The sequence below is a fragment of the Antechinus flavipes genome, chromosome 4, assembly GCF_016432865.1.
Source record: "Antechinus flavipes isolate AdamAnt ecotype Samford, QLD, Australia chromosome 4, AdamAnt_v2, whole genome shotgun sequence".
In the NCBI taxonomy this organism is placed as follows: Eukaryota; Metazoa; Chordata; class Mammalia; order Dasyuromorphia; family Dasyuridae; genus Antechinus; species Antechinus flavipes.
In genome coordinates, this window is record NC_067401.1 from 286311428 (window position 1) to 286764044 (window position 452617).

Here is a 452617-nt window from a genome sequence, read left to right on the forward strand (position 1 = left end):
CCTAGGAAAATCAGAAAGCTAGGGTCTTGCCATTAATTTGGACAAATTAATTAATGTCTCTGGACTTAAGTTCCCTTGCCTAAATGAAATCAAAGGAAATGATTTCTATAGTTCATTCCAATGATATGACTTTTAGAATTCTGCAAACAAATGACATTTCACAACTATAATTGTCTAACATTTTAGATGGTAAATTCATTTAGTAATTAATAATGTATTAATTCTAGGAGTCAGAGCCAAGATTGCAGGGTAAAAGCAGGGACTTACCTGAGTTTTCCCCCAAAACCCTCCAAATACCTTTAAATAAAGATTCTATACAACTTCTAAAGTTACAGGACTCACAAAAAGATGAAGTGAAACAACTTTCCAGCCCAAGGCAACTTGGAGGGCTGACAGGATAAGTCTATTACATTAGGGAGAGAGTAAAGCTCAGTCTAGTACAGACTGCCAGCCACAGTGCAGACCCAGGCCCAGAGAACCAGGCACACGCCTTGGGCCATGGTGGTGGTGAGTCCAGAGACAGCAAAGACAACTTAGAAGGTCGGCAGGTAAGACTGGACACATAGTCCAGGCCAACAGAGCCCTCCAACAAAATAGAAACAGGCCTTGGACACTGAATCATCAGCAGCAAAAGCTGCTTCCAGACCATGGCAAGGGGGTCCAAACAACTGATCAGAACAGAGGTCTCTTTGCTAGCACTGAAGCAGGACTCTGCTGCTTTTCCAGTACTCAGCATCAGATTGCAATTTTGGGTAGCAGTCCCAGGGCAAGAAGGAGCATTAGTACAACAGAGCTTGTGGTCACAATGGAGCCCCAGGGATCCCAAGAGTGCTTAAAAAGGGCACTTACACAGCTCTCCCTAAATCATATCACCTTGAAAAAACAGGTTCTTAGAAGTACTTCTGAAAATAGCTGCACAAAACTCTTGAAGCTTCACCCTAGAAGCAGAATCCTGTTTTAACAAAAAGTTAAAAGTCAAAGAATAGACTAGGAAAATAAGCAAAGAACATAAAAAATATTCTGACCATAAAAAGTTACTATGGTGACAAAGAAAATCAAAACACACACTCAGAAGAATATAATAAAGTCAAAGCTCCTACACTCAAATCCTCACACACACACACACACACACACCCAAAATATAGGAATAAGCCGTGGGAGAGCTCAAAAAGGATTTTGAAAATCAAATTAGAAAGATAGAAGAAAAATTGGGAAGAGAAATGAGAGTGATATAAGAAAATCATGAAAAACAAAATCAACAACTTGTTAAAGGAGACACACACAAAAATACTGAAGAAAATGATACCTTAAAAAAGAGCTTAGACAATATGGTAAAAGAGGTACAAAATGCCAATGAGGAGAAGAATACCTTAAAAAGCAGAATTAGCCAAAAGGATTGATAAACACAAAAACTCACTGAAGAGAAAAAATTCCTTATAAGGTAGAATTGGCTAAACGGAAAAGGACTCACAAATGCTCACTGAAGAAAAGAGTTCCTTAAAAATTAAGAATTGAGCAAATGGAAGCTAATGATTCTATGAGATCTCAAGAAACAATCAAACAAAACCAAAAAAATGGAAAAATAGAAGACAATGTGAAAAATCTCATTGGAAAAACAACTGATCTGGAAAATAGATCCCAGAGAGATTATTTTATTTTATTTGGAACCAAGTAATGTATTTTACTCTAAGAAGAATGGACTGCAATATATATTTGGAATCAAATAGGTTTCTATTCAATGATGAGACCTCACTCATTAGGACATATAGATCTGACTTGGCTATTATTATGGAGGGTATTTTCATCTCCCCGCAGTCATCCAGACTTCCAAAGTAGATGTTAATCAACTCTTTTTCTCTCACTTCCCATAGCCAATTATTTGCCATGTCCAGAGAGCTAATTTAAAAATTATTGGGCTTTCTGAAAGCCATGATCCAAAAAAGAGCCTACACATCATTTTTCAAGAAATTATCAAAGAAAATTGTCCTGAGATTCTAGAATCAGACGGTAAAATAGAAATGGAGAGAATCCACCATACCCTGAAGGAAACCCCAGTATGAACACTCCAAGGAATATTATAGTCAAATTCTGGAGCTCCCAGCTTAAGGAGAAAATATTGCTAGCAACCAGAATGAAACAATTTAAGTATGATGGAGCCATAGTCAGGATAATACAAGATTTAGCAGTTTCTACATTACAGAATCAGAGGGCTAGGAATATGTATTCTTTGGACCTAGGATTATAACCAAGGATTGCCTACCCAGGAAAACTGAATGTAATGCTTCAGGGGGGAAATGGAAATTTAATGAAATAGAGAACTTTCAAGTATTCCTGATGAAAAGACCAGGGCTGAATAAAAAACTTAACTTTCAAATATAAGACTCAAGAGAAGCATATACAGGAAACAGAAAAGGAAAATCATAAAGGACTTAATAAAATTAAACTGTTTACATTCTTACATGAGAAGGTAATACTAAAAGAACTTTCTCATTATTGAGCAATTAGAAAGAGTATATATATAGACAGAGGGCACAGGTATGATTTGAATATGAAGGGTTGATATCTACAAAAATAAAGTTAAAGAGTGAGAGAAGAATGTACTGGGAGAAAGAAAAAGGCAGAGGTAGAAGAGAGTATATTATATTATATAAAAGAAAAGGCTTTTACAATGTAGGGGAAGAGGGGGGATATAAGGAGCAGTGAGCGAATCTTATTCTCATCTCAGTTGGCTCAAAGAGGAAATAACATACACACACACTCAATTGGGCATAGAAATTTGTCTTACCTATGGGAAAATGGGAGAAGAAGGGTATAGTCAAAGGCAAAATGCTTTCTGAGGAAGGACAAGGCGAAAGGAGAGAGAATATAATAATGGAGTGGCAGGGGAAGGATAGTATGGAGGGAAATGCAATCAGCCATCATAATTGTGAAAAGAACTTTGAAGCAAGTCTCTCTGATAGAGGCTCATTTCTCAAATATATAAAGAACTGAGTCAAATTCATAAAAATAAGAGCCATTCCCTAACTGATAAATGATCAAAAAATAGGAACAGATTTCTAGTGAAGTAACCAAAGCTATTAATAACCATATTTTAAAAGCTCTAAATCACTATTGAGTGGAGAAATGCAAATTAAAATAAATTTTAGGTACGAATTCAAACCTATTAGATTGGTTAATAGGAAAGAAAAGGAAAATGACAAATAGTAGAGAGAACTGGGGGGGAAATGAGTTGTTAATGCATTGATTCAACCATTATGTAGAGCAATTTGGAACTAAACCCAAAGGGCTATAAAACCACGCATAATCTTTGACCTAGCAGTACCACTTCTAGATTTGTATTCCAAAAGACATAAAAAACAAAAAAGAAAAGGAACTCTTTATACAAAAATATTTATAGCAGCTCTTTTCTGGTGGCAAAGAATAGGAAATTGAGGGTATACCTATCAGTTGGGGAATAGCTGAATAAATTGTTCTTGTGTGATTGTAAGGGAGTACTATTTTGCTATAAAAATGATGAACAGAATGCTCTCAGAAAAATCTGGGAAGGCTTACATGAGCTGATGTAAAGTGAAATATACTAGGTACAAACAGCAAAATTTTAAGATGATGAACTATAAATGACAGTTATTCTTAGTAAGACAATGATCTAAGACAATTTTTTGGTTGGCTCCTTCTCTACTGGAGTTGCTATCCTGGATTATAAATCAAGGAATGGTCTAGAAAGGAGGACTAGAGAGAAAGAGGATCCCTAGACTCTCTCCACTTAGATTTGAGAAGAGATGGTAGTCAAGATGGTGGTGGTAGTTTGATTTACCTGACATATGCTACCTCCTGTCTCTAGTTCAGGGTTGTTGATGTTTGTTTCTTGATCCCTAACCAGGTTTGAGGGTCTTATTGCACCACACTGTCAATTTAATTTCAGATTTTCTTTTTTGTATGTTTCTCTACAAAATGAAGTAGCCTTTCCATCACTTGGATTGATTTTAGACTAAATCATGGCCCTAACATTTTGCAATTTTTATATTCAATGTTGTCATGGAAATCTTTGTCTTACTTTTGAATTTCAAGTAGCACTTAGTATAGGAACAAAAAAAAGCAAGTGCCAATTTTTCAAATTTGGCTACTGCTGATATTTATTCTCAGCAAACCCAGAGGAAAAGAACTAAAAGACCAGTTTAAATGACAGAGATTATTGATGAGGTACTTGATTCTTGTGATAATTTGTATGAGATAGCTTATAGTTTATGCTAAAGAATGGTGGAATAGTTAAGCTGTAGCTTTGTTGAATGTTGCAATAAAATGGGAATCCTAATAAGATGTCTTAGCCCACAAGAATCTTCTGGCAGAGATTTTTAAAGATGGAAATGTGACACACTAATGCAATAATGTATTCATCATAAGCATTAGATTTTGTGATGAGCAGGAAAAAGTAAGAAGAAGGTGAATCTTCTAAAAAGGAAAATATAATATTAAGACCAAAAAAAGGCCTAGGTTTGTCAGAGAGGGTAAAAATAAAATTCTAGATGAAAGATTCTCTCCCTCTCCCTCTCTCTCTCTTCCTCTCCCTGTCTGTCTTTCCTTCTCCTTCTCTTGCTCTCCCTCTCCCTCCCTTTCTCTTCCTCCCTCCCTCTCTCTCTCTTCTTCCCTTCCACTCCCTCTCTCCCTTCCTCCCTCCTTCCATTCTTCTTGTTCTTGTTCTTCTTGTTGTTCTTGTTCTCCTCCTCCTTCTCCTCTTCTTCCTCTCTCTCTCTCTCTCTCTCTCTGTCTGTCTCCTCATCTCCTTCTCTTTAACTATTAAGGTTAAATACATGATTGGTGGTAGGCCTGCTGAGGAGAATTCTGTTGTTGTTTTTGACATATATATTTGTTGAATGAATGAATAGTACTGAAGAAACATTTCTAAAAATGATGAGGAAAGGATGCAGAATTTCACACTTTTAGCACTTTTTTCTCACCTAACAGTCCATTTCTATCTTCTTAAATTCCTTTTAAAAATTATATTAACTAGCCTACCCATATTTTCCTAGTTGCTTAGATTTAACTTTATTTGTGTGAAAACTGTTTTATAGTTGAGTTCGTATAGTTCCTGGTTTTATTTTGGCAAATAGAATTCCCAAATATTTTATGTCACCTATAGTTATTTTAAATGGGATTTCTATTTGTATATCTTGCTGCTGGACTTTGTTGATAACATATAGAAATGCCAGTGATTTATATGGACTTATTTTGCATCCTGCAACTTTGCTAAAGTTGTCTAAATCCTTCTTGTACAAGAAATCTCAGTATAAATGATATCCAGTCATCTTGGGTATTGTCTTCATTTATTATTTGAGAGCTCACTTTCAATACTATTCTGTCTCAACTTTGGTTTCTGAATCTGATTTGTGTAGAAAATATTTCCATGTCAGAGAGTGACTCCTAATTAATCCAGATAAAACTGAGAACAATTCTTTGTAACACTATTTCTGTGCCCATGTTATGCTAATGCCATCTTTACTCCATTCCCTTTTAAGGAATGACCTTGAACCCTTACTTAAGGCTGAATTAATAGACTAATAACATACTAAGTCAAAAACTTCATGGACTGCCAAATTTCCCTGAGTTTCATTCCCTAAAAGTTTTTGAAGTACTTAACAGGTAAAGATATTTTTAAAAAGTTATTAGATCTAAAGAAAGGCTCTAAAATACTAAAATATTTATATCAGTACTTAAAAAAACTCAGTTTTATTAAAATCATTTAAACCTTTTAGATCTTCAATGTAGCAACACTTTTTATAACTGTTCATCTTTTACAGAGAACAGGTAGATGGTGCAGAAGAGAGTGCCAGACCAGGAGTCAAAAAGATTCATCTACCTGATTTCAAAACTGGCCTAAGACACTTACTAGCTGTGTGACCTTGGGCAAATCTCTTAAATATGATTGCTTCAGTTTCCTCATTTATAAGATTGGCTGGAGTAGGAAATAGCAAACCACTCTAGTATCTCTGCCAAGAAAATCTCAAATGGAATCATGAAGAGTCAGATATGACTAAAAATAACAAAACACACACATACATACCCACACACACACAAAGGAATCCTTCCCTAACCACTGCCTTCTCTCAGTTAATTATTCTCTATTTATCTTGTATATAGCTCAATTTGTAGGCATGTTATATTAGTTTGCATGTTGTTTCCTCCAGTAGAGTATAAGCACCTTGAAAGCAAGGACTGCCTTTTGCTTCTTTATGTATTCCAAGCTGCTTAGTACAGTGCCTGGCATATAGGTGTTTTAAAAATTGCTAATTGGTTGATTGAGTAAAGAACCAAAAACAAAGTAGATAGGTGACCATGGAATGAAGAAAGGCTAAACAAATTGTGATACATAAATATCACTTTACTTCACTGTAAGAAATGATAAGCATGGTAAATATAAAGAAGCAAAAGAAGACTTAAATGAACTAATACAATGTGAAACAGAGTTAGGAAAACAATATACATAATGACTACACCAATACAAAGGGGAATAACTTTCATCAATCAATCAAAAATGAATGTTACTGAATTATAATTATTATTTTTACTGAGGCAATTGCCTAGGGTCCCACAGCTAGGATGTGTTAAGTGACTGAGGCCAGATTTGAACTCAGGTCCTCCTGACTTCAGGACTGGTACTCTATCTACTGTACTATCTACCTGCCCCAAATGTTGCTGAATTATAAAGAATAAATGTGGCTTCTTCCTTTGAGAGGCAGAAGTTTCATAGGTATGGAAGATTATACAATAGTGTCAAATCTTTTCAGTGTCTTTACCCTTTATTTAAAAAAAGAAATAAGGGAATGAATAATGGGAAGAATTCAGAGGGCTAATCTAGGGTATGTGAAAATAAAAATCTATTTTGAAAAGTGATTGGGTCAAAACTGACATGTTATAAACACATTTTGCTGGAACATTTCCAAATTAATATATTTTATTTTGTTCAATAGATCCTTCCACACTGAATTAATATTGAAAACATGGCACTATTATAATGGCAATTCACCAAGTATTCACGAAGAACAGTGTGTAATTCTGATGCAGGAATTAAGAGCCCTTTAATTGGGGCTTTTTAAGATTTCCTTTTTGGAGCCCCCACAACCTACATCTTTAAGTTGTCTTGATAAAATTTTCTCCTTCAGTAATTATAAAAGGAAAGGGTGTGTTTTTCAGTGACAATACATTTCAGTAACTAGGGTATGTTTATGTAGAGTTCATACAGTTCTTTTCTTCAGGTGTTCTTAATTATCCTGAATCATGAACACTGAATAAATGGCCATCCCTATGAGCAAAACATTTATCAAGCATTTAAGGAGTGCCCAGAATGCTATGGGTGCTATGGAGCATTCAAGAAAAGTTATCCTTTCTCAACAGCATACAATCTCATAGGGAATACAAGATAATACATATATGTGTATGACATAGAAGTAATACAAACTTTGTCTCTCGTTTTGCACTTTGCACTGTCTCCCATGCTTTGAATGCTTTCCCTCTACATAGACCTGTCTGAAAATTCTTGGTTTTCTTCAAGATTTATCTCAGGCCTCTCCTCCTTAAAGCCTTTCCAGCTTCTCATTCTCACCTCCCATCCCTCACATCCCACCCGCCTTTCCAAAGTGCCTTCTCTGGCAAGACTTTTTTTGTATCTGTTTTGTATGTGTTTTGTCTAAACCTGCACAGAGAGCCTTTAAATAGACTAGTACTTATGTTCTGAGAAAAGTTTAGTATTGTTAAATATATGTAAAGCAGTTGGGGTTTGGTAGAACTGAAATGTGTTTGCATATCCTTAAGGGAGGAAAACCCCCTTCCAGGAATTAATTTTAGATATGTGAACTAAAAAAATAATAAGTAATGATATTGCCTTTTTAAGATTGGCAGAAACAAGCATTATCCTGAGTTTATGAATAATAGGGTTCCTGCAGTACAAACTGAGACCTGGAAAAAAAATCTTAATTTTAAAAGGCATCCAATGCATCCTGAACCATCACCTGGACTTTTGTCTTGTTACTGGACTCTGATAACAGAAGGAGAGATTGACATTTTGCACAGCTCTATCTCACTTAAATACAATTCATGGTGCAAATCAAGAACATTATCCTCATGAGGAACAAAGGATTAATTACAATAGCAGGATACAGAGGGACTATGTCTTCTAAATTAAACAACTTGAAGGACTTGAATGAAATAAAAAGGAGAAAGATATTGTGATTATAATATGGAGAGGTCTGTGTTTGTGAAAAAGACTGGGGACTAGGTTTGAGAGAAATTGAGGAAAAACTGAAAGAAAACAAGCTTGAGGTTCAGAACCTACTTCTAGCTGGTGTGGGAAATCAGCAGAAGAAAAGGCAGAAGTAGAGCAAGTCCTTAAATTGAGTAAAGAGGAAAGAAACTGTGAAAGTGAGTTTGAGGGGATTTGGGCTTGAAAAGTTGGTTAGAGATTGAATTTGAAAGAAAAGAAATTTGGGAGAATTTGAGAAAGATCATAAAAAGAATGATTTAAACTTAAAGAAGGGGCTTAAGAAGCAAGAAAAATAAAAAATAGAGAAGAAAAAAAAAAGATTTGAGGAGTAAGGACCTAAAGGAGAAAGTACTTGGCAAAACAAGATAAATAAGAAAAGGCAAGGAAAACAAACTTTTGAAACAAACAAAAGGCTAGTAAGAGAAAGGATCAGCCATAGGGTATAGTCCCTAAAGTCAAAGGAAGGAAAGGAAATTAAATTGTAGTTGTGAAGGTGTTAAAAAAAAAAGTGATGAAATTACAAAGGTCTTAAAGGGATATCTAAGAAGTGAGGTATAAACAGCCACAAGAATTTAATACGAGCACACACACACACACACACACACACACACACACACACACACACAAAATTGAGAATTTAAATCAATAATGGTGATTGGTGGCTCCCTTTTCAGGAGTACCAAGACAACTATCAGTCATAATCTGTTGTCTTCTAAGAGAATATATCTAAAATGAAAAGAAGAAACTCCAAAACTTGTCTAAATGGAGTACTCACTTCTGGTTATTCACATGAGTCCATAAAATTCTCTCAGAAAGATCGTACTAACTACTGTAAAATACCACAAAATCTTATTATAAAGATCATTGGAACATAGATTAAATTTTGTTCATCAGTATGTTTTGAAAGCAAAAGTTAGTGCAAGATGAGGAACACATTTTTGCTATAGACAATATAGATATTTGTTTTGCTTAACTATGCATATTTGCTACCAGGGTTTTATTCATTTTTGTTTTCAATATGGGGGTGGGCCAGAGGAGGTAAGGATAGTTGATAGGGCTGCCAAAAGAAAAGAGAGCCACTGATGCATTTTTTTAAAAATACACAAGCATGATAATTGTAGAAATATGTATAGAAGAATTGCACATGTTTAACATATATTGGATTACTTGCTATCTAGTCGAGGGGATGAGGAGAAGGTGGGAGGGAAATTGGAACACATGCTCTTGCAAGAGTCAATGGTCGAAAAACTATCCAGGCATATATTTTGACAATAAAAAACTTTAATAAAATTTAAAAATGCACAGAAGACAATAGAAGAAAGGCGGGGAAAAATCTAGACACATAGGACAAATTCGAAACTTATATGTTGAGTTCATTATATGCTTAAAAGAAAAAATAAACTACATATTATAGGGATTCACATGTTTCTGATCTAGTTTATACATTAAAATGTTCACTTTATTTGGATTTTGTTCAATTCAGAATTTTTTTTTAATCTAAAAAGAAATCAAAAGACGAAGAGGAAAAAAAATTGAGAAGTACCAGAGAATGAGATATGAATTTCTGGGTCATGGTTCAAAGTACAGGAATGACATACTTTTCTGGTCATTAACAAATCCTGGTGAGATAGTATTTGCCTGGTCTAATCATAATGGCTTTAAAGTAAAAAGGATAGGGAAAAGAGAGGGAACCTTTTTAATTTTCAAAAGCTGTGCATGGATAATTTTTCAACATTAACCCTTACAAAACCTTTTGCTCCAATTTTCCTCTCTTCTCCTACCCTCTGCCCTAGATGACAAGTAATACAATATATGTTAAACGGAGTAAAAATCACATGATCTTTAAAAGTCAATTTTCTGAGTTCAGCAGATAACTAGAAGAGCTTTTGAAAGGATGAATAGAAAACACATGGAGTTCAAGAATGGGAGAAGAAACTCAGGTAGATACAGGCAACAGGGGCAGGATTCTTGAGAGAATGAAGCTACTCTAGTCATTTGGGTACTCCTTTAATCCCTCCCTGAACTCTAGATCTAAAAATGGTAGTCCTCTATCTTCATTCTTCCCTTGAGCCTGGGAACTTCATGGGAGTCTGGAACCTTTTCCTTTAGGTATAAGGAAAATCTGTTTACCTTCTTTTAAAAAAAAAGTTTACTTTGTCTTTGTAAACAATGTTAACCAACAACAATTTGCTAGGCAAATATAACTATTAGAAATACTTTTTAGGTGAAGGCAACCCAGAGCAGAAAGCTCTCCAGAGCAGAGATAAGACATAGAATTTAACAATAAACTAAGAAGAGATTTACCACAAGTTTTATCTCTACCTGGGGGGTTGGAGTTAACAAAAAGACAATTACAGATTCTTTGATAGTGCTTCTTAGAGGGAATTAGAACTGGAAAATTAATTGAGAAAGAAGTTAATGCTAGTGCAAGGGGCAATTAGGAGTGGTTGACCAACCTCTATTGTTATACCATGCCCTTAACCTTGCTGCCCAAAAAAGGAGCCAGTAGTAAAATTTTTGTTCTCAAGTGTCTATATTTATTGTTTAGTCATTTTTCAATTGTGTCCAACTCTCCTATCTCCTTTGGGGTTTTCTTGGCAAAGATACTAGAGTGGTTTGATATTTCCTTATCCAGCTCATTTTACAGATGAGGAAACAGGTAAACATGGCCAAGTATCTTGCCCATGGTCACTCAGGCAGTATCCGAGGATGGATTTGAACTTTGAAAATGAGTCTTTCTGATTCCAGATCTGGTGTTCTATTCACTGCTCTAGCTGTCTACATGACTACTTATGTCTCTTCTAATTAAATTTCTGTGATTCTTTGAATCTAAGGATGTTTCCTAACTCCTAGTCTAAAGCTTTAATTCTCCGAAATATATTTCAAACTAAAAATATAGTTCAGAAAATCTGATCTTGGTTTTTACTCATACTTTTGCTTTCAAAAAACAAGTCACACTCTAAGATAGGCTATGGCTTCACAGCCTGGGGTGCTGTTAAGTAGGTCAAATCGACTAGTATTTATAAGAATTATTGTATACTGTGGTCAGAGCTATAACTATACTGAGGACATATAGGGCATTGTCCCATTCGGGGCTGTAAAGTTACCTCTTAGTCAACTGTCAGGTAACAAACACTTATTGAGGGGCTACTGTGTGCCAGCCACTGTGCTAAAGTGCAGAGGATACAAAGGCCAAGTATATATATAATGTCACCTCTCAAGGAATTCAAATAACTGTACAAATTATATATATATGATAATTTGGAAGTAAGAATCAGAGGGAAGGCACTAACATTAAGGGGAATATGATACCATATATAATCAATACTACCCTGACAGTTATAACCAGAAGCATGATGACATTTTGGAAAGCACAGAAGCAAGCATTTTAACTTCATCAACTTTTTCCTTCCTTTGTAACTGATCCATATTGCTCCTGTCAGATTTGCTCTTCCCACCCATCATTCTGGCCATGCCAAATTGAGCACCAGGTGTTTTGGTAAATAGGGGCTAAAGCCTACTGATTAAGCTGACATCATAGAATTTGTACCACTTATGATAAGTAGGGATTCTAGCTCTTAAGTTCCAAAGAAGAAATTAGAGAGTATTATCATAAGTTTATTATATAGCTTAGTTCTTTATCAAGGATAGAAATTTTGGGCTCCCCTCTTTCTTCCTTGTTTTTGTTAATTGAAAATTAAATACATCCTTCTTCTCTAACTTAATTATGTCCCTCACTCCTTTTTCTCACTTCAATGTAGGAGCTTCAAGAAAGATATCTGGTAAGAAATATGCCTCTCATCTTCATATTTTTTAACTTATTATTGTCTTTTGCATTTCCCCTAAGCAGACCCTATCCATGTGATTTATTTCCTTTTATTTTTATTTTTTATTGTTTATATTTACTTTTAGAAGCTTAATAGTTAGTCTTAAAAAAGTGAGCATCATCTCCTGCAAGATTATGGGTTTAACTGGAGTTGTAGTGTTCACAAATATATTATTTTAAAGACGTTAGAAGGTTTTGCTCTCTCTCTACTATCTTATTGAATTTGTTTCTTCCTGAATCACAGAAGTCCTTTGCAAGACAAAAGTCAGAAAGAATAGAAATGGCCTGAAATTCAATGGATAACCTTAGCATTTTCAGTGCCTGACTAAGCTCTAAGCACTCACAGCAGCTGCTTTAGCTGCCTTCATGGCCATTGGGGCAAATCCTTCTCATCTTACTGTTCCACCTAAGGAAGTCTTCACATGCTGAGATAGACATCCATCTAACTCACCTACGGGTGAGCGAATGATATTCTCAATTAGGTGGGGAGGAAATCCCTAATATTTCTATTTCCAAATTGATTTTTAGATTCTCTTAAATCTCTTTGTGTTGTTTAGAAGGATAATGTCCTTAGACTTTTGAATTTATTTCCCTTTGTTGATAGGAAATAAGATAGAACATCAGGGCAATCAGGAGAACAGATGGTTTGCAAAGAAACACACAATAAATCAAGGCATTTCATTTATGAAGTGTCTGGAAGTGCACAAGAATCAATAGAACAGGCCATTTTTGGTAGTAGGAAGCTGTGACCAATGACTTTGTCTTTGCATGTCATCAGCATTTCCTCTTTTTTACCTGACTGTATTTGCTTGAGATGAGGGAGACCTGGTTCCATGCTGGAGTGCAAAGGATCTGGGATTGAATCTCAGTACTGTCACTTAATTACTCTGTGCCTGAATTTTGTCATCTGTAAAATGGACAATTATGGAATCAGTGACCTCAGACCTTCTTGCTTGAAAATTGTAATCCTATGATTCTATATGTGTCTCAGTTGGGGAGGAAGGAGTAGAAAATTAGAAGGTCAGAGGTTTGGTAGGACTGTGAATGTAATCAGGAAGCTACTTGTTTGATTGAAGTTGAATATGAGACTGGAGAAAGATATAGAGTAAGACCCAGAGGATCCCAAGTTTCCCAAAGGGCATTCTACTGCAGAAGATGCTCTCCTCTTTTTGTGGAAACAGGATTCATAGGTGATACATTTGGGCAAGAGAGATTCATAGAGGTTAGGTTGGGCCTGAGGAATTTTAATAAAAAATTACTCTGGAAATTTTAATCAGTCTGGGATCTTCATGTGCATATTTCTAATTGCCATAATTTGAAACAGGGCTAAAGGCTGTATCTGTCATTTCATTTGTAGTAGAGAGGGTCATGTGTGGCTTGCAGGAGAGTAAGAATAGGTCTCTCTGGCATCACCTCCCCCTCCCGTTTTCTTTTTTTTAATTTCATTTTTATTTTTTTCACAATTGCATGTAAAAAATTAACATTCATTTTTAAAATTTTTGAGTTCCAAATTTTCCCTACTCATTTTAAAGAGAGGCTTTAATTCTCTCTCTCTTTTTAATTTTTTTATTAAAACTTTTTATTTAAAAAACATATGCATGGGTAATTTTTCAACATTGACCCTTGCAAAACCTTGTTTTCCAAATTTTCCCCTCCTTCCTTCCATCCCTCCCCTAGATGGCAGGTAGCCCAATACATGTTAAATATGTTAAAATATATGTTAAATCCAATATATATACATATATTTATACAGTTATCTTGCTGCACATGAAAAATTGGATCAAGAAAGAAAAAACTGAAAAAGAAAACAAAATCCAAGCAAACAACAACAGAAAGAGTAAAAATGCTATGGTTTGGTCCACACTCAGTTTCCAGTCTTTAATTCTTATCAGAAGGGAAACCAAAAGATTGAAGTCAGAAGCTGGTCCTTCTGCTCTTTTCAGAGAGAAGAGGTACCAGGTTAGCATTTTATCTCTCTGCTCCCTCAAATATTATTAGTCATGAGGAAGTAACTTTAACATTCAAGCTCAACTCCTGATCTCCATTTTTAAAAGAAAAAAGGAGACTCCCAAATTATTATAAACATACTAGTTCCACAATGAACATACACAAAACAAAAAAGCAAAGAAGCTCATTTTTCTAAGTTTATAGCAAAACTAAGATCAGGAAAAAATATATATGAGAATGTTATGGGCCAGAAACCGAACTAAGAACATTACAAGAATACATACCAGACTGAAGAAGTTCTTCCAATGGAAGTGAAGTAACGTTAGTTCAACCAAGAAAGAGAGTCCCAGGTTTCATCCAATGGAGAAAATTCATCTAAATCTCTAGTGTAACACAATAGAGATAAGAACATGATAGATATTGCCAGCTTTTTTCATGTTGGCTTCCTCCCAGAATCTTTCCCTTTAGCAATCTGAAGAAAGTATTGCCATCTTCTCTGTTGAAGCTGAAGTTATAAGAATATAAAGAGAGTGAACAAAGCAGATCTCTCTTTTCTCCTACTCTTACCAATTCTACCCTCAGATAAGGAACATTGATTTCCACCAATGAAGAAAGAGCCCCATAAAGATAGGGATTCCCAGGTGAGGGAAGTTCCTTTACCAAGGAAGATTAGCACCTTTTCTGTACCTTTTAGTCTTAGAGAGTTGACTAAAACATTCAGAAATTAAGTGATTTGCCCAACATTTCATAGCCACTATGTGTCAAGGTATTCCCAGTTTAAAACACAACTCTATCTACTATGCTATGATGCTCTCTTTAACTTGCTAAATTATTTCTGAGTTGTTTGTAAATTTTTTTCTGTGTAATTACATGCTAGAAAATGCATTCCTTTAAAAAATAATAATAGCTTTTTTATTTTTGAAAATACATGCAAAGACAGTTTGCAACATTCACTCTTGCAAAATCTTGTATTCCAAATTTTTCTCCTTCCTTCCCCTTTCCCCCCAGACAGCAAATAATCCAATATAAATCTAAACATATTTCCACATTTATCATATTGCATAAGAAAAATCAGATCAAAATGAGAAAAAATGAGAAAAAAAGCAAGCAAACAACAACAAAGAGGTGAAAATATTATGTTATGATCCACATTCAGTCCCCATAGTTCTCTCTCTGGATGCAAATGGCTCTCTCCATCACAAGTCTATTGGAATTGCTTTGAATCACCCCATTTTTTAAAAGAACCAAGTCCGTCATATTTGATCATCACATAATCTTGTTAGCATGTACAATGTTCTCTTGATTCTACTCACTTCACATAGAATGAGTTCATGTAAGTCTTTTCTGAAATCAGCCTGCTGATCATTTCCTATAGAACAATAATATTCTCTTCCATTCATATACCATAACTTATTCAGCCATCTTCAACTGATGGGCATCCACTCAGTTAGGAAATGCATTTTTGAAAGACAGGCAGCCTGGCACAATAAGTAGGAAAGTAGCTTCAGAGTCAAAAGAAGGTCTGGCTGTGGCTAGGTGATTCTGGGCAAAGCATTTGATTTTGCATTGCTCTGAGCTGTAAGTTAAAGAGAAGGTGCAAAATCACTTTTGGGGAAGGGTTGGAGAAGAGGGGGAAGGGAATACACTCATGGGGTTTAGAAGTGAAGCAAAAGGGAAGAAGGGAGTGGATGCCTGAATTCAAAATTCTACTAGAGTGGCTGAGCTAGGGAGGAGGGAGGCTACAAAAGGATTAGGTTTAGGAGAACTACAAAGAGCAGAATTATAAGAAATTCAAGAGTCAAGGAGGTAGGAAACCTGGTAATTATAATTAGATGAAAAAATCAGGGAAGCTTAGAAAGTTGTAAAAACAGAAAGGTCTGGGGTCGAGGACCAGATCCTCACTCAAGATCAGTAAAGGCAAATATCCTAAGCCAGTCTATAATTCTCTAATTGTGTTTTGAAGATGGAAATTCTTATATTCAACCAAATGTATCTCTGATTATAAGTAAAATACATCTTGTGGCCTTATCCATTTTCTGAATCTATTTTATCCTCATCCCACAAACACCTATGTGTTATTTAATAATTAAAAACTCACACATTCATAGTGCTTTAACATTTGCAAAGTGCTTTCTCTCCCAACAATTCTATTAAGTAAGGAGTATAATTCTAGGTAGTCCTTTAGAGAGAGGTCTGTGGGATATGGTAGAAGATGTTTTTGAGTTCCAGGCTGACAATGCCTGGAACTAATGGAATCTAATGTAATCATCCCTTTTTGTCACTGACTCCATAAGCATTAGATTTTAAAGGAAATTTCATTAAAATGAATGTGCTTTCTCATTTGCACATATTTTTTGAATTTATTTTTAGAGGGATGCCTTTGTAAAGCAGTTTTTGACAAAGAAGCCAACTATAGGCAGCCTCTTTCCAAGGCTTTCAATGGAAAACTTCATTTTGGGGCTAATTTTTCAAACAGGAAATGATAGGGCCCCTCCCCCCCTCCGTTTTCCCTTTTCCTCCATCACTTCACCCTGGGTCTTTGCAGGTAGCTAATAAACAGGTTTCACCTTTTCCTCTAGATGCTGAAAGACATCACAACAACAGCAGCCCCTTAACAACTTTCATCTTGTTACATGTTGAGATGATTCTCCAATAATGTCAAATTTACTTAATTAAAATCCTGGGAGGCTGTGATTCCAATGGGTTAATGAGCATGTTCATTTTCCTCTTTCTTCTTCTTGCCAGTCATTTTTCCTCATTGCCATTTTCTTTGCTAAAGATTTCCTATTGAAAATGAATCTATCTTAGCAAACTGTTTAACCCACAAGGCATTCATCAAAAAAAAAAAAAAAAGACAAAAATAATTAAAAGCTCTTGTTGAAGGAGCACAGTGGAGTTAAACTCAGTTTGATATTTATGCAACATTTCACTGCCCCAAGGATATAGCTGCGGTATCCTTAAAAATGAAAGAGAAAGGCTGCAGTTTCAACAGATTTACTATAAATCTTTTATATTTTTCTTTCGGTGTTCCTGGGTTCGGTTTTACAAGAGTCTTGGGAAGTGAAAAGGAAAGAACAAAGAATTTCTACTATCTTTTCAGTTGGTGCCAAAAACCTAGTAAGATTAGCATAAAATAATTCACTGCCTGGGCATGCAAATATTACCATACACATGACAGACCTTTTATGCCTCTATGTATTTCCCTCCCTTAGTGACAGAGGAGCCGTTGGACTCTAGCAACATCAGTCCTTGCATCCATTGGGTGAAAAGAACCAACTTCTTCCTTTTGGTAGGTAGAGGCCAGCTGATGCAACGGCCAATCAGGTGGTTTGTATCTAGGAGAAACATGGCATAGATAGCTATTTAAATCCAACCAGAATGATGTAAGCAAGGGTGGCTGCTGTAACCAAGCTTGAGGAAAAGGGGGGTGGGGACGAGTGGGACAGGGAAAGGTTAGTAATAAGGCAAACGGAAAGGAAAAATCTTGTCAGGCTGAATTATGTACAGTATGTTGGGCTGAATCCAAGAGGAGAAAAATCCAAGTGACCCACCATACCTGGAGTCTGATCTAAAACATTACAGTTTTAAGACTACCTCCTTCTGTCCAGAAGGGGGAAAGAAATCAAAGACTGAACAATGTTCTCAAGAAATGAAGTAATGTTTTGTTTTCTTTAACATAAAATTTCTTTAATAGGAGGGTCAGGTTCTTGTAATGCTAAATTAAATAGAAACCTGCTCTGCCTTTTTTCAAAGTTAGGATTTTAACTGAAAACTGGGCAGCCTCTCATATGTAATGATGTATTATAATGTTAATATATAGCATGTTAGTATATATTTGTAATGTAATAATTCTTATAATGTTAATGTGTTATATTGTATCTAGGATATACTGTAACATATTTAACATGTATGAGACAGCTGGTAAGCATCTAGGGGAGGGGGTGGAGGGAGAGAAGGGAAAAGTCAAACAGAAGTGAGTGCAAGGGATAATGTTGTAAAAAATCACCCAGGCATATGTTCTGTCAATAAAAAGTTATAATAATAAAAAATAATGTTAAGGTCTTATATTGTTAATATGTTATGTTAACATATATTTGCAATGTAATACTTATAACAATGTTAATATGTTATATTGTTAATATGTCATGTTAACATATTTGCAATATAATAATTATTATGTTAATGTGTTATATTGTTAATATGCTATGTTAACATATATTTGCAATGTAATAATTATTATATTGTTAATATGTGTTATATTAGCATGTATTTGCAATGTAATAATTATTATGATATTAATGTTATATTGTTAGTACATGTGATATTAGTATATATTTGCAATGTAATAACTATTATATCTCATTATTATCATAGTATTTTAAGGTATGCAAAGTACTTTACATATTATCAGTCAATTAAAAAATATTTATCAAGTATCAGCTATGTGCTAGGATTCTGAAATCACAAATTCAATAATAAAACAGTTCTCATTTGCAATGAGCTTACATTCCAAGGAGGGAGACAAGAAGTAATTATGAGCTATGGTTGTTCTGTTTTTTTCCATTCTTTACCATCTATTGGAATTTTCTTAGCCAAGATATTGGACTGGTTTACTATTTCCTTCTCCAGTTCATTCTTAGAGATGAAGAAACTGAGGTAAACAGGATTAAGTGATACATAGCTAATAAGTGTCTAAGGCCAGCTTTGAACTTAGGACTTCCTGCCTCCAGCCACCCGTTCTATTCACTGAGCCACTAGTTGTGCATAAGGACATTCAGGAAAAATACAAAGATAATAAATAAAAAAAGTTTAAATGAAAGATAGTTTGAATGGATGAGCATTGGCACTTGAGAGGCTTAGGAAAGATAATAGCAAATAGTACTTGGAAGTATATCTTTAAGGAAGAAATGGATTCTCCGAGGCATAAGTAAGGAGAGGGTATATTCTAGACATGGGGAATGATGATACAAGAAAAAGGAAATGTGATATGCATGAGGAATAGGGAGGTCATTTTGATTAGATGACCAAGTCCAGGAAAAAGAATAATTTACAGTGAGGCTGGGAATATAGGTTGCAGAAAGATTAAGAAGGGTTTTAATCCAAGAGTTTTCATTTGTTCTCTGAATTAATAGGAAACCATTGGAGTCTCATGATTAGGAGAATAACCTGGTCAGATTTATGCTTAACAAATATAATTTTGGCAATAATTTGGAGAATGAACTAAAGGGAGAAGAAACTTGAGGCAGGGGAAACCTATTAGGAATCCATTATAACAATCTAGACAAAAGTTCTATGCTGATCTGAGCTAAGGTGAGGCAAGAAAAATGGTTAGATGTGAGAAATATTGTAAGGTTGAAATAGTGGAAATGTAGGAGGTAAAAATGGCAAGATTTGGCATTTTATTGGATATGAAGGATAAAGAAGGATGAAAAGTTAAGAATAATGTGAAGATTACCAAACTGGAAGATTAGGAGAAGAGAGGTACCTTCAAGAGAAAGTTTGGAAGTGGGTGGTTTCTGGGAGAGAGATAATAAGTTCCATTCTGTACATATTGAGTCTGAGATCTCTCTAAGGACAGCCAATTTGACATGTCCAATAGACAACTGGTGATGAAGGTCTAATGCTCAGAGCAGAGATTGGTGCTGGATAAATAAAGAGAAAGAGAGAGACAGGGATAGAAATAGATCTCTCCATATAGATCTCTCTCTCTCTTTCCCTCTTTTTCTTTCTCGATTTCTTTCTGCATACATCTATAAATAGATGTATACAGACACATATATGTATACATGTATATATGTATATAAACATATATAGCTATATGCCAGATATACGTATTCATGCATATATATATCCAGCCCCAATATATATGTGGAACTATAGAATATAGGTCTATATGTATGGAAAGAGATCTATATAGAGAAATATGCTCTCTCTCTCTCTTTCTATCTATATGTGGGGCAGGTAGATGGCACAGAAAATAGAATGCAAGAGTCAGGAAAACTTAGTCTTCTCAAGTGCAAATCTGGCCTCAGACATTTACTGGTGTGTGATGATGGGCAAGTCACCACGTTTGTCTCAGTTTCCTTACTGAAAAACAAGCTGAAAAAAGGAAATGCCAAACCATTCCAGTATCTTTTCCAAGAAAACTCCAAATAGGGACACAAAGAGTCAGACATGATTGAAAAAACTGAACAACAAAAGTATCTATATCTATATCCAGCCCCAATCTCTGCTCTTAAAGATCAGATCTTCATCACCAATTGTCTATTAAATATATCAAACAGCTTGTCCCAGGGATAACTCAAACTTAACATGTATAAAGATCTACATAGATTGATTGATTGATCTAAAAGTCATTTACATAAAGACAATCATTAAATCTACTTAAAACAACCCGAGGAAGTACCATTGTTGTACTTATTTTTATAAGTGCTGAAGTTCAGTTTTGTGACTTACTAAAGACCACCTTCCCAAAGCCAAATTCATACCCAAGGGTTCCGGACTCCAATCAATCTATCCACTTTATCATTAGGAAAAAAGACTTGAATTTACCACTGGATCTACCTATTGCTTTAGAAATATCAGCTGAAGTGATTTAAGGCAATTCCAATAGACCTGGGATGGAAAAGGCCATCCATATCCAGAGAGAAAACTATGGAGACTGAATGTGGATCGAATCATAGTATTTTCACCTTTTTTGTTGTTTGCTTGTTTTTTTTTTTTCCTCATAATTTTCCCCTTTTGGTCTGATTTTTCTTGAGTAACATGACAAATATGGGAATATGTTTAAAAGGATTGCACATATTTAATCTATATCAGATTGCTTGCTATCTTGGGGAAGGACAGAGGGAGAAAAAATTGGAACACAAAGTTTTACAAAAATGAATGCTGAAAACTATCTTTATGTGTATTTGGAAAAATAAAGTGCTGTTGAAAAAGAGATCAGCTGAAATTTGCCAAAAGAAATAAAAACTTAGAATCACTTCTAAAGTAATAACACATTCTCAGAGTGAAAAAAGTGATTTTAAAGGCATACTCAGTAATAACATTATTACTAGCTTAAGTAGCTATTAATAGCCTAAAATTCATTAAAATTTTGGAAACATCCTGAATTACTAGAAGCAGGATGGTAAATAGCAGTCTGCAGTGACTTATAGGATCATAGATCTGAGAAGAAAGAGGCCTTAGAAGCTATCTAACTCAATTCTTTCATTTTATACTTGAGGAAGTGATCTGCTCAAGGTAATATAAGTGACCTAAGTAACTTAAATGGCTTAGTCTGGGATTCCAACTCAGGTCTTCTGACGTCAGATCAGTGATTATTCCCTTGTGACATATTAAATATTTCCCTACCACAGGGTTTACCTACCGTGACTTGAGAAGGAAAAGGCAAATCTTGGTGTGGCAGAAAGGCTTTTCTCTAACAACTGCTAAATTTCAGCATCTACACAAACTAGGCAAAGTCTGAAAACAGCACCTTTTGTGGATACTTCAATATTTTGAAACCTTTGTTGCTCAAATAAGATATCTGTAAAATGCTTAGCACTGGGCCTAAACACAGAAGGTGATTAATAAATTCTTACTCCTCCCTTTCTTCCCTTCCCTATTGTTATACATGCAACTTGGAGAACAAAATTTTCTGGAATTAAAAATGTGTATTTATCAAAAAGCAGTACTAGAATTTTGTATCTCCATCATGTTGTGCCATAGCCTTAGATTTACCTCTGATACAGAACTTGATGTAGGAGAATTGGAGGGAAGTCTGTCACTAAGTACCAGGAAGAAAATTACACTTCTGAAACCACTTTCCTATTTTAAAAAAAGTACATTAAATATCTCTTGCAGAGGGGCCCATGTTTCCCATTATACTTCAAAAATTTCTACTGAAGCCAACTGGAAAATTATTACCTTGAATGGACTGAAATTCAATTCAATTCAGTTCACTTTTATTAAGTACCTACTTTGTATCAGGGATTGTGCAAAGCTCTGACCAAAGGATCAGTTCTTAAGTTCTAGAATTTTCACCTTTTCATACTGGAACACACACACATACATGCAGAGATCCTCTTAATTTTGGATTTTAAAGAATACTTAATATTGAAGGTCAAGGATTTATGCATGTATGTGTGTGTATGTGTTTTAACCATTTTTTTTTTTTACCATTTAACCTCTTCTTATTTTTAGTTCATACGCACAGATGCTTAATAAAAATAAGATGATGGGAACAATGATGATTTTATAAGTGATACATAAAAGCTTGCTTCCAAATGTGCTTATTCTGAGGAGCCAGAATTTATCCACATACACACACAAATATAGACACAAACCCAGACAATTTCTTAATTTTTAATAATAATAACTGACATTTATAAAGCACAATAATATCTGCAAAAGGTTTTTATGAGGATTATTTCACTGACGCACAGAAAGTTTAAAAGACTAGCCTGTGGTCCCTTGAGTGATCTCAGAGAAGGTGAAATTTGGGAGCACTGAGGGGGGAAGACAGCTACATGATTAAAGTCACCCATCTTATGAAAGTGAACTGAGCCCAGTTGACAGATCACAGTTTAGGGCTGGAAAGAACTTTAGAGGTGACATAGTCCAGATACCTAATTTTATAGATGAGAAAACTGAGGCCCAGTGAAAGGTCACACAGCTAGTAAATCACAGAGATGGGATCTGAACCCGAGTCTTTTGACTCTGCTTCCAATGCCCTGAAATTCCTCTTCTAACTCCAAGCCAGACATGGTCTTTTTTTCTGTATATCACTTCATACCAGAATTGCAGCAAAGTAATCTAGAGTTGGTTGTACTACTTGGCCAAGTCATTAGCATTTCTGTTTCAATTTCAGGGATCCTCAAACTTTTAAAATAAGGGGCCAGTTCATTGTCCCTCAGACTATTGGAGGACCAGACTATAGTAAAAACAAAAACTTTGTTCTGTAGGCCTTTGAATAAAGAAACTTCATAGCCCTGGGTGAGGGGGATAAGCATCCTTAACTGCTGCATCTGGCCAGCCGGCCATAGTTTGAGGACTTCTGAACTAGAGAAAATAATTTGAGGACTGTGTGTCTCACAAGGGAAGCAATGAAGTTTGAATAAGATAATAAGAGTACACAAAGGACAAGACTTCATATCCAGTAAGTGCTTAATAAATGTTTGTCAACGAATTGTTTGATGTAAAGGCCTAGATTTATTAAAAATCTCAAGACTACAAAAAAGCAATTGCAAATTATCAGTAATCTGGAAGAACACATTTCTTGGTGTCTATCCAAGGAAGGATTTTCCTGACAATGCGGACTCATCAGTCATTTTGTAGATTAGGAATTCATTTTCTCTTGGCCTTTTTAAAAATTAGGTTAAACATTAAAAAGACCTTCTATGCGGATACAATGGAGCTTTTCAATAAAATTCTGAGAATATTTTATGTTCATGAAGTATGGATGGAAAGTCCTTCTCTAAGATAATTAGCAAGTGCTCCCGGCACTAACTGCATATTTCACACTTTAACCACTGGCATCAAGCTGACAGCTACGTTTTTAAAAAAGATGAGCCATCCTTTATTTATTTAGTGACTTTCATAAGGACAAGAGGAGAAAAAAAATCTCAATGATGAGATATTTTAAAAATAATCTTACCACCTCATTTGTTTTTCCTCTAACATTACCCTTTTAGGAGTAGGAAGGAAACCTGGTTTAATGTTCATTTGCCTTATGGTGGTGGTTATTTTAATGAGTTTATCACCCTAAGAAATTAATATGACATGAATCCTAAGGGGGTCACCAACTTTCAGTAAGATAAATGAGCTGATCTAAGTAGGCATGTGAAATACACTCAGGGAGGGCAAGCAGGAAAACTCAATTGTACCCCCAAAGTATGGTATATATCATCAATCATCTTCAAAGCAAATACTGAAACTGGATCAATTCAAACCAACCTCCATGGTGTCACACCCCTGGGCACAGCATTCAAAGATGGAATGTTCCATCATAGCAAATTATAATCCTCTCTGGAGATCAAGTGAAACCTGGGTCAACTAATACTATTATCTGGGTGGATGACTGGATTTTAAGGGCTGTGATCTTTCCCATTCATTGTCATTCTAGTTCAACCTTACTATACCTTAAAGATCTGTCATTAAAACATTATGGCCACTCTCCTCCACCAAACCTTAAACCTTCTATAACTTTAGTATGTGGTCTTTGAGAGTTGTGGCTAAAAAATGTCATCCTATGGCCAATAATGGTGAACCTCTCCAAATGTAGCTAAGCCAATCCTTAGAAATGTATTCATTCTTGAAGCATCTCTAGTTTGGTAGACCTACTAGAGCTTTTGATTCCCTAGTACAATATTTGAGAATTTAGAGCCTCCTTCATGTCAAAAGTAAGACACTGGTTTAGGGCTTCAGTGAAGGTGTTTTCTACTTATAAGAACTTACTAAATATCTATTGGTCAGTTTGGCCAGTGAATGGTCAATTTTTAGTCAATCACATAGCTATTTTCCCTTAGAAATAATTTGAGGACTCTGTGTCTCACAAGGGAAGCAATGAAGTTTGAATAAGATAATAAGACTACACAAACGGCAAGACTTCATATCCAGTAAGTGCTTAATAAATGTTTGTCAACGAATTGTTTGATGTAAAGGCTTAGATTTATTAAAAATCTCAAGACTACAAAAAAGTATATATACTTTTCCCTTAGAAATCTCATCCACTATCAGATTTTATCATGTCTCCCAAATGTATTTATTTGGAACTCACAAACCAATCAACAATTTTATTATTTGCCAAATTGGTGGGCTTCCTTCCCCCAGTCCTCCTCCTTTTTTTTCAGCTTAGAAGCAAGACATAGCCACTGGAGTTTGGCTGGTTGATTGATGTCTGTTCTTGAAGAAGATCAATCATTGACCTTTTCCAATTGTTAAACACACAACGACCCTCCCTCACTCTTGATCTTTTTGGAATGCTCTACTTAACAATCTCTAATCCTTTGGTTTCCATGACAGGATAATTGTCTACCAAAGTCCACTTAGTAAGAGTTCCCTAAAAAACAACAACAACAAAACTTTCTCCAAGTTTTAAGTGACTCAGGGGGCTAAAGCTCAAAGTCAAATCTTTCTGCACATTGGCTTAGTTTCCTAAGGAAGTGTGTGTGTGTGTGTGTGTGTGTGTGTGTGTGTGTGTGTGTGTGTGTATAAAGGCCCACCCACATAGAGTCATAGCCCTTCAGACTTGGCAGGTGTCCTAAGGCTCAGGGAGGAACTGTACCCCTATCCAGCTAACAAAACATCTTTCTTTATTGAGGTGAGGAGGGTGAAGTACTACAGAATCTTTGTTTAAAATTCTTTCCATGCAATTGCTAAGTAAACCTTCTTTTGTTAACTGCTAAATGAGCTATCAAAGTTTTTTTTCATCCCAGTACCAAACCTAAACTAACAGAGAGGATCAGTCTGAGTCAGGTCTGTCCTTTATAGCTCTTGGGACAGGGCTCTTCTCCTTTTTGTATATGTCTGACCTCTGCTTCACTGATTCATCTTATTCTCACCCCCACCCCAAGAGTGGGTATCTCCCAATCTGTATTTAGATCTTTTCCCTTCTCCTTATACACTTGTTCCTTAGCAATCACATCTATCATAGCTCCAATGGGATTTCTCCCAATGTAGTTATCCAAAAACTCATCAACCAATCAACACATTTATTATTTGCCAAATCAATTGGCTCTCCCCCTCCCCTGCCATTCTTCATCCTTTTTTTTTAGCTTACAGACAATAGGGAACCACAGGAATTTGGTAAATTGGTTGTTACCCTTTGTTCCTGAAGAGAACCAAAATGACATCACTATGCTGGAGTTAAGGTACAGTGTGTCTAAGCATGGTTGATCAGACTAATATGAGTTCAGATGCTTACAGGTTGGGTACAAATAATCCACACAAACATTTGGAGCAGCTTTATATCTTAATTTGTGTATCTCACAGTTCTTTTGAGTTATTGAAATTCTGCTTTGCTCAGAGTACACAGTTCCTTCTTTGATGCAGGCAAGCCATGCTGGGCAAAGTGTTGCCCAGAATATTTCTATGTTTCTACATAGAACTATGTAACTTCCCTGATCTGATATGTTTATAGCTAACTTCATCCAGTCTTTCTCCACAGCTTTTGTCCTTGATCTCTAAATTGTCTTTTAGACTAATCTAGATACCCAGGTAACAATCTCAGACTCAACATTTCCAAAATAATCCTAATTATTTTCCCTCAAAACGAACCTCTCTTCTTCCAAACTACACAATTTTTGTTGAGGGTACCATGATCTTTCCAGTCATCAACCTGGTATCATCATTGACTCCTCACTCTCATCTTACATATACTATATTGCCAAATCTTGATTTTATTTCCACAGCTTCTCTCCTAATCTCCTTCTTTACACTCATATAGTTGCCAACTTTAGTTACTTTTTAACCTGGATTATTGCAATGGCCTCCTAATTTTTCTCTCTAACTTGCTTTTCTGATCCATCTTCCACAAATCCGTCAGAGATTTTTCCAAAGATAATATCTCCTACTCAAACTATAGTGGCTCTTTATTACCTCTAAGATAAAGTATAAATTCCTTTATTTTAGCATTGGAAGTCTTTTGGAACCTGATCCCAATCTATCTTTTCTGTCTTATGACATATTGCTTCCCTTCCTATATTTTACAGCCTAAGCCAAAATGACCTTCTTATTATTCTCAGTACAGGCCATCTTCCATGTGCTTCTGCCCTAGGGGTACCTCATGCCTAGAATGTTCTCCTTTCTCACTTCTGCTTCTTGGAGTCTTTTTTATCTACCAAAACAGCCAAATACTACTTTCTCCAGATATCTTTCCTAATGTGACCTCTTGCTAGAACCTACAAGATCTTAAAAAAAATACTTTATATTTATTTTGAATATGTTTACATAGGTACATATTTTCCCCCTGCCTTTGGGAGCAGGGACTGTTTCATTTCTCTCTTTGTATTCCCACGACCTGGCACAGTTTCTGGCCCTGATAAGCATTAAATAAATATTTACTATTGTTATTAAGCACCTATTTTTTGCCCGGAAAAGCACTATGCTTTTCTCCAAGCTCTGGGGTCCACATTTACAATTGCCTGCTAGATATCTCCATTTGAATGTTTAATAAACACATCCAACTCCAAGATGGAATTTGTTACTTTGCTCAGTTCCCTCACTGAAAACCTACTATTCTTACCAACACCCCTCTATTTATTTCATGGTACCATCAATGTCCTCATCACTTAGTCTTAAAACTTCAAAATCTTTATCATTTCCTTCTTCCTCGGTGCTAAGACATGCCATATTCATTCAGTTATTAACTCTATTGATTTAGTTTCTTGTATCTATCACCTTTCTTTAATCATTCCATCACCCTCATTTATATCCTTATCACCTCTTGTAGACTAGCATAAGAAGTACTTACTTGGTTTCCCTGATTCCAGGCTTTTTTCTTGTGTAATCCATCATCATAAGCTGCCAAATGAATCTTTTTAATGAGAAAGATTGACTGGGGCATTGTCCTGACCAAAAACTTGGGGGTTTTTGATTGTCTCTAGGAAAAAATACAAATTCCTTGGCTTGGCAAGTTAGACCCACTTTAGATATTTGCTAGATGTTACAACCCTGGGAAATCACTTAACTTTTCTGACCTTCAATTTCTTTACATATAAAATGGGTACAAGAATAATACTTACCTCATAGTGTTGTTATAAAACTCAAATGAGAGAGTATACAAAAAAACATTTTGCAAGCATTAAAGAACTATGAAAAGTTAATTATATATTATGATTACATCCACCTTCCTAGGCAATTTTCATCTTAATCTCTTCATGGTAATCTATACTTAGCCAAATTGGACCAATTACTCCCCAGGCTTGACATTCCATCTCCTCCTTTGGTGCATTCACTCAAGGTTGGAATATATTGCCTCTAAACTTTTGCCTATTAGAATCTTTGTCTTTCTTCGAGGTTCAATTCAGGTATGGCATCTTCCAGCCATTCTTTCCTGAGCCCTCTAACTAGACTTTATGATTCTTCCTCTCCCTGTCCCTCTCTCTCCCTCTTCCCATTTCTCTCTTTTCCCTTTCTCCCTCTCCCCATTTTCTTCTGTCTCTGTCTCTCTCTCTCACTGTCTGTCTCTCTGTCTCTCTCCCTCCCTCCCTCCCAATTTCTTTTTATTAACTTATCCGAGTATGGTTTTCCTATCCCTTTTCCCCTCCAAATTTCTTTTTTTATTAACTTATCTGATTATGGTTTTCCTATCTTTTTACCCAGTCCCATCCTGGCTTAGGACCTCATAGAATTTAAGTTTCTTGAGGTCAATTCTCTGCCTCATTTTTGCTTTTATTTACATATGCCCCAATTACCCAGTGCCTTGTACCCAGGTGTTGAATAAATATTTGTTAAATTGCTGACCTGAATGTTCACACACTGCATTTCAGCCAATCTGGAGTATTAGCTGTTCCCTGATCTCATTCTACCTTCTCCCAACCATGTGCTTTTGTCCAGGATGTCTGGCACATGAGGCAAAGACTCTAGTCATCCTCACCTTTTAAAATTTTTCCCTTCAAGAGCAACTATGTGGTACAGTGAATAGATCACAGGTTGTAGAATGAGAAGGACCTGAATTCAAGGAGTCTCAGACAGTTATTAGCTGTGTGATTCTGGGCAAGTGATTTAACCCTGTTTTCTTACAAAATAAAATTCTTTAATGCTCATATCAGGTGCCACTTTTCTCATGATTCTAACTTCTCAGTCTAATTTTCTGTGGGAAAAATAGCATAAAATCAAGGATATAGGTTTTCAAAACTGTTATAATCCTTTCTACCAGGCATAGTGCCTGTTTCCTGAATTTGTTGTTACTAACCCTTATCAACAATAGAGGGTTAAATAAAAATCAAATGTAACCATAGAGTTAGCACTTTTATAGGACCATAGATTTAAAGCTAAAAAGGATTTGAGAGGACATTTAGTTGTTTTTTTTAACATCCTTTAAAAATTTTAGTAGCATTTTATTTTTCCAAATGCATATAGTTTTCAACATTCATTTTTGTAGGACTTTGTGTTCCAATTTTTTTTCTCTCTTCCTTACCTCCCATCTCTTTAAGATAGCAAGCAATTTAATATAGGTTATATATGTGCAATTCTTTTAAACATATGTTCATACTTGTCTTATGGTGCATCAAAAATCAGACCAAAAAGGAAAAATCATGAGAAAGAATACAAACAAACAAAAGAAATGAAAATACTACACTTCAATACATGTTCAACCTCCACCTCTCTCTCTCTCTCTCTCTCTCTCTCTCTCTCTCTCTCTCTCTCTCTCTCTCTCTCTCTCTCTCAATGTGGATGGAATTTTCCATCGTAAGGCTATTGCAATTGAGAAGAGTCAAGTCCATGACAGCTGATCATAATATAATTCTATTGTTACTGTATTCAGTGTTCTCTTGATTCTGCTCACTTCACTCAGCATCAGTTTATATAAGTCTTTACAGGTTTTCTGAAATTAGCCTGCTCATCATTTCTTTAGAACAATAATGTTCTGTCACATTCATATACTATAACTTATTCAGCCATTCCCCTACTGATTGATATCCATTCAATCTGCAGTTCCTTGCTACTACAAAAAGAGCTGCTACAAACATTTTTGCATATGCGGGTCCTTTTCTCTCTTTTATGATCTCTTTGGGATACAAGCCCAGTAGAGAAACTGTTGGATCAAAGAGTGTGCATAGTTTGATAGCTCTTTGTGCATAGTTCCAAATTGTTCTGCAGAATGATTGTATCATGGATTTCTTTGACAAAGAGACCTGAGTTTTAATTGATAAATGATGGACAGAAGCAGCTACACCCAAAGAAAGAACACTGGGAAATGAATGTGAACTATTTGCATTTTTGTTTTTCTTCCCAGGTTATTTTTACCTTCTGAACCCAATTCTCCCTGTGCAACAAGAGAACTGTTCGGTTCTGCAAACATATATTGTATCTAGGATATACTGCAACATATCTAACATATATAGGACTGCTTGCCATCTAGGGGAGGGGGTGGAGGAAGGGAGGGGAAAAATCGGAGCAGAAGCGAATGCAAGGGGTAATGTTGTAAAAAAAATTATCCTGGCATAGATTCTGTCAACATAAAGTTATTATTAAAAAAAAAAAGATAATATCTAACTTGAGAGGTTAAAAAAAGTCATAACAAACCTCCCCTCCCCTCCCCTTCTTTTCTTGTTTTGATGAGTATGCACTGGTTAAAAAATAATAAAATGTCATGGTACAGCAATACATGTGGCACTCTAAATGCTGCTGAACAGCAGTGAGAAGCAATGAGAGCTCTACATATGGTCTCAGTCACAACTATTCCAACTGCCATTGTAGCAAGAAAGCCTCCATAGACAATATGTAAATGAATTGAGTATGGCTTTGTTCCAATAAAACTTTATTTATGGACACTTTAAAAAAAAAAAAAAGAATGATTGTATCATTACACAACTCCACTAACAATGTAATAGTCTTCCAGTTTTCCCATATTCCCTCCAACATTTATTATTCTTTTCCTGTCTTCTTAGCCACTCTGAAAGGTATGAAGTGGTACCTCAGAGTTGTCTTAATTTATATTTCTCTGATCAATAGTGATTTAGAGAATTTTTTTTCATTTGACTAGAAATGGTTTTAATTTCTTCATCTGAAAATTGTCTGTTCATATCCTTTGACCATTTCTCAATTGGGGAATGACTTGCATTTTTATAAATTTGAGTCAGTTCTCTATATATTTGAGAAATGAGGTCTTTGTCAGAAACAAAGTGAACCCCCTCATTTTACAGAGGAAGAAATTAAGGCCCAGAGAATTTGCCAGTGACTATGTAGACTGTAAAAGGTAGAGCCATCATATGAATCCAGGACTCCTAACTCCAAATCTGAAGCTTATTACTTATTAGTAATAATAACTTCTTAAACTTTTTCCACTCATGACCCCTTTTCATCTAAGAATTTTTTACTTAATTCCAAGTATATAAAATGGAATCAAACATTTATTGACAATAAATCATAAAAGAAATTTATTTCAAAATAATTTTTGGTATACATATAATTTTACCATTGCTAAAAACAAAAGCAAATTTGCATACTCATATGATGGATGTACTTGTTTATATTTACATAAGGAATTAAATTTTGATGCAATAAATATATACATTTCATTGTTGTAAAATTTTTTGCATCCACCACATTCAGTTATGTGACCCCATATGGGGGTTCACAATCCATAGTTTAAGAAGCTTTACTATATACCACTCTGCCTCTGTCATTTTAACATGCTATTTATAACTGATACATGTACCTGTTAATTTAGCTAATACTGATAATACTGTGTATCAATGACACATTTTTTAAACCTGGAGAATTTTGCAAATTTTTAATATGCTTCCTGTTGTGAAGCTCCCTGCACATACATTAATTAATGTGAGTAAAGCAATAGTGTCATCATGTCCTGGTTAAAGATCTCGACCTAAACTGGAAGGCACTCTTTTCCCTGTTTGGACAGGTTTCTTTAAACCATGGATTTCTATGTCTCCAATTTGTTTTTGTGCTTTCAAGGCGAACTTATTTATTTTAAAATGTGTATTTATTTCTGGTAGTTAACCCCAAATCTAACGAAAATATGACCAAGCAGAGGGAAGTTTGGTGCTTGGCCTAAAATACAGCTAGATATGCCCACATTTAGATACTAAAGAAACATCCAGCTGGGAGGACTAAATTTAGCCCTAAGCCTCAAATAAGGCCAGCTCATACATGTCACAAACTTCTAATGCTGTCTTGACCCCCAAATCTGTAAGAAATAAAAAATATATATTATTTGTACATGGTGTTTACTTTTAAAAGCAATTCACTTGATCTGCTGTTATAAATAATAAGTGAAGAAAAAGTTTCATTTAGATGAGATCATGAGTCATATAAACAGAGGCTTAGGATCCCAAACTCTGGGGTTAATAGATGGGGTTCAGCTTTGAAGGCTGGCCCCTCAAAATCGTAATTATTTGGCTAGTTTTCCCTAAATCTGAGCTTTCTCTGGAAAATCTAAGAACATGCAAAATTACAGAAAACTCACAGAAAACCTATAAATTATTCTCCTCCCTCTCAAATGAGTTCTAGCTTCCCTTTAGGGTCCTATACAGTCCTTCTGAATCATAGTATCACCTTGTGGTTTGCACTCCTGTTGAAAGGGAAGTAAATTTGGATTTTCTAACAGCAATTGTCTTGCTATTCCAATAAATCCCACCTTGACCCCAGAGACCTAGAATGGCTTCTCTCTCTCTCTCTCTTTCTCTCTCTCTCTCTCTCTCTCTCTCTCTCTCTCTCTTTCTCCTTCTCTATCTTTATGTCTCTGTCTCTCCATCTCTCTGTCTCTTTTCTTCTTTATCTCTCTGTCTCTGTCTTTTTCTCCCAATGTCTGTCTCTGTTTATGTCTCTGTGTCTCTCAGTTTATATCTGTTTGTCTCTGTCTCTCTCTTTCTCTGTCTCTGTTTATGTCTCTGTCTATCTCTGTCTGTATCGCTCTGTTTATGTCTCTGTATATCTGTCTCTGTCTCTCTCTGTTTATGTCTCTGTATCTCTCTGTTTATGTCTGTCTCTCTGTATCTCTTTCTTTCTCTGTCTCTGTTTATGTCTCTGTGTCTGTCTGTGTGTCTGTCTTTCTGTCTCTCTGTCTCTCTCTCTCTCTCTCTCTCTCTCTCACACACACACACACACACACACACACCCCTCCCTCTCCCACCACTACTAACACCACCATTACACATAAGGAAAATAAATTTAGTATTGCTATCAGGGCCAAGCAATATACAGTGGTTAAAAAAAAGTCCACATTTTAGTGATTTTGGTTGAGGCACAACCATTTCATTTACTCCAACTGTAAATACTGGATCTTTATAAACTGGATTGTCTCCTTTAACTTAACTGTATGATGAGGAGGTAGGACTTAAAGACCTCTGACATCCTAATGGGTCTATGTTCCCATTAGACTTAATATAACCCATGTTGGTAATAAAAGGCAAGGTCTAAGTGTTTTATTTCCCAGGATTGTGTCAGTCCTCTGTTGCTCCTCCAGGTAAGGGTATCATCTAGTACATTATCTTCTTTTTCCTAAGAGATTACTTCCCCATAAAAATAAGAAAACGATGGAGAAAATGAATTAGAGGGTTATCAAGTATACATTTTAATTTTTTTTTGGAAAGATAGCTGTTAAATCTTTATCAGCATATCTCTGAACACAAATCAAATACATTTTGAGGTATAGAAGTGTTTAGTAAAGTTCTAGTGCCTTCAATCTATATTTATATCGTTTCTACATAGTCATTTGCATGTTGGCTCTTCCATTAGACTGTGAGAACCTTAGATCAGGGGCTGTGATTTGCCTTTCTTTGTATCCCTAATGTTTAAGAAGTGGCCTGGCACATAATAGGTCATTTAATCTCAGTCTCCCTCAGTTTCATCATGCATAAAAGGGCACATCCCAGGTTTTTTTGGTAAGGATCAAATGATATAATTATAAAGTGCTTAGCATAGTCCATAATACATAATAAGGACTATATAGATATTAGCTATAGTGATGATAATTATGAATAAAATGAATGTTTGTAAGATGCCTTGCAAATATTGAAGTACTACAAGTGGCACAGTGGATAGAATGCTTGTCCTGGAGTCAGGAAGATCTAAGTTGAAATCCAGGTTCAGATACTTATTAGCTGTGTAACCCTGGGCAAGTTATTTAACCCTGTTTGCCTCAGTTTCCTCATCTGTAAAATGAGGTGGATCAGAACTAGATAAGCTGCCAGACCCCTTCAGGCTCCAGTAAAAGCAGTTACCTTCCTTTGCAATCCCTTAGCTAGCATCCTCGTAGGCCTCAGGGCAACACCATTGTAGCACCATATAAACAGCCAAGATCTGCAGTCACAAAAAGCCTGAGATATTATTCCTTTCACATGGGGAGCAGAAATCAAATTTAAAAGACAGAAAGAGAGAGTGGAGAGAGAGAGAGAGATAGACAGATAGACACAGAGACATAGAAACAGAAACAGAGAGATAGAGACAGAGAGTGATGAATAAAAAACAAGAATCTTATCATAGAAAGTTATAGTGACAAAGAAGAAGACGCATATTCAAGAGAGGACAACAATTTCAAAACACCTATGAGAAAAACTGTAAAGCTAAACAGGAAATGACTTCATATCCAGAAGGAACTCATGGAAGAGCTCAAAATATATTAAAAATCATGTAAGGGAGGTAGAATAATAATTGGAAAAAGAAAAGAGAATGATACAAGAGAATTACGAAAAAAGTCAACATCTTGGAAAACTGCTTAAAAAATAGAATTGGCCAAATGGAAAAGGAGATACAGAAATCCACTGAAGAAAACAAGTCCTTAAAAAATACAATTGGCCAAATGGAAAAGAAATTAAAAAACTAATTGAGGAAAACACCTCCTCAAAAATTAGAATTGGGCAAGTAGAAGCTAATGATTCTATAGACATTAAGAATGAATCAAACAAATTCCAAAGAATGAAAATATGAAAGAAAATGTAAAATACTATATGGAAAAACAACTGACCTGAAAAAAAAGATCCAGGGAAGACAATGTCAGAATCAGTGGATTACCTGAAAGCCATAATCAAAAGGAAGATCTGGACAGCATCTTTCAAGAAATTGTCAAGGAAAATTGACCTGATATCCTGGAACCAAATTGCAAAATAAGCGCTGAAAGAATTTACCAATCACCTTAGGAAAGAGATACTGAAAACAAAGACTCCAAGGAACATTATAACCAAATTTCAGAACTATCAGATCAAAGAAAAAAAATACTACAGGTGGTCAGAAAGGAACAATGGAGTCACAATCAGGATTACATAGCACTTGGTAGCTGCAAAAATAAAGAATTAGAGGTCGTGATTTTTCAGAAGACAAAAGAGTTAGGATTGCAACCAAGAATCACCTTCCTGGTGAATTTAAACATAATATTTTAAGGGGAAAAATAGTCATTCAATGAAACAAAAGGAGAAGATTAGAGCTAAACCAAAAATTTGACCTCTAATATCAAGATCCAAAAGAAGCATAAACAAGTAAATAGAGAAAGCAAAACATAAGGGATTTCATAGAACTAATCACTTTATATCCTCATATGGGAAATATGATACTTGTAATTCTAAATAATTGGATCACTAATAATACAGCTAAAAGAAATATATATAGAAAAATGGTAGGGATATTAGGTAAATTAGAAGGAATTAACAAAAAATTAAGGAATGAGAAAGAGAGGTACACTGAATGAAGAAGGAAGTGTAGAAAAGTATAAATTATTTCACATGAAGAAATATGAAAGATCTATTACAGTGGAGGGGAAGATGGGAGATTGGTGATAAGCATCATTTGAACTTTATTCTCACAAGTATTGTCTCAAAGAGGGAATAATATATAGAATCAATAAATCTATCTTATCCAACAGGGAAATAGGAGGGGAAGAAAGTAAACAAATGGTGTGGGAAGTGGGAACTGATAGAAGGGAGGAAAGAAAAACACTGGTGAAGACAGGAAGTACAAAAGGAGAAAGAGGACAAAGAAGAAGAATAGGATGGAGGTCAATGTACAGCAGTAATCATAACTGTGAATATGAATGGGATGAACTCTCCCATAAAATTAAAGTGGATAGCAGAGTAGTTAAAAAACACAGAATTTTATAATATGTTGTTTACAAGAAACACATAGAGTAAAGGTCAGTGGCTGGAGCAGAATCTATTTCGATTCAGCTGAAATAAAAAAAGGCATGGGTAGCAATCCTTATCTTAGACAAAACAAAGGCAAAAATAGATCTAATCAAATAAGATAAGGAAGGAAATTATATCTTGCTAAAGCACCATAGACAATGAAGCAATATAAATACTAAATACATATGTGATACAGCATCCAAATTCTTTTATCCCCCTGAGGCAATTGGGGTTAAGTGATTTGCCCAGAGTCACATAGCTAGGAAACTGTTAAGTATCTGAGATCAGATTTGAACTCAGGTCCACTTGACAGTGCTCTGTCCACTGCACCACCTACTTGCCCCAGCATCCAAATTCTTAAAGGAGAATTTAAGTGAATTATAAAAAGAAATAGATGGAAAAACTATACTAGTGGAGAACCTCAGCTGTCCCCTTTGAGAACTCAATAAATCCAACTAAAAAATAAACAATAAAGAAATTACAGAGCTAAATAGAATATTAGAAAAGTTAGATATGATAGATATTTGGGAATGGAAACAGAAAGGAAAAATAGCTGCCTTTTCTCAGCAGCAAAGTATACCATCACCAAAAAAGACCATGTAATAAGGTCTCAACTCCCCCAAATCATATATAAAAAGACAGAAATACTAAATATATTATTTTAGGATCATAAGGCAATAAAAATTACATTCAACAATAGGCAATGGAAAGATCGTTTAAAAATTAATTGGAAACTAAATAATCTATTCCTAATGAATAAGTGGGTAAAAGAACATATCATGGAAACAATCAATAATATCATTAAAGAGAAAAACAACAATGAGACAACATGTCAAATCTATGGGATGTAGAGAAAGTGGTACTTGGGGGAAATTTTATCTTTCTATATTTTTGCATCAACAAAATGAAAAAGAACAGATCAGTGAATAAGATATGAAATTTAAAAAAATTTTTTAAAGAACAAATTAAAAATCCTCAACTGAACACCAAATTGGAAATCCTGAAAATCAAAGGTGAGATTAATGATATTAAAAGTTTTTTTTTGAAACTAATGTGTTAATAAATTAATCTAGGAGCCGGTTTTATGAAAGAAAAAAAAAGCCAAGACAGATAAGCCATTAGTTAATTTGATTTTTTAAAAAAGAAAACTAAATATCTGGGACCAAAAATGAAATGGTTAAGTCACCTCCAATGAAGAAGAAATTAAATTAATCACTAGAAATATTTTATCCAATTATATGCCAATAAATCTGACTTTGTGAATGAAATCAATGAATATTTGTGAAAATGTAAGTTATCTAGATAGAAATAGGAAATAGAAACCCTAAATAACCTCATTTTTGAAGAAAAAAATTGAAGAAATCATTAATAAAAGAGGGGTAAAAATTTCTAGGAAAAATTCCCAGGGCCAGATGGGTTCATGAGTGAATGCTACCAAACATTTAAGAATAATTAATTCCAATGCTATATAAACTATCTGGGGAAAATAAACAAAGAAGGACTCTTACCAAATTCGTTTTATGATATAATTATGATGCTGATACCTAAATCAGACAGAGCTAAAACAAGAAAGAAAATTATAGACCAATTTCCCTAATGAATATTGATGCAAAAAAAAATTCAACAAAATACTAGCAAAATGATTGTCGCAATATATCACAAAGATTATACCTCATAATTTATACCAGGTAGAATTTATACCAGGAATGTAGGGTTGGTTAAATATTAGGAAAACTATTAACATGATTGACCATATTAATAATAAACCAACAGAAATCCTATGATTATCTTGAAAGATGCTGAAAAAGCTTTTGACAAAATACATCATCCATTCTTATTAAAAATACTAGAAAGCATAGGAAAAAATGGAGTGTTCCTTAAAATGTAGACTGACCTAGAGAAGGAAATGGCAAATCACTTCGGTATTTTTGTCAATAAAACTCCAAATGGGGTCATGAGAAATCAGACATGACTGAAATGACACAATAACAACAACATTATTAATGCTCAGAAACAGATTAGAGCTGGTTAGTGTTCTTAGTCCAAAGCTTAGTAACTGTAATGATCAGGTTTCCCTAGGTGTCAAGAGCAACAGAACACTGGCTACATCTATCTTTGGTGCTACTTTCCTGTCAAGCTGTCCATCATGGCTACTGGTGAAACAAGACTGACAAACTCCAGAGAATGCCTTGCTATGTCACTGGAGTTAGAGATCGATTCTGGTGTGCCTCTGATCCTGTTTTTAAATTGGGAGTTCTTAATTTTCTTTGTGTTAAATAACCTTTGACAGTCTGGTAAAGTTTATGGAGCCCTTCTTGGAAAAAGGTTTTTAAATGTATTAAATAAAATACATAGGATTACAGGAAACCAATTATAATGAAATGAAAATGGATTTTTTTTTCCGTCCATGTTCAAAGCTTCTAAAATCTATTAGAACTCCTTGGAGATTCATGGACCTCAGTGAAAGAAATGATTATTAATAACTAATGATTTAGGGAGATTCAGAGTTTCCCTTTTCTTTTCTATTTTAAGATCTCAGCTTTTACCCCAGTTTTTGGGATAAGAACGCATTATTTGACAAAAATTGCTGGGAAAATTGGAAATTAGTATGGCAGAAACCAGGCATTGATCCACACTTAACACCATACATCAAAATAAGGTCAAAATGGGTTCATGATCTAGGCATAAAGAATGAGATTATAAATAAATTGGAGCATAGGATAGTTTACCTCTCAGACCTGTGGAAGAGGAAGGAATTTATGACCAAAAAAGAACTGGAGATCACTATTGACTACAAAATAGAAAATTTTGATTATATCAAATTGAAAAGTTTTTGTACAAACAAAACTAATGCAGACGAGATTGGAAGGGAAGCAATAAACTAGGAAAAGATTTTTATAGTCAAAGGTTCTGATAAAGGCCTCATTTCCAAAATATTTAGAGAATTAACTCTAATTTGTAAGAAATCAAGCCATTCTCAAATTGATAAATGGTCAAAGGATATGAACAGACAATTCTCAGACAAAGAAATTGAAACTATTTTTAGCCATATGAAAATATGCTCCAAATCATTATTAATCAGAGAAATGCAAATTAAGACAACTCTGGGATACCATTACACACCTGTCAGATTGGTTAGAATGACAAAGAAAGATAATGTGGAATGTTGGAGGGGATGTGGGAAAACAGGGACACTGATACATTGTTGGTGGAATTGTGAACACATCCAACCATTCTGGAGAGCAATTTGGAACTATGTTCAAAAAGTTATCAAACTGTGCATACCCTTTGATCCAGCAGTGTTTCTACTGGGCTTATACCCCAAAGAGATACTAAAGAAGGGAAAGGGACCTGTATGTGCCAAAATGTTTGTGGCAGCCCTGTTTGTAGTGGCTAGAAACTGGAAAATGAATGGATGCCCATCAATTGGAGAATGGTTGGGTAAATTGTGGTATATGAATGTTATGGAATATTTTTGTTCTGTAAGAAATGACCAGCAGGATGAATACAGAGAGGCTTGGAGAGACTTACATGAACTGATGCTAAATGAAATGAGCAGAACCAGGAGATCATTATATACCTCAACAACGATATTGTATGAGAATGTATTCTGATGGAACTGGATTTCTTTGACAAAGAGATCTAACGCAGTTTCAATTTATCAAGGATGGACAGAAGCAGCTACACCCAAAGAAAGAACCCTGGGAAATGAATGTAAGCTGCTTGCATTTTTGTTTTTCTTCCCAGGTTATTTATACCTTCCGAATCCAATTCTCCCTGTGCAACAAGAGAACTGTTCGGTTCTGCACACATATATTGTATCTAAGATATACTGTAACCTATTTAACATGTATAGAACCACCTGCCATCTGGGGGAGGGGTGGAGGGAGGGAGGAGGAAAATCGTAACAGAAGTTAGTGCAAGGGATAATGTTGTAAAAAATTACCCTGGCATGGGTTCTGTCAATAAAAAGTTATAAAAATTAAAAATAATAATAATAAAAAAGGGGGGGAAAGATCTCAGTTTTTAAAGGTCAAGTTAAACTTCTCTATCTGACCCAATTTTACAAGGAATATCTAGTCTCAGGTGAATTCCATTAATGCAAGCCTAGCTAGAAACAGATCCTCTTATCTAGATAGACCAGGCTGGGGGTGGGCTGAGGATAGAGATAGTTTTTCAGTCAAAGGATGACATGATGTCACTCCCTGCACCTTATTTTAAAATAGCCCACCTACTACTGTGTTAACCAATTGATTACCACTCATCTCCCATAAGAACATATAAGTACTGTTTGTCACCATGATGGTCTTGGTCTAAGAGAGATGCCAAATGACCATCTTTTTATTACTAACATGCTGGACTTACTAATAAAATGATCAAAATTACCCAAATTAAAATTACCAAATTACCCAGAAGCTTTGTCTCTTGAAACTTTTTAATTGCCATGCAAAATTAGTAAACCCTGCCTTAAGGATATCGACATTGTCTCAGCTCCTCTGCCTATGAAACTACTTATGCTCAAAACTGAAGTCTACCATATGTCTATGAGAGGCTGTATTGCCAGTTTGAGAAACTTTGCTAAAGGTATCTTTGATGTCACCTCTAAAACCTAGAGATGATTAATTTCTTATCTCTGGAAAGAGACTGTATTCATCACCTTCCTATTAGGAAATCATAACAATATTGTAAAGTCTCAAACTTGAGAGTCTGTCCAGAGAATCCAGGCAGTTGCTATGGTTTCCACATAAATGTTTTTGTATGAATAAGAATAAAATGAACTAACCTTGATTTAAAAAAAAATCTAAGGAATAACAGCAACTCTTAGTGAACTCATCAATAAATTGGACTTGCGCCTTTCTCTGTCATCATAAGGATAGCATAACCACATTTTCTCTGGGCATTAATTTAATCACTTCTCAGATGGATTGAAATATGGTCTAGATGAGAGATTGGATCATTTTAAGAAATGTCAAATACAGAATCCCCTCAGATTGAAGCTTTTTAAATATGACTTCATTGGAATTTAAAAACAAAACACTACTACTACCACCACCAGCTACAAAACAAAGTTATACAAAAGTGAATTCCTTTCTTTGCATCTGCCTGACAAGAATAATTTCATGGACTACTTCCATTTATTCTGGTTGGTTAGTTGTTGTTGTTTAGTTGGTCCAATCATGTCAATCTCTTCATGAAGCCATTTGAAGGGTTTTCTTGACAAAGATTTAGAGCTGGAAGAAATGTTAGGGAACTTTGGGTCCCAAATCCTCCTTTTTTTTCAGATGAGGAAATTAAGGTCCAAGTGATGAAGTTGTCTAAGATCACATAGCTAGTATGAATCTAAAGCAGGGACTGAAACCAAGTCTTTCGTACTGCAAGGCCAGTGCTCTATGAACTATCACACAGTCTCTATATTACTATTTTTGTTTGGTACAATGAACAATATTTTGGTTATTTTTCCTATGGTAATTTACATTCCTAAAACATACATAATAGTGCAGCTTTTCAGTCCCACCATTTTGTAGACTATTGCATGATATGAAAAGGGACAAGAGTGTGATGATAAATATTTAACAAACAGCTACCCCCCCATACACATAATTTTAAGTTTAAAATGAATTATTAATATTTTCCTCATCATTTTCTTAATACTAGACAATCAACAAAACAATAAGTCAAGCTGTGATTTGTAGTCTTTGTAAATTTCTAAGGTATAAATGCCATTGCTAGAAATTTAACTATCAGCTCTTAGAAGCAGTAGGAACTGGCTCCAGCACAACCCTAATAGGGGTTCCATAAAAAAATATCAATGCTAGTAATATTTCCTCTTGCAAATCATAGAAATAAAACTAAATATATATTATACATTGTATATATGTTATATATATACATTATAAACATATGTGTGTATATATACCTATATATATATATATATATATGTGTGTGTGTGTGTGTGTGTGTGTGTGGTGTGTGTGTGTGTGTGTGTGTGTGTGTATCTATAATGTACTTAGAAGACAAGTAGAATGGCATAGGAGATGGAGGGTGGACCTGGAATCTAATCCTGCCTGACATAGACTATCTATATGCCTCTGGCCAGACAACTTTGTAAAATTGTAGATTTACATCAGAGTTACTTTGAATGGGGGGCAACTAAGTGGTACAATGGATAGAGCCTCTAACCTGGAGCCAGGAAGATCTGAGTTCAACTCTGACCTCAGACACTGTCTGAGAAGTCCACTTCTCTGGAGAAGTCACTTAACTCTGTTTGTCTCAGTTTCTCCATCTGTGAAATGGCAAACCATGTCAGCATCTTTTTGAAGTAAACCCCAAGTATAGTCATGAGAAGTTGGCCATGACTAAAATAACTGAGCAAATATTTCTGTATATGTGTTCAGGGAGAAAATTTCTACACTAAAACTTTCTCACACTGATGAAATTGTAGATCTGGATCCTCTCCTCCCCACAAAGTGCTTATTATAAAATGGTATTAAAAAATATACACACAGATAAAATTGGATAAATTTCCTCTTTTCTCCTTTAAAATTTTTCCTCTTCAGCCCATGGTTTTCCCATAATTCCAGACTAGCATTTAAAGAGTTCCATTAATGCATTTCAAGCCCAGAATTATCCTAAGGGAAAATTTGTTTGAGAAATGCTGCTTTAGGAAACAAACAAAATTATAGTAAATTCTTTGTAGATATGAAGTGTAATATACAGTAGAAGAATGGAGCAAATGATTTAATTTAACTGTGAGGTCAGGAAAGAGAAGCTAGACACTACTGGGTTTTCCCCTGACCTTTAGGTAGTAGAGAACTTATGAAAGCAATTTAAAAGATATCCTTGAAAAGGAATAGTGTACAGTAAACAACAAATCAGGAGGGCTTGGTAAACAAAAATAAAAAAAGAAGCTTATTGTATAACAATAATACTAAAATGTCAATGCCATTCTTGGAGGTGTACATAGGCAATCACATGTCAAGAGAGGTTATTTTCCTTAGGCAAAGGAATCTGCTTTTCTGAGTGTGACATTTGTTTCTATTTATCTGCTATACAAAAGTTGTTTATGTGACATATAGAATGGGACAAGGTCATAAGACATCAGGAATAGCCATTTTCATTTTTAAGAGTAGTTTTAAGGGTATTTTAGGAATAGAATTAACTTTGGGATTAGCCTCATGACTATTTCAGTTCTGAAGGAAAAAAAAGTTTCATCCAAAAATGTTTTCTTTCTTCCAGTTGTAAATTAATTGAGTATTATGACTGATAATTTTTTTACTTTTCTTCGTTGGAGTTGGCTATCCAATTCTTCTAATATAATGGTGACATTATTTATTATAACACCTACCATGGAACCATTGAGCTGGATCCTAAGACGTTAAATAGTTCCAAACCCTGTTGCTAGGTCATCATCAAGGTTTGGTTCAACTAGGCAAGAGAATGAATTGTGAAATGTGGCCAGTTATCTCACATTTGTGCTCTTGATCAGAAAGGTAGGATAGCAAAATACAAAATGACTACACAATGAAAAGGGAAGGAAAAAAATCAAACTTGAATGCTGAGAAATAATAATAATCAATTAATTAGTCTACTCCCACTACTTGACAGAGATGACAGACTATAAAACACTGCATATGTTAACTTTTTAAAAATATATATTGATTAGATATATTGGGAAATATTGATGACATAGGAATAAAAAATACCAACAAAATTTATTTTTAAAAGTATAGTACTTAACACACATACATGCATCCATACAAAAGACCAGGACATGTGAGTGTGAATAATAAAGTAAAAAAATAATTCCACTATAGAAAAAACCAACTGAAAGGTCACTTACTACTTACAGATAATGGGTCAAAGGAGACATTTCCTTTTAAGAAGAGTATCATTAGACCACATCCAAATGATTCAAGAGACTTATTTATTGTTTAAACTTTTTTTTTCAAAAGACAGAAATTTCACGGCCTTTTCCAGTGTTTAATTATCTTTTAGGCAAAAAAAAAGTCTTTTTATGTAAAACTAAAGTGAGACTATTAAAATTTTAATTCATTTCTTCTAGTTCTGACTGGAGTTAGAAAAACTTGTTGGTGCCTCCTCCTATGATTTTTTTTTCTTAATAAAAATCAAGTATGAGAGAAGGGCAGCTAGGGGATGCAGATGACACAATGACAGACTTCAAGTCAGGAAGACTAATTTTCATGATTTCGAATCTGCCTCTGATACTGGCTATGTGACTCTAGGCATGTCATTTAATCCTGTTTGCCTCAGTTTCCTCATCTGTAAAATGAACCAGAAAAGGAAATAGCCAACTGTTTCAGTATCTTTGCCAAGAAAACTTCAAATGAGGTCCTGAAGAGTTGGATATGACTAAAATGACTCAATAATCACTGTTTTTTGAAGAATGATATTATGATTAAAGCACCTAAAGAATCAATCATTTATTTTGCTTTTATCAGAGAGGAAGCTCCAGGTGTCTGTATAGTTGAAATCTACCCATTACTACTACATCATGTTTTGTATAAATCTTCCATTTCTTAATATGCAAAATGAGACATAAGTTTTAAATATAGACAATGTAGATAATTTGTTTTGTCTGAGTTTGTATGATTGTTATAAGGGTTTTGTTTTTCTTCTCTTTCCCCCCCTTCTCCTTTCTCTAAAATAATGAAGGGGAAGGTGAAAGGAAGAGAAAATAAATGTTTCTAATGTGGAAAAAAGATTAGGTTTTTTTTTAAGTACATCATTTATTTCTTACACATTATTTATTTTCTCTTTCTGGTCCGGTTGTCTTCAGGATTGCTATCTCTATTGCTTATATTGACTCTCAACCAAGGCTTTGCATTTGTGTTTCCTTCCTGTGGTTTTTGTATCTCTGAACAAGTTTATCTTTGATATAAAATGTTACTCTATATCTGTAACTAATCTGTTTGAATAAAATATAATCTTCCTTGTTATTGAATTTTTTCAGTCTTATCTGACTCTTTTTTTATCTCATTTATGATTTTTTTGGAAAAGATACTGGAATGGTTGGCTGTTTTCTTTCCCTGCTTATTTTACAGAGGAGGAAACTGAAGCAAACAGCATCATATAGCTAGCAAACATCTGAGATCACATTTGAACTCAGATCCTCCTGATTCCAGGCTCAACACTCTATCCCCTGCAACATGTAGCAGTCTCATTCTCTTTCATGGCCATATTCCAATTATATCACTTTCCTTTTACTCTTGACTGTCCAAAATCACATGTAAGCAACAGAAATCTTGTTAACCAGTCTATCATATAGGAAACTTCATAGCACAAGGACTGAAATAATGCTTTGAGACAAATGGTGATGGAGGAATCTGTTGAGAGCCTGGTGTGGTGGGAAGATGAGAGAATTGTGTTCTGGATCTAGCACTGGCTACTATACGACCTTGATCAAAATCACTTAAGAATAAAATAATAACTCACATTTTTGCTGTGTTCACAACAACTCTTTGGGATGGGTAATATAAAATCTTATCCTCATTTTACAGATGAAAAAACTGTTCACAAAAGTTGTGATTTGCCCATCATGAATTGTTGCAACATATAATTCTGCCCTTGGAATCAGGAACACTCGAGTTCAAATCCTGATTCCCATATTTACTGGCTGTGTGATCCTGGGGGTAAGTCATCCCACCTCTCCCAACCTCAGTTTCCCCATGTGTAAAATAGGAACAATAGCATCTACTTCACCAGAGCTGTTGTGAGGGTTGTATGAGATAACACATGGAAAGTGTTTTTGCAAATCATTAAGTACTATAGAAAAAGTTAGCTGTAACTATTATTTACTTTCAATCCCATAGCTATAAAGTGTCAGAGACAGGGTCTTCCAAACCCATTTCAATGATCTTTTCATGATTCTGCACTGAATCACTGCCTTCTCATCTGAAAACTGGGGTTAACAACCCTTTTTACTATCTACCTCTCAGCAATGTTATAAAAATAAAAGGAAATAATGTAAGCAATTATGTGCTTAATAAAACTTAAAGTACTATATAAAATGTAAACTAATATTAAAAGTTTCTAATGATCATCCAGTACCCATTACCCAGGCTGTCTGAAGAATCCAAAGCAGCTGTCTCCTTCACCTTGCCTTTTGGAGTACTGTTAGTAACAATGACTCAAGTCAATTCAGTTCCACAAATATTTACGGCCTGCTTTGTGCAAAGCATTGCTATGTGCAAAACAAGACCATAAATATATCTGTAGGTTTCCTTGGATAAGGGCCCAGGCCTTGCTTTAGTCTGTTTCAGTTAGCTTCCAGATATATACAGCTCTTGGGTGACTCAGAGGAAAAGTCCAATACAATAAATGCATACACACAAATAATGATAATAATAATAATAATAAATTCCTTTTGACAACAGCAAATCCCACTGCATATTACCTAGTATTTTGAATTAGCAGGAGGTTAAAAATTGGGGTATGGGAAAGGAAATTGTAGAGAATCTATCTTTAAATACATTTCTGTTCATTTGTTAAGTGTAGTTTTCATGTATCGCCACATTTAATAATAGACTAGCAATAAATAATATGTGTATTCTTAGTACAGGGATCAACTATTAACTCTTTGCTTTCAAGGGGAGCCCTCTCAAAAGAGACTTGTGGAGGCAGTGCACCCCTTTAAGGATACCCATGTCCTAAATGGGATTTCCATTCTACTTCCTAACCCTCCCATTTACTTACATTTTAAATGTCTCTATCACTATTTATGAAATTCCACTAACACAGGATGGAACTTTTACTCCTTTCTCTAACCCTCCCCTTTATTTAAATTTTAAATGACCTTATTGCTATTTGTGGAATTTTACCAACATAAAATGGCTGCATAGAGTCCTGCTAAATTTTACATTAAAAAAAATTTATTTCACAAACGAATCCTAATATTTTCAAGGAGGGCAAATTATCTCCACTCTGCTATTATATTAGGATATAATTGCACGTTGAAAACATGAGAGTGTCTTACTTTCTTATCTTTTTAAATGAAAGAACAAAAAAAACCTTTCACCAATGCTCATCTCTCTTTCTTACCTTATCCTGGAAAGTCACAGGGTACCTATTATTATAGTTCAGGGAAACATTTGAAAATTATTGTTAAAAAAAAAAAAACAACAACCTTTCTCAAGCTCTTAAAAAGCAAATATCTGTAAAGCCATTACATTCCTCTAAAATATACAAAACCATTCAGCCATGAACACAAGCCTCAAGAACATTCGATTGCTTAATAAACATCTCTTTTGTTTAATTTAATCATCTTGTCTTGTTTCAGTTCCTTGGAATTAGAAATTTTTAAAACTCCTTTATCTGGGGGCAAGAGGTGGAAAAAAACAACATTCCATCTGCAAAGGACCTGAGTGAAAATTCACTGAGCAGTTCCTTGGAAAAAGAAAGGGAATGAAATGGATTTTCTCATGGTTTTAATTTGGATTGCCTTCAGATTTACAAATACAGCCCCTTCACCAGGGCTCTTTTTAGGATTGGTTGGTTACTAATGGTGGTTGTGAGCAAGCTTTCTCTTGGGGAAGGGTGTCTTTTGAAATGGAACAGATCCTCATTTGCCTGGAATAGTTTAAATGTGGCTCTTCAGAAAGCAAGACAGATGGAAAAACTTTTCAAATATTGGTGATCTAGAATCCTTCCATTTTGCTTCTGTCATATTCTGGTTTAATACTGGGGCAAGGTCTAGTCATAATAGTTCAGGCCTAAAAGGCAAATGTGTCCACTGCTATAAAGATATCTTATTCTATGGCATTTCTAGAAATGCCTTTTGGAAGTCAGGTTACATGGGGAAAGTTTTATTTAATTTTGGAAATAATAGTAATACTCACACTGCTAATGATGACCTATCAAAGTCCCTCTCAGTCCTGTGATTCTGCTATACTGTATATCAGTGTTCATTTTACTCCAGAAGAAATGAATGTGTTTTTAGAGGTTTCAATGAGCCATGGCAAAAATTCATCTGACTGGTTTCAAGGTCCTCCATAATTGGCAGTACAATTCAACCTATATGGTTCGCTAGATGGTGTGATGAATAGAGTATCAGGCTTGGAGTCAGGAAATCTTCTTAAGTTCAAATCTGCCCTCAGACACTGCTATGTGACCCTGGGCAAGTCAACTAGTTCTGTTTGCCTCAGTTTCCTCATCTGTAAAATAACCTGGAGAAGAAATTGGCAAACAACTTCAGTATCTTTGCCAAGAAAATCCCAAATGGGTTCACAAACAGTTGGACATGATTGAAATAATTCAACAAGTGTGCAAGGCAAAAAGTAACTCCTAATTAGATGTTAATGTATATCTGCTATATATCCTCTGGGAGGATAAGAATTTTTATTCCCAAGGGTCTTATTTTCCATTCTACACGTTGATTCCCTGCTTCCCAATACATCAAATTCCCTTTCTGTTTCCTTTCTCTATCCTCAGTAAATCCTTCTTATGCTTTAAGGTTAAGTTAGACTTCCTTTCATCCATGAAGGAGGTAGCCATTCAGTCAATCAAAAAACATTTATTAAAAGCCAGGCACTGTGGTAAGTGCTGGGAATGGATACAAAGAAATGCAAAAACATGGTCCTTGCCCTTAAGAATCTCATAGTCTAACAGGAAAGATTACATGCAAACAATTATGTATAACCTGTATGTATGTATACAGTAGCTGAAAGGCAATCTCAATACTATGTCTATACTACATTATATATAACACTACATATATCATGCTATATGGTTCACTATATACACTATATTATAGACTATATTTCTATGTAAATACTATATACAATATTATATATATATATAGAAAGTATATATATATTATATGGTGTATATATACTATACTATATAGCATATTTTATACAATAAGCACTAACAACTATACTATATACTACATACATTGCTATATATACTATACATACCATACTATATACTATACTACATTATATATAATGCTAAATATATACTGTATTACCAACTAAACTATAGTATTACATATAATGCTATATATACTATACTATACATACTATACTATATTATACATATGCTACACTATATATGCACTATACTATATCTTTACTATACATATATAATACTATACTATACTATATATACTATATGTAGTATATATATATGTGTGTGTATACAGAGTAGGTAGAAAGTTATCTCTTGATATGAAGAAAGGTGCTGGCAGGAACCTAGAAAGCTAGTACATGGAGATGAGGAGGAAGAATTATTCTTGGTAGGGAGATTAGACATTGAAAACTCATGGAGTCCTGAAATGGAGTATTGTTTAATGTTGGAATCTTTACAAACTGCTGACTTATTAAAGTTGATGTTTTGGGCCAGAACCTGAAACAAGGTACTAAGTAGAACTAATTGATACAATGTTTGTGTTCACACCTTTACTCATTGGAATTCATATGTTTGGGAGATTTCAGGGTTTAGTATGAGATATCTGAATTCACACCTCCCTTGAAGCTCTTAGGGCCAGAGAGCACTATGGGAGAAAGCCTATAATCCCTCTTTCTCTTGTATCCCACAATTCCTCTCTCTCATATATAAGAAACAGACAGAGGCTCTCGGAGAGAGATTCATTCCATTTTCCACTTGGCTGGCTGGTGGCAGAAGAGAGTTCAGCTGGGTTGGAGAGGAGCACGCTGGGCCAGACACAGAGCACTCTGGGAGAGCCAGAAGCCCTCTCTCGGAGGCAAGAGAGATCCATTACAACTTTTATCTTGGTGCTGGTTGGAGGCAGAGGCAAAAGCAAAGGACAAAGCTGCAAGAGCTGTTCGGAGACAAGATAGATTCACCTTGGTGCTGGCTCTGGAGGCTAAAGAAAGCAGAGGCAGAAGCAAAGGACAAAGCGGCAAGAGCTCTTAGAACCAAGGAGAGAGAGAGGTCTCTAAGCTAATCGGGTTATACTGGAGACAATAAAAGATCTGAACTTTTATCACCTGGCTGCAATTTGGGGTAATTATTGATCTGAACTGATACAAAGGCTGCCTCCAGAAAACCTCTCCTGAGAAACCTGCTTTCTCCCAGAGAGAACTATTATTTTATTTTTTTTTTAATTTTTTTTCTTTAAATAACTTTTTATTGATAGAACTCATGCCAGGGTAATTTTTTACAGCATTATTCCTTGCATTCATTTCTGTTCCGATTTTTCCCCTCCCTCCCTCCACCCCCTCCCCCAGATGGCAAGCAGTCCTTTACATGTTGAATAGGTTACAGTATATCCTAGATACAATATATGTGTGCAGAACCGAACAGTTCTCTTGTTGCACTGGGAGAATTGAATTCAGAAGGTATAAATAACCCGGGAAGAAAAACAAAAATGCAAGCAGTTTATATTCATTTCCCAGTGTTCTTTCTTTGGGTGTAGCTGCTTCTGTCCATCTTTGATCAATTAAAGCTCTCTTTATCGAAGAGATCCACTTCCATCAGAATACATCCTCAAACAGTATCGTTGTTGAGGTATATAATGATCTCCTGGTTCTGCTCATTTCACTTAGCATCAGTTCATGTAAGTCTCGCCAGTCCTCTCTGTATTCATCCTGCTGGTCATTCCTTACAGAACAATAATATTCCATAACATTCAAATACCACAATTTACCCAGCCATTCTCCAATTGATGGGCATCCATTCATAAACAGGGCTGCCACAAACATTTTGGCACATACAGGTCCCTTTCCCTTCTTTAGTATCTCTTTGGGATATAAGCCCAGTAGTAACACTGCTGGATCAAAGGGTATGCACAGTTCGAGAACTATTATTTTAAAGAAGAAAAAGAACACTACAATTAAAGGAAAAGAAAGGAGTAGAATAGAATAATGGAATATTGATTACTTCAGTCCACTTTCTCTGATGTCCTCCTCGGAACTATACTTATGTAGACTAATATACAGTTTTAGCACTATGTAGTTTTCTATTTCAAAATGTTATTTTTTATTTTCCTGATTATTTTGCAAGCTGTTCAAAATCAAAGACAAAAGTCCTCTAATATGTGCGATGACTTTCAAACTTATGGGGTGGCAGCCCTACCTACATATATATGTGTGTGTGTGTGTGTGTGTGTGTGTGTGTGTGTGTGTGTGTATAAATTTTTTTTTTTGGCTGAGGCAATTGGGGTTACACAGGGTCACACAGCTAGGAGGTGTGAAGTGTCTGAAGTCAGATTTGAACTCAGGTCCTCCTGATTTCAGGGCTGGTGCCCTAATATGTATATAAATTAACAAATTATATACATGTACCACCAAATATATTATATACATTATAAACAAACGTAAAAATAATGAGGTAAGGGTGAATTAAATAATATTTTTGTTTTATTTTATGGTACAAAAGCTTTTCTTTAATCAAAATATTATCAATAGTTATCTTTAATGAAAGCAATGTGATTGAGTAATTATAATTAAATAATTATAAATTATTTTTTAAAATTTATTTTGTTGTTTTATGATATGGTAAATTTGAAGGTCTAAATTATTTTACTACTCGATTCTAACTTGTCATAGCTGAAATGGGAAGAATTTACAGATAAAAATTTCCAGAACTTACAAAATACCATTTATCTTTTTTGTCTGAGGCAATTGGGAGTTAAGTGACTTGCCGAGGGTCCCAAAGGTAGGAAGTATTAAGTGTCTGAGACCAGATTTGAACTAGGGTCCTCCTGACTTTAGGGTTGGTGCTCTATCCACTGCACCACCTAGCTGCCCCAAAAATACCGTTTTTAAAGGTAATAGAGGTAGCTAGTAGTATATGAAACACCCTAGTTAAAATCTAATCTCAGAAACCAGTTGTGTGATCTTGGGACAAGTCACTTAGCTTCTTTTTCTTCAAATGTAAAATTGGGGTGATAATAATAGTACCTAATCTCCCAGGGTTGTTGTGAGGATCATCTGAGATAATATTTGTAAAATGCTTAACACAGTGCCTGGCACATAATAAACATTACATAAAGGTTTATTTCCTGATAGATTGGTAGATTCTCTAGTAAATTGATTGGTAGACAAAACTTTTATTATTATTATTATTTTAGTTCTGCATCTCATTACATTGAGAAGATTTCCTTCTTAACCTTGAAAAAATCATAACAAAAAAAATGCCTTTAATTTCTGGAATTGCTACATCCTCAAAGAAAGCTTTTCAGAATCTCTCAGTTATTAGTACTTTGGCTCTAATCTGCCCTTCTTCCCTCCTCTCCCTCTCCCCTGCAACTTCTCTTCCTTCCCTGTCCCCCTCCCCCAGAAGGTGCTGTTTAGCTTGGTTTAGCTACACAGGTGAAGAAGATCCAATACTTTAAAATGTGGAGATTTATTTCAGTTTTCCTTGAGTACACTTTCCTCTATCTAGTGGGTAGATATGACCTTCCCTTAGTCTATGCCCGTCCCTTCAAGAATCAAAAACTACCCTGAAACGCCTGAAGCTCCAAGCCACCTGAAATTGGCTTATGAATAATTCAATAACCTAGAGGTGAATGACCCTGAGTCATGTAGTTCATCTATTTCTGCTATTTAGGAGCTAATAAAAACTGTTAATAAAATGAAAACCATAAGATTCTTTCTCATTTGACTTATATCACCCTCTCTCTCCAGTCAAGGAGTAAGAGAAAGGGAAGGGAAAAAAATGCCTTTGCCTGCCATCACTGATGTTCAGACAAAGTTTGTCCTCTCTCTTTCTAGTCCTTCACGGGGCTCCTCCCTTGCAACCCTTCTGTTTCCATTTCTCTCCTTATGCAATGAATTACCAGGCATGAGTCACAAAAAAATGTGATCAATCATAGTTTTATATGAAACAAATGAGGAGTTAGAACTTAAGGAAACAGAAAGTGTCTTCCAGCTGCAGATATAAAAGGGTCAGGGGGAGGCAAGTTAAACCTAAAGGTCCTTTCAATGATCTAAAAGGAATGACAACCCGTGGATCCCATCCATTGCAGTCACCCCCCACAGGGTTATTTTTCTAACTAGCAACCAAGCCTGCAAATGCCCAGACTCCAGTCTCTGAGTTCACAGTATATTGCAAAATCCCTGCAGCGATTTTTCTCTCTATCTCTGTACCAACAACTCTGGTCTTTAAATTCAGTCTTCTACAAAACTCAACTGTCACTGAACTTCATGCTCAGCCTCCTCCTAGCCCAGTAGGAACAGATACAAACTCCTGCAAGAATCCCTTTCCAATGATAGGGAAAAAATAGCATTGTTGTCAGGAACTACAATTCCCTGAATTCCCAGAATTATGTTTCTCTGCCCATAAGGATAGTTTGAATAATGACTTCTATTTTTTATTTCATATTTACTTGTCTGTGTACATGTTATGGTGCCCTCCGAAAAAATATAAGCTTCCTGAGGGAAAGTATTATTTTGCTTCCGTCTTTGTAGCCACAGCACCTAGCATTTAGTCTTTAGGTCCTTAATTAAATACCTGTTGTCTTGAACACCCTCTTTTTCTATTAGGCACAGGCCTTACCTGTATTCCCATGTATTGGGAAAGAAATAACTGCAACCATTTGTAAGAAACAATTCTCTGAAGTATCACAATAAAGCCAAATAAACAAAAACAAACCTTAGACTGAACTCTGGTTTAAAATCTGTTTTCTCAGATTTTAAAATTTGCTTCCCATCAATGTTAATTACTATTCCACTACTATTCCCCACACTCTAAATACATCCTTTCAGCTCCCAATTGTAAAAATCTGATATATATCCTGAATGATGGCCATCTGTATATTTAATATTAGTAAAACTTAATTTATTTCTTATTTTTAAAGACTATATATGTATATATACATATATGCATATATATATACACACCCACACCCACACACATACACACATACACAAATTTTTTCTAACAGCCTACTTTGGAAACCACTACTCTAGGGACTCAATATTGGTACCAAATTTTAAAAGGGCAGCTAGGTGACACAATAGTTAAAGTCCCTGTCCTGGAGTCAAGAAGACTCTTCTTCCTGAGTTCAAATCTGCCCTCAGACACTTACTAGCTATGACCCTTGGCAAGTCACTTAGCTCTCTTTATTATCAGTCTCCTCATCTGTAAAATGATCTGGAGAAGGAAATGGCAAAACAATCTCAGCACCTCTGTCAAGAAAACCCCAAATAGGATTGGTCACAATGAGTCGGACATGATGAAATGACTGAACAACAAAAAAGAAATTTAACTGATAAAAATCAACTTTTATAACAAGGCCTAAGCCTAGAAACAACCTTAACTAACATATTTGATCCCTTTGCCAATAGGAGAGATCTGGTAAGGACTCCAGCAGTTTAAAATATAAACTCATTTGATGAACCTTACAATTAATCAATAAATCATTCAAGAAGTACTTTTTAAGCAGTTACTATATAAGAGATGGCCGCTAGCTGGTAGAATGGATAGAGAGCTGGGCTCAGAGATTCATCTTTCTGAGTTTAAATCTGGCCTCAGATATTTGCTAGCTGTGTGATCCTGGGCAATTCACTTAGCTCTGTTTGCCTCAGTTTCCTCCTCTGAAAATGATCTGGAGAAGGAAATGATAAACCACTTTGGGTATCTTTACCAAGAAAATCCCAAATGAAGTCTTGAAGAGTTGGACATGACTAAATAACAACAATGCTCCCAGCACTGTGCTAGATGCCAGGAAAACAAATATACAGATAAAATAATCTCTACTTGCAATAAGCTTATGGGGAGAGACAACAAATACATATACACATTCAAAGATATATCATATGAATGTTATATACATATATGTATTTACGCATACATATACACAAAATAGTTAAAATCAAGTCATTTGAGTGGGAGGACACTAGCAGTGGGGGTAGGGGATGACATGTAGATTAGGAGAGGTTTTTGGTAGAAGATAAGCTGAATTCCAGAGATCATAGAGAAGCAGTGGGTGAGGTTAGATTGAGACATGGGTGGGTTGAATTTAGGGAGATGATGATGAGAGAAATGAAGGAGAAGGCTGGAGACAGTTTTCTTTTAACTGACTAGGGATTAATTATGACTGGGATAGAGAGAGAAACAGGAAAAGCCCTAATAGTGGGTGGCATATGGACAGGGAAGTTCACAATCTCTGGGGAATTGAAGAGTGAGCTGTTCTGTAACCCTTATGGCTAGTGGAGGCAGACGAGACATTGGGGAGCAGTGGGCAGAGAGTGCTAGGCAGCAGTCAAATCTAGGTCAGAGTTTGGTTTCAACTCTGCTAGACACCTAGATATAGGTGTTCCTGGCCCCCTTGAGAAGAGTGGAGAGAATATAATTTTTTTTTTAAGCTTGGAAATTGGCCCAAATAAGCAATGTCATTACAAGGACATTTGAGAATGAAATTAGGAGGAAAACAGATGAAAAATGGGAAAAGGTTTATAAAGTTTTTTATAACACACTTTTTCTGCCATCAAGAACAGTGGAGCCGTACATTTCATCTCTAACAATAACATCCTACTGTGTTATATAAGGAAATAGAAATAGCACTAAAAAAAAAAAAGAAAGATGGGGAAAGCAGTTGGACCAGAGTAGATCTATGTTGCAGGTAGCACAACTTGAAGGCCCTGAGTTAGATTTTCAAAGTATATAAAAAAGAGAAAATACCAAAGGTTAAAGGGAGAGAGGAGAAAGGGAAAGGAACAAGTATTTATTAGGCTAAATATTTTCTCATTTTACATCAATCTGGGGAGGTATATATAATCATTATCCCCATTTTATAGTTGGAAAAACTGTTACTCAGATTAAATGATTTGCCCAGTGTCATATAGTATCTGAAGCTAAATTCGAAGTCGGGTCATCTGGATTCTAGACATAGCTCTTTATCCACTGTGCCACCTACCTGCCTCTTAAGACTTTAATATTGCCAAAAAAGAGGCAGAGAAAATATCAGTAATTACTAACCCATGAGCTTACTTTCAGATTTATACAAATTTTTTTTTTGCTTTTTTTTTTAACTAAAGTTTTTTATTTTTCAAAACATATGCTTGGATAATTCTTTGACATTAGCCCTTGCAAAACCTTGTGTTCCAATTTCCCCCCCTTTCCACCCTTCCCCTAGATGGCAAGGTCCACATATGTTAAATATGGCAGAAATATATGTTAAATCCAATATATAAATATATTTGTACAATTATCTTTATACAAAAATTTAATAAATATAATCTGAATTAATCTACATATATTGAGGTATCTCTGATGAAGGTGCAAGCTTTCACAAGTAATATTCCACAGTAAATTACATCTTTATGGCCACACAATACAGAAGCATAGTGAATATAAAATTCTACTATTTGAGAATCCAATATGTTTTTGAAGCCTCTCCTTCAACAAGGCATCTCTCTCAAATATTGGACTTGTGACACTACCCAGATTGTGTGATTGGTGAGATACGGGGGAAGAGGTCATTGTGGCTGAATTGAAAGGAAGGATGCAAAGCTTGAATGAGGAATTTTGAAAAAGAACTCTGAGATTAAGGAAGGATTAATGATGATTAAGTCAAACCAGCCTATTCATTCCCCTTATGCTGTTTGCCTATGGAAGGGACTCTATTATCTGGGACAATGCTACCTCCTTGTGGAGAAATCCAACAGCGTTTGTTCCATGAGTGAGGGGAAAAAAGGGATTGTTTAATACATAAGTCTGATTTCAAGTGAGGAAAACTCCTGAGGAGGAGCTAAACAGAGGTGAAACTGAGCATGGCGCCTGGAAAACAAAATTGCTTTTGGCAATTTTGGCAGCCTGCTTATTCATGGCAGCATCAGTAGTGTCTAAGACCCAGCAGGTGCCCTGGGGTTTGAGTTTTTCAGCAAAATAGGAGTGATTGAACTGTTCTAAGTGGAAATTCAGTTGATCAGCTCTTGACTAAAGAACTTGAGAAATGAATTTACTGGGTTTTGCCCTCTTTAATGCTCAGGGATTTGAAGTGGGCACTGAATGAGCATTGGAGAAGATGTCCTTACTGCATTATCGGATAATAGCATGGTATTTCTTCTTTTATCATTTGTCTAAATACTTTCTAAAATTGATGATCTTAGTTAAAAAAAAAAAAAGGCTTCAGGAGATAGAGTACAACAGTATGGAAGGGGAGGAGCTAGTAAATGAAGGGCTATTGTCTAGTGATTTGATTGGTAGAAAGACACATTCTAAATACAGATGTTAGAACTGCAGGTGCAGCCCATAAAGGAGATGGATCTAATGGGTGAATGACCCACTTGCTGTCTAGAAAGTAGGCCAAATTGTGTTGATACTCCCAATGTCCTCTGGGGTCAAGTAATCATTATACATGTGAAAGCCAGAATCACATACAATTCCTTGAAATGTATCAGTTAATCAGCAAGCATTTATTATGTGCCAGGCTCTATATAAGGTGCTGGTTGACAATAAGAACAAATTTACCCTGTGATCATTAATCTCAAGAGAGGATAAATGAGGGATGTAGGAAATTTGTGCAGAGACATTAAGCTGATTGTATTAATAAACCCTATAATTTTAGAGAACCTCCTAAATGGGATTCCTCATAACTCAAAAAAAAAAGTTTGGCCTACCTATATAGAAAAACCAAGTGCATGAAAAATGCCTATTCTTCAAATTATGATATACAATTGAATTGACAATACAGAGCTCACTCATCAGTGCCTATACCTTTGACAGACACTAAATATGGAAAATGAGCTAGAGCAAGAAATGGATAGAGGAAAGAAAGCACGTTTGGTTGCTGTAGGAAACTGACAATTTCTTTTAATTACCCCAAGTTTATTTTTGAAACAAAGGTCTATTTTTTTAAGTTCCAAAAATTTTGTAATGTTATATGGTTTTGAGTCACTGAGTTCCCAAAATAATGACTGAAGATCTCCCTCTCAAAAAATCCCAAACAAATAAACAATGGAACGATATATAGGAGTTATGAATAGCTTGCAATACATTACATTTAAGGAATTATGCAAAAGTAGTAAAAAAAGATATAATCAATTAAATGTATGAATGGAAAATACAAAAAGCCAATCATGTACCAAGAGTAGGAGATAGCCAATGAACAAATTGCTTTATTGGTACCCATGTTATATAGCAAAAGCACTTAAGGAAAGATTTCCACCTCTTTGGGTAGAATCTGAACAATGAACTTATGGGACAGCATGGATGACTGTTGCATAAAGTAAGCAGTCATGTATGAGTTGCTATATGCATTGTCTTATTCAATTCAAAAAGCATTAAGCATATACACTGTGTCACACACACAAGAGAGACAACAATAAGAACTGAATGTGGATCACAACACAGTATTTTGCCCTTTCTGTCATTTTCTTTTCTCATTTTTTTCCTTTTTGATCTGATTTTTCTTATGCAGCATGATAAATGTGGAAATATGTTTAGAAGAATTGTACATGTTTAACCTATATTGGATTACTTGTTTTTTAGGGGAGGGGAGAGGAGAGGAAGAAAAATCTGAAACACAAGGTTTTGCAAGGGTGAATGTTGAAAACTATCTTTGCATGTATTTTTAAAATAAAAAGCTATTGTTGTTATAAAATGTTTGTTGAACTAAATTAAATAAACGGAATCAAATAGTTTGACATTAAAACATTATTTCTTAATAGTAGCCTTACCATTCACAGAAGAAATCATAGACATGACTTTTTAATCCATGTGAGACACAAATCATAAAATCACAGTATGAATAGTAAAATTCTAGACATGTTTGATTAGAAAAAAAAATTTCAAAATATGTAAAAGCTAATGTAGCCTCCACATGATTTTTATACTGAACTCTTTGCGTTAAGAATTATAAATGGTCTCTGGACAGAATAAAGGTCATATGCTATAAATGTGATAAAAATGTACATATTATCAAGAACCTTTTAGATAAATATAGTGCCATATGTTTTTTCTGCAAGAGCTGGTTTGAGGCAGTTAATCCTTTTAGAGGGTTATTATATTAGATTGCCCTAGTTATGTCAAAGGATGAAGTTGGGGGCTTCTTCATTTGTACAAATATTGTTGAATATTTAATTTTACATTTTCAGTCTAGTGCATAATGAAAAATGACTGTCCACTGAACTTGAAGCAGTAAATATAAGCTATAGTTTTGGCAGCTGAAAAATCTGAAATAGATTAATGACAATGCTCTGTCTTAGGAACATCTCTTCTAGAAAATAAGACTGCAATTTTCTTCTCTTCTCTTACTTCTACTTTACTACTTTTACCCCAAAGTATGCAATTAGTTTTTAAAGGAAATTATTATTAGCTATTAAAATAAGTTATATATTTGGCAAATATGGACTACTTTGGAATGAAAGAATAGCATTTCTCAGAGAAAGCTGAGATGCTGGTAAATAAAGTGAATATTTAAAAAAGAAAAATGCTGAAAATTATTAAAATGTTAAGATTAATAAAATAAATTAAAAATATTAAAATAAAAAATAAGTATGGGACTAGGTGAGAGAAAGGCATGGATGAAGATAATTGGGTAGGAGAAAAAGTTGATGAGTGGGGAAGAAATCTATGGTCATTTATATTGAAATCACTCTTCAAACTCTGCTCTGTGGCATGGTACTCAGAAATTAGCAGGTATTACTCTAAGAAGTTTGTTTAGTCTTTCTTCCTCTACACAGCAATGTGAGCATTAATTTGACTGTAATTTTTTGTTTTTATGTCCATACTTCAAAGACAGGTGATTTTTACCAACATATTTCTTAGGTTGATATAGCTTGTTGGAGTATGTGGGGCATACCAGGATTAGCATCTCTATTGTAAGGGCTTATCAAACTTTTTTCAACTTGCCTACCTTTGGGATGCACATGTCATCCAACTCTCATCTATAGCTCTGAGAAGCTATAGTATCTGCAGTGGCCACATATCAGCAAAAGAGTTTTGGCAGATGGGTTAAACAAGGTATAGGATAACCAACAAGCCTCAAATCTGTCAGTGAGTTAGGGGTATGTCTTCCCCAAGCATGTGAAGATTCCCCTGGTGGAATGGGCACATGAGTACAATTTGTTCCAATGGCTATGAAGGTAGCTGAAGGAGGTTCTCTGGAATGCATAGAACTTGGTCAGATATCAGACACCAAGTTCATCCACTGCATCGCAGGCCATTACCAATCATTCTGACTTTCTTCTTGCCACTGGACTTTGATGACTTTGGAAAAGAGAGTGAGGCTGATAATTTTATGCAACTCTGTTTCACTTAAATCCAAGTCACTCTAAAGTTAAGATATCATCCCATGATGTCACTGGAACTTTTTGAAAATGAAAAATGAACAATAACAGGTTGTATTCCCTCTCTGTCTTATGAGATGATCTCTGAGAGTGGCTGGGACTAAAAAAATAATCAACTCAGTGATGAACAAGATAGCTCAAACTCAGCCAGATTTGATCCTTGGACAAGAGGCTTAAGGTTCATCAGTGAGACCATACTTGGATATCTCTCTAGGAGGATCAGCTAGACATTTAACTTAGATTAACACTGTCTGAAACAGAAGGAGGTATTACAGGAGATCTTCCATGGAAATCTGACTATATATCTAGTAACTTTTTGCCTTCTTAAAAAAAACTCACAACCTTTATTTTGTTAATAGTATTAACTGGTGATAACTAGGACTATTGTCTTATTTGCCTTAGTTTATTCCAGAAATAAAGGCAACCATATTATAGCACCTTATGGAGTGTCATAATGGTTCATAGCCCTTTAATTTCTTCAGAAATTAATATAAATCTGAGCTCAAGAGTAATTTTTCCTCTAAGCTTTAGCTCAGAAATTGCAAATTTTTTTACTTCAAAATAGATCTAACATGCAAAGTTAGAAAGCAAAGCAGATACAAGACTTTGAACTTACTTCTGTACTCACAAAGAAATACAAAACTTCTCAGTCCTTCCTAATTGAAGAAGAGGGCAAAGGAGCATCTTCAGTCTGAACAGCATTATATACTACTATACTTTGATGGATTCTCTCCATGCGGCACCAGTCCTATTTCTCCTGCTGTCCCTGATGTACCTAGCATTTCCAAATATCCAAAAGGGGATAGAGCTGAAGTTGCTGGCATGGCCTAGTTTTTTTTAAATAATAGCTTTTTATTTTCCAAAATACATGCAAAGATAGTTTTGAACATTCATCTCTGCAAAACCATGTGCAATTCTTCTAAATAATAAATAAAAATATGTCCACATTTATCATGTTGTACAAGAAAAATCAGATCAAAAGGGGAAAGATGAGAAAGAAAAGAAACAAGCAAACAAGCTAATTATTGAATATTAAATTTATGTGATATGAATTGTACAAACTGTAGTCTAGGGCTACAAGAAGCTGAGAGAATTGTTTGTGAGCTCCTAAAGTGCATTTTTTTCTATTCTTAATAAGCTTTGTGGTGATGGTGTTTTTAAATCTATCTACTCTTAGGTTCCTGCCTGCCTCCATACTAAGAGTGGCAGAAAGAACTTCAAACTTCAAACTTCAAAAGATTCTTAGGTCCTTTCCAAATATAATTCCCAAGTGAGGTAGTTGACAAACAAAAAACAAACAGAAAAAAATCAAAATTTTATCTAATGGCATCAACGACCTAGGGAATTATAGTATTGATGTTGTAAGTGAAGACAAATTTTGGTTAAAAAATCTTCAACCTAGCTCTCCTTGTCTTACCTATAACATGATATAAATGAACAACAACAAAAGATAAAAATATTATGTTGTGATCTACATTCCAGCTCCATAATCCTCTCTCTGGATGTAGATGGCTTTTTCCAAGAGAAGTCTATTGGAATTGGTATGGCCTAGCTTACACTAATGGTGACAAACACTTGTGGCTTTGGTGGCAGGGACAATTCAACTGAAACTGCTTTTTCAAAGTTACCAGTGATTTCTTAACTGTCAAATCTGATGGCTTTTCTTTTCAATCCTCATCCTTCTTTTAGCAGCTTTTAGAAGCTCTCTCTTCCTGAATATTTAATCTCTTATCTGTTGCTAAAAAGTGTAACATTTGAAAGGCTCAATGGATGAGGCTTTAAATCAGAGACTAATTTTGTTCTCTGAATTCTGTATGATATCTTCATGTGGCCTTTTCAGTTTGTGAACTGTGCTAAGGATTTAGAATAGTTCAACAGCCTAAGAAAAAGAATTTAAACAATTAAAGATTGTGGGGTTAGTGAACATTAAAGGGGGGGGGGAAGGAGAGTACTATTAAATATAATCCTATGCAACAGATAGCTATCACTCTGTTATTATTTCTTTAATCTTGAAGCAGGATTCAGGAGTCGTTTTTAGTCAAAACTGATTCTTTGTGATCCCACTTGGACTTTTCTTGGCAGACTGATATACTGGAGTGATTTGCCACTGCCTTCTCCAGCTTATTTTACAGATGACGAAACAGAGCAGGATGAAATTACTTTCCCAGAGTCACATAGCTAGTAACTATCTGACATTGGATTTGAAGTCAGGAAAATGAGTTTTCTGACTTCAGGTCAGGTACTCTATCCACACTGTGCCATCTGGCTGCCCTCAGAAGTTGGGTGAAGAAGAATAAAGGCTATGGCTCTCAAAACTACCATGGGCTGGAGTTCTATGGGAAACAACCTGTAACATTAACAGGTACTGCTTGGAGAATGGAAACTGGTGGGAGAAAGAGGATAGTCCCACTATGTGAGCAGGAAGGAAACATCTGAGGATGTAGAAATGGTGAATATTGGCTTCATGCTTGGACTAAAGCAGACTGTTTGAACTGTGGTACTCTGGCTAGGCTGTGCAAGATAGAATTTATAGAAACAGTTTTAACTCTACCCCATACTGGAGACAGAATTTCCTTATTGGCATTGCAAATTTATCCCTTGTTACAGGAAGTTGGCCTGAACTGTCTCTGTTTTAGAAATGAGTAAATTAGAATATTTTAATCTCTGCCTTAGTTTCTTCAACTGTAAAATGAGGATTATTATAGCACTTCTCTTTCAGGCTTGTGAGGATCAATATGATAGTATTGTAAAACACTTAGCACAAGCCTGGCACATAGTAAGAGCTATGTCAATGTTAGCAGTGACTACTATTATAATTAGCCTAAGAAAGAAAGTGTGGTATAGTGGATTGAGTAGGAGTCAGAGTCTTGCCTCTGATGCATGATGGTTGTATGACTTTAGGAAGATTACCTAACCTTCCAGGTCCCAGGTGATAAAGTTATCAATAGTGAAGTGATTATCAATCTGCTATAAAAAAGGAAGTTTCCTCACTGGGACTTTCCCATAAGGATGATCTTATGGACCTGGTTTTTTAAAAAAATGTTCAAAATGCTTAATTGGTTGCCTTGATCATTTGCTAGTGCGAGTGAATTAAATAAAATAACATAGCAGTTAGCTAAACTTAGAGGTTCCCAAAGTTAAAACCCAGAGATATTCCGAGTGGAACCAAGAACATTGACTGTGCAGTTGTCTAATAATGGAGAAGTGCCCAAAATTGAGTCTAGTCTGAACTTCTTCAGTTAATACAGTGGTTAGACATGCTTTAAAATTAGTATGCAAACATAATGTGAATTGATTATTTTGAAATGAATTTCTTACAGAGGATGATTAGGAGGATTAGATGCAAACTGGACTGCATATTAACAAAAGCCAAATGCCTCTTGAAGTATCTGAATTATTTTAAAACAATTCCAAGTTAGAATCACTATTTTTCCCCTCTGGAGTCAGATATCTGAAATTATTTTTTAAAAGATGGGGAAATATATGATATTCAGACATTCACCTTTACATCACTTTTTAAGAATACAGAAAACAGGGGCGCTAGATGCCATAGTAGTTAGAGCACCAGTTCTGAAGTCAGGAAGACCTGAGTTATCTGACTTCAGACACGGAACACCTGCTAGCTGTATGATTCTGGGAAAGTCACTTAACCCCAATTGCTTCAGGAAAAAATACATAAAACAAGGTAAGCTAATTATTGAATACTAAATTTATGTGATATGAATTGTACAAACTGTAGTCTAGGGCTACAAGAAGCTGAGAGAATTGTTTGTGAGCTCCTAGAATGCATTTTTTTTTCTGTTCTTAATAAGCTTTGTGGTGATGGTGTTTTTAAATCTATCTACTCTTAGGTTCTTGCCTGCCTCCATACTAAGAGTGGCAGAAAGAACTTCAAACTTCAAACTTCAAAAGACTCTTAGGTCCTTTCCAAATATAATTCCCAAGTGAGGTAGTTGACAAACAAAAAACAAACAAAAAAAAATCAAAATTTTATCTAATGGCAGCAGTGACCTAGGGAATTATAGTATTGATGTTGTAAGTCAAGACAAATTTTGGTTAAAAAATCTTCAACCTAGCTCTCCTTGTCTAACCTATAACATGATATAAACGATAACACAGAAATTCTGTGTCAGAAATGTTGCCACTAACAGAGCATAACAATAAAGACAATAGCATTCTATTTGTTTAGTCCTCCGGTAACCATGGAGGAAGAAGTACAGTAGGTCAGTATAATTCCCTTTTGCTGTTATGCCCTAACTGTGTTATGCCCTAACACTGTGCATCCCAGTGAAATAGATGGGGTAGTTTAATCGCTTCAAATGTTTTCTATCACTCCAACTTTTTCAAACTTTTCAACTGTTTAAACTTTCTTGGTATTTTCATTCAGAATGAATTGGCTAGATAATGTTTCCAGTCAGCATGTATTTCCCTAACAGGATCCCAGGAAACTGGGACTGATTTTTTTATACTCCTGGAATTTGAGAATATTTTCACTTTGGGGGGCTGATGGCAAAAGGATGTAATGATTTAAGCAGGGCTGCTTCCAACTACAGGCTTGACAGCATTTGATAATTAATTAGGATGTATGGTGAAGATTTTCCTAAATCAGTTAACTAATGTTTTGAGTATAGTTCATTTAACAATTTGTTATATGCTGTGTGCTCTCAGGAGTTTTTTTTTTTTTTTTTTAAAGTTTCTGTTCTTAAAGAGCTTACCATTTTAAGAAGGCAAGACATCTATATGAGTATGAAATAGACAACATTATCATTGCAAAAGGACTTTGTGTCCAGTCTGCTAAGTGGCAAAAACAGATGACTATATATACAGGTGTTTAATAAAGTATTTTATTATTGACAAAGTCTATTATTGACAAATCTTTGTCAATCATGGCATTAGGAAAATCTGTGACAGCCACTTGACAAAAAGATAAGTAAACACAGTCAATCAAATTAATTAAGGTAAAGCTGATATAATTTAAGGACTTCTGGGTTAAGTGAGGAGTTTAGAGCTCAATTTCCTAAAGGAAACAAACAGGATTACAAGGAAAGGCAGTTAATGATTTTGTCTACCAAACATTCTGCTTTCAGTCAACTGTTGCTGCAGCTTTAATTTAATGAGAGAATTGTTTGTGAGATCCTAAATGCATTTTTTTTCCTGTTCTTAATAAGCTTTGTGGTGATGGTGTTTTTAAGTCTATCTACCCTTAGGTCCTTGCCTGCCTCCATACTAAGAGTGGCAGAAAGAACTTCAAATGAATTATAAAAACTCTTAGGTCCTTTCCAAATATATCCAATCAATGGCATTTATCGTAAAATGGTAATACATACATCCCTGTACACATTAAAAGTATTACCATCAAAACATGATGAAGACAGAAAAATTTTCTAATAGAGTGCCCTAAATTCTTTTATTATGTAAGGAATGGGCTACAAATACAAGACTGATTCCTCAGCAACATCAGTGTAACTATTGTCACCAGAGATTTAAAGTTTTCAGAGACTTTACTTGGCAACACAGCTTTTGGAGAAGCTATTTTGAAAAAAGTCAAAAGCTTTGTTGAGTACCTGCCTTGTACAAAGTATTAAGCTAGATATAATGTAAGGATTTAAGATATTGCTGAAAAATGGCAAACTTAAAGAATGCTTTTTGAGGACACATGGTGTGCTTCTTTAGGATGCTAGTTTTTTCTTAGTATTCAAAAATTATTTGTTGCTGATGTTTTGATGTGGCAAGTCACTCAAATTCCCTTGGGTTCAATTGTGAGTTGGTATCTAAGGTTTTTTCCTAGTCTAGATAAAATGATCTGGGATTTCTTCCTGGGGGGAGGGGGAGGAGGGGTGCTCCCTCCATCAGTAGACACTTTAAAATTATCCCACCTTCTGTCTGTCTTTTCCATGTTTTCCCATAAATCTGCCAGAGGATCTATCAACTGTTCTAGTTCTGGAGAGAAGAGGCAACAATTTATCATTGGCTTATTAATAACTATGATCCCTACTCATATAGAGAACCCAAGTTACCAAAAGACTAGCTTAATGGGAACAATATTAACTTTATAATTTCTTTATCAGGAACATTTTGTATTTAAAAATCTTCAGCATTTATTTTGTCTATTTTAGTTTTTCTTTTGTTCTTTAAGTGAGCTATTAACATTAGCTAATTAATACCTGTTAATTACTAATGTATTGCTTTTTGATTTAGACATTAACTGAAATTATTGATCAATAAACACTTGGCTACTTAATGTCCTATTTCTCCAACTAGATAAATTTTTGGAGTGGTGACTTTATCTTTTATCCTCCCCCTCCCCAACCCAATGGTAGTGAGGTCTAACATTCAACCAAGTGGTGCTATTTACCATCTCAATTATGTTTAGCACTAAAAATGTGTCTAAATTGTCTAAGTATGATAAGAAATATTTTTTTCTTTAATCAGAAGAACATGACTGAGCTTTAACTGAGTTAGCGTTAACTTTTAACTGAGTTACTGAGATCTCTCACTCAGCACTCAATAAGTGATGATGATGAAGAAATTATAACGACAATAATATTCAATGAGGTTCAATTTAATACGCATTTATTAAATGCCTACTCAATGGCCAGGTACTTAGGGACATATCGACTGAGGGGGGAGAAGGTCCCTGCCCTCAAGGGGCTTACATTCTACTAAGTCAGTAGATAATACAAAATATATATCAACCAATACAAATTTCTCTTCCATTCCTTCCATTCCCTCCCATTCCTTCCCGTCCCTAAGGCTTTCATTGGTGTCGCGATAGAGATGACCAATGGGTCCATTCCCGCCTCCCGCCTCTCAGCTGCTCCCCGCCCGCTGAGCCCACGTATACGCATGCGTCAGGGCCGTCCGCGCATGCCCAGTTGTCTTACGGCGCTCTAAAGGTTTTCCCAACTCCGCTCTCTCCAAGCTTCCCCGGCCTGTCTGTACCCTGGCTTCAGCTGCTACCTTCGCTTCCGCTGCCGCTGCCTCCGAGAGGCTGGAAAAATGAGCTAAACCTCAATCGCGACGTTTCCAGAGCTGACTACAGGTGCTTTTGGTCAGACTAGAGACCCCTCCCTAATATCCCTTCCCTCAGCTCGGACCGTCGCCGCCGTGTACCGGGGGCCACGGGCTCCTGAGATGGGGAAGCTGGGCCTGGAGGGCGGGGCGGGCGGGGGGAGGGAAGCAGTTTGTGTACAGTTACCATGGAGACGGAGTGCCGGCTTGACTGCTGCTGCCTGCGGGAGGGCTGCTTGCTCTGTCTGGGAGCCCCTGAATCGCGGAGCGCGGGCCTGGGGAGCTCCTCTAGATTGTTGTTGTTGGAAAACTCTGAGCGACTTTAACAAGACCAGCCATTCTGGGGACAATCCCACGGGCTTCTTAATAGCATCACCTCCCTCTATGTGGAGTTTGTCTAGGGGTTAGTAGCACTGAGCGGGAGTCTCGGAGGGTCTTGCTGCCCTTCCTTCTCATTCTCCACTCCCATCCCCATCTTGGAGAATACTGAGAGCAAACAGCTGGGGAAACTGAGGCGGGAAGGACATGGGCCAGAAGTGGTGCATTGAGTCACCTCCAGGCTCAGGCAGAGGAGAAGGAGAAAAGTGTAGCAGAAACGGAAAGACTGTAACCAAGCTTTCCATCTAGATCATGTCTCCCATCCCCTTTTATAAGCATCTCTAGTAATAGACGAAGAACTCTCAGAATGTTAGCAAGTGGTACTGTAATTCATCAAGAGGTAATGTTACTATTACTACTCATACCTAATAATACACTTTTATGTGGCATTGTTAAGGTTTGCAAAGCACTTCATGTGTGCTATCTCATTCGTTTCTCATGTCAACATTTTGAGGATTGCTGTTCTTATTGTCACCATTTTAGAAATGGAGAAACCTTGAGGCTTAGGAAGTGTAATTGATTTGTGCAATTATTATACATCTCCCGTCTTTATTGATAGAATTTTGTTGTTGTTTTTGATCCAAATCTCCTATACAAGCTAGCTGGATAATTTGGGTGTTTTGTTTTGTTTTTGCTTTGCAAATCTTCCCTCCACCGTTCCTGTCTCATCTTATGGACCGCTTTTTTTTTTTTTGTTTTAAGCAGTAAGTCAGATCCATTTTCTAATTAATGGAGCATTAGGGTACTTGATCAGAATTTTTTTGCTGCATAAAAACACAAAAGCTAGAAACATGAAATACATACATTAAAACCATTCTGAACAAAATAGCAACATCTTCCCTGTCTTTTCTGTTTCCCTAAGGTGGTATTTTAAATATATATAATTTTTTAAAATAACTAGTGCTTTCTTACTTTGTGGATAATTAATTTGTACACCTTAGAAAAGGCATTTATTTTAAATGGAAATAAAGAATATGATACTTTGCTAGTCATTAAATTGAAAAGTAAAATAACTTCATTATCTATAAAAGAATTTAGTAGACTCAGGCCACTTGTGGAAATATTCAACTTTTTCTTTGTTGTTAAAAGCATGAAGTTATTATAGAACTGTATTAACAAGAGTGTTTTGCTTTGAATACCTTTGTGTAGAATTAGGAGAAACAATAAGATTATAAATTAACACTTTGAATTTCTTCCAAACGTCAATAGGGAATATTTTGCTGTTCTGACTAATGTTACTCAGCATGTAGCTTTTGCTGCATTTGACAGGAGAGTTTTTAAAAGGTTTAAAATTTTAGTCATTTTGTTATCTTATATGTTTGTTAGAACAAACATGTTATCATGTTTGTTATATATGTGCTTTTCAGGAAATATGCAAGACCTTAGAGAACAAATGGAATGGTTTTGTGTGTGTGTTGTTGTTGTTGATTTTTGTTAAGGCTGGAAAAAAAAAAAAGAATTAGCATACCTTGAACAAAAACAGTTCTACCATGTGCCTCAGTTTATATTCTAACTGCAGGGATACTCAAACTACGGCCTGTGGGCCAGATGCAGCAGCTGAGGACGTTTATCTCCCTTACCCAGGGCTATGAAGTTTCTTTATTTAAAGGCCCACAAAACAAAGTTTTTGTTTTTACTATAGTCTAGCCCTCCAACAGTCTGAGGGACAGTGAACTGGCCCCCTATTTAAAAAGTTTGAGGACTCCTGATATTTTTGTACTTTGAAGGTCACTCCCTTATTTTGTTTAAGTGTCACTAGTAATATACGAGTACCACTGGATCTGTATATAATCTGTGCCAGTTCTTATATTCTAAAACAGTTTTTACTGTACAGTGCCTGATTCATAGTAAGTACTTAATTAATGTTTATTGAATTGAATTTGAAGTTGCAAGATCCCAGTTCAAATCTTATCTCTGTTGCTTATTACTCATGTGATCTTTATCTATGAACCTTAGTTCCTTTATATGTAAAATGAAGATATCTCTGAAATGCCTTGTAGTTCTAAGTCTTTGAATCTATTGTCTCCTTAAAAATTATACTTCTTGAGGAGCTATATAATAGATCCTTCTGGCTGTGTGAGTACTGTTCAATAGTTGAAATTAGAGTGTATAGCTAGCTGTCTAATTGAGTTTCTCAGGAAAACTCTTCTTGGGCCTTGGGTATTCAACAGTTTTATCAGATTTGGGGGAAGAGTATGGCCTGCTTTTCAAGTTTATAAACGATATTTGGATGACAGATTTAGTACCTAGAAAGAACCAGACATGCTAGAACTGTGGGCTGAATTTCATACAGTGATATTTATTAGAGGTAAGTGGTTCAATTGGCAGAAAAGAGCTAACTTTGCTTACATAAGTTAGCTTCACAAATACAAGACATTCACAGATATAAGTGTTTACTGCTGTGAGGTGCTGGAGACTGAGACAGAAAGAAAACAATCCTTGTGTGTCCTGGAACAATCCCCCTTAAAGAATTCAAGAATCTCTAAAGCTGCTAATGTCTTCCCCTTAAATAAATAGACTTTATATCTTTTTTTCTTTTTTAGTATGAAACACATTGCTTAGAGAGTTAGCTTCACAGACAGGAAGACCTGATTTTAAGATCAACCTCTGACATGTATTACTGTCTATTTGACCCTGTCATTTGGATCTCCTAGTGCCTTAGATAATTCTCCCTCTCTCTTTAAAAAAAATTATTATTATTCATTTTTTAAAAATCTTGAGTTCCAAATTTCTTCCACTTGTCCCTCCCCCATTCATTGAGAAGGCAAGTGATGTGATATCAGTTATACATGTGAATAATGCAAAATATATTTCCATATTAACCATGTATCAAAAAGGAAAGCAACAAAAATAAAGTGAAAAAAATCATTATTACAATTCTGCACTTAAGAGTTCATCATTTCTCTCTCAGAAGGTGGATAGCATTTTTCATCATGAGTCTTTTAAAATTGGATCATTTCTTGATCAGAATTGCTAAGTTTTTCATAGATGATCATTGTTACAATACCAGTGTTACTGTGTACACTGTTCTGATTCTACTCACATCATTTTGTATCAGTTCATATAAAATTTTCCACGCTTTTTTCTGAAACCCTCAACATTTCTTTTGACATAGTAGATAACTCTCTTAAGACTCTTAAGTTCTGAAGAAGATGCTGACTTTCATTGATAGAAGTAGTTATACTTTTTGCATTTACTTAATGTACATGTTATCTCCCCTATAGAATTTAAGCTCTTTGAGGGCATGGACCATTTGCATTTTTATTTTTATAGTCCTATCACAAAGCACAATGTCAGGCACATAGGAGATGCTTAATGGATGTTAATTGAAAGAATATAGAAATAAATTTAAAATAAATTCAAGGTAATTTGGAAGGAGGTACTAGCAGCAGGTGGAGCAAATGGTTTATATGAAAGGTGATACTTAAGAGTTTAGTTTAAGGCCATGATTGAGATTTCATTTTTAAAGTATGTAACAAACTTACCTATGGCATCCTACCTATGTAATGCTAAAAATGTTAAAGTGTATTAAGTATCTGCATGGTCATGACTGGCTATGTTAAGCATTATTCTTTAGGAGTTCTTGCCAAAGAACTGTCTAATGAAAATGATACTAGATTAGAGCTGGAAGGATCATATAGACTGGTTAGGACAATCCCTTTATTTTATAGATGAATTATTAGTGATCTTCTAATGATATTCATAATTTCCTATTGAAATTTGACAACACATTTTCTGGAACAGACTTTTAGAACTAAATATGATTGACAGCAACTTCGTTTAAGTATATTATAGACAATTATGCATGTGAACTTTGCTCTAAAGTTTGTTGAAAAAATACTTATTTTGGGAAAAGCTTATAACCTTTATTTTTATAGTAATCATTATTCTTATAATTTGTAGTACAGGTGGGACATTGTCAGGTAATGGGATGGAAAGGAATTGTTAATTAAGAATCCTTTTCAGCATGGCCCAGATCACCTTGAAGGTTGGAAAAACAAAGGATTTACAGTATTTGAAAAACACTATTTATTAAAATAAAAGACAAATTTAAAATGATTAATTGATAAAAATGAAAAGGAGGGAAGAGAATGTATCTGAAAAATTACTTTCTAATGTAACTTATATTGTATTTTCTGCCTTTTTTTAAAAAAGACAATTTAATGTCATATCTTTATTTTCTATATTTAGTGGAAAATAGGATCATGGGGGAAAGTGGATAAAAGTCATTGACATATGGATTATCCATACATTTAGCTAGACATTTATATATTTCCATCCATATTATAAATTGTATTATTTAAATTCTAATATGTCTTATCTTATGGAAAGGGAACTAAGGGTTTCTGCTATGCTTATAATACAAATAGTGTTGGGATATGGGATAGTCTCTGTTCTTTTCTACTTTTGTAATAGTAACAGTTTAGTATATAGTATAGTTATGGGTTTGGTTTTTAAAAGTAATAAATATTCATTTGAAATGACATCTTCCTTGAAATATTTAATGTGATTTTAAATGTTCATTAACATTTAGCATTTGAAAGTATAATATAGCAAGAAATAATATAGATTATTTAAGCATTCACTAATTCTTTAATTTTATGTTACTAACAAATAATTGATATTTTGCTATCTGTATGCAGTGTATGGTGTGCTTCCCGAAGGATATTTGCCTGAAAAAAGAAAGATGCAGTCTGCACATGATAAAAAATTAGAAAAACTGGACCCATTTTATAGACGTTCATTGTCCAAGCAGAAGACCAGTGCAGAAATCATCAGTGAAGCACGAAATGCATTAAGGACAGTTAGAACTCAAAGACCATTTACACCACGTGAAGATCAAAGAAAACTTTTTGGACCTGCATCTTCAAGGACAGCAGATAATAGACCTCCTTCTTCTTTTAGGTACCTGATGTTTTTGTTTCTGTGTAGTTTTAAAAGTTCATGAAACCCAAGTGGCCTTTTTCTTATTCTTCTGGTTAGGGGTGAATATTTATGAATTGATTACAGGTGAATTCCTCACCATCTTCTTAGTAATCCTCTGTGTCTTATAACTGATAAAGTTTTAAGTTGGTTTAAAGTCTTATTTATAGAAAATGGCATAAAATAAAATTTTATACTATGGAATTAATTTCATTAATCAATGTGTGCTTTATCTCACCTGAAAATTATGAAAAGGAGTTCATTATTAAATATTTTTAATTGAACTTAATTTAATTTTCAAATTTCAATTTTTATGCTACTGATACTTCATTTTGTTAGTCAGTGCTTTTTATTTACCTTACCTGAAAATTGTGAAAAGGAGTTTATTGTTAAATGTTTTTAATTTTTTCCATTTTCAAATTATCCTTATCCTTAAAATTTTAAATCTTAAATACATATTTTATTATGTTTACAATGTTAAACTTTACTAGCTAAAAGTACAATGTATCCTAGAAATTAAATAATTAAATATGCAAAAAAACTAATGTGTTTTCATTGTTTCCTATACTAGCCTTCATGCTTCCAGCTTTGAATCATCTGATTCAAGACCAATTTCTGGTACACGTCTCAGTCCACTAGAGCTTGTGAGTATCATTAGTTAATAATGTTGCATAATAGCATTGAAATGAAATACTTACAATGAGCACTTCTCTGTATTTTAGGAGGACTGGTAAAAGGTAGGTATAATTATAATTTTATATCTACAAGTTACATTGCATTAAGTCCAGTAGTACTTTCAGGAGGTGACAACACAGTTAGTTCCATTATAATGTTTTTATAACATGATAGTAAAGAAAAGAACTTGGAAAAAAATGTTTTTCTATAATTATCTACACTGATCATAAAAATAATCTTTCAAGGAAGTTTAGAATTTTGAAAACATAAACTTATGAGAAAAGTAAGATGTTAAAAAATTAAATATGAGCAAATGGATAACAAATATAGGCAAGTTCATCATAATAAATCATGTAAGAGTTCCCTAACCTTGGAGTTCACATTGGCTTTGGCTAACTACACCATACGAGTCTTAGCTAAGGTGAACATAATGGATCTGATTTACCCTAGATTGATAGGCCAGGGGAGAATTGATGCTAGTAGTCAGTCAGTCATCAGTGTTTAAGCAACTACTAAGTGTCAGGGATGGACAAAGAATGGAAAAAAAACTGACTCTCAAGGACTTTACTTTTTGCTGAATGTCTAAGTGTGTGCAGCTGTACATGCAGCTCTGGGAGTCATTTGCATAGAGATAATAATTAAACCCCTGGGAACCAAAAAAGTCACCAAGTGTAAAGAAAGAAGAGAAGTGGCTTAGAACAGAACTTTGGGAAATGCTCAGAGGGATAGATAATGAACTAGCAAAGCAGACTAAGAAGATGTATTCTTAGGTAGGAAAAGGAGAAGAGAGCAATATTGTGAATATCCACAGAGGATATAATATTCTGGAGGAAGTGGTGGTGGTTAGCAGAGTTTTGACATACAGCAAAGAGGTCTAAGAGGATGAGTGCTAAGGAAAGAATATGATTTTGTCAATTAAAAGATCAATGGGAATAGAGAGGGAAGAGAGAAATATATCCACACACACCCACAAACACAAAGAAACAGAGAAAAAGACAGAGGGAGAGAAAGGAGAGAGTTTTTCAGATGTATCTGACTCTTCATGAATCTGGGATTTTCTCGGGAAAGATAATGGATTGGTTTGCTGTTTCCTTCTGCAGCTCATTTTACACATGAGGAAACTGAGTCAAAGAGGGTTAAATGACTTGTCCAGGGTCCTATAGCTAATAAGTATCTGAGGCTTGATTTGAACTCAGAAAGGGAAGTCTTCTTGATTTCCGACCTAGTACTCTATATACTTTTGTCATCTAGTTGTCACAGATGAAATAATTATAAATATTTTTGTACAGCTAAGTTCTTTTTCCTTTTAATAATGATTGCTGGACCCAAGGGTATAATGGATGTTTCCATTTTCATTGTTATTGCCATTTGGCATTTAAAAACTTATCACCCCCTATAATCCTACTGAAATATGATGAAATACCTGTTGCCCACAGCTCTATAAACCTTGTAATTTGACTACTTGTAGTTATATTTGTAAATTTGATTGGTGGAAGTTGGCACTATAAAGTTGTTTTAATTTGAGCTCTTCTAATTGTTAGAGAATTTGAACAACTTTTCAGGTAGCCCTTAACAATTTGCATTTTCTCCTTTGAAAAATGTGTGCCTATGTCCTTTGACTTTTTTTCCATTGGAGAACGAATATTATTCTTACAGATTTTATTGGTTCTGTGTAGACTAAATTGTCAATTTTTAAAATGTAAAACATTTCCATAAAAGTCATATTGTGAAAGAAAACATAAATCTCCCACTTAAAAGAAAAACAAAAATAAACAAAAAAACTCAAGAAAAACAAGGGGGGGGTGGGGAGAGACAGACAGACAGACAGAGAATCTGTATTCAGACACAGTTCCTTCTCTGGGTATAAAAAGGATTTTCATCATAAATCCTTCAGAGTACTCATGGATCATTGTACTGCTGAGAGTAGCAAAGTCATTTACACCTGATCATGCCAAAACTTTGCTATTATTTTGTATACAGTATATTTTATACTTTGCTTGAATTCACTGATGCTTTCCAAGTTTTTTTCTGAGAGCATCCTGCTCATCATTTCCCATAGAAGAATAATTGAATGTCAAATTTCTAACCAGATTTATTCACTAAAGAGAGTTGGAAAATCTATAGAAATCCAATGTTGAAATCAAGAAGACCTGAGTTTAAGTTTTGGCACATACTACTTAAAACTCTCAATGCTCTAGGCAGCTGTTTTAGGCCACCTCACCTGGCACTAGACCCCAAATACGGGGTGACAGATTTTTATACATTAAATGAAACAATTAACAAAATATAAACCAGGATACAAGATTGGGTAATCTGATTGATAATTGTAGGAAAGATTAGGGATATTCTCAATTGAGAGGAGGAGGAGGGAGTTTTCGGAATTGGGGGAATAGGAGGGGAAAGGCAAGAAGGTGAACAAGTAGACTTTCCCAAGGGTAAAATAAGGTGTCATTAAATTCTCACAATTAGTTAGTAGGAGGAATTTACAGGAAAATGAAACATAAGTCTCAGAATGCAATCAGTTTTACAAGATGGAGTCAGTTTGGATCACATAATTTTCTCAATCATGAATATAGTCTGCTCCCAGATACAAAAACTCTTTAAATAAAAAAACACTAGACTTCTCCTAGTATTGCCATATAGCCTTGAATCTTGAAACATGGCAATCTCAAAAGGAATCAGACTTGGGAGTAGACACAAAGAGCAGTGGAAACATGAGTGTAAATAAATTGCAGCAAGTTGCTAATGATGACCAGTATACAAAAAAAGGAGCATGAGTTGGATCATCTAGTGAAAAACCAGAAAAGAATGTGAGATAGGCATATGATGGAGGAAGGGATAATGAACAAGGAACCTAAGACTAATGGCTCTGGAGGATGCTTCCAGACCACTGATTGAATAGAATATTTATGGAAGATTCCTGAGAGGACACAGACAGAAATGACACAGTAAGAGAAATCTTAAATAGATTTTGATCTATACTTTTGAAAGGCATAATTATTGATTAGATCCCAGGTCCCTCAAAGGATAAATATTTAATAACGCTTATTGTACATATTTTTCATCTGTTCCTTTTTGATTATACAATGATTATACAAAAATATGTTTTGTTCAACAAAGGGGTACCACCCTGTGGGAAACTTAGGAGGTGAGAGTGCATTTCAGGCTTTGGGATGGGCAAAGATATTGGGAGATAGAGTGTTGTGTTTGACCAGTAGAGTCAATATTCTGTAAAGAATATGGAGTAGAATGTGGAAAGGTTAGAGAAGTAGGAAGGAACCAAATTAGGAACATCTTTAAATGTTAAACAGAAAGCTTTATATTTGATTCCAAAGATAATAGGCCACTAGAGTTTATTGAGGAAGGTGGAGGACGACTGGTCAGACCTACACTTTAGGTGGATTTTTTTTTTTGGTGGGGGGTGGGGGCAGCCAAGTAGAGTGGAGAGTTTTCAGGGCAGAAAAGCTTAAAGCCAGGAGAACAATTTGAAGGCTATTGGTGGTAGTCCAGGTAAGAGATGTGAGAACTTAAATTAGGATGGTGGCTCTGTGAGGGGAGAAGGAGAGATATTTTGAAGACAGATGTGACTAGCTTTGAGAAGTCTGGGTTCTTGGGAGGATGGTATTAATTGTAATGGTCAAATTCCTATAAAAGGCAGTAGTACATGGAGAATAACAGCAATATTTTTTAAAAGAAATTCATCCTCTTTCAAATATATGCTATACCTTCACTTTCTTCCTACCTACTTTTAAATCTGGCTTGTGACTCTATTTGATGGAAACTGTTTTTTCCAAGGTTACTAAGGCTCTTTTCCAATTACATATAGTTTTTAACATTTACTTTTATAAGATTTTGATTTCTATTTTTTCTCTCTCTCCTTCCCAAAATGGCAAGCAGTGTAATATACTTTATATATGTACAGTCATATTAAACATTACCACATTAGTCATGTGGTGATAGAAGAATCAGAACAAAAAAAAAAAAACACAAGAAAGAAAAAAACAACAGCAAAAAGTAAAAATGTTTCAATCTGCATTTAGACATGCATAGTTATTTATTTGGATGTGGATAGTATTCTTATCATGAGTCATCTGGAATTGTCTTAGATCAGTTGTATTGCTGAAAGAACAAAATTTGTCAGAGTTGATCATTGTACGCTATTGTTTCTGTGTGTAGTATTCTAGTTCTGCTCAGCATTAATTCATGAAAGTCTTTCCAGATTTTTTTGAAATCTTCCTGCTCATTTCTTATAGAAATAAAATATTACATTACATTCATATGCCACAATTTATTCAGCCATTCCCCAATTGATGGGTATTTCCTTTGATTTCCAGTTCTTTGCCAGCACAAAGAGAGCTGCTATAAACATTTTTGTACATATAGGTCCTTTTCCACTTTTTTATGATCTCTTTGGTATATAGATCTAGTAATGGTATTGATGATCCAAAGAGTATGCATAGTTTTATAGCTCTTTGGCATCGTTCCCAATTCTAAGGCTCTTTTAATTGCTGAATCTAGTATAGTTTTCTCAATTTTCTTCTTTTTCTACTTTTTGCTTTTGATATTAAGTATACCCCTCCCCTTGCCCATATCCAATTCCTAAGTATTCTCTCTTCCTGAAATTTCATGACATTGCATTTTCCTGGTTTTGTTTTTACCTGTCTGATTACTACTTCATGGTCTTCTTTAGTGGGTCATCATCCATGTCGCATCACAGTGTCCCTAGTGTACAGTCACTTAGCATATTTTGTTTTTAAAAATGTTTTTATTGATATTTTCTGTTTCTTATATCACCATAGCATTTCATATTTCCCTTCCTTTCCTCAGTCTCACCTAGCTATCTCATATGAAAAATAGTATTTTTTTAAGGAAAAAAAAGTGTCAGTATAACTGATTGATACGCAGAAAAATCCTGAAAACACATGCAATTTGTAAGATCTGTGTGTGGACTTCCCATCTCCACAAAGGGCTAGGTTGAGAGTGTCTTTTCATATCTCTTCATTTGAGTCTTGCTTGGTCTTTATAATTTTGGTATATTTACTTTTCATTTTTTGGTGTCATTTGGTGGCAAATATATGATTGCAAGAAGTTGAGAGAAATATGAGGGGAAGAGGAAGAGGTGAAATAAAAAGGGTAGTTTGTTCCAAACAAAATGAAGGGTCCAGAGGGCACAGTAGAAGGAAAAGGTAGACTTGGAATTAAAACCAAAAAAATATATATGACTGGAGTATATGGACATGAGAAAGTGGGGAGAAGTAGCCAGAGAAGTAATCTTTTTTCTAAGTAGCCATTGTGCTGAGCACTGTGCCAAGCACTAGGAATTTAAAAAAAAAGGAGGGTAAGAGTTCTGTTTTTGAGGTGTTCACAGTCTAATGACTATACAAACAAGTGATATACAGGATAAATGGGAAATAACAGAGGGAAGGCACTAGTATAGTATTAAGGGAAAACATAACTTCAGTTTTGGACATATTGAATTTTAAGATGTTGATAGGATATCCCGTTTTTGGAGATATCTGGTAGTTAGTTGTAGACGGAAAACTGGAGGTCAGAGACAAATTAATGTCTAAAGTAGATTTTAGAATCATATTTCTATGATATTTGCATAAATATGATATTTGCATCCCTGATGACATCTGTGGGTAAAATTCTGTAAGAGAAAGACAGAAGAAAGCCTGGAACTTTGGTAAGAGATAATGGTAGAAAGCATGGGTCTGAAATGTTGTGTAAGGTATAAAGTATGCCTTTCTTGGTGTTTCTAGTGTTTAGCACAATACTTGGCTTATAATAGGTGCTTAATAAATACTTATTGACTAATTGACTGATTTCTCAATCAAGGGATTAGGTAAGGGATTACAATCACTGCCCAGTCTTTAACCCTATTCCCTCACCACTGCTTTTTGATACCCATTAGTTTTTAACTCTGCTGCCTATAAATAGCCTTAGGTCTCTTTTGTTGGGGAAAATAAACCTTTCATTTGATCTTGTTTTCTATTAAAACTATTTTGCCTATATTTCAATCCATACACTAGAAAAGCCTAGAAATAATTTTTTTTTTTTACATTCGACTCTACTTCCTCACCATCCACTCACTTCCTAAAATTTGTTTTTTAAAGGTCTCCAGTGATCTCCATTTGCTAAATGTTTTTTTTTTCCCCCTCAGTTCTCAGCCTCCCTGACCTTTCTGTAGTTAACCACTCTTTTCTTCTTGTATACTTTCCCTCTTGCCTTTTCTTGATTTTCTTCTTACCAGTTTGCCTTCATCTTTTTCTTTACCTTTGTCAAATATTATTCATCATCTATCCCCTTAATGAAACAGTCCCCCAAAATTCTGTCCTGAGCAGTGTTTATTTTAGCCAGAGTAGTAACAGTACCAAAAGCAATAACAGCTAACATTTGTACAGCATGTCAAAATTTGCAAAATGTTTTATATATGCAATCTCATTTGATCTTCAACAACCCTGGGAGAGTAGATGTTAGAATCCTTACAAAGTATTAACTCATTAGAGTTGGTAGAAAGAATGCTTGAGTTTACATCTTTGAGAATTCACACATTGGCTCACATATTGGAGTTCACAAGTACAGGAGATACACACAAAACTTTGTAACTTTGTGAATTCACACCTCCCATAATCCCACTCTCGGAGGAGTCAACCTTTGAATTCACACCTCTAAAAGAGCATAAAAAGGAGCTAAATTAGTGAAGTTAGTCAGTTCGGAAGATTGCCAGTAGTCGGGAAAGCTAACCGGGCCCAAGGAAAGAGACAAGAGTTGGAAGGAGAAAATAAACGTTTGGATTTTATCAGCTGACTGTATTTGAGGTGATTATTACTCTGAACTGAAATTAAGACTGCCTCCAGAAAACTTCCCCAAGAAACCTGCTCCCAGAGAACCATCATATATTATACAAAAGAAGAGAACATCCCAAGTAGGGGGTATTATTATCCTTGAGCTTAAGATGAAAGCAGCTCAGTATGTCCAAAATAGAACTGATTGTTTTCTTCCCCTAACCCAACCTTCTTGAAAATGCCTGTGCATTTTTCTATTCTTTCAATCAGGTTTAATAACCTTAGAGTAATACTTAACTTTTTCCTTTCCCTGAATTTTCATTCATTTAGCTTCCTAGTCTTAATTATGCTATCTCTACATCATATATTCTCTTATCTCCAGCCATATAGGTCGGTTTTCATTCCTTCTTACATGGACTGTTGTAAAAGTAAAAGCCTTCTAATTTGTCTTTCCTAGCTAATTTGCTTCCTTTGATCTATCCATGCTTCATGTAACTGCTAAAGTGATCATTCTATGGCATAGGGTATGGTCATAACATTACTCTGCTAAAAAATTCTTAGTCCTCTTTTCCTCTTGCCTTGCATTCATTGTAGGATAAATTATACATTCTTTAGCTTGATGTTTAAAGCCACCTATAATAATAATATTAATAACAATTCTTAACCACATAATATCTTTTAAGTGCCAGTCACTTTGGGAAGTAAAAACACTTTACAAATTTTAGCTTATTTGATCCTCACAGAAGTCCTGGAAAATACGTGCTTTTATTATCTCCATTTTATAGTTGAGAAAACCGAGGCAGACTTGCCCAAAGTCATTCAGCTAGGAAGTGCTTGAGGCCAAATTTTAACCTTGGTCTTTATTAGACCACCTATCTGCTTCTATAATATAACATATGTGCTCCTAATGCAATTTACTTTTTCAGCTTTTTTTTACATTACTTCCTTTTCTGCTCTTAAAAAAAAAAAAAAGCCAAATTTGAAGACGTAGTCAAAAGTTCATCTTCTATTTCTATAGATTTTGTATGTAGAAGCTGGGCCCCCTGCCTGAAAAGTACTTTGTTTAGCTTTCTCCCTCTTTCCACCTTATGGGATTACCTTTTGTCTTTTGGTAAGATAAAAGCTTTCTGAGGAAAGGGATAGAAAAGAAGGCACTTAATAAATGCTTAAATTGAAACAAACTCCATCAGCTGTTTTATTTGCTTCTCTGAGGGTAACCTGTGAGTCATATTTTTTTTCTCCTTGTTTATTTTATTTTTTAAAAGCTTTTTTATTTTCAAAACATAGGCATAGTTTTCTTTCTTTCTTTCTTTTTTTTTTTTAATAACTTTTTACTTACAACATTATCCCTTGCACTCGCTTCTGTTCCGATTTTTCCCTTCCTTCATTCCACTCCCTCCCTTAGATGGCAGGCAGTCTCATACATGTTAAACATGGTATAGTATATGCTAGATGCAATATATGTGTGCAGAATCGTACATTCTCTTGTTGCACAAGAAGAATTGGATTCAGAAGGTAAAAATAACCCAGGAAGAAAAAAAATGCAAATAAGTTGCATTTATTCCCCAGTGTTCCTTCTCTTGGTGTAGCTGCTTCTGTCCATCATTGATCAATTGGAACTGAATAAGATCATCTCTTTGTCAAAGAAATCCACTTCTATCAGAATACATCTTCATACAGTATTGTTGTTGAAGTATATAATGATCTTCTGATTCTGTTCATTTTACTCAGCATCAGTTCATGTAAGTCTCTACAAGCCTTTCTGTATTCATCCTGGTGGTCATTTCTTACAGAATAGTAATATTCTTACAGAATAATAATATGAACCACATGGTTCATATACCATAGTTTACCCAACCATTTTCCCTGATGGGCATCCATTCAATTTCCAGTTTCTAGCTACAAACAGGGCTGCCACAAACATTCTTGCACAAACAGGTCCTTTTCCCTTCTTTAAAATCTCTTTGGGGTATAATCCCAGCAGTGCTGGATTAAAGGGAATGTACAGTTTGATAACTTTTTGGGCATAATTCCAGATTGCTCTCCAGAATGGTTGGATTTGTTCACAACTCCACCAACAATGCATCAGTGTCCCAGTTTTCCCACATCCCCTCCAACATTCCGCATTATCTTTCCCTGTCATTCTAGCCAATCTGACAGGTGTGTAGTGGTATCTCAGAGTTGTCTTAATTTGTATTTCTCTGATTAATAATGACTTGGAGCACCTTTTCATATGGCTAGAAATAGTTTCAATTTCATCATCTGAAAATTGTTCATATCCTTTGACCATTTATCAATTGGAGAATGGCTTGATTTCTTATAAATTAGAGTCAGTTCTCTATATATTTTGGAAATGAGGCCTTTATCAGAACCTTTGACTATAAAAATGTTTTCCCAGTTTATTGTTTCCCTTCTAATCTTGTCTGCTTGTTTGTACAAAGGCTTTTTAATTTGATGTAATAAAAATTTTCTATCTTGTTTCTATCTAGTTTTTCTTTGGTCACAAATTTCTTTTTCCTCCACAAGTCTGAGAGAGAAACTATCCTATGTTCCTCTAATTTATTTATAATCTCGTTCTTTATGCCTAAATCATGGACCTGTTTTGATCTTATCTTGGTGTACGGTGTTAAGTGTGAGTCCATGGATAGGCATGGTTTTCATCATTCATCCTTGCAAAACCTTGTTTTTTTTCTCCTTCCCTTCCCCCACCGCCTCCCCTAGAGGGCAAGTAATCCAGTATATGTTAAACATGAATGTGAATCATTTCTGTTTAGCTGTGTGTACTTTTTTAAGGTGTTCTCTCTTAACTTACAGTGAGAATAGAAAAATGGCTATGTTCTGGTTTCTTCAGTTGTATCAGCCAAGTTTTTTGTGTGTGATTTATTGTAACTGCCTTTGCTGTTAATTTATATCTAGAAGCACCACCAACAAAAAGTTACGTCTCTATGACGCTAGAATTATATTGTAGAGCTGTCACCTATAATCAAAAAAAAAAAATCCATATCATTGAACTTAACTTGAAATTAATGCACATATAATATATGATTTACTGTCCTCCTTAAGATAATAGGTCCTGGCTTCTGTTTCCTCTACCAGAGTATCTGAGTTTTATTTTGGTTTTAGGTTTTTTTTTTTTTTTTTTTTTAACATAAATGACCTCAGCCCTAACTTTACGTATTTTAGGTTGGCTCTCTAATAATAACCTAACATAACTAGGTGCCAGTTATGGTTGTGTTTTCCTAATTGAGCCACTAGAGAAACCAGATTGAGATTGAGGGAGAAAACTTCCTTCTCACAGTGCAAATACAAAGATTATCTACTAAGGGAGAAGTTGGTACTACTGATTAGAAGAATAATTACAGCTTGAACTGTGTATCTTAAATCTTTTGTTTTTACCCTTCTCTTCTTTAAAATTAAAAAAAAAATCCAGTTCAGATGGCTAAATTTTTTACAAAATTTTTTTCTTTAAAAAAGATAGTAATTGGGATAAAATGTAAGCTTTTTAGAGACAAGAGCTAAGATTAACAAAGAACTTTTATCTTAGTATCTTCATAGGGTCTAGTACACATGGAAGATAATTAATAAGTGCCTGCTGATTTATTAGTATATTCTCTTAAGCCATAATGCCTTGAAGAAAGATAATGATGCAGCAGGAAAAAAGGGCATATTATTAGTACAGTTTAAACTGGTAGTTCACTGAAGCTAATGCCAGTACCTAAGATGCTAGTGGGCTGCTGATAAGCTATTAATTTTCAGGTGAAAATATTGGAACATGGTAAATATTCTATAGTTAAATCATTTCATTTTTGATCTGTGGAATCTCCAACACATATTAGCTAATTTTTTTACAGGCATGTCACTTTACCTCTCTGTTCTCCCATCATATCATTAAGACTACAGGTAAAGAGATGCTGATCTACGTGGATGGAGAGAGTTTACAGACCTGGAATTCCTGATTTGGATGAAAGTATTAGCTCCTAAATTTATAGCTCCCAAATTACAGATAAATTGCTAAACCAACCCCAACAAAACAGTGCTTAACAAAATTCTTATATTTTAAGTGATTTACATTGTATAAATATGTTTAACTCTGACTGTGACAAAGGTTTTTTTTGGTGGTATTGAAAGTACCCAGGATTAATATCACCCTATTTCATCTTTCTTTTTCTTTTTAATCTTTATCTGCAACATCCTTCTATAATACTGAGTAATTTTAGCCAGTAGAATAATGTAGTTAATTTGATCTCCTTATGGAGATATGTTTAGATAACAGTTAGTTAACTTCAGTTAAAAGAATGTCTTGTTCTAAGTACTCTGCTCTTCAACATCAGTACATCTTTTGTACTTTTCCAAAGATTATAAAATACTTATTTTGTTCAATGAATTCTTGATAGTTTTTTAAAATTTAAAAAACATACCTCATGCTTTTTGATAGCATATTTAGACTTGCTAGAAAATAAATTCAGATTTTACACTTCTGGTCAATATATTTTCAATTTTATGTTTACAGTGCAACTTTTTTGGTTATTGTATAGTTTTCATAGAGAAATCTGGTAAGGACCTCATTGACTCTTTTTGATATGTGGTATCTTTTGACAATCAGAAGTTTTTTCCTTTGTAGTTGCAGGAAAATATAGTTTTGTCGAGATGACTTGAACTTTTAAGATTTTCGTTTTGGAAATTCTGTGGCTTCATTCTAATTTCCATGTTTTATTAGTTCTTGATAATTCCAGGTACTTCTTTGATCAGTTTGTCAAAATCTGGTAGTCAGAATGTTTGGGGTTTTGATGTTTTCTAAGTCTCCAATAATTATAAAGGTTTCATTTCTTTGACCTAGCCTAGAGGTCCATAATTTTCAGTATCTTTCTAATTATTTTTCTATCTTTTTGGGCGGCTTTTATTATATTGTCTGCCATTTGAATTTGCCTATTTTAGATCTAGTCTTTTATTCATTGTTATTTTGAGGCTATTATACTTCATGTTTTGGATACTTTTGTCATTTTAGATTCTGAGAATTCTTTAAAAACCTCATTCATTTTGCTTTAGTTCCTCTTTTAAATGTGGATATATATATATTATATATGTACATATATATATATACACATACATATATTATATGTTTGTGTGTGTGTATGTATATGTGTGTGTGTGTTTCTCCATCTCTCCCCCCACTCTAAGCCGGATTGAATTTCTTTTTTAATTCTGCTTATAATTTTCGTTCATTTGAATTCTTAAATTCTTCAACTGTTACTTACCTATTTGTGTCTCTCTTGTGATTTCTTACATTGTTTTAAGTATGCTTTTTTCCCTCATTATTTCCCTTTGCTTTTTCTTACTCTTTAATATATTTTTAAAAATTAGATCATTGATCACCTTTAGTTTTCTTGGTGTCTAAAGTGAGTTTTTATTTACTTGTGTAGATTTTGTAATTTTCTTTCTTTTTGATGTTTCTGTTGTTATTTTTGGAAGGAGAAATGGCCCCCATGCAATTATCAGGAGATACCTCATATGGTGATGAAACTTTCTGACTACTAGGTTTTGTGTAAAACTGGAAATATGAGGAGGTGGTGGACTGCTTAGCTAATAATTATGGTTAGGGACCAGAGAGTGGTTTGGTACATTTTCAGACTGGGCAGTGGAGAACTACTTGTAATCTGCCCCTTCCCTGAGCCATCTTTTAAGCCTTTACACATACTCTATTAACACTGCTGAGGATCCTTTTGTGGTCCCTTACCAACCCAAAATCTGAGATATGCTTAGGAGGTAGTTATACTTGTTCTCATTTTATAATGACAATAAATGATGTTTGTTGGTAATTTTTGTTTTAAGTTGGTGTTATTATGAAAATAGGATGGTTGTATCACTACTTTTGGACTACAAAAACCAACAAAAAGGGTATGACCGTTATATGAACAAATATATCTTATCTAGTATCTGTTTTTTTTTTTTTTAAACCAAATTCTGCTTTTACATTCTGTATTCACAGAATATAACCATCATAAACTCTGGGCACTTTTCAAGGTGAAATAATATTTAAAATATTAGATAGCAAGAGATTTGAGGATGAGCGCATCTGGGAAATGTTTTCTTCTTGTAATTAAAATACTGGCTCTCTGCTCTACTTTTTAGCCCACAGTTAAACTTTTTACATTTTTAATGTGAATTACTTTTATTTTAACATTGACATGAATAAATAACTCCATGGCAGTGCATTATTTACTGAGAGCACTACAGATGCATATGTTACTTGTGGAGAAATCATAATAATGAGAGAACAGAGAATGGCAGGATCTCAGAGGTTTTGTTTCAGAGAAAGTTCTTTGATTTCTGACCTCCATGAGGTTGTTTATATCTTATTAATTTAAAATGGTTTTTAAAAAATCCAAAAATTCATGAATGATTATTTTCCCTTTATAATAATAAATCATTTTGATTTTATTTTTCAAATTATTGTCAAATACACTAAATTAGAGAGTGGATTAGTATATACTGTAGTATACTGTATACTGTATATCACTTATTTATACTGTAGTCACTTATTTAAGACTTTTTAAGACTTGAATAATGCCCATTTGCTACTACCTAATGTTAAGATAAATGTATTTGATAGTATAATTTTAAAAATCTACTATAAAATGTTTCATCTTTTTTCAGGTTGTTCTATTAAAACGGTCTTTTAGTGTACTCTTGAAGAAAGTCTAGAAGGGAAGTCTGTCTTTCTAAAACTTGATTATATTGTTTGACATTATTAGTTAGGTTTTAGTAAAATGTTTAGTAAAATGCTCCTAGGAATGGAATGGAAAAATAGTGAGTACTATATGCTGAATGGTCTTACAAAGTCTGGGAACACAATAAAATCAATTCTAATCCTTGCTCTCAGGAAGCTCACATTCTAATTGAGGGAAAAGACAAATAAAGGGAGCCTCTCATATTCATGTTCAGTTCATGACAGATGGAAAGGACATGGACTGTTATTTTGATTTTTTTTTTTTTTTGTGTTCTCATTGTTTACTCTAGGGCTTTGCATGTAGCAGGTGTTTAATGTTTAGGGAGTGATAAAACACAAGGGAAATAAGCTTCTTAATTTAAACATTTAATGTGCTCTTTCTTTCTTTCTTTTTTGCTTTTAGTTCTAAAATAAAGCTAACTTCCATAAAAAATAATTCTGAATCTGTTACCCAAATTTGAAGAAAACTGTTTATAAAATCATTCTTGTTCTTCAAAAACAGAGGATTTTATATGACCATTATGATATCTTACATAGAACCTTTGTTCTAGAAAAACTCAAAATAAAAACATTATCCTACATATGAGGTAAATAAATGTGTTTTTCCCTTTATTACAAAATCCAAGATAGTTCCTAGTTCATAGTAGGCACTTCACAAATATTCATTGATTGATTACTAAACTATTAAATTAAAGTTGAAAGAGGATCAGTCATTTGCCAACAGTGCATTGGTAAGGATGGAATGAAGTTTCTACTCAACTTCTCACAGTTTTAATAATTTTCTAGCTAGAACATACTGTCCTCATATCCATACTTATTCAAAGTTATCTTCTTAGATCTTGACATTCAGAAGTGACTCAACTGCTCCCTTTTTGAAGGGTTTTTAACTTTCCTGGTCATAAAAGCATGAGGGTTTGGTGGAAAGAGCACTGATTTGAAGCCTGAGAGCATGGGTTGGAATTCTGAATCTGTCTGGTACCAGTGTGAAGTTGGGCAAGGCCTTTCATTTGTTTCCTTATCTCTAAAATGATGGAATCGGGCTAGGTGACCTCTTAAGGTTCTTCCCAGCTCTAAATCTGTGATCTTCTTAAGTTTATATGTAGTACAAGTCTTCATTTAATTTGTATATGTGTGTATATGGGTGTGTGTGTGCATTAAAGATATATTTTTGTGATTGTTATGAGTCAATGCATCTATAAAAAGTGAGGATAATCAGTGGTGATTTGTAGGAATTGAGTTTCCTTTTTTGTTAAATACTGGGTAAAAAAAAAAATCAAGAAAATTAAATAGCTCTTTGAATTGCAAGTTTACTATCTATCATTAGAATATTTTAAAACTCTTGTATTTGATGAAAACCATCCTACTAGGCACTAGGGATACCAAGATAAGAAAAAAAAAATTCCTCCCAAGAGGTGGAAGTAACAAACGAGTGCAGCCCAAGTATGGGAGAAGAGCCTTTTAAAATCATTGAAGTTGAAGTTGGAATGTCAATATAAAAACTGCAAGTTGACTGGAACAAAGATTTTATGAAAGGTACTAGTTCAAAATAAATTTTTAAAGGGAAGGCTAGAGTGATTGTGGAACTGGAATGTACTATATACACTATTTACATAGTACTTTAAAGTTTATAAAACGTCTTGCTTATGATAAGATGCTGAAGTAGATAGGGCAGGAACCCCAATTTACACATAAAAGAGAGGATCAGAGTAGGTAAAGGTTTTGCCAAAAATCACACAGCTTAAAAGTGGCATCTGATAATTCATTATTCTTAATTACCTATTGAAGCTATTTCTTTTCTTTAGGGTTTTTTATTTTTTTTTTAAGCCAGTTGCTTCAGGGTCTAAGTCATATTTTTCCCCCTGAGGCAAGTAGGGTAAAGTGACTTGCCCAGGGTCACACTGCTAGGAAGTGTTAAGTGTCTGAGATCAGATTTGAACTCAGATCCTCCTACGTCACATTTTTTTGTTAATTACCCCCCATTTTAAGGAGTTAAAATAATACTGATTAAAAAAAAAAACAGTTATACCACAAATATGTCTAAATAAGTCTTGTCCCCTTCAAAGTAGATATTTAGGATTGGAAGGGAGATGAGAGGAAGGTGATATACTTAATTCAATAATGCTTCTGTTTTTCAAAAATTTTTTAAATTCTTCTTTTGGAATTGTTTTTAAAGCCAACAGCACTTTTTTTTTCTTTTTAGCTCACATGTTTATTTTAATTTTTTTCCTCAATTACATTTTTTAACACTAATATTAAAAACATTTGAACTTCAAATTCTCTCTCATCCTCCCCTCTTCTTCCATGAGAAAGCAAGCAATTTAATATAGATTGTACATGACATCATATTTTTTAAAATGTCCTCAGTGGAGCAGAATTTTTGTCCTGTAAGAATGGTTTTGGGGTTTTTGTTTTTTTGGATTTTTTGGAAATGATCAGTTCAGAGGCAAGTTTGGTGAATAATGTGGGTGACCAAGATAAATGATGAAATTGGATTTTATAGTCAAAAAGAAGATATAGCTGAATTGAGACAAAGCCTCTTTTTTTTCTTATGTGAAGGCCATTCCAAAAGAAGAGACCAGAAACGTTTTAAGTAACAGCAGCACTGATTAGATTAAGTTTATCACTTTTAAAGGGCAAGCTTTGGATATGTAAGTTTTACTTGAATTATTTGAGGAAGGAAAGTGAAAACAAAGATAGTTTTAGTACTTTCTGTTCATTCATTTCTGATATTGTTCTTAGACTTCTATTTGTGAACTGTAGCTATAATAATTACTGAATTTAATATAGAAAAAATTCCTCTAAATACTTGCATTTTGTATTATGCACTAATACTGATTCAGGTAGTGGACTTGTGTAAAGCAAAAAGGGAATGAAAAAGACTAGGACTCAAGGGATCATCCTTAGTCGTCCTTGTGCTGCTGTGTCCTGGGTTATAGAATCCGGGTTAGGGCTGTATATATTACGGTTTTTATGGATACAGCAATATTTTTCTTTTTTCAAAGGGTTAACTTTTTTCACTGATTTCTCTTATTTATTTATTTATTTGGCAGTGTTATCTTTTCAAAACTTTCAAGCATAGAACTTCAGAGACCTAGAAAAATGCTTCATGAAGCATTTTGATAATATTGGAATGCTAGTTAATGGAATCACTTCTTCCAATCTAACAAATATTTATTAAGTACCCACTATGTATGTACAATGCACTTTGCTAAGTGTGAGGGATGCAAAAAAACAAGTGTAAAATCATATTTTGAACTTAAGGAGCTTATGGTCTCTTGGAGTTGGAAGGGAAATATAACATTTATATAGATAAATTAGCAAAAGATGGTTTGAAAAGGAAGGAGATGTTAATAACCAGGGAGATCAGGAAAGGCTTTTAAGAGGATATAGTACATGAATTAAGCCTAGAAGGAAAATAAGGATTTTCAGAGGCTGAGGTAGAATGGGGATCAATTCTTTATTAGTTCAGAAGGGCAATAATGAGCTTGTGAATTAGGAGGAAAATTGGTGAGTTGATATGAGATTTATTGTGGAGGCAGGAAAAAAACAAGACTTGACATTGAGTTGGTTGAATATTGAGGGTGAAGGAGTGTTGAAGATGACTGAATCTGAGAAATGGAAAAATGGTGGTATCCTCCACAAAAATATGTAAATTTGAGGAGAGAAAATATTGAATTCTTTCTTATATATGTTGAATTTGAGATGACAGTTGGGAGATATTCAACAGGTAGTTGTGCTGTGACTTGGGGGTTGGATATATAGATTTGAGAGTCATACATAGAGATAATAATTGAACTCATGGGACCTGATCATCAAGGGAAAGAGGGCCAAATCTTGGGGATCACTTGCTCTTGGGAGTTAAGATATAGAATCAGCAAAGGCAACTCAACAGGAACAGTTAAACAGGAACATCAGGACAGAGCAGTGTAATAAAATCCCATAGGAAAAAGATCCAGGTAGAAGGATATTTCTGGTCATTAGTGTTTAAAAAAAAAAAAAAAAAACTACTGAAAGATGAGGAAGGACAGATTGATTTGGCAATTGAATGATGTATAGTAGCTTTGATTATATTTCTATTAGTCTTTCTTTTAAGTTAAACCTGAGATACTGTTAGATAAATATGAAATGTATATTCTACAAATACCAGCAAAATATATAATTTAGTAATTCTCATTTGTGTTTTCAGACATAATATCATGTCTGTAATTGGTGTATTTGATATGTAAGTAAAGGTTGACAAAATAATTTATCAAAAAATAAAATATTTGATATGTTTTAAAAATGGCCTTGAGGGGAATAGAATTGGGGTTATATAAATCTAAAAAAATGAGCTTTTTATGCTTAAAGAAGAAGACTCTGTGTGCCTCTGGAGGTACATGGATGGCAACCATGTACTTTTAGAGGGTTTTTGACTACAGGATTGTGACTTGTGTTTTGGACAGAAAGACTTTAGTTAGTCTTTTTTTTTTTTTTTAATCTTTTAGAAACCTAAAGTTCTTGCATCCCTATCTAAAGAAGATGAAGCTTCTATTTCCTTTCCTAAACCTCCAGTGGACCCCGTGAAGATTAGAAGAGTAAGCAGTGCTCGTGCACGTTTATTCAAGGCATCCTCTCAGGGAAATCTCCTTCCAGACAAAATATTTCATCTTGATGAGTGTAAGAATATCTAAATGTTCCTAAAAACTTAAGGGTAGAAATATTTCTTAAAATGTACATGGAAACTATTTTTAAAAATAATAATTTTACTAGTACACATGAGAAAATCTCAGATTCTATTTATGTGATATGGAGTTGTTATTTTATTTATTTGTGTTTTGCACATGTGCAGCATAAGTTATTCATAATTCTTGTTTGAAAGCATATAGAATTATAGAAACTTAATAATCAGAAGAAATCTCAAAGGTCATCTAAAACAACCATCCTTTAAAATAGTAAAGCTTATCCAGAGTGCCTCTTTACAAGTAGTCCTTTAGGTGCCACATGAAGATCTCTACTGAAAGGCTACTTGGAAGCACATCAGAAGAAGTCTATTACATTTTTCCCTCTGTTGAGCTTTATTTTCACTGTTCTATAACTCATACATTATTTCTTCTTCTGCCTTCTGGAAAGGAAGTCTAAACCTTAAATCCTAAATTACATGAGTCCATACCCTTCATAAAATTTTTGAAGATAGCTCTCATGTGATTAAGTGTTCCCTTTTCAAATTTAAATATCCATGGTTATTTCAGCTCTCCTTGTATGACATTATTTCCCAATTCTAATATTTAGCCAAGGCATATATTCCAGCAGTAAATAACCCTTTATAAAATTTGGTACCTAGAATTCAGAATAATTCTCTAGATTAGGCTGACCAGTGCAGAGTAAAGTGGACTAGTCTCCTCCCTTGATCTGGATGTTATACTTTAAATAATACAAGACAAGGTTAGCATTAGTTTTTTTTTCCTGTGACATTTTGCTGATTCAAATTTAGGCACTGTGTCTTTTTGATACACATTATTTTCTAGCTAAATCTTCCCTCCATCCTTTACTGATACAGTTGATTTTTTGAACCAAGTATAGGACTTGACATTGATCACTATTAAATTTCATTTTTTTTCCAGAGTCAACTAAGTCTTTTAGTTTGTTGAGATCCTTTGGATTCAACTCTCCTTTATCATAGTAGCTTTCTTTCCTAGCTTTGTTTTGTCAACTCTGTCTCAGATTTGTGTCATTCAAATTTTTAATAAAAATCCATCTATGCCTTTATCAACAAAAAAGTTAAATAGACCATTGCCAAAGATAAAGAGTACTCTACCAGAGCCCTCTCTTAATCTGTTGAAATTGATCCATTTAATCAACAATTTCTTAGTCCATTCCCTTAATAAAGTTTGGAGAATTAAAAGTTTAGCTAGACATGAATTCAGATTCTTCCTATGATACTTTAGAACCACAGGCAAATTACTTGAATTCTGTGATACTCAGTTACCTTATATATCAAATGGAACTAATTACCCCAATCCTCTGCTATACACAAGGTTGTTGTAAGAGTCAAATCAGGTCATTCATTCAGTAGCACCTATTAAGCATCTACTGTGTACAAAACATTGTACTTTACACTAGGGGTATAGTATTCATACAGACAAATAAACACATAATTTGAGGAGGAAGATTTTTCTATAGGGGTTGGTCCCCCCAAAGGAAAAGGGGAATTACATTTTATGGATGAGGAATAGCCAAAGAAAAGGCACAAAGATAGGAAATGAGATGCTGGGTTCAGTAAACAGTAATTAGTTCAGTTTGGTTAGTAGGTAATGTGTGTGAAAGGGACTAAAGTGAAATAAGTTTATAAAAAGCATTTTGTAAATCTTAAATGTCAAACATTATCATTACTGTTTAGTCCTTGGTGACTTCATTTTACATGAAAGGTAGGAAAAGGTGAGAGAAACACATAGAAAAGTATGGTCCAGGAAAGAATGAGAGAGGCTAAAGATTTATAGATTTCACAGAAGTCTTCTGCCTCTGTACCATACATACTTTATTCAAGAAAATAATTGGTAGATTTGAAACATGGTTAATACCAAATAATTTCGTAAACAAGAAGACAGATTTTAACAAATAGCAAAAAACTTATGTTTGTGGGAGTAATCCCTAAGTCAGCTGTCTTTGTACGTTCATACCATCAATCTGTTAGTTAATATCAGAACTGATAAAAAAAACAAACCCAAGAATGAATAATAGTGAGAAAAAGATAAGACTCTCGAATTATTTACAAAATATATCAAAAATGGAAAATGAACTAGAGAAATAGCCAACTATATTTTTATCCAGCAATTTAATCAGTGTAAATTAGTTGCTACAATAAAAGAGCTCAGAGAACACCTTAGTCAGCAGGTACCTGCTTTTACTTTCCAAATGGAGAAAGATGGCTGCCAAAGGTAGCATCAGATTAGAATATAAACTCATATGTAAATTTTAAAATAAAAATTGATGCATGATTTAATAATGAGAGTAAGAAACAATGGAGGATAAAATTAATTTTAAGAAAGTTGGCAAAATATCCAAATAAGCAAAGTCATCCACAGAGTTCAAGGGCAAACATAGAAAGATTACAACCAGGAAAAAAATTTAAAAGATTTGTAAAAAATTAATGAACTGTTCTCTCCATCAAGGACAGTAGAACCTAAGAACACTTAAACCTTTGCATCACATTCCTGTGTGTGTATAGTACATAGAAATGACTGAAGAGAGATGTTATAAAAAGCTCTAAAATTGGATCAAGTGTATATGGAGGAAATCAGTGCTGGAGATAGCTGAATAATGAGGGGATTGAGTATTTGACACATAAGATAACCAAAGGAAGAGAAAATACCAAAAGTATGAAAAAAATCTTGGACCTACTTAATACTGCAAAAAAACAAATAGGAAGATATATGTTAATTGCTGACTTAATCTTTCCCAGCTCTATAAATCTTAATGAGAAACATCTCTATATCAATTGAGGGCCTCCTTGGTGAGGGTATTAGTAGGAAAGACTTTCATGAGTGATTTTCATCAGTGGCCTACAGTATCATAAGCATTTCATAATTAGCAGAAAGATGTAAAGACTATAAGAGTTCTCATTATACTTATTATTTGTTAATTATAATGGAATATTTGATTTGGTAAATCTCAACTTCACGATGTAGGCCATTATACAACAAGATGTCTCCCATTTTAATGTGAAAATCATTCAACATTTCTTATACTATATCACAACAGAAATAACCATATTTAATAATAAATATCAGAAAAGGCATAAAGCAGGAAGACATGCTTAACAAAAAACTTCACTTTGATGGAGGAGATCCAGCATGAATTCCTTATTTAAGAGGGATTCTCTGTGAATATAAGAGCTTCCTGCTTATACTGTTAGAAGATGATGTCATGTCATTACTTCACCGAGTTTCCTGTAAGAGATCTATAATTCCTTAAAGGATTAAGATTCCTTAAATCTATAATTTCCATAAATTTCATTTAAGGAAAGATCAAATGGATGAAGAATGCCAATTGCCCAACTTCGTTTTAAAAAATTTTTTCCCATTTTATTTATTATGAAATTAATTAATACTAAATAAGCATTTCTATATTAATGTGAAAGAGAAAAGGAGGCTTGTACAATAAAACTGCACATATCTATGATGCAGAACATGTTTTTCTTGTTTGTTTTAAGTGAATAAAAAAATCAACATGCAATGTTTAAAGTTGTCTTGCTTATTCCTTCTGTCCATTCCCATCTCTGAAATTGAAAAAAAAAAAAGAGGAAAAACCAGTTGAAACAAATTTACACTTTTAAGAAAATAGTTTCTCTTGTAAGTCATGTCCAAAAATGTATGGCTAATTTTGTCTCACTGTGGGTCTGTGTCAGCTTTCTTATTAAGAGATGAGTAGCTATCTTTGTCTTTAGTCTTTTGGAATTATATTTGATCATTGTATTGACCACAGTTCTTTTCTAAACTATTATTTTTAACACTTTTTTTCCTTTTTAAATTTTGATTTCCAAATTCTCTCTCACTCCTTATTTACTCAAAAGTTAGGCATTATGTTATCAATTATACATGTAAAATCATGCAAAACATGTTTCCATATTATCCATGTACATATATTTTTTAAAGCAAGAGAAATAAAATGAGAAAATTATACTTTAGCTTGTACTCATAGTTAATCATTTCTCTTTCTGGAGAAAGGACATTGAATTCTTTGGAATTGTCTTGAATTATGATATTGCTCAGAGTAGCCAAGTCTTTCAAAGTTGATCATCATTACAATATTGTTATTTTACCCAGTAATCTCCCATTTCTTCTCACTTCAGTTTGCATTATTTCATATAGATTTTGCCATGTTTTTCTGAAACTGCCTCATGTATAATTTCTTATAGCATAATAGTTCTCCATTTCAATCAAGTCACAACTTGTTCAGCCATTCTCCAGTTAATGGGCATTCCCTTAATTTCCAATTCTTTGCCACCACAATAAAAGCTGCTGTAAATATAGGTTCTTTTCCTTTTTTTAAATTCTCTGTAGTAGTATTTAGTTTTATTTAACTCAGTAGTGGTATTGCCAGATCAAAGGGCATTCAAAATTTTATAGCTCTTTGGACCTACTTCCAAATCATTTTTTAGATTGTTTGGAACAGTTCTTCACTACTATGTCAGCAATTCATTAGTGAGTGTACCTATTTTTTTCCTTATCCCCTATAGCATTTGTCATTTCTGATGGGTGTGAGGTAGTATCTCAAGAATTATTTTAATTTGCCTTTCTCTAATCTATAATGATTTAGAACATTTTTTTCCTATGACTATAAATAGCTTTGATTCTGAAAAACTACTTGTTTCTATCCTTTTTTTTTTTTAATCAATTAGGGAATGGTGCTTATCTTTATAAATTTGACTCAGTTCTATACTAAATATATATTTGAGGAATGAGACCTATATCAGAAACTTGCTGTAAAATTTTTTTATAATTTGAAATTTTAGCAAAATACAATTTCTCAATAATCCCTTTTAATTAAGTCTATTTTTACCTTTACTTTATCTGTTGCTACTCCTGCCTTTTTTACTTCAGTTGAAGTGTATTAGGTTCTGCTCCAGCTCTTTATTTTCGCTCTGTGTGTGTGTATCTTTTTGTTTCAAGGGTATCTCATATAAACACGCTATTATTGGATTCTGATATCTGCTTCCATTTTATGGATGAGTTCATACCATTTGCATTCAAAGTTATTATTACTGTGTATTTCTCTCCATTCTGTTTTCTTCTGTTTGTTTTCTCTTTTAATCTTGTCCCTTCTCAAAAGTGTTATTTTGCTTCTAACTATTGCCTTCCTTAATCTGCTCTCTCTTTATTATCCCCTATCCCTTTTTATTTTAATCCCCTTCCTTATATACTTTCCTATTAACATCTCTGTATATAACAGAGTGTGAGTATATAGTCCTCCCTCTTTGAACCAATTTCAGTGAGAGTGAGGGTCAAACATTGCCCCCCTTCCTATTTCCTCCTTCACTATAAAATCTCTTTCTTGCTTGCCCCTTTTGTATGAGAAAAATTTCTCCATTCTACCTTTCTCTCCTTCTCCTGTTCCATCCCTCTTTTTCACCCCTTCATTATTTTTTTTTTTTTGCAAATCATTTCCACATAATCGATTCACATCTATGCCTTTTCTTTATGTAAACTCCTTTTAATTGCCTTAATAATGATGAAGTTCTTGAACTTTATTTAGCTTCTGAATGTAAATAGTTTAACTTTGTTGAAGTTCTTATCTTGAAGTCTGTCCAAGTTCATGTCTGTTGCTTCCATAGATAGTAGTATCTGTTCATCTAGAAATTTTAGTTGCTTCTAGGGAAGTATGATCCTTGGAGAAGTATGGACACTGATGTCCTCATCTGTGCTGTGGTGTTTACCCGTGAAGAGTTGGCCTGATCCCCTGCTCTTTTCACCTTGGGTCTGTGACCAGGGACCCTGCTTCCTTGTGATCAACTGCCTAGTGCTCTTCTCGACCACAAAACTCTGACCTAGAAGTGCTTATGGATGATAAGGTTGCCTATCATTGTCAGCTCTACCCAGTGCCATCAAAGGGTCTTCTGTAATTTCTTTCTGATAAATGGTCTGACTCCTTTTCTGTCTCTGAGCTGAGAGCTCCTAAAGCTGCTGTGACCACCACATAAGTTTCCACTTTGTTGCAAACTTCTCTTACTGACTTCCTTAGTTTTTTATGTCTAACAAATGTCATCTTGACCTTTTGTTGCCTCTGCCATTCCAAAGTTTAATTTGAGGCATTTAAAATAAATTTAAATTTTAAAAACAATTTTAAAGTTGTTTGGAGGGAAATGTTGAAAAAATTTAGCGGGATTGCTTCTGATTTTGACCCAGTTGCCCAATTTTTTATACTTATTTGGATAGATAATTCATTGAGCTTGTCCATGAGCATGTATATATCAGAGTATAGAAGGATGAGTTTGGCCCAGAGTTGATCAAGAGGAGGAAAATTACCATGTTGTTTTGGGAAATAACAAGCTCTTTTACTCACCCCAAGCTTCCCATGAAAGCAAAGGCCCACTTTTTTAAAATCAACATTCTACTAGAGTCACTATATAGGGCCCTAAGATTTGGAATATAACTATTTTCAAAGAATTAAAAGTAAAAGTCACACAGAAAGCAATGAAGAGACACATGGAGGTGAGAGTAGGCTGTAACATAACAAATGAATACTTTTAGAAGAAGAATATAAGGTGTTACCAAGGAATTCTACGAGAGGAAGATATAATACACATTAAATCCTAAGAACTCTCATCATATGATAAGACAACCAGAGTGATCTACTGAGATCCTTATGATGTCAGGAAAAAGTCTTCCACCATGGATCCTTAATGATTTACTTTTTGGAAAACATGGACAAGAGTTGAACAAGATGGGCAGGTATAAATGGTTTGAATCTGCAGTATTGGAACATCTTCTAAGTGAAAGACATTGTGGATCCAAATGAATATTATCCAGTCTTCAGATCTTCATCTTTCCTAAGAGTATCATGAAAAACTTCATCGTATATTTTATTGAAATCTATGGCAATACCACTCTACATGTGTGTGTACAGTAACATGTACACATATGCATGCATGAGCATAAATGTATGTATAAATATAGTCATGTGTGTATATGGACAGATGTGTACATAGGCGTGTATATATATATATATATGTGTGATATTTTATTTTTCTTCATTGGAATAAATTATATCTTAACTAACAGAGATGGTAAGCCTCCCATTTTTCCTGAGCCAACTTTTCTTCTGGAGTGGGGGTTATTAACCATTTTTTTGTGTCATGGATTCCTTTGGCACTCTGTTACACCTAAGAATGCCTTCTCAGAATCATATTTAAAGGCATAAAGTAAATACATATATGATTACAAGGAAACCAACTATATTGACATACATTTATCAAAATATTTTAAAAAATAAATTCATTGTCCTTACATTACATTTAGTCCAAATTCTTTATTTATAGAAGAGGAAATGGGCCCAAAGAAGGGAAGGGAGTTACTCAAAATCACATAGGAAGTAAACATTTGGATTGGGATTTTAAAGATTTAGATTTCCTTGATTCCAAATTGAGGCCGCCTTGGGTATTATGCTTTTGCTGCTGTTATTTCCTTCTCCCTACTCAGTTCCATTACAAGCCTTGTAACTTTCTCTGAGTCTTTTAACATGACACTTTCTCCATCTTCCTTCTCCAAACTCTCTTTGACCCCTTGAAGTCCGAACTTTAGACTTGGACTTCAAACTTTCTTTGTCACCTGCCCCAAACTTTTAAGTAGACAGAACAAGGATATCTTAACTCTTTGTGTGTGTTATTGAACCCCTTTGGCATACTGGTGAAGCCTGAGGATTTCCAATCAGAATAGTGTTTTTAAATGTACAAAATAAAATATATAAGACTACAAAAAAAACCAATCACATTGAAATAAAGATTCAGTTTTTCTTCCTATCAAAATTTATGTAATTCTAAAATCCAATCATGGACTCAGTTAAAAATCCTTGTTCTAAAATATTAGGAGAAGGAATCTTACCTAATTTCTATATGACCTCTTTAAAAGTTTTCTGAAGACTAGGTTACCTAGAGACTGTGACCAGCATTCCCTTTCTTATATATTCTAAAATGTAAGATAACATATTCATTGCCTTTATCATCTATACTTCATCAATCAGATCTTAGTTATAGATTTGAATCCTGTCCAGAATAGCAACCCATTACCCTTCCCTCTTCTGAAGAATAAACTCATTTGCAAGGCAAGTTAGGAATGTTTAAACTATTCTATTTTTATCAGAGAGAGACCTCTAGAAGACATAAGCATTATTGCAGTTCCACATCACATATACTTTCCTTTTCCCATGATAGATTTTTTGTCTTCCAGATCTTCTTCCCTGGCAGTCTCCTGTAAATACCAACCAGTATATTCCCTGGTTCTCCTTAATTTGATCTTTTTTGAAATATGCTCTTCCACTAAAAGGACCATATGTGAAAAAAGTTGACTTATTAATGTAATTAGTGCTTGAAAAAAATATTAATTTAATTAAATATATTTGCAGATTAAATTTACACAGAAAACTACCAGAAATCTTCTGAATCTCCTCTATCCTCCCTGTATGTATCTTGGCAGTCTGTCATTATCTGCATGTTGCTTTTCTTTTAGAACACGAGTTTCTTGAGGGCAGGGACAATGCATTTGCCTCTGATTTTTTTTTTTTTAATGTCTTTGGTTTTGGTGTCCTCCCTCCTCCATTAACTTGTTGACCAATTGATTGTTATATGTGGATTAGGATATAAAAAAGGAGACAGAAGCCATGAGCCCTATTTTCTCTTTTGATATAGACTTCTTTTGTCATGACAGTTGATACTCTTAAGCCCTTGTTATTGGTAACAGCATTGCTCTTGATTTACTAGAGAGATAGAAGAGAATTACTCAGAAAGATTCAGCATCTTTATGTAAAAGAATTATAAGGAAACATTGATGTGGACAAACTTAGAGTAGAGAAATTATGGAGGAGATTTGCAGGCTTGTTTCTACTTTTAAGAATCTTTGAGGATAGAATGAGGAGTAACAAATAATTAAGTAGAGAGGGTAGCTTTTAATATGCAGAGAAAAGATGTAAATAAGAACAGGATATGTCAGAGGAAAAAAACAGATAAGAGGAAGAAATAAGAATGAAATGAGGGATAAAGAAAAAAATTATACAAACCTCATTTCTGTATAAAGGCCAGCCCATTTTAATGAATCACTGCTTTTGTGGAGTAATTATAAGAAAGATCACAATGGAGCAAACTGAGCATCTGCTTTTGCTTTGGGCTCTTTGGAGATGCCGGTTATTAGCATCAGAATGATATACTACAATTACTTAAAGAGACAGCTTTATTTGGCTGTTTTAACTGGACCAGTATTGAAATGTGAAGCACCAAGAAATAGGCACTGATTATAGTGAGAAATTTCTAGGTCTCACTAACAATTGCTTTGTCTATCTAAAATAGTGAATTTAATTAAACCCATGCCTAGAGATACTCATCTTTGAATAAGAGGTGATATATTTCTGTAGAAAAGGAATAGAATCAAGAAACCTGTCTTTGGTACTTAATATCACTGTGGCTTTGAGCAGGTTATTTTGACTTCTCTGGGTTTCTTTGTCTTTAAAATGAGAGGTCGGACTAGCTGACTTCAAAGGTCACTTCCAGCTTTGGAGCCTATAATTCTTTTACTCTAAGTATATGACCCAAGAATAGACTTGTAGTTGGAGCAAGTTGAAACCTTAGTTCCACTTATTATCCTTATTAGATATGTGATCACTTAAATTTTCCTTGCTTCAGTTTTTTCATTTGTAAAATGCATATAATGACTGCCCCATTTCTCTCACAATGTTATGGAAAAGACCTTTAACCCTTGCCTTGATGTCAGTTCTGGGATCAAGGAATGGTACAGTAGAATGGTCTTGGCGCCAGACTTTAATCATATCCCAACATTAGGGAGTCTGCTTCTTGAGAGTGGGAAAGTAAAGGAGCATCTCAAGGCCTTGAGAACAGTTCTGACGCATTTACACACATACACACTATCAGCTTCAGAAGGATTATTGTACAGAACCCATCATATGGGAGATATGGATCTGTTTCTTATTTCACCTTGTTCCCTTTTCTATAGTTGGAGGAAGTTACCATGGTTCCCAGTTAGCTCTATTATTGTCACCTCTGTTCCTACTGAGAGACAGAGACAGAGACAAAGACAGTGAAAAAAGAGGAGAGACAGAGACAGAGACAAAGAGAGAGAAGAGGAGAGACAGAGACAAAGATAGAAGGGGAGAGAGAGAGACAGAGACAGACACAGAAGGGAAGAGAGATAGAGAGAGAGACAGAAGAGGAGAGACAGAGACAAAGACAGAGAGAGAGAGAGAGAGACAGAGAGAAGAAAAGAGAGATAGAGACAGACAAAGAGAAGAGGAGAGACAGAGAAAAAGAGAGAGAGAGAGAGAGAGACAAAGAGAGAGGAGAGAAGAGAGATAGAGACAGACAAAGATAAGAGGAGAGACAGAGAGAGAAGGGGAGAGAGACAAAGAGAAGGGAAGAGAGAGATAGAGAGATAGACAAAGACAGATAAGGGGAGAGACAGAAATAGAGAAAGGGAGAGACAGAGAAGAGAAGAGACAGAGAAGAGGAGAGGCAGAAAAGGGGAGAGAGACAAAGACAGAGAATGAGAGATGAATGAGAGAGTGAGAAGATGAGAGAAAAGATAGAGAAGTACTTTTTGAATTATGAGGGCTTAATAAATGGGCCAGTGCAGCATTGTCAATAGAGCTAGGAGACCACTTTTGACCTGGACAACTGATTTGGTCTCTCTCTCTCTATGTCCTAGGGCCCCAAGACTTGAAGTTGCAGAGCCAGTGCCTATCTGAACGCTAGAAGCAGTTTCTTCATTGGGAGTTCCCAAAATCAGTGAAATCACAACTATTCCCTTATTGAACTATACATTAGGTATTATTAAATGGGCTCTAGGAACTAATGTAATCATGGTGGGTTTCTCTTTGTGCTGATGCCCTAGTGTACTTCTTTTAAAGCAGGGTTGACAGCTTCTGGCATTCTTCTAGGACTGGTGTGAAGAATACTTGGGTTTTTTATTATTTTTGACTCTTGAGATAGAATGCTGTGTAAAGTGCTTATCTCATGTACTCAGAAATACTCCAAATGATGGTTAGTACACTTTGTCCTAGTGTGACTGAAAAAGCTCGTGTGTTCCTAACAAGATTTTTTTTTTCCAGGAAGTAATTCATTCTCCAGTTAGTGACTCTGTTGGAAGGCCCTGTTGTTCTGGGCAGCTCTGGTCCTTTGTGTCCTATTTTGAGACACCACCATTGGCTGTACTCCAGGCTGGTCTTTTTGCTGTTATGATTTCATAGCTCTTGAGACACATGCCTTGAAATTGAGTGGAGGCGTGCCATCAGAATCCTCCTTTTATCCCCCCTTTGGCTTTGTAGGGGCCACCACCATCACTTTCTATATCCACAAGTGCTGGCTGACCATCATTGGAAGTCTTGACAATGACAGCTTCTGGGTGGAGTGTGCCAGCACTTAGTGAATAAATTATAGGATCTAAAAGAATTGTGATTTTGTGAGCATCCTCAAGAGATTTTGCTTGAGTTACAAGAGCACAGCAAGATCAAGAGCTCTTCTCTCTTCTCCTCTCCCCTCCCCTTTCCTCTTCTTTTCCTTTCTCTCCTTCTTTGTACTAGCTTTTCTTTTACTTGTCCCACTCTGTAGGCATGAGTGGAGGGGTTGGAGTGAGTGGGGGGAGTATGGCAGATTTGAACCTTTGGATTAGAAAAATAGGTTTTTAGACAACACTAATTAAAGTAAGGACAGCTGCTTAATGTCTTTGTTTTCAAATATTTTTGTTGGCTGATTGTTGGCTTTAAGTTGCCAAAAAGAAACACGCATAATAGATTGTTCCTAAACTGCTGTGCTCCTAATTATTATTTTCAAGTTTCACTAGGAACTTTAAAAAATTTAATCAGTAACATTGAGAGAAATTTGCAGACATAGTTGTTCAGGGACATAGCTATTACTATTCATTCTGAGGGATTCAGTCCATTGAGAATAAGATGGATACTGATAGACAGGTTTCTTCTCTTTGTAAGGAGTATAAAATGCAAAAAATGGGTTTATTAAACTCTCTTTTCCTTTGCTTCTTCCTGAGTTCTTCCTCAAAACCACTAAGTGTAATGTTACATCCAAATACAGTCTAGCTTAGGAGCTCTTTGGCTGTTCCAAGCATAATTTGCCTTTCAGTAAAATGGCTTAAAAACAACCTAATATGATGGAAGAGGTCCTGGCCTGAAAGCTAGGAAATTTGGGTTATAGTCATTGTCCTGGACTTGCTGGCAAAAAGGAGTTGAGACGGAGTCAGGAAGGGGAGGAGCTGGACAAACTTTTAAGTGTAATCTGCATTGTTAACATATTCTCTGTTGCTGTAAGTCTAGAAATCAGAACAGTAAGTCCAGCCCTGATATGTCGCTGATTGCCAGAGTATAAGTGTACACACTGAAAATTTAACACTCTGCTCACTGGAGCTGGCTCCAACATGCCTCAAGTTATAAGCTTGCTTCTTTCATTTACCTTGTGCAAATTACTTAAATTCCAAATTTCCTGATTTACAAAATGATGGACTAAATGAATTTAAATGAGATAAAGAAATTCCAGCCCTAGTATTTGGTGTTAATAAAATGGTTTTAGGTACAGTTCTATGTAAGGCGTTCATTTAAAAAAAATAAAAGGAAACTTGAGGCTTTCAGAAGAGAGAAGAGACAACTTGGTAGTAGCATAATGACTAAAATACTGGACCTGAAATCAGGAATACCTAATTTGAAATTCTGTCCTTATTACTTGCTGGCTTCATGATCTGGGGCAAATCATTTAATCTCTGTTGTAGTTTCCTTATTTGTAAAATGGGTTTTAAATATGGCCCCTATCAATCTCACAGAGTTTGTAATGGGCTGAGGCTTGAGTTGATGCACTGAAGTCCCAAGTACATGAGGCTAAATAGTAATTGGACCATACTCTATTAATATATAAGCTTGGAGAAAGAATGGCCTTTTTATAGCCAGGCTATGATGCAGACTTCCCAAAATCCAAACATGGGAAGACAGAGTCCCTCCTGGCAAGGGACTTCCAGAGAGACTCATAGATGCTTTCAGTGTGGAAAAGTAGGGCATCTGAAAGCTCAATATTGGTATAGAGATAGAATGGGAAAACAGGGTGGGAGAACAAGACCCAATACCCTATGTCCAAAATGCAACAGAGCTTCCATTGGGCCTCAGAATGTAGACAGATTCAGGGAAACGGGATGAGGGGCCCAGCCTCAGGCCCCAAGGCAAAAAACACTTGGGGCATGATGGCAGCCAATGGTACACCCAGAGAGTGCCTACAAGTTCAGTACCCAGACATGATCAATCAGCCAGAAAGCCATATGATGGGAGAAGGGGATTACACAGTCAACCAGCCAGGAAGCAACCTGATGGGAGAAAGGAATTACAATTGGGGAGAATAGAACTGTATGCAGCTGGGACAACTGAGATACCCCTTGGAGAGGTGAAATCTGTTCCTCTCCAGCCTATGGATCCCTTACCTCCAAGCACAGTAGGCTTGACCATTTCACCTCCTTTTTGGTGCTTTCACCTCCTTTCCTGAGAAGTCAGGGAAGGGGTGATCACCTCCCCTTGGAGGCTCTGACCTCCCTGAGGAGTCAGGGATGGCATGATCACCTGTGTTCTAAAACAAAAGAAAGCGGGAGATGTAATGGGCTGAGGTTTGAGTTGATGCATTGAGGTCCCAAGCACATGAGGCTAAATAGTAATTGGACCATACTTTATTAATATATAAAGCTTGGAGAAAGAATGGCCCCCGCCCACTCTTTGTGCAAGTCCTGATGTGTTGTATAGGAAATGACGATTTTGGTGGGTGGAGGCAGGGGAGTAGAAAAGGAAGGGGAAGGAGAGACTGCTTGCATTGCCATTGCACGGCTTTTCAGCTCAGATCCCCTCTGTTAGCTGGCTTCCTGTTGCAGCTGCCCATATTGCTATCGCAATCTTTCTTGCCCATATTGCTATTGCAATCCTTATTCACCTCTTCACTTCAATAAAGACTGAAGATTTTTCCCTTAACCTGAATTCCTGACTCCGGCTGATTTTAAATACACGGTCATTACAAGAGTTGTTGTCAAAATGAGATAATATAAAGTGTTTTATTAAATGGTTTAATGGAACATCATGTATTACTTTTTATAAAAGAAAATTTGATAATTTTAGCATTTGTCTTTGAGAAGTAAATACCTATTTTTTCCTTTATCACTTGTGAAATATGTTACCATAAGAGCAATTTGGAACTATGTTCAAAAAGTTATCAAGCTGTGCATACCCTTTGATCCAACAGTGTTTCTACTGGGCTTATACCCCAAAGAGATGCTAAAGAAGGGAAAGGGACCTGTATGTGCCAAAATGTTTGTGGCAGCCCTGTTTGTAGTGGCTAGAAGCTGGAAAATGAATGGATGCCCATCAATTGGAGAATGGTTGAGTAAATTGTGACATATGGACGTTATGGAATATTATTATTCTGTAAGGAATGACCAGCAGGATGAATACAGAAAGGACTGGCAAGACTTACATGAACTGATGCTGGGTGAAATGAGTAGGACCAGGAGATCATTATGTACCTCAACAACGATACTGTTTGAGGATGTATTCTGATGGAAGTGGATCTCTTCGATAAAGAGAGCTAATTCAATTTTAATAGATCAAAGATGGACAGAAGCAGCTACACCCAAAGAAAGAACACTGGGAAATGAATATAAACTGCTTGCATTTTTGTATTTCTTCCCGGGTTATTTATACCTTCTGAATCCAATTCTCCCTGTGCAACAAGAGAACTGTTCGGTTCTGCATACATATATTGTATCTAGGATATACTGTGACATATTTAACATGTATAAGACTGCTTGCCATCTGGGGGAGGGGATAGAGGGAGAGAGGAGAAAAATCAGAACAGAAGTGAGTGCAAGGGATAATGCTGTAAAAAATGACCCTGGCATGGGTTCTGTCAATAAAAAGTTAAAAAAAAAAATATGTTACCATAAACTGGTATATAGAGTCCACACACACTTGGACAGTTATTTCTGATGTTTGGTAATTAAAATATGGGGCAGTTAAGGGGCTCAGTGGATAGAGTGCTGGACCTAGAGTCAGGACCTTCATCAGTTCAAATCTGACCTCAGATATTTATTAGCAGTGTGATCCTAGATAAATCACTTAACCTTGTTTGCCTCAGTTTCCTAATCTGTAAAATGATTTGGAGAAGGAAATGGCAAACCATTCTAGAATCTTTGCCAGGAATACCCCAAATGGGGTCGTGAAGAGTCAGACACAATTGAACAACAATTAAAATACAATTTCCTATTTTCTTATGGATCTAAAAAAAAAGTTTTAAATTTTTCTAGCATTTGAATTTTTCTTATAATTTATCTTCTTTTTAAAGGGACTTGTCTATAATAGGTATTTAACAAATAAGAAAGGTTGTGAGGTTGAGTCCAGTCACTTACCTGCCTTCACATTAAGAGAAATAACTTAATTCCTCTGGGCTTCAGTTTCTTTAATTGTAAAATTAGGTCAGTGAATTGTTGTTATTTGTCCTTTGAGGAGGACCATGACATATGGTGAAAGTGAATTGGGGTTGGGGTTGTGCAAGGTCACAAGGCTCTAATCCTGTGCTTCCTTGTTTCATAGAGGAGGGAAATGATAATCTAGAACGATGCAGGATTGATTTAAGGTCTAGGTGGTGACAAATGGCAGGATCAGAATTCAAATCCAGTTCTGGTTCTCAATGCAATTGTTACACACTTAAAAGTCAGACTTCTTCTTCTTTGTTGATTTGAACTTCTTGTTAAATCTCCTTTATAAGTATTATGAGAAATATTTTCAGGATAAATACTTTAAAGTCCATTGTATTTTTCTTTAATCTCTTAAGGATGACTGATTTCAAGAAAATTTATTAGCAACTGTTAGTTGACATTTAAATGATTGTTATTTAGTGTCCCAGCTATGTCACAAAGTTGCAGTAGCTGACCTTTAGGGATGCTATAAACCGAAGAAAAAACAAGTAGCACATTTCTATGGGTAGAATGATGATATCATGCTTTAAAATAATAGTGAAGTTTTTCATACATATTTCAAGAGGTTTTTGACTTTACAATTCCAGACATCTCCTATGCAGCATAAGATTTTGGGCCTGTACAAATCTTAGATTAAAAAAAATTAGTTACTGGTTGATATGCTTGTATCACAAGGACATTTTAGTAAATTTATTAAATATATATATTGTTGTTGGTTATTTGCAGCAAAGAAGAGACTGAAATCTGAGGACATTATTATCACAGGAGATTCTTCAATTAAAATAAATGGAATTTGTCTGACAGAATTAAATTCCATTGGTCATTTTAACAGTCATAATCCTCAATTAACATATGATGGAGATCTAAATGTAAACAATGAACAGGCTATTTTGAAAGGGAAACTATCATTGACAGCAGCCCATCTCAGAAGTGGAAGGTTAGTATTATTTTTCTATTTGTAGTTCTTTAGCATTACCACTGTGCCTTTAACCATTGTCATCTTAAGTTTAATCATTCGTTCTGTATTAATTAGTTTTATTAGTTGATTGATTAGTCTCTGCATTTTTTTCTTCTTTTGCAAAGATAATTATTCATGAGAGAATGGAATTTTCTGCTTTGTGGGTAGTCTGTGGGTAGATGTGCTGGATTTACATGATTTCATATTTATTCCCAGGAAACCTATATTCACACACACCAAAATAATTCATTTAGAAATATCAGATGAAGTCCTTTATTTTAGTTATATTCTTGGCTACTTCTGGAATACTGATTTATTGTCTAGCTTGTGGTTTATCCAGGACTCCTGCCTGACTGCCTTTTATCTTCTTTTATCTCTTCTTTGGCCAATTCTCACTCTGTTGGCAATTCCACAAAAGATTGGGTAGGGACAGGGAAAAGAGGTTCCCACTTTAATTAATCAATTTCATTTTTGAATTGAAACTTCAAACTGGGATTTGGGGACTTCATGATAAAGCATCAAACTGCTCATTTTGGGTAAATGTCTTCCCACATGCCTAAGAAGAGTCTTTAAATAACAGAGTTAAAACAAAAGTAGTAGAGTTTCTTTCAGTATTGTAATTGGAAAAAAGTTATATTGTTGTCCCCAACTTTATAAGAAGTTAGATCTGCCTAGGAAATTTTAAATAGGAGTCATTCTGGTTTTTAGAATACTTTCAATTTCTAAAGAGCCATTTTGGCAACACTGGCTTACTTATGTTTCTTAAAATTGGAATTGCTGAGGGCATTTTAGTTTACAAAACTTTTTATGTTAAACCAAAAAGAACAAATCAGAGAATAGAAGAGCTTGTTCATGTTATATTATGAATGATATATATTATCACAAGATGTTAACATTATAATAATTCTTAGCTTTTCCTTTATTAGAATTTTTTTGTATGTTACATATTGATTAAGTTTGGAGTACACATTGGCAAATTTTACATTCAATAAAACTCTTTTTGCTTCATCAGTTTCAACCTCTAGGCCTAAAATTTATTCAGTATGATGGAAATGAAAATTGAACCTATTGGCAATTCTTAATTTTATAAAATTAGAAGTATATGAGAATATCTGATAAAAATTGATCTTAAATGAACAATTTCAAAAAACATTGTTTTATAATGCAATATTTCCAGATTTAAAAATAAAATCCTACCATCATTTAACATTTTAACCATTAAAACATTAGTGAGTAATAAAAAGCATTTCATTGGATTGTCCAGGCAAGTTACATATAAGGGAGGGAAGGAAAGTCTGAATTAGGAAGAGAGGAAGAAGGAAGGAGAAAATTTGTACAGATTTAGGTTAAACAGTAGTGGAGGTTTCTCACATAGTTAAAAAAAAAAAAAAAGCTATATTAAAAAATTCAATTTCAGAAAAAATACCAATAGCTACAATAAAATCTCTTTTATTTGAATTCCAGAAATTTAGTTATTTGATAACTTAGATATCATATTCCCTATGATTTTTTTAACCAAACATATTAATGGTGTAAATAGGATTTGATGTTTAACTTACTTTAAATATGGTATCATTTTCATATAAAAATAACATACTAATTTCAAAAAATCTTTATTCAATTAAGTCGGTCTGGAATTCATCTCTGTTCAGTAAACAATAAAGACTCAGTAAATGCTATGGAGCATGTTTGGCACTAGAGATAAAGACAAAAATGAAAATGGATCTTGTATTCGGGGACTTTACCTTCTGCTGGGCATTGTGCAATATGCACATATATAAGTAAATTTAAAATACATATAAAATTATTTGAAGTAATTCTGAGAGAGAGAGAGTGCTCACCTGAAAGGATTTTGTGTAGGAAGTGGCACCATATCTGTGTTTTGAAGTAATTTAGGAATTTTAAGAGCCAAAGGTAAAGAAAGAGGTAGTGCATTGCAAATATGGACCACCTATATACAGAGGCATAGAGGTTAGAGATACAGTGGTGTGAGAATTACTTGGGACAAAGAATAATTTTGATGTACTTTCATTCTGTGATCACATGGTCTTGAATATGTGCTTCTCTTGACATTAGGGAAATGCAAAACATCTGACCTTGATTAGATGAAATTAGATTAATCTGGTGTCTCTATCTGCAGGAGTCCTCAAACTTTTTAAATAGGGGGCCAGTTCACTGACCCTCAGACTGTTGGAGGGCTGGACTAGAGTAAAAACAAAAATTTTGTTTTGTGAGCCTTTAAATAAAGAAACTTCATAGCCCTGGATGAGGGGGATAAGCGTCCTCAGCTGCTGCATCTGGTCCGCAGGCCGTAGTTTGAGGACCCCTGAATCTTTAGTTAGTTCTGTGAACTAACTATAGTATTCTGTACTATACACATGTGTTTTGGATATTACTTCAAAGAAATATGTAAAAGTTGTATCTCCCAAAGAGAACCTTTTGGTGACTTCGAGATATTGCAGTGACTGCTAGTGTGGGATATATTATGTATTTTATTTGTATAAAAACTTTTTAATTTAATGCAATCAAAATTATCTGTTTTGCATTTCATAATGTTCTCTAGTTCTTCTTTGGCCATAAATTCCTTCCTTCTCCACAGATCTGAGAGGTAAACTATCCCTTGTTCTTCTAATTTGCTTATAGTTTCACTCTTTATGTATAAATCATAAACCTCTTCCAATCTTACCTTGGTATAGGGTGTTAGGTGTTGGTCAGTACCTAATTTCTGCCATACTAATTTTCAGTTTTCCCAGCAATATTTGTCACATAATGAGTTCTTATCCCAGAAATTGGAGTCTTTGGGTTTATCAATCACTAGATTACTGTAGTCACTATTTTGTCTTGTGAACTTAACCTATTCCCCTGATCCACTAATCTGTTTCTTAGCCACTACCAAATAGTTTTGATGACTGACACTATTTATAATATAGTTTTAAGTCTGGTACAAGTAGGCCGATAAATAGTTTTGATGACTGACACTATTTATAATATAGTTTTAAGTCTGGTACAAGTAGGCCGATAATCAAGTGTTTTAATGATCATTTAAGATCATAATGATATAGAATCAGTCACACTGAAGCTAAGAAAGTGCACCAAAAATAAAAAATGAGAACTGCCAGAGACCATTGTCAAAAATGCCTAAGCTTCAAGAAACAAGCAAAAAGTTTCAGTGGGACCTGATGTGGGGAGCTTGCTACTGATTCTTCTATGGCGAGATATATGCTTCTTAAAGTTGGAAAAACAGCAAGGAGACAAATAAAAGAGCTGCCAGCTATTGTTTGAAGAAAAAAAATGTCATTGGAAACACAACGTAAGTATTAGGATCCTGACAAATATAAAAAGATAAATTTTTATTGATGAAACTTTTTTCATTCAAGGCTATATCAAAACTATTGTCAGAAGATTAGATGAGTCTGAGAAAGATATGGCAGTTTTATCACACCATAAAATAACCATTTGAAAAAAAGTGTGGGATTTTTTTTTCGTTTCTCTTGAGCTTTAAAGTCTTGTCCACATTGAAGGAATAATGAATGCTAACAAATCTTTTGATATATTAAGAAAGCAGAATCATTTAAGGATCACAGAAATTTCCAAACAGAGATTGAATTCAACAAGATAACTTTGCATCACTTCAGATACCATGAAAAGTTAAGAAATTAAAGAGCTAGAGAGAAATGTGCTTTTCTGGCCTTTGAACTCACCTTATTTAAACTCCATTAAAATCCCATGGGTGATAATCGAGGCTAGATTCATCAAAAGAACACAAACCTAATTTGATAATTGATTTTGTGGTGAAAAATTGATATATGTCTTCTAAACTCAGTGCCAAATTAGATAAAATAAATGCAAGGAAAGGAGGACATTTTGCATGTTTAAAATTTTTTTTAAGATGTAAAAAGTTGTAAAGTTTATTGTATAATCAATAAATTTATTTACTTTGTCCCAAGGAATTCACACACCACTGAGTGTTGTGTGTGAGCAACAGCTGTAGCGGGTCAGTATAACTACATTAGAGACTATTTGAAAGGGAAATAATGAAATGATTTTAAAAAGACAGGTGCGATCTAGATTGTGGAGGGTTTTAAATGTGAAATTGAGGACTTTTGTATTTTACCATAGAGGCAATAGGGAGCCCCTGAAAATAACTTTGAGAATAGGAGTGACATAATCAGATCTCTGATTTAGGAATATCAATATTGCTGCTTCTTAGAGGACAGTTTGGAAAGAGGAGAGTTTGGAAGCAGAGGGAAAGAAATTAGATTATTGCAGTATTTTAGGTGAGTGGCAATTTAAGAGTCTGAAGCTATGAGAATGAGAGAAAAGCAAATAGAGAGATGTAGTGGAAATGGAATCAATGATCTTCTGCAACTGATAAGTTTCAAGTGGGACAGGAAGAGGGAAAAGGCAAAACTTGTAGAAACCCAGGTAATGAGAAAAAAAATTCCTTGACAAAAATAGGGAAATTGGAGGTGGGTGAAATTAAGGGGAAAATATGAGAAGTCACTGGACATGATAGAACTTCAAAGAACCCCTATTTGGTAGGGGTTATAGTAACTGATATTACTATATATACTTAAAAGCACTAAAACATTGTTGTTTTAAAATGGGCTCTGTTTTTTATGTTTATAAACTTTAATAGATGTTTTATAAATATGATAATCTTTAATATATGATATGCAATATACATAAATATATCCAAGTCTATATTTAAAAATATTGTAAATGTCCTCTTTAAATGTTCTTTAAAATGTAATGGTCCAACAGAGGTCCTGACTCTTTTAGGGAGGAGTTTCTGATATAAGCTTATTTAAGAAGAGTTAGTCTGTATCATTAGCAAATATTGGTAGCCAAATGGAATATTCTGTCTCTATATCAAGCAGATCTTTTCCTTGAGGAAAAGGTTAAAACGTTAAAAAAAAAAAAAAAGAGAGAGAGAGAGAGAGAGAGAGAGAAAATTTCTTTTAACTGTCATGTTATCCCCATGGATTGTCAGACCACGCCAGAAATTCCAGTCTTTCACCAAAATATAATTGAATTAAAACACAAGTCAGAAAATAAAGGACTATAAAAAATAAATAAACATAGGCTGCAGAAACATTGCTAGTTTACACTAACTATTTATATAGTTTGTTTACTTGTGTGTATGATAACATGGCATTTGCCCCAGAGCAAACGTAGTGATTGGCTGGAGGTAATCACTAATAAAGCTTATAGATAACCTTACTATATAGTTGCTAATAAAAAAACCCAAGTAATTATGGAAGGAGGGGAAAAATTAATTTGTCAACAATATGACTTGGATTTTGGTTTGGAAAATATGGTCATCATAACTATGTGAATATGAAGGTTGTTTTTTTTAATTAATGGATATTGTTGCTTAAATGTTTCCATAAAATATTCTACAAACATCTTTAAAGTACAAGGTGTTTTAGTATTGCTATTGCTATCTGTTTTGATAAATTCTATTTTTATATTTAAAAATAATTTTGGAGAAAATTGAACTGATATCTTCTTTCATATCTTCTCACCTATAGCCCAAGCCTGGCAGAATAAAGGTGCCATCTCTCTCCTGGTATTTGAATATTCTTATTGTTGACAGAATAATTTAAAAGAAGTAGCCTCCTGAATAGTTAGCTTATAAATTTAAATCTACAAAAATGACAATAATTCAAAATTTTCGTTAATTCATTCTGATCTTCCTTTATTTTAGTTTGAATTAATGAGTTTTGATCATGTATGGGAAAGTTGAAAGAAAAAGTAAAGAAGAAAATAGAAAATCTGAAAAACATAAAACATTAAGGGACACAAGCTTAGTCCATCTCTCTCATTTTACATTTGAAGAAACAGGCCTGAAGTGGCTACTCTAGAGATTATGCATTGGCAAAGTGACAAATAATAATTTGTCATATAATGCAGAAGAATTTTAAAGTGTGTTTGTGTGTATATGTACGTATATCTACTTTGAGATCTTGAATAATTCTAAGTTCTCTTCGGACTTCTTTATTATAAGTAAAGTTGAGGATATCATTTTTGTAGCTTATTTTTATTTTTGATGTTTGTGAAAAATGGACTATAACATTTTAACAAAGAGACATTCTTCTTAATGCTCAGGGGTACATAATAAGTTCTAGAATTTTGATGGAATTTACCAATCAAATTAATCTTGATAGTGTTGTCAAATTGTTTCATTTGTAATTAAAAAGAAAAAGATGCTTTAAAAAAAGGCATTCTTCTTTAAGAAAATATTTTGGATTGGTTAAATTTAAGTGAAGTAATTATAATTTGTATTTTGTAAATTAGTTCAAGCATTTGCTTTAAAAACAAGATGTTATGTTAAAGCTACAGATTGAATTTAGTTCTAATAAATGAAGTGTCTGTTTTCTGGACCATTAGAAAGTTTTGGCCAACATTTTCTACATTTTTTTTCCATCTAGTGCTAAATGATCCCTTTTATTCTCTTGACCCTTTCCTTATTTATATTATTTTATAATAGTGCTTCTGTTAACATAATAAAATCTTAGTGTTCCGACTAATTCAGAGGCTAGGAGGCAGTATAGAATTGTGGAAAGAATAGTGTATTTGGAATTTTGAGACTTCTTTTAGAATTCTTTAATACTTAATAGTCATGTGACTCACCATGGCCAAGTAATTTACTCACTGGATTGTTGTGAGGAAAGTGATCGACAAACATTAAAGTACTATATAAATCTTTTCACATGGTAGCAATGAATCATTTCATCCTTGTATTAAGAGATTTCTAATTTGTTTTCCAATACAATGTTTAAGACTTGCTTTGATGGTAACTTTCTAAGCTGGTATTAAGTACTTAAGAAAGTTGAAAAAAGAATTTTAGGGATTTGAGCACTTGTTACATATAGTCTTAAGACTATATATAACCACCAATGCAGTGTACTAATATAGTACATTACATTAGACCAACTAGTTTGGGTAAAATTGCTATGCCTCCCTAAGCATAAATTTCTTTCTAAGTTAATATCTTTGTATCTCTAATGTATGATTGAGGGCATTTTACTTAGAAAGAAATTCATGTTTGAGTTGTCATTTAACTAATTGGATTGATTTAAACCCAGAGAGAGAGAAAGAGAGAGAGAAAGAGAGAAAGAGGTCATTAGTATGGTTTATGAATCTATTCATATTCCTCTCTTATTCAGTGTCTTTATTAATGAGTTGATTAGAAGCCATGATTATCAGAATTTCAGAGGTTGAAACTGATAGGTCATGCAATTAAAATTATTCTCAATTAACTGAACCCTTCAGTGTATACCTACTATCCAATATTAGAGGACTGCTAAAGACCCTTCCAGCTCTAATAATAATTTGTAGCTTTAAATTTCTGCATATTGTTAAAGGGAAAATTATAACCAAGCTATTAAAGTATTAGAATTGGCTGCTTTGTGACATAAAGTGAGCTTTCTGTCACTGGGGACATTAAAGCAGATAATGGATGATTTTATGTCAGGGACTCCTTATTGGAGGACAGTTGACCTAGATGGTGACCAAAGTCTTTTGGGCTAAACTATTCTATGAGATGAATTTGAAAAGCACTAAGGAAGGTGTCATTTGTAGAGCTTTGCTTTTATTAAGTAGAAGGGAAAATGTTTTGGGCACTGTAGAGGAACATGCTATATTAAAGTCTTTTCTAAAGTATTAATGTCTATGATTCTTTTGTAAAATGGGGCAGAACAAATAATTTTGATCTAGAGATAATTAGGGAGACCTAATCTTCCAGTTCTGTGCACTCCAATATCCTATTCTTTTTTATCTAAACCTAATTATGATGGGTTCATAGGGGTTTCCTTTCCTCCTGTGTTTCAGGCCTTTCCCTCTTTTCCTGGTCTGCACAACATAAGAACCTTTTTTGTCTTTCAGTCCCTTCTAAGATAAGTCCTGTTTGTAATTTTGTTGAACTTTATTTTTCCAATTGGGCTGATTTCTTTCTGCCTTTTTCTGGAGTAGTGAATCCAAATTCTCATTGATCACACAACATCCTATTTCCTGGGATTTTTATTAGTATTTCTCCTAAGCCAATGGCTTTCTACTACCAGATTTGCATCTTAATTTGCATGTTCAAATAAAGAGATTTTTCTAGAACATTATAAAGCCAAAATATTTCTGGGGTTAGCTCAATCTTTTTGTGCTTTTCTAAAAAAGGCAAAATGAAATAGGAAATGATGGTATGTCTGTTTTTTATAAAAAGCCTGAGGGTTGGAGGGAAATCATTGCAGACAGAAATTGAGGAAGAGGCCTCTGATAGCCAGGGAACTATCTGGAGATGATCCAAAAACTAGAGCAATTCCTAATAACATAGGGGAAAGGGAATCGGTATTAAATGAATACTATGTACTATGCACTGTGTTAATAAGCATTTGATAATTATTTTCTTAGTTTGGTCCATACATCCTTAGGGGATAGGTACTATTATTAAATCCATTTTATAGTTGAGGAAATTGAGGCAAACAAGTTAAGTGACTTGTTCAAAGTCACACAAGCTAGTAAGCAGCTCTTTCTGACTTTAGACTCTACTAGCCACCGTACTATCTAATGGCCCAATAGTGTTAAGACTTGCGTCTGTTTTTATTAGCAGTAGGGATAGAGGATGCTGCAAGTGTGGGGGAAGGGATATATGTTTATGAGGATGTGTGTATATACACATATACATGTATACATATACATTTATGTTATATTTATACATATGAACAACATCACATATGTGGCTGGATTTAACTGGCAATATGGGAGGAAGTAACATGAATAAATGTATCTTATCCCATTTGGGATAATGACTTTCATGTCACAAATAAATTTTGTCACAAAAAACCCTTTTAAAGCAGTTCTCTTATTTTTGATTTTCTATATTTCATATCAGTAGCTGTGGAGTGTGTGAAAAACCTGAGTTCAAGTTGTTTCTCTGACCCATGCTGACTATGAAGTAACTCACTTCATCTTATAATGTTGTAATTAACTCTTTAGATACATGAATTGTAGAGGAGGTATCAACCTGCATCCATAGAAGCAGTAGCTAGATCCAGGAGTTCCTTAATCCATTGCAATCACACGGCTAGTTCTTATCCCAAGCCTACCTCATTGTTATGCAATTTTAATAATCAATAAATCTTAATTAAATACTTTGGGACAAGCATTATGGTTAGTGATGGAGAAATAAAGAAAGACAAAAATCAGTCCCTGCCTTTAAGGATGTAAGTTTTGGATACTAAAAAAGAAAACTTATTTCCTGTACTGGGCACTGGCTATTTCAGAATGTCTGTTTACAATGTCCCGCATATACAGTGAATAGTTACTATACATTAGGACTACTCTCAGAGCCCATAACCATTCTTCTTTTTTTTTTTAAATTTTATTTTATTTAATAATAACTTTATATTGACAGAATCCATGCCAGGGTAATTTTTTACATTATCCCTTGCACTCGCTTCTGTTTTGATTTTTCCCCTCCCTCCCTCCACCCCCTCCCTAGATGGCAAGCAGTCCTATATATGTTAGATATGTTGCAGTATATCCTAGATACAATATATGTGTGCAGAACCGAACAGTTCTCTTGTTGCACAGGGAGAATTGGATTCAGAAGGTAAAAATAACCCAGGAAGAAAATCAAAAATGCAAATAGTTCATATTCATTTCCCAGTGTTCTTTCTTTGCGTGTAGCTGCTTCTGTCCATCATTTATCCATTGAACCTCAGGTCTCTTTGTCAAAGAAATCCACTTCCATCAGAATACATTCTCATACAATATCGTTGTCGAAATGTATAATGATCTCCTGTCTTAAGGACTGAGGAACTTTTGAAACAGCAGGAGCATTCTAAATGCCCTCACAGGCTCAACCCCAGCTAATTTGTTTTTGATAAATATTATCTCCGTGGAAAAATGGGAAAGTTTGTTCTGAGTTCTAAACAATTGACTTGCAAGTGTACTTTTGGAATATAACAAGCCCATTCATAAGCTGATAATCCCCAGTATTTATATTTAGTCTGATAAATTTCTTTTGAGATAAATGTAAAAATGTGTTTTTTTTTTTTTAGAATATTAACTTCATTACTTTGGGATTTTTCTTATCAAAACAGAGGCACTGGGGTCCTGTGGAAAGAACATAGACTTGGGAGTCAGGAGATCTGACTTTGCTGGTATCCAGTTGTGTGATTTTGAACAAAACACTGAACCTCTGTGAACTTCATATTTCTAAAATGAGGAAAGTTGGACTAAATCAGTGCTCTTAAATTTTTCGATTTCAAGACATACTCACATAATTAAAAATTATTGAGGACCCCAAAGAAGTTTAATTTATGTGTGTTATATCAATATGTATCATATTAAAATTTTAAAATTTAAAATAATTATAAATAACATTTAAATTAGTTACATTTATTTTAAATTGTAAGTAAAATTCCAAACTCATTACGTTAATATATTTTTATGAAAGATATATTTTCCCCAAAATCCCCCCAAACTCCCCCCAAATAAAACAAACATATATATATAAATTTAGTGAGAGAAAGGAAGGGAGAGACAGAGACTGGGAAAAGTGAGGAGAGAATAGGAGGAGAGAAAGAAAATGAGAGAGAATATCTCTAATGTCTGGCTAGATCCATACAGCTGGATCCTCCTATCTGTTTTTGCATAATCTATTGTGATATGTTGTTTTGGTTGAAGTATATGAAGAAAATTTGGCCTTATACAATATGTAGTTGGAAAGAGAATAGTATGAAAATAATTTTGACCTTGAAGACCCTCTGAAAAGTTTCAGGGACCACCAGGGATCCATAGACTATAAGAACCACTGGATTAAAGATCACTAGGAAGTCTTAAAAAAAAAAAAAAAAAAAAAAAAAAAGACCCGTGCTTCTAAGTAAATTAGAATTCTTTCAGTGCCATAATAGTGACCTCTTGTGGGGAAGATTCTAATCTCTGAGATTTGCTAAATTTGGTTTTATATTTAGTAGCTTCCTATTACTGCCTATAGTTTTGACCTGTTGCTTTTCATGATTCAAAAAATGTAGTTTGAAATCAAATTTTTATTGTTATTAAGAACTATGTATATATCATACTTTACAAGTAACTTTTGTATTCTTTCTTCAGATGCTTCATAGCTACAGAGCATCTGCATTTTAAAGACAGACATTTATTTTGGTTTCTATCCCTGAGTCTTTTTTTTTTTTTTTTTTTTTGTATATGTGTGCCTCTTCTTCTTAGTGATCTGATGAAAAGACGTGCCAGGGCTTCATCGTGTCCGGTCAGTACTACCAAGAATTCATTGGAATTAAACAAAGGTAGGTAGCTTGTATCCCAGAAAATTTATCTTTGCTTTTTCACTTGTCATTCACTCAAATGCACCTCAATTGGAATCATCTAATTTTTCTTAAAATGAAAGAATGATGTTGAAAGAAATTCTTTAGGATTAAGCTCCCAGTTGTTTAATCTGTAACGTGATTATTTCAACAGTTCGTTTTACTGCTAAAACTCTGATGTATGTCTAAAATGAATAAAGATATCTTTTGATTTTTAGGATTAGTTTGCTGTTTGAAAACTCTGAGAAGTTGGCACACTATTGTCTCAGATCCAACATTGTTTACTATGCTTTCATTATTTATAAAACAATCTTCTCATTTTTCTTTTCCTGGATAGTTAATTCAATTTTCCCAAATTATAAGCTCTATTTTTTACTATTCTGCAGAAGTGATTTTTTTAAAATTTAAAATGTTAATTTACTTCAAACTTAAAAAATAGCAAAAGAAAAAACATTTCCATATGCACAGCAGAACATGAGAGTATTCAAAATATGAAACATTAAATTTCCTTTTGAAGAAAGCCTATGTAAAACATACTACACATTGTGTTCAGAGTTGTCCATCTTTTCTTTGCTACCTTGTAAGCTTTTCTTTTTTAGTTCTCTGCTGTGTATTTTTTATTTTATTTTCTTTTTCTGCTTTGCCCCCTCTACCTCCCCCAGAAAGGCTACAATTAAGAGTGGATATATTTAAATATATGTATATATCTCTATACATGCATATATCTGTGTATATAGATATATATCAATATATACACATAGACATCTCTAATCATAAACATCTATGTGATTTTTTTGAAAATAAAAATTGGGAAGAATTGAATTGTGTTGATTGTCATTAGCAACATAGATTAGAAATTATGTGAAAGGCCAACTACCCACAGTAATTAAAGGGCCTGCCAGCAGGATTATAGCTACTGGATATAATGTAACTGATAATATAAATCACAGGCTAGAAATATGTTAAAATAACATTAAATTAAGTGTTATCTTTAAATTTTTGGCAGGGGGAGAAGAGCTTCATTTTTATAATTGACAGGAATTTCACAAAACATCTAGGAATATGAGTTAGGGATGATACTGCTTTCGAAAGTTCCATTGTTGCTAAGGTTTATTTCATTTGCATGCTAAAAACATCAGCCAATAAGTGTAGTGTCAAGTTTTTGTGTCTAAAATGCAGAATTGTGGTTTAAAACTATAACCACTGAGACAGCAAAATCTTAAAAAAACATGCTGAACTTTTTGCTTGACTTCCCAGTTTCCTGTTGAATCATAATTGTTATATTTAGAGAACTCTATACTAAGATGAAAGTATTTTCTAAAGTACTAGATTCTTCCTCAAGACTAAAACAAAGATTTAATTTTTAGTGGGTTTTAAAAAACTCTAATGATTGTGTATTTCAGTCTTAAAATGACTATTCCACATTAAAGGTAATTGTATGAAACTGTTTTGAAGAGGGAAGGAATTTGCAGCACAGTAACGAGGCACAAATGGGATACAAAGTAGTCCTTGGGAGAAGAAATTAAGCATTTTACTAGAATACCCTGTGCATATTCAGGCCAAGAAGACAAATATTTCAGCAATATTTGGGAGAGTGCTCAATGAAAGATTTAATTTTAGTTCAATCAGAAACTGCTTTCTAATTTCTTCCCCACATACATGAAGTTATTAATATTTTTAGTACTTAAAGATACTACCCACAATGTAAGCCCTGAGAGGCTCTGGAGGAGGTAATTCATTTCACAGCATTTTGTGTTTGTTTAGTTTTCCTTTAAGAACAGTTCATTTATCCCAGTTTTACATGGCATTATGGAGTAGCAGCAGTTGGATAGTTTCATTTACATGGAAAGTGAAAAAATTAACTGACTTTTTTGATCTTAAAATCTGAGTACCTGACGAATTTAAGTATATTATCTCTTATATTTTGCTCCATTAAAATACTTTTCTGGCTTTTCATCTGTCTTGGTGTGTGTTGGCTTAAAGTTACTTTTTATATAGAAGAAATTTTGAAAATGTTGCCAAAGTGAACAGCCAAGTTTTTTTTGATAAATCTTGAATTTTTGGTTGCTCTTTGAATCCATTTAAAATCTATTTACCAAATTCATAAACTTTAAGATAAAGTGTATGTTGTGATATAGAAAACAAACAGCTTCTTAAGCATCTTAAAAAAAATAAGCTAATACCAATGTTAGGAAATTTCCTCCTGAAGGTGTTGTGTTTTATACTTAGCCTGTTTATGGGATGTAGTGTATGAACTCTTGCTGACCAGGAGATGGAAGGCACCTAAACTATTTTAAGTACTACTTTTTGGCAGCTCTGTTCCTATTTATTTCTTTTTTCTTTCTTTTTTTTTTTTTTACAAGTTTTTTTTTTTTTATTTACAAGCTTTTATTTACAAGTTATATGCATAGGTAATTTTGCAGCATTGACAATTGCCAAATCTTTTGTTCCAATTTTTCCCCTCCTATCTCTCACCCTCTCCCCAAGATGGCAGGTTGACCAATACATGCTAAATATAAATTATATTTATATAATATAATATAATATAAATTAAATTATATATTATGTAAATACAAATATAAATTAAATATAATATAAGTATACATGTCCAAACATTTTGCGGTACAAAAAGAATCGAACTTTGAAATAGTGTACAATTAGCCTGTGAAGGAAATCAAAAATGCAAGCGGACAAAAATAAAGGGATTGGGAATTTTATGTAGTGGTTCATAGTCATCTCCCAGAGTTCTTTCACTGCATGTAGCTGATTCAATTCATTACTGCTCTATTGGAACTGATTTGGTTCATCTCATTGTTGAAGATGGCCAGGTCCATCAGAATTGATCATTATATAATATTGTTGTTGAAGTATATAATGATCTCCTGGTTCTACTCATTTCATTCAGCATCAGTTCATGTAAGTCTCTCCAGGCCTTTCTGAAATCATCCTGCTGGTCATTTCTTTTTTTTTTTTTTTAATTTTTATTTAATGATTACTTTATATTGACAACATTATCCCTTGCACTCATTTCTTTTCCGATTTTTTCCCCCTCCCTCCCTCCACCCCCTCCCCAGATGGCAAGCAGTCCTTTATATGTTGGATATGTTGCAGTATATCCTAGATACAATATATGTTTGCAGAACCGAACAGTTCTCTTGTTGCATAGGGAGAATTGGATTCAGAAGGTATAAATAACCCGGGAAGAAAAACAAAAATGCAGATAGTTCACATTCGTTTCCCAGTGTTCTTTCTTTGGGTGTAGCTGCTTTTGTCTGTCATTTATCAATTGAAACTCAGTTAGGTCTCTTTGTCAAAGAAATCCCCTTCCATCAAAATATGTCCTCATACAATATCGTTGTCGAAGTGTATAATGATCTCCTGGTTCTGCTCATTTCACTTAGCATCAGTTCATGTTCTGTATTCATCCTGCTGGTCATTTCTTACAGAGCAATAATATTCCATTATATTCATATACCACAATTTATTCAGCTATTCTCCAATTGATGGGCATCCACTCAGTTTCCAGTTTCTGGCCACTACAAAGAGACCTGCCACAAACACTTGTGCACATGTAGGTCCCTTTCCCTTCTTTAAAATCTCTTTGGGATATAAGCCTAGTAGTAACACTGCTGGATCAAAGGGTATGCATAGTCTGATAACTTTTTGAGCATAGTTCCAAATTGCTCTCCAGAATGGTTAGATGTATTCACAATTCCACTAGCAATGTATTAGTGTCCCTGTTTTCCCACATCCCCTCCAACATTGCGCATTATCTTTCCCTGTTATTCTAGCCAATCTGACAGGTGCATAGTGGTATCTCAGAGTTGTCTTAATTGGCATTTCTCTGATTAATAATGACTTGGAGCATCTTTTCATATGTCTATAAATAGTTTCTATTTCTTCATCTGAGAATTATCTGTTCAAATCCTTTGACCATTTATCAATTGGAGAAGGGCTTGATTTCTTATAAATTAGAGTCAATTCTCTATATATTTTGGAAATGAGGCCTTTATCAGAACCTTTGACTACAAAAATGTTTTCTCATTTTATTGCTTCCCTTCCAATCTCATCTGCATTAGTTTTGTTTGTTCAAAAACTTTTCAATTTAATATAATCAAACTTTTTTATTTTGTGATCAATAATGATCTAGAGATCATTCTTTGGTCATAAATTCCTTCCTCTTCCACAGGTCTGAGAGATAAACTATCCTGTGTTCCTCTAATTTATTTATAATCTCATTCTTTATGCCTAGGTCACAAACCCATTTTGACCTTATCTTGGTGTATGGTGTGGGTCAATGCCCCATAGTTTCTGCCATACTAGTTTCCAATTTTCCCAGCAATTTTTGTCAAACAGTGAGTTCTTATCCCAAAAGCTGGGGCCTTTGGGTTTGTCAAACACTAGATTATTAAAGTTCTTAACTGTTTTGTCCTTTGAACCTAACCTATTCCACTGATCAACTAGTCTGTTTCTTAGCCAATATCAAATGGTTTTGGTAACTACTGCTTTATGATATAATTTTAGATCTGGTACAGCTAGGCCACCTAGAATTGATTTTTTTCATTAATTCCCTTGAAATTCTTTATCTTTTGTTTTTCCATATGAACTTTGTTGTTATTTTTTCTAGGTCATCAAAATAGTTTTTTGGGAATCTGATTGGTATAGCGCTAAATAAATAGATTAGTTTAGGTAGTATTGTCATCTTTATTATATTTGCTCACCCAATCCCAGAGCATTTAATATTTTTCCAGTTGGTTAGATCAGATTTAATTTGTGTGGAAAGTGTTTTGTAGTTTTGCTCATAGCAGATAGATTCCTAAATATTTTATACTATCAGTAGTTACTTGAAATGGAATTTCTCTTTGTAACTCTAACTCTGTTGGATTTTGTTAGTGATATATAAGAATGCTGATGACTTATATGGGTTTATTTTGTATCCTCCAACTTTGCTAAAAGGTGTGGATTATTTCTAATAGCTTTTTAATAGAATCTCTGGGGTTCTCTAAGTATATCATCATATCATCAGCAAAGAGTGATAATTTGGTTTCCTCATTACCTACTCTAATTCCTTTAATTTCTTTCTCAGTTCTTATTGCCAAAGCTAGCATTTCTAATATAATATTGAATAGTAACAGTGATGGTAGGCAACCTTGTTTCACTCCTGATCTTATTGGGAATGGTTGCAGTTTATCCCCATTACATATGATGCTTACTGATGGTTTTAAATAAATGCTACTGATTATTTTAAGGAAAAGTCCATTTATTCCTATACTCTCAAGTATTTTTTTTAATAGAAATGGATGTTGGATTTTATCAAATGCTTTTTCTGCATCTATTGAGATGATCATGTGGTTTTTGTTAATTTGGTTATTAATATGGCCAATTATACTGATAGTTTTCCTAATATTGAACCAGCCCTGCATTCCTGATATAAATCCTACTTGATCGTGGTGTATTATCCTGGGGATGATTTTCTGTAGTCTTTTTGCTAATATCTTATTTAAGATTTTAGTATCAATGTTCATTAGGGTGATTGGTCTATAATTTTCTTTCTCTGTTTTCAGCCTACCTGGTTTAGTTATCAGTACCATATCTGTGTTATAAAAGGAATTTGGTAGGACTCCTTCATCCCCTATTTTTTCAAATAGTTTATATAGCATTGGGGCTAATTGTTCTTTAAATGTTTGGTAGAATTCACATGTAAACCCATCAGGTCCTGGGGATTTTTTCTTAGGGAATTGGTTAATAGCTTGTTCTTTTTCTTTTTCTGAAATGGGACTATTTAAGCAATTTATTTCCTCCTCTGTTAATCTGGAAAATCTATATTTTTGGAGGTAGTCATCCATTTCACTTAGGTTATCAAATTTATTGGCATAAAGTTGGGCAAAGTAACTCCTTATTATTTCTCTAATTTCCTCTTCATTGGTGGAAAGTTCTCCCTTTTCTGTTCCTATTTATTTCTATTGATAAAATGCTCTGGAAAGCTCAGTGTTTAATAACTTTCCTTGCTATTGAGGTTTGAGAAAGTTTAAGTCTAGTGTCTATGATATGGAAAGAGAAGCTAGGATGGTGATCAGTAGATAGCAGTGGGATGAGAGGGAAACTTGTTGAGCTTTCTGGCTTCCTCTGAATAAAAAGATAGCAGTATGAATATGCTTTTTTATTTGAAGTGAATTTCTAAAACAGTAGGCTTATTTTCAAATGTAAATACAAAACTGTAATTCACCTGATTTTTCATAGATACCATTTTAAATCATTCATACTATAGTTCCATTATACCACCTTAACTGTCCATAGTAAAATATTAAATTAAAAAAAAAAAAGATAATGAACTCCAGAGTTAAGAATCTTTGTTAAAGAGAAAAGTGAAGCTTAGGACAGAACACCGAAGAACAACCACTTTTAGGAGATGTGATATGGATATTGAGCTAGAAAAGGAGAATTTAGAAGAAGAAGTAAAATAGGAGAAGTAGGAGAAAGGGATGATATAAAAATCTAAAGAGGCAAGAGTGTCCAGGAAGAGATGATAGGCATCTGTCAAATACTTCTTGAGAAAAGACTAGCAGATTTGACAATTAAGACATTAGTGATAATTTAAAATAATTTCATTTGGGTTAAAAAGTTGGAAGTCAGAATGCAAAGGGTCAAGGAGTGAGTCAGAGGAAAGGAAGTAGATATAAAATGTGTGGACAGTTTTTTTTTTTACAAGTTTGTCTGAAAAAGTCAGGGGCCATATAAGATGTTAAGTTTCTGGAGATGGTAAGATGGTAAGATGTAATCCTGACCCCCTCCTTTTGTTTCCAATTTACACTTAAGGATAGAGAAGACTTGTGCATCTTTGAAGGCAGAAGGGAAAGAGCCAATAGACAGTGAAAGATTGAATAGAGAATTGAGAAAGAAGTGGTGATTGAGAATGCAGAAAATGTAAGATGGTAGAAGTGGTCACCTTGGCAAGGAGAAGGGGCTGCCTCTTTGTTAGAGATAGGGAAAAAAGAAGAGAGTAGGAAATTATGTCAGCTATAATATGTAGGACAGTCACTGATCTGTATTGATAGAGGGAGTTTCCTGTCTGAAAATTCCCTATACAAATGAAATCACAAGTCCATCAGAAGCAAAAAACCCAGACTCCTGAATACTCACTATTCATTTTCATAATGTTTTGTACAGTATCACAGAATTGGAAAGGATTTATTTCCACCCATAACTAAACAGAAATTACTTCGGTAATGTATCAATATAGACAACTTGTAATTGACCAACCTATGCTCAAAGACCATAGGCAGTCCATACCACTGTTACTTATTTTTAAATTTTTCTTTTTATTATAAACTTGACAATCAATAACAAACACAAACAGTTCCATATGCAAACCCCCAAATAGAGAAAGAAGCTTGTGAATGAAACATAAATGAATATGGATATTTATTGAAACTGAATATTAATAACTTCAGAAACTAGGATATTGAATATCCTCTCCCCAACCATAGCCTTTCTGAATATTGCCAACAAAATCCAGCAGAAAAATATAGACAAGAAAATTCTAGTCAAAATTATTATGAAATATATTGATTGTCTGGGAATCCAGTTACCAGTACACATCCAGGAATTATATTAATATAACATATTCTTTTCAGGAATAGAAGACTTAAATAATTGAAAAGATTTTTAAAGTATATTTTAATACAATAGTACCAACATTGCCCTACAGATGACCTTTTTTGAACTTCACCCTGCTTTCCTGCTGTTAATATCCTTAGAATGTTTCATTGACATTCTTTTCTTTAAATTACTATCCTCTAACTTTTCTTCTTCCCAGAACACACACAAATTGCCTTCTTTTTTCTGCTATAAAATTTTCTCATAATAAATAAGTATAGTGAAACAAGAAAAATTCACACATTGTATCTGAAAAGGTTGATGTCATTCTGCATCTAAAATCTACCATTGCTCTGCCAGGAGGTGGGATGAATGCTCCATTTTCAATCTCTGGAATCATGACTAATTATCATATTGACTTCTTTAGTCTTTCAGAGTTATTTTTCTTTACAATATTGTAGCTGTTACATAAATTGTTCTCTTGGTTCCTCTCTGCATTCTGCATCAGTTCATGTAAACCTTTTATAGGTCTGGTTGCATCAGTCTCATTATTTCTTATGGTGCAAGAATATTCTATTAAAATCACATATCATAATTTGTTTATCCATTCCACAATTAATGGGCATCCATTTTATTTCTAGTTATATGATACCGTAAAAATGCTTCTAGAAATAGTTTTGTACTTGATCTCCTTCCCTTTAATTTCCTCAAGGTATATGTCTAGTAGTGATATCATGGCTCAGCAGGTATAACACAGTTTAGTGACTTTTGGTATAGGTTTATATTGCTTTTTGGAATAGTTAGACTGATTGACAGTTTTATTAACAGTGCATTAATGTGCCTTCTCTCCCAGAGTCCCATCAACAGTTTTCTTTTCCTTTTTTTTCTTTTTTTTCTTTTTTGGTCATCTGTATCAATCTGATCGTTGTCAAATGGAATTTGCATTTTAATTAACATTTCTCTTTATTTTCAGTTATTGGGACCATTTTTGTTTCATATCTGCTGATGGATTACCATCTGTTTCTATCCTTCAGCCATTTATCTTTCGGGAAGTGGCTTTTGTTCTTACACATTTGCATCCATTGACTGTATTATGGATATTTTCCTTATTCAGAGAAATTAATTTTAAAGATTTTTACCATTTCACTATTTCCCTTCAAATCTAGCTGCATTTATTGCAAAATTTTTGAATTTTTTTGTAATGCAAATATTCTATTTGTATTTTGTGATTATCTTTATCATCTATTTGGTTAAACACTCTTACTTTATCAAGTTTTGTGATAGGCTTCTATTAATCTTTCATAATGGGTTTATAATATGATCTGGATGTAGGTTATTTATTTTTGAATTCTTTATAGGTTGCTAGGTGGCATAGTGGCTAAAGCTCCTGGTCTGGAGTCAGAGAGACCTATTTGAATTCTCTTAGACACTTAGTGATCTGTAGTTCACTTAATCTCTATCTACCTAAGTTTCCTCACTTGTAAAATGGGCATAATAATAGAATATACCTGCCAAGGTTATTGTGAGGATTAAATGAAATAATAGTTGTAAAATGCTTTGCAAATCTATAAATGCTAGCTATTAATAATATTATTAATATGTAATTTATTTTGTTAGATACTGTTCTAAATCTAATTTTTCTGAGTACTTGACAATTTTCTGAGTTATTATAGAATCATTTCCCTTTCTTAAAGTACTTACTTTTTTAAGTTAAGTTCTTAGATTTATTGAACAATGTGCTACAATGTTTGATTGTTTTTGTGTTTTGTGTATTTATCTGATCAATTGATCAAGTTTCCTATTTCTTGTAGTCAGTACCAAATCATTTTGACTATTATAGATTCATAGATTAGTATGAAATCTAATAATCCTGACCCCCTCCTTTTGTTTCCAATTTAAATTTTTTTTCATTTCTCTTCCTTAGCCTTTTGTTCTGTCATATGTTTTTGTAATTTTGTCCAATTCTGTCAAGAAATCCTTGGTGGTAAGGGGCAATTAGGTGATGCAATGGATAGAGCACCAGCTCTGAAGTCAAGAGGAGCTGAGTTCAAATTTGACCTCAGACACTTAACATTTTCTAGCTGTGTGACCCTGGGCAAGTCACTTAGCCCCAATTGCCTCAGGAGGAAAAAAAAAGCAACTGGCAAAGAAATCCTAAATTATTCTTCTGTTATTTAATATTTTAATATAAATGGGTATTGTATTTTGTCAGAAGTTTTTTTATATCTGTTGGTATAATTGTGTGATTTTTTAAAAATTTGCTAATATAGCCTAAATAGAGAGAGAATATAGCAGGTACTCCTGCCGTCTCCTGGACAAGGTGTAAATTTGCTAGATATAATGTAACAAAACTTGTTATATTTTCTTTGTCTTATTAGCCTTAATGTTTACAGGGAGGCTGAGGGCCCTTTTTAGGGAAAATAAAGTGAGCCAAATTCTCTGTTCTCAAGAGAAATCCATATCCGAAGAGATGAACCAAAGATATCTGCAAAACTTTAACATTACAGGATAATAGATTTAAAGTTAGAAAGGACCTTTGATGTCCTTACTCTCTTTTGTGCTTTTTTCTTATCACTGAGGCCTTTGTTCTGGAAGTGATCAAATTTTATAGCATTCTTGGAAATCCAAGGATGACACAAGAGAAGTGGTAGAATTCACACATGACCTTCCTGGAACTTGGAATTGACCTTTAAAAAAAAAAGGACATGCTAGAGGGATGTTGATCCAGACAAAAGGAGATGGAGACCCCAAAATATCAATGAAGAATGGCCTTTTCAAAGGAAAGGCCTTGGGAGAAATTGTATAAGACAAGTAAGAGTGAACAATACAAAAATAGGCATAAAGAAAGGAAAAATACAGAGAAATAGAGGAAAAATTGGTTGTCTACTGTTCTAGAGAGACTATAGATCTATAACTTTATAAGAAACCTTACATACTCATCTCCAGTAACTCACATTACTTAGAGATATGCACCATATCTGCCATATATACATCTAGGAATATAGACTCTGAAAGAAAGGCAGAGTCTGGGTCAGAATTTAGAAGCCAGCAGGGGAAAGATTGCTCCACACCCTTCAAAAACATAACTAAGCTATTTTAATGTCTTGCTAGTGGGTCAAACAAAACTTGTTATATTTTCTTTGTCTTATTAGCCTTAATGTTTACAGGGAGGCTGAGGGCCCTTTTTAGGGAAAATAAAGTGAGCCAAATTCTCTGTTCTCAAGAGAAATCCATATCCGAAGAGATGAACCAAAGATATCTGCAAAACTTTAACATTACAGGATAATAGATTTAAAGTTAGAAAGGACTTTTGATTTCCTTACATTTAGCTCCCTTGTTTTTTAGTTGAGTAAATTGAGACCCAGAGGGATTGAGTAATTCAAATGTCTTTCTACCTCACTGTGTCAATTCTGCACCCAATACTCTGTTCAGATGTGCAGGAGATAGGGTGAATATAAAACTGCAAATATGTGCTGACTAGGGGACCACATATTGTGAGTCTATGGCATTGTGCCTTTATATTGTATGTATATTTGATAAGCTTAAGCAATGGAGAGAGTAAGGAGGACATGAATTCACATCCAGCCTCAGATGCTGACTAGCTATGTGTGATCATGGACAAGTCACTTAACCTGTTTGCCTCAGCTTCCTGAATTATAAAATGAGTATAATAATAATAATAATAACTTCCTCCCAGGATTATTATGGGGATCAAATGAGATGATATTTCTAAAGCACTTAGCACAGTGCCTGAAAGGCATAGCCAAAAAAAGAACCTGGATTAACATTTTTAAAAATCATAAGAGAAAAAAAGGTCTAGATCTCTTAGAACCAGGAGCAAAGTTTAAAAAAAAAAAAAGAAAGAAAGAAAGAAAGAAAAAATAAATAAAACCTCCAGGAATATTTTAGCAAAATCTTAGAGCTTCCAGGCCAAAATAAAAATGCAAATTACAAACATCCAAAGTGAAAAATTTGAGGACCAGAAAGCTACTGTCAAGATCACACATAATTTAGCAGTGACCATGCCAAAGGAACAGTGAGCTTGGAATACCATATTCCACAAAGCAAAAGGTATAGATTTACATTCAAGAAAAATTAACCTAGCAACAATAAGTATGATTCTAAAAGGGGAAGAATTGGGTCTTTAATGAGATAAAGGACATTTCCAAGTATTCTTGGAAATAACAAGTATTCTTGATAAAAAGCCTGGAGCTGAAGAGAGACTGAAATACTCTTGAAAGAGTCAAGAGTAAAAATAAACATAAGCAAGTAGTCATAAGGAACCAAACAAATTGAACTGTTTATATTCTAATATGAGATGATATGTCTATCCTCTTAAAATTTATCATCATCTAAGAGGAGGTTAGAATTAGGAGATTAGAATTCAAGAGAATATTGTACATAGCAACAAGATTATATGATGATCAACTGTGATGGGCTTGGCTCTTTTCAACAATGTGGTAATTCAAGGCAGTTCCAATAGACTTGTGATGAAAAAAGCCATCTATACATATAGAGAGAGGACTTTGGAGACTGAATGTGGATCACAACATAATATTTTCACCTCTTTTTATGTTGTTTGCTTGCTTGTTTTTTTCTTTCTCATTTTTTTCCCTTTTTGATCTGATATTTTTTGTGCAGCATGATAAATGTGGAAATCTGTTTAGAAGAATTGCACATGTTTAACTTGTATTGCTATTTAGGGGATGGGATGGAGGAAAAGAAGGGAGAAAATTTTGGAACACAAGATTTTGCAAGGGTGAATGTTGAAAACTATCTTTGTATGTATTTTGAAAATAAAAAGCTATTATCAAAATAAAAAAAAATATCATTAAAGATTATGGAGGGAATATAATTAGAGAGGCTTGGAATTGTTCTTTTATGTTTGATGATCTTAAAATAAGAATAAAAAATAAGGGAAAGCTAAGAAAATTATCTCATATAATTGTGGTAAACAAATAGAAGTCTCTACAAACAGAGAGGGAAGGAGTAAGGTCGGGAGACCTGGGGACACTAAACTCTCACTTTCAACTGAGCTGATCAGAAGAATACACACAATTGGTGAAAGAAAAGCATTTCACTCAGTTGGTAAACAGAAAAGAAAGAAAGAAGGAACAGGAAGCATAAAAGACAAAGTAGATTAAGAGAGAGATAAGTTCTAAGTGAAATAAACTCTTAAGGAATGTAGATTTCAAAGAGAAACATAAAGAAAAAGAAAGCAAGGATAATGCTCTAGATAATGTTGAAAAAAAGAGGGGCAGGAGACCAGAAGTAATTATTACACCAAATCTAGAACACTGGTGCTGAGCTCACTGATTGCTCTTATTATACTCTTCCTTATAAAAATGGAGATGGAAATATAGAATAAGAGAATTTAATGAAAGGAAATACACTATTGATAATCATAACTATGAATATGGATAGGATGGACTCACCCACAAAATGAAAGAGGATAGCAGAAGGGATTAGAAAGCAGAATCCAGAAGGAATTAGAAAGCAGAATCCAACAATATATTATTTACAAGAAATAAACTTCAAATGGAAATATGTACCTAGAGTTAAAATAAGGGGCTGAATTAGACTTTTATGCATAGCTGAAGTAAAAGAGGCAGAGATAGCAATCATCTCAGATAATGACAGCAAAAAAGAGATAAAAAGGGAAAAACTACTTTTGCTGAAAAATTCCATAAACAATGAATTAAAACTAAAACTAAACCTAATGGCACAGAATCTACATTAAAGGAAATTTTAAATGAATTACAGGGAGAAATAGTGGGGGGGGGGGGAGGGAGAGGGAGAGGGCTTAGTTTCCCCCTTCATATTTAGAAAAATTTAATCAAAAGATAAAAAAAGAAATGAAGGACACAAATAGTATTTTAGCAAAATTAGATATGCATCTGATGATTATTGAAGGAGAAAAGGAGTGTATATGTATATATACATATATCACACATATAGAGAGAGAAAGAGAGAAGAAAGGAATATATATATATATATGTATACACATACACACACACACACATATACACACACACACACACACACATATATTTAAGTGTACATAGAACCTTCAGAAAAATTGATCATGTATCAAGCCATAAATAGGCAGAAATAATAATAATCATAAAGGTAGAAAAGTAGAAATATTAAACACATTTTTATGAATTACAGTGCAATAAAAATTCAGTAAAGAACCATTGAAGAAATAATCAAAAATTAATTGGAAACTAAAGAATTTATTTCTAAAGAATTTGTGTGGGGCAGCTAGGTGGTGCAGTGGATAGAGCACCAGCCTAAAGTCAGGAGGACCTGAGTTCAAATCTGGCCTCAGTCACTTAACATGTCCTGGCTGTGTGATCCTGGGCAAGTCACTTAATCCCACTTGCCTCAGGAAAGAAAGAAAGAGGGGGGGTGCGGGAAGAGGGGTAGAGGGGAGAGAGAGGGGAAGAAAGGATAGGGGAGAGAGGAGAGTCAAAGTACAGGTTAGAAACAATAGATAATTTCATTTAAAGATAATGACAATGAGAGAAGTTGGAAACATTTTGGGGATGCAGCGAAAAGAAAATTTATATCTTAAAACATTTTCATCAATAAAAAGAGAAAGCAGATCAATAAATTGAGCATGCTACATTTAAAAATCTGGAAAGTGAACAAATTACATCATTAAACATCAAAAAACACATATTAAAGGAGAGATTAACAAAATTGAAAACAAAAATCCCATTGATTTAGTAAAACTAGCAGTGCTTTTTGAAAAGGAGGTGAGACTGAAATAGATAAATCATAACTAGATTTCAAGTATAAATCAAATTCCTATTAAATATAAAAAATGAAGAAAGTTGAATCCATAGCCAAGGAAGAAATAAAAGAAAGTCCAGTTATATTTCAATAATTTAAATGAAATGGCCAAGTATTACATATGTATAAAATGCCTAGAGTAATAGAACAGGAAATATATAATTATATCTTAGAAAAAAGAAATTGAATAAACTCTAAATGAATTTCCAGAGAGAAAAAAAAATCCAGGATCAGATGGATTTACAAGCAAATTCTACAAAATATTTAAAGCACAATTGATTCAAATTGTATATAAAACTGTTTGGAAAAAAAAAATAGAAGAGTAGGAGTCTTACCAAATATTTTCTTATATAAATCGATAATCTGGTTGAATTTATACCAAAAAAGCAAGGTTGAGTAATTATTTGAAAAAACTTCAAATATAGTAGATCAACAAAAATATGATTAAACTATAGAAATGAAATCATGTGAAATCTTTTGATAAAATACAATACCCATTCCTGTTTAAAAAGAAAAAACTCAGGAGAAAGCATAGGAAATAAATGGTTCTTTTAAAAATCTGTTAAGTATAATGAGCAGTAACCATCTAAAACCAAGGGCTGTTAAGTCTCACAGATTCAATATTGCCTATGTTTCTAAATAATATTTTGATCTCTTCATTTAAACATTAATCATCTTTTTTCTCCCTGGGGCAATTGGGGTTAAGTGACTTGCTCAGGATCACACAACCAGGAAGTGTTAAGTGTCTGAGGCCAAATTTGAAGTCGGGTCCTCCTAACTTCAGGGCTGGTTCTCTATCCACTGCACCAACTATCCCCTAAAACATTAATCATCTTATGTCACGATTCAATTGCTAACATTTTTTGTACTTTAGGAAATGTGTTTAAAGTAGACACCTTTGAAAAAGACCTGTATGTGCAAGAATGTTTGTGGCAGCTTTTTTTGTAGTGGCCAGAAACTGGAAACTGAGTAGATGCCCATCAGTTGGAGAATGGCTGAATAAATTGTGGTATATGAATGTTATGGAATATTATTGTTCTGTAAGAAATGACCAACAGGATGATTTCAGAGAGGCCTGGAGAGACTTACATGAACTGATGCTGAGTGAAATGAGCAGGAGATAATTATATACTTCAACAACAATATCATATGATGATCAGTTCTGATGGATGTGACTCTCTTCAATAATGAGATGATTCAAACAAGTTCCAATTGTTCAGTAATGAACTGAACCAGCTACACCCAGTGAAAGAACTCTGGGAGATGACTATGAACCACTACATAGAATTCCTAATCCCTCTATTTTTGTCCACCTGCATTTTTTTATTTCCTTCACAGGCTAATTGTACACTATTTCAAAGTCTGATTCTTTTTGTACAGCAAAATAACTGTTTGGACATATATACTTTACATTGTATTTAATTTATACTTTAACATATTTAACATGTATTGGTCAACCTGCCATCTGGGGGATGGGGTGGAGGGAAGGAGGGAGAAAATTGGAACAAAAGGTTTGGCAATTGTCAATGCTGTAAAGTTACCCATACATATAACTTGTAAATAAAAAGCTATAATAAAAAAAATAGACACTTTTGTTTTCTACCTTTTTTCTTAAGTTGAAATGTGTCTAATGTCTTTTCACTGTATTTAGAATTAAATCTTGGTTTCAAGAAGAACACATTTTTATTGTGTTCAGGAAGCATTCTTTTTTGAGCCTTGGTTTCCTAATTTTTTAATTGTCCTCTTTATTAAGAACTTGTTGAACATTAATAAAAATAAGCATTTATGTTAACAAAGAATAGAAAAGAGAATTGTATGTCATAACATGAATCTCTATTGTGTGTAGCTTGTGTTTTTTAAAGTAAATGTTAAATTTTATATAGTAATTCCAAAGTTTTCATCCTCTGAACTCTTCTGTGAATATTTTAAACATTCCATTGGCTTGCCAACTCCCCTTTTCCTTCCAACAATACTTTTTAAAAAGGCCCTTCTTTATAGCAAATAAATCTAGTCAAGCAATTCATCCAATTATTCATCATGTCTTGAAAGAGATGTCTAATTTTGTACCTCTAGTTTATCACCCTTTTGTCAAGAGGTAGGTCGGTGATTCATTTTTGGTCCTCTAGAGTAATGGTCCTTTCATTGATCAGAGTTCTTAAGTCTTTCAGATTTTTTTTTCCATTTTGATTTTGTAGTCATTGTATTATGTTGTTCTTCTGGTTTTATTCACTTCTCTCTCCAATTCAATTTGTCCCAGGTTTCTCTGAATCCATCTCTTTCATCATTTCTTATAGTGTAATAATATGCTATTCCATTCACCATTCCTCATCTTTGGTTTTTTTTAAAATAATGAATGGAAGTTGGATTTTATAAAGACATTTTCTGCATTTATTGCTATTACTACTCATGTTTTTTTTTTTTTAAAGTGAGTTCTTTTCTATTAGCCTTCTAACCATGAAGAATATGTGGAAGATGGGAAAAGGTAATTAGTTTTGTTTATTCAGTTTAGTTCTGACATAACGTACTTAATGATTATTAAGGCTGTAGTAGTTATAACTTATATCTAACAGTTTTTCCCCCTGAATTATTTTTTGATATTTCAGAGGTTCAGAGGAGCTTAGAAGAAATTGAGACAGAACCAGAAACAGAAGAGGAAGAAGCCTTTTGGAGTGCAAAGATCTTACCAGTCTTACATGACTTAGAGAAGGGTAGGAAACATTTAAATTTTTTGTTATATACTATATTTGTTAAAGGGATCTCAGAAAAGAAAATAGTTTATGCCCTCCCCATTGTCATTATATTTTTAATACATTATACCCATCAATCAATTCTTGTGCCTACGTTCAATACCTTATCATAGTATGGAAGTGACCCCTCATTCTCGGAAGTCTACAAAATGCAGATTCTCAAAGATTCAACCAAGCTGGAAGTATGGAATAATTGATAAACTTCATCTTTTTCCCTCTAAGAACCAGTTATGAGAGGCCTAATGTTAGATTAGTAAATTAAGTTCAGATTAATGGAATTTTCAGCCAGAGAGAAGCTATTGGGAGCCTTCTGCCATGTTATGGAGTGTTGAGGAAAATGTTAGTGCAAAGAAATTGCTTCCATGAGTAAAATATGTACTCATCAGAAACTTGATTGGACATGTACAAACACATATAGGGACTTACTTCATTTTAACTGACATCTTTGTTCCTGTAAATTGCATATAATTTAAATTCTTGGTAAATAAAAGCTTACTTTAATTATATAAAAGGGGCGTACCATTTAAAAGATTCCTGAAGTGAATCATTTTGTAAAAAGCAAATAACCCTATTCTATTCTGAATAATAATCCTTTAATTTGTTGGTTTTGTAAATTAAGAATTTCTTATTGTAAATTTTCATAGAGTTGGCTAGACTCTGATGCCTCACACTGCCATATTCTAAATCATAAAAGGGCATTTAGATGTATTTAGCTCTTTGCTCTCTGGATTTATTTTAATTTTTTAAAAAATCATGTCAGATAAATAAAGGATTTTAAATGATTTTTAAAACAAGCAAATACATGTTGAGTGGTTCTTTAACAGCTGCACATTTCAGGCTTTGTCATAGCTGAAGATGATTTGTTAAATGTGACTTTGCCTGAGTGTTACAAAGCTGTAGAATGAGCTATATAACTTATTTAAAAGTGACTATTGATTCCTCTCTTCAGGAGGAATCTACCTTGCTCTTCAGCGAGTGTCAGGTAATGAATTTTGTGGGAAGCTTGAGTATATATATAACTCATATAGAAAGGTTTTGTTTTTATTTTTAACCAGATTATTGTTCTTTATCAAATGCTTAACTAATCTCTTAGTAGATATTCATTTGAAAATAGTGTGGCCTTCAGTGAGAAGGGATAAGGATTTTTTTTTTTGCTTATATTAAAATGACACATTTGCTTGGAGTCATAATTCTCTAATATTTTTGTGATAGGTCTCCTTTTATTCAGTAAAAAAAAAGTTTTTGTGTTAAAAAAAGAGAAGCAAACAATTAAAATACTTATAGTTAAGGATTCTTATTCATTCTTACTTTTTAGACTACAGTGGTTTAGGTATTTCGAAGTAAGTAGCATGCAAATTATTCAAAGTATTATTTATGCCTGCACATATGTATATCTACATATATGTATGGTGCTGAGCTACCCTGATATGTGATAGATGATTATACTGAACAAGGAGAAATGATAAGAACCTGTGCCAGGCAGGATCAGTGACCCCCTTCTTCCTTTTCCTGTGGCAAGAAGTTCAGTATATCGAAAGCACATTTGTGTTGCTCTATTGACTGAAACAAGGATTCTTGGTACTTTGATGACAAAGAACAAGATATATTCTTTGGCCTGGACCTCCCTTCCATTCCTCATCCCCATGCCCTGAAGGAACATCATTTTGGGCTTTATATATTGTTTCTTGTTGAGTTAAAACATGCCTGTGTTAAAGAGATGGGTTTTTTTGTTTGTTTGTTTTTTAGCATCACTGACCCATTTGCCTTTTCTTTGAAATCCTCTTGAATCTGAGACAGAGAGGAATTAACAGTTCTTGGTCTCTACAGAGCATAATCCAAGAAGAGAAAAATTTAAAAATTTAACAAGAGAAATTGAGATTTTTACATAAGGAAAAACCTCCTGACAAGCAGGAGTTATTAAACATTAGAACAAGATGCCAATGAAGAATGTTGTATCTATAAACATAAATTCCTTGAGTGCCTACTACTTGGAGATGGGAAATGGGTTAGAAGATATCTTTAGATTCCTATTAGCTCTTGGATTTCATAATATATGAAGAGCAACTGAGTTGTGAGATGCATGCTTCCTGATAGTTAAGATTTGTTTTTTATTATGGTTTTAAAAATCAACTCTAAAGACATACTTTTTTCTTCTGGTGGGTAAAATAATGATTCTTTGAAGGCAGCAAACCAGAAAAGCAATGTATATTTAAAATAATCTGGGAAGACAACCCAAAGTAGACTTGAAATGAAGGGTTTCAGGAGAAATTGCCAATCACAGAAGAGTCAAATAACAAAAGCATTTCTCACAATAGAATTCATTTCTATTCTCTCTTTAAATTTAGTCTCAGCCATTTCCCACTAATTCTTTTATTTAAGTATATAACTGTTAGGCATTGAAGGTTACTTAGCTATTGAGGTTTAAATTTTTTTTTCTTAGATGTTATTGTTGAAATGAGCTAAAAATGGACTGAGTCATTTCCTTCTGCAGTTGCATGTTTCCTTTATGTGGGCTTTTAAAGGCACATATTTATTTTAGATTAGTTTGATACTTTTTAATTTCATGATGAGATCTATTAGTAATGTCATTTATTTACAATTGAAGATCTCATGCTTTGGATTCTTTTAGGTTATTACTCATTGGGTTCACTTTTATGTGCTTCATTTTCCTTTTAAAAAAATTTTAAATTAGCAGTCAAGATACCACTTATAAAAATTGCACTTCCTAAAGATTCTAATACTAAATTAAAAACTTTTCTTTGTTATCCTGTCAACTGAAATTTTTTTGATCCTCATTTATCCTATCTTACATCACATTGATGTGAGAATGCTTTGAGATTTGGTTCTGTTTAAACCCTGTTTCTCCCAGGTGGTAAGCATTTTTTTTCCCATGGTAGAATAAATATGGTATTCGAAAAAAATATGATTGTAGATTGCATTAAGTGATGCGTTGTCTAGATTTTGAAAACAGTTTAATTAAAGCTAACCAAAAGTAGGACAGCTTCTGGTAAAAAAAAGTAGAAAATTCTTTCTCTAGAGATAAGGAAAACTTCCAAAAAAGAGTAGATGACTATTTGATAATAAGTGAGTTCTAGAAGTTATTCTTGATCAGACATAGGGCAAAATGAGCTCTAAAATCTGTGAAAATTTTTGAAATTCTCAGGCTCATGCCACCAGTAAATTTGATAAATTATGTATCTTACACATTTATTTAAACCATTTGTAAAAAGATTGAATGACAGTAGGCCCAAGGGCAAATGTCCCTTCCCAAGAGACCTTTTAGATTAACATTAGTCCATTGTTGTTATGTCTGATAAGTCAGCTAACTTTTTGTTCACCTAATCATATTAACTACGCCCTCCTCAAGCTGGCATCTCTACTTCTTGTCCAAAAGGATGGCATAAGAGATTTTGTAAAATTCTTTGATGAAATCTAAATATTGATAGCTTTCTCTGATCTCTGCCAGTAGTATAGTATACCTGTCAAAAAAAGAAAAGGAGTCACCCTATCATTATCTCTTCTTGATGATGTTATATTGGATCTTAGTTATTCTCAAAGCATTCCTTTAAATATTACATTCTGGATTTTTTCTAGGAAAAGGAGATAGGTTCCTCTAGTAAGCATTATTGAATGTTTATTATGTAGGTACAAGGAATTGATGATTGAAATTTTATATGAGACCTCTAATCTCAGAAGCTTACTATCTAGTTGTAAAGATAGGACTGGGATAAATAATAATACAAAAGAATAAATAACAATATAAAATAACTCATGTTGTCCTAATTATGTAGATAATAAATACTATAAGAATTTAGTTAGGACAGATGTGGATTGTTGCATTGAAAAATAACCATTTTTGTAGCGACTTGGAAATGGGCAATAAGAAGAAAATACTGCTAGAGTAATGTTTGTAGGCTATTGGAGGTAAAGAAGACAATAATAATAATAATGACAATAATAAAAATATTTTCCATTTTTATGTTTCACTCTTAAGTTTTGGACAGATTTCAAATGAAATTTACCTTATTTCCTGATCAGTTAATATAATTAATTTGCAAACTTGGAGGGATAAATGAAAATTATTAAAAATATAAAATCCAAATAGTTGGAGGAGGTAGTAGGGAAAAGGCAAAACCTAAAATCTTATAGGCCTTATATGGGGGGGGGGGGGGAAGAAGAGTTCTTTATTGTATTGATAAACTGAAAAGATTGGTTTTTAATGGTAAATGATACTTTCTTCTCTTTATTCTCATAACAGAAGACAATATTGAAAATTTTTGTGCTGCCTGCACCCAGCTTCATCAAGCTTTAGAGGAAGGAAGCATGCTTGGAAAGAGATTTAAGAAAAGGAATATACTTCTGAAGACCTTATATAAACTAGTTGATGTTGGTTCAGACTTGCTCAGCCTAAAACTTGCAAAAATTATTCTAGCTGTAAGTTTTTCTTTCTTGTGAATTGGTGTGTTGCTTTAAAAAAAGAAGTTCATTTTCCTATATATTTACAAATGCCACAGTGTTAATTAGAAGTGAATTTGGATTTTGAAATAAATGGTTATAAGAGTGATTTCTACAGGTAAAGTGCAAATCTAAGGCAAAAGACATAAAAATTTTAAGACTGAAGACATGATTAAGTTTAATTACTTATTCTAGAACATTCTGATTAGTATTCTGTTCTTATAATATTCTGATCTCTAGTCTGTGTGCTTCAGTATCAGATAGTAAAACTCAGTAGAAAATATTTTGCCTTGTGATTTCACCAGTGATTTAAGATTTTCTAGTCTAGTAAGAAATAACAGTAACTTTATGATATGATTATAAAACAGTGACAGCAGACATGTATGTAAACTTGAAAATGTGAATTCCATTCTGGTTTTATGAGGTTTGTAGACAACTAGGATGATGTATAAGTAAAAGGAAAAGTCAGGCATCGGGATAGAAATCCTAGCTCAAGTAAAATGATGTAAATGACAGAAAGGAATATTATATTCTAAGCATAAACAATTTGATCAAAAGATGTCATAGTTGTTAGCTGACCCTTTAAAAAAATCATTAAAAGAAATGTAGAGAGTTGTATTCACCTATAAAGGTAAATAATTTTGTTGTTAGCCCTAAACATTTTAACATCTGAGTATATATAGAAAGTGATTTTTAGTATGATGATTAAAATGAATATCAACATATTCTATCCTTGTCATTTATAGTTGGAAGCTGTTGTTACTTTATGTTTCTTATTTAATTTTTGATGCTATGCTTAATATTCTAATTTAGAATGTATATTACATTTCACTTTGATGCAAAAGAGATATGCATCATGCAAAAAAGATGTTTGTTAACTTCATCACGTTCTTTATATTGATATTCTTGTTATGAATATAAGAATAGTTGAAAGGGCAGTTCTTAAAAGGTTAAAAAGGCATTTTTGAAAAAAACTATCTTTGAATGAAAGTTCTCATAAGGCAAGTAATCTGGGCTTAATTTTATAGGTAAATTTTAAAGGATTTAAAGTTTTAATTATCTGCTATTTAAAATATTCAACCTACTTTTGGTTATATGATGCCTGGAATCAGGAAGATTCAAATTCTTGAGTTCAAATCTGGTCTCCGACATTTACTAACAGTGTGATTCTGGCCAGCTCATTGAACTGCTCTATAGATGAGTTCCCTCATCTATCAAAATCAAGGAGTTGGACTTGAGGATCTCTAAGGAGCCTTAATAACTTGGTGTTGTGGCAGGTATATTACTGTAGGGCCTGAAGTCTGAGTTTGATCTAGCTTAGACACTAGCTTGTGTGATCCTGAAAACATGTTTCTTTCAGTATCCTCATCTCTAAAATGAGCTGGAGAAGGAAAATAGTAAATCACTCCAGGATTTTTGCCCATTAAAATCCCAAATGGGGTCATGAAGAATCAGATACAACTGAAAAACAACAGCAGACAAAATGATATTCTGTGAAATCAACATATTCAGGAATAGGAGTTCTTGGATAGGGTACCAGTCGTGAAGTGAGGAGGACTTGAGTTCAAATGTGACCTCAGACACTTAACACTTACTGGCTGTGTGACCCTGAGCAAATCACTTAACTCCAATTGCCTCAGCCAAAATAAAAAAAAGTATAAGAGTTGTTAACTTGAGGGCTTTGTGAACTTGATTTCTAAAAATATTTTTATAATTATATTTTGATATAATTGGTTTCCTTTTTAAACTTCCTTCTTATTTTATGCATTTAAAAATGTTATTCTAAGAACAAGGTTCATAGATTTCACCAACTGCTGAAGGTTCAAAAAAGCATCTTCCATGATATGCCTAAGTTGTAATATATATTCAGTCGAGTGTCCTATGGCTTTCACAGTGTTTGTCATTGAAAATTTTTTGCCACCCGGACCCAGCTAGAATCAAGCTTTAGAAAAATAAAGCACACTTGGAAAGAGAATTAAGAAAAGGAATGTACTTCTGAAGACCTTATATAAACTAGGTGATATTATACCATCAATTACTATAATTAATTAATTTATATCATCAATTAAGTCTGTATCAAATACACTACTTGCAATGAAGATTAGATTCCTGTTCCCTGAGATATTGAAAAATCTCGAACCATTAAATTACATTCTAAGAAAGCAAGATAACATATTTTTCAAATTATTTTCGAAAAGAGATTTTATGATCAATTATCATTCACAGTCAGAAAAAGTAAAGAATTAAAATGCACTATTCCTTGACACTTGAACTAACTCCAGTTTGTTTGTTTGTTTTTTTTGGGGGGGGATACAATTCAGTTATTTCTGTTACTTTTGTTAATGTGCAGAACTAAGAATTAATGTACAGAACTAGTTTGGTTTTTGACCAAATTTACAACCATCATTTTCTATTTTAACTAATTATTTAGGCCTCTGAAGAGACAAGGTGCCTTGCTTCTAGATGGGGGTTCTCCTTTCTAAATGAAAAGAAAAATTCTAGCACAAAGTCAAAAGGGCAACTGTGGTGTAGTAGATAGAGTGCTGGCTCTAGAGTCAGGAAGACTCAGCTACCTAAATTTAAATGCTGCCTCAGACACTGACTAGCTGTGTGACCCTGGGCAAGTCACTTAACCCTGTTTGCCTCAGTTTCCTCAGTTGTAAAATGAGCTGGAGAAGGAAATGGCAAACCATCTAGTATCTCTGCCAAGAAAAGCCCAAATAGAGCTTTTGAAGAGTCAGACACAAATGAAATGACTAAACAACAAAGCTCAATATAAATTAAGAATATGCCAAAAGAGCTAATTTAGACGGGGAGGAAGGGGAAGAGTGCTTGGTAATATTCCACCTTGATATGGAAACTACCTTCACTGACAGATTTGCAATTCTCCTATAACATATAATCTTTTTTTAAAGCTTTTTATTTTCAAAACATATGCATGGATAATTTTTCAACATTAATCTTTACAAAACCTTGTGTTTTAAATTTTTCTCTCCCTTCTCCCCACCCCCTCCCCTAGATGGCAAGTAACCCGATGTATGTTAAACATGTGTAACATATAATCTGAGAGAGTTATTGATGCCTTTGAGAGATTAAGTGATTTGCCTTTGGCCACACATCTAATGTATGTTGAAGCAGAACTTGAATCCAGGTGGTCTTGACTCCAAGGCCAGCCCTCTATATTATATTGCCTCTCTTAACAATCATTCTAACCTGTACTTAGGAAATTCCTCGTATGTGCCCGGGGCTAATTAATGGGTGACTAATGTCTTTGATGTGTTCTGTCTGCTCTGTACTAGCTAGACCATCCTCAGAGCAGTGTCCAGTTTTAGGTGCCCCATTTTAACATTGATGTTGACAAGCTGGATTCTCTCTTGGGGACAGGGCAGTGCAGGATCTGAAAGCCTTACCATCTAAAGACTGGTTTAAGGAATTGTGGAGACAATCTTGGGAGAAAGTTTGTAAAGATTCCAACAGTTCCATCTGCCATTTGGGGAATAAGATGGCCAAGAATCAACTTATCCTCTCAATTCATATAAAAATCCTTCCTCTCTCTCCTTTCTGCCCACCTTTCAACTCAAGGTTACCAGTTGCTTAGAGATTGGAAAACAATTTATAAGCAATAGGAAACTGGGCTAATTTTGGTAAAAGCCAGAACTAGTTTCTAGATTTCAAGATCAATTGAACATCATGGAGACTGATTCAAACATTAAGCACGTACTGTATGCAGAGCACTGAAGACTGTAATATCTTGAAATGTAACAAAATAAATGGCTTAGTGTGACACTAAATTGCAATAAGAATATGGGGAAATTGTTAACAGCTGAGTGAATCAAAGATTTCAAGTAAAAGATGGCAAACTTGAGATTTCAAGGAAAGTTAGAGATGATTAGAGGACAATGAGAATGTGCATATATAGAGAAGGGAGTGTTTGCAGAACAACAGTTAGTTGGGCTGGGATACAGAGCCTTGCAAGGTAGAATGATGGTAGATGGTAGACTTAGATGTAGGAAACTACTGAGGGTTTGGGAACAAAACAGCACGGCTTGATCCACAAGATTAGAGTGATGACAGAGTGGAGGAGAGGGAGAACCATTAAGATAGCTACAATACTGGGTGCCTGCCTTGAGACCGCTTTCACAGATGCTTCTTTGCCCCGCTGAGTCCAGGAGGGTCCAGGGTTCAGGTCCCTGTTCAGGCACCAAAATGTGGTGTTTTTCTTCTTTAAAATAATAATAGTTCTCTCTGGGAGCGAGCAGGTTTCTTGGGGAGGTTTTCTGGAGGCAGCCTTAGTTTCAGTTAAGAGTAAATAATCACCCAAAATGCAGCCAGCTGGTAAAAATGCAAACTTCAAAAATAGCCCGTTTAGTTTAGGCCTATCTCTCTGCTTGGTTCTGAGCACCCTCCAAATGTCTCCACATCCAAAGGTTTGTCCTTCAGCCTCCAGCCAGCCAAGTGGAAAATGGAATGGATCTCTCTTGCCTCAGAGAGAGGGCTTCTGACTCTCAATCTCCCAGAGTGCTCTGCGTCTGTCCCAGTGTGCTCCTGTCCAATCTAATTCAGCTGAACTCTCCTGACTGGGCCTCTGCTTTCTTCTTATATATGAGAGAGTGGGATTATGGATTTTCTCCCAGAGTGTTCTCTGACCCTAAGAGCTTCAAGGGAGATGTGAATTCACAAAATTACAAAGTTTACTTTGTGACTCTCCCATACTTGTGGACTTCAATGAGTACTTAAATACTTCTTGCTTATATGAGCTCTCTAAAGGTGTGAACACAAGCATTGTTTCTATTAGTTCTACTTAGTACCTTATTTCAGGTTCTGGCCCAAAACATCTCCTTGTAAGATTAGAGCAAAGATACTGAACCATGCTAAATTAGATAATTATTGTCTCTATCAACTCTAATGACTTAACAGTTTGTAAAGATTCCAACAGAAGACTTAAAAAGTGGAAGGTAGAGTGTTTGCAGGTCTATCACATGGAAGAAAACCAGAATTTTAGAGTTGGAAAGGTCAACAAAAGTCATCTATCTGTCCAACCCTTTTTTTTAACTCCCCTAACAAGTCATCTCATCAAGACCTCCAGTGGCAAGAAGGGGATTCTTTCCCTGTCATAGCAGCCCATTTCATTGTTAAATGATTGTGACTTATGAAGGAATTCTTCGTCCTACTGAATCAAAAGTAATCTCCTCCTACTTTCTACTAGGGAGGGCAAGCAGAAGGAATCTGATTCCTTTTATATATGAAAAGCTTCAATTATTTCATAACAGTGGTTATACATCCCCCTACAACCTATCTCTGGTTCCCCCCAACTATTGTTTGTGTGCCCCGGTTTTGACTTGCCCTCCCCATTCTAATCACCCCTTCCCTGGATGTGTTCAGCTTCTTAGTATTGTTCATAAAACATCACTCCCAGAACAGATTCATATTTTCATGTGTCGTTCCTCTAGGTGGAAGTTTCAGGGAAGTTGGATTTGGGCTTAGTACAAAGAACTTTTCAACCATTTGAATAATTTGAAAAAATGAAATTGGGTGTCTTATGATATTGTAGATCATGAGCTTAGTTGAAGTCTTCAGCCTAAAAAGGCCAAGGTCTTCCATTGCATTCAGAGCCATCTCCAGTCGTCCTGATCTATATCTGGCCCCTGATGGCTCTGGAGGCGCAAGTGAGGCAGGTGACCTCGCCCAGCCTTCCCTCCCTTAAATCCAATTCACTTGCATGTCCCAACATCCCCTCCCTGATGTCTTGGTCCTCTTCAAGAATGAAGGATAAGCAACAATGGGTTATAGATTTGGAAGTGGGTGAGAACTTAAGAGATCATTCAATTTGATCTCTTCATTTTGAAAACAGGCCTATTTAAGTGAATGACTTGTTACAGATAGTGCAAGGTTATCTGGATAGTATTGAGCTGGGATTCAAACCTGAAGTCATTTGAATCTGAAACTGTCATTATTTTTGCTGTACCATACAGGGAGAGCTCTCTTGCAAGAGCTTAGATGTTCACTTAGATAGATATAGTCACTTGTTCATTGGGGAGAGGGGATTTAGACTATCTGACATCCACAAAAATTTTCATATCTCTGTTTATCAAAATTGCTTCTTAGAATGTTGATGTGTGGTTGATTTTCAGAACTCTCAATTTCAACTTTAAAAATAACTTGCAGCACTATTTTTAATACTTATTTCTCTGTTGTTTTTCTTTAAAAGTATGACATGTTTTAATTTTCCACCAAAATAGATGTGTAAATTTTTTTTTCCTCTACAGCTTAAAGTAAGTGGAAAGAATCTTCTCAATGTCTGCAAACTCATATTTAAAATTAGCAGAAGTGAGAAGAATGATTCTCTCATCCAGAACGATAGTATTCTTGGTAAGTGTCATTAAGCATTACCATTTGTCATATACTTTTCTTAACTAAGTGTTGAATTTCTTTGGGGGGGAAAGGGGAAAAAGATATGATTAGTGGTTGCTAGAATCAGCAAATATATAATGCATACTATTTGCTTTTCTTCTATTTCTGAATTCCCCTCAGAGGGTTCTTATAGGGACTATTTGGGATCCTGGAAATGTATGCATTTATAAACATTTTTTTTAATTGGATGATAAGTTTACTTAAAGAGTAGTTTGCTTTTTAGGTCTTGAGGACTTGAACTTTAAATCTTTTTTATATTATACCAAAGATGATAGAAAAATTAATGGTAGTGTGAATAGGTTTAAAAAAAAGCAGTTTTGGAATCTTTTCGTTTCAGTATATTTTACTGTGGTTTTGGCAGACATGAAAAAAGCTGTGAAAAGATCATTATCTGGTTTAAAAAGCTCTTTGGAGCAATCAGAGAAAACAAAATTCTTGGGGTGATACCCCCCTCCCAAGTAATTGAATTGCAGCTTTTGTGGTTATTATATGAATTGGATTTAATGTAAATTATGTTGGAACTACAGAAGAAAATGGAAAATAATTTGAAGTTCCTTTTTTGAAAAGAAAAAGTATTTTTTTTCCTGTCAATGGACAAATAAAAATAAGAAATGTCCAACTTTTAATTAATTGAGAATGTGGGATAGAAATGTTAGAACAGTTAAAAGTGACTTTAAACAAAATATGAAATGAAAGAAGTTATTTTGTTGTGGACTTTCTTCCCAAAAAATCTATATTTCTATAGTTAAAGGAAAATGTAGACAGAGCTGGAAGGGACTTTAGTGAAAACCCAGTTCAATCCCCTAATTTTCTAGATTGAGGTTAAGTGATTTTTCCACATCCACAGAGGTAGGATGTCATAGAGCTGGGATTCAGATGCCTCTGTGTTCTTTGGCAGGAAAAACCTGCTTAATTTTGGAGAATATAGGACTGCCTCTATTTTGTCATGAAGAATTATTGGGAGGAATGAAGCTCTAACCCATTACAATATTGTTTTTTAAAAGTGTCTTTTCATTACTTTGTCCTTTGGTTAGACATAATTAACTATAACCATTACTTTGCCCTTCCCAGGTGATAAGCCACTCAGTTTACTTGACCAAGAATGACTAGCCGTTCTTTTCCCAGATGTCCTCTTGACCTCAACTCAGCTAAGGATTGATCTGCTTCCTTTGGCAGTGATTTTAGGAACTTGTGATTGGCATTTGGCATCCATGATCCTCATCTAAGTTACTCAGAGTGGCAAATCCCAGTTTTCCTCACTTCAGAAACATATATGAAGTCTTTTAAGTTGTCTAGAACAGGACTTCCTTGGGGAGAGGGAAGTAGAAGAGCATTTTGAGGCAACCAAAATTTAGAAAGAAGTGTTGCAGGCTCACAATTATAGTAAATGACCCTACCATATCTTTCTTACTATTTTCTGTCATGTTCCTGGCCTTTGCTGCCTTGAATTAGGAACAAAATTATACTTGCTTTAATCCATAGTTCAAGGAAATCCTCATCTATCTTGAAATCCTTTTGTCTCCTCAATCAACAAGCATTTATTAAGCACCCACTACTGACAGGTGCTGTTCTAGGTATTAGAGATTAAAACAAATAGAACAACAGCTGGAACTTTGGCTGTTGGAGAAGATAAAATGGCATAATATCCATTCAAAGGAAATATTTCAAAGCACATACAAAAGAAATGCAAGGTCACTTTGGTGGAAGTGTGATGATTCTTTCTTTAGATCCTGAGTCTCTGGTTGATATTACCGTGTTTCCCCGATAATAAGACACTGTCTTATTATTTTTTTGGACAGAAAACCACCAGAGGGCTTATTTTCAGGGGAGAGCTTATTTTAATGAACATTGACAGCAACGCTCCCTGAGTGCTCCTTCTATCCTCCATCATGCCCCCTGAGTTCTTCTTTTATCCTCCATCATGCCCCTTTTATCCTCCATCATGCCCCCTGAGTTCTTCTTTTATCTTCCATCATGCCCCCTGAGTTCTTTTATCCTCCATCATGCCCCTTTTATCCTCCATCATGCTCCCTTACTCCCCTCACATATTGGGTTTTTATGTTGTCCTGCCTCAGCTCTCCTCTCCAGCACTGCTCTCAATGGCGCCAGCAAGCAGATCACTGGGGAAGAACAGGATGACGCGCTCACTGCTGCAGCTCTGATTGGATGCAGCTCAGAGCGCGGCATGCGTTTCACTGTGGGGGGAGGGGGAAGGACGGTGCATACAGAGGGTACCGTAATGTAGCGTGTAGTGCAGGGGGTCACCTTCACTACAGTAGCAATCTCAATAGGGCTTATTTTCGGGGGAGAGCTTATTTTAGAGGAATCTTACACAGTAAGGGGAGAGCTTATTTTCGGGATAGGTCTTATTATCGGGGAAATACGGTATATTCGGTAGATTTAGGTTTCTAACAATGGCCTCCATTGGACTCATATCCAGTTGGCAATTAAGAGCAGTTAAAGATTGCCTTTTCATAGAATTAATATCTTCTTCATGTATATTTTGTACATATTAGAGCCCACCTTGTTGAGCAGTTCCCATTTGCCCATGAAAAATACGTATGGCCAAAGAGATTTTTGACCAAATACAAATAGGATTTGGTTTACCATTTATCAAATATTGCTACTAACTAATTCTTATTCATTCATATAAATGAATTCCCACATAAGTCCTGGTACCTAATTCTGGTACCAAATCCTGCTTCCATTTTTGTAGTTATTGGCCTGTTTGTCTTCTTGACTCTGATTTTGTACCTCAATGGATTTCTGCTCAGTAACAAAGAATATATATATATATATATATATATATATATATATATATATATATATATATATATATATATATATATATATATATATATATATATTTTTTTTTTTTGGTGAGGCAGTTGGGGTCATCTCCTCTTATCTGTACCCAGGATCACACAGCTAGTAAATGTTAAGTGTCTGAGGTCAGATTTGAACTCAGATCCTTCAGGGCCAGTGCTCTGTCCACTGCTGACATCTATTTAGCTACTATCCATCTAGCTGCCATAACTAATACATTTTTTTAAAAAAGGGATTGAAATATCATTCTCAAATTCCCTTTAATGCAGTTATTCTCTCTAATCCCAAACTTCTATAATTAAATGAGTTTTGGAAAAATCATTAAGAATGACATTTAATAATCCCATTTTTTAAATACATGATTTAGTGGGTTCAGCTTTTTTTCCTACATGTTACTAGCTTGAGTAATAGATTTAGTTGGGCAGGTAGAAATAGGTTTTTTTCTTTGTCCTGTTTCAATAAAACTGGCAAGAGCATTTGCCTGTGGACTCTGACTCATTACTAATAAGTTTATTCTTAGTATGCATATGTAAAAGTACACCTATGTACTTCAAAGTAGTTATATTTTTTTCAGAATTTGTAATATATTAAAATAAATTTGAATAGTACAAAATGAGTCCCATTTCTTCTAATTAGACCTTTTTTCTTCAGATTCATTGTTGGAGGTGCTGCGAGTGGAAGACCTTCAAACTAATAATGAGGCTTTTTTGTACTGCATGGGGGCTATTAAATTCATTTCTGGGAATCCAAGATTTCTTAATGAAATGATCAACAAAGGTGCTGTTGAAATATTGCTACATTTGATGAAGCAGATAAACGAGAACATGAGGATAACTGGGACATGTTTTTCCAATTCAGGACACTTGTTAGTCCAGGTAACTCTTTAACTTTTAAAACAAGAACAGCAAATATACATACACACACACACACACACACACACACACACACACACACATACATACACACACATACACACACATACATATACATTAAAATATATTATTAAAACATAATTTTTGTTAACTACTAATTTTAAAAATGTAACTTTTTTCAATTTTATAGTGGTCACTAGAGTACTCTGTCCAGTCCTAAAACAGGAACAATAAATATATATAGTTACTATATTAAAATATATCATTAAAACATAATATTTTTATTATTAATTTTTAATGTATCTTTTTATAACTTTATGGTCATTACTAGAATACTCTGTCCAATTCCAGGCTTCTTTTCTTTGTTCTAGAGAATATTTGTCTTAATTGTTAATAAATAATTATTTAGGTTAGGGGCTTTCATTGGGGTCATATTCCTCCTAGGCATCCTTGACATACATATTTATTCTTATAATACTATAAAAGCAAAAATCAATAAGGGGAGTTTTTTCTCTTCAGACTATGGCCATAGAACTATACCCTACCCCTATGTTTCCTTCCCCTTTCTTAGGCTTTTTCTTAATAGACCAAATCCTCATTTAATCATTCAGTGCACAGAATAATTTACTGCCATTTAGAGGAAACCTTGGAATATTATGAATTCTGTAACATTTATTAAGCCCCTATCACTGTGTGTCACTATATGTTTGGAAATGCAGAGGCAAAAATGAAAAATTCTCCTCCTTCAAGGAACTCACCTTTAATAAGACAAAACAGCATATACACAATAAATAAAAGTAATTTTGATGACATATGCATACACATATCATTGCTTGGATTGTTGAAATTCCCTGAATTTCAACTGAATTCAAATGTAATGCTATGTGATTATAATAAACATCTATGAGCCTGGAGAAGAGATGAGAAAATTTATCTCCCACCTTCTTTGCAGAGGTAGAGAACTGTGGTTGTTAATATTGCGTTTATTATCAGATTTTACTGAGTTTTTACTTTTGCTGAAGTGATATTTTTCTTATGTCTTAATTTTTGTTACTATGGGTGATTTTGGTAAGATTGTGCTAGTTAAAAATAAAATAGATCAATAGAAAAGACTAATAAGTAAAAGCAGTAAGTTAGCCCTGATAAAATTAATAACATAAATTATTGAGAAAATGGCTGCCAGGAAAATTAGAAAGCATTATGGCTAAATAAAATTTAGATCACCATCTTAAACTATACATGTGTATGTGTATATCATAATATGATCTGAAAATAAAAAGTTACATCATGAAAATTTTGAGGTAAGATCAAGTATACTTTTCCTAACAATGCTAGAATTCTTAACCAGTCACAGGATAGAAATCATAGACAACTTTGACAATGTAGAATTAGAAAGCTTTTTCATGATTAAAATCAATAAGGACAGAATTAAAAGAAAAATAATGAAGTGGAAAAATATTTGCATCAAGCATCATTAGCAAAAGTTGTTATCCAAAATATACAGCTAACTGCTGAAAACCTGTAACACTATGAACCATTCCCAAATGGTTAAAGAATATAAAAAGCTTTCAAAAAAGATAAGCAAACTATAAGTGGCTACATGAAAAATGCTCCAAATCACTTTTATGTCAGTGAAATATCAGAACAGTCCTAATGTTTTTACTTTATTGCATGTAAATTGTCAAAAGTGGAAAAAATCAATGATAGAGGAGCTGTAGAAAGGTAAGAACATTTGACCCAGCAACCCTACTACTGGCATATACCCTAAAATAGTCCAAAGCAGAAACTACCCTCTAATACCACAGTATTTATAGCAATCAATATTCTTTGTGATAGCAAAGAATTGGGAACAAAATGGTTGCCCATTTATTGGGAAATAGTTGAAAGAAAAAACCATGGTATGTGATTGTCTATAAGAAATTCTGAATATAAAGGAATGAAAGAAATATGAGAACATTTATATGAATTGATATATGTTGAAACAATCAGAATTGAGAGAATAGTGTACACAATGAAAAGAACCTCTTAAATGAAAAGACCAGAAAAAGGAAGTAAGAGTTGTGGGGGGGACTCCCAGAAAAGATATATTGTAACCATCCTTCTTGCTCATGGCAGAGAGAAAAGGGATAATATATGAATTGTCAGTCTCAGATTTTTTTTGCCTGATTTTTTTTCTTGATTGTTACAAAGGAATCATCATTTTTGAATGGGGCTGAGGGGAATTGACTGTGAGGCAATGAAAAAAGGCTTCAACAAAATGTGTGTGTGTGTGTGTGTGTGTGTGTGTGTGTGTGTGTGTTTAATAAAGTAAAATCTAGGCAGACTCTAGCTTCATGGTTTACCTGATTTACCAGTTTAGTAATCCTGTTGACAAAGGAAATATTAATCTAGCAAAACTGTTGTTGATGAAGATATACTGAATCTTGTAGATCACTGCTTCCTTCCTTCTGTTTGTTAATTAATCATTCTCTTAATGATACATTTTAGAATTTTGCCAGGAACCAAAGTTTATTCTGGCTTATAGTTTGGGGGCTGGGTGATTAAAATATGTGTGTGTGTGTGTATACACACACACACACACACACATATATATATATATATATATATATTAGTTGCTTTTCTCTGATCCTGAAATACCTTGTTCTGCATAATCCTTAAAAGACTATTGACAGTAGTTCAGGAGTCATATTAGCCAGTTTTTTAATCCACAATAGAATTTATATGGATCTGGTGGTGATTTGAACTTGTCTAGGGCAAATAGGAAAACATTTCATCCATTTCCAGCTGCAGTTCTCTCTTAAATCTCCTCTTTTCCCCCAGTATGACTAAAGTCCCATTTACTATTATTTTTTTAGGAGTCCCCTTTTTTTTTGTGCCAGCCCGATGTTATCTTGAACTAACTGGTTAGTGATTTTCCTATGTATCAACATCAGTCTCTTCACAATGCCTCCTTTTCCTTGCCACAGTTGTTTCTTGAAAGTTTCTTTTCTGGATTGCCTTCTTTAGAATTTTAGGCCATGGGGTTCTACCTGTCCTTTGGAATCTCTTCTCCATAAAACTAATATGTATGTTAGACTATATCTCACTTTCTTTTCCTCTTTATCACCAGTTCTGAGATAGAACAGTTATTTTTACCCCAGAAAGATCAGATATAGAAGTTCTCATTTCCCTTAGTACATACAGTGTTAGTTAGCTCTTCAGCTTTTGTCTTTGAGGATTTCATCTGATAGTTGGACAACTGAAAATCCTACCTTTTTCTGCGGGTAGCCAGGTGGTACAGAAATAGAATGCTGGACTTGAAGTCAGGACTTCCCGAGTTTGAATGTGACCTCAGACATTTACTAGTTATGTAACTCTGGGCAAGTCCCTTAACCCTGTTATCCTCAGTTTCCTCATCTGTAATGAGCTAGAGAAGGAAATGGCAAACTTCTCCAATATAGGAAAAGCAATGGTAATAGGGATATTCAGATGTTAATAGGAGGCAAAATCCGAGAAAGAAATCAATAATTAACAACCTTTCTAGACAGGTAGTCTTTCTAATAACTGATTCTGTTGATCTGTGCCAAATACATTGTACCATGATTCCATGAATTTTGCATCTTATTATACAATGCTTTTCTATCCTTTTTTTATCCTCCCTACTTGTATTGAATAAGATACAACTTCTTCAAGTTATATTCTAGCCATGGGTTCCATGCCACTGAGTTTTAGGAATAACTCTGAAGTCAAATTAGTATCTTCCCAATAGAGTATCTAGTTCTTGATTGTCATCCACATAGTGTGAATTTTCACATGACTCTCTGAGTCTATAATTGTTAATTATTGGCTTCCCTCTCGGATTTTGCCTTTTATTAACATCTGAATATCTCTATTACCATTGCTCTTCCTACATTGGAGCTACTTTATATAGCTAGCCTAATATAGGTGTATACACACGCACACAATTTTCTCTAACTCTCTTCCTTCTCTAGTTAATGCTTTTTGAATTACATATTCCACATATCAGTCTTTTTCCTCTGGAGTACTATAGTCCCAGCACTGAACTTAAGGAAAGGGACCTTTGGCCTGGACCTAGCTGACATTTCAGTTGTGCCCTACTGAAGCCATTTGCTTTTAAATTAAAATAGAGGACTAAAAATAAAAAGTTCTACTTTTTTGAAGATTTTGTTTTATTCACTTAGAGTAAAAGTGAGTTTAATTAATGTTGTTTTACTCCTTTAGAATCAGAGAGAGGAAGAAATAATAACTCTTTTTCAGCATCATTGGAAGTTTTGTTGACTAGTATGGTTGCTAAGTTTTAAAGGTTATATTCATTTAACAGTAAATATTTATGAATGCCATATTACATTGCATAAGGTATTATTTCAGTTTACATATTAAAATATAACATCTGAATGTCAGTTTGAAGAAGGGATCCCAAAACTCTGAAAATCCTTCAAGGAGAAAATCTCCTTCAACTCTGCCTCAGTGATGGACTCCACCCCAAGGACAAACAGTTTCATCTTTGTTATCTGGGTGGGGTTGGCTCAGTTCCGTACTCATTGAATTGAATTCAAATTTTAGCTCTGACTGAAACCCAGCGAGGAGCCAACCTGGGATTCCACCCACGGCCCCGTTAGCTAAATCTCTCATTATAAAAAGAGCCAAACTAAAATCCTCTCTTTGCAGAGGTTCCAAACATACCAGCTCTATGTTTGGCATACCAAGGGTCTCTGCCCACTGGAATACTGTTTCTAGTAACATATTCTCTTTACCTTCACCTATTTCCTTATCCAGACTTTAACCTTACTTCCAATCCCCATAATAAACCTCTTTTATCAATCTAGGTTTTCGGGTCTGTAAATTCCATTACAGAGAACTGCTTGTGCCACTAGAAGGGAGTTCCCCAGAACTCCTACCCTTGCACTGAATCCACAGGGATTGCAGGGGAGCTCCATTTGACCCCCTGAACCCTGAAGCTGCCACTAGACCTCATTTAACTCCCCGACCACCAGTAACCCAAATTTCATTTGAGGTCCCCAAATCTAAACCTCATCAAGTTAATGATTTAAAATTTATTAGATTTAAATATGAGAAACATTTCCATATTATATTATCTCTCTGTTTAGGCTTCTCCCATGTATATGTAAGTCATATATAATTGATAGAATAATAATTAAATTATAAGAAGATCATTTTGTACATATTTTTCAGAAATCTATCTCATTAGTTTCTAGTACATGTATAATGCAAAATGCTTTCTTTCTTCTCTGTTATGATCTTTCCAATAACCATGTGAGATTGGTCTTGATTACACTTGCATTTTGTTAATGCATTATTTTGGGGACCCTTTATGCCGTATTTTGTTGATTTAGTGTTGCAGATTATATTGCTATTCCATATGTCTACCACTCACTCTCAAGAATCATAGCTTAGGAAATCCCCGACAGAAATGTTTCATTGCAGAAAACATTGAAATAATGTTAAATGTAGGTCAAGATTAAAGATGATCTTCATGAAGTACATTTAATGGCATTCAAAGTAATAAGCCTTTTAGGATCAGAGATGACAAAGGATAGCAGATTTTAAGTTAAATAAAATTGAACTCATTAGGTACTTGGTGTAGACTTGTATTGCTCAGCTATAAAATGTTATGGTTTTTAATTTGCCTTTCCTATCAGTACTCTAAGAAGTTCATTAGGAAATCATAACAATAAGGGTTTTATATGTATGATTTTGTCATCTCTTTCTGTTTTGTCGGCCAGAATTGTGCTAATTATGTCAGACATTATGAAACTCCTTTGGGTTGCCACATAGGTCTTTGATTTGGCATATACGTGTTCTTATTTGGGAACTGAACCAAAATATGAGTATGTCTATATGATGATTTTGAATAGAAAGAGATGATTTTGCTGAAGTTGAAAAATAATGTGACTTTCATCTTTGTCTTTTGACACTACACTGTTTGTGATCTCTAGCAATTGTGTTAATATTTTCATATCATCCGCAGGAAGTAAAGCATTTTGCAGTTGTCAGTAAAGCACAGGGGAATATAGTTATGGATTTTTCAACTGATTGAGAAATAGAAATAGTGTTTTTAATATAGTGTGATTATTTGATGTTTCTGAAACTTCCATCTTCGTCATTATCATCATCATGTTGATGATTATAAAATTTTTTAATGATTACTTAATTTGGAGTTTGTTTTTAAATGCATTTGACTCTTTATTGTGAGATCACTTTTTTGCCTTGTCTTTTAGGAGAAATAAGGGACTATAATAGATTTTCAGACATTTGTGTTAATTTGATAGATAGTAACTAAGAGACAAATGAATTATGCTCCAAAAGTTCATCTGTAAATTTGTTGATTGAAACTGAGTGGTATTTTTTCATGGAAATAATGTTATATTAAAAGTAATAATTAAATTCTTAGACTAGTTCATAAAAACTCATTTAACCCCAGACATTGGAACTAGACAATACTGAGGAAAGCCATAGCCCTTTTATGCCATAAGCTTAGACCATTAAGCCCTAAATCCTTTTGAGGATCTTTGAGCCTAATGCTAAGAGAACTTGTTTCCCAGTAGTTCCTGTAATTGATAGGGATGGATGGGGAAATGGTGAATTCTGTGTCAACAACTCCAACAGAGTTGGACTCCCAGCTGCCAAATTCCCTTTGTTATCTGCTGCCAGCGTTCATCTCTCTGAAAGATTCATCCCCTGGCCATCTCTTTGACCTCTTTGGCCTGCTCCTTGCTGGGTTCAGTGTCTCCCAGAGAGCATGAACTGCTGTTTCAGGATGCCAAGGCCAGTAGGGAGGAGAGAGAAGTCCCTTTTTTCTCTTCTTCCTCCATTCTTCCTTTCCCCATTCTTTTCTTCCCCCTTTCTACTCCCCCTCCTTTTTTTTTTTTTTTTTTTTTTTTTTTTTACTTCTCTTCAACCCTTCCCTCTCTTCCCTTTTCTTCCATCTTACTGGCAAAGGCTCATGCCCATAACTGTCTCTCACCCCTATTATCTCCAAAGCTGGCAAGCTTGTTTTTAAAGCTCTTCCAGGTAAAATTGATCTTTGACCAATTCATGACAGTGACAAATTCCCCAAGATCACTATAACATTTCAGTTCTAAAAACTCTGGGCAAAAACCAACATTAAATGTTGTAGATCTTATGTTATAAAAAGACAAACTCCAGTGTTATATTTTCACAATTCACAAACTCTCTCAGAATATATTGTTTTGGGTTTTTTTTTTTCTTTCTTAGAGTCAAATAAATGGTGTAGTAAATAAAACACATGGACCTAGAGTCAGGAAAATTTTAGTCCAGAGGCTGACTCAAGACCAATTATTAGCTGTGTGACTCTGAGTGAGTCACTTTAAATCTGTTTGCCTCAGTTTCCTCAACTGTAAAGTGAGGATGTTAATGTTTTCAGAATTGTTGTAAGGATCAAGTGAAATCATATTTGTAAAGTGCTTAGCATAGTGCCTAGCACATAGTGGGCTCTGTATAAATGCTAAATATTATTATTATTATTATTACCTTTATGATTACTATCATTTTCTATCTTGTACAGTGCTTTGGCTTATAAGTTGAATCCATGGAATTATATTAGTAATTGGGAAGATGGCAAAAATATTATCAGATATTAACTTCATTTTATGATAGTGCTACAATTGCTTGGCAACAAAATAGCTTTTTTTCCTTTCTTTTTATCAATTTCATGGGCAGTCATAGAATATATATAATACATTTATGTGCTAACAGATCCCTTATTCAATGGAGATGTTATATTCAGGAAATAAATTTCTGGGACGGTCAAAATAAGCATATTTTTCTGCGTGTTTACAATTTGCTAATTTTTGTTTGTCAGCCACATCTGACTTTCTAGAGATTCTTCGCTCAATTTGACGTTTATTTCTTATGGTTCTTTTCTTACCCATATAATTGATCCTTGGGACAGCTAGATGGTGCAGTGGATAAAGCACCAGCCCTGGAGTCAGGAGGACCTCATTCACTTAACATTTCCTAAATGTGTGATCCTAGGCAAATCACTTAACTCCAATTGTCTTGTACCTCACCCTACCACCCCCAAAATTGATTCTTCTCAGACTCTTCTCTAGGATACTCATTCTTCTGTGCCTTTGTACCTCAGGGTTCAGTCTGGGGAGCTCTTTTCTTCTTTCTATAGGTTCTCTCATCAACTCCCCTAGGTTCAGGTATCACCTCTACACAGAAGATTCCTAAACCTCCATGTCTTACCCCGTCAGCTCTCTGCTGTGTCCCAGTGCTACATCTCTACATACCCTCTGGACATCTTGATCTGGAGGTCTCAGAAGCATCATGAGCTCAGAGTGTCCAAAATGGATCTCTCTCTTTCCATCAAGGTGCTAAAGTGTGCTTGAGGTCACTTAGACCAGACCCCTCAACTACTCAGATTCTTAACTCTTCACTCTTACCTCTGTTGGTGGCTTTGAAAATGCTTGTTCATTGGCTGATCAGTTAAGAGGCTTGTTGATCCCAGTTCTATAATTTCCTTCACATTCTTTTCTGTCTCTCTCTTTCTCCCTCCCTCCCTCCCTTGATCCTTCTCTCCTCTCCTCTCTTCTTTCCTTCCTTCTTTCCTTTTTTCTCCTTCCTCTTCCCCTTCTCTTTTCTTTCCTTCCTCCCTCCCTTGATCCTGCTCTCCCTTCCTTTTTTCTTCCTTCCTTCCTTCCTTCCTTCCTTCCTTCCTTCTTTTTTCCCTTCTCCTTTTCCCTTTCCCTCTTCCTTCTTCCCTTTCCCTCCCCCTTTCCCCTCTCCTGCATTTCAAACACAAGATGAATTCCAATGATCTAATAACTTGGATTACCAGCAGAAGCCAAAAAATATGATAATAGAGCAGTTCCCGTGTTTGAATCCAGTCTTTCTAAACCCCCAGCTTATAGATATATGTGCCTGGTAGTTAGGCTTTTCTCATATTATAAACAAAAACTCTCCGTGATTCCTTTTTTGGCTATCGGATAAAATGTAAATTCCTTTATCTGGCCTCTAAATTCCATGACTAGTCAGGCTCTAATCTGGCTTTCCACCCTCATTTTACCCAATTCCCCTTTGTGCCCCCTCTTTGCTTTAGTCAGTCTGGATGATTTCCTGGACTCATTCTGTTCCTCTACCTTCATGCATTTAGGCAGACTGTCTCTCCTGCCTGAAATGCACTTCTGTTACTCTTGAAATTCTTCTTTTCTTTCAAGGTTAATCTTAGAAAGTTAAAGCATTTCCCTTGTTCACATTTCACCGTACTTTGTTTCCTTTTATCCCTGTCATTCATACTCTGTCTTGTACCATATTTGCTCAGATAACTACCTTATTTTCTTATTTGATTGTAAGCTCATTAAAGGACTGTCATTTTTCAGTTTTTCTTTTTTTTTCTTTCTTTGACAGTGCCTTGAATATAGTAGATACTTAATAAATGTTTGATGAAATGTATTGAATTTACATCATGAGCCACTCAATGCATTTCCTACAAAATGAAACACTTAACTTGACTAATCTTTTATTTCCACCTATAAATATTAACATACAAGTTAGCACAAGTATCACAATAGTGCAGAACAAGTCAATTATGTTTGTCACCTAATGTTGCTATTACTAAACCACATTCGATTATACATTTCTCTCACTTATTATTTTCTCTTGGCAAAAGAAGTACATGGTCCTGTTGTTTTGAGTTCCTCCCACCCCCCTTTTCCTGCTATCTTTCTTGGAGCTCATAGAAAAAATCCTTATAATGAGACTCTATATCTGGATTTTCAGAATGACTTAGTGATCTTTCTCTAATCAAAGGTTCATCTTTTTTATATAACCCAGCCTCTGCCAGTCAAATATAGTTTCTTGCCAAAACCTTTCTAAAGTGGGGGGGAGCTTAAGAAAATGTTAAACTACAACCAAATGTTTATTAAACATAAAACAGTAGACTTTTCTTCACACTAAACAAGTTTTGATAGATGGAGGAAAGAAAAATGTTGAAGCCATTGACAAGAATGAAGTTTTACAATTCTTTATCAGTTTCATTAATGACAAGTTTTAATGCAGAGGATTTGAAAATTGCCTTAAAAGGAGTTAAGTGGGGGCCAGGATGATGGAGTTCAGGGATTTGATTAATTAGCACAGCAAATATTTATTAACTGTGTGCATCATTCAGAATGTTATTGTAGCTCCTGAAGGAGAGATATAAAGTATGTGAGACAGTGGTGACCACAAAAACAATCAGAGACTCACAGAGTAAGAAAAGTAAAAAGGGATTTATTATAATCTTGGGAGAAAGGGCAACTCTCGTCTGACAAGTTGTTTGTCAGTAAAGAAGTGCAAAGCACAAAACTGCAGAACACAAAACTGCAAAACACAAGATTATATAGAACAGAAGCACCTCCTCCCCCTTTGACCTTTTCTCCCATTGTCTGGGGGAATCTAGGCTTATACTCTTAAGTATGGAAATCTTTCCTAGAAACAAAAGAATAAATTGCCTTTAAAAGAAGTACTTAAATACTAATTAAGAGATGGTGGGAAACTGGGTGGGAATGATCATTCAAGATAATCTAACATCTATAGCTTTTTAGTTGTAGTTTAACTTGTTATTGCAGTCTCAAGTCATAATTCGGGTATAGGTGGAAGCCACATTCTTAGGAGAATGTCTTCTCTCAGTTTATCCCATACTAATGTACAGATAAGGCACCTCACTTCAATGGAGAATTTATTTTACTAGGGGGAATATGACACATACGTAATTGCATTCAACAAATTCCATTTACCAAATGTTTTAAGTTTCTATATGCAAGGAAGGCACTGTGGTAGGCTTAGAAAATACAAAGAAGAACAGCAGTCTCTTGCTCTGCAATGAAGGAGAAATTTTACAGTCAGATAAATTTTGAAGTAGAAGATGGTGAGCGTAAAAGGACTGATAAGAACAAAATCCATATCTTTGTCCATTACTTTGTCTAATATGGACAAAGTCCTTTAAGAAGATTTGCAGATAGACAGACGAATCTAATGTTGGGATCCTCTAGGGAGTTTTCAAGGAGAAGACTGCACATTATTTCCGTCCTAAAGTATAGCATTTTCACAGGTAGAAATATGGAAGGAATACCTTGCTGGCACTGGGGATATTGCACAGGCAGGAAAGCAAGAAAATACAGTAAGAAATTGGGGGATAATTAGCAATCTAGTTTGGCTAGATTATAAATGCAGAGAGGTAGGATGTTATAGTGGACAGAGAACTAGCTTTGAAGCTAGGAGGACATGGGTGCAGATGTGACTTCTGCTATGTCCTTGCTTGGTGATTTTGGACAATTACCTCTCGGTCACAACCTCTCGATGCTGTAGATGAGGGCTTTTTGCACTTTTCACCCAAGAATTTTAACATGACCTCAGACATATAAATATATAAAAATAAGCATAAAAACCAAATATTTACTGATAATCATAATTTCACAACTCCCACATTGAGTTATGAGACCCCATATGGGGTTATGAACTACAGTTTTAAAAGTTGGCTGCCCACGACTCTCTGAAACTAGAAGTTTACAAAGAAAGTACCAGCCGGGAGTGATAAGAGGGAATTCCCTCACGTAGGAATCCTCTATGCTAATGAAAAAAGTATTTCTGTCTCTCTAGAATACATGAATGATAGTTTGGTGGTTTGGTAGCATTGAAAGGATAGATGGAAATCAAATTATGGCGGGCCTTAACTGGCAAGTCTTAGTAAGGTGTTTGTATCTTTTAGTTTGAGAGAGCAAGAGCATAACTGTCCTTTAGTAAGGTTTAGCTTGATAATTATGTTAAGACTGAACTGGACAAGAGAGGTACTAGAAACATAAAGTTAGGAACCTATTAAAAATAGTCCAGACAAAGGAGTTAAAAAGGGTCTGAACTAGGAGTTGGAAGAAGACTGGTACAAGAGATGTTTTGGTCTTGGAATTGACAGGACTAATTATATATGGTGATAAAGAAGAAGGGAAAATTATGGGGTGGGGCAGAGAAGGAGGGAGGGAGGGAGAGAGAAAAAGAAAGAAAGAAAGGGAAGAAGAAAGAAAGAAAAGAGAAGGGCAAGAAAGAGGGGTCAAAGATGATTCTTAGTTTTTGAGCTTAGACTTACTACATAAAGTCATTTTGGGCAAATGACTTACTAGAAGAAAGGAAGGAAGGAGGGAAGGAAGGAAGGAAGGAAGGGGAAGGGCAAGAAAGAGGCATCAAAGATGATTCTTAGTTTTTGAACTTAGATTTACCATATGTTATTTTGGGCAAATGACTTACTACTCTGAGGACCCAATGTCCCTCATCTATAAAATGAGAAGATGGGACTAGATGGTCTTCTAAGATCCCTTCCAGCTCTAATTCTCTAATTCTCTAATCATATGGCTTAGAAGAATGACTGTTTTACTTTGATAGAAATAGGGAAGTTTGGGGGAAGTTACATATATTGGAAGAAAATGAGGAGTTCCATTTGGGATATGTTAAATTTGAGGCCCTTCCAGAACAGTGAGGAATTGTCTAGCAAATAGATGGGAAAATGATATAGGAGCTCAAGAGAGTGACTTTGGATTATGGGTTATATATGTATATATGTATGTATGTATATATCTGCACATATGCACAAAAACACACACACATAAATTTAGGTAAAATCTAGTTCTTGTCCCCATGAAACATATATTCTAGTTAGGGGATAGAATACCAACAAAGGCAATTACAAATACAGTATCATATAACAAATATATGAGACTCACAAAACAAACTCCTTTGTGACTTCTGAGGGGGATGGTTCTTAGCCATCAAAGAATTATGGAAGGGTTAATGAAAAAAGTATTTGAGTTTGATCCTAAAAGAGAAGAATTTAGTATACAGAAAAAAAGAAAACATTCTGGGCTTAGGGAACAGTGTAACAGAGGTAGAAGACACTGTGTATTTCAGTAAACAGTGAGTAAAGTTTAGTTTGGCTGAAGCAGAGAATATAAGGAGGAGAATAACATGAAATAAGGCTGGAAAGGCAGGTTAGTCCCAAATTGTGGATAAACTTTAGGGTCGGCAGAGGAAGTTGAATTTTATTTAGTGAGCAATAGAGAGGCCCTGAAAATTTTTGAGCAAGAAGCTAATTTGACCAGCTCTGTGCATAAGAAAAAAAAAATTTTTTTTCTGGCAATGATAGAACAGAATGGAAAAGGGGAAAAAAAAATGTTGAAGCACAAAAGTCTTTTAATTGCAATAACTTAGATGGTTAACAAGGACCTGTATTAGAAATGGTTTTGATTTCACATCTACTGGTCATCCTGCCATCTGGGGGAGAGGGTAGGGGGAAGGGGGAAAAATCAGAACAAGAGGTTTGGCCTCTTGGTCAATGCTGTAAAGTTAACCATACATATAACCTATAAATAAAAGGCTATTAAAAAAAAAAGAAATGGTTTTGAATATAGAAAAGATTAAATGAATTCAGGAGGTGTAAAGATAGGAGCCTATTAAGTACAGGAAAAGAACACTGTTGTTAAGAGAGCCTGCTTTCAAATCCCACTTTTGATGCTTATTATCTGTGTGAATTTGAGCAAGTTAACCTTTTTAGGATTTAGCCTGTGAGGTCCTATCCAGCTGTGGGATCTATGATCCTATATTTCTAATAATCATGATAGAGGGTGATAATTAAAATTTGGTAATTGATTGAATACAAAAAGTAAGATGGAAGGGAAAGTCAACAAGTGACTTGAATAGTAGTACACCAAAAAAACCAAAACAAAACAAAACAATAAAAAACAAAAAAAAGTCAGAAGGCTGAACAAGATTAGGCTTAGTTTGGGCCATAATTAATTCAAGGAACCTCATAGATAATTGGTACAGAAGGTCTGCAGTTGAAGAATACAACAGTTCAGGAATAGAAATATAGATTTAAGAGGACCCTTCACAAGGGTATTAGTTGAAGTTTTGAGAATGACTGAGATTGCCAAGGGAAAGAGAATAGAAAAAAAAGACAGTTAAAAGCAGATCTTTGAGGAACACTCACATGAGTCAGCAGAATCAGAAGATCATGAACAATTAGAAAGGTAGGAAAAGAGCCAGGAAAAATAAGGGGTCTCTGAAGCCAAAGTAGGAGAAAGTATAAAGCATTAAGGAGTGTTCTTCCATTTCAGAATTTGCAGAGAGGGCTACAAAAATGAGGACTGAAAAAAGACTCTTAGATTGATAATGAGAGCATCACTGATGAGAAAACAATTTCAATAGAATATTAAGAGGTTGGATGCTTATTTGAAAAGAGCTATGGAGAGAGGAGATAGTGAGAAAGCAATATGTCAGTGTTGGACATAGACATCTTTTTTCGGGTTTAGCAGTGAAATCGAGAAGACAAAGGGAATAATAACTAAATGTGCCAGAAAGTATTAAGGGAAGAGTTTTTTCCCTTTCTTTTAAAAATTAAGACTTCCGGTTAAGATGGCGGAGAGGAGGCTCACAGTTGCATAAGCTCCGCGCTTTCTCTCACTATCCACTTCATTACAAGCCTCTGAATCAATGCTTGACTGAAAAAAACCCACAAATAGTTACCAAGAGAAGCCATCCTTGAGATCGGCCAAGAAAGGTCTGTCTTTACTGGAGGGCTGGGGCGGTTTTAGATCGGGCGCAGGCTGAGGGCAGCGGCAGTGAGAGCACGGGAGCAGACTGGAGAGGGGGTGGGGAGTGATCGCAGCTGTCTCTGCGGGGAGAGCTTCGCTACAGGTTTGGAACCTGCAGCAAGTCAACAGCCCAGCAGAGAAGCTAAAAACACCGGGGCTGAAGAACACAACCGCAAACAGCTGGAGTCTCTCAGGACCTGGCCGCCCCCCCCTTCCCCCCCCTCAGTGACTCAGCACGCTTTGGGATCTCAGAGCGCAGGCGCAGCACAGTCCTGCTAGTGCCTCACTGCTGCCACCTGCAGTCTGTAGAGGAAGCTCGATAACACACCCAGCCCCCCCCCCAAAGAAAGACTCCAGTTTTTTCTGTTTTTCTTTGGTAGTTTGTCTCTGATTAATAGACAGAATGAGCAAGAAGCTGAAGAGGACTTTAACCCTAGACAGCTTCTACACAGATAGAGAGCAGACTCTAAATCCTGAGGAGACTAAAAACAGGCAGTCCCCAGGTGATTCCCCAAAGGAGGAGATCGTCTGTTCCTCAGCACAGATGAACCTCATAGAAGTGATTAAAAAGGCTCTCACAAGGGAGCTAGAAGAAAAATGGGGAAAGCAGAGTGAGGCTTGGCAAAAGGAGAAGGAAGCTTGGGAAAAGGAGAGGGAGGCTTGGCAAAAGAGCCTGGAGAAGTCAGTTAAAGAGAGAGTGGATAAAGAAGTAAAATCCTTGAAAAATAGGATTAGTGAACTGGAAAACAAAATTGGCGAAATGGAAAAAAATTCCACAGAACAAAAGAACTCAATTGGACAATTAGAGAAAGATTTTAAAAAAGTGAGTGAAGAGAATACTTCACTGAAAATCAGAATTGAACAAGTGGAATTGAATGACTCGAGGAGACAAGAAGAATCAGTCAAGCAAATCCAAAAAAATCAAACAATGGAGAAAAATGTGAAATACCTTCTGGGGAAGACAACAGACCTGGAAAACAGATCCAGGAGAGACAATCTGAGAATCATTGGACTCCCAGAAAAACATGATGAAAAAAAGAGCCTGGACACTGTCTTCCAGGAAATTATCAAAGAGAACTGCCCAGAAGTCATAGGAACAGAGGAAAAAATAAACATTGAAAGGATTCATCGATCACCCACTGAAAGGGATCCTAAAATCAAAACACCAAGGAATATAGTGGCCAAATGCCAGAACCCTCAGATGAAAGAAAAAATATTGCAAGCGGCTAGAAAAACCCAATTCAAGTATCAAGGAGCCACAATAAGGATCACCCAGGATCTGGCAGCATCCACATTAAAAGATCGAAGGGCCTGGAATATGATATTCCGAAAGGCTAAGGAACTTGGTATGCAACCAAAAATAACTTACCCAGCGAGAATGAGCATCTTTTTCCAGGGAAGAAGATGGACATTCAACGAAGTAAGCGAATTTCATCTATTTCTGATGAAAAAACCAGAACTTAACAAAAAGTTTGATCTACAAATATAGAACTCAAGAGAAATCTAAAAAGGTAAAGATTAATCTTGGGAACTATATTTTGACTATATAGATGCATAAAGAATACATGTATACCTTGTTCTAGAAATTGATGTGGAAAGGACATTGTACCAGAAAAAGGGTAAAGTGGGGGTAGTACATCTCATGAAGAGGCATAGGAAACCTATTATATCTGAGAGAAAGAATGGAGGGGGATGAATATAGTGGGTATCTTACTGCCTTCAGAATTGGCTTTAAGTGAAAAATCTTAAGACATATTCAATCTATGGTGAAACTTCTCCCATCTCATTGAAAAGTGAGAAGGGAAAAGTGGAAAGGGAAGGAATAAGCTAAGCGGAAGGGAATACGGGAACTGGGAGGGAAAGGGGTAAGATAGGGGGAGGAACTCTAAGGCGGGGGGAGGGACACTAAAAAGGGAGGGCTGTGAGAAGCAAGGGGTGCTCACAAGCTTAATACTTGGAAGGGGGGGAAAGGGGAAAGAAGGGAGGAAAGCATAAACCGGGGTTAACAAGATGGCAAGTAATACAGAATTGGTCATTCTAACCATAAATGTGAACGGGGTAAACTCCCCCATAAAGAGGAAGCGGTTAGCAGAATGGATTAAAAGCCAGAATCCTACAATATGTTGTTTACAGGAAACACACCTGAAGCGGGGAGATACATGCAGGTTAAAGGTAAAAGGTTGGAGCAAAATCTACTATGCTTCAGGTGAAGTCAAAAAAGCAGGGGTAGCCATCCTGATCTCAGATCAAGCTAAAGCAAAAATTGACCTAATTAAAAGAGATAAGGAAGGACACTATATCTTGCTAAAGGGTAGCATGGATAATGAAGCACTATCTATATTAAACATATATGCACCAAGTGGGTTAGCATCTAAATTCTTAAAAGAGAAACTAAGAGAGCTGCAAGAAGAAATAGACAGTAAAACTATAATAGTGGGAGATCTTAACCTTGCACTCTCAGAATTAGATAAATCAAACCAGAAAATAAATAAGAAAGAAGTCAAAGAGGTAAACAGAATACTAGAAAAGCTAGATATGATAGATCTCTGGAGAAAATGTAATGGAGACAGAAAGGAATACACTTTCTTTTCAGCAGTTCATGGAACCTATACAAAAATTGACCATATATTAGGACATAAAAACCTCAAACTCAAATGTAGTAAGGCAGAAATAGTAAATGCATCCTTTTCAGACCACGATGCAATGAAAATTACATTCAACAAAAAAGCAGGGGGAAGTAGACCAAAAAATAATTGGAAACTAAATAATCTCATACTAAAGAATGATTGGGTAAACAGCAAATCATAGACATAATTAATAACTTCACCCAAGAAAACGATAATAATGAGACATCATACCAAAATGTATGGGATGCAGCCAAAGCGGTAATAAGGGGAAATTTCATATCTCTAGAGGCCTATTTGTATAAAATAGAGAAAGAGAAGGTCAATGAATTGGGTTTGCAATTAAAAATGCTAGAAAAGGAACAAATTAAAAACCCCCAGTCAAACACTAAACTTGAAATTCTAAAAGTAAAAGGTGAGATCAATAAAATTGAAAGTAAAAAAACTATTGAATTGATTAATAAAACTAAGAGTTGGTTCTATGAAAAAACCAACAAAATAGACAAACCCTTAGTAAATCTGATTAAAAAAAGGAAAGAGGAAAATCAAATTGTTAGTCTTAAAAATGAAAAGGGAGAACTCACCACTAACGAAGAGGAAATTAGAGCAATAATTAGGAGTTACTTTGCCCAACTTTATGCCAATAAATTCGACAACTTAAATGAAATAGAAAAATACCTCCAAAAATACAGCTTGCCCAAACTAACAGAGGAAGAAGTAAATATCCTAAACAGTCCCATCTCAGAAAAAGAAATAGAACAAACTATCAATCAACTCCCTAAGAAAAAATCCCCAGGACCAGATGGATTTACATGTGAATTCTACCAAACATTTAAAGAACAATTAACTCCAATGTTATATAAACTATTTGAAAAAATAGGGATTGAAGGAGTCCTACCAAACTCCTTTTATGACACAGATATGGTACTGATACCTAAACCAGGTAGGCTGAAAACAGAGAAAGAAAATTATAGACCAATCTCCCTAATGAATATTGATGCTAAAATCTTAAATAAAATATTAGCAAAAAGATTACAGAAAATTGTCACCAGGATAATACACTATGACCAAGTAGGATTTATACCAGGAATGCAGGGCTGGTTCAATATTAGGAAAACTATTAGCATAATTGACTATATCAATAACCAAACAAACAAAAACCACATGATCATCTCAATAGATGCAGAAAAAGCATTTGATAAAATCCAACATCCATTCCTAATAAAAACACTTGAGAGCATAGGAATAAATGGACTTTTCCTTAAAATAGTCAGGAGCATATATTTAAAACCATCAGTAAGCATCATATGCAATGGGGAAAAACTGGAACCTTTCCCAGTAAGATCTGGAGTGAAGCAAGGTTGCCCACTATCACCATTATTATTTAATATCGTATTAGAAACACTAGCCTCGGCAATAAGAGTCGAGAAAGATATAAAAGGAATTAGAGTAGGCAATGAGGAAACCAAACTATCACTCTTTGCAGATGATATGATGGTATACCTAGAGAACCCCAGAGATTCTACCAAAAAGCTATTGGAAATAATTCATAATTTTAGCAAAGTAGCTGGCTACAAAATAAATCCCCATAAATCCTCAGCATTTTTATACATCACCAACAAAACCCAACAGCAAGAGATACAAAGAGAAATTCCATTCAGAATAACTGTTGATACCATAAAATATTTGGGAATCTATCTACCAAAGGAAAGTCAGGAATTATATGAGCAAAATTATAAAAAAGTCTCCACACAAATAAAGTCAGACTTAAATAATTGGAAAAATATTAAGTGCTCTTGGATCGGCCGAGCAAACATAATAAAGATGACAATACTCCCTAAACTAATCTATTTATTTAGTGCTATACCAATCAGACTTCCAAGAAAATATTTTATTGATCTAGAAAAAATAACAACAAAATTCATATGGAACAATAAAAAGTCGAGAATCTCAAGGGAACTAATGAAAAAAAAATCAAATGAAGGTGGCCTAGCTGTACCTGATCTAAAATTATATTATAAAGCAGCAGTCACCAAAACCATTTGGTATTGGCTAAGAAATAGATTAGTGGATCAGTGGAAAAGGCTAGGCTCACAAGACAGAATAGTCAATTATAGCAATCTAGTGTTTGACAAACCCAAAGCCCCTAACTTCTGGGAAAAGAATTCAATATTTGATAAAAACTGCTGGGATAATTGGAAATTAGTATGGCAGAAATTAGGCATGGACCCACACTTAACACCATATACCAAGATAAGATCAAAATGGGTCTATGACCTAGGCATAAAGAACGAGACTATAAATAAATTAGAGGAACATAGAATAGTTTATCTCTCAGACTTGTGGAGGAGAAAGAAATTTGTGACCAAAGATGAACTAGAGACCATTACTGATCACAGAATAGAAAATTTCGATTACATCAAATTAAAAAGCCTTTGTACAAATAAAACTAATGCAAACAAGATTAGAAGGGAAGCAACAAACTGGGAAAACATTTTCACAGTTAAAGGTTCTGATAAAGGCCTCATTTCCAAAATATATAGAGAACTGACTCAAATTTATAAGAAATCAAGCCATTCTCCAATTGATAAATGGTCAAAGGATATGAACAGACAATTTTCAGAGGATGAGATTGAAACTATTACCACTCATATGAAAGAGTGTTCCAAATCATTATTGATCAGAGAAATGCAAATTAAGACAACTCTGAGATACCACTACACACCTGTCAGATTGGCTAAGATGACAGGAAAAAATAATGATGAATGTTGGAGGGGATGCGGGAAAACTGGGACACTAATGCATTGTTGGTGGAGTTGTGAACGAATCCAACCATTCTGGAGAGCAATCTGGAATTATGCCCAAAAAATTATCAAAATGTGCATATCCTTTGATCCAGCAGTGTTTCTATTGGGCTTATATCCCAAAGAAATACTAAAGAAGGGAAAGGGACCTGTATGTGCCAAAATGTTTGTAGCAGCCCTGTTTGTAGTGGCTAGAAACTGGAAAATGAATGGATGCCCATCAATTGGAGAATGGCTGGGTAAATTGTGGTATATGAATGTTATGGAATATTATTGTTCTGTAAGAAATGACCAGCAGGATGAATACAGAGAGGCTTGGAGAGACCTTCATGAACTGATGCTAAGTGAAATGAGCAGAACCAGGAGATCATTATACACTTCGACAACGATATTGTATGAGGACATATTTTGATGGAAGTGGATTTCTTTGACAAAGAGACCTGAGTTTCAATTGATAAATGACGGACAAAAGCAGCTACACCCAAAGAAAGAACACTGGGAAACGAATGTGAACTATCTGCATTTTTGTTTTTCTTCCCGGATTATTTATACCTTCTGAATCCAATTCTCCCTACGCAACAAGAGAACTGTTCGGTTCTGCAAACATATATTGTATCTAGGATATACTGCAACATATCCAACATATAAAGGACTGCTTGCCATCTAGGGGAGGGGGTGGAGGGAGGGAGGGGAAAAAAATCGGAACAGAAATGAGTGTCAATATAATGTAATTATTAAATAAAAAAACTTAAAAAAAAAAAATGTTGACCTAAAAAAAAAAAAAAAAAAAAACAAAACAAAAAAAACAAAAAAAAAAAAAAAAAAAAAACAAAAAAAACAAAAAAAACAAAAAAAAAAAAAATAAAAAATAAAAATAAAAAATAAAAATAAAAATAAAAAAAAAAAAAATAAATAAAAAATAAAAATTAAGGAAACTCAGGCATAATTATAGGCAAAGGAAAGAGATTGATTGAAGATAGATGTGAGAGAACAGAATTACAGTGTGAGATAGTACCTAGAAAAGTCACTGGGGAATGGTTTTAAAGTTACAGAAGGCATTAATTAGTCAGGTGGATTAATTAGCCTTGTTGTTCAGTCATTTAATCATGTCATGATTCTGTCTGATGACATATGGGATTTTCTTGACAAAGATACTGGAGTGGTTTGCCATTTTTCTTCTCCAGTGGATTAAAGCAAACAGATCAAATGATTTATCCAGGCTAAAATAGCTAGTAAGTGTCTGAGGCTAGATTTGAACTCCAGTCCTCCTGACTCCAGCCTCAGCAGTCTATCCATTTTCCTTAATGAGATATTAAGATAAAAGAAAGAAAAAATATGTGATTAGAGCTGAGAAAATTTGAGGAATTAAAATGGTTAAGGGAACTCTGATTAGGTGGTCTTCATCACTGAATTAAGAGGCTGGGTTACCTTAAAGAAGGGGACAGGAAAATGGACATTAGGTTGGAGAAAAGAAGCAATTTGAAACAGGTACGGAATAAGGGCATCAGTAAGAATGAAGTGGGATTATTGAGCAACAATATGAACCCACCTGAGGTGTTGTAAAGTAATGATGTGATAAATTTAGCTTTTTTTCATGGTTTCATTTTGCCTTTGTGTTTGTTGTTGTTGTTGTTATTTTTAACAACATTCCACAGCCCTAGAGCACAAACTGAGAAATCAGATGCTGGGATTTACTTAGGGATTTGGATTTTCAGGTGAAAACTCAAGGAGTAAGGAATGGGAAACTTCTAAGTTTGGGTAAAAGGATTAATTTAGCTTTAATAAGGAGTAAAGATAGATAGTTCCCATGTGACCAGAAGGAAGAAAGTGAAAGTATGTCATGATCCTGAGAAATTATGAGAAATGAAAGAGAAATGGGAAGGAGTTCTGATTGGATAGCATCAGTCTCAATGAAGCAGGAGGCTGGATCATCTGTTCTAAGTGTAAGGTGAAGGGATTAATAACACATTTTAACATACACACAAAGTACATAAACAAGGTGATTTTGTTAACCACCTTGACAAAAATATATATATTTAAACATAACCCCAAAGGAGTATATTAAAGTTGGAGATTTGGAATAGATGTATTAAGATTAAACATTATAATAGTTAATATCGATTTTTTGATAGGAAGCCTAATGAAGCCAGAATAGAAGAGATAGGAAACCAGATTGAGAAAAAAAGGATGGTTTAAGTAATTGGAGGAGGTTTGTGTGGGTAGAAGAATGGTAGAGGTGGGGAGGATCTATGGGAGCTTGTGATCTAAGCAGAATATCCAAATCCTGGACTCTGGAGAAAGTACAATCTGAGTATGTAAAGCCTAATACCAAAGTGGTCTTACTGGTATGTAGCTAAAATTGGCTGCAACTAGGAGACAGAGTTGAGGGGAATTGAGAAGGAAGAGAGATCATCAGTGTGAATATAGAAGACTTGAGGATAATAGTAGGAAGGAAAGTTGGGTAAATGACCTTGCAGTTTGTAATAATAATTTATATAGCACTTTTATAGCATTATATATTATATACTGATATATATATGTATATATATATATACATATATAGCATATTTATATAGGGAAAAAGATGGGGTAGCCTATGGATTGATCTAAAAAGGGAAAGGTCATATTGGTAATTCTGCCTCATTATTTCTTAACCCCTGTGAGTCTAGAGAAGTGAGTGGTTATTCTGTAAGGGAGATTGAAAGGGATATGGTATCCTATGGGCAAAAGCAACTTTGTGTGAAAGTAACAAGATAGAAAAGGTAAGTTCAAGGATATAGAGGGATTTGTTGGCAAAGTGACAGTTCCAGAAGACATAGTATAGTACTCCAGAAGATATGTAAATTATGCTGGAGTGGGCCTGGGCTGGAGTAAAGCTGATAAGAATTTAAGTCAGTGTTAGAACTACCCGGTTAAATTTGGATTAAAAAAAAAAAATAACACAAATAACTGAGATATACAACCACCCTAAAATATATGTTAATGTGGAAAAAGTTGTACATAGTTGAAGTTTATAGTCATATATAATACTATATTTGTTTTTCATTGTATTGTTTCATTATTTGTGTTGGTTGATTTTTATTAAGCTCATATTTAAAAATAACTTAGAACTACTGATATATGCATTCCATGTTGGAGGCAGTATAATTTTGAGAGACCTAAAGGTTCAGTTCTCAATGTATTTGCAAGAGAGAAGGATACCAAAGACAAGGAGAACCCTCTCCCCAAATCTTATTGCCTAAAAAAGGTATTGTGGACATCCATGTTAGTACTGCAATGTTAAGGAATAGGGAACCACTGTGATAGAAAGTAGAATATGTATAAAGAATCTAGCAAAGTTAATTTGCACCAGAACTCATAATGAAATTTGAGATTTTTTTTTTTTTTGAGAATGTCTACATGTAGTCTTATTTCAGGTGAGATAAAAAAGTTAAATATTCTCTCCAGACAGAGTTCAGGTTTTAGTTTTTAGTGGGAGATTTGGATTTATATGGGTAGATGTGTTCTCTTGCAGCTCAGGAAGTACATGAGTCAGTACTAGTGCTGATATAAGCCAGTAGTACTTGCCTGCCTGTCCTGTATCTCATAGAAAGAGTACAAGTTAAATGAGGGTCAGATGATGCAAATTTTCCATTTTAGAAAAAGCGATAGCCTGGAATACATTGGATAACATGTTAGTCTTTGCTAAGAGGTGCTTTTTATTTTCCTGCCTGTGTAACAGTGTTCTAGTGTAGTGTTTTCTGAAAGCCAGCAACAGTGTTCTAGTGTAGTGTTTTCTGAAAGCCAGCCTAGTGTTACAAGAACTTAAAGCAAGCCAAATATGTTTGAAACTTATTTTTAAAAAACAAAGGAGTGAAAACCTATCAGAAAAATACATCTGATGTCTCTTTGTGTTATGTGATATGTCTTTTTGGTCTTTCTTTGTTATATAGCTGATATTGCTGTGCCCAAAGCCCATCATACTGCACGTTGAGATTATCAGATTAGAAACGTGTTAGTAGAGTTTGTGGTTTGCACTTCTGCATTCTAATGAATATGTGATCTCATTGATGTAGGGGTATACGCCAGTAATGCAGGTTGTAACCCATCTGTGCTTGTTTTTCTGGGTGCCTCTAATCTATGTAAACCTAACTTCTCTTTCTTGTGACGTTCTCTAAGTATCCACAGTACATGCTGATTGTCTATCTTTTGCTATGTCACTAGGCCATGTATTCCCCCCCCCCCATTGATACATATCTTTTATTATATCCTTTACATGGCTTCTATTTGCATAATTCCTCAATGGTAATGTGTCATAGCTTCCCAGAGCCACCATGTTCTTCTCTTCTGCCATTTTGGTGATCTTCAGTTTCAGTTTATAGAGGAACCTTTGTTTCAGGGAGATTTCATTCATTAAAAATATAGTGTATTATCCACAAAGCAGAGTTGCCTGATCTTTTTCTCCTACTCAACTCTAGCCCCAATTTAGGGTCCATTTGTAGGTTATCTTCAAGATGAATGTACTGATGGTTTGGTTGTATGGATTGTCCATCTACTTATATACTCTACACAATAGGCGTCTTTATCTTCCTGATTTTTCCTGTGTTTAAGTTACATGAAACTTTTGTTCATGATTATTTATTTCATTTAGAGGATTTACAGAGTTCTGGGCCAGTGTTATTTGTAAATAGGAATAACTGGGAGACCTCTTCTGTAGGGAATATTACTTCAATTTGTATGTGATCTCAGGCATCATCTATGACAGTGGCAGAGGCTTTTGTTGAGCCCATGATATTTCTATTTTATGCACTGATAACTACTTACTATTGATAACTAATAAAGTAAAATTATGTGTTTTTATCTATTATGAGAACTGTGTATAATTTTGATAAGTATGGGAGATATATTGTAGGAGAAGAGACTTTAAAGTGCCCTTTGGCTCTAACAAATCTAATCTCATGACTTTTTCATAGTTGGTAAATGATTAGTGTGGGGGAATCTTACATTCTCTATACCATTCAATCAGTTGTATAAATTTAAGGATGGAATATAGGCTTCCCAGATTATCAGAGGAGGAAGTAAATTGCTTAAATAGTCCCATTTCAGAAAAAGAAATAGACCAAGCTATTAATCAACTCCCTAAAAAAAAATCCCCGGGACCAGATGGATTTACATGTGAATTCTACCAAACATTCAAAGAACAATTAGCCCCAATGCTTTATAAACTGTTTGAAAAAATAGGGAATGAAGGAATCCTACCAAATTCCTTTTATGACACAGAAATGGTACTGATACCTAAACCAGGTAGGTTGAAAACAGAGAAAGAAAATTATAGACCAATCTCCCTAATGAATATTGATGCTAAAATCTTAAATAAGATATTAGCAAAAAGACTACAGAAAATCATCCCCAGGATAATATACCACGATCAAGTAGGATTTATACCAGGAATGCAGGGTTGGTTCAATATTAGGAAAACTATCAGTATAATTGGCCATATTAATAATCAAATTAACAAAAACCATATGATCATCTCAATAGATGCAGAAAAAGCATTTGATAAAATCCAACATCCATTCCTATTAAAAACTCTTGAGAGTATAGGAATAAATGGACTTTTCCTTAAAATAATCAGTAGCATCTATTTAAAACCAACAGTAAGCATCATATGTAACGGGGACAAACTACAACCATTCCCAATAAGATCAGGAGTGAAACAAGGTTGCCCACTATCACCGTTACTATTTAATATTGTATTAGAAATACTAGCTTTGGCAATAAGAGTTGAGAAAGAGATTAAAGGAATAAGAATAGGCAATGAGGAAAACAAATTATCATTCTTTGCTGATGATATGATGGTATACTTAGAGAACCCCAGAGACTCTACTAAAAAGTTATTAGAAACAATCTACACCTTCAGCAAAGTTGCAGGGTATAAAATTAACCCACATAAGTCATCAGCATTCTTATATATCACTAACAAAACCCAACAGTTAGAGTTACAAAGAGAAATTCCATTTAAAGTAACTATTGATTATATAAAATATTTAGGAATCTATCTGCCAAGGGAAAATCAGAAACTTTATGAGCAAAACTACAAAACACTTTCCACACAAATTAAGTCTGATCTAACCAACTGGAAAAATATTAAATGCTCTTGGATTGGGTGAGCAAATATAATAAAGATGACAATACTACCTAAATTAATCTATTTATTTAGCTCTATACCAATCAGACTCCCAAAAAACTACTTTGATGAACTAGAAAAAATAACAACAAAGTTCATATGGAAAAAAAAGGTCAAGAATTTCAAGGGAATTAATGAAAAAAAATCAAATGAAGGTGGTCTAGCTGTACCAGATCTAAAATTATATTATAAAGCAGCAGTTACTAAAACCATCTGGTATTGGCTAAGAAATAGACTAGTTGATCAATGGAATAGGTTAGGTTCAAAGGACAAAACAAAAATAACTTTAATAATATAGTGTTTGACAAACCCAAAGACCCCAGTTTCTGGGATAAGAATGCACTATTTGACAAAAATTGCTTGGAAAATTGGAAATCAGTATGGCAGAAACTAGGCATTGACCCACATTTAACACCATACACCAAGATAAGGTCAAAATGGGTTCATGACCTAGGCATAAAGAATGAGATTATAAATAAATTGGAAGAGCATAGGATAGTTTACCTCTCAGACTTGTGGAAGAGGGAGGAATTTATGACCAAAGAAGAACTAGAGATCGCTATTGACCACAACATAAAAAATTTTGATTATGTACAAACAAAACAAATGCAGATAAGATTAGAAGGGAAACAATAAACTGGGAAAACATTTTTACAATCAAAGGTTCTGATAAAGGCCTCATTTCCAAAATATATAGAGAATTGACTCTAATTTATAAGAAATCAAACCATTCTCCAATAGATAAATGGTCAAAGGATATGAACAGACAATTCTCAGATGAAGAAATTGAAACTATTTCTAGACATATGAAAATATGCTCCAAATCATTATTAATCAGAAAATGCAAATTAAGACAACTCTGAGATACCACTACACACCTGTCAGATTGGCTAGAGTGACAGGAAAAGATAATGTGGAATGTTGGAGGGGATGTGGGAAAACAGGGACACTGATACATTGTTGGTGGAATTGTGAACATATCCAGCCATTCTGGAGAGCAATATGGAACTATGCTCAAAAAGTTATCAAACTGTGCATACCCTTTGATCCAGCAGTGTTTCTACTGGGCTTATACCCCAAAGAGATACTAAAGAAGGGAAAGGGACCTGTATGTGCCAAAATGTTTGTGGCAGCTCTGTTTGTAGTGGCTAGAAGCTGGAAATGAAAGGATGTCCATCAATTGGAGAATGGTTGAGTAAATTGTGGTATATGAACGTTATGGAATATTATTGTTCTGTAAGGAATGACCACCAGGATGAATACAGAGAGGACTGGCAAGACTTACATGAACTGATGCTAAGTGAAATGAGCAGAACCAGGAGATCATTATATACCTCAACAATGATACTGTTTGAGGATGTATTCTGATGGAAGTGGATCTCTTCGATAAAGAAAGCTAATTCAGTTTCAATTGATCAAAGATGGACAGAAGCAGCTACACCCAAAGAAAGAACGATGGGACATGAATATAAACTGCTTGCATTTTTGTTTTTCTTCCCGGGCTATTTATACCTCCTAAATTCAATTCTCCCTGTGCAACAAGAAAACTGTTTGGTTCTGCACACATATAGTGTATCCAGGATATACTGTAACCTATTCAACATGTAAAGGATTGCTTGCCATCTGGGGGAGGGGATAGAGAGAGGGAGGGGGAAAATCGGAACAGAAGTGAATGCAAGGGATAATGTTGTAAAAAATTACCCTGGCATGAGTTCTATCAATAAAAAGTTATTTAAAAAATAAATAAATAAATTTAAGGATGGGTATATAAGTGTGATGCTATGGAATATTATTTATAAAAGCCTTCTTGTTCCCTTCCTTTGATAGAGATTATTCATATAAAGATTTTGCAAGAGTGAAAGAGTTGACATATAGGTCAGCAATTAATATTCATTGCCTTTTTTGTACAATAAGATTTGTTTTTATCCGTTTTCCTTTGATATCTTTTCTTCTTGCAGATAACTTGAGAATTGATGCCTTAGTGGTGTCAAAACTACATTGCCTCCAACATGACCTCCTCTGTGCATATTTTTTATCCTTTAATGTCATTTCTTCTTACTGATGTAGTATACATGACACTATGATTATAGACTCTGAAATGTAGTGACTACACTGTTTTTGAAGGGGGAAAAGTGTTTTGTATAAAATGTCTTTATAGATCCTTTCTGATTTTCATCCACTTTTTATCTTTATGATTTTTATTCTTTTGTTGAGTCACCCTTAACTCTTCATGATCCCATTTGGGGTTTTCTTGAAAAAAGATACTGGAGTGGTTGGCCATTCCATCTTCTCCGGCTCTTTTTACAGATGAGGAAACTGAGGCAAATAGGATTAAGTGACCTATCTAGGATCATACATCTAGTATGTGTCTGAGGTCAGATTTGAACTCAAGAAGATGTCTTTCTGACTCCAGGCTTAGCACTCTATCTACTGTGCCACCTCTTTTCATTCCCTCAGAGTCAGATCTCTTAGCTATCTTCTTATATGTTTTTCTTTCATTGTTTCTCTCTATTTTATGAGTGATACTACTTGTTTTCCATCATCTTATTTCAGGCTGTCATTGCCCTTGCATCAGTGATTTCTAGGTTACTTTAGTGTCCTCCTTATGGCAGCTAATTTACAATGGTTAAACTTCTTTTGGAAATAATTGAAATAAATGCCAATATATCCTAGCACCTCAAAGGACATTGTCAGAAGAATACAAGTTCTAAAAGTTTCTACCATGCCAAAAGGTCTTAGAATATACTTCTGGCAAAAAGACCAAAGATTCTCAAATTTTTTGCACTCAGGTTTCCTTTATACTATGGAAACTGAGTACCTCAGAAATCATTTTGTTTATATCTATAATATCTATCACTATTTACTATATCATAAATTATTAGAAATTCACCATTAGAAATTAAAGCAATACATTCACTTTAATTATTAACTTAATACTTGTTAATTCTTTTTTTTTTTTTTTTTTTGCTGAGGCAAACAAGGTTAAGTGACTTGCCCAGGGTCACACATCTAGGAAGTGTTAAGTGCCTGAGACCAGATTTGAACCCAGGTCCTCCTGACTTCAGAGCTGGTGCTCTATCCACTCCACCACCTAGCTGCCTCTTATTAATTCATTTTTACAAAGAACAAACCTATTGAATGTTAACATTACATGTTGTGTTTTTTTAAATAACTTTTCAGAAACAAAATTTTATGAAAAGAGTAGCATTGTCTTACATATTTTTGCAAATTGTTTTAATAGCTACTGTAATAGAAGACAGCTGGATGTTCATGTCTGTCTGCATTTGTTATGTTGCAATATGTTGTTTTGGTTGAAGTATATGAAGAAAATCTGGCCTCACACAGATATTTAGTTGGAAAAGGGAGAATTATTTCAATAGATAAATAAAATCTCAGTATTATTTTGAAAATAGTTTTGACCTCAAAGATCTCTAAACTGGCTTCTGTAACTTCCAGAAATCCATGGACCCCACTTAGGACCAGCCATCTAAGTATTGAGATATTTATTACTTGTAGGCTCATCATTAGAAAAAAAGTTTTTGGCCATGGTAGTCTTTCAAAGAAACAAACAAAAAGTAGAAAACAGCCCTTTGCCCTATGGGACCATTTTTCCATTTCTGTAATAGTGATGGCAGAAACTGAAGGAAAGGAAACAAAAGATGCAGGATTTTTTTTTAATAATAGCTTTTGATTTTCAAAATACATGCATAGATGGGGCAGCTAGTTGGTGTAGTGGATAGAACATCAGCTCTGAAGTCAGGAGAACCTGAGTTCAAATGTGGCCTCAGAAACTTAACACACTTCCTGGCTGTGACCAAGTCACTTAATCCCAATTGCCTCAGCCCCCCCCCCCCCAAAAAAAAAAGCATGCATAGATTGTTTTCAACATTCACCTTTGCAAAACCTTGTGTTCCAAATTTTTCTCCCTCCCTTCCCCTACCACATCCCCTAGATAGCAAGTTGTACAATATATGTAAACATGAGCAATTCTTTTCTATACATATCTCCATAATTATCATGCTGCACAAGAAAAATCAAGAAAAAAGGGGGAAAAAAAGACAAAGAAAACAAAAAGCAAGAAAACAACAACAAAAAAGGTGAAAAAATTATATCATTATGTAATGATCCACATTCAGTCCCCATAGTTCTCTCTTTGGATGCAGATGGTTCTCTCCATCACAAGTCTACTGGAATTGGCCTGAATTACCTCACTCTTGAAAAGAGCCATGTCCATCAGAACTGATCATTACATAATCTTGTTTTTGCTGTGTATAGTATTTTCTTGATTCTACTTATATCACTTAAGCGTCAGTTCATGTAAGTCTCTCCAGCCTCTCTGAAATCATCCTGCTGGTCATTTCTTATACATCACTAATATTCCTTAACATTCATATACCATAACTTATTCAACTATTCCTCAACTGAGAGGCATCCATTCAGTTTCCAATTCCTTGCCTCTACAAAAAGGGCTGCCACAAACATTTTTGCACAGATGGGTCCAAAGAATATTAACTTAATTCTTAGTACTCATGAGTGTGAGAGTCTTGCCAGATTATAAGTGGACTCCTGGACCTTGGCATTCTTGCTATAAATGAAATCAGAAAACAAAAGGCTTTTGTAGTAAATGAAAGGATGTCTCATAGCTACTTTTTGGAGAAGCAGATAAAAGAATTGGTATATCCAAAGTGTTTACTAATTTAGTCATCTTATATCGTAGTACATGTGATGTCTTTGCAAAAAGACCATCATAAAATATTTGTACCTTCTGCACCAATATCTATTTCAGATAGATAAGGAAATTTAATAAACAACTCAATAAGACTCTTTAAATTAATTAACATATTATTTGATTTGTGGTGACCAAAATGCAAAGATGAATTAGGGAAGGATGACAAAAAAAATTATTGAAAAATATGAACTTGGGAGTAAGACACATTAGTGTCAAAATCTTAGAGAAGACATAAAAGATCTCATGCCTATATACATTCTGAATACTATTTTGAAAAAAGAATCTGAAAATAATGGACATAGTAAACATTGAAATCATAACAAATGACTATTATGTTAGCAAAAATAACTCAGTGTTGATAGAAAGAATCATTAGAAAGCATAGTTTTTCTATATGGAGGAGGAAATGGAAGGATCACGAAAGGGAATCTCACAATTGAGGGAGTTTTATCAAATGGGAATTGCACATACGGATTTGCGATTGCTGGGGATACTAGTTGCAGGTGAAGGACTCTGCTACCCCAAATGAACTATTGCAATAAGTTATCATTGTGAAGTTAGAATCTTGCTCTTCCTCACTCATCTGCTTATGAAGCAATCTGTTTCTATTGAAACTCACAGTTGCCTGATGGGCTATTCTTGTGGCCTTGCTGGGACCTGGAGAATTTATCTGTTGTTCACTTCTTCCTCTCTGTGTTGGAAAAATAAAAACACCATTCCTTCTTCTATACCCACCTCTTATTCCCTCCCACCTCCAGTTGAAGGGGTAGATTTTTTTATCTTCCTTCCATCCTATTTATGTTGATCTGAAAAAAGATTCAATATTGTCCTATTATTCTCTCTTATAGCTGAAGGTAGTTTGAAAACCTGAGTCTTTTTATAAATTAGTTTCTTCCCATTATCTGTAAGCATTATTGGTCTATGATCAGAATATGTGAGGGGGGGTGGGGAGAAAGTATCCTGAAGTTCTAGTGTGGGAGATTAAAGATCCATTCTAGGGCTTATTGAGTTATGCTTTAGTGTTATGAATGATCCAGTAGCTTTCCCAAGCAAAACTGTAAAAGTAGAAGCTAGGGTTCCCTTAGATTTCCCTAAAAGAATGAGCTGATTGGAATCAAGAATCTCTAAGTGTGTAAGCACTGGTTCTAGAGACAAAATTCAGTCTTTTTGCCTTAAGGAAGCAAGGAACTAGGAGAAAAAGCTCCATTCAAATGCCAGCCCAGTAGGTATAGTCTATACAAATGTTGACGCCACTTCTTCTTGTTATGCAAAAAATGTGGAAAGCATAAATCCCTTGTGACACAAAGTATCAGTGTTATTCTTTTTTAAAAAATATTTATTTTTAATTATTGAACAAAACAAGCATTTTCATTAACATAATACAATACAGAACTATCATGTAACTTTTTTTTCTTCCATTTCCTATCACCCCAGAGATGACTACTCTTAGACACAAATAGGGGTGTGTGTGTGTGTGTGTGTGTGTGTGTGTGTATGTAAAATTATTCTATATATCTATCAGTTCTTTCTCTGGATGCAGATAGCATCTTTCCTCATATGTCCCTTGTAGTTAATTTGGTTATTTATAATAGACAAAACAACTTATTGGCTTAAAGTTATTATTATTTTTTTTTTTGCTATTACTGTATAGTATTTCTCTTGGTTTTACTTACTTAGTTTTCAATTATTTTGTGCAAATCTTTCCACATTTTTCTAAAACTATTGAGCTTATAATTTCTGATAGCAATATAATATCCAATCACAATCATATACCACAACTTGTTCAGCCATTCCCCAGTTGATGGCCATCCCTATAATTTCTATTTCTTTGCCTCCACAAAGAGAGCTGCTATAAACATTTTAGAACATATAGGTTCTTTTCCTTTTTCTCTAAACATCTTTGGAAATAGACTAAGTAGAGATATTTTTAGACCAAAAGTAGTTTAATAATCCTTTGGGCATCATTTCAGTTTGGTTTCTGAAAAGGATCATTTTACAATTCCACAAACAATAAATTAGTATCCCAGTTTTTCCACATTCTCTCCAACATTTATCACTTTCCCCTTCTTTCCTTTTAGTCAATCTGGTAGATGTAAAATGATATTTTAAGGTTGTTTTAATCTGCACTTTTCTAATCAGTAATGATTTAGAGCATTTTTATATGACTATAAATCATTTACATTTCTTTATTGTAAAACTGTCTATTCACATCCTTTGACCATTTATCAATTAGAGAATGACTTGTTTATATATTTGACAAAGTTCTAATGATTATTTTGAATTTCCTTTCATCTCATTTTTACTTACTATTTTCCTTCTCAGTCTCTGTTTTACTCTACCCCTGTTACCTTAGCTTTCCCCCTTACTATCTTATTCCATGTTTTACCCACTATTCTAAAATTCCCTCCCTTATCTTCTTTCCCCATCCTCCTAATTTTATTCTATCCAGCCTTTTAAAAGTCCCTCCTCCATCTTTCTCCCAATTTCTCTCTAGAAATTCAGAAGACTTCTAAACTTCTTTAGATATATACTTTGGTTCCTATTCAACCCAGAAGAAAGTTAAGTTCTAACCTTACTATCTGATATGGGAGTCATTTCTAAATCAGCTGTCCCTATAGGGTCAGACCACCTACTTGTTAGAACAGAGATCAAAAGTGATACAAAACTGAAATAAATAAAAATGAGAAAAATATGTGATAAACAATTTAATTCAACCTTGCCCACTTAAGCTGTTGTTATTGTAAAAATTGATTTATGGTTTACAAAATTATTTTTAGTCAAATTCTTTTTGTGAACAAATGCAGAAAGAAAATGGCCTTTTTGTATTTTCTCAAAGTTGGAAACATGAAATTTAAGCCTATTAATAACAGCATGGAATTTGGAGTCAAAAGACCAAGGTTCAAATCCTGGCTCTGCCACTTAATTTCTCTTTGACCTTGGTTACTTAACATTTCTAGGTTTGGATTTCCTCATCTCTAAAATAAAGAAATTCAATAAGATGATCCCTAAGGCCAGGAGCCTATTAGAGTTGGCTTTTGAGGGCCAGTTGTACAGTTTTCAGAGTCAGTATTTACTTTTTGGAATTCAGAAAATCCTATGTAAGCCAGGAGTTGATTTTTAATTTTGTTGAATGTGTAGACTTAAGTGATAGAGGAAACGACAGTGAAACAAATTAAACTTAAAAGTGTATGGATGGATGGGTTCTGTCAATAAAAAGTTATTATAAAATAAAAATTTTAATTTAAAAAAAAGTGTATATATGGTAGGCACATTTTTCTTTCTAAAGAGCTGGGTTGTTAAACGTTTCCCAGGACGCCATTGCCCATTGTCTTTTCCAGCTCTGCGTCTATGATGGTTTCTCTGATGATGAAGTTTGATTTAACAATAGTGTTTTTGTGAACCCAGAAGCTGATTTCGTACTTTATTAAGAGAATTAAACTGAGTCTCAAATATTAATTTCCCAAATCATTATTTTATTGCTGTTTTTATAAGTATATAAAAATGAGGCTTCTCAACTCTGAAATCATGTTGTTTGACAGATCCAGTTGAAGCTATTATGACTATTCATAAGATGAATGTGCTAAGCAATGATTTCTTTCACATAAAAATGTATCATATTTCTTTCATCTTTGAGATTTTCTTTTTTATGTTATGAATGCTTTAATTCATAACTTCATTTACTGTTCCTGATTCTCATATTTTCTATAATGATATGATCTAACATTGAAAACCTAATAATACCATATATTTTGTTATTTTATATTCTGCTTATTTGAAATAATCTTATTCATTTTTTTATTTGGAGAGAGATATATGGTATTTCAGGGCTAAATTTGACTTTCACAGAATTGTGAAATGCTTTATATAGTATTTACCTCCTTAAAAAAAAAATCTACAAATATTTTTTGTTTTTTTGTCATAGTTGACTGCCACCATCAGGAATTTGGTTGATTTACCATCAGCAAGGTGTAAGTTGTTGAGCAACAGTGCCCTTCCGGAGCTCTGTGGAGTGATGGAACAGTATGCCAATGATAAGGATGTCTGCACCAACGTTGCTAGAATATTAAGGTATGTAGCATTAAAGGAAAAAAATAATACACATAAATGTTAATCTTAGGATGTTGTATTACTTTAGATTTTTAAATGTCTAAAAAAGAATAATTTTTTGGTTATTTGTATGATACTGCCTTCCAATAATGCAGTGATTTCCTAACACTCCATATTTTTGGCAACCACACTACTACTAACTCGTATTCATTTTGCAGATGGTAGTTTGAGTTCATAAAATATTTTTTAGAGGATCTCAGCACATTCTATAAATATGTTAGAAGTTCCCCTCTCATGGACATCTAATTAATCCCATTTTACAGAAGACACACAGAATTACAGGAAGTTTAAATGACTTCTCCACAGTCAGGAACAGAGCCAGGCCTAAAGCATAAGCCTTTTGAACACTTACTTCTGTGTTTTTTCTCCTAGGCTTTATGCTGCTTCCCTCTGCACATTTCTGAATGTCACTGTGGTTTAAGAAATCCTATTATACATCTCACTGTATCTTACTGGATGTCATGAATATCTGCAAATGTGTGTTTGGAAATGAAGTCTTTGTAGACACATGATATTTGAAAAGCATACGTCAGTGTTAGCTTAGTTTTAATCCTCAGAAATCTCAGTGGGATTGGCTTGCATTTGTAATGCTCTCTTTTTTCTCTGTGTATATTCCTCATGTTATTTCAAGGAAACTCGCATTAAGTCAAAGACCAGGTTCCTGTAGACTAAGTACATTCTTTTACTGTGTGGATAATGACCAGGGTTGAGCATTTGTGGGAAATACAGGAGTCAAAAGTTTAAAACAAACAAACAAACAAAAAAAAAAGTCAAACTATGGGGGAAAGCACACAACAGAAGATAATATCAGTATTCGCTGGGTCTACTTCCTGAGAAATATTCTAAGGATAATGCCCCAAATCTCAAAGTCATTAAGAATACTTGAGAAAAAACAATATATTTATATGCCTTTTAAAGATTTATATGCCATTTTAAGACAAAATAAATAAGGAGATCTAAAGAAACATATGCAATAAAGGAAAATTAATGATTCCATTTGGCACATTCTTAAATCTAGTAACAACTGATAGAATTTTCACAATTCTGTATTAAATAATGTGAGAAATTATTATTTCTCTCTTGCATTTAATAACTAATTATTACATTAGGACCAAGGGTTTTCCCCCTTCTACTTCATCATATAGAAGAAATCAGTTGGCCTCTCTCTTAAAAATATGCCCAGGCCAAGATCTAATCAGACAGTAAAAGGAATTCTAAATTTGAGCAAATGAATAGATTCTTGTTCATTGTGTTTTCTCAGACAGGTCTGGCAAGTATTGATTTTCTACAGGTGATATGGAAATTGATAGAGTTCCCTAAATTTGGATGACCCAAGTCTTGTATCCCAAGACCCTCATTGTAAAGTTATCCATCTTCTCATTGTAATATTCATTTTTTCATTGATTATTGACCAGAGTTGATTTCCATCATGAGGAATACCTATTCTTCTAAGAGCATATAAACTGGGAACCCACTGCCATGAAGGTCTTGGTCTGAAAGAGATGGCCAAATGACCATTCTTTTATTAATAAACTTACTGGCTTTAGTAACAAAATGATTAAATTACCCAGAAATTATGTCTCTCAAATCTTTTTAAGCCTCACAATAGACTGAGGGCTTATGTTGTAACTATAAATAACACAGGATGCTTCCTGGTACGTTAAATTTGACCTCTTGTGCTGTGTAAGATATATAACAAATGCAAGAAATAATTTAAATGGTGTGACTGAGTCATAATTCATATCATGGTCTGTTTAATTTTTTTTCATCAGTGGCTCTAAGGTAGAACAAAGCTGTTGTCTTCCAAAACATATATTTTTAGTTGTGAGATACATTTCTAGCCCGTTATTTCTTTTAAATGCTCTAAATAAAGATCTATTAATCTAGCTATATCTTTTTTGAAATTGTAGATTTTAGCTTGTACAACTTCTTGGGGAACTAGGTCTGTGTCTATATCACATCATGATGGGAATTGTTTTGAGGTCATTTGTGAGGATTCATATTAGTACTGACTTTGTACTCTTAAATTATGGCAGGTTTAAAACTACTTTTTTAAACAATTACTATGGTGTTACTGAATTACTCACTTCATGGAATACCTGTACTTTTTAGTTATAGAGAATGTCTTGTCCTTTGGATAAATTCTTCAAGAATTTCAGTTTTCTGAACACATGTTCTTATGTTTTTAATTAATTAAAACATTGTGATTCTTTCATTTTTACATTTGTTTTTATCATATCTTAATACGTTTCTTTATGAGTCTGAACTCTATTATCTTTCTGCAAGAAAGATTATTTCAGACCATTTAAAGTTATTAAGTTCCATAACCTGGTATTGAATAATGCTGAATCCTTGAAACATTTCCTAGATTCATATTGTGTTTTTTTCAAAATCTTAGTGAATCTAAAATATGAAAGCTATCATTTTGCTCTTTTCCCCCAAAATGTTTAAAATCATGATTTCCATTCAATCACTTCTGTGACCATTGCTTTTATAAATTCGGTAATCCCAGAATGGAGATGTTAAGTGATATTAAAAATCATTCATTTAAAATGCTTTATGTTCAAACCACCATTGTGTACCTTTTTAGTCACTGAGAATGGTTTTCCAATCAGAAAATAAATTAGCCAATGGCTAATTACACAATGGAATAGGAACTCCAGAAGCTGCTGAATGAATGAGTGAAGGAATGACTGAATGTCTAAAACAGTGTGTTGATTATTTGTACATATGGAGGAGACTTAGTGGAGATAGCTTTCTAATAGGACATCCACAATGTTTTCTCAACCACACTCAAATATGAGTGTCCTTGAGGTTCTGGAAATCCAGTTCTTCAAAGAGATTAACAAAGCCTTGGAATGATCATTAGTTGCTATAGGAATTAGAATGCTGCTGTTACTGGTCTCAGGGTTAGCTACCTTGGATGAAGGCAAATTGTTATCCTAAAATAAACAGTTGTTTGTTTGTTTGTTTGTTTGTTTGTTTTTTGCAACTTACAATATGCTAGTTAATATCTGACTTCAGGAAAGGAAAGGAATTAAATATTTATGCTTCAAATAAGCATAAATTTTTATCTTAAATATTTGTGCTTCAAAGGTTTTTTGCTGTTGTTGTTGTTTTGTTTTGTTTTTTCTGCAGAACTGTAAGTTATATATTAGGCGTAAACAGAAACTACAGGATGAAGCACAACTAGGTGGTATAATGTATAGGGCACTGGTCCTTGAGTCAAGAGGACCTGAATTCAAATTCAGCTTCAGACACTTGATACTTACTAGCTGTCTGACTTTGGGAACGTCATTTAACCCTAATTGCCTGGGGTGGGGAGGGAGAAAAAAAGAAAGAAACTTCATGATGAGTATTTACAGACTACTAGTTCAAATTTATGTATCTTTAAGATTTGCACAGTACTTTCCTCAAAAACAACTATGTAAAATAGGATGTACTATCAATTGAAAAATAAATATTTATTAAGTTTCTACTATGTACCCTGGTACTGGGCTGAGTGCCAGGGACACAAAAAGAGGCAAAAGACAATCCCTGCCCTTAAGGAGTTTACAATCTAAGGGATACTTCCAAGAGATTAAATTGCTTAATTACCTATTGAAGCTTAGCTTCCAACTGCAGGAACTGGGACCCTAACCAAGATTTTCTGATTCCTAGAACATTACTTCTCTCTTCCTCACTTTCCCCCACTACTTTCCCCATTACATACAAGTGTTTATGTAGTGTGGAGGCTCTGGAGTTGTTTTGCCCAAGTTCTGTTCTGATTAGCAGCTTTTGGACTCCAGAGGGTGTCTACTCAATCTCCTCTCCAGGGCCTAAGGGTACCCCAAGGGACTTTGAGCTAGCTTTTCTAATGGTGTAGATTGGTGAGCCCCAACCAGTGTGCTTCTCCTCCTGATTATCTCTTAGAGAGCCAATCTTAATTAGCTTTTTGAAACAATTGGAATAGTGTAGAACTTCCCTCTACTATAAACAGAGGGTGCAATCTCTAATAAGTACACACAGAGTTCAGGAGAAAATAGGCTGAGGTTTATGGTATTTGTGACAATGGAGAATGGTAGTTCCTGGATGTCTTTTGGCAGGAAGCCCTTCATGGAGCGCACATGAAGTTTCTTTTAGATATGGCATCTCTTAGCTTTCTGTTAGGCTCCATATAATCTTGAAGCTCTCTTTTCTCAGTTTATCTGATCCTCAGTTAACAATGTATGCTGTCAGCTATGCTGAGGTTGCTAATAAGATGCCAATGGGAAATCCCAAATCCTTTGAAATCCTTCAGAGTTGTTGGGTTCCCCTTTCCCCCACCAGCCAAAGGTGGGGAAGAGGGAGCAGATACCAAGATTAAGGCTCCGGTGAAGTACAAATACTTGGTTCTTCTCTTCACTGCATCTGCCTTCCCCAGTGATTCCTTCTTTAGGGCTTGGCTAAAACATCTCTCTTCTCTCTGCTGTTGGGGACTTGAATTGACTTCTGGATTGGTTCGTGCTTTTATGTAAAACCTGCAGAGTACAATCAAATATTCTTAGCCAGTCTCAATATACTTCTTGTTCATTGTTAACTTTGGATTGGTTTAATAGAGGTCTCTAAGTCCTAGTTATACTTCACATTTATTCATTGACTCAGTGGAGGTGGTCTTGCTTGATAAAGGTGTGAGGGGCTAAATAGAGTGTGATTAATTGCCTTAATTTGCCCCCACCTTTATATTTGTTTTTATTAATAAGGACTTGGTGAAAGCAAGATAAGCCACAAATAAACAGAAGTTTGGATAGTCTACTTGTTCTTCCTTTGCTATTTGTAATTAGATTAGCAGGTGGGACTTACATTCATGTATGTTCAAGCTCACTATGAAAACGGATGATTTCCATTAAATTTCAAATCCTTTTTAGTATCTTTTATGCACCTAATGATTCCCAATCTGTTGATGATTAATTATCAAGATTGTTTTGAGTTATGTTGTAATGCAAATCAAGATAGCACTTTGTTTGCAAAGCACTTTCTTTTATAATAACCCTGTGAATCACCTTCTTTACAGATAATTAAATGTTATCTTAAAAAGATCAAGTGACTTTGTGATATTAACCCAGATTTTCTGCTTCTAAGACTAGTGCTTTCCCCATTATCTTATGTTGTTCCACACCTATGAAATCTCTTAAAAAGAATAAATTTACTGCTTTATGATGGAATCATTTTAATTTTATAAATTCCTCACTCTTCTCACTTAAATAGTAAGTTAATCACTTGGCTCCATTGATCTTTATTTAGGCACAAGACAGACATTAGGGTCTAGTACTTTTTGACTTCAAATCGCAGACTGGTAGAACAATAATTTGTTTGATCCCTCTTATATGCAAAGTTTAGTAGCTAGTTACTTGGGATACAAAATGATAAAAATAAATACTCTATAATTCAAAGGAGCTTCCATTCTGTCTGGGATCCAATTCTCAACCTGACATAAAATCTCTAATACTGATTTGTACCTTAAGGTGTCACAAATACTAATTGGCCCAGTGCAACACAGATGCATCAGATACATTATGGAGAAACGGCAGGAATATGAGGACACCTAGATAACTTTTCACTAAGAGATCTGGATTTTGAACTGATATCACAGATGTAGTGATACATCTATATGCTATATGAATACATATGGCTTTACATATTATATGAATCTGCCTTCTCTAACCCTAAAAAGGCTATAGTCACAAATAAACTTTTAGTAGTGCTTTGCAAACAGAAGGTGAAATCTATTATAATAAAACACAGTAGTGCCTTATTTGTCAAAAGGCTGAAAAATATTAACTCAATGTACAAGCACACCCCAACTTAGGGACACCTGACTTATAAAAGATGTTTATTTTCAAATTGTTACTTCAGTTCCCCACATTGTTTCTGCCACTGTCCCCCTTCTTCAAGGGGAAGCTGGAGCTGCTACTGCTTTAGGAACCCCAACTATTCAATCTAATTAGTCACAATATGTTCATACCAGGAAAAATGGAATTTTCTGTCATTAAAAATATATGAATTTATTTTAAAAATTAGAAAATATCACTTGTTGCACTCCACATGTTATGACTCATGTGGCTATCTGTCCTGCTGATTTTTAGGCCTTCTCTCCTCTGCAAGTGTCTTAAGTTTCCTCCAAAAGTCTTTGACCTTTGGGTTCGCTGCAAAGATATTATGGGTATACAAATTAGAAATAGGAAGGAAAAAACACTCTTAATTACTGTTTGATTGTGTAGTGTTTATGGGATAGAATATTTTATGAATCAAATCTCCTTTTCATTGACCAAAAAAAATCCAAATTAAAAAAAATTAGCCTTGAATCATTTTTTGACAGGAGGTATAAAGTTAGTATTTTCATAGTAGAATGAAGTAGAATTTAAAATATAGCAATTTGATCTTTTATAATTAACATTTTTACTTGACTGATGTTTCATAGTTGCCTTTTAGATAACAGTCTCCAAATATTTTCACATGGAATTAATGGGGTTTATGTTTTAAAATGTTACATAGAAGGCTTGGACTAGATGATCTTTTAACTCTAAAAATGAGTCTATTAGAATATTGATTTCAAGACAATTCCAATAGCCTTAGAATGGAAAATGCCATCTGCATTCAGAGAGAGAACTATGGCAACCAAATGTGGATTAAAGCATAGTATATTTTACCCTTTTTGTTTGTTTGTTTGCTTTTTCTTTCTCGTGTATTTTTTCCCTTTTGGTCTGATTTTTCTTGCACAACATTACAAATATGGAAATATGTTTAAAAGTATTGTATATCACAGCAATAACAATATTATATTATGATCAACTATGATGGACTTGACTCTTTTTAACAATGAGGTGTTTCAGGGTAATCCTAGTAGACTTGTGATGGAGAGAGGTAGCTACATCCAAAGAGAGAACTATGAAGACTGAATGTGGAGCACAATATAATAGTTTTACCTTTTATTGTTGTTGTTTTCTTGCTTGTTTTTTTTTTCTTTCTCATTTTTTCTCCTTTTGATCTGATTTTTCTTGTGCAGCATGATAAATGTAGAAAATATGTTTAGAAGAATTGCACTATTTTACCTATATTGGATTACTTGCTATCTAGGGGAAGGGAAGGAAGGGAGGGAGGAGAAAAATTTGAAACACAATGTATGCAAGGATAAATGTTGAAAACTATCTTTGCATGTATTTTGAAAAATAAAAAGCTATGATTATATTAAAAAAATTGTACATATATAATCTATATCAGATTGCTATTTTGGGGAGAGGAAAGGTAAGGGATAGAGGAAGAAAAAATTGAAACATAGAATCTTACAGAGATGAATGTTGAAAACTATTTTTGCATGTATTTAAAAAATAAAAGACTTGAGGAAAAAAATATTGGTTCCTCAATAGACAGAACACAAATTTGAGGTTTGTAGAAAAATAAAATTTTTTTTTTCCTTTTTCCCATTTGGTGTGTATGCAGCAAACTTTCTTCCTATCACGACTGCTGTGCAGCCTTGGCTGACTATTCCAGATGTTATACCTTATTTTTGAGCCTGATAAACCAATACGAGAAGAAGCAGGTTAGTTTGTATTTCTGATTTTTCTGTATTCCCCAATGTGTCTTTGTATTTGTATAAGTCTGCCCATGTGGAATGACCTACTTTTGTGAACATGCAAAAAAATATTAACTGGATAAAAGCAATATTAAGAAAATTTTTGATTCAGTGGAAGAGGATCAACCAAATAATAGACAAATAATGCAATTATTCTGGTAAGCTTCCCTTGAACTAAAATCTTATTTCTCAATAAGATAGCTAAGATTTTTCCTTACAAGTTGAAAGTTAACTATAGATTCATGATGATTCAAAAATGTGGGAATGTTTGTTTTTCTTTGTTTTTCTGGGGGCTTTTGTGTAGATATAACTAAACTCAATCCATATTTGCCATCAGATGAAAATGCAGAAATTACTTTTATCTTCCATAATAAAAGAAAAAGTATTAGTATTATCATGCACACTTATTTAGAAGTAAAACACTTATACTCTGAAAACATGAGTTTATGTTAAAATTCCACTTAATTCCTCTCCTCTCTCTCTCTCTCTTACACACACACACACACACACACACACACACACACACACACACGACAGTGAAATGAAAGTTTTTGTAAATATTCAAGAAGAGGAGTATACTGGTTGATAATTTGATCATATAGAGAAATATTATTTCTTTTACTGTACTTAAAAATGTACTTTATAAATATCCCCTTGAACTTTTGTTTCTGAGTTTATCAGTTTTCAAGTGCTTTTAAATCGTTGAACAGCCAGTCATTCTTTGATATTTATTATTGTTACATTAATTTATCATTATACTTGGGACACTTGAACTATTCACTGATTTTGATGTAAAGGCTGAAAATTTTTCATAGAGAAGATTGAGTGAATATGTTGATAAGCTTTCAGAATCTCCATGGTCCCTTGTTCATCCAAGGAACAATTTAAATACTTATGGCCTATTTTGTGGTGTATCTTACCAGTATGTGGAATGTCCTGATTAAAAGAAACTCTGGGAACACAAGACTAAATAATTCACTTCTCTTTTCTGATTTTTGAGGGAAAGAAGATTTTCATAAATTTTTTTTTGCTTGCTTTTTTGTGCTGTGGTATTTTGATTATGGGGATTATAGTAGAGATTTACTGTTGATTTACTATGATTTGCCCTAGGATTTATGAATATTTTAAAACAAAGCTTTCTTGTTTTGTGATTAGTTTTAAAACAAATTTATTTTTATCTTTGAGCCATAATTATAAAGAATATTGTAATTATGGATTTTTTGAAAAGCAAGATAAACTAACCAATTTCCAAACCTAATTCTGGTGGACTTTCAAATTAAACTGTTATTTCTAGATTTAATTCAAGGACTTTATAGGCCCTCTTATACTTGTAAATGGTGATAGGTATTTTAAATAAATAGAAAAAATATCTTATTAATTTATCAATGTGCAGCAAATGAAAATTCAAAAACTCTGAAGACATAGTTTTCAATTACATTTTCTTTTTCTTAACAAGCAAGTTATTCACTATTAAATCTAATGATTTACTTATAGTTAAGGATTACCCATTAGTCATACTTTTGTGTTGAAGAACAGATTAGAGACTTAGGTTTTCTGAGCTGTTGAAGAACTTTCTCCACTCCAGTTAGAGAGTTCTGTTAGGATCCTTCAGTGTTCTTTTTATAGAGCTAGGTGGCTCAATGGATAAAGAATTGGATCTGAAATCAGAAAGGATTAGATTCAAATCTTGCCTTAGTTAGCTTTTGACACTAGGCAAGTGACCTAACCTTTCTCTGCCTCAATTTCTTCATGTATTATTTAATGGAGATGATAACAGCAGCTTGTCTCTCAGGGTTATTTCTATTTCTAAGTCATCATTGCTAATTTTTTATAGACTAATTATATCTATAGTGCATCTTGCCATTGTCCTTTAAGTCTCCTATGATCTCCTCAGAGCCTGTGAGATTTCATGATTTTCTGTCATGTAACACCATTGAAAGTGTTTCTGATGAAAAGGTAGCCTTTTTTTTTTTAAAGGGAGAAAATTAGTTTTGCTGCATGCATATCATTAGCTAACCAATATACATTCATCTTGGTTTTTCTGGTATCGATTTCTAGGCTTGCCTCTTTTGAGTGGCTGTGATTCTCAATTAATGGACTCTGTTATCTTCTGGGGTTTGTGCAGACCTCATTTTTACAATCACACAATTGACTTGAAGATGTAGAGAACACAAGATCCCACAGTTGTTAATTGTTTGTTGACTATTAAGAAGCACTTAATTTAGTAGAACAGAATGCTCCCTTAAAAGCTTTCCTCCAAAAAGATGTATGACAGAATCATAAAAGATTTCTTGAAAAATATAATGATAGGGATAGCTTTGTTTGGTTATGTAAAACAGAGAGGTGACTAGTCCCATATGTATTTGCCCTAGGTATGCAAAATGTTTAGCACTGTATCCAAATAGAAGAGATAGTGTATAGATAATGAGGTTCTCCAATAAGTTCCATTTGTGGATGACATTGTGTTGATTATATTGCAGAACTTTATAGAGATACCACAAAAGAGTTTTACTGATTTATCCACACAGAAAAAAATGGAAGAATTATACTAGTGGTCGAGACTATTAATCAAGAAGCATTTATTAAGTATGGCTTCACTAAACACTGTAATAGGTTCTTGACATACAGGTACAAAAGTAAGACTGTTTGTATCACCAAAGAGCTTATTACATGTGTCTCATAGGACTGGCTGATTAGTACCTACATCTTGGACAGATAGTGCTGATGAACATTGAACTAGGTTCAGAGTTGAACAGAAGGAAAATAGACTGAATTGTCTTTGGGAAATTGTATTTTTTTTAATGTCCTCAAGGTTCTTCCTGAATTTTATATTAGTATTCTTCCTGAGATGATGTATGTGTGAATCAGGAAATCCAATCTCTAAAGACTCAAAGTTTAAGGTCGGTCACCCAATGGGCAATGGAGAGGCATGGGCCAGCATAGGTAGGCTTTAGCATATTATCAATGATAATTTGAGTTCAAAGGTGTCATTAGGGTTGTTATCCAGAAAAATTGTGATTGGGAGATGGGCTTTCTGAGAGTAGGAAACTGTCTAAATTTTGCTAACCATGATCTAGGCATTGTCAAGAGATTCAGAAAAGAATCTTTGACTTCCAGTATATCAGAACAAAAGATAGGTAAAAATTTACAGGTTCCAAAAGTGTGGATAGATTGCAGTTTGTGCATATGTCTAAGAGCTGTCTTCATGGATGAGATCATGGATCATTTAAAATACTGTGAGGTAGGAATAGCTTTTGTAAACATTTTTTTCTTTTAGACTTTCAGGCCACATTTGACATTTTTCTTAAAAGAAAATAAATCATTTCTCCTTTTCTCTGTGAAATCAAGCTAGCATTTAATAGTATGAAAAAAGTATATATTACTAACAAACATTCACCATATTTACTCTATTGTTTACTTCTTCAGGTTTACCTTCTCCACAGGTCTGAGGAGGAAATGCAAAATTTTTTTCTCTGTATAATTTTCTCTTTGATGGGTTGATTTTATCAGCAGTAGCAGGCAAATCAAAGACTTAAAGTGACCCCTCTGTGGGTTTTTTTTTTTTGAGACTACATTAATGTCACAAGCATCTGAAAATAACTTTCTCTTTTCTGCAGAAATGAAAAAAGTTTTTAAAAATCATAAAGCAGGATATAAATGTGTTAATACAGAGTAAACTGCTTTTTACTTGAGTTCTGAATCTTGAGTTCTTATTGCCCTTGGAAATAATCATTTCTTCTCCAGAAACTTATGTCAACAGAACTAAACTTTCCTGTACTGCCTCAAGATTAGTTATAGTTAGAATGTGTACTATTTTGTCTATTTCATTTTCAATTTTAAGAGATTTATTCTGATGATGCCCTTTTATTCGTGGAATTTTTAAATTGTTTACACACACACACACACACACACATATCTGAAGGAATACTTTAGGTTTCAAACATTTGTTTGTAAATCTTAGCTGTGCCTATCAATTTATATACCTCTTATTAAAAAGGTTTTTTTTTTTGGACATTTATAAGCTGTTTAGTTGCTTTCATTTTATTCTTTGAAAGAATAGAGTTAGCTGATTACTTTATGCAAGGTCATGTTTGGAACCCGCATTATTTGATTTGTTTTGATTGTGTTTTCCATTAGATAATATACTGCTTCATCATTGTTTTTCTATTTGGATAACATCTTGCTTCATAGTCTGATAGCATGGGAAATGTACATAGAAAATGAGAGAAAAAATTTGGGGCAAAATACTTCAGCAGCAAATGAACAAGCTCTTCTCTCACTTAACAAAACAAAATACTTCAGCATTTTCCATAAAATGGGAAGAATCATCTAAATAAATGTGGTAATCAAATCATATAAGACTCCTTGAAAGGTAGAACTATAAAGATAATTTTGTCTAGTGATCCTCTAATTATCAGTTTGAAACATAAAATAGAAAAATGTATGTTTCCCAGAAGCATTTGTTACCATCTTGATGGATATCCTGCTTAGAATTCAAATTAAAGAATGATTTCTGAAAGATGATGAGGTAACCTGTGATCCCAGAACTGAAGCTCTGAATTCACACAGCATGAATTTGATCTTGGAAACTTCTTGGTAACTAATAATGTTTAGTTCATATTTTCTCCCTCTGGCTCAGGCTGCATAACAATTGAATTCAGTTCTTTTCTAGCTCTTGTCTAGTTTGTATGTTTGGGCTAATCAATAAACATTTATTAAGTACTTACTATGTGCCAGGCACTGTTTTTGCAAAGAACACAGGACAAAAAACTACAGAAAGGACTTATATTTGATTTCATAGTCAAGAAAACGTTCATTGCTGATACCATTTTAGCTGCTCCAGACTTAATAGTGTCCTTGGAATAGAGGCTCCTTGATGTGGGAAAGGAATTTAGGGTTGGTAAGAAATGAAATAAATCAAAATTATGGTTATTAGATGATGCATTGTGTTCTTTATAGAGAAAATTGAGAAAGATCCCTTTTTTCCTCGTGATATTTCTGTTTTAAGTCTTTGACAAATTTCTTATCCCCTGCAAGTTCTTAAAATGAGATAGCCAAGATTAGTATGCGTCTGGTCTAGTTAACGTAGTTATAGCTCTTTAATTAAGGCCATATCTACTCCTAGCTGTTACAAAAGGGGATCATTGGGAAACTCTGAAAAATTCCCAACTTATTACTAACTTATGGTGTCAAATCCTTAATTTTAGCAACTTAGGGCAACTGAATTTAGGCAAATCTTCCTTACCTCATGGTATAGTAGGGAAAATAGACAGCACACCCCCACTGGACCTTTTTAAGACTTGGGAAGAGTCCTTTCCATTTACCTTTCCAACTGTCATTATTCTCTTGTCTTCCTTCCCCCCCTGCCAGAACTAATGCACAGTACCATGCAAACAAATCTAGAAACATCAAAGTGAGTTGGTTGCTGCCATCAGTGTGTCTTAATAGTAATAGCCCCATTATTATATACATATATAATAAATCTAAAATCACTATATTGATGTTCATATGTAATGGTTGGTAAGAACTTGAAAATTTATTCCTGAGTCTAAAAGAGCTCTTTGTAGAGCAAAGCTGTTCTCTCTAAAGTTATCAGTCATCTCTTGATTGCCAAATCCAAAGACTTCTTAATCAGTCTTCATTTTCCTTGACTTCTCTGCATTCTTTTTGGCTCTGTTAATCTCTTCTTGATACTGTCTTCTTTTTGTTTTAATAATAGCTTTTTATTTTAAAAATACATGCAAAGTTAGTTTTCAACATTCAGCTTTGCAAAACCTTGTTTTTCAAATTTTCCTCCCTTTCTTTCTCCCACCACCCTCCTCTAGACAGCAAGTAATCCGATATATGTTAAACATGTGCAATTCTTGTAAACATATTTCCACATTTATTATGCTGCACAAGAAAAATCAGATCAAAAAAGAAGAAATGAGAAAGAAAAAAAAGAAAAAACAAAAAAGTGAAAATCTTATGTTGTGATCCATAGTCAGTGTCTCTTTCTGGATGCAGATGGCTCTCTCCATTTCAAGTCTATTGCAATTGGCCTGAATCCTCTCATTGTGGAAAAGAGCCAAATCTTTCAGAGCTGTTAAGACTGTCTCCTATCTGGGTTTTCAGAATACTGTTGTCTCACAGATCTCTTCCTACATCTCTGACCAATCTTTTTCTCTTTGGCTGGATCCTCCTTCAGCTCATGCCCACTAACTATGAGTGACCCACAGGGCTCTGACCTGGACCTTCTCTTCTCTCTTGGTAAGTTTCCCTTTCATCAGCTCCCATGCATTTAACCACCACCTCTCTGCTAAAGACTTGTCAGATCAGCACACTCAGTCCTTTGCAGATGTCCAGTCTTACATCTACAGCTGTCTTTTGGACATCTTGAACTGAGTGTCCAGTAAGCATTTTAAACTCAGCGTGTCCAAAACTGAGATCGTTTTCCTTTCCCCAAATCTCCCCCTTTTCCAAACATCTCTCTCACTGATGTGAGTACTGCCATCCTTCTAGTCCCCCAGACTCAACAACCTGTCATCCTGGATTCCTCCCTATGTCTCAATCTCCTATATCCAATCTGTTTTGAGGCCTTTTTTTCAACTTTGCAAGATTTTTTAACTATATCTCCTTCCTTCTTCTGACACAGCCACCACCTTGGGTGCAGGACCTTAAACTCGCACCTGAAGTATTACAGTAGCCAACTTGGTTGGTAGGTCTGTGTGTCTTAAGTCTCTCCCCTCTTCCCTACTCTCCTCCATTCAGCTACCAAAGGGATTTTCCTAAAACTTGGGTCTGACATATCATCTAATAAATCTCTCAGTAAATCCTAGTGATTCCTTAACACTTCCAGGACCAAATACCAAGTCCTCTGTTTGGCATTCAAAAATTTTCATAACCTAATTCCCCTTGCCCATCTTTTGAGTCTTCTTAACATTTTACAACTCCCCAGATACCTTGGGTACAGGATCAGGGAGAGAAAGTGATTAACAATGCCAAAAGAATTCAGGGAGGTCAAGGAAAATGAAGACTGATAAGAGGTCTTTGGATTTGGCAATCAAGAGATGACTGGTAACTTTGGAGAGATTAGTTTTGCTCTTCCAAGAGTACTTAGACCCAGGGACACTGCCCTCACAACTATTCCATTACAAAGATACTTCATCTCTGCTCTGGTTGTTTTTACCAACTATCTCCCATTCCTGGAATGCTCTCCTTCCTGATTTCTGCCTCTGGGCTTCCTTTAAGTCTCATCTAAAATTCTACCTTCTACAAGAAAACTTTCCCAATCTCTCTTAAATTTAGTGCTTTCCCTCTATTAATTATGTCCTATTTATTCTGTATGTAGATAGTATATAATTATTATATCTATATGGACACATGGCCCATCTCTTAATTTTAGTGCTTTCCCTCTATTAAGTATTTCCTATTTATTCTGTATGTAGATAGTATATGGTTATATAAATATAAGTATTATAGTTATTTTCTTTTCTCCCTTATTATTTTGTGAGCTCTGTGATGGCAAGGACCATCTTTTGCCTTCCTAGTGTTCACACAGTACCTGGTACATAGTAAGCATTTAATAAGAGCCTATAATCTGGCTAGACTAGAAGTGATTTTTCTCTTGCCAGAATATTAGATTTTTCTGGGAAAATCTCAAGGGATTTTGCAAGTGATTAATCAAGTCAGCCACACAGGGTCAGTCTTTCTCTATCCTAGAGTGGCTGAAAACTCTTGACATATATGAACCAAATTATCGAGAATTTCCAGATGTTTGAGAAAAGACCTTCACATGTAATTTTGACAAACAAATCCTGCAGTCAGAGATCTCTGTGGTGCATACTGTTTCCCAAAAGGACTTATCCCTAATAACCAATCATGGACTTCCTTCCCAGGGGAAAATATAAAGGAATTATGTTAGACCATCACCAAATCCTTCTGCTAGAGTAGTATCATAGCAAGCCTTCCTATAGCTAGTATGAATTTGATAGCTGTTCCACACTTGATTGATGATACTCTGGAGACTGATTTAAAACAAAACAAAAACTATTTGACTTGAATCCAAGGTGATTTCCTGATCTGTACCTGTAGTACTAATAGTCTCAGGTCCTTTGGGTTAGAAATCTTCAGCTCTGGGTTTCCTATGTTTTGTGCAGCATGTTCAAGATGAATTAACTAGCCAAGCTCATGTGGTCCCCAATGTTCTTTTTTCTCTCTCTTTTAGAATGTTTTTATTAGTGAGATCACTATGAGAAAGGCTTCTTCACAGGTATAATTTGCTTTAGGAAAATCTAGTACATAAAAATGCAAACTTTTAGTTTTTGATCTGTGTTCTCATCAAAGGGGAGGGTATTCCTGCATTGATGAAGACAGTTACTGCTTTATACTTTCTCAGTCTGTGCAATTCTTATTCCCCCATAAAGCTCTCACAGAAGACCTTACCCCCAACATCCTGAAGGCCTTTGTTTAAGTTTTCTTTTTTACATCCTATAAGTATGAGGCCACTCAGACCTTCAACCTGTTATCATGTGCACTCACCACATGAAGAGTCCACTTCTTTTTGTCACTTACTGACCATTGTTAGAAATGTTCTGCAGCCTGCACACACCCAGCATGGGTCTCCCTACTGCCCTCTGGGTCACCTCTAACTTATTTCTCAGAGATTGGGTTGTTCCAAGTATGCACACACAACATTTTTGGAAGACTGTTTATGTTGAGAAGATAGGTCATTGCTTCAGGGAACAGCTTGAGATCATTAAAAGTGCTGCAGAGTTTCACAGATGTAATCCTGTCTCCTCTCTTCCTCCTGCTTAGTTCTGGGTCCAACACATGGTCCATCTACACTGCCTGTCCCAAACATAAGCACTCTCCTCTCTATACACTCTCTCACTTGGTGACTTCATCAGATCTCATGGCTTTAATTATCGCCTCTGTGCAATGAGTCCTAGATCTAGCCCTATTCTCTCTCTTGTTCCAGTCCTTTATCACTCACTCCTGTTGAGTTTTCAAATTAAAATTCAATATGTCTCAGAAAAAAACTACTTATTATCTCTCCTCCAACCAGCCCTCCCCCTTGAGCTTCCTTATTTATGCTAAGAGCTTCACCATTCTTTTAGTTACCCAGATAATCAACCACAATCATTTTTGACTCTAACCTCTCACTTGCCCCCCACATATCCAATCAGTTTAAGATTTCATTGTTTCTAACATGTCTCCATAACATCTCTAAAATACCTCCCCTTCTCTCTAGTCAAACAGCCACTATACTGCTTCAGCCCCTAACCACCTCTCACTAGGGCTGTTTAAATAATCCTTAATTTTTCTCTCTGTCTCAAGTCTCTCCAAATTCAATCCATCCTCTATCTAGGTACTTCTCATTGAAAAAGGACTTGTTGTAAGAATTAATCAAGTATTAAGTGCCTACTATATGTCAAGCCTTATGCTAGATCCTGGCAAGACAAATAATAAAGAATGAAACAATCCCTCCTCTTGAAATTCACTTTTTAATAAAGAGATAAGAATATATGTAAATGCATAGTTAAACTAAAATAAAGAGAATAAATAAATAGAATAAGAATAAAATAGAATAAACATATAGATAAAATAAGATAGTGTGGAAGTAAGGGCATTTAGCTATGTGAAAGAGCTTCACATAGAAAGTGGTGCTTGAGTTGCGTCTTGGAAGAAAAGAAAGATTTTAATAAGCAGAAATGAGGAGAGAGTGTAGTGACTCAGTACATAGCCAGTAGAGAAGTCTAGTGATGTGAAAATGGCATGCTATGTGTAAGGAAGAAACAAAGGGAAGGACAATTTGCTTAAATCACAAAATGTGAAGAGGAGGGTCATATGTATTGGACTGAAGAGATAGGTTGGGCCCAGGAGTAAAAAGGCTTTAAATAGCTGACCAGAGGAGTTTATATGTCATCCTTGAACCAACAGGAAGTATGCTATCACCTAAAGCTAGGAACATCCAGAGGGTCTCATCATTTGTAATGAATCTCTGTTTATATTCTTGGTAAACAGTCCCCTGTGACTATGGCAAGCACCTCTGGTGAACATATTATCTCCAATATATGCTTTTTTTGGTGTTAGTCTTAGTCATCAACATAGTTATCTCTGATACAATATATTTATGTATTAAGGAATTTTGCATAAACTTTAACATGGATGAAGAGGCTCCTTTTTGGAGGAGAGCCTTTAAATATTTGTTTTATTTCACTTGAATCAAATTTTTTTTGTGTGATTATTATCAAGTGCAGTTGAGATTCTGTTTTCTCTGTACATCTTAGTGAATTGTGTGATTATATGTGGTCAGCTATAGAGAAGCATTTTTTTGCTGATTTTCTCCTCATCTTTCCAGCAGTGATACTTATAACACACAAGGAGATCATTCTCATAAAGATTTTATAAAGATTTAGAAAGTAGGCATAGGCTTAGGGATCAGTGGTTTTAAAAAATATTCCCAAGGGCTACTTTTCTAAGTATTGCCTGAGTTTTTCATTCTTCTGATCTCATCATCTTCTTGAAATATCTTACACTCTAGCACTGATTTCCTTGCTATACCATTGATTTGGTCATGACCAAAGTTTGGTACTCTCCCAAACTGTGCCATTTTTACTTCTTTCTAGAATACTTAAGAAAGTGAGATTTTCAGGTCTGACTATGGCAGTAACAATGCTGTAGCTGAGAATAGATCAGTATAGAAGTGATGACAGATTAATTTATTTTTTGTTGTCCTGCCAGTTTCATCTGTGAATGCTCTCTGGGTGATGTGACTTATTTAGGTTTCATGCCTAAGCTTTTCAGATACTTGTTTGGGTTTTCATGCCTTTTAAAAAAAAGTAAATTGTTCTAAAAGGTGAAACGAACATTCATGATCTTATATCTTTCTCTACAATATTATTTTTAATAGTTGATATTCCAATCTTGCTCCCTAGGCTGCCCTCTGTCTCTACTAGGCAAGGAGATCCTTTGGCCTCTGATTCCTTATGGGTACTATTTTATATTAGTTAAGCTTTTGAAGGTTTTGATGGTAATTAAATGTAGTATCTCTCTTCTACTTACCAGTTTTAGGCTTCAATAGCTCTTCACTTCCTACAATATATGTTGGATCTTATGATTTAGTTATGTTTGCATTTTTTTTCTATTTATCACCATTGTTGTAATATAAGATATATCAGGAAATTAAATTTGTTGTTTCTTTTGGACATAGGAAACCAATTTCAACTCCTGTTTGTTTGTCCAAGAAGAATCTTTGGGCCATCCTTCCATTTAACTGCAATTTTCTTTTGATGAATAATTTCTTTTTATCACAAGAATATAATTGCTGATATGGTTCATTTCTTCTAATAATATAGCAATTCAGAGATCATTGATCTGGATAGCAGAGAACTGGAAGGAATAGGGTTGATGAAAATGGCAGGGAAGAAATGTTCTCCATGTAGGTATCTTGGGATAAAGGCCTGTTGAGTTGCCTTCCTTATAGTGCTCCTTTAGTTTCTTTTAAATTTAACCATACCTCTAAGTATATTTAAAGTGTGATTTGATTTACAAATAAAACAAAAAACCCAAGCAATTTTTCATATGTTTTCCTTCAGCAAAAAAATGATTTTTTGTCTCCCAGTCTCTCCTTTCCCTCTCTGGGTCCTCTCCAATATAATTATCACATTCTATCATCATTACTTTTTGTGTAAATGGTTTTGTCTATTTTCATTCCCTTCTATAGACCATATACTCCATAAGGCAATGGGGACTGGGCTTTTTTCCCTTTTAATATCGCCAGTCTTAACACAGAGCCTTGCATGTAGGTCCTTAACAAATTGGAATTGAATTAGATCTGTACAAGAAATGTAATGGACAAGCTTAGATGATGGGAATCCACCTTAGATCTTTCTCCAGTTCCTCAGAAAAGAGTTTCACATCAGCAAATGTGAGGCTTTTCTATGGTTAATTTCTCTTGCTTCACTTTGACCAAAATCCAGGGCACATCTAAGAACTGGAATCTATGAAAAATTGTTAGAAAAGACTAAGCTCATTATTGCATTCAGCTTCATTATAAGCAATTGTTTCAGAACTAAACTGTGGTATTTGGTCAAAGGTTTCATAATCAAGGAATTAAATGCAATGTGGTAGAAAAGATCCCATTAATTTACAAATATGAATGTATTGTTTGATTTTTATGATCTAAATATGCATTTGGTACAGACACAAATGTGCTGACAGACAGGCTTAATAACTGCTGAAATGAGCAGAATCAAAGCTGTTAATTTTTGACTCTTGGCAATTGGCTATGACATCAGCATTTCTGCACTTAGCATATCATATGTTGCACCTGTAAAGTTAGTTCATTTCTGGAATTATTTTCCTCATTTTGTGATTATTTACTGTAAAATGGATTTAAATAAAATGGGTCAAATGAATCTTTTTAAAACTTGTCATTTTTTTTAAAGGTCACTAGCTAAAATGTGAAGTTGCTTATTTCTACCTTATCTGATTTTCTGAAAGTATTTTATGCTCCCTAGATCATCTTCATGTTATGAGGTTTAAATGTGAAATCAGAAGATCTAGGCTTCCCTTCCAGTTCTGCCACTTTTTTTACCTTGGGCTAATCACTTCCACGTGCCTTAGTTTTCTAATCTGTAAAATGGGTATTTGGGAAATCTGTAAAATGCAGGTTTGAAGAGCACAGGCACAGAGAGGGATGAGATTATAGGGAGGAGGAATAGTTTTTTTTTTGTTTTTTTGAGGTGAATAATTTCTGTAATAGGTCTGAAAAACTGAGTGTTTTATTTTATTTGTAAATCAAATCATACTTTAGATGTATTTGGATGTCTGGCTCTTTTAGTACCGTAATGAAGGCAGATCCTCTGCAAGGGTTATGTAGTCAAGTAGACTGTATAAAGTTCTTTGTAAAGCAAAAAAAAAATCCTATATAAAGTCAGTTGTCCAAATCATTAATGTGCATTTTGTATGGTTTAACTCTTAGGAGGCTATAGTCTCTGGATTGCCTTTAGAGATTGGTTTTTCCCTTATAACCTTCACTACTTTGGCATTGAGCCTGGCATGTGTTAAGTGCTTAATAAATGCTGGTTTAGCTTGGCTTGCTTAGGCCGCATCTTAAATATTTGGTTCTCAGAGCCACATTTTAGGAAGGACACTGACCAGATGGCAAATGACCAGACCAGGGTTACGGCCATAGTAAGGGGTTTGAGATTATGGGTAAGGGAACTGACTGTATGTATTGGAGATATCGAGTCCAAAAAAGTAAGATTTGGAAGAGACATAAATATCTAAAGAGATGTCACAAAGATTAATTAGATTTGTTCTACTTGATCCCATATAGCCTAATTAGGAATCATTTTCTTTTGGAGAAAGAAGCTGGGGGTGAAAACTACAGAGAAATATATTTACACATAATATCAGGAGAAACTTTCTAACATATAAAGAGAGAAAATGGGCTGCTGCCCAGAGGTAGGTACCTCTTCACTGGATGTCTTAGACAGGGTAAAGGACCACTTGTTAGGGATGTTATAGAGGAGATTCATGTACAAATGTGATTTGTACTATGTTACTTCTCTAAAACCCTGGCAATCTGGAGATTCTGTTATTCTATCCTTAAATCCAGACTACTACTGGAGAATTCTTCCTGTTCTCCCTGCAGAGAATTAGAATATCATAAGATGTACTTTATTTTTGAGTCTTAATTAACAGCTCGGTATGACAGATGATAGTTTATTTAGCTTATTTTAAAATTCTATCTTTAGTTTTCATTAATTTGTTTTCATTTTAGAACTACTCAAACTGTGGGCCTGTGTTCTCATGCCCAGCTTTAAAGGTCTATTTAACTAATTATTGGTGGGACCCCTTTAAAAGATACTCTCTTTCTTCAGTTCTCTATGTACTTTGATTAATCTTGTAAAACCTAGATTAACTAGAATGTTCTGGTAAAGGGTTTATGGGTAAAAATGGCGATTATTTGAAAATGAATAGTGGGATATCTGAGGGACACATGAACTGAAAAGAACAGAAACTGCTTTTTACTCTTAACTAGTGGATCCTTCCTTAAAGACACTAGTTAATTAACAAGCATTTAATTAGTGCCTCCTATATGGTGTTTATTGGTACTAGGTTATCAGCAATAGAAAAACAAAAATAAAACAGCCCTCCACTCAAGGAGCTTACATTCTATTGGGTAGAAACAGTATACATATCTGTCTCTTTCTCTCACTTCCTCAATGTGTACATGCATGCAATAACATAGATAGAAGATTAATATAGATATATAAGTAGATAGAAGAAGTTAATTTTAGTGCAGTGAAAGGAGCAGCAGCAAGGTTAATAGTTTGTAGAACCATAAAACCTAACGTTGGTGAGGACTTTGATTTTCCTCCTTATACTCTTTAGATCTAATGAAAAGTATTTAGGAAGGTTTCTGTGTCCTTTCTTTAGAACTTTGGTAGCCCCATTTCTTTTTTTTTTTCTCCTTATTTTTGCCTAGCAGAAGAAATAATTTTTTCCCCTCTCAGGTTGGTAGGTGTTCCCATCTGGCTAAATTCTTTGCTTTCTCATTAAGATCCTTAGCTTGTTTCAATTTTACTCCTTTTTCAGAACATGCTGCAATTCTTGGCTCCTTCATCTCCTTCTCCGTCCTCCCATCTTCCAGCATTACTTCTGGCTTTTTGAAAGCAACCACTGATTTGACCTTGTAAAACTGACTCCCCTCTCCACTGCCATTATTTAGCCAAAAGGTGTGGCAGTGATGTTAAATACAAAAACATTGTTTACTCAAATCAGAAAGGACTTCAACTCATGATGTTTTTTTTTTGTATTTAACATCATTACTTATGCTCTGGCATTCTTTGGTGTCTAACTGATGTTTTTTGACTAGAATGTCTGTTACCCAAATCATAGGGATTCTGAATAGGAATCATAGAGCAGTAGACTGCCATGTCCCTCGTAATAGCAGAGTGATGGTGAATTGATGATTAGTCCCTGAGAAGGATGTGAAGTGGTGTGGGAGGAATACCTAAAAGTGACAGAAGGAGATGCACAGTCCCTAGTCTGGCCTGAAGGTTAAGGCAGGGGTCAGGAGAGTCCTGGGGGCCCCACTGGTGACAGAAGGATGAGGCATCCCCCATATTTCTTGTTGGCATAATTGAATAACTGTGTTCTTATTGACCATTATCCATAAAAGAAGATTAATTCGGCTATTTTATAAGGCTACACATTATTGTTTTCTATATTGGTTAAATTTTATGCCTCTGTTTATAGACATTGCTATAAGTGACACAGTGGATAGAATGCCAGGTCTGGAGTCAGGAAAACTTATCTCTCTATGTTCAAATCTGGCTTCAGACACTTCCTAGTTACATGACCCTGGGCAAGTCACTTAACTCTGTCTGCCTCAGTTTCCTCATCTATCAAATGAGCTGGAGAAGGAAATGGAAAACCATTTCACTGTTTTTGCCAAGAAAGCTCCAAATGGGATCACTGAGAGTTGACAGGACTGAAAAATAACTGAACAGCAACAGCTGACTGAGGACATTTGTAGTTTGGATATTTTTGTAGTTTGAGATCAGGTGACAAATGAGCAGGATAAGGAACTACAAATCAAGTTTTAATTCTCATTTCACAACTTCAGAATATAGAACACATTTCCTAAGTTTTTTGAGAAATTTAATTTTCTGATTAACTGGAGGGAAAAGGGGATGTCTGTCTTTTAAACACTGTAAATTATCATTTTAGTCCTTACCCTTGAAAAGTATTTTCAAACATATTCTACTTTTCTGCTCAGGACCAAACACAATCTACTTCCCTTGACTGTTTAGGCAGAAGGGATCATACCCTTCTCATAATTAATAATTACAATAATAATAACAACAACAACAATATCTTAATTTATATAATTCTATTAAAGTTACAAAATGTTTTCCTCATGAAAATCTGTAAGGTGCAGGAAGTATAGTTATAATTATACAATTTTAGAGACAGGGAACAGTTCTCAGAAATACTTTTCTTAGATCACACAGCCAATGAATATTTGAAACAGGATTTGAAGACAGATTTGTCCAGTAGCCTAGGATGTCTGAAATAGAAACATTTGTTATAAGGGCAGGTTTAGAGGGTCAGATAAGGAGTTCCATTTTGAACATGTAGAGTTTGAGAAGCTGAGAGGACAGCAATATGAAAGTGTCCAGCAGGCAGCCAGTGATATGAGCCTATAGTTCAAGTAAAACATTAGATTTAAATATTTAGATTTGAAAATTATTTGCAGAGAGATTATAATTAAATCCATGGGGATGGATGACATGGATGACATCACCATGCGAAAGAACCTAGCACAGAAAAGAAGGCCCAAGACAAAGCCTTGAACAAATACTTACATTTTGGAGGTGGGAGATAACTGATGATTTAGCAAAGGAGACAAAATGGATAAGTAGGAGGTGATATAAGCTTAGCCAAGAATGTAGGAGGAGAACCAAGAGAGAGGATCTGGGTTGGCCAACAATTTCAGTTGCTGAATATAGGTCAGAGGCTGAGAATTGAGAAGAGAACATTGGATTTAGCTATTAAGAAATATCCAGTAACCTGGAAGAAATAGGTTTCTGTAAAATGGTGGGGGTAAGAATTTGGATTATAAAAGGTTGATGAATGAATAGGTGATAAGAAAATTACCAAAGTATAATCTAGAAATTTTGTAGTGAAAGGGAGGAAGGATATAGGAGAATGAGTGAATTAGAGTTGTTTTAAGAAATCTGTATATATTTTTTCATAGAAGAACTTAATAGGTAGACAGCAAAATATATTGATTATATGTATGTGTATCTGTCTGAAAGACAGATAAAAGGACAGAATCAGAATGATTTATGAAATTCCCAGGAGAAGGAAATTTTGGGATTATGTGGAATCAAGGACATAAGGAGAGGCAAAAGCTATTAAAAGAGAAAGGCTTGTCTCTTGCTCAGTAAATGGAGAAAAGAATGAGAATAACAGAGTGGTAGGTGGTTGGTTATGTGATGAGTTACCATTCACAAATTCTTCAGAATGGATCTAGAAGAATGTACCAGAGTGCACATGGATGGCAAAATTTGGGGGAGTTGGGGGAGCATGAGCCCTTTAACCCAGATTGGTGTAGAGAGCCAACTAGGAGAGGCCTTTGGGCACTGTTGATGGGCCAGAAACACACAGTTCATGGAGCACAACAGTGCCTAGGGAAAGGCCAGAGGGAGTCCCAATCTGGAATACCCCCAGATCCGGACCAGAGCCCTTCTAAGGAAACATATTAACTGATAACTTTGTCTCCTATTACCCAGTTCTGGGGGGTGTTCCAGGACAGAGTGAGAAGTACAGGGAAGAGCTATTCCAAGATAGGGAAATCCTAGGTAGCATATTGAGAAAGAAGGACGTTCACAAGTAGCAGTCTGTGGCTCAGACCCCAGAATCAGAGTGAGTTATTACTGTGAGCATATAGGTCAGCCTGCAGAAGAATAAGTAAGGCAGAAATCTCAGAGCAAAAGGGATCTGTCAATTCTGCCACTATGAACCAACACCTCAAGATTCAAACAAAGAAGAAAAAGAACCCCACCATAACGAGCTATTGTGGAGCAAGAGGCTCAAGACACAGACATGAATGAAGAGTATGACTCCAAAATATATATAAGCAGGGGCAACTAGATGGTACAATGATTAAAGTACTGGCCCTAGAGTCAAGAGAACCTTAGTTCAGATTTGGTCTTAGACACTTACACTTACTAGCTGTATGACCCCTGGGCTAACTGTTACTTACTTAGCCCAATTGCCTTGCAAAAAAAGAAAAAAGAAAAAAAGAAAAAATATATCTATAAGCAGTGCCTTAGAGTACACAGATTGGACACAAACTCTGTTGGAGTTCCTGGAAGGGATGAAACAAAGAGTTAAAAAAAAAAAAAAGAGTTAAAAATGTTTTTGCAGATAGAATTAAACTACTTGAGGGGGAAAAATGTAAAAGAAATGAAAACTATGAAAAAAGAGAATTAAAAAGGGAATTAACAACTTGGAAAAAAGACACATAACACCTTATCCAAACAACAAACTCCCTGAAATTTAGAATGGACCAAATTAAAGCCAATGACTCCATGAAGCAGCAAGAAATTTTAAAGTCAAAGGCTGAAAAAAATAGAGAATATAAGGTATCTTGTAGCAAAAAGAACTGCCCTGGAAAATAGATCGAAGAGAAAAAAAATTTAAGAATTATTGATCATGATTTAAAAAGAGTCTATTGACACCCTGTTTTAAGCAAGAAAGGATAATCTGTGCATGGAGATTGGACATAAAAGCATTATGTGTGAGAAATATGAAGAAGGATAGTGTAAGTAAACCACAGAGGATAAGAAATAAGGTAAGTGCATAATAATGCTATAAATGTGGGCTTTAAATACAAAATAGAAGCATTTGTGTTTGATCTTAAAATAAGAAAGAATTCAAGTCCCGAAGAGCCACAGTCAGAATCACACATAATTTAGCAGCCACCACTTTATAGAAGCAAAGAGCTTAGAATATAATATTCTACAGCAAAGGATAAAGACTTATTGCCCGAATAACTTACCTAGCAAAACTGAGGATATTGCTACTAGGAGGAAATGGATTTTTAATGAAATAGAGGACTTCCAAGTAACCCTGTTAAAAAGGCAAGATTTGCAGAAAATTTTTCAAGTTCAAAGACAACAATGAAAAGAAATCTAAAAGGTAAATGTGAAGAAACAATGATAAAGGATTAAACAGATTAATTGCTTACATACAGATGGGAAGATATGAAGCATGTATCCTCATTCCTATTATCAGGAGGATTCCCAAAGGGAGTTCAATTAGACAAGTTTAAGGAGTGGTTCTATTAAGTCTTGATAATTTTAAGAAAAGAATGGAAATAGAGAGGGAAAGGAATATATTGGTGGGTGGGGTTGGGGAAAAGAAGGATAGGTTTTTCCCAAACCTTGAAATGAAAGTGGACAAGTAGACCTCTATCCAAATAAAGAGGAATGAGTAGAGGGGAGCAATTAATATTTAAACCTGACTTTAATCTGAACTGGTCAAAAGAAGGAAGAACACACACACACACACACACACACACACACACACACACACATACACAATCAGGTACAGAAATACATTTAACTCAACAGGAAAATAGGAGAATAGATGAAAAAGTTTTAGTATATAACTCTTGCAATGCTATTGTGGTAAACACATAAGCTAATTGTCAGTAGTGAAGATAAGGCTGGGTGAGTAGATTTGAGCATCATCGGCATAGAGATGATAATTGAGTCCGTGGAAACTTATGAGACTGTCACATAGAGAAAAGAGAAGAGAGTCCAAGACAGGGATCTGAAAGATACCCAAGGTTAGATCTGCCCCCATTTCCCCTAAAAAAAAGCATTTAAGTTAGCTGGGATTTCGTATAAACCTACTTTGTAGCAGGCTATATGCTAAGTGCTGGTCAGATACAAACAAGAACCAGCTCAGAGATGTGTCATGAAAATTCAGAGAAAAGAGAATATGATCTATAATGTCAAAGACTGGAGAGAGTTCAAGAAGGATGATGAGGATTGAGAAGAGGCCATTGAGAAATCACTGGTATCTTTGGAGAGAGCGATTTCAAATGAATGATTTGATCAGAAATCAGACTACAGAAAATTAAGAAGAGGGTAGGAAGAAGAGAAGTGGACACTCTGATTGAAGTGACCTTTCTCAAGGAGTTTAGCCATGAAACGGAGGAAGAAAATTGGAAAGACAGAGAGACGAATAGATCAAATGAGGGTTTTATTGAGGATGGGAGAGAGATGGGCATGTTTATAGGGAGCAGGGGAAAAGCTTGCAGACCAAGCAAGATTGAAGATAAGCTAGAGCAGGGGTCCTCAAACTTTTTAAATAGGGGGCCAGTTCACTGTCCCTCAGACTGTTGGAGAGCCGGACTATAGTAAAAACAAAAACTTTGTTTTGTGGGCCTTTAAATAAACTTCATAGCCCTGGGTGAGGGGAATAAACGTCCTCAGCTGCTGCATCTGGTCCGCGACCGTAGTTTGGGGACCCCCTGATAGAGTCTCTGAAGAAATCTAAAAGGTAAAAAGCAAAGCCGTTTTTTGAAGAAGAAAAAAATCAGTTATGGGGGGTTGACATTAGTGGCTTGAGAATAGAATTTGAAATGAGAATCTGACAGTTAACAAGTGAAGCAGAAGATTGCTGTACATTAGTGAGAGCCCAGTCAAAATTAAGTAACATAAGGGTGTAATAATAGCCCAGTTGGCCACAGTTTCATGACTTTTTCCATCAGGGCTGGCTCACTAGTTTGGCAGAAAAAGTGGAGAAGGTAGATTTTGGGAGTGATTCACTCTTGCAGATTGCTAGGTTTTGTTGACAGCCCCAAGACAGGAAGCAAAGAATAACAATGTATAGTTGGAACTGATTCATTTTAGAAACAATACTGTCAGAGGAGGAAAATAAGGTTGGGACAAAGGCAGCAGACTGAAAGAATAGGAAGAGATGGAGAGACTGATGGTCATGGTGAGCAGATTTAAGAGAAATGAGTTAAAAGAGAAATAGGAGGATAGGAGTTTGTGATCAGAGAATGGAATTTAAGAGCTCAAGTTATTGAGTTTCCAATGATGGGGTGAGTTCTAGGGTGTAACCCATTCCTTTGGAATGGAACAAAGGTCAGTAGAAATGTGGGTCATGACAATTAAAGTGACCCATAAACTGCGAGACTATTTCCGAGAGAATATCAGTGTAGATGTTGAAATCCCTCAGGTGGAGGATGTAAGTGAGAAAGGAAAGCAACAATTATTAGCCAGATGCTGAACTTGAGAAAGGAAGGGGAATGACCCAGAGGCTAGGAACAAGGGTCTGCAGGGATTATTTTAGGTGGGTAGGATGAAGCTAAAGGAAGAGTCCCTTATGTTGAATTGGAATAGTCACTCATAAACAGAATTTCCAGTTTCTACACTTTAGAAAGTATGTTTTGTTTCTGAATGTTTTTTCCCCCAGATCCATTAGCGCCTATATGTTGTTCATTCATTTCAATTTTGTCCAACTCTTCATGCCCATTTGGCATTTTCTTGGCAAAGATACTGAGGTGGTTTGCCATGTTCTTCCCCAGCTCATTTTACAGATGAAGAAATTGAGGGAAATCTAGACATTCTGGAAGGAATGTGCCTCCTGGGCAATCGCAGTGCCCCAGTGTGGATGTAGGCCTTCTTGACTATCAGCAAAAAGAATTGTTTTAGTTTCAAGCTCCAAGAGCCACACACCGTTTTGGGAGTAAAAAACACAATGATGAAAATTGTCAGCTTTCTCTTAAGAAGAGCCCTGGGTGTCATTCTGAATATCTTAGAGCTGGAAGGACTCTTAGAGATAATTTTGCCCAATCTCTCTCACTTTACATGTGAAGCTCAGTGGACTTTAAATTACATAGTCAAGGTCATACAATGAGTCATCAGTTGTTTTCTACCACTTCAATAATATTTTTTAAAGCCTGTTAGTGCCTGGTCATATTGAGTAACGTGTTTGCTCATTAACAACACAGCATATGCTTAACTAAAGAGAATATCTGATAGACTGTAACTGGAATACACAGTTGAGGTCAGACTTCTTAAAATATAAGTGTAACTGTTTGCTTAAACTCTGATTGGCTATGGCTGTTGCTAGGCTGATATTTTAACCCAAATTGCAAAGTCAATATAAACTGGTTAGACTAGACTGTCTGCTTTTTATCCCTCTCTCTCCTGGATTCATGAGCATTTTGTTGTTTCAATGTTCATTCTAGATTTAATTTAATTTTAAGATATTTGTGAAATTTGTGCAATGACTTTTGCAAGTAATTTTTTTTAATTTAAGGAAAAGTTATAGAATTTGTAGTCTAACTGAGGGATTGTTCTTCATAAAAGAAACAACTTTAATTGTTTTGGGTGTGGCATTGGTAGCATTGGTGAAAAAGTTATTCTTGCCTTTGTTAGGGTTCTTGCTTAGAGGAAGATAAAATCTGAATGGGATTTTGTAGAATTCTGTTGAATTCATTCATCCATTTAATAAACATTCAATAAGACATTGCAGTGTAAAAGGAAAAGATGGAAAGATTAGAGATTATTATCAAAGAAAGAAATTTAAGAATTCAGGATTAAGATTTTAGGGTGATAGGTCTGAGGTGGAGTTCTGAAGAAACATTAAGAGCTGGGGAATATTTAGGGGTTGTAACCTAATGAGTCCCTGTCCTCCAGGAAAATTACAATCTTTTATGAGAAATAAAAGATGTACATAAATGATTAATGCATATTCAAATGTGATAAATACTTAAATAACACAGTTCAGATGGGGAAGAGATGGCTTTCTCTGGGGCAATCAAAGAAAGTTTGTGGGATGTTGCTGGGGTAGAGAAAGATATGAGTAAAGGCCTAAAGGTGAGATGTCTGAGATATGCTCAGGAGGATGACACTGGATAACTGTGAAATAAGGTTTTAAAAAAATAGAATTTAATGAGATTGTGAGTCCCTTGAATGTGAAGCTGAAATCATCAAAGAACTATATTGCAAGCCTCTTGGATGGTAGTTAGGAATTGTTAATAAGTAGGCAGTTAGGAATTGGCAAACACATTTGATTAAGGGAGTGATGTGATCCCAGCATGGGAAAAGACAACATTGATGGCCTCTGAAGTTCCTTCCCTCTCTGAACCTATGAACCTCTAATTTTTTTGGAAAACAGAATTTTATAACATTAAAAATATATACTTTTTTAGAAAATAACATTTTAAAAATGTCTCTTACTATGCCCCAAGCAACTGTCTGTTACCTATCTGCAGTATGGCTTTGATCAGCACAGAGCTGTTTTTATCTGAAATTGGCCCTTGAACAGTTTGAGCTCCTAGTACACTTAAGCTTGTCTTTCCCTTTGTACTTTGTCTGGTGATCTGGGCCAGGCTTAGACACAAGAGGAAGCTGAAATCATCAAATAACTATAGCATCATAAAATGTCAGAGCTGTGGAGTTAATGTACTGTCCCTCCCTAGAGACCTTCTTGTTTATTTACTTTACCATTTGAAGGCCCTGAGTGTTTAAATGATGTGTTCAAAGTTCTTTTGTAGAAAAAGAAAAGAACTATGTAGGCTCCCCTCATTTCACCAACCATGGTATGAAATAGAATGAAATTACCTGAATTTTGATCTCATCAGCTCCATGATTTAATTGTCATCTTTATGCCCATGATTCTCAGATCTCCTGAGCCAGCCCTAACCTTTTTTATTGACCTTCAGTCTTGCATCTCTAACTGCCTGTTGAATATATTCAGCTGGATTTTCTTGTTGGCTGTCCAGCAGAGTCAGTAGTAATGCAAAAGAAATATAAAATGTGTAAATTTATGGCCATCTCCACTCCAAATGTTCAAATGGACTTTATGCCAACCTGTGGTAGAGCCTTCCAAACTTGTATTAGCCTGATCAGCCAGAGGTACATGCATTTGTTTTTTTTTTTTTTTTTGTATTTTGGGGTCATTTTGGGGCCTGTTCAATTACGAAGCACAACAACTAACCCAAACTTCTTAAATTCACCATGTCCAAAATTGAACTTCTCTTTCCCTCCCTTCTACACTCTCTGTTTCCTTGCTTGGCTACTCTCTTCCCAGTCATCCTCCAGATTTCAGAACCTATTGATCAAATGATCAGTTCTCAACTTCTCACTCTTCCCCCATCCTGACTCCCTATCCAATCTGTTGCCCAGGTCTGTAGTTTTATCTCCTTAACCTATCTCCTGGACGCGCCCCTCTCTGACACCGTCACCACCCTGGTCCAGGCCCTCTTCCCTTGGTGGCTGGAGATTGCAGAGCTGGTTCTGCCCCCCACAAGCAGACCTTCCCATTCCAGTTGCCCCTTCTTTGTCAGCATGGTCTTCCTGAATGTTTGCTGACCATGGCAGCCCTCTGCTCAGGAGTCTCCTGTCTCCTTAGCACCTCATCACTTGCTTGCCATCTTCCTACCCACATCCCCCGGTTTTCCCAGGTCTTTTTATTCCTTCTTTAACTCCTGTCTCAGGGGGCTCCAGTGGTGTGGCTTCCTGGGTCTTCTTCACCCAAGAGTCTCCACTGCCTGACTGGGGATTTTCACTGGCTGCCTCTCATGCTTGCATCTTCCCTGCCTTGCTTCAAGAGTATGACTTCTACAAGAAGTTTTCCTTCCCTCTGGTGATCATTTCCAGCTTGTCTAACACATAGCTTGTTTGTATGTGTTTGCAGGTTTTCTTCCCCATTAGTCTGTGAACTCCTGAGGGCATTTACCTTTCTGTCTATTTCTCAGGGCTTAGCACAATGCCCGGCACCTAGGTAGGTCCTTAATAAATGTTTATTAACAGTTGGGAAGGCTTTAGGACTTGCATGAAAATAAGAAAGTTGAGTATTTTGGTGATATGGTATCACAGGTAGGACCAATTTGGACATAAGAAAAAAGGTAGAATAAAGTGAAGCATCAAGGGGTAAGAACATAGAAAGAGGAAAAAAGAAAAAGAGTCTTTAGAATATAAATTGGACCTTTAGGGAAATGCAGTGATTCCTCTTGGGCAACCATTTTAGTCCTCTGGATATAGCAATTTACTAAATATTTTATTCTGTTTAAAATTGCAAGTATATTCTTTCCAGCTTAGCTTAATATGTTGAGAGGGAGAGGAAAAGTATTGGATTGCCTAAGTAATGCTGATTTTTGTCCACTGCTGTCAAACATGTTAAGATAATTAACATCTGAAATGTTAAATCATGTAGAAATGGCAGTTATTTAAATAAATTTTCTTTTCCCAGAGAAGGCACTGGAATCAAAATTCTTGTTTTCTAGAAATGGGTATACCGTATCTTATTCATAAAATGTTCATCATTTTGCTTTCCAGTACATTTGGATAGAGACTCCCTGTGGGAGAAGAGTAGATGGGAGTTTATTTAAAAATTTATTTCTCTCCCTTTACTGAGAGAACAACATATTGGTGTTTTAAGAGCATGTGCCTTGTAAACAGTCTGGACAATTTAGTATTAGTTTTATTTTTTAATTGACAGATTATCTAATGGTCCACATTTCATTCAGCTTGTGTTTGGGGTTACCTGAAAGAGAGTCCCAGTGAAGTGGAACCAAGTGTTGACCACATAGATCATTTGTATACCTAAGTTCTAAACTTAATATGGCCTAAAATAATTAATCAAATACATAAATAAATATATAGTGTGATAGATTAGTAAATAAATAGATGAATACCTAAGTGTTTATGTATACATAAGATTTCAAGTCACATTTCACAGAGCTGATTTTAACATTAGATCATATAAATATATATTTATAAATGTGTATATACATGTGTATGCATATAAATACACGCACATAATCCCATAGCATGAACTCTACTGACAAGAATCCATGTCACTAGTAACTTTTTAGAGGAAACCATGATAGTTTTGTGTTACCATTAATTAGCCTTATGCTTAATGGGGTCCCAGAGAATGATACATTAAAAATGCATGTCTTATGTGCATTTATATAAGTTGCTAACTTGTACATAGAAATATATATTGTACAATAAATGCACTTATGTGCCTGTATACACACATATTTACTGGCTTTTTGTTTATATCTCTAATTCGAAGATAAGTCTTTTCTGTGGAAGAACACAATCAGAAAGAGCTCTGGCTTGTTGATCTTTGGGACTTACATTTATCCTATATCTCTTTGTTAGATTTGGCCAGTGGGACACTAATGCATTGTTGATGAAGTTATGAACTGATCCAACCATTTTGGAGAACAATTTGGAATTATGCTTAAAAGGCTGTAAAACTGTATATTTGACCAAGTAGTTCTACTAGTAGGCCTATATCCCAAAGAGATCTTAAAGGAGGGAAAGGGACCTGTATGTGCAAAAATGTTTGTGGCAGGTCTCTTTGTAGTGGCCAGAAACTGGAAATTGAGTGGATGCCCATCAACTGGAGAATAGTTATGATATATGAATGTTATGGAATATTATTGTTCTGTAAGAAATGACCAGGGGGATGATTTCAGAGAGGCCTGAAGAGACTTGCATGAACTGATGCTGAGTGAAGTGAGTAGAACCAAGAGAGCATTATACACAGCAATAACAAGATTATGTGGTGATCAATTATGATGGACTTGGTCCTTTTCAACAATGGGGCAATTCAGGGCAATTCTAATAGACTTATGATGGAGAAAGCCATCTGCACCCAGAGAGAAATCTGTGAGGACTAAACTTGGACCAAAACATAATATTTTTGCCCTTGTTATTGTTGCTGTTTGCCTGTTTGTTTGTTTTTTCTTTCTCATTTTTTTCCCCTTTTGATCTGATTTTCTTGTGCAGCATGATAAATGTGGATATATGTATAGAAGAATTGCACATGTTTGTCATATAGGAAAGGGGGAAGGGAAGAAGAAAGAAAAATTTGGAACATAAAGTTTTGCAGGGGTGAATATTGAAAATTATCTTTTCATGTATTTTAAAAAATAAAAAGCTATTATTAAAAAAAAAAAAAAAGATTTGGCCAGTGGGTAGCCATTTAAATCTTATGATCAGAACATTCTTGATACAAAGGAAGGGAAACACATGTAGATGCCACCTGGTTGGAGGTGAGGCAGATTCAGCCATCATCTGCCTTACTGATAGCAAGCATAGTGTACTTGGAAAAAGGCTCTAGGGTGAGCTACACTGACTAAAATCCATGGTATTTTTGTACCACCATTGGTCTTAACATTTAGTGGAGTCCTAGGGTGGATTCTGGATTCACCAGCAACCTTTGTGAATTCCCCAGTGCTGCCATGATGGTGGGGACAATGAACAAGCATAGAGAATGTCCCTGGTGTTCCTAGAGTGGTACAGTCGGCTTCTCACAGAAGGACTTGAGCAAATGGATGTAGGGAATGTTAAAATTTGTCACTTAATAACTGTCAAATACATAAAGGTAATCTGGAGCAACATCTGAACTAGTTGTGAACTAGTTTGTGAGGTTGTAGATAACTTGGAATAGAGAAATAGTCATTTAGGTAATTTTAAATAATTTAAGTGAATTTAAGTGAACAGCTTATGTTAAATTTGTCTACTGTAGTTTCCTGTTTTCCCTCTCTTTAAAATAATGGGATCCTCCACCTCCTTAGAATCTTATCTCCCCTTCTTCTTCTGCCACTCTCATGGATCTGGTGTCTTCATACCCTTCCTTTAGTGGGCCCCATTAAAGCAACTCACTTGGATCAGCTCTACGCTAAGAGCTTCTTTCCACAATTCCAGTCCCATTTTGCCCAATCTATGACTGATTTTCTCTAGTTCAAGCCCTTTCATTTAGTTTTATAGTGAGTGATCATATATCATAAATTCAAATCCTTGTTAATATAGGCAAATGATCATATATTACTCATCCCTTCTAAATAGCACCCATGTTCTTCTTTTTCCCTGAGACAATAGGGGTTGTGACTTGCCCAGGGTCACACAGTCAGGAAGTGTTAAGTGTTTGAGGTCAAATTTGAACTCAGAAACTTCTGATTTCAAGGCTGCTGCTCTATCCACTGCACCACCTAACTGCCCCATCCATGTTCTTTTACATGGATAGGCCTTTAAGACTCAGTAATTTATGATTTTATGATCCTAAGTTCATGAAACTGGCCCACTCATTGAAAAAAAAAAATTCAGTTACCTTGGCAAGAAAATAAGAACTTTGTTTATTTAAATGACTTAACCACTCCACTTACATGTAGCCTGTCACTGTGGTCATATCCAGTATCTTTCTCTATTTAAAAGGCTTTATAAATGTACTTATTGATAATTTAAATGGTCTATGAATTTTTTTCACTTAGTAGCATTTTATTTTTTTCCAATTACTTGTAAAAATAATTTTCAACATTTACTTTTATAAAATTTTGAGTTCCAAATTTTTTTCTCTTTCCCTTTCTTCTCTCCATCCTTTTCCAAAACAAGCAATCTGATATAAGTTATATACATACAATTATTTTAATCATATTTTCATATTCAGTATATGCATTTTTATGAACACTAATCATATCAATTAACTTAATAGTGTGGGAAATGCCTCATTTCAGAAACATGAAGTTTCAAGAGAGGCATTAATTTTTTAAAAGGAATTGAGATATTAAAGAAATATATTAGAAATTAGTTTAGAAACTAAATATCAATTTACATGACTATAATAACTAAATCCTGATCATCAGGCTGTTTTCTGAGAGAAAGGAAATTGTTGGTAACTTTCCAGCTTGATTAATCTTTTTTAATAGCATCAGTCAGTTTTTTTTCCCCGCAATTTGTTAGATGCTTTTAATCTCATCTCTTAATTGATCCTCACTGATCCTTAAAATAATAAGAAATACTAAATCTTAAATCATTTTGAGAATATATATAGACATACCATAGGGTACTCCAAATAATCAATCATAGTTGGCTGGTAAATCTGAAACAGATTAAATATTAAGAAGAATCTAAATCTATTTGTTTTACATTGAGAAATCAAAGAAATACTATAATTTTCTCTTGATAAAATTTCCAAATTTCTTTCTACTTATATAATTAATGGTATATGTTTTTCTTGTAGGATTTAGTTGTTCGTATTGTTTTCATTCTTGGCAATCTAACTGCAAAAAATAATCAAGCCCGGGAACAGTTTGCTAAAGAGAAAGGTTGCATCAAAACCCTCTTATCACTATTCAATACTTACTATGAAATGGATTTGAATTCCATGAAAAGGATGGTTGAAGAAGAAGAAAAGAACAAGAAACACAAACAGCCTTCTGAGGTGGAAGATGTCCTTATAAAGGTGATCCGAGTGCTGGCCAATATATCCATTCACCCCACTATAGGGGCAGCATTGGCTGCGAACCAGCAAGTAGTGGCATTACTTGTCACCACACTAGGTAAGAGCCACCATTTCAGCCAGACTTTCTTTCTTCAATCTGTATTCAATCTTATATGTATTCAATCATTTGGGCATGTTGGAAAGTCTACAAGGTTAGAGCCTCTTCTGGCTCCAGCATGATTAGTATTCTACAGCATGGGTGTGGTGGATCTTAAATAGGATTATTGGTCCATTTTAATACAGCTTTATCTATGGGCTACAGTATTTTCAAATGACAACCCCAATTTTCTCAGTCTCCATGACAGAAAGTTTCTTACTGGGTACTCAGAGTTGTCTCATAAATACCATGATAGGAATCAAATGATCAGCCACTAGCCAAATCAAACAAAAAGTTTAAGAGTTCAGACTTGTTTTCTGAATTCCACAATGATGCATTCCTCATAGTTAAAGTTCATCAAACAAAAGTAATGTTCTTAAATATTCTATTTAATTTTAATTTACATTGCTCCACTTATATCAATAGCTGACATGTAGAACTTTGTTTTCAAAGTGCTTTTCACATGTACTATGTAAGTTACATATTAGATATAAGTAAAATATTCACATTTATCATTGTTTATCCTATTCTAATCATATGCCAGCAGGTATATGAGGAAAATGAAAACAAAGATAATACAAGTTTACATAGAGCTTTAAGATTTATAAAGGACTTTCCACTTAACAGTCCCAAGATATAAATATACTCGTTTTTCATGTGTAGAAATTCAAGCTTAGAAATGTTAAGGGACTTGCTCATGGCCATTCAACTGAGATATAAACACTTTGCTCTAGACTGTGCTTCCAATACTTCTTCAGTGTAAATCAACTTTCTTTGGTTAAAAAAAATAAACCCAAAATAGTTAATCTGGCTGTTGCTCTCAATCTCAGTAAAAGATTATGATTAAATAACTACAAGGAAACAAAGATGTGGTTTACAGATCATCTGTAAAGTTAGTTTGGTTTAATTTACTTTAGTTATTTCTTCCTCCCGTTAAGACCCACAATGATAACATCACAGATCTTAGAGTAGGAAAGCATTTCAGAAGTCACCTAGTCTGATCTAGCCTTTGGTTTTAAAAACATATATTTTTTTTAAGTAATAAAAATCTTGCTCTAACATTGAAAAATAAAGAAAAACAAAATGCTTGTCACAAATACTTGGTTAGGCAAAACAAATTTCTGCATTGGTCATATCCGATAAATACATCTATGTGTGTATATATATATATGTGTGTATGTGTGTGTGTGTGTGTATGTAGATATGTATGTGTATATTTGTCCACATATATGTATAAGTTCACACATGTTGTATTTATGTGTGTGTCTGTCTCGATCTGCACTGTAAATCCAATGACTCTTTCAGGAGCATGTTTCATCATGAATCCTCTGCAATTGAATTGTTCATTTTGTGGATCAGAGTTCTGAAATCTGTTAAAGTTGTTAATTATTACATTATTATCATTGTGATAATAACATTCTGGTTCTACTCACTTGACTCTGTATCAGTCTACTCAAGGTTTCTGAAACCATCCCCTTCATCCTTCCTTAAAATAATACACCATAATTTGTTCAGCCATTCCTTTGTGTATAAAATGGGGATATTCTTCCACCACCTCTAGGGTCATGGTGAAAATATGTTTTTGTGGACCTTAAAGTCCTATAGCAGTGGGGACTATTATTGAAGTGAAATGAAGTGAAATTTAGAAAGCTAGTAGAGGTCTGACATGCACATGGGTAAATGGAAAGGGAGTCTGTGGTCAGAAGAGGTTGAAGGAATAGTGGAAAGTGCACTTGCTGTGATGGCTGAGAACCATACTGCCTTTGACAGGGTGACCTTGGACAAATCTTAACATTCCCAAATCTCATTCTATTGTCTACAAAAATGATGCAGTTGGACTAGAATAACCTCTGAGGTACCTTCCTGTTCTGGATCGATGACCCTGTAATTGGTGGAACAAGGTTCTGGAGGAGGCAAGAGAAGATTGGGAAAACAGTTAGCCTGAGCTGTCACAGGCAGGTTTCCTCAGAGAAGAGGCAAGAAAGGGTCCATTGAGGGTAGGTTTTTTTTTTTTTTTTTTTTAAAGACAGAAAAGGGGGAAGTTGAGAGTTCTTAGTGGATTTCCTCTATCTCAGCAAGGGAGGAGAGGAGAAAGGAGTTCACCGTTTAAGAAGGGTGATTGTGGTGGGGTTGGAATAGCTTTTGTGGTGAATTTCATTTGAGTTGAACAGAAAATGAATATAATAAAAGCATTGCAGAGCTTCCCTTTAGAATTTGATTTCACAAACCAATTTGAGAGAGAGTACAAATTTGCATCAGAATAAGTGGTCTAATAAAAACTCTCCTTTTGTGTTCCTGTAGCTTAACACTGTGATCAAATTAAAGTTACATTTCTGCTGCTTCCTTCTGTTATGATCATTTCATTACTTTTAGCATTTCCAGTGAAGAAATGTATAAGTGAATGTATATAAGAAATTTAACTTATGCTATAAGGGGAAAACCAGTCTTCCATATTCTGGTAGTGAGTATACTGGAGGCCTCAAAGACTGGAGAGACCTCAGACACCAGGGATGTCAGGCAAAAAAGGTTAAGTGAAAGAACTCTGTGTTGGGGTAAGGACTGAGGTTCAGAGTCTGCACCTGCTGTTTACCTTCCACATGGTCTTTGACTTGCCCAAGACTTACTGGGACCCCAAATTCCTCATTGTAGAATGGCAGGGTATATACTGGATGGCTACTCTGAAGTACTTTCTAACTCCAGATCTAAGACTTATGATTATATAAATCTTTATCGGCCTCAATTCCTTTTGTTGTTGTTGGTTTTTTGTTTTGTTTTGCTTTCCTGAGGCAATTGGGGTTGCTACTTGCCCAGGGGTCACACAGTTAGGAAGTGGTAAGTGTCTGAGACCAGATCTGAACTCAGGGCTCCTGACTTCAGGGCCAGTACTCCTCACTGTGCCATGTAGCTGCCCCTTAACCTCAGTTCCTCATCTTTGAAATGGGGATCATCAAATCCTAGAGACATAAAATTTTGGAGCTGAAAAATAATGATACTGGTCCTATTTACCTCATTGGATTAGTGTTATGGATCCTGTGAGACAACCTCATGAAGCACTATGCAAATGTAAGAAATTATTATTATCTTTTTAGTTTTTTTAATTTTTTTTTCCTTTAGTACCAAAATGGCATCTTGACACAAAGTAGACAGTTTTTTTTTTTTTAAAAACCACATTTGTTGATTGATTCTAGCTTTAGAAAATGGATCCTAGGTAAAACTTGTTAAAGGGCAGATTATGATTGTTATTGAAATTATGATGTATTCTGTCCTCTGGGTGTGGCAAATGCTTTTGCCTGTCTTACTTCCATTATTATTTTTTTTCAGAATACAAATCTATTGATGAATGTGAGGAACTGGTAATTAATGCTACAGCAACAATCAACAATTTGTCTTTCTACCAAGTGAAGAATTCCATTATTCAGGACCGAAAGCTGCGCATCGCCGAATGTAAAGTTCTGGGTCACTTGGGGTTAATCAGAGCTTCTTTTAACATTTTGATTCCATTATTTATACACAAGCCATTAGTATTTTTTCCCATTAAAATGCAAAAAAAAAAAAGAGCCTAATTCATTCCCGAGGAAAACAAATAATTCACTTTGCCATAGTAATTCACTGTTTTATTATTATAAATTATTTGATACTTTATAGTTCCTTGTATTTAGTCTGATTATCAGTGTTGAAAGGCTACAGAAGTGAAACATTGCTTAACTACTTCTACTTTATTTCCTAAAAAAAAAAAAAAATCAAAATCAGTGCTCTTAAAGCTTCTAATGAGCAGCAACATGGATGGAATCCTGGAGGCTGTGCGAGTCTTTGGCAATCTTTCCCAATATGATGAGATTTGTGACTTCATTGTACAGAAAAATGGTGAGTCCGTGGCCCAGACTCCTTAGCAAACCCCTCTTGCCGATTTGCTTTGACTTTTGCATCAGTTGAGTAGTTTCTGGGCTAGACTTAGCACGGCATTGAGGTGCTCTATGGTGTGGGGTTTGCCACCAAATGATGGCAGGCACCAAAAGTTGGGGTTCAGTCATGTGAAAAACTCATAGTGGCCATTCTCTTTGGTAAAAGGTAAATTTATTTAGGAAAAGATGGGGAAGACAAAATGAAGAGATACAGGAATGGTAAATATAAAATAGAATGAAAGGAGCTTATGAAAGACAAGTTTCTCAGTGGAACTCACAGTTACCCAATAGGAAGGGAGCACTCCATGAGTTTGGGGCATGTCCTTAGCTGGCAGTTAAATCCTGAAAGGGACTGAGCACCCTAAAAGAGTTAGTTGTAAGGAAAAGTGGGGTTAAAAAGCACAGTGGAGTTAGGGGAGATATCACATGGTGTGGCGAAAGACACCACAAGGCAGAGTGCCCCAAAGGAAAGCAGCAGCCAAGCCATGGGCCATAAATTGTTTTATGGGGAAAATTTACTTGACATAACTTGGATTTCTGATTGGATTACCTTTAAAGGGTGGGACCCAAAAAACTAAACTGATCTCCATTATCCTAGTCTTCTTTTTGCTTGCATAAGGGATTGATTTTTATCAGTTCCTCTTGCTAACCATATCTAACATGGACGTCCTCATCACCACGATCCTGCTTTTGTTTTAAGCATGAGACTTAGTGGCTAGTTTCCTAGTAGTAAGGAAGGACTAGCTAGGTCTGACCACATCACTTTCTCTTTCTCTCCTCCCTCCCATCCCCCTAGCACAAATTCATTAAATACCAATGGATTTTCTCTGTCACCTTCAGGATCCATATAGCATCCTCTGTTTGGCACTCAAGGCTCTTTATAACCTAGCTTTCCACACCCTGAACCTTTCCAGTCTTCTTGTATACCATGCTCCCCTCCACCTTCTCTTTGAAGTACTTGGCAGGTCTCTGCTGCTCTGCAAATAGGACACTCCATCTCCCAGGCACTTTTCAATGGCTGATCCCATGCCTGGAATACTCTCCTTCATCATGGCTACCTTCCTTGTGGCTTCCCTCGTTTCCTTCAAGTCCCACCACCTACCAGGGACCTTTCCCAATTCCTATTTAATTGTAGTGTTTTCTTTCTGTTGAATATATCCAATTTATACTGTTTGTATGTTGTTTTTTCCATTAGATTAGGCCCTCCTTCAGAACAGGAGTTACCTTTTACCTTTCTTTTTTATCTCCAGCACATGGGACAAGTGCCTGGTGCATAGTAGGAACTTTATAAATGTTTAAGGACTGGCTGATTACCTGTCTCTGTATTTTGGCTGAGTCCAAGCCCCGTTCTAAGTGCATTCCTTTCACTAAGTTATCATGTTTCTTTCATCTCTAGAGCTGATTTTTCAGGGATTAGGTCAGAGCTTGGCACATTCTTGCTGAGACCATTACTGAAAATAGCTTGAAGTAGAGATACTCTTCTGACCCTTGGAAATCAAGCTGTGATCAGGGCAGAATTCTTAAGAGGTAAAGAATTACAGAAACATCAACTTTTTTTTAAAAAAAAATCTATTTTCCTTTCCTTCTGAATTAAGACACTTCTTCCTTCTTTTTTCCCTTAAGAGGGGTAGATAGATGAGGATCAAGTATACAGAAGGGCAGAGACAGTGGTGATGCTGCCAGAGCAGCAGTGGGAACACTGTCCCCTCCACTCCCTTTCTTGGCCCTAGACTGGGCATTTCAGGCCCAAAGATTTTTAATCCCCTTTCCTTTACGCTGTTACTCTTCAATGTGGAGTTTTAGCTCAGACCTGACATATCTTGGCCAGTGGGAGCACAGAGGATGCTCCAACTTGGGTGTCTTTATGTACAGTAATAATAATAGGGATGATAGGTCACATTACATATCATTTTGAAGTTTGCAGAAATAGTTTCCTCACAACAACCCTAAGATATATGAGGTTCCAGGACTCCTATGTAGGGTCATGTTGGTCAAAAGAGCTACAATACCCTGAAGAATGCAGCTTCTTTTTTCCAAAGGAAAAATAACTTTGAAAAACTTTAAAACTCTTTTAAATGCAATGATAAATTATGAATCCAAAGGGAAAAAAATGAAAGAGGTCATTCAGCAAGAGAAGTCATGAATTGAAAATGAAAGATTAAATACATAGTTTTGGATATGGTTTATATGGGAATTTGTTTTGCTGGACTATGAATATTATGAGTTTTCTCTTTATGTTCTATTATTGTTCAGTGAGAGAGAAGAAGTAGAAGGGAGAGATAATGCTTATAAATATATATAGATAAATAACTAAATAAAAATTACACAAAATAAAAAAATAATAAAAACAAACTTTTACAAGAAAATATATTGATATAAATTGAAAATATCAATTTGTGGCTAGACTAAATATATAATCAGATTTTATATGTATATCAGATTAATGTATTTATAATCAGATTAATATACCAAAATTTTCCTTTTGTATAGGTGAGACTTGAAACTAAGACCAAAGCCTTATGGACAATGAAAATCTTATCTAAAATATTCCCTTAATGAGTTAACACCCATTGCTCCCAGCATACCCTTCCTCTCCTAGTGATTCTAAACAAACCCCATTCCTCTTCTCCACCTCTTGATCCTGTATTCATTTTTCTCTTAAATCCACCTCCAAAGTCCCACTCCAGGCTACCCATCCCTTCCACTGTGTTGTCTGAACTGCATGTTCCATAAGGAAATAAAATTATTTTCATCTTAAATTGTTTCCTTTCTCATTCCGTCTATCTTCTGGCTCTCACTGAGACCTGCCTCTCCTAATGTTGCCTTTTCCCAGCCGTGACTGCATTTTCACTCTTCCCCCCTGATTTACTGGTGGAAGTGGAATAGTTGATAAATTTCTCATTTCCCATTTTTGTGCTAATCCTCTCCCCATTACTCAGGTACCTTTTCCTTTGAAGTTAACTGAATCCATGTCTTTTACCCAATCTAAATTCTAGTAGTTATTTTCTACCAAACTCCTAGGTGCTCCCCTTCTTTACTCAACCAATTAAGTGCCTGATTTATAGTCCTTTTCTTCTGCCCAACTGCTGCTTTCAAATTGGGGACCATCAAATTGGGGAGCATGCATGTTGATATTTCCTCAAATCTCCTGCCTTTACATACCTCAATTTATTCATTTCACAAGCCCTACCACTCTATCCCAACCTCAGCCACATACAAAGATGGTCAGATCCTTGATCTATTAATGAACTATGTTAATGAACTATGAAATTCCCTTCTCTGATTACAATCTAGTGTTATTCTAACTCTCCTTTTGCCTTCATTTCAAGCATTGTTATGCTTGTCTGCATTATAGTTTCTAGTACCTGGATTTCTCACTTTTGGATCACCAACCCATCATTCCTGTGTTGGCTGCTTTCCCCATCTTGACCCAGGGGTGAACCAGCTCAACTCTGCACTGTTCTCTTGCATCTTTTTTGACTCCTTATGTTACTGATCTTGCCCTACCAAGCCTCAGCCTTGGATCACTCCTAACATCTGCTGCCTTTGTTGAACAAAAGTAGAGGAAATCATGAAACTCTGTTGACTGGGACTGCTACAGATTTGTTACCTGACTTTAAGTAGGTTCTCACTATGGTGAAGCAGCCCTTTGATAGCTCCCTAATTCACTATCCCTCTCATCACAGTGGTTCTTTCAGACCTTTTCATTCCTTCACAAATCTGCTTTGGCTCCATCTTTTCCTTCCTCTCCTCCTCCCTTCTCAACTAAGGAATTTGCCTCAAAAATTAAGACCACTCCCTAAGAACTCCCTTTTCTACATTCTCCATCTTTCATAACTCACATGCTTTTGGCCACTTTTACCTCACGTGAAGATGTGGATCTTCTCTTTACCCAAGCTAACCTCTCTATCTTCATAAGTGATTCCATACCATCCAGTCCTCCCCAACAGGTTGCCCTCATATTCCCACTCTTCCGTTTATCTTTAGTCTCTCTTCTCATCTACTTGCTGCTTCTCCATTGCCCACAAATATGCCTATGTCTTTCCCAATCTCAAAAAACCCTCGTTGGATCCATCCATCCCTACTAAAAATTGTCCCATATGGGTCCTTTGTGGCTAATGTCTTTGAGAAGACCATATATCATAGGGGCTTTTCATTTTGTTGTCATTCCACTGAATTTTCTCTCTCCAAAGTTACTTATGGCACTTAACTGCTCAGGCCTTTTTTCAGTCCTACTCCTTCTTGACCTCTCCACTGCCTTTGTCTCTGTCCCTCCCCTTTTCTCCATGATTCTTTCTCTCTAGGCTCTTGTGGAACTGCTTTCTCTTACTTCTCCAGTCTGTCAGACCCCTTCCCATTCTTCTTTGCTGGATGTTCATCCAAGGCATGCCCACTTAACCATGGGCATCCCATAGGGCTTTGCCCCAAACTTTCTTCTCTTGTGTTTTCTTTCCTTGTGGGTAGGTCATAACCGCCCATGGATTTAATTATCCTCTCTACCAATTCTAACCTCTTTGTTGACCTCTTCTCTTGCATCTCAAATTCCCTTTTGGACATCTTGATGAACTTGATGACATACAGATATCTTAAACTCAGCATGCCCTAATCTGAATTCATTATCTAACCTTCCATATCCTCTCTTCTTCCTAACTTCCTTAGTATTGTGGAGAGTACCAGCGTCATCTCAGGTTCAAAACTAAAGTGGCATCCTCACTCTGGCAACCCCACCCCAGGCACCAATCTGTGGCCAAGGCCTTTTGATTTGCCTTCAGAATATCTCTCAAATTTGTCCCCTTCTCTTCTCTGACATAGCCACACTCTGGCACGGTTCCTCATACTTACACCCCTGCAGTCTCCACAGGGTAGGTCAATCTTTGATGAGTCTTTCCCAGTCTAGTCCATTCTCTAGTGTATTCAGTAATTTCCATTGATTCCTTTTTCCTTCCAGGATCCAAAATAAAATCTTGTTTTGGCATTCACATCTCTTTCCAGTCCCCTTCTAGTTCCTCACATGAGACACTTCCATTGTACAGACTCTAGGCTTTTTTGTTGGCAATGTGTCCCTGGGGCCTGCAGTTCTATCCCTCCTCGTCTCTGCCTCCTGGATCCTCTGACTTCCTTCAAATTCCAGCTAACATCCCACCCTCCACAGGAAGCCTTTCCTGATCTCCCTTAATTCCAGTACATTCCTTCTGTCGATTCTTTCCAGTTTATCCTGACTCTAGCTTGCTGTTAGCTTATTACGTCTCCCATCAGATTGGGAGCCCATTCCGAGAAGGCATATCTTTTACCTTTCTTTATATCTCTAGTACTTATATAGCTCTTGAAACAGATTAGATCCTTGATAAGTGTTTCTTGATTGACAGACAAATTGGGGCTCAGAGAAAATTTCACTTAACCACAGTTCACAACAGGTAATAAGAATTTGAGTTAGGATTCTGAGGCAGATTGGTTCTCAAGTTTAGTGCTTGTTCTACTAATCCCTACCATCTGTCCATCTCTTAAGTATACCTTTAGAAAACGAATATGTAAAATACTCCAGCTTCTTAAACTGGGATTCATGACTCCACATGGGGTCTCATAGCTAAATGTGAGAGTCACAAAATTATGATTTATTATCTGGAAATGTTTGATACTTATTTTTATATACCTTTATAACTGAGATCATGTAAAAATTTCTTGAGTATGAGGAAATCAGTAGCGAACAAAAGTTTAAGAGGCTTGTTTTATACTATAACATTATGGAAATTAGTCTTTGTTATTATTATTATTATTATTAATTACTTTTATTATTGCTTTTGGAAAAATGGCCTCAGTCAGTAAGCTTGGGTTCTGTGTTACACTGACTCTAAAAAAGGCATTTTTTTTCTCCTCCCCAATGTCCTTTTTGGAAAAATGAGACTGTATATCCTCTTGAGATTTTACTTATTATGTATTTCTTCTCTTTGTTCTACCATTTGTTTTTTCTGCTCAGTCTACAAATTCATGATTGCATTGCTGGATGCTAAGCACCAAGATGTTTGCTTTTCTGCCTGTGGAGTTCTCTTAAACCTCACTGTTGACAAAGACAAGCGTGTAATCCTAAAAGAAGGGGGCGGAATTAAAAAGTGAGTTAAAAGATGGTTCAAAACATCTTAGGAGCCAGTCTCTAGGGTCCAGAGGACTTTGCATTTAGGGAACAGTGGCAACTTCTGTCATTTCTAATTAAAAGAGGCTAATTCCAGATCAGGAGGCCACAATTTCTACATGAGAAAGAGCTGTTAATCATAATTTCTCTGTATCTCATGCCATGGTGCTAACAGGGAGAAAAAAGAGTGTATGTGAAGCAGTAAAGTAATGGTGTGACTCTGTGTGTGTGGATATGTGGATGTGTGTGTGTATGAGAGAGAGATAGACAGACAGAGAGACAGAAATGGAGAGATAGAGACACACACAGAGACAGAGACAGAGAGACAGTGTTGGTCTCAATTGCTGAGTATGTTGAGGGGAGCCCAAATGAAGATGAAAGAAAGTCAAGTTCAATGTCTACTGCCCAGTTGCCCAAGTCCTTTTGAGGAACCCTTTGAGGCAAGGAGTGAAGAAAGGGAAAATATCCATTAGTTTGGTATCAATCACTTGTACATAAAAGGGCCAAAAGAACTGTTGTTCCATTTATTCTTTCAAAAATCTCCAGAAGAATGGATTGCTCATAGACAAAGATTATAAGTGTTAAATTATCCAAAAGAACATCATAAAATATAACATAGTATTTTTATTTAAAATACAACCAAAAGATAGATATGACAATTTTTTTAAAAGTGCAGAATTTTTAAATGGTTCCTTGCCCTAATCACTGTATGCGGTTTAGCCCTCTCCCTTCCCCCACTCACTACCTTTATATCTCAAATTCCTGGAGAGATAAGTAAGATATGTGTGTCAGTTCTGATTTTTATTTTAATCTCTCCAGAACATATCATCATATGGCATATTGTTGTTGAATGGAACTAAATTGAATCCTATTTCTTTACCAAAACAGGTTAGTGGATTGTTTAAGAGATTTTGGCCCTACAGATTGGCAACTGGCCTGCTTGGTTTGTAAAACATTATGGAATTATAGTGAAAATGTTCCGAATCCTTCGTCATGTTTTGGAGATGAGGACACAAATGCTCTCTTAGTCTTATTGTCATCATTTTTAGGTAAGAAGAATCTTTAGGTAAAGATTTTACAGTGAATGAGCCAAAAATTCCTGTGTACCCATGCTGAATTCAAAATGATCATGTTGACACACTCTGGTATATGAAATGAGGTATAAAAGATGTGCACATGTATTTCTGTGAGAATGAAAAGATATTTGAAACATTAACATAAGTACTACCATGACATTGCATTTATATGGCACTGTATTGTTTTCAAAGTGGTTTCACATATATTATTTCATTTGACCTTCACAACTCTGAAATTTCTAGGACAGACAATTGTTATATCCATTTGACAGATGAGAAGATTCTTCTTGAGGTTAAATAATTTTTCTAAAGCCAAACAGTTAGTGGCAGAGTTAGGATTCAGCTCATATAATTCATATGATGTAATTTCTAGCCCAGTATCCCTTGTTTATACTTCTTTGTAGGTGTTCTTATAACACTTGTCTGAAGTAGGTAGCTAAAGATTGCAAACTAGTTTTGTAATAAATGCCATGGTGTTTTTCATCCAGTTATATGTTTATTTTTGCTCTAACTAGATCAGATTTGTATTCTTGTGTTAGAGAAAAGGATGAGTGATGGCACATTGTATAAGTTTTTAAAGGTTTCTACTTATATATATTTCTACCTTATTTTATATATATATGTATGTGTGTAATATATATACATATATATTTCTATCTTAAGTAATTTTTCCCTATATCTAAAATATAAAATGTGGTTTTGTATATTATCTGTCTGTGTTTGCATGTATCTATGGTTTGATTTTTTTTAATCTGGGTGTTTTATATTATTTGGAGTGGTATGTATATTAATGGAGAAATCATGTATATTAATATCATCCAATCAGAACTTTTGATAAAATAGATTGAAAACTGAAATTTAGATTTGGGAAATCACATTTGTTGGATTAGTATTAAACTTGCTATATTCAAATAATTTTGAAACTGTTGGAATTCTCAGAGGATTTCCCCAGCCTTTTCTTCCCCTACTCTTAGGACTTTACATCCCATCTGACCATTAACAAGGACATCAGGACCAATCTAGGATTTTTGCTATCTGCCTTTCCATCCACCTATCCCAAGCCCTTCTTGTTCTGAAAACAATAATTGAATGAATTCTATCACTGCTACTGGAAGTTTCTTTAACAATGTAACTGTACCATGGTTACTGTTCTTCTAAATATGTTTTCTCTCCCTATTAGAATGTTAGCTCTTTGAGGGCAGGAAGAGTCTTACGTTAGTATTTTTATCTCCAGTTTCTAGACACTTGTAGCCACTAAAATACTTCTAGCAGCATTTTAGTTACTTGTTTAGTAGACAAAAAATGCCACTCTATAAAATATTATGATGTCTGGACGACCCCTCTTTCTTTACCTTTTTTTTTTAATTTAAATAACTCACCTCCTTCAGGCATATGTTTTAACAGTAGAACCTTTGGTTCAAAAGGGATGGATATTAATAATTTCACATAATTTCAAATTGCCTTCCGGAATAGTTTTGTCTGCTCCTATATCCATCAAAAGTGAATTAGTATACCACTTTCCATAACCTTCCAATGCTGATAATTTCTACGTTGTTGGAGTTTTTTAAATTCTTTGCCACTTTGCTGGGTGTGAGGTGAAGCTTCAAGAATTGTTTTATCATTATTAGTTACTTTGAATGGTGTTTCATATATTGGCTAATAGTTTGAAATTTTTATTTTGAGAAATATTTTTAATTGCTTTTTAAAATTGCTTTGTCATCATTGTTTCTAGCTTCATTAATTTTCTTTGTACAAAAGTTTTTCAGTCTTATGAAATCAAAATTTTCTCTTATATTTTGGAAAACTGACTATCTTTTGTTTGGTTTTTACCTCCTAGGCTATAGATGTGAAAAGGTACCTGATTTGATTGTACTCTATTTTTTTAGTGGTATAATTTCTTTAATGTATTTGTATTTAATAATAGTTAATATTCAGATCAGTATTCCATTTTGAGTTTGTTGTAGCATATTGTATAAGATTATGGTCTATCCTTAATTTCTATTAGACTACTTTTCAATTTTCCCAGCAAGTCTTTCCAAATAGGAAAGAATCCCCAGATGATTTATGTTTGTGGTTTATTATTGTATACTGGATTATTGAATTCAATTATTTTTGATTCTTCCTTTCTAGTCTGTTCTATTGTTCTGTTTTGGTATTTTGAACTAGTATCAAAGTTTCTTATATTCATTCCTTGTTTTATTCAACAAATAAATAGGCCTGGCTTCAAAGAGCTTACATTCTACTGCAGTGAAAAACAATGACATGGATAAATAAATATGAAAAAAATACAAAGTAAAATAAAATGATATCAGTGTAGGAAAGAAGACCTCTTCACTAAACTGGATAGAGCAGCAGAGGCCTCCAGTAATGTGTGATACTTAAACTCAGCTTTTAAAGGACATAGGAATTCTTAAAAGTGGAAGTAGGGAATGAAGTCCAGCCATGGTGAACATGTACAAAGGAAGGAAGACCAAAGATGAGTTTGCAAAGCTGGTTTACCTGGAATATAGTTGTTGAAAAGGAGTAAAGTGTAAAACTCTTGGAAAAGTTGCCTAGAACCAGAGAGTAAATGACTTTAAATGCCCCACTGAGGAATTTGTATTTTATGAGTATAAGGCAGTGGAAGCCCCTGGAGTTTCTTGGGCAAGAATGGCACAGTCATACTTATGTTTTGGTGATATAAATTTGGCAGATTTTTGGATGTTGGATTGGAGAGGAGATGACAGGCTCCGAAAATATCTTAGCAAGTTAGAGCATTGGCCTGAATCTAAAAATATCAAATTCAATAGAGATAAATATAGTCTTACACTTGGATTCAGAAATCAACTTCATAAGGAAATGATAGATGCAGCCTAGTTAGACAAGTCTTGTTTGAAAAATATTGAGGATTTTAATGGACTGTGCTTTTAGTTTATGTGAATTATGTCAGCACCACCGGAAGAACAAAGCTTTCTAGAATTAAAAAGGCAGTAGTACCTCTGAACCTAGGCAGATCACAGCAGGAGGGGCACCCCAAGGAGGAAGGAAGTTGATGGGATCACGAGGAGTCCCCAGGATAGTGAGGGGACAAAGATGGCTCAGCATGTGGAAGGGAGCAGGGAGGGATGGCCTCATCAAGCCTTCTGAAGTGCTGTGGTGTGGGAGAGGAGCCAGTAGGTTCTGTCTTGTCCCAGAAGGGAGAAACCGAAGCACAAGGAGATGTTACAAGGAGGAAATTTGGTCAGTGAAACTTCATCCCACAGTGGGACAAGCTGCCTTGCATTTCCTCTCATTGGAGGGCTCAGGAGCACTTGTCAGGCTTGGTGCAGTGGGGGTTACTTTTATGGCCTGGACTGGATGGCTGAGAGAGGGGCTCTTTGTAACCCTAACTCTTGTGGCTTTTTGAGAATTGGAAGCAGGGAGCAATAACGAGGCTATTGCAGGAGTCCAGGGGGAAGGTGATGGATGAGGGTCATCCTAAGTTGAGGGCCATGTGAGTAGAGAGAAGAAGGTGCCAGAGACATGAAGGCAGAATTGGTAACATTTGGAAACTAATGAGATTCTATGGGACAATGGAGAGAGGAATTGAGGATGAGCCTAATTGTGTTCTTCGTAACTAGAAGAGTGATAGTAGCTGGGATGATGTTGGTTCACTTCAGCAACTTGTGATCCCATGGACCATAGCACACAGGCCCTTCTGTCCTGCACAAATTAGAAAGAAAACAGTTAATTGGGAGAAAATCATTGAATCAAATTACTCTGATAAAAGTCTCATTTCTAGATATATAAAGAATGGATTCAAATTTACAAGAACAAGGATAATTCCACAATTGAGAATTGGTCAAAGAATAAAAATAGATAATTTTCAAAGAAAGAATATTCCAAGCTATCAACAAACATATGAAAAATGTTTCAAATCACTAATAAAGAAATGCCAATTAAAATAATTTCGATATTCTACCTCATTGGAAAAGCTGAAAAAATAGAAAAATAACAAGGGCACATTCATTGTTTCTATGTCACTCTCTATCCATCTCATGCTCTTCCATCCCCTTTTCCTTCTGCCTTCAACTTTTTTCAGTGTCAGGATCTTTTTCAATGAGTCCTGTCTTTTCATTGTCTCACCAAAATATATAAGCTTCAGCTTTAGTATTTGACCTTCCAGTCTTTGACTGACATGGGCAAATTGGGAAGGTAAGTGGGTTGCTGGAGAGGGAAGTAATGATCCCCAGTTTGGGCATGTCGAATGCCATGTTTTCAGTCAGTTGTTATTGTTCAGTTGTTTTTCAGCCATATCCAATTGTACATGAGCCTTTCGGGGTTTTCTAGGAAAACCTGCGTTGTTTTTTTATTTTGTTTTCAAGTTCATTTTATAGATGAGAAAACTGAGGCAAACAGGATTAACAGCTCGTCCAGGATCGCACAGGTAGTAAATGTCTAAGGCCAGATCTGAACTCAGGGAGATGAATCTTTCTGACGTCAGGCTCACTATTCTATACTGTGCCACCTCGCTGCCCCTGTGATATGCTTATAGGAAATATTTAGTAAGGCGATATGAGCCTGAAGTTCAAGGGAGCGGCTAGAGAACTGGCAAAGTTAGCCTGAGAAAGAACACAGAGAGAAGAACATGGCTCAGGACAGAAGTCCAAGGAACACTCGTAGATAGGAGTTTGGCAGTGGGGAATGAGCCATCAAGGAAAAAATGAATTAAAAACAGACCGGCCAGTTAGGAGGTGAACAAAGATGAGCCACATCATACAAACATGTTCAGTGCTGCAGAATGGTCAAAGAGGAGGAGGACTGAGAAAAGACAACGAGCTGCCTTTAGCATTTTATGTGAGCATTGGGAACTTTGCAAAGAGAAACTTGTATAGAGATTGAAAGACCATGTTGAAAAGTACTGAGGAGAGACTAGGATAAAGAGAGGTTGTACAATGGAATATATTACTCAAGATACTGAAGCAAATGAATCTTGTAGTATATTATCTGATAAACCAAAAGATTGGGAAGCAATCTGGAAGAAATTAGGTATAAAGTGTCATCTCATACCATATACCAAGATGAGATCCACATGAATCATGGCTAAGAGAGAAAAAGTCACATCATAAACAAATTAAAAAATCAAGAATAAGAAAGTATAGATTAATTGATGAAGGAATGATTCGTAAGCAAGGAATTTAGAGAAAAATTTAGATAACTACAGAAGATAAAATAGACAGTTTTGATTACTTAAAATTTAAACTATTTTGCACAAAACCAGTGCCCCTAAAATTAGAAAGAAAACAGTTAATTGGGAGAAAATCATTGAATCAAGTTACACTGATAAAAGTCTCATTTCTAGATATATAAAGACTGGATTCAAATTTACAAGAACAAGGATAATTCCACAATTGAGAATTGGTCAAAGAATAAAAATAGATAATTTTCAAAGAAAGAATATTCCAAGCTATCAACAAACATATGAAAAATGTTTCCAATCACTAATGAAGAAATGCCAATTAAAATAATTTCGATATTCTACATCATTGGAAAAGCTGAAAAAATAGAAAAATAATAAGTGTCAAAGAAGTTTCCAGAAAACAAGCCCATTGAGGCATTCTTGATAAAGCTGTGAATTGGTCCAACCATTCAGGAAAACAGTTCGTCCCCAAATTGTTGTGCATACTTTTTAATTCAGAAATACTGTTACTATTAGGCCTGTTCCCCAAAAAAGATTGAAGAAAGAGAAAAAGATCCATAATCATGAAAATGTAACAGCTCTTTTTTTTTGTAGTGGCAAAGAATTGGAAATGAAGGAGGTGTCTATCAGTTGGGTAACGGCTGAACAAATGATGATACATGAGTATATTTTTGAACATGGCTCATGTGAAAATGTATTGGGCTTATCCATGCATATTTTGGGAGGAATTGTTTTTCCTTTTTTCTTTTCAGTTGGAGTGAAAGGTAGAAAGGCCAAAAAAGAGGGAGAATACTGATAGGATTTTCCCTCCCCTGCACTGCTTACAAGAAAACAAATAAATAAAAAATCAGACAAGAAAAAAAGCCAGAAAATTAGAAATCACAGATGAACAGGAGAGCTTTGAAATTATAAATTTATCATTTGGTTAAAAAGGAAAGCACTCTCCAAAATACAGATTTGCTATTTCACATCCAGCTTTCTCCTATATACATTGAGTGTTCATTCTATTTGATGTTTCAGTTCAAAATACAAAGACATTTTTTTTAAGCTTAAAAAAAATGAATGGGGTGTGAGAGGGTAGAGAAGTAAATATAGGAGATTTTTTCCAAGAAATTTGGCACTGAAAAGGAGCAATATATACAGATAGCATAAAGTGATAATTTTATTGAAAATGAAAGGATTTTAGGTATTTCTGTTGACAGCAGAAAAGGAGAAAGTGGAAACAGTAGTGATTGAAGAAAAAGGCTGCTAGCGAGAAGGGAAGGGGTAGGGAGATAAAAGGGCGCCAAGTAGAGTGATTGACCTTGACAAGGATAAGGGCTGGGGTTTTTTCCAAGAGATTAGAAAGCAGAGACACATTAATGATTTTGAGTTGTAGAATAGTGGTGAAAATGAAGAAATATGTAGGAAAGCTGGCAATTCTGTTTAATTTCACATTTTGTGTCCTGATTTCATCATAAAGGCTTGTAGGATAATCTGGCTTAGATGGCTTTCACATCAATCTCTTTACAGGCTCCTTTTTTCTTCAGGTAGTTTTCATCATTTTATGCGGTGATATTGCTTGTAACCTTTAATCCTCTTCCATGATGTTTTACATAATTTCTCTTCTAGTTTGGTGTGACTCTTCCTGCTTGACAAGGAGATTAGATATCTGTCTGTCTGCTTGTCTCACTTGCTGCAATGACTTTTAAATTGTTTCAGTTTCTTTATTGTAATTACTATTTTTGTACTGGCTAAATTTATCTTAGAAATATCTTAGAAGTCTAATTTACACTTTTCCATTTCCCAGTTGATCCCAGTTGATGTTCAAACATGTCAGGTTAGACCTTCTGTAGTTCCATTATTGTCTTCTGATCTTTAATCTTTCTTCAGATTTAGTATTTACTTTGCCTTTGAACTATAACTCGTTGAAGATCTGATTATAATTAAGAGAGCTGATTCTGAAGTGAATCTCTGCAGCCATTTTCAAAGTTTTTTTAATAAATCATATTATATTTTATATCATATAAAATATATGATTTTATAAATCATAAAGCCATAAATATTGACTTCATCTTTCAATAATATTTTTTAAAGAAAATCAGAGTAAATTATCTGGGGAGTCAGCAAACTTAATTCCTTTCACTGGAGAAAGAAATAGCAAGTCACACCTGCATCTTTGCAAAGAAAACCCCATGGACAATATGATCCTCAGGATCACAAAAAGGTGGATACAACTGAACAACTGTCACAACATCCACTGGCTGTCAGTGCTGTAAATAGTAATTATCTTAATAGTAGTCTGAGGCCAAGTGATGTTTCTTGTTGCCTTTGGATAAATGAAAAAAACAACTCTCCAAAGTCCTTAGGAATATTTGAAATAGTTTTGTCTTGTGAAATCTAAAGTAAATGACTCTTCAATCCAGGGTCAAGTATCCCCAAGTATTTACATCGGCAACAGATCCCTATCTGATTTCTCCTTACCCTCATTCCCCAAAGCAACCAACCCAACCTTTTCCTTCCTTTTTCTACTTCCACCCTCCTGAACTTCCAATCCTACAATAAGTAACCTGGAATTTAAAGATAGAGATAAGAACATGCATTACTAGCTTTCCAAATTAGAGTGTGAATGCATTTTCCCATAAAATGTTAACATTTTATGTTAACACATACAAGTTTCTACATTTGATTAGTTTTGTAGTACTAATTACTAGTATATTATTGTATTTGAAGTAAGGTAAATAAATTAAAATTAAATTAAATGAGCTGGACTTTTTAGGCTTTTAGACTTATTAGTCTAAATACCATGTAGTATTATTTCTATGAGAAAATGCATTCTGACTTTTAAACCCATTTATATATATACTTAAAAAGACAAATCATGAAAATTGGAGTTGTCTATGTTAAAAAAAAAAAGTGGTGTAGAAAGACAGAAGGCACTCATATGCTCAAGGAAAGAAAAGACAAAATTAATATATGTGACAATTAGACAACAGAACATTTAAGATCTTGAACCAGTAGTAGGAAATTGGTGCAATGGGAATTCAAAGGAGGAAGAAATTAGTATTGGCCAGAGATGGAATATCCCCAAGGAGAGGAAAGATTTAGATGAGCAAAAAGGAGGACAAATGGAATTATAAACTGTTCATTCAGACTGAATTCCTACTCATCCTGCTCTATTGTTGTTCAGTAGATTGTGTTAGATTCTTTGTAACCCTACTGTTCACGAGATGTCCTTGATGAATATTCTAGGGTTTTTTGTTGTGTTGTTTTTTGGGTTTGGGGTGGTTTTTTTTTTTTTTTTTTTTTTTTTTTGGTCTTTTCTAGCTCATTTTACAGATGAAGAAACTGAGACAAGCAGAGTTAATAGCTGTTAAGCGTCTGAGGCTGAATTTGAAGGCCAGAGCTCTATCCACCAAGTCACATAACCTACATTTAAAAAGTGTTGTTGTTATTGTTAATTAATTTAGGAATAAAATTTTTTAAAAGAATTTTTCTCAAGTTTTCAAAAATGGAAAGAGGCATTCTTAAATTAGGTGGAAATGCCAGTCTGGAAAGAGGCACAGAGAAGTGTTTCAGTTACCTTGTCTGAGTAATCACATTTATCTTTTCATTATTACTTGAATGTTTTACACTTTCAGCATTCCTCCATCCTGGACTAAGCCTGCAAAGAGACACACTGGCACTTTAGAAAGGATTATTTTTCTAGAGAATGTGTGGATTAGATTGGATCTCAATCCTACCCCAGAATTTCAGTTGGCATATAGTAGAAGCATTCTCTCTTTGGTGTGGAAGCCTTTTTGGGAACAACCCAGAAAAGGTTTGGTTTCAGAGAATTCAATCAAAATTGAGCAGTTTCATTTGAAGAATTCTCTGTCTTCGGTATTCTTGTTGAGGAAAGGTCAGAAAGCCCATGGGGGTATAGAAGGAATGCTGGGTTTGGGGCTCGGGAGAAACCTGTCTCTATTCACTGGTTGTACCTCCAGGTCACCTACCCCGAGATTCCTCGCTCATATGAGAAGATTGAGGTAATAATATGATATATAATACATAGTAGCCTAGGATACTAGGATAGCCATGATGATGATGATAGCATAATGATGCACATAGTGGTTGTGGAGTTGTTTTTCAGTTGTATCCTACACCTTGTTGACCCCGTTTGGGGTTTTCTTGGCAAAGATACCAAAGTAGTTTGCCCTTTCTTTCTCTAATAATGCTGGATGAGTTGTAAGGATCTAATGCCATCCCATATACAAAGTGCTTTATACATCTTAGTCTCTATAAATAACAACTCTTATTATGTGATTTAGTATGTAAATGTTAGGCATTGGTGCGCCCTAAGTCTTCTCTATACCTGGGGTTTTGGAGATGGCTATTGCACAAATAAAGGTCAAAAGCTGGTAAGAAAAAAGGGATCGTCAATTCTTCATTTTTAACTCCAAAAATGAAAAGCAGGACCATAGCAACATGTGACTGTTTTAGATTCCCAAAGCAAGTAATAATGCAACATGAACTCATGATGGCAGTTACTGTTTTTTTTCTTTTTGCAGATGAAGAACTAGCTTTGGATTATAGTTTTGACAGAGACTTAAGAGACTATCACAAACTTTATTGGGAAACAGAATTCAAACCTGTGGCACAACAACTTCTTAAACGTATTCAGAGCCATCACACCTTCCTTGAACCTCTACCTATTCCTTCTTTTTAATATGGTAAAAGTCTGGTAGGTGATTAACAATATAAAGATGAATTCAAGTCGGGTCTTTTCATAAAAAGTAATAAATTCAAACAATTTTTCATTCTTAATAAATATTGAACAATTCTTTGATCATAGGGTACTGATTTTTAGAAAATAGACTTAAATACAATGAACAATTTCTACTGTGATATATTATAAAAAATGAATGTAAACTGTCATAAACTTTGTTGATAAAATACTTTCATTATTTTTCTAATGAAATGATTCCCTCTTCTGTTATAAGATTCAATAGTTATAGTCTCTCAAAATTCCACAGCATACATTTTGGAATCTAAATTCATGGATTTTTTTGTTTGTTTGTCCATCCACTTTTTTTATTGGAATCTAAGTTCTTGACAATTTAATTTGTTCATTATTGAATGACATGTGCGTGGTAGTCAAAACCCTTTAAATCTAAATGTAGTACTAAGATGGCAATACATTTTAAAATGAACAAGTTAGTGAATTCACATTTGATCTGCTACGAATCCATGTTTTGAGAGTGATTTTGCAGGGAGTAGAAAAATGTAAGGGAGGGAAATCATGTTAGTGTTAAAACAAAGTCCATAATGAAAAGAAGCTTGGTTTTGCTACTTCCCTGTCCAAATCACTAAATACTCACAATGGGGCTGGGTGAACAAAGCCAACTATCTTTCCTTTTGGTCCTTATGTTTACTCACTGCTGCTTTATATGGAATAGGTTTGCTCTTCTGTTAAATGCTAAAAACAGAAGAGCTAAGACTAAGATTTTCCCTTTCTTTACAATGCTAGTCAAAAAAAGGTCCAAGAAAGAGGAAAAATCATTTAATCAAACTTTTTTGAAAATGAACTTTGATTCTAGCATATTCTTAGTTTTTCATCCACAGTTCTGTTAACAAATTACCAGAGCAGTGGTCTAGATAACAAACTCAGGTTTGCATGGGAATATCCTCTCCCAAACTAAACTGGAGCATGAGGCCTATTGGAAGGAATCACAGCTCCAAGTTTTCTCTAGAGAGAACACATGAGAGCTGGATCCCAGAGCCAGAATGGGCTTTTGTGGAGCATGGAGAGGGACTGTGAAGCGTTTTGGAGGCACACTGATCTTATGATGGAACTTAAATTGTTGGAAGCATATTTAGTCTGTGTGCCCATCCCAAGGAACTTGGGTGACATTGGAGATGTCATATTATTATCCTCTAGGTCAAGTTTCTACCTGAAGATTTTTTTAAATCATCTAATTTTCAAAAAGGGAGTGTATGTGTATGGAGGGGGAGGCTAGACTAGATTATTTTTAAGATCCCTGACATTCTATTCAGTGCAACAGGTATCAGGTTTTGAGCCTTACTGTACTCTAGTAGAATAATACAGCCAAAATTTTAGCAGCCACTTTGTCCCTTCTAAAACATTCCAAAGGCCAAATTTTCCTGAGAACGTCTCCTTTAACAAAGAACCATTAAAATAGTACACTATTTCCAGACATTTATTTTCCAAATTGCAAAGCTTTGATATTCTTATGTAATCATTATTTTACTGCTTAAGAATATCTTGCAGGTTCATAAATTTCAAGGGAAAAATGATGAAATGAGTGTTGGGCCAGGTTGGGGAAATTGGGGAAAAAATGAGTGTGAAGTCCACTTTTGCTCTCCCATTGACCTTTTTCCCCTGTGCTATGAATTGGCAAACTTTGATAAGAACTATGATAATGAAGGAAAACCTTTCTATTTAATAGCACTGAAAAGTGTCTAAACAATTGAAAGAATTAAATTCCTTTGGAATTTAAAAAATCGGCTCAGGTAAAGCAGGACTATCACTGACATGTACACTGAAAAGTTTAACTTTGTCACTCACCTGACTTTGGCCTTAGGACAACTGGAAAATTAAGTTTTTCTTATCTCTTTTCCTGAAAAACCTCAAAAATAATCTTTGTCTTGGAAGAAAAATCTTTTCTGTGTACAGAATATTCTCTAGGGTTGAAAGCTGTTTTCCCTTTCCCAGTTTTGTCTGCTCACTAGAAATCCCGTGTTTAATTTGGAGAAAACTATTGCTGTATAACAGGAAGCACCTGTGAAGTTTTTTTTTTTTTTTAATTTCATATTGCACACACTGTTCAGGTAATGAATACATATTTGAGATTAATGGTGATAAGAGAAATTCAGGTATTAAATCAATTTTTCAAATAAGTTGCTTAAAGCAAAGTAGACAAAAGTTTAGGTAGTTGACCTTCAATTATTCAGCCTTATGTTCTTTTATTGGGTAAGCTAAGGCTCCAAAATGTTCTGAATCTTCACTAGTAAATTTTTTTTTTGGGGGGGGGGTAAGGGACATGAAGGAGGGAATTTAAAAACTATGCTAGTTTGCCCACCTACAAATATTTTACTTGCAATTGTTAAGTAGTCAATTTAAGGAAGGTTAAATAGGCAGGATCTACTGAAAATGGGCTTATATTAGAAACAAAGGATCTTTCTGCCAGTAATGTAAAAGGATGATCTTTTACACTTAAATCTTAAAACCAGATTCTGATAATGTGCCTTTATTTTTTTTTAATATTTTGTGTCATCATTGTGTTTTCCTAATTTAAATTAGATACTTCTTTTGATATATCTTCGCTAGAGTGTAAGGGGGCATCCATTGAGGGCATGGGCATCTGCCCCAAACTATGCTGCACTCCTGTATGGGCACTGAATTTCAACTTTATTTTTGTTCCTAACAAAGTTTTATTTTTTGCTTTTAAAAATATATTGCAAGCAAAGGTTCATTTCCAACAATCTAAGAATAATTCCCAAAGAATTATTAAAGGTGCATACATTTCTGATTTCACTAGAATGGCTGCACTTTTTTTGTTCCAGGCCTGGTTTACTACAGTCTATCAGTCAGAGAAAAAATTCACCTGCACCTGTTTGTTTAGTGAAGGTGTGCATGGTGCCACTGAAACAGTGATCTTATTTACCATATTAATTTTGAAAGACTCAAACCAATGGTTTAAAGGAAATGAAATGTAAAAAAAGTCAGTGCCCATCACCTACCACACAATTCTCAAACTCCTTTGCTTGGCATTGAAGGTCCTCAATGTGGCCCCAGTTCCGATGGGCTTCAATTCTCAGTCCCTCCATTCCTTTTCATCCAATGCGTTCCTGCCCATTAGTCCCCCCATTCCCTTTAGATGTATAGGGCACTTTGTTTTGTTACTCAATGACACACTTTTGCGTAATATTATGTACAATGAGTTATGTGTTTGTGCCTTTTCCTGGTATTTATTAGACTGTAAGCTCTTAAGAGAGCAGGGGCTAATTTTGTATCTTTCCCCAGCAAAGTGCTTTGCACCCACTGGGCATTTAATGCATTTTTGTGGAATGAATGAATGAATGAATAAAAATGAGATGAGATAAAAATGGAGGAAAAATTATCCTTTATTTAAAAAGACCAATAATACTGACAGGCTTTAAAAGCAGTGCACGCTTTCATAATACAAAGTTCTTAATACATTTCCAAATCAGTTTTGCATTTCAAAGTTAGCAATTTTTTTGTAAATGAAATCTGTTTTACCATACTACAACATGTTTTACAGCTTTATCTATGTAGCTGCACCACTATCAAAATGGGGGCTATGGTTGTAGCAGCCCTAGAACTGCTCACAGTTGGGGTGCTAGAAACAAAACTTCAGAATGATGACTGCCCTCCAGTGTCAGAAACTGCCTCAGGAAACCTGTCACGCGGCTGGCAGCGCTGCTTGTAATAGTTTATGCACTTTTTATACACTTTCCTGGGAGACTGCACGGTGGTAAAGAACTAAGTCTTCTTAGGAAGGCCATCATAATAACTCAAATATAACTTGTCCTATATAGTATTTTCCAAAGCAAACTACAGTGAAGAAAATTAACTGTTGAACTTCCAAAATAAGTCATCTCTCAACAGAGATGGGAGGCTTGTCTAGGTTTTTAAATTTTAAATTCAAAATTAACATATATGCCAGTTTAGTTTTAAACCCACAAATTATGGAGGCTCAGATAGTAGCAGTGTTCACTGTATTTCTAATAGCTTAATTGGGGCATCCAGTCCAGTTCTTTATACCGGTAGGAAGAGCAGCACCAAAACCTTCTAAGATTCCTTAAGCATCACTAAGCTTTAGTCATTATCCAAGTCCCACTGTTGCACGCTCCGCTCTGGTTATCTTATCAGAAAAGCAATGGGATTGGAGAGTTACGGGCTTCTTACAACTGTCATAAAGCAGAAGCCTGGGAACAGCAGCCCTTCACAGCTCAGACCGTGGAGGAGGAGCCAGGCAATCCCTGCGGTGCCCACAGTGGTTTTCCCACAGTAAAAGAGCAGAAACTAAAGGAATCTGGCACAATGGAGGTGTGAATGCTGGGTCTACCATTGGTCCTGGGGCTCCAGTCCTCCCCCCCATAGACATCTGATCCTTCCATCAACTTTCTGAACCAAGGAAAGACATCAGGTCATATAGCGGGTAATGGCTCTCAGAGCATAAAGTAGTTCAGCTTGCATCCGAGCTTCTATAAGAAGCAAATTAACATGAACCTGAATGGGAGAGAGAGAAATGCCTCGTTAGCTAACGAGTATCTTGACTAGCTGGCTTCTTACTTGTTTCTTTGTGTTCAGAAGTGAATACAATCATGCTTAACTGAGTCCAAAATACTAAATGAATTATATCATTCTAGACAAGAACTCACTCAGAAAGGCTGTGATGAGTATTTTTTTAAAGCAGCTTCAATTTATGTTTAAATACTTTACTATTTAGAGATATAACAAACTTCTGAATGCAAGTACATGTTGCTTTGTCAAAATACCAGCATTCAATGAAACCAGTGTTCTGCAGTTTCCATTTCAAGAGCAGCAGGACTTCCCCACCCCCACCTCTTTTCCTGTTTACTTCCCCACAAGTAAAGGTTATTGTAAACTTACACTCATTCCTCTTGGCTCTAAGCTACTGAAATGTAAAATCACAATGGCACTCGCTCATCCCCCTCCTATCTCTAGTGCTGTGGTCACCTCTCCCCAACAGGTCACAACCCACCCAACCCCTGGCGCACCGTCCCTGAGGAACGCTTGCACTTGCACCCACGGCCTTTTCTTCTGGTTAGGTGGAAGGGTGATGAGTTCTAAGAGCCCCGAGATAAACTGCTAAGAAAAAATAATTTAGAATCTTTTATATTTTCTTCTGTTGACAGAGACACATACCTTCTCGGAGTGCTTGAATTGCCTCCAGAAGCTATCATACATTCTTTTTGTGGCTTTCTCAGGAGTACAGACAACAGTTTTGATATAAACTTTAAAACTACGATCCAAAAGCTGATTAATTTCCCCATAGTCATAGTCATCATATCTGTTTCAAATAGAAAAATAAAAAGGGTCAGAATGGTTTTCTTCATTGTACATTCAATTAATATTAAGTTTTCTATGTGCTTGGCACTGTGCTATAAAGTGCCTGTGTTTTCCCTTTAAAAAATTTATATCATGACTTTCTTTCCACAACATGGATTTTTATTTGTGAGTATCAAGAGAGAAAAAAAGTTTTGGAACACTGGACACATGGGCTTAAGACAGACTTGACAAGTTGAGGGGAATATTCTCTGAAAGATTCTATTACAGCTAGAAGATAGCACAGATACTGAGCCCCTGGGGCTAGAAAAGAAGGAGTAGCAGAAAGGAGAAATGTTACAAAAGTTAAAGGCACCAAAGAAAAACTTCACCTATTTGAAAATTTTGCCTGGGGTTGACCCTCTCAGAAGGCTCTTGTCCTGGTTCCTATCTTGCTCTGCTTGGAGTTCTGAGATTATGGACAAAGAAACCATTGTATGGCATATACTACAAAACTTTCCAGTTTTAAGAGGACCTGACAAGAGTTTGTTCTTGACTACACCACCGACAGATTATGCTTTGATGATGGGTTGAGATAGAAATTTGATAGAATGATGGCACACAGTTTAAAAGAAAAAAAACTTCTGATGGAGGACTTGATCTCAATATCCTTTTTTTAATATATGCTTTTATACATGCACCCATTGTATTGTTTTAACCTCATTCATTCTAAGACACAGATATGAATCTGTAATTTTTTTACTTCATTTATGAAGTACCATAGTTTACATATGAAATACATTAAGACACCAATGTGACTTCCAATAAACTTCAAGAGAAAATTTGACTTTTAAGAGGCGTGGTTAAGGTCAGTGACATTTAAGGATGTATAGAACCTTACACTTAAATATGGGCTAAAAACACAAGCTGTGAAAAGAGGTATTTGAGGCAACTTAGAGGGAAGGATAATATAAGTGATGACAAATTTCTTTTTAAAAATGAACATCTTAAGAGACTAACCTTATTCCAAACATACAGTGAATGTAGTTCCAGATTGCACGCCTAAGCATTGATGTATCTACATCTTTATGCATTGCCATTGTATTATATGTCAGATTGTAAGCAATGTGAAATTTTTCATCAATCAACTGTCCCACATCTGGATAAAGACGATTAACTAGAGAGTAACCATGGTCTTCCCAACAGTAGTCCTATTAAAGCAGAAAATATATCATGTATAATGTGAAAGAAGAAAATCTGGACATTATAAAGTCTACCATTCTCTTTTATGTTTATGTTATGAATTTAAATCAGAAATAGTATTGTTAACAAAATCATTAGTAGAATCCAGTTGTCTTTATGTAGCTGATTTTGAAATCCCCATCTTTAGTTCTCATCTCTCACTGGTGAGATGGTAATCCATTTCCAAATGACCAGTGGACCTCTGTCCCATTAGAATTCCATATTGTACCTCAGCCTCAAAACTAACATCTTACAGACCGAACTGATAATCATCATCATTGTTCCTAACTTCCTTTCAGAGCTCTGCTCTCCCAAGCCAGAAACCTTTTGAATCATCTCTCTCCTCCTGTCCTATGTTTGATTTATTGTCAAATTTTTTGCATGTCGTCTCTCTGATTCATTATTTTTACCTTTCTTCCCACCACCCAGATCTTGATTCTCATCACATCACACTGGAATTTCTCTTAAGCATCTACAAACTGGTGTTTCTGTACTTCATCTCCCTACTTCTTCCAATATACCTAGCACTGTGACGGCAGAATCACAGGCTGCCCAGGCCAGATAATCCATCTTCTATTCTTAATCTTCCTCCTCTTAATTAGACAGCTTTTCAGACAACACTCATGTTGTCATTCTCTGTGACCCATTTGGGGTTTTTCTTTCAGGGAGGCTGGAGGGTTTGCCCTTTCCTTCTCCAGTTCATTTGACAGATGAATGGAGGCAGACAAGATCCAGCGCCTTGCACGGGATCACCCAGATTAAAATTGAGCCTTTGTGACTCTGGGTGCAGTGCTCCACCTGCCGCCTCCCGGCTGCCCTTGCCAGGACCACTTGGGAGAACCTATGAGGACTTGGGAACCCACAATCACGTCTAAAGCAAAAGGAGGCTTCAGAAGTGGTTACATATATATGAGAACCCCACCCTCTCTTGCTCGCTGTCCCACCTAAAGTCCTCTGCCACCCAAAGTCCTGCTTAATGGAGCACTACTCTGCTTTCTCAGCCACTCAACAGGGACTTTTTACATCAGTTAAAATCTATTCTTCATGCAGTTCCATTTTTCTACCTAACCTCCTAAGCTCCAGAAAGTTAATTCTGCCAACTCCCTCCTATCCCCCCCCCCAATCTCCCTTATCTGGACTATTACAACAAAGCTCAGGGGGCTTGGTCACACACTAAAGCCTTTCATCACAAAAACGTCTGCTGACCTCCAACTTGTTGTGCACAAGTCCTCTGCCAGTCTCCAGTCTCCAGTCTCCATGCTCCCCACCCAAAAGGATGGGAAACTGTCTTTTATACTTGTTTTGTATCCGTGACTGAGCTAACCAAAAGGCTAGAGATGGTCAATGATCAATAAATGTGGCTGGCTGAGTAAAATGCCCCCATTTGAAATAAGGGGATAGGAAGAAGATCCATTTGAACTAATGAAATATTTGAAACAAAGAACAATTCATTTAAAACTCAATTGTAAACCACTGTTGAAAGACTTGACAAGTTTCAGTGATACTGTATCAATGACATGACAAATTTGTAAAGCATTCTTTGGTCCTCCCTTTCCAAATGTATTTGTTTTGGCCAAAGTGATTGATTGCTCCTTCCCCATCTCCCATCCCTGTGCTTTTTAGTTAAACTGTCTCATGTGTCTAGAATAATGCACAGAAATTCTTCCTCACCTGTGCCTCTTAGAATCCCTGTTTTTTCAATGCCACATTGAAGTACAACCTCTTATTTTTCTTTTCTAGTTATTAGTATTCTCTTCAAATTATCTTGCAAATAATGATTATAATATGTGTGCTATATAAATACATATATGTATGTATGTGCACATATATCCCATTTCACCCCCAATACTGATTTCATATATTATCTAGGTTGATCAGTCCATCAATATATGGGGGGGAGGGGAGAGAAGGGGGCACAAAATGGTATGTGTCTATCTGTCTGTCTGTCTTTTCCAGGAGAATACAAGATAATAAGCCTATAGGAATACTTTTTCTTTTTTTTCCTTATCCTATAAAAATGCCTGGCACAGAAGATACTTAACAATGTTTGCTGACCTGCTGCTATTCTTACCACTTATAAAAACAGAAGCCTAGGGGACCTGGTGGTCTAATTACAATGAAATCCAAATTTGCAGTAAATACTACAGTATACTATAGTCAATTCCTTGATATTAGCAAAGCTGTATTTTTATAAACATTATATCATTATTGTGACCTAAATGAAGAATAACTTTGCAAAGTCATTCAAAATAAAATCTATAAGGAGAGTCATATACCTTTCATTTGAATTTAGGCAATACTTCAATCTTAAAAGGTATTCAGGAACTGACATTTAAAATGTGCATTTTCTTTCTTGCAATAAATAATTCAGCACTACCTTCACTTTCCCCTTCCTTCTCTGATGTCTATGAAGTCTTGGAAAGGGTGAGTTTTCTCTCTCACTGATAGTGCTGCAAGAGATATATTCCTGACATTTTCATTGACTATTATGAAAATCTTTATAAAAGGCTCTAATGGGAAAATATAATCTAAGCTCCAAACAAAAGCTTTACAAACTTTTAGAATATTTATGAACTACAAGATTATTTTCCCTTTGCTAATTTTTAAGAGTTCTCAAAATAAGCTGCTATTTTAATCCTCTCAAACTTACAACAATAAGGCTTTTTAGATATATAGCATATGCAATACAAAATTCAATTTTACCTGAACTCGAAATGTTGGCACATGCATCCCATGTCTAGAGAAATCTTTATAGCCATAACTAGTGTCCTCAAAGTGTCGTGATACATCTCTTGTTGGTGCAACTTCTTCATCGTCTGCATTAATGAAAAATGCCATTACTGACTTTTTAAAAAGGGTCCTTGATAATTATATTTTATCTACATGATTTTACTTTTCTCTAAGTAATTCAAAATAAAATACTAATGTGGTAATCTGGAAAAGTAAGCTAGTTACTAGTAAACAGAAATGCACTGAAGGCAGCATTTCCAGATATTCTCATGCATTTAATTTTCTAATTCAAAAAAGATGAAGTTTTAGAAGTATGATTTCATACTTGAGTGCAAAGTTTAGAAACACTTGTGGCTAACACTTAAAGAAAAAATATAGATTAAATATCTTAACTGTGGTACCATGCAATAAGATGGAACTTAGTAATTACAAAGTTTGTGTAATTTGAAAATTAATATACAAGTGAAAATGTACCATGATAGTCATATAGTCAAAATAATCTAGTGATCCTAAGCACTACTTTGGAAGAATGGGTGACAGGGAAAAACACTGTACAAGTCACCATAACTACATACTGCTATACTGGCTTCAGTTTTTTTACAGGGAAAATCAGCATTAAAATTAGCATAAGATCTGATAAAATGACAATCAAAAGGGATTCCTGCCTGTTAACTCCCATAACTTTGACAGAAAACAAAACTACAGTATAATTTAAGAAAAAAGTCACTTAAAAAATCACTCTTGACTTTACTCAATTTTTAATTATTAAAACCTTTAAAGTGCTTTTTTGCTTTTCTATTATCAAAATATTCTTTAAAAATATTTTGTAAAACATTTTCCCCATATATCCTTATTTTATTCTAGCCAATTCAAACTATAAACTTAACAGCTTTGAAAAATTATTAAGATGAAATTTTAAAAATCTTTTTCATGGATTCACAATTCAGTTCATTTCAATAAATAATTATAAAGTCTCCAGGCACAGAAAGAAAAAAATTTAAACTGAAATTAAATTCTGTAAAATTATGACCTAGCTAGACTCCTAAAAGAAAAGATGAAAATGTATCTTTTTTTTTTTTTTTTTAGAAGGGGGGGCTGAGGTAGGGAGACTGGGTGGGGAATACCTGTTGTTAGGCTTGGTCAATTTTGCTAATTTCTTTTTTCCCCTCTTGTAATTCTTTGTTATAGGAAAGGGAGGAAGAGGGAGAACATGGAGAGGTGCAAAAGCAGATTATGTCAATAAAAAGGTTCTTGAGTTCACTACATTCTCTGGGCTGGGAAAGGGATAGGTGGCAGAACAGGAATATATGGAAATACAACAGAAACAGTCTACAAAATAACACAAGAATTTCCAGAGGGAGAGACACTAATTGGGGGAATAGGCAAGTCCTATGTGTGCAGGCCTGCTGAACTGAGCTTTGAAGGAATCCAGGGATTCTATGAGGTAAGGAGGGAGGGAGATGAATGTCAACTATAGTAGTAGCAATTATGGAGTATGTGAAAAAGAACTATGGCAGAAGGACCTTAATCATGTTATGAAGAACTTTTAATACCATGTGGAAGATTTTCTGTATTATCCTAAAGAAAATAGATAGATAGACATTCCATTTTCTGAGTAGAGGAGTAGCATGATGAGTAGATGTTGGGCTACCCAACAGAAAAAGCCAGAGCTGGGGGAACATAGAAAGTCTCACTTCTCCTTTTAGTTAAAGAGAGGGAGACAGAAATGGGCCCAAGGCATCTTGCTAGTTCCATCTCTTTTTCCACGGTTTTATCTGACTCAGTTCTCCACTTCTGTTTTGTTAAAGTCACACTACCATCTTGCTTCTATATAGTCCTTTACAAATTGCTCTCACAATGACCCACCACAACTCTAAATGACTCATGGTAAAGATGCTCTCCTCCTCTAGAAAGAGAACTGATAGACTGAAGACTACAGATTGAAGCAAATTTTCCCTTCCTTGTTTATCTTCTCCTCACCCACCCATATGGCTAATGTGGAAATGTTTTACCTTTGTATGTATAATGTTATATGTGTAATTCTTGAATTCTAAATGGGTGGGGGAGGGGAATGAAAGGAAGAGTATTTGGAACTGAAAATAAAAATTTTAAAATTCCATTTAAAAAAAGTGCTTTCATATTAAGGGATAAAAGAGGAATGGACTGGGAGAAAGGGAAAGGGAGAAAGAAATGAAATGGTACGAATTATCTGTTACAAAAAAAGAGACAAGAAAAGTAGAGGAAGAAGAGGGGGAATGAGTGAACCTTACTCTCAACAGAATTGGCTGAAAGAGGAAATACATAAAATACATATTCAATATGAGTATAGAAATCTATCTTGCCCTTCAGGATAATGGGCGGAATATAGGATAGGGAAAAGGTGTGGGGAGGATAATTTAAAAAAAGAGAGAGTAGATCAGAGGAGGGAATAGTCTGTACCAAAACACTTTTGAGGAGGGATAGGGTGAAGAAAGGAGAGAGAAAATAAATGGGGGAAATAGTTAGCAATAGTAATCGTACAAAAAATATCAAAACAAGTTTCTCTGATAAGGCCTGATTTCTCAAACATATAGAGGGTACTAAGTCATTTATAAAAAATAAGAACCATGCCTCAATTGATAAATGACCAAAAGATATGATCTGAGTTCAAAGAGCTATAAATTCATACATATCCTTTGACCTAAGACCACTACTACTAGGAATGAATACCATAAGAGATTGGGAGGAGGAAAAAAAAGGAAAATGAGCTATATGTACAAAAGTAATATTCAGAGCCAACTCTCTTCTCAGGGCAAAAATATTGGAAATTGATGGATCCCCATCAATTAGGGAATGGCTTGATAAATCGATATGTGTTTGTGAAAGGATATTATTTTCTATGGGAAATGATAAGCAGGATGCTCTCAGAAAAAAATAAACAAACCATAAATTCAAGCAAAATGAAATATACTGTGTACAAAGTAGTAGCAATAGGATAACCAACTGCAAATGATTTTGCTATTCTCAGTTGTTGTTCTCAGTAGTACAATCCACTACTCTGAAGTATGATGAAAATGATGATGAAATGACTATGATGAAAAAATCTATATCTAGAAAAGGAGCTGATTGTGTCTGAATCCAGACTGAAGCATTCGCTTTTTCTCTTTTTTTTCAAACTTAGTTTTTCTTGAGGGTTTTTATTTTTATTAAGGTGGGAGATCTGTTTTCTTTTCACAACCTGACTTTTGTGGAAATGTTTTAACATAACTTCACATGTGGTTTCTTAATTGTGGGTGAGGATAATAAGGGAAAGAATTCAGAACTCAAAACTCAAAAGATGTAAAAACAAAAATTTCTTTTTTCAAATAGTGTACTTTTTCTCCCCTGAGGCAATTGGGGTTTTAAGTAACTTGCCCAGGGTCACACAGCTAGCAAGTGTTAAGTGTTTAAGGTCAGATTTGAACTCAGGTCCTCCTGAATTCAGGACTGGTGCTCTACCCACTGCACCTCTTTTTGCAAATAAAAAGAAGAAGTTCTTTCATATTCAAAATGGAGGATAAAGCAACAAAAGAAAACGTTTTTAAAATGCTGAGGAAATCTGAAAATTTTTAATTATTTCATTTGGATTACAGGTATCTTCAGATATCTTTTTAAGACATCATATTAATACCACTCCACCCCCATAAATTCATCATTATAGCCAAAGTAATCCATTAGCCATTTTCCAAGCTCAGCATTGAAATTCTCACCTGTGTCTATATGTCTTTGCACAGACACTGCTGCACCTATAACTGGGTTTATGTACCCTCTTCCTTATTTTTGCCCATTGGAAACCTTTGGTTTTTTAGTCCATGCTACAAGAAACTTTACCTTAACTCCCTGTGTTTTTTCCCCAATCCCCCAATTATCTTGTTTATATTTTTGTATTCCTCCATTCCCCTTTACATAAGCTCCCTTTTTTTTTTTTTTGCGGGGGGGGGGGGGGGGGAGGGAGGAAGGAGGGGGAGGTTAATTCTAGTTCACAGTAGATGCTTTGCTTTAGTTGAATTATTGAATGTATTATAAACTATGTTAAAATTTATTTTCAAATATTACTTTTACTTGTAATGAGAATCTAAAACAGTTTCTCAACATTTGTCTAACTAGTTTCTAGCCTATTTCTCCAAATGAAACTTTTTAAAGGAAAGAAAATATTTTGACTATGTAAAAATTATATTTACCTGATGAAAAAACAAACATGCTCTCTCTTTTTTCAATCTCAAAACGTGAAGCCATCTCTTCTTGACTTGCTTCTTCTTCATCACGACATTCCTGTAACTGTTTCATCTTCTCCATGAGGGCTTCAACCTCACAAAAAGAATCAGTTATCTGAAAATAATACATAATTTGTGTTAAACATGCCATAGAAGTAGATATTATTCAGGAATTTAAAATTAAAATTGTAACTCTTGATGACCAACTTGTAAATGACTTTGATATTCTCAGCAGTACAACCATCCATGACTACTCTGAAGGACTTATGATGAACATCCTATCTATACACAGGAACTGATTGTGTCTGAATACAGACTGAAGCATTCTCTTTCTCTCTCTTTTTAAAGAATCGTGGAAGTGCTCCTAACCTTTATTTTTGCTTGCTGCGTATCCTTCTACCTCTGAGCATACTCCAAACTCCCAACGCATCCTAACCCAAAATCCCCTTACCTCCAAACCTTCCCCCATCAGATTCCTTCTACCTACTGATGGTATCAATTTCCAACTCTTGCAACTTAGGAGTTTTCTTTTCATTCTACCCTCTCTTTTGCCTTTCACTTACAAAAGCATGCCAAAGCCACTGTTTTCATTTCCACAATCTCTCATAATGGTCCTCTCCAGCTCCCCAAGAAAAGAGCCTTATTACCCCAGGTATAGACTATTATAATACTTTTTGTGTTACATGAAACATGTTGTTCAATGAAATTCTGTTGCCATGCAAAATTCTGTGCCTCAGAGTGTTGCCATTTTGTAGATGTGTTGTGGAAAGGCTGGTGTTTGCTTCCATTTTTCGTACTTTAGTCCTGCTAGTGGGACTAAGCAATGGCAGCCTGCCATGACTGCCATAGTCCTGAATCAATCCTGTCAACTCTACTGCAGGGGGTTAACGCATATGGTCTGGGCAAGCAGATCTGTGCCAAAAGAGCACCAGAGGAGGGATCTGACATTTACCAACTGCTTGGTCTCCAAGTTGCCAGCTCGGTGAGATAGTTGGAATTTCTATCTTATGAAAATAATGGCGTTAGAAATCTTAAAGTTAACTGTAAGTCAGTGTTAGATATGCCCGACTGATTGGGCTTCAGCAGCTTCTTAAGACTGAAAAGCGTCATTAGCAAGGATCAGCATATTATAGGATACCTATACTCTATGAAAGATGTTTTGTGGATCACACTTGAATGTAATCCTATTAGTGCCATAATGTTTATTATTTACAATAATAATATCATCAAGGAAGCCTACTCACTGATAAAGCTCAAACAACTATTATTGATCACATCACTATAACTGACATTTCTAGGGCAAAGGTATGGATTAACTTGATGGGTATGTAACATTGCTTAGTAATTAACATTGGCTCAGGGAAATAGACACTACTGTTTGCTGGGGTTAAGTAGTCCATGCTATCTTTAATGGCATTGTTAGTGGTAATACTGTACTTACAGTATAGTGTACTGAAATAAGTAATATTTTAAAAAATAAAACACTGGGCTTAGAGCCTGTTTCAGTTGTGCACTTATGCCCAATGGGCATATAGAACAATTTAATAATATTGTACTATTTTGGACCTTGATCCTATGCTCTCTTACAGTAATGACTGTAAGTTCTCATTTGCTCAAACAAAGACGCCAGCTGGAATAAAGAAACAAAATGTCAGTACAAAAACCCAATGGCATTATTTCTTGGTATTTTAGATGTATAGTAGTATTAGGAGAAAAGTCAATTTTCCTCATTTTTTTGTATTAATAACTGATTAATCTTAAGGAGTTATTTGGTATGAATCACTTTCCAGACTACTCGTCTAGTACACTGAAAACAACTTATCAAATGGTGGTCTGATACACATTCTAAGAACACCCAACTATCAACTATTATGCATACCAATGCTCATCATGCTTCCATTTTACACAAAGACAAGTGGAGGCTTAAGTAATTTTTTTTTAGTCATATAACATATATCACTGTCAAGTGACACAAAATAGAAACTTATTCTTAATTGTCTTGTTCATCGACATATACTCACCTGGTCTCCCTTTTAACCAGAACAAAGAAGCAAAATAGCTGGCTGGGAAAAGAACAAAGCTAATAGGCTCAATAAAAGCTAAACGACCTGAATCCCTATCCATGACTTTGGGTCTCATTAACAAAGTCTTGGAATAGTTACTCAGAGTTTTCTGATCTGTGAGAAGGCAAGCAATATTAACTTGTCCCTTGTTTTTGAAGAAAAATATATGCAATAATAACTCAGAAAAGTATATAAAAATTTAATTCTTCAGTGTGTAGCAATATTTGGGTGACTTTTTTTAAATGTAGAAAGTTCTATATATACAAAAATATTCATGGCAGCACTCTTCTCACAGCAAAAAAAAAAAAAAAAAATTGGAGATTGAGGGGATACCCATCAATTAAGGAATGGCTCAATAAACTATGATATGAAATCGCTTACATTGCTTTGCTATGATAACTTTACTTCTTCAGAGCCTTCAACCATTGATTTGGTATCTTTGTAACCTTATTTATAGAATTGTTGACATTTTAGGATGGAGTTATCAAAAGGCTTTAAAATGTCAAAACTAGTATGTCAAAACATGTCAGGTTTTCAAAAACATGAATCAGTTCAAATGCTTTATGTGATGATAGAAATGAAAATTCACATTAAAATTTAGCCATAATCTAAAAGTAATAACTTTTTAGAATATGATTATTTTAGTTTGATATTTAGATATATATTTTTAAAAATCACTTAAAAAAAATACAATACATATTTCAAGAGTTGAGATAGCTACTAAAACATAGCTAAAAACTCAAATGTTTTGAGTTCATATTATAATGGCAGCATTGCTGCCACTCAATCTTAAAGAGTTTGTATAATGATGATAGATGCCATTCAAAGGCCTTAAATTTTCTTATTTCTTATCCAGATGGCATGTTTTACTTAGTGTTCAATGACATTTAAGTCAGAAAAATGTAGTAAAATTACTATAAAGGTACATTCCTTTATATATCCATGAGCAAAACACTACACTTATTTCTAATATAGAACAATTTAATAATATTGTATTATTTTGGACCTTGATCCTACTTCTCAAAGTATAATTTTTTGTTATAATTCTGAGCATTTCTTAAGTCTGAAATGCCAAATCAAATTTCTAAGATAGTTTCCTATAACCAAAATAAAAATATAATGAACAAAAAGAACAAACTAAAGAAACAAACTGGCTAGTTTTTTTATTAAGACTCCATAACATATAACTGATACTTACTGAAACACTTCCTGCAGGGATAACATGCATCTCCTCCATGCTGTGATTGCCATTTGTAATATCACAGATGCAGTAGTTACTGACGGAAGGAGGTCGAAAGGTATGGCCACCATCACAATGAATTTCTGGACTGATTCCACAGCCAAATGTGAAAGAAGCAAGAGAATGATAGTGGGTGAGCAGAACAACTGCATGCACCAATTCAGCAAGGGACCAACTGTGTTCTTCAGCCTTCAAAAGTTGCTAAAGAATTAAAACAGAACAGGTTGTTACATTGATGAAAATAGCTCCCTGACAGCAACACCCAACACATCAAAAGCAGAGCCAGATACCACACAAAATGTAAAGTAGTTGTGGGATACACTAAAATTTTAGAACTTGCTGATAATTGTCTTTAGGAATATAATGTTGGGTAATTTAAAGACTGTTGCTAGATAATGGAAAAGTTTGCAAATTGGGCCACTGGCATGTCAAAAGATATTATAGGATCTGCAGTATTTCAGAATGCTGAATTATGAGTGGTTTGCCCGTATTACATATTCAAGATCTCTCAAAATGATTACAGGAAACTGCTGAAGGAGATGTGCCTATGTTGTATGGAACATGACAGTACATCATCAAATCAGTTATTTATTTTGAGCCATTTCCAAAACATTAATGGCACAAGCTTGGGCATGGAGATGTTTGTTTACATATGTATGTATGTACATACAGATATATTTCATTTATTCTCACATTCCTGTTTAGTTCAGTAACACTGCAAACTGATTTACAGAATAGATTCCAACCTTGTATTTTTTGGTGCTTTAGTTCTTTTAACTTCAAAGTCAGATATACATTAAAATGTTTGCAGGACAGGAAAAAAAATCACTAATCAACCACACAATGTAATCTGTACATTCTCAATCTGTAGAAAATATCACAATTCAGTTACTTTATGCATACTCATTAATAATTATAATATAAATATTATATTATAACTATAAACAAATAATATATATAATATAAATATAATATAATATAATAAAAAATATAAAATTTTAATAATTATAAATCAGAATAAGCATCTTATCTTAAAATTGAAATCATATATGCTCAATGACTTACCTCAATATGTTCTTTGGTAATAAGCCAAGGCCTATGGGCTAACACTTTGTTTAGCTCTCCCAAATTTTGTAATTTTTGAGGTGCATTCTCTAGACCATTGAGCCATTTGGGGTCTCCTCCAACATGAAGAAAATCATTTACGTGGAGGTTCACTAGGTAGGAGCACTGATGTCTTGCGGCAGCCTTAAGAAAAAGAAAAAAGGTCACTATTCTGAATTATCAGAAAAATGACTTACAAAAATGGACTCTCAAACTATATCCAAATAGCAAATGAGGTTACTCTTATAATTAATAATTCAAGAACTTTCTGTATAACTTATAATAACTGGTGGAAATAACTCATTTTATTAAAAAACAAACTCACATTCAATCTCTCTGAAACTCATTTTTTCCTTCTTAGAATCAAGAGATATTAAGCTAAAAATATTTATGGGATCACAAATGAACACATATACATAATACATAAATGAAAAGGATTAATGGTATTCCAAGTTACTTAAAAGTTGACACATATACAGAGCCCAAAGGTCTATTACGATGGCAATTTCACTATTACAAGAACTTCTGATGCCACAAAACAATTTTGAAATGTTAAGTAATAAGAAAGTCTGTTAGTACATTTTATTCTCTTAATTTTACAGAAAACATATTTTTCAGTGAGAGAAGCAATTACTTGTATACCATCATCACCTTCTGTTTAAAGTTATAAGAGATAAAAATATAGATATTATCCCCAATAAAAATCCAGTTAAAAATTCAAATACAAAACTTTTTTAAGGCATTCCCTTTAGAGAGATGGGATAAATTAATTTTCACTCAACCTTCACACACCATTATTCCAATGTAGTGTCGGTAATGAAGAGGGAGTGGCCCATCCATCTGTAGTAGATAGTGTTGGGTTTTTAAGAAACTTTCTAGATATTGTGGATGAAAAACCATCACTAAGGTAATGTTGTCTAAACGACCCAAAGCAGCAAAAGAATCAGCAAACAAAGTGTGCATCTGGGCATCTTCATTACCCACTTGAAGAATCTGCAGAAATGAGAAGGGGAAAAAATATCAGTTTTGCAAGTTGTTACTATACATTTTTAAAACTATACTTTTTGATCATAACTCCAACCAGTACAACACAAATTTAATTTATCTGTTGATATTAAAAGAAAAAAATGGTTTACAAATTTGGCAGCAATTTGCATCAGGAATTAAATTTAGGAAACATGTTGGGATATGAGACCTCACAAGATACATTCCTAAAGCTCTCATAAGGTAAGACTAATGGCTGTTAACAACTGGAAGGGACCTTAATGAATCTCTTCATTTTACAGATGAGAAAACTCAGGCCTAGAGAGGTTGTGACTTACTTCTATAGTCACAATCATTATGGGGCAGATTCCAGTCTCTTGGCTCCCAGGCCTGTTTTTTTCCCACTCTACCACTATACTCCTGATGGTAACTCACATTTGCAAAAGCACCTCCAATTCTGCAAATTATTTTATGAACATTATTTCATGTGAGACATGAAAATTAGTCTGGTGGGAAGTTGAACACAAGGAATCAACTGTGACTGTAACAGTCGGACAGTACAGCATCACCTCCCACATATCATAGAAGGTGGCAGATGATAGGTTGGAGGTAAGACACTGTCAAACAAGGAAAGGAAAGGGGGCTATCGGTGAAAAGTGATAGCAATGCAAAAAAAAATTTTTTTAGAGAAAATTAAGTACAGCTGCTTTTGAGTACTGATGATCCAGTACAGGGATAGCAGAGATTGACTGTACACCCACTACTGCTGAGTAACTGAAAGCATGGGAAAAGTTGGCCATTGTTTGAAATGAAGGGGTGGAGTATCATCACTGAAAAACAAGTCTTGGCTTTCTCTACTTAACTGTTAAAACGTGTCACAAAGTAAGATAAATCACAGCTTATAATTCTATAGATTTACTGCCAAACTATGATGATGAATTGTGGTGAGCTTTGCATAAAACATTTTGTTGACCAACATTTACTCCAATGCCCAAAAGTAGGTTCTGAAAACCTCTCCTTAAAACCATACAGTTCACTATGTACCTTTGCAAATAACATACCTCCTTCTCTGGGATGAATCTGCTTGGTCCGTGTCCTAGTGGTCGAGGAATTCTAATTCCAAGTTCCTAGAAAAGAAAATTACACCATCTCAAATCTTGAGCAGTAAACAACATGAACTGGAGCTCTGGAAATGGAAAAAACAGCTACCCAACCAGACAGAGACAGACTTGTTTGGGCAGTATGCTGGTATTCATGCCTAGATCCACACTCTTCCCTTTTCTGTTTGCATCTTAAAGCTAACCACAGATCACAGTGCCATTCTGACTAAAAACAAGAAAACCTGTTTTACTAAAACCATAGTTTTGCATAAGGTACTTGGCTGGCAGAAAGTCTAGAACAAAACGTTCAGCACACAGCAGTCAACCGTGTGGATCGTCAGTGATACAAAATAAGACCCATGTGTTTGCACATTCAAATCAACACATGAATCCTTAGACATCTTTTCTGAAAAAAAAAAAAATTGTACCCTTAAGATTTATTATAAACCAAAACGTTTTGAAGGAAATTATGACATGATCCCTGTAACAAAACTTTATAACTAAAGGAAATTCTAAGGGAAAAAAACCACAACTGATTATTGATCAAAAAAATAAAAAGCAATCGATGTTTTTTAGAGGATCCAAGAAAACAAATTTGGAGAAACTTTCACTTACAGAGTGTTTCAGTTTAGATTAATACTCTTTATTTTTTAGTGTATCATATGGTAATGCTTCCATTACATATCAATAGTTGAAAAATTAAAGGGCTTCCCTTTTAACACATATGATAAAGGTTCCATATAGCAGCCTACCCCCTAAGTGACTTAAGTTTTCTGAAGTTGAAAGAAGTCTCCTTTTCCATATAATGTGCTCTTAAGAGCTACCCCAATAATTGAATTTTTTTTGAGGTCTCTGCCAACCAACTCAGTCTCATATCTTTCAAGACAAAATAAAAAATTTTAGAGACTGCATGGTTAAACATTAACCCTTACTCACATAATTACATAAAATATAATCTCCACCCTCTCCCCTGTGCTTTCAAATGTTCTTTGTGATTCAAACCAGATGTTTTCCTTTTTAAAAAGAGAGAAAAACTTGGCTACAACCCAAAAACCTTGGTCTAAGTTAGTGAAAGCATCTTGCTCCTAAAGATTATTAAAATAGGGCACCCAGGAAAAACTTAAGGACCATCTTTTTTAGGGCAGGTCAATGTGTTCATACATTGAGTTCATATGTGCCAGATGAGTCTACAAAATAAATGAATACATAACTTCAAGTCTAAAGGAGTGAAGATTTGATTTCCCTACCAGGAATAACCTACAAAAACTACAATGTTCTGTCAACCTTGGTGGTAGATGCCCTAAATGTCATCTAGTGGTCAAACCTAGTCACAATTTCAAATCTCAATTTTTATCATTCCCCACAACAAACTGTCAGAAAAAAACACATTCCTTAAAACTCAAAACATCATTCGGACAAGAATGCAGTAACTTCCACAATGAAGCCCCTAAAATGCAAAATGAGGAATAGCAATACGCAGGCTGCACAGCAGTTTCAGCTCCACTTTTTCAATCAGCCTTTCCGGAAGTTCTGTATTTACAGGAAAGAAACATGTTCCACTGGGTCCAAGTGACTTATCCCTTAGTATCCATTTCAGTGACATTTAATTAGTGTTTAACGTACTTGGGTCTCAGTTTCTTTATTGGGATCTATAATGCTTTCTGGCCATCAAATTATCTTCTAATTGTTACATGTATGTGAACTTTTATCTCCTAAGATCTAGAACTTTTTTGAAGTCAGGGACTATGTGATTGATTTTTTTTCCCTCTTTCTTTACCCAGGTATGCTCCACTTCTTCCAACCCAAGATAGGGCTCGGAACTTAGTAAATGCTTGTTGGTAAAGGCTTCCCCCCTCCCCCCCACACACACAAACTGGTGGGTCCTTATTTTCCAGGGAAACTGCTATGTCTAAGAATAATTTCTTCTTCTGGTTCTCTGTTAAAAATCCAGTATATTAGTCTTGATGCAACAGACAGGATGCTGATCATGAAGTAAGAAAATGCTCTTTGTATTTCCCTTGGGTATATACTTATTCTCCCTACCAGTAAAGTGAAAGCATCAATCTAGATAATATATCTTCAGTCTTTCATCTATCTTGGTTCTTTCATTTAAACCTAGGCTATTTTTCAGGGTGGGCTTCTTTAAAGAGAATATTCCTTTCCTCTTTACTCTAATTTTTAAAATGTATATATTGTATATTCATAGACCAAAAGTTAACTTAAATAATGAACAAGGAATAATTCCCAATACTCCTCTCTTTGTTATCCCTTGGCCACTGTACCACTATTTCAAATTTGCTTATCTTCTCTCCTTGAGAAGTTAGAATTAATTCACCTTAATTGTTAAAGGAAGCATGTTAGAGATCATTCTTAGGAAGGCAAAATGAGAGGATGTCACAAAAATAATCAGAGTGTTGCCATTCCAAAAAGGCTGAGCATCAGTAATTTAACTTATTCCATGGATATCTCCAACAAGAATGCCAAGAGATTCTCAAGTCTTCTATTTTTATCCTTCTTGTCAAATGTTGGTAATTTACTGTTATCAAGACAATTAATTAGTTATCAAGCCACAGTCCTATTTTCTGAGGCTATTCCAACAACTCCCCCATCACCTGATTTCTATACAACAGATGAAATTTCACTATTTGGCATTCCTTTGAGTTAAATTCAGATATTTCCAGGAAGTGACCGAGTAGTGAAGTAATACTTTAATAATATTAAAAGTACATAAAATAATATTAAAAATACATTAATTCATTTGGCTCTTACAACCCTAGTGAGATAACTTCTACACTCATCTCCATTTTAAAGAGGAGGAAACCTAAGCATTCAAGCTCAGATGTTTCTGATCCCAGCTCCCTCATCTAAGTGTAAAGCATCACACTGTTCTCCCTAGAAAGCAATAGGACAATGCAAAGTTGGAGGAAAGAGAATCTGAGAAAAGCAAGGAAAAACAGGGACCAGTTAAGACCAGTTCCACTCCACAGTTCTCAGGGCAAGCCTTGGGCCCATTTCGGGCTTCCTGGTTTCACTTCTCTCTTCCAATATCAAACAAAATCAAGGTTAGCTTCCTACTAAACCTAAAGCATGTGTGATATTTGTTTAATAGTACAAAACCAAGAGGAAAAGGTAGGAAAGGGAAAAAAAAGGATTTTTTTTCCTCCATCATCTCAATAATCTGTCCTTTGCTGGAGCAATTGAAGTGTGACAAATATTTATCTAAAATCATACCTGTTAGGGCTTCTAAACCTAGAGCAAGCTACAAAACATGTCTTGTTGCATTCCTAAAAAGTACCACACATATTTGAAATAAGGGAGAAAAAGTGGATTTTTCTTTACTATTAACTAAAAAGAAATAGTTTCAGGTATCCTAAAAGTGACAATGTATTCTTGGTGAACTCTTAAGATGCAACCCAAACAAGGAACCCGATTTTAAAATAAATTGTTATTCCTCTAAGTAAAACTTATTCTGCCCCCAAAATACCAAGTTTTGCTTCCTTTTTTACTCTTCTTTGTAGACAGACTTGATTCAATTTGTGAGAAGAAAACCAAGCGATATCTACCATGTTATCCTGCCAACTTTAAAATTAACCTATCTCATTTAACATAATAAAATAAGCTGTCACCAAAGGAACCCTATTGATCAGGAAGATTAAAAAAATATACAATCAAATATTATTATAACTGAATTAGGTCCTTAAAAATGAACATCTCCCATAACTTAGAGAATATTAATAAAGATTTTTAAAGCCATGGTATGTCTATAGATATATCATGTACTCCCCATTTCCTGGATGCTGTGACTTTCCAACCCAGGAACTGAGTTTAAAGCCTTTTTTCAAACTCTTTCCAGCAAATCAGGCTATAATTCATTCTTTCTTTGTCAAATCTGTGTGTGTGTGTGTGTGTGTGTGTGTGTGTGTGTGTGTAAGCATTTATATTTTTATTTTTAAAAGTATAAATATAAAAGCACAAATTCTGTTATTAACATCAAATATGAACATTTCCATAAGCAATGAACATAAAAAGAACCATGTATGAAATCACAGATTTCTATTATGTAATCTTTTTTTTTTTTTTTTAAAGTAAATAATGAATCCAGGAACAGCTAGGTGGCACAGAGGATAGTGCTTGATCTGAAGTCAGGAAGTGCAAACCTGGCCTCAGATATTTTCTGTGTGACCCTAGGCAAGTCACTATCCTTATTTCCTTATCTGTAAAATGAGTTGGGGAAGACAATGGTAAGTAAACTGCTGCTTTATCTTTGCCTAGAAAATCCCCCAAAAGATCCTGAAGAGTCAGACATGAATGAAACAACTAAATAAATTCAACATGTCATTTTTAAATTGTTCCACATAAAATCAATTTTAAAGCTTGTAACAGAGAGAGACACATCTAGTACCTCCTCCTTCGAGTGTTGTGGAAGATAAACGAGAATTACAAATTTGAAGGAAGGGTATTTGGTGATAAAGACTTTTTACACATTGATAAAAATTTGTTACAGGTTTACAATTTATTGGGGGAAAACTGGCACACCTGTCCGGAATCCTTTTCTCACTACATTACTTTGCCTTAACACTAGCTAAATGGGAAGCAATGGTTGCACTTGTCCCACAGTAGACAAAACCATAGTATTTACTTGACCTTATTTTGACAGCAAAGAAAACTTGTATTTTGGGGATTGACAAAAACTCAAATAAGCTATGTAGTGTGAGATAAAATTATGCTGTTCAAAGCAATTACTCTAAGTTAAGGATTTTTACACTGAGACTTTGAAAATTTCACATGCAGCCCAAAGCATAATATAACTGGAGATAATTAAGCTATTTCTTACTTAGGTTGGCAGCACTCTAACAAGTTGGAGAAGCAGTAGTAGAGTTATAAGCTTTTGGAAATACTACATAGAGAGATAAGAGAAATGCAGCCCACACTCCTCACTATTGACAAAGACACCCTCCCCCCCCAATATGGATACCTAGAACTACAGAAAAATGTCACTTAGCCCACAACTTCATTATTAAGAATCCAGAGGAAAGAGACTATAGAAAACTGTCACTTAGCCCACAACATTACTAAGAGTCCAGAGGAAGGAGAAAGGAAAAGCTTTTTAACAACCATACTAGGTGTCACAAGATCCTAATTCTAATAACTTAGATTACTACCTAGCATTTCAAGCTTTGTAAAAGCACTTTCCCCACCACCTAAAGAGTTAATTTCTGATTATTATTACTCTCCCTTTTACAGCTGGGAAAATCAAAGCAAAGGGAAGGGAAGGTGCTGCTAGAGCCAGGCATATGAATAACAGCATCTGACAGGAAGTGAAAAGACAAAAAAATGGTAGAAAGGAGACACAATAACAACAATCAGTAAGTTAAGTCTAATACAATGAGTTCTGAGCACTACAATAATTTTTTTCTGAGTCATCAGATATTACTATCAATAATTTCTTTACAACAGTAATAGTAATTTGGAGTCATAAAAGGTTAATTTATGTTCATTATACAATTTAAGAAGGGAAAAAATATAGCTTTCCTTCAACCAGTTACAATATAGTAAGTACAGGCAACTAAGGATGAACCTTGACTATTCACTTACATTGAATACTTTCCTCCCTTTAACATCTGATAAAAGTGGTTTCCATAGGAATCGCTCAAACAATGTCATTAAAATCCTACCAATGTCTTGAAGTTGTGTGAAAGAAACCCTAGGTCTTAATAGCTCTGCCAGTAGAATACAAGCTGTGGCACCTGGTCCTACACTAAACCAAAAAAGTTTCCTGTGCAGGCTGGGTGCCAGACTGCAGGTTGGGAGGCTGAGGGCTTCATTCACAAAGATGTCCCATCACCAGAAAGAAGACTGGTTTTACAAATGAGAAATTATTTTGGCCACAAAAACTCATGAAGCCTGAACGCCAAGACACAGAAAAGGGTGAGCAGCCATGGAGAGACAAAGTGCAGGTGAAGTCTTGGATCTCTTAACTATCAAGCAAACAACTCTAATATGCATTATATGCCTAAAGGACAGGACTTTAAAAGAGCAATAGCTGATAATGGGATTGTAAATTTCACATCCTCACAGAGGGCAAGCCTGTATATAAAAAGAGGGAATTGGGAAGATCAATAGTTCTTTGGACACTGAATTGATAACCACAGGCTGTCATCTTGGAAAAAAACCTAGCCAAGTACAATATAACACTAAGATTATTTTCTGAATTACTTCATCAATTCTCCAAGGAACTATGCTTTCATCATTACGTATATTTTTTTACCCTATGCAGAGACTGCCCCTCCACAACATGGTAAGGGACCTAACTTTCAGAATCAAGAATGTAAATTCCTAATAAAGTATGACAAAAAAGTGAACAAAGTGCCCCAGCATATTATAAATCACTATGATTTCTCAAAAGTTGTTCTAATCAGATGGTTTTGGGTTTTGAGTTTATTAAAGGTTCATCTATGAAGTTGCATATTTTAAAATAAATGCCATGGGACACGATTAAGACCATTTACACCATGTCAGAAGTAGTTGAAACTTTTCTGGTTTTGTTTTTAAATCCAACAAACTTAACTATCTTGATTTTTTTTTTTTTTTTTAACCAATGACTTGACAAAATATTTTGGCCTCAATGGAGTCATAACAATTCATGTAGGCTCTTTACCAACAGTATTTGAAAAAAATTTTAAATATGATCAATAAATTAGAACTGATTTTAAAAACTTCTTCCATAATAAAATGAGTTAACATTTCCCTTAGAATTGATTCATTCACACTACCAATAAGTTATTTAGAAATACTGAAAACTACACTTAGTATTTTCTAATACTTAAATTCTCTTTTTAATAAGACGTCATCCAGGATAACTTCATTGATTTCATAACACTGTGTCACAGTTTAATGAAGAGAGTCTAGATAAGGGGCTCTGGAGATCTAGACTCTAAAACAGGCTCTGCCATGAACCAGCTTTGTGACTCTGTACAAGTCATTTCATCTTGATGCCTTCTACTTTTATGATCTTTTCTCCTTGTCAGTTCTCAATAACTAAGGAGGCAAGAAAAATTCGTGAATGGTAATCATTATGTGTGTCATTTTATAAACAAATATGTTGAAAGATGGCGTAAATGTTTGGCACATAAGATCTTAATAAATGCTCTACCAAAATCAATTCATATTACAAATATATTAAAGAAGCTTAAAATAATTTAATTTTTAATCCTTTCACAAATCGGGAAAATTCTATGTAAACCAAAGATCACTAACCCCTAATGTGTCAAAGGATCTGGGTTTGAATTCTGACACTGATAATAAATCATTTAATTTCTCCCCAATTCAGTTCCTTAGCTGTAAAATGAGGGGATTGCACTAGCTGACAACAGATAACTCTCTATAATTTTTAAAATACAAATCCAGGTTCTCATATCTTGGGCTCTGCAAACACCTGGAAAAGTTCCTGTTTTCTTAAAACACAATTCCATAAAGATGCTAATCAACTTAGGATTTAAAATTTTGTCTTTTTTGGTTTCTAGTTTACAAGGCCAATTTTTTTTCTCTGAGGTAATTGGGGTTAAGTGACTTGCCCAGGGTCACACAGTAATGCAAGTTAACACTGTTAAATGTCTGAGACCAAATTTGAACTCAGGTCCTCCTGAATTCAGGGCTGGTGCTCTATCCACTGTACCACCTAGCTGCCCCACAAGGCTAAATTAAAACAAAAAACCAAAAAAAATCTTTTAGTTAGGTGGATTATCCAGTATTCTGTACACAAACACTACTAAAACTAAAACCAAGGTCTAATTGGACACTAAGAGGGCTATTCAAATAATAATCTATTATAACACCCTTAATCAGAATTATAATATGAATGCAACATTTTTCCAATTGTTATTTCTGCTTTTTGGGAAAACTTTTAATACTTGAGCATCTGAAAAAATATTTTAAAACTGTTCTACTGTCCAACAAACGGCATGTTTTGTCATGTACCTATAAACATCTGAAAGTATTCAGTACTTTCCTATAATCTTCAAAGAAAACAAAATTCTGACACAATGGGTAGTACTCTTCATTTAAGCAAAAACATCAATGGATCCATATCTTACAGGTATTTTATCTTTAAATTATGTCCATTTATCTGACAAAGCTGCATAAAAAAGATTGAAACCGTTTTCTTAGATTAAGCAGGGCAAAAGCATTCTTAATTCAACTCAAATTCTGATTCAACTTAAACTGCAGTTTTCCCCAATTGATTCTCTCCTCTGTCTTCAAGTCAGTCAATGGAGATTTAGCTCATGCTATGTGGTTCCTTCCAAAAACACCCACCCCAGTTTCATATGTAACCACTTTAAGGACAAAACAATTTCTGAATTTACCGGCCTATTCTAAACACGATCTCAGGAACAGGAGAGAGTTCAGATAAACAGATAACCAAACTGATAGTGCATTATTCAAGCAAGTAATTCAAATGTATTCATTGGAAAAACCAACCACAAATATAAGGAAAAAGGCAGTGGAAGAGCAAGCACTACTTACAGGATAAGGCAAAATCCCCATAGAATATTTTAGAAAGATCAAGGGTTTTACGTCCCCTTGACTTGTGGGGGCTTGTTCGACAAGCCTCGATGGTTTGTGTACTGAAGGAGGCTTGCTTTGATTAACCACACTATAGCAACATTACTTTCCAGACTCGGTCATTGTAGCCAGAGGAGAACAAGAATACACGATCACACCTTGGACAAATGGCTCTTTACCTGGACCAGGGGGCCAGGTCCGAGAAGGAAGCCAGCTGTTCGGCTGGCCCAGAGCAGCGGCGCGGATAGGGCCGGGGCCGGGTGGCGCAAGGGCTCGCTGGTCAGCCAGCCCTTTCCTTCTCGGGCATTCGAAGAGCTCCAGCATAAAACGCGGTTAATGGGTTTTAACAGTCAAGAGTTGGAGGATCTGAAAAGACTCCCGGCAGAAAACTGGGCTCCGCACAAACAATCCCCTCTCGCGGAACCCCCTGCCCAGCCCGCCCGCCCAGGTACCTCTCTTGCTCCGCCGCCGCTGCCGCTGCACTGCTTGCAGCCCAGCAGCTCCGTGACCGCCAGAGTGGCCGTGTACGCCGCGTTCGCTGCCGTCGCCAGGCGCATATTTGCTCCTCTGCTACAGTTCGTGTAAAAGAGGCTCCCGCAAGCCCAACCTGCAATTGGCAGCAGCGGGGCGGACTGGCTGCGGGCAGCGCTGCTGCCACTCTGACTGCTCCAGCCACGGGATTCGCAGCGCCACAGAGCCCACGGACCTCTGGGCTGCGGCCGCCCGAGTCAGCGCAGAGGAATCACAAGCGTCAGGCGTGGGGGCGGGGCCTGCTATCCAGCGGCCGGGAACAAACAAGACGAGCAGCCCCCGCCTCTGTCTCCGGGCGCTGACAGCCCCATTCTCCAATGCAGGGGCGGCTGCTGGGGCGCCCCGCCCCCTCGTGCAAAGAAGGGCTGGCTGGTCGAGGAGTGTCTGACACCACCAGGGCAAAAACAACTCGGGAAGGAGGGGCGAGAAGCATCGAGGGGGAGCAAGCTCTGCAGTCCAGGGAACGTGGTCAGTCAAACTGAAGGTTAGAGTTCCAAGTGGTCCAGTGGGCAGCTCGAGCTACTGAATGAACTCAGCCCCAATTGCCTTCTCTTCATCCCAAACCAGGCTTGCATTTTTTCGTAGGGCAAAACCCAAAGCTTCTGTATACATCTAGTCTGACCCGCAAATGCCAAGGATGAGTCATTTTTCATTTCTTTTTGTAAACCAAAAATTCTCCTTCTTTGCCATTTCAGCAGGGTTGACCTGTGAACCAGTGAATGCAGGAAAAAGTGGGGTACAAGATGGCCTAAATTGCACTTGAAATTTATTTTTGGTAACCCATGAAATAACTATTACTATTGTCTCTCCTAAAGAGATGATGGGCATTTGAAGATACCCGAATTCTCTGGTCTTCCAAGTAGATAGAAAGTTTTTCGAATGATTGCTCTCTCAAGATCTCTGATTAATAAGAAAATACTTATATAATGAATTTAGGAAGAGACATAGAAACTTCACCTAAAGCAAGTCATTGAAATTGTTTAATTTCGAACCCAAATAAATATTTCGACTCCTTTCCTCAGCTATCTACTGCTGCAATGGAGTTGGAATAGCTGTAGATAGTTGTCAAAATTTTGTCAAGTTGAGAAAAATTTACAAGCATCAGGAATAAGACTTAGTTAAGTTCTGGCAGAATTATCACCGGTTTAGTCAGGGACTTTTTTTTGTTTGTTTAGTCTAAACAATTAAAAAAGCATCTACCAAGTTGGAGAGAACTACTTTAACAAAAATAAAAAAATAAGGAGATAAAAATTTTAGGTAGGTTTTTTGATAGTTGTTTCTGAAGCCACTGTTTTCAATACTTAGGTGGACAGGTAAAGTTTTACAATTTTGGAAAAGAAAAAACAGTTTCAAAGAGTAGCATAATGTAGCCCTGTATCAAAATGGTAGAACTCAAAATGTGAATATGTTTTAGGCCGAGTGAATGGCAGTTTTACTCTCACTCTGAGATAGGATAAGTAACTCTTAGGAATTTGTAAATAGTTTATGTCTTACAGGAATAAGTGAAAACAAGGTTATTTCTTTTTGTCAAAATGAAGGCATATATGAAGTAGCAAATTCAAATCCCTCCCCGATGTATTTCATTTTGTCCTTTTTCTCTAATACACACCTGTAAGGTTAAAAAAAGAAATTGCTTCTGTAAAATTCTGTTTCTTAGTGTGTTCATTTTCTACTATAGGTACTGAGAGAATACATAACAGACATTCAATAATTATTCACTGATTAAAGATAAAATGAGAGTATGGAGAGTATGTCAATAATAAGCTCTACTTTCAGTTATATATTTTAAGGAAATTTCAATTTATTATTTTGTTTTGAAGTTGACAATGAAACATCCATAAGCGAACATTTATAGGCTTATGGCAGAATTGGCAGAGTGGTGGGGAAAAGAAAACAGGGAAAAAAGACAGAAATTCTCTCCCATGAGCAATAAAAATAAAATTAAAAATTTTGGGAAGCAGAGCTAAGAATGTGGCTGCTCATGGAATCTAACATAAAAGATGCAGAATAAAACAACTGAATTGCTTATTACAAATTCTAATCTCTCTGATTAGGATGTTATAACATATCCATTAATTCACCTAATGCTAAGAATGTTAATTAGAGACAATGTAAGAAGGAGTCTCTTAGAAGTTATAGTGATGGGCTTTTATTATGTTTTATTTATCATATTATTTTAGGTGGTCTTAAGCAGCCAAAAGATTTATGCTGCAAATATTTTTCAAACTTATTTGGAGGGTTTTCTTAATTATATATCATGAATGGAAGGAACAGATTCTTATTTGTCAACTTCATTATCTCTAGTTACCTCTTTTCCATGTTGAAAACCCTATATATATATATATATATATATATATATATATATATATATATATATAAAAGATAAATGTATTCCATATTTTATCAGATATCAGATAAATATCAGAAATATCAGATAAAGAGCTTCCAGATTTTTCCCTTAAACTTGGTAATAAATAGACAATAATCCTTGGAGATAAAGAAGTGGAAACCTAATTTTGACCTATAATCATTATAACCTAGAGCTAGTTTTTTTTTTTTAAATGGGACCCCAGATTTAAGATGTAGTGGCAGAACCAATAACTCCCCTTGATGGAGACCCAGCTTCAAGACCTGCCTTTGGGCTCTATTGTGGTAGACAGTATCATCATCCTCACAGTCCCCCAAACTCCTAACCTAGTATCATCTACATCTTATCCACACTTGTCCAGCTTCCAGGGCAATCTGTTGCGCTGTGACATCACTTGAATATACCCCCTTCTCTTTTCTGTTTCTATGGCTGCCATATAGATCTAGGGCCTTGTCAACTAATGCCAGACAACTACAATAGCCTACTAGTTGAAATGCCTGCCACAAGACTCCCTATTCAAGCCCCTCCTCCATTCAGTTGCCAGAGTGATTTTCCTAAAAAACATGGGTCCAACCATGTCACCCTATATTCAATAAACTCTAATGGCTGCTTATTATCTCTTGGATCTAAACCAAACTCCATTGTTTCGTGTTTGAAGCTCTTCATAATCAAACTGCTCTCTCCCTTCCCCCATCTTTCCAGTTTTCTTGCATCTTGATTCTCTTTGATCCAGTGACACTGGCTCTTTAACAAAGATGACACCCCATCTCTGCTCCTGGCATTTTCTCTGGTTGTCTCTCATGGCTGGAACACTCTTCCCTCTTTGTTATGCTTGCTGGCTTCCTTTGAGTCCCAACCAAAATCCTACTTTCTATAGAGTCTTTCCAGAACCTTCCTGACTTCAGTGTCTTTCCTCTGTTAATTATCTCCTGTTTATCCTGTACATAACATTTGTACATATTCATTTGCTGGTAGGCTCCCTTATTAGATTTCAAGCTGCTGGAGGACAAAAGATTAACTTTTGCCTTCCTTTGTGAACCCAGTACTGAGCATAATACCTAGCACATAGCAGATATTTAATATAATAAGCTTAATATGGTGCTTGCAAGTCACTAAAGTCTCTGCGTCTGAGGCAATTTTCTATGAGTGGATAGTGTAGAGGGTGGATCCGCACTGGTGGAGGCAATTTTCTCTGGAGTAAGTTCCCTTTAACAATGAAAATTCACCAGTCTAGACATAGACAAAAATATAGTAATATACATGGAAGCATGTTTTCCAACTAATAAATAATAATTTCCTCAAAGCATCATCTTTGCCATGGGAGGTAATGTCAAAGTAGGTGAATAGCACTCAGAGTGCCAGGTACATCATGTGCTGTGAGGCAACTATGATAGTAGCTGTGAAGGCCTGGCAGAAACCCTAATATTCTGGTGAACTGAGCTCTGGTCATTTTCCTGATTGGTTAGTAACCTGGTCAGTGTCCTTCAACTGCTTCCAAGAGGCAAAGAAATAGATCAGGCATCACACGGTTGCATGTTCCTATTATCAGCCTGATACAGTACAGCAGATCAAGGGATCAAAAGAAGGCAAAATATACCAGAACAAATTAGAAATACCCATACCACTCCTGCTGGAAATGCTTTAGTACAGGAGATGCTAACTATTAAATTGGGAAACTATGAGTAGGTGTGAAATGAATTGAAGACATGAATACTTTCATTATGTGCCAGCACTAAATCATAATAAAACTGGAAACAGACCTAGCTATGACAGCCAAAGCTTTCAGATGGCTTTTTTTGTCAACAGCACTCCCAGAGTCATGTTATACAACACTGGTTTTCAATACAAATTCAGAGAAATCATGGAAAAATAACTTCATCCTCAAGCCTTGATTAGGATAGCCAAGATAAAAACTGGAATTAGGTAGTTACTAAGATCTGAAGAGGGAAAAACGGAAGAACCTAAACTCCTTCAAAATTTTTATCTAGTGTAAACTTCAGAAATTAATCCTACTAGGCAAAAACAGTACCAATATTTCATATGATTTTGAAAAGGAAATTGATCTATTAAACTAAAATTTTGTGAAAATATTTTTGTGGGCTTTTTTTGGAGGGGGAAAGTTAATGATACAAATTATATATAAAAGCAATTTTAAAAATTTTAAACAATTTAAATTAAAAAAAAAAAAACTTGAAATGACACTGTCCAACTAAGGCAACAAAAAAGAAAAAAGGAAAGACCAGAAAAAAATGTTCTAAAGCAAAAGTCAAAAGGTAATGCTTGGAGGCAAAGCAGCACACAAAAAAGTAAACAACTGAATATCAGTCAGAAAGATTACTAAAAGGGTTGAAAAACGAATCAGAGGCAAGATAGAATCCACAAAAGGAGGAGAATGTAAAGAATTTCTGGTTGTTTATGTCATCATAAGTCCAATATAACAAAAATACAAATTGGATCAGATAAGGAACATAAGCTTCTGTGCTCTAAATATAACGAACAACACTGTTTTGTCAAGAGAGTTGACAAAATTTTTCTGAAAAACAAGAAGGAGGCAGAGCAGAGTAAATTCATAATTCTCAGCTCAAAAGCTTCACAATATGTTCATGGATTACTAAGGAGACAATTATCACGTCAGCAATTTATAAGGGTAATCCCACCTTTATAGAAGAGATCATCTCTATTACTAAAAGATGATTCCTCCAGCTATAGGCCAATCATATGTATTTTACGCAAAGAATTTCAAAGTATGTGTGACCAAAAATATCTATATACACCAACAAGAAAACAAATATTTTGACTGAGAAACAAAAAGGATATGCCAAAAGGTCCCAGGAGTAAAGAGCAACTTATTATCAATTCGATAGTTATAGAACAAGTTTACCCAAAGCATCAAGACGGTTATTCTTCTTTTGTTGATTATTCCAAAGCCCTGACCCAACAATAGTGGCTTATTTACATCCTGCAAAATTTTAAGAATCAAGTACAGAGTGACCCAAAAGTGTCTGGGGACATTCTGTACAGTGAAAAAGCTGGAACATAGGAAATTCATACCAAAAAAACTGATCTTTGTATAAAACATACCAGGACTGTCTCAGGTTATTCAGAGATCCACGCAACTAGTTTTGGTAAATCATCTGTCTACATAAACATTTGAAAATGTATTACAAAACACATGGGCTCATGTAAGGTATTCTGAATGATTGAAGATTTATTGCAGCATTCATTTTTTCCCCCAGAGGACATATCATGATTTAAAACACTGAACTATAAAGACCAAAATTATTATTATCTAAATTTGGTTCACAGGATTACTAATACTAATAAACCTTTGTTCTGGACCACTGAGAGTTAAAGAGTGATTCTTTCCACTCCTGTCTCCTAGTTATTTGAGAGATATACGATGATGAAGTTACTCTTCATTCCAGGACAATGGTTTATAATACATTTTATTATATTATCTCACCGTATTCTTATACTGTCCATGATACCTACCCAGAGATCACAAATACCAACAAGATCATTAATAAGAAAAGGTTTTCAACCTTTTGAAAAGAAAAGGAAAAAGTTTCTATAGCTAATATCCAAAGTTTGAATAAATCGGAAACCATCCCTCTTCAATAATATGTATTCCAAGAAAAGCTGAAAATATTGCCCTTTTGCAACAGTGTATACCAAAGAACAAAAGAGTGAATAAAAATTTCATTGTAGATCAGAGCTGTTTCTTCATGTTTCACAAGAAAAAAAAAGCCCTTCATAAAAAACCTTGATATTTGTTTTCTCAAAATAGATAACAATAAAGATAATTTTTATTTTGTGCCTCACACTAAGCTGTAAATTGTTATTTTAAAATTTGTTGTGTTGGCAGCAAATAAACCAGAAATTAGAATATTGTTATTGCCTTAAGATTTCATAGTCCCCCCCCTTTTTGAAATCTCAGAAACAATAACTCTTTCTTGAAATTAAAATAATCATTTTGTATTAAATATGCAAAATGGGTTAAGATTATAAGAAAATGAATTCAAATGGAACTTACAATTGCTGATACAAGCACAGTACTTTCACATTAAAAATTAAACGACCTACCTCCCCCCCCATATTTTTATAACAATTTAAATATGTGCAAGCATGTAAAGTACAAAATTAAAATGTTCTGGTCTATAGCTTCCATTGCAACAATATATAATAGAAAACATCATCCAATACAATATCATGAACACACAAAAGTTCATGTGCTGTCACTGTTCCCTTCTTTAAATGGGAGAATTTCTAATTGCAAGTTCATTATAGCTACAGTCATTACATTAACAAATATGATATATTTTAGAAATAAATTTAAAGAATTAGCAGCCTACTTTTTCAATTAAGAATTTAGTTAAAGCACTCAGAATTTTTCAGCAGCCAAAGCAGGACAGATTAGAAATTCTAGGAAACAAATAAGACATCAAAAGCAATTAACTACTCAAAATATAAAGTATGCTATTAATATTAATTAATATTTTAAAAATTAATATTTTAGTAAAAGCAAAGTGTTTGTATAGTAGTACATGCATATGCTTTATTAAATGAATATTTTTTATTTTTATTCTTACTAATAGGTACGTATTGCCTTGATAGTTTTGAGAACACTGAGAATTTTAATGATTTTGAGAGCTATGAGAGTTTACGTGACTTATCCAAGGACATACAAGAAGCATATGTCAAACTACGCCAGCTACTCTAGGACAAGATGCCTCTCAACAGTTCCTTACAATGAGCTGAAATTTGTCTCCTTGAAGATTTAACGTCCTTCCTTAGAAGCGAAAAAGAGCAAAGCAGTATTTTTCCAAATCCAAATGTTTACTTCCAAATTTCAAATTCAGTAATTGTAGCAGAGGCTCAGCTGATAGAATGCTGGGCCTGGAGTCAAGGAGACCTGAGTTCAGATGTGGCCTCAAGATACTTATAATACTTAGCACAGTGCCTGACATATAATAGGTGCTTAATAAATGCTTGTTTTCTTTCTTCCATAGGATATATACATTATATAAAAAGGTAATATTTATTTGGTTATACAGATCATTTATAATTATTGTTTTATAGTGTATCTATCATTTTAAGTTAATAATTGTTTAATGTATATGGATGAGTAAGGTAAAACAAAGCCTAGGACCTCTGAAGACACCAGGCAAGTTGGCACAGACTCCCTTCTCCTTGCTTGAGTCAAAAGGCAGTATTGACCAAAAGAATACTGAATCGGTATATCAAACAATTTGCTATACTCCCTACTTTCAAGATACTTACATTCTAACTAAGGAAACGATATAGAAAGAGTATAAAGTTGGAGGGATAATAAGGGTACCAGGGACAATGGTACTACTGATTTGTTCATAATGTCACATACAACTTCTATAAAACCTGACATTCTTCAAGTAGACAACTTAAGCCAACTATATTTTGCTTAGCCTTAAATCTATTATCATATCTCCTATAAGGAACTAAATGAAATTTTAAGTTAAAAAAGTCAAACCAAAACATTTTGCTAATCCAAAGAAGTCCATGGACATCAGACTGTGTCCGCTCCATTGGGAGGAAAAAACATTAAATGGATCCTTCATCTGATGGAATATTTCACCAATGATATAAAAATGTCTTTGGAAGTTTAAAATTCTTAAGTTTTACAAATGAAATATAGAGACTTTGATATTTGTTCAATCATTTCAGTCATGTCTCACTCTCTTTATCCCCATTAGGTTTTCTTGGCAGAGATAGTGGATGGTTTGCCATTTCCTTCTCCTGCCATTTGACAGATGAGGAAACTGAGGCAGAGTAAAATGACTTGCCCAGGGTCACATAGCTAGAAAGTATCTGAGCCTGGATTTGAACTTGGGAATATAAATCTTCCTATTTCCAGGCCCAGCACTTTATCCACTATCACCTAGCTGCCCCCTTTTTGAAATTTGTCTATCACCTTAAAGCAATGGATGAATCAATCAATAAACAATTATTAAGCACCTAGAATTTGCAGGTACTGTGCTAAATGCTGGAGACCCAAAAAGAATTATAAAAGACAGACCCTATCCTCAAGAAGTTCACATGTTAATGGAGGAGGAAATAAGCTAACATATACAAACAAGCTATATATAATTAATCGGGTTTGGGAAAGGCTTCCTGTAGAAAACAGGATTTTTGACTGGGCTTTTCAAGGAAACCATGGAAATAAATAAGTGGAAATGAAAAGGGAGAACATTCTAGGTGGGGGGGAGGGAGAGACACAGACAAAATGCTGGGAGCCAAATGATGGAGTGATTTGTGGGGGCAACAGCAAGAAGGCCAATGTCATCAGACCAAAGAGTAGATGTCTGGGCATAAAGTGTAAGAAGATTGGAGACATGGGAGGAAGCTAGGTTATGAAGAGCTATGAATGCCAGACTGAGGATTTTGTATTTTATCCTGGAGTTTGGGGGGTAGAGAAGGAAGTATGAGACATGAGCATTTTATGCTCTGAGAAAACCACACTACAGTTATCTCTTCCACATAATGACATTCCCCTTGGAGGTTTGGATATAATGTAGGTTGGCGTAAGAAATTAAATGGGAATTTGGAGGTAGTTTTGCAGAACCTGCAGATGACAGACAAAGACCAGCAGACATCGAAAAAGTTTAGAAACTCAGAAATGTATAAAATATATGTATAGTGGTATATAACATTAACCCAAATTTTACAATAAGATACTGTAAACCCTGCTTAAAAAGAAAAGGAAAAAATTCAGATTTCTGTGGATTTTCCAGATGGGGGTGCCATATCCCTAAGCCCCATGCTGTGGTTGAATGGAAGATGGACTGGAGTGGGGAGAGCCTGGAGGCTGGCAGACCCACCAGCCTGCACCATCGTGGTGCCAGGATCAGAGAGAAGGGAACTTGTATGAAAGATGCTGCAAAGGTAATATTGACAGTCCTTGGCCACCAACTAAATATTAGCCATAGACTAGATGATGTGGATTACAGGATGATTCCTAGGGAAGATGGTGTTCCCTTTACAGTAACAGGCAAGAGAGGAAGTGGGGAGGGTTTATAAAGAAAGACAATGGATTTTATTTTGGACATTTCTAGTTTAAGATATCTATTGGACCTCCAGTTTGAGAGGTCTGAAGGGCAGCTAGCGATGCAAAATTGGAAATCAGCAGAAAGGCTTGGAGCAGGATAGGTAGATGAGAATCATTAATACAGAGATGTATTTAAATCCAGAAGAACTGTCAAAGTAGGAATAAAGAAAAAAGAGAAAAGGTCCAAGGACAAAATCTGTGGGTGTGATTAATAAAGTTTCATAGGAAAAGTGGTGTCCTGAAAAACTTGAGAGAAGACAGTATGAAGGAGAAGAGAGTTATCAGAAGTATCAAATGCAGAGATTAAAGAGAATTGAGGATTAAGAAAAAGTCATTAGAATAATAGGACACCACTACTAACTTAGAGAGAGCAGTTTTGTTGGGATAAGATCAGAAACCAATCTGCAAGGATTTAAGAAGAGAGAAGAAGAAAGAAGAGGCATTGATTGTAGATGGCCTTTTCAAGAAGCTTAGCTACAAAAGGCAGAAAAGATGCAGGTTAATAGTAGGCAGAGATAGAAGGATCAAATGAAAGTTTTTTTTAAGAATAGGGGAGACATGGGCAGTAAGGTATGTGCCAGTAAATGGGCAGAAACTGAAAATAAGTAATAAAATGCAAATGACAGAGGAGACAAATCTGTGGAGACAGGATGAAATGGAATCACTTGAGCAAGTAGAGGAGATTGGCCTTGGTAAGGAGTAAAATCAATTCATCATGAGAAACAGGTGAAAGAGAACATAATGGCAGAAGGAACCTGAGTGACAGGAAAAGGAGAAAAGTAAGCTCATTGTCTCAATTTTTTTTTCTATAAAATATGAGATAAAGTTCTCAGCTGAGAGGGTAGGGGAAGGCAGAGCCATAGGAAATTTAAGGACAGATGAAAAGGTTCAGGTGAAGATAATGTCTGCAAATACCTTAGTTTCTTCTATACAAGTTATGTTGAACATAAAGATATAGACATAATAAAACTTTGACAGAAAACAATAAAGCATTGACATCCTGAAACTGACAGAAAAAAAATTTTAAGCACCTACACATTATTAATCTTAAGTGCATACTTTCAATACTGTAAAGTGGACTGAAAAAGATCTGGAAAGTAGCATAGTAAAAATTCACTCAGAACCAGTGATACATAAAGACTATACTAGCCGAAGGCAGGTACAGTAAAAAAGTTAATAATTTTTTACCAAAAAGGAGGCAGAGGATTGTGAGTTAATTGACTCATTAGAGCTAATGATAAACAGATGAGCAGATATCATTTTACTATACAGTACTAAAGGCTGTTAACAAATGCATGACTGGATTTACCAAGTATAATCAAACACCAATTACCTCAGGATCCTATGAAAGAGATAAGATTCAATAATAAAATCAAAAGATCTTCCAAATGAACTTGACCAAAAAATATTTAGACAAAAAAGCATTGAACAAATGGCTATGTTATACACATGCATTTGTAAGAAATGGAAAGCTTTAGGATGTCAATTCATAATCATTTTATCTACATGGAATATGTTGGAAAAGTTAGCCTTAAGAATTCCAGACTTAGAGATCAAAGTAAATTATGTGAGGAAATGGTAGATAGGACCTCACTACAAACTGTAAAAAATTTAATACCTAGAGAATACCTTGCAAGACAAGACTTAGTAGATAGAATTATTCACCAAAAGTTCACTATATTGGTAGATTAACAGATGACAAATCCTCATAATACAAATGTATATCCTGGAATATAGAAATATCCTGGTCAACTAATACTAGTTGTACTGGAACCAGTCCATTGTCACAGATAAATTTGTAGTCCACTATTACCCAGATATAACACTGTTGCATAAAAACATAAAAATCATGTTTTAAGTATATATCATTATAATAAACAATCATATTTTCCAAGTTACTTGGAACAAAAGCTTTCGATACATATAGACCTAATAGAGGAGATCAAAATCATGTGGGAATAAGATGAGGCATATATATTATACTTGTTATCCTGTTTGCTACTGGAAGATTTGGAGCCGGAAGAGAACATTTAGATCAATCCATTCATTTTATATAAAGGAACTGAGGCATAGAAAAGTTTCATGACTTTTCCAAGGTCAAACAGATAGTAACTATCAGAGCTAGACTTTGAACTCAGATCCCAACTCCAAAATCAGCACTTTACAGCTATCTCAGACAGGATATATCATTTGGGAAACCTATACAGTGATGTTTGTCAAACTCAGTTACCTCATTAGAATTCCTGAGTTACAGTATGTCTATATATAAGCTTTCATGCCATGATGGAGAATTCAAAAGTTAATAAATTATTTGGTATAATATCTCACTACTGAAGAAAGAAGAAACTGGTATCATCTGAATGACACCAGCATTTGTAGAGATTCACTGGACCAAAAGGTCACTTGATTTAGATTTAGATCTGTAAGGAGCTCCAAAAGTCTTGTAGTCCAACTCCTCATTTTACAACTGATGCTCAGAAAAGTTGTTACCCATTCTCATTCATACAAGTAATGATAGTGAGTGGCAGAGCTGTAACTGAATCCAGATCCCTTTAATTTTAAATCCAGTGCTTCTTTCATTGTATCTAGCTCCTTCTCCTTAAGGGAAGAGATCATATATCTTCTACCATATTTCATTAGTATTAATTCTTCATAGAGTACTTAGAACAATGCTAACACATAGGGAAACAGAAAATATTTATTGAATGTTGGAACACATAGGAGAGCTGTTGGAATACATGGGAGCCACCTGACAGTGGCAGCTTGGAGATCCACCCCAGAATGGATCTCCTTTTGTGAGAGGAAAATACCAGAAGACTGAGAGGCTGTTGCTATTCTGTGACCTCTCTGACTGAGAGGCCTTTGCATTGTCTGACCTCTCTCCTCTTCCCTCTGTCTCCAATTTAACTCATTCCCAGTCCGCAACACCTGTGTCAGCAAAGGCTACCCTGCAACACCTTCAGATGCTATGATCTACAGCAGTGGAGGCTCTCAGAGAGTTGACCTGTCCCTTAACAATTGAAGGACTCTCATTTCTTGGAAAGAGAGAGTTCTCTGATCTGTAACAATTTATCAGGGTAAGGACTTTTATGTTATTGAGCGACTTTTTATTCAGCTTTATAACTACTATGATCATATGAACTATTATTAAAACTTTTCCAGTTGCAGGATATAAAATAAACCCACATAAGTCATCATTATTCTTATATATCACTAACAAAACCCAACAGTTAGAGTTACAAAAAGAAATTCCATTTAAAGTAACTACTGATTGTATAAAATATTTAGGAATCTATCTGCCAAGGGAAAATCAGAAACTTTATGAGCAAAACTACAAAACACTTTCCACACAAATTAAGTCTGATCTAACCAAATGGAAAAATATTAAATGCTCTTGGATTGGGCGAGCAAATATAATAAAGATGACAATACTACCTAAATTAATCTACTTATTTAGTGCTATACCAATCAGACTCCCCAAAAACTACTTTGATGAATTAGAAAAAATAACAACAAAGTTCATATGGAAAAACAAAAGGTCAAGAATTTCAAGGGAATTAATGAAAAAAAAATCAAATGAAGGTGGCCTAGCTGTACCAGATCTAAAATTATATTATAAAGCAGCAGTTACTAAAACCATCTGGTATTGGCTAAGAAATAGACTAGTTGATCAATGGAATAGGTTAGGTTCAAAGGACAAAACAGCCAATAACTTTAATAATATAGTGTTTGACAAACCCAAAGACACCAGTTTCTGGGATAAGAATGCATTATTTGACAAAAATTGCTGGGAAAATTGGAAATCAGTATGGCAGAAACTAGGCATTGACCCACACTTAACACCGTACACCAAGATAAGGTCAAAATGGGTTCATGACCTAGGCATAAAGAATGAGATGATAAATAAATTGGAAGAGCATAGGATAGTTTACCTCGCAGACCTGTGGAAGAGGGAGGAATTTATGACCAAAGAAGAACTAGAGATCGCTATTGACCATAACATAGAAAATTTTGATTATATCAAATTGAAAAGTTTTTGTACAAACAAAACAAATGCAAACAAGATTAGAAGGGAAACAATAAACTGGGAAAACATTTTTACAATCAAAGGTTCTAATAAAGGCCTCATTTCCAAAATATATAGAGAATTGACTCTAATCTATAAGAAATCAAACCATTCTCCAATTGATAAATGGTCAAAGGATATGAATAGACAATTCTCAGACGAAGAAATTGAAACTATTTATAGACATATGAAAATATGCTCCAAAACATTAATAATCAGAGAAATGCAAATTCAGACAACTCTGAGATACCATTACACACCTGTCAGATTGGCTAGAATGACAGGGAAAGATAATGGGGAATGTTGGAGGGGATGTGGGAAAACAGGGACACTGATACATTGTTGGTGGAATTGTGAACACATCCAGCCATTCTGGAGAGCAATTTGGAACTATGCTCAAAAAGTTATCAAACTGTGCATACCCTTTGATCCAGCAGTGTTTCTACTGGGCTTATACCCCAAAGAGATACTAAAGAAAGGAAAGGGACCTGTATGTGCCAAAATGTTTGTGGCAGCCCTGTTTGTAGTGGCTAGAAGCTGGAAAATGAAAGGATGTCCATCAATTGGAGAATGGTTGAGTAAATTGTGGTATATGAATGTTATGGAATATTATTGTTCTGTAAGGAATGACCAGCAGGATGAATACAGAGAGGACTGGCGAGACTTACATGAACTGATGCTAAGTGAAATGAGCAGGACCAGGAGATCATTATATACCTCAACAATGATACTGTTGAGGATGTATTCTGATGGAAGTGGATCTCTTCGATAAAGAGAGCCTTAATTGATCAAAGATAGACAGAAGCAGCTACACTCAGAGAAAGAACACTGGGAAATGAATATAAACTGCTTGCATTTTTGTTTTTCTTCCCGGGTTAGTTATACCTTCTGAATTCAATTCTCCCTGTACAACAAGAAAACTGTCCGGTTCTGCACAAATATATTGTATCCAGGATATACTGTAACCTATTCAACATGTAAAGGACTGCTTGCCATCTGGGGGAAAGGGTGGAGGGAGGGAGGGGAAAAATCGGAACAGAAATGAATGCAAGTGATAATGCTGTAAAAAATTACCCTGGCATGCGTTCTATCAATAAAAAGATATTAAAATAAAAAAAAAAACTTTTCCAAAGGAATTTTCATATTGAAACATTGCATATTTGGAGATAAATCAATCTAATTGAGTGTTAATGTCCAATAATGAATGGAAAATACACTGATTTTCAAAGTTAACTGGGAGTTGAACTTTTTAGATTACTGTGGTATTTTGCATTTCTTGGAGAAATTTTCTGTCATACAAAATATTTCATTTAGTATTAATGCTGGCTCATAAGGTTACTTCTGTTTATTAATTTTGTACAGATTTTTCTTCTTTCACTCATATCTTCCTGTTTTTATATATATAGCTTGTCTGCTAAGCACTTTTTCCATTTTCAGCATTAAATTCTTGGTAAATTTTGATCCTTCAGCACTTTGACCTTAGTTTAATATTGTTCTCTCAGTCACTACCCTTTTTTTATTTTTTATTGTTTCCTTTATATTGTTGAGTATATTAGAACTCCTGAAGAGCTGAAATGTCTTCAGTTTATTACTTATGTTTTCGTTTCTTCCAAAATTCATAAACATGTAACATGTAGCATTTTAAAATTTCTGTAGAAAGTCTTTATAAATATGAAGAGTCTCCCAAATTTCTTTTTTTTTTTTTATTTTTTCATAATTATAACTTTTTATTGACAGAACCCTGCCTGGGTAATTTTTTACAACATTATCCCTTGCACTCACTTCTGTTCCTATTTTTCTCCTCCCTCTCTCCACCCCTTCCCTCAGATGGTAAGCAGTCCTATACATGTTAAATAATGTTGCAGTATATCCTAGATACAATATATGTGTGCAGAACTGAACAGTTCTCTTGTTGCACAAGAAGAATTGGATTCAGAAGGTAAAAATAACCCGGGAAGAAAAGCAAAAATGCAAACAGTTTACATTCATTTCCCAGTGTTCTTTCTTTGGGTGTAGCTGCTTCTGTCCATCGTTGATCAATTGAAACTGAGTTAGATCTTCTCTTTGTCAAAGATGTCCACTTCCATCAGAATTGATCCTCATACAGTTTCGTTGTTGAGGTATATAATGATCTCCTGGTTCCACTTATTTCACTTAGCATCAGTTCATGTAAGTCTCTCCAAGCCTCTCTGTATTCATCCTGCTGGTCATTTCTTACAGAACAATAATATTCCATAACATTCATATACCACAATTTATTCAGCCATTCTCCAATTGATGGGCATCCATTCATTTTCCACTTTCTAGCCCCTACAAACAGGGCTGCCACAAACATTCTTGCACATACAGGTCCCTTTCCCTTCTTTAAAATCTCTTTGAGATATAAGCTCAGTAGTAACACTGCTGGATCAAACTGATATGCACAGTTTGATAACTTTTTGAACATAGTTTCAAATAGCTCTCCAGAATGGTTGGATCCATTCACAGTTACGAATCGTGTCCCTGTTTTTCCACATCCCCTCCAACATGCTGCATTATCTTTCTCTGTCATTCTAGCCAATCTGACAAGTGTATAGTGGTATCTCAGAGTTTTCTTAATTTGCATTTCTCTGATTAATAATGACTTGGAGCATCTTTTCATATGACTATAAATAGTTTCAATTTCTTCATCTGAGAATTGTCATATCCTTTGACCATTTATCACTTTCTCCCAAATTTCATGTCAGTTAACTGGAACTTCAGAATACTTTCATAGTAGTCATGTTACAAGTAGTTATTAAGAGTCTCAGATTAGCTCACCAAAAGTTACTTAATCCCTAATGCAAATGAAGAATAATTTTAATAACATTATAATGAGTCCTTAGATTTTATTCTTTATCTGCTTTAAACTAAAAGGAATAAATGTAATCTGTAATAAGAGGAATTTGAGCAAGGTAGAGACAATTTCTCCATAATGAGGTCTGTCAAATATGAAAACAGATTCCTGAGTAAGATTATTTCTGAAAAATATCCATCCAGCTATTTTATATTCCATATTATCTACAGTTTTGGTATATACAATTTCTAGGGATCTTTTTAGAGATTTTTTGGCCATTTTTTAAAGTTCACTTTTAACATTGTAATAACAAGATGTTACGTTGGGAAGAAGCTCCCAAAAAATCGGTCATTTATATTGTTTTTACAATTTGCCCAGCAAAATGTTGAACTAATAAATTTTATGCTCCTTGATGGCCAGGAACATGTCTTATTTGTCTTTGCATTTTTTATTATGATGTCTCATCTTCGTTTGGAAGTGACCCAGCAATCTAAGAGGCCACTCCAACTTTGTAAAAGCTTTTCTAGACTCTCTTATCATACTGAAAGGACTATGTCTACTAACCCAGATTCGGATTAGCTATGTACTCAAGAAAACTAATGGCATTTGAAAACTTTATTATTTAGTGATATTTTACTGGAAGAACTAAATGATATCAATATTTGCATTTTCCCTATAAATAAAACAGAACCACAACAACTCACATTTACATAATGCTTTTAAGATATACAAAGTGCTTTCCGGAGTACTCAAGTACAGAAAAACTTGATGAGATAATAAGGTAAATAATTCTTTACCAATGAGGAAACAGCTCTAAGAGGTTAGGGGACTTGTTCAAGGTCCCACAGCTACTTGAACCAATGCTACCATCCAGGTCTCCTAATTTCATCCTCTTTCTCTTCCTAGTATCTGCCACTTTATAAACCAAATCTTCTAATTTCACAATGACTTCTAAGATTTCAACCTTTGGTATTCTAGGAGGCCTTGGAGGAGGGTAGTGGCTCATCTGCTCGAATTTGAACCAGACTTAGAGACCCAGAGAACACCAGAGCCTCCTGGAAGCTTCAAACAGTTCTAAGAGATTCCTGAGAGAATTTTTTTCCAAACAAGACAGGACAAGAAACATAAAAACAATTGTAATAGCTAGCATTTATATAGGGCTTTGTGATTTACAAAGTGCTTACAAATATTATCTCATTTGATTCCAACAACTACTCCAAGAGGTAAGTGCTATTATTAATCCTCACTTTAGAGATTGAAGTTCAGTCACACATTTAGTATCTGAGTCCAGATTTGAGCTAAGATTTTCATGGGATACTTAGCTGCTTTAAACAAAATTAAGAAAATGACGCAACTCTTAGGAGGCACTATTTTCGAAACTTAAACACTCTCGAAGAGTCCTAAAGACTATAAACCAATGAAGTTTTTCAGTAGAACTCTTACTTGCTCGGCCTGTGTCCCACTCAAAACTAAAAAGTCTCAACATTGGTTATCACCAAGAAACACAAAATATGCCAGAGTATAACTGTGTGAAAAACATCTCACATCTTAGATTGTAATCATCTGACAAGCAAATAAACATCTGCACACTACTAAAAACAAAAATCCAAATATAGAATTATTAAACAATTTGTCATCTTCAGAACTTAATTTATAAGCCAAGCTTTTTATATCTGATAATTTAAGCTTATTTTATATCCTTAGATTTAAAGGCTTATAAAGATTCTTTGGATAAAATCAAAACTTGTAATTGAAACATGCAAAAGTGTATTTGTGTATAAATTAAAACCCCAAACCACTGCAAAATAAATTTACAAATTAATGAGTTTTAAAAAAAAAGATATGCAGAAACTCTATGAAATACAATTGAAAAGAATTATAGTATATGGATGAGAGAGAGCAGAGCATAGTCAAGGCTAGCAGGATGCAATTCAAATAGGTCACACTCAACTTTTAACTTTGCCCAAGAACAAAGAAACAAGCTTAGCAACAGCTTCAGCCAATCACTGATCAGATAAACAGGTACACGACTCAACCACTCCAGATACCAATGAAGTCCAACCTAAGTGTGTTTTCTAATTATACAGTGTCAAAACAGAACAGGACAAGTTTTTAAAACAGGATATACTGTACTGAGTTAAAAGTAATTTACAAAGATACAATCTTCACTAACCTTTACCAAAATATATCAGAATTTGACAAAGATATTGTGATAATTCTATTTTCACATTTCTTATGTGGGAACTCATATGGATTAAAAGTACCTTTAAAATGCATGTCTTCTAAATGAAAATAATGAACATAATATTTTCTCTTTTTATTTGTGGGCTCAGGAAAGGCAAAGAGATGGGGGGAGGAGTGTGGGAACTCATATGGATTAAAACTATCTTTAAAATGCAAGTCTTCTAAATGAAAATAATGAACATAATATTTTCTCTTTTTATTTGTGGGCTCAGGAAGGGCAAAGAGATGGGGGGGAGGGAGAAGTGTAGGAAAGAAGGGAAGAAAGTATAAATTAAGGTTGATCCAAGAATATCCTGCTGCAACCTTCATATTAATTTGACTCTCTTCATGAACTACATGATTTTTTTCTCTTCAGTTAATTTTTTTCCTACTCTTGTTGGTTTTTTTTTTTTTTTCCCTTTTCATTCTATGCAAGTTAGAGCTGTTTAAATCTTAATTCCCTAAATCCTGAATAAAATCTGCTGTTTTCGGTCACACCCTCCTTGACTAAACAAAATGTTCTATTTGAAACTCCCAATTTTTTTTTCCCCTTTGGTCAAATACCAAACAACTAAGTACTATTTTGAGTAGCTTCTGCTTTTTTGTTTCAGTCATTATTCTAAGTACATTCCCTTCTTTTGAAAGGGCAGCAATTCAGTACTTTGGTTTCAAGACCTAAGGATTTGGATGGGGCTTTTAGAAGAGTAGTAAAGCATCATAAATGCCATTCATTTCATTTGATAAACTTGGCTGATCACAGCCCACTTGCTAAGTAGTTGAATAAAATACTAGCCAACCATTAGTTAACAATTGCCATCATTTTGCTACTAGTTACAAAGCTATTTTTTAAAGAGCAGTTTCCAATATTTTCAGTTAAAACTTTAAAAGCAATCTTTTTTTTTTCTTTCAAGTCCTGCCTTAACCACTGGTTTTGGTTCCTTAAAAAAATTACTTTAAGTGGAACATCTTGTCTTGTCACTGTAGTCAAACCACCTACTGAGCTCAACATGATAAGTCATTTTAAAAAATCATATGTATCAAAGATTTGCTAAAAATACATCTGAAAATATTCTATAAAAGATATATCTTTCATCATTTCATGGCATTCCAAGGACAAGGTATGGAAAGAAAGGAAGTTAGTTATATAAAATAAACTTTGTTGATTAATGACCTCAGGATTCATTCCTTCACATTATCTCTTTCTCATTCTCTCCCCTCTCTGGGTCCTTAATGCCACAAATAACTAGGCTTTAGATAGCTGGCTTCAAAACACGGAGACAGGGGCAATTTCCATTTAAATTTGGAACAGAGACAAAAAGCACATCAATGTATATAATATCCATGTTTTTCCTAAGCTACTAAGTTTTAACTTGACCATATTTCATTGCCAGACCAATTCTTCATCATTTTTAAAATTATGGAAGATTGATCTTCTCCATTACTCTTAGCCACATGAACTCCACTTCACTTAATTTCACTATACTTTCATTAGGGCCCCGCTCCAAATTTATCAGAAAGTTTTCTCTCTCCACGCTTCATGTAGATTTGTATCTGCACAGTCAGTCGACAAACATTTTTTTAAGCACCTATTACGTGCCAGGAACTGTACTAATTGCTGAGAAGACAAAGGAATGTAAAAAATAGTCCCCACTCTCAAGGAGCTCATAGTTTAATGGAGAGGACAACATAAAAATGACTATGTACAAGCAACCTATATGTAGGATAATGCAGAAATCTTCAACAAAGAAAAGGTGTAATGCTGGAGAAAATGAGGCAGGAGAGAGATTAGAGAGTTTTTAATATTTTATTAATTGGAGAGCATAATTGACTGGACAGGACTCTCCTCTCAAAGTATCCAGTGATGAATGGGAGAATCCCAAATCCTTAAATACTTTTTACAAACAAAGAAGGGAACAGAAGCTCAAAACTTTCTTCACAGATCCATTTGGTTCTGTCAGGATGGGGGGAGGCTATAAATTCTTACTAAAAGCCAGAGTCAGGTTGTCTGAATAAACAGAAGTAAAGATGTCAATGAGGTATCTGGGATAGTCTTATCTCTTGGAATATTTTAGAGGGATAGTGTAAATTCTTGAGGCCAGAAGGAGTTAGGAGTCAGGAAGTCTGATCTCCTTATTTTGAGTCTTACATTAACAATTTATAACCTTAGAGCAAATGGTCCTCAGTCTTAATGGGCCAGAGGGGGGTTTACGACTAAGGGGATGAGGCAGTTAAGGAAACTGAGATAGAACAATTCAGGGAAACTCAGTCAGGACTAGTGCAGGGAAACTAGTACAGGGAAACTGAGTCAGGACAGTTAAAAGAGAACTGTGGCACAACAAAGGCATTAGAATTAAGAAGAATCAAGAAAGGATTCATGTAGGAGATGGAGTACATGACTTAAAGGAAGCCAGAAGGCCGAGATGAGGAGGATATTATTTTAGATGAGGAGGGTAGCAAGTTAAAATGCCTGGAGCCAGGAGATGCAAGTGTCTTGTTTGAAGAATAGGATTAGAAAGGCCAGTATCTCTGGATCATACATAGACTGTGGACAGAAATAAGGTATAAGAAGAATGGAAAGGTAGAAGGGAGGACAAGTTATGAGAGCTCTGGACACAAAACAACGGATTTTATATTGATCCTCTAGGTTATAGGAAGCCATTGAAATTTACTGAGTAGGAAGAGGGGAGGACACATGGTCATATCAGCTCTTTAGGAAGATCATTTTGACAGGTAAGTGGAAAATGAGCTAGAGAAAGAAGATTAATGGCAAAAAGTTCAACCCCAAATCTATTGCAGTAATCCAGGAATCAGGTGATGAGGACCTATAGCAGAGTGGTGACAGTGTCAGAGCAGAGAAGGGGACAGGCATATACTTATTCAAGAGATGATGTTAAAGTTGTAAAAGACAACCCTTGGCAACAAAATAGAAGGAGGAGTGCTATAACTTTATGTATTTCTGTTACATTCATAAGTCTTTCTTTGTTCACATGTTTACTATATTTCTCTTGTTGTACTGTAAGTTCAATGAGGACAAACATGTTTTTGTTTTTCTTTTGCATAACAAATCCTTGGTATGCAGTACTATTTTGTGGATTTCATAGATGAGGGACACTTTCCTAGGTTTCTATGTCCCTTTTATATACAGGTTGTCTCTCTAAGTAGAATATAAATCCCTTGATGGCAGGAGATGTATAGTAAGCATTTAACAAATACTAATTGAGTAAGTGATTAATTGACTTGGGGGATAAAAGGTAGGTCAAACAGGTATAGGAAATAGTAAACATGGGGGAATATAGCTAAGAAGCTAATTGATGTATGTATTGCAGGTGATAGAGAAAAAGAATTTGGAAACTTTAAAGTCAATGATAAAGGAAATATTTCATTCAAAAAGAAAGCCACTTCTTAGCTATAACAGACATAAAACTGTATTAAAAAGCAGCGGCCTTCAAAACCATTTGGTACTGGCTAAAAAACAGAGTAGTGTATAAGTGAAATAGATTAGGTTTACAAGACACAGAAGTCAATGACTATAGTAATCTAGTGTTAGATAAACCCAAAGACTCCAGTTTCTGGGATAAGATTCACTATTTGACAAAATTTGCTGAGAAAACTGGAAAACAGCATGACAGAAACTAGGCATTAACCAACATCTAACAATCTATAATAGGATAAAGTTGAAATGGGTTCATGATTAAGTCATAAAGGAGAATAAGGGATTATCTGCCCCTCAAATCTGTGGAGAAGGGAGGAATTTATGACCAAAAAACTGAAGAACATCATGAAATTCAAAATGGATAATTTTGATTACCTTCAATTAAAAAGGTTTTACACAAACAAAAATGCAGCCAAGATTAGAAAGGAAGCAGAAAGCTTTGGGGAAAAAAAAATTATGGCCAGCGTTTTTGATAACAGCCTTATTTCTAAAATATAGAGAGAATTTATTCAAATTGATAAGAATACAAGCCATTCCCCAATAGATAAATGATCAAAGAATGTGAACAGTCAATTTTCAGATGAAGAAATTAAAGCCACTTACAATCATGTGAAAAAAATGCTCTAAATAACAAATGATTAAAGAATTACAAATTAAGACAACTCTGAGATATCACTTCACACATTGGCTAAGATGACAGGAAAAGATTTGGCCAGTGGGCCACTAATGCATTATTAGTGAAATTGCCAAATGATCCAACCATTCTGGAGAGCAATTTGAAAATATGCCCAAAGGGCTATCAAACTGTGCATACACATTGATCCAGCAGTGACTCTACTGGGCCCATATTCCAAAGAGATCATAAAATAAGGGAAAAGGACCCATATGTGCAAAAATGTTTGTGGCAGCCCTATTTGTAGTGGCAAGAAACTGGAAACTGAGTGAATGCCCATCAACTGGAGAATGGCTGAATAAATTGTGGTATATGAATGTTATGGAATATTATTGTTCTGTAAGAAATGATCAGCAGGATGATTTCAGAGAGGCCGGGAGAGACTTACATGAACTGATGCTAAGTGAAGTGAGTAGAACCAAGTTGTACACAGCAACAAGAAGATTATGTGATGATCAACTCTGATGAATGTGGGTCTTTTCAACAATGAGGTGATTCAGGCTAATTCCAATATACTTGTGATGGAGAGAGACATCTGGATTAACCATGAATCAAAATATAGTGTTTTCACCTTTTTTGTTGTCATTTGCTTGCTTGGTTTTTTCCTCTCATTTTTTTCCCCTTTTGATCTGATTTTTCTTGTGCAGCATGATAATTGTGGAAATATGTGTTGTCCATGTTTAACCTATATTGGATTACTTGCTGTCTAGGGAAAGAGGAAGGTGGGAGGCAGGAAGAAAAATTTGGAACACAAAGTTTTGCAGGGGTCAAAATTGAAAAACTATTTTTGCATGTATTTAGAATATTATTGTTTTGTAAGAAATGATGAGCAAGCTGATTTCAGAAAAGCCTGGAAAAACTTAGATGAACTGATGCTAAGTGAAGTGAGTAGAATCAAGAGAACACTGTGCACAATAACAAGAAGATTATGTGATTATCACCTGTGAATCACAATGAGGTGATTCAAGATAATGAAAACTATCTTTGCATGTATTTGGAAAAATAAAACACTATTTTTTAAAAAAGGAAGCCCCTTTGGGGTATTAAGAAAAGTTATTAAAATTAAAATAGAAACAAATGTAGGATAAGAAAGGCTAGTTTGCTACTCTGTCAACACACTTTTAACTGCAGCCATAAATTATATTAAGCCATAAGAATTAACATATTTTACAAACTGGATTCATGACACTGATAATCTTACAACACAGGTGCTTACAAACAATGCAAGTTAAAGAAAATTGCTTCACGAGTGCAAGGGATAATGTTGTAAAAAAATTACCCTGGCATGGATTCTGTCAATATAAAGTTATTATTAAATTAAAAAAAGAAAATAAAGAAAATTGCTTCAGAAAGTGAATTAATCTTCATGGTAATAATAATGGACTTTCAGTCATATATAGAACCTTTTTCTGCATCATTGTAAATGTAATGTAACAAGGATCTTCCTTCACATTTACAAGTTATTGCTTTTAGGACTAGTTTTTTTGGTTTTCTTTTCATTATTAAAATTCTAATGACTACTGCTCCATTAAAACTAAGAGCAACTGACCTTAAATTCTCTGGCTGACTTTACAAATACTTATTGAGTTTCCCTACAATATGGTCAAGTGGGACTGTAGATTCTATATACCTAGTTCTATGCTTACTCCCTTCCTCATTCATAATGCCATTCATTCTGTTTGCCCATATCAGGCACTGCTTTTCATTTATTCAATTTTTTACCTACTGAAAACAAATACATCATAGGCTCTCTTAGCTTTAAAATAAAAAGCTAGAAAAACCAAGAACACAGTATTTTATGCATAGTGAATTCATTATTTTTATGTTCTTATTGTACTTTCATTTTTACGATATAGTTTCTATGTTGTTCCCCTCCTTCTTGACTGCATATGACATATGCATATGCATTTTGACTGCATAGATGTTTGTTTTAGATTATAAGTGCCTAGAAGGTAGAACTGTGCCTAATTTGCTTTGAATAACACTGAGCTTAGTACCCAGTCACAGATGGGTATTTAAAAATAGCATTTGATTATGAAAAACCAAATTTGCACCAAACAGATGGCAATACATTTGAGTCAACAAGAACAATGGTAATGAGTCAACTAAAATTATATCTTGTCATTTTAACAAAACCTGACATTTTGTGATTAAAAGAAAAATAAAATACTCTCTAAAGAACAAAATTACTATTGGATCACTAGAAATTGAAATCATTTAGTGACTTGAAGGACATTAGAAAATATAGTAGATATTTATTAGTTACTAAAAATGGCAGTTTATTATGCTAGCCAGGAATTAGCATAAATGCAAAGGTACATGTGTTTGAGTACAGAATAGAAACATACTAAAAAAGTAAATAGGATTAAATACATTGTCGTAAAAGTAGAACCTCTGCAATATTTTTTCCACTTCAAAAATAAAAATTGCTGAACACTGTACCATTGGCACATTAGGAAATGAGAACAGTTTCTTATGCAGAAGAGGATGGAGAAAGGTAGGGAATAAGCATTTCTATAACTCCTACTATGTGCCAGGCACTGTGCTAAGCACTTTATGCCATTTTATCTTCATAACCCTATGAGGGAGATGCTGTTAAAATTTTATAATTGAGGAAACCAAGACAAATAGCTATTAAGTGACTTGTCTAGAGTCACAAAGCTAGTAAGTGTCTGAGGCTAACTCTGACTTCAGGTCACTTCACTAGCTAGCTTCCTATCATCAACATCCTATTATTAAGCACGTACCATGTTCTAAGCACTGTGCTCAGTATTTTACAATTTTTGTTTCATTTGATCCTAACAACCCAGATAGGTAGCAATCCAGATTGCTTTTATTATCCTCATTTTACAGAGGAAAAAACTAAGGCAAACAGGTTAAATGGGTTGGCTAGGGTCAATACAGCTACTAAGTGTCCAAGGATGTATTTGAATCAGATCTTCCTCACTCTAGCCTAGAACTCTGGCCGCTCTGCCATGTGGCTGCCTCTAACAACATAAGGTCATGCTCAGAATATGGTAAGCTTCTCATTCTTAAGCACTTCCACACCTGGAGTTCCCTCCTTTGATGGGCAGGCTGGCATGCTCACTCTTCAATCTCTGGCTCTACTCCAGATCCCCAGAACACTATAACCTCCATTCCACCTGCTTTCTCAGTACCGAGATCTCTGCCTCTGTGGCAGCCTCTTTAGATTTTAAAATTTCTACCAGGAGACTCCATTTGAGAAAGTAATATTCCCTTAACCCGTGATAGTCACTTCCCTTCAGGCTCCTGATTCTGCAGACTTTCACATCTGTAGATAGCTTCTTCTTACCTCCATCTCCTCCCTTTTCTTTCCTCTATTCTTGCTTTAAAGTTCCATTTTGTGTCCTCTTCCCACATTAGAATGTAAGTTTCTAGAAGGCAGGGACTATCTTTTTCACTTGTATTTGTATTCCTGGCACTTAAAATAGTGCCTGGCACATGGTAGGGACTTAATCAATGCTCTATTTCTTGGAGAGGTTAAGCAGCTGTCTAAGGTTACACATGTGATGCTCTGAACTCCAAAGACTGCTTTCTATCTAGTTCCCTAAACATGAATCGTAGTCACAGAACTACAGTTGGGGGTTTGTGGTGGAGAGAAGGAACAAAGTGAAAGAAAATTTATTAGCAGAGAACTAAGGCTACCATCCCTTTACAGGGACCAAAAAGGCATAAAATTATCTCTTCCCAACATAAACAAAGGCAAATAATGAGCCTTATAGGAATTTCTGCAATGCAAAATAGAAAACAAAAAGGGAATGGGAAATATACTAATTATATCTGAAACTGATAAATGTGATTTCTAAGCCACTGATGATAATTTTTGAAAGAATAGGAAGAACAGGAGAGGCACTAGGAAACTATAAACAGCTAATATTATCATGACATTATAAAAAGAGAAGTGGACTAAATATAGGACTATGAATTTGACTTAATTCCCTGGCAAAATTCTAGAACATATTGTTAAAGGAATGTCTACAAAAGAAAATGGTAATCACAAAGAGAACATGCTTCCATGCCTTCATCAATAACAGGTTGTGTCAGACTAAATTTATTTCCACTACTTTTAAAAGGATAATTAGACTAGTAGATCAGGAGAATGTTGTAGACATAGTTTATCTTGATTTGAACAAAGTGTTTGTCAAACTCTTTCATGCTATTATTGTGGATCAGGTGGAGAGATATGAGATAGACAATATTAAAGTTAGGAGGATTTGGAAGTGGTTGAATGAATGGACTTAAAAAAATGTTATTAATGGCTTAATGTAATCTTGGTATAGTGGAATGCCAGGGGCCCATCCCTGGTCTTGTGCCATTTAAGATTTTTATAAATTAATTAAACAAAGGCATGGAGAAAATGATTATCAAACTTTCAGATAATATAATGCTGGAAAGAATACCTAATAATATTCTTGATGGTATCATCGGGATCCAAAAAAACCATTGTCAATTAGAATATTGGATTGAATCTATTTACATGAAGTATGAGAAAAATGTAGTCTTATACTTGGGTTAAAAAATAATCTTTATAAGTATAATAAAGGAAAATATGGATAGATAATTCATCTCACAAAAATCTCAAAAGTTTTAGTGAATTGTAAGCTCAATAATTGTCAACACTTTGATATGGAAACCCAAAACTTGATTGTAAACTGGCCGACTGCATATAATTTTGAGCATAAATTTTTATGAAGGGCATTGATATGCCAGGAGCACCCATAGGACAGCAACCAGAATGGTGAAAATTATGTCAAAAGAGAATTCCTTGAAGAAAATGGATATTTAGTGCCTGACAAAGTTCATGATAATAGATAATTCTTCTTCAAGTAGCTAAATATCATCCTGAAGGAGGGTAAAGGGGCATTAATTGTTCCTAGAGGTTTTTAACAAGAAAATGGTCCTTGATTGTTCCCAGAGGTATAAAAAGAAATATAAAGTGGAAGTTGCTAGGAGATAGCTTCAGACTCAATGTAAGAAAAAACTTCTTAACAATTGATGATAACTAAAAGGAGACTGGGCTACCTTGGGAAGTGTGGTAAGTTCCTTTTCCATACAGGTTAGAGGATTAAACATTTAGATCTGGAAGGGAGAGATCATTTAGCTGTTATCTAGATGATAGAAGTCATCTAGTTCAGTGGTGTTGAATTCAGATGTAGACCACTAATTTAAAATAGTCATCAATCTGTACATAAAGATCATTTCAACTAGTATACCAAAAATTGTAAATCTTAATATTACATTTTAATTGACTTAGCAGTGCTCTTGCAAGCCTCCTGTGTGTCAGTAGTTTAACCTCCCAAATTTTACAGAAAAGGAAAGTGAAGGTGAAATGGCTTGCTTAAGGTCACAAAGGCAGCAAATGGTAAGTCCTAATGTCTTCAGTGGTTACAGAACAACTAGTAAGATAAATAGAAAACCTGCAGGTTGTTATGTTCTGTTTTGATGATCCTGAAAGAGAAAAGAAAAGGGAGAGGAAAGGGGAAGAAATGAGGAAAGGGATGAAATTTACTATATCTCATCACTGGAGAGAATGAGAAGAATATACAAACATGGAGAAAGGTATGAAAAAGCAATCATCACATGAACCACACTTATTTGAAGTGAACAAAGAAAGGCTAAACACACATACACAGAGATTTAGTGTATAAACACTTTAAACTTAACAGGGAAATAGGTAAGCATAGAAGGAGGTAGGATTTAAAAAGAAAGAGTAGAATTAGGGAGAAAATAGTCATGAGCAAAATACCTTCAGAAAGCAGATCATAACGGGTGGATTAAAAGGAAAAAAGTTTAAGAACTAGATGTTCTTGGCAATAAGCCTTTATTTATCATTTATAGCATATGCCAAGATTTTGTCTTTTCTATTATAGTTGTTGCCAAGTCTTGTGTGATACTAACAATGTTTCCTTGGAAGTTGATATCTATCTTTCTTTCTGGCTACAGGTAGTATTTTATTCTTTTACTTTCCAAATTGTAGATTTTGGCTATAGCATTCCTGGGAGTTTTCATCTTGGAGTTTCTTTCAGGAAAAAGACCTTTTGTATTTTCACTTTGCTTTTTGTCCTAATAAATTAAGTCAAAACTTCTGGTTCATCTATGAAATGATAAGGGAGTAAAGGAGGAAGTTGAATTAGTGCATTCTATGAAACTAGTGAATATATACAGGCACAATATCAATGAACAATTAATAATAAAATAAACATTGTAGTCCTTATATCATTTACTGTAGTATCCCCATTATCAAGCACAATACCTAGTGGATAGATACATGGATTGATAGATATATAAACAGACAGATAAATAGATTGACAGAGAAAGTGAGGGAACATTTATTAAGCATTTACTATTTGCCAGACATTATACTAAACAATGTGAATATGAATACAAGCAAATACTTTAATCATCTCTAATGTTTTTCCTGTGTAGCTTGGGTTTCATGTGACCTTGGAACTCCTTACTACCCCAGATTCAGTGTGGGATGTTTTGGATAATCAAAATTATGTAAATATGACTTGAGCCATGAATCTAATACATTCTTTACCAAGTAGATCAGGCATAAATCAAATGCAAAGATTCCAGTTGGGACAGTGTAGCTGGAAAAATAAGCAAGAAAGCCTTGTTTTCTTATGCCAAAACATGAAGGGTTACCACAGCTTCCCTATCAGTAAAGGAAGGAATGCTCTCTTAAAAAAAAAAAAAAAAGTTCATGTTGAGGAAAGGAAAGATTGCTTCAGGGCTAGAATAACTCTCAAAGTCCTATCTCTGTGTTAATTATATTAAAAAAAAAAAAAAAAACAAAACCCTCTACTATGTAGGCTTGCCCATTTTTTTTTTCTTAAAAGATACTTAAATAATTTTTTAGAATGAAGTTTTAGGGGTCAAAGATTCAAGTAGTTGACCTTGCTTGGTCACCTGAGTATGTAAAGCATCAGAAGCTCCAGCTCCTCACCAATATTCGACTGATAGATTATAATGGGAGAACTCAGAAGCAGGGGAGCTTTGCTCATTTGAATTAACATATCTTTGCAAAATATCTTTGTTGAATACCATTCTCTACTATGACTAAGCAAATATATTTTGTTAATATTAAATGCAATATGAGTATTTCATCTATTGATGAAATTACTTTTGAAATTATCAGGGGACTGAACAGGTCAGTTTTAGTCTAGAACAATCTATCAGTTAGCTATGTCTTGCTTCTTTCTCAGTTATACCTCTTCCTGATTCTGGAACTCCCCTTGTTAATGTCATTATCTGCTTTAGCTTTGCCCTCTCCCATGGATCCTTGTCTGATGCTAAAGTTCTCTGCTCATTCTCCAAGATTCTGCTAGATCATTATTTGCTTATATAGCTTCATGGGGCAGGAGGGTATGGGGAAAGGAAGAAAGCAGTATTTTCTCCCTTGTTCTCTTAAGTTGACTCATAAATTAATCAATAGATTTTGACTCATAAGTAGATCAACAGATTAATTTTGATAGAAACTTCTAAGTTTTCACTCCTAGATGTCAGAGTGAACAAAATCAGTAAGTTCTTTTCATCTCCCCTTCCCAACATAAAGTACATTTTTACATTTGTACTTAAAATTTTTGTCATACTCCATGGCAGCTAGCTCCAGGCCCATGCAAATTGCCTTGAAGTTTCAGTAAACCTGAAGAAGGTATTTAGTAATACGAGAGAGAAAGAGCTAGACCTGGCAATCTTTGCCTGACATTCCTGGGATTATGATTAAAAATCCCTTTTCTCTTTGCATGGAGAAAATATTATCCTATTATCATAGATTTGGGGAACCTTCAGTCTACCTAACACAGCTTTCTCTGTTGTAGAAATAGTCAGGAAAGTAGCAGTCTTGGTTAAATCAATTAACATACTTAGGTCCTAGTCTCCTCATCTTCATAATTATGGGGTAGATGAGAAGGTATCTGATGTGAATGCTTTCTTTCTAATTACTAGATCTGTGATCTGAGCCTGTAATTTTATGAGGCCCTTAGAGAGGAAAGTTCTATGTCACATAGTAACATGTGCATAAAGGCAATGTCACATGAAGACAAAAGTCTCTGAATTGCATCCAGGAAGATTACCCCACACATTTACTAGTTGTGTGATCCTGGGCAAATTATTTAACTCTAAGACACAGTTTCCTCATTTGTAAAATGAGGGGGTTAGAATAGATGATCTCCCAAACTCTTCTAGCTCTAATTCTTTATTCCTATGATCCTATATATTACCTTTTTAAAAAACTTTTAATTTAAGTTCTTAAAAGATTATGATATTCCATGATTCCCAAGTCATACAGCATCTTCAATACGCTTCAATACCCTAATTTATTTGTGATTTCATCAATGTAGGAATTCCTTCCAGTGAGATAATTTGTAACCTATACATGTTCACTTATGCTATATAACTTTAGCCCATGTATTCTTCCCACAACCACCAATGAACTAGAAGCTTTTTTCACATTTTGCTAACACTGAAAGCAAAGCAGTGAAACATATGGGCTACCCATCATTTTTTTCTTGCTTAGGTGGCACAATGGATAGAGGGCCAGGTCTGAAGTCAGGAATACTATATTCTAAATTCAAAGTTCCTACCTATGTGACCTTGGACAATTCAATTAACCCTGTATGACTCAGTTTCCTGATCTGTAAAATGAGCTAGAGAAGAATACAGCAAACTACTCCAATATCTTTGCCAAAAAACTTTAAATAGAAGAATTGTGAAGAATTATTAAATGATTGAAAAATAACACTATGTAACAAGATAATCCTCTCTCTTTTTTTTTTGCTATTTTTTTCACCATTATATTACTTGACTACATAATTCTTTGTTTGTAATGTGTTGCTCCCTACATGTCTGTCTCTCCTTGGTATGTTCAATGCTAGTGCTCTTTGGGGAATCATACATTTTAGTTTTTAAGAAACTGCATTGCTGCCTAAGTCAGATCCATATAACATTATTGGAAAACTGGTGTTTTTTTTTTTAATAGAACTTCACCAGCCCTTAAGTCAGGAGGACCTTAGTTCAAATCTGGTCTCAGACACTTAACACTTTCTAGCTATGTGATCCTGGGCAAGTCACTTAACCCCAATTGCCTCAGCAAAAACAAAACAAAACAAAACGAAACAAACAAACAAAAACTTTGTTTCAGGGAGAAAGCACTGTACAATTTCCCAAAACAATCCAATTCATATTCTTGCTCCTATATATTTAAAAGGCCCAAGTTGGAGGGAATCCATTTGTGCTATGTGCACAAGTATATAAAATGATGGACAATTCTATAGAATGTCCATCTAACTGTCTATCATATACTTGCTTTTTCCTGTATAGACAATTAAACCAAATTCTTTTGAAAAAGGATTTTATGAAAGTTTCCACAATATTCCAGTGCTAGATACAATAAACACCATGGGGTTTGCAAAAAGGAAGAACTCAAGAATATAACTGTTTATGAAGCAGAACTTCCTCCATAATAGTGACAAACACCTCTAGTGATTATACTTGTATCAATGTATGCTTGTTAATAACAAACTAGGCCTTCTTTATGGTTAAATTATTAAGAGAATCTTATATGATTTTGATATATGTATTAGAAACACCCTGTTGGAAAACAGCACTTCCAAAACAAGTGCTTTTTTACAGTTACCACACAAGCACAAGAAACCTTGTTTTTTTCTGCATGAGTCAGTGTTTGAATCAATACCCTCCTATATCCCTTCCTGATCCTCTACAATCTTCAACTTCTGTCTTAGCATTCTATGATATCTCTTCCTCTGTACCTCCATCCATCACTAAGTTCCTGCCTGCAGCTTCCATTTGAGACAGTTCCCAGGCCAGTCATTCTCATGCAACTGACAAAATAATTTTCCTAAGGCACAAGTCTGACCTGTCACTTCCCTGCTCAAAATCCTGTTATTTCTAGACTTATACTACTCAGCTTAAGGAATTCTAGGTTGCAGTTTAACCGGACTTCTACCTCTTATCAAAACCTGAGTCCATTCCTCCACTTCTTTGTATTCACACAAGGTTTCCCCAATGACTGAAATCAAGTCTTCAGTTTTACCTCTCTGACTATTCTCATCTACCAAAACTCAGCAGCTCAGGAGTTACCTCCTCCATGAAATTTTCCCTGATATTTCCAGTTGTTATTATTCTTTCTCTCCTTAATATTCCATATACTTTATTTATTTATTAGCATACTGAATTACTCTCTCAGTTCTTTGAAGATCTCTATACTGTTTCTTTTGGTGATCTCATCAGATCCAGTGAATTCGATTTTCATCTTTATAAAAATGATTCTCAGCTCGATTAAGTCTCTCCATAACTTCTTTCCTGATTTTCTATCTTGTATCACCAATTGCTTTTTGAAGTCTTGAACTAGATGTCCCAGAGAGATCTTAAAAACTTGATATATTCAAAACTGAACACTTTTCCACATTAGAGGCATCAGGTTCAGAGAATACACACAGTACTAGGCCCAATCAGAAAGACCTGATACTTATTAGGTAGGCTCAGATGCTTACTAGCTGTGGACCCTTGGTTTGCTTCAGAGTTCTTCACTATAAAATGGTGATAATAATTGTGGCTTTCTCACAGGATTGTTACGAGGATCCAATGAAATATTTGTAAAAACATTAGCACAGTGCCTGGCACATAATAAATGCTATATAAATGCCATTCCCAACTCCTCTTTTCTCCAAAAGCTCCCTTCTTCAGATTTTCCCTATTACTGCAAAGAACATCACTAATCTCCTAGTTAGCCCCAGGCTCACAATCTAGATGTCATCCTCAACTTCTCACTCTCCTCCCTCCAACTCATCCCTAACCCCCTCTTCATCACAATTCAATCTCTTGCCAAGTCCTGTCAATTCTACCTTTGTAATTTCTCAAATATGCCCCTTCTTTCCCCTGACATTGCCACCCCCCTGGCAGAAGCCCTCATCACCATATGCCTGGACTACAGCAGTAGAGACTACTGCAATTGTCTCTACACTGTGAATCTCTTCTCACCTTTACCTTTTTAATAATTACCAAGACACTAAAGCAAAAAGATAGTCCCCTACTCACATTCACTTTACAAAATGGTACAAAGGCACACAAAAGTAGTGGCAACTATCCTTATCTGCCCATAGAAGGCAAAGCCAGTGCTGTCAAAGAAACTGAAGGAACAGAGGCCTGGCTCAACTTCATGGAGAACTTCCATCCCTCAGCTTCCCTTGCAGCTCACCTCTTGCTCAGCAGATTTCCTACCTTGCAGATACCTCTATCCTGAGGCCCATTCTCCTGACTGGGAAACACCTATCCCAGAATACCACTTCATGAGGGGCCCAGCCATGCTCCCTTCACTCCTAACTCAACTTCTCTGGACTTCTCTATCTTCTCACCGGGAGGCTTGCCTCTCTTATTTATCCCACAATTCATTTCTACTTCCCTTTTATATGTTGTCTTTCCCCATTAGAATGTAAACTTGTTGAGGGTAAGGATTGTATTCTTTGTATATTTATTCCTAGCATTTATCAAGGGTCTCATAGCAGATGATTAATAAAAGATGAAGGATTCTCTGTTTTTCTCTTTCCCCCTCTTTATGCCAGAGACCCAAACTGTATAGTTACTACAGAAATACTCTTCCCCCAGACTCCAACACTCCTCAGTAAAGCTCCTACCCCTAAATTACATGGAATTCAATTCATACCTTAAGCCCTTTATGCTATGAGAGCCTTTTATTGACCCCAACTCAGGAAGTTCCCCAATGAATAATAGCCAGTATAAGTGTGTGTGTGTGTGTGTGTGTGTGTGTGTGTGTGTGTGTGTATTGGGGGGGAGCAGGAAGTCAAGGGAAGGCAGAGAGTTTTTTCTTATTATTGAGATTGGGGCCTGTGGGAGAGAATTGTGCATTTTGGCATCTCCAGTGGAGCATCTGCCCATAGAAACAATATTATAAGTAGCAGTTAGGCTCTAGGATATGATTAGTTCAGCTATGTTATGGATTGAACAAATTTTTCTGTGCTAGCCAAAGAAACCAAACTCTTAGGTTTTAAACATTTCTATGGGAAAAATGGATTCTGAGTTACAAATAAATGACCTATAAATGAACTTTAGGAACACAATTGATCTATAAAATCATAGTTTTGCAGCCAGAAGGAGCCCTAGAATTTTTGAATGGTAAAGTTGTTCAGCTGTTTTTCAGTCACACCTGACTCTTCATGAATCCATTGTGGGTTTTCTTGACAAAGAGACTTGGCTAAAGTCACAAAGGTAGTAAACAGCAGTCAGGATTTGAACCCAGGTCCTTAAAGAATAAATCCAACAATCTTTTTTTTTTTTTTAACATTCTGCTGCTTCTATAGACTACTGTATAGACAATACATAAATATGAGAAGGATGATAGCTGATATTCATCATTGTTCAATTTTGAGTCTTGTCTGATTCTTCATGATACTATTTGGGATTTTCTTGGCAAAGATATTGTAATGTTTTATCATTCTTTCTCCAGATCTTTTTACAGATAAGGAAACTGAGGCAAACAGGATTAAATGATTCATCCGGGGCTACATAGTAAATATCTAAAGTCACATTTGAACTCCAGAAGATGAGTCTGACTCCAGGTCTGACCACAGCACCACCTAGCTGCCCCTGATATTTATACAGCTTTTCAAAGTTTACAGAGCACTTTATTTGCATTGGATCTTCACCACAATAGTAACAACTAAAATTGATATGTATTTTTTAAGATTTTCAAAGCTCTATGCATATATTGTCCCACTAATCCTTTGCCAAACCCTGTAAGGTATGTTCCAGAGGCAATATTATCACATTTTACAAATTAATGCACTGAAGTTAAAATGACTCGCCCATGGTCACACATCTAGTGATATTGGGTGTTAAGGGTAGATTTGTATGAATCCAGTTCTCACCTGGTTCCAAGTCCAACACAATACTCTGTAAGAAAAGTTAAATCAACAAATATTTTCTATATTGCATAGGACTTAATAATATTTTCTTTTGTGCTTTATTTTTGTTTAAAGTAAAAAGAAACTGTGACATTTAGTTCTCAAATCATTATGCACATTTTTTCTCAGGTTGTGGTTTTAACACATCACAAACCAGTTTCTTTTCCGGTGAACTTTCAGACAATACTGGCTAAAGCTGAACCAAAAAACATAAAGGAAGTGCTACAAGGCCCAATTTTAGCTTTTTGTTTCCAGTTGAACTATCACATCATTGTTACAGTTTTTCTCTTTTTAAGCTTCTATTAATTTGTGGATATTTTTGTAATTTGTAAAAATTGTTTAAAATCTAAAAATCCGACTTGAAATAAAAATTAACAATATGACTAGCTACATGTCATAGAAAATCCTAGGAATAATAGCCTGTGTTAACAGTATTCCTTAAGTTTTATAAATACCTATTATATTTATTTTAGAGATAAAGAAACAGGTTCAGAGAGGGCCTTGTCTAAAGCCAGAATGAAAGGCAAAGTTAGAGTTGGAATGAGAATTCTAATTTCAAACTCTCACCACTCTACTTCTCTGCTGCCCCCCACTGTGCTGTGATTTTTCTTGTTTTCTTGATCTATAAATTAATATTTGAGCCAAAAACCTTTTTATCAAAATTTTGTCAAATTTTGTCAAATCTGTTTCTTTTAAGAATTCCTGCTTCTTTAGTATAAGAAGATCGGCATTAAAGTATTTCAAGTTGGAGGAAATAATCTCTTTCCTTCTTTCTTATCAACAGGTCCTTAATTCAAAAAAATAACAAATTATCTCATTTTAGTACTATCTTCAAGGAACTTTTTGCTATAGCAAAATGCCTTCTTTAGCTTTAATGAAAATGTACTAATTCTTTCAAATCATTGTATGCAGTTGCATTCTTGCCTAATTAGTTAAAGCAAAACATCAAGGATACTATTTCTTCCCGCTAGAGTATGAATTTTTAACCAGTTTTATGCAATGTATCTCTTTAATAGTCTGATGAAGTCTATGAACTCCTCCTCACAATCAGGTTTTTAAGTGCATTAAAAATAAACAAAATTACAAAGGGAATCAATGACATTAGAATGATATATAGTTATTAATTTTTTTTAATTTCATAGACTCAAGAAGGTGGAACCAAGATGGCTAATTAAAGGCAGGGGCTCACTTGAGCTCTCCCAAGTTCCATTCCAAACAATCTTTAAAAAAACAAAGGACAAACAACCACAATCACAATTTCTTCAACCATTCCCCAATTGACGGATATTGCCACAATTTCCAATTCTCTGCCACAACAAAAAGAGTTACTATAATTGTTTTTGTACTTATGGGTCCTTTCCCTCTTTTTAATGATCTCTTTGGTATACAAATCTAGTAGTAATTGATGAATCAAAGGATATGTACAGTTTTATATATTCCTTTGGGCATAATTCCAAATTGCTCTCCAGAATGGTTGGATCAGTTTACAACTCTATCAATACTGCATTAATCCAAACAATTTTAAAATAACTCTTCAAATAAAATTCTTGAGTGTCAGAAACAATAAACAGTTAGGGTGAAAACATTTTCTAGCCCAGGCTAACTCCAGAGGCCAGCAAGAAAGATCTGTCTCAGAGGCGTGGTGATCAGACCTAGAGCCTAATGTAGATTGAAAAGTGCAGGCTGTCCAGGGTGCCAGAAGCAAGTCTTTAAAGCTGTTTAGCAACAGCAGCAGCAGAAACAGCAGCTCTCATATATTATCTCAAATCATCACAGAGAGTGAGGTGATCAGCAAATGTCAGGAGATTACAGAAAACCCTTTGTTAGTATTGGGATTCTACCACATTGCCTATATGTAGTTCTGAAGTACAGTCCCAGAGCTAAGAGCAGAACTAGCCATTTGTGGCCACAGGACTTCTGGAACCCTGATCACATTTCTAGGATAGAGAAGAATGCTTGTGGTTGCTCTCAGACCAGAGCACAGACCAGAACAGTGACTACAGCTCTCCTTAGATCATCCTAAGTTTGAAGAACTCAAAACTTACAGATCCCACAAAACAGCTCTGAAAATAGCAACTAAAAAAAATGAAAAAAATGATTAAAAAAATAATTAAAAAGAAAGCAGAGGAAAAATGGGGGGTGAGAATAATACAAGAAAATTATGAAAAGAGGCACAAAAAAAACCTCAAAAGAAAACAAAACAAAAACACTGAAGTAAAAACAGAATTGGCCAAATAGCAAAAGCATCACAAAAATCCACCAAAGAACTTCATAAAAGACATTTGGCAAAATGTAAAAAAGAGGTACCAAAATTAATTAAAAAGTAGAATTGACCAAATGGAAAAAGAGGTTCAAAAGCTGAAGAATAAAATTCTTTAAAAATTAGAATTAGGCAAATGGAAACTAATGACTCCATAGGACATCAATAAACAATAAAACAAAGTTAAAAGCATGAAAAAAATAGAAGTTAATGTCAAATATCTCAATGGAAAAACTGACCTGGAAAATAGATTAAAGAGAAATAATTTAAGAATTAAATTACATAAAAGCCACATTCAAAAAAGGGCCTAGACATTTTCTTTTAAGAAATTAACATGGAAAACTGTCTGACATCCTAGAACCAAAAAATAAAATACAAATCTAAAGGATTCACCAATCACTTTCTAAAAGAGATCCAAAAATGAAAACTATTAGAAACAAAACAGCCAAATTCCAGTTTGTTGTTGAAGAAGAAAAATTACAGCCAGAAAGAAAAAATTCAAAGGTCACATTCAGGATAACACACAATTTAGCAGCTTGTACATTAAAGAATCAGGGGACAGAATGTGATAATCTGGAAAGCAAAGGAGCTGAGATTACAACCAAAAATAACCATTCCAAGAAAACTGGATATGATCCTTCAGGGGAAAAAATAGATATTTAATGAAATAGAGGACTTTCAAGCATTGCTGATGAAAAAATCCTGAGCTGAATTTAAAAACTAACTTTCAAATATAAAACTTAAGAGAAATATAAAAAAAGTAAAAATGAAAGAGAAATCATAAAGGATTCAGTAAAGTAAAATTGTTTATATTCCTAAATGGGAAGATGATACATGTAACTCCCAAGAATCTTATCATTACTAGGACCGTTAGGAGAATACAGAATAAATAGGTTCGAGTTGACTATAATAGGATGATTTTTTTAAAATAGAATTAGGGAGAATTCTGGGGAAAAGATGGAGTAGATCAGTAAATTTCAAGCTCTCCAGATTTTCCCCACAAACAGAACAAATTTTTGCCTCAGGCATAGAGTGCTGAACATAGCAGAACATAGCAGAACATAGACTGCTGAAAAAATACAAGAAGATTAATCCCTGTTAAGTGCAAACACCTCCAGTCTAATTCTGAAGAAACAGCTCACTCCTGGGGTGAGCTGGGTTTGGCCAGAGCCTCAGCAGGAACCACAGAAATTTTCACCTTTTGGACTGTGCTAAATTGGGGAAGTTTGAGTTCAGGAAAACTGAAGAAACCTCATCTGATTAGGAATGCCAGGCCCAGCTGTGCGGCAGAGACACACTGTGAGGGGTTGGGGGAGAGGAAGGAACCAGCACCCCGGGAAATGCAAAGGCAGTGGGGGAAAGACACTTTGCTGGCTGCTGGAGGGTGGATTTCTTGGTCAGAGGAGAGAGTTGAAGTCAAACTGGAGACACCATCCCCCCATCCCACACTTAGAGATGCTTACACTAATAAGCATTTTAAAAAAAAAAGAAAAGAAAAGAAAAGAAAATGAACAGGGAAAAAAATTAAAGAACCCAACTATAGAAACTTACTATGAGAATAGGAAAGCCCAGAGTTCATCTTCAGGGGAGGACAGTAAAGTAAGAAAAAATAATAATAAAAGCTTCTTCTACCCCAGAGTAATGTTAAATGGCTATCCAGAGATAATTTATAGAAAACCTCAAAAAAGAATTTAAAAATCAAATGAGAGACATTGAGGAAAACTAAAAGAAATAAAAAATAAAAACCATGCAAGAAAAACAAGAATAATATGGGGAAAAAATTAACCAACTAAGAAAAGGATAGTCTTTTTTTTTTTTTAATAATTATAACTTTTTATTGACAGAATGTGTGCCTGGGTAATTTTTTACAACATTATCCCTTGCACTCACTTCTGTTCCGATTTTTCCCTGCCTTCCCTCCACCCCCTCCCCCAGATATAGCAGTCCTATACATGTTAAATATGTCACAGTATATCCTAGATACAATATATGTATGCAGAACCGAACAGTTCTCTTGTTGCACGGGAAGAATTGGATTCAGAAGGTAAAAATAACCCAGGAAGAAAAACAAAAATGCAAACAGTTTACATTCATTTCCCAGTGTTCTTTCTTTGGGTGTAGCTGCTTCTGAAGGAGATAGTCTCAAAGATGAAAATAACTCCTTGAAAATTAGAATTAGACAAAGAGAAACCAGTGAAGCTATAAGAGACAAAGAAATAACAAACCAGAATATAAAGAATAAAAAAGAACATAATATGAAATATAAGAAAAACAGAGCAGTAGAACAGATTATGAAAGAGAATAAAAGAAAAGCCGGGGTAATTTAAACCTGTGAACAAAAAAAGAATCTTGATACAATAATGCAAGAAACAATCCTGGGAACTTGTCCTGAATTGATAAAACAGGAAGGGAAAATAGAAATAGAAAAAAAAATCCACCAATCATCACCTCAAAGAGATCTTTTATTATCAAATTTCAAAACCCCCAAATCAAAGAAAAAAAATTTCAAGAAACAAGAAAAAAACAATTCAAATACGCTGAAGCTACAATTAGAATTGTACAGGACTGACCACCCACCACAATAAAAGACCACAGGTCCTGGAATTATACATACTGGCAATCAAAAGAAGTAGGCCTACAGCCAAAAATATCATATCCAGCAAAATGACCCATAATATCGAATGAAAAAAAAAAGGACATTCAATGAACTTGCAGATTTTTATGACTATTTCATTATAAAATTTAACATACAAAAGCCAATATCAAAGACCAATTTTAAGGAACTTGAAATGGACAAATTGTTTTTTAAATGGGTATGTATATCATATGTTTAAGACTGAAATTAGCGATTGAATAGCTCAAAAGAAAGATTGGGGCAGGTAAAAATAGTAATTATGTTATAACAGATGAGGTGCAGTGGAAGAAGAGATAGAAACATTAGAGGGGGGAGGAGGATATTTCTGAAAATCTATTCATATTGGGAATGGGTTAAATAGACAACACTACATATATACCATGAAAGATATAGCACCCTCCAAAATATATAAAGAAATAATCGGAGAGGGATCAATGAAGGGGGAAGCAAAGAGTGGGGAGAAGAAGATAAGGAAAGGATTCATGGATAGGAGATATTAAATAATAGCCAACAAAGTTAAAGAGCAGAAGTAAAGCAAAGAGTTATCAGGGATAGGAAAGAAGATATAAATCAAACTTAAAGATTTAATTAAGAGAGAAATCTACATTATATGTCAGCCATACCAATATTGTTTTGGATGCATGTTTGCATATGAGTAAGTAGATACATATGTGTGCGCATATATGAATATATATAGAGAGAGATGCATGTTGCTCTATGTATATGAGTGTATAGATATGTGTATGTGAGTGGGTCTGTGGGTGGATGTGAATGTACATATATTATGTATGTTTATGTGTACATGTATGTGGGTGTATGGGGGAGTGTGTACATACATGTATGAATTCATATATCTCTATCCATCTATCTATCTATCTATCCATCTATAACATCTATCTGTGCTTAAGTATAGCCTGCTTGGAAGAAGTGGGGTGATGAAAGGGGGAAAAATAATAAAGTAAAAAAAGTGAAAGAAAATAATAACTTACAAGGAAGCAAAAAAAAAAGATGAACATATGAATATAATTCCTTTTACTATTATACACCCTTTCTTGAACTGGTAATTTATTGTTATATATTTTGAATCCTCCCTGATGTTCTGCTGGGCACTTGACAAATGTTTTATTTTGTTTTATTTTTTTTTTCTATTCTGCTTTTTAAAAATAAGATGAACTTTTTTAAAAAAATGAAATTAAGGGGTGAGAAAGAGGGATGCATTGGGAGACATATAATGAGGTAAATTATCTCCCATAAAAGAGGTAATTCCCATAAATTATCTCATATAAAAGAAATATGAAAGGAAGAGCTTTTATAAGGGAGAAGAAGGATAACAACTGAACCTTACTCTCATTAGAACTGGCTCAAAGAAGGAATAACATGCATACTTACTCATTTATCTTGCCCTTCAGGGAAGTAGGAGGAGAGGGATATAAAAGAAAAGAGGGGGTGATAAAAGGGAAGATGGATTGAGGAAGGTGGTGCTCAGAAGCAAAACAGACTTTTGAGGAGAAACAGGTTAGAAACAGGAAAGAGACAAGGATAAACAGGAGAAAAATGGGATGGAGGGAAATACACAGGAAGTAATGATGGATGACCTCACTCATGAAATGGGAGTGGCTATCAGAGTAGATTAAAAACCAGAATCTTATATCTGGTAAAACGTACCACAAATAATTAAGTAATATCAATAGTAAAAATACATACACCAGACAGTTATCATACAAATTCTTAAAGGAAAATTTAAAGGAATTACAGAGGAGACAGAGAGTAAAACAGTACTAGTAGGGACTTGAAGTTTCCCTTCTCAAAACCAGAAAATTATATCTCAGAACTAGATAAATATAACCAAAAATTAAAAAGAAGTTAATGAAATGAATAGAATTTTATAAAACTTAAATATGACAGACTTTTGAAGAAAACTGAATAGGAATAAAAAGGGACACATGTTTTTTTCTCAGTAGTATATGCCACCTACACAAAAATTGACCAGTTATCAGGGCATAAAACCTTCACAATCAAATGCAAAAAAAGCAGAAATATTAAATGTGTCCACTTTCTGAACAAAATACAATAAAAATAACATTCAATAAAGAGTTGGGGAAACAGGTTAAAAACTAATTGGAAATTAAATAATCTAATCTTAAAGAATAAGTGGGTCAAAGAACAATTTTTAAAAATAATTTTATTAAAGAAAATTACAATAATGAGACAACATAGCAAAATTTATGGGATGCAGCCAAATCAGGATATAGGAGAAAAATTATATCTAAATTCTTACATCAATAAAATAAAGATTGTACATGCAACTAAAAATTCTAGAAAAACAAATTTAAAATCCCCAATTCAGTACCAAATTGGAAATCTTGAAAACCAAAGAAAAGATTAATAAAATCGAAAGTAAGAAAACCATAGAATTATTAAATAAATCAAGGAGCTGGTTTTGTGGGGGGTGGGAGAATAATCTAAAAGATAAGTCATTGGTTAATCTGATTTTCAAAAAGAGAAAAACCAAATTATCATTATTAAAAATGAAAAGGATGAATTAATCACCAATGAAGAGAAAATTAAAGCAATTATGTTAGGAGCTATTTTGCTCACTTATGTCAATAAATCTTACAATCTAAGTAACATGGATGAATATTTACAAAAGTATAAATTAACAGAAAAGGAAAAAGAGTAGTTAAAAATTGAACAAGTCATTAATAAGCTCCCTAAGAAAAAAATTTCCAGAACTTGAATTCTTGAATTTACTTGAAGGGAATTCTACTGAATATTTAAAGAATATTTAATTCTAATACTACATAAACTATTTGGAAAAATAGGCAAGGCAGCCCTACACCAAATTCCTTTTACAACACAAATATGGTACTGATCCACAAAAAATTAAAAAAAAAAAAAAACAGAAAGAAAACTATTAACCAATTTCCCTAATGGATACTGATGAAAAAAAAAATTCAAATAAAATGCTAGAAAGGAGACTACAGCGATATATGAAAAGAATCTTATACTATGACCAGGAGGGGATTTATACCAGGGATGCAGAGTCAGTTCAATTATTAGGAAAACTAATTGGTCAGCATAAATGACCATATAGATAACAAAAACAACAAAAGTCATATGATTATCTCAAAAGATAGCTAGGTGGTGCAGTTGACCAAGCAGAAAAAACTTTTGACAAAATATAATATTCATTCCTGTTTTAAAAAAAAAAAAACACTATTAGAAAGAGTAAGAATAAATGGAGTTTTCCTTAAATTGTAGCATCAATTTAAAACCATCAGCAAACATCATGTTATGAAGCTAGGTTAGAAGCCTTCCTCAAGGTAAAGCAAGGATACCCATTACCCACACTAATATTTAATTTTGTACTAGAAATGCTAGGTATAATAATTAGAAAAGAAAAAAATTAAAGAGAATAGGCAATAAAGAAAGAAAACTATCAGTCTTTGCTAATCACATAGTATACTTAGAGAAGTGTAAAGAATCAACTAAAAATAACTTTAACAAAATTATAGGATATAAAATAAGCACACATAAATCATCAACATTTCTACATATTAACAATAAAAGTTCAGCAGAACAAAATAGAGAAATTCCATTTAAAATAATTGTAAAGGAGAAGGAGGGGCCAGCTAGAAGGTGCAGTAGATACAGCACAACCCCTGAAGTCAGGAGAACCTCAGTTCAAATTTGGTCTCAGACACTTAATACTTCCTAGCTATATGACCCTGGGCTAGACACTTAACCCCAATTGCCTCAGAAAATAAACAAATAAATAAAAATTTAAAAAACAGAATAAAATAACTATAAACACTCTTAGGTAACACTTCCCATCTCTCAGATTGGCTAAAATGACAGGAAAAAATAATGATGAATGTTGGAGAGGATGTGGTAAAACTGACATTAATTCACTTTTGGGGAGTTGTGAACTGATCCAACCATTCTGGAAAGTAATTTGGAACTGTGTCCAAAGGCTATTAAACTGTATAACCTTTGATCCAGCAGTGATATCATAAAAAAGAGGAAAGAACCAACATGTGCAAAAATGTTTGTGGCAGCCCTTTTTGTAGTGGCAAATGATGAGCAGGCTGATTTCAAAAAAGTTTGGAAAAACTTACATGAACTGAAGCTAATTGAAGAGAGTAGAACCAAGAGAATATCGTACACAGCAACAATATTAAGTGTTGATCAACTGTGATAGATGTGGATCTTTTCAACAAAGTGATTCAAGGCAATTCCAATAGACTTGTAATGGAAAGAGCCATTTGCATCAGAAAGAGAACTATGGAAACTGAATGTAGGTCAAAGTATAGTATTTTCACCTTGTGTGTGTTGTGTGTGTGTGTGTTATTATATGAGTGTTTTTTTCCCTTTTCATCTGATTTTTTTTTGCACAGTATGACAAATATGGAAATATATTTAGAAGAATTGTAAATATTTAACCTGTATTAGCCTGTTTACTGACTATGGGAGGAAGGGGAAGAGAGGGAGGAAGAAAAACTTCGATCACAAAGTTTTGCAAAGATGAATGTCAAAAATTCTTTTTATGTATTTGGAAAAATAAAAAGCTATCAACTTTTTTAAAAAATAAAATAACTTGTAAACAATATAAAATACTTGAGGAATCTTTCTGCTAAAAAAATAGAAGAACTATATGAACACAATTATAAAGCATTTTTCACACAAATAAAATCAGATCTAAATAACTAGAGAAATAATAATTGCTCATGGGTAACTGTTCAATATAATAAAAAATGACAATTATATCTAAACTAATTTATTTATTCAACATCACACTAAAATACCAAAAAATTATTTTACAGTGGCAAAAAAATCATAAAATTTATCTGGAAAATAACAGGTCAAGAGAATACACAACTACACAACTGATAAAAAGGTATAGAAAATACAAGATCGCACTGTGCTTACTGGTTTTTTTTTAATTATAAAAATGCATTTCATTCTTTGGAACATAATACTACCTTAAATTTTTTTTTAAATATCTTTTGTTTTTATATAACCTTTACTTTTAAATACAATCCCATTCTCTTCTCCCTAAAGAGTCATTCCTTGTACTAGGAAAAGAAAGAAGAAAAAAAAAAAAACCTTCAGCAAAACTAACCAGCACTTATCAATCAAATCTAACAGCAAATGCAAAGTTCCATATACTCCCCCCCCCCCCCCCACCATCACATCTATAAAGATGGGGGAGGATGCATCTTCTTATCTCTTCCTCAGGTCCAAGTTTGGCCACTGTGATTACACAACACAAGGTTTTAATTTTGTTGCTATTGTTCTTTCCATTTATATTGCAGTTATTTTTTCTTTTTCTTCTGAATCAGTTCTTAGACGTCTTCTCATACTTTTTAAATTTCTCTCATCTTGTGGGCAATCAATCACACTTTGCCAAATTTGGACCCTGAATTCACTATCTCCCTTCTTCATTCTTAGTCCTGTGTTGCTGAGCAGAGCTAGAGAAAAGTACAAAACTATACTGAGTCCACTACAACTTTATGCTACACAATCTCAACTAGCCCTTACTACATCAGGGTACTTATGTCAATTATTCCAGATCTTCCTATCCATTCTTTGTGCTTGTCCTATCCTCTCTGCAGAAGACCTTGCTTCATGCAAAATTAAAAAAAAATGAGACCATTGTCAAGACTTCCCTTTTCTTCCCTCCTTACATCACTGGGATGTGGAAAGCCCCATTATCACTTTTATGTATAGTATTGTGGAAAGGTTTGGCAAGGCAAATCCCTAACATTTATAATTAATCCCATGCCATATTTTCCAGCAGATTGTTCCCACCGTGATATCCACGGTGGATATCTTCAAAATTTCCTCAAGGTCCAGAGGTCTGAGGAGACCTAGATGTCAGTGGCTGCAATCATGCCAGAACAGCAGGGGAAGCATACAGGTGGGTATGTACTAGGCCTGTCACTAGAAGTGGAAAGATGCACCAAAAACAAACGTAGATGAAGAGACACAGTAATGTGAGGAAGGAGGCAGCTTCATGGAAGGATAAAAGTGCTAACCACAGAGTTAAGGAGATCTATATGAAAAATAAAGATAAAAATGTCCCTCTAGGGACACAACTAACAAGGCACATTTGGGGAAAATCCCTGAGGATAGCACACACACACATAATTGTTATTGTTTTATTGTATGTTGTAACTTTAAATATAGTTTCCTTGATGAGATTGTGATTGTGCTGTACCTTTTTTGGTTTCTAGTATAGTGTAATAAATTTTGCTACAACTTCATAGTTTAATTCTGTGTGAATCATTGTTTTAACTATTTCTTATAAACAAATTGTCGGATTCTGATTTCTAGTTCATTTTATTAGCAAACATTCCATTCAAACAGGAATGTTTTGTTTTTCTCTCTATAATTCTGTTGGAATTTTTTTTATGTAAGAAGATAACACTAGGTATAATCAGTTCTGTACAATGAAAAAATGTGAGTTGGAAGGGATCTCACAGACTATTTAGAATAGCCCAAACTTGTACAGTAATTTTTTTTTTACAATATCCCTTAGAAGTAATCTTACATATTTGGCTGAAGACTTCCACTAAGGTGAATATTAGTGATTGCATCTTTCATAACTTTTGACTTTATTTCTATTATCAGCTAATAAATTTATATAATTTGAAGCAAACCATATTAAATTGTGCTATTATAATGGATATGATTGACCAAAATATCAGAAAACAAAAAGGAATGATTTAGAAAATAACAGATAATATTACTTAAATTGCATTTTAAATATTGAGTTTACGGATCTTGCTTGTACATACACACATTTGTTTCCTACCTATTTTCTAATGACTAGGCAAAAGCTTTGGGATTTTTTATAGTCACGTTCAGTCATATTTGTTACAGGCAATTCTCAACTTTTATAGGTGTAATGTTCTCAGAAAATAGCACAGAAATAAAAAACAAAAATGTAGATACACGGATCCAATCATTCTGGAGAGCAATCTGGAACTATGCTCAAAAAGTTATCGAACTATGTATGCATACCCTTTGATCCAGCAGTGTTTCTACTGGGCTTATATCCCAAAGAGATCTTAAAGAAGGGAAAAGGACCCACATGACCTAAATTGTTTGTGGCAGCTCTTTTTGTAGTAGCTAGAAAATGGAAACTGAATGGATGCCCATCAATTGGAGAATGGCTTAATAAATTATAGTATATGAATATTATGGAATATTATTGTTTTGTAAGAAACAATCAGCAAAATGATTTCAGAGAAACCTGGAGAGACTTACATTAACTGATGCTGAGTGAAATAAGCAGAACCAGGAGATCATTATACACGGCAACAAGAAGACTATACGATGATTAATTCTGTTGGACCTGGCTCTCTTCAACAATGAGATGATTCAAACAAATTCCAATTGTTCAGTGATGAAGAGAGCCATATACACCCAGAGAGAGGCCTGTGGGAACTAAGTGTAGACCACAGCATAGCATTTTTACTTTTTCTGGTGTTGTTTGCTGCATTTTGCTTTCTTTCTCAGTTACTTTTACTTCTTGATCTGATTTTTTCTTGTACAGCAAGATAACTATAAATATGTATATATATATATATATATTGGATTTAACATCTACGTTAACATATTTAACATGTATTGGACTACCTGCCATCTAGGGGAGGGAGTGGAGGGAAGAAGGGGATAATTTAGAACAGAAGGCTTTGCAAGATTCAATGATGAAAAATTACCCATATGTTTATATATGTTTTGTAAATAAAAAGCTTTAATTAAAAAATGATACACTGAACCTTTGACAAATAGGGAATTAGGTTCCAGCAATCACTGAAAACTGTAATCTTGCTAAAAATTGCTGAAAATACAGTTTTCTGCATATAATTCTTTATAACAAAACATTGATACTGATAATATGCATTTTCCCTAACAAACACAGTATCCAGAAAGTAACCCATAAAATGCAGGGCAGAGCAGAGGTAACATGGGACATGCCTGGGAGGTACAAAGGTAGAAAAGGGAAAAGGGCCATCTGCGATCTCTACTTTTCCTTTAGGCAGCTTGGTTGAACTGTTCCCAGGTAAAAAGCACAACTTGGATCAGTTTGGAGCTCAGAGGTGGGATGCTCAGTCAGCTCCCGGAAGCAGGTTATGTGGACCTCTCTTCTCTATTGTGCATAGCCAAAAATGTGCAGGTTGCCAATTTAAAAAAAAGAAGATGAGGTTACTAATAAAACCAAGGGAATGCTTGAACTTGCAAATATGAAGGAGTGACTATATTTTCTTGCATTGCAAAGTATTTTGAAAGTACTCAAATACAGAAATAACCAGGGAAATTCTAAATAAGCAGCAAGTGAATGTAATAGAAACATCTAGCATGAAGAAACTCCTGGCATAAACAAGAACAAAGATGGCATATCCTAATAGAAAAAGCAGGCCCTAATAGAAAAAGGGCCAAATTCAGCAAAAGAAATCCAACAGGTAAATGCAAATCTGCAGAGAAAGCTACTAAAAAGCACTATCAGGTTATTGAGAATATTTTTCTCTGTTGTGCACACATTTCCCATGGTCCTTATTGGCTCTTTAAGGCACATCAAGTGAACAAATTTCAAAAAATCCTTTTGAGAAGGAATGTGAAAAAACATCAAGTAATTTGGCAAATCTCGAAAGAGACAAAAATGGAAAGTGAGTGTGGTGAGAAAGATACTTGTAAGGCAGTTATCCCTTCCATGTCACAACTTCCTCCATTGTGGTTTCAATTTATCATGCAAACTAAATGAGAATGTGAGGGGCTTTGTGGAAGCTGCAGCTGATCCACAAAGGCTAGCAGATGACATAGAGCCTAAGACCAAACACTTAATCCAAATTTTACAGTAAGATACTGTAAACATCCCATAAAGTTAAAATAAAAAATTCAGACTTCTCTGGTATTAAAAAGGGAGGGCCAAAAAGTTTTTGTGGATTTTTCCAGGGAGTACCACCTCCCTCACTTCCCATCCCTCCCTCCCTCATCCCCCATCATCATATGGAAGAGATTACCATGTACTTATCCAAAGGACATGGCAACATATAAAGCTCTCAGATGCTAGAATTTAATATGGAAAGGATCTTCAGAAATAATCTTTAGATGAGGTTGGATTAGATGAGGTAACTGAGCCATGGAGACATAAGTGATTTGACCAAGTAGCAGAGGCAGAATTTAAATTCGTATCTGGATTCTAAATCCTGTACTATTTAGACTGTTTGACCAGTGAATCCATTTTATAAAGGAAGATTCAGGGATCTAAGATTGTTACTTGTTAATGGTCATGAAATAAGTTAGGTACAATTGTTGGACCTAATTCTCTTTACTCTCTTAAAAAACAAACTTTTTTTAAAAATAAATTCAGCCATTCCTCAATTGATAATCACTCTGCTTTTTCATTTGTTCTTTCTTGTTCTTACCAGCACTCTTTGAAAAGAGGGTTCTTAGCTTCAGCAGTCTGGTGGAGACTAGGGGCCTCTTCTCAGAATAATATTTTCAATGGATAAAAAACCCAAGATTATAAAAGAAACTAATTATATTGAAATACAGTAATCAAAATATACCTTTTAAAGTTCATGGATCAGAAAGAGGATTATGGGGACTGGATATGGATCACAACATAGTAAAAATACTATTTTTAGAAATACCTTTAGAAATTTTAAAAATACCTATTTTTAGAAGAATTACACAAGTAATCCAGTATACATTAAATATGTGCAATTCTTCTAAACGTATTTCCAAATTTGTCATGTTGCACAAGGAAAATCAGATCAAAAAGAGAAAAAAATGAGAAAGAAAAAAAGCCTAAGCAAACAACAACCAAAAAGGTGAAAATAATATGTTGTTACTGGGTCCTTTTCCTCTTTCTTCGCCTTTCTTTAGAGTATAGACCTACTAGCAACATCGCTAGGTCAAAGAGTATGTGCAATTTAATAGCTTTTTGGGCACAATTCCAAATTTCTTTATAGACTATAATAAAACCAGGAATTCTTAATCTTGGAAGAGGAGGGGAAGGGAGGGAGAAAATTTGAAATACAAGGTTTTGCAAAGGTGAATGTTGAAAACTATCTTTTCATGTATTTTGGAAATAAAAAGCTATTATTTAAAAAGTTAATGGACCCAAGGTTAAGAATTCTTGGTGAATGAACGCATATGAACAAAAATATTTATAACAGTACAGAATTGAAAACTGAGAGCATGTCAATTAATTGAGGAAAGAATGGCTGAACAGATTACATATTATGGTAGATATGGAATTTTATTGTGCTGTTAAGACATGGCTTCTTAAAATTTTTCCACTCACAACCACTTTTCACCTGAGAAATTTTTATGCAACCTCAGATATATAGGTATACAAATCAAATATTTATTGGCAACAAATCATAATTTCATGACTTTATTTATATGGCCCCATGTGAGGTCATGACCTAGTTTAAGAAGCTTTGCAATAAGAAATGATAAAGGGGAAGGTTTCAGAAAAATCTGGGAAAACTTGTATGAACTGATGCAAAATGTTAGTAAGAAAAACTGGGAGAACAATTTATATAATAACAATATTGTAAAAATAATCAACTTTGAAAGACTTAATAATTCTAAAGAATACAACCAATACTCACAAGTCCAAAGGACTCAGGATGGAATAGACTATCTGTCTCCAGAAAGAAAATGGATAGACTCAGAGTATAAACTGAAGTATATTTTCTTCCCTTTTTTTCTTTTCTTTTTTGGGGGACAAGAATATATTGTAATGGGTTTTGTTTTCCTTGTCTTTTCATGGGGAAAGGAGGGAGAAGGAGTAAAAGGAAATTTTGGAATTGAAAACAAAATAAAATTAAATTTCTTTTAAAAAAAATACTACTTTATAAAGTAGTATAATGCCTTTGCCTGTAATTGTGAGTTCTGTTTTCAATTTTGTTATAATATAGTATTGACTTGTAATAAAAGACAATGTGAACATTGTCCTTAATTTAAAAAAAAAAACAACTCCTGGTTTAGAACAATGGAAAGTATTGCCAAGTTGAAAAATATTCTGTGGCGAGAATGTCTATGGTAGGAGAAACAATAAACTAGGAAAGCAAGTCTACTGGCACCTAGAATTTGTTTTGTCAACTAGCTGTTTAATCCCGGGCAAGTCATTTAGCTCTTCTTGTTTAACCCTGGGCAAGTCATTTGGCTCTTCTGAGCCTCAGTTGTCTCATCTACAAAATATGTTTAACATCTTACTAGTTTAGAAAGAATCAATAAACTAAAATTTTATAAAATCTTGATTTTGCTTAGTCTCTGATCAAACTATCTAAATTTATACTGTTTCAGAATTGCATTTTGAAACATGCATATAATATCAACACGGAGGTAAAGAAATTTCCTGGGCAGCTAAGTAACACAGTGGATAGAACACCAACCCTGAAGTCAGGAAGACCTGAGTTCAAATCTAGTCTCAGACATTTAACATGTCCTAGCTGTGTGATCCCGGACAAGTCACTTAACCCCAACTACCTCAGCAAAAAAAGGAAGAAATTTACTGTTCTTGTAATCACAGAAAACTGACACTATGTAGTGCGTATAATATTCCATAATTCAATGGAAGATGAATGTAAACGTAAGGCAACATGCAATATTGAGCTGTATTCACAATAGAGGAATATTCCTATTATGTATTATGCAGATCAGGCTATAATTGCAAGTGCTACAACTTGTTCTGGATGCTATGATCTCTTAATTGCAAATCTAATGGCCATAATAACATTCTTCATTCTTCCTGACCTTTCTGTAGTATTTAATATTTTGGTCACTTTCTTCTCCTGGTTATTGTCTTCTCTCTTGTTTTTAATCTCCTGATTCTCCTATATGTTCATCTTCTCAGTCTCCTTTGCTGGTTCTGCACTCACAAACCATGGGTGTTCCTTATGCCTCTGTCTGGAGCCTTTTCTCTTTCTGCTCTAAACTACTTCACTTTGTAATTTTATCAGCTCCCATGGGTTCAATTATCATCACTCTTCAGATGATTTCTAGATTGATATACCCAACTTTGGTCTCTCTCCTGAAGTATCTCAAACCCAACATATTCAAAAGAGAATTATCTTTTCTCTAACATTTTCCCCTTTCTTCAACTTCTCTATTAATGCCAAGGGTAGCACCATCCTCACGGTTACCTAGACTGGAAACCTTGATGTCATTCTCTATTTCTCATTCTAACTCACTTGACATATCCAATCTGTCGTCAATATTATAATTTCTATCATCACAACTCATTTTACATGTTTTCCCTTCTCTACTCTCACACAACAACAACCTGAATATAATCTCTTATCCCTTCTTAATTGGACTACGGAAATAGTTTTCTAATTTCTCTTTTCCTTAAGTATCTCCCCACTTCAAGAGATCCAACCATATTACCACCCTGTTCACTGAACTCCAGTGGAGCACTATTATATCCAGGATCAGACATAAACTCCCTGTTTAGCATCTAAAGGTTTCTACAGCTTGTCTCCTTTCTATCTTTCCTGGGATAAGAACCACATAAGTACTATTTGCTTTCAAGCTTATTCCTTGCTCAGTACATAGCTAGTGCTTATTAGCAACTACTCTTCCATGTGAAATGTGATGGAAATCAATCAGGCTTGGAACTGGGTATTGAGAAAGAATGCTACCTGATGCTACCTGTTCCTGTACTTTGAGTTAGTTCAGGGATCTCCTGGTATTCTGCTCTACTGCTTCAGGACTGACAATAGATATAAACAGTAAACTAGGTCCAGAGATGAAAAGGAGGATCTGAGTAGGCTAGAATGCTTTCAGGAAACTGTGAAGCATTTTTTTTTTAAGCACAACTTTCTCATACTACAACAGTTCATGTTTTCTTACGTGTGTGTGAATTAAGATTTAACTTTTTATTGTACTTCTGCTTTACATATTTACTGTGTTTCTGTGTTTTTGAGGGTAGGATTTTTGCGGGGAGAAGGGATTGATATAGTAGAACATGAAATCATTAGTGAGTTGCAGCTGTATTTCTTTCCAAAACAAGTTAATTTCACAAATGTATGACTTCTGTAGTTTTTTTAATTCTTTCTAGAATTTTGACCAAGATGATAAAAAATTTTAAATTAAACCTATTCAAATGTAGACAAAGTTCTAAGACTAATACATTAAAAAAAATAAATTTGTTGAGATGAAACAGGCACAAAACAATTTGTATACACAATACTGCAAACCACTTATCAACCTTCTCCCAAACTAGTCATTTTATACATTCATAATTAAACATTCATTCTGGAAATTTTTAACATATAAGGAAAATGATAATCTCTCCATCAGACTTCAAAAAGGCTTAAAAGATAGTGAGGATCTCAACTGCATTAAGGCTCAGCCTACCCATAAACAATTGAAATTTTTCTAATTGTTTAGATCTATTTGTGTATAAACTCCTAGTTTTATCTTGGAGGTAGACTCCAAAATATTTTATACTACTTACAATTATTTTAAATGGACTTTTCTGTCTCATCATTGGTTATGTAAAAATGCTGATTATTTGGGTTTATTTTACATCCTGCAATTTGTTACAGTGTTAATTATTTCAAGTAGTTTTTCAGTTGATTCTCTAGGATTCACTAAATATACCATTATATCATCTGCAAAAAATGACAGGTTTGTTTTTTCATTGCCTATTCTAATTCCTTCAGTTTCTTTTCTCCTTTTATTGCTTTATGCTAACATTTCTAGCACAATATTTAATAACAATGTTGATAATAGGAATCCTTGCTTCACCCTTTAACTTACTGGAAAAGCCTCTAGCTTATCCCCTTACAAATGATTCATACTGATGGTTTTAGATCAATAATTGCTCATAATTTTAAGGAATAATCCCTTTATTCCTATGCTCTCTAGTGTTTTTAATAGGAATGGATGGCTATATTTTTTTCAAAAGGTTTCTCAGCATATATTGAAATAATCTTATGATTTCTGTTGGTTTTCTTATGATAAGGTTAATTATGTTGATAGTTTTCCTAATGTTTAACCAACCTTGCATCCTGATATAAATTCTACCTGGTCATAGTAGATGATTCTTATGATATATTGCTATAATCTCCTTGTTAGTATTTTTATTTAAAATTTTTGCACTTATATCAGGGAGACTAGTATATAGTTTTTTTTTTTCTGTCTTAGCTTTTCCTGGCTTAGATATCATTACCATATTTTTGTCATAAAAGAAATTTGGTAGGACTTGGCCTATTTTTCCAAATAGTTTATATAATATTGAAATTCTTCTTTAAATGTTCAGTAGAATTTACTGGCCCTGGGGATTTTTTCTTAGGAGTTTATTGATGGATTTTTAAATTTCTTTTTTTAAGATGGAGTTATTTAAGTATTCTATTTCTTCTTCTGTTAAGCTAAGTAATTTATATTTTTGCAAATATTTATCCATTTCACTTAGGCTGGCATAGATTGGCATATAATTGGGCAACATCATTTCTATTGATTGCTTTAATTTCTTCTTCATTGGCAGTGAGTTCACCCTTTTCATTTTTGATAATTTGATTTTTTCAAAAAGAACCAAATTATTATTAATAATTTATCTATCTTATGTGTTTTTTTTAATAAAAACAGCTCCTAATTTTATTTATTAATTTAACAGTTTTCTTACTTTCAATTTGATTAATTTTACCCTTGGTTTTCAGATTTTCTAATTTGGTTCTCAATTTGGGGTTTTTAATTTGTTCTTTTTCTAGAATTTTTAGTTGCATGTCCAATTCTCTGATCTGATTTCTCTTACTCTTTTTGAAGCAAGAAATCATAGAAATAATCAGCAATTTCATTAAAGGGAATGACAAGAAGGAGAAGACATGCCAAAATTTATGGGATGCAGCCAATACACTACTTAGGAGAAAATTTGTTTCTTTAAAATCTTAAGTACTGTATTGGCTGCATCCCATAAAATTTGTTCTGAAATTTGGCTTCTCCTTGTTGTCATTCTCTTTAATGAAATTATTGATTGTTTCTACGATTTGTTTTTTGACTCATTTAATCTTCAGGATTAAATTATTTGGCTTCTAATTAATTTTTAGTTTATCTTTCTATTGAGCTTTGTTGAATATAAATTTTATTTTTATAATCCAGAAAGGATGCACTTAACATTTCTGCCTTTCTACACTTGATTTTGAAGTTTCTATGCTCGAAAAGTCATTTTGTGTGTGTGTGTGTGTGTGTGTGTGTGTGTGTGTGTGTGTAGTTTCTACGTTCAATCACTTTTTTGTGCCATGTACTATTGAGAAAAAGATATGCTCTTTACTATTCCCAAAACTCTCAAAGTTCTGTCATAAATCTACACTTGATTTTGAAGTTTCTATGCTCGAAAAGTCATTGTGTGTGTGTGTGTGTGTGTGTGTAGTTTCTATGTTCAATCACTTTTTTGTGCCATGTACTATTGAGAAAAAGATATGCTCTTTACTATTCCCAAAACTGTCCAAAGTTCTAAGATTCTATTCATCTGCTTAATTTCTTTCTTGTTTAATTTTTGGTTGGATTTATTGACTTCTCAGAGGGAACTGCTGAGGTCCTCCTACTAGTACACTTTTGCTGCCCTGTAACAGCAATAACTCCTGTAAATTTACTCCTATAAATTAATTAGCCCCCTTTCTACCTCTCCCTTCCTTCTGCTCCCAATGTAATTCTCTTAATTCCTTCAAATTTACCTTATACCCATATATTTTGTTTATGTATACTCCTAAGTGCACTATGAGTGATACAGTTGTTAAGAATTACAAGTATCATCTTTCCACACAGAGATATAAACAGTTTAATACTATTGAGAATCCCTTATGTTTCTGCTTTCCTTCTTAAATCTTTTTATGCTTCTTTTGGGTCTTGACATAGGAAATCAAAGTTTCTGTTCACCTTTGGTCTTCTTATGAAAGCTTAAAATCCTTCCATCCCATTAAATGATCATTTTTTCTCTTGGAGGATTTTATTCAATTTCATCAAATAGTTGTACCAGTGATTTTAGTCCCAGGTCCTTTTGCCTTTTGGAATATCATGTTCTGAGATTCTTTAATGTTGTAGCTGCTAAGTTCTATGTAATACTAATTATGGCTTCCTGATACTTGAATTGTGTCTTTCTGGCTGCTTGCAATATTTTTTTCCTTGACCTGGTTGTTCTGAAATTTGGCTTATAATGTTTCTGGGAGTTTTCATTTTGAGATCTCTTTCCAGAGCCAACTGGGGAATTCTTTCCATTCTATTTTGCCATCTGGGTCTAGGGAAGTTTTCTCATAATTTCTTGGAGTATGAAGTCCAGGTTCTCTTTTTGATTATGACTTTCAGTATTCCACTGTTTTAAATTATATCACCTAGATCTATTTTCCAGGTCAATATCAATGAGGTATTTTACATCTTATTTCACTTTTTCATTCTTTTGATTTTCATTGATTTTTGATGTCATATGGAGTCATTAGCTTCTACTTGCTTAATTCTAATTTTTAAGGAATTATTTTCCTCAGCTTTTAACCAGTTTTACTTTTTAAGGAATTTTCTTTTCCTTTTAGCCAAGTCTACATTTTTAGGAGTTTTCTTTTTTCTAAGTTGTTCTTTTTTCATGATTTTCTTGCATCATTCCAATTTCTTTTCCCAATTTTTTTTCTATCTCCCTTATTTGGTTTTTAAACCCCTTTATGAATTCTTTTTCTAGTCTTGAGACCAATTCCTATTTTTCTCTGGACTTTTGCAGTTTTGACATTGTTGTCCTCTTCTAAATTTGTGTTTTGATCTTCCCTGAATCATAACACTTTCTGATAAGATTCTTCTTTTTTGTTTTTGCTCATCTTTCCAGCCTTTTTTCTTTATTTTTAAATGTGAGTTCTGCTCCTGAGATGGAAGGGGCACTGTGGACTATAAGCCCTGGCTTGCTGCTCTGAGAGGTGGTTGATGCTACTGGAGATTGTAGGAGTCTGGCAGCTTACCTAGTGCTTAGCTGAGGCATGGCGGGGGGAGGGTCCTGGCAGTCCTGGTGTAAGCCAAGGGGCTGAGACATGTGGGGAGTCCCTGCACTGGCATCTGCCAGTTATCTGGAGCTATGCTGAGGCACTTGGAGGAGGGTCCCCATACTAGAGTTTACCCATCTGCCTAGTTATACGGAGGCACAAGGGGGTGGAAAGCATGGTGCTGCATCTGCCTGTTTGCTGAAACCCATACAAGGTCTCAGAGTTGGCATCTGTCTATTTGTTGAAATATGTGAGGGTCCTGGCACTAGTGTCTGCCCATTTACCTGGCAATGCTGAGGCATGTGGAGGGTCCCAGTGTTGGTGTTTATCTGCCAGGCAGCAGTAGGGCTCAGGATTTGCTGCTGGCTTGCTGAGACAGGTTTTGCTGAGATACTTCTTGTACTGGACTGTGCTTCTCTTTTACTTGATTGAGATAGAACTCTTCTGCCAACCTTTTAAGTTTCTTGGGCTAGAAAATTGTTTCACTCTGTCTTTTTGCTGGTTCTCATGTTCCATGCTATTTAATAGTTCTTTGAAGGTGAATATTTGGAGATGAATTCCTGTTACTCAACTCTCTTGCCTCCTAGGAGTCACAGGGTTAAATTTTCAACTATTTACAGCTTGATACAATGCTATTTTAAAAACGGATATATTTTGTTTTGACACAACAGAAACTTCCCAAACATCTTCACAGAATACTATGCTAAGTTAAGTAACAGCTACCAAGTATTATTTTTTATATCTAGAGAAGCTGACATAGTTTTTCATATTTTTCTGTGAATTAAAGAAAAAAAATCAATTATAATTTGAATTCTCTCACACTACTTTACAACTCTCCTAGAAAAGTAATAATTAAGAAAAAAAACATTTTGTCTAAGACACTTGCTGACATATTTTAAACATTTCTTGCAATTTTAACTATTTGATAGTTCACAAGAAGGAAAGCACAGATCATAGCAATTAAAGTGAACTCTATGAGATTCAAGACAATGTATGTCAAAATAAGGGATCTCCTCTTTGTTACTTTGATCTACTTTGATTCTCTATAATCCACCCTATTACTTCTGAATCTGAAGGAAGGGCCGAACCCTACTAAGGTATATGCATCAAGAAACAAATCAAATAGCTTATAACGTATATATACACGTAGACATTCATACAAATATACTTAATTGTAGAGTAAACTGAATCAGAGTGAAGTCAATCTTCTTTACAAAAAAAACTGTTGGGCTGAAGTAAACATATCTTTATCCATATGCATACAAACATACACATTGTGATTCAAACATCAAACATGATTTTGAAGGTCTAAGTCTTTGTTGAACAACCTACAAATGAAATAAATCATTTTACTTTCACTTTAAGCAGACAGAGAGCTCTGATCCATAAGCTTTTTTTCTTTTGGGAGAAGAATAGATCCTATTGTGAGTTATGTTTCTTAGTTCATTAACATGACATAACTTTTTGAAGTTGAGAAGAATTTAACATGAAAAATTCAACAGTGACAATGAACTGATCTCTTCTTCAGAGAAAATCCCCTCAAAGGTGAAAACAATTCCCTCTCTAATTTACCTTTTTAGGTCAAAAAAGTAGGACATTAATGAGAGGATCTACAGTGTGCAGAATTCTAGTTTACTTTAGCTTCCTATAGAACATGAATTTTCAACTAAACTAATATTAAGAGTGAATAAATGTCATTACTGGCATACATCCATTACTAGTTTAAAAAAAATACACTGACTAGTTTATGATTGAAGGCCAATAGGTAAAAGAAATCAAAATCTCAACTTCCGGTTATCGCTATTTGTTAAATTTCCCTCAAATACCTTCTGCTGGCCCAAGAAATAGACATTCAGAAATCATGACCTTTCCCCAAAATCTTAACCCTCTTTCCTAACTATTTTGATCTAAGGGAACCAATATCATTCCAGTTCACAGGTTTGCAAAGTTAAAATCATATTCCAATTTTTCCTCTCTCTTTTGTATATTTATTAAGTTGTCTAATTTTGTTGGGTTCAGCTTTTAAGACATCTCTCCATTCATTCCCTTCTTAAAATGGTAGTTTAGACTCTTCAGCACTGTTGCTTCACACTATTGCAAAAACCACCTAATTAGTCTCCCTGGATCATTCTAATGTATTCTTCATATAGTGGTATTCTCTCTCTATTTTAGCCAAACCAGACTATTTGTTTTACTGAATCCAGCTCCAGTTTTTATGTTTTTACTTAGATTGCCTTTTAGGCCTGGAATTCACTTTTAATTTTAATTCCTAAGTTTTTTTCAAAGTTTAACTCAAGGGCCACTTCATATAGGTTTTCTGAATCCTCTCATTTAATAGTACCTCTTCTACATCCAATCTGTTTTATATATACTTAATATACATTAAGTATATATAGTTTATATAAAGTTTATATAGCTGTATTTGTCCCCAAAGGACTGAAGTTTCTTTAGTATAATTTTTGTCTGGATAATTTTTGTCTTTGTATACGAAGCACTTAACACATGTAAGTGCTTAATATATTTTGATAATTCTATCCCAATTATATTATTGAATTGGATTTAATATATTTTAAATGATTATTTAAATTTCCTCATATGCTATCTCTGTATTACATATATGGCAAAGTATTCTTGTTATTGGATTAATTAACATATCCTTTAAAAATCTGAAATCTGTACGTTTTATTTTTTGAATTTATATACTATATGTGGTCAAATCAATAAACTACTTTTTTTCTAATTGACTTTTAAAAACTATATTAGAAAAAATGTAAGGAAATTTGATTCTTTTATTTTTCAAACTTAATTACTATAAATCATATAGGTGTGAACCAGTTCTAAATTATCAACTTAATCTTAGATGTTTAAAAAATATATTTATGTTAGATAATAAACAATCAACCAAAATATAATTTTTAATGTTTTATTTAACTTAAATCACCAGTTTATAAATTTCAAATATTTTCTTCAATAATATAAGAAATATTTTTGAATTTTAAGTTTTCTTATAAAATGTGAAAAGTAATATTTTTGAAAATGAAAGTTAGCTATTTCTTCAGTCAAGATCTGAACCTTGAAATACTTAAATTATGTAGGTCAGTCTTCCACCTCTCTCTTCCTGTGTCTGAACAAAAGAGAAAAGATGGAATTTCCTATTTTTGCAAGTCCTAGATATTTTCTTCTTATTAGTATACTTAAACCTACTTATATTTACCATAAGTATGTTCAGTTATCTTTGGTCAAATTGTATTTTGCAATTTGTATTCTTTTGAGATAATGGTTTTCTAAGCTTAAAAAATTTTGTTACTTTGGGAATATTAGTGTTAAAAGTGAGCTTCATGTTTTAGATAGTTGAAAGCACTATACAATTTTTTAAAGACAACTGTGCAATATTATAATGACTCTAAGGGTAATGGAAAGATGTACACTCTTATAAATTTAGATGTAATCATAGCTTTAGAGCTAGAAAAGTCCTCTGAAATCATCTAATCCAACCCCTCATTTTACAAGTGAAGAAACTGAGGACCATAAAGCCTCTGTAATTTATCTAAAGTGACACAGCTAGTAAACAACAAAAGTAGGATTTGAACTCTGTTGAAGAGATAGCAGTACCACAATTTTATGAATGAGCACAAGGCACTATGCTACGAATCAGGTATAGAAAAGTTGGGGATGTAGGAGAAAGTCATGTAATAATTTAAATGGAATCAGGTAATGTGGCTAAATGTGAACAAATATACACAGAAGAATTTTGTACAAAGACACTCTGGCATCAATTCTTAAATTATCTCAAAGAGGAGCATATAAGCTTGGAGAAGAAAAAGCTAGAATTTTTAAGACTTTCACACTAAAAGACTTACTCAGTTCTCATCTCTCTGTAACTATCATTCAGAAATTCTACCTCAGAACCTCCATTGTAGAAAAGACACATAAAAAAGAATCTTCCAACTGATAACAGATAAACAGTTGAAACTGCATGAAAAAGAAGTTTCTTCCATGAGTATATGTAAGAACAGATATTCTCCTATTTAAATTTAGGCACAGAAATAACTGGAAGGACAAACTAACCTTATGGAATACATGACAGTTTTCAGATTTTTAAAAGTATTAATCAATAGCTTCTCTGTGTCATTGTCCACGGACACATTAGGACCCCATTCATCTTCCTCCACTACCAATCATCCAGAGAGTTGAATCTAAGATGCTCCTTATTGAACCTTCACTGTCACATCTTGTCTTTTAGTATTTTAGTCTTTTAGTCACCTGAAGTCTAGGATACAAATCCTTTCCCTCGCCTTTCTCCTGAAACAAAGCACAAAACTTTTCTGGTACATTAAAAAAAATTAAAGGGGAAAGTTGACATGTTATAGGTCTTATTATTGTGTTCAACATGCAAACTTTAAATGGAATCATAGCTAGTTCTTAGTCTCTCCTTACTTTGGCTGAATCCTTTTCTGATAGGTTTTTGTCTTTCAGAGTCTGCCAGCCTAAGTTTAATCAGTTCTAAGTTTCTGATAAATGGAGTTTGGGAAGGCAACTTGCTAGCTTTGTCTTAAAATCTGCTTCCCCAATCCAGAAAAATTTAGATGGGTAAACATGAAATCTGTGGCAGATATCTTTCCCTAAGATTTCTTGAGACAATTAAGTCCTTTGCCTGGAATTTTTGTTAACTCCTTTGTCCTAGACTCTCTGGACATGGACATAAGGAATCAAGGCACTTCTCTCTCTAGCCTTCCAAGTCTATCCCGACTGATGCACTAGGATTCAGTTATTCCATCTGAAATGGCAGTTGCCTTGTCATCCTGGTCAATCCCTTGATGGAAACTCTCTATAATCCTTAATATGTCCTCTCTTCCCAGATGCTTGATGTGAAAATAATTCTAGATTCCAATAGCCATCTCTGTGTTTGCTAATGTCCAGACTAGCATATGGATCTCCTTTTCTTCCTAGACCACCTAATTAATGACCCTGAGTCTTTTATCTTGCCTTCCCTAGGCTTTCATTTGTTTCCATGCTGCTTTAGCAAGAGATCTACTTTAAAACTGAGTTTACTTTTTTCTTAGTCTATGCCTCTCCACTCCCAATTCTCCCCACTTCTTTATATCCTGGAATTAATGAACAATGGTTAACTTTTCAGGCTTTGCTGTTGGTTCCAGCTAAACCTCTGTTCTAATCCAGACATGGCACACTAAATCCCCAATTTAGTAGAACTCAGGTTTACAATTAGAAATATTCCCTAAACATGACATAATCATACCAACACAATATACAAATAGGTACACACACACACACACACACACACACACACATACACATATATATATAAGAGTACACACACACACATCCTTGCCCCTTTCTCCATCTACAATTTCTGATAATTTGCTGGATTCTGAGTCAATATATAGTCTGCCCCAAATGCCTTAGGGCAATATTAAACTTTAATTGCTTAACTGAAAACTTTAACAGTTTAAAACTGCACTAAAACTTTTGGGACATCCTCCTAACTAACTCATAAACATATACATTGTAAGACAGACTGCTTAGACGAGAAACCTTTTTTGGGGTCATAATTATCTTTACATTTTCTTCAGGGAATAAAAATTTTCAATGTTATCTTACAGATTTAATTCTGAGAATAATTTAAATAAAGCTTATCTTCAAGCCCCTGGTTGAAGACATAGACACAATTATAACAACCTGAATTGTTTTCAGGTGTGGTGCTTGATTACATTGCTACTATTAACTAAACAACTTTAAAATCGTATACTGATGGCTCAATAACAAAAGTTCTAGACCTTATCTATTGCGTTCTGAAATTATCATGGACTGGTTGAACATAATAATATATTTGCATTGACAAGAAAAAGAACGGAGAAGTTATTTTTAGGCTATTATACTATCATCTTTCAAGTTCTTTATACTTCCAGATAAAATAAAATGAGTAAATTTGAACTTATAATGCAATAGTATTTCACTACATTAATGACAGGAAATGTATCAAAATATCAAAACAGATATGGTATTATAGTGGAAAGCATACTAGAAGAGGGAACAAGTTCATTAGTCATTTCTTTAATAATGTCCTAGAATTTAAGATGAATAACTTATAATTTGTAGACTTCCTAACTCTTTTCCCCACAAAATTGAAACACCATTTGCTCATCTGTAGTACTAGCACTATTTTTGTTTTCAAAATTGGTTGATTATGGAGAATACCTGAAAAAAAATCAAGATACACGAATGTAAAGGACTATTACTGTGCAAAAAGAAATAACAAGAAATTCAAAGAAATCTGGGGAAATTTTATGAACGGACACTAAGTAAAATTTAAAAACTGTAACAAAGGAAATAAAGGAACTAAATAATTATAATGACATAATTGAAAAGTCCCTAAAAGAAAATGAAAAAACCCAATGATGGCCCTATTGATCATGAAAGATGCCCTCCTCTACATGGCAAAAAGGTGGAGGGTCTACTCAGACAGATTTTGAATAAATTATTAGATATTTGCTTAATATTTTTTTCCAAAGGAGAAATTACTATTATTTAAAAACAAGATATCCATAAAAATACTCACTAAAAGCTTGTGGGGACAGTGGTGGAGAGCAATTCTGTTGAGGTTAAACATATGTGGAGAAATGAAATAGAAGTTCTAAAGGTGAGCATAATAATAATAATATAGCAGCCACAAACAAGTTAAAAACAAAAGTATGTTGGAGCTTATTAAATTAATTCCTTCACACAGCAATCATAAGCTCCTACTTTGGCCAAGGTATTATCCTATACACTGGAGGAGAGGGAAGAAGGTGAAGGAATGATTTTAATTATTCTTATGTATACAAACATATACAAAAGAGTATGTTAAATATATGTAATGGTGCAAGTATTTTCATAGAATGAAGAATTGTGGATATTTAAGAAGCACAAATCAAGGCTCAACTATAAAAGAAAAAAAATTTGAACAGATAAACATAATTTAAATTAGGCAGCAATGATTCCAAAATATTAATAACCTATACATATTAACTTCCTCACAAAGCTGTCCACACTTAGTCCTCTGTAAATATTATCTTTTTTATAGATATTTCTTCATAAATACAGCTTTGACCCACAAATCCAAAATAACTTTATGTGAAAATACATTAAAATGCAACTTAATATTGGAAAAAAAAAACCCACAGCTAGTCATCAGAGAATAGTTTTACATTTGGTGATTTGAATTCATTATTAACACAATGTCTGACAAATGATAATAACTTAATGCTTCTTTCCTTCTTTCCTTCTTACTACATGGAAGGTACTTTGCCAAACATTAGAAATACAAAGAAAGATTAAAAACGGTCCTTCAAGGACCTTACATTCTAATAACATAAAAATAAGTTGGTACACAACAAGCTGCATATAGATTAAATAGAAGAGAAGGTGGCTCTTGCAGCTAGGGTATGAGAATCAGGGAGAGAGATTAGGCAAAGATTCCTGCAGAAGGCCTGGTTGAGCTAGTCTGGTGAGAAGCCAAGGATTCTAAGAGGCAGAAATAAGAAATAAGTACAAAAAACACAGATACTCTCATTCATTCTCTCTCTCTTTCTCTTTTAATCCTCCCTATTTTGCAACTCCAATCCACTAATTAGGACAGATAGGTGACACAAAGGATAGAGTAGTGGCCTTTAAGTTAGAAAAGGTCATCTTTCTGAGTTCAAATCTGGCTTTCCACACTAATTAGTTGTGTGATTCTGGGAAAGCTACTTAATCCTGTTTTGTCTCAGTTTCCTCATCTGTAAAATGAGCTAAAAAGGGAAATAGCAAGTCATTCTAGTATCTTTGCCAAGAAAACCCCAAATGGTTGAAGAGTTGAACATGAGTGAAATGAATGAACAGCAAGAACAAATTCACTAATTGAATAAAGTTTTGATTTCCATGCACAATGCTGCACTACAGATTTTAAAAAGAAGCCAAACACTATCTCCAACTTTTATCAATATATGAGATGATTTGGCTTCACTGTAACAAATCTTTATGTCTGAATCAAACTTCCATCAAAGGTGATCTGCCCCAACATTCCTTTCTTTTCCCACCACTTTCAATATCAATAGTGGAAGTTCCTTGAAGGCAGGAACTATGATTTTTATGTGTAATGTTCTTGTTGGTTTTCTGGAGGTCTTTGGACCAGCCTTCCTTTCAGCAGATTAATCACCACGAGTTAAAGTCCAAATCCTTTATTATCTCCTTCATAATCTAGTTTCCTTGCCTGGGGCCTAGGCTAGCTTTCTTGAGGCCTTCAGAAGTCTTGGTTTCAGTGGGGAAGCTAAGGAGGAGAGCCTGCCACCAAGGTGGTGTGAGATGGGATGAATGAATCTCTCTGAGTTCAAGGACTTGTGTTTCAGCCTCCAGCTATCAGAAAGGTGGATGATGGAATGAATCTCTCTCCTTGGCTCCAAGAGCTTAAGCTCCTGCCTCTAGTCCTCTTGTCTTCTCTCGCTCTGACTCTGGCTGAGTTTGTCCCAGCTTATGTGCTCTCTTATAATTACATTATCATAGGTGTGAATCTTGTAGAACTATATTAAGTACTAAGTACATGTACTGAACTAGAGAACTTAATAGTTCTCTTAATAGTTTAGCACCATACTAAACTAGATAAGCATTGTGTTTATCAATTCCGCTGACTTAACACCTTGTAAGAATCCTTGTTTCAGAGTTTTGGCCCATAACATTTATGTTTATACCCTAATGTTTAGTATTTTGGGATGAATGAATCAATACAATTATCATGTTTCTTGTGGTTAATAATTCAAATTTAACTTTATAATTTGCAAAGTATATTTCTTATGGCCAACAGTGATATGGGTAGTTCAAGTGTTATTAGTTTCATTTTACAATTATAGAAACTCAAGCCTAGAAAATAAAGCCCCATCCCATTGTCACATACATATACTTGAAAGCTTGTAATCAAGACTCAACAAATCAATCATTTGTTAAGAACCTACTATGTGTCAACATAGGAGATACAAACATAAAGATGAAAAACTATTTCTTTGCACTCTCTCTCCTTCCCCATTATTTTTCTACCTCTTGCTCTGGATCAAATCAACACTACCATTCTTAGAAAGGGCTATCTTGTAACTTCTCAGACATTTCCATTACTCTCCTAAATATGTGGTCTCCACCTATTAGACTGTAAATTCCTTGTGGCCATGTGCCTTGCTTTTTTTTTATTTGTATCCCTAGCATTTAGCATAGTACTGAGCACAAAGCAAACACTTAATATTAATTCATTCATAATTATCATATTAATATATGGAAAACATTTTTTAATTTTAATAACTTTTTATTTACAAGTTATATGCATGGGTAATTTTACAGCATTGACAATTGCCAAATCTTTTGTTCCAATTTTTATGGAAAACATTTTGCAAACTTGAAGTACTACAAACATGTCATTAAAACTATTAATAAAAAAATTATTCTTCTTTGTTCTTCAGGTCTTGCCTAACACTACATCTTCATTTATTTTTTTTTGATGAAGCCTTTCCACAAACAACATTCTAAAATAAGCCCAGAACTTTCTTGCTAATAGTCATATCTAAGTAGCGTTAACTTTTTTTTTTTTTTTTTGCTGAGGCAATTGGGGTTAAGTGACTTGCCCAGGGTCACACAGCTAGACAGTGTCTGAGACCAGATTTGAACTCGGGTCCTCCTGACTTCAGGGCTGGTGCTCTATCCACTGCGCCACCTAGCTGCCCCTTAGCGTTAACTTTTTCATAAATCTATCATAAATAATGACCTAATTTCTTAAAGGTATATAATTGAATTTTTAATATTTACTTTCAATCCTTGTGCCTACATTATCTTGAATGCTTCTTAATTGCTTATATTATTCCAAGTCCAATGCTTTTTAATAATTGCTTTTAATAATAAGTCCAAAAATTATGCATACCCTTTGATCCAGCAGTGTTACTACTGAGTCTGTATCTCAGAGATATTATGTAAAAAAAAAAGGAAAAGAGCACCTATGTGCAAAAATATTTGCAGCAGCTCTTTTTGTAGTAGCAAAGAACTGGAAATTGAGTAGATGCCCATTCATTGAGGAATGACTAAGTTAATGGTATATGGTTATAATGGAATATTATTCTTCTATAAGAAATGAACAAAGTTATTGAATCTATCACTTTTCAAATTTCTTTTCTTGATTCATTTCTTCCTCATTTTCTATTTCTTTTCCACTGGAAAAGAGAATATGCTTCACTCTAAACTAGTATTTAAATTTAAATAAAATATAATTTGGCTGTCCTGACATGTTTCTTTTTTAAATCATGGAAGATTAAGGATTTAGTGATTCATTTTATAGTCACACCTCTAGCAGGGAAAGACTCCAGACTTCTGTCTGAATAAGAACCCCAAGGGTAGGGTGAAGAAAAGAAAGTGGAAAAAAAAAAAAAAAAAAGGATCAAGCTTTTAACAGTGATGAGAAATAGACTACATGTATATTCAGGTTAGGGATCTTCATATACCAATCTCCCCAGACATAGTGAGAGGAAAAATCTTATTTAATATCTTCAAAAACTAAGGTCAAATGACCAGGAGAAAATTTTTCTTTTTTAAAAAATTTTTATTTAAAAAAAGAATAGAAAAAAGAAAAACAGAAAAGGAAACAAAACAGAACTTTGTCAAGTGCCCAGCAGAACACCAAGGAAGATTCAAAATATATAACAATAAATTACCAGTTCAAGAAAGGATATATAATAATGGAAGGAATTATATTCACAAGTGTCCATCTTTTCTTTGCTTCCTTGTAGGTTATTCTTTTGTTCTCTGCTGTGCATTTTTACTTTTTTTCCCCTTTTCATCCTTCTCCTCTCCCCCAAGCAGGCTATAGTTAAGCACAGATATGTAACACACAGACACACAGACACACACACACAACACATCCCCTCACATACAACACACACACACACACACACACACACACACACACACACACAGCCCTACTCACATATACATATATCCATATATACACATGCATAGAGCAACATGCATGTGTATCTACATATACTCAGAAACATTTATACATGCATTTACCTATATGTAAACACATATCTAAAACAATATTAATATGGCTGACACTTAGTGTAGATTTCTGTCTTGACTGAATCTTCAAATTTAACACCTTTTTTTCCTATTCCTGCTAACTCTTCTGCTTTAATTCTGCTCCTAAACTTGCCTTGCTAACAACTTTTCCCCATCCATGGATCCCTCCTTTGTCTTATTTCCCTGCCCTCTACTTCCTCCCCACTTCATTCCTCCCCTCTTAATTCTTTATAGATTTTGGACAGTGCCATATCCTTCATGGTGTATATTTAGTATTGCCTATTTAAGACATTTCTGAAGTAGGTAATCAGAACTAAAAGTCCTCCTCCCCCTCTCTTATGCCTCTGTGTCTATTCTTCCTCTATACCTCATTTGTATAATATGATTACTATTTTTTCCTTTTCCTAGGTGGTTTTGCTTTCTTGGAGTTAGACATATTCAACTCTGCCCCGATCATTCTTTTGTGTTATCTTTTCCTAGGTGGTTTGGCTTTTTTAGAGTTAAGACATATTCAACTCTGCCCCGAATGTTCTTTTGTGCTACCCAATTGCTGGTGTCATTCTTAAAAATATGATATACATTTCCACATAAAAAACCAAACATTTTGTCCATGTTAATTCCTCGAAACTGATCTTTGATACTGACTTGTGTTAAATTTTCTATTGTTTGGGTTAAGTTGAAAGTCATGAAAATCTTCAAGTTCATTGAATGTCTTTTTTTTCATTCAGTATTATGATTTTGCTAGATATATTTTTGGCTGTAGGCCTAGTTCTCTTGATTGCCATACATCATATATATGGAATCATATATAATGATTCCAGAACCTGCATTCTTTTATTGTGGCTGCTGATAAGTCTGGTATAATTCTAATTATAACTCCAGCATATTTGTATTTTTTTTTGTTTCTTTAAAATTTTTCCCTTTATTCTGAGAGTTTCAAATTTTGGCAATAGTATTCTTATGTGATTTCCACAAAGAATTTCTATGAGGTAGTGATCAGTGGATTTTTTCTATTTCCACTTTCCTCTTCTATCAACCCAGGAAAATTTTCTTAGGTTGTTTCTTGCATTATTGTGTCAAGGTTCTTTTTTTGATCAGGTTTCAGGTAGCCCAATTATTCTTACATTTTCTCCTGTTGATCTGTTCTCTAGATCTGTTGTTTTTCTTATCTTTCACATTCTGTTCTTTATATTGTTTTGTTATTGGTCTTTTATAGCTTCACTGGCTTATCCTTGCCCAATTCTAATTTTCAGAGTTATTTTTGTCTTGCTGGGGTTTTTTTTATCATTTTGTTTTTCTTAGTTTTTATTTTTATTTTAGTTTTTCCTCAATGTTTCTCATTTGACTTTTAAATTCTTTTTTTGAGTTCTTCTATAAATTCTCTCTGACCAGGGAGCCATTTAATGTTACTTTTTTGGAGTAGTTTTTTTTTTTTTTTTAACTTCACTGTCCTCAGAAGATGAACCCTAGTCTTCCCTATTTCCATAGATTTCTATGGTTACATTCTTCTTTGTCTGTTCACTTTTTTTCTTTTTTTTAAGTGAGAATTATTAGGGTAAGTACCTCTAAGCATGAGGTGCTTCTAGCTTTACTTCAGCTCTTCCCTCTGATCTGAAACACCAAACCAGAAGTTCCCCCCTCCTGCAAGTGCCTGCAGCCAGCATCATCCCTGCCTCACTGCTTCTGCATTTACTGGTATGCTGGTTCCTCCTACCTCCAGCCACACAGCTGAGCCTTGTGTTCCTAATCAGTTGAGGTTCCGTCACTTTCCAGATACAGATTCTTGACTCCTAGCTATCCTGGAAGTGAAAGTTCCTGTGGTTCCCTGCTGAGGTACAAGCTAAACTTAGCTAGCCCCAGGGATCCTTTCCTGGAGTTTCTGGGAGGCTAACCAGGAGGTATTTGCAGTTTACACTGGTTAATCCTTGGTCTGGGGGGAAGGTCTTCCTTCAGATCTGCCCCAAGTCTTCTTTTTGTCTCACCAGTTTAGAGGCACAAATTTGTTCATTTTATGAGAGAAGTCAGAAGAACTTGAAATTTACTGACCTACTCCGCCATCTTCCCAGAAATCTTCTCTAGAAAAATTTTTTTAAAAGAAACCTAGGAATCCTTTTTTTTTTTTTTTTTTGCCACAGCATAAATCTCTTTCCCTAAAATATAATTTAAGGTTTGGCAGGAACTCCTAGACATATGTATAAATGATATCTTAAATCAGGCCTATCCTGCCACTTAATAGGTGATCTTACCTAAGTCATTAACTTCTCTGGGTCTTATTTCCCCGTTACTCAACTAAATGACTTTTGTAAACTCTGAGCTCCAGATCTATATCACTACTATCCTTAACCTGAGTCTAAATTTTCTCACATATAGAATGAGGGGGTGAGACTAAAAGACTTCAAGTACTTTCTTTTGTGATTCTACCATTCTTGACCCTACGTAGATCTTTAAAATAATTACACAAACAAGTGATCCACAACTTGCTAATAAGAGAAGTTATGGGGTTTGGAATTATGTCACTAGACTCCGAAATTGACATAGAGAAGAAAAAGCATGATGTTCCACAATAAATCTTCTGATGCCTCTATCAGAGATAGAATACAGATCACAGCTTACTAGAATATTGACTCCAATGTTCTTAAGTTATTTTGAACTTCCTAAAGTCAATATTTTGGTCCAAATGGTTTAGGCTATCCTGAAATCTTAATTTCAATAAACAAGTACACAAGAAAACAAAGTCCAAATTGTATTTTCATTTCAATCCCTCAAAAAAAAAAAAAAAGCTTTATCACTGATTTATAATAAAATAACAATTTGAAGACCTACTGTGGTGAGTTCAAATGTTGGAGTTCTTGTTCTTCTCAAAACATAGCCGGTTTAGATTAGAGCCCTCCAAATATCTCCAAATCCAAAGGTTCTGTCCTTCAGCCTCTGCCTCTTTTTTCTTCGGCCTCCAACCAGCACAGAGATGGAATGAATCTCTTGTCTCCTTCACTTGGGGCTCGGCTAGCTTTCTGGTGAGTCTTTCAGACCAGCTTGGTCTCAGTGGGGGAAGTACAGGAGCCCAGCCACCAACTACAGTGGTGTGAGATGAAGATGAATCACTGAACTCTCCACTCCTAGCTTTATCCTCTGAAAACTCTTCTTCTGCCACCAGCCAGCCAAATGGAAAATATTCTTTCTTGCCTCGGAGAGAGGGCTTCTGGAGTAATTCAGCTGAAATCTCTCAAAGTGCTCTGTGTCTGCATCAGAGTGCTCCTCTCCAACCAGCTGAACTCTCTTCTTCAACCAGCCAGCCAAGTGGAAAATATATTCTGGAATAGCTCTCTCTTCACTGGCCTTATATGTGAATCTTCTGAGAGAATGGGATTATGGGTTTTCTCCCATAGTGCTCTCTGGCCCAAAGAGCTTCAAGGGAGGTGTGAACACAAAGGTGTAAACACAAGCATTGTACTAATTAGTTCTACTTAGTACCTTGTTTCAGCTTCTGCCCAAAACATCTTCTTGTAAGATTAGATCAACTCTAATTAGTTAGCAGTTTGTAAGGATTCCAACAACCTACTATACCTTTATTTTTTATTTTTTAATTATACCTTTTTATTGACAAAATATATGCATGGGTAATTTTTCAACATTGACCTTTGCAAAAACTTCTATTCCAACTTTTCCCCTCCTTACCTCCACCCCCTCCCCTAGATGGCAGGTAGTCCTATACATGATAAATGTTAAAGTATATGTTAAATACAATATATGTTTACATATTTATACAGTTATCTTGCTGCACAAGAAAAAAAAATCAGATTTAGAAAGAAGGTAAAAATAACCTGAGAAAACAAAAATGCAAGCAAACAATAACAGAAAGAGTAGAAATGCTATGTTGTGATCCACATTCATTTCCCAGTGTTCTTTTGCTGGGTGTAGTTCAATCTGTTCATTACTGATCAATTGGAACTGATTTTGGATCCTCTCATTGTTGAAGAGAGCCACTTCCATCAGAATTGATCCTCATACAGTATTGTTGTTGAAGTATATAATGATCTCCTGGTTCTGCTCATTTCACTTAGCATCAGTTCATGTCTCTCCAAGCCTCTCTGTATTCATCCTGCTATATTCATCATTCATCATTTCTTACAGAACAATATGCCATAACATTCATATTCCACAATTTACTCAGCCATTCTCCAAATGATGGGCATCCATTAAATTTCCAGTTTCTAGCCACTACGAAAAGGGCCGCCACAAATATTTTTGCACATACAGGTTCCTTTCCCTTCTTTAAGATCTATTAACTAAGTTAGATATTCTCTTTGTCGAAGAAATCCACTTCCATCAGAATACATCCTCATACAGTATTGTTGTTGAAGTATATAATGATCTCCTGGTTCTGCTCATTTCACTTAGCATCAGTTCATGCAAGTCTCTCCAAGCCTCTCTGTATTCATCTTGCTGTTCATTTCTTACAGAACAATAATATTCCATAACATTCACATACCACAATTTACCCAACTATTCTCCAATTGGTGGGCATCTCTTCAATTTCCAGTTTCTAGCCAGTACGAAAAGGGTTGCCACAAACATTTTTGCACATTCGGGTCCCTTTCCCTTCTTTAAGATCTGTTTGGGATATAAGCCCAGTAGTAACACTTCTGGATCAAAGGGTATGCACAGTTTGATAACTTTTTGAGTATAGTTCCAAATTGCTCTCCAGAATGGCTGGATCCATTCACAACTCTACCATCAATGCATCAGTGTCCCAGTTTTCCCACATCCCCTCCAACATTCATCATCTTTTCCTGTCATCTTAGCCAATCTGACAGGTGTGTAGTGGTATCTCAGAGTTGTCTTAATTTACATTTCTTTGATTAATAATGATTTGGAACACCTTTTCATATGAGTAAAAAGTTTCAATTTTGCCTGAAAATTGCCTGTTCGTATCCTTTGACCAGTTATCAATTGGAGAATGGTTTGATTTCTTATTAGAGTCAGTTCTCTATATATTTTGGAAATGAGGCCTTTATCAGAATCTTTAACTGTAAAAATGTTTTTCCAGTTTATTGCTTCCCTTCTAATCTTGTCTGCATTAGTTTTGTTTGTACAAAAGCTTTTTATATTTTGTGATTAATGATGTCTAGTTCTTTGGTCACAAATTCCTTCCTCCTCCACAGGTCTGAGGGGTAAACTATCCTATGTTCTAATTTATTTACAATCTCATTCTTTATGCCTAGATCATGAACCCATTTTGATCTTATCTTGGTGTACAGTATTAAGTGCGGGTCAATACCTAGTTTCTGCCATGCTAATTTCCAATTTTCCCAGCAGTTTTGTCAAATAGTGAATTCTTATCCCCAAAGTTGGGATCTTTGGGTTTATCAAACACTTGATTGCTATGATTATTGACTATTTTGTCCTGTGAACCTATTCCACTGGTCAACTAGTCTATTTCTTGGCCAATACCAAATGGTTTTGGTGACCACTGCTTTATAATATAGTTTTAGATCTGATACAGCGAGGCCACCTTCATTTGATTCTTTTCATTAGTTCCCTTGAAATTTTTGACCTTTTGTTCTTCCAGATGAATTTGTTATTTTTTCTAGGTCATTAAAATAGTTTCCTGGGAGTCTGATTGGTATAGCACTAAATAAACATATTAGGTAATATTGTCATTTTTATTATATCCACTGGGCCTATCCAAGAGCACTCATGTAATTCTTGACTTTCTCTTGGCAGATAGATTCCCAAATATTTTATACTATCGTTTTTTTGAATGGATTTTCTCTTTGTATCTCTTGCTGTTGGATTTTGTTAGTGATGTATAAAAATGCTGAGGATTTATATGGATTTTGTATCCTGCAAGTTTGCTAAAATTGTGGATTATTTCTAAGAGCTTTTTAGTAGAATCTCTGGGATTCTCGAAGTATACCATCATATCATCTGCAAAGAGTGTTAATTTGGGTCCATTACCTATTCTAATTCCTTTAATCTCTTTTTCATCTTTTATTGCCAAAGCTAGCATTTCTAATATAATATTGAATAGTAATGGTGATAGTGGGCAACCCTTGTTTCACTCCTGATTTTATTGGGAATGATTCCAGTTTATTATCATTACATATCATGCTTACTGATGGTTTTAAATAGATGCTATTTTAAGGAAAAGTCCACTTACTCCTATATTCTCTAGTGTTTTTTAATAGGAATTGTTGTTGGATTTGATCAAATACTTTTTCTGCATCTATTGAGATGATCATATGGTTTTTGTTAATTTGGTTATTGATATAATTATGTTAGTTTTCCTAAATATTGAACTAGCTCTGCATTTCTGGTATAAATCCTACTTGGTCATGGTGTAGCTCCTGGGGATGATTTTCTGTAATCTTTTTACTAATATTTTAAGATTTTTTCATCAATGTTCATTAGAGAGATTGGTCTATAATTTTCTCTGTTTTCATCCTACTGGTTAGGTATCAGTACCATGTCTGTGTCATAAGAGGAATTTGGTAGGACTCCTTCATTCCCTATTTTTTCCAAATAGTTTATATAGCATTGGAGTCAATTGTTCTTTAAATGTTTGGTAGAATATGTAAATCCATCCGGTCCTGGGGATTTTTTTCTTACAGGGTTGATGAATAGCTTGTTCTATTTATTTTTCTAAATTTGGACTATATTTCCCCTGTTAATCTGGGCAACCTATATTTTTGAAGGTATTCATTTCATTTAAGTCATCAAATTTATTGGCATTAAGTTGGGCAAAGTAACTATTATTGTTCTTATTTAGTGGAAAGTTCTCCCTTTTCCATTTTTAAGACTAACAATTTTTCTAATCAAATTTACCAAGGGTTTATCTATTTTGTTGGTTTTTCATAGAAGCAACTCTTAGTTTTAGTTATTAATTCAATATTTTTACTTTCAATTTTATTAATCTCTATTATTTTTAGAATTTGAAGGTTAGTGTTTGGGGGGGGGGGGAGAGATTAATTTGCTTTTTCTAGCTTTTAGTTGCAAGCCTAACTCATTTTCTCTTTATTTTATGCAAGTAGGCCTCTAGAGATATAAAATTTCCCTTTATTACCGCTTTGGCTGCATCCCACACATTTTGGTATGTCATCTCATTATTGTTATTCTCTTGGGTGAAATTGTGTCTATGATTTGCTGTTTCACCCTGTAATGACCGCGTATTTAAAATCAGCCTGAGTCAGGAATTCAGGTTAAGGGAAAAATCTTCAATATTTATTGGGCAAGAAGGATTGCCATAGCAATATGGGCAGCTGCGATAGGAAGCCAGCTAGCAGAGACCTGAGCTGAAAAGCCATTGTAATGGCAATGCGAGGAGTCTCTCCTTCCCCTTCCTTTTCCACTCCCCTGCCTCCACCCACCAAAATCGTTATTTTCTATACAACACTTCAGGACTTGCACAAAGAGTGGGCGGGGGCCAGTCTTTCTCCAAGCTTATATATTAATAGAGTATGGTCCAATTACTATTTAGCCTCATGTGCTTGGGACCTCAGTGCATCAACTCAAGCCTCAGCCCATTACATCACCCATTCATTCTTTAGGATGAGATTTAGTTTCCAATTACTTTTTGATCCATTTCCCCCTGGCTTTTTATTGAATGTAATTTTTATTGCATTGTGATCTGAAAAGGATGCACTTACTATTTCTGCCTTTCTGTATTCGAATTTGAGGTCTTTCTGTTCTACTATATGGTCAGTTTTTGTATAGGTTCCATGAACTGCTGAGAATAAAGTGTACTCCTTTCTGTCTCCATTTTGTTTTTTCCAAAGATCTATCATACCTAACTTTTCTAATGTTCTATTTACCTCTTTAACTTCTTTTGTGGTTTGATTTATCTAAGAGTTCTGAGAATGCAAGGTTGAGATCTGCCATTATTGTAGTTTTGCTATTTCTTCTTGCAGCTTGCTTAACTTCTCCTTTAGGAAAGGGATGCTAAACCACTTGGTGCATACATGTTTCGTATTGATATTGCTTCATTTATCTATGCTACTCTTTAGCAGGATATAGTGCCCTTATCTTTTAATTAGATCAATTTTTGCTTTTGCTTGATTTGAGATCAGGATGTCCATCCCTGCTTTTTTTACTTCACCTGAAGCATAGTAGATTCTACTCCAGTCTTTTAACTTTATATCGCTCTGCTTCAAGTGTGTTTCCTGTAAACAACATATTGTAGAATTCTGGCTTTTAATCCAGTCTGATATCTGCCTCCTCTTTATGGGGGAATTTACCCCATTCACATTTAGGGTTAAAACTACTAATTCTTTATTTCCTGCCATCTTGTTATCCCCAGATTATACTTTTTTTCTTTCCTTTTCCTTCCCCCCTTCCTAGTATTAAACTTATGAGCACCACTTGCCTCATGCAGCCCTCTCTCTTTAGAATCTCTCCCTCCCCCTTACAAATCCTTTTTTTAAACCTTTCCCTTGCTTTTTCTGTATTCCCTTTTATTTAGTCTATCCCTTCCCTTTTTGCTTTTCCCCTCCTACTTTTCAATGAGGTGGGAGAAGTTTCTTTGTAAACCAAATATGTCTAATTCTCTTTGAGCCAATTCTGATGAGAGTAAGATTCACACTATGTTCATCCCCCTCCCTTCTTTCCCTCAGATATAATAGGTTTTCTTTACCTCTTTGTGAGATGTAGTTCCTCCACTTTTCCCTTTTTCTAGTATAATTTCCTTTCCACCTTTTTTATATTATAATGGTAAAACTAAATTATACATGTACTCTTTATGTATGCCCACAATAGAAATATAGTTCTCATGGGTTCTACCTTTTTATGCTTCTCTTGAGTCCTAAATTTGGAGGTCAAACTTTTTGTTTAGCTGTGGTTTTTTCATCAAAAATAAATGTAATTCTCCTATTTCATTGAATGTCCATTGCTCCATTTGGCTGGGTAACTTATTCTTGGCTGCACACCAAGTTCTTTTGTCTTTTGGAATATCATATTCCAGGACCTTCAATGTGGATGTGCTTGATTCTGAGTAATCCTTATTGTGGCTCCTTTGTTTTTGAATTGTGTTTTTTCTGGCTGCTTATATTTTTTTCCTTGGTTTAATAATTCTGGAATTTAGCCACAATATTTCTTGGAGTTTTAATTTTGGGATCTCTTTCAGTAGGTGATTGATGAATTCTTTCAATGGCTATTTTACCTTCTGATTCTATGACATCTGGGCAGTTCTGTTTGATGATTTCCTGAAAAATACTGTCTAAACTTTTCATCATGATATTCAGGTAGTCCAGTAATCCTTAGATTATCTCACCTAGATCTATTTTTCAGGTCTGTTGTTTTCCCAAGTAGATATTTAACAATTTTTTTCTTTTTTTTTTATTTTGCTTGACTGATTTGTGGTGTCTCCTTGAGTCATTCAATTTCCATTTGTTCCATTCTGATTTTTAAAGAATTATTTTCGTCATTTACTTTTTTCTTTTTATATTTGTCCAATTGAGCTTTTAATTGAGTTGTTTTGTTCTATGGGATTTTTTTCTATTTCACCAATTTTATTTTTTAAGGAGTTATTTTCTTTTTCCAATTCATAAATTCTGTTTTTCAGGGAGTTATTTTCTTTTTCCACCCTATCTTTTAATGAGTTATATGCCTTATCCAGATCCTTTTGCAAAGCTTCCCTTTCCTTTTCCCATTTTACTTCTAGCTCTCTTTTAAGATCCCTTTTAATTTCTTCTATGAGAGCCTTATGTGGCGGGGACCAAATCACATCCATCTTTGGGTTTTCACCTAGAGACAAACTGTTTTTAGTCTCCTTGGGGTTTGAAATCTGCTTTCAGTATAGAAGCTATCTGTAGTTAGAGCCCGCTTTGCCTTTTTACTCATTAAAAAACAAACAAACAAACAAAAAAAAAAAAACACTGCAGTCTGCTTATGGAATAGTGAGGAATTTCCAAGCTACCTCTACAGACAACAGGAAATGGCAGTGAAGGGGCAATGGGACAACAGTGGCTGTACTGAAATTGTGCTGAGTCCCTCCCAGTGCTGGGTGGGTGTGACCAGGCCCCGACGCTAGCATTTTGGGGTTATGATCTTTACCCTCTGTATTTATAACTTCTCTGCTGATCTACTGGCTTGCTGCCAGAGTAGAGTAGTCAATACTGTGGTAAACTCTCCCCGCAAATTTTTTGCTGGCTGAGACCACACCCACCCCCCTCTAGTCTGTTCAGTGTGAGCGGTTCCCTGGGCTCTCCCTGCCTATCTGTCTGAATCTGCATCTGGCTTACCCTCATTCCATCCCCGCGCATGAGCAAAAACAGACTTTTTCTGGCAAATTTCAAGATTATCTTCTGTTAGTAATGTGTTGTACTTCCAATATTTGTGGTTAAGCACTAATTCCAAGGCTGAGTTTCGTAAAATAGTTTGAGGGTAGAAGAGAGCTCAGAAAGACGCATGTGTCCCCTCCGCCATTGGCTCTGCCCTCCCTATTATACCTTTATTACAATCACATAAATTAAAAATATTTTTCTAACCCTCTACATAGGCTCATACATGTAGCTAGATCAGAGGCCATTTAACCCAATCTTCCATTTTACAGATAACTAGATAAAGTCCAGGAAAGTTAAGTGAATTGCTGAGACCATTCGGGGGAAGAGTAAAGGGAATTCAGAGAGGCAGAAAAAGAATGGGAAAGGGAAGTGGAGAGGGACACAGAGATTGAGGACGAAAAAAGTTATAAACACCAGGAGTTTCCAAATTAAAAATGGACTATATTTTCTCATAATGTTTGTGAGTTTACTATATGTAACATCAAACCAATTTCTCCATAAAAACAATCTTTTAATTGGTGTCAGAACTTTCTGGCTAATCTATAAAAGTTCAATTTCATAACTACATAGTTACATTTTGAGTTAAATAAATGGACTAACATTAGAGACCATCTAGTTCAAGGGGCTGCCTTGGGGGAGTAATGGGTTTCCATTAATGGAAGTCTTGAAGCAAGGCTTGATGCCCACTTGTATGATGGTGACAGAGAAGATTCTTCTTCAGGGAGGAGACACTAGTGGACTCTATAGTTTTTTTCAACTCAAAGTTTCCATGGAAGAATCTTAAAGAACACTCACTATTCTCAGGAAGGGTTATTTTTCCCCTCCAAATCTATCAAGACTCCACTAGACAAACTAAAAAGGCACGTCTGTGACTCAGAGGGAGTTTCTATCCATCTAGCTTACAGGAATAATGAAAAGTTTTGCTGTCTCTTTTGCATCTAATTTTGGGAATTTTTAAATGAAATGAGTACAATTTCTCTGCTGCCACAAATCTAGAACTTTAAAATCTACAAAATAATGCCACTATCCTAGGATAAAAACTCACAGAGTTTAAAGGTTTTTTTAAAGACTCCTTTGCAATTGTTGGTGGAGTTGTGAACGAATCCAGCCATTCTGGAGAGCAATCTGGAATTATGCCCAAAAATTTATCAAACTGTGCATATCCTTTGATCCAGCAGTGTTTCTATTGGGCTACCCCAATAGGGGTATACCCTATTTCAATTGGGCTATACCCCAAAGAGATACTAAAAAAGGGAAAGGGACCTGTATGTGCCAAAATGTTTGTAGCAGCCCTGTTTGTAATAGCTAGAAACTGGAAAATGAATGGATGCCCATCAATTGGAGAATGGCTGGGTAAATTGTGGTATATGAATGTTATGGAATATTATTGCTCTGTAAGGAATGACCAGCAGGATGAATACAGAGAGGCTTGGAGAGACCTACATGGACTGATGCTAAGTGAGATGAGCAGAACCAGGAGATCATTATACACTTCGACAACGATATGGTATGAGAATGTATGCTGATGGAAGTGGATTTCTATGACAAAGAGATCTAACTGAGTTTCAATGGATAAATGATGGACAGAAACAGCTACACCCAAAGAAGGAACACTGGGAAATGAATGTGAACTATTTGCATTTTTTATTTTCTTCCCGAGTTATTTTTACCTTCTGAATCCAATTCTCCCTGTGCAACAGGAGAACTGTTCGGTTCTGCAAATATGTATTGTATCTAGGATATACTGCAACATATTTAACATATATAGGACTGCTTGCCATCTTGGGGGGGGGGGTGGAGGGAGGGAGGGGAAAAAAACGAAACATAAGCGAGTGCAAGGGATAATGTTGTAAAAAATTACCCTGGCATGGATTCTGTCAATACAAAGTTATTATTAACTAAAATAAAATTTAAATTAAAAAAAAAAAAAGACTCCTTTGCAAGAAAAGAAAATACTTTCCTAAGACTAATTAGGATAATATTCTTCCTCCTCACTTCTTTGTATCTTTTAAAAATACAGTATATTTATCATTACTTTGTTTCTTATATTTACTCTTCTAATATTTTCTTATAAAAAGTTTAACCCATTTAACAAGTATTATATCAATGTCATATACAAACCTAGTATGGAATAATGGAAGTAGCACTCAATTAGGAGGTGGTGAAACTGGATTTGATTATTGGCTTATACTATTATGACTTGCAGGATACTGGGCAAATCACTTAGCCTCTTTCCCAACTAGTACAACAAAGGAGCTTTAATAAGTTAATCTTTAAGGTCCTTCCCAACCCTAAACCCTATAATGCAGGTCTTAGGACCTTCAATAGGCACATATTTGCCCAAATAAATATATATTTTTTAAAAATAACACTTATTAAGCACTTAACTCAAGTGTCAAGCACTGTGCTAAGCCCTGGGGATAAAATAAGAGGCAAAAAACAATCTTTATCCTCAAACAGCTTACAATCTAATGGGAGGACAATATACAAAATAAATATATATGAGCTAAAAAAATAGAAAATAATTAACAGAAGACAGGCACTAGAATTAAGAAGGGTTGGCTTCCTGTAGAAGATGCAATTTTAGTTGGGACTTAAAGGAAATTGAAAAGGTCAATAGTTGAATACAAGAAGGAAAGCACTCCAGGCATGGGAGTATTTTGTAATTTATCAACGAGAATAACAGGAGGTGAGATAGACTTCTTTATTATGAAACAGCTAGGAGGCTAGTGTCATTGGATTAAAGACTACATGTTAATGAGTAAGGTGCAAGAAACCTGGTAAGGTAGGAGTAGATTAGATTATGAAGGGCTTTAAATGCCAAGTAAAGCATTTTTGTATTTGTTTCTAGAGGCAATAAGAAGCCATAGGAGTTTATTGAGAAGAGGAATGACTTGATCAACCATTCTGAAAAGAAGGAAATTGATTCTAAGAGTTTAATAGCCATCTAGTAGTTCAATGAGAAAAATAAAATCAAACAAGTTAGGTATCCTATAACTAAAAAAGGATCAAAGGAATACTGACTACACTTGTATGTTTAAATGAGTTCAAAAGGTCACAGAAAAAGAGCTAAAAGAGGCCATAACAGTCCTGCCATCCAACTCCTCATTTTATAGATAAGGGAATTGTGTCTTGCTTCAAGTCCCACAAAGCAGTAAAAAGGGGGAAACTCTGGTCCTGGGCCTCCAAGTATAGAGCTTTTTCTATTGTACTACTGTACGAAAGGGGAAGAAATGTATTAGATGTATTAGAACTACTTCTTAATCTCAATTTCCTGAGTTCAAAACATATTTAGTACCTACGATTCATTCAATATGATGGAGAAAAATAAAAGAATTTCAATCCAAGCCAAAAGTTTTGACAGAACTAAAAAGAAAAATGGGGAATTAAAAATCAAGTACTTAGAGATGTTTCCATAATTTCAGAGCATCTCAGAGTTGGTAAAAAATTTCAGAAATTAATCTGATCTATTAGAAATGAGAAAATTGAGGCCCAGAGAGGTTATATATAGTCATATAACTGGTTAACAGTTGAATTGGGTCAAAAATCCAAAACTCCTAACTCCTTAGTTCAAGGATATTTCCCTGATACACTAAATTTGTTAAATCAATTAAACAGTGATTGGCACTCAAGGTAGTCTGAGGTAGATAGACAAAATTAATGTAGATAAATTACCAGCAATGTATGGCATCCATCCTAAAGATCTGAGGAAAAATACTTTTAAACTACTGGCCAATGTGTGATAAAGTTGTCACAAATACTAGTGTGTTGGAGGTCTGGTAAGTGAATAGCAAAATGTGCCTTTCAAAAGAATTGCACTGGAGAGGACTCAGAAATTTGGAGACCAGGGAGTTTTGTTTTCATAAGTAAATTGATGACTGGCATTAGATAAAGTGATATAATTTTAGACTTTCAATGAAACTCTGACAGGTTTATAAAAAAGACATAGTGGAAAGGGCATAGGATTTGTAGCCAAGATTAACTTGGCCCTGATGTATATTACTTGTGTGGTGTTGGAAAAGGCACTTTAGTCTCAGTTTACTCATTTGTTAAATGAGAGGAGTAGTGAGTTAAGGGATCTAAGCAATGCTCTATTACTCATAAAACAGGATGTCCTAAAATAAGATGAGGATAAATAATAGTGTGAGACACAACATTAATATAGATGAATCACTGGGAACATATGGGATTACCTATTTATATGGAATGTTAAGATTTAAAAACACACTTTCCATATATTAAATCATTTGATCCTTACAACAACCTCTAAAATAGTCACTATACGTATAATTATTTCTTGTTTTGTAGATGAGGTTAAGAAAGAAGCTAAGTGACTTACCTGTGATCACATCTAGTATTAGAGCCAAGATTCAAATCCAAGGCAGAGTTGACTCAAAGTACAAAAATCTTTCCACTATACAAAGATACCTCTAAATAATAAATAAAAGTGTCACTACTTCACAAAGTAGGTAATAAAAATAATTATTCCCAATAAAAGATGGTACAAATAGAATATAGAAGTAAACTTTAAAAATTAGGATAAAATTATTAATGTCAAAACCATAAATCAGAGAAGTTGGTACATACTTAACCTGAAAGATTCTGTTTTATAACAATATTGGACTGAATAGATTCTGGTCTAGCACATGTCAACTGCAAAATTTTTCATCATGTGTACTTATAGAATTCAATATTATTAAAAATATGCCATATATTAAATAAGGGGATGTGGATATTTTCTAAACATTGACAACTTAATGCTTTATATGCTTACTATGAAACAGTGTGATAGAAAATAGAGTACTAGACTTGGAAACCAAAGAACTGGATTTTGTTCTAGTTCTCACTATGCAACCATAGATAAGCAACTTTCCCTGGTGGGGCATCAATTTTTTTATCTGCAAAATAGATATAGAATATTAGACCAGATAATCTCTATGGTCCCTTGAAAGCACAATCCTTGTGATTCTGTGTTCTGGGCAAGAATTACCCCCCAACAACAAAATTCTAGGAATTTTTCAAATAATATGCATCATTTCACTTACATAGTAAAGTTATGTGGAATGATTCATTCTGTATTGCTTAAGGATTTATTCCTATTAACATCAGCATTTTTTATTTTAATTATTTTGTATCTTTCTAAAGGTTATTATGATTTTTCCTGACTTTTTAAACAGAGTATAATGAGTATTTAACCTTTTCTTGTTTATAACAGAAATCATTTATTTTATTGGGCTATAATAGTAACAATGTATATGTTTGCCCCTACTTCCACAGAATGTTTCTAAAGGCAGACACTTTTGTCTCTATAACCCTCGAACTTAATATAACATCTGTTACATAATAGGTACTTAATAAATGTCTATGACCAAAAAAGATGACATGATTGCTAAGCTGGTCACCAGCTCTTAAGTCAGGAGGACCTGAATTCACATCTGGCCTCAGACACTTAATACTTCCTAGCTGTGTGAGCCTGGGCAAGTCACTTAAACCCAACTGCCTCAGCAAAAAAAAAAAAAAAAAAAAAAAGAATATAAGCAGGAGACAGGTAAGTGGCAAAGTAGGAAGAGCATCAGTCTTGGAGACAAGAGGATCTAAGTTCAAATCCAGCCTCAAATACTTACTAGATGTGTGACTGTGGGCAAGTCACTTAGTCCCAATTGCCTTCAAGGAAAAAAAGTAATGTAAATAGATCTTAAAATTAAAAGTAACTTAAGATTAAAGTGTTAAACATAACTGTTTTCTAAAAAGTAGATAAATCTGAAAAAGATCTTCATAAGTCAAATAAAAGTGACATGATTTGGGGATTCTAAATACTATTCCTCGATATTGGTGTAGATAACGTGCATATGTAACACATATACATACACCAAGAAGTCCTAAATGTGTTTATTTTAATACAAAAGTTATGCTGATGAAAGATTACTTTGACATTAATATTGGTATTTAAGGTTCCTCCTACATGTTTAATTACAAAAATAATAGCATCTTGATTCTAGGATAGTTCTTAATACACTTCATCCAAATAGTACTATTAAATAATTATGTCCAACATAATAAATTTTTTAATGAGTAAGATAAAACAAAAGAATATTTTAATGAAAATAGCAATCCTTATTTATGACTTAATAATATCAACTTGACATAAACTTAAAAGGCAACTTAAAGCTGACAAGTTGACTGTAGAATCAACCTTATCTCATACATTATGTTTATTCAATTTTCTGTCCTTCCCCTACCCTAATACACAAAGCAATATTGTCAAATTCAAAAGATTTGGAAATAGTAAGACAATGAATATCTCTTAGTTTAAGAAAGATAAGTTATAAAATGGTATTCAGTTTAGTTAGTACATACACCAAATATATCAATTAAATCTTCAAGAATTACTTGGAAATTCTTACATAAAGACACACACTCCAAAAAATATTAAAATTCTAAACTGCACATTCATAGTCAATTTTCCAATGCTCACTGAACCAAAATATGTACTACTGAACGATAGTGACATCCAGTGTTCATATAAGCTATTACAAGTTGAATGTTCTTGATGAACAGTTCAGTTCCATTATCTGGAATCTGTCTTCTAAGAAAATGAAAATAGTTCAATAAAATGAAAATGCAAAATTATTTTTTAAAGTAGCAGGCATCAGTAACCAAGTATCTGAAACAAGAAATGAGAAAATTAATGAATGTTATTATTTGTCACAAAGAAGGAAAAAAGAATTATGAAATGAGAAGTGTTTTACTTAAAAAATTATAAGAACCAATACATATGATGAATCTAATTATGAATCTAGTTAAACTCAGACCTCATGAATTACTTTCAGCTACCAAAATAATAAGCTCTATCTCTTATTTCTAAAAAAAAATTCTAGTTTATGTATTTTCTTTCCACAGAGACAATGGTAAATACTGATGAAATAGATTGTAAATATTTCTTTTTTAAAAATTTAAATGTACTTATTTAAAGCTTAAATACAAAATAAGAAAAATATATATATATATAAAGACAAAAAAACAAAAAAACAAAAACCATGGTCATGTGTCCAGGAGAACAACAAAGAGATTCAAAATGGGTAGTCATAAATGTATATATATATATATGTATGTATGTATGTGTGTGTATCTATAAACATATCTATACTTAATTATAGTCTGTCCGGGAGATGTGGGAGGGGGGAAGAGGGAAAAAAAAAAACAAAGTAAAAAAGTGCATATCTGAGAACAAAAGAAACCCTATAAGGAAGCAAAAAAAAAGATCGACAATTATGAATGCAATGTATTCTATTATTATTATATATGCTTTCTTGAAATGGAAAAGTAGTAAAGATTCATTAGAGATTGAACTTTAAAAATTAAAAGGGCAAAATAGTTTTGTTTCATCTTTTTCCTCCCAGATCTTAAATAGCTAAATAATTTTTTTAAATGATCAATCCTAAATTTGGACTATTTCATAACACTGAGTTTGCCCAGTTCTTCATTATTCTCGTTTATTATTCATTTGAAAATAGTTATGAAGCAGATTTTTTCCTCATTGTTATTACTGCTTTACCCTTTCTTGAAAGTTTAAGGTACTGCTGATTCAGACCTAAATTGATTATCTGAGTATGAAATAAGTTTCCTTCTATCTCTTGTGATTGCAGTTTTTGCTGTTCATTTAAAGAAAATTTCTTAACAAATTTTAGAAATAATGCCTTAAAAAAAACAAAAGTACAAATCCCAAAAATATTCCAGGAAAAGAAAAAGGGACCATAAATCCCGAAGAACATATGATATATAATTTTTTAAAAAGTCATAAACTGTAACTGTGCTCTTTGCAATGTCTAAGCTACAAAATTAGAAGTCCTTCATTACTCTATTCCCCATTAAGATTCATATATGAATAAAACAATCAAATAGCTGAACATATTACAAAAGGCAAATATAAACATCATCAGAGAATAAGCTAGATAGCCAATTGTAAAACTTCACCTCTACAAGTTACATGAGAATTTGATTTTTAAAATACAACAAATAGCATTTCTTCAAGAATTTCTTTTAACTGAAAACTATAGACATCAGAAAAGGGTAAAAACTTATGCTTCAATTAAACAGATTTTAACAATTTTTTCTAAAAGAATTTTCTAAAAGAAGTACCTTAACAAATATCATTGGTCTTAAAATACACTGAAAACATGATTTGAATCATCTAGATGTGACAAACTAAAACACAAGGTCCTTGATCATATTGTACTAATGTTAGGGGTTATTTCAATTTTGACAAAGTTTCTTAATGTATGCTTTAAAATTAACCAATCAAAATTTGGATTAAATATTTCCAATTTTTGATATCTCAGCCTAAGGAGACTTTAGTGTTAAGATTATTTAGTATAAAAAATTTTAATTGCATGAATGTTTTTAGCCTAACTTCTCAATATTTAAATTATGTGATTAGTGCATAAAAATTCCAAAGCCAGAACGTTATTATTTCAATAACATCTAGCACTGTGATACTTATCCCTTCTGTCAAAGCTGAACCAGCAGGCTCATGCACGCCAAACAGATGGAGCAAAGAAGATAGAAGGGGCCCACAAGAGACAACAAAAATGCACCCAAATGCTAGACTGCAGAAAAGCACAACTGCCTATTTATCTTTCCCAAACATTCACCAAATATTTTTAATATAAGAATGTGTTAAGGATACAGACACTCTATATTTCCATAAAAGAAAAGATGTGCTGAAAGGAATAATTAATTAATCTCCACAATAATTTCTCTTATTCCCTAACCCATTTTGATCTTTTCATTCCAAATTCCTTGTAAAGTATACCACATATTCATTTGATTACGGACCATCTTGAATTATTCTTTAGTTATTTTATATGTGACAAACCCAAAATGAGCATATATAATATGTTGCTAAGACTAATTGGGGGGTGGAGAACCCCAACAGACTATGGCAGAAAAAATTATCATTTAAGACATATATTGGAGGAGGAGGTGGGCTAGTCTTGATAACAGAAAGATAACAGATGGCCAAACCAAGTGGTACACTGGTAACTCCAAGACCTTAAGATAAGAAGATCTTTCAACATGTTTGGGGGATGTCCTATGGTAGCTTTATGGAAAGACAAAATGAAAAACTTCAGGGTAAGAAGAGGAGCTTTGAGAGCTCATGCCAAAGAAGGTACAGATCCTTCAAAGTATTTTATTTACTATATGTAAATCATGTCTTCCCAACTAAATTATAAGATATGTGTGAGTGTGTGTGTGTATGTGTGTGTGTGTGTGTGTGTGTGTGAGAGAGAGAGAGAGAGAGAGAGAGAGAGAAAGAGAGAAAGAGAGAGAAAGTGTATTCCTCACAGTGTCAGGCACAGAATAAATACTTGTTGCCTAGTCAAATAACCATTTCATTCTACAGATGGAAGGAAGATCATATAAAGAAGTGTTTAACAAGTGCTAGGAAAATACAATTGTAGATGTTAAAAATGTAACTGTGTTTTTTTTTCACCACATGGCAATGTGATTTCCGATAAAAATTCTTATAGCTTTTATTTGCTAAATCAAATGATTAAAGCATTAAAGAATCTGACTAAAGTAAAAAAAAAAAATGCATTTCAAACATGTATTCCCATAATATTCTATGCACAACTAGTACAATTTTGCAAATAAGAAAGCTAGGGAAAAAAACAACAACACTTAATCTAATCTTAATCACTTAAAAGTAAAGAAAAGGAGGCCCAGAAAAATGAAATGACTTATTCTGGGTTACACAAAGAGCAGCAGAGGAAGAAAATCCTAATTCCTACAATTAAAGTAGATGACACTTTTGTTCTCAAACTGAAAAGATATCATTTCAAAGTTAAATAAATTCAAATTATTTCTTAATATACAATACAGTTAGACAGATTTAAGAAAATACAAGCTAAAGCCAAAGTAAAAAGTGAGAGTAAATTTTTCTGGTTTACTTTTTACTAAAAGGTAAAAATGAAAAAGCACTTTCAAGTATCCTCATTAAATTATTATTGCTTAGAGTGAATGCACCAAAGGCAGGAGATTAGCCTAAAGTGATTTCCTCCAAAGTAAAATCTTGCTTAGAAATTAATTTTTATTAATTATACTTAATGAAAATGCTTACTAGTCTTTTTCTGTATTTTAACATCCAGTACAAGAGACAAAAGAAGACACTTTCATAATCAGGCCCCTTTCAAAACTAAAGATGAGTATTTTTAACTGAATCTACCACTAAGTAGAATAAATGTTATTATGTACATTGTATTTTAAAAGTTATCACTAATGAAAGCTATATAATATGCAAATTTTAGTCCAATCAAGTCAAGTATTAAGTGTTTACTATATGAAGGACACTTTGCTAAGGGCTAGGGATAGATATAAAGATTTAAAACAGTCCCTGCTCTCAAAGGACTCCTGTCTAATGGAAGAAACAACAGGAAACAACTATATGCAAATGATACATACAGAATAAATCAAAAGAGAATCTTAAGGGGAAGACCCTAGCATTAAAAGAGATAAAGAAAGGAATAGTTGTAGAAGGTAGGATTCTGAAAGCCAGGATGTCTAGGAAATAGGAGATGAAAAAAAGAATTCCAGACATGGGGAATAGTATGTGAAAATACACAAGAGTCCAGAAATGGAGTTTCTTGGGAGCGGATAGGCAAAGAGGAGAATGTCATTGTATCACAGAGTACATAGAAATAAATTTCTACAAGGTTTGTTTCCAGACATTTTTTCCATGCTAAAAAAGATTTTAGTGACAAACTATACAAATAGACACACACACCCACTATATACATATGCATATATACATTTATATGTAATATTATAGATACAGCCATATGTATACTTAATATCAATCCTTGATCCATTAAATAGTATGAAAAATTATATAAATGACACTAGCTATTAACAATGACTAAATATGCCAACAGCTTCATATTACATTTATAATAATAGGACATTATTTTCAAGGATTCATAATTTCATCAGTTGAGGTACTTCCCTAACTAAGCTTACTTTAGTAAATAATCTTCATGAATTGCCTTGGTTGATAAATTTACCATCTTTCAGCAAACATGTTGCTGAGTTTCTCCCTGCAAAGCAGGGCTTCAGACATAAAAATGTTATTAGGTCCATATTTAGAATGGGAAAGTAGAGAGTAAAAGAGAGGTTTTCCTATGTACTCTTAAAGTGTATTATCTGGGAAAGTTCCCAGAATGGGAAAGTTTATCAAGACGTTTGTGCCATATTAATTTTATCACCCAAATCAAATTGCCTCAGTGATTTTTTCATGTCAAGTTATATATGTTATATGCATATATAAGAATATGTGATAAACATATATATGTATATATAAATCACAAATTTAGAATTTGTATATCTAAAAAAAAGTCCCACTATGATCAAGGGAAAGCAATTTATGCTAAATTAGAAAAAGAATAGGAGAAGAAGCAGTTCTACATTTTCAATCTAAAATATAATGGGAATATAATAGTATCTCTTATAGTTGAATAAAATAATTTGGATTTTAATTAGAATAAATATTTTTAAATTGCATTTACTTTCTGTAGTAGCTCAATTCAGAAAATTATAATGTCCATGTTTGGCTTGATTTATGGAAAGAGAGCTGAAAGTCTGTTTCTTCTTTCCTATCAACATGATATGTAATATCATATTTTGAGAAATTTTGAACATTCAGGATCCACAGGAAAAATACTCAGTACTCCTACACTAATTTATTTTAGCCTACAATGGTACAGTCTTTCAGTTATAAAGTCAGAATCACTAGTATTTTTCCACTAGAGTCGCTGGGGAATGGGGTTGAGGAGGATGAGACAGGGGGACTTGAGCCATTTTCAATTCACTGCAAACTAAAAATAAGTTTACTGCAAGAAGTAACTACAATTCTTGCTGCCAGTATTGTCATGGTAACAATAAAATAATAGGGCAAATGTTCTTTTTTAGGAAAGTTTTTCTTGAGATTTTTACATGTGAAAATATACTAAATATACTAAAACATATAAAGCATTATAATAAATTAACTAAACTTGAGAATAACTGAATTCAAAGGTAGACCTTATTACACAAATTCTGCCTTCCAGGTTGGTTAGCTATAATTTTGGTCTGCCAAAAAATGATATAAACAACATAACTCGAATTCAAACATTATAACTCTGTAGCAAAAGATTCCATTTTTTTCTGCTAAAGTTCAAACATTACCAGAAATCTTTAAATATGGATTTGACATGTAATTTATTAATATTTGAGGATATGGGTTTCTCTTAATAGGTACTAATAGAACCAAGTCTCTAAATAAAAAGGAAATAATGCAGATAAGGAGGTAGTATACTTTTATCAAGTATTTTTCTTAAAATTTAAAAAAGTCTATTCAGTCAGCATATCCTACAAAAGAGAAAAATAAAAATACACACAAAAATAGTTCAGTCACCAAAACTTTTGTCAGATTTGGATAACATAGTTGGAAGGGGTATGGAAGGGGAGTGGATTCATAAGGAATCCCTACAACTACTAATCACAGTTCAATAGCAAAAGCAGAAAGTGAACTTCAAAGGATTTATATACTCATCGATTTAAAAAAATTATACCTACCTATGTCTTCCTTACCAATAATACTAGTAGTTATATTATCCCATAATTTGCAAAAAGGGAATTTACCTAATATGAAGGGGTCTTCGGACTTTCTCTACATTTTTTTTTAACTTCATGAGTAATCCAATGGCGCTCAAAGTAGCAAAAAGCTACTGTCCCATTCTAAATATGGACCTAATAACATTTTATATGTCTGAGGCCCTGCTTTGCAGGGAGAAACTCATCAACATGTTTGCTGAAGGATGGTGAATTTATCAACCAACAAATCACATCATTTTTGATCAAACATGTCCTTAATAACCAGCAAATTGGCAAGGTGGAGAGGCAATTGTACACCACTCTCCACTGTAATTCCTTATTTGTGATGTTTTCCATCTAAATACCATATATCTTTCCATTACCCTTGGATAATTATCAATTTCAGTTCTTTGGAGACCATAGTATTTCATACCTCACAATCAGACAACAGCATGAAAAAAATATTGCCATTAAAAATTCGTTTATGGTTCTTCCTTTCAAAAAGAAGCTTAGAGGCATTAAAAGACCTATGCAATCCATAAGTCAAAAGCAATCCAGCATATTTTTCTCCTCCTGCTATATAACGAACATGATTCCATTAGAAATAGGCTAAGATTTTTCATATATGTATTTGTGTGTAGGTGTTTTGTGTATATGTAGAAACTAAGCTTCAATAAGTCACCCAACTGAATATCATGATCTAAATAAGAATAATTTATCATTCACAATTTTTCCTCTGGGTTGATAAATTAGCTATAGTTTTCCATGATTATGGATCTCATTTAGCTCTGAAGTGTTTCAAATGTTGATAGTCAACAAATACTTGCAAGCAATAGAATCTAGAAGATCTTATTATAGAGAATGTCTCCAACTTGAATTCTGTATTAGTTTCCATCTAAACAGTGATTAATGGAGAATTTGCATTTCTCTTCTTTGTGACTCATTTGATATTAAGGATCAGAGAGTTATGTTATTATTTTATTTTTCAAGGAACCATGTATAATTTTGACATATACTGGGGAGACTTTCTATTAAAAGAGAATCTTTAAAAGCATAATCCCACTTCATCAAATTGAATGGTTTTATAAAATACCTTCTTGTGGTATAAAATACCACTTTAAAGTTTGCAAAGCATTTTATATACATTTTCTCTCTTGAAGACATATTTTATATATATTCTCCTTCCCCACAAAACAAGTGATACCATGTTCTCCATTTTACAAAGAAACTGAGGCAAAGGGAGGTTAAGAAATTTGCCCCAAGTCCTAGAATTAGTAAGTGGCTAAGGAAAATCATGTCCTTGTGATTTCAAGAGTAGTAGTTCACATAACAACAGGATTTTGTGTTCTTTACATATTTCAGCCAATTATGTGATGATAAAGATGTAGTCTATCATGTAAAGCTTACTTGTTCCCTTTTAATACCATCATCAAAGATGCTCTGCTATACAGAGTATTCTAAAAAAAATTTTTTTTATAATGATGAGAATGTAGGCATATATGTAGTTAGGTATTGCTGCTTTGTATTTCTTAATTTTAACAAAGTTCAATATTTTCCACACCTTGAGATGAATATGAAGAAGTAATATCTAAAAATAAAATTAAGTAAGTGAGAAAGGAATGCATGGGGAGAAAGGGAAGAGGTGGAATGGTGCAAATTATTTGCCGTAAAAGAGGCAAGAAAAAGCTTTTATAGTGGGAGGAGAGGGGAGGAAAAGGGGAGTGAACAAACTTAACTCTGATCAAAACTGGCTCAAAGAAGAAATAACATACACACTCAATATAGGTACAGAAATCTATCTTATCTTGAAGGAAAGTAGGAGAGGAAGGGGATATAAGAAAGGGAGAGGGTGACAAAAGAGAGGACATATTGAGGGAGGGGTGGTCAGAAGCAAAACACTTTTGAGGAGGGACAGGGTTAAAAAGAGAATAGAACAAAAAAGGGAAATAATTAGGAAGCATAATTATGAAAATAATTTTGAAGCACCTTTTTCTGATGAAGGCTTTGTTTATCAAATATATCAATAATTAAGTCAAATTTATATTTAAAAAAGCCATTCCCCAATTGATAAATGATCAAAATATTTGAATTATGCCCAAAGAGCATATGCCTTAGACCTAACAATACCACTACTAAGCATGGATCCCAAGAGATATTTTAAATTTATAGCAATTCTTTTTTTCAGGGCAAAGAAATGGAAATTGAAGGATGCCCATCAATGGCTGAATAAATTGTGGTATGTAATCATGGAATATTATTGTTCTATAAGAAATGTACTCTCAGAAAAATTTGGAAAGTTCTCCATGAGCTCAAAGTAAAATTACTATATACAAAATAATAGCAATGTTGTGGGATAATCAGCTATGAATAACTTTGCTATTCTCAGCAATACAATGATCCAAAACTACTTTGAAGGACTTATAATGCTATCCATAACCAGAGATGGAATTGATTGTTCCATTCATACAGACTGAAGCTTTTTTTCTTATTTTTTTTATTTATTTTTTATTTATTTTTATTTTTTGATGGTGGTAGTAGGGAATCTTTTATTTCATAACATGACTTTTATGGAAATGTTTTGCATAACTTCACATGAACTTTTCAATGTGGGGAGTGGGGAAGAAAGGAGAGAATCTGGAACTCAAAAGTTTTAAAAATGTAAGAAATTGTATATGTTATTTTTTAGTATTAGTAATTCACTGAAATAAGTAAAACTGGTATTATTTTAATTGCATACCTTTTCTTTTAATTTTTATTTTTTCTTCTAGCTTTGTAGTTTTTGTCTTTTTTGCTAACAAGTATGAGGTCTGATTTAGATAGATATAAAAGGCTAATTTAGACATTATTATCAGTGACAGGTTATTTCCTATTATCAAAGAATGTGTTGATTTAATTTGGTGGGGCTTTTCAAGTTATTTGAAGAATTTCTCTACTTTATTCTCTACCACAGATGCTGGGAATTTTTTTTTTTCTGCAAATACTTATTATAAACCCTAGAATACAAGGTGACCAAATGGCATTCTTATTGCCTTTGGATACACAATAAAATCAACTCCACCCACTACTTCACCTCTACAAGGAAAATATATAGGCTATCTTTCTATTTATATACCTAAGATTTTCTTTTATTTTCTAGATTTGTAGTTAGTAAAAATGTCAAGATTGTTGTGCCTTAGATTTTAAAATGAGTATTTCTATTCAATGGTCATAGACAAGGATGCCTTATTAAGGAATAGAATATCAACTACGAAGTGAATGTTTATATCTAAACACTGATTCTTAGCACCCTATATGCTATTTTCTACCACTTTGCCACCATTACTGAATAAGCAGAAGGGAGCCATATGGGACTGCAAGCTGTTTTGCATTTGTCTTTGTTTCATGGTTTGCCATGACCAAAGAATTAATCCCAAAGTAATGAACTTCTGTATTTAGCTAGGCAAGTTCTTAGAAAGCAGGCAGTCTAATCTTAAAATGACATAAGAAACAGAGATGTACAAAATACTTCAATACACATGCTATGAAGACTTCTATGTTACTAAATAGATTAAACCTTATTTTCATTGGTTTTCTCAAATCTTCAGTTAATATGACATTGCTCCAACTAGAGAAAATAGACATTGCCTACCAGTGGACAAGTGAATTTTCCAAGCATCTCCTCCACATAGATAATATTTCTAATTAAGCAGGCTGGCTTCTGTAGTAGCTGACTGCCTTAAGCAAAAGGAACTCTTCCTTCAGTGTCCAAAATAGCCATCTGTTATTCACTGCAACCATGTACCTTTTTGATCCAAGTGACACTGACCTATTTAGTAGAAAGTGAAGTTACCTAGTCTTCTCACCCTTGGGAGATGCATATTCCTGCACCTGGACAGCAAATGACTAAAAATAAAAATAATTAACCATCACACATATCTATGGGATCATCACAGCTTCAGCCTGGCTCTGCATTCTTCTCTATTAAAAAAAACAACATGCAAGAATAGGAAAATAGCTGTAAACAAAACAGATCAAGTTATTGGTCATTTCAAAATGGTTTATGGGTGTATTAAAAAGGTGAAGATGTTTCCTGAGTCTTTGATGAAGATTCAATATACAAAATGCTTTATTTCCATGTAAGAACATAAGACATATTTGACCTACATACACAGGACGTTATAATTTTTAAAGGCCACTAGGTGGCATCATAGTGCATAGAGTGTTAGGCCTGGAGTCAATTCCGAGTTCAAATCAGATTAGAGATTCAGTATATGTGTGATTCTGGGCAAGTCACTTACCTCCTTGGTCTCAGTTTCCTCATCTGTAAAATGTGCTGAAGAAGTAAATGGCAAACTACTCTAGTGTCTCTGCCAAAAAAAAACTCTAAATGGTGTCATGTCAATGGCTCATTGCACAGAACTTAAATGACTATGCAACAACATTTTTCAAGAATGCTTTCTTTCATTGGATATGAGGAAATCAGGGCAGATAAATTTTCTGCACTTTACACTCAAAAATATATTCTTATAGATGTTAAATACTCAGTAACAACAGGCTACTGAACAGCTGAGCAACAATTTTAAACCAGGATGCCTGGCAATTAGCTCTATTATGCCTATGGCTGTTATATTATACTAAGCTACTTAACTGGTACACTATGCTATCTTTCATATATAGTTCAATAAATGAAAAATAGTTTGAGTGCTCAAATTGAAGGAGCTTGTTTTACCCCTTATAAACCAGGTCTTCTCAGGAAACTACTCCCCTGAGCACAAATTAGATACTTGAAACAAATGAATGCTTTCAAACAATTTAAGCTACAATTTCACTAATTATTATTCCCCTAATGGCCTAAAAGACTTCATTTCTTGAATTAAATGAATATTTAGGTCCCAATAGCTAAAGTAGGAAATTTTGCTATGAGGCTAAAACTTTTAACACTGACACTTTTCTAGCATAGAGAAAATTAAATATGTATACGTTTATATTAATACAAATCTTTTCTGGAAACAATATGCTCATTTGAAGAAAGCTTCTATTAATAGATGGCTGTAAGCTACAAATAGACACATGAATGTGACTGAGGTGATAAGATCATTTAAACACAACTTGAAAATTAGTGACAGCTTGATATAATTACAAGTTTGACAGACAGAAGAAAATTATTTAAAGCATTAGTGGATAATTTCATTCTAAAATTTTGAATTTTGTAAAATGAACTTTTGATTATCTTGAATTTGTAGTTTATCCTGCTTATTAATTCATATTTGCATTCTTGTCAGAACTTCAAAATAGTAAAAAAGTAATTATAAGCATAAATATACTGTTTTTAGTTGTAAATTCTATAGTCAAATATTAACAAAATTTTTTCACTGAAAGATTAATATTTAGTACATTTTAAGACCTTATAAAAATTCTGATATTTAAAAATCTAACTAAAATTAATCTCCAAAGCTTACGTGAGAAATATTGGTTTTTGCAAATAGTCAGCCAAGTAGTAAAGCCAGAAAAGCTGATAAGCAGATAGACCAAGTGATCTATGAATTAGAATACGCTTTAAATTTATTCAAATAGTTCTAATAAAATCACTCAATAGAATATTGGTTTTTAAAAAGATAAACTTTAAAAGCCTCTCTTTTACTAGATTTCCCATTAAAATCAAGTGAGACTAACAGCTTTTACTTGGTGAATCAAAACAATATATCTATCTACAAGGAGAAATTTTAATTAGTTTTCATATGTAATGTTTTTGTCACCAATATAAATAAATTTAGGATTTTGGGAATTTAAGGATAGAAACAGTGGAAAGAATACTGGATTTTGGTCCAGAGGACTTGGGTTGAAAACCTGCTTCTCCCACATATCACTATGTGACTTTAGCTAAGACGCTACTAACCCTTTCTGGACCTTAATTTCATCATCTGTAAAATGAGAAGGTTTAACTCTCAGGTTTCCTCAGTCCTAACTCTGAGAGCCAAAACTGATGGATTTACACATTAAAATTAAATAATCCAAGTGAATACATTTGTCAGTTTAATTAAAATAAAAAACTTTTAACTCCTGTTTTCTGGGATGAATCTTTTTCTTATTAAGACACTTTAAAATTCTTAGTTTAAAATCGTTAGATGTTTCTTTTTAGTATAAATCTCATCTACCTTTTTGTACACTCTACTCTACTCCCATCTGCCCCCAATCTACCCTGCATGTAACTTCTGCATGTTCACATGATGGGACGAATGTCTTGCTATGTTTAGGCTATGAGTAGTATTTAGAAATTACTCAGTTACGATTTTAAATAGCTAATATGTGCCAACTTGCCAGAAAGTGAAATCATTTATAAAATTAAAATGCTTGTATATATAGAATATAAAAGAAAAACAAAAGAACTTAAAGTAACAGACTAGTTAGAATTTATTGAATATTATACTATTATAATTATCTTAACTTTATGGATCAAAGGAGTTATAACTGAAGGCACCTTTAAAAAATCCTAAATAGATAATTTGCATATGTTTTTAAATTCTTGTTTAAGATCATTAGCTATATATAACACTTTTATACAAAACTAGAAACAAAGTATATGCCTATCAATTGTTTGAAAATATTGTGATAGACAAATAAAATAAAATACTACTAATCTATAAAAAACAATGAATATGAAGAATATAAAGAAACATGGGAAGACGATATGAACTGATGCAAAAAGGAATAAACAGACCAAAGAAACAATACGCCTAACAACAATTTCAAGTGGAAAAAACAAAAACTAAATTGGAATGCCAATGATTAAAGCTGGCCCAGAAGAAAAAATTAAAAATGCAAAATGTAATACTGCATATCCTTTGTTATAAAAGATAACACAGATTAAGGTAATATAAGAATAAAATAATATTAATAAAATAATAACTATAGTATGAAATGTGGTTTAGGTAGCAAAATTCACATCATCAACTTAACATATCCTTTAATGAAGATAAAGGTGTAAGGTTTTTGCTTTTTTTTTTTTTTAAGAGACAATGTTATCCTTCAAGTAATCTTATACTCTAATAAAAAAATGTTTCTCCCTTTTATTTTACTACTAAAAATGGCACCAAGTTTGAAATCACCTACAGAAATCTTTATTTACTGGCACTGGATTTTCCTACAGCAATTTTGTGTGTCCTTTCAAATTCAATTGAATCCTATAAACATTAAAAATAAATTTTAAAAGTAGTTTACAGGTAAGACTGTGTACCTAGAACTTAACAAGCATGATCTGAACTTTATATGTAATAGGATGCCATATTATATTTTTGTCATGAAGTATTATTGTGTAAAATCAATTTCAGGGTTTGTTGAATTAACATAACAAATGATTTTTAAAATTAAAAACCACATTAATATTTGGTGTTTAGGATAATATTGCTTCAGAATGTTCTCAAATTCATTTGTAACAAAAGTGGTTATGATAGGAAGTTGTCTATTACCTTCACAATGATTAGGAAATAAGTTATAAATTTCTAGTGATTAACCACAGAGAAGAGATCTAACTTTAAAAGAAAGTGGAAAAACACAATTTAGCAATGTAATAAATCTTTTATTTAATCCTATTGGTCATTAAGAGACTATTTGATTATTTAGGTGATAAAAAACATTTTCAAGATCAGAAAATAATTCAAATAAAAAACATACTATTCTCTACAGACTACAGCAAAGGGAAAACACCATTTGGAACAATGACATATTGTTCAGATTTTGGGAACTAAGTTTTAGTATGTCACTTACATCCATAACCACTAATTCTTGGTAGAAGCAATATAAAATAAAGTCAGAATGATTAAACTAATAATACAACAATAATGTATATTACTTCCAACATCCAAAGTATTGTCAGTGCTATTCCAAATATTCATGTGTACCATAAAAGAAATTAATTATCAGAAACTTATGAAAGCATAGTAGAAGTAAGAAAAGCACTGAATCCGTAGTCAAGAGAACTTAGATTAGATCCCAGCTCTACTATTTCCTACTTATGACATGTTGAGCAAGTTATTTAGCCTCTGTGGGCCTAATTTCTTTATCTATAAAATTTAAGGGTGTGACCAGATGATTTCTAATTTCCCTTTTGATTCAAAAACTATAATCCAGTGAGCCTATGAAGTATGTTTCAATATCTTCTATTAGGAAAAAAAAATGGGAGAAAAGGTAAAAGGAAATAAATGTTCTTTTGCATCTTACAACTAATCATTATCCAATAAGTTGTGATCCTTAGTTTGACAGATAAAGAGCTGTGCAATGTCATTTTAAAAAAGTAAATAAATCCATCCTCAAGTTTTTTGGACTTATAAAAAAAAACTTTTTTCTACAATTATTTTTGAAAAATTTTAATTTCTTCCATTTCTTTTTTTTTTCTTACTCAAAACATGACCTACCTAAAATTTTAAAAAATGGAGTTTTCTCCTGAGAAATGAAGGAGCAAAGGCAGGAAACCATAAGAAAGATATATGAGTAGATAAGAGAAGAGTCTGGTACTAACAATTATTTGTATATCATACTGTAAAAGACAACAGAGCAGCAGAAAGAGACCTTCTGAAAACTGAAAAACACTTCTTAACATGTATGAAAGTGCATAGGAACTTGTTTTGAAAATCTAATAAGGTTTTCAGGTAGTATGATCACCAAGGAATCTTTTGCAATGAATTTGGGAAGTGTCACAAATATGATCTTTGCCTTTTTCAAAACTGGTAGCAATAACAAAAAATACCAGTATTAAGGGAAATTTGGACTTTACCCTAAAATGTCTTTGATTTGCAACAAGATATTTTTTACAGTATACAAACAATATAGTTTATGGGATCTGCTTCGAATCTGCTGACCCCGTAAGATGTTAAGAACAAAGTATATACGGGACCTACTGGGATTTTACAGCTGTAGTTTTAACAACTTGACAGATGATTATACCTGAATAAGCTGAATTTGCAATTTCCTTAAGGGTACAAGGTAAAGGAGATAACCATTTTACTATATGAAAGCATTAAAAAAAAAAAATACTTGTCACATAATGCACTTTCTTACACAAGATTTTCTGTCTAAAATGAAATCTCTTTCAAAATTTCAAAGTCAGAGATACAGAATCTTAGAGTTGACTGAGTCTTTATTGATATTCTAACCTTTCACGTTATAGTTAAACAAAATGAGGCTATGAGCTTAAGTGACTAGTCCAAAGTAGTTTCAAAATTTGGACTAGAGAACAGATTTTGCCATATACTAGTTATGTGACTTTGAACAAATCAGTACTTCTCTGAATCTATTTCCCTTACTTTTAAAAAGGGAAAAATAACTTATCTGAGATTCTGTCAATGTTAAAGAATCATATATGTAAAGTACTTTGTGCTAATGGATGGATGGCTTAAATCTTTTGGCTGATAAAAAATATACAGTCATAAGACACTAAATATGCACCTCATTCACTGCCTTTAGTTGATTATAACTGATGGACTTTAAATTTAAAAAAAAAAAAAAAAAAAAAAAAAGGCATTAAGAGCTTACTTACCAAGTGCCAAGCACTAAGCTGAACTCTATGAGGTTACAATGAAAAATAAAAAGTTACTGCCCTCAAGAAACTCACATTTTATATAAGACATACAAATAACTAAGTGGGTAAGTATAAGGTATCTATAAAATAGGTAGAAAATAATCTTAGTGGGAAAGAGTGGGAAAGAACTGGTACCTAAGGGGATTACGAAAGGTCTCCTGAAAGGATAAGATTTTGAGCCACAGGATGGAGTCCAGGGTAGTCAGGATGCTTGCAGATTAGGAGAGAGAAGATTCCAGACATGGAGTAACACCTCATTCAAAAGCAGAGAGACCAGAGGTGAGGTTTCTTGATTTAGGAATAACAAGTAGGCCAGTATAGCTAGATCAGAGAGTACAAGCAGAGAAGTAAAACATAAAAGCTTGGAATGATTGAAAGAGACTAAATTATAAAGATCTCTAAATGCTACACAGAAAATTTTATATTTGATCTTGGAGTTAAAAAGAGACAGAGTTTAGTGAGTATAGGGATGATATAAACAGACCTACACTTCAGAAAAATCACCTTGACAACTGCATGAAGGACAGATTAGAGAAGGGAAAGAGTTGTAGAAACCCAGAGATCAATTAGGTTATTGCTGCAGTCCAGACAATAATCCCTAGCTACATCAGAGTATTTAACAATAAGGCAAACAACCCCTAAGGACATCAGATTACAACAATGCAATAACTTCACTTTGTACAGTTCGTAAAGAAATTCCTGAGTCATAAAATGACTATCGATGGCAATTTTCTCTCAGAATCTCTGTTAGGAAGATTTTCATAAAAAGTTCGATGACACACTTGAGACAACTAGGTGGCATAGTAGACTTGGAAGTCTAGAAGACCTGAGATCAAATGTGGCCTCAGACACTACCTATGTGACCTAGCCTCTGTCTATCTTAGTTTTCTCATCTGTAAAATGGGAATAATACAGTTTTTTTCTTTACTACTTCTTTCAGATGTGGGGAAGGAATAGAGGGAGGGAAGGAAGAAGAAGGCCAGTACATGGTTCAAAGACAAACGGGATCAAAAGAACCCAAGTTCATATTTGACCTCAAATACTTACAAGCCGTGTGACCCAGGGCAAGTCACTTAACTGAGACAGTCTTACAAAAAACACCACCACATGGGGAAAGGGGACAGAGAAGGGATAGCAGGAGGACAAATACTTGGCCTGTGGAAGGAGGTGGAGAGAGGCAAAGACATGTTGGGCCACACAGGAGCCAGGAAAAGTCAGCCTTATGTATCTAAGTGCTGACAGAAGATTTGGGATGAAAGATGGACACATGGGCACAGCAGGGAAAGGGTCTCCTCTTTCAGTAGAGATCTCAAGCCAAGTCCCCTATCCAGTGGTGACTTTTCCTATTCTTTTACAGCACTATCTAGTAAAGTTAACAGAGTTTGTTTGTTTGTTTTTGTAATGCATTTTTCTTTCAGAATTCTCACAGCAAAGCTGAATTTGCATAATAAGAATTTATGTAAACAAGAATTATCTGTAATAGCATTTATCTCTTAGGGATGTGGCAAGGATAAAGTTAGTTAATATTTGTAAAGCACTTACAAAACCTTAAAGTGCTATCTATATAAAAACTAAATATTGTTTATCTAGAGAACTCACTTTAGCTTAACCATACTGTATATATGGAATATTGCACATATAATCATTTACAAAATACTCCTGAACATAAAAGACTAGTGTGTATATATATGTATGTGTATACACACAAACTCATTATATATGTACTAATATTCATCCTGAATTGAAAATAGTCTTTTAAGGACTTTCTCCAAAAATGAGAAAAACCATTGACATTAAAATTAGAAAGAAAATAACATCTATCTACTGAACTTCCAACTAACTTAGCAACAAAGTATATTATTTGAAAAGAAAATAGTACAAAACGGTTCATAATATGTACAGTAATTCCATTTTATATAGTTAAAAATTTAAGTCCCTTTATCACAATTAATAATGTTTGCGTTTTAAAAAAAATTTTCAGGGAGAAAAAAGGAAATTTATTGTCTTCTGATTTTGCAACCTTTAATTGGAAGGAAAATAGATTTCCTTTGAGAGCAGAAAATAATACTATTTCACCTACTCTTTAAAAAAAAGATGAATTAGGAAAGGGTGACTATTATTTTGTAGGGTTTTAAATAAAAGGGTTACATTATTCAAAAATGTTAAAAGCAGATTGGTTTCATAATAAAGGTGGAATATGAATTTTAAATGTATATTTACATTTAAGTAAAAGCATGTAATTACCAACAAGTAACTTTTATATATACTTCCAGATGGAAAACAATTTCATTAGTGTATGTGTTTATATACACCCATATGTAATACCTTATTTAAGAGTTTACAATAACCGTTTTCTATTTTAATCTGGGCAATCCAACCACAAATTGTTTTTGTTGTTGTTGTTTGTTTGTTTCACAAAATATTCTCTCAAACCAAGGTTTCTTAACCTTTTTTGTGTCATACACCCAGTTGGCAATCTGATAATCTTAAAGACTTCTCTGCATGTTTTTAAATGCACTAGGAAAAACATAGTATTTATTACGAAGGAAACCAAATCTATTGAAATAATTATCAAAATATTTTTTAAAAACAAGTTTACCGAGACAAAATTAAGAAACCCTTGCCCCTAAACAAAAATTGGAATATGAATTTAATTAACAGAAATAGAAGCTTCCTCTCTCTCTCTCCCCTCCCCCCCCCCCCCCCACCAGAGAAAAACAATGATATGAATAGTGCCTTCTTACCTGGACACACTTCAAAACTGATTGACTTTTCTCTCTTACATCTTTAAAAGGACACCGCTTGGAAAGCATGAGTAGACGAGCAAGGATTTTATTGAACCCATCCCAAGAGGCAGCATTTAAAAGCAGTTCTGATGAACGATAAGGAGGTTCTTTCGCACAACGAAGAGCCTCCGCTTTCCTCAGGATTGCTTGTTTAATGTTTTCCAGCGCTGTATCTCTCGTAGCTGAATCTCTGCTGCACAGTCCATCCCACCTAACTTCGTTCTCTCCCTCAGCCATCGCGTCCTTGGGTTTCTCCCCCAACCCAATCTTCAGTCTCCTTTCACCATGTTACCAAAAACACCTTGAGAGCTACTCCCAAGAATGAAATCGCTTTTGGTCTGGCCTTAAATCAGGGGGCCAGTCATAGAATTTCAAACGTCAATTGCAGACTCGCGTGGTGGAGGACACTGGAAAAACCCGACGACGGCGTCTCTGAAACCGATGCTTCAAGGGTCTCGAGAGATTAATCAAAGTTCATTCCAAAAAGAAGCTTTGGAAGTTAAGTTTTTTGTTTTTTGTTTTTTTCTGAAGAGGGTTAAAAAATAATGAGCACGGAGCAACTAGCCAGACCACTTAATATCTCGGCTGGGTTTGAGGTCTCTGGAAGCAGTCAGGAAACCTCGCTCTCTTGCCCGCGGGGACAGCGGCCGTCCTCACGCCGGGAGCTGTCAAATCCGTGCAGTGCCCACGAGGGTGGCCAACGAGGAAAACCAGCCTGTCAGTTGGAAGTTGCGGGGTGGTTTTTTTTCCTAGATGAGGGGTGGGAGGGTTCTCTCCCCTACCACCATCTCCTAGTTCGTCAACACTCTCTGATGGCCCCGCCTTCTCCCAGGACCCACCACCTCTCGGCTCCTCCCTCCCGCTCCAAGGATAGGGAAGAACAGAGGGCTGGCGGGCCGAGGAGAGGTGGGAGGGAGAATGGGTTATGCGTCCTACTAACTTCGGGCTCCTGCTTTGGATCCTAAAGCAGAGAAAGCAGCTGCTCTAGCGAGGAGGGTGGGGGCGGCGGCCCGTTCTGTCTTGTCTTTCAGCCCGAAGTGGTGCTGCTGGCAGAGTGGTGATAGCTCCCCATCCCCCTCCGAATCGCTTACTTCTCACCTACCCCTCCTCCCGATAAGGCCAGAGCCAAAGGCCCGCGGCTGCTGGAGGAACTGGGAGACCCCGACGGGGCCTAAGGTGCCGGAGCTGCTGGAGGGCCCGAGGCGCAAAGCCCGCCCCTTCGCCCTGCCCCATCGGCGGGGACCGGCCCAGAGGGCGGGAGTGGGGAGGGGAGTAGAAGGGGGTCCTCCGCGACGGTCCAGTCCCTCCCCTTTCTCCGCCCGACACAAACTGGGAGCCGCCTCTAAGGTCCAGATCTGTCTTCCCCGCCGCGGAGGACCGGACCCACCGAGGCAAAGCCATAGGAGAAGACTCCGCCCTTCCAGCCGCCGCGAACTAGATCCCTTTGGGCCCACTAGGTAGCCAACTGATGCTAGCTACCGCTCAGGGGCAGTCTAGAAAGGGAAAAAGAGGAACGCATGCGTACCAAGCCCCTAGTCTTTTCCCGCCTCCGAAAGACTACCCGAGCCGTAGTGGCGCCTGAAATTATAGAAAGAAGAAAGAAGTGTTTACCTTAAAAGTTTAGCAGAGCACAGGAAAAAGCAATGAAAAAAGGAAATGGCATTCCAGGATAATTCCTAAATAGTGCCTGGAATTCAATTTTAAAATAACACTAGTCTGAGCAGACTCCCTCCTAAAAAGACTTCTGGGAAGTGTAGTCCTCGTGAAGCTACGAGAGAGTTGTCTTAAGCGACCGAAACTACATCCTCCAGGAGGAAGCGCGGCGTTGCCTAGGAAGCCGACTGCCTAGCGTTCCAACGGCTCTCAGGAAGTGAGGGCTTGGTGGTGGCGAAGACCTTGATGAGCTTTGGAAGATTTCTCTACGCTTCTATTTGAGGTAGGTGGGAAGCTACCTTGGCGATGAATGTTCTTCTCCAAGCTCTTCTCTGGCGTTATCCGGATAATAGAGATGGCCCGGTCTGAAGGAGATGTATGTGGGGAGAGAGGAAAGGATGCAGAGTTCAGACAGAAGCGAGACTTCATCTGGCTGGTTGGGCTCGGGCCGGGGTCGTTCTGAAAGCTGCCCTCCCAAGGAATAAAAAAGGAGAGGAGATGATGTCCACACCTTTTTCGTGAGGATCTCAGGATCTACAACTTACTCTAATATTTTTTCTACAGTACTTCCACTTAGGTCGACCTTGATGACTATTGAATGAAAAATCCCTGGGGAGGCGTGAACTGCATTTTTTAAATCTAATCCAAAATTCTCTCGGGGGAAAAAAACAAAACAAAACACACACACACACACACACACATTTCATCCGTAGGCCCTAAGGAAAAATTCTGAATCAGTCTTTATATACTGTTTTTCAAAATTTTAGTATAAGAGAAAACTGCCTTTAAAATATACAAATATGTGTGTAATACATCTGTAATAAATGTACTTAATATGTGAAAGTTTACTGTTGAAGGGGAAATAAACGAATTACATGTATCTATTTATACTACTTATAGATATTGTAACTATATTGTGTCTGTATATATGACATGTTTATATATGACTTGTATAATTATACTCTCTATAAATACATATACACATACATTCATATATATATGTATATATATATACACATATGTATATAAAATATTCACATTCATACAAATTGTATTAATTTGGTCTTAATGCCTCAAACTGCTAAGCATTGAGAACACAATAATAATAACTATCATGGGGTAAGACACTAAGTGCTTTCTTTACAAATGTCATCCTGATTGATCAAAAAGGGGCTAAAGACAGCCCCTATCGTCAAGAAGCTCACAACTAATGAAAAACAAGTAAAAAAACAAATTCAGTGAAAACTGATTTTTAGCCAATTACCTGAAAATTCTAGAAACTAGTGATATTTTTAATATTCCATATTTTACTGAGGAATTATGTCTACTGCCAAAGCTGAACAAAATTGATGCCAAAGTGTTCAGCATCTTAGTATTGCTTTAAAAAGAAAAATCTGTTCTCTGGGATTATCATTGCATTTTCATTTACTCAGACTTTGCTTTTTTAACAGTAATCTTTTCACTTAATCATAATGAATTAGGAGTAACTTGGAATAGCGATTAGAGAGCCTGGAAGACTTGGGAGTTCTACAGCTGATATTTATTGATTTTGTTATCCTAGGCAAAGTAATCTCAAATCTAATTCAGATGTGCTTTCCTTGAGTAAATTTTCTTCATTGAATGCCATATTTTAATGAACTATTGAACATGCTAAACTAATGAATCTAACAAGCTAATCTTGCTCTTTCTTCATAGAGAATATTCCATTATTTGTCTCATACTCTTGCATAAGCTATCTCTTCATGTCTGGAATGCAAGCCTTTTTCACTTCTACCTCTTAAAATTCACAGCTCTCCTCAAACCTCAGTTAAAATGTGATCTGAGGCCTCTCCTGATCCTCTCCTAGCCTAATAATGCTTATCTTCTAAATTACCCAGTGGTTATTTTATATCTAGTTTACATATCTTTATCTATGTATATGTGGTTTCCCTGTTCTGACACAAAATTCTTGAGGATAAATATTTTTCTTTTTTCTGTATCCCAGAACTAAGGACAATGGTTGGCTCATATTAAGAGCCTGATAAATGCCTGTTGATTGATTCATGGTTTCAGTAAAGCGGCAGGCCACAAAATTAATCCACAAGAAGTTATCATCATTTCTACATAATAATGATAAAAACTAGGAAGAAATGTTTTTTAAAAATCATTCAAAAGAACTAAAAAATGCAGAATTATTCAGTGGCTAACCAACCAACACACTCATGTTATTTACACAGATTGTCGCAAAATACTGGTGATAGTCAACCATTAGGACCATTATTCAGAATACTAGCAAAACAATGAGAATATGAGTTGTTGTGAAATTAAAATAGAAAATAGATCATTGATATCTTGAAAATAATGAGAATAGGAATCATATGAATTTAACTTGGCATTGTTAGTGACCTTAGACATTATGCACAAGTGCCTTATTATAGGCAAGTGCTCTGATGTAAGATACAGTGTTGATTTATTGATACTATATGGCATAAAGATTTCAAAGGAATGATTCTTCTAACTTTTTGGTAGTTTAAAGAGAGAGTTGTTTTTTACATATCACAAATTTAAATGATTTTTGCTAAAATGATCAAAAGGTACTTCCATCTTTGACCTAAGTTCTTGTGAGAAGGCAAAAGATTTTTATAAGTATAGTTGAGTGAGTGAGTCATTTATGTATATTTTCTGGTATTTGTCTTTTAAGTTTCACTTTTTATTATGATATTAGAAATTCAATTAATTGAGCATTTATTCAGCACCTATTACATGTCAAGCCCTGTGCTAAAGGCTGAAGATAGATAAACAAAAATGAGACAATTTCTGCCCTCAAATAGCTTATATTCTACTTTATAGTTTGTAGTATACAACTATTGATAAATAGAAACTTGTTGTCCTATTGTTTTGAGTTGTACCTTAAAAGTAATTTAGAGTTTTATGAGGCAGAGATAAAGAAAGCATTTCAAGTATGAAGACTAATGTCTTTAAATATGATGGCAGAAGATGCAAGGTAGTGTATGGGGAGCAGCATCAAATTGGCTGGATTCCACAGGGGCAAAAAGGAATTTCTAAAGCGTCTTAAATAGAGGAAATCTGTGGAATACTGAAGATGCAACTTTGTAGGATGGGTTAAAGACTGAGACACTGAATTCTGAGAAGCTGGTTCAATAGTTATTGTAACAGTCCAGATGAAAGGTGATGAGAACATGAATTAGAGTAGTTATGGGAGGAACAAAAAATAGTAAAGGAAAATAAGAGGAATTGTAGAATTATTAGGATCAATAAGATTTCATAACCAACCAGCTATTGAACAAGCATTTATTAAGCATCTACAATGCTGAAGGAGAGAGAAAAGTCAAGAATCTTAGCTTTGGTGTCTAGGCGACTAAAAAATATTAATGCCTTTGATAGAAATAGAGGAGTCAGTTTTGTATATATTGAGTTTGTGATGCCTGTGAGATAATAAGAAGGCATTTGGAAATGTAGGCCTGGAGCACAGAAGAGTACTGACAGCTAGATTTGGAGGTTTTTGGAGTCTTGTTTAGAGATGATAGTTAGACCTAGGGAAGCTGATACAGAGAGAAGACGAGTCCCCAGGTATCAAGCCTTGATATATATATATATATATATATATATATATATATATATATAAATAATTTGGACATAGAGGGAAGACCTTATGTCCAAAAAGAATCAGTTATACAGGTGAGAAGAGAACTACAATAGAATAACGTCAATCTGAGAGGAAAAAGTATCCAGAAAGTTAGATATGGCTGGCCAACAAAAAAATAGTTAATTGTAAAGCTGCAGAAAAAATTTTTTAGATATTTTATTTTATTATATTTTAGATATTTATTTCTAGAATATGTCTCCATTGAACAAACTCTTCTTTGTAATTCAAATGTCTGTATATCTATCTTATCTATCTATCAATCTATCTGTTGACTATAAAACTGACTAACAAAAGAAAACAAATCAATTTTGTTGCCCAACAACTATTGCACTTGCTATCATGAAGTAAAGTTAATGCCTGGTAATATTTTTGCCATCTTCCCAGATACTGTTACTCCATTGAGTCAACTTATGTGCCAGGGCATCATACAAAAAAAAAAATTACATCAATAATAACTAGCATTTATATAGGGCCAACTAAATGGTAGGCACTGTGCTAAGCATTTTATAAATATGATCTTATTTGATCCTTACAACATTCCTGGGAGGGTTATTATTATCCCAGTTTTGCAGTTGAGAAAATTGAGGCAAACAGTGATTTGAGGTAGGCTTTGGTAGGTCTTCTTGGCTCTAGGCCCAACACTTTTTTTTCTTTATTAAAGCTTTTTATTTTTCAAAACATATGAATGGATAATTCTTCAACATTAACTCTTACAAAACCTGGTGTTCCAATTTTCCCTCCCTTTCCCTAGATGGCAAATAGTCCAATATATGTTAAATCCAATATATATATATATATATATATACATATCTATACAGTTATGTTGCTGCACAAAAAAAATCAGATTAAACCAGAAAAAAATGAGAAAGAAAATAAAATGCAAGCAAACAACAACAAAAAGAGTGAAAATGCTATGTTGTGAATCACACTCATTTCCCACAGTCCTTTCTCTGAGTGTAGATGACTCTCTTTATCACAAGACCATTGGAACTGGCTTCATCATCTCACTGTTGAAGAGTCATGTCCATCAGAATTGATCATTGTATAGTCTTATTGTTGCTGTGTATAATAACCTCCTAGTTCTGCTCATTTCACTTAGCGTCAATTCATTTAAGCCTCTCTGAAATCATCCTGTGTAATGGGCTGAGGCTTGAGTTGATGCACTGAGGTCTCAAGCACATGAGGCTAAATAGTAATTGGACCATATTCTACTAATATATAAGCTTGGAGAAAGAATGGCCCCTGCCCACTCTTTGTGCAAGTCCTGATGTGTTGTATAGGAAATGACGATTTTGGTGGGTGGAGGCAGCATGGCTCAGCAGAATAAGCAGAAGAGTAAGACTTCTGGGTACCTCCATGTCTAAGTTCCTGGTCACTGGAGTCTTCTTTAGTCTTGGTTCCCATGCTTGGGCGCCAAATGTGATAACCGCATATTTAAAATCAGCCGGAATCAGGGAAAAATCTTAAATCTTTATTGAAGTGAAGAGATGAATAAGGATTGCGATAGCAATATGGGCAGCTGCCACAGGAAGCCAGCTAACAGAGGGAGTTCTGAGCTGAGAAAACCGTTGCAATCGCAGTGCAATCAGTCTCTCCTTCCCCTTCCTTTTCTGCTCCCCTGCCTCCACCCACCAAAATCGTCATTTCCTATACAACACATCAGGACTTGCACAAAGAGTGGGCGGGGCCATTCTTTCTCCAAGCTTATATATTAGTAGAGTATGGTCTAATTACTATTTAGCCTCATGTGCTTAGAACCTCAGTGCATCAACTCAAGCCTCAGCCCATTACAATCCTGCTGATCTTTTCTTATAGAACAATAATATTCATAACATTCATATACCATAACTTATTCAGCCATTCTCCAGCTAACGGGCATCCACTCAGTTTCCAATTTCTTGCCCCTACAAAAAGGGCTGCCATAAACATTTTTGCACATGTGAGTCCCTTTCCCTTTTTTATGATCTCTTTGGGATATAAGCCCAGTAGAAATACTTAAACTTAGCACTCTTATCTACTTTATCATCCAGCTGCCTCAAAAGAAAAAATTTTTTAATTATCATAAGAAAATTGGTCAATCATTAATTATAATAAACTTTTTTGTTTTATGACATAAAATCTATAATATTTAATGCCTTATCTTATGAGGTTATTTTTTTTTTTATTTTTTTCTACTCAGTTTTATTTTTCTAGAATCACCTCATTATACACAACTTAGCCCAAGGCTTTCTTTCAAATTACCCAAATAATGATGATAGTCATAAGAGTATTGATAACAATTTCATATATAAAAAGTAAATAACTTGGTCTTATGAATCTCTTATAATTGATCTTTAATGTCTACTTTCTATATTTCCTGAATCTTATATGGCAAATTTTCCATTAAGTTCTGCTGTTTTTGTCAGAAATACCTGAAAGTGTTTCTGTTAATTAAATGACCATCCTTCCCCTCTCCCCCATTCAAGATTATATTTAATTTTGCTGAGTAAGTTACTCTTGATTATAGCCCTTCCTCTTTTACTGTATGAAATTCCAAACCTATAGTCCTTCAATGCAGTAGCTGTTAGATCTTATATAATCCTTATTGAAGCTCCATGATATTTAAATTTTTTTCTTATAGTTTGAAATATTTTCCTCTTAAACTGAGACTTTGAAACTTGGCTGTGATATTCAAAAAAGTTTTCGTCCTGGGATCTCCTTTTACTTGATTGGTGGATTTTTCCTATTTCTTCTTTGTCTCCTTGTTCTAGGGCACTAGAATTTCAGGACAATTTTCCTTGACAATTTGTCTTCTAATATCGTATCAAAATTATTTTTTGATTGTATCTTTCAGGTACTTTAACTATTCTTATATTTTCTCTCTTCAGTCTGTTCTTTAGAACAGTTATTTTTTGTTGAGATATTTCACATTCTTTTCTATTTCTTCCATTCTTTTGATTTTGCTTTATTATTTCTTGGTATCTTATAATATCATTAGTTTCCCCTTGTCCAATTCCAGTTTTCAAGGAATTATTTTATTAAGTTTTTGATTTTCTCTTTCTGGTTTGTTGGTTGACTTTCTTTTCATAATTTTCTTGATTTTCCTATAGTTTTTATTATTCTATTTTCACTTTGTCTCAATTGCTCTTTTTTTTTTTTTTTTTTGCTTGTTTTCTTAACTCATTTTTATTTTTATTTTATTCTTAGCAGCTAATAATAATTTAAGTTCTAGTCCTGAGATATCAGGACCTAAGCCTCAGGTTCTCCTTATTGTTGTTTTCTGAAGTCTGTCCCTGAGGCCCAACCTTGGATACCCTTCTCCACTTCTAAGCCACAGCTAGGGCCCCCAGCCCTATCAGCAAATATACTTGATTCATGCGGTCCCTCTGGTGGCTGCAAACTGTAGTCCTCTCTGCCCTGAAATGGGAACCAGGGACTTCATTCTCCTTCAAGTACCTACATCTAGCAGAGTCCCCAGCCATCTGCTACTTTATTTTTCCAGCATATACTAGCTCTTTCTCCCTACAGCCCCAGCCCAGGACAAAGTCAGAGCAGCACAGTACATCTGTTTTTGGCTTTCCTCAACAGTGAAATGCCCTTCAGTTTTCTTCTCAGCTCTTTGACCCTTCCATTGTCCTTAAGGTGAAAGTTCCTAGACTCAGCTTGTTTGTTGAGTCTAAGGAGCCAGCCTAGAAGTGTTTGCAATTCACTCAGGCCAAACCTCGTCCTCTACAAGTCAGATCTTTCCTGAAGTACTCTTAAGTTGTCTTAGGAAGACAATTGCTTTACTCAGACTCCTGTTTATTTCTGCTCCTCTGCTGTTTACTCTGAGATGTTCTGTCTTTTTTTGTGGAGGAAGTTTGAAAAGCCAAAAGTTTTCTGATGTACTCTGCCATCTTTCTCCACAAATAAGTTGACAGTAAAGTTTTCTTATGTATGATTATCAATAGATTAAGTAAGCTAAATAGTAACTAGCCTTATAAAATTGTATTTGATATTATTAAAAATCATAATATATGGAGAAATCCCTGCCTCTATCCTCCCAAGTGCTCCCAATGAGATTAAAATATAATTGAAAAATAATTAGCAAAATTTAAATATATAATAAACATAGTTAAAGTTAATGTGTAGTTTTCTAAGTCATATGCAGCCTATAGGAATCTGTTTCTATTTGAGTTTGACATTATTTGTTTAGAGTACCTCAGATTTGTTCAAGAAGCATGCATTTCATTTAAAAAAGAGAAAGATTGTGTAGGCAAATATGAAGAGATTATATTGAAGGTTTTGAGTCACTTCTTTTTGTAAATTTCCATATCGCAGGCAAAAAAGCGAGATTAAATAGCTCTGCTAGCTTTGAAACCGATTCTTCTGTTTTCTTTAACTATTACTCCACTATTAACTTTACTTTGTATCCATATATTATAGGTGATATATTCTTTTTTAAAATATTTTCATTCTTTGCTTCTTGACTCATCTTTGCTTCAATGTTCACAAACTATTACCTTGAATAGTGAAATCATGAAGCCAGTTTGTTTTCCCAAATCTAAAAAATCTTCTCCTACCCTGTTTTGTACTATAATAATGGATTTTAAACCATCATTTAAATAATATCTTTTCTTCTCTCAGTAATTTTTTAAGTATTTAAAATAACTTGAAGATAATATGCAACTAAAACTTACAGAATTGATAATGAAGCTTAGAACTAGTTTGTAAAGGGCTGAAGCATTTATATTTGATTCTAGCAGTAATAGGGAGCAACTAGAATTTATTGAGCAGGATAGTGATGTGAGTAGACTTTGCTGCTGTTAAAGGTATCTTGGGAATGTTCATTTGGAATTGACTTCAGAAAGATCTACTACCTACAGAGAAAATAAGTTTTCTTATTTTGTCACATGGTAGCATTTGAGACCTTTATTTCTATCTTCCATCCCCTTCCTTCTTGCATAAATAACTTTAACCAAAACTGAGTATCACTCTCCCTCATTTCCCCCACCTCTCCTCTGCCTCTTCCTCATTACGAATGAAGTTTGAAGTTGCAGAATGTAATATTCTCTCTGAAATGTAATGTTCTCTTGGAGTTTTCTTGGGGTCTCTGGAGCAGCCTTCTTTTCAGTTCATTAATCACCACACAAGTACAGCCAGGGGTTAAAGTCCAAATCCTTTATTGTCTCTTTCAAAGTCTTGTCTCCTTCACTTGCAGCTGGGCTAGTTTTTCTGGAGGCCTTCTGGATCTTGATTTCAGTGGAGAAGTGAAGGAGGAGAGTCTGTCACCACTTTTCTGGTCTTCCCTCATTCTGATTCTGGCTGAGTTTGTCCACCCTTATATGGTCTCTTATCAAAGGTGTGAATCTTATAAAACTATAGTAAGTACTAAGTACATGTACTGAACTAGAGAACTGTTAAGCACCATTCTAAATAACCATTGTCTCTTATCAATTCCACTGACTTAGTACCTTGTTTCAAGTTCTGGCCCAAAACAGCAGAGTCAAGGAGAACTTTACTTGGAGTATATCTGGTAACTTAATTGATACAGATTAATTTGTATGCTACCTTCCTTCTTCCTTTGAGATGATCATGAGTATAAATGACCATGATAAATGAAAGTTGTTGTCAATAATTGGGAATTTTTTTCTCTTTAAAAAATGACTATACCCAGAGAAATTCATTTGGTATTTTTCTGCCCTTTAAGATTTTTGGATATTAATAAGCATTAATATTTATATATGCAAAGCATTGTATCAAATGCTAAGGAAAATTCAAAAGATATTTAAAACATTGTTCTTGCCTTTGAGAGACTTATAGGCTTGACACTGGGGATATGTCACAAATATTAAGTATAATAGCAAGACTGTAGAATAGAACATAATAAGTTTATAGCAAATGTAAGATATTGCTATTCTAAATCGAATGAAAAGGTCACTTTCCTATTCTTCAGTCTTGTTAATTTGTTCTCTTACAACTCAGAAGAATACTTAAATAAGTTTAGACCTTAACTATCATTGCCTGAGATTCATTCATTAAATTATTTTCAACACGGTTTTTCTGTGGCCTTTGCCATGATTTCTGAAATTTCAGTTGTTTTGAAACTATATACTATAGAATTCCTGAGCAGTAAGGGAAGACACTGTCTCCTCTAATACTTGAAAATAGGAATATAAATTTTTTCTGTACACAAAGATTTGCTTTATTTTTACCATGTCTAGAAAAATAATATTATTGATTTTTTTTCATATTTTTATCTTGCCAACTAAACCATATAATATATTCCTTTTTTGATTCCAATAGAATGAATTATCCAGGCCTTCCTACTTTTGCTTTTATTTTAATCTCTTATTTTCCTAGCTCTGACATAAAGGGAATAGGACTGATTATCTTATAACCTTTAAAATGGTCCTTCATCAAAATATGATCTCTTAATTTCATGTTGTTTGCATCTTTAAGTAACAAATTGTTAAATTTCTTAAGTAAGATTTGCATTTTAATATTTTCCCTAGTGCTTCCATATTTATTCTCTCCTAATTTACTGTAATTTGCTTTGAATTTTTTAATATCTTGAGGTTTCTGGCATATCTTAGCAAATTGTCTATACTGGCAATTATCAGATCTTCATTCACCTTTCCTCATCAAAAAGATATAACATGGTATTTTTTAGAAATTGTTAATCTTGTACCTATTAGTGATATAAGCACTTTATAAACACTTTAGTTACAGTTTAATGCTGTACAGTGTAATGCTGTAAAAATCATTGGATTTAACATTCATAAAAAAAAAAAAAAGCATACATAAATCTCATGTTTCCATTACAGAAGTTTCAATTGAGCCTTAGATAAAGCTTCAGAACTCATACTATAGCAAAAGTTTTTATCTAAACATATATTCATATCTATTAACTGAAGTGTAAACTTTCAAAATCAAAAGAAAACTTAGTTTTTCCTTTTTCATACAATTTCTAGGATTTAGATCTGAAAGGATCTTAAGATATCTAGACCACAGATATCAAATAGGTGGTCTGTACAACTTTCCTGAATACTACCTGAACCAGATTGAAATATAATAGGGAAATTTTTAACAAAATAAAAATGCAACAAAATATAGATGGTATATGATATGGAATATGATATTCTGGAGAGCAGTGGAGTAATCAAAAATCACCTACCCATCAAAACAGAGTATAATCCTTCAGAGGAATAAGTGGTCATTCAATGAAAAAGAGGATTTCAAGCATTCATCATGAAAAGACCAAAGCTGAATGGAAAATTTGATTTTCAAATACAGGATTCTGGAGAAGCATCCATGTAATCAGAAAAGTGATTATAAGGGACTTAATAAGGTTTATCAGTTTACATTCTTATATGGGAGGATGATACTTGTAATTCATTAGAACTTTTTCATTATTAGGACAATTAGAATATATAGACAGGGCACTGGTGTGAGTTGAACGTGAAGGGATAATATCTTTTTTTTTTTTTTTAATGGTGAAATTAAGGAGTAAAAGGGGAATCAATTGAGAGAAAGGGAAAAGGAGAAGTGGAATGGTGTAAATTATCTGCCATAAAAAAAGAGGGAAGAAAGCTTTTACAGTAGAAAAGGAGAGGGGGGGATGAGTGACTCTTACTCTCATCAGAATTGGCTCAAAGAAGAAATAACATACATACTCAATATAGGTATAGAAATCTATCCTACCCTGCAGGGAAATAGGAGGGGAAATGGGATATAGGAAGAAGGAAGAGGGTGATAAAAATAAGGACATATTGGGAGGGAGTAGTCTGTATCAAAACACTTTTAGGAGGTGTAGGGCAAAAGGAAAAAAGTAAATGGGAAATAATAGTTAGAAATAGTAAATGTAAAGACTTTTGAAGCAAGTTTCTCTGATAAGGCCTCATTTCTCAAACAAAGGGGGAACTGAAGCAGATTTATAAAAAAACCATTCCCCAGTTTATAAGTGATTAAATGATAAATGATCTAAGTCCAAAGGACTATAATTTCATGCATATCCTTTGACCTCACAATACCATTACTGGCATGAATATCAAAAGAGATTTTTAAAAAATGGAAAATGACCTATATGTTCAAAAATATTCATAACTTCTCTCTTTTTCAGGGCAAAAATATTGGAAATTGAGGGGATGCCCATCAATTAGTGAATGACTTAATAAACTGTAGTATGTGTTTGTGATAGAATATTATCCTTCTATGAGAAATGATGAGCAGGATGCTCTCAGGAAAACAAAATAAAACACAACACAACAATCTGGAAAGTCCTCCATGAACTCAAGATACTTCGGTGTACTATATACAAAGAAATAGCAATGTTCCAGGATGACCAGCAGTGAATGACTTTGCCATTCTTAGCAGTACAGTGATCCACAACTACTCTGAAGAACTTATGATGAAAAATCCTATCTATATAGATAATATATAGATATAAAGAGCTGATTATGTCTGAAAACAGATAGAAGACTCCTCTCTCTCTCTCTCTCTCTCTCTCTCTCTCTCTCTCTCTCTCTCCCTCTCCCTCTCCCTCTCCCTCTCCCTCTCCTCTCTGTCTCTCTTTTAAAACTTAATTTTCTTGAGGGTTTTTATTTTCATTAGGTTGGGAGATCTATGTTTTCTTTCGCAACTTTTATGGAATGTTTTGCATAACTTCACATGTGGTTTCTTAATTGTGGGTGGAGATAAGGGAGAGAATCTAGACTTAAAAATTTTTAAAACAAATGTAAAAATATTTGTTTTGAATGTAACCGGGATAAAATATTAAATTAAAAAAACAAAAACAAAAACTAAGTCATTATGTCGCTTAGATCTTTATGTATGAATTAGTGGCCCCTGTTTCTATGAGTTTAACACTACTGAGATAGAGTAATCCTTATCTTCCCTTTATCCCCATTTTATAAATGAAACAACTGAGATCTAATGAATTTATGAGACTTGCCCGAAATCACAGTCTATATATCTCATCATCACTCTTCTGACCTGTTGCTCAGATACTTGTCTATTCTTAGGTGTACTGGCTTGCCCAAAGAAAAATAATACAGAACATTGCCTTGACTTGCTTCTTGGGGAATGCCTTCCAAGAGTTTTAGAAAAAAACAGACTTTAAAAAACCATTTAACAATGAAGTTCTGTTGGGGGAAAAAAAAAAACTTTGTACACATCTTAGAGTGTGGCCAGTAGATTGGCTATAATAACCTTGTCCTCACTGGTTTATCCCATAATAATGGTCATAAAAACAAGTTAGCATAACAGATTTGAAGTCAGACCAGCCTTCATGGTACCCTGAGCAAGCAGGTACCTTCTCTGAAGTTCAGTTTCTTATCTGTAAAATGGGGGTGACCCTACTTCTCTTCATTAGGTATTGTGAGGATAGAATGAGATATGTATAAAGAGCTTTGGAGACCTTAAAAACAGATGTATTCTGCATTATGTTTCTAATAATAGCTCTAAGCAATATTTATGATTACTTTAATCTTCATGGAAACATAATTGCTTTTAAAAGTGACAGAATGAGGAAGAACTAGAAAGCTGTGTAAGGTGCCTCACTCTGCTCCTTTGGATTTTTCTATAGTTTCTCTATTCAGTACTTGAATTGGACTTTCTAAATCTTTGTAATGAAAGGCTGCCTTATAGTGGAGCTGCCCTATAGTTCTCTCTCAAAACTTGCTGGAACAGGTAGAAATAATTGATTTGCTGGTTCACACCTTTCCTAGGGCAAGGAAGTAAAGGTTTTGATTCTTTCAAAACTTGTTTAGCTAGAGAAAATGAAGAATTTAATTAAGCAGAGTATATTAATTAATATTAATTTGTGATAATATTAAGAATTTGGAATCACCTTTTTTGTTTGTTTTTTATTTTTTTGAATCCAACTATTGAAGATAATCAGCTTATACCTATCTTTTCCCCAGCCTTTTTAGCTCTCTAGATATTGATGGTCTTGATTCTATTCCCTTGCTACCAAATACTTCTTTTACTGTGAAATAACTAAGAAGTTCAGAAGTTAAATGCTTTATCCAGGGTAGCTCAACTTGTTAGGAAGAGAAATAGGATCAGTTCTTCAGATTTCTAGTTCACTTCTCTTTCTCATTCACCAAGAAATTTAAGTGTCATGTTCGGTCCTTGATTGAGCTCTCTACTAATATTTATAGGCAGAATATAATCAATCTTCACTATTCTTTTCTACAGATTAACAATGTATAATGGAAAGAACCTGAATTTCTGAAGTCAAACAAATCATTGGTTCGAATCTAATTCCCAAAATTAGAATTCTGCAATCATGGTTAAGGCACTTAATATCTGGTCATCACTTTCTTCCCTTTAGAGTTGGAAATAGTAACAATTATAATATTGGGGAAATCAAATGAGAGTGTGTATTTAAAGCTTTTGGCAAACTTTAAAACACTTAAAGCTGACAAAGCTGCAACATTGTTACATTAATGTATTTTCCAATGTACAAAGTATAATTAAGAACTGACAATGAAAATTTCTTGAGCTGATTTCTTTGATGTGTCCTTTTGATGTGCCCATTTAAAATTTGAAGAAAAATAGTTGTTTTTCTAAACTAGAGGTTTTTAATGTTTTTTTTTTGTGTCATGGACTTGTTTGACAATCTGGTAATCCTGTGGTCTCTTTAGAGTAATGTTTTTGTTTTGTTTTGTTTTGTTTTTAGTGTTTATAAGATTATAAAAGAAGCTAATTATGATATAATACAGTGAAAAAATATTAATGAGTTCTTGGGAACCCCATAATTAAGAACCTCTGCTCTAAACAATAGACTCAGCAGGCAGTTTGATAAAAATAGAAATTTAATTCTATTAACTTTCCTACAAAATACAAGATGATCTTGAACATACTGCTCAGACCATCATTTAATTTTATTATTTATTACTATTGAGTTTTCCTTATTTTGTGGTTCTGTTGACATTAATGAGATAAATATATGCCAGTAGTAAATCTTGAGATTTACTCAAATCATAATGCTACTCCATGTCTGTGTGAATCGATTTTTGAGGCACATTCTTTTTGATTACTGGAGTAGCATTTAGTCATATGCTCTACACTAAATCACTCAAATAGTGGAAAATACTTGTACTAGAAGTAAGTCAAATAATTGCATAGATACTTAACATTAGAACTTAAGCAAATCCTTCAGTAATTAGGAACTCCAAGACTGAAGGTTCTGGTACACTTTTCTTTAATCCCTTTCTCTTCCATTTGTCCCCTCAATACACATATTTTTTTATGCATTTTTTAAAAGTGTTTCTCTTTTTAAAAATTTCTAATTTTTTAGTTAACAAGCATTTATTTTTACTCTCTCCAATCATTGTCAAAAAACCCCAAATAAACCCGTAAATAAATATTCATAGATAAAACAAATTCCATTGTTGGTTATGTCCAAAAATAGCTCTCTTATTTTGCATCTTGAGTTCACCAGCTTTCTTTCAAGAGGGTAACATGTCATTATTGGTTCCCTGGACTAAGTTATATCATGTTAAATTGATCAGAGTTCTTAAATCTTCTAAAGTTAACTTGTCTTTGCTGCATTGTTCTCATTGATCACTCTGTAACTCATACAAGTTTTTTAAGGTTTCTCCAAAAGGGAAGAGGGAAGGATGAAAGCATTTGGGAAATGCTAAATGCCATTGTTGGTAAGTACTGTGCTAAGTGATTTATGAAGATTATCATATTTGATGCTCACAGTAATCCAGGGTGGTAAAAGTTATTTATTCCCATTTTACAATTGAGAAAACTAAAGTAGATAGAGGTTAAGTGACTTGTAAGTGTCTCGCTCAGTCACACAATGTTTAAATTTGATTTGAAGTCAAGTTTTCCTTTCTCCAGGCCTACTTCTCTAGCCACTTGCTATATAACTGCCTGTAACCATTGTCATGATATCCCCATTCCTTTTATCATTATTTGGAGAATGCTAATATTCCATTATATTAAATATTATGATATCTGTCTTATGTGGGAAAGAGAAATGACATGACAATAATATGAAATTGGAAAAAATAACTGGACCTGACCAAATGCTAGAGCAGTAAATGGGGTGATCTGACTGGTGACTTATCTATAGCACAAGAATTTAATATATATATCTTTTTAATAAGAATTAAAAGAACAGATGAATTGTGTCTGTGTACATTGTACTAAAAGTGAATTTGGCTCACTAGAGTGGATATGTTTCTAAAAGTATATAGGCAGTTCTCAGATTAAAATTGAGTTTCCCAAATTTCTTTTGAAGTTGTTTGAAATTCAGAACACTTTTCCCATAAAAAAGTTCTGTGGAAGAGTTATTCTAATATTCTATTTAGGTCCTTAGTGTCTTTAAGTACTTAGATACTTTGACATATTTATGTAAGATGATAGGATTTCATTGACTGGCATCTTTAAGAGTAACATAATTTTTTCTATTTATTTTCAATTATATTTTTGCTGCAATTTTGTCTGAGATCATGGTTGCAACTGTTGATTTTTGTTTAGTTTGATGAAAGCATAATTCTGCAATATTCATTCTCATATTGGCAACATTAAAATGCCGTGTGTGTGTGTGTGTGTGTGTGTGTGTGTGTGTGTGTGTGTGTGTGTATGTATCAGAAACTTTTTCTGCTTATTAACTACTGGCCAAATTTGTTCTAAAATATATTCTTGAATTTCAGACAGTGTTTAGAGGTTGTGTACTATAGCTTTATATGTATATGTGTGTACTTATTTCTCTCTCTCTATATGTGTATATGTATATATATATTTGGCATGTGTGAGAAATGAGTTGACAAACTTATGTAGTGTTGAGTCCAAACTTGGAAGAGAAATGCAACATCTGATTTGAAAGTCTTATATTGTCAAGATTTACTAATTTTTTAAAAAAAGTATTATTTTTCCTTTGAGGCCAGTTACCATAGGATATAAAAATCTGTGAATAATTTGAACACATGCCCAGAATGCAGCTAACTTCTCTGAGGATTATTTAAAATCTTTAATATCTCAGGGTTTATTTTGCTATCATATTATACTGGATTTAATGTAGATAGAAAATCTAGGAATTTTTAAAAGAGTAGCATATACTTACAAGTAACTGGTGGGTCAGAATTTTAATGTCTGACTATAGAGTTTTTGAAGGTTCCAGGAATACCTGGAGTGTAAGGAAAATGTGAGATTGGGGTTGTTGTTTATAATCAAAAGGATCTTTATACCAGTACTTGACTTGAAACTGATTGTAGGTCATCATCCGTGGCTAGGAAAAAAAAAGGTTCTTATTAGATCTGCCCAATTATTCATAGACTGTGTTGAGTTTTGTGGTATGTCCCTTAGGTCCTTACTCAATCTATTGCTTCTTTAGTAACATCATAACAAGCATAATTAAGTAATTTCTTTAACCATGGTGAATTACAAACAACAAATTAGTAAGTGAGGATAGGCACACTGACAGCAGTTATGGAAGAGACAGAAAAAGCATTATATACAAGAACCTAAAGAACATAGCAGTCTGGAACTACTTAATATAGAATCATATAATCTTACCCAATACAATAGGTTCTGACTCCATCCATGTATTAATTAGTGATAAATATAGTAAGCAAAGTTCATATGGCCATAAATCATCAATAAAAAGCTTAATTTTAATGGGATTTTAGGTAATTCAGGCCAGTTCCAATAGACTTGTGGTAGAGAGAGCCATCTGCATCCAGAAAGAGGAATTTGGATCATAACATAGTTTTTTCATCTTTTTTGTTGTTGTTTCCTTGCTTTTTTTTTTCTCTCATTTTTTCCTTTTTGATCTGATTTTTCTTGTGCAGCATGGTAAATGTGGAAATATGTACAAAAGAATTGTATATATTTAATATATATTGGATTATATATTGTCATGGGGCCATCATGGGGAGGGAGGAGAGGAAGGGAGGGAGAAAAATTTGGAATTCAAGATTTTGCAAGGATGAAAACGATCTTTGCATATATTTTGAAAATGAAAAATGAAAAATAAAATATATAAGAATTAAATAAAAAGAAAAAGAAAAGGTTAAATTTATTCATCTTATTTTATTTTAGAAGATAGAAAAGAATTAAAGATGTTTTGTATCATCAGGAATATTAAGTGCAAAGATCAGCAAAAAGTATACTGTATGGCTTGACTAGATTGATGACGTTATCATTTTCCTTACTTCAACCTTACCCATCCATGTTTTTTCAGCTTCTGAGATTCTTGTCTTTTTTCTTATTGGTCATCTGCAGAGAATCTATCCAAAATATTGGAGGCCTCTAGTCACCAAGTTAAGTCATCAGTTATTTACTAAATTCTTACTATGTGCCAACTGCTTAAGATATGAAGAAAGGCAAATACAGTAAGCTGGAGCTAAATTCAAAGGGAAGACCAAGGAAAGACTTATTGAAGAATGTGGGATTTTAGTGAAGTCTTGAAGGAAGCCAAAGAATTCAGGGATTAAGAAAAAAGAACATTTGAGGCCTGGGGAACAAAGGTAAAAATTCAGAGGGTGTGTATTATATGGGGGTAATAAGAAGGATAATGTAGATGAATGGTAGTGTGTTTTGAAGAGAGTAAAAATTATAAGAAGAGAAGAAATGTAGAAAGGAACTAGATTATGAAAAGCTTTAAAAGTCAAGTAGAAGATTTATTGTTGATTCTGGTGGGAGTAGAAAGCCATTGGAGTTTTAAGGTGGGGAGAAGGAACACATGGTAACATGGTCACACCTGACGTTTATAAAGATCACTTTGATAATTGAATGGAAACTGATTGGATTGTGAAAGAGACTTGAATTTACATGAACTGAAGCCTTGTGAAGTTAACAGAACCAGAACACTGTACACAGTCACAGCAATATTGTACAGTGAAGAATTGCAAATGGTTTACTTATTTTCAGCAATACACTGATTCAAACCAATCCCAAAGGACTAATGATGAAGCATATTATCCGCCTCCAAAGAGACATCTGATATTGTTTGAGTATAGACTGAAACATGCTGTTTCATTTTTTTCTTTTATTTGATTATTGTACAAAGTCTAAAATGGAAATGTTTTACATAATTGCACATGTATAACCTATATCTAATTGTTTACTATCTGAGAAAGTGGGGGGAGCAGGGAAAAAGGGATATAATTTGGAATTTAAAATTTGAAATGAAAATATGGATGGATGAAGAAGACCTGTATTCTCTGTAGACAGAGAAGAGAAGGGGGATTGTGTTGCAAAGGTGGAACCTTTTAAAATGTCTTTCATGTAGCACTCCAGTACATCAATCACTCTGTAATTCCTAACTTAATATATAACCTCATCTTGTTTTTTAATTATATCTTTTCTGAATGAGACTCCTTATGCCTCTTAAATGGTACTATGGCCTACTGTCTTTTTGGTATCAAAAAATTACACTTCTTATCTTTGGGAAAGTAAGTAGAAAACTTGATTGGTCTATTGGGGAGCAAAGAACTTTTTTAAAACTCTTAAGTAGGGTGTGCACTTTTAGTTGGTATTTCTATAGTGATTCATCTACTCTTCTCTCTTGTAAACATTTTATATAGATGGAAAAGCCTGATGTTAATATTTTGTTACCATTTTTGGCATTAATAATTATAAATACCTCCCCTAGTGGTCTCACATGTGTGTTGTCTCCTGAATGGATCTCTGCAACCTATATTTGATCAAATTTGACTATGTTTCCCATTATTATTCTCTTTGATACTATTTCCGCCTTTTCTATAGGTACAGGACAGTCACGTTAAAGTCCAAGTATATTGTTATTGATGGTACAAGAGTTTTGTTATAAAAATATTTTCACATTTTTTTCAATTTTTCTATTTGTTCTCCTCTTTTTATTTTTATCCTTAGGTGCCCTTATGCGGATTTTGCTTATTGAGTTCCTCTTTAAATGTTCTTTAAATTTACCTTTTGAAGAAATACTGCTCTTTCTTTCTCCTTAAGATTTTCTAAACTAGTTTGTATTCTTAACCAATGACTTTGGCTGCCACTTTGCTCTATTTAACATATTAGGTGTTTGCTACCTCAGGTACTTTTTATGTTCTTGGTCTCATTGTGGCTGTTGATTTGTAGCAGTTAAAAATCTTCATAAATTATAATAGTCTTCTTAATATCTTATATTCAGAGTTATTATTTTTAATCATTAGTAAATTCCTTTAAATCAGGATTGTGTTACTTCAATCATGTACCCTATTTTTCATTTTTATTCTTTCTTTTAGATTTCTTTTAACTTGGATATTTGTTCTAAAAAGTCAATGCCTGACTATACAGACACTGATTCAGGAAGAGTTCCCACATCAGTAACAACTCATTTCCTCTGTCAAAATATAATCTTTTTTTTTTCTTCTTCAGTGTTATTCAGCACTTATCAAGTCTTGCACTTGCCAATTCTTTCTTAAAGTATTCATGTTCTGTCAGTATGATGTTTCTGTGTAGTTAATAAATCTTTGACTTCCTTTATTCTAATACATTTTTTGCCATACTTATTCCTACTCTTTACTTCAAAGTCATCAAATAGCAAAGTATATTTTGATTTAATTTGGAGAGTCTTATTGAACTTTGTTGAATTTTTCTATTTCTTCATCTTCTGCAACAAACATTAGCACATGGCCTATTGAGTATTACCCACAGCTATGTTAAAGTTGATTTGAAGCTTATATGAATCTTAGCATCTTGAAACTCCTTTTCTACCACTTTGCTATTATTACTACAGAGATAGAAGGTGAGGAGAAATGGAGACCTCAGAGGAATGAAGACCATTTTGTGTTTTTCTTTGTTTTATGAGCTGCCACAGCCCAAGAATTCATCATCAAATGACCTTAACTACTTATTGCTGCTCCTGAGAAAGTTTGTTGTCATGTTATGCAAAAAAAAAAAAAAACAAAACAAAAAAAAAACCACTCTAATAACAGGTAGATTATTAAAGTTATTGAATATAGTTATATCTTTGTCTTAAAAACCACTCCTTTGGAGATGAATTTGTGACTGTGCATGAGAGCAAATAAGGGGAAAAGTTATTCATGTGAGATGACATGTTCTCAATTATTGGTGGAATACATCTAGAGGTCCCTTTAGAGACAGCAAGATGGCCTTTTTCCATGATTATCTTGGAACATATTTGACTATGGTTTGCAGAGTTGGCAAATCACAAAGAGTTGGGTTTTTTTGGTGTAAGCCAACCCAAACAATAACAGCCCTAATTTCTGATGGAATGAAAATATTTGTATCCATTAGAATATAAACTGCTTGAGGTCAGGTCTTATATTTGCTTTTTCTTTTCATATTACTTAGTACTTGTATGCCTGATACATAGAAATCATTTAATGAATAATTGTTGATAGGTGGTAGTTTTCAGTTTAGGCGATGATACCACATAGATTCAATAACTTCCAATTAACCCAATCAACAACAATGGTGTACTTACTATGTGTCAGCACTGTGCTAGACATTAAGGATACAGAAATCATACTTTAAAGAGAGTGTATCTATGTATTAAATGTAAAGAGGGGGGAATTAAATATGAAGTAGTTAAAAGGCCTTTTGGGGGAGACAGAACATAACAATAAGGGAAGACAAGAATGACTTCATGTAGAAGGTGGTATTTGAGTTACAACTTGAAGAAAGAGCAGAATTCTGTAATTAAGCAACAAAGATCTAATTTCAGATTTAGAATTTCTCCACTATAGATTATTCAAAACCTTTCCAGCACAGAAAGCTAAAACTTGTGTTTTCCTCTCATGTACTTTTAGAACCCAGGATTAACTTCATTTCACAAAGTGACAGTAAAATTTGACTCTGTAGAAATTTTTGTAAGATCTATTTACACATTGATAATTTCCTTGATAACAGTAATAGAAAGAAACAGGAAACTAATGCAGAACAGATAACACACAGTTGTCTGAAAGATAAAGAAAATGCAAGATTATGTTATTTTTTGTATTTGTTGATTATGAAAAAATACTTGAATCAGTAGAACAAAACATCTTACAAAGTCTATCTTGTAATAAAATGTCTCCAAGTCAAACTTAAAAATTATGTAAAGTTTGTTGAAAAATATAATCATAGAGATTCTTTGTCTTGTTCAATAGGATTTCTGATTTTAAATGTCAGGTAAAGTATAAATCAGGGAGATATGTGTGTTCCCTTTCATAGAGGAAATCTAGTTCAGAATTCAAGTTTAAAAAGGGATTCTCTTTGAAGAGTGAGGTCCTGCAAACATGTCCCTGCTTTCAGATGACATCATACTGATTCTATCAAGCAGGATATCTGGAGTAAAGAATTCTGATATTTCTACTTTGGAAAATGCATTGAAGAATATTGATAATCATATTGGCTGGGTAAACTTGCTAAACAAGAATATTTTAATTTTAGCTTGTGTATTGTCATTTCCTTTTTTTTTTTTTTAAGTATTCAATGTAGTTGTCTAGCAACTCCCTGCCCCCTCTTCCCTTCTCCCTCTTCCCTGCCCCCAATCATGATATCTCTATTAATTGTTCTATTCTCTAATTGTTTATTTAATTGATAGCTAGTGACTTCATTAAAAGCTAAGTTTAATTAATTGAGTTAATTGAGCTAAGAAAAGATACTGATTTTTGCCAGAGTTTAGCCACAAACAGCAAAAGTTAGGCACATGAGAAAAAAAAAAAAACAGAATAAAATGATGACCATATGGGCAGTATATTACATTGATAGGAATACTGACTTAGATGTCAAGAGTCTATCTTCTAATCCTTACACTGGCATCATTTTTGAAACCTTGAACTTTTCATTTCTCATAGTCTTATGTTACCTATATGTAAAGTGAAGGGTTAGACTAAAAGATGGTCAAGTCCCCTATAAATAATGAAACAGTCTGTACTCTCAAAAAGCTGACATTCTATTGGAGGAAACAATATGTAAAATTATACATATAAGCAGATTAAAAACAAAGTAGTTTAATGCAAGATAAGAAAGGAGAACCCCAGCTCTCTGGAGCAAGAGGGAAATCCAGCTTAGTTTAGAAGGTAGTGTTTGAACTGAGTCTTGAACAAAGGATGAGACAGGAGTGAAGAGGGGATATATTGCAAGCTTTCAGGACAACAGTGCAAAATCATAGAGATGTGAGATGGATTACTGCGTGTGAAGAGTAGAGACAGAACTAACTTGAGGCTAAGTGTGTAGAAAGGGGGAAAATATACAATGAAGCTGAAAAGATAAGTTGGGTCCAGGTTGTGAAGGTGTTTAAAGGCTAAAAAAGAGAAAAAAAAAAATATATATATATATATATGTAAAAATAAACCTAGAGACAAGAACTATTGTGGAATTTTATTTTATTTTATTAAAGCTTTTTATTTTGCAAAACATGCATGGACCAATTCTTCAACATTAGTCCTTGCAAAATCTTGTGTTCCAATTTTCCTCCTCTTCCCCCACGCCCTCCCCTAGATGTCAAGTAGTCCAATATATGTTAAACATGGTAGAAATATACATTAAATCCAATGTTTGTTTACATATTTATACAATTATCGTGCTGCACAAGAAAAATCAAATCAAAACCGTTAAAAAAAAAAAAAAGAAAGAAAAAAGTGAAACAAAATAAAATGCAAGCAAACAACAACAAAAAGAGTGAGAATGCTATGTGATGAACCACATTCAGTTCCCACTGTCTTCTATCTGGGTGTAGAAGGCTCTCTTCATCATTGAACAATTGGAACTGGTTTGAATCAACTCATTATTGAAGAGAGCCTCGTCCATCAGAATTGATCATCTGATAATCTTGTTGTTGCTAAATATAATGATCTCCTAGTTCTGCTCATTTCACTTATCTTCAGTTCATGTAAGTTTTTCCAGGCCTCTCTGAAATCATCCTGCTGGTGATTCTTAGAGAACAATAATGGTCATTCATATACCATAATTTCACATACCATATTTTCATTCATAAACCATAATTTATTCATCCATTCTCCAATTGATGGGCATCCATTTTATTTCCAGTTTCTTGCCACTACAAAGAGGGCTGCCACAAACATTTTTGCATATGTGGGTCTCTTTCCCTCTTTAAAGATCTCTTTGGGATATAAGCTCAGTAGAAACACTGCTGGATCAAAAGGGTATGCACAGTTTGATAACTCTTTGAGCATAGTTCCAAATTGCTCTCCAGAATGGTTGGATCCATTCACAGTTCCACCAGCAATGTATTAGTTCTCAGTTTTCTTATATCCCCTCCGATTTTTGTCATTATCTTTTCCTGTAATCTTAGCCAATCTGACATGTGTGTAGTGGTATCTCAGAGTTGTCTTAATTTGCATTTCTCTCATCAATAGTGATTTGGAGCACCTTTTCATATAACTAGAAATAGTTTCAATTTATCTGAAAATTGTCTGTTCATATCCTTTGACCATTTATCAATTGGAGAATGGCTTGAATTCTTATAAATTTGAGTCAATTCTTTGTTTTTTTTGGAAATGAGGCCTTTATCAGACCTCTGAATGTTAAAAATATCTTTCTAGTTTATTGCTTCCCTTCTAATCTTGTCTGCATTAGTTTTGTTTATATAAAAACTTTTTAACTTAATATAATCAAAATTATCTATTTTGAGATCAATAATGATCCCCAGTTCTTCTTTGGTCACAAATTCCTTCCTCTTCCACATATCTGTTCGGTAAAACTATCCTATGTTTATAATATTGTTCTTTATGTCTAGATCATGTACATATTTCGACCTTATCTTGGTATATGATGTTAGATGTGGATTAATGCCTAGTTTCTGCTATACTAGTTTCCAATTTTCCCAGCAGTTTTTGTCAAATAGTGAATTCTTATTTCAAAAGCTGGAATCTTTGGGTTTGTCAAACACTAGATTGCTATAGTTATTGACCATTTTGTCCTGGGCATCTAACCTATTTATTGTGAAATGTTTTGAATACTGGAATTTATATGATCAGATTTGTGCTTAAAAAAAATTTAGAGGGGCAGAAACAAGATGGTAGAGTGGACACACTTATCTGTCTAAGCTCTCCTTTTCCCTCAGACTAATTTTTATGAAACAGCCTTGGAATTAGTGCTTGTCTGTCAGAACCCATGAATATTGGGAGTACAACACATTATCAACAGAAGATAATCTCAAAATTTGCCAGAGAAAGTCTGTTTTTGCTCACGACCTGGCCACACCTACCCAGCACCAGGAGGCACTCAGCATGATCCCAATCTGAAACTGCTGATCCCTACTCAGCCATTGCTGCCCCACTGCTGCTTTACTGCTACTTCCTGTTGTCTGTGGAGGAAGCTTGGTAACACCACACTGTCCCAAAAGCAAACTGTAGTTTTTTTTTGTTTGTTTTTTTTTTCCCAAAATAAGTAAAAAGGCAAAATGAGCTCTAACTATAAATAGCTTTTATACTGGAAGAGAGCAGACTTCAAACCCTGAGAAGACTAAAAGCAAATTGTTTACAGATAAAGCCCCAAATGGGGATATAACCTGGTCCCCACCATATAAGGCTCTCATAGAAGAAATTAAAAAGGCTCTTTTAAAAGAGCTAGAAGAAAAATGGGGAAAAGAAAGAGAAGCTTTGCAAGAAGGTTTGGATAAGTCATGTTACTCATTAAAAGATAGAGTGGATAAAGAAATCAACTCCCTGAAAATCAGAATTAGTGAATTGGAAAATAAAAACAGTTCCCTAAAAAATAAAATTGGTAAAGTGGAAAAAAAAATTTCATAGAACAAAACTCATTTAAAAACTTAATTGGATAATTACAAAAAGAAATAAAAAAGTAAATGAAGAAAATAATTCATTAAAAATCAGAATTGAACAAATGGAAATGAATGACACCAAGAATCAGTCAAGCAAAACCAAAAAAATGAAAAAAATTTTTAAAAAAGGTTAAATACTTACTTGGGAAAACAACAGACTTGGAAAATAGATCTAGGAGAGATGAAAATCATGATGAAAAAAAGAGCCTACACACTATTTTTCAGGAAATCATCAAAGAGAACTGCCCACATGTTATAGAAATAAGGTAAAATAGACATTGAAAGAATTCATTGATCACCTACTGAAAGAGATCCCAAAATTAAAACTCCAAGAAATATTGTGGCTAAATTCCAGAACTATCAGACCAAGGAAAAAATACTATAAGCAGCTAGAAAAAAATAAAACAAAACAATTCAAATACAGAGAAGCCACAAAAAGGATTACTCAGGATGTAGCAGCATCCACATTAAAGGATCAAAGGGCCTGGAATCTGATATTCTGAAAGGCTAAGGAACTTGTTATGCAGCCAAGAATAACTTATCCAGCCAAACTGAGCATTTTCTTCCAGGGAAGAAGGTAGACATTCAATGAAATTGATGAATTCCATCTATTTCTGATGAAAAAACCAGAACTAAACAAAAAGTTTAACCTCCAAATATAGGACTCAAGAGAAATATAAAAAGGTAAACAATCTTGGGAACTATATTTCTGTTATGAGTATACATAAAGAGTACATATATGATTTGGTTTTACTGTTATAAAAAAGAATCTAGAGGTGGAAAGGAAATTGTATCAGAAAAAGGGAAAAGTGGAGGTACTACATCTCATGAAGAGGCAAAGCAAATCCATTATATCTGAGGGAAAGAAGGGAGGGGGATGAACATAGTGTGAATCTTATTCTCATCAGATTGGGCTCAAAGAGAAAATATTAGACATATTTGGTTTACAGAGAAATTTCTCCCACCTCCTTGAAAAGTGGGAGGGGAAAAGTGAAAAAGAGAAGGAGTAGGCTAAATAGAAGGGAATACAGAAATAGTAAGGGAAAGGTTTAGGAAAAGGAGAGGGACTCTGAGGAGGGGAGGGATCCTAAAGAGGGAGGGCTGTGTAAGGCAAGTGGTACTCACAAGTTTAATTCTGGGGAGGGGGGTAAGGGGAAAAGGAAAGAGGAAAAGCATAATCTGGGATAAGAAGATGGCAAGAAATATAGAATTAGTAATTTTAACCATAAATGTGAATGGGGTAAACTCCCTCATAAAGCAGAGACAGATAGTGGACTGCAAGAATCCTACATTATGTTGTTTACAGAAAACATACTTGAAGCAGGGTCATACATACAGAGTAAATGTAAAAGACTGGAGCAGAATCTACTATGCTTCAGGTGAAGTAAAAAAAACAGTGGTAGTCATCCTGATCTCAGAGCAATCAAAAGCAAAAATTGATCTAATTAAAAGAGTTAAGGAAGGAAACTATATCTTGCTAAAGGGTAGCATAGATAATGAAGCAATATCAATATTAAATATATATGCACCAAGTAGTGTAGCTTCTAAATTCTTAAAGGAGAAGTTAAGAGAGCTGTAAGAAGAAATAGACAGCAAAACTATAATAGGGGGAGATCTCAATCTTGCACTCTCAGAACTAGATAAATCAAACCACAAAGTAAATAAGAAAGAAGTTAAAGAGGCAAATAGAATACTGGGAAAGTTAAGTGTGATAGGTCTTTGGAGAAAACTAAATGGAGATAGAAAAGAATACATTTTCTTTTCTTCAGTTAATGGAACCTATACAAAAATTGACCAGATATTAGGATATAAAGACCTCAAATTCAAATGCAGAAAGGCAGAAATAGTAAATGTGTCCTTTTCAGATCATGATGCAATAAAAATTACATTCAATAAAAAGCCAAGGGAAAATAGACTAAAAGTAATTGGAAACTAAATAATCTCATCTTAAAGAATGATTGGGTGAAGCAGCAAATTCATAGACAAAATAATTTCACCCAAGAGAATGACAATAATGAGACGAAATACCAAAATGCCAAATTTTTGCAGCAAAAGTAATAACAAAAGGAAATTTTATATCTCTAGAGGCCTACTTGCATGAAATAAAGAGAAAATCAGTGAATTAGGATTGCAACTAAAAAAGCTAGAAAAAGAGCAAATTAAAACCCCCCAATCAAACACTAAACTAGAAATTCTAAAAATAAAAGGAGAGATTAATAAAATTGAAAGTAAAAAAGAATTATTGAAACTGAGTTGGTTTTATGAAAAAACCAACAAAATAGATAAACCCTTGATAAATTTGATTAGGAAGAGAAAAGAGGAAAATCAAATTGTTAGTCTTAAAAACGAAAAGGGAGAACTTTCCACTAATGAAGAGGAAATTAGAGCAATAATTAGGAGTTACTTTGCCCAATTTTATGGCAATAAATTTGATAACTTAAATGAAATGGATGAATACCTTCAAAAATATAGCTTGCCCAGATTAACAGAGGAAGAATAAATTGGTTAAACAGTCCCATTTTAGAAAAAGAAATAGAAGAAGCTATTAATCAACTTTGTAAGAAAAAAATCCCCAGGACCAGATGGATTTACATGGAAATTCTACCATACATTTAAAGAACAATTAACTCCAATGCTATATAAACTACTTGAAAAAATAGGGATTGAAGGAATCCTACCAAATAATTTTTATGACACAGACATGGTACTGATACCTAAACCAGGTAGAATGAACACAGAGAAAGAAAATTATAGACCAATCTCCCTAGTGAACAGTGATGCAAAAATCTTAAATAAAATAGTAGCAAAAAGATTACAGAAAATCGTCTCCAGGATAATACACCATGACCAAGTAGGATTTATACCAGGAATGGAGGGGTGGTTCAATATTAGGAAAACTATTAGCATAATTGACTATATCAATAACCAAATTAACAAAAATCATATGATCATCTCAATAAATGCAGAAAAAGCATTTGATAAAATCCAACACCCATTCCTATTAAAAACACTAGAGAACATAGGAATAAATGGACTTTTCCTTAAATAGTCAGTAGCATTTATTTAAAACCATCAGTAAGCATCATATGTAATGGTGTGTACCCATTCCCAATAAAATCATGAGTGAAATAAGGTTTCCCACTATCACCATTACTGTACATTATCGTATTAGAAATGCTAGCTTCGGCAATAAGAGATAAAAAAGAGATTAAAGAAATTAGAGTAGGTAATGAGGAAACCCAATTATCAGTCTTTGCAGATTATATGATGGTAGACTTAGAGAATCCCAGAGATTCTATTAAAAAGCTATTAAAAATAATCCACAACTTTAGCAAAGTTGCAGGATACAAAATAAATCCACATAAATCCTCAGCATTTTTATACATTGCTAATAAAATCCAACAACAAGAGACACAAAGAGAAATTCCATTTAAAATAACTGTTGATAGTATAAAATATTTGGGAATCTATCTGCCAAAGGAAAGTCAGGAACTATATGAGCAAAACTACAAAACACTTTCACACAAATAAAGTCATATCTAAACAATTGGAAAAATATTAAGTGCTCTTGGATAGGCCCAGTGAATATAATAAAGATCACAATACTACCTAAACTAATCTATTTATTTAGTGCTATACCAATCAGACTTTCAAGAAACTATTTTAATGACCTAGAAAAAATAACAACAGAATTCATCTGGAAGAACAAAAGAACAAGAATTTCAAGGGAACTAAGGGAAAAAAAATGAAATGAAGGTGGCTTAGCTGTATCAGATCTAAAACTATATTATAAAGCAGCAGTCACCAAAACCATTTGGTATTGGCTAAGAAATAGACTAGTTGATCAGTGAAATAGATTCACAGGACAAAATAGTCAATAACTATAGCAATCTAGTGTTTGACAAGCCCAAAGACTCCAACTTTGGGGATAAGAATTCACTATTTGACAAAAACTGCTGGGAAAATTGGAAATTAGTATGTCAGTATGGAAATTAGTATTGACGCACACTTAACACCATATACCAAGATAAGATCAAAATGGGTTCATGATTTAGGCATAAAGAATGAAATTATAAATAAATTAGAAGAATAGGATAGTTTTTACCTCTCAGACTTGTGGAGGAGGAAGGAATTTGTAACCAAAGAAGAACTAGTGATCATTATTGATCACAAAATAGAAAATTTTGATTATATCAAGTTAAAAAGCTTTTGTACAAACAAAACTAATGAAGACAAGATTACAAGGGAAGCAATAAACTGGGAAAACATTTTTACAGTTAAAGGTTCTGATAAAGGCCTCATTTCCAAAATATATAGAGAACTGACTGTATAAGAAATCAAGCCATTCTTCAGTTGATAAATGGATATGAATATACAGTTTTCAGATGATGAAATTGGAACTATTTTTATTCAAATGAAAAGGTGTTCCAAATCATTATTGATCAGAGAAATACAAATTAAGACACTCTGAGATACCACTACACACTTGTCAGATTGACTAAGATGACAGGAAAAGATAATGATGAATGTTGGAGGGGATGTGCGAAAACTTGGACACTGATGCATTTATGGTGGACTTGTGAATGGATCTAACCATTCTGGAGAGCAATTTGGAACTATACTCAAAAAGTTATCAAACTGTGCATACCCTTTGATCCAGCAGTGTTTCTACTGGGCTTATACCCCAAAGAAATACTAAAGAAGGGAAAGGGAGGGACCTGTATGTGCCAAAATATTTGTGGCAGTCCTATTTGTAGTGGCTAAAAACTGGAAAATGAATGGATGCCCATCAATTGGAAAATGGTTGGGTAAATTGTGGTATGTGAATGTTATGGATTATTGTTCTGTAAAAAATGACTAGCAGGATGAATACAGAGATGCTTGGAGAGACTTACATGAACTGATGCTAAGTGAAATGAGCAGAACCAGGAGATAATTATATACTTCGACAACGGTACTGTATGAGGATGTATTCTGATAGAAGTGGATTTTTTTTGACAAAGAGAAGATCTAACTTAGTTTCAATTGATCAACAATGGACAGAAGCAGCTACACCCAAAGAAAGAACACTGGGAAATGAATGTAAACTGTTTGCATTTTGGTTTTTCCTCCTGGATTATTTTTACCTTCTGAATCCAATTCTTCCTGTGCAACAAGAGAATTGTTTGGTTCTGCACATATATATTGTATCTAGGATATACTGTGACATATTTAACATGTATAGGACTGCTTGCCATCTGGGGAAGGGGTTGGAGGGAGGGAGGGGAAAAGTCGGAACAGAAGTGAGTGCAAGGGATAATGTTGTAAAAAAAAAATTACCCAGGCATGGGTTCTGTCAATAAAAAGTTATAATTATTTAAATAAATAAATAAAGTATACCCTACTTTCCTTACAAGAACCTCATTCTCTTATTCCCATCACCCTCTCAAACCTATTCCCTGTTGTCGTCCTCGCCCCAAGTCCTTCTCCAGATCTGTATACCCTTTCCATTATGTTCATTTCTATCTTTTGTCTCTCTTCTAATGCATTTTATCCATAGCCATCTTTTTCCTGTAGTGATTTGACTCCCTCCCTCCATCCCTCACCTAGATCACCAGTTGTGGTGAAAGAGTTAGATGTACTCTTTATTCTCCATAGCCACTTCTGGACCCTCTACCACCATCATTTAGCAACCTCTGTTGCTTTGGGATTCACACTATTCAAATTTATCTTCCAATTCAGATCTTGGTGGTTGTAATCTATAGGTTCCTCAACATGTTCTCTTCATTTCCTCAGTGAGTACAGTCCTAGCTCAAAGTCTTTCTCTCCACCCATATTGAGAGACTTAAAATACTGTCAGTTCTGTTATAACATGTTTTAAAAATGTGATTTTGTTCCATTGTAACTGATAAATATTTTGACCTAACTTGAATTTCAAGATTGCTTCTGATCCATTTCTTCCCTGAGAAACAGTGAGAGAATTCAGAAAACTGTACCACTTCATAGTAACTTGCAAAACTTCTTTCTGGCTCTCTTCCACATGCAAACTCTAGGGTTTTTTTCAAGGTAAAATGCCATATTTATGGTATGTATACATATATACACACACACACATACACACACACACACACACACACATATATATATATATTTACAAGATATATACATAGTAATTTTTTTTACTTTTTTTTTACAAGATATATACATACAATATATGTATACATGTCCATACAATTATTTTGCTGTACAAAAAGAATCAGACTTTGAAATAGTGTACAATTAACCTGTGAAGGAAATCAAAAATACAGGCGGACAAAAATAGAGGGATTGGGAATTCTATGTAGTGGTTCATACTCATTTCCCAGAATTCTTTCGCTGGGTGTAGCTGGTTCAATTCATTAGTGCTCTATTGAAACTGATTTGGTTCATCTCATTGTTGAAGAGAGCCACGTCCGTCAGAATTGATCATCATATAGTATTGTTGTTGAAGTACATAATGATCTTCTGGTCCTGCTCATTTCACTCGGCATCACTTCATGTAAATCTCTCTAGGCCTTTCTGAAATCATCCTGTTGGTCATTTCTTACAGAACAATAATATTCCATAACATTCACATACCACAATTTATTCAGCCATTCTCCAATTGAGAGACATCCACTCAGTTTCCAGTTTCTGGCCACTACAAAGAGGGTGGCCACAAACATTCTTGCACATACAGGTCCCTTTCCCTTCTTTAAGATCTCTTTGGGATATAAGCCCAGTAGTAACACTACGGGATCAAAGGGTATGCACAGTTTGATAACTTTTTGAGCATAGTTCCAAATTGCTCTCCAGAATGACTGTATGTATTCACAATTCCACCAACAATGTATCAGTGTTGTGGTATATCTTCTGGTGCAGTAGGAGCCATAACTGAAGAAGGTTTGATCTGTACTTCCCTTGATCTGCCATGATCTTCCATTTGATTTTGCAGCCTGGGACACTGGATAAATGGTAGCCTACAGAGGCAACCTTTCTTTATTATAGGTTTTTTTTTTTCCCTAACTATTTAACAAATATAAAACTGCTACCATTTTTATTAAGTTTCTGTCCTTTTTTTAAATGTCACTGGTCACGTTTTTAAGCATTGAGTCTCTAACACCATTCCCCCCATAATTACTGTGGTTCTTATTGAGCAGTTTTGCATAGCATAGTACTTTTGGGGAATACGTATATTTTGTTTTATCAGAACTGGCTAGATATACTGAACTTCCCAATTCTTCAGTTTACTCCATTCCCATGACCTCCTCCACCCCACCTACTAACTTGTTAACTACTAATAAATCATATCCTTGATTTTGGTGCCTTCCAGAAATATTCCTCTTACATGTTTGTGAACCATGAAATTCCTTTTATCTGCTTATAATCTTATCCCTTTTTTATATCTTAGATCCCTTTAACACTATTCTCACTTATTGTGACTACTAGTCGCTCCATCTCCCAATTCTTTCTCAGGCTATCACTTTTGTATTGTTTGTATTCTCCTTTCTTTCCTTTATTGACACTGTGGTAAGTCAATTTAACTCTTCTTATCTTCTACATAAATCCCTCACCCTCTTGTTCGATTGCCAGTAACAGTTTGTCAAACCCCAGCCTTAATTTCTCCCACCATTTTCTTCTGCTGTCTCATTAAGAGATGATCTTTCTCTTTTCCAAGACAAAGCTCTCAACAAATCCTTCTCTTCTTCCCAAATTTCCTGTTTCTAGAAGGATGTCACCATGCTCCCAGTTACTCAGCTACAACCTGTTTCATCTTGGACTACTCATTTTAACTACACTTAGCCAATCTGTTTTCAAAACTTGATTTTTCATATTATTTCTCAAATATATTCCTTTCTTTTCCCTTACCTGCCTACCATCCTGGTGTAAGCCCTCATCATCTTCTTACCTGGGCATTAACTTTCTAATTGCTGTGTTTCCAACTGTATTTTATCAACCAGACAGTAGACATTTCTCATTTATTTAATTTTTCTTGTGTGCATTGTTAGCCTTGTCTTTTCAGTAATCATAGTTTACATTGGTATTCTTGGGCTTGATTCAATTAGCCACAGTATCATTTGTGACTGACTAGAGTGATACTACTCAATTACAAATCATTGAGTACCACAGACCTCAAAGAATCAAAGTTGTGGGCAAGCTACAATCATTGAAGAAATACATAGCGGTCACAAGTAGACTATGGCATATTTCCAAAAATTACATTCAAATTATATTTGTTGACAAAAATATGTGACCAAAAGAGAAGGTGGGCAAGTTTTGTATTTTGTAGTAAGAGTGAGAGATCACAGAGTATGCATAGTCCATATATTACACTGGTATTCACAAAAAAATATACAAATTCTTTTTGGAGATTCTGTGGGATAATGTGAAAAAGAATTATATGGAATGAAAATGGCTGTGTATTACAGTCTGTACTACTGATGAAAATATTCCTAGCAGTGAGTCACATCTCACCGATATCATGGAACTCTTGAAGAATTTAAAGAAATTATTTCAGTGTAAAGTTTGGAACTTCTAGTACCCGGTCCCATTTTGAGCTCTCGGCCCCTCCCTCTTTCCCATCCCTTGAGAAGGTGAGAGGCTGGGAGGTCGGCTCCCATGGGACTGTCCGAAGACAGAAAGTTCATAATAGAATATCATTGTTAAGATTTAATTTTATTTAAATCCATAGGGTTTATTCTAAATGATTATAAAATTTTAAAACCTATTAAACCATTGTTAAATAAATTAATTTAAATTTGAAAAATCAATGCTTTTCACCCAAAATATTCTTTTTTAGTTCTAATTTGGTTATAAATATCTTTATAAAATTTTATAATGTCGGTGGCATTTCCTATCAAATCATGTTTTTTTCTAGTTCGATGCCCAAATTTTTTTTGGATATGGTTAGATTCTGATTTTTTTCTTACTCTTGCTGTACAGATTTTTCAACAGATGCTCTATTATTTCTACCCTGGCAGTGGACTCACCAGTTAGTTAATCACTTACTAGATGTACTTGCTTCTGCTAAAGAAGAACAAACTGTATAGTCAGAACTTTTGCTGAAGGGAAGGGTGGAGAGAGAAGGTGCAAACTATTTTATCACTATGAATAAAAAAAAAAATGTTCATTAGCTTTTTATTTAGTTATATAAATATAGTGTATGTATCTCCAAAGTTTTTATTGCATACATCATCATTGTACTTTTCAGTAATTTTTTAAAAGCCTCTTCTAATGTCACTCACAAACAGTTATTTGTACTTGGAACTATGGGAGGCAGCCAGTGTAGAGGAAAGAGCACTGAACTTGGGTCCAAAAGCCCTTTATTTGAATTCTGGATCTTCTACTTATTTTCTAGGTAATGTTAGAGAAGCCTGGCAGTTCTAATTGCCTTATCATGAAAATGGGGATAATGCACTAGCTAGATCATCTGATTGTTTTAGGGCTAAAAATGAATAATTCATATGAAGTATTTTGTAACCATAAAGTGCCATGTAAATATAAACTGTTGCTATTATTATTATTATTATTATTATTGGTGGTCAGGTAAGATCATGTTTTAGAAAAGGGAATAAGCTTTTTGTCTAAAGATTTCAGTATCTATGGTACAGGACTTTTTACACTTTTTCTACTTAACGACTCCTTTTTGCTCAAGAAATTTTTGTGTGACCCAGGGCATATGGGTGTATAACATAGGTATAGAAATAAAAAATTTACTGATAATCAATCATAGATAACCCCCACATTTAGTTATGTGACCCCTACCATTTAAGAATCTTTTCTATAGTAAATATAGAGTAGGTATACAAAGATCCCAAAACAGATTTATGCTTTTGTGTGTTTCTTTTCCTTGTCAATTATTCCACCCTGCCCCCTCGTCCCCCCGGAGGCAATTGGAGTTAAGTGACTTGCCCAGGGGTCACACAGCTAGGAGGTATTAAGTGTCTGAGGCCAGATTTGAACTCAGGTTTTTCTGACTCCAGGACTGGTACTCTATCCACTGCACCACCTAGCTGCCCCTCCCTGTCAATTTCTAAAATTCCTTCTAGGATTCTTAGACTATTTCTATAGTCTTTTCTTATTTTTCTTCTCATTATCCCATAAAATCATCTGAACTTTACATCTGAATTTTTCATCTTTCTCTAGATTATTGAGCAAGGGGAGTAGGTAACATTTAGATGTCTGAGCGGAGAATGCACGTGAACTTGAAGACTATCCAAAAGGCTACTGCCTAGTCATGAGGTGTTAAGAACCTGCACCAGGATGATAGCTTTGTGAATGGAGAGGTATCTTATATGAGAGATTTTGTGACAAATAACAATAGTTTGGCAACAAATTACCTGTGTTGAATGGATGTCAGAGAGAAATCAAAGATAACATTTAGGTTGTAAGCCTTGATAACCAGGAGGATAGTACTTATCTAGATAACTATTCCATAAGGCCTTCTATCACTCTGAATCTTGTAATTGAATGTGTGTGTGGGGGGGGGTGCAAAATTATGATTTATTGTTTGATTTGTATACCTATTTTATATACCTACATACTCAGGATCACATAAAATATTTTCAGACAAAAAGGGGTTGCAAGTAGAAAAAATTTAAGTGTTCTATCACATATTGAAAAAAGTAGGATATTTGACTTTATTATTTACTCTTAGCACTTACTACTTATGTGGACAAAGCTTTTTACTCCTCTGGACCTCAATTTTTTGTCACTAAAGTAGTAGGGCTTGCTCTAAGCAATCTATAAGGTTTGTTTTGTTTTATTTTTACTCTTAAATCCTGATGAAACACTGATGAAAAAAGCCCAGTTCAAATAAATTGAATAAGCAGTAAGGTCTAAATATTTTCTTCCATGTAAATATGGGAATTAAGAAGTTGGTCAATAAACATTTAAGTATCTGCTAAATGCAATCTACTAAGTACTGGAGATATAAAGAAAGGGAAGAAATAGCTTTTGCTCTTGAGAAATCCACACTCTAATAAGAAAGACTATGCAAAAAACTATGTTAAAACAAGCTCCATACAGAATAAATAGGCACTAATCAACAGAAATAAGGTAGTAACATGAAGGGTAATTGAGAAAGACTTTCTGTGAAAGGCAGTTTTTAACTTGGGAGAGCATTCCAGACATGGAGTTTGCCAGTGATAATGTTTGGATTCAGGAGATGAAGTAACTTATGGTACAAGGTGATACTATTGAGTTGCAGAGTATAAGAGGGAGTATAAGGTGTAAAAAGACTAGTAAAGGGAAAATGGATTATAAAGGGCTTTGAGTACTTATATAGGATTTTGTATTTGATCCTAAACGTAAAAGAGAAACAATGGAGTTGATCACTTAGGGTGGGGGACTGAGAGAGGTCAATTTGACGGCCAAATGGAAGATGAATTGGAGTGGGGAGAGATTTGAAGCAGGGAGATTATTGTAATAGTTCAAATATGAGGTGATCAGTCCCTGTATCCTACTAGTAGTGACAGTGGCAGTTAAGCAGATTTATACTAGAAATGTTATGATGGTAGAAATGACAGAATTTGGCACATTTTTGGAGAAAGGACGTGAGGGAAGATTTGTGATATGTTGTAAGCCTGAGAAACTGGAGAAATGATGATACCCTCTCTCTTTTTCTGTGTAGATAGATAGATAGATAGATGGATAGATAGATATAGATATAGATAGAAGTGAAGAATTTTCAAGAAATTCATTCTAGAAAAATATCCCAAGGACATTTGTACCTATTTCAATAAATAGTTATTATGTACCTACTGTGTACAGCTGTTACAAAGGAACATATAGTCTTATGGAGAATACAACACAATTACTGTACAGTAGATTGAAATATAATAACCGCATAGGAATAATTAAACAGTATAATAAGGTAAAGATTGCTTGTAGTGGCCGGAAAATCTGTCAGAGGTATGAGACTTGGACATTAAAAAGTCTTGAAGAAAAAGAACCCTTCTGATAATTGGTAAAGATTTGAGAATTTCTTTCAGGCATGGTCAAACAAGTGAGCAAGATTAAATTGGGGAACTGTACAAATAGTCCAGTTTTGTTTCAGCACTGAAATAATAGAGTTCAAACACAGCTTGTGGTATCTTTCTTCATCTGTCTTCTGTCAAATTAAATTGCACACAAGATGTTAGAACTTGATCTTACTTTCCAGGTTTTTCTGAGTATTTGAAGATTTTGGTCCTTAAGCCCAAGAAGGCAAGACATTTTTAGTTAAGTTATGTTTCATGTCACACAGCCATATAACACCACTAATAAAATACTGGTATTAAAGAGCTTGACCTTAATTTCTAAAAGAAGATGCAGAGTGGGAGTCATTAAGGATCTTTACAATTTCCTGGAGGCAGTCCAGCCTTTTCCTCTTCTGTTTAATTCTGGCCTTAACTTGTCATATATTCTGTCCATTTTACTGCATGTAATACCCTGATCAAAACAATCTTCATCTACTTACTCTTTCCAGCATAAATCATATCAGACTCTTTAGTTTTCACTTATTTCTTCAGCTAACAGTATCATTTACAAACGGGAACATCCAGAGGACTTCATCACCCCTAGGAAATACTTCAATGTAAAATCCATATGACTATGCTCGAGGTTGTACCTTTGGAAAACATCTACTCTATAATTTGAGTTTATTTTTGAACTGAGAGGTGACATGGTCAAATCTGTGCCTTAATAATATCACTTTTGCATCTATATCAAGATGAGTTAGAAAAGGAAGAGACTTGAAAGTAAGACAAATATATAGGCTTTTGCAGTAGAACAGGCAAGATGTGATAAGAGCTTGAATGAACTAGTCTGGTGTATATATGAATGTAGAAAAGGGAATAAATGGAGAAATGTTGTGATATTAGAATTTAATAAGATACAAGTAACTGGGACAGCTAGATAGCACAGTGAATATAGCACTAAATCTTGTGGTCAGGAGACCAGAGTTCAAATCCAATCTAAAACAATTACTAGTTGTGTGGCACTGGGCAAGTCACTTAACCCCTTTGCCTCAAAACAACCAAGATAAAGTGATTGATTGGACATGTAAGGTAAGAATGAGAGTGAAGGGCCATAGATGATTTCACATGTAGATGGTTAGAAGTATAGTGGTCTCAGTCTCAACAGAAAGAAGCTGTTCAGAAAAGTAGTGGGAAGATAAAGAGAGAGAATTTTTTTTGTATATGAAAAATATACATGAAAAATATGAAATCTCTTTGAGACATCCATTTTAAAAGTTCAGTGGTCAATCATTGATGTGGGACTATAGCTCAGACGAAGAAAAACTACGCTATCTAGATCAGGACTTGTTAAATTTTTTCCATTCACAACTCCTTTTTACCCAAGAAATTTTTATGTGACCCTGGGTATATGGGTATATAAAATAGGTATACAAATCAAACATTTATTGATAACAAATCAGAATTTCTTAACTCCCACATTCAGTTACATGACCATATGGAGTCTCAACCCACTGTTTAAGAATCTTTGATCTAGATGTGGTAGTCATCTGCATATATGTTATCATTTGAACCCATGAGAATTGATGATGTAATGATGAGAGAGAATATAGACAGAAAAGAGAAGAGAGCCCAGGAATGAATCTTGGGGTTTGACAATGGTGCTATATGGGAATGGGATATAGAAGATAATCCAGTAAAGAGCTTTCAGACAGGAGAACCAAGAAAACAGTGTCAAAAAACCTATAAAGTATCCAATAAAAAAAATAGGTGATATAGGTGATGGATATAATTGATATAGTGATAGCTAAATTATGAATTCCCTGATTTAAAAGATTAAAAATTTGAAAAGACATGAGGTTTGAAATATTGGCAAAGTAAATTGAAGTTGTTAGAAACCAATTTTGTAGGAAATTTCTATAAGTGACCTGAGCTGGAGAAGAACAGATCACATCAGAGCCACAGGACTAAATCAAATGTTTCTATATGAAGGGAGACATCTACTTTTTTCCCTTTGCTACTTTTTCCCTTTGTGTCTTTTATCTGCAAGTTCTCCTAATCGAACGGGATTGTCCCTTTTTGTCAAGTACCATCTATCTTTCCCTTTTTTCCTCTGACATTGTCTCCTCGTAAGTTGCATAGTTAGAAATCCCTAATGAAAAGTACTAAAAGCAGGAATATGTTGGAAACACAATATGTAATTTTTTCATTAACTTTGCTTTACTTCTGGTAGACTTTTTCTTCTCTTCTTGTGAGAGGATGATGGTGATTCAAGGAGACTGAGAGGCTGTTGCTGTTCTTGGACCTCCCCACTGAGAGGTCATTGCATTGTCTGACCTCTCTCCTCTTCTCTCTGTCTCCAAATTATTTTCCCAGTCCACAAGCAACACCTGTGTCAGTAAAGGCTGCTTTGCAACTCCTTCAGATGTTCATAGCTGTGGAGGCTTTCGGAGAATTAACCTGCCCCTCGCAGTGCATTTAGGCATGGTCCTTAACAGGAATACATTTTAGTTTTGCTATTTAAAAAAAAAAAAAAAAACAAACTTTAATTTTTTAAAATTTTATGTTGTTTAATTTTATGTCATATTTATTAAAATATTTATTTATGCAAGTTATTTCATATGATTATCTATCATATATCATTTAAAATGTTTAAGTGTTAGGTGTATGTGTGGAGAACAATTCTAAAATTAGAGTTGTGAACTTGATTCTTTTCCTATTCAAAAAGCTGTTGAAACTAAAAACAATGTATTGTTTGTTCTATTCCTAGTTAGTTAACACAAGCCCAAAGTATTCTTAGTTACTTGCTTATTACTGTTTTAAACTTCATTCACCTTTAAAGAAAAGGTGTATATGAATTGATGTTGAACTGAAACAAACAGAACCAGGAATACATTGTACAAAATAACATCAAGATTGTGTAATGATCAACTATAAAAGACTCTGTTCTTCTTAGTGATTCAGTGATCTAAGGTAATCCCAATAAATTTTGGATAGAAAACACTATCTGCATCCAAATAGATAACTATAAAGACCGAATGTAAATCAATACATGCTATATACATATCTTTTTCTTCTGCCTTTTTTTCTCTTTTGCTTTTTCCTTTTTTTTTCAGGTTTTTCTCCAGCGTGATTCATAAATGTATTATTTTAAAAAATTAATGTACACATGTAACCAGAAAAGAAGAAAACAATGAAAAAAAATGGGTGTATAGATTGCAGCTAATCTGATGTTGCAATTGTATTTTTTCCTCTCTTTGAACAAAAGAATATCTTTCAAGGAATGAAGACTATTCTGTTGAGATGATTGGTCTGGAGCTTGTTAGTATGATAGGTTAAATTTGAGTTATACCTATTGGACATCTGATTTAAAATGTCTAATAGGCAGTTTGTGATATGGGATTGGAACTTAAGAGAGAAACTAGATTGGATATAGATCTCAAAATCCTCTATAGAAATAACTAAATCTGTAAGAGATAAGGAGATAAAACAACACAGATTTTAGAGAAAAAAAGAACAGTAATGGGTATAAGATGATAGAAGATGGAGCAAATGAGACTGAGAAGATGATCTCAGACATATAGGAGAACCAAGAAAGTACTGTTACAAGAAACTAGAGAAGAGATTGCCAAAAAATATTTTTTATGAAATATTTCAAATTTAGAAATCCCTTTTAAATCAGTTGATTCTAGCATAGCTATAGTAATTAGAAATCCAACATAACATCTTTACTGAATTCTTAAATGTTATTCAAGAATGATCATATATTCTTGTCTATTCCTTTTTTAGATAATGAATGCTGAATTTAAGCACAGTGTGATAGGAAGCTATCGTAAACCTCCAGATAAAATAACTAACCCTTCATTTGCATATTGTGGAGCAGTACCTCAAGATCAACTACCTAAGAAGTTACAACCCCTTTCTACTCCAAACAGCCATGGTAAGAGATAATGTAATTCTTCCTTTATAATATTATAATGTCTTATTTCTTGAATTGTAATAGCTTATAAACTTATTTCTTAAAAAATACAAGCTTTTTATAAAATTTGGGAACAAAAAGTTGAATCTCCCAAAATTATGTTATTCAATATTTTTACAGTATTGCATTTGTGTTTTTAAATAATAATAACTAATAATAAACAATGAATCATTTTTCTGTGATAGGATTAAACTAAAAGTTTCAGAAGTTTAATGTAAAAACATTATGAGAAATGCTTGGTTTATTATTGTAAACCAATGTATTTTGACAGTGATTTAATTTTTTTTAATGAGCTGATAGATTTTCTCTATCCTTCATTACGCTATTTCTGACACTTTTCAAACTGATTACTATTTTGGATATCTTAAAATATTGTTTAATAAATAAGAAATATTAAGACCCCCAGATATTGAAATGGGAGAGTTTGAATAGAATTAGAAAAGTGCTGGTAGAAAAGGTTCAATCTGTTTGTATTAGAAACAAGCTCCATGTTTTGCTGCTATGGGAAAGGTGTAATATAATCCATCTTCCAGCCTTCTTATTGGTTAATCACAGTGGTTAATCACCATTCTGGAGGATAGAGACTATGCTTTGTTTTGTTTTTATTTTTGTTCTTAGAAACTATGCTTTGGGAAAAGATTGCATTATAGCAACACAGACAAATCAAATATAGATTGGGACATGTGTTAGAAATGTGATTATATATTAGAATTATATAAAATGTAATTTAAAAATAAGATAACATCTCTTGGATTCAATTTTTTTGAATTTGGGGTCAGAACACCCAATATTGAATCCTGCATATATTATAGGGATTCTGTGAATTTTCTAAGCTTCAGTTTCTTCATCTATAAAAATGGATGTGATAATTCTTAAATTATCTACCTCAGAGTAAGGTTTTGAGAAGAAAATGAAGTCATATATATAAAGTAGTGAATCTAAAAATCACATATAAATGTATGCTATTATTATATTTTCAGTATAATATTTCTTCACAGAGGCAACATAGGGAGCTAACCTAGCAGGCAGGAAGAATTGAGTTTAGGTTCTGTCTCTGACACATTCTGGTTGTGTGTTTTAGAATAAGCCACTTAACTTCTCCATGTTCTAGGCACCACTTTAAAATAATAAGTTGCAAATAAAGGGCAGATCTGCATTGGTAAAGAATGTTTCTTGGGGAATTTTGCATCCAGTGAAATCATTGTTTCAGGCTCTAGCATCTTTTCTCCAATTCATATTTTTGTGTCCAGATAAACTTTGAGTTCTACTGTGTGAGAGAGTTATTTTCTAATCCAAATAATAAAGTAGTAGTTATTGGAAAATCACATAATGTATTTAGGCCTATGAACTTTCCTGGACAGAAAAGAACAATATTTCAAGATCACTTTTAAATCAATCAACAAACATTCATTAAACATCTACTATGTTTCAGATGCCATGCAAGGCATTGAGAATATAAATACAAAAGTGATAAAATCTCTGCCCTTATTGAGTTTGCATTCCAATCATATAATGATTTATTTTTTCCTTCCCAGAACCAAAGCCTGACATCGTGTTAGTCATATGCTAAATTTCTTATAATAGGCAGAGTGTCATAAATGCCTTTTTGTACAAAAGTCTCATGCTTTAGTAAGCTACCTCGTGCATTAGTACTCAATAAATGTTTATTAGTTAATTGACATTCTCTTTAAAGTACTTGGCCAAGAATATGTTTGAATTATTTAAGCTTTTGCTCAGTCTATTTTATCTTTGTAACATTCTCAAGTGTGTTCCTTTCTCTTGTCTGATAGTGCCATCATTCTGGTGCAGGCCCTTATCACCCTACCATTAGACTATTACAGTCACTTTCTTGGAGGTCTGCTTGCCTCAAGTCTCTTCCTACTCCAATCCATCCGAGCAATAAAATGATTTTCTTAAAGCTCAAGTCTGTCACCCCCCTGTAATTAATAAAGGCTAATCACTTTCTATTGCCCTCAGGTTCAAATACAAATTCTTTGATATTCAAAGCCTTTTATAATCTAGTCTGTTCCTACTTTTCCAGTCTTCTTACATCTTACTGCCCACCAGATATTCTTTGATCTAATGACATTGATCTCTCTTCAAACAGTAAATATTTATTAAGAGAACTTGTGCTAAGAGCTAGGATATAAGAAATCAAAAGGCAGTCTCTGTTCTGAAGGAGCTCACTATCTAATAAAAGAGACAAAATGCAAAGCAAACTATATATAGGATAGGGAGGAAATAGCAGGGAAAGACACTAGAATGAAAAAGAATTAAAAAGGCTTTCTGTAAAAAACAGAAAGTTAGGAAAGTCAGTAGGTTAAGAAGTTAAGAAGAAAGAGACCTCATTCATGGGGCAGCTGGGAAGCCAGTCACACCAGTTCAAGAGTATCTTTTGGGGCACAGGGACATAGAATTTCTTGCTGTTTTATGGAGTGCGTTCTCTCTCTCTCTTTTTCTCATCTTCTACAGAAGCCCAGCTTCCATGACTTATTTCCTATTCATGCTATATATAACTTGTTTGTACGTATTTGTTATTTATTGTCTTCTCCATTAAAGTTTAAGATCCTTTGAGGGAGGGGCTTTATTTTACCTCGTTTTATATTTTCAGTGGTTAAATATCACAGTGCCTGGCAAATAGCAGCCTCTTAACAAATTTTCTTTAATTGATGGAAAACTGACTTTGTAGAATCTAAGCAGGTGTCTATTTTAAAAGCTTTTTCCTTCCTGGACTTCTAAACATATTTTCCATATTTGCTTATTTATATGTTGTTGAGTAAGCCTTAAAATTACTACTATGCAGGATCTTAGAAATAAAGCTTTTACATATTGTTTAAAAAAAAACAATTTGCATTTTTTAGAGTTCACATTTTTAACTTGTTTGGGAGTATAACGTTTGAAATCTTTTGTTAAATTGGTAATTATAAATAGCATGCCACTTTTCTTTTCTTTTTTTTTTTTAAATAATAGCACACTACTGCCATTAAAAAGTTTTCACTTATAGGCTTAAGTTTTATGGTTTTTCCCTCCCAATAGCTCTTTTATTGGCTCTGAAAACCCTTCAGGATAAAATTCATCAACTGGAGTTAGAGAGGACACAAGCTGAAGATAACCTGAATACTCTTTCCCAAGAAGCTGCATTGTATAAAAAAGCTTTGCAGAATGAAAATAATGAACGAGACTTGGCACATCAGGAACTGATAAAACAGAGAAAAGGTGAGGTTGTCCAATTATTCTTACACATAGAAAAGTTGTTATTATTTCACTGATTTTGTCTTACCCGCTCTTGTCAACATAGATAATAGTCTGTGGCAGGTAAATAACTTGTTCAGAGACTATATTGCTGATTAGTGGTAAAGGAAGAACTAAAATTTAGGGATCTTGAATCCAATACTCTTTTTATTATACTAGATGTTATGTAGCCTCATAGTTTTTTGAGTCTATGTAGCTTATTTAGTTAAAGCATAATCCTTGGACCAGAGTCATTATTATCACTATTTAGTTTTGATATGTTTCATGTTCATAGAATAGAAATTATATAAATAAAATAGGTATGTAATATGGAGCAAAATAATCTGCAAATAATTGCAAATTAATCACAAGGGGGGGGTCTGATTAATGGTTTTCTAGAAACATCTTTATCATTATATACAAAGGACAACACATATTTCTACAATAAAATACACTACTTAAAAGTTTCCATAGTCCATCCAAGGAGAAATAATTTCTTATTTAATAAGTTAGAGGTCATGGTGCTGACCTTAGTGATATAACTTCTATTTAAATTTTCTATGACAGACCCATGATTCCATTTATAAAAAAAGTTGAATCATTTGCTTTTTTCTCTTTTTCATAGATATAAGCGCACAGCTCAGTGCTGCCCAGACTCGCTGTTCTATTCTAGAGAAACAACTGGAACTCACAAAGAAAATGGTTTTTAATGCAGAGCAAGAAAAGATTTTGGCCCTAGAACATCAACAGGTACATCTATTTTATATAAGCAATGATAACAGAAAGAGTTCAGACTCTTAAAATTATATCTCATTCTAGAGCCACTTTGGTACATTACCAGACATTTAATTTAAAAGTTACAAGGGACCTTCAAGTTTAGAATCCCTGCTATGATATCCCTGTAAGTGAATTATCCTCAAACAAAGACCTCCAATAAGAAGAAACTATTTCTAAAGACAGGCTAACCATACCTCCCCTATTTTATATATGAAGTTCTTTTTCTCCGAATAACCAATATCAGTTTTACTGACATTTATCTCTATTAAACTATGTCTTACTAAATTCAGCATAATGATCTAGTATGTCATGATCTTTTTGGGTGCCTGTCATCCAGTGTGTTAGTTTCCCTTCTCAGATTTGTGACATCTGAAAATTTGATAAGTATGACATCTCTTCCTTTCCAAGTCTTTAATAAAAGTATTAAACATCAGGCCAAGGATATATCCTGGGGAGTATTCCACTGAAAATCATTTGCCTAGTTGACAGTGAACCATGAATATTTTGTTGTTGTTGTTGTTGTTTGGACTCCAGTTCATACTAGCTCAAACAGTTCTGAATCTACCTAATTTTAATACCATTTAGTCCATCTTTTCCATAAGAATAGTATAGTCTACTTTGTCAAATACTTTGCTAACATCTATACAAATGGTAACATTCCTCTGATCTGTGAGTTCAGTTGCCCTTTCAAAAAACTTCATAAGGCTAGTTTAGTTTTTATCATTTTTATTCATATTCTTTTAGGTTTACAAAAGCTTTTTTTCTCAACCTCCTTCCTTTCTTTCCCAGATGATTGTTCCTTATAAACAAGATTTTTACAAAATAAAAAAAAAAATTCAGTTCAACAGAATTAATCAAACTGTCAGTCAAGTCTAACATTATATATTATCTTTTGTACTTCAAGAGCATTAAGAATGCAATGCCCCTGTGATATGGAAAATTTGCATTAAATTTTTTTGCCCTTCCTTCATACCAGAGAAAAAGTCTGAATTATTATGGTATAAAAAGATAAAATGTTGGTTTGAATCATGGCATTTAAGAGCATCATCCCTTATGTCTATATTTTTAGTCATTCTTATATCTATCTTGGGCTTTCTTCACCTTCAGAGGAAATTCAGGGGACTCACCATTCTTTGGTAAGCAATTCAGACATTTCTACTTAGATATCTCACTTGTATCTTAAAATCAGTCTGGTCAAGAACACATTTAATTAGTGGGACAGAAAATTGGGAATGCAACTTAATTAAAAAAGCTAAAAAAAGAACAAATTAAGAATCCTTAATTAAATACCTAATAAATTCTGAAAATCAAAGGAAAGATTAATAAAATTGCAAATAAGACAATTAAACTAACCAATAGTTAAACTACTCAGCTTTTAACTGGTTTTATATTTAAAAAAAACAAACAAAAAAAAACAATAAAAGAGCTAAACATTTGTTTTTGAAAAAGAAGAAAACAAAATTACCATTATTAAAAATGAAAAGGATGAATTCACCACCAATGAATAACAAATTGAAACAATAATTAGGAGCTATTTTGTGTGACAATAAATCTGCCATTTTAGGAGAAATGGATGAATATTTGCAAAAATATAAATTGCCCAGATCAAGAGAGAGAAAACACAATACTTAATTAACCCATTTTATCAAAAGAAATTGAACAAACATCAATGTACTCCCTAAGAAAAAGTTCCCAGGGCCAAATGAATTCACAAAGGAATTCTTTTCTAAATTATTTGAAAAAAATAAGTAAAGAAAGAGTCCTACCAAATTCTTTTATGACACAGATATGGTACTGATATCTGAACTAGGAAGGGCCAAAACAGAGAGAAAAAATTACCCTATCTCCCTAAACCAATCTCCCTAAGGGATATTAATGTAAAGAACTTAAATAAAATATTAGTAAAGGGATTATAGCAATTTATCACCCACATAATATTCTATGACCAGGTGGGATTTGTACCAGTTATGCAGGACTAGCACAATAGTTTTCCAACTATCAACATTTTTGACCATATCAATAACAGAACTAACAGCAATTATGTGATTATCTTACAGAAAAAGCTTTTGACAAAATAGAGCACCTGTTTCTGTTAAAAACACTAAAGAGCGTAGAAATAAATGGAGTTTGCCTTAAAATGATAAGTAGTATCCATCAGCAAGCATTATGTGTAATGGGAAAAGCTAGAAGCTTTCTTAGTAAAATCAGGGCTGAAACAAGGATACCTATATTATTCAATACATAGTAACAGAAATGTTAACTTTAGCAGTAATAAAAGAAAAAGAAATTGAATTAGAATATGCCTTGAAGAAATAAAACTATCACTTTTTACAGATGATATGATAGTGTACTTAGAGAGTCCTGGAGAATCAACTCAAAAAAGTACTAGAAACAATGAACAACTTAAGCAAAATTGCAGGATATAAAATAAACCACATAAATCATCAGCGTTTTTATATATTACTAACAAATTCCAACAGCAAAAGATAGTTGGAGAAATTCCATTTATAATAACAGACAATATGAAATATTTGGGAGTCTGCCTGCCAAGATGAACCTAGGAATTATTTAAATATAATTGCATAAGACTTTTCACACACAAAAAAAGTCAGATCTAAATAATTGAAAAAATATCAATAACTCATTGATAAGCTAGAAAAATAATAATTCATCTGGAAGAACAGAAGGTCAAGAATTCCAAGAGAAGTAATGAAAAATGCAAAGGAAGGGGTGGGGGGGACGTTGGGGGGGGGGGGGGAGGGCTAGCCATACCAGATCTAAAACTATGATAGAAAGTGGCAGTCCCGAAAACTAATACTAAAAAAGATAGTGTTGAATCAGTGGAATTGGTTAGGTATAGAAGAACCAAAACTCAATGACTATAGTAATCTAGTATTTGATAAACCCCAAAACTCCAGCTTCTGGGATAAGAACCTGTTATGAGCCAGAACTTGAAACAAGGTGATAACTCAATGGAATTGATGGAAGCAATGCTTGTGTGCTTGGGTTTGCACCTTTGAGTGTTCACACATTAGCTCACACACATTAGTTCACAAGTTTGGAAGATTTACAAGTGTTCACAAGTGTGGGAGATGCACAAAGTTAGCTTTGTAACTTTGTGAATTCACACTTCCCATAATCCCACTCTTGGAGGAGGAGTCAACCTTTGAGAGAGCATAAAAAGGAGCTGAGTCAGTGAATTCAGTCATTTTGGAAGATTGTCCAGAGTTGGAGTTGAGCTAGAAGCAGAAGCTGCTAGAGGCAAAAGATTAGCAAAGAGAGCTCTTGGAATCAAAGCAAGCTCAAGTGAGTTCAATTTGGAAGATTGACAAGCTAGAGACTGCAGTCAGGCAGAAGGAAGGATTCGGTGGACTTGGAAGGAGAAAATAAACGTTTGGATTTTATCAGCTGACTGTATTTGAAGTGATTATTAATTTGAACTGATACTAAGGCTGCCTCCAGAAAACCTCCCCAAGAAACCTGCTCCCACAGAGAACCATCACATATCATACAAAAGAAAAAGAACACCACAAGAACCCACTATTTAACAAAAACTGCTGTGAAAACCCAGAAAATATGTGGCAGAAACTAGGCATGGACCAGCATCTCGCACCATATATTAAGACAAGCTCAAAATGGGTACATGATTTAGATATAAAAAGTGATATAAGCAAATTAGACGAGCAAGAAATAGTTTACCTGCCAGACCTATGGAGAAGGGAAGAATTTATGATTTTCTATTCCTGTTTGATCAGGAGATAGAAAACATTATGAAATACAAGATGAATAATTTTGATTACATTAAATTCAAAAGGTTTTACACCAGCAAAATCGATGCAGTTATGATTAGAAGGGAAAGAAAAAACTGGGAAACAATTTTTACAGCTAGTGTTTCTGATAACGACCTCATTTTTCAAATAAATAGAGAACTGAGTCAAATTTATAAGAATATAAGTCATTCCCCAATTGATAAATGATCAACAAATATGAACAGGCAGTTTTCAGGTGAAGAAATTAAAGCCATGTATAATCATGTGAAAAAATGTTCCAAATCACTATTGATTAGAGAAACTCAAATTAAAACAATTGTAAGATATCACTTCACTTCGCTATTAGATTGACTAATATGACAGAAAAGTAAAGAGATAAATGTTGGGATAGATGTAGGAAAATTGGCACACTAATGGAGTTGTAAACTGATCCAGCCATTCTGGAGGACAATTTGGAACTATGCCCTAAGAGGTATAATACTGTATACTTTTTGATCCAGTAATACTACTCACTACTAAGTCTGTATCCCAAAGAAATCATTAAAAAAAATGCACATGTTCAAAAATGTTTATCAGAGATGTGGCAAAGAATTAGAAACTAAGATCTGCCCATCAATTGGGCAATGGCTGAATAAATTTGATGTATAAACTACTCTCCTATGAGAAATGATAAGTAGGCAGATTTCAGAAAAACCTGCAAAGATTTATATTAATTGGTGCTAAATGAAGTAAGCAGGAGAACAGCAACATTGTGTTGATAATCAACTTTGATAAACTTTGCTCTTCTCAATTATACTCAGTCATACGATGATATGAGACAGTTCCAAGACTCATGATGGATGCTATCCACATTTAGAAGAAAAAACTATAGTCTGAATGTAGATCAAAGCATACTATTTTCACTTTTGTTGTTGTTTTCTTTTTCTTTCTCATGGTTTTTCCTTTTGTTATGATTCTTCTTTCACAACCTGCCTAATGTGGGCAAGTGTTTAATATGACTGTACGTGTATAATCTATATCACATTGCTTGCCATCTTAGGCGGGAAGAAGAGAAGTAGAAAAATATGGGATTCAAAATGTTATAAAAATAAATGTTGAAAACCAATTAACAAATTTTAAAAAGAAAAGAAAAAAGGGAAAAACAGCACAATTAATATATTGAAAAATACAAAACCATGTACAGTGTATAGCTGTGGACCTCCTATCTCCATAGATGGGTAGTTTAGGGATTTCCTCTCATGTTTTCTTTCAGGTTGTACTTGATCTTAATAATTTTGTCATGTTCATTTTTTATTTTTGTGTGTATGTTTCTTTCCATTTTTATTGTTGTAGTCAATATGTATTTTTCATTCTTACTTCACTCTGTATTAGTTCATGTTTCTTTTTGTGCATCTCTGTATTCATCACATTCATTATTTCATAAAGTGTAGTAATATTCTTTTAAAGTCATATAACAGTTTAATCATTCCCCAGTTGATGTGCTTTGACTCCTCCAAAATTATGTAATTACTGAACTATCATCATCTATTACAAATTTCAGTTTTTGTTTTTATTTTTTCCAGCTACAGTGGGAAAAGGGTCAGGATCAGATGAAGTTGAATGCAAAACTTGAAAAACTTGAAGTCTTAGAAAAAGAATGTGTCAGACTGACAACAACTCAGAAGACAGCTGAGGTAAGTTCTGCTTGTTCCTTTGAAGTGTTGATATGAAGAGTAAATCTTGGTATTTAGCATAATTGGTATTGAAAGTAAATGCAAAGTGAGGTTTATATTAAATTTATTAAACTCCATTTGTAACTTTTGGTACATGAATTCTATCTGCTAAGATAAAAAGCCAATGTCATTTTGGCATTTGTTCCTCCAAAGATGGCAAGGCATTTCCATTTGATAGTTAATATGATTAAGAATCTTAAGGAATGCTTATTATCTCTTTTCTCTGGAAGGGAAGTCAAACTGGTCAACATAAACCTCACTTCTCTCCATCTATCCAATCACACCCATTCTTCAAGATCCTAGTCAGGTCCGACTTTTCCTATTCAAAGGCCTTCTCTACCCCTCAGTGATACCTTCCTTTTAAAAATGTTTTATTTTATTTAATTTGTTACCATAGCACTTCATTATAGACTGTTTTCCCCATATACATCTAGCATTTTACTGCCTCTGCCTTTACTTTTCCCAATATTAGTATCTCTTCTCCATCAGTTAAAAGTTTTACCTTATCTTTTAAGTCCAATTCAAATGCTACTTCATTTATAAAACTTTGCCTTGGGATCTCTTTTCTTTCTCCTCAAACTTCAAAAAGTCCTTCATTTGTTAATTTCATGCTGTTATTTGATTTATATGTAAATTGTATGTTTTGTGTCCCCCTTGCTCCATGAGAGAAAGGGTCATGTTTTGTCTCAAAAGTTTTTATCTCTTCAAATACCTGTCTTCATATTTTAACATATTAAGTGGTTAATCTTAATCAATTGGTTTTTAACATTTTAAAATTTTAATTCTTCTTGAACACTTTAATATTTTTATATTGTCTCTCCAAGTAAAAGAAAAAGACTCTGTTAAATTTCTCTTATATGTCCCACTGTATCCAACACAGTACTTAATAAATTGACTGTAATAGTTTGTTGGAGTTCTTATTGAAACAGTGGGGTTCCCTGATAATTAGATTTGATCAGTCATTCATAGTTGATCATATTCATAAGAATCATATTCCCAAGATTTTCAGAATTATACTTGGTAGCTGGAAATTAGTAACTTAAAACATGTCTTTGGGTGTTTCTGTCTGTCTCTCTTTTTTTATCCTGGCCTTTTATTATCATTTGTAAAAACAGGTAATGAAGACATAGGAACAACAGGAATAAAGCCAACAAAAATAAACTTGGCAGCTCTTTTCATTATTTTTTTCTTTTGTTTTAATTTGCTATAATTGTAAAGACCTCATGCCCTGATTTTAATTTGAATAAAGAACAAAAAAATGTGATTTTTAGGTGTAACTTAAATCATTTTCTTTTACAGGAAAAAATTAAACATTTAGAGCAAAAACTTACTGAGGAAGAACATCAGCGTAAGCTAATTCAAGACAGTGCTGCTCAGGTAAAATAAATAGCTACATATTCTGACCCTCAAACATTTGATTATATACTTTCTGTTCTATTATTGAGATGAAATAAAAATATTTTTTCTTACTTTCTTTAAAAAATAATAATCTTTGTGTAACAGCAAAATAATTAATCAACAAGAAATTTATAATGTAATATCTCTCTGATAAGTTGATTTTATTTGACAAATAAATATTAATAATCACTTCAGAATGTTAGATTAATTAGAAATATAATATTTTTAAAAATTAATGATGAGTTTTATTTCTAAAAAAACCTTTTAATCATTTTGAGCTGTGATAAAGCAGTTAGTGATATTCATTTTTATAACTATATATGAGGATCTGATCTCATAATATTTTTGGAGAAACTTGTAGCAAATCATTATTATAATTATTGATGCAGCTTCAAACTGGACTTGAAATCAATAGAATTTTAATATCTTCAGTTCTACCTTCACAACAAACCAAGAAAAAGAAATCCACAAAGGTAACAGTATAAACATTTACCTAAAAAAAATGTAGGTTTGTAATTGGCAACATATTAATATTTGATAATATTCTATTGTTTTTATGCTTATAGCTTTATAGTTTTCAAGTCATGGGATATTTTGTTTAATTGAGGAATACTCGTTAGACATTTAATTGTCATTTTTGATTGCTTATACAAAGAGGAAAAAGTACAATTTCCTCTTATGAATTTACAATGACATTTTACTTTTCTGTTTTTCTCTATATAACTTTAGTTAGGCCTAATGTGTATATAACTCTAGTATGAATGAATAATTGTTTATTTTTTTACTTGACTTCCTTCTCATTATGAAACTTTTTTCCCCCAAAGAATTACAGTACCTTACTGGATTTTCTTCTTACTTGTTGACCTTATTTTAAGAAGATACTTCAACAAACATTCAAACAAACTCCTGAAAAATATATTCACAAAAAAATTGTTAAACAAAATTTACTTATAGAATAAATATGAATCATGCCCCTTTCCATTTTTATAGCTTACTACTTAAACAGAAAGGACATATGCTTCACTTGGAATACTTTGCTGCCAATATTATCCCTTGTTTTCATTCTGAGGTTTATTGGCTTTAGTGTTTCCATTCAACAGATTTTATATGCTCACTATGTGCAAGGCAAAAACACCATAATGTAGTAGTTAGAAAGCCAACCGGGAATCAGCAATTAAAGAACAAGTATTCATTAAACACAAATTAGGTGTTGTTATAGATATATTAAGTGCTGAAGATATAAATACCCTGAATGAAACAATCTGTACCTATAACTAGCTTGCATTCTCACAGGGAAGACAATAAATATGTGTGCATGTATATAAAGAATAAATATTTTTTAAAAATACTAGACAATTTGAGAGATAGGGCACTGTTAATTGAGGAGATCAGACTTCATGTGGAGAGTCTTTCTTCATATGTGTATGTAAGGAAGAGAAGAATTCTATGAGGTTAAGGTGAAGAGGGACTATGTTCCAGGCATAAGAGTCAGAGTCAGGTGGCCCAGAGTCAAGTGGAGTGTCAGATGTACGGAACACCATAAGGGCCATTTTGACTGGATATCAACATGTAAGGGAGGAAATAATATGCATTGAGCCTAAAAAGATAGGTTGATGATACTATATGAAGCTTAACAAGAAGAGTTTATATTTTCATCCATATTTTGGACCCCTCATAGATATTGTGGTGTTCCTCAAATCTCTTGGTATAGCATCATCAAAAGAATATTGCTATTAAAAAGATAAAGTTGCATTTCAAAAAGCAGCTTGGAATAGTTTAAAATCCTGGCAATTTTCCAAATTCAGTTCAACTTATTGTATTACTACTCTGTTGAAAATTCATTTCATTGTCCACTTGCCCTTATATATCATTCTCAAAAAGGAGTTTATAGAGATGACAAGGTCAACATATAATCCTATAGTTATTTTAATAGTATTTTTTCCCATTACTGTAAAGATAGTTTTCAACATTCATTTTTATAATATTTTTAGTTCCATATTTTTTAATCTCTCTACTTCTCCTCTCCCTCCCCAAGATGGTTAGTAGTCTGATAAAAGTTATGCATGTACAGTAATATTAAATATATTTCACATTAGTCATGTTAAGAAGGAAGAAACACAAGAAAGAAAAAACAAGCCCCCCCCAAAAAAAAAAATAAAAAGGGAAAATAGTATGTTTTGATCTACATTCACAATTCATAGGTTTTTTTCTGGAGGTGGATAGCATTTTCCATCATGGGTTTTTTGGAATTGCCTTTTATTATTGCCTTAATAATGCTGAGGAGAACCAAGTCTGTCAAAGTTGATCCTCGCACAGTGTTGATGTTATTGTGTACAATGTTCTCCTGGTTTTACTAACTTCACTCAGCATCAATTTGCGTAGATCTTTGCAAGTTTTTCTGAAATCTGCTTGCTCACCTTTTTTACAGGACAATAGTATTCCATTACATTTATATACCACAATTTGTTCATACTATTCCCCAATTGTTAGGTATTCCTTCAATTTCCAGTTCTTTGGCACCACAAAAAGAGTTACTATAAATATTTTTGCATATTTGAATCCTTTTTTGTTTTTTGTGATCTTTTTGGGATATAGACCTAGTAGTAGTATGGCTGGAACAAAGAGGATGATTGCTGTTTGAACATTGTTCCAAATTCCTCCAGAATGGTTGGATCAGTTCACAGTTTCACCAACAATGCTTTAGTGTCCAGGTTTTCCCACATCCCTTCCAATATTTATCATTTTCTTTTTCTGTCATATTAGCCAATTAGGTGTGAAATGGTACCTCAGAGTTGTTTTAATTTGCATTTCCCTGATCAATAGTGATTTAAAACATTTTTCCTATGACTACAGATAGCTTTAATATATTCATCTGAAAATTGACTATTCATATCTTTTGATCACTCATCAGTTGAGTAATATAGATCCATAGATATTGATGCCCTCTTAATCACTTTTTTATAGGCATAATAGTCCTTTTTTTTTCCAATTGTTCAATAATTTCTTGTTCAGATTGAAAATTAATTCCCTGTCCTCGGGTCAAGTTCCAGCTCTATTCCTTAACTTGGCTGGGCCAATTCATGTGACATCTTTGAGCCTGGGTTTTCTAGAAAATATAGGGTGCTTACAAATTCTTTTTTTATTGTTGTTGTTCTTTCACTGTTTATTTATTTATTTTATTTTATGTACTTAGTCTGGTCCAGCATCTTCCTGTCTTAGTTTTCTTTAGTGCCATTTCTAGTTTCTTATTTTTCATGTATTAGATTCCTGATGTAAAAATTTCACTGTCGTCAGGTAGAAAAGTTTGTTTTAGAAATAATGTAAGAATCTTTTTTCATTTCTTTGTTGTCCTTCCAGTTTCATTCTAAAATACTATTGAAAAGATCTAACTTCATTGGGCTTCACACCAAGCTTTTTGCCAATTCTTATTTCTTCCTCCCACTTAACAGAGTTTTATTTATTTTATTTATTTTTTGGTTTGGTTTTTTGTTTTTTAAGATAGAACTATTCATTAGCTTGCATCATCTTCTTCACTTAGGCTTTAAAACTGACTTCTGTTTTGAAAAAAAATTCTCCTTTATCTCTCTGCTTAGCAAGAGATTAGATGCTTGGTTGACTGCATCTTTTTATGACAATTACTTTATATTGCGTCCATAAAAAAATAAGGAAAAAAGTCTTTGCTGATAATATCTAGCATTTATATCACACCTTCAGATTTGCAAGTGTTTTACATGTATTATTTATGCTATTATTATTCCCAGTTTTCCAGATGAGGAACTTGGATGAAGAGAAATCAAGTGACTTGCTCATAGTTAAGTAGACAGGATTCAAACTCACCTAACTTGCAAATCTAGACTCATTTTGGGGGGCATCAACAGATCATTTAAATATATCAGGTAGCAGTTCTGTTAGTTGCACACTATCTTTATTGTTTTGTCCTATTTGGGGTTTTTGTAGGTTTATTATCTCTCTCTATTTTTTAATCTTCACTTAATAAGTCAACAGTCATTCAGACAATTCAGAAATGATTCCCACATTGATAAATTATTCTTTCCTGTGTTAAGGTTCATTCAGGTTTTTTTAAAAAATGCTATGTAGAGCTTGTCATATCTAGCATCTTTTGTCTTCTTGGAGACAATATTCATTATTATAGGCATGAGAAGAGGGAAGAGCCTATGAGCTTTTGATCTCTTTTGCTTCTTGATTCTTAACAAAATCCAACTGTTTTTATTCCCCTGCCCTATGTCTACTTTTGAAAATTTCTGTACCTTATCTTCTTCTGCATGTGATATTAGTACAGAAGCTGAAATTATGTTCATTATATTCTTTTTGTTTAGACTCTTTGTAAGACCTATAAGGCATAATTACTAAGAGACTCATGAAATGCTATCCCATTGCTTCTGAATATACAATGAATTCAACTCCTTCGATTCCTTTATTTGCTTCTCCAAGAAAAACTTGTAAGCTACCATTTCATTTGACGGTAGCTTCTTTTTATCTCCTGGTTTCATTTATCCCAGAATTAATAAAATTCAGTTCTTTTAGTGACATATTGACCTTACTCGTAGTTGTCAAAAATCTTACATTTAATTATGTTTGCAGGCATCTAAAAACTGTATGAGTTTTACCCTTTGTTCTTTCTACTTTACTCGCTGCCACTGCTGAAGAGAGAGGAACTTTCAGGAATGAGAACCATTTTTTCTTTTTCTTTTTTGGTTATCATGGCAAAAAAAATCAGTCATTTTTAGCTATAGCTAGCATTTATATAGTGCTTTAAGTTTTTCTGAGTGCTTATATGTGTTATTTATTTATAACAACCCTCTGAAGTAGTTGCTATTATTATCCCAACATTAATGGTGAGTTAACTGAGGCTAAGAAGTTAAATGACTTGCTAAGGGTCACACAGCTAAAGTATGTGATGGCATTTGCACTCAAATCCTCTTGATTCCAAATCTTACACTGTCTATACTGTATCATATTTTCTGTTTTGGAATTTTTCCATATTTACTTAAACATTCCTTCATGAGTTAGGTAGCATTTTGTTACAAAGACTATACTTGAAGCATTTCCAAGATGAGGAATCTATCAGAACCTATACTCCAGTAGCATGGCTTTGAAGAACTTATGGACTTATGACCATGCCATAATGAAACATCAAAATAGAAATATTATGGAGTAACAAAATAAGTTACTTAAAAGTAATTTTAAAGTAACAAAATAAGATCAGAAATATTTTGCTGTCTTTTCATTAAAAAACCGATTTTTTGTGTGTGTGTGTGAGATGGCCTCTTACCAAAGCATAGTATCTGAAAAAAAAAAAATGTTTTTTGGTTTTTTTTTTTTAAGGAATCCTATTTACACTTTACTATTATTCTTCAGGGGAAAAAAAGCTCAAAAAGAGGATTTCAGCAGACTCATTCAAAGCTTGGTGCCATTGGAAAGGTGAGAAAAAAAAATGAAGATACTATTTTTCTTTTAAAAAGATTGTCCTAACTATGCCCAAAGGGATATAAAACTGTGCATACTCTTTGACTCAGCAGTATTAGTGCTGGGACTGTGTACCAAGGAAATCATAAAGGAAGGAAAAGAACCTTTGTGTGCAAAAATGTTTGTAGTAGCTCTTTTTGTGATAGCAAAGAATTGGAAAATGAGTAGATGCCCATCAGTTGGGGAATGGCTGAATAAATTGTGGTATATGAAGATAATGAAATATTATTGTTCTTTAAAAAATTATGAACAAACTGGTTTTAGAAAGGCCTGCAAAGATTTACATGAACTGATGGTGAGCAAAACGAACATTACCAGGAATGCATTATACACAGTAACAGCAAGATTGTGTGATGATCAACTTTGTTCTTCTCAGTGCCTCAGAGAGCCAAGGCAATCCCAATAAACTTTGGATAGAAAACACTATAGGCATCCACAGAGAGACCTATGGAGATTGAATGTAAATCAAAACATGTTATGTAAACATCTTTTTTCTGATTTTTTTTCTCTCTCTCATGATCTTTCTTTTTTGTTCCAAGTTTTCTCTCCCAACATGATTCATAAAGAAATGTAAATTTTTAAAAGTTAATATACATATATAACCAAAAAAAGAGTTATTTTTTTTTAAAGTAGATTAGGAATTTTTAGAAATAAGTAGCAAGCTGTTGTTTATATATAGTGTAATTTAAGAATACCTTGAACTATCAAGCTGTGTCAATTGACAATGTATATTTTTAACTGAGAAGGGAAAGAAAATTCATATAGGAGGAAAAGTTTTATTTCAGAGTAAATTTATAATAAAAGTTTTACATCAAAAAAAAAATTTTAATTGTCCTAGTTTAACCAGATAAATGCTATTTTAAAGTAACAGCGATCGTCTTTAGCTTTGTTTTCCCTTTTAAGTCTGCCAATGAGAGTCATGTTGTGAATTCAAGTGTGAAGACCGTCCTGAATATGATGAAACACAGCAATTCACCTTCCCTTCAAGGATGCCCTGAAGCAACTGAACGCAGGGCTATTAGTAAAAGAACTGTCAGATGCAGACCCATGTCCTCTTATTCGAGTAAGTCTACTTCAGCTGGTGATGGTTTGACTGACCTAGTGATGGCTATGCAAGATGAACTATACCAAATGAACATGTAAGTATGTCTTGGAGAGTTTATTTTCTGGAAAAGAGGTGACAAAGTATTGAGATAATTTGCTTTCCTGGGCATAGTGTCCCTTATATATTTTTGTATTCCTTCTTTGGCCTTAATGTATAATTTATTTTCAAAATATTTGGCTTTAAAGAATTACTTATGGGGCAGCTACATGAAACAGTGGATAGAGCACCAGCCTTGAAGTCAGGAGGATCTGAGTTCAAATCTGGCCTCAGACACTTAACACTTCCTAGCTGTGTGACTCTGGGCAAGTCACTTAACCCCAATTGCCTCAGCAAAAGAAAAAAAAAGAATTATTTATTTTGGGGAGTTACTTCAAAGATATTGTATTTCACAGAGTCCAATAATGTTTTATTATACTTATCTGATGGTAGCTTTTTTAAAATTATCAATTCAATATGACTACTCAAAATGTTTATCTTGTTTTTTCTTAAATGAATGCCCCATGGCTTGTCTTACATGTTTTTTAATTCCTACTATTTTGCCTAATAGCTAAAATTTTCTTTATAAGCATCAGGTTTTGGTACTTTGTAATCTTTTGTTTTATCTGACCAAAGATATTCTAAAGAACACTTTCCTTTTAAAATTGTGATTTCATTAAACACCCAATAATGCATATACTTATAGACCATGGGTTCATCTGTTATCAGAATTTCAGAAGTAGAAGTACTCGGAGGATATAAGATGTTACAAGTGACAAATATGTATCATGATCCAGAATTGACTGGATCAGGAATGGTCTGCCACAGATCTTTGAGGGCTAACAATTCATTTATATGTTTATACATTTAGTTCTCTATTTAAGCTTAAAGTAGAAACTAAAATGCTTCTCTCGTCAACATTTGAAATCACATGTTTAAAGTATTCTGAAATATTCCTAGCCAACAATTCTAGAGTTGAAAGCTTAGTTGTCACTATATTAGGGATTCTTAATCTAAGAGGTTTTTTTTTTTTAATGAAGCATTTAAATGTAAAGAATTTTTTAAAAACAGAGCTAGAGACTGATAATGCAGTAAAAATCAGAAACCTCAAAAACCAAGCTTTGTATTTTAGTATTAAATATACAACAATGCTAAATAGAAAATCTTGACTTTTAAAAATATTAACCTCTATCTCTTAGGAGTTACATGACTTTTATGAAAATATTGTTTTGTGAAATATACTGATGCATATATCATGAGAATAGAAATTCATAATGTTTGCTTTTCTCACTTAGTGAACACCAAGAACTTTTGAAGCAAATACAGGGAAGTCCAACACTTTCAGCTAATGAAGAAATAGAATATGAACTGGAATGTTTAGCTAGAAAAATGGAAATGAAAGAGGAGCAAATATGCAAACTGAAAAAATATCAAGATCATGTAAGTTTTTCTTCAATGGTTTTAGTAAAAAGTCTATGTTAGTAGATTCTGGTGCTAGTTATAAAGATATTATATTGTAATGCTGGAGAAACTGAGATAAGATAGAGATCAGAGAGTATTTAATAATTTATTAAATGGGGAGATTTACTGGGGCCAAATGTATCCATGGTTTTGTCCCAGGGCTGAATGAGACTTTCGTCTCCAAGAATCCAGCAAACAATGTGAGTTCTCAATGACCTATATACACATGGCTCAGACTCAGGGGGTAGACGGAGGCAGGGGCAGAGTCAGAATGCTGAGAGCGGGAAGGGGACTCAGGGTGGGGTGAGCCACCAGAGATGGGGAGAGGTACCTTGGAGATGGGGAGAGGAATCTTGATAAAACGGTATTTGATATTCTGATAGCTTGAGATGGGAAGAGACATTCTGATAAAGAGGGAGGGGAGGTTTTGCAGGACTGAGAAGCAGAAAAACTGAGTCAGGATAATTGGAGAAACTGAGTCAGGACAATAAAAGAGAACTGTGGCATAACAATATCAATAAGGAAAATATGAGCAAAAGAAGACATTTGCTGTTATGAACTAGTAGATGAGAATCTATTAATTGTAATATTTACAGGCAACAGGTAGTGAAAGTGGAAAAGAGTCATCTTTTTTTCATTTTTTCTTTCATGGGAATTTATTACTGTTGAGATGTGAGAAATTGGTACAGTGTGTTTTTTGCAAAAGAATTCACAATTCCAATTCAGTGAGGTTTAGGGTTTATTATACTGAGAAATAACTTCTCAGTGGGCTTTTCCAAAAGGAATTTAGCAGAGGTTTGGGATTCATCATTTGATTATATTGGGTTTTTTGTGGCCTGGAGCTAGAGGGCAATCTCCAAATAAATTTGAGGGACGACTCAATAACCCTGGACCAAGATCTCCAATTGAATTATAGGAGATTACCATCTGGGAGTTTCCCCTATGAACAGGAGGATGATTCCTCTCCCCGAAGCCAGGAGGGTTTGAGATTTCTACCCTTCCCCCAAAGATCAAAGGGGACAGAGTTCACATCATTACTCTCCTCCTATAAAAATTTAATAAATAAGTAAATAAATAATCAATACATTATATATATAAATATATATATATAAATATATATATATATATATATATATATATATATATATATATAATATATATATATATATATATATAATATATATATATATATATATATATATATATATATATATATATATATATAAAATACTTAAAACTTTTTTTCAAGAAAGGTTTAATTATGTATTCAGTTTTGCTGAAACCATATAAGAATAAAATTTGTTTTCATGCTCTTTTTTACTTTCTGTTTTAGGCTTCTTCTCACACTTTGTTCTTCCTTTATTCCTCCTCAGGATTTCCTTCACTATCACTTCCATATTTATTTGGCTTCTATATACCTAGATTCCCTTACCATAAGGCTAAATCTAAGCTTTACCTCCTTGCATAGTACAGTGACATCTAGAAATCCATCACAACCAAAAAAAAAAAATATCAGTTAAATCCTCTTCTCTAAGAAAAATCTGACAAATATATGCAAAGGATTTTTTAAAAAACTGGATAAAAGTCTTCATGCATTTTTACCTGGTAGTATTTTAAGAGAACACCTCCTATTTAACCTGAGAATCGACAGATTCCAGGGATGTAATGAAAATAGTATTAGACTGGAGATCTTATAGCATCTGACTTCTAGTCCCACCTTGGTATTTCATTTCTTCTATATCCTTAGGAATATTACTTCACCCGGCTGGGCCTCAGTTTCTTTGTTTAAAAAAAACAGAATTGAAATGAATATCTCCAAGATCCCTTCTGTCTCTAATGATTTTTGACTTTATAACCAATAGAGACTGGTGGAATTTCGGAAATCATAAGATACTTTAGGGGCAAAAATTTTTAAATCCCTTGGGCATTCCTAAGATTTGTAATATTCCAGGATTCAGTGCAAATGTCATTTGAGACATCTTTGTGGTCAGTGGAGAACTGACTTTTCTAAGAACCTCTTCTATAAGATTAGCCATGATAGTATATAAGCATATCTCTTTCTCTGTTTTATGTCCTATTTGATGTCAGTACTTGGCATATTATTGATCATTGTTATTTCTGCAATCAAGTTGAAGAAGGAACCCCAAAACTGAAAATCCTTAAAGGAGAAAACTTCCTTCGACTCTGCCTCAGTAAGGGAACTCCACCCCGAGCACAAACAGTTTCATCTTTGTTATCTGGGTGGGGTCGGCTCAGTCCTGAAACCCATTGAATTCAATTCAAATTCTAGCCCTAGCTGAAACCCAGCAAGGAGCCAACCTGGGACTCTACTCACAAGCCCCCTTCTGCTTGTAGCCAAAGCCCCTTATTATAAAAGAGCCAAACTAAAACCCTCTCTTTGCTGAGGTTCCAAACATGGCAACCCTACACTTGGCACACCAAGGGTCTCTGCCCACTGGAATACTGTTTCCAGTGCCCTCCTCTCTTTATCCTCGCCTATTTCCTTAACTAGACTTTAACCTGAATTTCACCTTATTTCCAATCCCCATAATAAACCTCTTATCAATTTAAGTTTTCTGGTCTGTAAATTCCTTTTCAGAGAATTGCTTGCATCTCTAGAAGGGAATCCTCAGAACTCCCTACCCTTGCACTGCCACTAGACCTCATTTACCTCCTTGACCACCAGAAACCCTAATTTAATTTGGGTACTCCAAATCTAAACCTCATCAAAATCTTTCATAGACTTGTATAATTTTAACGTTTATGTGAGAGACACCTTATTTGAAAAGACCTTTGAAGGGTATATTTATTCTACACCAAATCAAATGCTTTTGAAAAAAAAATCAATAAATTATTAGCAAAGCTAGAACTTCTTCTGTCCTTCTTACTTTTACTTGTATAACCATATACATATGGTCTGCTGTAGAAAATCACTTGTGAAGCCTGATTTCCTTCTCATATATTCATTATAGTACCTTGAAAAATACATAAGCTATTTTCATAAAGGCTTCTTAGATGTGTGACAAAGCCTTGCATATGGTATATGGTCCAGTAGCTGCTGATGTTTTTCCCTGTTGCCTTTTGTAAAAGCATTTGTTTATAATATTTTGCATTCTTTTGAAATTTTTTTGAAATATGTTGAAAATTGATCCCCAAATGCCTTTAATAGTTTGTCACCTCCAATATAAAGTTCTTTTGCCCAATTTTTGTCAGGGATTGATGTTCTTAACAATTTCATCTTCTTTAGTATCATTACTTTTTCAAGTAGATACTAGGTTGTTGTAATCTAAATTTGATGGTTTAGAGTAGCTTTGTTATGGAGAGTCCAACTTGTAGATAATCAATTGCATATGTTTTGTGGTGTTCTTTGCTTCCTGTTTATATGTCTCAAAGAAAAAGCCTTATTCTATTGTCTTGTTAATTACAACATTGAAAAGTTTGTGTCTTTTTTTTTCTTCCCAAGGTAAGTAAATTACAGCCAAAATCTCCAAACTCCAAGAGTGAGGCATTTGACATTCAATCAGAAGAGGAAAACCATAAAGGAACAAAGAAGGTGCCAGTTGTAGTGGTCACCAGAAAGAGCACAAATAAGACTAAGTCTCCTCAGAAAAACTGCAAGTGTCAAATGCCAGAAAAGTGTTTCCAAAAGATCCAAATGACATTGAGGAAAGATGACGTCAAGTGGGAACAATAGAACAGTGGTGTAAAATTCAGTTTTGATAAACCTTGCTGATCATTGAGAATTTTTAATTATCTGAAGTATATTTTAATTTAATGTAACTTTTAAGAATTTTTCCAATTATGTTTCATATCTATAAATTATTAATTAAATGGTATTGTTTTAAAAAATTAATGGTGAGTGATTTGGTAAGAATTCTCTGGATTAAATGATGTTTTTTCCTTATTCATTAAAATATCATGGTATGATTTCATCATATTTTAGAAGAATTATTTATTTTTGTATTTGTCTAGAACTAAATTTTACAAACAATATTGGCAAAATTCATTCTTGTCTCGACCTCACAAAATTTGAGATAAAGAATTTTAGAATCTCTAATCTGGAAGGAAATGGAATTGGTACTTCTCCTCAACTTCTTATTAGATCTATGAATTAATATTTTAGAGAAGGAAAAATTTAAGATTAAAATATAGTAATTTCTAAAAGTAACCCTTGATCACTTCTTTTCTTGACCAGTCTGTCCACTGTTTTCACAACAGAACATGCTTCATCTTTACCTTCTTAATTTTACTTATAACATTCCTTGATCTTGGAATGTACTTCTTTCATCTCTGACTGTCCAAATCCTAACCAGTCTTCAAAGCCCAATCCAAATCACATCTTCTCCATGAAATCTTTCCCAGTCATTTCAGTGGTTTGAACCTCTCTTTTGACACTTTTTAGTATCTATTATACTAAGTACTTTAAGTTAATCACTTAGTATTCTTGAGCTTGTTTCCTCATCTGTAAAATTAGAGGCTAGATAATCAATGAGGTTTCTTCTGGTTCCAAATATGTATGTTCTTCCTTTTTTTCTTTTTTTTTTCTCTTCTTTTCTTTTTTTATTTAATATTTCATTTTCCTCCCAGTTACATGTAGAACAATTTTTAACACTTGTTTTTAAAATTTGAGTTCTGGATTCTCTTGCTGTCTGCTTCCACCCACATTGAGAAGGCACATGTGAAATTATGCAAAATATATCCATAAAAGTCATGTTGCAAAAGAAAACATAGACCCCCCACCTTCCCCAACCCACACATACACACAAACTAAAAAAAAATAAAGTTAAGAAAAAATACGTTTCAATCCATATTGAATTGACACAATCACTTCTTTCTCAGATTTGAATAACATTTTTCATCTTAAATCCTTCAGAGTAATCTTGGATTATTGTATTCTTTGGCATTCGTGCATGGAAGTCTTTCCAGGTTTTTCTGAGGACATCCTGCTCATCATTTCTTTTAGAACAATAGTATTTCATCATAATTACATACCCACAATTTATTTAGTCATTCTCTAATTGATGGGCATCCCTTCAATTTCCGATCCTTTCCCTAAGAAAAAAGCTGCTATATTTTTGTCTATTATCTTTTCCTTTAAAAAAAAGTTTTTTTCTTTTAGGATATATGCTTAGTAATGATATTGGTAGGTCAAAGGATATGCATAATTTTATAACTCTTTGGGGATAGTTTCAAACAAAACTTTATATCTTTTCATCATTCATCAATTGGGAAATGACTCATTTTTTTTATAAATTTGATTCAGTTTCCTATAAGTTTGAGAAAGGAGGCCTTCATCATCAGAGAAACTTGCTTCAAAATTCTTCTCAGAATTACAATTGCTAATTGTATTCCTTTTTCCCATTCATTCTTTAAAAGTGTTTTCCTACTGATCTCACCCAGTATTCCCTCTCCACACTCACTGTTTCTCATATCATTTTCTTCTATAACCAGTTGGACCTCTCTCTTTATAAACTACTTACTTTATCGATTGTCTTCAAAATTTGACAATTTCCTTTTGAAAATAACATTTTAAAATATTTATAATTTTATTTCATGTAAAAAAGAATTTTTAGCATTCATTTTTAAAACTGAATTTCAAATTCTCTGCCTTTCTTCCTATCTTCCTCACTGAGAAGGCAAGCAATTCGATATAGGTTATATATGTGTAGTCATGCAAAACATATTTCCATATTAGTAATGTTGGGAAAGAATATATAGACAAAAAAAAAATCCCTCAAAGAAAAATTTAAAAAGAATGCTTCAGTATGTATTTGGATATCTTAAGTTCTTTCTCTAGAGATAGATAGCATTTTTCATCATAAGTCCTCCAGAGTTGTCATGGAACTAAGTCATTCATAGCTTCAATATGTATTTGGACATCATAAGTTCTTTCGCTGGAGATGGATAGCATTTTTCATCATAAGTCATTCAGACTTGTCCTGGAGCAAAATCATTCATAGCTGATCATCTTACAATATTGCTGTTACTTTGTTATATAGCACATTTCACTTTGCATCAGCTCAAATTTTTTTATCTCAAATTTTTAAATTATCTCTCCTGACTATTTTCCAGGGCAGTTGTTTTTCCAATGAGATATTTCACATTGTCGAGTTGATTTTTTTATTTTTTATTTATTTATTTTATTGTTTCTTGATTTCTCTTAAAGTCATTACCTTCCACTGGCTCAATTCTATAGGAATTATTTTCTTTAGTGAGGTTTTGTACCTCCTTTTCCATTTGACCAGTTCTGCTTTTCAAGCTACTCTTTGGGGCAGATAGCTGGCACAGTGGAGAAAGCACTGAAGTCAAGAGGACCTGTGTGACTCCAGGCAAGTCACTTAACCCTAATTATCTTGCAAAAAACCTCGAAAATAAACCAAAAAATATATATGAGATATTCTCGTTAACTTTTTGTGCTTCTTTTACCATCTGGTCCAGTCTAGTTTTGGGTGTGTTTCTTCATTACTTTTTATGTGTGTGTGTGTGTCTTCTTTACCAAGTTGTTGACTTTTTTTCATGATTTTCTTGTATCACTCTCAATTTCTCTTTCCAAGTTTTCTTCTCTCTTGATTTTCAGAATCCTTTTTGTGGGTTTTCTGTGTATGTTTTGATCTACTTTGTCACCATAGTAACTTCCTATGGTCAGAATTTTTCTCTGTTCATTTTCCCAGGGTAGAGGATGCATTGTCCCAAGCTTTTGTGCAGCTACTTTCAGAGATACCTCTAGGGCCAGTAAGTTTTCAGTTCTTCCAAGGTGGTATCATCTAAGAAGAGGTGTGTTTACTACTCTCCTGGCCTGTGCTGTAGTTTATGAGGGACTACAAGCTTCAGTACCTTTTCTCAACCCCCTTGACTCTACCTTCCCCAAAATGGACAATTTCCAAACCCAAAATTGTCCCACCACAGTACTGTGATTCAATTATAAAAGCTTCCCTTTTCTACTTCTTTTTCCACTTTATAATATCTTTGCTCTAGTTCTCCTCTGCAATTGTTATTTCTTTAAATTAATATTTTATTTAACACTTAAGAGGGAACATCAATATAACCAAATAAACTTGCTTAGTCATTTAATTTATTTCAATATAACAAGTATCTGTTTTTAAGTCATTCCCTCTGTCTTCATCAGGATTTTTTTTGTCTTGTCAAGTCATACATAGTTTTCCTTTTACATGGGAATACTTAATAAACACTCATTTCTTCTGTTTTTCTTTTGTTTTGCATTATTTCATAAAGTAGTAGATAGAAAACTAGAAAGATCTGGATACATGTCTTACCTCTGACATATTTTAACTGTGTCATTTTGGATAAATAACTTAATTGCTCTTATGCTCAAAAAGTTATCAAACTGTGCATACCCTTTGATCCAGCAGTGTTTCTACTGGGCTTATACCCCAAAGAGATACTGAAGAAGGGAAAGGGACCTGTATGTGCCAAAATGTTTGTGGCAGCCCTGTTTGTAGTGGCTAGAAACTGAAAAATGAAAGGATGCCCATCAATTGGAGAATGGCTGGGTAAATTGTGGTATATGAATGTTATGGAATATTATTGTTCTGTAAGAAATGACCAGCAGGATGAATACAGAGAGGACTGGAGAGACTTACATGAACTGATGCTAAGTGAAATGAGCAGAACCAGGAGATCATTATATACCTCAACAACGATACTGTTTGAGGATATATTCTGATGGAAGTGGATCTCTTCGATAAAGAGAGCTAATTCAGTTCCAATTGATCAAGGATGGACAGAAGCAACTACACCCAAAGACAGAACACTGGGAAATGAATATAAACTGCTTGCATTTTTGTTTTTCTTTCCGGGTTATTTACACCTTCTGAATCCAATTCTCCCTGTGCAACAAGAAAACTGTTCGATTCTGCACACATATATTGTATCTAGGATATACTGTAACCTATTCAACATGTAAAGGAGTGCTTGCCATCTGGGGGAGGGGGTGGAGGGAGGGAGGGGAAAAATCGGAACAGAAGTGAATGCAAGGGATAATGCTGTAAAAAATTACCCTGGCATGGGTTCTATCAATAAAAAGTTATTTTAAAAATTAATAAATAAATAAATAACTTGATTGCTCAATATTGTAAGCAAACTTCTAAGACTATAAATTGCAAAAAAAAAATATGCTTCAGGAATTTTTTCATCCAGGAGTTCTGTATAAAATCACAGATCTGGTCCCTATCCCTATTATTTCATGACAGTAACCCTTTTACTTATTGTTCCTATTCTTTCTATTCTTTCTAAATTTTCATTTTTAGTGAGTCCACATCCTCCAAGTGCAGTGGGTGAAGTTATATAAGGGTTATATAAGGCTAGGGAACATGATTCCCATGGAAATGCATCCAAAAAGAAAGAGGAGTATGAGTGATATCCAGAAGAAGGAGAAATTAGAATTTACTCTGGCTTTGACAAAAGAATTTGCTATACATTATATATTGTTAAATTGAGAATAGAGATTTCTATTTTATGAAATTTGTGCTGGGTAATATTTTCCTATAGGAAAGTAAATAGGGTATTTTAAAAAATTATTATTATTTTTTTTTGTGGTTAGCAGTAACTTCTGACAAGTAATAATTCAAGAGGCAACATGGCTTAGGGACTAAAGCTTTGGACTTGGAGTCAGAAAGAACCAGGCAAATCATTTAAGCTCTCTGTCCTCAGTTTCCTCATTTATAAAATGAAGAGATTGGATCTGATGATTTCTAAAGTCCTTTCCATCTCTAAATCATCTTATGATCTTATAAGTCCAACATGCTATATTTGTCCCTTTAGTATAGTATCTGGTACATAGTAAGCACTTACATTATCCATATCATAGTCCTCTCTTCTCTTTTGCCTTCCTTTTTTCAAAGTCCCAAGCCTTTGTTTAAATTTTATTTAAAGATTCATGGATTTAGAGCTGGAAGTGATCTCAAAAGTCACCTAGACCAACCTTCCTTATTTTATAGATAAGAAAAGTGCAAGAGACCGAATACTTAATAAATATTAGCACCAAGACTTGAACCCTGCTCCTCTGATTCCAGATGCAGTATTTTTTTTCACTCTGTGGCCTTGCCTCTTCAAATAGAGCCATGTGTACTTACGGTAGTTTCCATTGGTTGTTTTCTTGAAGTGTGATAAAGTTGAAGGGCATAGGACTTTAATTTTAGTGATAGCATTGAACTAGGTAGCTGTCATTTCCAACCATGATAATAACAGCCAGCATTTGTTTAGCACATGAAGGTCTTCAGTGTTCTACATATGTTATTTCAGTTTAAAATAAATAAATAATACATTTTTAAAAGAAGTAAAAAGATCAGACTGCATACTCTCACTATATATATTTCATTTGATCACCCCAAAAACTTTGTGTAGAAGGTGCTATTATTATCCCCATTTTTTATAGACAATAAAAACTGAGGCTGAATGACCTGTCCAGTGTCACATAGCCCATTAAGTTTCTGGAGCAGCAAGACCTTAATTTGAATCCAGCTTTCTTATTAACTAGGCCACCAACTACAACATTCTATGATCTGTGTATATTTGTGGCACTATGAATTTGATTAATGTAAAACAGTTGTAATCATAAGATGCAAATCTATAAATTTTTTAATAATAGTTTATGGATAAATTTTTAGCGATTCCCTTCTTTCAATAGGAAAATAAAGAAATGTTGGATCTTAATGTGGAATGTTGGAGGGGATGCGGGAAAACAGGGACACTGACACTTATTGGTGGAATTGTGAACACATCCAGCCATTCTGGAGAGCAATCTGGAACTATGCTCAAAAAGTTATCACACTGTGATGGAATGACCAGCAGGATGAATACAGAGAGGACTGGCGAGACTTACATGAACTGATGCTAAGTGAAATGAGCAGAACCAGGAGATCATTATATACCTCAACAATGATACTGTTTGAGGATGTATTCTGATGGAAGTGGATCTCTTCGATAAAGAGAGCTAATTCAGTTTCAATTGATCAAAGATGGGCAGAAGCAGCTACACCCAAAGAAAGAACACTGGGAGATGAATATAAACTGCTTGCATTTTTGTTTTACTTCCCAGATTATTTATACCTTCTGAATCCAATTCTCCCTGTGCAACAAGAAAACTGTTCGGTTCTGCACACATATATTGTATCCAGGATATACTGTAACCTATTCAACATGTAAAGGAGTGCTTGCCATCTGGGGGAGGGGGTGGAGGGAGGGAGGGGAAAAATCGGAACAGAAGTGAGTGCAAGGGATACTGCTGTAAAAAATTACCTTGGCATGAGTTCTATTAATAAAAAGTTATTAAAAAAAAAAAAGAAATGTTGGATCTTTTTTGCAATGGGGCTTTTTCCAGTTCTAATATTCTGTGATCCTTTGGAAATGCCTTATGTGTCTGAGAGTTACCTGTCACTACTTCTGACTCCACCTTTATGGTCAGATAACAAATTTCCTTCTCCATCCAAGAGCAGTAAAATGTTCAGTGTACAAGTGCTGCTATAGCAACTTCTCAGCTGGTTTTGTCTGCCCAGTGGAAATTCACAAGTAGTTGGTCTGTGAGTGGATTCACAGAATCTCCATTCACCTGAATAAAATACTAGATTGACTTTAGGGGTTCCTCCCCTTTTTCCTTTCTTTTTTCCCCCAAAAAAACAGGTTAAAAAAATTATTTGTCAGTCCAAGGAAGCCTCATCTTTGTTACCAAGACAAGAAAACTCCAGTCTTTCAAGCACCAGGTAATAGTATATATTCTGATATTGGAATTTTAAAAATTGCACTTCTTAATTGGACTATAAATTAGTCTTCAATTTCAATCATTTTTATTGGTTTAGAACTTAAAGTTGGAGTAACTTTCCACTCACCATGGGGAGAAGGAATACATGTTTTATAGAATTCCTTGAATTTGGATGGTTTAATTAAGTATTGTTTTTGAAATCTTTTAGTTTTTTCTTACTTTGAAAATATAATTTTAATTGAAGGGAGATACTTCAGAAGTGGTTGATAGTACACCTTGATAAATTAAAAATATTAAGTAAGAAATGTTCCTGTACTATTATTTACTTTTTTTTTTTTTTTTGATATGTTAGAAGAATCCAAAGTGAGGTTGGGGGAGAAAGAGGGATGGTGGCCACGAGAGATTAGGGAGTGCTCACCTTGGCCCAATATGTACCAGCTGCCATTGTTAATACAGAGTAAATAATCTACTAATGGATCTTCCGGGAACACTATTCAGCTGTAACTAAAGAAGTACCCTCTAAGGGCAATTAATAGCAGGTAAGCTGAGAGTATGGCAAATTTGCAGTGATATAGCAAATGAATGTCATATCTTTTGGAGCAGAATAGTTTCAATGAAATAAAAAAGCTTTTAAGGGTACCATTGTACTTTTAGCATATAATTAGCACCCATTGAAAATAAAAATAAAATTGCCTACACTCAAAAGCACCATAAAAATGAGAAAAGCAATTTTATCTCAATTTGATGCCTGTATATCCTTTTAAATAGAAGGATTATAAGGGAATTTAAAATGGAAAGGAACTTTAGAGATTATTTACATAAAAAGGATATAATGAAGCACCTAGAAATTTCAGTGAAAATCTTTCCCTCCTACACCCAGAAGATAGGCTAGTACCCCTTGCTACCAACCTTTCTTTTCCCTAACCCAGCCCTCCTTGCCCCATTACTAGGTTCCTATTAGGCACCACACAAACTAAGGCCAAGCACCCAATTAGCCTGTAATTGACCTTTACTATCTCTACCATAACAGTTCTAGGTATGGTACAAACCTTCCATATCTCACCTCCTTTCAAAATAATGAACTATATGTGTGTAAAATAAATCACTTCTGGTTTTTAAAATTTCCATTATTAAAGGTTTCCATTATGATATATGTATATTTGTATATATTCAACATTGCTTGAATTTTTTGTTTTATGTTAAATAATTCAGTTAATAGTTTTATGTGTGCTTTTAATATATATATAGTTATTTTCCAATCTATCCTCCCTCCTTATTAAATCCTCTTCTGTAAAAAAGATAACTAAGCAAAGCTGATCTACCAAGTGTCAGTGGGTGAAGTGCTGGGCTTGGATCCAGGAAGACTTGACAACGTTAGACACTCACTTTGTGATCCTGGGCAAATCGCTTAATCTTTGTGTCAATTTCCTGAATTGTAAAATAGCCTCCTTCCTAACATTGTTGTGAGGATCAAATGAGATATGTATAAAGTGCTAAACATGATGCAGAGTAAATGCTTACTCATTGCTTGTTCCCTCCCCTTTCCACTACAGAATCATTTTGCTCATCCACAGTCCCCCACTTGTCTTCCAAAAAGAGTCTTGAACAACACAGTTGGTCATCATAATAGGAATTTGACCAAATTTTGGTATTATTTTCCTTTGCCTTTTTAATAGTCAAGTATATTTTTCTTCTCATTCTGTTTATTTCGTTCCCCATCCATTCATACAAGTCTTCCCTTATTTCTTTGAACTCATACACAAGAAATTTTAAAGGCATTTAGTTCAACCATCTTGTTCTACAAAGTGAGGAAATAGGCCTAGATAGGTTAAGGGATTTCCTGCAGGTTACACAGTAAGTAGCAAAACTAGTATTTGAAAGTAAGTTCTCTGACTCCAAATCCAGTCTTTCCACCAAACCAGTATACCTCTTACCAGATATCATTTATCACAATGAACTATTCCATTACATTTATATACCACAATTTTTCAGTCATTCCCCAATCATTGGACACCATCTTGTTTGCATTTTTTTCCTGCTAGGATAAGTATGACTTGGAGTATTCTGCTAAATATGGGACCTTTTTTCTGCATTTGAGTTTTTTGGGGGAGAACTACATTACTATATTAAGCACCATACATAAATATTTTGCCAAAAAAGTAATTTTATTAAAGAGAAAAGAAATAAGCATTTATCAGATACTTACTATGTGCCAGGCACTGTGCTAAATCTTTTGGAAATTGCTGTCTCATTTGATTAAATAGGTTAAATAAGCTTCATTAAGGAGATTAAACACATAATGAACAGATATATGAATGCAACTATCATATAATCTTTCTTGTTCCATAAAATTATTCCCAGCTACATCATCATAATAAGAATACAGGATGTGACCAAAACACGGAAATAGCCTTGTTATAGAAAGCTAGTTATTATAATGATATTTATTAAATTACTGCTACCCAAAGTAGTAAAGGGTTACTCGTGTTCTTTTTCCTAGTTGCTAGGTGAGGGTCTATGAAACCACTGTGTCCCTCTAAACTAAAAGTGTATAAAGAAAGATCTCAGGCTTCATGAAAAGAAGGATTGTAAAGAAAGCCAACTCTTCTGTGAATTGCTGGAGGTGTGCTCACTTGTGATCTTCCTCCAACTGACCTGGATGAAGAAGTTTCAGGATAGATTATCAAGCTTCAAAAGGTATTTTGTTAGTGATCTTTTTCCAGAACAACATTGATTTGTAGTCTGTTTCTAGGAAAAGCCTATTACTGAACAAAGACAGAATGTGAATTATTTCTTAGTCTCCTAGGTAGGGGCAGGATTGATGTTTGTAGGGCAGTCATCCAGATTCTTCTGGCCTAATAGTGGAGAACGTCAGTTTTTCTCACTGCCAGTCCCTTAAACTTTAGAAGTGTGGTATTTATGAACATAAATCATTGGTACAGAGGAAATTCATGCAAAATTAAATATAACAACACTTTTCAGAGCAAAAGGAGCAAGAATTGCAAATTGTAAAAAAAAAAAATTGCAAAATCTTTTTTAAAAAATACATCCAATTTTCTAAATATATGTCAATCAGACACATAAAATATGTGTATAAAGTGAATAGATAGATGGCATATGAAAGAATGTAGTACTATGGTATGGTGTCTTAAATATAATCCTTTTTAGAAGAGCATTATTATCCTTATTTTTCACATAAGGAAATTTAATCACAAAATTAGATCTTTTATTCAATGTCAGAACTGATAAAAGTGCTACTCTTCTTAGGTTTAAAGTCTACTGATTTACTGAAAAAAAAAAGATTGTTCTTTATGAAAATATGCTCTATAATTATTTATAAATCTATATGGGGTTTGTATTTTGTATGCTAAATAGAATTAATCAGCACTACCAATTGTTGTGGTCAACTTTAAATCCTTCCAGTGGCATAATTTAAATTCTAGACCTCCAAACCAATTTTTAAAAGGGCTCCATTTTTGCCATTTAAAAAATAAATCTCTGGCACAGAGAGCCCTTCACCTTTCACTTGAGTTAATATTTGTGTTTATATCTAATCCACAATGCTATTTCTATATGTACCCAGAAAACACTGTGACCAAAAGAAAAATAGAAATTTAAGTGATTTTTCTAAAGTACAGATCTGAACATATCATGTCCCTCTTTAATAAGCTCCAGTGACTCCTATAACCTCCAGCATCAAATATAGAATCTCTACTTGGCTTTTAAGGCCCTTCATGACCTCCTTCCTCCTACCTTTCTAGTCCTCATACCTTATAACCTCCCATATTATCTGCTATCCAGTGACACAAGCTCTTTGCTTTTCTTGAACAGGATATTCTATCATCTGACTCTGGGCAATTTTCATTGGCTGTTACTTAGTGCCTGGAATAATCTCCTTCATCTT

The 452617-nt window shown here is 34.3% G+C and overlaps 4 protein-coding genes across 6 annotated transcripts; 3 read left to right on the forward strand and 1 right to left on the reverse strand.

Moving 5' to 3' along the window:
* Nucleotides 1-66624: 66624 nt before the first annotated feature.
* Nucleotides 66625-246620, forward strand: ARMC2 (armadillo repeat containing 2). Of its 2 annotated transcripts, none has more exons than XM_051997500.1 (18): nucleotides 66625-67066; nucleotides 72057-72318; nucleotides 72908-72980; nucleotides 91011-91182; nucleotides 107454-107664; nucleotides 118912-118988; nucleotides 136004-136108; nucleotides 140406-140581; nucleotides 146869-146971; nucleotides 150491-150714; nucleotides 185556-185701; nucleotides 193199-193298; nucleotides 221901-222219; nucleotides 225580-225702; nucleotides 226009-226122; nucleotides 232135-232267; nucleotides 233176-233336; nucleotides 243051-246620. In XM_051997500.1, the coding sequence occupies exons 2-18, from the start codon at nucleotides 72101-72103 to the stop codon at nucleotides 243206-243208; spliced, it is 2613 nt and encodes an 870-aa protein (XP_051853460.1). In that variant the 5' UTR covers nucleotides 66625-67066; nucleotides 72057-72100; the 3' UTR covers nucleotides 243209-246620. The 2 variants fall into 2 exon arrangements, with proteins under 2 accessions (XP_051853460.1, XP_051853461.1); XM_051997501.1 differs by lacking the exon at nucleotides 66625-67066 and adding an exon at nucleotides 67273-67753.
* On the reverse strand, nucleotides 246610-376992 carry SESN1 (sestrin 1). 2 transcript variants are annotated; one of them, XM_051997503.1, is made up of 10 exons: nucleotides 376115-376992; nucleotides 263193-263258; nucleotides 261940-262140; nucleotides 261109-261291; nucleotides 260002-260244; nucleotides 256708-256855; nucleotides 252482-252594; nucleotides 249557-249747; nucleotides 248417-248561; nucleotides 246610-247756 (listed from the first exon to the last, which is right to left on the reverse strand). In XM_051997503.1, exons 1-10 carry the CDS (start codon nucleotides 376391-376393, stop codon nucleotides 247670-247672), a joined length of 1656 nt encoding a protein of 551 aa, XP_051853463.1. In that variant the 5' UTR covers nucleotides 376394-376992; the 3' UTR covers nucleotides 246610-247669. The 2 variants fall into 2 exon arrangements, with proteins under 2 accessions (XP_051853463.1, XP_051853464.1); XM_051997504.1 differs by lacking the exon at nucleotides 376115-376992 and adding an exon at nucleotides 272246-272527.
* Nucleotides 376993-377143: 151 nt separating this feature from the next.
* On the forward strand, nucleotides 377144-430452 carry LOC127562069 (centrosomal protein CEP57L1-like). The gene is made up of 7 exons (XM_051997505.1): nucleotides 377144-378092; nucleotides 418890-419040; nucleotides 422116-422295; nucleotides 422936-423060; nucleotides 428420-428530; nucleotides 429869-429946; nucleotides 430357-430452. Exons 2-7 carry the CDS (start codon nucleotides 418893-418895, stop codon nucleotides 430450-430452), a joined length of 738 nt encoding a protein of 245 aa, XP_051853465.1. The 5' UTR covers nucleotides 377144-378092; nucleotides 418890-418892.
* A 5422-nt stretch (nucleotides 430453-435874) lies between these two features.
* Nucleotides 435875-441849, forward strand: LOC127562070 (centrosomal protein CEP57L1-like). The gene is made up of 3 exons (XM_051997506.1): nucleotides 435875-436593; nucleotides 437831-437975; nucleotides 441460-441849. Exons 1-3 carry the CDS (start codon nucleotides 436409-436411, stop codon nucleotides 441688-441690), a joined length of 561 nt encoding a protein of 186 aa, XP_051853466.1. The 5' UTR covers nucleotides 435875-436408; the 3' UTR covers nucleotides 441691-441849.
* The last annotated feature ends 10768 nt before the right edge of the window (nucleotides 441850-452617 follow it).

Coding starts and splice junctions, on each gene's coding strand:
- ARMC2 (XM_051997500.1), top strand. CDS start 72,101: ATGCAGTCTGCACATGATAAAAAATTAGAAAAACTGGACCCATTTTAT. Junction 185,702..193,198: donor AACGTTGCTAGAATATTAAG/GTATGTAGCATT, acceptor GTGTGTATGCAG/CAAACTTTCTTCCTATCACG. Junction 222,220..225,579: donor ATTACTTGTCACCACACTAG/GTAAGAGCCACC, acceptor ATTTTTTTTCAG/AATACAAATCTATTGATGAA.
- SESN1 (XM_051997503.1), bottom strand. CDS start 376,393: ATGGCTGAGGGAGAGAACGAAGTTAGGTGGGATGGACTGTGCAGCAGA. Junction 260,245..261,108: donor TTACCAAAGAACATATTGAG/GTAAGTCATTGA, acceptor TTAATTCTTTAG/CAACTTTTGAAGGCTGAAGA. Junction 249,748..252,481: donor TGCCAACATTTCGAGTTCAG/GTAAAATTGAAT, acceptor CTGCTTTAATAG/GACTACTGTTGGGAAGACCA.
- LOC127562069 (XM_051997505.1), top strand. CDS start 418,893: ATGAATGCTGAATTTAAGCACAGTGTGATAGGAAGCTATCGTAAACCT. Junction 422,296..422,935: donor ACTGATAAAACAGAGAAAAG/GTGAGGTTGTCC, acceptor TCTTTTTCATAG/ATATAAGCGCACAGCTCAGT. Junction 429,947..430,356: donor TTCAAGACAGTGCTGCTCAG/GTAAAATAAATA, acceptor TTATTGATGCAG/CTTCAAACTGGACTTGAAAT.
- LOC127562070 (XM_051997506.1), top strand. CDS start 436,409: ATGATGAAACACAGCAATTCACCTTCCCTTCAAGGATGCCCTGAAGCA. Junction 436,594..437,830: donor GAACTATACCAAATGAACAT/GTAAGTATGTCT, acceptor TTTCTCACTTAG/TGAACACCAAGAACTTTTGA. Junction 437,976..441,459: donor TGAAAAAATATCAAGATCAT/GTAAGTTTTTCT, acceptor TTTCTTCCCAAG/GTAAGTAAATTACAGCCAAA.